Source organism: Stegodyphus dumicola, chromosome 5 (assembly GCF_044657685.1).
Source record: "Stegodyphus dumicola isolate Sdum_Otavi_A_Nest chromosome 5, ASM4465768v1".
Taxonomy (NCBI): domain Eukaryota; kingdom Metazoa; phylum Arthropoda; class Arachnida; order Araneae; family Eresidae; genus Stegodyphus; species Stegodyphus dumicola.
In genome coordinates, this window is record NC_140772.1 from 83,441,125 (window position 1) to 83,944,603 (window position 503,479).

The following is a 503,479-nucleotide window of genomic DNA, read 5'->3' on the forward strand; positions in this document are numbered from 1 at the left end:
CAAGGGTGAGTAAGAAATCACTTACTCATTAAAGGGGAAGGTTCCGAGAAGGCCGAAGGGAAGGTTCCGAGAAGGCCTGGGATATTTTTGCCATAAATAAGTACGATGTTAGCAAATTTAACGTTTAGCTCAGTTTTGTGAACATTTTTATTTTCTTTGCTTTACGCTTAAAAAAAAAACACTTTGTGCGGCAGGCGCGGATAATTCGCCCCGCGGATAATCGAGAGTGTACTGTATATGTGATGTACCAGCTTTTGTCCGGAATAAATTGATTGGTGAAGAATCATAGGTGTAGTCGTAGCTCAAATTATCAGACGATAAGTTTAAAAAACCGGATCCATTTATTATTATTCAGGAGAAATAGCAGTTACAAAAAATCAGATCTCCGAAGTAAATAAAAAAGAACTACTAATAACTTTTTGCATGAAGTTTACTGCATCGTTACATTAAAGAAAAGATCCCGAAATTCCTTTGCGAGTCCATTTATAGCCTCTGGAAAGGCGGAGCTTCCAAGAAATGACGTCAGCCTAGTCAGTCATTCCATTTCGCTTTAAATATCTCCAGAACATTCTATAACTGTACGTGTAGAAAAGGCGGGAAACACAACTTGACTACGGGGCTGTAGATTTTATTCCACGTACTTTCACATAAGAGACTGTAAGAGCATAAAGTTATAATAAGAGCATAAAGTTAGAATTTTAAGTGTATTTTTGACTATGGAAATTTATTATTACATATACTCGCATATATTAGACTCGTATTGTTAATTATATATATATATATATATATATATATATATAATTAACAAGCTAGGTAGTTAATACAATACTGTAAGATCAATTTGGTCTAAATAATTTTTTGCGCAATATGCTGCAAAAAGAACAGAGCATGGCTAATCTCTATTTTACAAAAATGTTTTAACAGATTCACCATTTTTTGGGCTAAAAATAACTGGCTAACATCAATTGATCCTACGATATCGTGCCAGGATTTCATGAAGAACACTAAATTGAAATAAATAAAATATTTAAAATGTTGCCATTAGTTACAATGAAAAAAAATGCAACAAGCAAAAAAAAGTTTTGGCAAAAGCAAAAAGTTTTTTTTATTTCTCTAGATAGGAAAAGCTCTGTGAACTGCTCTTTTTATTACAAAATTAACTGCTTATTTATTTAAAGTCTTAAATTATTATTTTGATGAAAAGGGGTATTTTAAAGAATAACAGGAATATATTATTTTAAAATACAGTAAAAATGCTTTTCAGTTTAATTCTCTTAATTTTATACAATAATCTAATAAGCTGCAGAAAATACTGTATAAACGAAATGAAAAGCTGAATCGGAAAGAGTTTTGTATCATAAATGATGAACAATTGGGGAAGGGAGTGAATTTGTTGTAGATCCCTTGGTATTTTCCCCTCAAAAACAAGCCTTACTGCTATTTTATAAATAAAAGCTTTTTATATCTACAGTATATCGTTTCTAAATCTTAAAATATCGTCTGCCGTGAGTATTTATCTCTCGCACATTATGTCTCAGAAGGTCGTTATTTTTACGCTTCTAAAAGTTTAAAAACATAACACTGAAGTATAAATTTTAGTCTTCAATTACTGGCTTTTATTGGATATATATGTAAGTACTATTTTAGTCACAATTAGAAATAACACTAAAATACTAAAGTCGTTTTTTAATTAATATTTTTATTCGCAAAGTATTGTTTCCATTGTATTTCGCAATAAATTATCAAAACACATTTAATTTCTATTTCATACTACGATTTATTATATCATACCATCTATCAATTCTTCAAATCAGCTATTTTAAGTATTTTTTAGTACATTTAGTAAGTGAAACCAAATTTTTATCTTCAGTAATTTGAATTCTTAAATTATTATACAAAGTGTATATTTGTATTAATTATTATACAAAGGTTGTTCGCACATTTTTTAGACTATTTTCATTATATTTACAGAAATATTTTACCTAGAATATGTGTTTTAAATGTTCTATTTGATAACTCTTATTCTTCATTATCTTTATAACAATTTTTCCATTTGAAATCAACTTTGACTTTTTTCCCTTTATTTTTATTACTTATCTATTGTAGCTTTAGATATCGAAAAACTATGCCTTTCACGGCATTTTTTAATATTTGGATACGAATAATTTTCTTCGGAAAGATACAAACGTAGCCTTCCATCCACTGCTTCGTTAAAAGTACCATTTTGCATTAAAACAAAACTGTCAAGCAGCAGAAGGTAATTTATACATTCAAAAATAAAGTTGCAGTTAAAAAAAAAATTCCAAGCAGACTTTTTTTTTTTTTTTTTTTTTTTTTGTATGTTCCATAGAATTTATTAAAGTTAAGAGAATAACACGCAAATCTTTTTTAAAATGCGCAAGTCTCCTTTTCTTCTCGCTGTTACCATTGCAGAAAATATTTATTGCAGAAGTCTAACTTTGAAATGAGATCATTTGAAAAGCAACATTTTAACATTTACATTTAATTTCGAAAACTTTGCAATAATCATTGTAGATTTCCCATCACGAAGAATACTGACTGGAAACATATCTTTAAGCATTAATAACACTTAAGGAAAGAAACATTCACTTAAAAATGCATCTTAATTTGATCTCTGTTGTAACTGATTTCAATATCATATCCTTTTTATTTCACAGAGGCATCCAAATGGCTGAATGTGAGTTTTTTTCGATAAATTTGGGCGAAAATTCAATAGCTGATGTAGAACTGCTTATTATGTTTAATGGTCAAACTGTCAAATTTCGCTGTCAAAAGGATGTTTTAGCAAGAATGAGCAATTTCTTTAAAAATGAATTTTTACAATCAAGCAAGAATTCTATAACAATTTCAAATATTCAGCCGGATATAATTTCTACCATATTGCGGTAAGTTTTATTATATATTGATTTTTTTTTTTTTTTCTTTTTAGAAGGCCAGCGAATTTTTAAGGACAATGGAGAAAAAATGTAAAAAGGGAGAAAAAAAATGAATCAAGGCGATTGAATCATTATTACTCATATATACGAAATTTATTCAGGGTCTATATTTAAGTCTATATTCGAAATGTATTCAGGGTCTATATATAAGCCATATTCAGGGTCTGCGCTACAGCCGGTGCGGCTGCCCCGGTCGGCAAAATTTTTTTAAATTCCACCAGAGGAGGGGGCAAAATGCCTTGCGTCGGCACCCCACATTAATTACACTCTGCAATATTTAAAGAAACGGCTCTAGGAATAATTTGCGAAACCTCTTTGGATATTTGCTCTAGGAACAATTTGCGAGACTGAAAAAGTTACCATTTTGTCAATGGAAGCATTCGAGTCGAGATGGAAAGTTTTGCTTCAAAAATATATAAGAGGAAGAACCGGCGCAAAAATATTTAGAATTTAAGAAGGCATCGGGTGGCAGAATTTTAAAGCCGTAGATATCATACAGGATAGCAAAAAGTCTAAATCCTAAAGTCAAAAGTCAAGGTTATATGATAAACATCTAAAAATAATTTTAAAAATTGTGATAAATCCCTGTAAGCTTTTCATGAAATCTAAGCAGTTTTGCATTCCGAAAATATTATAACCAGAGGCATACAAACATCGGAACATGCAAAGGAAAAGAAGGCACCGTTTCCATTAGTGCAAAGTGCTAACGCGTAGCGTGCTTATAAGAACGGCATTCGAAGACTAATGACCGTTACATCAGCGTTGGGTTTGCGCCATACGAAAGTTCGGTCATAAGTTGCGTTTATTGCCACCAGATCCCTCTGTATTTAACTTGCAGGATTCAAGCTCAACATACTCTGCAGTCCAAAAGTTAAGGAGCTGCATGTTTTTCAAAGCTCATCATTACAAAAATGTCAGTAACATTTAAATTCACAGTTTATATGCATGATAGTAACGAAACTTGAGAAAATATATGCAAAAACAATAGCTACCACTTTTATTTTATGGAAATGAATACTTATTTAGAAGTTGGAGAAAATTCAAGAATTTTAAGTTTTGTTCACGAGTATTGATCTTCAATTGTTATTAGCAATTTCATTGGCAATATCCAGGGGAGTCTATAAGTAACTAGGAGAAGTCGTACGCTCGATGCGTTGAGATTGCGGGCGATCAGATGGGTAGAAATGGGGATGTCACAAGCTGATGCTTCTAGACATCTCAATGTCTCTCGTAGTGTGGTCCAACAACTATGGAATCAGTTTGAATACGAGGATTATGTTTCTAGAAGACATGTTCCAGGGAGCCCAAGAGTTACAACACCTGAGAGAGACAGTTATTTAGCTCTTTTGGCCGAAGGAAGAGCAACATTACTATGCCTCAGCTCGTGGCAGATAATTTAAAAGCAACAGAAACAAGAATCTCAGCTACTACAGTGTGCAGACGCCTGCACAATACAGTTCTATGCAAGACGACCAGTTGTTTGTGTCCCCTTGGCTGAGAACACAAAGGTGCTCGTTTATATTGGGCAAGAGAATACGTCTCCTGGACCAGTCAACAATAGGCGTCTGTTCTCTTCACAGAGTCCAGGTTCACACTGGAAAGTGATTCAGGTCATTAGCTGGATATGGAGGGAACAACACACCAGATACAACCAATCCCACTAAATTTCTCGTTGGTTACACTGACTTGCTTGTATTCCATGGAGGAACTTTGGGTACATCTGACAAACTGGAAATGCTGGCAGGCGCAGTAAAAAAAAGTATAACGATTCTTAGTATTTCTTTATTTTATTGCAATCGTAAGCATCATAAACAATACCCTACATTAAAAAGGTAATTAAAAATTCAAAATAGTTGCATTTAATGCGATTTTTGGCATTGCATGTATAGTATATAGCGAACAGTCGCGGGCCCAAAAATAGCTCCCAAAAATCTAGAACGGGGTTACGAACCCCTGTCCTAGATCAATATGTTCGCCCATATGCCGCTGCTATTGGTCTTGGATTTCTTCTGATGGACGGTAATGCGTGACCGCACCGAGCTCGGCTTACTGAAGAATATTTTGAAGGTCACGAAAATGGAATGGCCAACTCAATCCTCAGACCTGAATCCGATAGGGCATGTTTGAAACTATCTTGGGAGACAGGTTGCTGCTTTACGTTCTTTTCCAAGGTCGTTCTTGAACAACGATTACTCCGTGTCTGGTCGTAGCTTCCCATTTCATTAACCGACAATTTAAATGACAGCACGAAACGTCTCTGCGACCAATGTATTGCAGCTAGAGGTGGACACAATTCTTATTAGAACCTGTTTTTGTAACGTCACCACCGCAGTTTTCCTCAAAAAACTGGATTTCTCTGCCAAGAGTGCAATTTTTTGTTGTAATTCATGTTTGTGCTGAACATTAGAAACATTCTTTGTCGCATTCATTAGTAAACGTGTCGTCTAAATCTCTTGTTCGTATATTGCTTCATTTTCGAATTAGACGCAAAAAAAACATGCTGTTGTTAACTTTTGGAGGGCAGTGTGCTTAAAATCGATTTGGTTTAATACTGGTATATGGTACACACGGGATTTGGCGATATTATGATGAGCAGTAAAGCTTCATTTTGGTGTTGCCGACAATTTTCAAAATCACTTCAAGGCTGTACCGTAGACTAGGATTTTAACCTCGAATTTATTTTAAGCTTATAACTTCTGCTTATGAAAGAAAGTGTAATCTGCAAGGTTTGAAGTTATATTACTGTAAATAATCTAACAGCCTAACAAAGCACGAACTTGTACGCCATGTAATATTTTATGTAACATAACAGTACGTAACTAAACTCTACTGTTAATGCTTAAAAATAGCTGGTCCTTTAAAACTGCAGAGCAACTATAACGAAAGGTTTACAACACTTGCACAACATTTACTATTCCTTTCAATGTATATAATTGACTGCCACGTCAGACTGTACATTTCAAAAATATACCCAAATCTTCAGAGAAAACGGATAATATGTAACATATATTATTTTAGAGATAATTCCATAAACCTTGAATTAGTGTTATAAATTTCAACTAAAAAGGAGAATATAATACAAAATTTTAGCATCAATTTCTTCATAGCTAGATAATTACATATATATAATAAATTATCACTTACCAAAAAATTACTACCAGCACTAAGATTCTTCTCAATAAATTTAACGCACGACATAAAAGACTTAAAATACATCCCCGGAAATATAATAACAGGTTTGCCAATCTCTATGTACTACCAAAATTTCATAAGTCTCCGATAAAATTCAGGTTCATAGCTAATAGTACCAGAAGTTATCTTAAAGAAATAGATTATCTTTTTGAACAAAAACTTCGCCTAATACGTGACCTAATTAATAACTATGATTTTAAGGATCAGAACTGCAACTGGATGATTTCAAGTAACGAACTAGTTCTGAAAACTCTAAATTCACTTAAAATAGACCATACCCAATGCTACGACTTTGAAAACCTCTATACTACTTTACCACCTGAAGAAATATTTACAAGCTTACTTGCTCTTCCAGATTTATTTCCGCAAATTTCTACAATAATAAGCAACGAAAAATGGCAACTTTTTCTCTCAAGCGTGCTTTTCAATAATTTTATTCAATTTAACAATAGCATCTTTAAACAAATACAGGGAATTCCAATGGGAGGTAATTTTTCAAGTTCTGTCTGTGAATTATTCCTTTTTACAAAAGAATTGACCTTTGTCCGTTCACTCAGTAAAGAAGAACATAAATTTTACCAACACATTTATCGATATATTGATGATGTCATTGCATTTAACAACTACACAAAATAGAAGTTGCTAATATCTACCCTACATGCTTAAAACTAAATAATACGAATACAGTGCAACATAATGTAGTCTACCTTGATTTACATATTATTGATTACAATTTTATAAAAGTTTGCGACAAAAGAAGAGAATTTAATTTTTCAACACTAAAATTAACCAACTGGAATTCAAATATTTCCAAAAGAGTCATTCTTAACACAATTTATTCACAGCTACTCAGAATAAAAAGAATTTGCAATACAACAAAACACCTTCAAGAAGAAATACTATACTTCGTAACTATTTTGAAAAATAACCGAATTCCTCACAAAATAATTAAAAATACCTTAAAAAAAGCTGGCATTACCCTTACCAATTTTTAGATTTTTTGACTAAGATAGTGATATTTTATACTTAAATAAGCCCAATGAGACGGTATAAAGTGGATGGTTGATTCTGAGAATCTAATGTAAAAATGTACAGATAATTCTTGTCACTACATTTTCTTTCCTCCAAAACATTTTGGCACAATACTTTTAATACTATTGTTTAAATAGTTTTAAATTACTTTGATGGCCAATTTTACTACTTTTATTAACAAATGAGGCCTTTTCGTTTTCCATTGTAGCTTGATCGCCCTCTAGTTTGAAGAATTGCGACTTTTATTAAAAAAATGACTGCTTTTTCCATTTTACTCTTACTTTTGTGGCCATGTTAAGTAATTTTAGCCATTTTCACTTTTAGAAAATGTTTTATTCTTCAAACAACTTGACTGACGCCATTTTGAAATCTTTCCACGTCTTTCCGAGTCTTCCGACCCCCCCTTTCAGCTTTCTTTCATAATGGAGAAGACTGCATAGCCACAGGTCTGTTTTTTATGTTTCTTTTACAACAAATTTTGCTTGGTCTTAGCAAGACCCACTGTGTTTGTTTTCATTTAAATTTAATTTTAGATTTCTAAAATTTATAAAGGTTTAATTCTTTAAGCTTGCAGGTACAGCCCGTACGTTATTGTATATTTTGACTAATAGCAGACCGCTATTTATTTTTATTTTAATTATTGCTGTACATCGGAGTTGCATTTACATTTTTTTTACACCTTAATGTGTCATTTTGTGCGGACGCGTCGGAAATTTGGAACAGAGAATTGAGACTAAAAATTTTTTTTAAACAATTCATCTAATTAATTAAAAATTTTGTAACGCAAAAGTTTCAATTGTCTGTTTAGGCGAAACGCGTAATGGAGTTAGCTTGGTTCGACGTTTAATTAGAAATTTCCCTTGAAAAGCCAGATTGGACTTCGAATTGAGCTAATTTACCATTTTCCGCTCTTTATATTTCTATATTTTTATGTTTTTTGTTTGTTTTATTTGTTTTAACTAGTTCCATCGATTTGTTTTTTATGTTTTTTACTTTTCACTTATCACATCGATAGGTATTTTACTGTATTTTTTGCCATTGCTAGTTTCCAACGATTAGTATTTTACTGTGTTGAATATATTTTACAGTCTATTTCGCGTGTAGCCTAATTTTTCACCCTTCAATGACATTGTTTTTTAATAATTTTTCACCCTTCAATGACATTGTTTTTTAAAAAATGTGTTGAACTTTTTCTTGGAGCCACAGCTCCTGGTAACTTTTTGGCGAGCTCTCTACAATTTCTCATTTCCTTAATTTTGCAGCATATGGCGCAAAAAAATTTTTTTAGACCAAATTGGTCTTTCAGTATTGTAATTACTTCCTAGCTTGTTAATTATATATATATATATACTATATATATAAATCTTGTTGCGTGCGTACGAGTTCGTAATTGTTTGAATGCACAAGTCGATAGAAAGTTAATAAAATTTATTCATATCCCAAGAAATAAGACAAAAATTCTGAAATTTCCTCAGAGTTATTCATACATTATCGCAATATCTCACAGTAGTTATATTTTAAACTACTAAAACGTTTTACAGAACACAATTTAAAGTAGAGAAAGCTTATCTGAATTCGCTACAATCAACAATGTGATAAGGTCGCATAAAGGAAGAAGAAACTGAAGATTAATATGGACAAGGATGTCTCGAGAATATAAGATGAATATTATTATTATTTAACTTTCGAATACGTTTTAAATAGTTGTTAAGTTCAATTAATTGTTTAAAAACAACATAATTATGTTGGCGTTGTTTCAAACGCAAGCTTGAGAGCCACGTATTGCTCTCGCACGTAAAATGTAGAGATTGAAAAGTTTTAAAAAAAAAAAAAAAAAAAGAGGTTTGTTTCTTGTTGATTGTACGTAGCCTTTTATTTTGGGCGTTTAATAAAATTTTCATGCGGTCTTCCATCAGAGTTTTCATTGGAGTTCAACACCACACCTTTGAAGCATTAACACCACACCACACCACAGCTGTAAATATTAAAACTGGAGGCAGCATTTAGGGATGTTTCTGAGAGTAAATTTAGGAACGGGCGGTGCTACTTGCGGTAGACGGTTGCACGGATTTTGGCGATTTTTTACTTCCTTGTACGAAGTAAAAAGGAAGTATTGTAATCGCGAAAAGTTTCAGGCAGCATATTTCAACGAAAATATCCATATCGACCGCTATCGAAGGCAATATAATGATGTTTTTGCGTAATATCTTTACGTAAGGACAGAATAAAATACTCTTTTTGTCCAAAAAAATTATAAAACTGCTTTAAAATGAATTCTGAAAAGAATTTTTCTTGGCGTCTGTATGCACGTATGTACGTACGTACGTACGTACATACGTGCATACATATCGTACGTATCTCGCATAACTCAAAAACGAGTAGCCTCAGAACGTTGAAATTTTCTATATATGACTGCTATAGCATGTAGATGTGCACCTCGTATTTTGGTTGCAATCGGCCTAGTCAAACGTATATAAATATATATATATATATATCCACTCTGTTACCCGGCTCAGTGATCTCAGTTTCTTTACTCTTATATGTTTGTAAGTTGTACATTTTTTGCTTTAAAAAAGATTCAATTATGTTGTTCTTATCTTCCGGTTAAGGTTTTTATGTCTTTAGTGAATCTGGACGCAATATTTTTAGAATTATCAACAATTTTAAAGTTGTTTAAGTGCAGCTAAGCCTAATAATTTTTTTGATGGCGGCCATTGCTTGTTTACATTTGAAACAGAAGAATAGTGGATTTGTTGCCAATCTAGAGAAACTTAGCTTCGCAACAAGAAAGATAACGCCTTCATTTATTATTGCGAATTAAATCATGCTTAATCCTTTCTGGAATTTTTTCCAGGAAATAAGTGTTTAAAATTTACTTCGTAATTTTTAATACAGATACTTTGAGTTTTTATGTATTTTTGCCTTGTCGCGAAGTGAGAACTGAATTAATTGAATGAGAAATACTCAATCGTCTGTGAAAAACGGTTTTTTTTTTTTTTTTTTTTTTTTTTGTTTTTGTTTTGTTTGCTTAATTTCTTTTATACATCGTTCTAGCTTTATTATTGTATTTGAATAGAACATCTGGCAACGATTAGATAATTCTTTAAATGATATAAATTTTGTGTATTCTGTGTTATAATATGAACGAAATATAATACTGTTAAGTGAACTTAGCGCTAGAGTGTCGCTACGGTAAACAAATTGAGTGAATTTTAAAGAATGCATTTAGTCTATTGTGGTTTATGCGCTGTCGGCGCAGACTAAATGCAAGTAGATTTAATTCAATCCAATAAGTTTAAATGAAATGTAAGGGAAAATGCGTATAATTTAATATTCCGTACAAGAAAATCATATGGTGTACACATCAGTTTTTTTTTTTTTTTTTTTTTTTTTTTTTTTTTTTTTTTGCTTGTGATACGACCTATGGTAAACCCATTGCTGGACAAGTTATTTATGGTAACCGATACCTTATTGTCATTTTATTTAAAAAATAATGCGTTTGATTATGCATAAATTCCATGTTTTAAATATAATTTATGGCTTCCAAATATTAAAAATCAGTTTACTTTTGACACTTTTATCTGCTCTTGAATGTCTACATTAAGTTTTCTAAACCACGGGTTGTATCAAAATAAAGTACTTTGGAAGTAGATTTAAGCAAAATAAGTATATTTTGCAGAAGATTCATAAGTATGTATTACAGAAATTTAAATACTATTCGTATTGGAAGTCTATAACTTTAAAATACATATTTACAAATGTTTGATATGTGCATAATTGGTTATATGGTACTTATTCCCATACTCCTTGATAGAGCACTCTAGCTGATGTGTTTGTATAATATCTGCAATACACATAACAATTTCACTGGTATCTTGTTTGCAGATCAGATATAATATTGGCTACAAATACTTAAATATTTTCATTTACTATTTTATGGAGATCATCAGACCAGCTAAGCTGAGCAAAATGTGTCCAAAATCGCGTTTGTTAAGATATAAACCTAACTATCACTGTTCAGCAGTCTTACCACTCATGGGTTCTTTTTCGGATGATTATGAACTGCATTGTATCTACTAATATATAATACAGTATAAAGATCTTCACATTTTACATTCCTCATGTTATGCTACTGACATTTTTTTCTGAAAATCTATTTCTTAAATGCATTAATTCTTCACACACGTTATGTTTGTAAAAGTGTTGCACCTAGTCTTCTTTGAGGAAATATTATTTTGGAAATGAAATATAAATCAAATACTTTAATTGAACTTTAATTGATTCAAATATAAAAATTGGAAGACTTCCCTAACATATTATATACTGTTACGAAATGTCCAGGCGCGGTAAGATAACTTTCCCGCAAAGCTGTTTTAGGGTTGCCATAAAATGTCAAGGGAAGGCAGGGTTGCCACATTTGGCGAGCAATCGCCCATTTGGTAACAAACTCGGCGATTTACCATGGACGGATGGAGAACCTTCTGGAACGATTTCTTACCGGTTTAGCCCAGAATGTTCTCGAACACAAGCCGAAAGCTATATAAACCCTGATGGTCCTCAGTCAGTTAGTGTCTGTGCTTCATCGAGTGGGAGAGAGTGTGTGTGTGCCTCGTCTAGAGTGCGAGTTAGTTAGTATCGAGTTGGTGTCTCGTCTAGCGAGTCAATCCTTGCGGAGTCGATCGAGTTGACAGCCGGGCAGCGAGTGCCGAGTCGTCGAGTGCACCGAAGGAGTCTGTTAGTGTACCGCGGCTAGTGCATCGTCGAGAGAACGTGTTGATCTCCGGGAACGACTGAACAGAAGAGTCGGGAGCTGTGCTCATGTGTCGTCGAGTGCATCGCGAGTTGTAGCGTGGAGAGTCTCGAGAGTACGTGGAGTTCCAAGAACGACCAAGCAGAGTCGGGTGCTTTGCAGGAAGCTATCTCCACCGTTATTGCCTGACAGTGCTGTGCCGCTGATCGTGTCAGCGTGTTTATAGTAGTTCATCGACGACTGTAAAAAGTGACTTTGGAGCTGTCCTGATTAATATTGGCTAAATAAAGTGTGTTTCGATACTTCACCAAGTGTCGTCGTTATTCACTACAAATCTATGAACTCCGTACGAACGTGAAGGAAGAAAATAACGTAACAACTGGTGTCAGAAGAAAGAAAAACGTAACAATACGTTTCTTATGTGATGAAATTAGGAGAGAATTCCAGATTTTATTAGATAAACACAACAATTTAAAAATTTATATATCAAACTTTAGTATATTTATATACAATATATTTGAAATTTGTGCTATCAATTTATTCAATGTGTTACATTTCTTAACAAATATCACACAAAAATGTAATACATTTGTGATGTTGCGTGGCCCCAACTTGCCCGCAACAATAGTAGTGACTGCTATGAACTGGAAAGTACACAAACTCTTAAGAAGGGTTTAATTCCCTTTTTATTCCACTTTAGAAGTTACAGATGAGTTCACCTGACGCTCACAAACTACGCCGACCCGGCGGTTAAATAAAAATAAGAAAGTACAACTAAAAATGAATAATAACAAGTCACTACCTACGAGGCTCTATAAACGTGACTAACTTAACCGCGTTCTAAGATACAACTGAGATTTCAGCACCTTTCTGAATAAGAAGTTGAAAGATTCAACTAACTGCCGAAGTAGGCACACAGGTCGAAACGCGCGGTACTTAAATTTCTACCTAGCAACCTTCACGCTCGTGAATCAAGAAAGCACACTTACAAACTCGTTTCCCTCCTATTTAACTCAAAATACTTCTGCTACAAATTTGAATACTCTGCGCGTTCTACTAAAATTTACATACTCTGGCATTGGCAATTCCAGGGGAAAGTAAAGGCTTGAAAGGAAAAATAGCTTAAAATAAATGTTAGTTAAAATAAATATAAACCCTACATTTGCTGCTGCCAGAATTTGGTAAACTTAGAAGCAGGTCCTAGAAACGACCTGTTGAAAAGTATCCACATTCTGAACTAAAACTGAAGAGCCTCGTTTACATAAAACAAACTGTTTTCTCAAAAATTAGAATAAATTTCTGTAGATACATAATTTTACCATCTCTTCTTACAGGAACCTTTCCTGGTCTTCAGCAATCAATCTTTTCCTTTCCTTCCAGCATCTGGAAGGAATAAGTATCAGTATCTTCTAAATACATTATGATTTACACTTTCTTAACACTGAATAAAGTTTTCGTTTTTGATCGTTTTATTTTCCTTAATTAACTGCTTAATTCACATTCATTCAAGTATTCAAACATGAATTTAACTTTACCCTGGCTCTCCACCATGTGTGGTGTAAAACGAGAATATTCGTGTCTTAGTATTACAACACTTCCCCTAACCACAATGATTTGTTAGAATTCCAACAACCAAATAGATACACCTTAATCGACATACTGAAACTCGATGAGCTATGTTTAACATTCTTAAAATTCAAGTGTAGGTGGAGAACCCTACAAAACACATTCATTGTAACTTCCCCCTCATTCATCTTTAGACATGCAGGCTTTCGCTCTAAGCATGATTTTATCTACAGTTTAATACTTAAATTTGAATTCATTTCTTTCGAGTATTTACTTTTAGCATCTAAAATTTTATGCTTCTAGATTAAATTCTACTTTTACCCAACTTTCAAGTATTTACTTATATTTACAACATTCTAATACATATGATTTTTACAATTTACCATACAATGAGTAAGATAAAAATAAAATTTTTACTTCACGCTTTCTTCGCCAAGCTGGCGGCACTGAAACTAAATTTCTCATTAATACAAGAATACGAAGTTATTTTACTTTCGGCCAATTTTGGCTTTAACATAACAGAATTAGTCTTTCGACCAACAGGAACTGCTTGTTCTTATTTTATACTTAAAGAAAATAATACTTTTGCCTTAGCTAAATAAAGTAAAACAAAACTAAGTCTCAACCGAGACAATTTGACTTCCGTCAAAACATAGAACTTCGTACTTAGGCATAACATTTCGGAACAAAAGAAAAAAATAGAAGATTTTAACTTATTAATTCAGAAGTCAAACAACAAAAATCAGCGTTATATTTACCAAATTTTCACAGGACTAGTTTCGATGGTTTTACCGAACCACCATCTTCAACTGCAAAACCGCAAATTAAGACTTGTGTCTTAATTTTAACTTATCTTTGAGTTTTCGATGATTGGAACTCCGACATCCTCTTCTGGCAGAACTGCTCCCACGTTATGGAATTCATAGAAGTCAATCGTCTCCTTTGGGTTCTTTGAGTTTCGTCCATGGTGATTTTTCTTTTTCGCCCTCTGTACGCCGGTCTCTTGAAGTGGTAGTCTTCGGGTTCCTGTCTTTTCCGTTTGGCCCCTGGATGGCTGGTCTTGGCGGCCTCCGGTCTGGAATCGTGCTTGAATTTCTTCTGTTGGTGGTGGTCTTTTCGTTCCTCTTTCTGTCTTTTTGTTCTCGTGAACGGCGGCCTTGTTTGCTCCTGACTATCTGGCCCTGGAAGTGGTTTCCTCGACGAAGAATTTCTACTGCGGGACGTTGTAACTGGTCTTTTCCTCTTTACCAAAGATTCTTTTCACGGCGGCGTTGATTCAGTGGCGTAGCGACAGGGGGGCAAAGGGGTGCATGATGCCCCGGGCGCCGCTCGTAGAGGGGCGCCAAATAGTCTCCAAACAAGATTTTCCGGAAAATTTCAGTTTTTATTTTGTTCGATTTCTGGAAAATATATTTAAAATTAATAACTATTGTAATATAATTAATTATTTATTTTCTTGATTTGTATGATAAAATGTTTAATAAAATGTTTGCAGTACATCAACCAAAACGTTCTTTCTGACCATTTTATTTCTCCAAAGTAGAGATATATTTTTATTTTTTTAAACGAAATACACGCATATCTCTCGCTTTTTATTTTAAAACGATAACACGACCTTCTCCCGAATTTCTCAAACATATCTAGTTTCCAAAATCCGATTCCATAATCTGGAAATGACATTTTGGGAAAATCCTAACGCTTCCGCTACAATGGATTGCATTTGACTCTCCTGTAAACGACTGATGGCCTTCTAGTCTACTGATTCTACTAAGTCATCTTGCTGAGACATCGGACTGACTGCTGCAAACAGTCAACTCTTGTCAAGTGTTTTTAATCTCCTACTACAAAAGGAATGCTGCAGGTCGCTTTTCACTCCTTATCTTAAACTCATAGTTTTCGACGTCACAGACTAAATTTGCATATTCCCAATTTTTTAAACGTTATAATTTCCCTTTATAATCTCTTCTATTTCCTTTTGTTCAAATATGTTATCGATTATATGCTTTTCATACGGAACCCACAATATCCCCTAATTGCTTTGAGCAGTGAATGTTACTTCATGACGTTACTCCGCAGTAGAAAAGAAACGGAACCTAAAATCCCACTACAGATCTATAGAGAAAATGTTTTTCGAATCCTAAGAGTCGCACTTTAAATACTACTTACTATTTCGTTATCAAATGCTAGCTATGAACGTTCGTTCAGCAAGTTAAAATAAATTTTCACATATTTACAATCAACGATGGGCCAAGATCCCCTAAGTCATCTAGCATTTTTAAGTGTGGAAAGAGAAAAATTTGAAAGGATCGACTTTGATGAAGTAAATGATAAATTTGCTTCATCCAAGGTAAGAAAAATGTATACATAGTAATTAATTGTATTCATGTATTATATTATTATTAATAAATATAAGTGCCCGACCATGTCGAGGTGTACGTGATTGAAGCGAGATGAGAGCAAATTAAAATTTTTAAGTTGGCTGGTGGTGTGTCTGACAATTTTAGATCTTTGGCACTCCAAGCACAAACGTGTCCGGTTGGCTATGTCCTTTTGCGTGCTAGGCCATACGAAACGTTGCTGTATCAGTTTCCTCGAAGCCTTGATGCCAGGATGTGACAGACGATGTAACTGACTAAAAATGGCGAAACCTGGAGGGAACATAAAGTCGAAATCTTGAATCCTGAACATCACAATAAAGTGATTTTCCAGGTGACAGCTGCATAGGCTGCAAGTTGAGATTGGTGGAAGATTTGCTTTTCAAGAGGGTTTGTAGTTCTGAATCCCGATGTTGTTCATCCGCAAGGGCAGCAAAGTTTATTGGCGAAGGAACGGCTAGTTGTTCAATACGAGACAAGGTGTCTGCAACAATATTCTGCGAACCCTCAATATAACGGTTATCTTTTGATATATATTGCTCCTAGCATATGTCGAAAATATTTGACAGCTTCATAAATTCCTAATAATTCGCGATCGTGAGTGCTGTATCTGGTTTGTGCTGGTAAGAGTTTTTTAGAAAAATATGAAAATGGTCTCCATAATTCTTGATCTTTCTGTTGTAAAACTGCTCCTATACCTGTTGTTGATGCATCATCGTGTATAGACATTAGGTTATTTTTTGGAAGCAGAAGATATGAAAAATATGCAACGGCCTTCGCCGAGAATCGAACCGCGGACCTCTGGAGTACCGGCCCAGCGTGCAGAACCACTACACCACAAAGGCACGCTAGGAAAGCGGGAGGAATACCTTATAAACGTAGAGTGATAATTGTTTAGATGCGGAAGGATACTGCAAATTTGGTGCCGAAATTAAATCATTTTTGCATTTTTGGAACGCTTCGCGAGATTCTGTGGTCCAGGTTATATAACACGTTTATCGTTTTTCTTGCTTCCAACCGAAAAAGAATTTAGATGTGCTTGTATGGTCGCTGCATGAGGTAAGAAACGTCGATAAAAATTGAGCATGGCAAGATTCTTAAGTCCTTCACTGAAGATGGTTCGGGTATATCGTGGATAGCGGTGACTCTATCTGGAAGGGGTCGAACGCCATCAGCGGAAATTTCATGACCAAGAAAGGATACTCTTGGTTGGCCAAAAACGCATTTGGAAGGATTAAGACTGACATCGTACCTTTGAAAACGTTCAAAAACTGTTCTCAAATGTGATAGGTGTTCTTGCTCTGAAGAGGAGGTGATTAAGACGTTATCAAAATAAGGTACACAAAAGTCGAGGCAGATTAACACCTGATTCATGAAGCGTTGAAACGTTTGAGCAGCATTGCAGCAGTTTTTGGAATATCAGCTGGGTTAACGGGCACTTGGTGATACGCCCGCTCAAGATCAAGGGTTGTAAAAATAGCTTTTCCGTTTGAAACTTGCATACAGTCTTGAATGTGCTAGACTGGGTAACGATCAGGAATTGTAGCTGCATTTAACCGACGATAATGGCCACACGGGCGCCAGTTATCATTTCGTTTCCGAACTAGATGGAGCGGACTGGCCCATTAACTTTCTGAAGGACGGCAAATTCCCTGTTCCATCATGTATTGAAATTCCTCTTTGGCGGCTTTTAGCTTGTCCGCGGTAAGCGTCTTGGTTCAGCTGCAATTGGAGGTTCGGTAGTTTCAATATAATGTAGTACATCGTGTCTGGATTTGGAACTACCCATAACTGGGCGCGTGTTTGTAGAGAATTCTCTGAGAAGTTGACGCCATGGGGAGTTACCCGAAATCAGTTTAATGCTCAAATCTTGACTATTGTGAATTACTCCCGGATAAGTTAAGTTGGTTGTGGAATCTATCAAACGGCGATTCTTAAGATCGACAAGCAAAGAAAATTTTTGAAAAACGTCAGCGCCACTAATAGGACTTGAAATGAATGGCCATTGGGTGTTGCGACGCAATCCTAAATCAACAGATATCAGGCGTTCACCAAAAATTTGAATAGGAGTTCCATTTTCTACATAAAGTTATAGCTTGGTAAGGTTCTTTTGTTCGTGAAAATGTGGTGGAACGACAGAAACATCAGTCTCGGTGTCTACAAGAAACCTTAAGCCCGAATTCTTTTCGATGACGAAAAGGCGTGCAAAATTCTGGCCGCTGTCGTTCACAACTTCGAGCAACGGCCCTTCTCGTTTCCCTGGTCGTTATAACTACACAGTGGGTGGCATTTGTTTGCCTTGTTTCCAAATTTGTGGTGGTAAAAACAAATAGCCGTGTTACGAATACTCGGCTTTCATAACGTTTCCTCAGTGGGCTACGACGTGTATTTCGACCACGGGATGTGGAGCGGTTGCGCTGAAAAGGTTCAGCTTGGATGGCTACTAACTGAGCAACCTATTTGGACAAATCATCAATTTGAGCCTGTAACGCCACAGTACCTGGACCAGGAGCCTGCACTGCGGGTATTTGCGCTGGAATGGCCAACTTGTGAATTTCATCAGCGATTTCGGGAAGATTTTTAAGTGGCTCTCTACTGGCCGCTAAAATGGTTTGCATGTTAAATGGGAGTCTATGTATCCATAATGTTTTAAGAATGTTATCCGTTAGGTTACCGGTGGCTAAGTCTGACATTTTAGACAGCAATTGAGAAGGCCTCCTATCACCCAATCGTAAATCGTGCAACAACTGCTTGATTCTGTCTATGATTCTTCACAAACAAAAATTAATATTTTTTAAAGATTTGTATTTGTCCGTCGCCGGTGAATTCAAAATTATTTCACGAGCTGATTGCAGCACCTCTGATTCTAACACGGAGATCGCTGTATAAAATTGAGTTTCGTCGGCAGTAATGTGACTTAACTGCGCATCCAATTGAATGAACCATAACGATGGGTCTCGGCGACAAAAAGGTGATGGCTTAACTGCCACTCGCGCCAATTGTGAATCGTTGTCAACCACTTTATATCAATCAAATACGCACAATAATAATATGTATAGAAAAATAATCAACATGTTTATAGTGACACAGTTTCTTGGTAAAATCAGAGAAATTGGCGGCTCAAATGCTGTAGACGATACATATATCCACTGAAATTATGACAGAAATATGTTGACTCACCGGAATGCGGCACAACGCTTTAAATGACAGGTGAAATGTCTTACTTGCATCTCATCACACTGGATAACTTACTGCTGCTCAGAATTTTGACATATGAACTCCATATTCGTGCAACATTGAAGGTTGCTATTCGTAATAAGTACGTGTCACCAATTATGATAGTACAATTTTTTGAGACAGATCATTAAATACTTATAGCAATTGAATAGAATAAATATTATTTTGTTCTTTGTTGCTATGGGTTACCACACTGGCAGAGTTGAGTTGTAGTAGGCAAGTTGCTACATATCTATTTATCTATAATGTATATTAAACTTTTAATTGTTTAAAACCTTCACTTTTTAAAAACACTTATAACACCTTTTGAACTAATTCTAGATCATCGTATATCTGATTTTTCCGCCGACACAGATGCATTTCCGAATCCATGGATAGTGTAGTTAGGTAGTGACTATTCTTAATATATTTTTGAGTATTTTATGGCAGATTCAGCATTTTATTATTATTTGCATTATTTTCTTATTACGAATATATTCTATACATTATATTACTGAAATTTTTTATTGTGGGGGGGCGCCAAAAAGGTATTTTGCCCCGGGCGCCAGTCATGCTTGCTACGCCACTGCGTTGATTTCTTGTATTTCTTAAATGCTGGAGTCTGAACATTTTCCTTTCTTCTTTTCGGGACCGTAGCATGACTTGTAGAAGGGCTAGGTTCCTCTCCTGTTCTCTGCTGCTTGGGTGGTGGAGAGGGTGGCGTTACTTCTGGACCTTCCACTTCTTTTGCGCTTGAGTCCACTTGCTGGATGGCTTGGCTTTCATGGTCATTCAAATGGCTAAGGTCGACTTGTTGTTCCACTGGCTCCACCACCCTCCGATCCATTTCCAGCATAATAGAATTTTTCTGAAAATTCATTTTGGCCTTCGCGGCCTTTAAAAACTCCATGCCTAAAATAAGTGAACTTTGCAAATTTTTTACCACAAAAATTAATACTTTAAGGCTTTTATTTTTTACCTGTATTTGTAATGATAATTTCCCAATACATTGACAAGTTTGTCCTTGCGCTGCTATGATTTCTGTGTTTTTATTTTTAAATAATCGTAACCTATTAAAATTCTTCTTAAAAAATGTATCACTCATAAAGTTACCTTCTGCCCCTGTATCGATGAGGGCTTCTACTGGTACATCGCCAACCAGGACTTGTATAATCGGTAATTGTGAGTTCTTTACCACGACCGTATTTAGGTATCTTCTTGAGGATTTTTTCGAAACTTCCGGGGTCTGGACCCTCGCTTTTACAGGCCCCTCTACTCGTTTAAAACTTTCCTTTCAACTTCTGCCTTCTGGGTACGCGGACGGTTGCTTTCAAATTTCCTTTTTGGGCCTTGACCTTCGAGCTTCGATGAGTTAGCTTGATAGCTCTTTCCGCATTAAGAGCGATTTGTGTTTCTGGTCTGTTTATTTGAGGCTTGCCTTCGGAGACCTTGAGAATACGATGCCCCTCTAGCTTTTTCCGCTATTCTGCGATTTTGGAACTTAACCGCCAACTCGAAGAGTTTCTGCAAAGTGCTTGGGTTTCGAATTTCGACGTAATCTTGAACAGCAGGTAGTAATCTTGGTAACATTATTTCAATAATCTCCGCGTCGGTTTCTTCCCATACAGCATGTTTATCAGCTTAACTTTTCGCAGAATGAAGTCCGTCAAATCTTCTATATTACGTTGATAAAAACTATACAGTTCGGCTTCTAGCTTTGCTCGGTCTTTCACTATGGGGAAGGCCTTTAATAAGGATTTTTTGAAATTTTCAAAGGTATATGTTTGGCCCCCGAGTTCCCCTAATAAAAATTTGCCTATATTCTTCCACCATAGCGAGGCCTGTCCTCTCAGTGCAGACGTGGCAATGGCAACATTTTGTCTTTCAGGCACAAGGTATAGCTGGAAATGATTTTCGAGACCTTCTAAGAATATCGCCACCGAACCTTTTCCGTCGAAATTGACGTTTGGCTTGATTGATGCTCTCATCGTCTGGACCAGGTATCCAAATCCTTCTAATTGGTTTGCCATTTCTTGCTGTTGGACTTGTACAGGAGCTTCCATCCAGTTTTCGGCCATTTCAGTTCGAAAAGTGTTCGGGCGCCAATGTGATGTTGCGTGGCCCCAACTTGCCCGCATCAATAGTAGTGACTGCTATGAACTGGAACGTACACAAACTCTTAAGAAGGGTTTAATTCCCTTTTTATTCCACGTTAGAAGTTACAGATGCGTTCACTTGACGCTCACAAACTACGCCGACCCGGCGGTTAAATAAAAATAAGAAAGTACAACTAAAAATGAATAATAACAAGTCACTACCTACGAGGCTCTATAAACGTGACTAACTTAACCGCGTTCTAAGATACAACTGAGATTTCAGCACCTTTCTGAATAAGAAGTTGAAAGATTCAACTAACTGCCGAAGTAGGCACACCGGGCCGAAACGCGCGGTTCTTAAATTTCTACCTAGCAACCTTCACGCTCGTGAATCAAAAAAGCACACTTACAAACTCGTTTCCCTTCTATTTAAACTCAACTTACTTCAGCTAAAATTTGAATACTCTGCGCGTTCTACTAAAATTTACATACTCTGGCATTGGCAATTCCAGGGGAAAGTAAGGCTTGACAGGAAAGATAGTTTAAAATAAATGTTAGTTAAAATAAATATAAACCCTACATTTGCCGCTGCCAGAATTTGGTAAACTTGGAAGCAGGTCCTAGAAACGACCTGTTGAAAAAGTTTCCATATTCTGATCTAAAACTCAAGAGCTCCGTTTACATAAAACAAACTGTTTCCTATAAAATTACAATCATTTCTGTAGATGAATAAATTACCATATCTTCTTACAGGATCCTTTCTGGTCTTCAGCAATCAATCTTTTCTCTTCCTTCCAGCATCTGGAAGGAATAAGTATCAGTATCTTCTAAATACTTTATGATTTACACTTTCGTAACACTGGATAAAGTTTTCGTTTTCGATCCTTTTATTTGTAAAATGGACGTCTGGTACAAACCTGTTGCTGCATGCGTAAGGGTTCGTACATTAACATATTGAATGCACAAGTCGATAAAATTGACTGAATGCACAAGTCGGAGAAAAGTTGATAAAATTTATTCTTATCCCAAGAAATAAAATAAAATGCTCAAATTTCCTCAGAGATATTCGTACAATATCATAATATATCATAGAAGTTATATTTTAAACTACTAAAACGTTAAAAGAACACAATTCAAAGCAGAAAAAGCTAATCCGATCTCACCGCGAATTCGCTACAATCAGTAACAAGAACTAGTAAACAACTGAATTGAGTGTGATAAAGTCGCATAAAGGAAGAATAAACTGAAGATTAATATGGACAAGTATGTCTCGAGAGCATAAGATGAATATTATTATTATTAACTTCCGAATACGTTTTTAATAGTTGTTAAGTTGAATTAATTGTTTTAAAAATAATATTAATATGTTGGCATTGTTTCAAACGCAGGCTCGAGAGCCACGTATTGCTCTCGCACGTAAAATGTAGAGAATTTGAATTTGTTTGAAAAAAATAGGAAGATATAGGTTTTTTTCTTGTTGATTGTATGTAGCCTTTTATTTTAGGGGTTCAATAAAATCTTCATGCTGTGTTTCATCATTAGAGCTTTCATTGGAGTTCAACACCACACCGTTGAAGCATTAACACCACACCACAGCAGTAAATATTAAAATTGCTGGCAACATTTAGTGATTGTTCCTGAAAGTAAATTTAAGAACGGACGTTTTCGCCTGTGAACTTGAGTTAACATTGTGCGCTGATTTCCGTGCGTCTCGTTGTGTGAGTGTTCCGGATCGTCAAATGGATGTTCCAGAAAAGGCAGTATCGTAAAGGACTTTATGTGAGCAGTCAAGACTTTCTTCTCTGCGCAAGAACGATCTAAATTTGGGGTGCAAGCACGTTCGCGTGGTGAAGCCTTTTCAGAAAGTGACACTGTGTCAGAAGGGAACGCAGGAGGAAGCGTGATCTAGTGCCGCAAAATAGTGAAATTTCCCTAGAGAAAAAAGGGTTAATTTGAAAGGTCTAGTACCGCGTTTTGAACCGAGTAATATAGATATCTCATTATTCTTTATGCTATTTGAGAAACAAAATCAAAAAGAGAATGTTAATGAAATTAATTGGGTCTCGCAATTGATTCCTTTATTACCTCATGATGTAGCTCAATTAATAAAAAAAGAACCATCGGATAAAGGAGATGACTATCAGCATGCTAAGAAATTATTCATGCATAGATTCAAGCTTAGTTCCTTGGCACTAAAAACAAAATTTGAAGAACATTCTAGAAAAAACGGAATGTTATGGGTGGATTTAGTGTATGAATTGAGAGTGTATTTAGAGAATTGGTTGGATTCAGTGGAAGTTCAAGATTTTGAAAATCTTAAGGAACTTATGCTCACAGAGCAAATTAAGCTGCGAGTCTCTCTAGAAATAAGAGAGCACTACTTAGACAATTGGGAAGAATTTAAAACAGCTTCTATTTTAGCAAAGAAATGCGACAGGTACGAGGCTTTGCGAAGAGATACGAGGAAGTTAGAACAGAGAGCGGGATTAAAGAAACCATTTGAGAAAGATAGAGAGCGGTATGTAAATTCCAATAGTAGTTATCATTAGAAAAGTAGTGGTCATTAAAGAATTAAATCAGAGGAGCATATAAAAGTAGAGGCTCCTAAAAAAAAAGCAAGTTTTCAATGAAGCGGGTTTCGAGAAACAGTGGAAAATAAGGTGTTACCAATGGAAAGGACGGACATATCCGACCTAACTGTTCATCGCTGGAAAAGAATAATGCTAATCTGGCGAATAATCTAGGAACGGAGAGTTCAGGAAAATGTTTTGAGCCGTATTTCAAGAAAGCAGTAATTAATGGGATAGATAGAGAATATCTGAGAGATACTGGAGCTGGAATAGTACTTGGATTAATACTAGTGACTTGTTAGGGGAAACGGTATGGGTGAAACAGCCTTTGGACACAGAATGTAAATGTTTACCTTTGGCGAAAGTCACCATTGAAGGTGATTGACCATTGAAGGCCACAAAGGCAGTGGTTACTCTTGTAGAGTTAGATAAAGAGTACTATTTGTTAGGAAATAAAACTGCACAGTTGATGGAGGAAATTAGGGAACGATCGGTTCTCTTAAATGCTTTAAATGTTGTGGAGACTCGTAGTCAGGCGCATGCGCGCAGGAGTTTAGAGAAATCGAGTGCAGAAGACTTAGATTCCAGATCGGAAGAAGAGAAAGAGATAGAAAGTGAAAGGGTCGTGAATAATGAGCATTCGGAAGAAAGGAAGTTAACCAATAATACGGAGAGGCGATTAAAATTCCAGACATAAGTTTAGAAGAAAGGTCTATCCTTGCGGATGTTTCGTCAGCAGAATTCTTGGAAGCACAAAATACTTGCGCTAGTTTAGCGGCCCTGTGCAAGAAAGGGGAAAGTGAAAATGAAAAAGAGTTTATAATTGTCAAGGAAAGACTATTCAGAGTGGCAGGTTCTAAAAAAGGGGAAGATAACTTCAGCGTTTTTAGGAAAGGGACCTTGAAGTTATGCCACAAGGAAATCTCTGGTCATTGAGGGATGACAAAAACCAAGGATAGAGTTTTGACACACTATTTCTGGTCTAATTTTTACCAGGAAATTGAAGAATTTGTGAGGACGTGCGATATTTGTCAGCGTGTAGGTCACAATAGGGATAAAAAGAAAGCCCCAATGAAGATTGTGCCCGTTATGTCAGAAGTGTATAGCAGATTAAATATTGATGTAGTAGGACCTCTGATCCCTAGTTCACGTGAAAACAAATACTCAATTACGTCTATTTGTATTGCTTCCAAATATCCAAATGCCATTCCTGTACAGAATTTAAGCTCTAAAAGTGTGATTCATGCCTTGATACAAATCTTTTTTAGATCAGGTTACCCTAAGGAAATGCAATGTGATTTGGGTAGATCGTTTACCAGTGAACTTACATCTGAGTGTTTTAGCAAGTTCGGAATTAACCTCTCGAAGCCGGCTGGTACAGCAGTTGTACCAGGAGAATGACTTTCTCAGACGCCGGCATTGGTACAACTGTCGTACCATCCGTGCCCTCCCCATTTTAGAGAATCGCCTATCTGTAGATCTTTGGGTGGTCCATTGTCGCTGCTCAGAGTAGCCGCTGGCTACGCATTATTTCCCTCTTCTTATCAGTTTGGCTACATTTTGGCAAAAACCGTAGGTTTCGTCTCGCGCCAATATACTTGAAATTAAATAGAGGCCATCTCTTTCTCAATCTGTCTCATAATTTTAATGCTAATTTTTTTTAGTACTGATTTTTGCTATGATTAAAACGTCAGCGATTTTGCACGCTCTTTAAGCTTACCATATTTAATGTTTTTTAATCATAACAAATAAGAATAGATTAATATTTTAGATTTAATGCCCTTCTAGAAAATAGGTGAAACCGCTTTTATCGTTTACTTCCTTTTCATACTTATGAATAATAAGATTTTATTTTGACATTTGTTTGTGGAGTGCATAAAACCCTTAAGAACTGTTAACTCTTTCAAAGTGCTTCTATTATGCAGGCAATTTTGTCTGATTTATCAGGAGATAAATAAGAGACAATTGTATGCATAATAGTTTTTGTGATTTTCATTCATTCAGTGATTGCTTTCAATGATTTTCATTGATTGTAAATTAAATAAAATCAATTTATCTTTAGACCCTCTTTTAGGATGAGATCTGCCAAAAAGTATTTAAATATCAGTAAAGCTCACGTTACTTCTAAATTGAATCAAAACATCAGTTACATTTTATAAAATTTTGGCTAGTTTTATTTGCTGAAATTCTAATACTCCTCAAGAGATAAAGGGAATTTAGACAAGTTGATAAAAAAATATCTTTAAAAAAGGTTGTTATTTTGTCTGCAATAAGGTGTATGTCAACTTACTATTAAATGTATGAAAATTAGGATTGGATTACGGAAAAGCACGCGAACGCTATCTGCTTAAGGGGATGGATGCTTTCGTGTAAACCTTTTTAAGAGAAAATTGCTCGCATTTACATTCCTGGTGGAAAACTCCACATGTAATCAACCCGTTCTTCGGTATTGATTGGATTAATTTTGTTCGCTTACTGAATTACATCAAAGCACACAACAATTACCTGTATAAGGGGAGTTATGCCTTCGCGGAGGACTTTCTAAGAGAAGTTGGCTTGCATTTACGTTACACAAAAACCGTGAATCCAACTATTTATCCGGGATTCAAACCCAAGCGAGCTACAAGTGTTCAGCCACCTTTACCGCTCTACTGAAGAGCCCGTAAAAATATTGATAAAAGAAAAGTATTGAAATAACCGGTTTAATTTACTAACCTATATTTCTCAATCGACAGTACATAAATTACGCATATGAGGGTGATTATTTATGAATAAATAAACTGTATTGCACTTTTCTCCACTATTTCATATTACGATGGAATTATTGCATTTCAAAGTTATTTCTCATGAATTAATTTTGCTCTTCATGATTTTTGATATTTTCAAAGAGAAAATTCCACACTTTAAATAAAAAAGATACACAAGAAGATACTTTGTGCAAAATTTGGCGTAAACGGTTTTCTTAATTTTGCTTTGAAAATATTCCAGGGTAATCGTTTTCATTACTGGAAGAAATATGAAAAACAGATTTACTACATTGTGTCAACACCCAATATTTCCTTATTCTTTTGAAAACGTGAAAGATTACTCTTTCTAAAATAAATTAGAAAATATATTATGTGCAAATAGAATATTCGTTGAAAATGAAATAGACTTCAACTTTTGGATATAACGATGGTTTTAGACGAAATTTCTACCTATGAAAAGAAATTGCCGTATAATTAATTCTTCATGAACATTTAAAACTGTTCTCAAAATTCTTTTGATGATTGCATGTATAAGTCACGGATTTTTTTCTCTGCTAACATAAACAAAAGCCAATTTTACAAAGAAAAATTCTCGTTAAAGATATACCTTCTTTGCCTGATCGTCCAACATAATATTTGTTAAAGTTAAATGATTAAACGCAACCAATGTATCTCGGATTTTGATTTTTATATTATAATAACAAAATTATCGAAAAAAGCAGATTTAAATCTCTGTTATTGTTATGTAAAGCTTTATTATTGCTGTAAGTTCATCTCAAAATCTAATTGTATTGAATCTCATTCTAATCATCTAATGGTAATAAATATTATTATTATTATTTCATTAAATTAGTCATTACCATTATTTTATTAATGAAAATATATTATTAAAAATCGCATTCCAGCCTGCAGACTTACAAATCTAGTCCGTATTTACTATATTTTGTTAAATTTTGTTCTCGCTTTCTAATTTCTAATACGAAAATACGCGAATATAAATGAAGAGTGAAAACAAAGTTAAAAAATTCACAAATTATTTACGAGATTGATTAGAAATAGTGAGTGAAATATAAACATTGCATACATTTTGTTCTAAATAAAGTGTGCACTGGATATGCATCCAGTACTGCATATTTATTTATGCACTATTTATTTGGAACTTCATTTAAATGAAAGCAAAATAATCATCGAAAAAATTGCAAATCTAGCAACCCCTCTACTATGGGACGTAAGCGTCCGACAAACATGTAAATTTTACTTCATCCATGGAGGGGAACTAACGACTTTTCTCATTAGGAAAATGTCAAAGAGGGGGCAAAACTGTTTCGGATCGCGCCGGTCTGAAGGCTATATTATGAGAATTTCGGCCCGGTTTTATTAGAAGGTTAAGGTGTATCATTCTTCTGTGTGTCACCCTCAAAGCAATTCTGTTGAAAGGTTGCATTCCACCTTGAAAAGGGTATTGAAGGCTTTGTGCTTAGAAAGCGAAAAGGACTGGGAAGAATGTTTGTCATGTGCTTTGTTCGCCCTCAGAACTGTTAGCCGTGAGAGTACATGTTTTAGTCCCAGCGAGTTAGTACATGGAAAAAATTTGAGAATGCCTCAAACGATCATGTATGAAAACTGGCTAGAGGAAGAAAATTCAGACCCTATTGTGGTCGAGTATGTTCTAGACTTAATAAACAGATTAAAGAAGTGTCAGGAGCTGGCTGTAGAGAGGATAAAAGAGTAAAAGGAAACTCTGGTATGATCGCAACGCTGTTACGAGAAGGTTTAAGGTCGGAGATCTCGTGCTTGTTTTAGCCACGTCTAAACCACACAAAGAGGCTGTAAACTGGATAGGGCCAGGTAAAGTAACTAGTGTGATTTCCGAAACCAATTATACGGTAGAGATTCCGGGTAAGCGTAGCAGTGACACCATTTATCATGTAAATTTGATGAAACCTTATCATCAGCGCCCCGAGTTTGTGAATCTTGTGATGGAGGAAGTCATGGAAGATATTGAAGGAGAAGTGAATATTCCTTATCCCTTGGTTGATCCAACTCAGGTAGAGTTTTGAAAAATAGTTGGAGGTAGTAAGCTAGAAGAAAGAGCTTCGGCAGAGGAAATAGGAAAATTCCAGGAAGTGATAGGGAAGTATGGAGCGGTGTTTTCGTCCGACCCCCGCCTGTACGTTTTTGGTCGAAATGGATATTAAATTGTTGGATGAGACTCCAGTTATGGTCAGGCCTTACCGAATGTCGGTGAGACAAACCGACATCTTAAAAATCTTAAAAGAGGAAAATAGGCGATTGCTTGAGTTCATAGAAATTGGGCAATCTGATTATGCTTCGCCTATGATCTTAGTAGAGGTCCGACGAAAAAATCCTCGTCCTTGTATAGACTACAGAAAATTAAATTCAAAAACTATGGCCGAAACTAAGTGATAGAAAAAGTCAGCGCAGCTCCATTTATCACAATCATGGATCCAACCAAAGGATACGTCCAGATACCACTCACAGAGCCTGCACAGAAGTATGCCGCATTTCTGACGCCTTTTGGATCTTTCATCTCGAAGAAAATGATGTTTGGGCTTTTAAATGCAACTTTCTATTTTTGTAAATTCTAGAAGGTTTTAGGAGTTAGACTCAAGTTTTAGGAGGGCTGGACAATTTTGTTCTACCGTATACTAACGACATCGCAGTCTTTTCGCCGACTTGCGACAGACATATGAAGGATTTGGATGTGGTTTTAGGTCGCTTTTAGGAGGCTAAATTGAAGTCCTCGAAATGCAAGTTCGCCCAAGACCATGTGAAATTTCTGGATCATGAAGTAGGGTCTGGGAAAAGGTCGCCTAGTGAGACCAAGACTCAAGCAATCAGAGATTTTCTGATCCCCACTACTAAAACACAGATACGGAGCTACCTTGGTACTGTGGGCTACTATGCAAGGTACATAAAAGACTACGCGTGTACTGCGGCACCTTTGACAGACGCTTTGAAGGGGAAAAACAAAAAAGAAAAAGTGATTTGGACAAAATAATGCGACGAGGCTTTCAATAAACTGAAGACCAAACTAGTAAAAAGTCCGGTTTTATTTGCACCAGATTATTCTAAAGAATTTATTGTGCAGACAGATGCCAGCTTAATGCTCGCTCGTAAAATGTAGAGATTGGAAATTTGGGGGGGGCGTTCAATAAAATTTTCATGCGGTGTTCCACCTTTAGAGTTTCTAATAACACGGGAAAAGTGTTATTAGAATTTTTTACAGCGATGTGGTGTTCCTGGATTGGAAAGACGAGTTGCGCCTCTTCTGATTTCTGTGTCTGGAGCGTACCGATAGAGTACTCCTCCTTCATAAGATAACCACGGCTTGTCCAGTTTGTGTATTTTTCATCTTTGGAGCCGCTCTCGAAACAGTCAATGATTTTCTTTAAATCGGTATCCTTTAAATGCTCTGCTCGAATGTCACTTGCTTTTCTGGTGGGCAGATCAACTGTTACCGTGTACAAATCACAAGGTAGCTCCTTGTGTTCACAGACAGGGCGAGATAGCATGTCAGCGATAACATTCGACGTTCTTGGTATGTATTGTACCTCTAAGTCGTAAGATTGAATTTGAAGAGCCCAACGTGCAAGTCTACCGGTCGGTGACTTTATGCTCAACAACCATTTCAGCGGCTGGTGATCCGTCGCTACAGTTATTCTAGATCCTTCCACGTATCCGAGAAGCCTTTCTAATGCCCATACAGCTGCAAGGGCTTCACGCTCTGTAGTCGAACAGTTTCTTCCGGATGATGTTAGCAGCCGACTTGCGTACTCAATTGGGTGTTCTTCTTGTCCTTGGATAAGGACTGCACCCAGTGCTTAATTTGAGGCATCCGTTCTGAGAAGAAAAGGTTTGGTCTCATCTGATTGTTTTAACATGAGTGGACAAATCAAGCTTTTTTTCAAGAATTCGAATGAAGTTTGTTCTTTCTGTTCCTATTTCCAAGTGGAATGCTTCTTCGTGAGATTACTCAACGGTCTTGCGATCTCTGCAAAATTAGGAATGTAGCGTCGATACCAGCTGCAAGTCTGGAGGAAACTCTGTACTTGCTTCACATTCTTTGGTGAGGGAATTTGTTGAATGACTTTTACTTTGGCAGGGTCTACTTCAATTCCAGAACTTGTGATATAATGTCCAAGATATTTCACTTTAGAACAAGCAAATTTACATTTATTTCGATTAGCATAGATCTTGAATTTTAATAGTTGATCAAACACTAAGCGCAAGTCTTCGAGATGCTTCTCAAAAGTAGAAGACATCATAATAATATCATCAAGATAAGTAAGCGTGTTGACTTTTGATCCATTCCGAAAAAGATCTATTAATGTTTGGAAGGTGGCTGGTGCCACCTTTAATCTAAAAGGCATCCTGGTGAATTTATAAACTTCAAACTGAGATACAAAGGCAGTTTTGTCTTTTTTCTGGAGGGTACATCTTAACTTGGTGATACCCTGATTTTAAGACTATGGTAGACATGTATCTAGTTTGCTTTGCATTATGAAGAAGTTCATCATATGAGGTAGCGGGTATGGATCAGACTTAGTCACAAAATTCAGTTTCCTGTAGTCAATACATAATCGAAAGTCACCGTTCAGCTTGGGAACTAAAACAACGGATGCTGCGTATGGTGAATCGCACTCTTCGATTATGCCTGATGCAAGAAATGCATCGATTTCTTTCTTCAAAATCTCCTTTCTTGCTGGAGATAGTCTGTAAGGGGTTGTAGCCATTGGAGGTGAGTAACCTGTATCAATGTTCGGTGTAGGGAGTTGGTTCTCCCCCCCCGGGAGAGAATGTAGTTTCGTATTTCTCTAATAAGGCATTCAATGGTTTTCACTGCTCTTCAGTTAGATTTTCACCTTCGTCTGGACCTAGTAGGTAAGGATTTGTTATCATGTCAAGGGATCGGACTTGAACTCTTTCAGCAAATGGAAAGTGTTTATTTGGATTGTCACAAAAAAAAACTTCTTTTGCTCACGAATATTTAGAACTACTCTATCTTCCTTTAGGAAGTTTTCTCCAAGCAGTGTTTGATTACTTGTAGGATCAGGAAGAGCTATCACTGTCAAAGGAAAAGTCCGTCCTTCAAGGCCAACTTTCACACAAGTTGTGTAAACATCTTTCGTTGTTTGGCTGCCATCAGCGAGACAAACAGTGCAAGAGGATTTCTCGAACTTTACCCGTCTTCTTTTAAGATTTGATATAGTTTTCCCCAGCGATTGAATGACTTGCGACACTATCCGCACAGGGTCCGTGACACTTAGCCGACAACCACTTAGCCGACAGGACACTTAACCGACACCAGTTAGCCGACAGGACATTTAGCCGACACGGACACTTAGCCTACAGGACATTTAGCCGACACGGACACTTAGCCGACAGGTCAATTAGCCGACACGGACAGTTAGCCGACAAGACATTTAGCCGACAAGGACACTTAGCCGACAGAATATTTAGCCGACACGGACAGTTTAGCCGACAGGACATTTAGCCGACGTGGACAGTTAGCCGACGCAGACAGTTAGCCGACGCGGACAGTTAGCCGACAGGACATTTGGCCGACACGGACAGTTAGTTAGCCGACATGACATTTGGCCGACACAGAGAGTTAGCCGTCAGGGCATTTAGCTCCGGGACACTTACCTGTCAAGACATTTAGTCAACAGGTTACTAAGCCGACGTTTAACGGACACGTACCCAAAAATTATTTAAACTATCAATTACAAAATTTCTCGACTACTCCATAAGTTCAATATTTAAGTAATTTTTTTCATCTATCAGTAAAATTCATTTTTCGATTCTTAAAGATCTCATATGTGCTATTAATTATTGTGTTAATTTAGCATTGTTTGATATGTATCGTGCTGTTTGGTGTACATTGGCCAAATTGAGAAAGCGCTGAAATTTCTCGAAAATGAATAAAACAAAACCTTTAAATTTTACTTTTTTAAATTTTACTTCTAAATTAATCATTATGCACTAGTTTAGGGCTATAAACATTAACCTAAGTAAGTATTTTAAGCGAGAGGCGTGGTCAATAAAATGTTACAGAATTTTTATCTCAAGAATGGTGGCATGAACTGCGAATTATAGAGGTCACAAATAATTTATACCTTTGCTTGTCTTAAAAATTCACTTTTTTTAATTGTTTTTAATAACAAAATAAAATATATTTGCTAAACTAACCCTTACCACCATATGTTTCTATAAAAAAGTATAATTCAAGAATAACAATAATTTTTATTGCATTATTCAGATTTTTCATGACAGGGAAAGGAAATTTCATTAGTGGGAGGGGCCAAACGATTTAGTAAGGGAAAGAATGTAACATGATGTGTAAAATAGTAATGAAACATAAAGGTATTAAAAATTTGAAAGCATTCGGAAGAGCGACATTGGAAAATTAATATCATTAAGTAAACAAGAAAAATTATTAATGATATGAAAGTGTTCAGAAGAATCCAGTTGATTAAATGAAGAAGTTTTATGGATAATTTTTGAAGATCTCACGTTAAAATGTAATTAAGTGACCGCCGTACTTAGCTAAAAAAATTCTTTTTTCCTTTCGAAATTTCATTCATATTCTCTGACGAGAAATTTCAGCGCTTTATCAATTTCGCGAATATACACCAAACAACACGATACGTACATGGACCTTATAAGAGATAGACTAACGCCCACATGTCCGCAAGAAAGTGTGTGTGTGTGTGTGATTATGGCAAAGCCTCGAGGGCTATCTGCCTAAGAGGAGGGATGCCTTCGTGGAGGACTTTCTAAGGGAAACTGGCTCGTGTACACGTTACACATGGGGAAAACCACGAAAACGCCCGTTCGCGGGATTCGAACCTCGGACCGAACTACCGGTGTTCAGCGACTTTACCGCTCGGCCGCTGGTGGGCCTGTCCGCAAGAAAGAGTAAGGGCGATGTGGCTTACTTTAACACAGAAATTTATGGCGTTTGTATCACATAACTGTTTTTAATTATTAAATGTTGTATAGTGATGAGAAAACGTTGTATAGTGATGAGATTATGACAGTCACAGTTTTTGCAAACAAGATTTAATACATCTCATAAAAGAACTTTTTACTGCATTTTGCGCAATTTTTTCAAGCGTAATTCTTGTATAAATTTCTTTACTTTAGTAAAACGGTAAAAATTCTAAACGCAAAACTTATAAACTTATTTTTGTGTATAAATAAAGTAAAATTAAATAATATTGATAGCATATGATATTTTGGAACAAATAAGGTAAAATTAAACAAGATCTGATCATTTTCTTTGATTTTATGAGCATTTTCAGGCAGTAGTGTTTAAAAATTATTATAACATAACAAGACGATCATTTATTTGATTATATGATCATTAATTATTAACATTAAAAGATGATTATTTATTTTAGTAATTCATAAAATTCGGAGCATAAACTTTTTTGAGTGTAATGAGGGAAAAAAACATAAACTCTGGAAGCACTCAGCAATATAATTTTATATTACGCCCAAAGGAGCGTTTTTGTGTGTTACCTTTATTTACTAAACATCATGTTCTTCGCAAGTAAACCACATAAAATTTAATTCAAGAACAATATCACAAAACATTTAAAAATGACATATCTTTAGAATTTCCGCGCTGGAGATAAAAATTTATAAATTCCGCGCTGTTATTTTCTGCACAGGGTTGCCATTGCTTGCTTTGAACTCGTTGAGTTCGTTAATCAAAACTTCGTTAAAGTACCAAAATATGAAATGGATTAAAATTTATTCGAAATTATCCCGTCCAGGTGTCCATGTTAAGGTGAAGGCTTACGTTATTCAAAATTTTATGGTTCTAAATTCTGTTGTTTTTTTCACAGTGCGAGAGAAACATACATGCATTCATGTAGATTCTTCATTATTTAATTTCTTTAAATATAATACAGGGCGATAATATTTGATGGCAACAATTTGCAAAGTGAAACTGACATTTATAGTGAAACAAAGCAAAATGCCGTTTCAAAACTAATAGCTTTTCTGAGCTGCCGCCCCTTTGGGCTAATAAAATAAATTAACAATAAATAAGAAAATTTATGCAGAACTAGACATAAATTAAAAAATAATCACTATAAAATACTAGCACAATTAATTATTACAGTTAAATACAATTTTTAACATTAGAATAAATGCATAAAAATTAGTGTTAAAAGTGTTAATCACTATGATGTATTATGAAATATTATTGAAATGAAACTTCTTTGTAGAATATTATATTATTCTACAAAGCGACTTTTGTTAATATTCAGATATAAAGACTAGAAGAGAAACACGCTAATGTGACAATCAAAATCGTAAAAAACAACTTTGTATTTAGCGTAGGTATAATTATTTTCTTCTTTCTATGTATGTATTTCTCCTGATGAGGAGGAACCTTTAGCTACCCTCGAAATCGATTGAGTGTTTCATTATACCTACGCTAAATACAAGGTTGTTTTTTACGATTTTGATTCAGATATAATTTTTAAAAAGCAGTACAAATAAGAATTTTAAGCAAAAACTTTCAAAAATCCATTTTTTCGATTTTAGTATTTTTTACTTATTTACACCAATAAAAAGCATAAAAATTGTAAGAGAAAATTGTTTGTTTGAATTTTTCTATTAGTTCAGATTTAAAATATTATTTTTTAAAAGAAGGAGATACAAATTTCCTTACAGCATAGGAAAAGCTAAAAAACATCCAGACCTGAAAGCATGCAACAGCTTTATAATTATTTAGAACATTAATTATGCTTGATAAACATGCTAAATTTTTTAAAAATCAATCTCAGTTTCAAAAATAAGAATACCTAAAAAGTCTCATTTGTTAAATGAGGCGCTATCACCAGCCTTTTTCTTGAAAATTACACGCGCTGCAATAGCCAACTATTGTTAAGTTTCTGCAAGTCGTCCCTACTCCTCCGGATGTGGTAAAGGTGACAGCCGGCAATACGCCAAGGCAAGGGAGAAAACCCATTTGGGTTGGTCTATTTCTTATAAGGTCCACGGATACATATCAAACAATTCTAAATTAACACAATAATTAAAAGTATATATGAGGTCTTTAAGAATCGAAAAATGAATTTTACTAATAGTGAAAATTAACTTAAATATTGAACTTATGGAGAAGTCGAGAAATTGATTGTAAGTTTAAATAATTACTGGGTACGTGTCAGCTAAACGTTACTGTAGGCTTTGTGTCCTGTCGACTAAATGTGTTGACAGTTTAGTGTCCCGTAGCTAAATATCTTGACAGCTAACTCTCTGTGTCAGCGAAATGTCCTGTCGGCTAACTGTCCGTGTCGGCTAAATGTCCTGTTGGCAAAGTGTCCTTGTCGGCTGAGTGTCTTGTTGGCAAACTGTCTGTGTCGGCTAAATGACCTGTCGGTTAAGCGTCCCTGTCGGCAAAATGTCCTGTCGGCTAAGTGTCCATGTCGGCTAAGTGTCCCTGTCGGCTAAATGTCTTGTCGGCTAACTGGTGTCGGTTAAGTGTCCTGTCGGCTAAGTGTCCGCGACCGATCCGCACAAGCTGTGCAATGTATTCCATTGATGGAGATATTCATCACTGCAGTTGTCTTAGTGTTGTCTAATTTTTGTATACAAATATTATCAAAACGAGCTGAGGCTGAACTCGTGGAGTACTGACAATATGAGCATTTTGATTTAGTAAATCCAACTTTAACCCAACCATACCAAGAGAGGGTTCGTTTATCTGCTACATTGGTACATGTCTTCTTAACTGGCGTGGATTTTGGGATACCACCTTCCGAATTTTCGTTTTAGTTGGTGAGATTGCAACTTTGCTTTGATTATTATGCAAACAATCGTAAGTGTCCAAATTTTCTGCTAATTCTGCAGGCGAATTTAAGTTCGGCCAAATGTCCAGAAAGTGATCTCTTATTTCTTGAGAAACTCTCTTTTTCAATTGGTCAGCTATAATGAGCTGCTTCAAATCATCAAATTTTGTAATATTTAATTATCTAAGCCTATTTTCAAAATAACTGGTCAGTTCAAAATAGATATCACGCCAAGTACTTTCTGGTTTCTTCCGATGTAAAGCGAACAGTTGTCGGGATTTATCAGCGGTGAGCTTATATCTTTTTAGAAGCATTTCCTTCATCTCTTGGTAATCTCTTGACTCTTCTTCTGGCTCAGGAGCAATCAATTTTCCAAGTTCTGTTGGCAACGATCCCACTAAATACGGAACCCAAGTTTTTTTCTGGAACCAGTTGTCTCTCAAAAAGATTTAGGAACAAGGCCATGTTTTTATTCTTAAAATCCTATTTAGGTAAAATTCTCTCAAGATCCCAATTGGTTTTATTAACCTCAACAACAGGACCTACTGTAGTGAAGAGGGGTGTCGTCTGAGCTTCAAGTTGAAGTCTCAAGCATTCCAATTCATAAGTTCGTTCTTCTTCTTTTTCTTTGGCTAATTCAGCTTGTTTCTCTTTCTCAAGTCTTTCTTCTATTATATTAGTCAACATATTTTTCACTAATTCTTCATGAAAATTATGGGATTTCGTTATGAGTTGTTTTAATTGTATCACTTTTAGATTGTCTGCCACGACTAGATACAATTCAAGGGCAAGAAGTTATAAATCTTTTTTTCTCCTCTTACCCAAAAAAAGACATTTTGACTTTTGCGAAATTTAAACACAGTCGTAAAGTCTCAGTCAAAGTTCATACTATGGCTGTTAAATCCTAATATTCTAATTTTGTACTTGTTTGAATTTTAAATGTATTTAAATTCGTCCTTCAGTTCGTTTCGTCCTTTTTTCGTTTTTACTATAGCGACTTTTGTTAAGAAATCTAAAGATTCAAGTTAATACTCTCACATTTTATAATATCCAGAAAATCGAGGGAATGTTTCTGTAAAGTTTGGGGTCCTACAGGAAACGCTAGGAACCACATTTTCCCTTTTTTCTATATTAACTGTACTTTCATCAGTTTCTAGTTCTGACTCTTCAGAGAGAGGCCATTTATCCGGCTCTTGTTTAAGCCAATCCGGCCTCTTCCACTATCTGCTCTGTAGCAACATTTTGGCATCGCACCCTCTAGAGGGAAGATCAGCTGGATTGCTTGAGCTTGGTACATAATGCCAGTCGTCCGGATTTGTACATCTCCATATTTCAGCTACAAGACTGGCCACAAAAACACAGTTGTCGGGATTTATCAGCGGTGTCTGTGGTCCAGTGGGAGTCTTTTTTGATCCATGGTTGAACTACAGACGAGTCGCTCCAAAAGTACACTTGGCACTTTGTCAATTTAAGAGCGTCAATGACTTGACGAGTAGCTATAAGTGCTCCAAGCAACTCTAATCTGGGAACAGTTACTTCTTTGGCAGGCGCTATTTACATAATATCAATTGTATTGAAGTTTTGCCCTCAAAATATGCATATAAGAAAATGCATGCTGCATAAGATATCTTACTAGCATCACTAAAACAATGTAGAGCGATAGAGCATTCATCGAAGGGTCCAATCACAGGTCTTCTTGAAATTTTACAATAATTCAAGACGTGTGGTCTTTTGAGCCAAACCTGAAATTCCCTTTCTATACCTTGTGGAAGATTTTCATCCTAGGAAAGTTTCATTTTCCATGTTTTTGCAGAATGATTTTTAGAATTAACGTAGTTGGACTAGTAAATCCGATGGGGTCGAATATCCTCTGTGAGACTGACAGAAGAGATCGTTTCGTGTGGGCACTCTCCGAAAACGTCAAAGGGTTTAAATTGCAATAAATTTCATCATTCTCGGTGTCGCATGAGAGTCCCAGAATTGGAATGATCTTCTGATAGGAAGTCATGCTTCTATCTTTGAATGGTGCAGCAGTCCACTCTCTAAGGTCAAAACCTCCTGAAAACATTAGAGTTTGGGACTCTTCCTTGAACTTGACTACTTCTTCTTCAACTTCAAAACTAGCTATACAATTGTCGACATAAAAGGATTTCTTCAATATAAGTGCCGTTCCTCTTAAATCTTGTGAAGCATTATCCAAATGGTAAGAAATCGTTGCTCCCAACAGGAATGGACTCGAAGAAATGCCGAACACGACACGACAGTGTCTGTAGGTAACAATCTCGGTTTCATTTGAATCTTTCCACCACAGGAATTTCAAAAAGTATCTGTCTCTGGCACACAAACTAATTTGTAAGAAAGCTTTCATTATATCGGCAGTAACAACAAATGCATGTTGCCGGAATTGTATCAAAAGTTTTGGAAGCATTTCTATTAAATTCGGCCCCTTTTCGATGCAAGCATTCAAGGAATTCCTATTTTCATTCTTCAATGATGCATCGAATATAGGTCGCACTTTCCTAGTCAGACTGGAATCCTGCTTGATGAGATAAATAGTGACCAGTATCACTATTATTCGGAGCTATTTCAATTATACCTTCCTCGTACCAGCCTTTAATAATACCATCATATTCTTCGAAAAATCCCATCTTCTGCAGTCTTCGTGTATGGGCAAAAAGTCTTTTTTCCGCTTTATCTTTATTATCTCCAAGAATCCGATGATTATCCTTCCAAGGCAAGCAGACTTCATACCTACTGCCCTCGATTAGGAAACATTTTATTATTTCAGTGTCTAAATTCTTCTTAGTCTTCACTTCCGCCGGATCTTTTATGCCAATTGTCTATAAATTTCATAGTTCTGTGAGATCCAAATAACATAATAAGTCCGACGGTATCAAGCAAGGTATTATGACTTTGCACCGGGTCTTGTAGGGTCCAACCCAATTTTGTTTCAATGGCACAATAAGGTTTTTTTCAATTGGAATGACATTATTCGTCATCAACTGTCCGGAATAGTCGGCTCCTAGTAACAATCCGATATCTGGTGTATCTCTACCAGAATCACTGATTTTGATTTTATGTTCTCGAAGTGAGGAACATATATGTTTGAGTTTCACTCTAAGAATGTATCCACACATTTTGTCTTGATCTAAAACCGATAATTCATATTTGAAGTTTTCCGTTCCTTGTAATTCAATATCAAAAATACCATGGACCTGAGATTCAGTTTCAACGCCACCAAACAAATTGTGGCTCTATTGATCTAAAGTCTAAAGCTAAAGTCTACTGATCTAATGGAACTAAATCTAGTCTCTTTATTATGCCTTTCTGTAAGTAAGATCTTTGTGACCCATTGCCAAAAAGCGTTCTCACAAGTTCCTGTTTTCCATTATGGACCATCTTCAACATAATAATTTGGAGAAGAGTTGTTTGCAGTTTTTCGTTAGACAATAAAGTCTCACTCGTTTCGTTAGCTACTTTAGGTGCTTTCTTTTTTGAACTTCTAGAACCTTTTAGTTCTCTGCACATCACCGTTACATGACATTTGTTGCAAAATTGGCATTTCACAGAACTTTTACACTTTTCGTCAGCATCCCAATTTTTAGGCAGTTAAAACAAGCTTTTTTTCTTTCTTAGTAAATTTTTCTTATCTTCCAATGAAAAGCTGTGCAGCTTAAAGCACTCATAAGAATTATATGTTTCCTTGTTACACCAAACACAAAAATTAAGCTGTTTCTTCTTTGAATCTCCTGCATAAATACAAGCTGCTGTGGCTGGAACCGAGTCAAATTTTTCTGGAGCAGAAAAACTTGTACGGGCCAACTGAAGACGCTCATCATTTTCAACTTCAATTCGGAGAAAATGCAATAAATTTTCCAAATTTTCAGTGTATGCAACACTTTCCCTACGCTGGCCAGATCACTCCCATGCCCTCAGAATTTCTTCAGGTAGTAAAGACTCTACAAGGGGATACAGCATAGCTGCATAAATCTCACTTTTTACCCCCACGAGCTCTGAGTTGCGTCTCTAACTTATCATATAAGTTGGATAGAGTCATATTTCCTTTTTTGCTAGCTTGAGCCAAAACCAACTTTAATAATTCGCAAACGTAGATTTCTACCAGTAATTCGTCGCATGCAAATCGAGATTTTAGCTGCTTGATAGCTTCTTTATAATTCGCGCCTGAAGGAGGATAACTATCTATGAGCTCTCTCGCTGGGGATCCAACGACCGTTGCCTGCAATAGGTACTGAAATTTGTCATCGTCATCTATATTTACATCTTCCTCGATCTTCTTAAACTGTTCCCAAAATCCTAATCGATTTCGGGTATCTCCATTGAATTTTTGAAGTTCCAACTTCGGTAATTTAAAGTTCCTTTTCGTGGAATTTTTTAAAGCTCCAGGTGTAATTACAGGAGTGGAATTCACCATTATATTTTCTAATTTTGTTTTTAAACTGATATATTTATCACGATATGTTTCATTCGAGTCAAAATCAGCCAAATATTCCCTTTCACTTTCCAACAAAACTTCGGAAATTTGTGATTGAACTTCATCTTAATCTGTTGACTTTTCCTTCCAACTGTGAGCTCAATACTTGGAGTTGATTAACCTCCACGTCAGGCTTTAGAATTTCAGCTTCTAAAGCATTGGCAGTAAACGTAAACGATTGCCTTAGAGGCTTACGTTTTCGTAATAAAATTTACATGATTTTAAATTTAATATGTCCAATATAATCAAATAATACAGGATATAACCAAATAAACCATAAACTCACTTGATAAATTCCAATACGAAATCGATGTTTCGTTTTCAAACCGTTGTTTCGTTTTCTTCAAATACCCATTCCGTCCTGTCGCCGGACGCCAGTTGTTTGAAATTAATCAATTTCTTCACTTATTTAATAACTTCGGACGAATGGTAATATATTTCGCAGAGAAAACCTTTTTAATTAAAAATGAACTTATTTATTTAGCATTCTAAAGATATCAAAAGTAACATTCCGTGCGTTATCACGCTCAAAGCAATATGTACGTACAAAAACATCACTGTTGCCACAAAAAAATCTACACTTAACGAACATATTAAATTATTGTGTATTAACTGAGTTCGTGCACGTTTCTGAACACTTACAATTCACAGATTTGTCAAAACTTAGTATCAGTTAAAATTATAATACTACAAATAATCAAATATTATTCAGTAGTTTAAGTCAAGATTACCTTATCGGTACTATTCGGTTTTGAGGGCCCTAAAAAATCACCAAACTATTGTTGATGCCAATGCTGCCAAAAATAATTGCGGCAAGAAAAGAAGTGTAATAATAAATAACTATTTAAGATTGATGTTTAAATTTAGATGAAAGGTTAATTTCATATAATACTTTTTTATTATTATAATTTATATGAAAAAGGCTAAACATGATTGAATGGAAACATAAGAGTAAATAACTATTTCAAATCATTATTATAATTTATATAAAAATTGCTAAACATAACTGAATGGATGCCTGCATCGCTATTTCGCTACCGACTTATCGCTAAAGCATAATTTCATCTCTTTGGTTGTTCAAACGTAATTTTCTATAATGAATGACGCCTTTTCTTTGAAAATATTCTTGTTAAAGTGCAGAATCGCTCACTTATTTGTTTACTTTTTACAGGGGTAAAAATAATTGGATTTTTGTCAATTTTCTTTACTTTTCAAGTGAAAATAGGTCGATGTGTACATAGATAAAGTCAAGGGTGTGCGCAGTACGAATTATGTGCAATTCTAGGATTTTTTTTTTTTTTTTTTTTAAGTGAAAATAAGTCGATGTGCACATGTGTATGTGCAATTCTTAAAAACACGTCAAGCAGTGGGTGATTCTGCACTTTACCCAAAATTCTATTGCCGAGTTTTCGTCATGGGCAATTCCCAAATTGTTAAATCCATAGGATATCAAAAAAGGATTTAAAATCAGAAAAGGATTTAAAAATTAAACTAGTATTTCAATGGCGTCTTAAGAAATCTAAAACTATATAAACTTACGCAATCTGAAATCAGCGCGAACGCTAGATTTGGCGCGCTGTTAAATGGGCGCGTTTGCTAGATTTGGCGCTTTTGCGCGTACATTTTCGCTGCAATTTTTTTACGGCCCTCGAAACCTAACAGTACCTATTTATCTTAATTATACACATCGGGGTAGATGTTATCAATGCATCTCTGGAGTAAGAAGATCCATTCCTTTCATATAAGACAACAAAAAGGCTATCATAACATCTATATGAATTATCCTGAAACAAAAGTAAATTCAACGTGTTCTACAACTTTCTACTGCTGCCGCGAGTTGGGCGCCAATTTTCTTTCTATTAATCCTTAAAAGAATCAATTAGCATTTTAGGAGATAATTTTAAATGACGTTTTATTAACATCTAACAACAACATATAGGAAAAAATCTGATGTGTACACCACATGACTTCCTTGTACGGAATATTAAATTATACGCATTTTTTCTTGCATTTCATTTAAGCTTATTGGATTGAATTAAATCTACTTCGCCGACAGCGCATAAACCACAATAGACTAAATGCATTCTTTTAAAATTCACTCTATTTGTTTACCATAGCGACACTCTGGCGCTAGGTTTCACTTAACAGTTACATTTACACTTAATTGTTACTTACCACTTATTATATTTCGTTCATATTATAATTCAGAATGCACAAGATTTATATCATTTAAAGAATTATCTAATCGTTGCCACATGTTCTATTCAAATACGATAATAAAGCTAGAACGATGTATAAAAGAAATTAAGCAAACAAAACAAAACAAAAAAAAAAAAAAAAAAAAGAAAGAAAGAAACCGTTTTTCACAGACGATTGAGTATTTCTCATTCAATTAATTCAGTTCTCAGTTCGCGACAAGGCAAAAATACATAAAAACTCAAAATATCTGTATTAAAAATTACGAAGTAAATCTTAAACACTTATTTCCTGGAAAAAATTCCAGAAAGGATTAAGCATGATTTAATTCGCAATAATAAATGAAGGCGTTATCTTTCTTGTTGCGAAGCTAAGTTTCTCTAGATTGGCAACAAATCCACTATTCTTCTGTTTCAAATGTAAACAAGCAATGACCGCCATCAAAAAAATTATTAGGCTTAGCTGCACTTAAACAACTTTAAATTTGTTGATAATTCTAAAAATATTGCATACAGATTTACTAAAGGCATTAAAACCTTAACCGGAATATAAGAACAACATAATTAAATCATTTTTAAAGCAAAAAATGTACAACTTACAAACATATAAGAGTAAAGAAACTGAGATCACTGAGCCGGGTAACAGAGTGGATATATATATATATATATTTATATACGTTTGGCTAGGCCGATTGCAACCAAAATACGAGGTGCACATCTACATGCTATAGCAGTCATATATAGAAAATTTCAACGTTCTGAGGCTACTCGTTTTTGAGTTATGCGAGATACGTACTTACATACGTGCGTACAGACGCAACGAAAAATTCTTTTCAGAATTCATTTTAAAGCAGTTTTATAATTTTTTTGGAGGAAAAGAGTTTTATTCTGTCCTTACGTACAGATATCACGCAAAAACATCGTTAAATTCCATTCGAAAGCGGTCAAAATGGATATTTTCGTTGAAATAAGCTGCCTCAAACTTTTCGCGATTACAATACTTCCTTTTTACTTCGTGCAAAGAAGTAAAAACGATAAAACTTAAAAAAAGGATTACATTAAATAGTTTTAAAGTTCAGACAATCACATCTCACTTCTGCCGCTCGCGTGCGTTGAACTGAGTACTTTCTATAAATCGTCAGTGGAGCACGTTGCTGACGATATTTATTTGTTACAACATTTTGTTCATTCATTTGTTTTTGTTTTTAGCGGTTATTTTGTGGAAAATCCAATTATGGTTATTCCTTTGTAGAAGTTCACTTGAAACGGGGCTTAGTGGGCTTAGAATATCCAAATTTTTACTCCGGGAGTGAGTGTGAGTCGAATAATCGGTTTCTGAGTCTTTATCCAGCAATTAATTCTTCGCTTTTACTTTTGGTTTTGACTTTTACCCTTGCCTGCATGAATGACGAAACACGAATTGAATGATTGGAAAGTTAGGTTTGGAAGCAACTTCCCCTTGATAAGTCTGTCTCCTGCCTGCTCAACAGTCATTCACTTATGCATTTTTAAAAAATTGTTTGGATTAATTTTAATATGCTAAATTAGTGAATTTATGGTAAAAGCGCAGAATAGGCTGCATCAACAAAGTTCAGTAGGAGGAGCTGCGTGACGTCATTAAATGGGTGGGACTAAGCTTATGACGTCACAATATAGTCTCGCATTCACTTTCTATTTTCTCTTAAAAATAACAATAATAAATTGTTTATTATTGTAAATTAATATCAAATTCTTTACTTTTAATTTAGATTTATAACATTTAAGCTTAGGCGTTACTAATAAGTATAATAAATTGTTTATATTTAAAATTACCATGATACAGTGAGCGAATTCTACCAATTATTAAAACGATAAACAACGTCGCAGTCTCTAATAGTTGTAGAGCTTCAATATTTTCAAAGATTTTTATTAAATTATTATTTTTTTTAATTAATTTTTTTATTTATACAAATAAACTATTTTTTTTAATTTAAATTCATATTGTGGAACATTTCAATTTTATCATTTTTACAAATTACCTTCTTGCTACGTAACGACATAATTCCTTACATACCAATAATTAGACAATTTTCATTATTTCTAAAAATTTTAAACTTTACATTAATAAAAAAAGAAGAATATTTTTTATTGCATATGAACATCATTACACAGCTTTCATATTCTTTCATTTCATTCAGTTTCTAAAATTCCTAAATCACGTCATATTCTGTGTAGGCATGCTAGAATTCTACGCATTAATAAATAAAAAAATCTAATTTCTCAGAATGAAAGAAAATAATATAATAAAATAAATTCTACGATTTTGGAACACTAAGCAATGCTTCACATACGCACACACACACATATTATCAATGAACTCATATTATCAAGTGCAATTACGATACCAAACACTACGTATTAAAATATGAGGTAAACGTTACTTCAAGAGTTAAAGTTTACACTTTTGCTACTGTTGAGTCGATTGTCGGACTATCCATATATATCGTAAGTCGGAAAGCGTTATAAACATATCAAAAAACAAAAAATTAAAAATACAATTTAAATGAAAAATTGTGTCTTAAAACAACAATACAAATTTAAAATACACAAACGATATGTTAAACATTGCACATAAATAAAGTTACATTACTCCTCGACATCACGCACAACCTCGTTTTCCCTTTTGCACAACGATCAGTATTCGCTCGAAAAACATTAAAGAATTCCACAAACTCGGTGTCCATGTGTTCATTTATCTATTTTCACTTAAAGAAAAATCAGAGAATTGCTCAAACTCGGCATTGCGCACCACATTGGCTTTGCCCATGTGCACATCGATCTATTTTCACTTAAAAAAACATCCCAGAATTGCACAAACTCGGCATTGCGCACCACAATGGCTTTGCCCATGTGCACATCGATCTATTTTCACTTAAAAAAACATCCCAGAATTGCACAAACTCGCCATCGCGCACAACCTCGGCATTGCGCACCACATTGGCTTTGCCCATGTGAACATCGATCTATTTTACTTAAAAAAATCAGACATTAAATAAATTCTCCATTGCTCATATACTCAGAAATTTGCTTTCACTTAATAAAATCAGAGAATTTTGCAAAAAATGTGTCCAGAAAAATGATACAAAACAAAAATAAAGCTGCCAGAAAAAAGCAACTACCAAACATCCAAACTGCCATATTAGAAAAGCACCCAATATTTTACTTAAGTCAATAATAATAAATGAAACTTACCTTCAGTCCTCCCCTTTTGCAGAATATATGACTGTGATCTCACTGAGAAATATACGCATCAGTTGGCTGGCGTCGAATTTCTTGTGTTTCCTTCTCCAAATATATTCCGCAAGATAGGAATCAAACTGTCCTTTTGTCTTACTAGAGCCACGGAAACTTCTTTTGATTGCCGCCCAAGTTCCTTCAATACTATTGGTATGCGCCCCTGTTTCTGGATCTTTAAAACTCAAGCTATGATTGACTTTCAGGTGCGCATACCCTTCGAACTCGAGACAGTCGTACGCTTTCCAACAATCGGATATAATAATCGATCCTGGTAGAACATTCTCTTTAATGATTTCTAGCAATGTTTCGGCACCTCTGTTTTCAACTGTACTCTAAAGACGCATTTATCTGTTCCTCTCTCAACTAAACCAAAAACCCATTTTCCTTCGACTCTTTTCCCTCTATGATACTTTTGCTTGCCAAACTTGCTTTCGTCGATTTCGACAATGACACCTTCTCCACCCAACTTAACATTCTCCTTCAAACATAACTCCATGCATACTTCTCTACAAAAACTTTTCCAATCTGTCACCGTATTTTTAGCAATACGTAATTCCGTTCGTATCAAATCATTCCCGCACTTACCCAACCACATATAGGTAACTCGCAAAACATCACACATGCTCAATTTACTCTTCGCAAACCAGGAGTTCATTCGAACTGACTTTGAAATTCGATGCCTACATTCGCCTCCAGTAACTCTGCACATCCACTCAAAACCGTCTATACGGTTTTTTCGCTCTACAAGTTCCATAGTTGTTCCACAAATCGGGCACTTATACGATATTGCAATCAAACCTTTCTCCATACACCACTCAATAAAGCATTTTTTATCTCTTCGCTCCAACTGATAAAAGAAATCCAGATTCAGATACTCATCCATTCTGCAGTAAGCACCGAATTAGACACACTCATGAATAATCAAAACATTCTTTTAAGAATTCTTTTCTGTATTTTCAGAAGTTACTACGGTTATAATTTTTAATTCATGCATTCAATATTTTCAATCGTTTGCTAATGATCGTTTCAAATAGTTTGGTATCTTAATAATACATTTGTGAGAGATAATTCGTTGCGTTAAATGCTAACAATACCACACAACACACAAAAGTAGATTTATAATTTAAAAAATCTCGCACAGAACATTATAAACCTACCATTTCAACTCTTAAAATATAATTTAAGTTTTCTTTAAATGCGAAGCTATAGCATACTTATAACTTGTTTTGAAGAAGAGGCGTAACCAATATTACGTCATAAAAAGGCGTGTCCAAGCATAAGAGAAGTAAACACAGCATCGACTGATGCAGCCTATTCTGCGATTTCGCCGAATTTATTTTCATGGATTGGTTTTGCACTTGATTTGCTTATGCTTCTGAATTTAAACGATATTGTAGATTAGTTCGAGAATTAAATCTTTTATATGTTTACACATTTTTTTAAATATTTAAAAAAAAAAAAATGTTTTTTTTTGGCTTTAAATTTGCTTTTTTACTTTTATACGTGTTTGTTAAAATTTAAATTAAAATTTCTTTAAATTTAAACTTCATTCCTTGCAGCAATGGCGCAAAGAATTATTTAATTTAATTTGTATTTATTTAATTGAATTTGTATTTAAATTAAATTTAATTTCATTCAATTTATTCTTATTAAACAATTAATTAAAAAATTATATGTATTGTTACGAATTTTGTATTTAGTTACTTATTATTAGTAGAATTATAATTAAAATTGTTTGATTTCGCCGTTCAATGCAGCCTGAGAAATATTTTAAGAGAAAGCTACGCCGGAAAATAAATAAGAAGTACAATTACAGGAAAGTACAAATACAGGAGCACATGCATTTAACACTTAATAAGTATTTATTTCGTAATTTATATTTAAATGAATAAATGTAATTGATTACAGCGTCAACAGTAACCGTAATTTTACTATTTTGCTTTTCAGAAATTTAGAGAAAACAGAAATTACCAGAACTTTTTCGCGACCGAACTACTATGAGATATTGCGATATTCTACAAATATCTCTGAGGAAATTTCAGCATTTTGTCTTATTTCTTGGGATAAGAATAAATTTTATTAACTTTCTATCAACTTGTGCATTCAATCAATCACGAACCCGTTTGCACGCAACACGTTTTGTGTCAGAAGTGGGATTTGAATGCTAATCACAAAACCGTTGAAAGAACATATGAGGTAGTTGATGACTGCATTTGCTGCATTCCAAGAAAAGATGGAAGGGGACGTCCACTCAGTTAAAGGAGATATGAAAGCCGGCCAAGAATATATTACAGAAAGATGGAAGCTGGCCCAGTAACTTTTAAAGGAGATACGAAAGTTGTTCAGAAATCTGTTAAAGAATGGATAAAAACTGTTAAAAGAGAAATGAAAGTAGGTCAAGAGGAAATATAAAAAGAGATTACCTGTATAATAAAAAACAAATTTTAGGCTATTTGAAAAGCGCTCGAGTGTAATGAAATTCGAGGCAGCCCAGCAAGCAACTCGTAGGGATCGCTACCTAGTCAGAGCTGTGTGAATTCACGAGCCAGTGGATCAAGTGATGGCTCGTTTAGATGATTTATACAGACAATTCAAAGCTTTGATACGGAGTAGGAGTGAGAAGAAACTGGTTCTGAAGTGTTGGAAATGTGGTGTTGAAGGCCACGTACGAAAGAACTGCAGAATACCCTTGTGCACGAAAAATAAGACAGACTATTTAACCAGACAACTCAATGCCTTCAGACGGAATATTAGTGACAAGAAACCGACCCTAAAGTGCTGGAACTGCGATGCTGAAGGCCTCATACGAAGGAACTGCAGAACACCTCACAGCACGGAAAATAAGACTGACGAGTTAAACAGACAATTAAACGCGATAAGACGAAAAAGAAATGACCAGAAACCAAAGTACTGGAACTACGGAGCTAAAGGCCACGGACGAAGGAAGTGCAGTACACCACAGGATACGGAAAATCATGGACCTTATAAGAAATAGACTAACCCAAACGGGTTTTCTCCCTCGTCTGAGGCGTTGCCGGCTGTCACCTTGATCACATCCGGGGGAGTAGGGACGACTTGCAGAATTTTACATTGGTTGCCTATTGCAGCGTGCATAATTGTCAAGAAAAAGCTGATTGTAGCGCCTCATTTCACAAATTAGAATTTCTACATATTTTTATTTTTGAAATTGAGATTGATTTTTAAAAATTTAGCATATTTATCAAGCATAATTAACGTTCCAAATAATTAAAAAGCTATTTCATGCTTTCAGGGCTGGATATTTTTTTAGCTTTTCATATGCTGTAAGGAAATTTGTAACTACTTCTTTTAGAAAATAATATTTTAAATCTGAACTAATAGAAAATTTCAAACAAGAAATTTTCTCTTGCTGTTCTTATGCTTTTCATTGGTGTAAACAAGTAAAAAATACTAAAATATTTAAAAACGATTTTTTGAAAGTTTTCTTTAAAATTCTAAATTGTGCTGCTTTTTTAAAATTATAGATGAGTATTATAGCACAATTTCTATAAAGCAATTTTATTTCAATTATATTTCATAATACATCATAGTGATAAACACTTTTGACTCCTTAAAAATTTTTATACATTTAATTCTAATATTAAAATTGTATTTAACCGTAATAATTAATTTTGCTTGTATTTTATAGTGACTATGTTTTTATAATTTATTTTTAGTTCTGCATACGATTTACTGTTAATTTAATTTTTAACCCAAAGGGGCGGTAGCCTAGAAAGGCTGTTAGTTTCGAAGCGGCATTTTGCGCTGTTTTACTATAAATGTCCGTGTCTCCTTGCAAATTGTTGTTACCAAATATTATCGCCCTGTATTATATGTAAAGAAATTAAATAATGAAGAATCTGCATGAATACATGTATGTTTCTCGCACTGTGACAAAAACGACAGTATCTAGAGCCATTAAATTTTGAATAATGTAATCCTCCACCCAAACGGGCAGCTGAATTTCGAATTTGTTTTAATGTATTTCATATTTTGTAAAACTTTAACGAATTTTTGATTAACAAACTCAATGAGTTCACTGTACGGAAAATAACAGTTTTATCTCCAGTGCAGAAATTCTAAAGATATGCAGTTTTCAAATTTATGTGGTTTACGGGCGAAGAACATGATATTCAATAAATATAGGTAACACACTAAACTTTAAAAAAAGGTTCCTTTTGGGCGTAATATAAAATCTTAGTGCTTCTAGATTTTATTTTACCTTTTTTTTTTCCTTCATTACGCTCAGAAAATTCTATGCTCCAAATTTTATGACTTATTAAAATAACTAATCCACTTTAATGTTAATAATTTAATGATCATATAATCAAATAAATATAATCGTTTTATAATGTTATTATAGTTTGGAAAATCACTGCCTGAAAATGTTCATTAAATTAAAAACAAATTATCAGATCTTGTTTCATTTTACCATATTTATTTCAAAGCATCGCGTACTGTCAATCTTATTTAATTTTACTTTATTTGTACGCAAAATTAAGTTCATAAATTTTGTGCTTAGAGTTTTTACCGTTTTACCAAAGAAAAGATGGTTGTACAAGAATTAAGCGTGAAAAAAATGCGCGAAATGCAATAAAAAGTGCTTTAATGAGATATATTAAATCCTATTTGGAAAAAACTGTGAGTTTCATAATCTCATCACTATACAACGTATCACATTTAATATATAAAAAGAGTTATGTGATACAAACGCCATAGGTTTCAGTGTTAAAGTAAAACAGATCGTCCCTACTCTTTCTTGCCGACATGTCGGTGACGCGCGCCCCGCCCACTGGGTTAGTCTATTTCTTATAAGGTCCATGCGGAAAATAAGATCATTTTCCAGCAACGACGCAGGAAACAAATTAATGACCATATCAAGGAGCGCAGGTTGCCAGATAATGAAAAACCCTGTTTTAAAGCGTTCAAGATTTCAGGAGTGAGTGGCGACAGTAACGGACTATCCATCAATGGGCATATCGATGGGGTTCCTTGCAATATCATCATTGACACAGGAGCTAATGTTACCATCATTTGGAGAGATTTAGCTCAACAATTTAAATAAAAACTCATTTGGACTCCATACTGTGTTACTCTCCAGACTGCGTCTGTTCATGAAATCGACATAGCTGGGAAGTTAAACGGGAACAGTACGTTTGGATGTGTCGCCTACTATCACACAGCATATGTGGCAGGTATCACAGATCCTTGCATACTCGGATTGGACTTTCTAAGGAAATACAATTTGTCCTTGGACTTCAAAAACAACAAGCTGCTCTCATCAAAAGAGGACACATCTAGCTTTCTTCAAAAGAGGACACATCTATAACATATTTCCAGGTGAGGATCCCTTGATCCTGGAAATGCCGAAGCCTTGTCTGAAAGACCCTCCTCAGAAAGCTGCCGACATAGGGTATACGAAATAGGGAACTTAGGGTCGAAGAGAAAGACGAGACTACCGGCTATTCTCCATCCCAGATGCTCTTCGGTCGTGACCTTCGTGTAATTATAATAATCCTTGTGATTTTCTGTTTGGTCGCCCTCCGGATGCGTCTTCATCGCCTGCCGAACACATCCAAGATCTCCAGGCCCGTTCTGAAGTGATGCACAGTTCTGTATTGGGAGCGAGTCAACTTGGCGATGGAGAAGATGAAGACTCGATACGATAAGACACGAGAGCTGCTGGCCATCGATTCAACGAAGGAGACAAAGTTTGGTTGTGGAATCCGACTCGACGGAAAGGACTCTGTCCGAAACTTGTCGTTGGTCTGTTGGGCACCTTTTCCCAGGCTGTGGCGGCAGCTAGAGTAGTACATCCTTTTCCGCTGTGGGATTCTCGTTCGGCTTAAACCCTTAGGTCGGGAGCTCTCACATCGGCCTTAAAGTCACCTTGGGATGGTCCGTACCCAGTCTTAAACAGGCTAAAAGACGTCTTCGGTTCGGATCCGTAGGTTATCCAACTCTAAAAAGTCGTTCATTACGACAGGTTAGCTCCTTACTATGGCCACAGTATGTAGTGTATATAAATAGTATAAGACCATGGTCCTTTTTGTTTCTAAATTTGTATTTGATATGATTTGCTTTAAGTTACTTATTGCAATTATTGTTTATGTTGCTATTGTAGTATAATGTTTATTATTGCGTTGATGACCTAGTTGTAAGTTTGGCTTCCTGTCCAGGGAATGCATTGTCCGGGACGTGCAGTCCTTGGGAAGGGGGCAGAGTTACGGTTTTTGTATTAATTAAGCTATTTTTAGTAGAATTTGTAAGTAAAATTGTTTTATATTCCCGTGCAATGCAGCACCAGACTTATTTGAAGAGAGAGCTCCGCCGGAAAAATTAAAACACAGGAGCAGGAGCAATTAACATTTTAATAAATACATATTTCGTAATTGTACTGTTTTGCTATCCAGAAAAATTGAGAAAATACGAGAATGCTCTCGTGCTCATTTAAAAAGCTTATAAAAACTTATTTAAAACATCTAAATTCAGCTGTTTTATGAATTGTTTACTTAGTTCTTGTTGGTGTGGTGTCATGCGCGCCCCTACTCGTCAGTGGAGGAATCACGGTTGCCAACCGGAGTGTTAATGTGACGAATCGAAAATGGAGTGTTAATGTGACGAATCGAAAATGTCCCGATGAGCAACTAGCAGCTCGCGTTCGACAGTTTGGCGATCACTGCCCTAGATAGTACTCAGGCCCAGCCTATGAAATTTACTGTTTCCGGTTAAGTTTAGTAGAATTTGGCAGTTTAATTGAACATGAATATTCTTAGTTTAGCTTACATAGGAAAGTGATCACTTTCTGTTTTCAAGATGCATCATATTCTTAAATGTGCAATATTATATCTCACAAAAAAAGAGAATGCAAAAACAATCGCGTGAATTTTATTATATAAGGATTGTGTGAAAATATTAAGAACAGGATAAATTTTCATATACAGTGTCGTGCACCAGTATTTCAGAGTGGTGCAAAATACATCACCAAGCTATAATTGAGATAAAAAGGTGAAAATCACTGACAGAAAGAGGAATCGAAAAGGCACAAAGAATCTTTAAAAAGTGGTATCGAATATAGAAAGACAAAAATGTCCGTGTGACAAGAGGGTCAGCCCCCATCTAAACCCAGTCATCAGCACGCGATATGATTATATGATTATCCTGAGTGTGATGTAGGATGAGCAAATAATCTGTCCGCTTAGTCAGTGAGATCTTGATATATCATGATCCATTCCTCTAGCCTTCAAGTGCCAATCATGGCAGGGAGCTGGCGAAATGCTACCACACGTCTCAGAGAACATCTCACGCGTTCGAATGAACGCGTTTAACGACACATGCAGACTAATCTGTGTGGAAAACAACTTCATTCTTTAACAGCGTAGCAACAGCCGACGTAATTCTGTTGTCCACGAACAGGAACTCAAGATGCACCCCCCATGAGAAAGAACTTTGAATGTGACTAATCAAGCATTACGTCTCGCCCAAGTCACTAGTGAAACTAAAGCCGTTTTCATTAATGCGATCGGTCCTGATGCATTGTGCATATAATTCTCCACTCATCCAACGAATTAACTTTGACGTGATGAAGAGAGACAGTTCACATTCAGTTGAACCAGGTTCAACCTCTATCCATTAGTCTGCGAAAGCTTTTGGTCCAGTGTTGAAAGAGAATTAAACACAAATAAAAGAAGCAACCAAAAATAACAACAGAAGCAGCATCGGGCTTTAACGAAAAAATACATTTCTTAAAATGTACTTGAATGTGCGTATCAATAACATATATGTTACTGATATACACATTTGTGGGTAATGATGGCAAATATAACATTTCTCAGGCATCAGGCAAACTCGATGTCGGCTCAGGCAAACTCGATGAGGTTCGCAAATACGGGTGCCCGCGTGTAGACGCTATCCCGGTGTAATGATTCCGACTTTAGATTCTTTGTAAGTTCGAACAGTTTATGAGTAGTGTCGAAGAAAAGGAAAGTTCATGAGCAGTTCACAGTCTGGGTGAGCACATAAAAGAGTCCAACAGAAACACACCTGCGGTGCAGGCCATGACGAAGGTAAGTGCGCGGATAAGGAAATGGCGTGGTAAAAAAAATGCCTTAGCTCACAGAATTGAGTCTCTCATGTGCAAGTATACACATTAGGAGTAAATAACATAAAATAACAGTATACATAAATGCATAAAAAAATTAGGGAAATATGTACATTATATACAAGTAAATATATACAACAGTTAGCTGACTAGAAAAGCATAAGATTGTGCATAGGTATAGTTAGGGTGGGATAATGCCATTTTTATTTGTTAAGATCTTCTTGCCAGTTTTCTCTTGATCACTATGATGCGCCATGCTTTCAAGTTCTGCTAATATATTTAGGAGTAAGTGTTTTTGAATCAACTGAAAATTCATTAGTGTCTCAGTATATTTTTTCTTTTTTTAGCTTTACTTGTGAAGGAAAATTTGAATCTTCTGGATGGAAAACTACAGCTGAAATACTTGATGCTGCTAAATATTTTGGTATTAAATCATTATTTGAAAAATGTGAATTTAGTCTTTTAAATGATATTGACGTTTCTAATGCTTGCAGCATACTGGAATTATCTGTTGCATATTCTGCAAAAGTACTTTATTCAGTGTGTCTGGCAGTCTGCATTAATGCAGCATTTATTATTTTGGACACAGAAGACTTTTATCAGGTGCAACCCTGGACAATTATAATAATAATTTCACAATCTCGATTAAATATACAGAGTGAAACAGAACTTTTATATGCACTCTGGATGCGGACAACAGTTGAATGCTGCAGGGATGATAAAGATATTTCCTATGAGAATCTTGATTATTATTTTGAAAAATACGGAAAATATATTGAATTGAATAAGGTAGATTATGATGAGTTAAAGTGTTATAACAATGACAATTTAATGCAATATTATAAGTTAAACCTAGCTGCAATAAATCCTACAAAATATATATCCCATTACCAAAGGAAATTAATATTTCCATTGAATTTACCTCTAAAATTTTATTTCTGTTATGAGGTTACATACATCAATTCTTTTAAATATTTGGATGGCAATAAATGTAACATTGCATTTTCTGTTGTGCAACCTATGTATTTACTTGAAGTAACTTTGTCATCCGCATTTGCAGGATCATTATCTCAAAATGGCATAGAAAGCTTAACTCTCATAAATGGTGAAAAAGTCATTTTAGAGTGGCATAAAAATAATGCACAAAAAAAGGTCAAACTCCAACAAAATACAGCTTTCATCGCAACTCACCATGTTCAAGATTTTAATTTTATTCTTGATGAGCTTATAAAATTATACCCTAGTAAAAGATATCATTTCATGCTGAAATCCTCTTCTGATAAATTGCAATGGATTGAATCCGATTCCAAAGATTTGCATGTAAATCAATTTTTAGTTAACTTAGAAAATGAGCAAATCAAATGTTTACGCAGATTTAAATTCATACGATGCTCAGAATATGCTAAAGAAAATTAAAGGATTAAGCAAATCAACATTGCTATAATCAAAGTTAATTTGCTCCAATGGAATTTAATTTTCATTACTTCAGAAAAAATTGCAACTTTAGAGATATGAATTAAATAATAAGTTTTAATATACTGTTTTTGAAAAACCATGTTTAAATATTTTCTAATACCTCAGAGCTATATCACTTCAAGATAAAAAAATCTGCATTTAATCCCTTTATAAGCAGAATATTAATCATATGAAATGAGCAGATAAAATAAAACTTTCTTCATCAAACCAAGAGCTTTAAAAAAAAAAAAGAGAGAGAGAGAGAAAGAGCTGGAGCTGAATTCAGCTTCATGTAAAGGAAAAAATTAAGCACTGTTATTAGTTACTGCAACCTCAATACATGATACCCCAGTATGAATATTTGCAGTTCATAGCAAATTAAACTATTATTGTCTTTAGTCATAAATGGAAGCACTAAGTAAGGAAACTTTTCATAATTTATACTGAACAGCTTTGTTAATTAACCTTAATATCCTACGTTTTGATGTTTTATGTTTCATGTATAATGAATTGTTCGTTTATTATAATTAAAATGAAACATGGATAAAACTTTTTCAGAAATATTTTATTTCCTTGTGTATTTGAATGTAATAAAAATACTGCAAATGAATAAGTTAAAAATATTTATAATCGATGTAAGACGCATGCAAAAATCACACATTCATGCAACAAAAATTAAGTCACAATGTCAACAATTCACTAGCACCTTATTTACATTATTTAAAACTTACGGCAATGATGAGAATATTTAATTCTCATACCATATTTTTTAATCATTAAAAATGAATTAATGAAAACACTTTTGAATCAAGATTAAAAAAAAAAAAAACTCTAATATACTTCTCTTTGGAGTACCTTAAGTTGCATATATTTTTCAGAATATTTAGCAAAATTAAAATTATTGAAGTAACCCCTAAACAATAGCAACATTAGAGCTATGCCTAAAGTTGTGTTTTTCACACAGCATACATCACCTTGCTTTATGCATTACAGTGAAACCACTCACATAGTCTAATGTTTCTGTGAACATACATTAACATAACAAATGAAAATAATAACATTATTCTCTAAGCCAACCTCTTTCTAATATAACCGAGATCCACCAATACCATATTTACTTGCATATTCCCATCCAGCGCATTTAGCACAAAGTTCTGAAAATGTTTTAAATATTCACATTTTCACCTTCCTAAAGATGTTCAGAAAGTTAGCTCTCCTAAATTTTAAAATGAATTCATCAACACAGTGGATGTTTTCATCTTACTACTTGAATTACTCACAGATTTTGAGTGCAAGGGCTCTTACTGATGAAGCAGTTATGGTTAACAGCTTTAAGAAAACAGGGATGTCCATGTTCTGAAATGAACAAAGATGAAGACAATGACTTGCTTTAAGAGACGACTTAGTTCCATTCATACTTAACGATTTGAGGCAGCAGAGTAGCTGATGAAAACAATAAGAGTGACAAAATTCAACGAGGAAATAGAAATTAAGATATCTTATTAATGTAATGTTAGTATTACTAGAATGTACATTTCTTTTAAATAAATAATAATGTCATAGTTATTGGTAGCTTATCCATGAATACATTTGTTATGTTACCGTGTAGGTGACCCTCTGAAATTAAATTACTTGCATAATTTTTCTCACTCAATTTTCATATAATAAATCAATAAACAAAGGAGGGAAATATGTGAGTAAATACATATTTATTCAGGCAAGCACAGATTTAACTCTTCCCCTTATATGGCGTAATTTATCGTACATTTTGATTTGGTACTCAAGGTGTTACTTTGTAAATAATTTATCATATTTCTATATCATTCATACAAGTTTTTATATTTGAGCGGCTCATCACGCATATCAAATCAATGCTCAAGTGGCATCAAGGCAGTTTACTTCTGCTTTCAATACTTTGCATTTAGTTCAAAGTTTATAATTTACCATTCAAATGCAAAGTTTCTTAATTAAAATTTAATTATCTTTTGTTGTTATTCTTAAACTGATATTGAACATGATATTCAATAAATATAGGTAACACACTAAACTTTAAAAAAAGGTTCCTTTTGGGCGTAATATAAAATCTTAGTGCTTCTAGATTTTATTTTACTTTTTTTTTTCCCTTCATTACGCTCAGAAAATTCTATGCTCCAAATTTTATGACTTATTAAAATAACTAATCCACTTTAATGTTAATAATTTAATGATCATATAATCAAATAAATATAATCGTTTTATAATGTTATTATAGTTTGGAAAATCACTGCCTGAAAATGTTCATTAAATTAAAAACAAATTATCAGATCTTGTTTCATTTTACCATATTTATTTCAAAGCATCGCGTACTGTCAATCTTATTTAATTTTACTTTATTTGTACGCAAAATTAAGTTCATAAATTTTGTGCTTAGAGTTTTTACCGTTTTACCAAAGAAAAGATGGTTGTACAAGAATTAAGCGTGAAAAAAATGCGCGAAATGCAATAAAAAGTGCTTTAATGAGATATATTAAATCCTATTTGGAAAAAACTGTGAGTTTCATAATCTCATCACTATACAACGTATCACATTTAATATATAAAAAGAGTTATGTGATACAAACGCCATAGGTTTCAGTGTTAAAGTAAAACAGATCGTCCCTACTCTTTCTTGCCGACATGTCGGTGACGCGCGCCCCGCCCACTGGGTTAGTCTATTTCTTATAAGGTCCATGCGGAAAATAAGATCATTTTCCAGCAACGACGCAGGAAACAAATTAATGACCATATCAAGGAGCGCAGGTTGCCAGATAATGAAAAACCCTGTTTTAAAGCGTTCAAGATTTCAGGAGTGAGTGGCGACAGTAACGGACTATCCATCAATGGGCATATCGATGGGGTTCCTTGCAATATCATCATTGACACAGGAGCTAATGTTACCATCATTTGGAGAGATTTAGCTCAACAATTTAAATAAAAACTCATTTGGACTCCATACTGTGTTACTCTCCAGACTGCGTCTGTTCATGAAATCGACATAGCTGGGAAGTTAAACGGGAACAGTACGTTTGGATGTGTCGCCTACTATCACACAGCATATGTGGCAGGTATCACAGATCCTTGCATACTCGGATTGGACTTTCTAAGGAAATACAATTTGTCCTTGGACTTCAAAAACAACAAGCTGCTCTCATCAAAAGAGGACACATCTAGCTTTCTTCAAAAGAGGACACATCTATAACATATTTCCAGGTGAGGATCCCTTGATCCTGGAAATGCCGAAGCCTTGTCTGAAAGACCCTCCTCAGAAAGCTGCCGACATAGGGTATACGAAATAGGGAACTTAGGGTCGAAGAGAAAGACGAGACTACCGGCTATTCTCCATCCCAGATGCTCTTCGGTCGTGACCTTCGTGTAATTATAATAATCCTTGTGATTTTCTGTTTGGTCGCCCTCCGGATGCGTCTTCATCGCCTGCCGAACACATCCAAGATCTCCAGGCCCGTTCTGAAGTGATGCACAGTTCTGTATTGGGAGCGAGTCAACTTGGCGATGGAGAAGATGAAGACTCGATACGATAAGACACGAGAGCTGCTGGCCATCGATTCAACGAAGGAGACAAAGTTTGGTTGTGGAATCCGACTCGACGGAAAGGACTCTGTCCGAAACTTGTCGTTGGTCTGTTGGGCACCTTTTCCCAGGCTGTGGCGGCAGCTAGAGTAGTACATCCTTTTCCGCTGTGGGATTCTCGTTCGGCTTAAACCCTTAGGTCGGGAGCTCTCACATCGGCCTTAAAGTCACCTTGGGATGGTCCGTACCCAGTCTTAAACAGGCTAAAAGACGTCTTCGGTTCGGATCCGTAGGTTATCCAACTCTAAAAAGTCGTTCATTACGACAGGTTAGCTCCTTACTATGGCCACAGTATGTAGTGTATATAAATAGTATAAGACCATGGTCCTTTTTGTTTCTAAATTTGTATTTGATATGATTTGCTTTAAGTTACTTATTGCAATTATTGTTTATGTTGCTATTGTAGTATAATGTTTATTATTGCGTTGATGACCTAGTTGTAAGTTTGGCTTCCTGTCCAGGGAATGCATTGCCCGGGACGTGCAGTCCTTGGGAAGGGGGCAGAGTTACGGTTTTTGTATTAATTAAGCTATTTTTAGTAGAATTTGTAAGTAAAATTGTTTTATATTCCCGTGCAATGCAGCACCAGACTTATTTGAAGAGAGAGCTCCGCCGGAAAAATTAAAACACAGGAGCAGGAGCAATTAACATTTTAATAAATACATATTTCGTAATTGTACTGTTTTGCTATCCAGAAAAATTGAGAAAATACGAGAATGCTCTCGTGCTCATTTAAAAAGCTTATAAAAACTTATTTAAAACATCTAAATTCAGCTGTTTTATGAATTGTTTACTTAGTTCTTGTTGGTGTGGTGTCATGCGCGCCCCTACTCGTCAGTGGAGGAATCACGGTTGCCAACCGGAGTGTTAATGTGACGAATCGAAAATGGAGTGTTAATGTGACGAATCGAAAATGTCCCGATGAGCAACTAGCAGCTCGCGTTCGACAGTTTGGCGATCACTGCCCTAGATAGTACTCAGGCCCAGCCTATGAAATTTACTGTTTCCGGTTAAGTTTAGTAGAATTTGGCAGTTTAATTGAACATGAATATTCTTAGTTTAGCTTACATAGGAAAGTGATCACTTTCTGTTTTCAAGATGCATCATATTCTTAAATGTGCAATATTATATCTCACAAAAAAAGAGAATGCAAAAACAATCGCGTGAATTTTATTATATAAGGATTGTGTGAAAATATTAAGAACAGGATAAATTTTCATATGCAGTGTCGTGCACCAGTATTTCAGAGTGGTGCAAAATACATCACCAAGCTATAATTGAGATAAAAAGGTGAAAATCACTGACAGAAAGAGGAATCGAAAAGGCACAAAGAATCTTTAAAAAGTGGTATCGAATATAGAAAGACAAAAATGTCCGTGTGACAAGAGGGTCAGCCCCCATCTAAACCCAGTCATCAGCACGCGATATGATTATATGATTATCCTGAGTGTGATGTAGGATGAGCAAATAATCTGTCCGCTTAGTCAGTGAGATCTTGATATATCATGATCCATTCCTCTAGCCTTCAAGTGCCAATCATGGCAGGGAGCTGGCGAAATGCTACCACACGTCTCAGAGAACATCTCACGCGTTCGAATGAACGCGTTTAACGACACTTGCAGACTAATCTGTGTGGAAAACAACTTCATTCTTTAACAGCGTAGCAACAGCCGACGTAATTCTGTTGTCCACGAACAGGAACTCAAGATGCACCCCCCATGAGAAAGAACTTTGAATGTGACTAATCAAGCATTACGTCTCGCCCAAGTCACTAGTGAAACTAAAGCCGTTTTCATTAATGCGATCGGTCCTGATGCATTGTGCATATAATTCTCCACTCATCCAACGAATTAACTTTGACGTGATGAAGAGAGACAGTTCACATTCAGTTGAACCAGGTTCAACCTCTATCCATTAGTCTGCGAAAGCTTTTGGTCCCGTGTTGAAAGAGAATTAAACACAAATAAAAGAAGCAACCAAAAATAACAACAGAAGCAGCATCGGGCTTTAACGAAAAAATACATTTCTTAAAATGTACTTGAATGTGCGTATCAATAACATATATGTTACTGATATACACATTTGTGGGTAATGATGGCAAATATAACATTTCTCAGGCATCAGGCAAACTCGATGTCGGCTCAGGCAAACTCGATGAGGTTCGCAAATACGGGTGCCCGCGTGTAGACGCTATCCCGGTGTAATGATTCCGACTTTAGATTCTTTGTAAGTTCGAACAGTTTATGAGTAGTGTCGAAGAAAAGGAAAGTTCATGAGCAGTTCACAGTCTGGGTGAGCACATAAAAGAGTCCAACAGAAACACACCTGCGGTGCAGGCCATGACGAAGGTAAGTGCGCGGATAAGGAAATGGCGTGGTAAAAAAAATGCCTTAGCTCACAGAATTGAGTCTCTCATGTGCAAGTATACACATTAGGAGTAAATAACATAAAATAACAGTATACATAAATGCATAAAAAAATTAGGGAAATATGTACATTATATACAAGTAAATATATACAACAGTTAGCTGACTAGAAAAGCATAAGATTGTGCATAGGTATAGTTAGGGTGGGATAATGCCATTTTTATTTGTTAAGATCTTCTTGCCAGTTTTCTCTTGATCACTATGATGCGCCATGCTTTCAAGTTCTGCTAATATATTTAGGAGTAAGTGTTTTTGAATCAACTGAAAATTCATTAGTGTCTCAGTATATTTTTTCTTTTTTTAGCTTTACTTGTGAAGGAAAATTTGAATCTTCTGGATGGAAAACTACAGCTGAAATACTTGATGCTGCTAAATATTTTGGTATTAAATCATTATTTGAAAAATGTGAATTTAGTCTTTTAAATGATATTGACGTTTCTAATGCTTGCAGCATACTGGAATTATCTGTTGCATATTCTGCAAAAGTACTTTATTCAGTGTGTCTGGCAGTCTGCATTAATGCAGCATTTATTATTTTGGACACAGAAGACTTTTATCAGGTGCAACCCTGGACAATTATAATAATAATTTCACAATCTCGATTAAATATACAGAGTGAAACAGAACTTTTATATGCACTCTGGATGCGGACAACAGTTGAATGCTGCAGGGATGATAAAGATATTTCCTATGAGAATCTTGATTATTATTTTGAAAAATACGGAAAATATATTGAATTGAATAAGGTAGATTATGATGAGTTAAAGTGTTATAACAATGACAATTTAATGCAATATTATAAGTTAAACCTAGCTGCAATAAATCCTACAAAATATATATCCCATTACCAAAGGAAATTAATATTTCCATTGAATTTACCTCTAAAATTTTATTTCTGTTATGAGGTTACATACATCAATTCTTTTAAATATTTGGATGGCAATAAATGTAACATTGCATTTTCTGTTGTGCAACCTATGTATTTACTTGAAGTAACTTTGTCATCCGCATTTGCAGGATCATTATCTCAAAATGGCATAGAAAGCTTAACTCTCATAAATGGTGAAAAAGTCATTTTAGAGTGGCATAAAAATAATGCACAAAAAAAGGTCAAACTCCAACAAAATACAGCTTTCATCGCAACTCACCATGTTCAAGATTTTAATTTTATTCTTGATGAGCTTATAAAATTATACCCTAGTAAAAGATATCATTTCATGCTGAAATCCTCTTCTGATAAATTGCAATGGATTGAATCCGATTCCAAAGATTTGCATGTAAATCAATTTTTAGTTAACTTAGAAAATGAGCAAATCAAATGTTTACGCAGATTTAAATTCATACGATGCTCAGAATATGCTAAAGAAAATTAAAGGATTAAGCAAATCAACATTGCTATAATCAAAGTTAATTTGCTCCAATGGAATTTAATTTTCATTACTTCAGAAAAAATTGCAACTTTAGAGATATGAATTAAATAATAAGTTTTAATATACTGTTTTTGAAAAACCATGTTTAAATATTTTCTAATACCTCAGAGCTATATCACTTCAAGATAAAAAAATCTGCATTTAATCCCTTTATAAGCAGAATATTAATCATATGAAATGAGCAGATAAAATAAAACTTTCTTCATCAAACCAAGAGCTTTAAAAAAAAAAAGAGAGAGAGAGAGAAAGAGCTGGAGCTGAATTCAGCTTCATGTAAAGGAAAAAATTAAGCACTGTTATTAGTTACTGCAACCTCAATACATGATACCCCAGTATGAATATTTGCAGTTCATAGCAAATTAAACTATTATTGTCTTTAGTCATAAATGGAAGCACTAAGTAAGGAAACTTTTCATAATTTATACTGAACAGCTTTGTTAATTAACCTTAATATCCTACGTTTTGATGTTTTATGTTTCATGTATAATGAATTGTTCGTTTATTATAATTAAAATGAAACATGGATAAAACTTTTTCAGAAATATTTTATTTCCTTGTGTATTTGAATGTAATAAAAATACTGCAAATGAATAAGTTAAAAATATTTATAATCGATGTAAGACGCATGCAAAAATCACACATTCATGCAACAAAAATTAAGTCACAATGTCAACAATTCACTAGCACCTTATTTACATTATTTAAAACTTACGGCAATGATGAGAATATTTAATTCTCATACCATATTTTTTAATCATTAAAAATGAATTAATGAAAACACTTTTGAATCAAGATTAAAAAAAAAAAAAACTCTAATATACTTCTCTTTGGAGTACCTTAAGTTGCATATATTTTTCAGAATATTTAGCAAAATTAAAATTATTGAAGTAACCCCTAAACAATAGCAACATTAGAGCTATGCCTAAAGTTGTGTTTTTCACACAGCATACATCACCTTGCTTTATGCATTACAGTGAAACCACTCACATAGTCTAATGTTTCTGTGAACATACATTAACATAACAAATGAAAATAATAACATTATTCTCTAAGCCAACCTCTTTCTAATATAACCGAGATCCACCAATACCATATTTACTTGCATATTCCCATCCAGCGCATTTAGCACAAAGTTCTGAAAATGTTTTAAATATTCACATTTTCACCTTCCTAAAGATGTTCAGAAAGTTAGCTCTCCTAAATTTTAAAATGAATTCATCAACACAGTGGATGTTTTCATCTTACTACTTGAATTACTCACAGATTTTGAGTGCAAGGGCTCTTACTGATGAAGCAGTTATGGTTAACAGCTTTAAGAAAACAGGGATGTCCATGTTCTGAAATGAACAAAGATGAAGACAATGACTTGCTTTAAGAGACGACTTAGTTCCATTCATACTTAACGATTTGAGGCAGCAGAGTAGCTGATGAAAACAATAAGAGTGACAAAATTCAACGAGGAAATAGAAATTAAGATATCTTATTAATGTAATGTTAGTATTACTAGAATGTACATTTCTTTTAAATAAATAATAATGTCATAGTTATTGGTAGCTTATCCATGAATACATTTGTTATGTTACCGTGTAGGTGACCCTCTGAAATTAAATTACTTGCATAATTTTTCTCACTCAATTTTCATATAATAAATCAATAAACAAAGGAGGGAAATATGTGAGTAAATACATATTTATTCAGGCAAGCACAGATTTAACTCTTCCCCTTATATGGCGTAATTTATCGTACATTTTGATTTGGTACTCAAGGTGTTACTTTGTAAATAATTTATCATATTTCTATATCATTCATACAAGTTTTTATATTTGAGCGGCTCATCACGCATATCAAATCAATGCTCAAGTGGCATCAAGGCAGTTTACTTCTGCTTTCAATACTTTGCATTTAGTTCAAAGTTTATAATTTACCATTCAAATGCAAAGTTTCTTAATTAAAATTTAATTATCTTTTGTTGTTATTCTTAAACTGATATTGAACATGATATTCAATAAATATAGGTAACACACTAAACTTTAAAAAAAGGTTCCTTTTGGGCGTAATATAAAATCTTAGTGCTTCTAGATTTTATTTTACTTTTTTTTTTCCCTTCATTACGCTCAGAAAATTCTATGCTCCAAATTTTATGACTTATTAAAATAACTAATCCACTTTAATGTTAATAATTTAATGATCATATAATCAAATAAATATAATCGTTTTATAATGTTATTATAGTTTGGAAAATCACTGCCTGAAAATGTTCATTAAATTAAAAACAAATTATCAGATCTTGTTTCATTTTACCATATTTATTTCAAAGCATCGCGTACTGTCAATCTTATTTAATTTTACTTTATTTGTACGCAAAATTAAGTTCATAAATTTTGTGCTTAGAGTTTTTACCGTTTTACCAAAGAAAAGATGGTTGTACAAGAATTAAGCGTGAAAAAAATGCGCGAAATGCAATAAAAAGTGCTTTAATGAGATATATTAAATCCTATTTGGAAAAAACTGTGAGTTTCATAATCTCATCACTATACAACGTATCACATTTAATATATAAAAAGAGTTATGTGATACAAACGCCATAGGTTTCAGTGTTAAAGTAAAACAGATCGTCCCTACTCTTTCTTGCCGACATGTCGGTGACGCGCGCCCCGCCCACTGGGTTAGTCTATTTCTTATAAGGTCCATGCGGAAAATAAGATCATTTTCCAGCAACGACGCAGGAAACAAATTAATGACCATATCAAGGAGCGCAGGTTGCCAGATAATGAAAAACCCTGTTTTAAAGCGTTCAAGATTTCAGGAGTGAGTGGCGACAGTAACGGACTATCCATCAATGGGCATATCGATGGGGTTCCTTGCAATATCATCATTGACACAGGAGCTAATGTTACCATCATTTGGAGAGATTTAGCTCAACAATTTAAATAAAAACTCATTTGGACTCCATACTGTGTTACTCTCCAGACTGCGTCTGTTCATGAAATCGACATAGCTGGGAAGTTAAACGGGAACAGTACGTTTGGATGTGTCGCCTACTATCACACAGCATATGTGGCAGGTATCACAGATCCTTGCATACTCGGATTGGACTTTCTAAGGAAATACAATTTGTCCTTGGACTTCAAAAACAACAAGCTGCTCTCATCAAAAGAGGACACATCTAGCTTTCTTCAAAGAGGACACATCTATAACATATTTCCAGGTGAGGATCCCTTGATCCTGGAAATGCCGAAGCCTTGTCTGAAAGACCCTCCTCAGAAAGCTGCCGACATAGGGTATACGAAATAGGGAACTTAGGGTCGAAGAGAAAGACGAGACTACCGGCTATTCTCCATCCCAGATGCTCTTCGGTCGTGACCTTCGTGTAATTATAATAATCCTTGTGATTTTCTGTTTGGTCGCCCTCCGGATGCGTCTTCATCGCCTGCCGAACACATCCAAGATCTCCAGGCCCGTTCTGAAGTGATGCACAGTTCTGTATTGGGAGCGAGTCAACTTGGCGATGGAGAAGATGAAGACTCGATACGATAAGACACGAGAGCTGCTGGCCATCGATTCAACGAAGGAGACAAAGTTTGGTTGTGGAATCCGACTCGACGGAAAGGACTCTGTCCGAAACTTGTCGTTGGTCTGTTGGGCACCTTTTCCCAGGCTGTGGCGGCAGCTAGAGTAGTACATCCTTTTCCGCTGTGGGATTCTCGTTCGGCTTAAACCCTTAGGTCGGGAGCTCTCACATCGGCCTTAAAGTCACCTTGGATGGTCCGTACCCAGTCTTAAACAGGCTAAAAGACGTCTTCGGTTCGGATCCGTAGGTTATCCAACTCTAAAAAGTCGTTCATTACGACAGGTTAGCTCCTTACTATGGCCACAGTATGTAGTGTATATAAATAGTATAAGACCATGGTCCTTTTTGTTTCTAAATTTGTATTTGATATGATTTGCTTTAAGTTACTTATTGCAATTATTGTTTATGTTGCTATTGTAGTATAATGTTTATTATTGCGTTGATGACCTAGTTGTAAGTTTGGCTTCCTGTCCAGGGAATGCATTGCCCGGGACGTGCAGTCCTTGGGAAGGGGGCAGAGTTACGGTTTTTGTATTAATTAAGCTATTTTTAGTAGAATTTGTAAGTAAAATTGTTTTATATTCCCGTGCAATGCAGCACCAGACTTATTTGAAGAGAGAGCTCCGCCGGAAAAATTAAAACACAGGAGCAGGAGCAATTAACATTTTAATAAATACATATTTCGGTAATTGTACTGTTTTGCTATCCAGAAAAATTGAGAAAATACGAGAATGCTCTCGTGCTCATTTAAAAAGCTTATAAAAACTTATTTAAAACATCTAAATTCAGCTGTTTTATGAATTGTTTACTTAGTTCTTGTTGGTGTGGTGTCATGCGCGCCCCTACTCGTCAGTGGAGGAATCACGGTTGCCAACCGGAGTGTTAATGTGACGAATCGAAAATGGAGTGTTAATGTGACGAATCGAAAATGTCCCGATGAGCAACTAGCAGCTCGCGTTCGACAGTTTGGCGATCACTGCCCTAGATAGTACTCAGGCCCAGCCTATGAAATTTACTGTTTCCGGTTAAGTTTAGTAGAATTTGGCAGTTTAATTGAACATGAATATTCTTAGTTTAGCTTACATAGGAAAGTGATCACTTTCTGTTTCAAGATGCATCATATTCTTAAATGTGCAATATTATATCTCACAAAAAAAGAGAATGCAAAAACAATCGCGTGAATTTTATTATATAAGGATTGTGTGAAAATATTAAGAACAGGATAAATTTTCATATGCAGTGTCGTGCACCAGTATTTCAGAGTGGTGCAAAATACATCACCAAGCTATAATTGAGATAAAAAGGTGAAAATCACTGACAGAAAGAGGAATCGAAAAGGCACAAAGAATCTTTAAAAAGTGGTATCGAATATAGAAAGACAAAAATGTCCGTGTGACAAGAGGGTCAGCCCCCATCTAAACCCAGTCATCAGCACGCGATATGATTATATGATTATCCTGAGTGTGATGTAGGATGAGCAAATAATCTGTCCGCTTAGTCAGTGAGATCTTGATATATCATGATCCATTCCTCTAGCCTTCAAGTGCCAATCATGGCAGGGAGCTGGCGAAATGCTACCACACGTCTCAGAGAACATCTCACGCGTTCGAATGAACGCGTTTAACGACACTTGCAGACTAATCTGTGTGGAAAACAACTTCATTCTTTAACAGCGTAGCAACAGCCGACGTAATTCTGTTGTCCACGAACAGGAACTCAAGATGCACCCCCCATGAGAAAGAACTTTGAATGTGACTAATCAAGCATTACGTCTCGCCCAAGTCACTAGTGAAACTAAAGCCGTTTTCATTAATGCGATCGGTCCTGATGCATTGTGCATATAATTCTCCACTCATCCAACGAATTAACTTTGACGTGATGAAGAGAGACAGTTCACATTCAGTTGAACCAGGTTCAACCTCTATCCATTAGTCTGCGAAAGCTTTTGGTCCCGTGTTGAAAGAGAATTAAACACAAATAAAAGAAGCAACCAAAAATAACAACAGAAGCAGCATCGGGCTTTAACGAAAAAATACATTTCTTAAAATGTACTTGAATGTGCGTATCAATAACATATATGTTACTGATATACACATTTGTGGGTAATGATGGCAAATATAACATTTCTCAGGCATCAGGCAAACTCGATGTCGGCTCAGGCAAACTCGATGAGGTTCGCAAATACGGGTGCCCGCGTGTAGACGCTATCCCGGTGTAATGATTCCGACTTTAGATTCTTTGTAAGTTCGAACAGTTTATGAGTAGTGTCGAAGAAAAGGAAAGTTCATGAGCAGTTCACAGTCTGGGTGAGCACATAAAAGAGTCCAACAGAAACACACCTGCGGTGCAGGCCATGACGAAGGTAAGTGCGCGGATAAGGAAATGGCGTGGTAAAAAAAATGCCTTAGCTCACAGAATTGAGTCTCTCATGTGCAAGTATACACATTAGGAGTAAATAACATAAAATAACAGTATACATAAATGCATAAAAAAATTAGGGAAATATGTACATTATATACAAGTAAATATATACAACAGTTAGCTGACTAGAAAAGCATAAGATTGTGCATAGGTATAGTTAGGGTGGGATAATGCCATTTTTATTTGTTAAGATCTTCTTGCCAGTTTTCTCTTGATCACTATGATGCGCCATGCTTTCAAGTTCTGCTAATATATTTAGGAGTAAGTGTTTTTGAATCAACTGAAAATTCATTAGTGTCTCAGTATATTTTTTCTTTTTTTAGCTTTACTTGTGAAGGAAAATTTGAATCTTCTGGATGGAAAACTACAGCTGAAATACTTGATGCTGCTAAATATTTTGGTATTAAATCATTATTTGAAAAATGTGAATTTAGTCTTTTAAATGATATTGACGTTTCTAATGCTTGCAGCATACTGGAATTATCTGTTGCATATTCTGCAAAAGTACTTTATTCAGTGTGTCTGGCAGTCTGCATTAATGCAGCATTTATTATTTTGGACACAGAAGACTTTTATCAGGTGCAACCCTGGACAATTATAATAATAATTTCACAATCTCGATTAAATATACAGTGAAACAGAACTTTTATATGCACTCTGGATGCGGACAACAGTTGAATGCTGCAGGGATGATAAAGATATTTCCTATGAGAATCTTGATTATTATTTTGAAAAATACGGAAAATATATTGAATTGAATAAGGTAGATTATGATGAGTTAAAGTGTTATAACAATGACAATTTAATGCAATATTATAAGTTAAACCTAGCTGCAATAAATCCTACAAAATATATATCCCATTACCAAAGGAAATTAATATTTCCATTGAATTTACCTCTAAAATTTTATTTCTGTTATGAGGTTACATACATCAATTCTTTTAAATATTTGGATGGCAATAAATGTAACATTGCATTTTCTGTTGTGCAACCTATGTATTTACTTGAAGTAACTTTGTCATCCGCATTTGCAGGATCATTATCTCAAAATGGCATAGAAAGCTTAACTCTCATAAATGGTGAAAAAGTCATTTTAGAGTGGCATAAAAATAATGCACAAAAAAAGGTCAAACTCCAACAAAATACAGCTTTCATTGCAACTCAGCATGTTCAAGATTTTAATTTTATTCTTGATGAGCTTATAAAATTATACCCTAGTAAAAGATATCATTTCATGCTGAAATCCTCTTCTGATAAATTGCAATGGATTGAATCCGATTCCAAAGATTTGCATGTAAATCAATTTTTAGTTAACTTAGAAAATGAGCAAATCAAATGTTTACGCAGATTTAAATTCATACGATGCTCAGAATATGCTAAAGAAAATTAAAGGATTAAGCAAATCAACATTGCTATAATCAAAGTTAATTTGCTCCAATGGAATTTAATTTTCATTACTTCAGAAAAAATTGCAACTTTAGAGATATGAATTAAATAATAAGTTTTAATATACTGTTTTTGAAAAACCATGTTTAAATATTTTCTAATACCTCAGAGCTATATCACTTCAAGATAAAAAAATCTGCATTTAATCCCTTTATAAGCAGAATATTAATCATATGAAATGAGCAGATAAAATAAAACTTTCTTCATCAAACCAAGAGCTTTAAAAAAAAAAGAGAGAGAGAGAGAGAGAAAGAGCTGGAGCTGAATTCAGCTTCATGTAAAGGAAAAAATTAAGCACTGTTATTAGTTACTGCAACCTCAATACATGATACCCCAGTATGAATATTTGCAGTTCATAGCAAATTAAACTATTATTGTCTTTAGTCATAAATGGAAGCACTAAGTAAGGAAACTTTTCATAATTTATACTGAACAGCTTTGTTAATTAACCTTAATATCCTACGTTTTGATGTTTTATGTTTCATGTATAATGAATTGTTCGTTTATTATAATTAAAATGAAACATGGATAAAACTTTTTCAGAAATATTTTATTTCCATGTGTATTTGAATGTAATAAAAATACTGCAAATGAATAAGTTAAAAATATTTATAATCGATGTAAGACGCATGCAAAAATCACACATTCATGCAACAAAAATTAAGTCACAATGTCAACAATTCACTAGCACCTTATTTACATTATTTAAAACTTACGGCAATGATGAGAATATTTAATTCTCATACCATATTTTTTAATCATTAAAAATGAATTAATGAAAACACTTTTGAATCAAGATTAAAAAAAAAAAAAAACTCTAATATACTTCTCTTTGGAGTACCTTAAGTTGCATATATTTTTCAGAATATTTAGCAAAATTAAAATTATTGAAGTAACCCCTAAACAATAGCAACATTAGAGCTATGCCGAAAGTTGTGTTTTTCACACAGCATACATCACCTTGCTTTATGCATTACAGTGAAACCACTCACATAGTCTAATGTTTCTGTGAACATACATTAACATAACAAATGAAAATAATAACATTATTCTCTAAGCCAACCTCTTTCTAATATAACCGAGATCCACCAATACCATATTTACTTGCATATTCCCATCCAGCGCATTTAGCACAAAGTTCTGAAAATGTTTTAAATATTCACATTTTCACCTTCCTAAAGATGTTCAGAAAGTTAGCTCTCCTAAATTTTAAAATGAATTCATCAACAAAGTGGATGTTTTCATCTTACTACTTGAATTACTCACAGATTTTGAGTGCAAGGGCTCTTACTGATGAAGCAGTTATGGTTAACAGCTTTAAGAAAACAGGGATGTCCATGTTCTGAAATGAACAAAGATGAAGACAATGACTTGCTTTAAGAGACGACTTAGTTCCATTCATACTTAACGATTTGAGGCAGCAGAGTAGCTGATGAAAACAATAAGAGTGACAAAATTCAACGAGGAAATAGAAATTAAGATATCTTATTAATGTAATGTTAGTATTACTAGAATGTACATTTCTTTTAAATAAATAATAATGTCATAGTTATTGGTAGCTTATCCATGAATACATTTGTTATGTTACCGTGTAGGTGACCCTCTGAAATTAAATTACTTGCATAATTTTTCTCACTCAATTTTCATATAATAAATCAATAAACAAAGGAGGGAAATATGTGAGTAAATACATATTTATTCAGGCAAGCACAGATTTAACTCTTCCCCTTATATGGCGTAATTTATCGTACATTTTGATTTGGTACTCAAGGTGTTACTTTGTAAATAATTTATCATATTTCTATATCATTCATACAAGTTTTTATATTTGAGCGGCTCATCACGCATATCAAATCAATGCTCAAGTGGCATCAAGGCAGTTTACTTCTGCTTTCAATACTTTGCATTTAGTTCAAAGTTTATAATTTACCATTCAAATGCAAAGTTTCTTAATTAAAATTTAATTATCTTTTGTTGTTATTCTTAAACTGCTTCATTAAATTTATGTTGTTTTCAAAACAAAAAGGTGTTATATTTTAGAAACATTATTAAATGCTGTGACAGAAACTGCTTGCAATCTGTTTTGAGAATAGTTGGTGGAAAAAGCATAAAAGGAGCAAAATGTTGATGAAACACATTTTAAAACCATAAAGAAATGGTTAAAAATGTTCACAAAAATTAAGCTTTTAAGCCCTATTAAAGCAACAAATAATATTTGGTTTAAAGATAACTTTTAAGTTACACTAAAGAAATAAATTCAACCTTGGTTGTTAGTTCAACCTCGTTTCAAGCATGCTCATGCTAACGAACAAATGACAAAATTCTTTCAGAAAAGTTACAATTTATGTGCAGTACCTTCAAGAAAAGAAATTTAGTGCAAGAAAAGCTGGTTAGAAAAATACAATAGAAAAAATAATATTTTAAAAATTTACACAGTGAAAATTAATGTATTGGTAAGAATACTTTGACAGATTCACTTTCACATTTTTATGACAACAACAGCTGCCATCTCTCATTAACAAATTATTGTATACGTTCGTGTAATGTCTGCACCCCAACTTTACAGATAAAATTTATGTAAAAAAAAAAAAAAAAAAAAAAGAGTGATAGGCAAAATGTCCGCATTTGTCTATGGTTGGCGCCAGGATGGAAAGCGGAACCTTTCCTTGCATTCTGGTGCTGCTGTTATTCAGTCATAACATCGACGCCAGCAATCCACTCGGCAGACACAATAAGAAATTAAGGCAGCCCAAACAGGTTTTCACCACACTGGCTTCCAGGAAATACTGTTTTGTAATGAAATTACTTTCCTCTCCTTCGTCCTTGGAGAATTCGCATATTTCAAGCTTTCTCTTTTCATTCATTGTATCATATGGAATTCGTGGTAGTTAGCAAGTAGCGTGCTTGAAATGGGAAAAAACAGCAGCTTTTAAACTGAAAGTCTTAGAATTTGTGCAGGAAAATGGAAAAAGAGCAGCAGCAAGAGTATATGAGGTGGACCGAATAATGTGCATGCAACTGGAGCAAACAGAGTCATCAACTGGCGACAACGAACACAACAAGACGTGCGTTTCGTTGTTCGAAATGTTAGTTTCTGAACTTATGAAAAAAAGTAGTTGCGTATGTTCGTGATATGCATGCTCAAGGGTAGCAGTAACACAGGAAATGTGCCAAATAAGAGCGCTTGCTGCAGCACGAGAAGAAGTCATTCCTACATGGCAATTCAAAGTGAGTGAAGGCTGGTTGTGGCGAATAATGAAACGAAATGGATTTTCATACAGTGCTTGTCAGAATATTTTTTTTTAAAAAAATAATGTGTGCAAGATATTAAAAGAACCAGCGTTTATTTAGTTTGTGAAAAAGTAAATATTAAAATTGCAAGTGTTGGTTAATTTGTGCCTCTATATTGTGCTTCAGTGCAAACTAATACGTGCCGAGTGAGGGAAATTTATACAGTACAAAGTCCGTAATCCAAACTCGTCGGGACTTCAGCGATTCCGGATTATAGATCATCAATTTAAATCTGGTAAGATGGCATGCAGAAATTATACAATTAAAAATATGGACTGTAATTTATGAAATAAAGAGGAATTATGATCTAAAGGGTATCAAAATTTACAAAAAAAAAAAAAAGTTTAATATTTATTTGTTTACTTTATGAAACATTTCTGCCAATGTAAGTTGTTTAAGTTGCTAAGTTGCTTCATTTTTTTGTGCTAAACGCGCATGGGTAAAGTATACAAAAAAAAAAAGTCTGTGGCTTTGAGGTCCGGATTATAGATCATTCCGGATCATGGACGTCCGGATTACAGACTTTGTACTGTATATGTGGATGGGAGAAAGTGAGTTTGTAAATTTTAGGAAGCTATTAAACAATTTTAAATTTGATACTTTTATTACTTATGCCATTTTCTTCTACTTAGAACCGAACTTGGCTGTTTGAAATGAAATTTACACCCAAAATTACTCAGAAAAACATGAGATTGGAACGACACATGTAATGTTCGCACCTGCATTTTAGTGATGTAATTTCAGTAAAAAAAGTGAGTACATTACATGAGTGTATATGGTAAGATTTTAAGAACATATAATATGTTAAACAAAGCCTATTTTGCTTAATGTTCTTTTCATGCCATATTCTTCTATCAAGTGGATACAGCTGTGGATGATGCATAAGCTGTAAGTGTCATGAGCACAAAATTTTGCCATAAAATAAGAAATAGGTAATATCATAAAATGAGAAACTATTACATTAAATGTAACAATAATGAAAAAGTTATAATCCTTTGCAACAGCTGTGAATCAAAACTGCACCTTTGTTCAAATTACTTTAATATACTTCATTAATTTTTGCTAAAATATTATTCTTTTCCTGAAAATTTGGACTGAATAAAAACTGATGGCACCTATACAAAATTTTAGTCACGTAATAAATACACAAAGACCATGTGCCCCTATACATCAATGCAGTATTTAACTTGGTAATACTCAAGAAGCTAATTTGACGGGTTTTTATTATTGGTCATTTCCCACAAAATCAGGTACAAAGTTCTATTATGAATGATAATAGATAAAATAACCAATGTGGACACCACATGACTTTCTCGTATGGCCTATGAAATTATACATACACTTATCCCTCGATTTACACAGTACTCGTTTTATACGATTTCGGTTTTACACGGATTTCAAAAACTTGGTAAAAGTGTATATTCGGCTGCATATACGAAAATATTATACTTGAAGTCATTTTTTAATCTCCTTCCTTTGGCAACAACAAGGATGGGGATTCCCCATGTTGTAAAAGGGGAATCCCCATAGTATGTATATGTATTTCACTACAATAAAGCTATTTCGGTTCATGTGAACTAGAGCAGTATCACTATTTTAGCAGCAAAACTTACATCATTTTATCTACATATTTGAATGTTTACTGGTAAGTTTTTAACATATATATTTTTTGTAGCATTTTTATAATTTACATAAATTTTTTATAAGGTTTTATAGTGCCAAAAGATTTGGGGGGGGGGAAATGAAATAAAAAGAAAAAGTTATTTCTTTAGCATTAAAAATTAAAATATTAGATTGTCTACATAATAGAGAAAGAATAACAGATGTTGCTAAATTTTACTCCATTAATGAAGCCACTCTTACACTTCTGATCAGATCTTCAATACTGACGAGTCCGGGATGTTCTGGAAAAAGTGCCTGAAAGAACCTATTTTGCTAAAGCTTGCAAATCAGCTAGTGGTCATAAGGTAGTGAAAAGTCATACAACAATTTTTTTCTGTTGCAACACTTCAGGTGATTATATAATGAAACCACAGGTTACAGCATTTTATCTACATATTTGAATGTTTACTGGTAAGTTTTTAACATATATATTTTTTGTGGCATTTTTATAATTTACGTAAATTTTTTAAGGTTTTATAATGCCAAAAGATTTGAAAAAAAAAAAAAAAAAAAAAAAAGTTATTTCTTTAGCATTAAAAATTTAAATATTAGATTGTCTACATAATAGAGAATTGTTATTATGTTGCCAAATTTTACTCCATGAATGAAACCACTCTTACACTTCTGATCAGATCTTCAATTCTGACGAGTCCGGGATGTTCTTAAAAAAGCGCCTGAAAGAACCTATTTAGCTAAAACTTGCAAATCAGCTAGTGGTCATGAGGTAGTGAAAAGTCATACAACAGTCATAAGGTAGTGAAAAGTCATACAACAATTTTTTTTTTCTTTGCAACACTTCAGGTGATTATATAATGAAACCACAGGTTATTAACAAATCAAAAACACCACACTCATTTAAAGGGACACACATAAATAGCCTTCCCATTTATTGGATGGTTAATAAGAAAGTACGAGTTACTGCCATAGCTTTCAATGAATGGTTTCATAACATGTTTGTACGAGATGTCATAAATTATATAAATAAAAAGGAATCGGCTTTTAAGGCTCTTCTATTAATTGATAATGCACCTGGTCATCCTCAAGATTTACAACACGAAAATGTAGACGTTGTCTTTTTACCAAGAATACAACTTCCTTATTACAGACATTAAATCAAAGAATAATTTTAACTTTTAAGGCATTGTATATTAAACAAACCTTCAGGTATATTTTAGAACAAATGGAGAATGATGAATCTCTTACCCTTATGGATGCTTGGAAGAAATTTACAATCTTAGATTGTGTTAAGCATGTTTGACTATTGCATGTTGGGCTATCATATACTCAGATTAAACAATCAACGCTCAACGCATGCTGGAAAGCAGTATGGCCAGATGCTGCTAAAGATGAGAATGATAGATTACCATCAGAGCATGAATATCTCAGATCACTAAATTAGCCCAAACTATCGGAGGAGAAGGTTTTGAATATTTAGCTCAGGCAGATGTTGAAGAAATAATGGGTGATGAAGAACTAAATGAGGATGAGTTAGTTAACATGATTTATAAAACAAATAAACATGACGAAGACAATTCAGTGATTCTGATGAAAAGCAATCCAAATCAGTTACACTCACAGCAAGAATCATCAGCATAGGGCTTGAATTGGGAAGAAAATTAGGTAATAATTTTTCACAATATGACATGTACGAGCTCTCCAATTCTAATGGGAGCTTAGAAAGTGCTTAAATCAATATGAGGTTTACAAAGATTTAGGAAAAAAAAAAAAAAAAAAAAACCTAGGCAATTGTTAATTATGAATTTCACAACAAAGTCTTGTCGATCTCAGATCTTTTCTAATTCGTCAACCATTGAAACAGAATCTTATCAAGAATGCTCAAGTGATGAAAGTGACATCTTACCAATTAAGAAGAAAAGAGTAATAGTTCATGAAAGTGATGACACTGATTAAACTTATAATAATTTTTTTGAATGATCTTATATTTTCCTAATGTAAAGTAAATCAAATATGTACCTCTATTACCCACATACACTTATTATTTATGAACAAGTATAATTTTATTTATTTTAAGATGTCTTAATTTTGCTTTATGTAAATAAATAAATCATGCACATTTAGAGTGTTTTTCATTTACATAGTTTTGTGCAGAATTTATCTTCTGAGTAAATCGAGGGATACGGTGTATTTTTTGTGAGCTTCCATTTAAACTCATTTCCTTGAACTTCATTAGAGATATATTTCTAATCAATCAATTCAGTTCTCACTTTGCAGCAGGGCAAAAATACATAAAAACTTAATCTTCGTTAAAAACTGTAAAATGCAGAAAAACCTGAAACACAAAATGCAGTTTAAAACAAATTAATTCCCCTCCCCAGAATTAAATTTTTTGGCAAAAAGAAGTAATTCGGCCAGCAGGCAGGAAGACAAAATTTTCAGTGCACAACATTGAAAGTTAACTTTCGGTCATGGTAGGCAAAAAGACACTGATGTTGGTGCACCAACTGAATTCACTATTCTACTAAACATTTTAAATGTAAACAAATGGTGACCTCGTTCGGCTTAGTGACACTTAAAACTTTTAAATTGTCGATAATTCTAAAACTATTGCATACATATTAACTAAAAAGGCATAAAAACCTTCACCAGAACATAAGAACAACATAATTTAATCACTTTTAAAGCAAAAAATGCACAATTTACCAACGTATAAGAATAAAAAAACATTGAGCTCACCTAGCCAGTGACAGAATGGCAATATATATATGTTTGATGTGGCTGATTGCAATAACAAAGGGAAGTGCACAACTACATGTTATTGCAGTCCCATATACAAAATCTCAATGCTCTACCGCTACTCATTTTTGAGTTATGCAAGATACATACATACATAATTACATAGACATCACAAGAAAATCACTTGTGAATCCATTTCAGAAAAACGAGTCTTTTAGTATGTTCGTACATACAGATGCCATGCTGAAACATCATTCAAATGGATACAAGAGTGGTCGAAATGAATATTTTCATTAAAATATGATACCCAACATTTTTGGCGACACTTACTTCATACAAGGAAGTAAAAATAAATTAAGGACATTAGTAAAGCTGAGTGTCAGGTGCTTTAGGAGGAAAAAAAAAAACCAAAAGAATCTCAGTTCAAAGTGGCACGATATGCAAATAAAACATCCTTGATGATAAGAACCAATTTTCAAACTCTAGAATGAAAAATTCCATTCAAAAATAATAAAAAGGAATGTGCCTCACACCACTTAAAGATATCATTCAGGTAATTTGGATTCATTATTTGTACTTACATCTATAACTAACAAATCATCATGATATATAACCGGTGATGCTTAGAATTATTAGTATATATTGTAGTCTATAATGAATGCCACACCATATTAAGAATTATCAGTGTATATGGTAAATATTAATATCATATTATGAATATTCTGATACCATTTATTGAATAGTAGATTAAAGAAAATAAAGTTTATTTAGCTACCCTGAAGAGCTAAAAATAAAATTAGATGAATAATTTAAATTGCATGTTTTTGAAATTATTACACAAAACCGATAAACACACAGTCTTTGTAAAGTTTTCTTTACATACAAAATCTACTGTCACCATTTAAAAATATTATTCACTTAACGATACTTCAGAATATTAACTGGAGATACTAAAATAATAACCAAGTATAATATTTTTTCTTTCCTAATTTCACTTTATAGTTATGTCATTTACTACCTGTAATAAATACATAATTTTATTAACATAACAGTTTTACTTAACTGATATATTGTATTTCTGCATCATTATTTTCCTTTAACATACATTAATAATCCTTAAGAACAAACTAATTATGTGAATAGATAATTGCCATCACCAATGTCACATTTTCTAATACCTGTTTGTACACATAGAAAATTCTATCTTAATATATGTTATTATAACCTAAAGATCATAAGAATCATTCCTAAACTGTTCGTGCACAGAAGTAGGCAAAATACTTCACACAGGAAAGAAAAGAATGAGATAAGTCAGTTTAACAATCCAAGTATCTATACCATTTCGAGGGTTAATGCATTCTATATTATTTAAATTTACTATGCTAATGATTCCAGATTAATTATTAAGTTATTAATCAACATTAATTCTAATTTCAGTAAACAGAACACTTTTCTCCTAGAGCAATAATAAAACAAAATTATTAAATTTAAAAAAAAGCTTTTTAATAGATAGAAAATACATTACTTTTTAAAATGTCATAGGAAATTCAAGAAGATGTAAATGCAAATTAAATGTGAACTCAAACACTAGCTACTCCTACACTGCTAATTAAATACTTCTCTTCCCTGCCCCAACCCCTCAAATAAATTCTTCATAACACCTAAAAGTGACAAAAAAGTAAATTCCTTTTAATTTCAAATTAAGGTACCTAGTATTTGTTCAAAAATCATCTATGAAGATTTTAATATTGTTAAAGAGAATATACTATTAGCAAAATAACTAGTTCAATATAATACAAGCTACTTATACTCTTACAATTATAAATAAACAGATACAATGCTTTGGTAGTGTGATAGGAAGCATGAGGTTGTTCACTTACAGTTTTCGTCACAAATCATGCATTCTTTGAAGCTCTATGTGCCATTGCAAGGGGTTATTAAATTTTATTTATGACATGCCTTAGCCAGGCATACAATTAAACTGTTACTATGTATATTTACAGTACAAAGTCCGTAATCCGGACTTGTCAGAACTTCGGCGATTCCCGATTAGGAGTTTTTCCGGATGAAATAAAGAGCAATTATGATCTAAAGGATATCAAAATTTACACACACACAAAAAGCTTAATATTTATTTATTTACTTTATTAAACACTTCTTTCAATGTAAGTTGTTTAAATTGCTTCGTTTTATGTGCTAATACTTTCTCTTTAATTCTATAAACAGACATAATTTCTTGTTCAGTTACAAAGTTCCACCTATCGGAAGCGGTATTTTCTGGATCTAGAACCATACTACAGATTTCACCGTCCGTTAACCCCTTCACGCTGACTGTCACATATACGTGCCAGCAACGAACACACTTACCTACCGGCCGACACGCAGGCATGACAGAGCATTTTTCCGTTTACTACCGACTGTCACGCATATGTGCCAGTACTTTGGAACGTTTTTCAAACTATAATTTCTGCCACAAGATGGCACTGTATGTCCATATGGTTTCAGATACATGTACATTAGACCTTCTACTTGAAATGAGAGAAGCATGACTCACATACACGTGTTTTTGATTATATAAACAAATGGGGAAATAAATGTTTCCAAATGGCGTGATTTATGACGTCTCTTTAAATCGCACTTTATTAGCCTGTGGTAGTTGTTTATTGTAAGTAGATGATTTATATGTACTAAAGCGTTGAGTATTTCGGTTTACAGTTCAGTTTTTAGAAAATAATTAGATCTTGTTAGACGTGAATTCTTTCTGTTTTTACCGTTGAATGTCGAAGCGTCGAAAATGTTTAACAGAGCATGAAATATCAGAAATGATGCAAAATATTTCAGACATTGATTCTGAAATTCTGATATTGATTCTGAAAGATTAACTGAAAGACGTTTTCCAAAACTTTGTTCAGAAGATACTGATAAGAAAATGAGACGACGATGCTTCGTTTGTTCACATTCCCGGAAAAATCCTCCAAAACGGCAAATGAGTTATTTCGAGTACAAGGAATGTAACATAGGACTGTGTGTAGATCCCTGTTTTCAAATTTTTCATACGAAAAGAGAATTTTAAGTAATATATTTAGTTTTCAGATGTATAATGTTAAAATTCATAAAATGGTGAGTAATTAAAATAAAATGTGTAAAATATGCATTTAAACAAGAAATAAGGTAATTAAACTATATATATATAAATATCTATAAAGCATAAGCTGTTTAAATACTCTATAGAGCATTATTAAACAATGCGTTGATACTTCGGAAATTTCATGGATTTAGGCTTAGTAGCAAAAAAGCCCGGCCCTGGAGAGACACTCGCGTGAGACACTGCCGGCCTCAGCAATAGCGTGCGTTTTCGCTACCCGGCTCGAAGGGGTTAATTGATTGATAACTGGGGCATTGTCATCGCAATGAAAAACTTCTGTTATATCATTTTCATTTATTACCGCTTCTCCACATTTCTTTACAAAATCCAATAACAGGAAAATTTCGCCTTTAGTTTGCGACGTCCGAAAACCTTTAAATTTGCGGCTATCATCTTCATCGTCCTCACAATGAAATATGGCAGCTGGCCATAAATTATGCCAAGCTTTTTTAACGTACCTGGAGACACATCCTCCCAACGCGCATGCGTAAAGCATACAAAAAAAAAGTTTGTGGCTTTGAGGTCCAGATTATAGATCATTCCGGATAATTAATATCTGGATTAAAGATTTTGTACTGTATATACATTGATTCATTAGCAGATTAAATGTTTCAATCATATTTGATAATAAAGAAAAAAACTACATTAGTGAAAATAGTATAATCTTTTGAGCAAATTATACTAAAAACTACAACAAAAATTATTTTGTATAAATTTTACTTAAAATAAGCAAAATTTTTCTTTTAATATTTTAAACTGTATGTTACAACAAAAATTCCATATCAGAAATCAAATCAACTGTTCAATAAAAAACTGTGATAATCAGCACTAAGTCAAAATTTGTATGTCATATGTTTTTAAGGCATTATGAAATACTTTAATGCATTACAAAAAATATTACATAAAAATTATGTACATGAATATTTACAGTATATTTATGTTTTTGATAACCATCGTGGATAGTAGCTTGATGATGATGAGTGATAAGTTACATATTTGGTGATTTACATCATCAGGAAAATTCTGTGGCTTTTCAAATGAAGTGCATTTTCTTTTAATTACTTTGTTGCTGGTGATAAGCAGTGACCTTTACTGAAGCAGATATCTAAATAATGTTTTTTCTGCTTACATTAGGTATTTTTAGTATACTTTGTGGCATAATTTTTAGTTCAATGCAGTGCTAAGAAAGAAAAGATGAAAGTTCTTTTCATCTCATTATGCTCTTTTATTTAAAAAAACAAATAAAAAAATGCTAGTCGGACCATTCAGAAAATTTGTGCTGTATATAGACTATTACTATTTAGACTATAAGTACTATTTTTAATGACACAGTTTAAAGGCAGTTTGAGAAATGAAAATTATGCCTGTTTTGGACAACCATCCTCTGTAAACAAGGACTGCCTGAATATATATATATATATAAAACTATCACAAAAAATTTATGTCACACAATTCACACACAATTCAGGAGCTATTAGATAGGCTAAATATTCCCAAAAGCATGATTATTTGGGGTATGTACACTACTATGATGTATGAGTACCCCATATGTTAACAGAGAGCAGAATACAATAGATGCCACTATACATGATCATAATCAATGTTATTCTGATTAATGTTATTCAGACATTATTGTCTAATTCCCCCCCCCATTTGTACATGAAAACACTGAAAATACACCACTAACTGTCATCAACAATTTGCTTAATATTAACTAAGTATTACAGAATTCTTTTAACTGAAATAAAGTCACCAAGTACGGTAAATGTAGATTATTAAGATTACAGTGTCAGCAATATGTTGCTAAGTAATGGATTATTTTACCAAACAGCTTGTTTTAGATTGTAGTCAATCATTTAAAATTAGCTAAAAATAGATTTTAAGGATGATCAAACACAGGTTCCTCTTTCTTCAGGAATGAAAACTTTCAATTTTTATGCCCAAAGGGACTTCTGTTTAACATTTGGTGTGTTATCTTTATAATTAAATATCATGTTCTTTGCACCTTAACCATAAAATTCAATTCAACAGCAATATCGCAAAACAATTTTAAAATGAGCATATCTTTATATAATTGCCTATACACACTCTCGCTCGCTGGAAATAAAAATGTCCCCCCCGTACAGTGAAGCCATTGCTCATTTTGAAGTCGTTCAATTTGTTAATCAAAAATTCATTAAAGTGTTACAAAATATGAAGTCGATAATAGAACAAATTCCAAATTAGGGCTTCCAGATGCCCATATTCAGTGGAAGATTATGTTATTCAAAATTTGATGGCTCTAGGTACTGTAGTTTTATCACAAAGCAAGGAAACATACATACATTTATGCAGATTTTTCATTAATTAATTTTTTTTAATATAACACAAGGCGATAATATTTGGTTGCAACAGTTTGAAAAGTGAATCAACACAAAATGCCAAAATGAAATTAATAGCCTTTCTGAGCTAAAATGATTCTGCAGATTTCTTTCAGATATATATATATAAAAGGTTCAGATTTTAACAATTGCAACAAAAGATTTATAAAGTTTAATATAGTTTACCAGTAGAGATTATCAACAGAAATGGGCCCGGGGGAATAGTGAAAAATTTTCTAAGATAATAAATGGATATACATTAAAAACTAATATGGGAGCACTACATATCTTTCATATATTTAAAAAGTGAAAAAATATGTAATGTATATTCTATAAAAATATTTATATTAACAGATGCATTTTTTCTAATTAAAATTCTGTGAAAGTACTTATGTTTCTTATTCTGTATTTATATAAATTAGTTAAATTCCATTCACTGTTTTAAAAGGTATTTTTTCATTATTTAACTTTATCAAAATACCTGTGAACTAGCAGTCTCATTAAGCGACACCTACTTCCTCAAGTTTTAGCATGCGATTCTTTCCTGAAAAAAGTAAAGCTCCTTTTTTGAAATGGCTCATTACTGGAGATGAGAAGTGGATACTATACAATACTGTTCCACACACAAAAAGGGGGAGGGGGTAAGTCAAAAGAACTTTCTTGAATAACATAAAGGGGTCGACAGGATCCTAAAAAATAATGGATAGTGGAACTACAAAGAAACTGTTCCCAATGAATTCAGAAAAATGTAACTCTCAAATGGTAGTTTAAAATGCAAACATCAAATTAAATCACCCAAAACTGATCAAGATGTGCTCATGGCAATCCTCAGACCCACATTTCAATGAATGCTCAGAGACATTTTGAGTATGGCTGGGATGTTTTATGTCAGCCATCCATATTTATCAGACCTTCTTCCTCAGATTTGCATTTCTCCAAGTCACTTCAGAATTCTCTGAATCGCAAAACAGTTCACTTTTTTGGAGAATAATAGAACAACCGCTCAATAATTTCTTTATGAATAAATCTAATGACTTTTCTAAGAAAGGAATTTTACAGTTGACGGGTAGCCGGAAAAAAGTGTTAGAATAAAAAAATCGCTTTTATGTGTTTCAATAAAATTCTCTATATTTTTATACCGCTTCATTTGTATTCATCACAAAAAAACTACAGAACTTTCCGGATGACCCAATACATAATAAAGAGCGATGCATAAGCTACCAAAAAATTAAAAATTAAGAAATTAGTAAGCTCTAATTCAACAAAAATCTCTAAAAAGAATTACTCAATCACATAACAATTAGAAAATAATAGTATCCTGAAAAATACAAAAATACCATGCAGCTCTATTTTAGTTCAAATGTACAAATAAATCTCCTTTATTCATACGAGCTAACACATACTCCCTGCCACCATGGGGGGGGGGTGAACTAAATTTATTATTAAAATTAAAGGCCATATATTCCAAAACAAATAATATTTCTTGACAACTTCAAATATTAATAAAACTTCAAATATTAATAAAGATAAAATGATATTTACTTTCTTGAGAATAATTAGTTATTATTAGACCAATGCAATGTTAACAATAGTAACGAATAATTACTGTACTGCAACAAGTTAAATATTGAAATATCCAATAAAATTAAGCCTACTGTAAAACACATATGTGGCAGGTAACAGAGGAGTGAGTATGAGTATAATTAAATATATCTTGTGTGCTTAAAATCCTAACAAATTTTATTCCTTCACACCCAACAATAATTTTAGTTGCCACTTATTGCAGTAACAGCAATGAAATACTATGTATTGTAAGGTCATGGAAACAATTACCTATAAAGAATTAAAAAGAGGTCAAAACACATTAAAAAAGCAACGTAGAAAATTGACAAACTTTAGGAAAACATTTTTTCATTCCATTATGAGCATATGTAGAAACAACTATGTAATAAAATTTCTGCAAAGTTTAAAAGTTATTCTAAATGTAAATAAAATTTCGAGCTGCAACTTTTTTTTGTTTAGCAGTGCTTCCTTTAGAAAAACAGGCTGAGACACACGCATTAAAAAACAAAACAACTTATGACAACAAGGGATTGAAAATACTGTTTAAGAATTTAGCACATTTTACAATTAAAATGTTGCAATTATAAGTTTTTCTCACAATTCAAATTAATTATAAAGTATCATTTCCAGAAAACTGTATAAAATAACCAATTTGCACTTTTCACTTTATGTTCAAAGTTTAAAGAATGGCATTCACACACTTGGTACTTAGTTCAGATGTATATTCAAATATTTATTATTTTAATTTGAATTTAAAGATATATGACTTTAATTAAAATCACCCTTAAAGTAAAACCAATTCAAGTACAGTACATTTTTAAAACCTTGTGAAAATAAAAATATCATAATTTTACCTCTTTAATTTTTAAATGTAATTTTTTTTTCTCTTTGTAAAAAAGTAATACAATAACAGTGAAATTTAAATAGGTTCAATCAAAGTTCATATCTGCAAGTTTCAAAGCATTTTACTGAGAATAACTTCAAACAAAAAACATTATCATAACATTAGAAAAATTTTACATCATTATACAAAAATTAGCCATCTATTGAATAAACAGCCTTTATTTTAATTCAATCACTTCTACCGTTTTTTTTTTTAAACAAAACATCACTGACATAAAACTGAAGAGATAATAAGTTAAAAAGAAGAAAATATTACTAAAATTCTGAAGAAAATCATGGGTGAAGCGGGAAAAATTTTTAAATTTGAAATTTAAAATATACCTAAAAATTATTAAAATATGCAGCACATAGACAAATAATAAAATGCAAAATAGTTGCATAGGAATATAATACTTGTGAATTAGAAAATTTTAATTTAGAACAATTTCAAAATGTCCATAAAAATAACTGGTTGTTTGTCACCCAAATGAAATATAGAATACTCAGAAATGTGAATTTCAGGGCACAGACACGAAACAATTTAAATTCATGTAAATGTTCATTTATATGTCTTCATTGCAAAAAGCATAAGAAATTAAAATATTTCTACTTGAAAAAAAATCATTATCTTAAAGACATATTAAAGTGTTTTCAAATACTCAGAGCCCAAAATTGCAATATGATTCAATTAAATAGAAAATTAATAAAAATATCTTACAATATTGAAAGTTAATTTTCGAAGCCCACGCTTTGTGCACATGAGGTTGAATTTGTTGCATAATACAACACAGTCTTTAATTTCTTTTGTCTAATACATGCTTTTCTGCAAATCATGGAATTGATACTTGGAAGCAATTATAAGCACAAACATTATGAAGGCACAAGTTTTTAAAGCATATCTGCAGTTGTATCTCGAACAACTGTTAAGCAAATTTTACTCATATTCAAAAACTATTCAAAATATAAAGCATTTAAATTAAAACTTACTGTAATTAAAAAAGAAGAAAAAAACTTCATATTTCAACTTAAAATAAAGCAAAAATAAAAATAATGAATGGTGATTTAAAAAAAAAAAAAAGAGAAAGTTTGGTAAATTTGCTCAACAGTAAAAGAACATCACAAATGAGCTTTAGAAAGCGATATATGTAAAATTTAATCTAATTCTTTCTAAAAAATACAAATAAATATATAAAATACATAAATGTTTGACACCATCACAAAATATTACAAACGCACATTTTACATGTGTCTGTATGCAGTATTTGCAGAGTAATGCAGTAAGAAAATGACTCTATCACTGAGTAATATTTGGTCCTCACATCAGAACACACTATTTCACTACTTTTAAATACAATATCTCCCCCCCCCCCGTACTTACATAAATAAAGCAATTCTGTCAAAAATTACATAGTTAAGCAAAATTTTAAATTGCTACAAGCTACGACTGCATAGTTTTTATAATAATTTTATCCATACTAATGGTTTTTTTTAACATACTGAAGGTTATAAACCGATAATATAAAATAATAAATTAATAACACAGAAAATGACTTAATAACTGGAAAACTAAATTCCGATTTTTTCTGTCACATCTCAGGCAATGAAAAAATATTTCATTCGAATCTTTAAATAAGATGAAGTTGAAAATTTATTTTGCAAAGAATTTCAATATGACATTTAATGTGAAAATAAAAACATTTACTTCAAAGCTGATTAATTTACTTCAGTGCTCTATTACCTAAAATGAGTTATGAAAGTTTCAGAGTTATATAACATCTTTGTGCGAATGATATAAAAGCAAATCAATCCAAGTATAACATTATTTGCTCAGCTCTTATACAAAATATATTAACCCTGCAAGCAGCCAATAGCTGGCCATCAAACCCTAAATTTTCCTAAAAGGCTATAAGCAAGTGGTTTCTTGATTAAAATTCCAAAATAACTCTTATATTCTATACCTTGACTTCTTTCATATATATATATATATACAGTCAAAAGTCGTTAATTCGGACACCCATAATCCGGAATGATCTATAATCTGGACCTCATAGCTACAAACTTTCTGCGCATGCATCGCGTTGACACATGCACGTAAGACCTTTATGGCTGCGAATATGTGCGTGTGCAAAATACGTTTACGAATGCGCGTTGAATGTATAACAGACGACGTAAGCTAAGCTAAAATTATCTAATTCAGTTAATGTTGCAGATTGTGTTGTTCCTTAATCTTCGAATTGGATTCGGCTTATTATTTTTTGCAGACTGTTAGAGCAATTTTATAAAAGTAAGCTTGAACTTTCGATTATGTCAAATAGAATTTCTGATATATTTACTAATATGTAAAGGATCTACAAAGCGAAATTATGTTTCGAAGTCCATTAAACAAAAAGTGGAATTGCTGCAAAAAATGGATAAAGGCATACCTTTTGTTTATCTAAACTTTAACGTTTGGTTATCTAAACTTTGTTTATCTTTAACGCAGCAGCGCGCAATGAATTGGAAGTTGATCTGTCAGCACTATCCTTATCTTCAGGGCAGATGTTTTTATTTTATTTGGCTTATAATTCCTTACTAAATGTAGTATTTCATCTCGATGTACTCCGTCTTTGATATGATTTAAATCAAATTCCTCGTCATTATAATTCGCTTCCAATAGCGAAGAAAGTGACAGAGGTTATTGAAAACGAAAAAATTTCGAATGAGAAATTAGTCCGTATTCTCAACACAGCAATTATAGGACTTGAAAAGCGGAACTTTGTAACTGAACAAGAATTATGTCTGTTTATAGAATTAAAGAAAATGTATTATCACATAAAAAACGAAGCAACTTAAACAACTTACATTGAAAGAAATGTTTAATAAAGTAAACAAATAAATAATACGCCTTTTTTTTTTTTTTTTTTTTTTTTTTTTTTTTTTTTTTTTGTAAATTTTGATACCCTTTAGATCATAATTGTTCTTTATTTCATAAATTACGGTTTCATATTTTTAATTTTATAATTTCTGCATGCCATCTTAACAGATTTAAACTGATGATCTATAATCCAGAAAAATCGATAATTCGGAATCGCCGAAGTCCCGACGAGTCCGGATTAACGACTTTTGACTCTACACACACATATATATATATACCCCCTTAATTGCCTGGATACATTTGAAGATACATGTCTAAGTATTTAAAGGTATCAAGACAAATAATTTTGAATATTTATATATATATATATATCGCATGGTTGCTTGGAAAATTAACATAAAAATTCTTTAAAAATTTACAGAAAATCACTAAAATACATTCAGCAGCTGCATTTAAATGCACTATTATGAAACATAATTTTGAATATATATGGCATGGTTGCTTGGAAGGTTAACATTAAAGTTCTTTAAAAATTTTAACAAAATCATTAAAATACAATTAGCAGCTGAATTTACGTGTATTTTCTTAAAACTACACACTCATTAACAATCAAGGAACATTTGAAAACATAACCATGGTTTTTCATTATGTTTCATATAACTTAAAAAATAAAATTTTCAAATATTACTAAATAATTAAAAATCAGAATGAATTTCCATACAGATGTAATTCAACTAAATTCATTGATTTTTAATTAAATCAATAAAGTTTAAGATATTTGGATACACACTTCAAGTAAATAAATTATAAACATACACAAACAAACAAAAAATAAAAATAACTTATTTTTATAACAGAAGTATATAAACTTTAATATCACTTTCATTAAAAAATAAGCTTTTTAAAACATTCCACATAATGCCATCTATTATCACACACTGAATCTAAGAGAGTCTTCATAAAAGTTATGAGAATATAACTCAGCAAAGAATAAGATTATCTGAATGATTCTCTTTTGTCATAATATACAGAACAGTGATTAAAAAGTATTAGAAAATTCATTATTATACAAACAATATTTTTCTTAATTATAGTTCAAATAAATGTAGATACAAGAATGAGATAATTTTAATTACACACATGCAGCATGATAAATTAATTAATCTGACATGACTAATTTTTGAAAATTACTTCAAGTATAATCATAATGCCGTGGAAGGAGTAAGAATTTTTTTTTTTCAATACTATAGAATATCCATGAAAACATTTCTCACTGAGTATAATTAGACCTAAAAACATAAAAATTATAATTTAGACATAAAATAAGATAGTAATTGTGAATAAAATAAAAATAATAAAGAAGACAGAGTGCACATCTTGCACAAAAAAAAGGGGGAAGAAGAAGAAGAAATGGGACATTTTCTATATCTCCCACTTTACTGGACCAAATGCTGATATTTAACTTACGTTTTCTATGTCTCGAAAGCACAACTTATAATATATATCAAGTTTAGAGAAAAGAAACAGTTAACGAGGTATGAAGTAAGTACGAAAGTACTAAAAGTATAAAATTAGCCCAAATTGCTGCTAAACTTAAATGAAATTCAAAGGTAATGTGTGATCCAACTCATCAGCAAGAAGACATGAATTCTACCAAATAATGAAATATATGAAAAACAGCCAAGTAAAATATTAAGACATTGGAAATTAAGAAAGTGATTTTGCAAATATTAATCTCCCTTGTTTTGAGTTTCATAACAAAACTTGTTAATTGACTAACTTGATTTATTGATTAAGAACAATGTTTCCGAGCTTCAGTGAATTAGTCGGAATGAAATTTGTCTTGGCTATATAATCAATCGACTAGGTATGGAGTTTCAAAGCACTTTTCTCTTGAAAAGTTCTGTTATGAAACTCCAAACAAGGGAGATTAATATTTGTAAATTAGCTTTCTTAATTTCATTTTTACATTCATATCAATGTCTTAGTATCTTAGAATTTTACTTGGCTGGTTTTCATGTATTACATTATTTGGTAGAAATCGTGTCTTCTTGCTGATGAGTTAGATTACACATTACCTTTGAACTTCATATATCAGGTTTATATACAGCATTGTTCTTACAATGCTATACACAAATATAATATATATTATGAGTCCCGCACAGAAAACATAAGTTTCTAACGTAGGTATTTTGACTCAAAATTATTTATTAAAGACTTTTCTGAAATAAAATACCAATTTTTTTCCATATTTTGATTCTACAACTCAAATTATACCAAGTGCCAAGTTTTGTAAAAATCGCACAAGTAGTTTTTAAAAAATTAGCTTTCAAAATTTTAGCTCCTCCATGTTAATTGAATTTGGTATCTATTTATTAATATTTCTCTTTTAATTAAACTTATTTGATTCTTCCTTTTACATTTTGAGATTTAGGTTCATTCCAAATAAAATTTGCCCATTTTTTATGATTTATTTTAAAAAATTGCATTTTAAAATAATTTTTTGAAAAACATTTTGAATTATAACCTATAAAAGTTTTACCATCATATTAAAAGAGATATATTTTTAAGCATACCTGCAAAAAATTAGTTTTTTATTCAAAACTTCCTAAAAATACCTATGTTAGAATAATGCTATATTTAATTCTAATATATATCCTAAGTTGTGTTTTCAAGACATGGAAAATGGTTAAATTTTGAAAACTGGTCCAGTAGAATGGAAGATATAGAACTGTCCCCCCCTTTTTTTTTTGATGCCAGGTGTACATGTCTTTGTCATTAAAAGATTAAGAATATCAACAGTCTGTGAATAATAAATAAAATATTAATGTAATTGTGCCCTCATATCAACTGATGCAGCTATCCTTAGTTTACCATACTTTCAACTATTTCTTTGAAATGAAAATGAATAAGACTGTAAAACCACTGCACGAAAATATTTTCAGCATTGAGTTCCACTGTATTTCTAAATTCAGAATTAACTAAATAAGACAAAATGTCTTATAGCTTGTCAGTCAATCCATCTTTGCAGAAGACAGAGTCAATTTTTCCTTCTGCATGAAATACCAGGAGCTTGATATGAAAGATGTTTCATGTACAAGATTCTTCACATTTTCAGAATGCTATTAATTATGTATTCCTTTCATGTTCAGAGCCCCAGAGTTAACCTGCACAGTTTGGTGGTGATACTTCAGTCAAGTTTCAGCAAAGTAGACTCTCTTGCTGATAATAAATTCTGAGTTATAATCTAGTTTTAAACTACAGCTCTTCATATCTGCAAGATCACAAAACGATCTGCTCCCCAGTATATTAACAAAACTTTAAGATACGAATCTAGAACTCTTTTGTCATCTTTTTAGGCTACAGATGATACTAATATACTACAACTATATTAATTTAGAAGTCAAACAACAGAAACCAGAGTTAGATTTTGATATTTTCACAGGACTTACTGTTTGACTTCTAAATTAATACTTGTTTGGCGTGTTATTGTATCTTAATTATACTCCAACCGATTACATTTAGTCTTCTCATATAGAAAGTGTAGTGTATTGGTGTAGAATCGTGCATGTTTCTCCATTTATTGTGCCAAAAAAAAGGTTTGAATCCCAGTGAGCGTATTGCATGTTTTTCCCGTTTCCAGCATCAAAAAGACCTAATGACTCTATAAATGGCCCTTGAACTAAAAGACGGCGGACGATAATTCATCACCATCAGTATTTGGCGACTGGGTACCTTAATCACTAGTCCAGGGAGAGTATATAAGATAATTTCTCCCACCTTCCAGGTGTAATGATGACATACTCAGTGCATATTCAAGAGGTCCAGATTCGAATCCTAGCTAATGCAATGCACATTTTTCATATTTCCTGCTTCTTCCCCCCCCCCCCGAAAGAAACAACCTAATGACTCTTTAATTTGAATAAGGCAGAGAAACTTTTTAAAACTTTTTTATAACTTTTTAAAATACGTTACATAAATGCTTGCATTTAATGTGTCTCAAAAATTTATTTATTGACATTAATTTATGACATTAATACCACATAAAATTACTTCAAAATTCAATTTAAGAATACTAAATGTTAATTTACTAGTCAATACTAAGTAATTTTGAAGGCATCAGTTTCACTAATTAAAATTTACTCAATTTATGAAATCTACATCTTGCACAGCATTATATGAGTACCAACATGCTGGGGAAAAAATATCCGTAAAACTACAGATGACACAAAAAGGAAATAACTTACGTTATTATTTCCAATAATGGTGATTCTTCATTCCCATTATTTTCTTCCTGCTGATTTGTACTTTGCGTTCTATCACCTTGAGCTCCACATGACTGCAGTTGTCTATTATGAACCTATAAACATTTTTTAAAAAGAATATTTATTCTTTTAGAGTGATTTGTTTAAATATATATGATGTTGCATTAGATATTAATGCAGAACTTAAAAAGCATATACTGTATATTCTGGAGTATAATGCACACTGAAATTACAAAAAATAAGACAAATTTATGGGCGCGCATCATACACCAGACCTAAAACTGATAGATTCAAAAATAAGGTGAGCATACAAATACAAGATTTCTACAAGTACCTAAGGACTTTGTTACATTTATGCTTTGTTTACAAGAAATGCAGAATGAAAAGAAAAATTACTAGAGTCATGATAGGAGTGAAGAAAGAAATTAAAGACAAATACAAAAATAATATTCATGTTTCTGATTTCATTACTCAGGATGATACGGCAAAATCCATGACCTGCATTAGGCTAAAAAATAAAAAAACAAAAGATGCTAATGTTGAAAAATGAGAGACAAACGATTCAAAGATACTTAACGAAGATTACAGATGATTTAAGAAGGTGAACAAATTGCTGCTCATTTGGATAAATTAGTAGATGTTATCTGGCAACAATGTCTGTGACAGCATCATTTGTGAAAAAGGAAGGCTACTGCATGATCATAAAAAAAAATCACCTACACCTAGTACAAGTGCTCATACTGATACTTTCAAAACTAGCAGAGTGCAGATTGACAGCTTCAAGAAAAGAAATGGTATGAACAGCCTCATTAGGCATGGAAAAGCTGTGATGTGAGTCAAAAAGCTGCTGAGGAATTTGTGCAGGGCATTCTCAAGTGTGAAAACATATCTGAAAACAATTTACCATTGAAGTGCCTTCTTATGATAGAAAATTCACCTGATCACATTCCAAGTTTGGCAGATGAATTAATTAAAGGAAGAGTTAGATTTCATCACAATGAAGTTGGTGCCTCTTAAAACGACTTTTCTAACACAGCACATGGTTCAACATGTTATTTTGAATTTCAAAAAACTTTACACCACAGAACTTTTTCAGTGGTGTTCGAGATAATCTCTGACACAGAATTAACAATCAAGATGCTTCTGGAAACATAATTTTAATGCTTTCAGTTGTTTAAATCCTATAGACAAAACCTGACAGCGAATGACTTACAGGACTTTGAATTCATCCTGGAGAAAATGAGTACCAGACTGTGTTCCAGGCACTCTTTAAGTACTCTGGAACTGAAGAAGTTTTCATTATTTATCACATTCTGTCTTTAGCCAATGACTAAGTCAACAATGAAAACATGAAGGAATTATTAGAAGACCATAAAAATGAACTCAGCGGACAAGAATTAGATCACCTTCAGACACAGCATACCTAGGCCCCTCCCCCTAAAAAAATCCTCTATGGAGGAAATGCCTTTAAAAGAAGGAAGAGCAAGCCTAGTTATTTGTTATTTGATTCCTATTATATGATATCCATGAAATTTGTGGATCAAATAACTAAGTTTTTCATAGAATATTATCACCATGATAAGCAGTAGTTAGCCATAGCTGAAATATCGACAATGGTAATGACATGTCTTGCTTTAAGAACATTTTGAAACACAGATAAAAAAATCACATTAAAAAATTTTTAATTAACAATGTGGCCCAGCAATTCTCAAGCAGAGGCGAGTTGTGTTTAGAGGGGGGGGGGAAGAAAGAAAGAAAACCTCCAGAAAGACAGTAACTACCAGATGTTTTTTTTTTTTTTTTTTTTTTTTTTTTTTTTTTTTTTTTTTGAGAAATGGAAAGTTATAATAAAGGCTGAAATAATAAACGATTGGGTAATTTACATAATAATAATTGCACATATCTTTGAAGAATAATTTTCTTTATGTATTTGGTTTCTTTCTTCAATGTGTTTCCTTTTAATTTTAGAATTTTTGGATTTAATTAAGGATTTCTGTTATTCTAAAAAACACTAAATGCATTTAGAATGTACAGAAAAAGCGGGTAATTTTATTTCTTTAGTAATATGAACATTGAGAAGAAATATGAAATATATATGGTAAAGGCCGGTTACAGAGCAGGTGTGGCAGAATTTTTAGAATTTAGTGACACACAGAACAACAAAATATAGAAATGGCAAAACTTTTAGAATTTAGAGCAGGCATTGGAAGCAGAATTTAGATAGACACTAGGCAGCAGAATTTAGGATACACAGAGATTGCATCAGGTGGGAAAATGCATAGCACCAGCTTTGTGTACAATGCATTTAGACACATTAGATGAATCTTTTAAATTGTAAGTTTTCAATTTCTTTATTAATAAAAAAATCTCTTTCTATAATGCCTGCCCAAGTGATAAGATTAGAAGCATTTTTGATATTTTCCATGCTTTTGTCTAGTGAAAAGTAGAGAAAATAAAGGGAAGATAAACATGTTAAGAAAAAAGATTCTAGTATCAGGAGTAAAACATTCAAATATTATGTTTCCATTGTTCTTCCAGATGTTCTAAAAAAAGTAAGAAATTCATCGCAAACTTCCTGTAAAATGTATCCATTACGTGTTGATATGTTGATACCATGGAAACATTTTTCATTTTGTCACATATTTCTCGAATCTTCTAGAATTGTGAGTCTATAAATCTTGCCTTCAAATCCTTCTAAACTTTCCATGCTGCAATGTCAAAAATACTAAAGAAAAATTATCCCAATCAGTTCTGTAACAGCAAAAAGCCAGAAATATTTTGAAAAAAAAAGGGGGGGGGGAAGGAAAAAGTGTAAAATTAATTTTATAGAGAAAACTGATGCATATTCTGAGAATTTTGAATAATCTGAGACAATAACATGGGGAAAATGCTTACTATGAAAAAATTTAAAAGAAGACATTTTAATTAATTACATAGCTAATTTTGTTTTATAAGCTATAGACCTTGTTTATTTTTCAGATTTAAAATATTGTATAATATGTTGCCAAAATGAAACTTTATAATATGACAGCGAAAAATACAAATGTTTTATTTTAATGTTATTTTTTAAATATAATTCTAATATATTACCATTATTTTAATGAAATTTATCAATGTTATGATGTTTTAAAAAAATTACCGAAAAATTCTCAGATCTCGGAATTAAAAATTTTCTACAGAAACTGATCTTAAAATCGCCAAAATGTTGACAAGTTGTCAAATTTAGAACCATTTAATAAAAGAATTCACAACCCCAAAAGCGAAAAGTTGTTTAAGAGTTCTTTATTAGAAAAAATGAATTTCGAAATGATTATGTTTCACTTCTTGCTTAGAAACTTGAGTATCCCATCATTTATATTAGAAATAGAAACAAATTATAACCTATGAACCCACTAAAAAGATAACCATATACGTCAGTGAATTGCCAAAAATATTCCTCCAAAATGCTAATTCACACTCAAAATGGCAGTCGTATAAACAGAGGGAAAATTCAGATGATTAAAGTTAAGGACCTTCTACTGATTTTGTCCAAAATTAAGGACTTTTAAAGACCAAAAATTGATTTAAAAAAATTTAAGGACTTTTAAGGACTCTTAAGGACCATACGAACCCTGGTCATGTTGTTTACATAAAAACCGCCAGCACGACCAGCGAACTTGCACACATTGCCCTTAGCTTGAGTGCAAAGATGTTCAAATATTTGTGCAGAAATTTTTCTGTTTTAATGAATAGTTGTGTTAACATATAAATGTGTTAATGAATAGGTGTGTTAACAAAGTTGTGTTTTAGTGAAGTGTCTGAAGCGTTTTTGTGTTTTAGTGAAGTGTCATGTTTTTGAAGATTATTTACCATGCCATAACCCACACACCATAAGTTCAATCACTTTTTCAAGGTACTGCATACAGTAATATATTCTAATGTTATACCATACAATAAGCCATAGTTTACAAGTCAATATTGAAATTACAATTAAGAGCTGGCTGATAAACAGACCATCTTATTGCATTAAAGTTTTCATTCATTAGTGGGGGGGGGCAACAGCATATTTTCAGAGCATTAAAACTTTTGAAAACATTCGAACAACATCCACAGAATTCTCAGAGGGAAAGATGTTATGACATAGTACTCTAAAATCACACATTATAAGCAGTTTATTATCCCTAACAATAACAGTAGTACAGTTAAATACCGAAAATCCGCGGACCTGAAATCCGCGTTGCCTCTCAAAATATAAACATTCAGTTTATAGGTTCCTGAAACCACAACATTGATTATGAAATATCAAAGAAAAAATACTTACTGAATAATGACGTCATAATAACCGAATAATAATGAGTCATGACAGAAATACCAAATTATTGACATCATGATAAAAGTTTTTTTCCCCTCTAATCTGCATTGAGGTATAAAAACAGATGGTTCACTAAACTCTTCTTTCAAGTTCACGATTCACGTTGTTGTATTTTCTGAGCTTTGTTATTTCATGAGATTATTTAGTACTGCCTTTTTTTTTAATCCGGATATTTTTAATCCGGATTTTGTGGATAAATTAAGAATATTTTAAATTTCAGCCCTTTTTAATAGAATGACAGATAAGAAACGCACTCATGATTTTACTACTTGCAACGTTGAAAAATGTAAACACGTTGCATTGACGGTAATGCAAAAGTTCAAATTCTGCAAAAGATGGAGGCAGGTGCTACTCCTCGGCTTAGAGCAGAATCGCATGGAATTGCGACTCGATTGTGTACGATATACGGAAAAATAAAGAAAAGCTGTTGAAATTTTACAGCAACAGTGATTCTAGCCCCAGAATCCGAAACTGGAAATCTTCGCATGAGGTGAAATTGGCAAACCTCGATCCTGTGTACATATAATACAATGAACAATATAATCAATTTATATATGTAATAATAATTTAATGCATATACTAAGTTATTGTAATAATGTATATAATAAGTTAATTAAATGTATCTAATACGCCTTATTTATTTTGCACTTTTAGTCTGAATATTACGATTTATACTTTCTGTTCGGAAATACGCACAACCTCTGGTCCCAAGCTTTGCAGATTTTTGGACTTCCTACTGTATCAGCAGGCTGTATCTGAAGTTCCTTGCATACATGATAATTGAATTATTTGCATGCATTTCCTAGCAATCTATTTATTGTGAAATTATTTTTTAATGTTAAATTATAGCAATAGGTTATATTTAAATTAAACTGTATCATTTTAAAACTGAATTTAGCAAACTAAAAACTAGAAAGATGACAATAATGTTAAAGATAAATGATCACAACTAAAAGATAAATATTGGGCCATATAAAAAAGTCTCCGAGGTTTTTTGGTACATTTTTGAACAAAAATTTTCTTAAGTTAAAATCAATTTTAATTACATACATACAGTTAAAATCAATTTTAATTACGTACATACAGTTAAAATCAATTTTAATCACGTACATACTGACCATTATTATCTATGACCTTTTGCCATTTTTCGGGTAGCTTCATACAACCCATCAGTGTAGAACTTCTGCGGTTTATTGTTGAAAAACTTGGCCAAGTGATTTTCAACGTCACTTCGATTGACCAATTTTTTACCATCAAGAGAGTTTTGCAGAGACTGAAACAAATATGGTAGTCAGACGGTGCAAGGTCCAGGCTATACAGTGGATGCATCAAAACTTCCCAACCAAGTTCCATCGGTCAATTTGTTCCAAGTCATCAAAGATGTGTGTGGCTATGCATTGTCATTATGGAACACAACTCTCTTTCAGTTGGCCAATTCTGGTTGCTCTTTCTGGATTGGTTGGTTCAAATGATAGAGTTGTGCAAAATACAGGGCTGATTTGATGGTTTCACCAGGTTGCAGCAGCTTATAATAGACAGTTCCTTTCCAATCCCACCAAACACTCAACATAACCATTTTTGGTGACCATCCAGGATTTGAAGTCATTTGAGGAAGGTCACCAGACTTTGACCATGACTGCTTGAGACTAATATTCTCGTATTTCACCCATTTCCATTTTTCATTGCCTGTAATAATTCACTCCAAAAATGGTTCCATTTCATTATGTTTCAGCACCATTTCCCTGATGGTAATTCTGTCAATCAAATTTCTTTGCGTTAATTCATGTGGCACCCAAACATCAAGCTTCTTTTGTAGCCTGTTCTTTTGAAATGATTCCAAACTGTTAAGCGGTTGATTTTTAGTGCCTCTGCTATTTCCTGACAACTTGTGTACTGGTCTTGCTCCACCAGTTGCAAAATTTCATCGACCTTTTTCCTAGAGCGAGGTGCGTCTTTGACATCGAAATTTCCAGAACAGAACCGAGCAAATCACTCCTGGGTCCTGCGTTCACTCACAGCATTCTCACCGTACACTTCACAAAATTTTCAGCATGTTATTATTTTTTAGAGTAAAAAAGCATAGCATATTTCTTTCACTTATGTTCAAATTAATATAACTTTTTACACGAGCAACAAATTAGAAAATGGTCATGTTCATTTGAGACAATCAGGTGAGTGTTACCATACATATAGGCATCAATATCATCTAGTGGCAAAAAAAAACACAGAGACTTTTTATATTACCCAATATTAGAAAAGTAAAACGACACGTTTTTATATATTATGCACTGCATATCACATGATTTAAATATCAAAATTTAATAAAAAAAACATTCATTTGTTAGTAAACTGAAATTCTTTCTTACCTCATGCATGTATAAAGCACTAAGACTCATATCTGCAGCTCTTATTTGAATAGGGTTCAAATCATTAGGTAAAGAACAAACTTCTCCAACTTCACCATTCACATTTATACCACAAAGACTGAAAGATATATTTAACAAGATGGTTAAAAAGCTTGACTAAATGAATCATAATAAAATGAAAATGAAAATTTAGATTTAGTATTTAAGTTTAAATACCTGTAATGCTTATATTCCAGAAATATCATGAAGTAATATAACTAAAGTTTTAATATTGCTTTAAAATTTATAAAGAAAATGACACTTTTAATCTACAGATATTGTTTTATATTTTTTGTATAAGATATAATTTTATATGCTTATATGTAATACCAGGTTCAAATACAGAACTCTGTTACATTATCATATGTATTTTCCATGAATTTATATTTACATTAGCAAATATGTTTTACTACTCAAAACTTATTCTGATTAAAAAAGGATATAAAAAAACTTTGTATTCAAAACTTCTTCTAATTACAGGATAAAGTAAAATTTGATATTTCAAAACTGATTTTAAATATATTATATTCACTAGCAGTAAATGTTCAGCCCTCAAGGAATTTTACTTCTGAGTCTGACTAAATAGATATATTGAGTACAGACAATGGACTAAAAAAAAAAAAAAAAAAAAAAGAAGATATTTGATTAAAAATTTTCTCAATAAAGTCAAGACTTAACTTATGGAAAGAAAGGAACAATTTACTTGTAAATACATTATTTTCACTTTATTTTGCTGTTGATTTGATTCTTTTGATTAAATGAATTTTAAAAGGTTTCCATAAAGGGGAACACTTCTGATTTGTAATTGCTTGAACCATCTAATACTTTCAATTCACAGATACTTAAAGGGTAAATAATCTTCTTCTTCCTTTCTTGTGAACTGAATTTAAAGTTTTTATCTTCAACAATAAGAATAATAGTATTTGAACACATACTCATAATGCTCCTTGTGTTAGCAAAAAGAACCTTCACAAATTAGATTCTTTACAAGCATTAATTATCTCTGCTTTTTCTTTTAATGTCTGCTTATCACATATTTCTTGAGAGGGGAAAAAAAACTATCAAAAAGAAAAACATATCTACATAGAATTAACTAATAAATTAAAAGCTTAAAAAATATAACTGATTTAACTTTTCCTTAGTAGATTCAAAATCTATGCACACAAAAAAATTATTAAAATCTTTTTTTTTAAGTTTGAAATATCACGCTAGTTCTACAATGAACTGATTTATAACATTTCACAGGAAGCAGTGAGAGGATAGGCTGGATGATTCAATATTTCCAAAAGCAACAACAACAAAAAACAAACAAAAAAATCATTTCTTAAAGAGCTGAATAATTAATTTTTGGGAGGGAATTCTAGGAATAAGGTATTTCAAATTCTGATTCTGACACTGACCACTGATTTACATGTAGTCAAAATCTCAGACATGAAAAAATTTTGAAAACCAATTTTATTATAAAGGAGAATACCAGAATAAAAATAAAAGCTCAAAAATACACAATACGAAGAGTTTTCCATTTGAATAGTAATTATACATTTTTACAATTGATATTAAGAGTTTCTATGCAAAAACAAGCAATTCAGCCATCAGGCAATAAGCAGATTTTAGTGCACAAATCTGAAAGTTTACTTTTGGTCCCACTCAGCAAACAGGCACTGAAGATGCAGAAACTGACTTAATTCACTATTCTGCTAAGTTTTCAAATATGAGCAAATATGGCTGCTCCATTAGCAGTACCTTAACCGAAGAACATAAGAACAACATAATTCAATCATTTTTAAAGAAAAACATGCACAATTTACCAACATAAAAGAATAAAAAAACTGAGTTCACTGATCCAAGTAACAGAGCAGATTTTTATATACTTCTGGTGCAGCCGATTATAACCAAAAAGGGAGATGCACAACTACATGATATAGCAGTCCTATATACAAAATTTCAACATACTGAGGCCATTTGTTTTTGAGTTATGCAAGATACGTACATACGTACCATGCAGGTAGAAAGTAAGAGGATTGGCCCTAACTGGTTTACCTCGTGTACTGCCTTGAAGCAGTGGCTCACCCCCTTATTGGAGACCACAACATTCAGTGACTTGCCATTAAGATCAATGGGCTCTGACATGATCGGTGGTAAACATTTTGTAATCACATTGTAAATATATGTATACATTTTCTTTTTCTACAATATTTCAGATTCTTAAGTATGTGAAAAGAATACATTTTATGACAACATTTCATTCTGAATGGAATTAAATGCTATACTTTTCCAAAAACAGTTTGCTCAGAACAGTTTAATTTGAATGAAACATTTTCACAAATCTTCGTTAATTACATTAGAAAGAAATTTTAAGGTAATTCGATTTTATTCAATTAATGAGTACAAAAATTAAGATAAAAATTTATTGTATTATTAGTATTAAAATTACACATTATTTCTTTTCTATTTACATAGCTTCTTCCTGAAATACTTTCTCAATATGTGGTGATTTTAGCTTCTGAGGCACCCTTTAAATCAAAAATCAAAGTCACTTTATAATTAATACTCTGTTCGGTTCACTTCAAATTAGCATTAACTTATCAGCATATCTGTCTACATATTTATTAATTTTGATGTGGATTACAGGATTTCGTGGTAATTTTATTTTCAGTTACAATATGTAAACCCAAAGTTATGTAACCAAAAATATATAACCGCAATTTTTCAATTATAAAAATATAAAATGACGAGTTTAAAATGAGAAACTATGAATCCACTTCTCTAAAATTTTTTAAAAAGTACGTTAGATAATATTATGTGGAAGCCAAAAATGTACTATATTTAAAACATTTAGATATTTGGAACACAAAATAAAAGTAGTGATATCGAAAGAAAGGGTCATAAGGAGCTTGAGGTTTAAAAAAGTTCGTTATATTTTTTCCATATTTTAAACGTACCTTGAGGTATTTTTCATTCTTTATGCATAATATTGTTATTAAAATCTATACTTCTGTAGTCTAGTAGCTTAGAATTTTATAAAACAAATTCATAATCAAAATCGCTGTTGCAAGTTATTGAAAAATAACCAAGATGTGATTTTTGCATAAATGCTACTACATTATATAAACTGCTATTAGCCTCCCAATAATGAATGTGTTTTTTTATGCAGAAGTGACCCTGCTTTCCGATTTATGTGGAACTGTCCTGTGCGAAATACTAGCAAAGCGCTGTCAAGAATGCTCTGAATGTAAACAAAAAACACACCCTCTGGAGATCAAAGCTTGAAAGCTCTGCTTGAGTTGTAGTGCGGGCTTGGCGCTTCCTCTTATTCCTATCTCCATGATATGAACATATAGATATTACGAAAAACTCTTTTCTGATCCATTTTACGATACGTCTCCGGAAAAAGAATCCTTTTTTCTGTCCTTACGTACACTCCCCCCCCCCGGATTGACTCAGGCAAACGCCTGAGAAGTACTGGTTAGGATCTGTACCTAGGCAGTCTCAACCACGGGGGTGTATAATTTGACTTCACAGGACTAGAACCCGAGTATTGTACTCAGGTTGGTTCAGGCTTGGCAGGGACCGTACTGGTACTGTCATGTCTGTTCCTTCGGCTGTGGTGGAGCTATATGGTACATTTGTTGACTGAGATCCCGGGGGTTTGACCCCATTCAGTTCTCGTGGCGGGGGCTGACAAAGCGAACAGAGCACCTGCCTACAATGTGGTTTTTGCCGATGGACTGGTGCCCAGAGGCAAGGTGACAGAGTATCAAAATAGCAACGTTTTTGTTCTGCCCAATGCTTAGTAAAAGCCGGGCGGAGACTGTGGGGGTTGAGCCCGCGAGAACGAGATCCCACAGGCATTGGATATCTCAAACTCTGAATGGGTCCCGTATAATGAGGATCTGGTACAGAGGTCCCTCGCCAGGTGTGCCTGTCCTTACGTACAATGTCTCTTAAACACACTGTTAAATTGCATTCAACAACCATGAAAATGTATATTTTCATTGAAATACCATAACCGAAATTTTTCGTGGTTACAATACTTCCTCTACTTCATACAAGGAAGTAAAAAAATCTGAAAACTTTAATATTTTATATAACTAGGATTCGTATTTAAACCACTTTATATCATTCACACTTAGACCACATAAAATTCAATTCAGCAGCAATATCACAAAATATTTAAAATCAGCATATCTTTAGAATTTTCAAGAGACAGTCTTATGTGCTGGAGATGAAGATTTTTTTTTTTTTTTTCCCACAGTGTTGCTATCACCTGCTTTGAAATTGTTGAGTTTGGCAATCAAAAATTCATTAAAATTTTACAAAATATGAAATAGAAAATAAAACAAATTCCAAATTTGGGCTTCCAGGTGCTCATCTGGGTGCAGGATTACATTATTCAAAGTTTGATGGCTCTTAGTACCGTCATTTTTGCACAATGTGAGAAACATACATACATTCATGCAGAGTTTTCATTATTTAATTTCTTTAAATACAATACACTGTGATTATATTGGATGGCAACAATTTAAAAAGTAATATGCCATTTATAGTGAACCAACATGAAATGTTATTTCGAGATTAATAGCCGTTTCTGAGCTAATGTTCCTTTGGGCTTTAAGAAAATAAACAATAATGCAAATTTATTTTAACATGACTGTCAGCAGACAGTTTTGTTTTTTGTTAAAAAAGAATCTGAAATTTCAGCTTCGTAACACTAAATATCCTGCTTGAATTTGACAATCAACATATTCTTAATAGTTTGAATTATCAAACAGCAGCAGATCTGAACCTTACCTTTTTTTTTATAATACTACAAATGCACTTAAACTCTACATTATTCTGAAGTATGGTGAATAAAGCTCTCAAAAACCTAGTAAACCTATCATATTAAGGAATTTCATCTTCTGTACACATATTCCCATAAAATCAAACATTACATCCATATCAGTATCTTCAGACAGTAACAGATTATTTTATCCACCTTTTCTTGTGTACAAATGAGAATTTATCCACGAAATACTGCGTCCTATTAAGAGAACTATCACTTTTTTAAGTTAACATTTTCTGCATGATGGAATATTTCATTTTCCAGTTGGAAATTTCTGATAATGTGATTACATGCAATTTCAAAATACTACAAAGAAGGGAAAAAAAAAAATTTCAGTATGTTTTATTTTTTTTTTTAGTAATTCCCAAGTACAGTTTCCAATACCCAAATCTTTAAGCCCTCCTCCTAAATGTTTGACAAATTTAATAAGTCTTGCAAAAAGTTTATCTTAAGCATTTTCTGCAGTATATGAATCTTTGATGATGTAGACTGCATTACATTTAATTCTTTAAGACCATATTAGTTTACTACACTAAACAAAAATAAAAATTACACAAAAAATTGTTGTACTTTCTGATTATGCACACCTCCATCCAAAAATTTTTATTAAGCTAGTATGCAAAAGGCAGTAAGACATTTTGAAAATGCCATAAAAGAACAATACCTTTTATTCATAAAATTGTTTTTGAGGGAGGTGTATGTGCTGTTGTTCTTCCAATGTGCAAAAAGATTTGTTTCACTTGAAAAAACATTAAAAAAAAAAAAAAAAAAAAAACCTGCTCAGATTTGCCATTGCATATATTTTGTTCTCCCCACCTGCCCAACGACCTGTATTTATCTGAAGAAACATCAGAAAATTGCACAAATTCTGATCATGAAATTCAATTGCTTAAGAAGTACAACTTCATGAAATACGATTTGCATTTTCTACTGTTGGGCAAAATGTCATATTTCTATATACAAGCAACACTCTCTCTTCATCAGCTGACAAATGTGATGATCCCATTTACTAGACAAGACCCCCCCCCCCCGAAAAAAAATTAAACTACTAAATTTGAAGGTGGGCATTTCCACTCATCTACTACATGCACACACATACCTAAGTTGCCATATAAATATAATTTGATGATATCACAGGCTGCTTCTTTCACTGACATAGTGCATTCACTATGTCAGTATGACATTTCAAGAGCATGTATATTTTTCAAGAGCTGTGGAAAATCAGAAAGAACTTATTTTGTTTTTAAATCAGATGGAAGGGGGGGCGACTTCATTCCCTTTCATTCTCTTTGGAGCAAGTTTATCATGACAGGCTTTCTTGTTTTGATCAACACTCATGACTTACTAAAAAAAAATTAAGTGCGTCCCTTCTGCTCATTTAGCCTTTAAATGCTCTTTTAAGGGAAAGCTATTGGGTGTAGATAATCAGAAAGAACCTATTTCAAGTCAGTTGAAAGGAAAAAAAAAAAAAAATTCTTCAACACATATGCATGTGTACACACTTATGCACACACACAAACAAAAAAATTCTTCATTCTTCTTTTGCAAGATTTCTTCCTTTTCTTTCATACTTTCTTTGAAGCAAGTTCTTCATGATGGGCTTTCTTGTCTTTATCAATAGTTCTAACTTGTTGCTTAATTTTACTTAATGGAAAAAAAAAAAAAAAAATTAAAGTGTATCTCCTTGCTCAAATTAGCCTTTTTAATTGCCCTTTCATGAAATGTGTACATACTTTAATATTTTTCAAATTTCTTTCCCATGAAGTTGCTAGAAGTTTTTAAACACTTTTGTTTAACTCTTTCAAGTAACAGAATATATCCAATAACTTTTGATCCATGTTTACCAGTTAAGTAGCAGTAGCTTTTTCTTCTGCTAAATTTATTAAGTGACATAGGCCACCCATAATGATTACTTTGTTTTCTTTTTTTGGTGTTTTCCGCAAAGGTTGCCACACATTTTCTATAAGCAGACAAAAGTGCATTATCCGCACAAAAAGAAACAGAGTCTGATATCAAAATATTTAATTTACTCAGTTTATTAATAATCATCCTTGAAATATTTTGACCAGTTGATCCACCAATTAAATTAGAAAGATACAAAGTAGCTCTTTTTACTTGATACTTTGCTTGATTCCAATAAACTGTGACAACTGGAAATAACCAGGAATCACTTTCACTGCTTCCATCAACAGACAAGCAGAAGGCAAATTTTTGAAAATAGTTAGCAGATTTTTAGGTTAACATGTGCCATCTTACTAAGAAAGACAAAAGTTTTCATTTTAGCATATAAATATTTCTTTGCAATATTTGAATCAGGAAGCATCTTCCTAAAAAGTGGACGGAAATGATCAGCAACATCCAAAGCAATATTGTGTGGCTTGACAAAATTTTGCTTAACAGCTACTAAAAAAGTGCTAAACATGGCAATTAGGTATTTTAACACAATTAAATGGGAAGCTATATGCTTTATTTCCATATAATTTTATAAACTTTAATAGCATTACAATAAGGTAAATATACTTGAAAAAGCTGTGAAGAAATTGACATCTGATCTCACTCTGAAGTAATAAAATGGGAATTAATCACCAATTCTTGCAATGCAGAGTATAAGAATAAGGATGTGATGAAATGCTCCAATATTCCTTCTTCCTAGGGGAAAAAAGGGGGGTTGTTTGATCATGCAGTGAAGAACAACAGTAAGTCCAAAGTCAAAAGTTGACGATGGACTTGCAGAGACCATAAGGTTTGTTGTAGCAGGAGATGTGAAAAATATGCAATGCCCTTGCCAGGGATCAAACTCCAAACCTTCCAATTACTAGCTGGATGTGCTTTCTAATTAAACTACACAGGCATGTGGCAGGAAGGAGAAATTACCTTGCACGGTTACTATCCTTAATCAAGTGATCCGACAATAATCACAAAGTTTAATAAAATTATTTGTCAAAAACCTAGCAATAACTTTCATATTTCAACATTTTTTGGCATTTTTATAAAAATAATGTCAAATTCATTAAGGGGCAGGGAGAAAAAAAGATTTTGCATGTAAAATCATAAAATAATAGTTTTAATTATGAAATAAGAGAACGTAAATAATAAATTAAATAAGTTAGTAAAAATTATGAAAAATTTGTAAAAATCAGTACACTGGCAACTGCATACCACACAAAGGCAATCAGAATTCAAAGAAGGAGTACTTTATTTGAAATAATTTTCTTATCAAATGTTATGAAAATAAATATAAAATTAAAAGTAACACACAACTAAAGAATTTAGTAAGTAATAGCAATGGCAAATACTTAAAAAAAAACAGGTATTTTTTCATTAAAGCCATACAGCTTGGTGCTTTATTTGTTTGTTTTATTGCACTTCCTGGGCATTTCCAGTTTGGTTTGATTTCTTTCTGGTAATGATTGTTTTACAAACACTGCTCACATACATACATTTTTCATTTAATTTTATGACTATTGTTATTTTTATATGGACCTCTTTCCAGTGGAATGCTAGTGGAATTAATATTATTTTTTATTTTAATTTTGCATATTTAGTAGTTGAATAGGCAATAAATATACCTTCCTTTATTCTGCATTTGTTTTTATGGTACTTCTGTATATTAGTGCAACAATCTTGGCAAATTTTAGGAAAGAAACACAATAATGACCTTATTGTTATATTTTATGCTTTAACTAGGTTTTCAAAACAATCAATTCATTTACTTAAAAGTGGGTTTTCATTTCTTTTGTTCTGGTGGAAATTTTGAAGTCAACATGTTGAGAAGATATTTGAGGTTTTATGATTTTTTGGTAATATACTTTATTTCTGCATAGAATTTACTGCAGTTTCTTTTTCTGTAGCCAAATCTCAGAAACACATACTTAAAATCAATTTTAAGACAGAAAATAATCATGCTGTTTATAAAAATACATTAAAATTTAAATAAAAAAAAGAATGCGTATGAAAATAGCAATGTTGGTTATTAAAACTAATAAACTTAGCAGAAGAGAAGAAAATTTGATACAATAAATAAAATAAATACACAAATAAACACACACACACACACACACACACACACACACACACAAAAAAAAAAAAAATCTAAAAGGTTTCATATTTTAAATTATGTTAAAGGGGTGCTTTTTTTTAATATTTTGTCTGTTACCTTTATTTATTAAATGTAACTTTCTTCGCACTTAAACCATAAAATTCAGTTCACTAACAATATTGCAAAATAGTTTTAAATTGAGCATATCTTTAGAATTTCCAATACAGAGTCTCGCACATTGGAGATAAAAATGTTTTTTCTGTACAACGTTGCCATTGCTAACTTTGAAATTGTTAATCAAAAATTCATTAAAGTTTTACAAAATATGAAACCGATAATAAAACAAATTCCAAATTTCAATTTGGTCTTCCACATATTTTCACTTTCTTCCATATTCGTAGGAGGATTACGTCATCCAAAATTCGATGGCTTTATGTACCGGTGTTTTATCACAATGCGAAAAATATACACACATTTACGCAGATTTTTCATTATTTAATTTCTTCAAACATAATGACATAATATAACATAACATAAACATAACATAATTTGGCGACAACAGTTTGAAAAGTGAAATGGACATTTATAGAGAACCAACGCAAAATCACAAAATGAAAACAATAGTCCTTCAGAGACAAAGCCCCTTTGGACTAAAAAAAAAAAAAAAATTCTGGGGGGTTTTACTATCAAGTTGAAAAAGTTGAAGAAAGACACTAAAATGCATCAATATGGTACCCAAAATTAACGGTATGGCTGTAACTGCAAGTAAAAAGTATGAATAAAAATAACAAAATGAAGTACAAAATATCACATCAAAATTCCAACTCACCCAGTTAAAAGACCTCCTTCTACAAGATAGGGGGGTCCTTCTGCACAAGTTACTCCAGTGATTGGTATTCTTTCTGAAGAAACTCCGTAATTAATAAAACTATTAGGACCTGGATGACTCTGGTGAGCAGATTGATGAAGACTATTCACTAAACTTGCATACTGCAAAAACAAAATATGTTTTTCAACCGAGCATGATATAAATGTATTAATTAATGGAAATACAAATATAATTTTTTCACATTACTTTGTATCAAATTCCTGTCATCGCTTTTTAGCATATGAACGCAGTTTTAAGAGGATTTATTTAGGTATTTTAGTTTTTTGAGTAAATGATACTACATTTTTAAAATGAATTAAAAAATTTTTCACAGATTAACTAATATTATATTTAAAGACCTGGGTAAACGGAATTATGAAAAACTGCAGATCAATGACATAAGACTGAGATTCCAGTAGTAACGAACAAAGCAGTGATATTTGTACAGTGTTTAACAAAATGAGAAATTACGACTAAATTAGTATTAAAATATGAACTATCACAACGCTATTATGACCCTAATTTGCAACAACCTTAAACAATGGATGCATTTCACTAAAAGTAACACGAATACTGCTTGATATATCTACATCAGAAAGAACACAATAACTTATTCATTTGTTGATCGATTTAGAAATAGTGGTTTCATCTTCCAGGATGGCACTGTGCAGCAATAAATAGACAATTTATTTCAAAATACTGTAAACTGACTGGAATGGAGATTTCAATGACTTGCACTAGTAATTGAGATTCAATGACTTGTAATTTGCAATAAATCTTTTAAATTAAATTTATCAATTACTACACATAATTTAAATATATAACCCACATACTTCAAATTTCAAAATTATTCTGTAAGGAATCTGTGCAGATAGCTTTCCTTTATTTAATTGTAAAACAAGTTTTAAAATAATTTCATAATTTTAACAGCTTTTTTCTAAAAGCAATGTGTCATGTTTATAATAAATAAAGAGAAACTGCAGAAAGCAGCTGTTCTATTTTATTATGGGATGCTGAAATAAATTTAATAATGACTTAAGAGCAAATTTTACTTATTAAGTTTTTATTTAATAGATAGATAAATAAAATTCATATCACATTACTGCACATGAAAGTTTTCAGCAATTAGCATCTGAATCAATTTTGAAACTACTATTTGTTGATGAAACTTGCGTTATTCCTCCTCTCCTTCCCCAAGGCGAAGAAGCTTTTAATGACATATTACAGGCAAGGAAAAAAGGATCGCAGTGATAATGTATTTATAATTTTACACAGTATGACATCCCTACCTCCCATACATATATATATATATATATTGTTGCGTGCATAACAGTTCGTAATAGATTGAATGCTCACAGTTCCGATGACAGGGTGATAAAATTTATTTTATCAAAACACACACCTCAGAGATCTGGAACTTTCCACAAAAAATGTCATAAAACTCTTCACTATATCACAGAATACAATCCATGGTTACACTTCAAACTACTATAAACACTGAACACAAAAGAATGCAAAGCGCTTCTAAAAGGCAAAACTCTCCAAAGTCGCTCTGAACTAACAATTACAACAAGAGAGCAAATACTCTTTCCAGTACTATATAATTTTCACCTGACTGCCAATATATTTCTAGTATTTTCTGCTTCTTGAAATTACTGGAAGCCAATAAGTGGGCCAAATTATAGTTACAGCTAATATAGTAATCAATTACATTTATTCAATTACAATACTTATGGTGATACAAGGATCAGACCAAAATGTTGCCAAATGGGTGCCAGGTTTGCCAACTATTGGCATTTTCTCGCCAAATTTGGTGAAACACATGTGGAAAACTTGCCAGCTTGGCAATACGTCACCAAATTACCAAAATACCCATTTATTCAATTTTAAATAGACTTGCCCCTGTATTGTATTCTTACTCTTCTGAGAAGCATCACTCCTTTAGATTTTCATGTTACACTGTACAAAAGAAATACAATAATTTCACATATAATTTCACTGAAATTATCTACCTAAGTAGAGAATTCATAACACCATAAAACCCCTTAACTCTATTTTAATTAGCTATTTTCCCTTTGCATCCTAAAAATAGTGCCTGCTTATAATAAATAGCTTTAAGCTGCATCATTTTGAAATAAATCCATGTCATATAATTCTTGCAAAATGCTGATGATGCAGATACATAGTGCTTTAAACAATAACAATTTTAAATTTCAGAACTGAAACTCGCTATTAAACAATGAGGTAACTACAACTAAAAACCACTATGAACCAAACTTTCAATTTGAATGTATCACATTTTCTCTCTCACTTCCATCCTGGCAACCTGCTGCAGCTATTTTTTTTAACTTCACTGAAATTAATTGTTATGAAGATGTAGAAAAGACACAAATGTGATGAACAACATGTATAGAGATAGTGGCCTTACAATGTGTAATTCATAATATTAAGAATAAATTCCTTGAGAATAAAGAAATATTAAAATTCACTATGGCTAAAACTACTTTCTTTATACATTTATATAACTTTAATCTCCAAGTATTTCAGTGAGATTATTTCTTATACATAATATATACATATAATTTACTCTGTAATGTATCATTCAAGACCTGGTTATTTTCCTAAATCAAGAAAATATAAAATACTTAATTTCAAATCTGTATACTTACTTGAATTCCCAAAGATGACAATGAGTTAAGTGAATTGTAAAATGGATTTCCAATATTAGTACACTGCTCTCTTGCAACATTAACTGGAAATATATATAATAAATAGTTAAATTTAACAAATATTCTCTATTTGTATCAAGCTAACATAAATTTAAAATTTAATTAAGAAATTATTTATATATCCCAAATTAATGATTCAATAAAAATTTACCTTGCTCTTTAAAATCCTGTATAAACATATTTGAAGATGGAGGAGGCTGCCAGTGTGGATTCATTAACTGAAATTAAAATTTTCATAATTCAGTTAAAAGAAATCATAGTTGGAAGGCATATAACCATTTATATATATATTTTACTTGCTGCTGCTAATTAATTACAAAAGGAAACTAGCTGTCCCATAAAAAAAATTACCAATACTGTAAATGTGCAGATGATTTTAAAATGTACATGTTTTAAAAACTGCTTTTTTATATATGTAATATAGTAAAAAAATTATAGTAAAAAATTCTTATAGTAAAAAATTCTTCAATTCAACTGCCAATGTCTACTGTAACAAATAACTTGCTTTCTAATAATATGAGAAAAGTTTTTTTTTCTTTCTTTCAAGCTGATCACCTACATTATAAATCATAATTTTTGGCTACATGTATAAATTAAAACATTTTCATTAGTAATTGGAACAATGTTTCTGTGATATGAGTGAATGGTTCAAGTAACAGTACTATTTAATTTAACAGCACATACTTTCCTATCCACCATTTTTGGTGAACAAAAACTATCCCAAACAGTGCGATTAAGTGTCAAATGATAAACATGACATTACACAATTATAAGATCTTTACCTTACTTTTAGATAATTCAGCTTGATGATCCAGTTCGATTTTTGTAAAGGATATAAATTAATTGCAGTTCGTTTCACACTTCTATTAGAATAACTAATGTAAGTCTCACCTATATCTATTTATATTTTTTATATATTATATCCATAATCTATATCTGTTGGATTATCTAACTCAGTGGTTCTCAAATCATTTTGCTCCATGTATCCCTTTCATCATCACTAAGAAATCATTTACCCCTTTTCAAAACTCGAAAAATGCATTCTAAACATTTATTTAGATTTACATTATTTTTCACTGTTTTATAAAAATTAAACAAAAAAAGTACAGAAAATGTTGATAAATACCGAAACTTAAATACATTTTTATATACATAAACTAAAACTAAGTGCTAAATAAAAGGTTGACTGCATTCCGTCCCAGGTGAGGACCATGGATCTAACTGATTAGAGAACAACTTGATTCTTCAAACTTCTACTAGTATGAATGGCATAAATTTGGTAGGAACAGCATCCAATTTTATGACAATTGAGAAAGTACTAAAGTATTATTAAAATTTATCTTACATATAAAGTGAATCCAATGAATGTCTGGATTTTTTCTAGCTAACCCAAAAATGAAAGTTTTAAAGTTTAGTAATAACTATTTCATAATGAACAATGTGAACCTTATATATTGTGACGGAAGTTAACATTAACAGCTATTTTCTTGCACTGCACTGTTCAAGGTGGCATCCAGCTGTTTGTCTCAAGTGCAGGACTAAAATAAGGTTGTATAGAAATAGAGTCATGAAATTTTTTGTAAAAAGACAGTTGAAACTTGCTGACAGTCATCTCTAGATTGTCAAGCATTTTAAAGGACAGACAAACAGTAGCACATTCAACTTCTGACTTCCATGAAATTCATCATACTCCAAAGGTCAGCTGGAAAATGGTATAACAAGTGAATTCGTAAAGCTTCTGAACATGAGTACTACTCTGCAATACTTTCTGATAAAGTTTAGATGGTCATTCATAAGAAACATAATGGAATTGTCCAATGAAAAACAGTCATTCTGCAAATGACAACACCAAAACCAAGGCATTGATGAGTTGTAATGAATGCCAATCCTGACTTACTCTGAGCGATTTTCACCTTTCTGGCTCTATGAGAAATATTTAAAAGCAAAATGTTGCTGTTGATGAAGTGATTTGAGCAGTTTCCAACAATTCCAAGGCACAACCAACCAATTTCTGTATTGCTGAAATACAGAAACTCATAGCTAAATACAGAGAACATTTGCAGTGCTATATAAAAAAAATAACATATAATTTCAATTTAATATGGTCATTCTGAAATTCAAATCAGACCATTTATTAGTTTGTCTTACATAGTTTAAGTCCTACAATAAACTTTTGAAGGTAGGAAAAAATAAAATGAAGCATCTAGTAAAAAGTAAAGTCACCCAGAGTTCTAAAATGATAATTCATTCTGTTGTAAAACATTTAGCTACAAAATACACACTTATAAATAAAAATTACTCAAAATTACTAACCTGATCTAGATTGAAATAATATTTTCTTATGATAAAAATAGAATTTGTAAAATTATTAAGCACCATTGTTCAATTACATTAATACACAAAATAATAATTTTAAAACATTCAGCTTAATTTTTAGACCATTTTTTATGTAATAAATGAAACTACTAATTATATTTAAAATTCTAGTAATATAAAGAAAGCAAACTTAATAGCTAACAGTTCTACTTTGCTTTTAAATACAAAATTCAGGAAGATGGCATGATAGACATGTACCCTCTTTATAATTTTGTTTGATTAATTAAAAATAATTATTCAGATTTAAACCAATATGATAAAAAATTATCATTAAATAGTAATGCTATTACATGGAACATTTCAAGAGAAATCTAATACATAAATAAATTTTCCTTTACAATAATTAGCAGATTAATTACTATGCCTTTGATTTTTTAAATTTTAAGCACAAAGAGTCAAGTGCCAAGGAACAGCTATTCCTTTACTTTCACTGGCAAAAACTGTTATTTGAAAAAATTACACAGAACAAGGTTAGTTCTTCAAATAAAAATAACGACCTTTTTTTCTGGTTATTTAGAAGTCAAACTTTTTCTGTTATTAAGGTTTTTATCTTAATGAATACAAAATTAAAACTTAAATTTAAATTAGCAATAAATATTAAAAAAAATTGCTGAAATTAACTATACCGTAAAATGAATCAAAGAAAGTTCAGTTTTCCCATCTTCTGCTTGTTGGTACTGATCTGCTTTAGTATGCCCTTGACTCAGCCACTGAAATATAAAAAATTAGAAACAATTTTTGGGATAAAATTGAAAATGTATTTCTAAACTAACAGCAACTTTAAATATAAACTGTAAGTGTAATGATTAATTACTTATTCTGTACTTTAGAGAGATTGATGATTAGATGATGCACTAATATAAAAATAATACTCAAACCTATTTGATTTTTGCACATTTTAACATCATTATTGCATATACATAACCATTCCACTATATTTAAAATGTTTCCATCTTTGAAATAGTTGAATAAAAATTTCCATAGTAAAAAATACACATAATAAATTGGTCATTCTTATAATTCTAAACTACTTCTTAAAAAAAACTAAACATATTACAGGTCATTTTGAATTCCAACCATTATAGCATAGATCTTTCTTTCTCAGTTGCTACAAAATAATAAGTATATTAGCACATTACAGAATATAAAGAATTTAACTGCACCATGAAGTGCCAAATGTTAGAAATGAAATACTTTAATATTTTGAACTTTTAGGTTGTACTATATATATTAAGCATCAAATACATTCCCTTATAGGAAGAAAAATGGCAAAGTCTCACCTGAATTTTTTTTTTTTTTTTTTCCATGTTTTGAAATCCAAAACAAATCTTCAGTGGAATTAATACATACTATTGAAATATATATATATATATATATAATTTTGAATCCCATAAATACTCAGTGCCAAACTAATCATTAAGAAATTATGAGAAGTTAACTGGTTGTAACAAAAGTTTTCTTCGGCCCAGAAACTTGATGCCCGCGAGTCCAAAAACAGATCAACCTCGTTTTGGACATCTTGTACAGAATGGAAGATAGCACCAGCAAGATGGAGCTGCAGGTATGTAAAAATGTAGAAGTCCAAAGGAACGGTGTTGGGGCTATATGGTGTGTATGGCAAAATATCCTATTCAAATCTGTACTGAGTCCAAGTGGGTAGACAGTCTAGTGAATGCAGACACATGTGGTCTTGCATAATCTTGATGGAACATTACCTTTTAGTGCCGGAACTCAATTCGATGTTTTTCCTTAATAGCAGCATCAGCACAGACTAGCATCTCACTGCACACCTTACTTTACCTTTTTCTAGATATTCTTTGTGGATAATAACACAGCAATCCCACAAGATACAAGGCATGATATTTTTGTTACTCATACTGCACTTTGCGACACTGCCACGGGCTCATCAGGCACAGACCAACCAACTTTTCGCCTGTGTTGTTGAAGTAAATCCACTTTTCTTTACAAATGACTAATCTGGTTCAGAATTTTGTCCTTGTGCTGATATTTGTGCAGATTAGCGCAGGCCTAAACATGTCTGTCCTTGCCTACTTGAGTCAGATGATGCAGCACCCAGTGATTGAATTCCTATGTCAAGTTTATGCGATGCATAGCATGACTAATGGACATGCCACTAACATTAAATTCCTTAGCAAGATTTCGAGTGGTTGCATACTGATCTTCTTCCACAAGTTCAAGCAGTCGGGCCTCATCAACTGATCAGTATGATGGTAAGAGTGCTCTGCTTCTTGAATATCATAGTCCTTGTTTTCAAACTTTCGGTAGCAAATTTTCACAGTGTCATATGATACAATATTAGCACCTAAAGATGTACACATGATTTGGAGATATTCTGTAGCTGAATTTTTGCAACAGAACAGGAAATAAATCATGGTTCTATTCTGGTAGCATGATAGTTCCATTTCAGACACATTTTACTTAATGATAATGATATTTTTTTGCAAATTTCAGAACACATTATTCTAAAGCGACGCTCTTTCTTTCAAATGCCAAAAATAATTTGACAAAATATGATTTAACACAGCAACGCAAATTGTTTGCGCAGATGATATTTGCGATGGCGGGAAGCTTTCTTAAAAACCGATACTTTCACAATTTTAATTCACAGATGGGTAACTTAACCTTTGTGAATGTAATAACTTATTACATTCACAAATTATATTACTACTTACAAACTAAAGGGGGGACATTTTTAAGGAGATGGGAATGATACTGTAAAAAATAAACAAAATTAGTTGAAGAGAGAAATCACTTACTTGAAAGAGAAATTTTTAAAAAACGCTTAATTGTTAAAAACAGAGTTTTAAAACTTAATTTTTTTTTTCTGACCAAAACAGGCAATAATTAACATACGTATTGCGTACAGGTACATGGAGTAAAAAAAAGGGGAGACAGTTCTATATCTCCCGTTCTACTGGGCCAACTGACAAAATTCAAATTGTGTTTCCTATGTCTCAAAAGCGAAAGCGCACTGAGGGGGGGGGGGGGGGTTTGATGGCACTCTGCAGAATAATTTCAATACTTTTTTCAGATTTAAAGTGATACAATTGTTTATTGTTCTCAATGCAATGGTTTATTTGTTGAATCTTCAGGAGGAGCTAATGAATAAAAACAAGAGTTAAATTTCCAAAATTTTAATGCGGCAAAAAAAGGGGGGACAAGCTTATATCTCCCAAATCTACTGGGCCGATTGTCAAAATTCAAATTTAGTTTTTCATGTCTCGAAAGCACGACTTAGGATATATATTAGATTTATATATAGCATTGTTCTAACATAGGTATTTTGACACAAAATCAGACTTTTCTAAAATAACATGGCAATTTTTTTTTCCACATTTCGATTCTATGACTCAATCATGCCTAGATATTAAATTTTGTACAATTTGGTGTGATATTTATGGAGAAATTAAAAAATTTATCTTGGCACAATTTTTTCAGGTTGTGCCCAGAAAAATTCATTTGGTGAACTTCTTAATATATCACAACCTATTTTCCTTTCCTTTCCATTGCGCACGGACAGGAAAAAAAGTCACAGTGTTCCTAGCTTTTTACATTGTGCATAAGCGGAAAAAAAAGTCACATTGTTTCTACTTTCAAATAACTTTAACAAAGTGCCTAAACCACATTTGATGTTATTGTCACTCTCAACAAATATGCCAAATTTCAAAACGCACCAATATATAAATTCATCTATATCTTCGGAAATTTTGAATAAAAAATTGTAATTTTTTGCATGCATGCTTAAATACACATACAGTTTTGCACGCACGCTTAAATACATATACAGTACAAAGTCTTTAATCAGGACTCGTTGAGACTTCATCGATTCCGGATTAGGGGTCTTTCCGGATTATAGATCATCAATTTAAATCTGGTAAGATGCCATGCAGAAATTATAAAATTAAAAATATGACATCGTAATTTATGAAATAACGAGCAATTATGTTCTAAAGGGTATCAAAATTTACAAAAAAAAAAAAAGCTTAATATTTATTTGTTTACTTTATTAAACATTTTTTTTTTCAATGTAAGTTGTTTAAGTTGCTTCGTTTTATGTACTAATATTTTCTCTTTAATTCTATAAACAGACATAATTTCTTACAAATTTCCGCTGTTCAAGTCTTGAAATTGCTGTGCCGAGAATACCGACTAACTTGTCAATCGAAATTTTTTCGTTTTCACTAACCTCTCTGTAACTTTCTTCATGCCTTTATCCATTTTTCGCAGCAATTCTACTTTTTGTTTGATGGACATTGAAACATGTAGATCCTTCGGCAACTCCAGAATCGGAAACTCTTTTTGACATAATCGAAATTTCAAGCTTACTTTTTATAAAATTGCTCTGCAAAATAGTCTACTTAAATAGTCAGCAAAAAATAATAAGCCGGATCCAATTAGAAGATTAAGGAACAATGCAATCTGCAATATTAACTGAAATAGATAATTAGATAATTTTAGCCTAGCTTATACCGTCCGTTATACATTCAACGTGCATGCGTAAAGGTATTATGCGCATGCGTAAACGCTACGCATACGCAGAAAGTTTGTAGCTTTGAGGTCTGGATTATAGATCATTCCGGATTAAAGACTTTGTACTGTATTTTAAAATGATGGTAAAAATTTTATAGATTATAACTCACCATTTTTTTGAAAAATTTATAAAAATTATTTAAAAATACAGATTTTAAAAATAAATCATAAAAATAGGCGAATTTTATTTAGAATGAACCTAATCTCGAAACATTTAAGAAAAAATCAAATAAGATTAATTAAAAAAAGCGATAATAATAAATATATATCAAATTCAATTAACACTGAGGAGATAAAATTTTGAAAGCTAATTTTTTTATAAACAACTCGTGTGATTTTTACAAAACTTGGCAGTTTGGCATAATTTGAATCCTAGAATCGAAATACGGTAAAAAATTGGCATGTCATTTCAGAAAAAGTCCGATTTTGTATCAAAATACTTATATTAGAACAATGCTTTATATAAATCTAATACATACTTAAGTCGCACTTTCGAGACATGAAAAATGCAAGTTGAATTTTGTCCCTCAGCCCAGTAGAATGGGAGATATAGAACTGTTACTTTTTTTTTTTTTTTTTTCCGCAGTATACATTTTGAGATACAATAAGTTTTGGTTCCAATTAACTGCAATAAACTGAATAATGCAATTAAATAAGATGTGGCTTTTCTAGTTTTTTAGATTATTTAAAAGTTATTTTCATATTATACAAACTACTATAACGAAATTATAAAGCAATAGAGCTTCTTTGCTCTCTCACCAATTATTCGCAAACATTCATGACACATTCATTTCTTCCAAATTTTTCTTTTGCATATACAATTTTGTTCATTATTTATTGGAAAAAATCTAATTTTTACAGTCTATATATAGGTTCTATATGTTTTACTTTCTAAGATAAAATCATTCTTGTTTCTATTTTAAAATAACAGGACTAATCAACCAACATAATGCAGGGACTGCCAAATCAATTATGACTTGTAAGAAAATGTAATAGCTATGAAATACAATAAAATGAATTTTTTTTTCCAAGATACATGAAGAAAAAATGAATTTTTAAAATTCTGTATTGCTAATTTTCGCATTCAAACTTCTTCAGGGTTTTGTATGCATTTCTGCACACAAAAATTAAGTAATTTAAGGATAATTAATGAAAAAAAAATTCAGGACCTATCAGCAAAGGGAAATCAATAAACTAAAGCTATTATCTGTACCTGAACTTCATTTTTGTAATACCATTCATTCTAAGAATAAAATAAGTCTAAAAGTAGGACTCATTATTATTAAACATAATTTAACACTTAATATAGCTACAAAACAAATTCGAGAACAAAATTAAATTTGTAATATTTAAACAAATTTGAGAATAAAATTAACTTTGTAATATTTATCAAAGTAATTAGCATTAAATTACAAAATTCCTCCAAAATTTATACTTAATGTTTTACACTTATTATAATCCTACATTTTTAATAAGTGACATTTCAGTTTTACTAACAACTAATTTAATGTTGATTTTTCCCCCTTTTTTAAATCCCTCGTTGCGTCAGATACTAGTTCAGTCCAGAAGTTTATGCGAATTTTATGTCAAGAGGCACAGATTAAAATGAGAAGTAAAATCATAACCAGCATGATTCGTAACAGAAGCTTGGCTGTTGCCACCATTGCTACTTGCTAAGAGAGAGAGAAAGGGGCACTGATCTGAATAGATATGAACACATCACTGACAAGATTGATATATGTTGAAAGTTAAACGTACTTCATTTGTCTGACCCAGTAAGTATATAGCTTCACGTACAGTTGTTGTGTTAATTAAATTCAGTTAAGATACAGTTCAAATAAGCCATTGAAGCACCAGATGTGGTAAGCTGTTTTATATTATTTAAGTATCATTAACTGTAAGGAATAAAGTTTAAGTTATTTTTTACACTTTTGTGCTGTATCTTACATCCACAGTAAGGATTAAGGAAAAACAATAACTCATCTTAACACGCAGAGAAAACGTCTAAGGGTGAGCAATTAACTGCAAATGCTTATATACATAGTTTCCCGAGTGATTATATATTTACGTAATTTCTAAAAAATACCTGTTAAGAAACACTAGTCAAGTCAAAATTTAAGAACATTTTACAATTTGAAATATAGATAATTAAGCATGTACTTTATGATATTGATTCTATAAAAATATTATGATAATTACATGAAAAAAGCTATAAAATATGTATGCTTCGTAGCAAAAACATATAATTAAATAGTTATTCATCTCTTTAATTCAGAAATTTTCAAGATATTTTAGCTAATTTACATCAATTTTCTTCTCTTTAGTATCTTTCTTGTTTCAGTAAGCAAATCAATGCTCCCACTAGTCTCCATTTCATCCTCTATCTGTTTATGTTTTAATGATATATCTTTGAAGAAAATTTTCTTTCTCTTGATGCAATCAATTTCTTTCTCAATACTACTGGGGAGCACAATTCAGGATCCTAACTACTTCTAAATCAATTTACACATATAGAAACAATATTTCGATAAAAAAACTCTTAATATTCTATTCACACATAGACACATAAATATTCTTATTTAAACCTTTACCATCCTAATCAAATTTACAAAATTAAAATGATACAATATACTAACAACAAAAATCAGAAACTTACATTGTGATTGCCATGTTTTGTTACATCCATTAAGGAAAATGAACAAACATCCCCAACTCCTGCAACATCCACAGTAAAACTTCGAAAAAAGTCCACAATATCTAAAGCTCTATGTCGCAGATGAAATATAAGTATATAAGGAGTAATTAAAGGACTAAACAATTCTTCTAAAAGATAGGTCTGCAAATAAAAATATTTTTTGTAAATTAAATATAACACATGGATATATAACTTTAAAAAAAATAAAACCAACATTTAAACTTAAATTTAAGAAACTCCATTACTCTAAACAGTAAATCCTGCTGCAAAATAGGTTAAATTAACAGTATACACATAAAAGACATAACTCATATTTATTACGAAAATCTGTACTCATAAAATAGATCAATCATCTTTTAAGAGATAAAGGAAATTATTTGTATGTCAGTATTCAGAATATCAATAAAATGTGAGAAAAAATTTACTTACCTAAATTTGAACAAAGAAAAATTATTAACAGATTTACACTTACAAATTTATATTGGAAAAGATGACTTAATTCATCTCTAACAATGGACGTATGAGCCAATTTTTTGAAGTGATCTGGCACATAATGAACATCTGCTATCATCTTTTGCATCAGCTGATTAGGTAGGAATACTGCATTCTGAAAATGCAATATACCGTTAGCACTTTTTTTTAAATATATAAAAGATAAAATAATTCAAAAATACAATCTTCCATTACTTTAAGAGAAGAGGAAAGTACACACACATTGAATATGATATTCATTATGAACAAACTTAATTACAGAAATTTATCTAAAAATCCATTGGTCTATAAGTATTAACATCTTTCAAATATAGCTGTGCAAATCAAAAATAAGTTCATTAAAATAACCCATTAAATTATGTAGCAAGCCTAACCCTAATAGAATTATCATTTTCATGTAGAAACAGAAAATTGATCACTTCTTTATAATGATGAGTGATAAATGTTACAGTAATATGTGATGTTTTTGCAGCTGTTAATAAAAAGGGTAATCTAAAGAGGCATTTTTGACCTCTACATAACAAATATCACACAGTTTATCCACAAAATGAGAAAAAATAAAAGTAGGCATTTTAAAGATGAATTAAAAGTTCAACAAATTCACACTCAAAATGGATGTATTAAAACAGAGAGAAAGGTCAGATAAGTAAAATTAAGGCTGTTCTGCCAATCTGGGCTTAAAGTTTTTGAAATAACGATGACCTACTGAAATAATGTATCATGACTAGGGCATTATTCAAAGTAAGCCATATGTTAGCAAAAATATACCATTTTCCGTACAAAGTATACCGTTTTCCAACAAGGAATTTACAAAAGAAAATTTCTTCAAAATGTCAGATTCTCTTTTTAATAATTTTAGGAACAAAAGTGGAATTGCTGCAAATACAGATCTGCAGCTATCTTGAAAGTAAATAAGTAAAAATATAAGAACACAGATATATAACAACATTAACAGATACTTTCCCCCCCCTTTCAATTTGACAAATTAACACATTTTAGTGATACAGCACAATTGTTTATTTTTATTCATAGGGTTTTTAAAAATTGTAAAGAAGAATTGTTGGTTATGATTTCTCAGGGGAGGACGCTAAAGGTGTAGCTTTAAAAACCTCTTCACTGATTTCAAACTACCTCTTTTAAATTAGTTTCATAACATCAAGATGGAGCAGTAGCAATAATAGAAAACACAAAATGATTTATAACTCAAATGTCAAAATGATGACATTCCAAAGTTTGTGAGCTAACACTACATAATTTACCAACAAGTGTCAGGCAGCAAAAGATTAAATACAAAAGAAATAATGAACACAGCATTTACAATTACTAATTCTATTAAAGAAAGTTTTTTTTTTTTTTTTTTTAAATGGTATTCCTTCCAATTGCAACTTTAAGAAAGACAGCCAGAATTATTATTACAACTCATGTAAGGTGGCTAAGTATAGATGCAAATTTCTGCAAAATTTGGGGAATTTTTAAGCAAGAAAAATAATTTTCCTGAACAGTAAGGATGAAGATAGTGCAAATTTAAATAAGGAACCTTGGCTTAGTGGTTCATGTTTCTTATAGATTTTACATCAAAATTAAGTAATTAAAATTTAGAATTGCAAGGATGAAAAACAAGACAACAACTGAAATTATTAGAAGCACTAGCGGGCAAGCCCGCTTTTCATTGTTCATGAGTTCCCATTGTAATTTCGCCGGTATTCGAAAGTTGGACCGAACTGCCAGTGTTTAGAGTGGTTTTGCGAGGGCTGCGTCCGCTTTATTCATGCATGCATCTTAAAGATACTGCATACACGATACACATGCAAAGAATCATGAAAACCCCCATGCACCCAGCCCGCTGCCCGGGATTCGAAAGTTGGAACGAACTACCAGTGTCCAGCGGTTTTGAGTGGGCTGCGCACACTTTATTGAAGTATGCATCCACAATATACTGCACACATGACACACATGCGGAAAATCACGAAAACACCCATAGAGCCAGCCCGTCCGCCTTTATTTGAAAGTTGGTCCGAACTACCAGTGTTCAGCGATTTTACCCGGGCTGCGCCCGCTTTTTTCGCGTATCCATCAAAAAGATACTGCATAAACATTACACATGCGGAAAATCATGAAAACACCCATGCAGTCAGCCCGCTCACCGGGATCGAAAGTCGGACCAAACTACCAGTTTTCAGCGGTTTTTCACGGGCTGCGCCAGCTTTATTCACATATTCATCCACAAGATACTGCATACACATTACACATGCGGAAAATCACGAGAACAATCATGGTGCCGGCTTGTTCGTCTGGATTCGAAAATTGGTCCGAACTACCAGTGTTCAGCGGTTTTTCGCGGGCTGTGCCCGAACTGAAATTATTAGAAGCATTAACATATACAAAACAGAATTTAATATGCTAACATATCTTCTATAATACAGTTTGAATTACTTTCCAAATATGCCCAATCACCTACAAAAACATCAAAATTATAATTATAGCACTGAAAAATATGTTGCAGAATTTATGAAGAGTGGCTAAAGATTATGAGGTCAGACTTGTTGATTATGAAAATGTTGTTGGATAGTTATCTGTCTTTTTATTTTAAAAAGGATTTATATGCAAAACATAGCACCTCAAAATGTTTTTACACATTTAACAATGGGAGGGGGAATAGAAAATGAAATCATAACACTCCAAACTGATCCCACCTTACAAACAAGAGAACTTCATGAAAATTTTAAGAAATACATCAATCAAGAAAAGTATCCGAATATGACTAAACATAGTGAATATATTGTTTTGGTATATATGTACATATGCATTTATATAGCAAAATATGCATGTAGCAAAACTCTTTTTTTAGATCTACATGCTTATGTGAATCAGCTTTTCATATTTAATGCTAATGGCAACTATCATTGTTTAATATTTACTAATTCCCTTACTGAAGATTCACAATCATTTACCTTTGTTTGCTACACACCAAATTATGAATGTTTGACTGGAGACAAGCAGGCAAAGATATCAGATTAATGATAAGATAATAAAATTATCTTATCATTACTGTACTTCTTCTGTTGCTGCTTTTCAGTTAATAAATATGATTAATAAAATATCACATTGGTTCAACACCCTCTTCCCCATCGTAACTTAATAAAAAACACACAAGTGTAAATGTATTAAATACCAAGATTTTAATTAGATCCCGATACATTTTAAAGAAAAAAGTTATCTCTGATATATATATATATATGTATACAGAGACACTTTCAAAATAATTCCATTGTATGATGATAAATTCCTGCTAGCATTTATACAGCTTCTAGAAGCACTGCTTTAGGCCAGCTTTTTCCAACCATTCTTAATGTTACTTTTAATTAATGCTTTGATCTTCTTTTACTCGATCGCTTAACATAAATTTCTTTGCAGATTTTGTTTCATCAGTGGAATGGAGTAAAAATTGTAAGGACTTAACTCAGATGAATAACAGGATAAATATGGAAGCACTTCAGTACCATTTATGGCAAAATCTTTTCATGATGATTAAAGATATGTGCATAGTCATGAAGAAAATAACTATCTGCTTCTCCATATCTTACACACATACATCTCCAATATCTTACACACAAAATACAGAAGCTTAACTAATGAAGAAACTCATCAACTATTGATAAATGTAATGAAAAATTTGAGCTGAGCAAAGATAAAGATGAAATGAATACTGAAAATGAGCACAGCAGCAAATCTGAGCATTACACAGTAGAAATTATGAAACAGATAATAGTCTTGAAGAAAACTTTTATATAACAAAGAATAATAATAATAAATTATATTAAATGGCATAAAACACTATGTAAATTTTCAAAAAATTATTACTGAAATATAATATTAAAACTTCTTACAATAATGTTAATTTTTTTAAGCTAACATTTAAGCATAACATTTTAAGCTAATCATATTTACATTCACGAAATGCTTCCTTTCTTCCTATGAAGGAAGGGGGCCATATTAAAATTTCTTACAGCAACATTAATTTTTTTAAGCTAACATTTAAGCAAATTATATTTTGCATCCATGAACCCCCCTTTTTTTCCCGTAGAGGAAGGGGGCCAAAGATAACGGAAAATGTGCTAACATAAGTAATATGTTTGTTTAAATGGTGTTAAGATCTTCCACTAAAATGCACTAGTAAATCTTTGATAAGCAAGTAACCATAGTTATGTCCTCAACAATATGACAACCATGGTGAACACATCACAAAACAAAACTGATGTTTTCTTCAGTTTGTGCAGACACAGTCAACCAAAGGATTCTCACTCTTTTTTTAAATGATGAAAGCACTTAAAAATCTTCAATCTCACCATTGTAAACTGCACAAAAAGGGGGGGCACAGTTCTATATCTCCTGTACTACTAAGCCGATCAATGAAATTTAACTTGTGTTTTTTATGTCTTGAAAGCTCAACTTAGGATATGTATTAAATTTATACATAGCATTGTTTTGATATACATATTTTGACCAAAAAACTGGACTTTTTCTAAAATGACATGCAATTTTTTTTCCATATTTCAATTCTACAATTCAAACTGCCCAGTTCTGTAAAAATCGCACAGGTAGATTTATAAAAAATTAGCTCCTCAATGTTAATTGAATATGACATATATTCATTAATCTCTTTTTTTTATTACACTTACTTGATTTCTTCTTCCAGAATTCAAAATTTATGCTTAATCCAAATATATTTCTCCCTTTTTTAAGATTTATTTTTAAATCATTTTTATAAATTTTTTGAAACAATTTTGAATTATAACCCATAAAATTTTTACCATCATCTTAAAGTAGATGTATTTCTAAGCATACCAAGTAAAAAATTAAGAGTTTTTTATTCAAAATTTCCTAAGATATACAAGACTTTACATACTGGCATGTTTAGAAATTTGGCATATTTGTTATAAGCAACAATAACACCAAATGTGGTTTATGCACTTTGTTTAAATTATCTGATAATATAAACGATGGCCGTTTTTTACTCATGTGCAGCAAAAAACAGGAAAGGAAAATAGGTTGCTATAAATTGAGAAATTCACCAAGTGAATTATTCTTGGCGCTTATTAAGCTTTTTTTTTTTTTTTTTTTTTTAAATTTTGATACCCTTTAGATCATAACTGCTCTTTATTTCATAAATTATGGTTTCATATTTTTAATTGTTTAATTTCTGCATGCCATCTTACCAGATTTAAATTGATGATCTATAATCTGGAAAAACCCTTAATCCGGAATCGCCGAAGTCTCAACGAGTCCGGATTACGGACTTTGTACTGTACAAATATATGGAGGGATGAACTTGCTGTTTGCTAAATAACAGCTTAATACTTTACTCTGCAGCATAATACACAGCATGTTGAAAGTTTCAGTACTTCTACATAAATGTCTTGAGATTTAATTTGGAAGAAGGGGGAAAAAATCATTATCCACTACATTTTTTTTATATGTTTCAGAATTTGATTTAAAATTTAAAAATGGGAATTTTTTATTAATTCACTGCTTGCTTGGAATCAAACATGGGATCTCAAAATTAATCAATTAAATATACTAACTATTATGCCACAATAACACAAAAAGGACTGTTTTTAATTTCTTATTTCTATACTAACTAAAGAACAGGCTCAAGCAATCAACCCAAAGTTTGTGAAAAATTATTGTCTATCATTTTCAGTTCTGATTGCAGTTGTGCAGACAGTAGTTCACTTAGCAAGAAACCTTGAAAAATTAAGTTAACTAGGTTCATAGCTGAATACATATCTCTGATTTAAATAATTCATGTTAACTGTTATATTCCAAGAGCACAGAGAACAGATGTCTTTAATTTGTTATAGGGTGACAATGCTTTCAATATAAACAAATAAATAAATAAGAAAACTAAGTTTGATCTTTCAAACATCAACCTTATTAAAAGATCTTTCTGTTAGCTTAACAAGATTCAGACCTATTTGTCGGAAATAGATAGGTATTTTATTTTAATTTTAATGTACCACATCTAAAGTTGTATGCTATCCCCCTTTTCCTTATCAGTTCATTAACAGTCACACGTGGACAATGATCTTAGTGACAGAATGAGTAAGTGGCCAATAAAATTCAGTCATAATTGCTAATAAATGCTTAAAAAGCATCTTGAATGGTTACTTATGAGCAGTAATCTCAGAGATGAGATGGATAAACAGCTAATGAATTCGGTTAGAATAGCTAAGGAACACTTATCAAGCATATAACTGTGAGGAAAGGAAAAAAAAAAAAAAAAAATGTAGCAATCTGAAAAAGGTGTGTGAAATTTTAAAGCTTCAGAAATAAAATATTTCAGCTTAGGATTTGTTACATCAGATCTTGTTTTCAGAGGAGGAAAAAAAGGCTCTGAGCAAGTATTTTTGCACAGTTAGAATTCACTACACAACTTCAACTCAAAGCAAGTTATGCCTATAGCAGCTTCAGAAAAGGTAACTCTCTAAAGCAAATTATTTTACTGCTAATGTCTTTCTTGCAATCCAATGTACGATATAAAAGCTGCAAAGCTGTGAATTCGTTTAAAATATTGCTATATTTTAAGACCTGCACATATTTCTTTTTACAAATTAATAATTTCCATGATTCATGGAAGTTTTCTTTCTTTTTCTTCTTTTCTTCAAGTAAGACATGATTATAATTTGCCTCTTACTTAATGAAACTTTCAGTAAATGCAAGTGTAGGATCAAATCTTGATTTGCTAAGTCTCAAACTCTTTCTTTCAATAATGATATTTTTGTTTACATCAAATTTCCTATTAGAATTCCTAATAAGTATATTGTATAGTAACAGAAATTTATTAGGATAATAAGGGTTTAAGAAATTTTTAAGCCAGTCAAAATCTCCAGAGAGAGAGCTATTTTTAGAGCATCACAGATTTAAATATATATATATCTATATATATATATATGTTTATCATTTCTGTTTATAAATACATTATCTTACCTCATCAGGCACAAAAGATGACAAGCACATGAAAAGGATTGTTCCAAATCCAATTAACATTATCACAAAATTAAACAGCAATATTTTTTCTTTCACAAGACCCCAAATTATTAAGCAAACAACCACAGATCCTGTTATTTGAGCAAGACCTCTATAAGAAAAGAAAGAAAGATAAAAACTTAATTTTTTTTTTTTTTTTTTTTTTAAATCTGTGACAGTACACAGTAGAAAAATAAATATAACACTTAATCATTTATTACGAGGTATACAAGTACAAGAATACACTGATACACACACTTAATGCATAAAAATTGAGTATATGCATTTAAAACTATATCCAAATGGATTTAAAATATAATGTTCTCTTATTTGAACTACTGTAACTAAAAATTGTACATTTTTTACATTCTTATAAAATTACTGTAAAACAAACACATTATGCAAGATAAGTTCGACATTATATTCCAAATATACAAAAACATTTTAATATTCATTTAAATCATGGTAAGCTTATATTCATTTCAGCTAAAATTAATAAAAACATCTGATATTATAAATTAATCAAGTTAAGCAATTTTATGACAAATATTAAAAAATTTGCTTCAATACATCAAGTGCAACCATCAAATAAATAATCATCTAATGCTTGTGCAATTAAAATCTATGATTCTGTTTCTAAAATTTATTTATGTTTGTAAAATTAAAAATAACACACACTTGCCAACCTATGACACTCAAAAATCAGAAGAATTTTTTAAGAAATCAGGAGATTTTTCACAATGTTAAAAAGACTTTTTAAATGATAAAAATATAGTTTTTAATAATGAATTAACTTTAAATAGCTACTAATTCTTAAAGGCAAGCGACACAAAAATATCTTACACATAAAAAACATTTTTATTACTTGCATCATTTAAGAAAACAAATATTTAAGAAAGCAACAAAAAAAAAAGGGGGAGGGGCACTTCAATCATTTTTTGTACAAATGTTATGAACAGTGGCAGATTTTGCTTTCGTTATGAAAGAAACTTCGTAATTTTGTTCATAGCAATTGCCACGTAGGCCTGCTTTCGTTAATAAAAGTTTTTCTAATGTGTCATTACTAATATTAGATCTAAATTTAGTCCTCGTTTTTGCAACAACACTGAAAATACTCTCACACTCCGCATTACTATGGGGAACTGTCAAGATGGCCAAAATAATTCTAGACAGTTCACTACATTTAAAAATTCCATCATCACCTTTCAGTTTTCCAATTTAACTCCACTAGGTGTCAATACTAGCTGATTTTATAACTTCATCCAAGTTTTCTAATTGTAAACTGCAAAATTGTGACTGCAATATATCAACTTATATTTGTCTTATGAAAGTTCTTTCACTACTACTACGAGCTCCTATTACCAAATCTTCATCTTCCTTCTGATTTTCTATTTCACCATAAATCACATCATATATAGAATTACAAAACGAAATTCTATATATTTTTCAAACCCATTTCCTTAACAATTGCACCTGTTTTGGTCCTTGCATTTCAGTCTTTCTTAGCGATTTTACTATCGGGAAACATTTTTCTAAATAAAGCTGTAGCATGATCCGATGCATTCAGTGGCAGGTTGTGCTCCAGTAAAAAGGCAGAGAACAGACATTCTGCCTTAATAACCTTTTGGTCCTTTGTTTCCAAAGAAAAAAAAAATTTTTTTTTTGAAACAACTCATGTTGTCCTTGTGTTTTTGTCTACGCACATGTTTGAGAACATCCGCCCTTCCACCATACGAAATCGAAAAATCGCAACGACAGATGGTACACATCGCAAATTTATTACATTTCTTTGAGGAGATAATGGAAGGAAAGTCAAATGTGTCCGATTTTTGAAACGTACACGAGTATTTCACCTTTCTTGCAGACATAACAAAAGATGATAATTTCTAAAAGTATTTCCCGAAGGCACGTGTACTCACACAACTCAGGACAAGATGAATGAAATAACTAAAGAGCATCTAAATAACAGTCTTGAGCTTGCTTTGTGCTCATTGGCTAATATATGCCAGATGACATGCAGTGGAGCTCAATGCCCATTGGAGAACTGGAGTGACATTTCTGGATACGTATGCTCTCACTCACAAAGCAGAAATTCTCATCTGATTCGCAAGGTTTTGTTTTAGATATAATCCAGAGAAAATTCAATTGCTTTTAGACGCGCAAAATCACTTTTTTTTTTTTTTTTGTTCATATAACGAAGTATTAAGCCAAGTTCCATAAAAGTGAGAAATTTTAAGAATAAGAAAAAGTCGGGAGAAATATATTATAAATCGGGTTGGCGGAAGAGCGGTCAAAAAGCGGGAGAGTTGGCAACTCTGATAACAATAGCACGAGAAATAATAAAACTTAAAACTAAAGCTTTTTTTTTTTCAAAAGTTTTTTTCATATCCTTAATCTGTTACCTTTAAGTTATTTTTGTGCAATTATTTGTGTCATGAATATACTGTATATTATAGAGAAAATTTAAAAGGGGTCAATGAAGAAAACCATTCTTTTGAAAAGAATTGATGCAAGAAAAAGGTTGGGAACCCCTGGTTTAAATTAGTGGCACGTTGCATAACAGAAAAGATAACCGTTTGTGTTATAACATTATTATTTCCTTTTTGTTTATTTTTTATTATTTCCAGCATCCAGTGAAAGATATATCACATAGAAAGTAAAAGAAGTTTTGGTACTTTTCCGTTTTGCCGGCGCAAACCAATTCTCTAACGAGAATACACTAGCAAAGCACTGCGGTTTTAGGTAATTTCTGAGTAAGCCATTTGTACGAATTGAAATAATTCTCGTATTTAAACTTGTACTCCAAATTGAGATTTAACTTGAAATTAATGTAGATAATTACTGAGAGAATTAGATTTTTGCAGCATAGTTTACGTGAGATGAGATCATTTGGGGTCACGTGATACGAACCGGCGAATCAGGATGTTGAACCACGAAAGCATAGTTAATTCTTAAATTGATGTCTTTTTACAAATTTATTGCCTTTATTTATTGGCTTTTTACAAAATGTTAAAACCATATTAAAATGTTTATGCTTTCAAATTAAAAAAATTCTTAGAACTAACATTTGTTAACATTTTTTATGTGCATGCTGAATGCTGTTGCCAACAAAGTCTGCTTGGCGAGTTTTGGGCAGGCCAAACAGAAAAGTACCGAAGTTTTAATATACCTCTAATATAATCAACGAATTTTCTTTTATTGATGCAATCTATTTTCTATTAAACTACACAAATGTTGCTGATGATTTATTAACCCAAAGAAGAGTTAGCCCAGAAGGGCTATTAATTGCATTTTGACATTATGCGTCGATTCACTATAAATGTCGGATCACTTTTGAAATTGTTGCCACCAAATATTATCACCCTGTATTATATTTAAAGAAATTAAATAATATTCTTCATTTCTCACATTGTGATAAACAACAGCACCTAGATTCACCAGATTTTTAATAATGTACATATCCACCCAAATATGGGCATCTGGAAGCCCGAATTTGAAATTTGTTTTATTATCTATATAATATTTTGTAAAGCATTTATGAGTTTTTTATTAAGAAACACGATTTCAAAGCGAGAAATGATAACACTGTACAGGAAAAAAAAGAACATTTATATCTCCAGCACACGAGACTGTGTATCATAAATTCTAAAGATATACTCTTTTGAATATTTTGCGATATTGCTGTTGGACTGAATTTTATGGTTTAAGTACGAAGAACATGATATTTAATAAATAGAGTTAACACACAAAACGTTAAAAAAATGCCCCTTAGGATGTAATATAAAATTTGAAGGCTTTCAGATTTCCTTTTTTTTTTTTTTTGTATGAAGTATAGAAAGTATTATAACCATGAAAAATTCTGGTACCATACTGCAACAAAAATATCCATTCTGAGTGCTGCTAAATGGAATTTAACAATATTTTTGCATGATTAACTGTACAAATGGACAGAATAAAGGACTCTTTTTCCCCAAACTAATAATAAAACTGATTTAAAATGAATTCAGAATTTGTGGCATTTGTATGTACATATGCACATGTATGTATCTCGCATAAATCAAAAAGGAATAGCCTTAGAACATTGAAATTTTGTTTGTGGAATGTAGATGTGCACCTCCCTTTTTGGCTGCAATTGGGCACACCAAAAGTATATAAATATATATATATATCCACTCCGTTACTCAGCTCCATGTGCTCAGTTTTTTTTTATTCTTATATGTTCATAAATTGTGCCTTTTTCCCTTTGCAAATGATTGAATTATGTTGTTCTTATCTTCTGGTTAAGGTTTTTATGCTCTTAGTTAACCTGCATGTTATAGCTGTAGAATTATTAACAATTTAAAAGCTGTTTAAGTGTGATTAAGCCTAATTTTTTTTTAAACCACAACAGCCATATTTGTTTACATTTGAAACTTAGCAGAATAGTGGCTTTGTTGCCAAACTAAGCTTCGCAACAACAAAGATAACGTCTTCTTTTATTATTGCAAACTAAATCATGCTTAATCCATTATCAGGTATTCCTCCTGCTTTTGTACTGTAGTGGTCAGCACACTCAATGTGTATTCGAGAGGCCCGTGGTTGAGTCCCGGCAAAACCATTGCTCATTTTTCCTCTCTCCTGCTTTCAAAAACACTTAATGTCAGTGGGTGCCCCAACTAAAAGGGTGGTGGATGATGATTCTCTTCACCCCAGAATATGGCGACTGGGTCCCCTAATCTCAAGTTGCCTTTTAAAAAGGGGGGTATATAAGGTATTTCTTCAGTCATCTTAGCATGCCTTCGTAGTGTAGTGGTCAGCACGCTCGATGCATATTCGAGAGATTCGTGGTTCGAGTCACAGTGAAGGCGTTGCTTAATTTTTCATCTCTCCAGCTTTAAAATAATACCTGATATCTCTACACCATTCTGGAATAATCATTTACATTATTAAATTATCCATATACCGACTCAGCATAAAGTCCACAACAAATTAAGTCAGTTTCTACACCTTCAGTGTCTTTGTGCAGAGTGGGACCAAAAGGAAACTTCTAGCTTTGTGCACCGAAAAATCTGCCTTTTTGCCTGCTAGCTGAATTGCTTGTTTTTGTGCAGAAATACTAATTTTAATTGAAAAAAAAAGTTTTAACTGTATTTGGTATTTTATGTTTTTCTATATCTTTCAATTTAAATATTTTGAGTTTTTAAATATTTTTGCTTAGCCGTGAAGTGAGAACTGAATTAATTGAATGAGAAATAAATCTTTAATGAGATTCGAGGGAATAAGTGCTTCATATTAGCAGCAAATATCATTGCCAGTCTGAGTGAGCAGAGGAGAATGTTTACGAGTAGCGCATTAGACAAGTGGTGCATTAGACAAGTGGCGCTGAATCATCTGTGAAAAACTGTTTCCTTTTTATTTGTTTAATTTCTTTTATACATTGTTTTAGATTTATTACAGTACTCAAATAGAACATATGGCAACAATTAGATATTCTTCAGATGATATAACTTTTGTGCATTCTGAGTTATAAAATGAATGAAATGTAACACTGTTAAGTGAAACTACCGCCACAGCATCTCCATGGTAAATCAATATAATGAATTTTAAAGAGTGCATTTATTCTATTGAGGTTTATGTGCTATCGATGAAGTATTGGGTTGTTCGGAAAGTAATTTCATTTTTTCCCGTCAGAAGACTTAATTACATTTTTTTGAAACCAACTTCACACTTAAGCTGCATAACCATTATATATCTTGAGAGCTGATATTACAAGGCTTGTGTGTGAAAAAGTTCTATTAATTCTACGCAGTAGTTTTTGGTTGGTGCCCTTTTAAATATGGAGAGCAATAAGCAGCATTTTCGTCATATTTTACTTTTTTACTTTAGAAAAGGTAAAAATGCTGTCCAAGCGAAAAAAAAATTGACGGATGTGTATGGAGAAGGCGTGTTAATAGTACGCCAGTGCCAGAACTGGTTTGCAAAGTTTCGATCCGGCAATTTTGATGTCGAAGATGCACCACGGTCTGGAAGGCCGGCCAAAGCTGACAAAGATGCGATAAAGGCATTAGTTGATGCAAATCGGCGAATAACCACACGAGAGATCGGTGAGAGGTTAAATTTGTCGAATTCGACTGTTTATGGCCACTTGAAAGGCCTGGGATTAACCTCGAAGCTCGATGTGTGGGTGCCCCATGTTCTTACGGAGCGAAATTTGTGTTGTCGCGTTGACGTGTGTGATTCGCTCCTCAAACGTCAGGAAAATGATCCATTTTTGAAGCGGATTATTACTGGGGACGAAAAATGGGTCGTATACAACAATGTGAAACGCAAGAGGTCATAAAGCAGAAAAGATGAACCGGCTCAAAGCGTTTCAAAAGCCAACATTCACCAAAAAAAGGTGATGCTGTCTGTTTGGTGGGATTTCAAAGGAATCTTTTTTTTTTTTTTTTTTTTATTTTTTTTTTTTTTTTTTAGCTTTTACCTCAAATGGTAAAACCTTTACCTCAAATGAAGATGTCAAAAACCACCTGAATCAGTTTTTTGCCAGCAAGGACCAAAACTTTTATGAGCGGGGAATCATGTTACTGCCAGAAAGATGGCAAAAGGTGTTGGACCAGAATGGCCAATATATAATTTAATAAAATATTTATTCATTATACAAAAATTGTCTTTCATGTTCCCCCAAAAAAACGAAATTACTTTCCGAACAACCCAATAGAATTCAATAAGTTTAAATAAAATGCGGGAAAAAATTGTATATAATTTAATATTCCATACAAGGAAGTCATGTGGTGTACACATCAGATTTTTTATATACATATTGTAATTATCCTGCATCACAGTTTCCTTCTATGCAATATAAAAAAGAATTAATTTTGTCTTAAATTATCCATGAGGACACCAGGTTATAACAGGGTTATTTATATCTTATAACATGATATTTTAAAATAAATTTATTAAAAAATTATTTAGCAGCATACATAAGTAAAAAATATGTGCACTAAATTTTGTGATGGTCTGTCATATTACTGCTAGAATTAGTTTCACAAGTATGCCAGAGAAAACTGCCTGAAATTTAAAAGTATTACTAACCAATAATAAATAAATTTAGAAGGAAGAAGACACATTAAATGGTATGAATAAGATTAATATAGATTACTTATGGATTAAAAACTGAATTACAAAAATCGACGGTATTTCGGTGAATATATATAGTAAATGATTGGCCTAGATGACTGATCATAATTATTATTACTTTATTTTACAGCATAGTGACAAATATGGCATTTAAGAAAGAAGAAAAGGTTTACAAGATTTTGTTTTATATGAGAATTGGGGGAAGGAGGATTTACTTTCGCTCAACATGCACTGCATACGCGAATCTCTGGATTTTTGAGGTTACTGGTAACCAATGATGCTAGAAACTTGCTTTGTTTTTCTAAATGACATTCTGATTGGTTCTGTGAAAACTAACTTCACGCCAGCTGTCCGAATGACACATGATTCGCCAAGAAAGATATCGCTACCGACGTTGGCGCAAAAATCGCTCTTTGGGGGTGATTGCAGTATGAAATTCCCCAACTTTTTCAGATTTTGACTAAAATATTTCAATTCTTTGACTTTTCCTGATTTTTCATGTTTTCCATGTAATGTGGCAACCCTGTTATAAAATATTACTCTAAAGTGATTTGACATACCATAAATTCCGGCGTATAATGTGCACTTATAATTTCAAACTACAGTTTGTAGTTTATATACTATGCACATCACACTTTCACCATACAATGCACATCCTTTTCTTTATGAGGAAATATGAAAGTTGCACAAGTGATGCTCTTATTTTTCCAAGTCATTTGCTCAAAGAATTTTTCTAAGCTTTCAAACAATGGTAAACTGAATTGGCAAGTGATACAGGAGACAGTATCTGTGTGATTGATGTGAAGAACATAAAAACGGTTAACTTAAAGCAACACACGTTGAAAAATCTCACTTCCTTGTAGTTCTTTCTGACAGTGAAATAATTAAAACCCATAATTATTTTTAAAAGAAAGACAGCACAAAAATGTAATTTCAAATAGTATTTTCATTTATGTACATGTGAAAGAATGGATAGATGAAAACTTTGCATAACTGTGAATAAGAAATATTTGGCAAAAGCATATTTATGGATTCTTTAATCCAGAAAGTCTCTTAGTTTTGGACATGTTCATAATTTAAAGAAATTGTTGAAAAAGTGCAATACAGACAGGCTGTTATTCCAGGTGGATTAATACCATTAGTTCAGCCTTTAGTTATGTGTATCAATAAAATACTCGCAGAAAATTAAAAAAAACAGTGAAATATGTGAATGTTAGAAGGTGAAAAAACATTTACAAAAGGATGCACATGCATCATGCCACTCAAGAAATACAGTGTGTAAGGATAATGAAATTAAATGTGACATAATTCAGAAGTAATTTTAAAATGTAGTATTTATGGAAGAGATGATGATTATTTATTTTTCAATCATAGCAGTATCTCTCAACCTAATGGTAATGATGAAACAGAATTCAATGCTGAAGATATAATGAAAGATGAATACGACAAACTTTCATGTTATTCGTTATTGAAAATTTTTCATGAGGTATGTCATTTCTTTTTAAACAAATAGCATTCAGGTAAAATGTAGAAATATAATTTTTGTATGCTGATCTTTTCCTTACTTTTAAATCTATCATTTTTACATTTGGCGTATAATGCACACATGTAACTTTTGATCTTATTTTTTGTATTAAAGGTGTCTGTTATATGCTGGAATACACTGTAATACATAAAATAGATTTATAAAAAATTGAAACATAGTTTGATTTTTCAGAAATACAGAGTTACACTCAGTTGAAACACTTGAAAATTTCCCTCGACTGCTCTGTGACACTTTTCATCTTACTTTGAGAATTAAAATTACAAGTTTTAATAAAGTTTAATCCCTGCCAATCAAGCAGCCATAAATATTTAAAATATGTGATCTCAAAATGTCACATAATTAAACAGTCTGATATTCTGAAATTAAACTAAAATAAATAAATAAATAAAAAATTTTAAAAAGGAGGGGGAGAGAGAAAAAAAAACATCCTTACCTAGCAATTATTACTAGTAATGGGGATGAAAAGCATCTCATATATTCCCTTGCAGGTTTGTATGCTCTGCTTAATCTAAATAAATGAGATATCTGACTTAAATACACTATGTTTAAAAAAAGATTTAAAAAAAAAAAAATTCCACATGAAAAGTATATTTTTTCATAGTAACATGAAGAAATGAGAAATAAATATAATGTATTTTAAATCACTGATTTCTAAATAAAATTAAAAACATTAACATATGTGACTAAATTTCTAAGAAAAATAGGAAAAAGACTAGTTTAAAGTACACTACATCCTCTTTGAACATTCCAGCAGAATCTGATGTGACACCTATGGATTGTGCTTTAGAACTGTCAAAAAGGGCACTTTCTATACATATACTAACAAATTATAGAAAGCAGCATAAAAGGAGGGGAAAAATTTCCCATAATAAAATTTTTAAATGTGCACTTGTCACTGAAATCAGAATGCAGATTAGTAGTTATGAGAAAGGATCTTAAAATTTAAAATATGGACCCGACTCAGTACTTTAAAACATAACATTTGTATCACAATTAATTGTTAACTGTCTTCCAAAAATGCACAAAACACTCTCTGTGCATATTGATAACAATAATTTTATGTGTTTTTAAAAAATGATGCACACTTTCGAAATATGCAAAACATCACATGTTTAAAGTAGAATAAATTCCCTGAACTCATCTAGTCTTACTGAGATAGAATCGGTAAAACACAAAAGATCCAAATGTTTGCATATGCTTTAAACAATAAAGAGAAATAAATGAGTGTAATGAAGCATAATTTTTTCTAAAAGAAATCACAGATAATTAGATATTTAGATAAAATTTCCTTCAATATGTATTGCTGCATCATATGCATAACACAAAACATATGCAAATTGAATTAAAATGTCAAATTTTGTTCTGAAATTGTTTTACAATAATAACAAATAGTAATATACTAACACAATAGCATAAGCCTTGAACAGCACTAGCTCAGGTAAAAGTGTGATTCTTATTACTCTTATTCAGTAAAAGAGCATGGTAGTTCATAATGATTGCATAGATCAGCTAACTCTAGCTGAAAAGAGATGGAAGGTTTGCTGTTGTGACGGCTGGCTATGGCAATGCTAATGAAACGGATTTGTATAAAGCAGCAATCATCAGCTGAAACTTTACAAAAATTTTGAATGATAGATAGAGGATACAGAAATGCTAATGTCCTATCACTGCTACACAATTACAGGGTACCATTGCCATCACTATTACACAATCAATGTGACCTTTTAAGGGAACTGGTACAAAATCCATGCACAAGTAGACAAGTACTTTCAGAGGTCTGATCTAACACTTTGGCACTGCAAACGATCACTTCACTGGAACAATCAACCAGCAGTAAGGAGTGCATAAAAATCTGTAAGGATCACAACTACGTGAAAAATCTTAGCCTTCTTTCATGGTGCCTTAAATTTATAATCAATATAAACATGCTGCAATCTCTGCATCAGTTATCACTAAGCACTACAGCTAAGTGAAAGAAATCTGCTACATTAGTTTAGAAAACTTTCATGCAAAACTCATTAGAGTGTCCTAAATTTTCTGGATAATTAAAACACAATTTTGTTGCATTGGACAATTTTCATAAACTCATTATTACTATCAGCTTAAGTGTAAAAATCTGAAATTAAATATATTTACTCACTAAAAAAATTTGCCTCCTATACCCACTTGTTCGGTTTCTTAAAATCTCATGCACTTTGCAACTACACTCTACATTTATTATTGAATTAGTAAACTTAAAAGACTAATTAATAAAAAGAATTTATCCCTCTCAGCTGTATATGGGTGCTTTTATCTCATTGTGACATCTGATACAACTTAAAACTATTTTACTCTCTTTTTTTCCATTACGATCTGGAGAGTAAGAAAACAAATGCTGCATTATTCTATTCGGTACTTACGTATTATCGCAACCAGGTTGGCGCGATTTGTAAGTTTGAGTAAAAAAGTATGAATAGAAAGAAAATGTACATTTATTAATTACAGATAATTTTTAATACAGTTTTTTATATTATTTTGTTTTAAAATATAAAATAGCAATTAAACCCTTCCGGTTTCGAATTTGAATAAGTTGCAGAATTATTTTTTCGGCGGAAATCTTTTGGCTATTGCTTTTAGCACTGACTGAAAACCATCTTCGTCATTAACAGCTTGAGCTTGGCGCCATATAAATTCGATAAGGTATGAGTCAAGATGATGACGTGCTGTTCCTCTCTGTTTTTTGTTGCGCCATTTGGCTGAGCCCCACATGTGCTCTACATGTTGTGTGTGAACGCCCGTGTTGGGATCCACAAAGTTATATTTGTGATTAACAGTTCCATGCAGAAATCCAGCATTTTCGAACTCACTTGTATTGTATCCTTTCCAGCAATCCGAATAAATGATGCTTCCTTCCTTGATATTTTTGCAAATTTTTTCCATGAGGGTAACGGCGCTTCTGTTAGGTACAGTAACCAAAAAAGTCTCTTTCTTTTCTCGGCAAATTCCGCCGAAAACCCATTGCTGTGGTAGTACACGCCGAGTGTTATTTTTTTCTTTTTACAAATAAATTCTTTTTACAAAACTACGTATAACACATACGGCTGCCGTAAGTAGGGTCGCCAAATTTGGCGATTTACGCGAATTTTGGCCTGGTTGCGTTAGTACGTAAGTACCTTCTATTCTTGCATAAAATGAAACAAAAAGTAAATAACTGCATGTCATTTACTTCAATATTTATTTCCTTAACAATTCAAATAATAAATATTATATAAATACAGAAATTCCGAAGCAGGCGTAAAAGACTTTAGTGCATATCTAAAAGTGTTAACAGAAGAAGAATAGTGTGAGTTTTTATATTTTATTCAAGTCTTCCAGGCTTATACAACTCATATTTAAGTTGGCATATAGATTAACAATGAAAAAAAATCATTTCTATGGATTTATTTCTATGGATACTTGCATAAAAACTTACCTAGCATTCAATTCATGATCTAATTCATTAAAATGCCTAAGATACAATTTCGAATATGCTGACCACTTTCTCATGCCTAAAGAGCCAGGTTCATGACGAACAATACCAGAATATGTCACATACTCATATAAGAACTGCCATATAAGAATGGCCGGTGCAAGTACAAGGTTTATGACGCCACAAATTAATATGTTTCTTGATAATCTAAAAGAAATAATTCAAAAAAAGTATAATTCAACTGAAAATTATGAAAGTTTTAATTCTGTGAAATATATACATAAGACTAGCTGCTCAGTAAGAAAATCAAACAAACACATTCTACATGCATTACAAAATGAACAGTTTGCAATATTACAGTGTTAGAGATGAAAATGACTTTAAAAAAAGTTTAAGACTTTTTGTTTTTTTATTTGTGTACATTTTCTCTTTTCTGCATTGTTTATACATTAAAAGACGAGCTGTGATAGCAGCTTTGGTTTCCCTATAATGTTATTAATTTTAATTTATATTTTTACATAAAATCATCAAAATCAAGTGTTTTACCAAAGTTGTAAATTTTAATGACTTTTTTTCAACCGAGAATTTCCATAACACAGAATGAACTGCAATCTATTTAATTTGAAGCTACTTATTAAATATTCTGAATTATTAAAAATCTTACTGTCCAAAGTTGTTTGTTCTCTTCTCTACAATGAAGGTTTTTTAGTTAAAGGCAATAAATCTTCTAACACATACTGTAATATCTTTTTATCTATCAAAAAAGTCCTCACTAATCATACAAGTAACAAGAAAAAACAGAGACTAGAGATGTTTACTATTACTCCATAAAACCACTACACAGAATTTGCATATTATGAAGAAATTTTATGACACAAAGCTATGTCTAAGGAACAGATTATAATTTTGTGCACATGAAAGATTTGATTAAAAATATTAAAATGGCATGAAATGTAAAATTGCCATGAAACAGGAATTAAAAAAAAAAAAAATTATATACATACTCAGTTGCTACTTCTCTTCGCTTAGTATACTTTTTACACTCTTCTTTTAATGTGCCAGTTCCTTTAAAAGGGGACAGGCTACCTACAGTTTATAAACATACATATAGAAATATATCAAAAAGGTTTACTTAATAATCATTCAAAAATCCAAGCTATAGATTATCATTAAAAAGCTCACAGCTTGCTTTAAGTTACATATCAAATTCTTGCAAAGAAATAAAAAATATTTTAGATGTTTATTCTGCAATTTTTATAAGAATAAAAAACTGAATAGAACAAATATTTAAGCAAAATTATACTTTATACACAAAAAGTAAAGATAATATACGCTATCATTCTAAAGCTACAGTGCTTACTACTAAAATTTTGTTTAATGTTTTAGATTTTATCCAAAATTTATCTAGTTAATAAATAAATACAAGAAAAAAGGCCTCACAGAAAATAATTTAAATATAGTACTTGCTTGTAATTCAATATTTTAACAATGTTATTACAGAACTGCATACTTGTAAAATTTAATATGAATAACAAGTGATGAACTGATTTCTAAGTTTATTACATTCCTGGCATTCATTAGGCCTCCCTTGAGATTGGGCTACATTTTCATTATTAGGCAACTATTATATTAATATCCTACATAAACAGGCATTCATTTGAGACTTGGCAAATAAGGAATTTAAAGTTATCCATGTTCTAATGATGCTATTATTATTAATTACCACAATGAATACAAGCAAATATTTAACTTTATTATCTTTATTTACTGAACCTAGATCACAGATTTATTTATTTGCTAGTACTAAAAAAAAACCATAAAATTGTCCATTATATAGAACAATTAAAAATACTTTTCATGTAGTTACATATTTTAATGTCAGTATTTATCCATATTTATCTCCGATTTTTTTTCACACTGAAATCTGAGTACTAATTATAAATAAAACATGAACAATAATCAACTGCAGAAAGCAGATCATAAAAAATATCTGAAAGGATAAGTAATTTATTAGAGAAAAGCATATTAGTCTACTTCCTTAAGTAGAATACTTTCAAACAAAACCGAAATCGGCTCAAAATCTTGCTACAGAAAACGAACACCACAAGGCACTAATACTGCCAGCACAAAACTGTTAATTAATTTATTGAATTCAAGATAAATACACAGGGCGTTTATAAAGTCCCGGACCCATTTTGATGTTTAATAACTCATAAAATAATGAAGATATAAACAAACTTATGGCATTTATTGATGGAATAACTTATATATTTTCCTTTTCAGGTTTGAATATCTTTACTTTTGTAAATATCGTCTGCGTGTGTGGTTAATTTCAGATAATTTCAGTTTCCAGTCTAAATATCTGTACTTTTCTAAATACCGTCTGCTTAGTAATTGCATTTTTCTCTCTTTTGTTTTTGGCAACTATTGCAATGTTATGGACTTTTTCCTTTGAGGATTTGTAAAGGACAACGTTTACAGGGGGAGAATGTCGAACATTGATGACCTAAAAGCCAGAATTACAACTGCAATAGCCTCTGTGGATGCCGACATGCTTGTCGGTACCTGGCGTGAAATTGAATATCGACTTGATGTTCTCCGTCCGATGAAGGGGGCACACGTGGAAGTTCATTGACAAGGGTCATGAAACTATCTAACCATTTATGTTATTAATTTTAATCTATCTTTATTATTTTATGAGTTATTAAACATCAAAATGGGTCCGAGACTTTATAAACATCCTGTATTATTTTGTCAATGATTTTGTTCATTATCACACTGATGCACTGTGGATTTCTGAAAGTCCATAAATTTTAGAAATAACCATTGTATTCATGTGCCCATTGTATTCTTCATATGTAACACAAATACAAATCAATTTCCTTTAGAAAATCCTTCACAAAGATATCCCTGCCTTAAGCAAACAGTCCACTGTGCTTTGCCATTATTGATTAATCTGTGTTTGATGATCATCAATCTTTCGTTTGATGGCAATACTGACAAACACTGCTTAAGAGATAAACATGATAATGCACAACAAATTATAATTTTATGATACAGTACAAAGTCTGTAATCCGGACTCGACGGGACTTCAGTGATTCTGGGTTTTTCCGGATTATAGATCATCAATTTAAATCTGGTAAGAATGGCATGCAGAAATTATACAATTAAAAATATGAAACCGTAATTTATGAAATAAAGAACAACTATGGTCTAAAGGGTATCAAAATTTACACACACACACACACACAAAAAAAAAAAAAAAAGCTTAATATTTATTTGTTTACTTTAAGTAAACATTTCTATCAATGTAAGTTGTTTAAGTTGCTTCGTTTTTTGTGCTAATACTTTCTCTTATAAATAGACATAAACAGACATAATTTCTTGTTCAGTTACAAAGTTCCGCTGTTCAAGTCCTGTAATTGCTGCATCGAAAATACTGACTAACTTGCCAATTGAAATTTTTTCATTTTCAATAATGTTCTCTGTTACTTTCTTCACTATCAGAAGCATGCATGGGTAAACACTTTACTTGCTTTATGCGCATGCGTAAGATTATGGCTTTGAGGTCCGGATTATAGATTATTCCGGATAACGGACGTTCAGATTACAGACTTTGTACTGTATCAATCTAAACAGATGCAAAAGAAGTTAGTTTACTTTCATAAAATAATAAAAGATTCAGATACAGTTATGATTAAAAATAATTTTTGGATATGATTATAAGAGTATATGAGTTATAAATGACAAATACAGCATAAATATTGATGCAACTTTATGAATTGGTGTCAGGCCTTCAAAATAAATTCCATTTTGTATTAGGATCAAAGTCAATAAACTGAATGGTACACAGTGCTTATAATAAAAAATGTTGGTTATCCTATGTAACATACCCAATTTCGTGCTCAGATTTATTTAAATTTAGCATTATATATTGCTTCAAAAATTAATTGCACTTAATTTTTAGAAAACAATCTAATCGTGCAGCAATGATTTTGATCATAAATTATTCTACCTAGATCTATAATAAGTACATGATTAATGAAACTATAAGAAATTAAATTAGACAACTTACCAAACAGTAATAATTCTAGATTATACTCTAATCCAGATGATAAATATATCCTGAAAGAAATATTTTTAAACATATTAATTTATTCACAAATTAGCTGACAAATATTAACATAAAATACAGAAAGAAAATAACCACATTTGTATTTTAAAGTTAACACATTCATTTTCAATACATACAATATATTCATTACATTTTCTGAAAAGTCATTCTGAAAATGAAATAAACATTTAGAAGCACTGCTAAAGTGAAAACCTGAAGAATTTAAAATTCACAAAGAACTATATAAACAATAGAAAACTAATGAATAATTAACAGAGTTGCCACTCAAACAGGAGAAGGAAATTCCCCGACTTTTCCAGGTGTGTTTTAAGAAAATTCCAGTCTATCCACGTAAAATTAATTATAGTGCCACTTGATAACACAAAAATTTGCTGATTGCATATTACTTATACACATATATATATAAAGTATATTACCCAAACAATTACTAATATGACTACAACAGGAGCTATTTTTCATTTACCTCAATAACTTTCATTTACAAAAGAAATTAAATATGTACAATGCATTCCATCTAAAACAAAATCAGAAATGAAATTCTTTGATTTTTCAATGCAATGTATGAACTTTTAAACATAAGATTTCCTTCACCATTAATTGTGATAAAATTATATCATGAATGATATTAAAAAGTATTATACATAAATTCTGGAATGGAAGTTATTGTTCACAGAATGGCCGTGCGGGGCCCATTTATATATATCCTAATAAATAATATATAATTGGCAAACAGTCAAATAATATATAATTGGCAAACAATCACCTCAGTGATATTTCAAAGGTTAAAAAAGCATTTTTTTTTCTGATACAAAAATGTTAATATAAGCATACATAATATATGTTAAATGTAAACTTTTATTAGAATTAAAAATAAGACATTTAATACATTTAAACAAAACATTAATAGAAAAGATACTAATGAAAAATAAGCACCAAATTAGATTTCTTGTTTTAACTCTGCAATGTGCAAGTCAATTAAAGAAACATCTCTGTCAATTTTTGTTTTTTCGACTCCAAAATTTTAATTTGTGCCTGTGTTTTCCTTTTGTCTAATGATATTTTTTTTATGTTTACTATCACACAGTTTTTTGTCTTCGAGTGCTTGGTGATATGCACCACAAGCAGATCTGGCATATCGTAACATATCAGGAGTTACATTAATATTCATCACACCTCCATTTACTTTTATAGCATCATAAACAGTTTGCATTGCTGTTAAAGAATTTTTCTGGGGATCTTCCACCAACATATCATTAACTGAAAAACCACTTTCTACTGTGGCATTGCCATGTGATAAAATTACAACTAGTTTTACAACACTCCAAAGTTCTTTAAAATCTGAGTTATTAATCAAGTCCTTATAAAAGTGATCAAGTCACATTGCAGCATAATTAACAAAAGTCTCTTTCCAAACACCATTACTTCTGAATAATTCTTTAAACTGCACTTTTGATTTATTTGCAATTGTGGAATTTATCCATTCACTTTCATGCAATATATGCAGTAACCTCTCCATCCTTTCTTCACATGAAAATTCATTAGACGTAATGAGCTTAGGATCTAATGAAGAAATGTATTTAGCTAACCTACTTTTCAATGGGCTTTCAAAAATTTTTTATATCAGCTTAACCAAAAATGTTCTGCACCAAGTTCTGAATTCTCTTTTGTTAAGATCAGATACTCCACTTTTAGCTACACTCGCACCAGCAGCAATACCCACATCTATATCTGCAACATTACAATAATTGTTTTGATCCAGAATATCTATTTTTATCAGTTTTTCAGGAGTTTTTGCCTCTCGCAGTATACCTCTTTTGACAAATTTGGAGAGAAGATTACTTAGCATACTATGGAAAGTTGTATATAGAAAGGAGCACAAAGGATCAGCTGTCTGAAATGGATATAGAACTCCTGCAAGAGAAATAAAAGAAAAAATTTTTGCCAAAAGTAGCTTATCTTCTGACTGAGACTTCTCTCAGTCTTTCAACTGGCACGGTTTTTGGTAGTTCGGATGATTCTACATATTTTTTCACATCAGGAAAAATATCAATAGTTCTCTCAGCAACAGGTATGTTTTTCACACCATCTTACTTCACAAAACTTTAGCGGAAAAGTCATTCAGTTAGTGATGGCAATATAGTCTGCTCACTGAGCAGGACTGTCTTTAAATACTCTATGCATATTTTTAAATAATATACTTAAATTCCAATCAATAACTTTATGGCCAGCTCTAAAGGCAGCATGAACAACATGCAAACCACAGGACCCAATATCTAATATAAGGCAGGCATCATTATTTGCTAAATTTTCTTTCAAATCTCTGGGGAATTTAAGATTGACATTTGATCCATCCAATGATACTTGCAGCAATTTCTTTTTATCTAGTTCTGAGGTTCCTCAAAGAAACTTTTCAGAAGGTCATTGGCAGATGCGTGTCCCAAAAAAATTGATGTGAGGTATCTTGTACTGACTTCATTACTCACACTGTCCCAAAATCTAACAAAAAGGTCCATTTGACCTCTCTGGACAATTCTATTTAATGCTTCATCGAAGCAAATTACAAATTCCGTGTTCTTAACATCAGAAATGAGCATCTTTTTGACGTATGGAGTTAAACCAAATAACACTAAATATGACATTTTTGTATGTCCCAGGGTCATAGCTTTAGCTTTATTGCTGTCATCAAACATTTTCTGGAACAGAACAGCAGCATCATTAAATGCATTATAAGAAAAATGTGAAGAAACAAGTTTTATAGCCCACAGTAATTCCGCAATTAAAACTTTGTCCTTAGTTATGAAGGCGTTTAAATTTGATGATTCAGCAACTAGTGCCGAAGACTGCCGTGTTTCAGAACTTTTTTTAACTATGGAGAAATAGTTTTTTAAGTTCACTGAGTTCATCTTCACAGAAATGATTTGCTTATATATTTTACACTGTTTATGTGGCTTGTGATTGCTTTTCTTCCCATGTTACTAAGCATTATATTTTTTTGGCAAAACGTGCATCTTGCCCAGTTAGGAGCTCCTTCGATTAGGTTGCAACCATCAGGGTTGCCACTCAAACAAGAGAATGAAATTCCCTGACTTTTCCAGGTGTGTTTTTTTAAGAAAATTCCAGTCTATCCGCGCAATGCACTTTAGCTGTACTAAGAGGTAAATTATGGTATTACTTGAAAACACAAAAATTTGCCAATTATATATGACTTATATATATATATAAGTCATATATATATATATATATATATATATATATATATATATAATCCGCAAAGCATTACTATTATAACTATAATATGAGTTGTTTTCTCCACTGAAGATTGAGATTAGAATCTGTCCAATCTGGATTAAAAAATGTCTTTTTTTGCAGACATTTTGTAGCTAAACGAAAGAATGAAATCTATTTAGTGACATTTTTAAATAAATTCAGGTATTTTATATTTATTTAGCAGCATACATTAGCAAAAATATGTGCATTCAATTTCATGATGGCATGCCATCATACTGCTACAATTAATTTCAGGATTATGCCAGAGAAAATTTCCTGAAATTTGAAAGTATTATTTACTAATAATAAAAAATTTTAGAGGGAGGAAGCAACATTAAATGATAGGAATACCATACAATTACTAAAAAAATTGAATTAGAATAATCAACAATATTTTAGCGAATATAGTTATATTAAATGGTTAGCCTAGATGACAGATTACTATTTTTTTATTTTACTGCATAATGACAAAGGCATTTATTAAAAACAAAGTAAAAAAGGTTTAAAAGATTTTGCAGTAAAACCCTAGTATACGGTCAGGCCTTGGCACGATTTTTAAAATTGTCACCAACACCAAAATGACCTGTTTACTGCTCATCATCATGTTGCCAAATCCCGTGTATATCGTACATTAAAAAGGGAAAAAAAAAAGAAAAAAAAAGAGGTTTAAAAGATTTTTCGGTAAAATCCTAGTCTACGCCAAGGCCTTGGCATGGTTTTGAAAATTGTCACCAAATCCCGCGTGTACCAGAAGCTGTTCCCTCGGTGGCTACACAGATGTGCACATGGAAGTTAGAATAGAATATTCTAATGAAAGAATGTCTATGTAAAGAAGGAAAGGTTCCATAGACGTAATGCTTTTACGCCACTAGAAAGTGGACGGAAAATTCGCCAAGTGATTTCGCTTCGTGAAATGAGTTCATGGTTACGGGCACCTGGGAAGACTCCCTATCCCAATATAACATGTAGATAACTTTTCGAACGTTAATTAGCATAAAGAAAATCACAGACAGCTGAGTTGAAGTCAGTAGAGAAATTTTGGCAGATCTGTAAAAGCAGGTGAATTGAAGAGAGTTCGTAGAAGGTAAAAGTCATCATCAGAAATCCGTAAAAAGTGTTGAAGCGAGATATACACTGTAGTTACTCTGTGAAGAAATATGTGCAGATGTCAGCGATGAGGTGACGTAGCTGGGTGAATAGTCAGGAGCAAGAGTTGGATGACAATCTTCGCTAGAGCCTGGAGAGAATCTGATAGGGTAAGGTTCAAGTTTGTGTGCTAAGGGAGAAAGAAGGGCTAGAGACTCTTTTCGGACCATACAAATTTAGAAGGGCGGCCGAATAGTAATGAGGGGGAGGGGTTAATTTGGTATCAGAGCCTGCTGAACTTAAAGGTATATTCTACATGTCCACTACGTGACATACATACATTGAAGAGAATTTAACTTTATTTTATCAATTATTCACTATAAAAATAAGAACTAGCTAAACACATACAAATTCTAGATAATGAGCTAATGGCAGTTTATTCATTAAGTTCTTCAATTATTAGGAATAGAATATATAGTTTCTCCATCTGTGTTTCTGCAGCACGTAGCTGACTGAGGTTTTTGCTAATTATTGCTGTGAGTTTAGATATTTGCCTAAAGCCAAAGATGGACTCTTAATTCCTTAATAACCTTAAACAATTCTAAGAATCCGGCTGAATTAAAATTTTCAACTTGTCTGGGCTTATTTTGTTCTCCATTGGAGTTATTTGCCTGTTTTGTTTCTGATGTTCAACTATTGGCTCAGGGATAGTTTGGTTCTACAACTGTTGATTTTTCAGATTGAAATTTTTGGGGTTTTTGTACTTTACTGCTTAATATTTCCGAATATGATTTTTTGGCACTTATGAAATTGCTAATTTTAAGTTTTGTGAACTTTCCACATCCCCTATCTAAGGCTGGATGAGAATTATGACAATTGGCACAAACAGAGTTTTCAATGTATCCTTTGTGGGGGCATAATGCAGGTTAATGTTCCCTGGCGCATTTTACGCAACAGGGGGCTAAGAAACAGTTATCAGACGAATGGTGCTATCGCTGGCAATTATGACACTGAGGAATTAAATTCTTATTTATGTACATTTCTATTTTAACTATGAATAGTGACATATGGGTAACATGGTAGATATTTTTAACAATAGGGGTGAGTATTATCTGTACTTGACTTAACTAATTTACTTGTATAAAAAAATATTTTCTTTTCCTTTAAAGTTTAAAGAAATTTTAAACGATATTCATTTTATGAACTCTTGATAACGTGACCTTCAAACTTCGGCATCGGCTTCGAGCTTTAGCGACAGATATTTCGCACGTGCAGCTGTTTCCCTCTACAGTGGAACGTAGCCACTCCTGTTGCAGAGTTTTCTTTCTTAACAATACACATTCTTTGATTCCAAGACTCTCAAGCTGTGACTCCAAGTGTATTGGACGCACTTTGGCTAAGCTCAATTTTTCGAAGAACTGACCCAGTCCCATAGGCAGTCTGTTAGTTCACTGCTATTCTGTTGAGTACTTTAGACTATGCGAGTGATTCCCTCAATCTCACTATTGATCATGTCCTTTTTTAGGACAGTAAATACTAAAAATGTTAGCGACTATACGGACTCCGAACAATCAATGTTTTCCTTACCGTCCACCTCAAGGCGTGAAGAATTTCTGAAGGACCCAAGATTACAGAAGAAAAGTAAAAATAAGAAAGGAAAAGGAAAATCGGGGAAAATGGAGACAAATGTGGGGAAAGACTCAGGAAAAGGTTATTCAAAAAATCCGAGAGAAGGAGATTCAGGAACTAGTCAAGGCACATGTAATAAAATACGTTACAAAACATCTTGAATTTGAAGGAAGACTGAACGCAGCTAAATCTCTGGAAGAAAAATCCAGAATCGTTTCTGCACATGTCAAGGAAACAACGGAGTTGCTTAGTAAGAGACAAAGCACTGAAATAACCACCGATAATGTTGACGCAGATAATGAATGGACCACACCAAAGAAAATCACAAAAATGACAGAAAAACCAGAACCGATGGAAATTCCCCAGGAGAACAGATTCCAACTGCTGAGGGAAATCACAGAAGAAAATCTAGAAGGCAGAAGCCACTCCCCCTCCTATTATATTCTCACAGGAAGTGAACGATTGGATTACACTAGATGAAGGCTCAGATGCGAGGCATGTTCTACAGGCTCCTAGGATGAGAAAGTCACATCCTGTGTGTAGCGACGTGTGGAAATGCATATCTTTCCTGGCATAACATTGAATAGTTTTTAACTGAGAAAGAAATTTCTCATGATAAGCGAGGAATGAGCCTTACACATAAACAAATTGTAAAGTCAGTCATATCATAAGCTGGAGATGTCATGAAGCAATAATGTTGGAAAATGCAAATCTCAAATATTGCATGCTACTGCCACGGCTTCACGTGCTCAAATGGAGGAAGGATGGAGTGAAAAGAAGGTCTTCGATGAGCTAGGAGGAGCTACTGGGTCACGTGGTCCAATGGTCTACCTGGAAAGAGAGTGCAAAGTCTTGTCGTTCAGGCATTGGTCGGGGGCGGGGCTAAAGTACAAATCTTACTTAACGAATTTTCTTAATTACAGAACAGATTTAAATGGTGAAAAATTAAACATAACACATGCAGTAATAAAAGGATCATGGTCTGAGATAATTTTGGTTGGCCTAAACATCTATTGTGGGAAATTTAAAGATAAAAAATCCCACATTTGGAATACGTGGTAGAGAAAATAAATTAGATAGTGCTTGGTGGTAAATGTAGATGGCGACACTTATGCGTGTCTTAAAAAACATCAAAAAAGCATTAGAAAGTACAATTTAAGATAAGAAAATTAATGAAAATCATGGTAAATTGACTCCCGAATAATATAACAGCATGGTGAAATTAAATTAAGTGCTGGAGTACTGCACTGGGTCTTTTTCTGTTTTCTTTGTCTGTATAGTTATAGTTCAATCTAGGTATGGAACTGTTATTGACTTTATCGACGTTATTAAAAAATTTTTTACCAATGCAAACGCCGATTCTTTCGATATTCAATTCATTATGAATGGCCTCATTTCTGAAAAACCAGGGACTGTTGGAAATTCTTCTTAGAGTGATATTTTGACTTTGTTGGATTTTAAGCATTCTGGTTTTACATACAAAACCCCAGACAAGACAGGCGTAAGTAATAATTGGTCGCAGCATGGATCTGTATACATCAAGTTTGTTTTGGATAGATAGAATGGAGTTTTGAGCAATTAAGCGGTAGAGTAAAGCTTTAGTACCCCGAAACTTGTTTAAAATATATGTGATGTGTGGGATCTAAGTGCGTTTTTGGTTCAAAATGATGCCGAGGTATTTTACTTGCTTGGCCCAAGGTATGTTGATGTCCTACATCTTGAGGGTGATATTCAGATCAATATTTCTCTTATGAGTGAAGTACACAGCTTCAGATTTGTCAACATTTGTTTTGATCTTCCATTTGATCATCCAGGACTCTAATGCATGGATGTGTTCTTGTAATGTTTGTACAACTGCGGCCATGGACACGTTTTGATAGAGGATTGCAGTATCATCTGCATAGAGTGCTAGTGTAGTGAGGGGGTTGTGTGGGATGTCGTTTGTATAAATTGAAAATAAAGTGGGCGAAAGTAAGCTTCCTTGAGGCAAGCTGGCAGAAGTTACTTTTCGTGTAGAGTGTGTATTGTTATAACGAACGACAGCCTATTGTAAAGATAAGAATAAATGAGGTTTATGATGTAATCTGGGAAATCCAGAGTGATTAATTTGTAGATGAGGGCCTATAACCATACACAGTCAAAGGCTTTCGAAATATCGAGAAAGAGAGCTCCTGTGATGAGTTTTTTCTTGTGTCCATCTGCTATCATTTCCGTGACACGATACAGATGGTACGAGGTGGAATGTTTACTCCTGAAACCACACTGCTGAGGGATGAGGATGTTGTTATCTTTTAAGAAGTCTTGAATTCTCTTCAGTATGACAGCATCAGCAATATTACTTAGGGTCGATAAAAGGCTTATCGGCCTGTATGATGCAGCCAGGGTGGGATCCTTTCCTGTTTCAAGATCGGTGCAATGATAGCTGTTTCCCAATTGGCTGGAAAATACTGCAGTCTTAGCATGGTGTTCAAGAGTTTGGTGAATTTGCATAACATTTTCACTTCCATCTCCTTGATTATTTTGTCGATTTTATCCAATCCGCGGCTTTTCTGGTTTTTTTCTCTTCTCGATATAACTAATAACTTCTGATGGCATAATTAAGGGTATGCTGTTTGTGTGTGTTTTTGAATGGAATTGTATAATGAGGGACATAACTGAATGTTCTGTTTAAGGGTGGGAAATGTTGTGAGTGTGAAATTGAGAAGCATAGTGATCTGCAATAGACTCAGCTTTCTCAAAATCGGTGTAAGCGATCCCGTTGGGGCCGTTAATGGGCAGAATATTAGTGTTGCGTCATTTAAATTTAGAAACAGCACTCCACAGTGAATTATCATCTGTGGATATGGGTTTTAAATGTCTGGCCCAGTCGAGTTGTGCATGTTTTTTAACAGAGTCCTGACTTGTTGGTTGAGTTGGTTTAGTAAAGTTTTGTCCGTAGGACACATAAATCGCTGCCATTGCTTGCGTACTTGGTTTCTGCTTCTGATCAGCTCACGGACGGTACTGTTCTCATACCTCTTGTCTGCTCTCGCAGTTTTGCTGTTGTTTAATAGAGAATTGTGAAGTTCATCAGTAAACTCTTAAGTGAAAGCATCTAACTCATCCCTCGATTGTATCATGGTGGTAGGGTACTGAGTGTTGTCGAGAGCTTTGGCATAACCTGCCCAGTTCGTAATAAGGGCTCTTTTGTGTGGTGTGCTGTAGGAATCGGTAAAAATTTCCATCATAACAGGATTATGGTCTGATGACATTTCCGTCAGACTTTCAACATAACTTGGAGAGTTAATGTTTTTTAAGATGGAAAAAGTCCATAATTAATGGTCTACCTATCCCACAGTGTGTTGGTTTCTCTGAAACTGCGGGATTAATATTGGTCGCTTGGGCAACATTGTAAATAATGAGTCCGTGTGGATTAATATCCCAGCAATTTCATGCGCGGTGGTGTGCGTTTAAATCTCCACCTATAATAACTCGATTGTTTAATAAAGTTTGTAAATCTGCTTTCACAGAATTTACAGGTGTGCGTATAGGAAAATAGGTGGAGATGACTATGATTGGTCGTGAGGTGTTTGGTGTGAGTGTGATAGCTAAAGCTTCGATGGCTAAAAGCTGTGGTAATGGAGTGTGGTAATAAGGAATGGAGTGCTTAATTAAAATTAGCAGACCTCCTCTTGCATTTCCTCTTGGTGCACATCTTCCATCTGTGGGTCTGTCCCAGTGATGAGTTACATAATTGCAAGCTCTGAAATAATTTTGAGGGCCAAGCATGTGTTCCTGTTGGAGTAAAATATCAAAACTTCATGTAAAAACTCCTTAAGCTCGTACGCTTTTTGGAACAATCCATTTGCGTTCCAAGCGATAACAGTGAGAGGCATATTATGATTAATCTGACAAATTATTATGGATTTCATTAACAATTTCGTAAAACATAAAAAGTTTATCAAATGGATCTGATAATATTTTGAGTTTTGGTAAATAATTCTTAAAGATATTATTCATTAATTTGATATTGCTAATTCCTAAAATAATATTAAATTCAGATATATTTTTCATGAAGTTAAGAAATTCAGAGCCATGTGGCTTCTCCTGGCTATTATGCATAACATTTTCATTAGGTTTAGAATTAGATTTACTGCTTTGTGACATTGAGTGCACATTTTGTGCAGCAGTAGCCGATTTTGGGGGATGTAAGTTGGAATTTTCATTTAACATATTTGCTCGATTTTCTGCCATATCTGCAAAACCTTTTTTGACCAAACTATCTTTTTTTTTTTTTGCTGATTAATCCTATTTCTCGGGAATTTCTAACATCCACAATATGATGCCACGTGATTTTTTTGACAGTTGGCGCACTTGGGCTCCTCCATCCTTCCTTTGGTCAGGCAATCCATAGTTTTATGGTCCAGCGAGCATCTGACACAGAGTGGGGTGAAATGCCAAATTTCGGAAGAATGGTGCCACTTTTGGCAACTGTAGCACTGTGGTATCTGGTTCTTCGAAACATTTTTCTCCACAGTAACAGCAAACAGAAAAAGATCTGTGACATGATATATATCATCTGCTTTGTCATTCTTGATCACCTGGACTAAAAAGAGAGGCATGGGAGCTTTAGTTTATCTTCTAGTAAGTTGCGTGACTTTACTTATTTCGAATCCCTTGGCAGTAAAGGCAGTGGTTATATCCTCCGTTTTTGTGGTTAGAGACAGACCTCGGAAAACCACTTTGATTGGTTGAGCATAGTTGTTGTTGATGATGTAGTGCTCTACTTTCTTTTCCAAAAAACTTGAAGTCAGGAGTCTATGATCTTTGGCGGTGCGTGGTAAAACTTTCAGAAGTTCACCATTCACCTTTCCTAAAAATTTGGCTTCAGTTTTCAGAGACAATTCCTTTAAGAAAGCCTCGTGAGTAAGTTTCCGTGGAATCACCATAATGGGGAGGATGGCCTGTGACTGGCTATTAGTCGGCTGCTGCTGCACGACCTGTCCGTCTGGGTTAGCACTATCATTTATACTTTAAACATTAACAGAATTATCATGAAGAACATTAAATCTATTAATGGCTTCAACATTCAGTGGAACTTTATCTAGTTTTTGCTGCTTAGCAGTCTTATTAGGTAATTTTAATCCATCATTATCAATATAATTACATTACCACTACTAATTTTCCTTTTAGCTTTAATTTCTTCATTTTTTGTTTAAGGGTAGAATTAGCAGGGGGAACAATGCCTGAAGAGCAAGATAAATTGCACTTACTTCTTATTTCCAAAGCTTGTGCCTGGAGTATTCGTAGATTCTTAACCATAATATCCGTAGTCAGATAGAGGTCAGAAACTGTGCTTTAATTGTTGACAGGCTTTAATTGCTGTTTTAACTGTGTTAATTTCCTTTTCCAAGTCCATAAGTTTTTTCCGAATAATAATCCAAATTTTCATTTTCAATTTGAAATTGGGGGGGGACCCAACACAGCTCTCCGTAGTAGGAGGTGTCTCAGGTGGAACACTAACATCCATCCGTGCAAGATCTTCGGCAGTAGAACTCGACTCCGTCGGAGCGCTCATGATGCACACCTTCCCGTACAAGGCTCAAGGACCAAATCTTACACTAGATGAAATGTTTACGAAGAATTGTACCGAACCTCATGAGTGTCAATTAAGAGGAAAATCAATCTTCGTCTATACCAAAAACTTAAAAGACAACAGTACGATGAATGAGCTACTTCTAGAAAAGAAAATCCTGTGCCACTCATACGAACTTGATTGCTAAAAGCCAATACGCGTAATTCTGAAGAACCTCTCCACAACTTTTAAAAAAGAAAACATCCTACAAGATCTTAAACACAGGAACTTTCCCATAGAAAAATTAAAGCAGTTCTCAAAACAGCATGAGGGTGAAATAATTAAACTTCTTATTTATCTGCTCGAGCTCAAAAGAACCCCAGAAGGTAGCAAGATTCATGACCTTAACAACTTATTCGGTTTCAATATTACCATTGAAAAATTTAGCCCTAAGAAGAGACCTGTTCAATATTACCGCTACCAGCAGTTTGGCCACTCACAATCATGCTGCAGTAACTCCGCAAGATGTGTTAAATGTGGACAACAGCACAGGAGCAATCAATGTTCTATGAAACCGGAAGAGAAGCCCAAATGCATTTTTTGCAGACTTTGCCAGGTCAGCAAATACAGAGGTTGTAACGAGTACAAAAAATGATTTGAAAGGAAAAGCAATACACCACAGACTAAAACTCCTGAATTAACGGAGGAAAACTTCCCCAGACTACCGAGTTCTTAGTGCTGAACAAACCACCCCAAGCTACTTATAGCAATAAATTGAAGAGTAAAATTACGCCCCAACCGATGGACTTCAACGACGCTATGTCTTGGATACAAGATTAACGCATTCTTAACTTCAATTATCTTGTGCATAGGACAGATCAGAGCTGCTAAAAGTCCAGCGGAGAAGCTACAAACAGGTTTTCAGGCAGAGATGCTCCTTATAAACTTTGCAGAATCGGAGAATTAGGAAAGTAAAACACCTCCCTTACTATGAACCAATCAGATTACAGGATATTCATGCAGCTATTTTCTTGACGTCACGATTCTATCTTCCTCTACTCATGCAACAGCGATCTGAATGTTTCTTTCCATCGTCAGAGTAACTCTGAATTTGTTACACGTAAGGCTCACATAGCTAACCGAGAATTCTTTTCTGGATTTCTCTGTCAACTGTCATCTATGTTATGGTAGGAAAGCCATAATTTTTCACAGGAACGATGTGGCTTACCAGCCCAGGACCCTGTTTTCACGTGCTTACGCACCTGAGCCTTGATTCCAACCTCCACAGTACCATATACTAGGATTAAACCACTTTGTTTTATACAAGAATAAGTATTTTGTTTAGTTCAACATGTACTGCACATGCGACTCTTGAGGTTACTGGAAACAAAAAAAGTTGCTGGAAACTTCCTTTGCCTTTCTAAAAGAGAATCCAATTGGAGCTACGAAAATTGGCTCTATGCCAGCTGCCTGAATGACGCTCATGTGATACACAATTTGCCAAGAAAGTGATCACTTCCAACGTCGGCGCAAAACTCGCTTTTTTGGGAGGGATCGTCGTATGAAATTCCCTGACTTTTCCAGATTTTGACTAAAACTTTTCTTTGAAGTTTTTGGTCAATTTTCGAATTCCCTGACTTTTCCCAGTTTTCTAGGTAGCGTGGCAACCCTGAAGTAATTAAAGGTCACACTGTTTTATTAATTTTGTAAGAAGTCTTTTTGGAGTAATTCAGGTATTAAAATATCTAATTTTTACAAACTTACCATTCTCCTAAAAATTTTACATTGTATTTCAAAGGCAGAATATTTTTATTAACCATGGCTACCATGTAATTTTTATGCCTCAGAATTCGATGATAGATATCTATAAAATCAAAATAATTAATGTTAACATAAATCAATAAAAAATAATTAATATATTTAAATAATATGAATTTCTCTATCAACAAATATTAATATAGTTACAAAACACATTTACATACTGGTGGTACCTTTAGGAAAGCAACTGTAAATTTGTTTTATCTTTTTGAAATGTGGAGAAAGTATTTTTAGGGATATTAATCATGTAGCTGATTTTGATTTTGAAGCAAATGAAAAATATGGAATAAATAGAGCAATACTGACAATGAGAGAAAATGAGGTACTTGTTTTTCTTAAAGAATAAGAGGACGCACAAAATGTACATTTTGCCTTTGACCTTTTTGACAATGTCATCAAGCAGTACAATTAACACATCGCAATATACTCATAAGAATTCTGGTTTGGTTTTAAGTAACCTGATCTTCAGCATGTCAAGTTAGATGATGTAAAGAAGTTGTAAGCTAACTACTATTTCACTTTTTCTTTCATAGTTTGAAATAAAAAAAAAAAAAAAAAAAAAAGGATTAAAATTCCCCTTCTGTAGAACAGCTAGCAGTTGAGAATTTTCAAAATACTGAAGCAAGAACAAGGTTATACTAAAGCAGATATTCAAAACAGTAAAAGACTGCTAAGTTCAAAAAAGAGCAAAATAAAAGACATTGTGTAACAGTGTAGCACTACTTGAGGTTTGTATTTAAACAGTATTATAGTTCCTAAAGAAGTGACTTTATGCAGTGCTATAGTTCACAAAAAAGGTGACAGTTTTGTTGTTATTTTATACTCTGTTATAGAATTTTGATCACTGGAATAATTGGTGGTAGTTTAATGAATTTGTCAAATAATTTGAAAACCTGACCACATATTTATTAAAACTTTTATACACCATATTTATAAATTATATTAGTTGATTATCTAACTAATAAAGAGCAGTCTGTTCCTTCACACTTCCACTGAAATCACAAACACAGATTTCGGAAAGTTAGTACCAAACTAAAATGAGTTAAAACTGAACATTAAAACGAAAGTGATAAAAAATATATTTAAGACACAAAGTATGGAGATTTGCATAAAGTATTAAATTTCACCGGCATGACTCTCATTCAAATGTTGTTATTGGATTTTAATCGAAGCATTAACTGTAAGAACCATAAATATAAAATATGAAATATAAAACTAGGTATTTTAAAATTAAGTAATAGTAATAAAACAAAATATACGGCTAGCACAATAAAATTATTTTACATTTTGATACAATCAGTAAAAGGTAGTAAATAAACACAGAATTTACATAAAACCATGCCTAAAGGTGTGAATTACTAGTTTGTGAATGTCTTGATGGACGTTCGGGAAAATTTCAAAGTAATCATATCAAACACACAGGAAGAAATTTACAATTTATAGTGACTAATAATAAAACACAACAAAATATATAGTTGTAAATAACTCAATATGAAGCAGATGTTGGGTAAACCCTCCTTATCATATGAGAAATATTGTAAATTGCCAATACCACTCATACAGCAAATTCTAAAATGCAATTCAGCTAATGCTTTGAACTGCAGTCTCTCTGAAGTGCTCAGAACTGGCTTTCTGGGATCTCAAAGCCATACTTGTACAGCAGGGATGTCAAACTCATAGGTACACTTGGGCCAAACAAACAAGGTTTAACTTTAGGTGGGCCGCAAAAAAAAAAAAATCAATATTCATAGAAACGTAGATTTATTTCGAATAATACGATAATACACACATATATGTATAGAAAAGAACAAGAAAAATTTAATGATTACGTCCTGATATTTGACATCTATTCTCTGCTATTATCTTTCCTATTTCAGGAGAAATTTTGTTTGCAGTGATAACTTTCAACGCTGACCCAAGGTGAGCATCATTAATACGGTTTCTAATAGGAGACTTATTACCTTTCATGACTGAAAATAACTGCTTGCACCGATAAGTGCTACCAAACATGGAAATAATTTCATATGCGAATTTTCGAGTATTTTCAAACCTGGCTGTTAAATATTTGTAAAATTCAGGTACACCCACTTCAATGAATTTTGCTTTCAAATCTGAGTTGCATTGAATCTCGATCACCTCCATTTGCATATGGCTAGGTACTGAGTCAATACTTATTGAGAAAATCGAAGAAAAAAAAAAAAAAAAAAAAAAATTGTCTTCAAGGGAACTAAAATCATTAAACCTCGTTTCAAATTCAGTTGTTAAATTTGCAATTTTTTCTGCGTATTTTTGATACGAACAAGTATCATCTAAACTTGATTTGTTCATGCTGCACATCGGGAAGTGCGTCAAATCTTCATTTTTAAGTTGTTTTCCCCAAAGAACTAGTTGACATTTGAATGCTTTAATTATGTCAAAAGATGTTCGTAATGATATGATCTTTTCCTTGTAATGATAAATTTAAATAGGTTAAGTGTTTGGTTATATCAACCAAGAAAGATAAATCTTGTATCCATATTGGATCGTAAAACAAACTTACGTCTTGATTTTTCGTTTTTAAAAACTGACACATTTCTTCTTTCAAATCCCAGAATTGTTTGAGAATCTTCGAGCAAGATAACCAACGTACCTCAGTATAGTAGGACGAACCTGAATATTCACTATCTAACTCACTTCAGAAAGCAGTGAATTGACGCTGATTTAAACCTCGAGATCTTATAAAATTTATAACTTTTTTTATATATGACAAAACATTCTCCATATTTATTACTTTCGTGCATAGAACTTCTTGATGTATAATACATTGCATATGATGAATGTTTGAACCGTGAATTTCACTAAGTTTTTTTCTTAGTAATGCTACGAAGCCCTTGTTTTTCCCGGTCATTGATGGAGCGCCATCTGTAGCTACAGAATTTAATTTTGCCAAAGGTAGATTGTATTTCTGCAGAAGTCCAAAAACACAAGTAAATATATCTTCTCCTGTGGTAGTACCAGGCATCGGTATTAGTTCCAGTCATCCTCAAAAATGTTAAAATTCTTGTCACAAGAACGAAGAAACACTGCTAATTGAGCTTTGCCACTAATGTCCGTGCTCTCGTCACAGGCAATGGAGAAACTTTCGAAACTAGATGATTTTGCTTTGATCTGATCACTTAAATTCGCGGCTAAATCAGTAACTCTTTCCGCAACTGTATTTCGAGACAATGAAATTGATTGAAAAGCCTTCACATTTCCAGGACAAACAATTTCTCCAGCTTTCATTAGGCATTCCTTGATGAAATCACCGTCAGTAAAAGGCTTCGAATGTTTAGCTATCAACTCGGACAAGACGTAGCTTGCATGTACCGCCGCTTCACTTTCTTGCAATAATTTACTAAACGTGGACTGTTGCTTTTTCACTCCTGACTTGAGCTCTTTCAACTTTTCTTCTCTCATTAATCCTTCGTAATTGTTATATTTTGATTTTTCTTGTTCGTAATGACGTTTAATATTATATAACTTTGGTACATTAATAGTATTATTACATATCAAACAGATTATTTTATCTTCTATTTCACAGCAAAAATATTCTAATTCCCATTTTACTTGGAATATTGTATGTTCGTCAGCGATTTTTCGTTTAATTTTACTACCACTTGGTTTTGATATAGACATACTGAATACAAAGGACTGGAATAAACATGGTTAACGTTAAAAAGTTAACAAAAATTTATTCTTTCCACAAGAGATAAATCAAAATGCTGAAATATTTCTTCAAAAATATTCTAACAATATCACAAAATGTCAAACATTTAGCAAAAATCAATTCAAAACAGAGAAACTAATTCTATCTCACAGTGAAATCGCTAAAAATCAATCACAGCATTAAGTAAACAAACAGTTCGCTAGAACTACAGCTATTACTGAGATGAGTTGTTTGTTCTCGGCTTTTATAAGCTTTATAATTAATTTCTTGAATATACTGGAAACATCTATAAATATCTGGATTTTTGTGGATGACAACAGCAATTATGAGATATTTATTTATTAGGTATTAAATGCACGCGCTGTTCTATTTTTAACCTTCCAACACAGCTGTCTGTTCAAAAATCGTCTGTGTTGCTAAGGCAACATGAAGCAAATCTAATTACAATTCTAAATAAAAAAGAAAACTAAATAAATAAATAACTATGAAATCCGTAACAATATGAATTAAGTAATATTAATAATAAAGCAAAGTGCACGCACATGCATGCATCAATATATTGTACAAAACTATGATTGGAAAACTAAGAGCATGAGTTCTGCCATATTCGGCCATCGGGGGATGCGTACAAGTTCTGAGTGCACGTGTCCCCCAAAAGCCGAAGGTAGCTGAACGCAAGCTACTCACACGCATTTGTAATTTAAGTAGTGTGTGTGTCAGCTCGCTGTGAGTAATCTAACAACACTGAATAAATTATCGTTAATTACTTAGCAGTAAACATTTAATTTTTTTCTTCGTCGATATGTTATTTTATTATTATATATTATTATTTGCCGATATATTGGCCGGGCCGCAAAAATATTTGTTGTGGGCTGCGAGTTTGACATCGTTGTTGTACAGTTGTTGTATGAGCTTCTGGAAGCCTCGGGAAAAATTTCTTCTGCATTTTCTCATAGCTGCCACAAAGTGCCCAAGTTGGCAACACAGGAGCGTTTTTGTCCATATTTTGTATCCTAGATGAACTATTTTAACAATGCTACTGGATTTAGAACTGAAATATTAAATGTTGTTGGATTCAGATGTGAAATATTTACAATTCTACACAAGAAATAAGCATTACAAAATATGTGGCCACATATTTAATTTAAAACTACTATCTTAAATACCAAAAATAAGCAAACCAAATAAAACAATACATTATATTACAACAATGCAATCAAAAGGATTTTAAAATTTACAGAAATGTAGAATATTGCTTCTATCTTACGGACTGCATGCATGGTAATACAAACTCCAAGAGCAGAGACATTTTGTAATCATAATAAGGTGGAAGTCTATTGTAATGCAACAGTTGTGAACTGATAAATATCTTCTAAATATGCCTGCAGATCTTTCAAATACCGTTCAGGTGAAGAAGGCATGTCTAGTGGTCATCCAAAGAACAGGTCAAATGGTAGACGAAGATCACAGCTAAAAATCATTTGCAATGGTGTAAATCCAGCATTCACATGAATGGCAATCCAATATGCTCAAAAGAATAACGGTAGATTTTAGTTCTAGTCTTGCTGAATCTAGGACATGAATATATAGAGAGATGATTCAGTATTGTTTGATTAAATCTCTTTACTATGTCCTCCAATAATGGATATAAAGGAGTGGTTTGAGACTTTCATACTGATAATTCTATACAGTCTTAAATATGGTGGATATAAAATTTATTCCTCTGACAGAGTGAACAAGAATGAGAATGAATATCTTTTTGTAATTGGACTAAAAGGTACCATTTCTTGGCAGCCAAGTTTTCCCTTCATTATTTCCATTAATGATTTCAATTCAGGATCTTCCATAACTTTTGGACCTTTCCCACTTCTTTGCTGCTTCAGAGATGAGTTTCTGATGTTATGGAGTCTGTGTTAATATGTTTAACCACTGAAATAAGTGATATTTTACCTTGGCTTTAGAAGAGGATTTGTCTTTTTTCTTCACAAGGTCTTTTTGAAAGTACACTAAAATTCCCATGCCACATTAAATTATGGCAAGTTCCTTTGGCACGTTAAATTTCTATGCCATATTACTGTAACCTCTATATCTATCTAGTTACCAGATCATTCAAATCATCATTCAGAGTTTTAAACTGAGCAGCCAACATAATGATGCATGATTGGTCCACAGAAGGAAATTGCAGGCATATAGACAATGATGGAAATGTTCTACAGCTTTACAATGGCTAATGGTTCCTTTCCAGTGACAAAAGAAATTTTTTCCAACTTTGAGAAACATGCTTCTCGACATCCATTTCTTGTGAAAGAACAGCTTCAATTCTCTGTTGGCATATGTATCGATAATGTAGCCATACTGAGGTTGGAGGTAACATAGGCGTAGAAGTGTCCCTCAAAGCTTTAAATACCTATTCATACTCATCCATGAAAACTCATTTTGCTTTTGATAGATGATGTACAGGCCAAGCAATTTTATAAAAACTTTCAGAAGTCTTTGATAATAAAATGCAGAGACCAAGAAAGTATCTTAATCCTTTGACATAATGATGTCTGGGATAGGTTATTTATAACAAATGTTAAAACAGATTTTATTGCTTCCCAAATGTCATGAAACTGATGTTGAAAGCCAGATGGTGCTAAGCTCCACCTCATGAAAATTCTCTCCAACGTACTCTTTTGGCACGTGTTGAAAGAATGATGATTATGGATTTAAAAGACATATACATAACTGTATCATAGAAGCAAGCTGAGTTCATTCTACATTTGTGAAAATTTGTATATATTTTAACGTAATTAAATTTGTTGTGCCATATATTTTTCTCCGGAAATGGGATTACCAGCATTGTGATTAAAATACTATTTGGATTTTAAAAAAATAAACATTTTGAACAACTTTGAAGCTAGAAAGGCACGCAGGATTTCCCCGCCCCCCCCATATTTGACAATGAAGCTAAGGGAAACTACACAAATATATGTTGCAATGGAGAATTGCAGGAAGGCAGATAAAATTAAAACTTTACACAGATTTACTTTCATTTCTGATGATGATAGGTCAAATTGAAAGAAAATCAAGAATTTTTTCTGGTTTTAACTTTGCTTCAGATGGAGATGAATTTCAAAAGAAATTAAAATATATAGAACGAAATTTTTCATTTAATGAGCTAGTCACAATTTCTAATACACTAAGTATTTCATTCTAAGGCAATAAATCATAGGTAGAAAAAATAATTTTATTATATGATGTTCAAACAGTAGCTCAAAATGTAAATGGTGCTGATACGTCTAGCTCCGATGAAAGGGAAATAGAAGAAAGAAGTGAAAATGATTTTCTCAATGCAGTGCAATATTTATGAGAAGAAAAATTAATTTGATTCTTCTATCAGTGTGAATATGCTGTAAAAATGTAATCAATGGAAATTCTATAATTCACAATGTTAACATTAATTAGTCCAACATTGAAAGCATGATTACAAAATTTAATGCAGAATCAGATGAGAATGTTGTTTGCTGGGTCGAACATTTTGAGAATACTTCTAAATTATTTAATTAGTTGGATTTACAAAAATTTATCTTCAAACGATCACTTGGCAGGAATGTTGTATTATTTGTTCGAAAATAAACAGAACTCAGTTCGTGGCCAGAATTAAGAAAAGCCTTAATCGACGAATTCACTTTTGAAATAAATTCTGTTTATTTACATGAGCTTTCCGTGGAAAATGAAAAATACTGAATCGGTTTAAGAATATTTCTTAAAGATGAAAGTATTATGTAATTTATGCATCATGTTATAAAGGAAATAAATGATACAAACAAACCAACAAAATTATATTGTACAGATGTAAAAACTTATTTGAATTTAAGGAAAAACTAAAAGTGTATGAAGTAACGAAAGATGGTTTTGCAAAAAGTAAAGGTGCTTTTGACAGAACGAAAACAAAACATGATTTTAATGATAGAACTAACTCAAAAAACAAAAGTGTAAATAAAAGCAAAGCATGATGGTAAATCTGAAATGAAATATAATAGTTTTGAAAGTCATAACAAAAAAATGTGCTTTAATTGTGGTTTGAAAAATCATATTTCTAAAAACAGTATCTATAAAGATAAGGGAATTAAATGTTTTAAATGTGAAGCTTTTGGTCATAAAGCTTCAGAATGCTCTAAAACTAATTTGAAATCACAAGTAGCCACTTTGAATGTTAATGCTGAATCAAAAATGCACAAAACGGTAATGACTGACGATAACAGTAAAATAATTAATACACTGGAAGTCAAGCAACATTTTGAAGAAAATCCGTCTTTGAAAATTAAATATTGAGGAATTACATCTTTTGAAATCTACTTTGATAGGATTTGGAAAATACTGAGTAGAACCACTGTGTAGTAGAAAACGATGTCTTTATATGATGCCACTGCAGGACTTATTGTGCTAATGCAGGGTGAAACTCTAATAAATGAAAATGGAGTTATGATTAGAAATAAATCTTTGTGTGTAAAAGAAATAAATACTTTGTCTATTCTTCCAATTGACTTAAGTTATGATGAAACTGAAGTAAATACTGAACCTGATGTTTCATATATTTTCAAAAATAAGGTGCAGCAATTAGTTTTGAGCTATGCACCTTGTAAAAATAAAACAACGAATATCCAAATGAACATTTCGGTAAAATATAATGAACTAATATTTCATCAGCCTTGTAGGTTGTAATGTTCAGAAAAAACTAATTGTTAAAGCTCAAGCAGCTGAATGGTTATCACAAAGAATAGTAAAACCTAGTTCTTCAGAACATTGTAGCATGGTCATAATCGTTAAAAAGAAGATTCAAACCTCACATTTATGCATAGATTATAGGAAACTGAATAAAATAATTGCAAAGGACAGATTTCCACTTCCATTAATTGAAGACATTCTAGATCGGTTAGAGGAATCACATGTTTAAAAATGGGGTTTTCCATGTTTATGCAAACAGTGACATCAGAAAATATACTTCATTTGAAACACAGAAGAGAAATATCAATTTCTCAAGATTCCCTCTGGACTAAGCAATTCTTCGACTGTATTTCAGAGGTACATTGACATCATTTTTCGACCTTTAATTAATGATAATATTGTTTTGTCATATATGGATGACATAATAATCTTGTTATCCTCTCTTGAAGAAGCAATTGAATGGCTTGAACAGGTCTTAAAGCTTGTTAGTGAATATGGACTCGAGGTTAATTTCAATAAATTTATTTTTTGAAGAGAATCAAATTCTTGGGTCATATTATTGAGGAAGGTAAAATTTTTCCATCCACTTTAAATAAAAGCAGTCCGACCTAATTTTCCAGAACTGACTAATTAGAAACAAATTTATAGTTTTCTTGGATTCACCAGATATTTCAGGAAGTTTATTCCAAAATATTTCATTACCACTAAACCCTTGAGTTGTCTCTTGAAAAATGATTGCAAGTTTAAATTTGAGTCATTATTAGCTGAAAAGCATATGAATCATTATTAGCTGAAAAGCCTGTCTTAGAAATCTATAATCACAGTTATAAGACTGACTTGTATACTGATGCTAGATATGGAGCAATTTTGATGCATATTTAATTTAATTAATTTCAAAGCGGCTTTTAATATTTTTAAATTGTTACTGACTGTTCTGAGTTTGAAAAGACTATGTCAAAATGTGACTTATCAACTCGCACTTGGGCCTTGATTACTACAGGAATTCAATTATGTGATTGAACATCGCTCTGGTACTAAGATGGCTCATGTCGACCCCTTAACCCTTTGAGAACGAGAAGGCCATTATAATGGCCATAGAATGACCTGTTTGAAAGGACAAGGTTGTCCACTTTAGTGGCCATGTCTTTTCTCCCCATTTTCCAGTGGGATGAATTGTCAAATGTGACATCCCTGGGGTTTTAACCACATATTTCTTTCAAAGGTCTTTGTGTTAAGGATCAGGTTTCCCCAATTTTTCCCTTTTCGTTCTTGTAGCTACAGAATTCGGGATAACTGCATTATTAAATTATAAATAGAGCTCTGCTTTGCTTTAGAGTGTTGCATATTTCCATAAGTTTTCTAGGAATTATTTTGAATTTTTATAGCAATATCCTGAAAAGGAAAAGAGGACTGACTGAAGAAGGAATACAGAAGCTTCTTCAAGAGATTGATGACGAAAACTATGGAGATAGCGAATCCAATTGCGAGCTAGATATGGAAAATGGATTTGAAAGTGAACATGAGATTGTGGAAGGAGCTTCATATTTACTGATTGATTTGGTAAATTACAGTGATGAACAAATTGATTTTCGATAGGATTGAGGTCAAGACTGTTTCCTGGCCTTGACAACAATTTAATGCTCTTTGTACGAAACCACTCTTTCGATAATTTGGCCGTGTGGCAAGAAGTTGAATCCTGCTGAAAAATAAATGAAGCATTGTTGGGAAAGAGATCTCTGATGGAAGGTAGAAGTTTTGGTTCTGGAATAGTGTCAATGTATTTTCTGGCATTCAGTGTCCCATCAATGACATGAAGGCGACCAATACCATCTGCTGACATGCATGACCAAATCATAACACTAACTGGGTTCTTCACAGTTGCTTGAATGCAGTCAGGATGTAGCTCTTCTCCTATTCTACGTCTTACATATTTTCGCCCATCACTACCGAATAACGATGTCTTAGTTTCATCACTCCATATAACTTGTGACCACTGATCATCTGTCCAATTAATGTGTTCCTTTGCTCACTGTAGTCTTTTTTTTTCGTTGCTGAAAATTAAGATAAGGCTTTTTTCGTGGAATTCTACCTCTCAGTCCAACATCTGTTAATCTTCTGATTGTTCGTGAACTGACAGAAACACCAGCATCATTCACATCACTTTTTATGGCCGCTGATGACATTTTTCTATCTTGGAGACATAGTCTTTTTATTCTTCTGTCATCAATAGATGTGGTGCACCTTTTTCGGCCTTTTCCTTCTTTGTTTTTTATTGAATTTGTCTCCTGATATCGTAAACAAATTTTTCGGACTCCAGATGTAGTCACTGAACCACCCACCTGTCTTGCAATTTCAGCATAGGAAAGACCACTTTCTCATAACACAATAATGATACATCTCTTTCTAGGTGTCCAATCTACTCTTTTATTTGATGTCATTGCTTCTTGACTAAATATTAAAAATTTTTACAAAAATTCCTACTTGTAATTGCAGTGTATAAGAAACAGGTCTCCTTCTACAGAACAAAGCAAAATGATGAATTGTTTCAAGTATAAACATGATGTCAGCTTCTACTGGCAGTTACTAACATTTGATTGTTTCTCAGAAAAAGAACAGTGATTGGCCAGGAAAGCTAGACATTACAAACCACTTTATAACTGTGATTTTTATTTATATTAAAGTACATATAACTTTTTTGGTATTGCAAATAATTGAATTTTGTGTTTTGTATTGAATTTGGTAATAAATTCTCTTTAAAATTATATATACAACTTTGCATTTTGCGAAACGTAACATTTTCTATAAGCATACATAAGTATATATAAGTTCAAAAACATAAAAATTTCCAAAAGTGTCCACAATTTTGGCCACCACTGTAGGTATTCTGACACAAAATCGGACTTTTTCTGAAATAACATACTAATTTCTTTCCATATTTCAATTCTACGACTCAAATAACACAAATAACTATCAAGTTTTGTAAAAAAAAACCACACAAGTAGTTTTTAAAAAATGATCTTTTAAATTTTAGCTCCTCAATGCTACTTGAGTTTGGTATATACAGTCAAAAGTCGTTAATTCGGACACCCATAATCCGGAATGATCTATAATCCGGACCTCAAAGCTAAAAACTTTCTGCGCATGCGCCGCGTTGGCACATGCGCACAGGCGTTTTACGCGTGCGCGTAAGACCTTGATTACTGCGCATATGTGTGTGCGCAAGTGCAGAATACGTTTTCGCCTGCGCGTTTAATGTATAACGGACGGTGTAAGCAAAATTATCTAATTATCTATTTCAGTTAATGTTAATGATTGCGTTATTCCTTAATCTTCAAATTGGATCCCGCTTATTATTTTTTGCAGACTGTAAGAGCAATTTTATAAAAGTAAACTTGAACTTTCGATTATGTCAAATAGAATTTCCGATGCTGGAACTTCCAAAGGAGCTACAAAACGAAAGTATGTTTCGATGTCCAACAAACAAAAAGTGGAATTGCTGCAAAAAATGGATAAAGACATGAAGAATGTGACAGAGAGGTTAGTGAAAACGAAAAAAATTTCGATTGACAAGTTAGTCGGTATTCTCGGCACAACAATTAACGGGACTTGAACAGCGGAACTTTGTAACTGAACAAGAAATTATGTCTTTTTATAGAATTAAAGAGAAAGTATTATCACATAAGATGAAGCAACTTAAACAACTTACATTGAGAGAAATGTTTAATAAAGTAAACAAATAAATATTAAGCTTTTATCATAATTGTTCTTTATTTCATAAATTATGGTTTCATATTTTTAATTTTAGAATTTCTGCATGCCATCTTACGAGATTTAAACTGATGATCTATAATCCGGAATCGCCGAAGTCCCGACGAGTACGGATTAACGACTTTTGACTGTATTTATTAATCTCTCTTTTTTTTTATTAAAATTATTTGATTCTTCCTTTCACATTTCAAAATTTAGGTTCATTCCAAATAAAATTCCCCATTTTTTATGATTTATTTTTAAAATTTGTATTTTTAAATAATTTTTATAAACTTTTCAACAACATTTTTGAATTATAATCTATAAATTTTTACCATCATTTAAAGTAGACGTATTTCTAAGCAAACCTGCAAAAAATTACAGTTGCAGGTATTCCGAAGATAAAATTATCTGGAAGTAGAAACGATGTGACTTTTTTTCCGCTCATGCACAATGTAAAAATGTAGGAATGAGGTGCCTTTTTTTCCACTCCGCGATAATGGAAGGGAAAGAAAAGTAGATTGCCACATATTAAGAAGTTCGCCTAGTGAATTATTCTTGGAGCAAACTGAAAAAATTGCACCAAGATAAATTTTTGAATTTCTTCATAAATTTTGCATTAAATTTTATAAAATTTAATATCTAGGCATAATTTGAGTCATAGAATCGAAATATAGAAAAAAAATTGGTATGTTATTTCAGAAAAAGTCTGATTTTGTGTCGAAATATCTATATTAGAATAATGCTATATATAAATCTAATACATATCCTAAGTCATGCTTTCGAGGCATTAAAAATGCAATTTTAATTTTGTCAATCGCCCCAGTAGAATGGAAGATATGGAACTGACCCCCTTTTTTTTGCGCAGTGTACATATACATAATATGTATGCATATTATATATATGTACACTGCATAAATCCACATGCAAACACATATTATAAATGCATATGTGTGCTGGTGCATGTACATGTATGTGTGTGTATATACTTTATTCCCATTTAAGGGGACACATGCTTTCTGCTTTACATATATATTTGCACTTATACCCTATTATATAAATGCAGACATACATACTACATGGATATTTTGGTATATGTTTTCCATAAACAAATATAAATTCTTACGTACTTGTATACAAGTACACGCCATTTTTTCCCCTACATTCTTATTAGTTCTGTCTGTCTTAATTCCCTATATATCTGTTCATGCTGAAGTGACCTTCACACACGGAAGTTTACTGTGACGGTACTGTTGTCCAAACAAATCACAAAAATCTCTAAAACTAATCAATCAGTCTGAAAGCTTTTGCCTTTGTAGATCCACATGTAGAAGAGAGGGATTTCTTCATTGTGCTTTTCCCTGGGGTTCATCTCTAGCCATTAGATTCCAGATGTACTGACGGCACATTTTAAAAGCTACCTCTGTATCATTGGTCAAATAATTTTGAAGAAAGACGCATTACATGAGCATTTATGAAATGTCAATGTCTGTTGAGCTCCGAGAATACAAACAGGATGCAAAAGCTCTTATATAATATACAAATCATTGTTCTAAGACATCGCATGTTCCCTATCTGAATTTCTGAACCTAGACCTTTTAACTGACTGAATGCCCTTGCCATTCATTAGTCACATATCTCAGCTCAAGAACAAATTTCTGGGAGGAGGGCATACTTTGGCCACCCAGTTATAAAATAGTTTTGATAATAGGGCATAATGAATAAGGTGTTAATGAAACCAATGAATAGCTGCCAAATTTTCAAAAGAACAGTAAAAAATGGTCAATTCAACTGCATCAGTATAGGATTCACTTCACCTGATAATGAAGCTTTTTGAGTAACTGCACATAAAGACACTCACTAACATATTGTAGAATTTAAATTGCACCACATAAAATATGCCACCATGGTTGATGTCAAAGTTGCTACAAAGACAGTCTGGAGTTGAAATGACCTTAATTTTGATACCCGAGTGAACATGTTCCCTTAGCGAGGCTGGAAATTTAGTATAAAAAGACAAATGGAATTTACGTGTTACTGTGGTGCTTTGAATTGTGGGTTTGCATAATAAATAATTTGACATTTTTCATGACTTAAATTTATTCTTTATTAATATCTGAAATATATCACTTACTAATTTTTAATAAACAGTATAAAACGGTACAGGATTAAATAATCCGATGTAAATTAGGAACACTTACATAACTGGACATTGCAATACTAACAATCTACAATAAAATAATTTTTAATTAAACCAGGTGTACTCTAATTTTCTGAAAATTTCCTCCTTAAATAGTACGTTATCAAGCAGATTTTTAACAATTATGTAAAATTAAAATTTTACTACGCCTCGAGTATAACTTTAGCAATTCCACTGAACTTTAATTTTTATTCATTTGTATGGAGTTAAGAGTTTATTTTTTAATTATTCCTTGTATGGAAGAAAGTTCAAAGATACAAGCTATATTTGATAATATACACCAAACCAAATTAAAAATTATAAGGACATTTAACAGCGAAAGAAAAAAAAAAAAAAAAAAGACCGAGATGAAGACTAGTTAAATATAAAATTGTCCATGAAAATAATCAGATTAGTTGAAATAATTTTGTGACATAATATTAACATAAAGATATGATAGAAATAATTATTGTAAGCACTTTTTAAACACATATAATTTTGTGGTGTAATTTAAAATTCAAACAATTTTTTTTAAACAAAAGTAATATATTATAATATAAAAACACTTTCTTCAATGGAAGTTTACACATCCACTTCTGCGTCATGCCCAATAGTCTCATTCTGGAACTACTACAATATGAAATTTTCCCTCAATCACAAAAAGCATCATGAAGGTTTGGTCACTAATCCCTACATTTCCCTTCCTTTTGTACTATAAGTGCATCCCTCTGAGAATCCATTAAACTATACATTAGGATCTTTATTTGCAAATAGGAGGTGATTTCTTAAAGGGGGGAAAGCATTCGGTTTAAGATACCCCATCCTTTCAAGGCTTTAAGAGCTGCAAAAGCTCCGGCCTAAAAATGTTAAGTAAATCTCCTATTAACCTTTTGAGGCCGGGTTTTGGTGGTAGTAAAAGCCTTGAAAGGATGGGTAATCTGGAACCGAATGCTCCCCCCTTTAAGAAATAACCTCCTATTTGCAACAAAGATTCTTGGGTGTAGTTTAATGGATTCTCAAAGTGGTGCATCTATGTAGTAAGAGGAAGGGAAGTGTAGGAATTAGTGACCAGATTTCAAGATGCTTTTTGTCACTGAGGGAAAATTTCATATTACAGTTGTTCCGGATTGAGACTACTGGGAAATAAGCAAACCTCCGTTGAAGAAAATGCCTTTCTTTATATTATAGGACCTTACTTTCATTTTTATAAAATTTTGGTTTGAATTTTAAATTACATTGCAAAACAATGTGTCTTCACTAAGTGCTTACAATAATTATTTCTATCGTATCTTTATATTAATGTTATGTCTAAAAAATATTTCAACTACTTGATTATTTCCTTGGACAATTTAAAACTTAACCAGTCTTCATCTCAGTTTATTTATTTATTTTTTTAACTGAAATGTAATAAATTTTTTTAACTGTTAAATGTACTTATAATTTTATATTTGTTTCGGTATATATTATCAAATATAGCTATATCTTTAAACTTTCTTCCATACAGGGAATAATTAAAAAATAAATGCTCAAAGCTATAAAAATGATTAAAAATTAAAGTTCAGCGGAACTGTTCAAATTATGCTCTATAGGTGTAATGAAATTTTAATTTTATATAATTGTTCAAAATCTGCTTGATAACATACTATTTAAGGAGGAAACTTTCAACAAATTAGAAGATAACTGGTTTAATTAAAAATAATTTTATTTTATTGTAGACTGTTAGTACCGCAATGTCCAACTACATAAGTGCTACTAATTAAAATTCAGTTCTTTTCCAAAATTAATGCATAATAAAACAGACGCTCAAAAACTGTTTTTTAGAATATTTTATTTTTAAAATTAAAAAAAAAAAAAAAGGAATATTTAATCATGTACTGTTTTATACTGTTTATTAAAAATTAGTAAGTGATATATTTCAAATATTAATAATAGAATGAATTTAAGTCATTAAAAATGTCAAATTATTTGTATGCAAACCCATAATTCAAAGCGTAAATTCCATTTGTCTAAAACTAAATTCCCAACCTCACAAAGGAGCGTGTTCACTCAGGTATCAAAATTTAGGTAATTTCTTAGTGCAGAGAGTTTTTCAAATTGAAGGGGAAATTGTTTGTTATGCATAGTGTCTGCAAAAACTGTTGGACAAAAGTTACACGATAATTAGCTGTTGTCTTCAATACTGTATTATGCTACATAATTTAGCACATTAAGAGAAATTTCCAGATAATTTCAGGTTTCCGGTCAGCAAAATTCTCTCCTATTTGAAATCGTTGTCGCATGTGAATTGTTCTATTTCCTCAATTGTTTAAAAAACCAGTTCGTTTCAATTCCAGACTGTCTTTGTAGCAGCTTAGACATCAACCATGGTGGCATATTTTATATGGTGAAATTTAAATTCTACGATATATTAGCGAATATCTTTACTTGCAGTTACTCAAAAAATCTTCATTGCGAGGTCATGCGAAATCTATACTGACACAGTTGAATTAACTGTTTTTCTCTTTTTTATTGAAAACCTGACAGCTATTCATTGGTTTCATTAACACCTCGGTCATTATGCTTCGTATGGAAACTATTTCATAACTGAGTGCCCAAGGTAAGCCCCCCCCAGGAATTAGTCCTTGAATGTAGTTGCCGAGATATATGTCTAACGAGTAACAAAGGCATTCAATCACTTAAAAAATCAAGGTTCAGAAATTCAGATGGGGGAACATGTGTTGTCTTAGAACAATGGTTTATACATTATTTAAGTGCTTTTACATCCTGTTTGCATTCTCAGAGCTCAACGGACTGTGAAATTTCACAAATGCTACTCTAATCCATTCTGAACATCTTCAAAATTATTTGAACGTAAAATCGAGACACTGATACAGAGGTACCTTTTAAAATAAAGGTACATCAGTACATCTGGAATGTAATGGCTAGAGATGACCTCTCAAACTGATTGACTAGTTTTAATGTATTTACGATTTCGAGGTTTCAGACTGAAATTCTAAAACTACTGTTGTTTCTTTGGCACTTTTTCTTTTTGTGATTTGTTTGAATAACAGTACCATCACAGTAAACTTCTGTGCGTGAAGGTCACTTCAGCATAAACAGATATATATGGAAATAAAGCCACACAGAACTGTTAAGAATGAACTGATAAGAATGTAAAAAGAAGTGCTTGTACATGTATACACGTTCATGGGAATTTATATTTGTTTATGGAAATACCTACCTATATATCCATGTAGTACGTATGTCTGCACTGATATAATATGGTATACGTGCAGATATGCACATAAAGCAGAAACCATGCGTACCCTTAACTGGGAATTACATATATACAGACACGTACATGTACACACACAGGCACACATATGCATTTATACATATATGTATATGTGTGTGTGTGTTTATGTGTGGATTTATACATGCATGTATAAACATACAGATATATGTATGTGTATATATTTCATCATCAAGCTCTTGAAGAAGTTTTCGTATTTCTTCTTCAGTCAGACCTCTTTTCCTTTTCGGCATATTGTTAGAAAAATGTCAAATAATTCCTAAAAAACTTATGAAAATATGCAATATTCTAAAGCAATGCAAGGCTCTGTTTACAATTTACAAATGCATTTATTGCAGATTATGTAGCTACAAGAACAAAAAGGGAAAAATTGGGAAAAACCGGATTCTTAACACAAAGACCTTTGAAAGAGATAAGTGGTTAAAACCCCAGGGATGTCAAATTTGACATTTCACCTTACTCTTTCAGCATGGAAAATGGGGGAAAAAGACATAGCCACTAAAGTCGACAACACCGTCCTTTCAAACAGAGGACTCTATGGCCACTATAACGGCCATTTCGTCTTCAAAAGGTTAATTTCTTTTGTGTTTCAGTAGATAATATCTTACTAATGTTTAAATCAGCCCAGGATAAGGATATTAAAATAAAAAGGATTAAATAATTACTTAAAATTTCTAGTTATGAAGATTATTGCAACAGAAAATAAATTATATTTACATTTGTTGATGGTAAAGAATTAGTGGTTGTACCTGAAGGTATGCAAAGAGAAATCCTAAGAAGTGCCCATGAGAAAGCACCTTCAGGAGTCAGATATATTGAGAAAAGCATCAAAGTGTATTATTTTATCCTTAAACTCAGACAGAAAGTAAAAAATATCATAGTAAATCATGTTAATTTTTTTCTAATGAAATATAAGAGAGGAAAGAAAGACATTTCTTACATCGACTGCACAAAGAAGATGTGCCATTCAAAATGTATCGTTTGTAATCACCTCAGACCTCTGGAGAGTACACATAAAAATTATGAGTACAATCTTAATAATTATTAATGCATGTACTAAATTTGTATGGATTTATTCTACAAAGTCCACAACATCTATCTGCTGAATTTATAGCTGGTGATATAAAAAGCTGTATTTGGCAGGCCTTCCCAAATAATCTCGGACAGAGGTACAGCATTTACATTGAGTGAATTTGGAGATTACTATTCTAATGAGAACATTAAGCACCATTTGATTACTACCGGCCTGCCTAAAGCCAACGGTCGAGTCAAATGCATCATATCAGTTTTTTCAAAGTTATCTTTAGAAAATCTGGCTCAGTGATACAAATATACAAATGAACTGCAGCAAGCTTTTAACTCAGCATACCAGTTAAGTATAGATACCAAACCTTTTGAATTGCTCTTTGATACGAAGATGAATGCTAAAGGTACTTACAAATTGATCAAAATGATCGATGCTGAATTTCAAGCGAATATTGAAGCTAAAAGAAATCAACTTAAAACCCTGTAAAGCAACAGATATTTAAAGTTCAAGAAGAAAACATATAATTTAAGAAGAAGAGTAACAAAACCTTACAAAGTTAAAGATTTGGTAGCTATAAAAAGAACGCAGTTTGGGGCCGCATTTGAAATTAAAAAGGTATCTTGGAACTGTACAGACTAACTACAATTAAAGCAGAAAACACATTTAAAATCTTAGAAAAAGAACGTTATGAGGCCCCTGATTCCCTCTTCCTTGGGGTGCTCTGTTTAAAATTGAAACGAAGCTTGGGCAGACAGCTCTCTCCAGCTTTGCTTGATGAAATAATTTAAGCCAATCCTTTATTTTTTACAATGAATGTGTGTTTTCTTATCTATTAAAATAAATTTTTTACAATCAGATAAATAGCTCTTAAAGGGTAAGACATGAAAACAATTAGTATTATTGCTTCGGTCTTGGTTAACGCACATGTAAATTTAGGCTCGAATGCCACTTAAAGCAGCCTGGACACACAAACCCTAAACATAAAGCTATGGCTGTGGCAAATAGTATGGTATGTAAAAGTACCATCTACTGCAGCTAATTTTTCTTTCTTATCACCCATTTTATACTGTTTGAAGAAATTCTTTAATGATGAGCTAGATGCAGTAGCAGAGTTTCAGATTTTATGTTTATAACTGCTTATATGAAGTTTAATATCTGCACGTCCACCATGGTTTCCTGAAAATTTTGAAGAACATATTTTGCACCATATATCTGAATTTGCTTATAGTTTTTTCAATAAGCAGGTATTCCTTCTGTAAATCTTCATTAAACATACACTTTCTTTTTTTTTTTCCAAACCCATTATTAAAAAAAAAAAAAAAAATCAATGGTAAAAATAAATTTAAAAAAAATAAACTCATTGGCTTAACAGCCCTAATGGGCCAAGATCTGCAGTGCCCGAAAATCTGCTTCCTTGACCATGAGCCCCGGGTTGCGTAAGCATATGCCCTGAACAAGTGGTCAGCTTCTTGCAGGACCCCCCAGTGTTTAGTCCCCAAGCGAACTTGGCACTCATTTTATTGGCCCAAGTGATGGAAATCAAGGAATGAAAGGCTGAGTTGAACTGGCCCAGCCCGGGAATCGAATATCGGACCTGTGGTGCTGCTGGGCAATGCACTTGCCACTGTGCCACCAGGCCTATAAAAATAAATAATTAATTAATATAAACCGCACTTAACATACCATTAGCACGTATGTAATGCACCGTTGATAAATAAAAAATATATATAGTTGAAAAATGTGAAACTCCATTACATGTCATCATGTCGGCAGATTAAAAAAAAATTTTTTTTAACCTTTATGCTAAACCAAAATGACAATGGAGTAAAAACTTTATGATCTAAATCAGAAAAATAGTTTTAGATAAATATACTTACAAGAAAATTTCGGTAAATTACAAAAGGTTTCAACTAGGTAAATTACAAAGGTTCAACTCATGCTTTCAACTAGGTGGTCAATCGCCGCAGAATTAAGCAATCACCATTTTTCTTGTAGAGCAGTTTTCAGCTCAATAAGAAAGGCTGGAGGTGGGAACCGTGAAGATACAGCACAGCCGAGAGCATCCCAAAGATTTTCAATGGTAATAAGGTTGGGCGAATATGCTGGCCATGCCATACGCACAATCCCTTCACTCTCCAGGTAGTCATCGATGATATCAACTCTATGGGGACATGTGTTATCGTCCATTAAAACAAAAGAAGAGCCAACTGCTGCAGCATACAATCTCACAATGGGTTCTAGGACTTCATCTTGATACCGGACAGCCGCCAAAGAACCCCATTTAAAGATGTGCAGGTCGGTGCGGTATCCTAATGAAATTCCTGCCCACACCATAATGCTTCCGCCTCGGAATGTGTGATGTTCAGTCATGTTTTGGGACTGATTGAGTGTTCGTTGTTCACGCCATATCCTTATATGCTTGTCATCTAGCTCGAGAACAAATCTTGACTCTTCAGTAAACATGACTTTGTACCAGTCAGACACATTCCAATTGCCATGCTCCCGGCACCACTGCAATCATGCTCTTCTTGATTGGAAAGATAGAGGAGCACAAACTCGAGGTACACGGGCGTACAGTCCACTCATATGTAATCTTCAGCATACAGTAGCTGCAGATATCGCCTTACCAATGGACACTGTAACCATAGATGTCACACGTGTGGAGGTCGCTCTGCAATTCCACTTGGCTATAATAGCAATATATCGATCTTCCGCGGGGGTTGCAACCCTTGGGCGACCAGCTACGGGTCTTTGGACAACTGTCTGTGTGGTTTGGAATTGTTTCCATAAACGTCAAATCACAGAATGATGAACGCTGAAGAAAAGAGCAACATCTGTGATCGACTGTCTTGCTTCAATGTGCCCCACAGCATGCCAGTGCTCAGAATCTTCCATTCGCCTTCTGGAAATCATAGAAGCACGTATGACTTGAAAACAAATTGTACGAAAGTTTTAAACACCTTCTATCAGCACTTACAATCAGCTTCTGTAACACTTCAAAAAGCTGGCTTCTTATAAGACTGCCTTTTTTGCACATTTCTTGATGTGAAAGCACGATTGGCTGTTACCTAACATATTTGCATACTTCCAACTACCTCTGCAGCAAATTGCATCCTCTTCAATTCTGATTGGCTTCCGGAAATTAGCATTTTCTTCTCCATGCTTAACTTTTGGAAGTGAGTGTAGTATGTAATCCTATACATGGCAGAAGTAGCTTTTAACATGGAAATAAAACTTATTCTTTTCTTCCTCTGAAAGTTCTTCTACTACTTTATTAAATGAAGCCCCTATTGTCAAATGTTCATCTTTCTTCTGGTTTTGCATTTCACCATAAATTACACCATATATATGATTAGAAGACAAAACAAAGATTGATTTTGAATACTTTGATAAAACGTTTTTACACAAATCATAAATTATTAACTGCAAAACATGAATTAATGGAATTCAGCTTTGTAGAGCTGTATTAAGAAGATCAACTGATGGCAAAAAGGACTTGTACAAAAAAGCAAAAAGGTTTGTCATATCTGAAGACAAAAACATAAATATTCATTCTTCACAAGATAAACTTAAAGTAATCAGAACATGTTTCCCTTGCTGAGCATTTATATATATATATATATATATATATATATAATAAATTTTAAGGGAAATCTGCATAAACTTTACACTTATATTTTGCAGTATTACTTTGAGAACTGCCAACTAAATTGTTCACTGATGCTGAAATTACTTTTTCTCAAACCTATTTTTAACTGTGGGAGTAGTAATTGCATATCCATTTACTTTAGGTATTTTTTAACTTTCAATAGAGCCTAACTTTCAATCTTTAGCTCTAGATGCATTTACTTCTTCTTTAAAAAGTGCAAGAAGTGGGTTCGATCGGCCAAGGATTCTAGATAAACATTTCTTTAAAGGTAGCCAGTATGTATACATAAGTTTTAAAATTTTTCTTATTTGAGTATTATGCAGCTGTTGGAATTGTTTAAATTTTTCCTTCAAAATTTCCAAAAAACCAAGTGCTTTCAGATGCTCAAAATCACTCTTTGTGTGTGTGTGTGCGCGCATGTGCAAATAACGAAGTATTAAACCAAGCTATATAAAAAAGACATGAGAAATTTTAAGAATACGAGAAAATTCGGAGAAATATATTGCAAATCAGGTTGGCAGAAGAACGGTCAGAAATCGGAAGTCTCCCGTCTAAATCAAGAGAGTTGGCATGTCTAAGCTACGCCGTAATTGATTTATTTACAATCTGCACAAAGTGAATATGAACAGATGTTTAAGAACAGTACTTTATGAGATTTTCTTAGTATATAAAACATAAAAACAGCACAAAAAAAGTTTTTTTTACAATTAAAATTTTATTGCACGTGCTACAGGTTAGTGACACATACAGGTTGAGTGTAATGACAGAAATAGAATAGGGATTCACTATAGAAAATGCCTTACTGATGGAGTACTTTAAAACAGTGAATTTATTTATTTTTACTTTAAAAGGATAAAAATTATTTTGAAATAATTTTGCAGTATATAATTTTGCTTATATGAAATGTTTCAATGTGCTTTTATGAAAGACTTCTTTCCTATCACTTATCCCTTTTTATATACTATGTTTCCCCCTTGTACTCGCTTTATTTTTATTTTGGGTTTGAATTGTATTGCAGCTTCACACAATAAAGTGAATGTAAACTACACGATTTTCTTTATTTTCTTGCTTTACGTTTCATGCTTTTTTGCTTTACGTTTCAGATTTTATTCATAACGTCCATGAAAATATGGTTTGTAAACCACCAACTTTTGTAGCCACTGACACTCATTATTGAAACTGAAAGTGACACTGCAGACTTTTTACATTTTTGTTGTCTCATGCAAAAGCAGCAGAATTGTTTTTGTTTGCCAAAAATAAAGCTTCAGATTTGCCTAAACTTTTAAGTGAATGAAATATTTTACACTTAATGACTTCAAAAGATGAGGCTCTGTTACATTAAAACTCTATGATAATGAAATTACTTCAATATATTATTAGCAACTGATGAAAATTCGCATAATGAATCTGGTAACGATGAAGGAAAAAAACACTTTTGAATAGAATTTAGAATTAAGCAAACAATATCTAAACTTTCATGGGGGGAATTGTAACGGTGACCAGACAAAAGCCCACTGGACGAAAGCACACGTGACAAAAGCCCACAAAAAAGACCCCACTATGATAATTGCCCACGCAACTAATACCCACACCGATATGAAAGTGTACATTGATAAAAGCCCACACAGATAAAAGCCCACACAGATAAAAGCTCACATAGATAAAAGCCCACATAGATATAAGTGCACACTGATAAAAGCCCACACTGATATGTATGTTACATTAAAATTAATATTTTTCCCTTTTTTCTTCAGCTTCACAAAGGAGATTCATGAATAAAGATAAAATAAAAAATAAATTAAATTAATAACAAATAATTGAACAATTAATTTAAATAGCGGAACACATTTCATTTTGGGGTCTGGCTGAATTAAAATCCTATATGTATATAGAACAGAGAGACAATCAAAATAATACAATTAAAAACATATACATGTATATGTAACTTTGTTTTTATATTTATGCGACAAATGGAAGTCCCCTCGACAAAGGGAGGTGAAAGTGAATAGTGGCCATACTGCTTCTTTTAATTCTACAAAATTATAAGGAATATAAAATGTATGTAAATTTTCATCATATAGAGAAAATAATTTATGAATAATTTAACACTGCAGAAAATTTTGCATATAATGAATTTAATATGGAGAATTAAAGCCGAACTTTCATTTCAACGAAAAAAATAAAAGTACCGTGTTCTGTTATGATTAAGAAAACATTTGTGCGAGCTATCACAAACACTGTTTTAATGGTGAGTTAAAAGTATGGTTTCAAATAATCTAGTTAAATTTTGACAACTTGGATTTTACATAAATTAGTTTCTTTCCCACTTGAAATTTCATTTTTAATCATAATAATTATTACTCGAAAAAATTTTTCAAAAAGTCATAGCTATTTTGGATTTCCTGAAAATGTGTGCTGTTTTTAAGTGGGCATTCGTCTTGTGGGCTTTTGTCATGCTGTTTTCTAAGGCTGTATTCAGACGGCGGCGTAAAGGGAATAGAAACATAGTCATAAAAGCATAAAATACGGGAATTCCGTTCACACTTGCCAGGACGGGGTGTAAGCCGTGGCCAATGAGAGAAGCTAAATTTGCGCATGCATGGATGTGTCTACAACTTTCCCGTGCTATTCTCCTGCTCGACTGATTTCCCGCGTTTGCTCTGCTTGTTTTTGACAGCGAAATCTTCTGTAGAACGCCGCTTCGTTTTAGCTTCGCTTTGATTGGTCGACACTTATCCTAAACTCGGCATAAAGTTGAAAACTTTGAACCCTATGCTACAAGCCCTAAACCAGATTTTGTGATGTTGCACAGACTGGTTGCCTTGGCAATGGAGCTCGGCTTTAAACACTTATGCCCTTTACGCTCCTGTCTGAACGAAGCTTAACTGGCCGCTGGCTATTCAGGCGGAAAACCATTGTGTTCCTTTTCTTTTGCCCCCAGCTGTGTGAAAAAGTAGTTAAAGAGAGGAGAGCCTTGCTTAATTAATTTATCCCCTATCGAATCTGGGTTCTATCAAAAAGGTCTCAGAAGGCATGGAGGTAGGAAGTGAGATGGAGTGGCCCTAAACCAGGGTCCCCATACCCTGCTTTGAAACATTTTCGATCCCTTCATTGGTGACCAAAACATTAGGTAATTTACCATTAAGTTCAATGGGTTTTGACACGATCGGATGTAAATACTTTGTAATTATGGCATAAATATGCATATAAATGTATACATTTTCTTTTTCTACAATATTTCAGAGTCTTAAGTATATGAAAAGAATACATTTTTAAACAACATTTCATTCTGAAATTAATTGAATGCTATACTTTTCACAGAACAGTTTGCTCAGAATGGTTTCATTTGAATGAAATATTTTCATAAGTTTTCGTTAATTACATTAGAAAGAAATTTTACGGTAATTTGATTTTATTCGATTAAGGATTGCAAAAATTAAGATAAAAGTTTATTGTATTATTAAAATTATGCATTATTTCTTTTCTATTTATAGAGCTTCTTTCTAAAATAATTTCTCAAATATGACATGATTTTTTAGCATTTGAGGCATCTTTTAAATCGAAAAATATAAGTCAATTTATAATTAATGCTCTAATTCAGTCCATTTCAAATTAGAGCACCTTTTATCTTAATAGCAAAATACTTTAAATAGTACTTAACTTTCTCTGAATATTTCTGAAAGAGAATGAAATAAGGATTATTTTGTAATATTATTTAAAACGTGTAAGAGTTATTATAAAATGTAAGGGGAATAATTCTTTTAATTATACTTATCAGATTTTTTTACCCTTAATTTCAACAATACATATTCCAAAACTCTTTTTTATTACTTTCTTAAGTACGCATCTCATAGAAATTGCTTTACAATACTTTTTAACAGATTGCTTTCAAGTACGAACAATTCTCGCTTAACTAGTTTTATAATATATTTGTCAACAAGATGTCAATTTAGGTTTACAATTCTATGTTATGGTTATTATATATTTAGATAATATTTATAATCATTATAAATTTAGATATGTTTAATAATTACATTTTTTCACAGTAACTTTTACAGTTGTTTATGGATGAATAAATTCTTCATTTCAAATACATTTATAAATAATTTAATAAATATTTACATATTTTGTTAAATGCAGATACATGCTTTTTGCAAGCACCTGCATAAATACCATTTTTCATTTCCGGCAATCTTTAATTTCTGTGCATTCACTATATTTTTCGAATAAAGTAATTTACACTAATTTTAAAAAAGTATATGTTACAATAATATGTGGATGTGAAAAACATTTATTTAAAGCATTTTGGCATTTGAAACATAAAAGTAGCGAATACTGTATCAAGGGTATCGAAAGATGTATACAATTTTAACGGTACAGTGAGGTATTTTTTATTCTTTAAGCATAACATTTTTGCTAAAATCTATATTTTTGTAGTTTAACAGCTTATAATTTTATAAAACAAATTCATAATCAAAATGGCTGTTGTTAGTTAACGAAAAATAACCAAGATATGATTTTTGCGTAAATGTCACTAAACTATACAATTTGCTATTATCCATCACACTAGGAATTTTTCTTTTATGCAGAAGTGGTTCTGTTTTTCGATTTGTATGGAACTGTCATGGGTCGAAATACTATCAAAGTGCTGTCAAAAGGGCTTCTGAATGTAAACAAAAAACACCCCATCTGGTGACCGAAGCTTCGGAGTGGTGCTTCACTTCTAATGCTGGTTTGGCCACTCCTTCCTTTCTTACCTCCATACCAAAAGGGATGGGGTGGCAGGAGAGAAAATAAAGGTTGGTCAGAAATAAATTAAAGATTTTAAATGTTTTTTGTTTGTTACTAGAAAATAACAATATCTGAAATTCTGCTTGTAACTGAAGTTAACCCCTATATTGCATTTCTTTAGTCTAGTTCTCAAATAACGTTTTATCTAAGGATTTAGTTAGAATTTCAATTACTTTAAAAATTTCAATAACTGAAAAATGAAAGGAATTAAATATTTCTTAACCATTTTTAAAGGGATTATTCACTGTTTTTGCAGTAAAAATACAGAGTGGAAAAATATGCTAGTTCCTGATTCGATAGTGTCTCTAACAACTTTTTGATGAACTAATTAAACATGTTTGTTATATCGAAGCAAAGCCATTGTTTAAAAGTAAAACTACTGAACTATTTCTAAAAAAATTAAATTATTACATATATTAAAATTTACGTAAAAGTAATATTTTTCATTTTAACTTTCATATGGTTGAAAATGCAACCATATGAAAGTTAAAATGAAAAATATGAAACCATATAAAAGTTAAACTATTCGAATAATTTTAGTAAAGAAGGTTTCTGAACTCAAGAACAAGAGGATTAAAGAACTATGAGCCCAGCGTTGTAAGAAAAGTAATCATGCACATTAAAAGTAATTTTTATTTCCATAAAAAATATTATGTTACTCATTTAACTGTAAACACTTAAAAAACAGTTCATTTTAATTTAACGTAATTATTTATATACAAAAACTTTCAATGAAGTAAATTTAAACAGCATTTAGAAACTGAATTTCACTGCAGTACTTCTTTTGTGGGTCTTATGCTGTTATTACATGTTGAATATTATTTTGCCTAGATTAAGAAAAAGAAACACATAACATGTAAAAATTTATTATTTAGAAAAACTTTCAAATTAAGGTAATTTTCTTCGCCTCGAAATGCATTGTTTTCCCTATACAAATTTCGTATTCTGACAGCACAGAAATAGTGGCCACATAACTTGTAGGAGATATTTCTTATAAGCCTCGTGTGTTGGCGATCAAGTAGAAAAAATGCATAATTATGGAGGTATGTTTTGAATAATATTTTTCCTTACTGAATGAGTTCAAAAGTTTCTAATATCTTGTTTTCTAGCATGAAATGTTTCACCAGTTTTTAAGGTTCTTTCCTAAGAATAATTCATTAAGCAGAAGTTAGTAAGAACAAGGAAGGTATACTTTAAATTTGATCTCTTAAATTTATTAGGTCTGGCTACCAAATAAACGTTTTTGAATGCAACATCAAATTTTAAACATAATTTTCTTTTAATTTGTGTCTTAACTTTTATTTTAAAAAAACATGCCCATAATCCATTGTGTAAGTTTAATATAACAAAAGTTAGTATAAGAGAAGTGTGACAAATTAAATTATGTGTGCATTCAGTCACTATTAAAAACTAATTCTGCCTACATTTTGGGTCCTGAATCAGGAAATAGCCCTAAGGGGAATTTCACAGTTTCAAACAACAATTTAGTCAACCTTTTCTTTATGTATTAAGTATTTAGATTTAGTTTATGAATATAAAAAAGCACTTTTATTCAAAGTTTGGTATTTACCAACATATTTTATACTTATTTAATTTACATTAAAAATAACCCATATTTAAATAAACGCATATGTACTTTTTAAGTTTGGAGAAGGAGAAGTTGAACGATCTTTTAGCAATGGTGAAAAGGGCACATGAGGGAAAATCTGTTGAGAATCACTGGTCTAGACTGAGCCAACTTGAATTAAATATAGAATTTTATATTTTACAGATCTTTGGTTCTTATTAGTCATTAGGGAGTTTTTTTATGTGGGTGGCATGGAAAATAAACAATACCCTCTTCAAGATTAGAACCTGTATCTCTCAAATACGAGCCAATTGTACTAACTGTTACACCACAAAGGCATTCTGGAAGGAGGGAGAAAATACCTTATATACTCCCCCTTTTAAAGACGACTGGGTATTAGGGGACCCAGTCGTCAAATCTTGGTGGAGAAGAATCATCAGCCACCACCTTTTTTTTTAGTTCAGGTGTCATGCTGGAGACGTGAAAAATGAGCAATGCGCTCGCCAGGACTCTAAATTGAACCTCTAGAATACGTGCCAAGTGTGCTAGCCGTTACACAGCAAACACATGCGAGAAAATACTTTCCTGTTATGTATTATTTCAGCATATATTGTCAATTCTACTCTCCGCTTCCTCACCCGAATGTAAATAAGTTAGTAAGCAAACATGTTTAGGATGCAAATGCGTTAAGAGTATCTAAGGTGAAGCTTTTGCGATTGAAAGGGAATGCGAGAATTGGCTACATTGACTGTCAGGGTTTAGCCATTTGTGGCCGTTGCAGTAAGTTAATTGTCTGAGAAAGCCTGTTAGGCGAATCTTGAATTCCTCTATTTAATTTATTACCTTGAAATGTTAAGCTTATTAGTAGTGCTGATACTTTAGCAACTCAATGTTTTGTTGATTGAGTTGTTAAAATATCAATACAACAATTTAAGTATTGTTGTATGGTTGTACTAATACTTTAGCAACTCATTCGTCAATACTGAGTAGTTAAAGTATCAGCACATCTATACAACAAATATTTAAATATAAGTAGTAATATGTAGAATGTAAAATGCATAAATATGCAGAATGAAGTAAGCTTTGTAAACAGTTTTATAGTGCTAACTTAATTTTGATAGTAAATACTGATGTAAACAGATCATGTTTGCAAACACACCCTAAAAGAACATCATCTACATCACGCCTTTATCTACTGCAATATGTAATGTCCTGAAACATATCATCTTCATCACGCCTCTATCTACTGCAATATGTAATGTCCTGAAACATTAAGAACATTAAAACCTGTATGCATTACAATAAATAACGCCATAAAACATGCACCTGTACAACTATGTATTGCTATATAGTATATCATGTAATGTAATGCATTTTACTTGATCTAATTTAACTCCCGGCGGTGGCAGAACGTGCAGTTTTGGCTGGAGTCACAATTTCATTATGACTCGAAGACGCCGGAAGGTTGTTGTTTTTCTAGTCAGTCTAGTGTAGAGCTAATGTCTACTTACTTCAGGTAAATATTAGGTGGCCCCTTCACTTCTACGTAACATAACACCACAAGCAGTGGTCTATATGTTAAGCACAAGGTGTACTCTTGTAAATAGTTCTCTTGGATAAAAGGCTTCAACCTTTATCCTTATTCTGTTGTTACTGAACATCAAGTTGATTAGTGAGTTTGGTTTGGTGTATGTGAGCACGGCAAAAGCCTCGAGAGCTATATGCCTGAGGAGAGGGATGTCTTCGTGGAAGACTTTCTAAGAGAAATTGACTCGTATATATGTTACACATGGGAAAACCCATGAAAATCTCCATACAATCAGCCCATTTGCGAGACTCGTACCTCAGACTGAAGTACCAGTGTTTAGTGATTAACTATTTTTAAGGTAATATGGCTAAGATTATGCTATTTTTAAGGTAATATGGTGTCGTCAAAAGATATAATTCATTATAATTATTTTCTAATGGATAGTGGAATTAATTTAATCTAATGCCAATTAGGAAATGGCTATTTACAATAGGGAGATTTAAAAGCACTATAACTGTAATTAAGAGCACTGTAATTTTTCTTTCACAATCAGCTGTTACATAAAATAAGCTGCTTTCTGTGTATTTTTCATGTTATATAACTGATACCCATGTCTTGAACAAATATACAGCAAATGCAAGACAAATTATTAAAAAATTACAATTTGAAACATTAATACTAATTTTCTATTACTATACATAATACTATTAATGAATGATGAATTTATATAACATGTATACTTAGAATCTAAATACGATGAACATTGAATCTGATGACTCTATAAATATATATTTATGTAGTTACAACATTTCATTAGATGTTAGGAAATCATCAACGCCCGATGCCGACTTAGCGAAGTACCAGCTGACGTCATCACCGCACAGCGCAGTAAGAATCATTCCAGACAGCAGTAGATAGCTTCCAGACGTGGATGTGAGTGGAGATGCGAGCAAACGACTCGCATACCTTCAAGAGTTGAAGATAACAGACGGTCTTCTTAGATCTTATTTTGGAGTTTTGATTCTTCTTTTGATGTTTTGCCTTTAGCTGTTGTGAGTTTAGATGATCACACTATTTAAAACTAGCTGGGACTAATGTATTCCATCAATGCCGGAGGAACTCTGTGTGAAAGAACTGTCTGTGATTGTGCATCATTACGTGAATCATTCAACATTTAATCTTTAATTAATTTATCTTTATTACTTTTATTTCTTATTGTTAAATAAAAGCATATTGTACAATGCTACGTTCGAGCTCTCATGCTTTGTTTTAAAAGAGAATCTTACAACAATATGCATAGTTCTTTGTAATCTTCACAATCTCTAATAAAATGCTACATATTTATTACTATCGTTTGAGGTGATTGTACTTAAATTTAAGTAGATACGTTGACTTAAAGAGTTGTTCCGTCCCCCCCAAAAAAAATAAATAAATAAAATGAAAACTTAAAAACACTATTCCAAATTGCTGTAGTTAAAATATTAAGAGGTTACATTTGGAATTCATTTTCTAACAGGGTGTCAGCTGACAGTTTTAATTTATTCAGAAATCTAAAGGAAAATATCTCTAGAAAATTGCCAAATTATTCATTGTTACATCCAAAAAAGCTTTCAATGAGAAATATGTTTAAACTTTGATAATAAGCTCAGTCTAAAGTAAAGAATAAAATATCTCTTAGCCAAGTCTTCATTGTGCTTAACTGTTCTAATATTCCTAAACTAAAAAGGAACTAAAGGAAAAATTAAAAAGAAATAAAATAAAATGCAAGTGTTTTTAATTAAAAAGTCAATAGTTTTAATAATGAAACATAATTATATTTAATCTCAGCCATATTATCTTAAAAATAGCATGTGAAAAACTCCACAGTGATATTTTTCAATTTCATATACACATACCAAAGTTCAATAAGTAAATAAATAATAAAATGCAATTTCAGATTTATTATCGAAACATTATAGCTAATCACTTAATCAGACAGTAGAAAGTTTGCTTTCAACCTAATAAATTAAACAAATAAAGTAGTGATAAAATACACAAACAGACATGTATTTGAGGCATTAAAATTCAGATTTGAACTCTCCATTTATTTAATGTAAAATCATCATACTTTATACATACATTAATGTTACAGATGATGATTTTTATGTTGTTGAAATATCATTTCTGTTGTTGCCCATTTTAAGACTAGGTTTCTAATTATTTTTTCTTGTAATACGCATATCGTCTTATTTTTTGGTGTGTTACATTCAGTTCGTAGACAAAAGCTCACTGGACGAAAGCGCATGCGACAAAAGCCCATGAAAAAAAGCCCACTATGATAATTGCCCATGCGACAAATACCCACAGCGATGAAAGCACACATTGATAAAAACTCACACTGATAAAAGCCCACAGAGAAATAAGCCCACGCTGATAAAAGCACACATAATCAAAAGGGCCTTATGGTTTTTTTATTACTAAATCGTGTATTTATAATTTTAATTATAATAAATGGAGAGTTCAAATCTGAATTTTAATGTCTCAAATACATGTCTGTTTGTGTATTTTATCACTACTTTATTTGTTTAATTTATTAGGTTGAAAGCAAATTTTCTACTATCTGATTAAGTGATTAGCTATAATGTTTCGATAATAAATCTGAAATTGCATTTTATTATTTATTTACTTATTTAACTTTGGTATGTGTATATGAAATTGAAAAATATCACTGTGGAGTTTTTCACATGCTATTTTAAAAATTTTTTAATATGAGCTTGTTTTAGTTATGTGCAAATAATCCAAATGTAGTGTAAAATTTAGAAAGGAGAAAATGGCTTTACTGTATAATGTAATAAAGGCAATAAAATGATTAATGACAAAATCATTTTCCAAAATATACAAATTGCCTATTTCTGTGACACACATTCCAATGGTCTTGATTTTTCTTCAAAACGCAGCGGACATAGAGCAAGTATTACGGTGCTCTTTACCATTACCTACTCAAATATTTTTGGCTAAATTATCTATGTATATATACACCCACAAAGGGTAAAGGGATTAAATAAAGTGCTAAAAAAAGGCATGAAGATGAGCATTTTTCCAGTCAAAGATGAAAATAATACATATACCTTATAATTATCTATAAATATTAGATTAATATCATATATATAATATACTTCACCTTTACAATATACCTCAATTAGCATATTTTGGAAATTTATAAATATTAAAATGCAAAATGTGGAAGCACTAAGAACTTGATTTCAGTTTAGTTTCAAAATTTTTCAGATTTCCAGTGGCTTAATATTGCTAATTTAATAATATAAATTTGCAGATATAGTATAATTAAAAAATTTATAAAAGCTCTTTTCATATGTTCACCTCATATAAACACAAAGTAAATAGTTACCTAATTCTGTAAGATCAGACTTATGTACGCACATCTGTTGCTCATGCTGTACTTCTCTCAACTTACACTGAACTTCATGCCATGTAATATTATTAATATCATCCTGCAGAAGAAAATGAAATAAAATTAATTTACAATGATAAAATAAGATTATACTACAGATGCTATAAAAATTTCTTGACCAAATATTGAAAAATTCTAAATCTTACACGAATAAGAATTCCATCCACAAAAAGATCTTCTTTTCCTTAAACTTCAAGTTTGATCACTCTGATGATTATTAAAATTTTAATACTTTCTTACTATGTATAATACCACATAACAGTAGTAACAATAAATATCACTTGTTTTTCTGAAGACGCTTTTATAAATGTCAATCATTTTCAAGAACACTGCACAAAACAAGTAACAACTAATTTCTTGACCTTAGATGATTTTTGAAGAGGTTATATTTCTGACTTTATATTCTCTTACTACAGTAGTTATTGACAAAGCAGAAAGCAGTGATTTCACATATTACATTAAAAACAGCTATCTATTACTCCTGAATGCTTTTACAGTATTTTATGCTGCATTTATTATATTTCAGAAGTTTAAAAAAAAAAAAAAAAAAAGAGAGAGAGAAAGAGAGAGAGATTTTTATAAGGCAATTATTTTTATTTATTTTATTATACCTGTTCATTAGGGGGGGAAGAATCTGAGAAATAAACAATTGAAGAGCACATTTTAATAACAAATAAGCACGATAAATAAAAGATTTGTACCAAATTTACTTAAAATATTACACATATTAATTCCTCTCTTTTTTTTTTTTTTTTTTTTTTGACAGATCACTTGCAACAAGCAAGATAAACACTTTTTTTAAAATAACTGATAATACACATACATGGAAAAGAAAAGAAAAATTAACTGATAATTCCTGCAATTAAAGCTGCAAAAGTTTGAATTTAAAGCTTTTAGTACAAAAAGAAATTACTTTTTTAAATAGATTATTCCATCTGAGGAAAAATGAGTATGGCAAATAAATTGTGTCTTGCTCATTGGGAGTGAAAAAAAAAATTATGCCAGAGATGTAAATCAATACCTTAAATTGTTATTAAAGCTGGAAAAATGTAAGAATTGGTGTAACTAATTAAATAAAAATAATAAAAATTAAAAAAGAAGTAATACTAATAAACTATTAATCACCCTTTTAACATTTCAAACGGAACTTTTTGGGGCACTCATTAATTGTCTGAGTTTAATGTTTTAAATACTAATCCCCTGAACCAGGGGTTCCTAAAGTGTGCGCCGCGGAACGTTGTGTTGCAGTGAAGAGTAAACAAGGGTGCCACAAGGCACTTCTGTTTACTCTTTCACAAAATTTTAATTCAAATTATTTGCGCTGCATAACTCACTCTTTGTATAGCAAACCAACAATGCTGGTATCCTCCAGCACATGGAATTTGGGTTGGGTTTGGCTATGCTGAATTCTTAGCTAGCTGACCCAAGAGATTTCCAGAAGCCTGCATTCGACCTTTGCTTCGCATCGACAGAAGCTGTCATGAGATCTCATTGGTGGTAGAATATAAGCTGCCAAGTTAGTTTACTGTAAGCATAAGCTGTTCTTAAGTTAAATAGAAGTAGTAATAAAGTGTTCTTGGTAGTGATAACAGAGGATTGTGATTTACGAACCCAGGACAGATAAATGTTATATCTACTTAAACATATGTATGTGAGCAGTTCGGTTGTTTTGTTTCAATTGTGCCGTTTTGTATTTTCATACAAAGTTAGTCCCAAAATGGAAAGATTTTTATTAAATAAGGAAGTTGATAGTTCAAGTCGGAGTGATCAGGCCTCGAACAGTGGCTGGCGAGCAAAAAGGCAGAAATATCGCCAATGCGATGATAACTATTTGGACTTTGGCTTTACTTCAGCAGAAGTAAATAATGAAGAAAGGCCACAATGTGTATTCTGTTTGAAAATACTATCATCTGCATGTATGTTCCAACGTCAGCTAAATGACATCTGGAGACCATTCACCCTACCATGGTTGAAAATTCTCATGAAGTTTTTAGTAGGAATTTGCACAATTGACAAAAAAAAAAAAAAAAACTTAACAAGCATCAGTACCTAGCAATGCACTGCTAGCATCTTTCAAGGTGGCATACAGGGTGGAAAAGTGCAAGAAACCTCACACCATCGCAGAAGAACTTGAAGAGTATATGCCTGTGTGTTAAGATAAAATGATGAGTATATGCCTCTGATTTTAATTGGCAATAGTCTACCTTTTATTCTTCATTTTTTAGTATATCCCTTTTCTGTTCTACTTACATTACTATTATACATGACTATTTATAACAATTGAATCAAACTGTCTCATTTCAAATTAATCCATATCATTGTGATGCATGGGTGATGCCAACCAACAAGATGTATAGAGAGCGCTAACTCTCAATTTGAAGGTGCCAAAAGTTTAGTTTCTAAGAGGGAGACCGACAGAGAGGTCATTGGGGGGGGGGGGGGGGCTCGTGGGAGCCATTAATGAAACCGAAATTAACTTGTACTACTTTATATATTTCAGTTATTAGTATTGTAGTTTAGTATTAGTTTTGTGTTTGTGCAATAAATGTTATAAATACAAGAAGGTGGAGTTTCTCTCTCTCTCTCTCTCTGTGAGGCGGAGGATCAAGAAAGGGGTGATATCACACGCTCTCTTTCAAGAACCAGAGCTTTAGATGACGGTAGAGAAACTTCAAGAGAAGCAGGTAGGAAGCTTTTGATTTTATTTTATAGATGCACTGAAGATATATATATATATATATATACATATATAAATTAAAAATGTATAAGAATACTAAGAAAGAAGATTTAGTAAACCTTCTTGGTGAAATTGAAGATACATCAACCGTTGGTTTAACAGTGGTTCAATTAAAAGGTAAAATTGAGGACAGTAAACTATTTAAAGATGATCCAGAATTTGTAATTGGATTATTAAACTCAATAGTTGAGAAAAGAAAAATTAGAGAAGAAAATGAAATAAAAGCTAAAGAAAGGTAAAAAAATTGAAAATGAAATAAAAGCTAAAGAAAGGTAAAAAAAATTGAAAATGAAATAAAAGCTAGGGATGCACAGTTAGCCTTAGAAGCTCAAAAGGTTGAGCTTGAGAAACTAAAATTAACACAGCTAGAGATAGAATTGGAACAATTCAGAAGTCAGAACACAGTTAAAATGGATCTTGCACAGATAAAGACATGATTACATGTTCGGGAAATTGGAAAATTTTATAAAGAGTGCTAAAACATTAACTATTCCTGTTCAGGGAAGATCAGAAAATGTCAATTTGTTTTTTCAAACATTAGAGAGAGCATTCATAACTAAAAATGTACCACAGGAGCTTAAATCCGAAATTTTGATTAACATTTTAGGGGATAAGGCAACTAATGTATTATTTTATACTAATGATGAAGAACTAAAATGTTATGAAACCATTAAAAAACTAGTATTAAAAGAATATCAACCAACTACTTATGAATGTTTAATGAATTTCCGAAGAGCACGACACGATCCTAAAGAGTCACATGTTCAGTTCGCATCTAGACTGTCTGCAAATTTCCAGTATTACTGTCAATTATGTGAAGTTAATGGCTTTGATGCACTTTGTCAACTAATGATTTCCGACAAACTTTTCCAAACGTTAGATAGAGAAACAGCAACTTACATTAATATTAAAACAGGAGAAAATTGGTTAAAAACCTAAGGATTAAGCTTAAGAAGTTGACCTATATTTTGTAAACAAAGGGAAATCGCTAAATGAAACTACTTTAATATTAACGAAAACATAGCTAAGTCGTCCCACTCTTCAAGAGAATCGAAATATATTCCACCTCATATGAGATGCAGCATAAATAAGCATAAATATCCACCCAAAAGACTATTACATATGTGGAAAATGAATGAACCTCGCGAAAGCTTGTCCATAAAGAAACAAATCGGAAAAACCAAACACTCCTCTAAAAAAGGAAACACCAGATCAAAATACTAGTGATAAAGTAATAGTAAAAATCAGATCTTCATGCTTGTCAGATAAAATTTTTACGCATATTTTTTTTTTTTTTTTTTTTTTTTTTTTTTTTTTTTTTTTTACATATATATATATATATATATGTAAAAAAATTGGAAATTGGAAAATCATTGTGTTGCAGGTAATGAAATCCAAGCCATAATTGATTTGGGGGTCGAGATATCTGTCATAAATCCGAAACACATATCAAATTTCTCTATTGAGAACAACTGTAATATTGACCTAATTTCCACACTTGGAGAAACCAGCTCAGCTAAAATGGCTAAAATTCCTATATCCATCAGAAATGCTGATAACCTTAATTTATTGAAACCTGTTGAAATATTAGTAGCTTTAACAGAAAAACTTCATATTCCCTGTGTAATTACTCCAAATGTTTATGATTTATTGGCCTCTGAATCACATCTGCTTAGTGCAAATCGTGACTGCGACGACACAGTGTCTCCATCGCAGATACCGGAAGTGAGGAGTCATCAGTCAAAACAATTCGAAGATGAAAGCCGTGCTGATTTGTTTATGACAGGAGGAGAGCAAAATTTAGTCATAAGTTGCATTCAGGGTGAAAACGAAAGTGAGGATAAATTAAATGTGGGTCAACATTCCGATGCCAGTATTTTTAAACAGCAGCAGAGGAAATGTGAGATATTATGCAATATTCATAAAGACGCGCAAAGAAATAAAAGTAAATATTTCTTAATGGATGATTTGATTTATCATACCAAAAAAATTTCGGGAGAACAATTAGTCAGTTGGTATTGCCTAAAATTAGAAGGGAACAAATTTTAAAATTAGCTCACGAATCTATTTTTGCAAATGATTTAGGGATGAGAAAAAACAAAGAAAGGATTCGTTATTCATCTTCTTGGCCAAACATGTCATGAGATATTGAAGAATACTGTAAAACTTGTAAAGAATGTCAAATACAAAGTAGAGAAAGAACTAGCGATTGTATACCCACAGTTCCAGTCGAGAGATCTGAATTTCCATTTGACACAGTGAGTGTAGATATAATCTGTCCAATTGAACCTCCAGCAGCACGTAAACACAAATATGTACTATGTTTAGTTGACCAACATTCTAGGTGGCCAGAAGCTGTCCCTTTGAGAACAATTACAACAAAATCAACATGCAACACATTATTAGAAATCTTCATAAGAACGGGCATACCTCGGGTAATAGCTAGTGATCAAGGTACCAATTTTTTGCAGAATTAACACAAGAATTTCATGCCAGATTAGGAGCAAGTCCTAGATTTCCAACACCAGGACATCCACAAAGTTCGGGATTAGTTGAACAGTATAACCAAGTTCTATAACGTATGCTTCATCATATCATTAGAAGCGACTTTAAAAATTGGGACAAACACATACCATACACGTTATTTGCTTAGTGCGAAATTCCAAATTGTACTATGGGAGTATCCCCATTTAAATACTATGGGAGTATCCCCATTTAAATTAATGTATGGAAGAGAGGCCAGAGGTCCGTTGTCAGTATTAAAATTGTCATAGTCAGGAGAAATTCCATTACCAGTAAAATTGGGTAAAAGTGCTGTTGATTATCTACAGGAGCTATAAATGAATTTGGAAATAGCAGCAAAGCAGGCATCTATAATTGCAGATGCGTGATATGCTAATCGAAGGGCATATGCTAATCATGGTGCATATGCAAGATATGCTAATCGAAGGGCTATATATATAAAGAATTCAATCCTGGAGATCAAGTGTACCTGCTGATTCCATCCAGATTCCATTAATAAATTATATGCCAGAAAGACAGGACCTGCAGAAATAGTATCTCATTGTAATCCAGATTCTTACAAAGTGGCAGATGGTACAATAAGAAGAGTACACATAAAAAAAAATTAGAAAATTTAATCCAAAAGTACGGGCAGTAGGTGTAATATTTGAGAACGAAGAAGAACTAGGAGAAGTCTATTCCACACCCAGTGTCAGTGACAAGTCCAATCATTTTTATCTTAGCGAAGTAGACTTAAGCCATTTAGATGATGATAAAAAAGAATGACATGATGAACTTGTCAAGAAAATATGACAACTTATTTATAAATAAGGTACAAATTGCCAAAGTAGAAGAACATAAAATAAGATGAAATGACATGGAAAGAAAGAAGCCATATGTTTATCGAATCCCAAAAGCATTGAAGCCACGAGTAGACAAACAAATCAAAGAAATATTGTCATTGGGATTGATTGAAGAAACCAACGCTGAAATTTTGTACCCTATTGCATGCGTTATGAAGAAAGACAGTAATCTTTGCTTTTGCGTTGACTTTAGATCCCTTAATGCAGTAACGAAACCAGATGACTTCCCCATGAAAATCCTTAAGAGCTCTTTTTCCACATTGGATAAGCCAAAGTGGTATCCAGCATTGATTTACTCAAAGGCTATTGGGCCATAGCATTAGAAAGAGAAAGTCAAGAATTAGCATGTTTCAAGACACATCGGGCTCAGAATCAATTTAAAGTCATGCCTTTCGGGCTACGCAACGCTGCTGCAACATTTCAGAGAGTGATAAACCAGGCCCTTGCTAAATACAAAAATTTTGCTTGAGCCTACGTCGATGACATATCAGTTTATTCAAATAGTTGGAATGAACATTTAGTACATCTTGACACCATTTTTTCAAAACTGTTAGAACTAGTTTTCTGTAAATCTCAAGAAATTTTCATCTGCTAAAACTCACATTAAGTATCTAGGACATATCATCCATTCTAGTAGTCATCGTACTGATCCAGAGAAAGCGGAGGCTATCCAGAAATTAGCTAGACCTCAAACAAAGAAACAATTGAAAAGCATTCTAGGCCTATGTAATTATTACAGAGATTACATTCCACATTATGCTAAAACAGCGTGCTGGACAGAAAAACACAACAAAGCATTCAATAAATTAAAGAAATGCCTAGTCTTTATACCCCTGTTCCAGGGTTACCTTTTATAATTCAATGTGATGCATCTTCAACTGGTGTTGGAACCTGCTTATCTCAACGGGAAAATGGAGAGTTGTACCTGATTAGTTACACTAGCCAGAAACTAACCAAACCACAACAAGCATGGCCGACTGTCGAGAGGGAAGCTTATGCTGTTATTTGAAGCCTGAAAAAGTTTGAAACTTAGATTTTTGGATCACCTGTGGAACTTATAACTGATCACAATCCGTTAACTTTCATCACAAAGAACATACCACAATCTTCTAAGTTACAGAGATGGGCTTTAGCAATACAAAAGTATGATATTACAATTTCACATTGCCCAGGTGCTAAGTTAAACAATGCAAATGCATTGTCCAGACTAGAGACTATTGAGTGACTTGTGTGAAAGAAAGATCTTTTACAGACTCTTAAGTGTTGTATAGACTCTTATGTGTGTTTTTTCTTTTTCAGCTACTCTCCTAGAGACTTTTAGGTATTCTATTGCATTAGAATTGTTTGATTACTAATTTTTAATCATTTACATGTTAGTTTTAGAAGAAGTCTTGTAGTAGGTGTAGAAGTAACCTGTATACATGATTATTGGGGGTGCTAACTCTCAATCTGAAAGCGCCAAAAGTTTAGTTTCCAAGAGGAAGACCGACAGAGAGGTCATAGGGAAGGCTCATGGGAGCCATTAATGAAACTGAAATTAACTTATATTACTTTATATATTTCAGTTATTAGTATTGTAGTTTAGTATTAGTTTTGTGTTTGTGCAATAAACATTAAAAATACAAGAAAGTGGAGTTTTTTCCCCCCTCTATGAGGCGGATGATGAAGAAAGGGGTGATATCACAATCATGATCTCACATGATTGCTGCAAAGCAAATACTTTTTAGCCAACCAGCAAATATGATTTTAATTGAAATCAAAGCTTTGATACTCTCCTTGGCTTTTTTTTGAATGTCCAGCACTTTTTCACTTGCTTGCTTCCAACTAACATGTGCAGCTCACTTCTCTGCATCATCCATTACTCAAAAACGTGGAATGCTTATTGCACCCTTAATGATGCATGAATTATAATATGCATTTCAAGAATTGCCTTTATTTAGTAATAAAATGTATTCAATCCATAGTAACATTTGTCTTCAAGTTTCATCCTTCTACTATGCAATTACACATTCTGTGTGCCAGCACTATCTACAACCGTCGGTCAGAATTAAAATTATTTGTCTCTTCTCTCCTGCATTCCTAAATTACTACATATATATATATCAGGGTATAACTGTACATTGTAATAAAGACTTGATGTAAGCAAATAATGTAAGCTGCCTAGCTGTACCTATCCCAATAATTTCTAAGGGAGTCTAGTAATCATTTAGTTCATTCAGTTTATCCTATATTATATGATATTACCATTAAACTCCTTCCTTGATCTTTTTTGATGTTCTTTGAGGAAGATGTGCGCATTTCTTTACATAGGCAGATTGGAGGTAAAGGAATTTTATTACAGAAACAAAATATATGCTGATTGCTATATAACAACTATTGTGTCTCATATTATTAAAATCTTTACTAAAAACAACAAAAAAGATACCAAGCTGACATCAGTACTACTACTTATCTACTGAAGAACAGAATTACATACTACGAAAAAAGTAATTGAAAAGATCTGAAGAAAAGAAATAAAGTGAACATAGTATTTCATTCTCTGCTTTGATATTTCTATGTACTGAAAAATGAAATACATTGAAAAATATTGAAAAAGATTCAGTCCTTTTTGGAGCATAATTAAAAGTATTTGTTACATTAAAAGAATTTTACAATGAACTCTAATATTAAATACTACCCATTGTATAATTTCTATTACATCTAAAAGCTAGAAATGCTGGACAGGAATGAACCATTAAATTAGGATCATAAGAAACCAATTTTTGCTTTACTATTAAAATCATTGTGTATTTTTATAAAACTAAATTAGTTGAACTATCTAAAATTATTCTAGCTAGACTTAAACTCATTAATATTATATAATTAATATATGTATTTTTTAATATACCTGGCCATGCAAGTGACTAGTATCAAATAAAAATATTAAAGCACACAGTTATAACAAGATGAATGCAATATTTTAGTGGCATTAAAGAATTAATGAACAGCACTTACTTTGGGTATTTTCATTGCAGTATCATAAAACTGTTCTATTTCTTTATAAGAATATGCAGTGCAAACCAATTTATATAGTTTGTGTACTAATAGGAATATAAATATTACAATAACAAGCCAAGTCCAGAAGCCAAAACTGGAAAAGAAATAATAATAATAAACACTTTGTAAAATAGTCCAAACTTACATCTAAAAGTGCAGCAATATAAATTGTTTAAAAAAATGAACAGGGTGATCAGCGAATAAGCCCTGATTTCAAAATTAAATATCTCTACAACAAAGATTGATAGAATTATGCGGTAAACTGTGCGTTTATTAGCAAAACTGTAAAAATGGTATACAAAAGTTTAGAAAATTTAGTTACGAAAATCGTTAACAGATGGATGGCTCTCTGAGCTTAAAACTCTTTCTCTGAAAGGATTCTAAAAATAAATAAATAAATAAAATAAAGGGAAGCAGCCTTTGCAATCAAAATACAATTTTTTAAAAATTTCACCATTCGAAACAATGAGGTGGCATAAACGAACAAGGAAATTTGACATCACGTCTTGCAGTGTCTCAATGGAAATGGAATCACATGCAATGCCAATAACGATTCAAGCTCATCTAGAGTAGCAGGATTGTTTTGATAGACAGTGTCTTTCAATGTGCCCCACAGAAAGAAGTCACAAGCACTCAGATCGGGAGAATATGGAGGCCAAGCTATTCCTGTGTCAGTAATTTGCAGATAATCTAACCCAATTACACTATTCCCAAAGTAGTATTCATGAAGAAAGCGAAAATCTTTATCTGTTCGATGTGGTCGAGCCCCATCCTACATGAACCAGTCGATACCTGGTCGATCCTTCAACGCTAGTTGAGTGCTGACAAATTGTTCCAAAATTGTAACGTAATGTTCAGTAGTTATCGTTTTTCGTATGAAAAAGGGCCTGATAATGCCTCTGGCAGCCCATGCAGTAACTTTAGGTGAATGCGGTGATTTCTTTTCACACAAATGAGGATTTTCGGAACCCCAAAATTACCAGTTTTGTTTATTAATAAATCCATTCAAATGAAAATGTGCCTCATCTGTGAACCAGATGCAGCTCACATCAAATCTGTTGTTGTCGATCGTTGTTAGAATCTGATTCGCAAATTCAACCCTTTGTTGCCCAGCTTTCATGGGTGTGGCCTGATGACTCTGGATTGTGTATGGAAACAGCCATAGGCTATTTTTTAATATTTTTTGCTTGCTCGTGTACTTAAAACCTGTCTCTGATGCAATCCATCGGATGCTTTTCCTAGGATTTTGCTGAACAATTCCAGGAACTTTGGCTGCATTTTCAGGAGTCACTACAGTTTGCCTAGGTTTAACATTTCCCTTTCGATCATCAGCCACACTGCCAGTCCATTCAAATTTTGCGAAGAGCATGAGAATGGTTTTTGCATCGGGTCCAACTGGAGCATTGAATTGGTTTTGAAAACTGCAACATGTTGCTGTAGGACTGTTCTCTAACAGGTGAAATTCCAGAACCGAAAAAACACGCTATTCAATGGAATACATTATTTCACTTTCTACGCTAGCCTCTTTTCACTAGCCAACAGTCATACTGATCACTTTCAACCTCAAAGCACATTTTAAAGGCTATTGATAGGTCATTGTGATTAGAGTGCCATCTGTTAATGATTTCCGTAACTAAATTTTGTAAACTTTTGTATACCATTTTTACAGTTTTGCTAATAAATGTACAGTTTACCGCATAATTCTATCGATCTTTGTTGTAAAGACATTTAATTTTGAAATCAGGGCTTATTTGCTGATCATCCTGTATGTCGATGAATGAAGAGTATGGTAATAAATGTGCCAGTTCAGGCTGATTTTAAAATCACTTTAATTACAATATAAATTTTGATTAAAACCTGTTACAAACACTCTGCAACTTTCTCTTTTATATCACAACTGCTAACTTTGAAATATGAAAAGGCTTTCCAGAAGGTTTCCTGAAGCTTTTTATTATTATTTTGTAATTTTTTTACACTTTTATATTGAGAAAATTCAGAGTACGGAAGGAAAGTTTCAGTTTATGAAAGTACTTTTAAACACTTAACAAAATTAATAATTAATGTGTAAACTATTGTGTAGTTAAAATTTAGTAATGTATCACATATCTGTAGTGAACTTTCTCCCTCTGTATGACATGCCTTCATGAGGAAATCAAAAGCACAATCTGCTGGCAATCGTAAAGTCCAGAGTTCAAGTCTTAGCAAGAACACACATTTTAGACCTGCCTCTAAAAAATCACAAAGTACCTCTACAGTAATACAAACTAATATGTGGTGAACGACAATTCACCATCACCAGAATCTGGTGACTAGGTCCAAAGCCCTCTATGCCTTCGTGGTGTAATTAGAAGCATATTCAGCTAGCAAACTAGATAATCCAGAGTTTGAATCCCGGTGGAAGTACTGCATATATTTCATGTTCCATAAATTCCTGTTTTCACGTTCCATTAAAAACTCATTCTTTCAGTTCTGTCAAGCAGCTGCTGTTTCAGTTTTAAATATTAATGTGTGTTCTGATAATGTCCTGTCACACAGTCCAGCTTCATCTGATTAAAAATTTCATGTAGCTTATATTCATTTAGCAGCCTAAGTAAAATGCTTTTTATCATATTATCAGCTGCACAATTATCTGCATCTTTCTCCTCAGCATGCAGTTTATAATGAACAATGCTGAATTTCTCCTATACACTCATTAGGTTTTTTTAAAGCAGGAGACGTGTAAAATGTGCAGTGCCCTTGCTGAGACTCGAACCCTGGATCACTTGAATATGCATCAAGTGTGCTTCCAATTACACCATGAAGGCAAACAGAAAAAAGGGAGAAAATACCTCATATACCCCCCTTTCAAAGAGTGACTGGAGATTAGGGGATCAATCGCCAAATCCTGGTGGCAACAAATTATCATCAAACACCCTTTTAGCTTGGATGCTACTTGTAGAGTCAATATGTTCTTTTGAAGCAGGAGATGTGAAAAGTGTACAATGCCCTTGCATGGACTCGAACTCAGGAACTCTCGAATATGTGTCGAGTATGCTTCCAATTACACTGAAGGCAAGCGGAAAGAAGGGAGAAAATACCTTATATCTTTACCCAATTTGTGAGCCATCTGGCAGTTTGAAAAAAAAAAAAAAAAAAAACTCTCCATAACAAAAAGAAGTCTAGAAATAGAAAAACGTTTTAGTTTACAGCTTAAAACCCTCCTAAAAAGTAATTTCTACATCTTTCAATTTTCTGTTTTTTTTTTTTTTTTTTTTTTTTTTTTTTTTTGCATTTTCTTGAGACATTTGCATTTCTTACGAGTTCATCAGTTACAGTTTTTTTGTTTAAGTAAACTGCATAATGCTATTTTGTAAACTGCACAGTGCTAATTTGAAAATGCAGTCTAAATGTATTTTCCCTTACCAAAAATACGAAAATCTTTTAACAACAATTCATCCTTTTCTTTTAGGCTTAAATCTTCTGACATGTTACAAGTTAAGCACACAGCAAACCCTTCCTCCAGTGATTTATTCAATTTTAAAAATCACGTTTTTAGGTGGCAGAAAGATTGCACCTCTGCTGCAACTTCATAATCACAGGCAGAAGTAATTTTTTTTTTTAAATTTTTCTTCAACCTACAGTTATCAATCCTTTTCAATTCAAAAAATGTTAATATAATTATGTAAACTGCAGTAAATGTACTAATAATTAATACTACGAAGCAATTCATAAAACATTTCATGAACTCTCCGAGACCATAATGTGCATATCCTAAAGGTTTTGAACCTAAAAGTATAAAAGGGAAGCTTTTGAACAAGGACGCCCTTAAAGGAAGAATGCAGAAGTTGAACTTTCCTATTGTTGTGTAATTTGAAGGAATAGGTTAGAGGGCGCTGTTGCTCGCTCAGTTAAAGAGAATAAAGTTTGTCCATGTTGAAGGTGGCGGCCTAAGAATACGCTCTGTATATAGTGAACATAAAATATTGTTTAAAGTGTTTAAAGTAATTGTTTAAATTAGTAAACTCACTGAACCACCATCATCTGATTTGGAAATGCACAAATTATTAGATGGTGCATGCGGCGTAAATTAAGGCTTTGTGAAGATTTTAGGTATTCGATCTAAGTGTTTCGATTTCAATTTAACAATGGATATTTCATATTCAAGGGACAATGGAATTCCAAATAAAGGTAGGGAAATCTTAAATTAATTATTTAGTGATTATTTGTAGTAAATTCGTAACTATTTATTATTGCTGTTGAGGGTGTGTTTAAATTAAATAAAATGGAAGAGAAGTTAGATAGGTTGAAACGTAAACGTTCCACATTGAGATCGTCTGTTACTAGGTTAATTAAAGTGACTGAAGATAAACTAAAAATTGAAGATGAGGAAAATTCGATTAAAGAATTACGGGAATTGTTTGAATTATTAACCGAAAAGAAAAATAATTTGAGAACGCTTGATGATGAAATACAAGAGTTAATTGATGTTAACTTAATTGAAGAAGATTATAGTATAAGCGAAGAATACAATGACAAATGTATAATTGCTTATAGTCAAATTAAACAGTTTCTAGGTGCGGTTACCTCAGTACCGCCAGCGAGGAATCCCCAAAGTTCTGATTTAAACCAGTCTAGTGGTAATGGAATTTTGCATGTAAGTTCCAGTTCTAGTGGGAGTAGTACACTGAAATTACCAAAATTAATGATTGATAAATTTTGGGGAGACCCCAAACAATGGAATGAATTTTAGAATAGTTTCAAAAATTCGATAGATAAAAACGAAACGCTTTCAAAAATACAAAAATTTGCATACTTAAAAACATTCTTAACGGGACAAGCTTTGAATTAACGGAAAGTAATTATGATAGTTGTGTAGCATCACTAAAGGACAGATATGGTCGAAAGGACCTGATCATTAATTCATTCATGAATAAAATTCTCAATTTAGAAGCCATTAAAAATTCTGCTAACTTAAAGGCTTTATGTAAATTATATGACGAATTAGAAGTTTCAATTCGTAATTTGGAAACTTTAGAAGTAACTTCTGGCTCATATGGACATTTACTAATTCCAATATTATTAAAATTAATTCTGGACGATTTAGTTTTGGAATTTAATCAGCAAAGAGAATCGAAAGATAAAGTTGAAGTTTCGGAATTAACACAATTTATTAAAACAGAAATAGAATGCAGGGAAGTTTCAAATCTAGTATTAAATGAAAAGAAAAATCCTGTGCCTCCGTGAGTCGATCAATCAAAATATGAAACTAGAAAAAATGTAAAAAATACACCCACAGCTGCATTTCGTACTGCAGTTAACCGAAAATGCATCTTTTGTGATAATTTGCACGAGTCATTTAAATGCGAAGTGAATGTTTCTGATAAATTAAAGAAACTAAGATCCGAAAACTGCTGCTATTCTTGTTTTAAAAAATTTCATACATCAAAAAACTGTAGAAATAAAACTAAACGTAATAAATGTGGCGGTATGTATCACAATGAATCGATTTGTACTAATAAATCCCTTGTAAACAAAAAGTCGAAACAAGGTTATTCCAAAAATGAAACTGAATCTCTGACTTTGAATTCTGAGGCAAGAAATAAAGTTCAAGACTTAAAATTGATTGCTTCTGTTCCTCAAGGTGATAATAATAATGACTGTAATGCCAGGGAAATATTATTACAAACTTGTACAGTTTATGCTTGTTCTAAGCATAAATCAAAATTAACTAGATTAATTCTTGATCAAGGCAGTCACAGATCCTTTATAACGAAAAAACTGGCCGAATATTTAAAACGTACTCCAATCCGTTATGAAAGACTTTCTGCTTATTCATCTGGTGCGACCAAGGCAATGAATCATTCCTGTCTGGTCGTTGAAATCGAAATTCCGAAATAATAAAATAAAAATTGAATGTTTGATCTCCGATGTTATTTCCTCAGCGCCCATCAGTGTGCCTAGTAAACAAATTGCAGACTTCATGGAGCATCTGGGGTTGCAGATCGCCAATTGCTCAAGAAAAAATAACACAGATGTTGAGATATTAAGTGGCAGGGATGAATTCTGGAATGTAGTTTATTCAGAAAGAATTAAAATATCTGAAGAGTTGTACGCAGTCAGTTCTGTGTTTGGTTGGGTTGCTGCAGGAATCGAGAAAAATAAAACAAATAAAAATTGTTCTGAAAATTTAGCGGTAATGACAAACACTGTTGTATTGAAAGATTTAAGAGGTTTTGGGAAATTAGAGCATATGGGAATAAATGATTCTGATGATTATACCGATATTGACTGTGAAATAATAGACCAGTTTGAAAGAAATTTGCACTTTAAAAACAGAAGATATGAGGCAAATTAAACCTGGAAATACAGTCTGAATAATCTAGGAAACAAAACGATTCGCAAACCTTCACAATAAACTAAATAAAACTCCAGAGATTTTTCAGGAATATAAAAATACAATTGAGAACCAGATATTAGAAAGAATTGTGGAGGAATGTCCGAATAGTGATACAAATTTGGGTTATTTTATGCCGCACCGAGCAGTGATACGACCTAGTGAAACTACTAAGGTAAGAATTGTGTATGATGCTAGCTCAAGGACAGAGGACACGAATTCGTTAAATGACTGCCTTGAATCGGAACTTAATCTAAATCCAAATATACTAGACATTATGTTAAAATTATTAAATTATAAATTAAATTTCTTTGGTTTAATGAAAAGAATGACTCCTTGAAGATTATGCAAATGTGTCACGTAGCTTTCGGTTTGACTATATCTCCTTTCATTTTGGCAGCCACTATAAAATATCACATTCGGAAATATAAAGATAAAATGCCGGACAATTTCCAAATGTTAAATTTTCTGTCTATGTCGACGACCTATATTTTGGAGCAGGAACGCTTGAAGATGCATATCGGTTATCTGTAGATGCGGTTAACATATTTAAGGATGCTGGGATGAATTTCAGAAAATTAAGATCTAATTCTAAGGCATTAAACGAATTATGGATCTTAAATGGGATTAAGGAGTCAGATAACAAATTAACTAGTGAATCGAATTTCTTAGGCATGATTTGGAATTCCATTGAGGACTACATAAAATTAAATTTAAAACTAGAAACGATTTTGCTACAAAGAGGAAACTTTTGCAAAGTATCGCCCAAATATACGATCCATTTGGATTTATTGCACCCTTTGTTATTCGGGCAAAAATTATTATGCAAGAAATCTGGTGTTCCGGTTCTGACTGGGATGAGGTCCTTCCTGCAGAGATTTATGACAAATTCAACATTTGGCGGGATGAACTTAGTGATTTAACTGAAATATCGATACAGCGAAATTTCTTTGATGACGATCCAATGAATATAAGCCTTCACCTATTTTCGGACGCTAGTCTTAAAGCATATGGGGCCATCGCATATTTCAGATACCGTACGAGTGATTCAGAAATTAAAACTTCCTTTATCATGTCGAAATGCAGGGTTGCACCTTTAAGATCAATCACGCTTCCTCGTTTAGAGTTAATGGGGGCACTTGTGGCTGCTCGAATGTATAAATATTTAAAAAAATTGTTTAGTGATTTAATTGAGGATGTTTATTTTTGGAGTGATTCCGAAATTGCCATTATTTGGATTAAAGGTTCGCTAAATAATTGGAAACCATTTATCGCCAATCGTGTTACAGAAATATGGGGTATATGCAACAAAAAATTGTGGAACCACTGCGAAGGAAAACAAAATCCTTCCGATTTACTAACTCGAGGAATTAGTGCTCAGTCACTAGTTAAGAACGATCTGTGGTGACATGGGCCACACTGGTTACGTTTTCCTACTGAAAACTTTCCGAAACAAAAGAAATTACAACCAAATTCAGAATCATTAGAGTTAAGAAAAAGTATTATTTTGACTGTACCTGTAATTAACAATGAATCCTCAATTTTGCATATAGAAAAATTCAGTTCTTTAGAAAAATTACTTTGAATTACTGCCTATGTATTAAGATTTATTGGGAGGCTTCAGAAAAGGTCTACAGAGAATGGACCTTTAAATGCTTTTGAAATTGAAGCAGCTGAACATTATTGGGTAAAATTACGCAACGAGAATCGTATCAAGCGGAAATAATTAAGTTATCAAATAAAAAATCAATTCTCGATTCTTCCATCTTCCCTTAATCCAAGGCTTGATGAGGAGGGAATTCTTCGGTTGAAAATTCGCATTCAATTTGCAGACTGTCCCGAGAATTCAAAACATCCTATTCTATTACCCTTTAAGTGCAAGTTTACCGAATTGATCATCATGGGCTCATATGAAAGGGTATTCCATGCTGGAGTTAATTCGACACTAACTCAGATCAGAGACAAATATTGGATCATTAACCCCTTCGTGCCGGCTGTCACGTATACGTGCCAGCAATGAGCACACTTACCTACCGGCCGACACGCAGGCGTGCCAGAGGATTGTTACGTTCTCTACCGACTGTCACGTATTTGTGCCAGTACTTTGGAACGTTTTTCAAACTATAATTTCTGCCACAAGATGGCACTGTATGTCCATATGGTTTCAGATACATGTACATTAGACCTTCTACTCGAAATGAGAGAAGCATGACTCACATACACGTGTTTTTGATTATATAAACAAACGGGGAAATAAATGTTTCCGAATGGCATGATTTATGACGTCTCTTTAAATCGCACTTTATTCGCACGTGGTAGTTGTTTACTGTAAGTAGAGGAGTTTTATTTGCTCTAAAGCGTTGGGTATTTCGGTTTGCAGTTAAGTTTTTAGAAAATAATTAGATCTTGTTAGACGTGAATTCTTTGTTTTTACCGTTGCAATGTCGAAGCGTCGAAAATGTTTAACAGAGCATGAAATAGCAGAAATGGTGCGAAATATTTCAGATATTGATTCTGAAATTCTGATATTTTGATATTCATTCTGAAAGATTAACTGAAAGACATTTTCCAAAACTTTGTTCATAAGAGACTGATAAGAAAATGAGACAACGATGCTTCGTTTGTTCACATTCCCGGAAAAATCCTCCAAAACGGCAAATGAGTTATTACGAGTGCAAGGAATGCAACGTAGGACTGTGTGTAGATCCCTGTTTTCAAATTTTTCTTACGAAAAGAGAACTTTAAGTAATATATTTAGTTTTCAGATGTATAATGTTAAAATTCATAAAATGGTGAGTAATTAAAATAAAATGTGTAAAATATGCATTTAAACAAGAAATAAGGTAATTAAAGTATATATATAAAAATATCTATAAAGCATAAGCTGTTTAAATATTCTATAGAGCATTATTAAACAATGCGTTGATACTTCGGAAATTTCATGGATTTAGGCTTAGTAGCAAAAAAGCCCCCGGCCCTGGAGAGACGCTCGCGTAAAACACTGCCGGCCTCAGCGATAAGCGCGCGTTTTCGCTACCCGGCTCGAAGGGGTTAAGGGAAGACAGCGTGTTAAGACTATCATCAGCAAATGTGTGATATGCAAATGATATAGTGCTCGTTCTGGGGTACAGGATATCGCTCCACTTCCTCCAGATAGAATCCAAGAGTCGCCTCCATTTGCTGTGACCGGTTGGACTTCGCCGGTCCATTTTTTACGAAAGACAGGCAAGGTAAAGTTTACATGCTGTTGTTAACGTGTGTGGTCACTCGTGCCTTACATATAGAGATAGTAACTGATCTCAGCATTGAAAGTTTTTGCTAGCTTTCCGAAGATTTTTAGTTTGCCGAGGACTGTGTATCACTGTGTACTCCGATAATGCCAAGACTTTTAAAAGAGCTGACAAAGAACTAAAACATATTTTCAAGACTTTGAGTGACTCATCTGTGAAAGAATTATTTTCTGCTAGAGGCATAAATTGGAAATTTATTATTGAGAGGGGTCCATGGTGGGGAGGTTTTTGGGAGCGTATGGTATGAACCATAAAATCCAGCTTACGCAAAATTATTGGTCGATCATCCCTTACTGTGAAATAGCTTGAAACAGTGCTCGTTGAAATCGAGGCAATGATTAATTGTAGACCAATTACCTACGTGTTTACCGATCCCAATGAACCTTCTCCACTGACACCCTCTCATTTTCTGGTTGGTAGACGATTACTATCTCTGCCTGCTAATAAAATAACATCAAATAACTTGATTGGATCAAGAAATTCAATTATTAAACGACATAAATACCATCAAGATATTTTAAATCATTTTTGGAAGCGTTGGAGATCAGATTATCTTTTTAATCTGAGATCTGCCAATATTTGTCCTCCACACTCTAACACATCTCAGTTTAAAATCAACAATATTGTCTTGATTCATGATGATAAACATCCCAGAAATCTCTGGACAATAGGTAAAATTTTGGAATTAATGCCAGGCAGAGATGGTAAAATAAGATCTTGCATAATTAAAACACCTACTGGTACCTTAAAAGGGCCTATATAATATGGAATTTAACTAATGTTTGTATTTTGTATTTTTAGGTTTGATTCTCCTGACCTTGCTGATAGGTATCATTTAATGTTTTGTAAATTTTATGTGCTTATAATTATGTATGCATGTTTGTTATATATAACAATTTCTCTAGGATTGATTGTCTAAATATTAATTGAATATTATAGAATATGTTGATTATAAATTAATTATAAATTTTAAATTATAAATTTTATTATAATTTATTATAATATAATTAAGTAATTATAAATTTTGTTGTTTGACTTCTGAATTAGTATTATAGAATATATTATTGAAAGATGAACTCTCCACTGAGTTCAGGTGGGGAGTGTTATGTAATTTGAAGGAAAAGGTTAGAGGGCGCTGTTGCTCGCTTAGTTAAAGAGAATAAAGTTTGTTCATGTCGAAGGCGGCGGCCTAAGAATATGCTCTGTATATAGTGAACATAAAATATTGTTTCAAATGTATAAAATATTGTTTAAAGTGTTAAAATTAGTAAACTCACTGAACCACCATCATCTGATTTGGAAATGCACAAATTATTAGACCCATATTACCGTGTACTATATTTACTTAGGCATTATAAAATGTGTTCTAAGATGTATATACATATGTACATATATAAATAAATTACAATTGGATCTTAATGTTCAAACTACTTTGCAAAGGAAGCGCAGTATTACTTTAGCTCATAGGCAATAGCTTGAAGAATTTACTTTTTAATATTATTTCAAATTTTGCAGCTCAATGCGCAAAATTCTTGACCTCGCAGGTCCTTTTAGTTAGTTTGCCTTTCTTCCATTATCATATGTATTGTTGCATTTTTCTCTTTTCTGACACCAGTTGTTGCGTTATTTTCTTCCTTCACCTTCGTATGGGGTTCGTAGATTTGGAATGAATAACGACGACACTTGATGAAGTATCGAAACACACTTTATTCAGCCAATATTAGTCAGGACAGCTCCAGTAACACTTTTTACAGTTGTCGAAGATCTACTATAAACATGCTAACATGATCAGCGACACAGCCTCCAGGTTATCAGGCTATCAGGGTGGAGACCGCTTCACGGCAAAGGACTAGAGTACAGCTCCCAAATCTGCTTGGTCGTTCTCGGAACTCCACGTACTCTCGAGATGCTACAACTCGCGATGCACTCAACGACACTCAGAGCACAGCTCCCGACTCTTCGGTTTCAGTCGTTCCCAGAGCTCAACACGCTCTCTCGACGATGCATTAACCGCGATACACTAACAGACTCCTTTAATGAACTCGGCACTCACTGCCCGGCTGTCAACTCGATCGACTCCGCAGGGACTCACTAGACGAGACACAAACTCGATACTGACTATCTCACACTCTAGACAAGGCACTCTCACTTGCCCTCTCAATGAAGCACACTCTGAGACACTAACCTTCCCATTTTATGGCAACCCTAAAACTGCTTTGCAGGGAAGCCATCTCACTGCGCCTTGAAATTTCGTAACACTGCCCCCTCCCAAGGACTGCACGTCCCAGGCAGTACAACCCTTGGTCAGAAGCCAAATTCGATACAACAAAACATAATAAAACAAACAAGTAACATAACTAAAGGAACAAATATTTACACTATTTACAAGTTAGATACACGAATTAAACACATCACAATTTTAAAAGAAACAAATATTTACTCTATGTTCAAGTCATATACACAAATTAAACACATCACAACTCTAAATTATACAAATTAAAGTTAAGAATGAACTTAAGTCTCAGTCTTTTCATTAAAATATACCCGGGTCAAATACTTTTCCACTGCAGTTCTCAGATGCATTTCTGTTTCGCGTATCACAATCTGAAGATATAGTTTTTTCAGACTTGTCATCCACAGGAAGATGTGAAACAGTTTGTTCACCACTCTGCAATTCATTTGCAGCATGCATACAGTTCACCTTGGTATTTTTAGCAGCTGGTACATGCTTATTTACAACTATTTCTTGAAAGCCAGTTCCGATGTTTGCACCAGGGTTATGAACGGAATCCGATTCTTCACAAACACAAGTATTCTCACTTAAAATCAAATTCGTGTCTGTACAACTTGTATTAAGAGACACATACTCAGTTTGTGAAATGGGAGAATCTTTTTGCAATATTGGAGAACTCTGCATAAGCTGTGCATCAGCTTCTTCCATCTCTGCATCACGTGCATTTTCAGATAGTTCAATTCTTGCTAACTGCGACTTCGTAATTTCACTATCAGTTTCGATGAACTTAACAGTCGCATTTTCACTTTCTTCCACTTCCACTTCAGGCACTTGAGAATCAAAAGCTTCTTTCGCGTCTTTTATTTCTTCATGTTTTCGTTCTGTTTCTTTAATCCCGTCAGATGTTTCATCTTTCTCAGACAGTTCATTAGCTACTTTCTTCATTTCTTCACCCTTTCATTCTTCAGAAACCACTTCTCTCATAGCCACATCATCTTTTATGGCTCTAGTTTCTTCTGTAAGCTCCACTTTCGGCTGTTGGAGTAGCTCTCGCACCTTTTCTTGGCCGCCATTTATCTCTTCTCGTCGGCCTTTCTTCTCTTCTAGTCCGGCTATGATCTCAGCTGTCATCTCTTTATATCCAGCTTTTATCTCTTTATACCCAGCTTTTATCTCGGCTAAGAAGTCCATCAAAGTCTTTGTTCCCTCCATCATGGTTTTCCTCTGCAGGCGGGTCACTGGCATTCACTCACAAATCCCACTTCTGACACCAATTGTTACGTTTTTCTTTCCTCTGACCTTACATTATTTTCTTTTCCTTCACGTTCGTACAGGGTTCATAGATTTGGAGTGAATAACGACGACACTTGATGAAGTATCGAAACACACTTTATTATGCCAATATTAATCAGGACAGCTCCAGTAACACATTTTACAGTCGTCGAAGATCTACTACAAACACGCTGACAGAATTAGCGACACAGCCTTTAGGTTATCAGGCTACCACGGTGGAGACAGCTTCATGGCAAAGGACTAAAGTACGGCTCCCGACTCTGCTTGGTCGTTCTCGGAACTCCACGTACTCTCGAGACTCTCCACGCTACAACTCGTGATGCACTCGATGACACTCAGAGCACAGTTCCCGACTCTTTGGTTCAGTCGTTCCCGGAGCTCAACACACTCTTTCGACGATGCACTAACTGCGATACATTAACAGACTCCTTCGGTGAACTCGACGACCCACTCGGCACTGGCTGCCCGGCTGTCAACTCGATCGACTCTGCAGGGACTGACTCACTAGACGAGACACCAACTGAATACTGACTATCTCAAACTCCAGACAAGGCACTTTCACTCGCCCTCTCGACGAAACATACTCTGAGACACTAACTGACTGTGGACCAGCAGGGTTTATATAGCTTTTGCGGACCAGCAGGGTTTATATAGCTCGAGTTTGAGAACATTCTGGGCTAAATTGGTAAGAATTTGTTCCAGAAAGTTCTCCATCCATCCATGGTAAATCGCCAATTTTGTTGGGAAATGGGCAATTTCTCGCCAAATGTGGCAACCCTAAAACTGCTTTGCGGGTAAGCCATCTCACCACATCTTGACATTTTGTAACAATATATATATATATATATATATATAGATATATCCCTGATTCCCTGATTAGCTCCAATTCCCAATTAAAAAATATTTTCCTGACGTGCCATAGTGAACTTCGAATTGGGCTAATCTGCCATTTACCGCTTCTTAATTTTATTTTTAACTCGATTAACCCCTTGGGTACGGATTTATTTGAGAAAATATTTGCATGGGGAGCGGATATAATTTTTGGTTGCTTGAAATAGAATGCAAAAGCAGTACATTTTACGTAAGAATTTATTTATTTCTAAAATATTGGTGACATATGTAGTATTAAGATGTCTTCAAGTAACTAGAATTGCAAAACAAAAATAAATTAACAACAACAAAATAAAACTAAATGAAATAAATTCAAGCTATAACAAAAAAAAAAAAAAATTACTAATAATTATGCAGAGTGTGAAATTTTTCAAGCAAGTAAGTAAATGCAGTGCTACTTTGCATTGTTTGCACTGCCACGTAGTCTCTTTCCTAATATGATGCTTATAACAGACACGGCACCTTTTTCCAGGATGTTGCTTGGACTTAGTCGACGGAATGTTCTCAGAAAAGTGTGCCCAATTTTTCGCTGCCAAACGAAATGGTGTATCGCTACTTGACGGGCGTCCACGACGCTTATAATTTGGCAATGACAATTGCTCCAGCAATTCTTCGGCAATAGCTAAACAAAAGGATATAAAACATAAGCATTATAAAAGGCCATATCTGATGCCGGTTTTATAATATTTTCACTATCGTCACCTGCATCTTGTCTACTTTTGCCTGCGTTTATCAAATCAGCATTTGAATGTTTCGTTATAAGTATGTGAATCATCTGCTCCTAGGGAAAAAAAGTGAATGACGTCTCTCAGACGTCAAATGTACCCAAGACTTTAATTTTTGGTTTGATGTCTTAGACATGTCATCCGCTCCTAGGGAAGAAAAAGTGAATGACGTGTCTCAGATGTCAAATGTACCCAAGGGGTTAATGAGTTAATACTTTCACTATGTTTTAAATATACTTAATTAGTTTAGCATATAGCTTACTATTATTGTTGATTTTTACTTGTAAGTAATCAAATGTTGTATTTTTCTCTTTTAACACATTTCATTGCAACTAATTTTGCTTATGTTAAAGTTTTCACGGAACCACAGTATTTAAGCAGCTTTTTAGCGTTCGTGCTAGAATTTATCTTTTAATTTTGCAGCACAATGTGCAAAATTTTTGACCACATAGGTCTTTTATCGTTTGTTCTTTCTACTTTACTTTAAATTATATTTCTTTTTCACAGCTTTAAACGTAAAAAAGTATTAGTTTTTTTTTTTTTTTTTTTTTTTTTTTAAGCTTTAGCTAATAAGTTGCCGGATACTGTTCACAATTACACTTTTAAAAAAACAGTTACACTTCCTTCCAAAAAAACACTGTAAAGCAGGCTAGCTCCCTCTTTACTTTTAATTACTGGCTCAGATTAATAACTTAGAAATAATTAAATGAAGCAACATGCTTTGTAAAACATTTAAGGCTAATGTTACGCTTTCTCCTTCTAGATCTTTTAAACAACAATCACTTTTTAAGACTTTGAAATTGTATCTCTTGAAACAATCACTTTGAAATTTTATCTACCAAATAACCTATAAAGAATGTTCCCTCACATATATAGGTCAAACTAAAAAGCCTCTCAACATCAGAATTAATAACCATAGATCGCATATAAAAAAATTTAAAAATCTCAACACCAATCTCACAAAAGATAGACAACGTACTGCAATTCTGAGCATTTTCAAATACAGTCAAAAATCGTTAATCCGGACTCGTCGGAACTTCAGCGATTCCGGATTATCGATTTTTCCGGATTATAGATCATCAGTTTAAATCTGGTAAAATGGCATGCAGAAATTATAAAATTAAAAATATGAAACCGTAATTTACGAAATAAAGAACAATTATGATCTAATGGGTATCAAAATTTACAAAAAAAAAAAAAGCTTAATATTTATTTGTTTACTTTATTAAACATTTCTTTCAATGTAAGTTGTTTAGTACATCGAGATGAAATACTACATTGAGTAAGCAATTATAAGCCAAATAAAATAAAAACATCTGCCCTTAAGATAAGGATAGTGCTGACAGATCAACTTCCAATTCATTGCACGCCCCCGCGGCGTTAAAGATAAACAAAGTTTAGATAAACAAAAAATATGCCTTTATCCATTTTTTGCAGCAATTTCACTTTTTGTTTAATGGACATCGAAACATGCTTTTGCTTTGTAGGTTATCTAAATCTCTCAACCATTTTTCATAGATGTTGCTAGTCATCCAGGCCTTATTATTAGCGTAATATGCAGCAGGAATCTTCTGAACATTTTTGAAACACCTTGGTTTCATATATTTTCCAATAAAGAGCAGAGGCAATTTTTGTGACCCAGTCATGTTGGCTGCAATCAAAACTGTAAGTCTCTCTTTAGCTTTATTACCTCCAACACATTTATCTCCTTTGTAAGCTAATGTTCTTTCTGGCAAAATTTTAAAAAACAAAGCTGTTTTGTCCACATTAAAAACGTCATCTGCAGCGTATTCAGAAAGAAGCAATTTCAACTTTTCTTCTTTCCATTCATTTGCTGATGACGTGTCTACTGCTGCACTTTCACCACACACTTTCCGGACACTCAAACCTTTCCGAAATTTAAATTTCTGTAACCAACCATACGATGCTTTAAAATCTTTGATGTTTAATTTGGAAGCAAAAAAGTGTGCTTGTTCTTTAAGTACATTTCCATCAATTGGAATGTTTAAGCTTCTCATCTTTCGAAACCAAACAAGCAAAGCCCTTTCCAAATTTGCGTGTTTTGATTCTCGAAAATATTTTCGAGAGGAGGGTCCACATTCATCGTTTCCGTTTTTAGCTCCAAAGAAGATTTTTTCGTCAACTTCTTTTAAAATCTTCTTCTTTATTTCAACCGCTAAACAAATTCGTTTCTTCATTTGCGACATAGCTCTAAGAATCTTACTTAACAAAAACTGGCCCAATCTCACTCTCGACTAACGAGACTTCACTGATTTGAGTTGTCCAGATCAAATGACTATGACATTACAAAAAGCAACAACTCTCTTTTAGAAGCAACCCAAACCCCTTTAACACGAATGGTCTAACCCCCACCCAACAACATCAGGCCGATGCTCTTCTGAGAGCCTCGCACAACAAACAACACCATAAATTTGTCCTAATTCCCCCTCTTCTCCGCCCCCTCCTTCCTTACTGTACTTCTTCGAATGTTTCGCACTTGCTGCCTCAAAATAGTTGGAGATTTTATTTGACCTTCACACTTCGTCCCAATGCAACATGCAGAAGTATGAAAACTGAGTTCGAAACAAAGAGATTTTCCTGATTTGTAGTTCGTAAATAAGAGCGCAAAATTACATTACATCTATGGGAGTGTATTCGGGACCATTCGCTAGTTCGTCAAATCGAGAGTGTTCGTAAAAAAGAGGTTCGTAAAAATGAACGTCTACTGTATCGACCCTTCATGCCTAAAACTTAATACTACAAATACCGTGCAACATGAGATAGTCTACCTTGATTTGCATATTATAGATTACAATTTTTTTTAAAGTCTATGATAAACGAAGAGAATTCAACTTTACAAGACTTAAATTAACCAATTGGAATTCCAATATTTCTAAAAGAGTCATCCTCAACACAATTTACTTACAGCTACTTAGAATTAAAAGAATTTGCAATACAACAAAAGACCTTCAAGAAGAAGTACTATACTTTGTCACAATATTGAAAAACAACCTAATTCCTCAAAAAATAATTAAAAATACATTAAAAATAGCTGGCATTAACTTTACCATTTTTTAGATTTTTTGAATTAGATAATGAAATTTTATGCTTAAAGCCCTATGGGACGATGTGAAGTGGATGGCTGATTCTGAAGATCTAATGCATAAATGTACAAATAATTCCTGTCACAATGTCTATTTTTCCTCTTAACATTTGGCACAATACTTTTAATTCTATTTTTAAATAGATTTTAAACATTTGCTGGCCAATTCTATTCTGTCATTAAATGGGCTATTTCATTTCTGGCACTTGAAAGCCCTCTAGCTTGAAGAATTATGACTTTAATTAACAAATTGCTATTTTTCATTATTTCTGCTGACTTTGGTGGCCATTTTAGGTAATATTTTGTTGAATTAGCCATTTTCTCTTTCACCCAGTCAAATTTTCTTCAAACTACTAAGACCAGACGCCATTTTGAACTTTTTCGCTTTTTTTAACACATTTTACCCCCCTTTGCAATGAGTCAGGTTTTTTGCCAATGGTCAGTCACTTTACATTGGCTCTTTCTCAGTGATGTTTTTCCCACCTTTCTACATCATCCTGCGAGTTGGAAAGCAATAAGCACGCTCTAGGTTTACCCAACCTTTTCGAATTTTATCGTTAACCAAAGAAGACGGCACAGATATAGGTCTGTTTTTAATAATATTTTTTCTCTAAAAATTTTTTCTAGGTCTTGGTAAGACCCTTGCTTTAACTCATCTATTTTATTATCCACTCATCTATTTATTATCATTTCCATTTTGAATTAAAAATAATTTTCGGTACTTTTACAAAGTATTAACTCTTTAAGCTTGCAGGTCCACCCATAAGTTCTTGCATATTTTGACTAATAGCATATCGCTACTTATTTTTTTTCTGTACATCGGCATTTCCATTCCATTATTTATTATCTTTATTACACCATAATGTGTTAATTCAAGCGGACGCGTCGGGAAATTGGAACAGAGAATTGAGACTAAAGTTTTTGACATAGTTTATTTAATTAATTGAAAAATGTGTCGCATACAGTTTCAATTGTCTGTTTCGGCGAAACGCGTGATGGAGTTAGCTTAGTTTGAAGTTCATTAAAAAATATTTCCCCTGGCGTGCCATAATAAACTTCGAATTGGGCTAATCGACGATTTACCACTTCTTAATTTTAACTCAATTAATGAGTTAATACTTTTACTATGTTTTAAATATACTTAATTAGTTTAGCTTACTATTATTGTTGATTTTTACTTGTAAATAATCAAATGTAGTATTTTTCTCTTTTAACACATTTCATTGCAACTAATTTTGCTATGTTAAAGTTTTCACGAAACCACAGTATTTAAGCAGCTTTTTAGCATTCATACTAGAATTTATCTTTTAATTTCTTTAATTTTGCAGCCCAATGTGCAAAATTTTTGACCATATAGGTCTTTTATCGTTTGTTCTTTCTACTTTAATTTAAATTATATGTATAGATAATGAAGTTAAAGCTTGGAATGTAAATTAAATATAAATTTAGTTCCAAAAATTATAAAGGTCTATCTATTTCTGTGTCCAGGAATTGGCTACAAAAACAGAGTAAAAGCAAATGAATACAAATTTAAAACAGAAGTGTTTAACGAAAATTTTAAGAACAACAGAACATAAGACTGTAGATATACAAACTGCAATAAAATTGTCCCAAAATTAAACAAAGAAGACTTTTTTTTTTTTTTTTTTTTTCTGTTAAAATTTTTCTTTAAACACTGCCATTTTTAATTTGTACCCTTCATTCGTGCTTCCTCGGTTTTTGTAGCCATTTCCTGGAGACAAGAAGAGGTATACCTTTTTAATTTCTAGAACTAAATTTATATTTAATTTACGTTCTGACCTTTAACTTAATTATCAATTTATTATAACCTAGCAGCTTCAATGCAGATTAATCTCTCTTCTTTTTTAATTTGTTGCTGCTTCAATTATAACTATTTTATATATATATATATATATATATATATATATATATATATATATATAAAGATAGAGGGTCAAACAATATCATTTGTTTTTTATGAGAAATGACATTATAAGCTATTTCTACACCTTCTTAGCGTACTTTCATGGTGTAGTGATCTGCACACTGGACGTGTATTCCAGAGGTTCGTGGGTCGATTCTCAGCGATGTCATTGCTCATTTTTCACATCTCCTGCTAAATACCTAATGCTAATAATAAAAAATACCTAATATCTCTACACTGGCGCTCAAACTAAAAGTGGATGATGATTCTCCACACTCAGGATTTGGCGATGGGTCCCCTAAACTCCAGTCACCCTTTAAAAAGGGGAGTATATAAGGTATTTCTCCAACCTTCTTAGCGTGCCTTCGTGGTGTAGTGGTCTGCATGCTGAGTGCATCCATGGTTCAATTCCCGGCGAGGGCATTGCTCATTTGTCACATCTCCTGCTTCCAAAAAACACTTAATGTCTCTACAACATCATCTGGTTTTCTCTACTAATGTTAACCTTTTTTTAATCACCAATCTTGATTATATATGCTGAACCACAGACTTTGTTCTAAATTTAACAGCATTCATGTCAAATACACACTTACAAAATTATTCCATTATATTACAGTTCCATCTCAAATACATATTAGGTAATTATTCCAGTTTGTTATGATTTAAGAGAGTCATAAGACTCATTTATAGTATCATATATTACCTAATTTCTTTTGAACCAATTCACAAGAAGTATTCATACAGTTTGTCTATATTTACTGTATTTACTTCCAAATTTTTTTCATATAACTTCATTTGATAAGAATTATCATATTCTTGATTGTCTGATAGTACGATATCATCTTGGGAAAATTCTAATAGTTTAAGTTCCATTACCGGATAAATCCAGGACTCATGAATTATACAAGAAACAATATAAAAATTAAGCGTAAATAATTAAGTGTAAATATGTATTATTTAAAACAATAAGCTAGAAATATATCACAGTCAAACTGAGCAGGATTAAAAAAACACAAGCAAATACTACTTAGTACCTGTATAAATCAAAATGCACGGCAGGTTTGAACAAGCATTATATATACAGAATTGCAAAATACTAGAAATAAAACTATTAGCAGTATATTTGGTAATTGAAGATCAGTGCTTATAAATAATCTATAAATTGGTACCTTAATCTAAATCAGATTAAGGTATCAATTGATGTATGGTTAATTGATTTAAATGTTTCCATATTTTAAATACGGAAACAGTTAAATTCATATTTAATATTTTCCATACTTTATAATTGCTTATTTTATGGAGATTATTAGAAACAGGTAACCAACAACTATATTTCTAGTAACAGTAGCTTCATCTGCTTAAATCTGGTGAGCTCAAATTTACATATCTTATCGTTAAGAAGAATATTTTAAAAAAAAAAAATGCTTATGTATGTATCACTGAATTAAAACATTTCCAGAGAATTACCAATGAAATTCCTAAAATGCAAAATATTTTAAATAAAAAAGTGAATTATGAGGCCATGCACAGTGAATGAAATTAATATTTTTAAATCCAAAGATTTAATCAAGAGTTTTTCAAGCAATTTCTGCTGTTCGTGTTTCTAAAATGATGTCAAATATCAACTAACCAATAAATTAACTGATCACCTTAACATATTAACAATTATTTTTATTATATTTAAATTTTAAACAGTGAGGTATTTTTTAAGGGAAAAGCTCTCTAGCTAAAATAATTATTAATTTCTTTTCAAAACCAATTTATAAATATTCCATAATCCTAGAATACCTGTTAACACTATAAACTACAAAGCACTAAAAAATCAATATTTACCTTGCTGCACATTTAGACAAAGGTATAAGAAGATCAAAAAGCTCAATATCTGTACTATTTACAAAGGGCGATGGTGGCTCATCAAAGTTAAAATAAATGCAATTTGTACTATATACAGCTCCAAAAACAATCAGAGCAAATAAACTGCAAATATAAAAAAGTTTAATTAAACAAAAATGTAAAGAAAATGCATACATTTTAATTAAATACCATTTGCATGCAACAAGAAAAGCAGAAGAATGAATCAGTAGGAAACTCTATGCATACCCTCTAATACTATAGTGCCTTTGAATGAATCTGTGAATAAATGTATATAATGTCTTTGAATATGATTTCAGTAAAATTTTTTAAATAATAACTCTGTTTATTTTGTCATAAAATTATCTTTTATTTCTTTTACAGAAATAAATAACCCACTGATCAAAGCAACTGTTTTATTCATAAGATACATGCATTAAAAATCAGTCCTAATTTTAAAAGAAAAGGAGCTTTTAGGCAACAAAAGGAGTTACCTTCAAGCCAAGTTCCAAGTACCAATGCTAATGGAGAAAACAGTGCAAGTCTCAGTACAATGATTTCCTCACATTAAAAGACAACTCTCTTTAAATCTTTTCTAACAATAAAAAAATTATTTCGGTAAGCAAACCAATGTTACCACTAGTTTCTGCTTCATCTCCTAACCTGTCAATATCTCAAAATATACCTTTAAAGAATAGTTTTCTTTCTCTTTATGTATTCAGTTTTTTCCTCAATAAGTTTACTCTTCACTTTAGAATTTGTGGATTTAAATAAAGATTTCTGTTATTCTAAAGAACTGCATGTATAGAAGAAACTGCTAATTTTATTTCTTTAACTGTATGAATATGGAGAATAAATATGAAATGATACATAGTCAGGGCCAATACCACAGCTGGTGTGGCAGAATTTTCAGAATTAAGCGAAACATGCAGCAACAAAAAAATCTATGGACGTCAAGACTTTTAAATTTTAGGGAGGCACTATTCAGCAGAACTTTGGACCCACAGTGATTATATCAGGTGGGAAAATGCCTAATGCAGCTATGCATATGATGCATAGGGACATAACAGATGATTCTTTTAATCTGTCAGTTTTTGATTTCTTTATTATTAATATGAAAAGTCCTTTCAGTAGATACCTGTCCATATGACCAAGATTAGAAGCATTTTTGATATTTTCCATGCTTGTATCTAGTAAAAAGAGGAATTAAAGGGAAAATAAACAAGTTAAGAGAATGACTTCTAGGATAAGAAATAGGACGTTCAAATAACTGTTTCCATTGTTCTTTCAAAAATTCTCCAAAAAGTAAGAAATTCATCACAGATTTCTTGTAAAATACATCAATTACACATTAATACCATGAAGACTTTTTTTTTGGCGGGGGGAATCTTCAGCCTATAAATCTCGTCTTCAAATCCTTCTAAAATTTGAAATACAATGTCTAAAATTTGAAAGAAAAATTATCCCTACAAATTCTGTCACAGTAAAACCCAGAAGTTTTGGGGGGAATTCCAAAAAGAAAAGTAAAAATGAATTTTTAGAGAGAAAACTGATGCACATTTCGAGACAATTACATGGAGAAAAACTCTTTCCATGAAAAAATATAAAAGAAGACATTTTAAAGTAATCACAATAGTTATTTTACTCTTGCTAAGAAGTGCTTCAGAAATTCTGCTTTATAACATTTATTATCTTATTTATTTTTCAGATTCAAAACATTCTAATAATAAGTCACAAAAATGGAAAGTAATGAATGTCATTTCATTAATAAGACAGGTAAAAAATGTTTTATTTTAATGTTATTTCTTAAATATAATCTTAATACATCATCACTATTTTAATGAAATTTATCAAAGTTATAATGTAAAAAAAAAAATCATCGAAAAATTCACAAACCTCCAAATTTAAAAATTTTGTATAGAAACTGATCTTAAAAATCACTCAGTTTAGAGCCACTTAATAAAAAAATTCACATTTACAAAATGAAAAGTTGTTTATGAGCTCTTCGTTAGCAAAAAAGAAATAATTCTGAAATGCATATTTTTCGCTTCTTGCCCAGAAACTTGAGTATCATGCCACTAATATTAAAAGTGTGAACAAATTCAAATGATAACCCATCAAATACATATTTTGCAATGAATCACCAAAAAATATACCTCCAAAATGCTAATTCTCACTCAAAATGGCAGTCATAAAAAAAGACAAATTTCAGATGATTTAAATTAAAGACATTCTGCTGATTTTGGTCAAAATTAAAAACTTTTAACCCTTTGGGTACATTTGACGACTTGTCATGCACTTGTTTTGCCTAAGTTATGGATAATAAATCTTAAGTGTCATTCAAACTCGGACAAAATTAAACATCTACATTCATGGCAAAAGTGATTGGTTGTAGGGCAAAAGTGATCGGTACCAGTTATAAGTTTCTTCCAGTACTTCAGTGAATGTTGTTTGTGAAAAGTCAACAGAATTTTTTTTTCAAATAAATCTGTACCCTAAGGGTTAAAAACCAAAAACTGTTACCAAAAAGCCAAAGAAGTTTTAAGGATTCTTAAAGACTGTATGAACCCTCATTTTAAAACTTTTTCTACCAAAAATAGTTTGGAATAAACAGTATAAAATCCTAAATTATCCCCTCATCAGAATAAACTAATTGTATTTTTTTAATATTAGGCAAAGAAAATCTTAATTTGGTGTAACTGATTTCAAGGCTGATTAGATAAACATTCATCTTTTTTAAGAGCAAAAACTTTGGTTCCTACGAAAGAAGGATGTGTGTCTGATTACTGTTGAAATCAATATTTTTAAGCAAAATCTATGCCCTATTAAGGTTACTTTTTTGCTTAATCTTAAATTTTATAGTGGCATGTTACTCCTACACTCAAACTAATTGTATATTAATTGAAGCAAAAGTACTTACATAACATGCATAGCTTCTTCAGTAATGATGCATAAAAATCCATGCTTCTGGTGAAAGGTATAAATGTACAATAGTTAAGAAAACTACGAGAACTGTAGAAAACATTATTTATTTTATCTGAACTAAAATATTAATTTTAATTATACAATCAAATTATCAGATTAAAATTATAGATGGTAAAAAAACTTCAAAAATAACGCTATTTTTTTAAATAAAATATATTTTACATTTGTAATTAAAAATATATAGTAAAACAAAAAATCACTTAAACATAAAATAAAACTTCTTGTACACATGTATGATTTGTATTTGAATAAAAACATCTGGATTTTTAAAAATATGCATTTTTGATGCATAAAATGTAAAATGTTAGAAGTAAATATATAGAATCAAAAGGTAATGAGTTATTTATTCACTGTAGATTTCATTATTCAAACTGACAGCCACACCATATATTAAAATCTTACACTTAAACTGTTCTTCTATTAATAATTCAAATCAAATAAATTTATGCAACAGAAAATAAATTTGAAAGGATTTAACATTATGCCGACAGAACTCACTTTTTTAAAAGAAGTATATGAATATGATGATAATTCTAAAAGAAATAAAAAGTATTAAAATTCAAATTAAGTACTGTTTAACCTTACCTAACACTAGCCTAATAGTGATTTCAAATTAAGCAGCTATATGCAATTCAAGAGATAAACCTCACACGCTTCTCTTTGTCAATATCAGAAGAGAACAATAGCATGTAAAATTATCTTTTACGCCAAAAGCTACTGATGTTTCAGAAACTGCTAATAAAACTAAATGAATTTTATTCCAATGACACATAACATTAATACACATAAATTCAACTGAAGAATTTACTGCGAATGCATATTAAAAAAAAACTACACTGTGACATAAATACTTAAATAATACATCATTAACAATAATTCAGGAAAAAGTGAATACTTCGGGAACCTATGCTGACACTCGACATTAACAAGGAAATCGATTTCTATTAATTCACACACATATAACACAATGTAATTCGTGCTTTCAGTAAGGCAATGTAATTAAGAGTTTAAAAAACTTGAGTTCCTCTCCTCTACCATCATTACCATCAAAGCATTGTAACCTGAAGGAGAATTTTGCTGCATAAAACAGTTTCAAGAAGCCCATCAGCGACAGAGCAGTAAAGTTGCTGAACACTGGTAGTTCGGTATGAAGTTTGAATTCCGAAAATAGGCTGGCTGCATGGGCATTTTTGTGATTTTCCCCACATGTAACTTGTATATAAAGCAGTTTCCCTTATAAAGGCCTCCACAAAAGCATCCCTCCCCTCAGGCAGATAGATCTTGAGGTTTTGCCATAATCACATAAGCCAAACCAAACCGCTTATTTTTAAATCTATAATTTTTGGTAAGATCCACATAACACTGGAGGGTGCCATTGAGTGTGTTCAAATAGTTGATGGAAGATGTGATGCAGTGATGATGTGAGATTTCTGAGATTGTGATATTACTATATTTAATTAAATCGATTTATATTTTATTGATTGCTGATTTATTCAAATTTGATGTAATATTATGTTTACTGAACCACCACACTAAAGTTGGATTACCACTGAATAAAAGTTGGATTACCACTGAATCTTCAAACCACTGATGCACAATTTTTATAACCGGTGTAAAATGTGCACCCGTAAATTTTGATCTTATTTTCTGTGTTGAAAGTACGCATTATACGCCAGAGTATATGGTAATTATCATGAACATGAATAATAAGGTAAAAGCATTTGAATGTAAGTTACTGCTCTCTGGGAGGTAAAATTAAAAAAAAAAAAAAAAACTGACATTCTTTCCAATTTGTGCTAAGTACAGAACAAATTCAAGAAAGCCTGTTTGTATAAAGCATGTACAAATAGAAGTTTTGTACAAAAATGTACCAAGAAGTTTCAACGTTTAGAGACTGAATTCAAAGAAAGGTTTCAATGATATCAGATATCAGAATTCTTCCTGTTGAGATACTGCCAGCCCATTTAAAAATGAAGTAAATTAAAATTCAATGCGGCTCAACTGTAAAGTGACTTAAATCTCCAGTGAAAAGGGTATCCTCTTTTACATATATTTGCCTGTTCAGTTCCAGAAAGCTGCAGATCTGCATCATAGGTGATTTCCATGTATGATGCCATCCTAGAAATATAAAAAATCAGGAGATTCTCAAGTAAAAATCAAAAGTTTCTGAGAGGTTTTCACCACTTCAGTAATGCCATTTTAAAGAAATCTCCAAACTGACACAAATTCACTTTGCAATGCTAGATTTGGATCACTGAAGTACTTATAATAAGAAGTTTGATAAAAGCATATTAATATTTAATCAGATAATCTTAATTATATGTTTTTGGCTAATTTGACCTTATAACTTTCTCACACATGTGCATTAAGAAAATAGCAAGTAGGGAAAGAAAGCAGTTTTTTTTTTTTTTTTTTTTTTTTTTTTTTTCCCCTAATATATAGCCGAGTACTTCCAAATGCAACAAAAAATATAATTAATAATTTATGTACATAGTATTTATTATGTAGATAAACTTAACGATACGCCAAATATTCATATAAAACAAAAGAAAACACAAAAATTAACTGATTACACACATCTTGAATAACAATATCTTGAGAATCTTCATTAAATGTTCGATATGTACCTGTAGTAGGTTCAGACAATTCCGATCAAATAAAATTTAGTAAGAAACACTGTGTTGAAAATCGGGTAGCAAAAGACAAGGGAGTATTTTTTGGACAATTTAAGGTTCATTAATTCAATTAATCTACCTTCTTTTTTTTTTTTTTTTTTTTTTTTTTTTTTTTTTTTTTTTTTTGAAGCAGCTTCCTTGGTAAAGGCTAAGAATTAAAACTGGAAGATGTGATGAAAAACTGAGAGTCTCCCGATAAATCTGGAAGGGTTAACAGCTATGCACCATATATGAAAGTGAACAGTCTTTCTCACTTATGAAAAGGAATAAGTTCTCAGCAAGATCAAGTTAACAGACATTCATCTGACCTCTGTTCTGAAAATCGCTAGTATAAGCAGCATGTCCCCAGACATTCAAAAGCTGACTGCAAGAAAAAGGTGCTAGACGTCAGGAAAGAAACAGCAGGTATCTATCTACTACTAAGATTTCCTGATGTTCCTTCCATTTTTTAAAAAAACTAAAATATGCCATTAAATTTTATGCATTTCCTCACTTTTTAAATACAATATTAAGTAAAAATTTACCTTTTTTCTCTTGTGGCCTACACTGCACACTGACAATTATCTTGTCCACTTCAGATACTGAGTTTGACATGCTTCTAGATAAATGCATTCAGAAACAATGAAACAAAATCCTGACTGATTACTGATGCGATTATTTAAGATTCCAAATCTGATATTCTCAACCAGTTCAAGACGGTTCCTTTTTATTGTAAACTCAGTGAATGCAAATCATTGGATGCAAATCATTGAATGCAATCACATAAAGACTTTTATATATACATATTCTGTATCAGTTTGATGCAGTATAAAAGTTCCACCAGAACCTGCAAGCTCTAAACTCAGCTGCCTAGTAGACAATTTTGGATAAAAATGGGCAGTTACAGACAAATAATAATAACAATAATAATAATAATAATAATAATAATAATAATAATAATAAGAGGTGATTTTCTTAGACCTAATGCTTGCTTCTTAGCAACAGCTTCAGGGTTTTAAACCTACCTTAACAGGTTAGTTTATCTTCTTCCAAAACTATTTATCATCATGATACAATCTATCTAAGCACTTCTATTATTGTGAGCCTTGTTTGCAAATGGCCAACAACTCTCTATTTCAAAACTGCTTACTTTCAAATGACAATGGATGCCATAAAAACTGTTTTTGACTAAATATTAAATTCAAAGTCTAAATTACAGAAATCTGTTTGTGGTAGGCAGGCATGTACTTTGTGTGCAATCCCTTCTAAGCCTTTAGCTGGCATCATGCTGTCAGAAGCAGAATTCTGATGCTTGCCTTTTGCTCATTCTAGGCAAATACAAATCAGTTGATCAGTTACTTTATGCAATGCCATTATTTTAGATCTGTACAGATAATTTTGGGCAACAATAAAATATAGCCAAAAAGCTTTTCAAATGATTACAACTATTTTATTTGAAAGCAATCCCAAACTAATACAGCACTTTTATTTTAAAATAAGCATAGAGTTAACAAAAATAACGTGTTTACTATTAATAATTTATTCATTTTTTATTATTTATTACCTCACCTATCAGTTATTTTATTGAATTTGAAAGCAGAAGAAAGTTATGCTCCAAAAAAGCACAAAAAATGCATTGAAAAAATAGGTATCTACAGTAAATAAAAGCCTTTATGAATGATTTGTAAGTTTAATATTTTTTTCCACTTATTTATTTATATACTTATTTACTGTTTCAAACAAGCTGTATAGTTCTTGTAAATATTTTGTTTGTGCTTTGCTAGTAAAAGAGCAAAAATTACCAACAGAAAGACAATATATATATGTAAAATTACTTCATTGTTCTCGTATAGCAATTCTTGCATGATCCAGTGAAATAAAAGCATAGTTAATATGTTAATAAATTTCTCCTACTCGAATATATAATACACACACACTGATTTATCCAAACAGTGACAGGAAAAAGCTAGACATCAATAAGGTGGAATATACAGATATAAAAAATAAATAAATAAAAATTAGATGCAGTTGTCACAAAAATGCACAGAAAAACATGTTTTTTTTTTTTTAATGAGAGATTTTTATTGTCAGAAAAGTTACATTTTCCACAAAAAGGTTTAATTTCGGTTGTGCCCCAAATTCATACAGTGGCACAGAACAGTATGCAATGGAAGTAGACTTACAATTGTTCATTATGACAACTATCATTCACTAGCATGGCTACAAGATGTGGCATTACAATCTACACAGGATCTAAGACAGTTCAGATGTGTAACATAATAGTGGATAACTTCTTTCAAAATGGGCAGCAACATCAGGCAACCTCTGTACAACTATGACCTCAGGTAAAAATGTAACTGTTTTCAGTTTTTTGTTAGTAAAATTTTTATTAAAAAAGATGTAAAAAATCCATGCCTTTCTGTAAAAAATAACAATATGCTATCATCTATACTTTACAATTATTTTTGGATCATTTTGAACGTATGTATGCACATTTTAATATATATATATACATGCGAGCAGTAATTATGACAAATAAAAAGGATATTCTTCGAAAAAAAGAATCTAAGTCTCCAATATGATTCCATCGAGCTGGAAGTAGGAATAAAAATTAAGCATTTGTAACTTTTCATGTATTACTTAAAAAACACATATAATTTTTATTAAAATTATAAATGATGCACATGTTCATTGCTATAAATTACAATTTGTTTTATAAAAATTAAATATATAACTGATTAAACATTTTTAAACACTAAGGGAAAAATTTCCTTATGCATCACAAAAGTGAGCAAGGCTTCTTTAGAAAAAGGCTGCCATTCACCGATGAAAATACAGTACAAAGTCTTTAATCCAGACGTCCATAATCCGGAATGATCTATAATCCGGACCTCAAAGCTACAAACTTTCTGCGCATGTGTAGCGTTTACGCATGCATTTAATGTACAACAGACAGTATAAGCTAGGCTAAAATTATCTAATTATCTATTTCAGTTAATGTTGTAGATTGCATTGTTCCTTAATCTTCTAATTGGATCCAGCTTATTATTTTTTGCAGACTGTTAGAGCAAATTTATAGAAAGTAAGCTTGAACTTTCGATTATGTCAAAAAGAGTTTCTCATTCTGGAGCTGCCAAAGGATCTACAAAGCAAAAGCATGTTTCGATGTCCATCAAACAAAAAGTGGAATTGCTGCAAAAAATGGATAAAGGCATGAAGAAAGTGACAGAGAGGTTAGTGAAAACGAAACAATTTCGATTAACAAGTAAGTCGGTATTCTTGGCACAGCAAACACAGGACTTGAACAGCAGAACTTTGTAACTGTATTGTGTAAATTAAGTCTGTTTATAGAATTAAAGAGAAAGTATTAGCACATAAAACGAATCAATTTAAACAACTTACATTGAAAGAAATGTTTAATAAAGTAAATAAATAAATATTAAGCTTTTTTTTTTGTGTGTGTGTGTGTAAATTTTGATACCCTTTAGATCATAACTGCTCTTTATTTTATAAATTACGGTTTCATATTTTTAATTTTATAATTTCTGCAGGCCATCTTACCAGAGTTAAATTGATGGCCTATAATCCAGAAAAACCCCTAATCCTTAATTGCCGAAGTCCAGACGAGTCCGGATTAAAGACTTTGTACTGTACTTATGTATTTCAATAACCTTACACAAAAAATTAATATCAAATAAGTCAAACAATGCTCATTAAATCTTGTCTCAGTATGAAAGAACTTTCCTTCCTTAATTATGCCTATTAAAAGCATTAACTACAACCTTTCTTTTAATTAAATTCTGAACACAATCAACACTTAAAATACATTATTTGAATTCAGCTTGTACTTAAATATATAGAAGTGCTTTAACGTTTTTAGATATGATATTTTTACAATGAACTTTGTTTAGGAAATTATTTCACATTTATGATACAAGAACATTGCATAAACACATTGTCATCAGTTTTCCAGTTGACTGGAAAGTGAAGAAAAATTCAATTTTTTGGTACTCATACATTATCGCAACCACTTTTAGTAGAAGTTGCTAAATTTTCAGAATGTGCCAAATACAACAATCATGCTCGTACCCTTACAGGCAACCATGTTCATAACACTCCTTCAGTCCAGCAACACTGCCATTTTTGTTTGCGTTCATTGTTGTTTTACAAGTCCCAACAACAATTTTCTAAGATAAATCATGATATTCTTTGCTTTAAACTCAATTTTAAAATATGTGCTTGTGAAATTTGTCAGCAATGGAAGAAACTTCAGCAAAATTTCTGAAGTACAGTCAAAAGTCTTTAATCTGGACGTCCATAATCCGGAATGATCTATAATCTGGACCTCAAAGCTGCAAACTTTCTGTGCATGCGTAAATGCATTGCACAAATGCATTTTTATGCATGTGCATATGCGTTCACGCATGCGCATAATACGTTTACGCATGCTCGTTTAATGTATAGCTGACGCTATATGTATAGGCTAAGCTAAAATTATCTAATTATCTAATTCAGTTAATGTTGCAGATTGAGTTGTTCCTTAATCTTCTAATTGGATCCAGCTTATTATTTTTTGCAGACTGTTAAAGCAGTTTTATAAAAGTAAGCTTGAACTTTCGATTATGTCAAAAAGAATTTCCGATTCTGGAGCTGCCAGAGGATCTACAAAGCAAAAGCATGTTACGATGTCCAACAAACAAGATGTGGAATTACTGCAAAAAATGGATAAAAGCATATCCTTTGTTTCTCTAACCATTCCGAAATCTGTTTATCAATTTCACACTGCTGTGCTGGGGGAAGGGACATCGCGGCGCGCAATGAACTGGAAGTTGATCTGTCAGCACTATCCTTATCTTCAAGGCAGATGTTTTTATTTTATTCGGCTCATAATTCCTTACTAAATGTAGTATTTCGTCTCGATGTACTCCATCTTTGATATGATTTAAATCAAATTTCTCGTCATTATAAATATCACGAATACAAAAATAGTTTTCTGGTTGCAATTTTCTAATTTCGACTATGCGTACTGTATGCTTTACGCATGCACGCATTGAAAGAAATGTTTAATAAAGTAAACAAATAAATATTTAGCTTTTATTTTTGTAAATTTTGATACCCTTTAGATTATAATTGCTCTTTATTTCATAAATTATGGTTTCATATTTTTAATTTTAAAATTTCTGCATGCCATCTTACCAGATTTAAATTGATGATCTATAATCCAGAAAAACCGATAATCCGGAATTGCCGATGTGTCAACGAGTCCAGATTAAAGACTTTTGACTGTATAATAAGTTGCCAAAATGAAACTTTATAATATGACAGCAAAATATAAAAATATTTTATTTTAATGTCATTTTTTACATATAATTTCAATATATTACCATTATTTTAATGAAATTTATCAGTGTTACAATGTTTTAAAAAAATCGTCAAAAAATTCTCAGATCTCGGAATTAAAAAGTTTCTATAGAAACTAATCTTAAAATCTCCAAAATGTTGAAAAATCACCAAATTTAGAACCGTTTAATAAAAGAATTCACATCCCCAAAAGCAAAAAGTTGTTTAAGAGCTCTTTATTAGAAAAAATTGATTTCAAAATGCTTATGTTTAACGTCTTGCTTAGAAACTCAAGTATCCCATCATTTATATTGGAAATAGAAACAAATTATAACTCATGAACCCATTCAAAAGATAACCATATATACGGCAGTCAATTGCCAAAAATATTCCTCCAAAATGTTAATTCACACTCAAAATGACATTCGTAAAAACAGACAAATTTCAGATGATTAAAATTAAGGACCTTCTGCTGATTTTGGGCAAATTTAAGGACTTCTAAGGACCAAAAATCAATTCAAAAAAATCTAAGGACTTTTAAGGACTCTTAAGGACCATACGAACCCTGTTTTTAATAAATTCATGTGTAAATAAACATTTATAGTCTTGCAATCATTTTTAAAAAAAAGTTGCAAAAATTGTCAACTCATGGCTGATAAGTAAATTTTCATCTACAAAAATTGTTAAATTGTGCCAAGGTGGTTATGTTAATACCTGACGCAACCACTTATCTTTCATCCGAGTTCTTCCATACACTTCATAATTCCATAAAAACTAGTCATACAGTCAAAAGTCGTTAATTCGGACACCCATAATTCGGAATGATCTATAATCCGGACATCAAAACTAAAAACTTTCTGCGCATGCGCGCAAGACCTTTTACGACTGCGCATATGAGTGTGCGCAAGTGCAGAATACGTTTTCGCGTGCGCATTTTATGTATAATGGACGTATAAGCTAAAATTATCTAATTATCTATTTCAGTTAATGTTGATGATTGCGTTGTTCTTTAATTTTCGAATTGCATCCGGCTTATTATTTTTTGCAGACTGTAAGAGCAATTTTATAAAAGTAAGCTTAAACTTTCGATTATATCAAATAGAATTTCCAATATATATTTGTTAATACGTAAAGGATCTAAAGCGAAAGTATGTTTTGAAATCCGAAATCTGTTTATCAATTTCACGCTGCTCGGTGGTGGGCGCCTAATGAATTGGAAGTTGATTTGTCAGCACTATCCTTATCTTCAGCGCAGATGTTTTTATTTTATTTGGCTTATAATTCCTTACCAAATGTAGTATTTTATCTCGATATGCTCCGTCTTTGATATGATTTAAAACAAGTTCCTTGTCATTTTAATTCGCTTCCGATAGCGAAGAAAAGTGACAGAGGTTATTGAAAACAAAAAAATTTCGATTGACAAATTAGTCGGTGTTCTTGACACAGCAATTATAGGACTTGAACGGCGGAACTTTGTAACTGAACAAGAAATTATGTCTGTTTAATAGGATTAAAGAGAAAGTATTATCACATGAAACGAAGCAAAACTTAAACAACTTACATTGAAAGAAATGTTTAATAAAGTAAACAAATAAATATTAAGCTTTTTCTTTTTGCAAATTTTGATACCCTTTAGATCATAATTGTTCTTTATTTCATAAATTACGGTTTCATATTTTTAATTTTAGAATTTCTGCATGCCATCTTACGAGATTTAAACTGATGATCTATAATCCGGAAAAATCGATAATCCGGAATCGCCGAAGTCCCGACGAGTCCGGATTAACGACTTTTGACTGTATTTTGAAATAAATAATAGCTGTGTAAGGAATCTTTGCCTTCCTCACTGTGTGCATTTGTAGTGCAACTGGTAATATAGTTTGACCGCATCATCCGCGACCATAAGCGCAAACACACATGCGCCATTCGGAACAAATTATTCTTAAAATAGGGTGGAAGGATGGGGACTTTCTTTCCCTCCAGCATAGCTCTTTCCTGAGAAAAGAAGACCTTTCATGTCACAGCAAGTAATAATGCCCCTTTGGACGAGTCTATGTGTTTTAGCAGAATGCCAAGAAGGGTTACACTTGAGATGGTCAAACTATACCAGCTTGCACTGATGAAAGCATATTTTCAAAGTAAGAAATATTTTCATGTTTCCTGCTTTGAAAAGACTACAGACTGTACAAGAGGTATGAAAATAAAATATTAGGCCAAATGAAGGAAAACTAATAAATTGTAGGACTAAGGGGAAAATAAAATTAAAAAAAAAAAAATATGTTGCAAATCAGGTTAGCAGAAATGCAATTAAAAATCAGGATGGCAAGTCTGTATTGATATTTATCAGAGTATTTTGAAATATTTTAAATAGTAAGTGATATGCATTATGGCTATATCAAATGATTACACCTCATGAAGAAAATATAGAAACCTTTTGAGTTTTTTGAGAGGAAACAATAAATGCTGCATGTCAATCTTTCAACACAAAGACAACCACCAAATAGTTAAATTCATATGATATTGCAATACTTAAAAATACTTTTCTAAGGTCTAATATTACAGAAACTTCTCCTTCCTGATATAATCTTTTAATTTTAATTTAAGTAAAATTAATTTAAGTAATTTTACTTAAATTAAAATTATTTAACTTATTTTAACTTATTTTACTTAAATTAAATTTTTTAAATTTAATTTAAGTAAAATAAGTTACAATGATTTAATAAATATTGCAAGTAGATAGGTTATGGCAAAGCAATGATGACTGTGTGCATTATATGTAGATAATTTTGTACTACAACTCTTTACTTTGTTTTTATATAACAACACAGAGAAATAAAATAAAAATTTCACACATGACATCTTTTTTCCACTACAGATATATATATATATAATGTATATTTTACATTACTTAGTTGCTACTTAAATGAAAATAGCATTTGGTATTTTTCTCTGATTATATGCAAATAAAAAACAATATAAATATTTAAAAGGTATACAGTCAAAAGTCGTTAATTCAGACTCGTCGGGACTTCGGTGATTCCGGATTATCGATTTTTCCAGATTATAGATCATCAGTTTAAATCTGGTAAGATGGCATGCAGAAATTATAAAATTAAAAATATGAAACCGTAATTTATGAAATAAAGAACAATTATGATCTAAAGGGTATCAAAATTTACAAAAAAAAAAAAAAAAAAAAAAAAAGCTTAATATTTATTTGTTTACTTTATTAAACATTTCTTTCAATGTAAGTTGTTTAAGTTGCTTCGTTTTATGTGATAATACTTTCTCTTTAATTCTATAAACAGACGTAATTTCTTCTTCATTTATTTAAATAATTTAAATAATTTTTTGCTTTTCATATTTCGTAACACTTTAAATAATTTTTTACTTTAAATGTTTTTTGCTTTACAAAGTTATGCTGGTCAAGTCCTATAATTGCTGTGTCGAGAATATCGATTAATTTGTCAATCGAAATTTTTTCGTTTTCAATAACCTCTGTGTCACTTTCTTCACTATCGAAAGCGAATTATAATGACGAGGAATTTCATTTAAATCATATCAAAGACGGAGTACATCGAGATGAAATACTACATTTAAAAAGGAATTATAAGCCAAATAAAATAAAAACATCTGCCCTGAAGATAAGGATAGTGCTGACAGATCAACTTCCAATTCATTGCGAGGCGCGCATATATGGACAGCCAGCAGTGTTTAATAAAATGTTCAATACAGTCAAAAGTCGTTAATCCGGACTCGTCGGGACTTCGGCGATTCCGGATTATCGATTTTTCCGGATTATAGATCATCAGTTTAAATCTCGTAAGATGGCATGCAGAAATTCTAAAATTAAAAATATGAAACCGTAATTTATGAAATAAAGAACAATTATGATCTAAAGGGTATCAAAATTTGCAAAAAGAAAAAGCTTAATATTTATTTGTTTACTTTATTAAACATTTCTTTCAATGTAAGTTGTTTAAGTTTTGCTTCGTTTCATGTGATAATACTTTCTCTTTAATTCTATTAAACAGACATAATTTCTTGTTCAGTTACAAAGTTCCGCCGTTCAAGTCCTATAATTGCTGTGTCAAGAACACCGACTAATTTGTCAATCGAAATTTTTTTGTTTTCAATAACCTCTGTCACTTTTCTTCGCTATCGGAAGCGAATTAAAATGACAAGGAACTTGTTTTAAATCATATCAAAGACGGAGCATATCGAGATAAAATACTACATTTGGTAAGGAATTATAAGCCAAATAAAATAAAAACATCTGTGCTGAAGATAAGGATAGTGCTGACAAATCAACTTCCAATTCATTAGGCGCCCGCCGCCGAGCAGCGTGAAATTGATAAACAGATTTCGGATTTCAAAACATACTTTCGCTTTAGATCCTTTACATATTAAAAAATATATATCGGAAATTCTATTTGATATAATCGAAAGTTTAAGCTTACTTTTATAAAATTGCTCTTACAGTCTGCAAAAAATAATAAGCCAGATGCAATTCGAAAATTAAAAAACAACGCAATCATCAACATGAACTGAAATAGATAATTAGATAATTTTAGCTTATACGTCCATTATACATAAAATGCGCACGCGAAAACGTATTCTGCACTTGCGCACACTCATATGCGCAGTCGTAAAAGGTCTTACGCGCACGCGTGAACGCCTCTGTGCATGTGTCAAAGTGGCGCATGCGCAGAAAGTTTTTAGTTTTGATGTCCGGATTATAGATCATTCCGAATTATGCGTGTCCGAATTAACGACTTTTGACTGTAGCAGTATATTTGACATTTGAAATCACACATATTCCCTCTTACTCACCCACCAAATGGTTTAGAAAATAACCTTGGATGCATTATGTATATGATGGAAAGAAACTCCATCAATATCTAACAAATGAGGAGCCTTCTCATTATGAAGTCTCACCTCTTATCCAGACTTTGATCCTCTCATTATATTGCAAGTATCCATCAAAACAGACGTGAGATTCTCAAATGGCAGCTGATTTTTGTCAAAAAGAGACACAATTTTTTTAAATAGTTGTTCAGCAGACATGTTAAAAACATTAACAGATATTAAATGCTCAACCACTACTTTATTGTGTTCTGTAGAAAAGTAGCTGACTAATATGCACAAAACTCTCATTCGATTACTACTTGTAGGTTCATCAATATTTAATGAAAATTTAAAGTTTTTTAAATTGTTCACAGTTTCATTGAAAAATGTTTTTGAGAGGCCTAATCTCATTTTATATGATGCATTAGTGCAACCCATTGTGAGCTGTGATAGTGCCTTCTTATCAGATGCCATTGCTTTCGCCAAATCAATTATCACAGGTGCTACAGTATAAGGCAAATGATTTTCAGCCATAACTCCAAGCAGTTGACCCTCTAAGCCGGAAATTCGATCAGAAACTGGAATACTTGGAGCTGCTAATTTTTCTTCTATTTTTCTCTCCTGCATGCTTACGTTTGTTTGTGTCTGTCAAAGATGAATATGATGATGACATCGTGTAATTATCTCTTTTCACTACTTCTCTCCCACAATGTTTTTTTGCTTTTGATATGGCTGCTATTAGCATAGCAATATATCCCCTTTTTCCATAATATATTAGATCAGAACAGAATGCACACTTCACTTTTTCATTGATATCCACTTTCTGAATGCAACTGCCAATGACCAATTCCATTTCTTGTCCATTCACATGAATTTTTATGATGTTTTTCAGCCACGCAAATCTTAACTTATTTTTTCCTTCAATATCTATACGCCGAGCTTTGTGCTCATGATTCAGATTTAAGATATTCATACTGAAAAACTTACAGCAACAAACAAAAAATAAATAACATAATGATCTAGGCTCTGAATTACAGTATGCCACTTTACACACTCTAAAACTCGCACGTGCTCTGAATAACATCAGTAGGGTATCCGTATGTCCGACATATGGCGCCAGCACCGATCGCTGAAATTATTAAAGTCAGCTCTCATTTGACGGTTGCTTGCTTTTTCTTGATTCGATATTCGTATGCATCTAGTTTCGCCTTTCCACATAAGCCCCACCTACTTCGCCTTGATGTGAAACAACACATTTCACGATCTGTGGCATGATGTAAAGTTTTTTTTACAAAGAAAAGAGGAAGAGAGAGAGCATGTCCAACGTTTACCCACACAAATTTGTCCGTTGTGATTTCTCAGTGGTCCTGCATCAATCTCAGAAACAGCCGGGTGACGTTCAAAAAAGTGGAATTCTGCAAAAACGCAGAAAACTTTCATGCCTGATAAATATACGTATGTTTTTCATATTGTAATAAAACAACAGCACCTAGAGCCATCAAATGAAAGTCCTAATTTGAAATTTGTTTTATTATCGATTTCGTATTTCGTAACACTTTAAATAATTTTTTATTAACAAACGTGCCGATTTCAAATCGAGCATTGGCAGCACTGCACGAAAAAAAAATTTTATCTCCAACATGCAAGAGTGTGTATCGGAAATTCTAAGGATATGCTCATTTAAAAATTATTTTGCGATACTGTTGTTGAACTGAATTTTATGGTTTAAGTGAACACAATATTTAATAAATAAAGGAAACATACAAAACGTTAAAAACAAGTTCCTTTGGGCATAGTTTCCCCTCCCTTTCCTCTTGATATACTGCTGGGCTGAACAACTTTCAGTAAATGGTGAAATAAGGAGTCAAATATAGGCGAAAATCTGAAAGTACCAATATTTGATTCTATAAAAGCAGTAGATGTTCAATTAAGCCTCCAAAATTATAAATAAATGATATTTTCACCCATACATAGTGGTTTTTGTTTGTTTGTTTTGTTTTTAGCCCAAGGAGCATTAGCCCAGAAGAGGTATTAATTTTGTTTTCGTATTTTGCGTCGAAAACTTTAAATGTCCGTTTCACTTTTCAAACTGTTGCCACCAAATATTATCTATCGTCCTGTGTTATGTTTTAAAGAAATTAAATTATGAAGAATCCGCATAAAATGTATGTTTCTCGCATTGAGATAAAACAACGGTACCTAGAATCATCAAATTTCAAATAACGCATATCTCCACCCGAATATGCACATCTGGAAGCCCAAATTTGGAATTTGTTATACTTTGTAAAGTATTTATGAGCACTAATTTGGAATTTTTTTTAAATCGATTTCATATTTTGTAAAATTTTACAGAATTCTTAATTAACAAACTCAATAATTTCAAAGTGAAAAATGGCAACACTGAACAAACAAAAAAAAAAAAAATTTATCTCTAGCGCACGAGATTGTGTATCAGAAATTCTAAAGATATGCTCATTTTAAAACTATTTTGCGATATTGCTGTTGAATTGATTTTCATGGTTTAAGTGCAAAGAACACGATATTTAATAAATAAAGGTAACAGAGAAAACATTAAAAAAATGCCCCTTTGGGAGTAGATGATTTCCTACTTTTCATGTTGCTAAATTTTGCCAATGTGCTTGTGTAACCACTTTAAAAAGGAAATGCCCTTTAATCTTAAAACTGGGTACTATTCGGTGTTGAGGGCCGTAAAAAAAAATCGCTAAACTACTGTTGATGTCAGTGCTGCCAAAAATAACTGTGGCAACCCTAATGCAAGAAAGGAAGTATAATAGTAAATAACTATCATATCTAAGATTGATGTTTTAATTTAGATGAAAGGTTAATTTCATATAATACTTTTTATTATAATAATTTATATGAAAAAGGCTAAACATGTCTGAATGGAAGCATAAGAGTAAATAACCATTTCAGATCATTATTATAATTTATATAAAAATTTCTAAACATAACTGAATGGATGCCTGCATCGCTATTTCGCTACCGACTTATCGCTAAAGCATAATTTCATCTCGTTGGTTGTTCAAACGTAATTTTTTTATAATGAATGATGCCTTTTCTTTGAAAATATTCTCGGTAAAGTGCAGAATCACTCACTTATTTGTTCGCCACTTTTTACAAGGGTAAAAACAATTGGATTTATTTTTTTTTTTTTTTTTGTTTTGTTTAAAGTGAAAACAGGTCGATGTGTATATGGATACCGAGTATGTGCAATTCTTAAAAACGTGTCAAGCAGTGGGTGATTCTGCACTTTGCCCAAAATTCTATTGCACACTTTTTGTCATGGGCAACTCCCAAATTGTTAAATCCATAGGATATCAAAAAAAGGATTTAAAATCAAAAAAGAATTAAAAAATTAAACTAGTATTTCAATGGCGTCTTAAGAAATACAGAACTATATAAACATACGCAATCTGAAATCAGCGCATACGCTAGATTTGGCGTGCGGTTAAATGGGCGCGTTTGCTTGATTTGGCGCTTTTGCGCATATATTTTCGCTGCAATTATTTATGGTCCTCAAAACGGAATAGTACCTTAAACTGTAAACCTTATCAAAAATCTTGACAAGAGTTTGTTAACTCTTTTCCCACAATAACAATATCCAGCAATGATTCACAGTTTGCAAAGCTTTTATGAGATGGTATTGCTAATTATATACCCAGTATTAAATCTGCTTCAAAATATCATATCTAGCAGGAAAGAGAGTATAGGCTTGCATAAATATTCCTCATTATACACTTTACTTCTTCCTTTCATGAAAATTTGAATCCTCCTCCTCCTCTTTTTTGCACTCATTTTCTTGCTGCAAAAGCAGTACTAAAGAAAACAAATGCTTGAAGAAACAAATTTAAGTCATGAAACTGAAGAAATCATAAAAATTTCAAAAACAAACACATATGAATTAAGTTTTTTTGTGAAAGTACTGTTTTGAGGTTATACTTTCTTAGGAATTCTGAAGTATTAAAGAACATAAAAATACTCTCAAGAAACAATGGCATAAGAGTGATTTCTGGTTCTGATTAACATAGCAGTAGTAGCAAAACCTTCAGGTGGTTTGAAATCCAAATGCTGGTTAGAGTAGATTGAAGGGTGCCCCTTGGATTATCACCAAGTTGTTTCAATTATCGGCAAGATATTGGTTCATTTATGGTAACCTGAGTAGTTGAATGCTATAGAAACTCTATTATGATATAACTCGTTGCATGATTGCAGTGAATTTGAATGATGGGACGGATTTTGGTTAAGAAGTACGTTGTTATTTTTAGGTTTACATGGTAAAATGGCTGAATGTTGCAAGATTAATTTGCTTGGTATTTATAAGTTTCTGTATGATTTGGAATGAAAAGGAAAAAAGCATTAATTGGCTGGTGCGTAAATGAAGGTTTAATTAGTTGCCATTATAAGTGTCCTGTTTGTAGGAAGGAAATGCATATGGTCGAATGTTGGAGGATACCTGCCCTATAAAGGGTATTTTTTTACCGTTATTTTTGTGACTTTATGTAGCAACACCAGTATATAGATTCTAGTTCACTTTAGGAAGCTTTTGGATGCTGTTAAAGAATTTTGTTTGACTGAAGACAGAGAAATTAGTAAATAAGTGGATATATCCTTTGTGTAGTGCTAAGATGAATTTCCTTTTTCATGTTATGAAAGTGAAATGGACCATTGAAAAGAATACAAGACTTTTGAAACAATTATTTATTACATTCATATCAAAATCCGTATAATTTATTTGAAATAAAAGAAGACAAGAGAAGAAAATAATTAAATAAAAGATTAATTAACAGCATTAAAGACTTTCATAAGCAATTATTTTACTATACTGACACTAATACATCAAAATCGATACTAATTATAAGAAAAGAAGATAACAAAGAAAAAGAAATTAATAAAATAAAAAGATAATTAAGTGATCAATTTAAACAGCAGGTATGAAATTGTAAATATCTTTTAGTATTGCTGAAAACATTTCCATTTTAGGACGAAAATGCTGCCACATAAACTACGATGTTTACGATTCTAAATGGTGGTAAATTATTCCAAGTGGACATTTACTACATCATTCTACAGTGCACTGGTTGGCATCCAACATTAAAAATCATTGTTTTTCACTGATGAATAGTTTCATTGTGTGATTTAAAGTGCAGTTTATTGAGCTTTGATTGGCTATAAATTTTGTTCAATTTTGGTAATGAGTAACTTTGTTTTAGCATCATATGACATCATCATTCTCTTGATTTTAAGTGAAAATAGATCAAGGTGTACATGGACAAAGACAAGAGAGTGTGCAATGCCGAGTTTATGCAATTCTCTGATTTTTTTATGTGAAAATAGGTCAATGTGTACACGGATACCAAGTTTATGCAATTCTTTGACTTATTTTGGTTCTGTGTAACAGCCAGCTTGAAATAGGGCTTTGCTGGCCAATCACCAAAAGTCGTCAATTTTCGAGAAGTGGCACCCTGAAATATACTTTTACCTATCATTGTATTCCTCACTACTATTTTGGTACTGAAATAAAACTCGGGCATAATTTCATTAGATTATTATTGGAATAATGTTGTTCTTTTTAGATAATTCCATTGTCCTGAAACAATTTGATGGCAGCCTCTTCATCATTTGGCAATTGCTAAATAATAAACACATCTTAACTTTTCCATAAAAAAAAAATATGCCAACAGCCAGGGCCAAAAACAGCTAAAAAGCAAAAAAAATGCTATATCTAAAATGAATGTCTATGACTAGCTTTCATGAACATAAGAAGAAAAATTCTTTAAAAGTTATCAATTTAACACAGTCAATACTATGATTTGGCAGATTTTTATCCGAGGTCCTACTAACAAAACATATAGCATAAATAAAGTTTTGCAATATGAAACAACAAATAATAATATCTGTGAATATAAGACACTAGTATTTGTTCTCTCACTGTCCTTTTTCATATTACAAAATAAATCTTTCTTTCTTAATGAAAAATACGTGTTAATTCAAGAAGTTTTACTTCTTCCATTTAACACTATATAACACACAAGTGCAAAAAAAAAAAAAAAAAAAAAGGGAAGCACTTCCGCAGAGAACCCGGTAAATGTAAACATCGCCAACTTTGGCGATAATAGTGCAAACCTGGAAACCTAGCTAATACATCATATTCGCTTGTGCGAAGGTTGTCGTTGTTCGCATTTGGAGATTTATATTATTCTTCTCTTATTATTATTTTTCTGAATTTTTTAACAACGAATAGATAGAAATATTTTTGCATAATTAAAGAAGTTTTCGTCGAAAGATTCCGGTTCTCAGCTCATCAGTTCGGGATCAAAGGAAGAAAATATGGCGGGAGGGGTGAATGCTAATTTGTAACATAGTTGTTCATGTTATGTTCTTAATTATTAACAGCTGTAAGCACACAGAACCATGAGTTTTCTAAGCCTATAATAATTTTAAAATGTATAAAGTTCTAGTTTTATCAACAATGCTACTGAAGAAAATTTGATTACTGTTGAGGGTTATTTGTATTGTGAAATATATTATGAAAAAAGACAGGTCTTTGTTTCAACGTAAAATGCCTTAAGCTGTATGCAAGTAACTTGAAAAAAAAATACTGAAAAGTATGTAAAATGGATGTATTTAAGGTCATGCATTCATTAATTTATTACATGGGCTCTTACCGAAATACATCAATCAACAGACAAAGTACTTAATAATGAAAAAAGACACTTGTAATAGAAATATTAGTATTCTATATGAATTAGAGAAAATACATATAAGTATAATGTAAACGTAAGTATAAGAATACTAATTTTTATTTTTTAAATGAATTTTTTTACTTCCCGTTATGTTTAATACATTGTTTTCTGTGAATTTAATACAAATTTATTTTCGTATATCACGTTTAACCTGTTAATTTTACATCTCATATTTATTATCTGTGAATTTTAACTACCATTGTCTGCTAACTTGAATTTACACACACTAAAAACCACGTTTACGGCTCAGCTCATCAGCTTAGCGAGTAAAAATGCAACGGCGCCAATGGGTTCTTTCCCGAAGCGTCAACGGGTTCTCTGCGGATGAAAACCCAAAAAAAGATATTTTTAAGAATAATAATTTGAAAAACGATTAACACAAACACAGGCCTAATTGATTTTTTTCCCCTTTTTAATATCATGAAACAAAATTGTAACAGACAAAAAAATCAATGAATGATTAGATGCAGGGATGAGACGACAAAATGAAATAAGCATGAAATTCATGAAAACAATGACAAATGCAAAATGAAAAGATTTGAAATGTATTTATATGGTTTCTTATGACATCCATTTAGGAAATGCCAAGTGTGCAAAGTAAACATTAATAACTGTCAATTTCCACTTGATTAACAAAAAACAATCATAATGCCATAACTTCACTCAAACCCTCACTGATATTTAAACCAAACTTTGTAATAAAAAATTAATTTCCTCAATTTGGCTTCCTTTACAATCAATAAAAAAACAGGCTCATTACAAAATACTTAATGTCAGTTTTCTGTATAACTTACGATAAAATTAATTTATACTCACATTTAGCGCCTTCAGAAGCGACATGAAAAATAACACTGTCATGTGGTGCGTCATTTTCATCAGTTACGAGAGCCTGATAATTCGTTTGAAGGGAATTCATATTTGTCACATCTAAAAAATATTTCAAAATTGAATTATAAAGTTTAATTATTCTGATAAAACAGACTTTTAATTTTCAGTATCGTATAAATAAAAAGGTAAGCATTTAAAAGATGTAAATCCTCTCTATAACAGTTATGTATACACACATTCTTTTCGGTAAGGTACTTTCTAAACAAGTCATCTGCGTTGTAGTACTCACGGACAGCTGCGCATGAAATATCTGATTACAACATCTAGAAGGAATAAAAATTTGTAAAAAGAAAAAAAAAAAGAAACTAACCTGAATTATTTACTGAAGTGTATATCTACTAGATAAATTTATACAATCAATCATAATATTCTTTCGATGTTACAAAACAACCATAATTTTACCCTCTCCATCATTCTCCTTTGTTGGTGTTTATATCCTAAAAATAAAGTGATGCCACACATAAAGTTTAAAAAGATTTTCCGGATTGGGGCATCAACTCATTTAAAAATTTGTCGCCGGAAAAACAAGTTGAAAAAATAACACACGCAGATCGTATTTGATTCTCTAGTGTCAAGATCTAGAAACATCTTTTACTCGGCTTCTGATTACTCGACAATGTGGAAGAAAAAAGGAAGAAATCGCACCGACGGTCCGAATCAAGAAGGTTAGAATAGAAGGAGGGAAGGTTCAACTCAAACGGTGAAGCTTGGCGGCCATGTTACTGTTATCGCTGTGACTTGTGCAATGAAGTCTGCAATTGCAATATATTTTTTTTTTCTTTTTCTTTTCATTTTGAAGCATGTCAGCTTGTGTTTCATATGGATGCACAAATCCATTTTGGAAAAAGATTCCTGGGATTACGTTTCACTCGTAAGTATTGATTTTCTTTTTTTATATAATTTAATAAATATGTTGAAAAAATCACAATGTCATGTTGTTTTCTTTTCAGATGTGAAACAAAGTATTTAAGAATAATCAAAATATGTTAAATATATCTTAATGTTTCTGTTTATAGCTGCTCTCTTCGTCCCCTAACATACAATGATATATGCCAGGATTTAAACTGTATAATTTGAACGTTTTAGGCAATTCGTTTTATAATTTTCATGAAAAGTAAAAAATCAATTGTTACTATTTTTAGGAATTGTAAAGGTGTTAAATAAAGCAATGCTTTTCTTTATGTATTAATTATTACTCAATTCACGCGCATAAACTGAAATCATTGAATTCACATAAATCTGTTTTATTTTATTAATATTTATTTTCTTGTTGTTATAAGTTGTTGGTCGTGAAAAGAATCTATTTAAAACTTTCATTTTAAAAGAATGCAACCTATGACTATGTTTTAGATAATTATTTGCTATTAATTTCAGGTTAAAATGATTCATCGGGAATGTACACCCGACAGGTTACTAATGAAACCTAAACAAATTCTTGAAATATGCAGAAACATCATTTTAAAGGCTTTGATGTTATGCCCATGCATTTAGATTTTGAACTATTTCTTAATGACTTTCTGTACGTAGTAAATTACGGATATCATCTTAATAACTTTATAACAAAAAAAAAATAACAATAGCGAAGCGTTTCATTATAAATTTAACATATTTTTACTGTAAAATGCATGATCGGAACAGCTTAAAAACACGTACGTTTCACTGCCGTAATGCAATGTTTTGAAGTTACAAACATGGACGCCGCTTCTTCGGTGGAGTTTCACAAGGAGGTTAGAACCTCCTTGGAGTTTCATTCCCCGATAGTGGAGGAAACTGCAAACCCTCCCTCCTTCTATTCTAACCTCCTTGGTCCGAATAGCCTCTGAAGCTATTCGCACAACCTGCATTAGCGCATGCGCACAATCAGCCAAGGTACAAGCATTTTACGCCGATTTGCCTTGTGACAGGCTTATTCACAAAGCCTACAGACCGTTTCTTCTGCTGTTTGCTCCGATTGGTTAAAAGAGGTAGGGTTACAGAATCTAGTGCTTGGCGACTTTTGGTTCATCGTCTTTACAATTTGTATCTGAGCGTCGTGTACCAAAAAGTGAACATAACCCACCGGAGAAACCGCAGCCCAGTGGTAACGAGCGCGAGAATAATTCACAGACTTCTAGATCGCCGGTTCTGTCCCCGCTCGTAGCTTTCATAAACTCTGCTCTATACGGATTTATTTTTATTTTAACTTTACTGAATGACTTTGTCATTATTTGTCTTTTCGCCTTCGGGTACGGTGTTAAAAATTAAACGCCTTTAGTTTCTCTATTTTTGTTAATGTTAATTTTTCTTATTTTTATATACTGGTTTGTACTCTTTGTAGTAGGTACCAGTAAGACAGATTACGATCCAAGATCCCTAAAAGCGTTTCAATAGATATAGCGCATAATGGAATAAAATATAATTTTAGTTATACTTACTGGTAAAAAGAATAGGTATCCGACACCCTTAAATGTTTACTGAATGTTTTCATTTGGTTAATTTTTTAATATTTCTTTATTTGTATAAATTAATGCGCTACGAAAATTTACACAACAGACTCTTCCTAAGTGAAATAACGAAAAAGTGCATATGCTGTCTCGATATAAACACCTTTTTTTGTAAACAATTACGTACTTTTAAAAGTTTAAATTCAAATACAAATAAACTATTAATAAGATCAGTAGGTTATTTAAGATATATTCCACACAATTCCTCTAAGCTTTCATTTATAAACTTAAAAAAATATTGAATGAAATAAACGCTGTTTCCGTTTGTTTGGCGTTAATTACCACGCCTGCAGGGCGATAACTCGCCATTCCAAATATGACCGCCAAGCAGATGTTTCCTCCAATGAGAGCAGCCAGTAGCGAAATTGTCTGTAGGCTTTGTGAATATGCTCGTGACAGACAGACAGGCGGTAGCGGGAGCGAGGGCTGTTAACAGTTTCTGCTTATCTTCCTTGTATGATATTTCTTTGTTAATTAATTTTTAGTTATTGTTACTGAAATTTACGTGTTATTTCTTTGACATAACCTGAGAACGATGGATGTGACAAAAACAAATTTCTTCCCTTTTGAGTGTGGAAACAAGTTTTTCACATATTTTAAATTTGAAAGGGAAACAAAACTGTATGAAAATCAAAATTTTGCTGTTTCGATTAAAACGAGATCGCAAAATTTCACGAGGGTCATAAACATCGTGAAACGGTATCGTGCAAATATGTTACCTTTAAATGTAAGAAAGGACATATTCAAAAACAGTCATCGTAAAAAGTTATATTCATATTCATAAAGAGTTCGATTCTTTTATTTAACATAGGAATTTTTATGCAAACTTAAACCCTAGTCTTATAGCATAGAACTGCGAGAATTTATTAATCAATAATAAAACTTATTGAAATATATAAATTGCCGAGGTGGGACAGCGTTCGAGATAGACGTCTTATCGCTTCGCTCTCCGTTTCCTTGCGTTGCTGCCACTCCCGCTACTGTACCGAGTTCATCGACCTCGCCTCACGGGCTCTGGGTTGTTTCTTCTTTGGCTTTCGCCTCGCAAAAGCGTCGCCTTAACTCCACTGCTGCACCCTTCGCTGGATAAAACAGGTCGTATTTTATTCTTCCTTCTGATTTTCTTTATTCACCGTGCTGATAACGGTGATAGCCAAAACGGGGAGAAACAGCTTATTATGGTAGACCCCGTTATGGTTGTCATCGGATGACGTACTTCTTCTAGGAGGACAGCGTGATACTTTTTCCCTGCTAAGGGATTATCCGTAGCAGCAGGTCGGGATACGTATTCGGAAAATATTATTATGTTTGCTTATAAAGCAAAGAGTATTGAATTAGAAATAGCACATAATTGAATAAAATATAAAATATTGATAATGTTGCTTTGTTATGCTTCCCTGTACTCATCGATGTTCAAACATGGTTTATTCTATAGCTTTTTAGTATTTATTTTATGTGCATTGATTGCAAGGAATCTATAAACATTTTCCTGTACTTTCTTTCTTGCAATGTGTGCTTTCATATCGTAGTGCAATAAAATAATTCAATGTGTGCTTTCATATCATATTCATAGTTATGTACAGTAATCTGAATTCAGAGGAACTTTAAATTTGCCTATGGAGTGGCAGTTTTACTTCATAGTTGCTAGAAATATCTGGGTTAAACAGACCTCAGTTCTCAGACTGAACGTATTTGGGCTAATCTTTGGAATATGGTAACAAGTAGTTTGGCGACATTTTGGTAAGGCGATAAAGGTTACTAGCTAGGACTTTAGCAGTGTATATGGATAACATCAAGAGTGTGCGCAATGCCATTTTTGTGCAATTCTGAGATGTTTTTTTGGGTTTTCATCCGCAGAGAACCCGTTGGCGCTTCGGGAAAGAACCAGTTGACGCCGTTGCATTTTTACTCGCCAAGCTCTCGTTTCATCGGCGATGAGCCGAGCCGCAAACGTGATATTTTGTAAACGTGATTTTTAGTGCATGTAAATTCAAGTTAGCAGACAAAACAATATACTAAGCATATGGTAGTAAAAATTCACAGATAATAAGCATGTAGATGTAAAACTAACTGGTTGAACGTGACATACTAAATAAATTTGTATTAAATTCAAGTTAGCACAGAAAAGAATATATTAAGTATAAGACAATATATAAGCATTTATAACGGAAATAAAAATTCATTTGAAAAATATAAATTAGTATTAATGTACTGAAATTAACCGGTTAAACGTGATAAACGAAAAAAAATTGTCTTAAATTCCAGTTAATACAAAAAACAATATATTTCTTACACCAGCAGTGTTTGCTAATTTTGATGACCATGGTGATGCATCAAACTATTCTGTCATCTTAGATAATCGATGATATTTTTTATTTCAATTTAATCATCTATTTATGTCACACCAGCCATCCTCTGAAAGGTTATTGTTAGAAAAGCATTAAGAATATATTGTTAAAATTTAAGCCAGAAAATTGATTTATTCTCATTTTAGATGACAATAACCAATAATAAAAATAAAAGCATTACTTAGTTATTTAAATTGCTGGTTCTTAGACCTGTTAATAATTAAGAACACAACGTGAACAGCCGTGTTACAAATTAGCATTCACCCCTCACGCCGTATTTTCTTCCTTTCATCCCGAACCGAGAACCGGCATCTATCTACGAAATTATTTCTATCCATTCATTGTTAAAAAATTCAAAAAAAATAATAATATAAATCTGCAAATGCGAACAACGACAGTGATAATTCAACAAAATGAACCCAAGAGGAATGGTTGCAAACTTCGAACAAGCGAATAGAATAAATGCACTGGGTTACCAGGTTTGAACTATTATCGCCAAAGTTGGCGATGTTTACATTTACTGGGTTATCTGCGGAAGTGCTTCCGTTTTTTTAAGTGAAAATAGGTCGACGTGTACATGGATATTGTGTATGTGCAATTCTTAAAAACGCGGCAAGCAGTGGGCGATTCTGCATTTTCTCACCTAATCTTCGTCATGATTAAGCACTTTTGTTCCATAAAAGTTCTAGCATAAGCGTAATTCGGCTACCAGATTGTTGAAAAAAAAAATGTTCAGTTAAAAAAAAAACTAGCAGTGTTGGTCGCCAAAAAATCGCCAAGTTACCATAATCCAAAGATTAACTTGCAGTATATTTGTTCTGGGACATTTGTAGCCTCAGTCTGATATTTAGTTTATAGCACATTTAATATTTTTAGTATTTATTGTATGAATTAGAAATAATAATAACTTTTTAGAAATATGTATGCGATAAATTGGTGTGCTGTTAGACATGGTAATTCTCTCGAGTCTTAATTGTTCAAAATTCGACAAAATGCAATGGTATTGTATTTTATTTTTTAACTACAGTATAAATATAAAAATTTTATTAAACCTGCTAGAAGGATACATATTTTGTAGTATTTAAACACATATTTAGTTACATGCATTATGTAATGAAAAGAGTAATTTGCATTAAACATTTCCTCATCTTTATAGTATTATATATAATGCATTATGAACTGAGAAGTCTCAATAAAATATTTCCTGATGTCAAAAAATAATGCTGTATGCAGTTAATAAAAGTGGATTTAAATGCTGTAAGAATATACTAAAAATAGTTTGTTTCATTTTTGATTTTAATTGTCATAAATATAAATTATCTCCAACTTATAGAATGTGATAGCGAAAATTTTGCAATATTTCCTTCATGATTTATTAAATTTAATTAAGTAAACTGAAGTCCTTGGTAATTGTTTATGATTACAGCAAGATATTTGAGAATTATTATAAATGAATTGTACAAATAGATAATGCAAACTTCATGCATTACAATGACAGTAAACTCCCCTGCCTCGTTTATGAAACAGAGATTGATTCTACTGCAGACTTTGTCAACCAATTAGCATCACTGCAGCAGAGACTTGCTGAATAGCTTTCAAAGTATATGCCAATCACTTCTTTGTCATTGTGATGCATGTATTGCAGTTAGTAACAGTTCATCTGAACAATTCTGATAAATATCAAGCATATTTCTTGTAAATATCTGTGATTAAAATGGCATTTTATTCTCTATGTTCTTTGCACTTAATATGTTTCTGTATTCATGTTTCACATTCCACAATACATTGTATTGCGAAAATTATTACTTAAGCCATGCTATATTATTTATACCTTAGAGGGTTGACTATAGAGGCAAATAAAAATTAAATTTTATGTATATTAGGAATAGTATTTATATGATAGTTGAATATAGAGTTCATATCAGAAGTCATCTACATAACTATCTATCAAAATGTTTTGCAGTGAAATTTATTATCCCCCTTATTACCAAATAAAAACAAAATGAGGCATTTAACACCTGTAAGCTATGTAAATAATGAGACATAGAAAATCTGTAAGGCATGTAAATAATGAAACATGTAAAATCTGTTACTCATGTAAGAGCAATACAGTTATTCAACTAATATGTTTAACAATAATATTGATTCTAGATTAGCTAATTGCCCCCTTCTTGAAAAAAAAACATATAATGCATAGGACATTTTACAGAATTACAGCTAAACTCAAATTACATACTTTTTAATTTACTTATTTAGTAATAGTTTGACTTATTTTATTGTGATTTTCATTTTTATTTTAATTTGATTTGGCTTGGTCTGCATGATTTGTTTATGGCAAAGTATGTGAGAGCTATTTGCATAAGCAGAAGCATGCTTTCATTAAGGACTTTCTAAAGATACTCACTCATATCCTCATTACACATGCAGCCAATCTGTTTACCTAGAATTGCAGTCAGGTCAAACTACCAGCTTTGAGCAACTTTACTGCTCAAGCACTGGTGGGTACATTTTTGTTATGATGGAATAAATTTGTGCGTAGTATTTTTACATTTTTCTTTGAAACAGTTATGGACTTATTTTCTGTTTTTAAGCTGTGATATTGAGACTATTGTGGTGTCATTTTGCATATGACTTGTATTCATACATGTGCCCCCAGTAATACTTGTGTAATTAAAAACTTGCTCAATGCTTATTATGCAAAGTATTCAATTTAAAAGTGTACCCTTCATAAAAATCATAATTGTACACATTCATAAGACATACCTTGTATATATCACACATTCAGGTTTCAGCCTTAGAAGGCCAGCGAGTTATGTTGTTCTATTTGGAAAGATTGATTGGAATGAGCCTTGTGTGAATACTTCATAACACGATAGATACTTCATTTACTGAAGAATACTACTGAATTATATAGATATTGAAACTATCAAAGTGGTAGTACAAGAATTGGATCAGAGTATGGAATCATTAATCAAGGGATACTATGTATGGCTCGACAAATCTACTCCATAGATTGATCTTTGCATAAATTCACCTTTGAAAACTGCCAAAAATATTTAACAAAAAAAAGGGAGGGAGAACTCTTAATGTTACGCAATGAAAGGAATGGGTTTTTATTTCTATAGCAGGCTACTCTTCCTGACAACAGATAAATTAAGTACACAAAGTAATGAAATCTTGCATCTTAAAAGGAAACCAGATACTTTTTCTGGTAGTAATGAAGAAAATCTGAAGGTATTCCTAAAGGTTTTCTAAAACTGCCAGAAGAAAACTTCTAAAAAATGCTACTAATTATGTAACTAGTAAAAAAAAGGTTGTCATCTTGATTCATCTAAACCCCAAGATAGCAGTCAGCCTTCTACAAATAACCCAGATAATCCTAATAGTCAAACAGAATTTGTCAGCTCAACCTAGTTCAGTTTCATGTATCAAATCTCGGAGAAGGCGTGAATGTCATATTCTTTGTGGCATGTAGGCATTTGAATTCTGCTGAAGCAAACGTTTCCTAGAGCAGCCGATGATAGAAAAATATAAATACAAGACCATTGGCTAATGAGTTGCAGTTTATTTTGCATGCACAATCTTATGCTTTCAAATATATTTTTATTTCAGAGCACGTTTGCCAAAATGGGACCTTCATTTATTACTTACTTCATAATCATTTATTATTTTAAAAAATTGTATTTATTACAGAATTTCAAAATTTTAGTGAGCAGTTTATTAATTAAACTTACTTAATTTTTACAAAAGTAATTATTGAGATATCTCAGGCTATTATAAATCTCAGTATATCATAAATTTTAAGATATGTACGTACACTCAAGAGCCAAAACATTATGACCAACCCTACATTTTGCGATGAACACTCCTGGATGACGTGGAAGGCACGTGATCAGGTGGAAGTGGTATTTAAATGCTGCTAGAGAGTCTGAAGAATTGTGTGTGATGGGAAAGGCTGCGGATCTAAGCGACTTTGATAGAGAGCAGATTGTAATGGCTCGAAGGCTCGGAACAAGTATTTCCGAAATTGGGTTGTTCACGGTCTACATTTGTTAGTACGTATGAAAAGTGGATGAATGATGGTGAAACCAGCAGTAGACGACATGGTGTTGGATGTCCACACCCTATCAAAGAAGAAGGTCATCAGAGACTGTCTCGCATGGTGAAGCAAAACCGGAGCCAGACAGTGGCTCAGCTGACAGCCGAATACAATGCAGGGCAAAGTAGAAAAGTATCGGAGCACACTGTTCAGCGGACACTGTTGGATATGGGGCTACACAGCAAACGTCCCACTCGTGTGCCTTTGCTGACCAAGCGTCATTGCCAACTGCGCCTGCGCTGGGCCCAGGAACATCGCGACTGGTCCATGGATCAATGGGAGAGAGTTGCCTGGTCAGATGAATCACGGTTTGTCATTCATCATGCCGATGACCGTGTCAGGATACGCCATCTTCCAGGCGAACAGTTGCTCCCTCAATGTACAGTAGGTCATACACAGGCCGGTGGTGGCGGTTATGTGCTCTGGAGGACGTTCTCTTGGGCGTCTCTGGGACCCGTGGTTGTGGTAGAGCAGACCATGAATGCTACAGGGTATCTGAAATCATTGCGGACCAGTTGCACCCTTACATGACCTCTGATTTTCCAGCTGGAAATGGAATGTTCCAACAGGACAACGCCCCGTGTCACAAGGCTACAATTGTGTTGGAGTGGTTCCAGGAACATGATGCTGATTTCCAGTTAATTTCCTGGCCGCCTAACTCACCGGATCACAATCAGATAGAACACATTTGGGATGTCATGGGACGGCAGCTCAGAGGTCAAAGACCACCAATTCGCAATATCTCGGATTTGCGTGACCGTTGCTACAACATCTGGTACAATCTGTCTCCAGCCATATATCAAGGACTTGTGGCATCCATGCCAAGGCAGGTTGAAGCTGTGTTGCGCGCCAAAGGTGGCCCAACTCGTTATTGGCAGGTGGTCATAATGTTTTGGCTCTTGAGTGTATATATATCTGAAACTGTTAATAAGAAGAAATTAGGCACATTCACATTATGTAACTAAATTCATTTCATAAACTTGGTACTATATTTTTAATATATTAGAGGTATTTTAAACTGTGTGTCATAATTGGTTTGGTTTAGTTGATTATTGCAAAGCAAACTAGGGTTCTCTTTCTAAGGGGAGGATGCCTTTGTGGAGGACTTTCTCGGGGAAACTAGCTCATATACATGGTACAGGTAGGGAAAACCATGAAAACACCCATGCTACCAACCCAATTCTTGTGAAATCGAATAGGAACTATCCATATTCAGTGATTTTTTACCACTCAGCCACTGGTTACCTGCGAGTTATAAGACATGTGCTGTCATTTACACTGAGTAAAATAAATTCTGCTTTATCATAATTGATGACACTTTTGTATCTCTTGCATTAAACTCGCATTTAAAATTATTTTACCGTAAATTCAAAATTCAAGGAGGGGGGAAAACTATCTCTTTCAAAAACATTGAGATTAATAGTTTTAGAAATTTTTATAATACCAAGAGTAATTTCTTGTAAATAGTTATTCAGAATACCAAGAATAGTAAATTACAATGTTATATAGAGAAGGGAATAAAATTCTAAAATAAAATGTGTTATAGATAGAACCATTGTACAGTATAGATTATCTTGTATAAATAAAGCAACAAGAAGAAAAAAGTTCACAAAGCTTTCAACTTTACATGTCAGTATTGAAAAACATTCTACAAAAGGATGAGAAGTTTTACACTGAATTTTGACCATGTGGTTTAATGTTTTATTAATCATAAGCATATGCATTTCAAGTGCTATCTGCCTAGAACAAGCTTCTTAGCACCAAAACCATGGCAGCAGTTCAATTGAAAGCATCCTTAAATCTTCCATAGATTTAAAGGTGAAATTATATAACTTTTTCTAAAATTACTTACATGCACAGTATGTAAAATTTAAAACAATTTAATGCCTTACTTTCAGATTTATAGGCATCTTTATCAAGAACTGCAAAAGAGGTTAATTTGATTGTCCTATCAATCCAATCAAGTGTTATAGCAAATGAGAAAAATATTGGAAATAATCTTTATTACAAAAAGAAGATAGAATTTATATAGCTAAAGTATTTTTCATAAACAGCTGAAGGACACTGAAAAAACGATCTATCTTAGTATGGGAGAAATTGCACTTGTGTCCCAGGTAATAATAAGAGGAAAGTTAAGCATTTAGGTAGTGAAGGAATTATTTAACGTAGGAAAAACCAATTCATTAAGCATAATTCTAACATTATTTTGATAACATTTATGAAATCAGCCTGTGAAAATGGTCTATTCTAGCTATAAGATATATAGCAGTATACGTAAGATTTTATTAAAAAGACACACAAATAAAGGCCATTATTGGTTTTCGTGGTTTCCCCATGGGTAACGTAAATATGAGCCAGTTTATCTTAATAAGTCCTCCATGAAAGCATCGTTCCTCTTAAGCAGATACCCCTTGTAAACATCGCCATATTCAATTAATTTAACCTACAATTTTAGTTGCATTTCTGTAACATATAAAACGACAGACCAAAAGGGAGTTATCTGAATGAGACGAAAATCTGTAGATGGATTGAAAACGAAACTAGTATGATAGGAATTTAATTTTTTATTTAGGAAATACAGCTACAAAAGCAAAATAAATAATGCAATGGCCCACCTTTAGCCCTAATGCAAGCTCTAATCCGTAGAGTTGGCGAATGTGCTCCTGGAGGATTCCTTGGCATATACTTTCAAACCGGCAAGTTAAATCGGCCCCATCCAGGGAGGGTCAGACCTGGCCCAAACGTGCTCAGTTGGGGAGAGATCTGGCGATCGTGCCACCCAGGGAACTATTGGAGATGCACGAAAACAATTAGTAGAAAGGCATGTCGTGTGCGTCCGAGCATTACCCTGCTGAAATGTAAGCCAAGAGATCCGTGAAAGGTGTTTGGTGTATTTAATTATGGCAAAGCACACTAGGGCTATCTGCCTAAGAGGAGAGATGCCTTCGTGGAGTACTTTCTAAGGGAAACTGGCTCGTATACACGTTACACATGGGGAAAACGCCCATGCATCCAGCCTGTTCGCGGAATTCGAACCTTGGATCGAACTACCAGTGTTCAGCGACTTTACCGCTCGACCGCTGGTAGGCCTATCCATAAAAGGAAGGGCAAAAATAAAGGGCTAGAATCTTATCGAAGTGCTGCCGTGTTATAAGGGTGCCACACAAAACGAGACCGGCTGTCAAATCAAATGGCACCCCATACCATAGCTCCTGGTTGTCTCGTTGACAGTATCCAGATGAGTATGCATTGCTGTTTTGAACGTCTCCAGACATGTCTTCGCTAGTCGTCGGAACTCACTTCAAAGCAGGACTCATCGTTGAAAGCAATTACATTCCAGTCTGTTAGATCCCATGTCGAATACCTCCAGCATCGCTGCAAACATACTTAACGGTGTGCAACGACGACGGGTAGCCGGCGCAATGCCCTCTGTGACTTCAGCCCCCGTTCCCAAAGTCTCATTATCACTTGTTATTGCACTGATGTTCTGGCTACACGTCGGATTAAAGCATCGGAGGCTGAGGTTGTGAGCGTGTTTAACAATCACTTTGTCCTTGCGTTCTGCCGTCGCTTTTGTTCGACCATTACATTCTTGACGCTCTCTACATCCATGGTTCACCCATTCCTGTCAACATCATAGAATGGTCGCATCGCTTGGATCCAAATATCTAGCTATCCTGCGGCCACCCTCATTCCTTTATTTTTAAATGGTGACATCTGCTCATACTTTTGACGAATCCGTCTACGAGATGTTGGTACAGTCTACCTAGATCGACGGACCCATACTCGCATGGAAGTTATGCATTATCTGTGGAATATCTTCCATTTTATGTACCACCCGTCCATAGCTTAGTTGGCAGAGCAGTGGAGTGTAGAGGTGTTGACATAGCTATCCATTTCATCTGGATGCTCCGCTGGACCTCCATAGCTTGTCAATCATTCAACACTAAATGTTAATCATTTCCATATTTCGTCATAAGGTATAGCCATACGCAATTTCTACCTATTTGGATAACTTCTCAATGAGTCGATTTCTATGTTATAGGCTGTATGTATACCTGCATGTACGTATGATAGATTTCAATTTATTTGCAACAGTACTTATTTGTCAGCTAATAACATTACGCTACTGCCTATTAAAATTGCAACATCATGAAGGCGACATGCAATAAATGTCAAATTTGCATGAACCCCAAGTACTGCATCCTGGATATAAGAACAATTAGCATTCCAGCGCATGCGCGCAAAACATGTATGAGTAATACCATCTGCATTGCATGTAAAAGGAGAAAAAATTGAACAACGGTTTTTCATTCTGAAATCGTATTTAAGCGTTAGTTGCTCGAATTAAAATTATATTACGCCCCCTATAAAAAGTAGAAACTCTTACTAGTATGCGTTGGAATTCGACCATGGCAAGATCGTGGACTCTTTGGACTACGATTCATTCTTCTGCGACATTGCTGCCCGTGTTGATCGGGATCCCATGACTGTAAGGCGAATATGAGATCAATGGGTCCATATTGAACGCCGTGCAAAATCTCAGCGGCCTTGGGGCATTAAAACCCGAGATAACGTTATGGGCAGTGAGATGACGTCTGCAATACCACGGACAGTCAGCACGGTGACCACTGTTGCTGCTTCCCATGACGCTACAACAGGAACAGGTGCACCTACAGTGGACATCATGGACGACACTGGGCACAGGAGTGCACTATGTCGTGATTCAGACGAAACCCATTCTGCGTAGAGCATGATACGAACGCATTCGTGTGCGAAGGCACAGAGGAGAACGACGTTGCCAACTTGCATTCGTGAAAATCACATGAGCCCAGCACCTGTCGTGCTGGTATGAAGTGCCATTCCGCCTTCATCCTGGTTACGTCTTGTTCCCATAACCGGTAACGTGGGCAAACGTCTTTAGATTTCATGTGTTAATGCCCGTGGCTGTGCTCTGTCTTCAAGGCCTGCGTGACGCCGTCTTTCAACAAGATGATACACGACCTTATGTTGCCTGTGCTGTCCTGAAGTTCCTTGAGACAGAATGTGTTCGAGTGTTGTCCTAATCAGCACATTCTCTAGATCTCTCACTCATCTTATCATGGGCTGCCGGGAGATTGCCAAGCCATCACTGGCCAGAAAATATAATTGAAGCTGCATGGAATGAAGTACCTGTGCTTGCCATTCGAGCTTAGTTCGATTAGCTGCTCAGCCGGATTACAAATGTTGCTGCTGCCAGAGGTGTTAGCTTTATGTACTGAATTGCGCATGTTATTAACCCCATACTACTTGTTAATTTAATCATATCTCCCTCTTATTACATTAATAAATACGACATCTGCAGCACCACGGACAGTGACCACTGTTGCTGCTTCCCACGGTGCTACAACAGAGACAAGTGCACCTACAATGGACGTCATCGATGACACTGGGCACAGGAGTGCATTATATTGTGATTCAAACAAAACCTATTCTGCGTACAGCATGAAAACGAACGCATCCGTGTGTGAAGGCATAGAGGAGAATGAACGTTGCCAACTTCCATTCGTGAAAGTCATACGGGCTCAGCACCTGGCGTGTTGGCATGAGGTGCCATTCCACCTTCACCCTGGTCACCTCTTGTTCCCATAACCGGTAATGTGAGCAAATGTCGTTACATTTGTGATGTCTTAATGCCCGTGCCCTGTCTTGAAGGCCTGCTTGACGCCATCTTTCAACACGATGATACACAAACTTATGCTGCCCTGAAGTTCTTTGAGACAAGAATGTTTCCGAGTGTTGTCCTGATCAGCACATTCTCCAGGCCATTCACTCATTGAGAACATCTTATCATGGATTGCCATGACATCACTCGCCAGAAAATAGAACTAAAGCTGCATGGAATGAAGTACCTGTATCAGCTTAGTTCAATTAGATGTTCAACCGGATTACACATGTTACTGGCTGCCAGATGTGTCAGCTGTGTGTACTGAATTCCGCATGTTATGAACGCTAAACCACTTGTTAATTTAATCATATCTTCTTCTCATTATATTAATAAATACAATACATATGATAAATATGATTCTGTTATTTGCTTTGCTTCCTGGTATAGAAATTTTAATGAACAGCACCGTATTTATTATCTTCTTATGAATCTGCACTACAATCTAATTTTTCGAACCGTCGAAATTTGCATCTTTATATCAGAATCTATCTCATATTCAGGTCCAGTTCTGTTAAGTGTGCAGTGAGTGCATGCAAAAAGGCCACCAGATCCCTAATTCGAAATATAGTGTATTTTAAGGAATAAAATCCAAACACTTGGTTATGTAAGAATTTGGTGTTTTTATGCTGTTGGTATGTATAGGGCTGCCCAGGCGGTATAATGGTTAATGACGCTGAATGCCGTAGTGAAGGGTCTGGGTTCGAATCCCAAAGAAGGCGTAGCTATTGGTAAACTTATATCTTCACATTATAAGCCACCATGTGCATGGATGTTCGTCAGCTTATAATGTGAAGCTATTATAAATTTACAATCATCCATGCTTTTTTCATGCATGAAGCAAGCGAGCACTCAAAATACAAGGCCAGCCGAAATTCTTTCGAGAAGCTGATAGTAGAAGAATAAAAGTTGGGAGACCCTCGGAACACCCGCAGGACCATCTTCCATTAAAAACTGAGATGCAGCTTACTAGTTAACAAGACTCAGCAATACACAATGTACTTTCGGGAATGGACGGGTGCTTACCAATTAACTTAACATACAACTGCCTTTTCCAGTTGGGATGTTATGAATGAAACTTCTATATGATAGAATATGTGAAAAGATTTATTTCCATAAAATTAAAGAGTGTTTTTAAACTTAATAGTCCTCAAATAATATTAAAAATGATTATTAACAGAAACATAGTGAGATATACCTAAATTTATTTACAACCTCTACTGTATTCCCGAAAATTCTTATAAATGCTGTTAGTACAGGAAGTTTTCAAAGCTAAAAATTAAGAGCAACATAAATAAATGTACAGTGGGGGGAGGAAGAATCCAAAATGATTTATATAGTTTTTTTGTGGTCAGTACAAAATCTTAATTCAGAGTGAATTAGTTTCAACGTTGTTTGACTGACTGATAAATAGCGCTCTAAAATAATATTGGCTGGTTAAGTTTTGACTTACAAAACATCATCAGCATTATGTAGACAGACATTACTAGAAATGTGTATGTAGGAAGTCACTTGATATGGATTAATAAAGGAATGACATGATCCAGAGAGGTTTATTATAAGCAGTTACTATTTTTAGTACAGAAACTGGAAATACCTAAATTAAAATGATGAGTTAAGGTCAAAACAAATTTAAATTAGAAGCTTGATTTACATAGTTTTTATCTATCAATCTCTAGATATACACTTAACAATATACAAGAAACATTAAAAAATTAATATTCCATTTTCTGAGGTATTTTTTAAATATATATGTGGAAAAAGACTTTAATGTCTATAGTTCAGATTTCAGACACAAACTGTCTGCCTAAAGAGATTTGGATTTATTAAGTTATGGAAAAGTATGCTAGTGTATATTCCTTGATGGAATAATGCTGTTAAGGAGGGCTTTCTAACGGAAACTGTCTTGTACTCATGTTATGCAAGGGAGAATCTATGAAAACATGCATGCAGCCAATCTTCTCCCTGGGAATTGAACTTGGACTGAACTATCAGTGCTCAGCTGTCTTACCTGCTGGGCTGTGAAGGAAAAAAGATGCCTTCATGGATAACTTTCTACGAAGAACTGCCTCTGTTCATGTTATATATAGGGAAAACCACGGAAGCATCCATAGAGCGAATTTGTTCACCATAATCTGGAGTTTGTCTAACTATCAATGTTCAGCAATCTTACCCACCAGATTCCATGGTAGGCTGTATATATTACAGATACAGTTGTTAATCACATTTATGGATTTTATGCCATATCAGTGTGTTCTCTATGTTCCATTCCTTTCCAGTGTGTATGATTTCACACATGAAAGCAAGATTTCAATATGCAAGCAATAAAAATTGCTTAATACATAGCACTAATGCTGCTATATGAGAAAATAATACAAAATTAAAAAAAAAAAAAAAAAAAAAAATCATATGGCAGTAAACTATGTAACACCACATTTCACAGGTGACAATGTATTGTTTTCAGAGATTGTTTAAAGAATCTACCTGGTAATAACAAAACGTTTTCAATTTGTGTGAAAACTGTCACTAAATTTAGTTTGGTAATAACACAAGATTTTCAATGTATTTTGATAATATTAAAGAACTTTGTTGTTCTGCATGTGATAGGATACAAAATCAAAATGTTCATGTTATGTCTGAAGGCATGACACACACACACATACAGGCAATAGTTAAAAGAGGCAGAATAGTTTTAATTCTAAAAAAAAAGTAGGTGATAATTCCTTATTAATACCATAGACTTGAGCCACAGTTATATGGCAATACTGTTGTTAATAGATATTTTTTTACTAAATTAGGTTAGATTATTTATATTGCACAGCACATGAGGGTTATCTGCAGAAAGGGGGGGGGTACTTTTGTGAACTTTAAGGTCAGCTGGCTTGTATTACGTTAATCATGTCCAAAACCACAAAAACTCTTATGCAGCCAGCCCATTTACAAGGATTTGAAGCATCCATATTTAGGGATTTCGCCACCGGTGGATGTTTGTTTATAGTATGGAAGACACAAACATCTACAGAATTCAGGTATGCTTGAGATTTCAGTCTCTGTAGGGGTATACTGATAATCAGGGTTAGGTCAGATTAATTTATTAAAAGCAAAACACATGAGAATATCTGCTCAAGGAGACATATATCTTTGTAGAGGACTTTCTAGAGGAAACTGGTTTGTATTCATGTTTCATATGGAAAGCCATCCAAACACTCATGCAGTCAGCCTGCTCATTGGGATTTGAACACGAGTCAAATTAACAATAGTCAGCTTTCTTATTCACTTGGTCGCTGGTGGGCTACTTAGAAAAACTACAAGAAGTAGGTATGAAATGTCAAAATTTGTATTTCAGCTTTTTATTAGAATTTGTATTTTTATCTCGTACTCTTGCAGGGCAGTGATATTTTTGAATAAAGACTAATCAAAACTATATCAATGTCCCTTTTTCAACTGACCATTTTTGTTAAAATATTCTACTTTTTTAAGCATTTTTAAAAATTTTAATTGATGACTATTTAATTATAGAGATATAAAATATAAAAAAAAACTGCCATCTTATTCATTTAAACTTTTATATAATAAATTTCTTAAACAATTCAAAATTAATTTTTAAAATGGTTTTAATATATAAATATCAAAGGAAGATTCATTAGACAAAATTATTTCTTTCACAGTTGAAAAAAAAGTTTTTAAATTTTATATTTTATTCATAGAGTTCATTGTTGAATTGATAAACAATTTAATTGCATTAAACTGTCACATATCTGTAACTTGATAAAAGTTTAGCACAAATTCAGTATGTATTTTAAAGTACTTCACATTTTCTGTTTCTTTCAGATTTCAGATTAAAAAAAAAAAAAAAAAAGTGTTCAAAATCTGTAAGTTTATATTTAATACAGTAAATAATAAACTGAAACCATAAAAACAAAACATTAAAAAAGGTGACAGATTTCTTTCTTTAAATAACAACAAATTAAAATAGATTATAATATAAGGCTATTTCACTAAATACTTTATATGCGAATGTACTGTACATTATTACATGAATAATATCATTAACATGCATTAGTGACATCTGCCACTTTCAAAACATCAGATGGCCTCCAATATTTTAAATCGAGTCCTTTATAATGGTACCAACATCATCATACTTAGAAAATAGAGCTGGTTAATTTTAACACCATTAAATGCTAAATGTATTACATGTTACAAATATAGATTACTGATTTCAAGAGAAGTTAAAATTTGCTGTATTACCATGATTGTTATTAGTGATATTTTGATCCAGTATTTATGGTGTCACATACACTGAATGTGTACTCATAATTAAACAGGTTAATAATCATTACTGAATATCCAGTAATATAATTTCATCACTGTATATAACAGGTAACAACTGCTAATGCCTAATTGAAACTTTCTAAATATTTTATGAAATTAATCTCCATTAGCTAAAATATTTTTCAAAATATACTTCACTTGATAAAACATTCACTTCCCAGTGGCGAAAAAATTAACATACATACATATTAATAACCCCTAGAAAAAACCCTTTAGCCTTGAATGCTTTTGCGAGGTAAACATTCAACTTGATTTGAAAAATACGTTACTTAAAAAAAATTTTTTCTTTCCTTTCCTATCTTGATATATCTTCTACAACACGTATTTTCAACCAAGGGAGCTTCAGGAGGAAGAACATGGTCAGCCTTTTATTTATATGTTAAGTATTTTAGTTCATGAATATCAAAATCTACTTTTGTTCCAAGTTTTGGTACTTATCAACATTTTCTACACTTTTGTTGTTTAATTTACAAAACAAGTTGAAACATAGTCTGAATCTAAATAAATGTATATGCATTTTTCAAGAGTTGGAGAGGGGGAAAGGATTTTCTAGCAATGGCGAAAGAGATGCATGGAGCAGAATAGGTTGTTTTATTATTTTTAATATATCTGTGTTATAGTATTTATTATAATTAAAGCCATGCCTTTCAGATACTTTTATAATTGCTAAATCAAAGTAATATCCTTTTAATCATCATTCAAAAACACATTACCATCATAAATATTCATCTAAAATGTGTACGTAGGAAGTATTTTTGTGTTTTTTGTGAAAGGAAAGGCCATAAGCTACTGTACTTCCTTTGTATTCTCAGATTAGTCATGCTACTGTAACATTTATGTTCTCAAAACCTGTGCACTGTATTATCATTTTCTAGGTTACAACTTTAGTCTGACTACAAAGTTGAAAACAGTAAAAATCATACTATGCGACCAACTCCAGAGACCACCTGTTGGTGTTTAATGATTTTTGCACATGTTGGTTCATACAGACTGGACAAGTTTCACAATGATTTAAGAATATTTGCATACGCAGTTATATTCCTGTATTAGCTAATTCTGTTTCAAAGTCATCAGACATCATGTCAGTAAGAACTGCATGTTACAATTCAGAAATATTCAAGAAACACAATTAGGTGTTTATCATGTTTCAAAATTAGCAAAGCTTTCAAATAAAAAAGAAATATTTTAAGTAAATTGCCAAGGGTTTCTTATTTCAACAATAATGCTTACTTACACGAATAAAGAATGAGCGGTACTGTTCTGTTACCAGGATCGAGTTCAGAAATGTATGTATGCATGTATGTGTTCATTGTATGCATAAGTACAAATATATGTGTGCATACAAATACATATATAAGCACATACATACCAACACATGTTCATACATTTCTGAATCCAGTCCCTTGATAATAGAACCAAAATAACTGTTATTGCTTTTGCTCAGTATCCGAGGAAGCATATTCCTTGGATGTTCGAATTGTAAACTTTTCTATACTTTACTTTTTATAGCTAATAAATAAAGCTTTTCCTTCAGATTTTCATTTTTTCTTCTTCGGTTATAATTAAAACCAGATTTTAATAGGAGTAAACTGAAAATAAAAGAAGCAACGTACTGCTGTTTACAATAATGTTGAAAATACAGAACTATGGATTTTTACTTGACTCTTAATCTATACAATCTCCTCATGGTAATGGTAAAAAGCATGGAAAAAAAAAGAAAAAAAAAAAGAGAGGAATGAGACTGTAAGCTGTCAAACTATTGGGGTTATAGAAAAGAATAGTTAGTTTTTTTGCTATTGCGTGGGCCTTCAGCCCACTTCAGGATCACAAACCTCACTACTGTATCACATAACAAGTATCTAATTCGTTGGAAATTTGGATCATTAGATATGTGTTGTATTTCCTAATGCAAATCACAGTACAGATATTTATAGGGCATTCAGTACGATTTGAGGTACATTATGAATGCAGGTGCTACCATGATAAAAAACATTTATCTTTTCTGCTACGCTGATGACCACTACACATTTCAAGAGTAATATCAACGTGGTAGTTACAGATATGGCACTGTTTGACTTTTGTTTTTACTTATCAGAGATTAGCAAATATGGCATAGTTTGAAATTATTATACACACAATGTGATTTCAAAAAATTAAATTAGTAATTATTAAAAAGACACACAAATTCTGTTTCAAAAGCAAAACAACGCGAGTTGCTTATTATGTGAATACATTATGAATTCCGAGTCTGTTTGGCCATACTTGATCTGTACATAAAGTATATGGCATATAATTATAAAAAAATAACTTCTAAGAAACAGTATATTCTTAATTTGTTGTCTGAAAATTATTCAGATTTTTGAAGTTTTCAAAAAACAACACTTTTTTTTTTCCACTTTCATACACTATATAAATTGCTATTTCAGTGTCAATGAAGTATCAGACTTTCAATACTCAGCTACTTAAATTTCTATCCATAAAAATTGTTTTCTTACTTTTTCATCAGCAACTAATAACAAATTTTATTTTACATATAAAAAATGCACTCAGATATATATGTTCTGCTTTACCACTCAGAAATAATAGTTAAACGAATTTTGTGGCATGGGCATCATTTTGAGTTTATTAACTTTCTTTAGAATATAGTCACTTTTATCTGGTTGCATGTGTAGTCTCCCTTTTATTTTTTGTTTATTATCCCTGTCTTTAAAATATATTGAACTTGCATTCTCTACACTGATTATATATTCTTTTAACATCATATAACATTACAGAACTAATTCTAGAATGGCTACTATGTAGAAGGCTATCAAATACTGCATTTTTAAAGTAAATAATAGAAGCATATTTCTATCGTAGTTATACGAGAACTGAATAATATGAGATTATAGTATAGTTAGTTATACGAGAATATCTGAAATAATATTTTCACAAGCATACACATAATGTTTCAATACTTGGGTTTTCAAAGCAGAAAAAGTTATAAAATAACACACATCCAGAAATAAGTGTCAAAAGTAGCTAGGTATCTGATACATATGATGTTGATGTATTTAATTATGGCAAAGCACATTAGGGCTATCTGCCTAAGAGGAGGGATGCCTTCCGTGGAGGACTTTCTAAGGGAAACTGGCTCGTATACACGTTACACATGGGGAAAACCACGAAAACACCTATGCAGCCAGCCCGTTCGCGGGATTCGAACCTCGGACCGAACTACCAGTGTTCAGCGACTTTACCGCTCGGCCGCTGGTGGGCCCTGATACATATGTAGATCATATGAGCAAGTATGTGATATATTAATACATATATAAAATCGGATCGAAAAGTAATTGCCCTGCGTTTTCGCAATAGACGCACATTACTCGAGTTTTAATGCTAATTTAGCAACATAACAGAAAAAATTAGCAATCAGATACCAAATATAAACACATCTTAATACCGTTTTTCCCCATGTATTTTCCTTTTTTCCTTAGCACCTATTCCCCATAGTATATGATATTTACTTCCGTTGGCATGATGAAATATCGCCCAAATCCTTAAAGAAGCCAAGTTGGCGCAACCAAGGCTGTTCTCCGAATCTTATCTGAAAGATGTAGTAAATGAAGACAACTTTAACATTCTTTGTCAATATTTTGTCATATTGATTAACTAAAATGAAATTATTTTTTAAAATTAAATATTAGAATTTATTCTGTATTTGTTATTTAAATTATTTATTATCAATGGCTTACGTCAAAGACATGGGACATTTCATGTATTCAAAGATCTCTGAAAAATAAGCTAGCTTCAGTGTTTATAGAAAAGCGAAAACTTTTCTTGTTCTCTAAGGTCGCTTCTTTCAGTTTACATGACCTGAAATTCCCGTAAAATATAACTGAAAAGTTGTGATCTTTTGCCTGTCCTCCAACTGTTTTCTTACCTGTGATTGCTTTGAATCTGTAATCTTGAATATAGTTCTCGAAATCTGGCAATAATTTGTTGTTTAAGTTGTGCTCATGACGTCATGGAAATGTAATCGCCTTCACGTGGATTTGTTGTAAACTTTGTGTATCATAAATGTGTACAAGCCTTATTTTTGCAAAAAATACTTTTATTTGACTTTAGTAAGACATGAAAAATATGACAATATCTTTATAAGAGTAGTGTTGTCTTCTGAGTTCAATGGAGAATGTTAATCGATTTTACTTCACGAAGGATCAGTTGGCTAATTCGCCTAGTCGAAAATGTGGTATCGACCAAGCTAAAGAATTGTCATATAGGCAACAAGCAGCCAATTTCATACAAGATATGGGTCAACGTTTACATGTGTATCCTTTTATTACACAGTATATAATTTTAGCATGAAATTTATCCTTAGTATGCGTGTCCTTCTATTAGGGCTATGTTGTCAGTTTGCTTTTGTAATAAGTTTACTCGTGAAGTGTTTCTGTAATGTATTTATAATTTAAAATTGAAATTGAAAAATATTCTTAAAAAATAATACAATCTATTGAATCCATTGTAGTAGGTATATGCAACTAAAAGTTGGTGCTATATAGGTTAGGCTTAGGTGATGATTATAACATTGAATCGTGTTAGTTTTCTCAAAATAAAAATGAAAAGTTTTTAAAGCCCTGTTGCATGCAGTTCTAAAGTTACGAAATTTGCTTCTGCTGTTGGTAATGTAATTAAAAACCTTCAACTACTTAGTATAGTTTGCAAAAGAAGATTCACTTCACAATATTTTTTTTTGTTTCATGCTTAACATCCAGGAGTGTTATTATCAAGAGTGTAAATTAGAATTAACATTTTATGTTTTCAAAATAATTGAAGTAATAGTCTTAATCGTGAAGTTCTTTTCCTGTAAGTTTTAGGAAAATCCAACTTCTGCATGTGAAAGTTTAAATAGTGTTTGAAATATTAGTGGTGTATATTTATCACGTAAAAGAAAGCTGTAGTAAATGAAGACCTTTTTAACATTCTTGCACAAAAATTTTATATTGATTAACTGAAGTAAAACTAATTTGTTAATTAATTATAACTGCTTTACTTTCGAGTTTAAGGCTAAGTTGATTTTGTGATTACTGTTAGTATGCCATAAGCAGATTGTAGTTGATTATCTATTTAATTTATTTATCCCAAAATTAGATTTGATTTTTCTTCTTCTTAAGTGTAATTTTGTTTTTATACGATGAAGGCTGTTACCTTTTGGGAATGCAACCTGCAGTGGATTTACAGTTCCATTATTATGCCGTTCTAAATATTCATGTAATGTTTAAAGTTGCAGTCGAATTCAGCTGTATCCAACCATATTCAGCCATATTATATGGATTGTTTTTCTTTCAACATCAAGTAAATTTAGTGATTAATTTATATATATGTTTCTTAACATTTATTTTGATTTATGTAACACAAAAATTGAAAATTTAGAGGAAACTTTTTTATAAATTTGCTAAAATTAATTTAAATGAAGATGTTTGATATGTTTATTGATTTACCATACAAAATAATTTATTGTTAGACAATAAATATCACAGTAATAACACACAATAAATATAACAGATGTTTTGCAGATAAAAAATTCTTCAGAATTATTGAAATAGGTATTTTGCAGTATGTGTAGTAGAAATTAAAAGTATTTTATTTTTTCTAACTGTGCAGTTATTAAAATAAAATGAACTTCATGGTACTTCAGGATTAAAGTGGCCATCTGAGTCAATCGCTAAAATCGGAAGAAAAGTCCCCAAACTGTATAATATTTTTGCTTTTCATGTATTAATGCAACTACCTTGTTTTTTTAATAGATGAAGAGGTGAAAATTAGTTACTTATCAAGTGCAAGTTGGCAATTTTTACATTTTCTTTTAAAAAGGTTACTAAAATATCAATATTTATCAATATGTGGCAAAATGTTATCAATGTATCAAACGAAAATACACTAACAATTTAAAGTACACATTTTAATTATTAAATAAGGATTGTAATAACATTTTGTTAAATCTTTCTTTAAATTTTTCACTGTTCTACTTCCCGTATATACAAATATCTGTTTTTGCTTTAAAAAAAATCAAAGAATTGCATAAACTCAGCATCATCCAGCAGCTATCTGCCAAACACATTTCATTAATGTCCCCTTTGGCAGTTTTACAGCAAAAATAATATATTTGTGCAGGCAGTCCCGAAATTTCATATTGTGAAATTTATTTGAAGGCAAAATGTATTCCAATTAGTCTATAAAAATTGATGGAACTTGCAGTATAACAAAAAGAATGCATGCGAAAATAATCATGTTACTTGACTAAAGGATTTCTGTGAGTATAGTTACCTTAACTCTTTGAAATTCAGACTTTCATTAAACTTTCTTTGAAATTCAGCTTAGCGAAAAGCTGTATCCTCAAAATAACTGAACCGCCTGAAATACTTTTCCGGTTTCACAGCAGTTTCCTCCCCTCTCCGTCCATTAACACAGAAAATAGGTGTGAAGATTTTGAATGACATCCTTTGTATTTTCTAACAGATTCCATTAATTAGCCTTTGATCCCATTCTTTATAACCTATCTTGAAGGTCAAACAAACAAGCCTTTCTGGCTTTGTTATGATCATGACTGAGATTTTGTTTGCTTCCTTTATTTTTATAGGAAGGAATAAATTGATTAAAAATAAATATAATCCTTAAACTTTTAAACTGCACTTTTATTGCTGTTTAAAATTTATGATAAAATAGCTCTGGTTTAAAGAGTAGATATTTTGTCATAATTCTGTTAAGTACCAACATATTTCTGCATTTTTACAAAGGATATAAAATGGATCCCGCTAAGCAAAATGCGTATATTGATTATTATCACGTGCAACGTAAATACGAGCCAATTTTCATTTTGAAAATCACTCCCATGCCTTCGGCAATCCCCTTGTACTTTTCCATATACAATAGGCAACTTTAACACCCTGTCATGAATATAATATAAATAAATAATTTTCTTTTTTAAAATTTCATTTTTACAGGAATTTATTATTTTTTCTTTTATTGAATAGAGGATTAAGATTTCACTTCATGTACTTTCTCTCTTTTCACGTTAAGTTGCTATTTTTTAGTTAATGTGGTGCGTTATTTTTTCATTTTAGTTTATTTCACTTTGTTTTTCCTTTTCCAAAAATAATGCGGGTCTTTTCATTTGTTAATCAGTTGTTTGATCCCATCTTTGTGAGGAATAAACCTTAGTTTATAGACTTTTTTATGATTTTATATTATGTATGAGTTTCAAAGCGCGTTTATAAATGTCATCGTTTTTCCGTGTTTTTATTAACTTAGTTATACATGCATATTATTATTTCTTCATGTGTTATAGGTAAATATGCATATGTATATTATCACTCATATAAATTTGTAGCTAGATATATGCATACATAAATGTATTTATATACATATTACTGTTGATTCCACATTTATACAAGTTTTCGTGATGGTGCAATAACGTTTTCACTTTTTTGAAATTGGATACTGTTCTGTAATCGGAACCGGATCAGAAATATATGAGTGTATGCACGTGTGTATATATATGCGTCTCTGTATATACACACATTCCTACTTACAGTATGTACATGCATACATGAATACACACATGCATCCATCCATACATACATACGTTTCTGAATCCGGTCTTGATAAAAGAACTGTACCTAAAATTGTATGGCCCTGAAAAGAGCCTTTTTTTTTAATTTTTGCAACTGAAATTCTAAATGCCTGTTTTGCATGAGCACATTCTGCATATATCACACTCCCAAAGAACTTTCAATATACCTCTCCGAGTTTGTCTTTTTGCCTAATTCTTTACATCGAACACAAGAGCGTTTACGACCATTTATTTTTCGCCGTTTGTGATCATGAAATGCACTAGGCAAAAATATGCCTGAGGTTTGTTTACGAAATGAATTTAGCAAAGTGGATTCTTCAATCAGTTCTAATTTGAAGTCATATAGCTGCTTTGGTCACTTTAGGATAGAATAGTTAGTGACTCTATGAACTATAAAAGCGTAATTCACTGCTGTGTCTAAAAGGAACCAAAATATGTACATCCACCATTTCGATGATTTTCTAGAAGTTCAATGAATTTGATGCTGATCTATATCTCCCATATTTTTCAGGGTTCGTAGCGGTCCTTACAAGTGCTTATAAGTCCGTATATTTGAAAATAAAATATAAAGGCCCTTATAGGTGCTTACTTTTTCTTTAAAGCCCTTATTTTTTTGTTTTTGGTACTTATTTTTTGCTTTTAGTGCTTTTTTTAATGAACGCGCATTTTTTTTCCCCCTGTACCAAATCCTAAACTAAATAAACAACTTTTCTTCTTTATATGGAACGTCAGATGGTGAATCATACTCCCGGAAATAGCTTTTCCCCCTTTCTCTGCATTAACGTAACCTATGGTGCACGTCGTTCTATTGGTCAAAGAATTGCGAAAATCGTAGAAAATTCCGGTACATTCGGTATTCTTTTTCTCCCACCCAAATACTACGTTATGCTTATATTATGAGCATATGTCTGAATATTTATAATAATATAGTTGCAGTAGCTGCTGAGGTTTAGATAAACTTCCAAAAATCGGTTTATTTTTACACAGATTAGCTTTCTAAGGAATAATATTCGGAATGGCTTAAATAAAAGGAAAGTAATCGAATAGTCAGAATATTTTTTTTTTTTTTTTTTTTTTTTTTTCCCAATACATTATACAGTACGGAGATTGGGAGGTTCTCCCGTTTCTCCGAAAAATCTCTAATATTGAAGCAGCGAATTTTTTTTTTTTTTTTTGTCACTGTCCAATCTGGATTGAATTGGACTAAAAGTTTTGCGGTGTACCGAACCCAAGTGAAGAATGATTCTATTCGAGGGTCTGTTCAAAATTCGAATCAAAAACACCCCAGATTAATAAGTCTCTTTCTTTTCCTTTATTTAGTTCTTTATTCTTCGAATACGGGCAGCTGTTGATTCGGATTGCGTAATATCAGGTATGGATTAATTACTCCCCCTCCTCCTCTTTTTCCAGTTACCCTCGACTATGCGGAATATTCGGCAATTTCCGAGTATGCAGGTTAGTTAAGCTTTTACTGTTAAAGGATGACTACATGAGGCAATTTCCCGTCTCCTGATTTCAGAAATGTTCCTCTTTTCTACTTAAATTACTTTGCTTGGAATATATGTTAAGGGAAAACTGTTATGCAATGAAAATTTAGAAAATGTTCAGAATTTTTATTCAAGTTAAATTATTTAAATATTAATATGAGTGGGAAAATAAATTGTATTTATTATTAGGTGCCAAGCGAATACAATTAATATGGCTTATTATTAGTATTTATTTTCTATATTTTGAACTGAAATTTCATCATTAAATCTTGTAATATAGTTTAGTTCTGCATAGTTTTTTTTTCTCTCATTGTAAACTAATTCTGTAAATTGAACTGTCATTTAAAATTAAAAAAAAAAGTTAATTGTTTTCCATGGTTGAGGTAATGCTCATTCTCTTAATAAATATTGCATTGCTCATATTTTAAATTGCAAGTCTAATTTTTCTTTTAAGGTTTATGCAGTTGTGTATAATGTAATTAGACAGGTGCTTATTTTTTTCTTAAAATGTGCTTGAAAAGTGCTTATAGGTGCTTATTTTTTTAATTAAAATGTGGCTATGAATTCTGTTTTTATTGTACTTGACAAATATGAGTGGACATGGTACTATACTTTTTTCGGAGCCTTTTCTTCTTGCAGTAAAACATGGTTCATTTTTACAGTTTTTGGAAATGATATGTATCAATTTTTGGTTAATCTTTGGATTATGGGCGATTTTTTGGCGACCAACCCTGGTACAGCAACTTGCTAGTTTTTGTTTGGACGCTGTATAATCATAATAATTTCTTAGAAAATGAAAGGTAAAAAGACTTACCTTTTAGCCGATCTTCTTTCTAACCCAAAGGCATATCCGGGAGTGTTTATTTCTCATTCATCGATGCGCTACTCACAGAAAGAGAGAGGCTTCTAAGATAATAAGATATTTAATTTACAATCACATCACTAAACTAAAATATATGTATAACACAGAAGAAGGATTACATGTTTCACTCAAATGTCCATCAGGAGTTCTCAAAGTTCAACTAAAAAGTTCTGTTTTAGTTTTTGCTGCGCGCATGCGCAAATCACGTGGTTGTCGGTGAGAGTTTCAACATACTCCCACCTTTAAATTTGCTGAAAAATCAAATTTAAAACTGTAACCTTTGAAGAGGCCATTCGACCACTTCTTGTAGTCATCGATGGAATCTTTTCGCTCTTAAGATCTTGGGGCAAGTCATTACGAATATCAGGATCGCAGTAAGTCTCTGTTTCATCAGAAGAGCTGCTTGCCACATTTCTAAATCTAGACTATTCATCTGATGATGTTATCTCCAAAGGATACAAACGCTTGGTTGGTCGCAAAACTTTTCCAAGTTTAGTCTTGACCTTAACTAAACGCACAAGTCCATCCCGAGATTTGAAAATCTGGGTTACTTTCGCCAATAACCAGTATGTTCGCTTCTTATTATCATCGGACACTAAAACAAGATCTCCTATTTTCAGAGGTTGTGAAGCTTTTACATGTTCATAATTTTGCCATAACTGTCCGAGATATTCGATTCGAAATCTTTTACGTAGATCTTGTAAAAGTTTTGGTACTTTTCCGTTTTGCCGGCGCAAGCGATAAAGTCGCCAATAATGGTACAACCGATGCCAAACGGAATATTCTTGCTGGTAACCTTTTACGCTTCATTCAGATAGTTCAGTTTTATGTCTAAGGCCATTTTCGGCAATTAAATCAATTAGGATGCCACAGCGCTTACCCGAAGCCGAAAATATAGAAAAGGTAAAGTCAAGGGTTAAATTCATCCATTCTAATGAGAATGCATTAGCGAAGTAAAGCACTGCAGTTTTACATAATTTCTGAGTAAGCTATTCGTACGAATTGAAGTATTTCTTGCATTTAAACTTGTGTTCCAAATTAAGATTTAACTTGAAATTAATGTAGATAATTACTGAGAGCATTATATTTTTGTAGAGTAGTATACGTGAGATGAGATCGCTTGGGGTCACGTGATATGAACCAGCAAAACAGGATGTTGAACCATAAAAGCATAGTAAATTCTTAAATTAATGTCTTTATATAAATTTATTGTCTTTATTTATTGGCTTTTTATAAAATTTTAAGCGATAATAAAATGTTTATGCCTTCAAAAAAAGAATTCTTAGGACTAACATTTTTTTAATATTTTTTGTGTGTATAATGTATGTTGTCGCCAATAATGTCTGCTTGGCGAGATTTGCGCCGGCGAAACGGAAAAGTACCAAAGTTTTTGTCGATAAATAAGCCTTTTGTTTAAAGATTTCATATCTATATTATCCAGATCAGGAACTCCAATTTGTCGAATCTCGTGGAGAAACATGGAAGGTGTGATGAGATAAATCTTCAACATCTCCCGAGACATACATCAATGGACGATTATTCATTATTGCTTCACAGTCACACAAAATTGTTATCATTTCTTCATGATTCAGAGAGGATCGTCCTAAAACTTTGCGAAGGATTCTTTTCAGGACTTCTATTAATCGCTCCCACCATCCTCCCCACCAGGGAGCTGATGGCGGAAGAAATTTCAATGTGATCCTGTGGATACTAGCTTGTTCTAAGATTTTATCCCAATTTATGCTTTTGAATAATCTATCACTTCCTTTGAAATTCGTTCCATTGTTGGAATAGATGGTGTGGGGTCTTTCATGTCTAGCAATGAAACGTCTCAACGCTTGCAGAAAACTATCAGTTGATAGCGAGAAAATCAATTCCAAATGTACTGTGCGAAAAACAGCACAGGTAAAAATCACTATGATTTTTTATTTCCCTTCAATATCGACAGTCCAGTCAAGTCAACACCTGCAATCTCAAAGACTGCTGTTTGTCTTACTCGGTCTTCAGGGAGAGGAGCAATCGGTGTTTTCGAAGAACTAGCATCGAACCTTTGACATACAACACAGCTTCTTATGACTTTCTTGACAGTCTTTCGTGTTTTAAAAATCCAATATTGTTTTCGTAAAGCGGATATTAAAAATTGTACTCCTGCATGATTGTTCATTTCATGTTTAGCTCTAATTAATTTTACTACAATAGGATAATCTGAAGGAAGAATAATAGGAAATCGCAAATTTTCTGTATCATCTCTTCTCAGAATTCTGGTTTTAACCCTAAGGATTCTGTTAGAATCAATCATTTGTTGAAGTACACGTAATCTTTTGTCATCTAATCCAGAAAATGATTCACTCTGCACTAATATCAAAAGAGTTAATTCGGCTCCTTTAATTTCTTCCACTGTAATTGTTCCAAAAGTTCTTTCATTAGGACTTAGTCTGACATTTTTAACAAAACGGAAGATCCAAGATATTATCTTTAGAATGATATTGTACGAAGAAATCTTATCAAAATTAACTTCAGTCATAGCATTCGAATTAACTGCAGAAATTATTGTCTTCTTTCTTTCAGCATTTATAATGTCAAAAATTCGGTACAATTTCAGAGGTAGGCCATTTTTTTTTAATTATTTCTCAACCAATCGGGACCCTCCCACCATTTCGATTTGACTAAGGTTTCCGGACTGCATCCTCGGGAAGAGAGGTCCGCTGGATTTAGCGTTCCAGGAATATAATTCCAGTCGTTTGGATTACTTAGAGTACGATTGCTTTCACTCTATTGTGAACGAAAACGGCCCAGTTTTCATTCTTTTTTATCCAAAATAATGCATCCATAGAATCACTCCAATAATAAATAGGCAAGCTTTCTAGTTTCAAATCTTCCTTAACAGGATGTGCCAGTCTAGCACCAATCGTACAAGCTAAGAGCTCTAGTCGTGGTATGGAAATCGGGACATGTAACGGAATTTTCATTACAGCTTCGCATAAATATGCATGTGGCATAAGCAGATTTACTCGCGTCACAAAACATGTGTAAAGATAAATCGGAAATTATTTCGAAGTCAGCAAAAATTCTTCTGGGTATAGCTATTTTTTCCAAGTTGTGCAATTTATTTTTCCAACTTTCGAATTTGTCAGAAATGCTTTTAGGTAAATTGTTATCCCATGAAATCTTCTGTTTCCAGCATTCTTGAAGCATTAGCTTAGGTATCAGAGTAACAGGAGCTGTAAACCCAATCGGGTCAAAAATCCTGTGTACTATTGACAATATATTCCTTTTGCTGACAGGCTGTTTCACAGAACTATCTTTAAAGTCATGGGACAAAATGTCATTTGATAAATTCCATTTCAACTCAGAACTGATACAGTTTTATCGGAGTCTTCATTGCAAGGATTTCCTTTTAAAGTTTCACCACTAGGTTCATTGTAACTTCATCCCCTTAAATCAAATTTAGCAGTCGACATAATTTCCTTCGACACATTAATGAAAGTGTTTAGTTCTTCAATAGTATCAATGCTGGCCACACAATTGTCGACGTACACTGATTCACTTAATTTCTTAACTACCTCTTGTTGATGTTCAGGAACATTCTCGAGGTGATAATTCAGTGTGGCGGCGAGAAAAAAAAAAGACTGGCATTAACGCCAAACGCAACGCGCTTATGTCGATATATTTTCAATTTTTCGGAATCTCCTCCTTCCCACCAGAGAAATCTAAGGATCTCTATCTCGAGGACAGACACCTATTTGCAAAAAGGCTTTACGTATATCTGAGATAACCCCATATTTACCTAGGTGAAATCTGTTTAAAATACTCGGTATTAATTCCAAATAATTTGGGCCCTTTTCTAAACAGTCATTTAAGGACACACCATTCCTTTCCTTCGCTGAGGCATCAAACACAGGTCTAATCTTCGTGGCTGAACTTTTCTTAATTACAGCCCTATGTGGTAGGTAATGACAATTTTCGGTTTTTTTATCTTCAACAGATTCTATAATACCTTCTTCAGCCCATTCATTAAAAATATTTTCGTACTCTTTCAGACAGTTTTTTGACGCAGGATTTTAACCTTTTCTCTGCTAATAATCTACTGTCAGGTAAAACCTCATGCCCTTCTAACCAAGGAAGAGAGACCTGATATCTACCCTCACTATCTTTAATGACTGACGAAAATATGTTTTAGCGATTTCATTAATTTCCTTTCTTGTGTGGGTTGTAGCAGGATCCGTTATTCCTAACGAGTCAAGACACCATAAATCCGAAATTTTAGCATCATTAACATGAAGTGACAATACAGTTTTCGTACTGTCAGAGAACTTGCGCTTTTCAGTTTTCCCATCATTTTCCATCCTAATTTAGTGTGTACGCATGATTACCCACATTTTAGTTGTCTAACCTTCCCTGTTAGAAGCTTTCCTGCCACATCTGCACCTAAAAGAACATGAATTTCTAAAGGTGATTTTTCATACATCAAATCCACAGATTTATTCTGCATGTCAGTTAAATAAATTCCATGTTTTCGCAGTTCAGTAAGATATGTATCTCTACGAGTTTGAGGAATGTCAGTACATATTTTATCCTGATCCAAAACCTGAAAATTACAGTGATAATCACCTTTACGAGTACTCAATCTAATTAAATATTTACTATGAGTTTCTTTCTTTTCAATTCCTCCGAACAAACCATGGATTAATTCTTCTTTACCACTTGTTTTATAATTCATTATACTAGCTGCGTACTTCGAAATGTAGGATCGCTGGGAACCACTATCTATTAAAATTCTCGCATATTTTGCGATCCCATCCCCACGAAGTTTTACTACTAAAGTTTGCAAATTTACTAACTGCATGCAAGATTTATATGTCAGAACACAGTCTTTTTTATCATTTTCATCCCCAATAATGTCTGTAGAATTATTTCCGTGAGAGTTACACATTATTGACAAATGAGCTTTACCTCATATGGAACATTTAACTTTGGTCTTGCATAAGCGGGAAATATGGTTTTGTTTCAAACATTTAAAACAGAATCCATGATTCAGCAAATTTTGCTTTTTTTCATCTAAGGTTAAACGACTCGCATTCCGACATTCAGAACTTTCATGATCTGAATCGCAAAATATGCAGTTCAAATGTTTATAATTTTGATTCTCATTTGTAGACAGCAACTGCGAGGCAGATGATACATCTGGTACCCGTTTATCATGCCAAGTTGACAGCTTGCTTCCGCGTTTTGTTTGTCGGGGGGGAGAGAAATTGACGCTGCTTCTTTTGATTGCAAAGCTGTTTTTTCCCGTGCAATTAATTGCTAAGAAATTCCACTAGGTGATTCAAATCGTAATTTGATTTTCGAAATGTTTTATTATATTCCAAAACCAAATCTGCGGGCAATGTTTTAAGCAAAATAGGTGATAATAAAGCTCCATATGTTTCTGAGGTCATATTTAATGATTCAAGACATCGAATAAATTTTTGTATGTAATTGAATAACTTACGGAAATTTTGAATGTCATTAGAATCCTTTAGAGGTCTTATTTTCAGTAATTTATCTATATGGGCGTTTATCAGTACATCTTTATTTCTAAATCTTTCTGTGAAGAGTTTAACTGAAGTTTCGTAATTTTCTTCGGTTAAATCGAAACCGTCAATGGTGTTTTAAGCAGTACCTCCCAAAAAGGATTTCAAATAATTAAATTTGCTTATAGCGTCAAGCGTTTTATTTTGGTGTATGGCTGATGAAAAAGTGTTCCAAAATGTCAGCCATTCGCAGCTCTCGCCATAAAACTTCGGAATCGGAAGTTTAGGAAGCTTCACATTATGACTTTTGATTTTAACGTTTTCTATAATACTTTCACTTAACTGTTCAGTGCTTCTTAACACATTAAATTTTTGTTGTTCTATATTAATTGCTTTCAATTTTTTGTTAGCTTTGTATTTAAATGTAGTTATTCTTTCACGATATTCGTCAACACCGTTTAATTTCTGGTCTAGATCCTTTATGTCTATTAATTTTTCTATATCGGCATCTATTTGTTTTAACTCGTTCGATTTTTCATTTAAGAGTTCTAAGGAAATTTCTAGTTCCTCTGCGTTCACTTTTAGATAATTCAGTTTCGATTCGGCCAATTAATTTTGTAACGGCATCCCTTATGTGGCCGCATTTCCTTTTCAATGTATCAATGAATTCAATCATTATTTAATATATATTCAATAATTCAACGAGTATCAACAATTCGCCTTCATTCGTGGCACGGGATGCCAAAAAATGTGTAATCATAGTAATTTCTTAGAAAATAAAAGGTAAAAAAACTTACATTTTAGTCGATCTTCTGTCTAATCCAAAGGCATATCCGGGAGTGTTTATTTCTCATTCATCAATGCACTACTCACAGAAAGAGAGAGGCTTCTAAGATAATAAGATATTTAATTTACAATCACATCACTAAACTAAAATATATACAGTCAAAAGTCGTTAATCCGGACTTGTCGGGACTTCTGTGATTCCGGATTATCGATTTTTCCGGGTTATAGATCATCAGTTTAAATCTGTTAAGATGGCATACAGAAATTATAAAATTAAAAATATGAAAACGTAATTTATGAAATAAAGAACAATTATGATCTAAAGGGTATCAAAATTAAAAAAAAAAAAAAAAAAAGCTTAATATTTATTTGTTTACTTTATTAAACATTTCTTTCAATGTAAGTTGTTTAAGTTGCTTCATTTTATGTGATAATACTTTCTCTTTAATTAAGACACAATAACACGCCGAATAACTTTCTCTTTAATTATATAAACAGACATAATTTCTTCTTCAGTTACAAAGTTCCGCTGTTCAAGTCCTATAATTGCTGTGTCCAGAATACCGACTAATTTGTCAATCGAAATTTTTTCGTTTTCAATAACCTCTGTGTCACTTTCTTCACTATCAAAAGCGAATTATAATGAGGAGGAATTTGATTTAAATCATATCAAAGACGGAGTACATCGAGATAAAATACTACATTTAGTAAGGAATTATAGGCCAAATAAAATAAAAACATCTGCCCTGAAGATAAGGATAGTGCTGACAGATCAACTTCCATTTCATTGCGCGATGCGGCGTTCCCCGATCAACGTGTACATGGATACCGAGTATGTGCAATTCTTAAAAACGTGTCAAGCAGTGGGTTCTATTCCAAAATTCTATTGCAGACTTTTCGTCATGGGAAATTCCCAAATTGGGAACTCCATAGGATTTCAGAAAAGGATTTAAAAATTATACTAGTATTTCAATGGCATCTTAAGAAATATAGAACTATATAAACTTATGCAATCTGAAATCAGAGCGTACGCTAGATTTGGCGCGCTGTTGAATGGGCGTGTTTGCTAGATTTGACGCTTTTGCGCATACATTTTCGCAGCAATTTTTTTACGGTCCTCAAAATGGAATAGTACCAAAATGTTTAATAAAGTAAACAAATAAATATTAAGCTTTTTTTTTTTGTAAATTTTGATACCCTTTAGATTATAATTGTTCTTTATTTCATAAATTATGATTTCATATTTTTAATCGTATAGCTCAAAACATGTTTGTATTCTTTTTTTTTTAATGCTACACAACAACTTTGTAATGTTGTAAATATATAATGTGCATCTGATTTTCCTGCAGACATCGACTGATGGGTGCTGGGTCCAGGTATAACATGAATTTTAGGTTTCGCTCGAAGCAAATTCAAAGTAATTTCTCAAATTCACATGAGTCATTTATAATGTCATGCTTTTTTGTAAATTAGTGTGAAAGGTCCACCAGAAAAAGCAGCCACAATTATATTCAGTGCGTTGATAAGAAAGTTCTAGTACCATTTTTTGCTGTGAAATTTTGATCAATATCTTCCAAGAAGTCAGGTCTATCCACTCATTTCTTCATTATATAATTTTATGATGTAAGGTTGGGGTACATTGACTTTCTTTTTTTCGAGCTCGGAAATATCTTTTTGCTCTTCCTAATGGTTTGTGAAGGATAAAAATGATTACAACAGAACTGTCGTTCCATTGGCACATTTAAACTTCTCCATTTTATCAGTAATCAAATTCTTTATGTTGAAATTTTGACATTTTTTGCTGTTTTAAGAGGCCATTATTCCATTCCAGAATCTCTTACTGTGTCAATTGCTTTAAAGCTTTTGTTAGATAAGTCTGTCAGCAGATTGTGCGAAAGTTAAGTTAAAAAAGTATTGAAAATTACTTTATGTTCTTCTGGATTGTCAATAAAAGATAATATAGTTCTAAGACAACTTTTGATGCACGTGGCAAATTTTCATTTTTCACACTTTTTAGATAGGCATAGCATAAGGATAACCATTTGCTTAACAGAACATCCAGACTTTGAAACCAAAACAAATTGGTTTTCCACGTATGAACATCTTAGCAGAATGATGTCCATAATATAGAACCATGGATTCATTGATACTCAGATTTTCATGAAAAAATCCTACTTGACAAAAATGTTTCCCATTCCCTTCAGAAAAAGTAGAGATTGTACCTGTTTTATTATCTGGTTCCAATTTACTATTATCAACAATATGAAAATACATTTTTAACATCTAAAATTTATTTCTGGCCATTCTAGAGCTAACAATTGGGATATGCAAATCTTCCTGAGAGCTCCAATATGAATTTTCATCAGGTACTTAGTGGTAGCCACTAAATAACAGTAATTCAAGAAACTCCCAAATGTCATTTGTGTCGACATCCAAAGAGTCCTTTTTGCAAGGCAATTTTGCATGTTCTGTTAAATTTTCTAAGTAATCAGACAGCAGAAATTTACATTTGGTCTTTTGTAATTTGTAATGTCATACTTTTCACCACAATCCAAAGAAAAAAAAAACATTTGTTGCAAGGTATTGTTTGGTTAATTATATGTCAGATTGAGAAGATAGTTTTGTGAATTTATTATTTAATTATTTATTTGTTTGTATTAATGAGTTGTATTTTTAATAATAGAGGAGGAAGTTTTAAGTATAACAGATATAAAAAAGTTTAGTAATAAGTGGATATTTGTATGAGTCTCTTATAATTTGTTTTAAAATTCTGATATTCCTTGATCTATTGGTTGTAGCTTTGCAGTTGTGTTTGGCAACAAATATTTAGCCTATATGGAACTCAGTTCTGGAAGGTTATTTTGGCAACCTGGAAGGTTCTGGAAGGTTATTTTGGCATTATTCCACCAATAACAGAATTTTTACACTTTTCCCTCGAAAACTGCTTATCTATTCCTTTTAACCAGTTACTGAAGAAGTCTTGTGTCATGCATGCTTTTGTATTGGATGCATTATCAACTAACACTGTTCGAATTCCTTTAAAACACAGTAGATTCTTGGACTTTCCAGTCATTAATGATTTAAGCTTTTTGCTTCCATCCATATTTGCAAAAAAAGCTGTAATCCTCTGTTGTCTGCTTCTACCTCGTATGCAAGCTTTTTATTTAAAATGTAATGTCTTGTTTGGCAAGATTTTATAAAAAAAAAAATGCAGTTTTGTCCACATTAAAAGTATCTTTTGGTAGGTAAGTAGAGAAAATCCCTGTCAGTTTCCTACCGAAATTAGTGCATACATCATCATTTACATCATTTACATTAGTTTTAGCCACATACAGTTTGGTAAGAAATATTGTGCCTTAACTTAAATCGAGAAAGCCCTCCATCACTGCATTTAAAATCTTCAATACTGATTTGATTTGCCAATTCATTAGCCTTTGTCTGCAATAGGGATCCATTTATCCGAAAATTTCAAGCTCTAATTTCTGGAACCATTGCAGTAGAGCTTTTAAAAGATCTTGGAACATATTTCTCATAAGTTTCCTTCCTCCAGCAAATTTAAATTTTCCTCTTGAATCTAAAATTAATAATTCTGTAGTCAGCTGTTAACTTTTTTTTACACTTGCCATTTTCTACTTTCTTTAAAATTTCTACCTTTGTCTCCAGCGAGTTTTGTACTAGACCCTGAATTTTTACATGTTCACACCACACACTAAGGAAGAAAAACTAGAGTATGTTAACTTGTCTGCACAAACTGAAGCAGCTGTCTAGAATTTGTAGTAAAGACTGGTTTTCCTGAAAATCTAAGAAAATTGATAACTCCGGCCCATTCATAAAGGGCTCTAAATGAATCCTAGGAAACATGTTCAGCCAGGAAGCTTTGTCCATTAAGCACTGATAAGAGGTAGACAGTAAAACAATAGCCACTAACGTTTAGCAGAAATACAGTAGTTCAGGAGTGCAGGCATGTGCCTCTTTGTAGAGAAAAAAATACAAATGATTTTGACACACAAAAGTAATAAATACAGCTTGTGTTTTCTCTTTTAACCCTTTGACGCGCGCAAGATTATTTTTATAATTTTTTAAACTAAAAACTCTAGAAATTGAATATTATGATCGTAGAGACAAATAATATATGAATTTAAAAAAATTTACTCTTACCCATTGTTCTGTGAGTGGTGGGCGCACTGTGAAAATGCCGCGTGTCTAGGACTTTGCAACTTACTGAGGTAATAGGGAAAAAAACTTACCTTTCTCCGTGCGCATTTTCAATAAATGACGAAATTTACGAATTTTAAAAAAATGTATGTAAGAATTGCATTATATGTAATTTTTTTACATTATTTTACAAAGTAAATCGTCAGAAAAAATTAAAAAATAAACATTGATGTAATTTTCTATAGCAGTGAAAATATAAGTACCTTCATAATAAGGACGTTTGGCTAAATGGATAAAAAAACTCAGTAAAATAAGGATAAAAAAAAGATTTGGTGTTTTTTTTTTTAATATCAAAGAACAAATTTTTTTTGTGACACTATTCACACTGTTTTTTGTTTGTTGTGTTTTGTCTTTTTGGTACATGCATAGACCCACATTGCACGTTTTGCACATGTATCTTCTATGAGGTTTCTTCCCTGTGCTACAAAATGTACACTGCCTGGATCTAAATTTCACTGGTATATGTCCAGCGCTATTTAGTTTCTTTTCATCTGGCACGTGAAATTTGTCGTTTTTTTTATGTTAATTGGGGGGGAGGCTTGGTTGTTTTGCCTTTGGTACGGATCATTCGTTTCCCATTCATACTTATTTTATTCGTATTTCGTTCCAAAATATTCAGAAAATATTTTTTATTTAAATAAAACTTTATGTGATTTCTATTTTTAATTACAGCAAAGTATATTTACATTAAATTTAAACCACAGGAAATAATTTATAAAATCACAATACTAGCTTGGGGAGCAAGTGTGTTGAGGTCAGAGAAAAGTCTCTGGAAGAGAAAAACCTTTAATCACTGCTCTGTGTCACAATGCTCTAGAAGTGGGGCAGTGGCTCTTAAGACAGTGGTCGTGCCCTGAAACCACAAAGCAAATGCCATACATATTGAGGGTTTTTTTTATATATGCAGTTTAATTATTGCTATTTTTTATTGTTTATGATAGAAATCATGATGTGCGATGAATAACTTTTGAAATTTAAAGTTTTTTATATTAATAAAAGGAAGTTATTTTGTCTCATTGAAAACAAATTTTAAAAGGCATCTGATTTGAAGTACTAAGACCTAAAACATGTATGATTCTGCAGTCATTTTGTGTTATTTAGAGGTAAAAGATCAGTAATCAATTGATTTTCACTAAAAAATTTCAGAAAGAAGAAGAAAAAAATTAGAAAATTGGTGATTTCAGGGTGCGGCTGCCGCGCATCATAGGGTTAAATGAGGGAAAAGAAATTGGTACTGTTCTGTTATCGGGACCTGATTCAGAAATGTATGAATGTATATGCGCGTGTATTGTATATATATGCATATATGTATACATACATTCGTATTTACATAGATATATCCATTCATTCATGCTGTTATGTGCGTCCGGGTTTGTAATAGATTGAATGCACAAGTCTGATAAAGGTTAATAAAATTAATTCTTATCAAAAGAAATATAACAGAATGCTAGAATTTTCCTCAGAGTTATTCATACAAGTGTTCACAATATCACACGGTAATAATCAGTAGTTATCCTTCAAACTACTAAAATGTTAAATAGAACACAATGCAAAGAGAAAGCTAATCCGATCTGTTGCTGAACTCGCAACAATAACAACAGCAGCTAGCTAAACAACTGAGCTGAGATTCTCTCTCCCTCCGGCTTTAAATAGTTTTTAACTGGCCGTGTGAGATAGTTCTAGCATTTTTTACTTCTCGAGATTTCTGGAAAGCAATAAGAGGATGTAATTATGGTTACAGCTAACATAGTAGTCAATTTCAGAACAAATTACTGAGATATCAAATTATTGAATGCTAATTGCTATGCTCCTGTATTTTTACTTTTCTAGCAAAGCGTTCTCTTAAAATATGTCTTGCGCTGTATTGCACAGAAAAGTAAAACAGTTTTAATTATAATTCTACTAAAATTAGCTATTTAAATAAAAAAATTCATAACAATACATTTCTGAATCTGGTCCTGATAAAAGAACGGTATCAAGAACTTTTTTGTCAAATTTCTAGTTCTAATTAACCGAACTGATAAAAATGTAGTTCAAATTAATATTATAATTCAAATTAATATTAAATAGATATTTTAACATTAATTCAATACAAGTTTTTGGGGCCGTTTGAATTAGTTCGAATTAACTGAATTTTAATTAACAAACGTCCACTGTATGTATGGATGTGTGTGTTCATGCATGCATGTATATGTGTGAATACACACATTCAGATATACATTCTTTCTTAATTCGGTCCCAGTAGCGGAAGAGTAACCAACTTTGGATATCAAACATCTGGTGCAAATGTCTAGAAAACTGAATGACTCTGGGTTCTCCCAAATGGGGAAACAAAAGACAAAGAGGAATGGCTCATCAACATTTGGATTCATATTTAGGAGCATTTATGTGGTAAAGATATGAAGAATGAAACAAAATAGTTTATTTTATTGCAAACAGCAGTTGCCCAATTGTGGTCTCCTTGAATGTAATTAATTCTTATTTTAGAAAAAAATGATCTTATTGGTAGTGGCGGCTCGTGGCTAAAATTTGTGGAGGTGCTGTTCCAAAAAAAAATTAACCTTTGTTTTAAAATTGTCTGAAAGAAAACAAACATGTATAAAAAGAAAATTTATTTTGAAACATCAGGAAATCTTACAATAAAAAAATTAAGCATTTCTTAATTGCTTTAACCAAAATTTTTACAGTTCACTCTTTGTCTATTCATTTAAAAATGAAATCCATTCTTCTCGTTTTACTTTGCGCGAAAGAATCAATAATTTTCTCCTTGATCTCTGGAGGACAACTGAGGAGATTTTTCTTTATTGAAAGCAATGCAAGCACATTTAGTCTTTCCGAATTCTAGTGCTTCTTAGAACAGATTTTAATGTTGAAAAGCAGCGTTCTGCCTCTGATGTAGTCATGGGAACTCTCAAGAGAATTTTTATCAGTTTCATAATTCCACTAAGAACATCATCTAGATTATTTTCGAAGATAAATTTCAGTAGCTCATTTAGTTTGCAGTATTCATGAATATCAGACCTACAATAGAATACTTTTAGTTCAGTTTCAAGTTTTTCTTTGCCAATCATTGGATATGCTTCAGTGGTCAGTACTATTTCTTCTGTAGAATGTTCATTCCTCAAACTAGCGAAGCATTTCTTGTTTAATAATTTAGAAGCTGCTAAGTGTTTTATGGAAGAATATCTCTGCATTATATCAGTACATAGTATATAGTCACATATTTCCTTCTTCTATTCTTCTGCCATCGGTTTCTTTAGAAAATTCTCACAGTATTTCGAGTTTCTTAATTCTAAGATAGCAGTTTTGGAATTTGTTATATATTCGTCAACTTTAAACACACTAATTTCTCTGAATTGCATTTGATTGTATATTATTTCAACATGAGGCATCTGATAAAAAAGCTCTAACCAAAACTTGAAATTATCATCATTTAGATATTTTAAAATTCCTATTGCTTTTGCAATAGGAACAGTTGTTTCATTTGTTTTTGTTCTGCATTTGATGTTGATTGAATTTCAGAAAGGCAATTTTTTAAAAGGTTGCAAATTTTCATGAACTCTGTTTATGGTCCGTATGATGAAGTTCCACCTTGTGGAGGAATACCACACGCGCGGAGTAAAAAAAATTACTTTTCGAACAACATGCCAGAAATTCGGCACTGCAAGAGTGACAGTGCTCTTCTCTCTGCCCGGCTCGCGTGCTGCTTTCTGTGTGCGCATGCGCAGAAAAGTCAAACACCACATCGCTGGAACTGTGAAGCGCGCAGTTCCAAAAACTTTTGTACCTTTTTGGCAAAGTGGGGGATGGCTACTGACATAAAGCTTAAGGATTATGCATTGTAAAAGTATAAAGAAAGAATTAAAGACTAAAGGGCACACTATATTAAATATTAAAAAATGGAGTTAAGTGGAAATTGGGAGTGCTGCAGTTCCACAGTGCTTATTACGAGCCACCACTGCTTATTGTATTACAAGGAGCAGTTGTCCAGTTTATGGTCTCCGTGTAATTAATTCTTAAATCAAAGTTTTATCTGCTTAAAGTTTATCTTAATAAATTTTTAAATTCAGAATGTTATTATGAATTCAGTATGTGAAAGAAGCTACATTTTGCTTTTCTATTATTTTCAATAAACTGAAATTTTTTTTAATATGTTTGTATAAATTTTGTCATAAATTGTAATTTCACCATATGTGTTTTTAAATATTGGTTCTTTCAGAAAGTTTTTTTTGATAATAAATACAAATGAAGCAGTACAAAAATAGGTACATATATATTAGCACATTTGCATTAGTAGAAGTTGCCAAATTTTCAGAATACACCAAACTTTGGCAACCATACTCGTAGCAGTTCTTCATATAACCATGCACCAAATAATTCTGTCTCAACAAGCACTGTCTCCATTTTCATATATATTTTTGTTTGTTATATTCCAAACTCCAGAAGTTTTTATTCTCAGATTGTAATATTTTTAATCTTAAATTTAATTTTAAAACACATTATTGTGCAATTTGCTTACAGTATAAGAAATCTGCAATAAAACTTTCACAGGAATATAATACTTTACCATAAAATTATGGAATAAATGCTTTGAATGTATTCATAAAGCAGTCGTCATGAAATTTCCACCAGAACCCTCTCTCAAAAAAACTTGCAAATAGGTTTATTGATTGATCACCATGATAAATACCTATTTGAAATGTAAAATACACATTTATTTATATGTATGATTGTAACAAATAAAGTTGCCAATAAAGTCATTTTTCTTTTGCTAAACTGCAGCAAGGTGGTTGTTCTAACATGTAACCCAAGAATATAAAAAAATTTCCCCCATTTTATAACATAAGCACTATTTGCTGTATGCTTTTCTGCTGTCTTTCAGGCAGCTGGATTTTTTTTAGTCCAAAGGAACTTTGTCCCTGAAGGACTATTGTTTTTGTTTTGCGATTTTGCGTTGGTTTACTATAAATGTTCGTTGCACTTTTCAAACTGCTGCTACCAAATATTAAGAGTTATGCATTATATTTGAAGAAATTTCTCAACAAGCACTGTCTCCATTTTCATATATATTTTTGTTTGTTATATTCCAAACTCCAGAAGTTTTTATTCTCAGATTGTAATATTTTTAATCTTAAATTTAATTTTAAAACACATTATTGTGCAATTTGCTTACAGTATAAGAAATCTGCAATAAAACTTTCACAGGAATATAATACTTTACCATAAAATTATGGAATAAATGCTTTGAATGTATTCATAAAGCAGTCGTCATGAAATTTCCACCAGAACCCTCTCTCAAAAAAACTTGCAAATAGGTTTATTGATTGATCACCATGATAAATACCTATTTGAAATGTAAAATACACATTTATTTATATGTATGATTGTAACAAATAAAGTTGCCAATAAAGTCATTTTTCTTTTGCTAAACTGCAGCAAGGTGGTTGTTCTAACATGTAACCCAAGAATATAAAAAAATTTCCCACATTTTATAACATAAGCACTATTTGCTGTATGCTTTTCTGCTGTCTTTCAGGCAGCTGGATTTTTTTTAGTCCAAAGGAACTTTGTCCCTGAAGGACTATTGTTTTTGTTTTGCGATTTTGCGTTGGTTTACTATAAATGTTCGTTGCACTTTTCAAACTGCTGCTACCAAATATTAAGAGTTATGCATTATATTTGAAGAAATTTAATAAGGAAAAATCTGCATATTTCTCACATTGTGATAAAACAGTGGTACATAGGGCTATCAAATTTTGAATGATGTAATCCTACTGCGAATATGGGCATATGGAAGCCCAAATTTGGAATATGTTTTATTATCGATTTCATATTTTGTAAATCTTTTACGAAATTTTGATTAACAAACTCAAAGATTTCAATGCGAGCAATGGCAACATTGTACAGGAAAAACATTTTTATCTCCAGCGCGTGAGTATGTACATTGGAAATTCTAATGATATGCTCAGTTTAAAACTATTTTGTGATATTGCTCTTGAACTGAATTTTATGGTTTGAGTGCGAAGAATATGATATTTAATAAATAAAGGTAACAGACAAAATGTTAAAAAAAAAAAATGCCCCTTTGAACATAATTTGAAATCTGAAACCTTTCAGTTTTTTTTTTTTTTTTTTTTTTTAAGTCGCAAGGTTTATTTGTAAAGAAGTTATCAGTGTGTTGTTTGACAGTCTCCAAAGAAGTGAACTCAGTGCCAAACAGAAAATTTTGAAGTGATTAAAAGAGATGAAAATTAGAGGGGCAAAATCTGTTGACTGTGGTGATTAACACAAAATTATTCAGCCATTCTTAAATCAGTTTTTATTTAACATTGATTAAAATGTGAGATAAGCACAGTCATTATAGAAGATAAAATCTCAATGAGTAGTCAGATCTGGATGCTTTGCTTTGATTTCTGCTTTTAAAACTGTCATTGGAAGTATTTTTCTGAATTTACTGTATGATTTTGGTGGCAACAATTTCTAGTGTACAATTCCTTTGTAATCCCAGTATACTCAAAACTTTACTTTTTGTGGAATGCAGCCGTCTCGGAGTTACTAAAAAGAAGTTATTTCGTCTTATTTTACAAGAAGTTAATCTTGTAAAATTATTGTGCAGTATCCACTTCTGATCTCCAGTAATGAGTCATTTTAAAAAAGGAGCTTCATTATTTTTATTTCAGCAAAGAATCACACCAAATCTCTAGCAAGTTTATTCTGCACTCTTAAAGTATGGGGTACTCGTATATGTATTGTATACTCGCATATATTGTAGTAGCTAACATGCCCAGTCTTCTTCAAATTATTATGTCCCTCAGGGGACTCACTTTTGTGAGTACGGGTGTGGCAATCCCGAGGTACCCTAGCCCTTCAGGGGATCATCTTCTTGGTGAGACGGGTGTCACGATCCTGGAGCCCCAGTGATCTATCCTCTTTTCTGTCTCCTCTCCTCTTGGCTGGTACTTTATCCCTTCCCTTCTCCCTTGTGGTTTCTCTCTACGGAGTTTGGGGCTCGTCACGAGAGGCTGGAACAGACCTTGTTTCTAGTTTTCGAGTGGCGAGAAAACTGCCCACGTGTTTGCCGTGCGTGGAGACCCGTGTCGCTGGAAAGGAGGGTCCTGGTAGTTGAGGGGCGAGGTACTGTCCCCAACACACTGCTTTGGCCTCTGCTTCAGCTAAACGGGAGGCACCTTAGTCGTCCTCACGGGTGTCAATCGGCTGGTCACTAGTCCTTGTGTCAGTGGCTTGGGGTCAAGCTCTCGGGAGTACCTGCTTTCGGGAAAGCCGACTGTGGGGCTTCAGTTTGCGTATAGGTCCGGCTAGCCCTAACACAGGAATCTGTGTTCCCTTGTTGGGCTCCATGGTGGGCGGGGCCGTCGGACCCGAATCTTTATTCTTTCACTATGGCTTCTCATATCTACTTAATAAAAGATTTCGAGGTAACTCCTGTCGCGCAAGTCACTCAAATCACTCCTGTCACTCAACCTAGTTCTGAAACTTCTACTCCTAAACCAGTCACTCAACCTAGTTCTGAAACATCTACTGCTAAACCAGTCATTCAACCTATTTCTGAAACGTCTACTGCTAAACCACTCACTCAACCTATTTCTGAAATGTCTACTGCTAAACCACTCACTCAACCTAGTTCTGAAAAGTCTACTGCAAAAAAATTACGTACAGATACAAATGAAAAAAATCATAACAATAGTCCCCGTTTCCTAGTCATCTCTAGTCCTTCTGGCGAAATGCATAAGATGTCTCCTTTCGTAATAAACAAATACATCCAGTCCTGTATTGGTGAGCCGAGAAATATAAAGCGTCTCCGCTCCGGAGACTTGCTTGTTGATACAACCTCAGCCACCCAGTCTGCTTTTTTACTTCAGATAACTAAACTTGGGCAAGCGAATGTCACTGTAACACCACATAAGTCACTCAACTATTGTCGGGGTGTAATCTCAGAATTCGACCTTCTGTATGTTTCTGAAGAAGAGATCGCTTCTGAGCTCTCCGAACAAAATGTCTGCGGTGTAAGGCGGATCAAGATGCGTAAAGAAGGTAAGTTGATAGACACGAAACACGTGATCCTTACCTTCAACACGCCTGATCTGCCTAAGAATATTAAGGCCGGATATCTAAATATTCCTGTAAGACCTTATATTCCAAACCCTATGCGATGTTTCCAATGCCAGCGTTTCGGCCATTCTAAGACGTCTTGTCGTGGCAACCTCACATGCGCCCGATGCTCACAGATTGGCCACGATTCTGAAAATTGTACCACTGCGCCTCTTTGTATAAACTGCAAGGGTGAGCACCCAGCATTTTCACGCCTCTGCCCAAAATGGAAATTGGAAAAAGAAGTGCAGACTGCAAAGGTTACGAGGAGCATCTCATATGCCGAAGCCAGAAGATTAGTCCAGAGCACACAGCTTCGACCAAATACATCATATGCCAGTGCTGTTAAATCATCTCGTACAGTTGCCACCCAAACATCAATAGGCACACAGACCCTACCAAATAAAACCCAACCGTCTTCATCCAACAAGAAAAAAGAAAATGCAACCCATATAGTACAAAAGAAAGAAACAGTTATTCAAAGTAAGCCGAAAACTAGTACACATAAAATATCCAATAAAAATAGAAGTCACAGCAATAGCTCTTTTGATGAGATGATTTCTGAATCTGCGGATTCAGACTTTATGGAAGTTAGGAGAGGGTCTAGAAGTTCCCAGGCATCTACTTCCACGAAAAACAAAAGAACAGCACAGAAAAAACAAAAACCATTCATAATGGCCACCCTCATGTCATGGAACTGTCGCGGTTTCCACCGAAATTTGCTCGACATCAAAGCCATAATTAATGCTTATCATCCTGTATGCTTCGCAATACAGGAAACAAATCTAAAACCAGAACAACAGGCAAAACTTCGGAGGTTTTCTTTCGTCAGGAAAGATAACATTGCAGGTGAGCGTGCCAGTGGAGGTGTAGGTCTCCTCACCTCACTGGATTATCCCTCAAATGTGCTTTCTTTGACGACATCCCTCCAAGTTGTCGCTACTCAAATAAATCTACGTATTGTTGTTTCAGTCGTTTCTCTGTATTTGCCTCCAAATGAGCATATTGATCAGCAAGATTTAAATGGTCTTTTAGAGCAGCTGCCTGAGCCTTTTATGATAATAGGAGATTTTAACGGCCATAGTCCACTCTGGGGTAGTAAAGATACAAATTGCCGAGGAAGACAAATTGAGCAGATGATCGAAGATCATAGCCTTTGTCTCCTCAATAATGGGCAAGATACTTACTTCCATGAGCCTTCAAAAACATTCCATGCTCTCGACCTTGCCATCTGTTCACCATCTCTGTTGCCTTTTTGCACTTTTAATGTGGGTAAAGATCTTTACAACAGTGATCATTATCCCATTCTTGTGTCTCTTGCACGAAGAGGAGCCAATCCCATGACGAGACTCCCTCGGTTTATACTGGAAAGGGCAGACTGGGAACTCTTCTCTTCCATTGCAGAGCTCAGAGATCAAATGGTAGAAGATGGGCATATCGATGACGCTGTTGAAGCTGTTACTAATACTATTATTCAGGCAGCTATGCTCTCCATTCCTAGAACATCAGGAAAACTACTAAAATATTCAAAACCATGGTGGAATCGCGACTGTCATGAAGCACTGAAAAAACAGAAAAAAGCATGGGGTATTTTTTGTATATATCCTACTCTGCGAAACCTCATAGCCTTTAAAAGAGCCAAAGCAAATGCACGAAAAGTAAGAAGGCAGAGCCAGAGGGATTCCTGGATTTCATATGTGTCGTCAATAACATCCTCCACGCCTAGTAAGCGGGTTTGGGAAAGAGTTCGAAAAGCATGCGGTATATATAAAGACCACTCACTTTCCTTTTTGGAAAAAGATGGCCGAGTGATTAGCTCCATAGAAGAAATTGCGAATACTATTGGTGAGACATTTGCTTCCGTTTCTTCCAGCAGAAATTATACACCTGCATTTCTTTCTATGAAGCAGCACTCTGAAATAAATCCCATCGCATTCAACTCTTCCAAATCTGAGCCTTACAATAGAGACTTTACTATGCTTGAATTAAGGAGTGCTTTATTGCAGACACATAGGTCTTCTCCGGGTCTTGATGGCGTGAATTATGAAATGCTAAAGCATCTGTCCTATAAGTCACTGAATGCCCTTCTCACTCTTTACAATAGGGTGTGGAAGGAGCGTGCCTTTCCCAGTGCATGGAGGAGAGCTGTTGTCGTCATTCCTATTGCTAAGCCAGGGAAAGATCCAAGGAATCCCTCCAACTATCGGCCAATTGCCCTTACGAGTTGCCTCTGCAAACTGTTTGAAAAGATGGTAAACAGCCGCCTAGTCTACTTCTTGGAAAAGAATAATATTATATCACCTTATCAAAGCGGTTTTCGAAAGGGCAGGACTACCATAGATAATATGCTCCTCTTAGAGACATCTATTCGAAAAGCTTTTGTAAGAAGAAGTCACCTTGTCTCAATATTTTTGACATTGAGAAAGCTTATGATAAGGCATGGAGATACGGTATACTTCGCGATCTTCACGAGAGTGGCTTGCGCGGCAACCTACCAATTTTCATTCAGAATTTCTTAAACCCTAGAACTTTTCAAGTAAGAATTGGCTCTGTTTTGTCAGATGTTTTTGAACAGGAAGAGGGTGTGCCTCAAGGCTGTGTGCTTAGTTAAACCCTGTTTAGTTTAAAAATAAACTCTGTATTAAAAGAACTTCCTCTCACCATCTTGGGATCTCTATATGTTGATGATCTGCAGATTAGCTGTCGAGGGGCAGACATGAGATATGTAGAGAGGCAACTGCAGATGGCTCTGAATAAGATCCAAGAATGGTCAGACAAACAGGGATTTACATTTTCGAAACAGAAAACTGTGTGCGTCCACTTTTGTAGGAAGCGTGGTCTCCATCCTGAACCTGAGTTATATTTGAAAGGTACAATTATTCCAGTTGCGCCTGAAGTAAAATTTTTAGGAGTGACGTTCGACCGAAAATTGACTTTCTTTTCTCATGTTTTAAACCTTAGAAAGAAGTGTCTAAAAACACTAAATATATTAAAAGTGTTGGCGAACACCTCCTGGGGTGCAGAGCGTTGCTCCATGCTTCGCATTTACAGAGCGCTTATCCGCTCTAGACTGGACTATGGCTCAGTTGTTTATGGATCCGCTCGGTCATCTGTTTTGTTAAAACTGGATCCTGTTCACCATCAAGGTTTGAGGATTTGTTCAGGAGCCTTCAGGACTTCTCCTGTCCAGAGCCTGTATGTTGACTGTAATGAACCATCACTTTATCTGAGGCGTGAACAATTGTCCCTTTTGCAATATTTTAATATACTATCCCAACCTGAACATCCCAATAAGCTGTGCTTACTTGATGATGTGAGTAACGCGTTATTTGAAACACGTCCATCTTGTGTTCCTACATTTCTTTTAAGAGTTCGCCCTGTCATTGAGGAACTTTCCCTCTCTGATATGCACCCCCAAGCAGTACAGAATTTTGAAATCCCACCTTGGGAAAATGCACGGATTCAGCTTCTTGATGTTTTTAAGTATCATGTGAAGGCAAGCACTAACGAGATTATTTACAGACAACTCTTCGCTGAGCACAGGAACAAATATAGCAGTTATCTTCCAGTTTATACAGATGGGTCCAAGTCAAAAGATCATGTCGGGATGGCATTTGTAATTAAAGACCACATGGAGGGCAGACGCTTGCACAATGATTTCTCTGTCTTAACATCTGAACTAACTGCGATATATTATAGTCTTTTATACATCTCAAGGCTCTGCTACAAAAAGTTTATAATTTATACAGATTCGTATAGTGCTCTTAAATCATTAGAAGCTTTTCCTAATACTCAAAATCCAGTAATAGTGGATATTCTCAAAATACATATAAACTTAATGAATCGTGAATATGAAATCCTTTACTGCTGGGTTCCCGGGCATGTGGGAATAAAAGGGAATGAGCTGGCAGATATCACAGCAAAATGTGCTGTTGAACTGTCCAGTCGTCTCATCCCTTTTGCAGACATTTGTTGTGTTGTGAAACAAAATATCTGAAAAAAATGGCAGCAACTTTGGGATGTTCAGCTTCAAAATAAATTAAGACATGTAAAATCTAGAATTGAGCACTGGGAATTAACCAAAAATCGTAAGGAGGAAGTTCTTTTGACTCGCCTCAGAATTGGTCACACTAGAGTGACACGTAGCTACCTGTTAAAAGCTGAAAATGAACCTGTTTGTTTTAACTGTAATGTTTGTTTATCTCTTCGTCATATTTTAATTGAGTGTCCATGTTTTAATAGTCTTCGCCAGAAATATTTTAATAGCTGTGACGTACCTCTCGACCGTTTAATCGGAAGAGAGGTCAATTCTAATTTATTTTATTATTTAAAAGAGATTGGCTTTTATTACCAAATGTAATTTGTTTTGAAGACTGTGTCTTGAATTTTAATGTGCTTTTAACTTGTGTTTATATGACTTCATCCTCTGGATTTGGTACATTTATCTACTTGTTTTTATTTATTGAATTTTAATGTCATCAATTGTAATCATCTCATCTTTTGTTTGGCGCGTCATAATCATCTCTGGTTTTTGCGCCATAATCACTCACTCATTCAAATTATTATGTTCTCTACTTCTTATAATATTTAGCCTGCCTAATAGTTCTTGAACTGTATGACTTGGATTTTCAATAATAATTTCTTTGAACAGGTTGTTGTTTACAGTGAGAGGATTGTTTTCCAGAATTATATTTGATGCTGAAATATCCATGCTTCTCTTTGATGTACATCAGTTTCATTTTGAGAAGTATTTAAACCACTTTTGAACTGTGTCATGAGAAGCAGCACTTTATTTGTATACAGCATAAATTTTATGAGCAGTCTGACTAGCATTTTTTCTTTTTTATTTATTTTCATTTTTTCTCTCTTTTTTAGAATAAAAAAATGTAGAGACAAAATTTATGCCACAATGCATGCTAAGAGTGTGCAACATGAGCAGAAAAGATATTTAAACATTTGCTTCAATCAAGATCACTTCATGTCATTGGTAACAAAATACTTAGAAGAAAACTCCTTTCGATTCGAAAAACTAAGGAACTTTCCAAATGACCCGATTTTAGTATCTTGTAAAATATTTTTTTGAAAATTTATGCAAATGTATCTCAGCATTTTAGTTCAATAATGATGTTATATTCAAATGTAAAAGAAATTAATCAGTAATACCAAGATCTTACATTTAGAACTGATACAGAATTTCATTTCTTAATATCTAATAAGTACAGTGGAACCTTGAGATGCAAGCATCTTTATATTCGAGATATGAGGAAAGTATGAGCGAAAAATTCATCCCTAAATACGAGCATTGACGCGATCAACGAGCCAGACTGTTGGTATGCATGGCACATTACCCGATCCGGTCCGTCGGATCACACATTCTTTAATCTATGTGTTTTTGCACTTGTGAGTTTGTTTTTTACATTTAACCCTTTTTGGGGCAGTATATAAAATAATTTAAATTGTGGCAAAATTTTGAATGAATTGTAACTTATAGACACTTAGGACACGTAATTGAGACTTAAAAAAAATCTAGAGTGAAATCCTGAATTTTAAGGGTCGGTATATATTTACTTCCTTGTAAGAAGTAAAAAGGAAGTATTGTAATCGCGAAAAGTTTCAGGCAGCATATTTCAACAAAAATATCCATTTTGACCACTATCGAATGCAATTTAACGATGTTTTTGCGTGATATCTGTACGTAAGAACAGAATAAAAGACTCGTTTCCTCCAAAAAAAAAATATAAAACTGCTTTAAAATGAATTCTGAAGAGAATTTTTCGTAGCGTCTGTACGAACGTACGTACGTATCTTGCATAACTCAAAAACGAGTAGCCTCAGAACGTTGAAATTTTGTATATAGGACTGCTATAACATGTAGATGTGCACCTCGTATTTTGGTTGCAATCGGCGCACCAAACATATATATTTATATATATATCCACTCTGTTACTCGGCTCAGTGATCTGAGTTTCTTTACTCGTATATGTTTGTAAATTGTACATTTTTTCCTTTAAAAATAATTATTTATGTTGTTTTTATCTTCCGGTTAAGGTTTTTATGCCTTTAGTAAATCTGTCTGCAATATTTTTAGAATTATCAACAATTTTAAAGTTGTTTAAGTGCTGCAAAGCCTTTTTTTTTATGGCGGCCATTGATTGTGTACACTTGAAACAGCAGACTAGTGGATTTGTTGCCAATCTAGAGAAACTTAGCTTCGCAACAACAAAGATAACGCCTTCATTTGTTATTGCCAATTAAATCATGCTTAATCCTTTTTGGAATTTTTTTGAGGAAATAAGTGTTTAAGATTTACTTTGTAATGTTTAATATAGATATTTTGAGTTTTTATGTATTTTTGCCCTCTCGCGAAGTGAGAACTGAATTAATTAAATGAGAAATACTCAATCGTCTGTGAAAAACCGTTTCTTTTTTGTTTTGTTTGCTTAATTTCTTTTATACATGGTTCTAGCTTTATTATAGTATTTGAATAGAACATGTGGCAACGATTAGATAATTCTATTCTTTAAATGATATAAATTTTGTGCATTCTGAGTTATAATATGAATGAAATATAATACTGTTAAGTGAATCTAGCGTAAGAGTGTCGCTATGGTAAACAAATACTAAAGTGAATTTTAAAGAATGCATTTATTCTATTGTGGTTTATTCGCTGTTGGCAAAGTAGATTTAATTCAATCCAATAAGTTTAAATGAAATGCAAGAAAAAATGCGTATAATTTAAAATTCCGTACAAGGAAGCCGTGGTGTACACATCAAATTTTTTATGCTGGTGCCCTTCAACATTTTTTTCTCAGGTAGCTGCCAATTGTTAATTTTTGTATTTTCATCTATTTTTGCGAACTTTTAGTACAATGCACAAAAAAGGGGGGCAGATTTATATTCCCCGTTCTACTGGGCCGATTGACAAAATTCAAATTGCGTTCATGTCTTGAAAGCGTGATTTAGGATATATATTAGATTTATATATTGCTGTATTCTAACATAATTATTTTGACACGAAATCAGACTTTTCTGAAATAACATAATTTTTTTTTTACATATTTCGATTCTACGACTCGAATTATGACTAAATATGAAATTTTGTAAAATTTGGTAGTAAATTTACCGAGAAATTGAGGAATTTATGTTGGCGGTTTCCCCCCCAGTTTATGCCAAGAATAATTCACTTGGCGAACTTCTTAATATATGGCAACCTTTTTTCCTTTACCATGAATAGAAAAAAAGTTACAATCGTTCCTTTTTTCAAATAATGTTCTTTATATTATGTTTTTAATTATAATTGTTATTGTTTTAAGTAATTTTTTCTTTTCCGAATTTAATTTTAATTAAGTTGCATGGTTTCTTTTGAATAACTGTTTTAAAAATTTCTATTGTCCCATTCGAACTGCATAGTTTAAATAAAACGTGCATCGTTTATTTTTTTCAAATAGTTTTCTTTATATTTTTTTGTCATAATTATGGTTTTAGGTAATTTTTAAATCTTTAGACTTTTAATTGTTTGTGTTGCATTGTCTCTTCAGATAATTGTTTTAAAATGTTCTATTTATTCATTTAAACTGAGCATTTTAAATATATTTGTTAATATAAATTTTCCTGTATTTCATTTTATTTATTTTAATTGCATTTCTTTGGAAGAATACTTTTATGTCCCAGATTACGATGCATCTGAAAACTGAATATATTAAAAAGAGAAAATACAGTAAAGCACAATTAACATGCTTTTCAATTTTCTGTTCAGAAAAGATATATAAATGAGAAAGATGTATAACTGACATTTTAACTTAATATGACTTGCATATATTGCTTGGTATTTTTTGGAAGCAGAGGAGATGAAAAATTAACAACGCCTTTGCCGGGTATCGAACTGCATACCTCTCAATTATGCTCTGAGTGTGCTGACCACTACACCACGAAAGGTCGCTAAGAAGGCGGGAGAAATACCTTATATAGGTTTAATATTGTGCTTTTACACAATTTTATCATTCTACATTAATTTTTTAAAATGTTATTCATATTTTAAATATTTTATTTTTGAAATTGCAAAATGAAATATCATAAGATTAAAAAGTTTTAAATGTTAAAAAATACAAATTTATTTTGCAAAAATTTATTTTTTTCTTCTTAATGGCTTGCTCTTTTCCTTCAGACATTCTGAAAGTATATTAAAAAGCATCCGACTTTTCGAAACATCTTTGTATTTCTGACATTCATTTTAAATAAAGTTATCACCTTCCATTTCATAAAGGCCCACAAACGGTAAAGTCGTTGAACACTGGTAGTTCGCTCCGCGGTTTGAATCCCGGCGAATGGTCTGCTTGCATGGGCGTTTTCGTGGTTTTTGTCATTGTAACGTGTATGCCAGCTGGTTTCCCTTAAAAATTTCTTCACGAAGGCATCCATCCTTTTAGGCAGATAGCCTTGCTTTGCCGTAACTTAATAATCCAATTCAATCCATTCATCACTATTTGGTCAGAGCCTTTATCAGTCTTTAGATTCTAAGCATTTTGATGGCATGAGATGAAAGGAGACTGGCATCATCAAGAGGGAAAACATCTTTACATGACATCCACATACATCACTGGATAAATTTCTGAATATTCAAATAATTTGACTAAGAAATCATGGGATTCTCCATTTATGATGATATGATGTTCTATAACATAATTACAATTTATACAAACATATAGTCGAAAACCAGTCGCTCTTCACTTTAATCTGCAATGATATTGTTTTTGTCTTTTCCGTTAGCATAAGCTGAATTGGTGGTATTTTCTTGTCTACACGTCCAAGTGTTTTCACTTTGAACACCCAAATTCCTTGAAGTATTCTGTAAGTATATTGAAAAGCATCCAACTTATTATTTCTGACAGCCAAATTCCCCTTCAAATTTTTGCTTACTTTTCTCCCTAATTTTTTTCTTTCCTTCTGCATATATTTTCAATGCTCACCACAAGAAAATTAAGATTTTTCCATAACTTCCATAAATTTTGCATTCTTGTCATTTTTGTTAAAAATATCAATTACATGAACTGCGTTTCAGTTGAAGACAGCTTTTAATTTTCTAGGCATTTTAACTACAGTCAAAAGTCGTTAATTCGGACACCCATAATCTGGAATGATCTATAATCAGGACCTCAAAGCTACAAACTTTCTGCGCATGCTTCGCATTGACGCATGCGCGTAAGACCTTTATGGCTGCGAATATGCGTGTGCGCATGCGCATAACACGTTTACGCATGCGCATTTAATGTATAACGGACGGTATAAGCTAAGCTAAATATATCTAATTCAGTTAATGTTGCAGATTGCGTTGTTCCTTAATTATCGAATTGGATCCGGCTTATTATTTTTTGCAGACTGTTAGAGCAATTTTATGAAAGTAAGCTTGAACTTTCGATTATGTCAAATAGAATTTCCGATATATATTTACTATTATGTAAAGGATCTACAAAGCGAAAGTATGTATCAAAGTCCATTAAAAAAGGTGGAATTGCTGCAAAAAATGAATAAAGGCATATCTTTCGTTTCTCTAACCATTCCGAAATCTGTTTATCAATTTCACCCTGCTCTGCGTAGGCCGGGAGGGGGGGGAAAGCCGCGGCTCGCAACGAATTGGAAGTTGATTTGTCAGCACTATCCTTATCTTCAGGGCAGATGTTTTTATTTTATTTAGCTTATAATTCTTTACTAAATGTAGTATTTCATCTCGATGTACTCCGTCTTTGATATGATTTAAATCAAATTCCTCGTCATTAAAATTCACTTCCGATAGTGAAGAAAGTGACACAGAGGTTATTGAAAATGAAAAAATTTTGATTGACAAATTAGTCGGTATTCTCGACACAGCAATTATAGGACTTGAACAGCGGAACTTTGTAACTGAAGAAGAAATTATGTCTGTTTATAGAATTAAAGAGAATGTATTATCACATAAAAAATGAAGAAACTTAAACAACTTACATTGAAAGAAATGTTTAGTAAAGTAAACAAATAAATATTAACCTTTTTTTTTTTTTTTTTTTGTAAATTTTGATACCCTTTAGATCATAATTATTCTTTATTTCATAAATTACGGTTTGATATTTTTAATTTTATAATTTCTGCATGCCATCTTACCAGATTTAAACTGATGATCTATAATCCGGAATCGCCGAAGTTCGGATTAACGACTTTTGACTGTATAAATAAAGTTTAAAGCAAAGTCCAGAGGATAAATATTTTAATTAAAAGATTTTTTGTTAAATGACAAAAAAATAAAACAGTCCAGCAATGTTTATTCTGTACCACCGAGTGACCCGATTATCATATCGGCTACAAACAATCTAAATCATATTAAAGATTATATTTTTTTATGCAATCTATAACATGAGAGAAAATTAGCCACTTAAAACATTCTTTTGAAGAAGATTAATGTAAAAATTTATACTTATTAATATAATTTTTAAAGCTGGGACATGAACCAAACTGTCAACGTCCTGTTTTCTTAAAAACATTGTGGAAATAAATATCAAACGACCTTTCTGAGTTTTAGACATTTCAATTTAAATGCAGTCAGAGTAAAGTAGCAGACGATAACACTTCGAAGGCAAAAATTTACTCTTACAAATATTTAAAAAGAAAAGGAAGAAAGAAATTTTAAAAAAAGTTAAAAATTTGAATAATATCATGTATAATTTTAAAAAATACCTTTTCATATAGTATTATTAAATATTTATTATGCATCATTGAGGGGAAACATTTCATATAATTAATTATCCATAAAAATTTATTTGAAATTTAAGGTTAAAAATAGCTATTGCAATTCACTGTAACAAAACTCCATAAACCACATTTTGCATATTATCGCTCAAAAAAAAAAGATGCCAAATTTCTAAACATGCCAATATGTAAATTCTTGTATATCTTCGGAAATTTTGAATAAAAAACTTAATTTTTTGCAGGAATGCTTAGAACTACACCTACTTTATGATGATGGTAAAAATTTTATAAGTTATAATTCAAATTTTTTTCAAAAAATTTATAAAAATTATTTAAAAATAGAAATTTGAAAAATAAAACACAAAAAATGGGGGAATTTTATTTGAAGGGAACCTAAATTTCAAAATGTGAAAGGAAAAAAAAAAAGTTTTATGAAAAAAGAGATATTAATAAATATATGACAAATTCAATTAATATTGAGGAGCTAATTTTTAAAAAGTACTTGTGCGATTTTTACAAAGCTTGGCAGTCTGGCATAATTTGAGTCGTAGAATCGAAATATGTAAACAAAATGGTATGTTATTTCAGAAAAAGTCCGATTTTGCATCAGAATACCTATGTTAGAACAGTGCTATATATAAATCTAATATATATCTAAGTCGCGCTTTCGATACATCAAAAACTCAATTTTAATTTTGTCAATTGGCCCAATAGAACAGGATATATATAACTGTCCCATTTTTTTTTTCACAGATTACATGTATAGAGATGGGTGTTTGAATACAGTTATGTCAATCTGAGACAAAAAAACTTGTAAAATTTCACTAGAAATTTAAAATAAATTTTTTTTGCACTTTGATGATGCCACCCAGCTGAATATACTTATGCAAAATGAGGGTGAAAAGATTTTAAAAGTGATTTAAATTCAATATTATTATTTATGAAAAATTTTAGCAAATATGCATGCATTACTGCATGAAGAAACTGTATCATGCTATAATTGAGGTAGTATAACGTTACAAAAAAGTGTTACTCAGGTAAAAAAAAAAATTAAAAATGAAACATTACGACTCAGCTGAAAAATTATGTTACATTTTTTAAGTTATTCTATTTTATGCTTTAGGTAATACATAAAAAGAGTATGCTTCATGCTATGGTAGCAAGAATCGGCCCCGCTACATGTACAATTTCGATTATCAGGCCCGGTAAGGGGCCTTTTTAATTTTTTGTAAATATAGGTTGCAATATCATTTTGTTCAAGAAGAAAAGTTGCTAAACGATTTTTTTATTTGATACACCTCAAACCTCTTATTTCTATCAAAACTTTAAAAACTCAAATATTTGCCCTTTTTTTTTTCCTTCCAAAGATAAATATTTTGCATCTAAAACTGGCCTTAGAAATATATCCCTTCTTTCATCAGCTGTGAAGACTAAACCCCATACTTGTAGCCTAACCCAGGGGTAAATTTTTTCTTGTTTTCCTTAAGAGGCTATTATTTCTAGGAACACGTGCGGCTACATGGGATAATTCCGAGAAACGAGATTGTAGTAGCATTGCTTTAAACGGGAGGCTTCCGAGAAATGTTTCGTCTAGCTAGGCGCAACATGTCCCGGCTATGAACAACATTTTGAAACTTTCCCCAAAATGTTTTGTCTGGAAACGTGTTCCTCGTACGTTCAACCAATCAGACAAAATTTCTGCTTCTGAAGGATCATGGGTAACTTTCAATATGGCGATGGCTCTCACTGTAAAGTCATGTATGGTGGAAATAGGGGTTGATTTATTTATTGCTGTTTTGTTCTAATATAACTGCCTGAGTCATTTTTAAAATGTTTATATATTCATTAAATATATAATCTTGGAAATTTCAGATTTAGTATTTTATAACGTTCTTGCAGTTCTGATTTGTTTACAAATTTTTTGTCACCAAAAGTTCGCCAAATTTGTCGTATTTTGTGCTGATCGTGTAGTATCACTGTTATATAACAGAATTTTATTTCTTAAATTTAAGTTGAATAATTTTTTAAAATCCGTTTGTATACGTGTGGCTTTCCTCCTAATTACTTATCTTTTAAATTGTTAATTGCATAATCAGTGACACATTTTAAACATCATAAAAAATTCATAAAAAAAGAAAAGCAGTTTATGTAATAATGAGAAGACTCATTAAATTTGTCTATTATTTTCATGTTAATAATGAAATACTTTTTGGATTATAAATATATTATAAACTAAACTTTTATTGTTACATATTGAAACATTGGAAATTTCTGGATTTATTATTATGCATGATGAAAAACATTTGTATATACATTCATTACTATAAATTTTATTCATTACATTAATACTAATAAATATATATCAACAACTTCTAAACCATTACATCTCTCTATCTGTATGTAAATATATGACTTATTAAATGTGTAGATATATATGTGTGTATGAATACAAAAATGAACATTGCCAAGAAGTTTATTTGAAGTTACTTCTAATTCATATAATGATCATGTATTTAGCAGCAACTGTAGTCATCAGTTCTTTGCAAATTATTATGGATATGTAATAATCAGTTGAAAAATAATTGATGAGCACTTGAGTACTAAAGAGTGTACACATTTTGTTTTTGGGTTAATTCATAATTATATCATATGTAAAATCTACATAATATAAACATGACTAATAAATAATAATAAATGTAATAGCTGTGCATTTATAACATATGATTACTTAAAACAGTGTACAACTGATTATCACCTTCATGTGTGTTTACATAATGAATTGTACTTTCCAATTATGTGCATGGGCCTACTAGTGGCCGAAGTGTCGTTGAACCCTGGTATTTCTGTCTGAGATTAGAATGCCGCGAATGGGGTGGCTATATGAGCATTTTCTTGGTTTTCCCCATTTGTAACTTGTATACAAGCCAGTTTAAAAAAATCTACAAAGGGATCTCTCCTGTTAGGCAGATATCCCTCGAGGCTTTGCCGTAATCACATAAAACAAACTCAATGATGTGCACCTCCTAATCCTCTAATAGAGTTGGTATAATTAATGTGTTTTAGGTATATTGCCGAGCGATCTATGGGACAATAAACAACTCGCACATGTTTGATTCTCATTTATTCATATGCTTTATTTAATCTTCATTTTGCTGAATAGTATCTGCTGGCTGTGAGGATGTAAATATCAGCCATATAGATTTTTGTCATAGGTCTCCCAAGAAGATTGTTGCCTCATATAGTACTGCAAATAAAAAGAAGGAAGCCATGGGCCGTTGAAATTAAGAAAGAAAGATTAACATAAGCGTCATGTAAGAGGGATGGAATTGGCGAAGACTACGGCTGTTCGACATTGACAATCTACACTATTCTGAAGAAGGAAGAAATTAAGAAACTTGATGTGGCCAAAGGAATTATTGTTATTTTCAGGCACCGTTCAAAACTTCTCGAAGATGTCGAGAAACTGTTGTTGGTGTGGATTAACAGGAAGCAGTTAAAGGCAATTCGGTGTTGGAAGCTATAAATTGCATTAAGGGTAAAGAATCTGTTCTTAGACCTTCTCCGAAAAATACCAGGTACGTCGACTGAAGATGTGATGGTAATGAGATTTTGAGAAGTGCGGAATGGATTAACTAGATTTCCATTATTTTTAATGGGGAAATATTTTTCTAGATTTGAGAAATTCACTATACGAGCTCAATGCTGGAATGAATTAAACTCGTATCTCGAGGTTTCACTGTCTTAACGATAATTTTAAAACAAAACTTGTCTCATATCTTACTGTGGGATGTGAGAAAAGTAATTTTGGTCTGTTTGTGAATTTTTCATTTCATTCTCTATTATAGCAAGTGTTTCAGGTATTCTGATCCTTAAATGTAATTTCTTTTATGGTGTTATGTAAAGCCACTACTGGCTGTAGCTTTGGACTTTCTGGTGTATCATGTTATGTTATAAAATTCGTCATTACTTTAGCATAAAAAATTATTATTTTAACAATGCAACAATTATTTTACAAATATAACATAGTAGATAAGTATTTTGCTATTATTTTATAAAAACGTTTATTTGACATGAATGTATTTACTTAACATTTTCTTAGCTCTCAGCTGTGCATTAATACTGCAATTGTGTATATGCATAGGTTTTATCTGTACCACTCATTTACGGATGTCCATAGGAATGTAAGTATTTTCTTTTCCAAATTATTTTTAATCAAAAATAATAATATTTTTGGGGAAAAACACCAGAAGGTGGTACAGTTTTATACATGTAAATATTATTTGCTGTTAAAAATTATACTTTTTTTTGTGTGTGTTCCACCTCCATGTAATCTCTCATTCTCTCTTTTTTTAGTGAATTCATAAAAAGATTATTGATTTTAAAATGTGAAGCATTTGCAATTTGTAGACAAGATTTTATGTAGAAGTGTTGGAAGTAAAATTTAGCTTTCTAATTGTGTAATATTTAAATGCTATTTTCTGTTTTATCATTATCACATCATTGTGATTATTATTAAGTATTTTCCATAGATTTCAGAATTGTTGTTTTTAATTTTGCTTTGTAATATGTTGAATGTACTTCAGATTAAGCAAAAGAGCAACCGTATTTTGACATATATTTTAAATAAAATGGTCAATTTCGAAGGTGATCAGAACATGGTAAGTCTTCTTTAGGAGCAAAAGTAAATGCAAAGAATAGAGAAGCAACGAATGTAATATTTATCAGAAATAATAGGTGGAGCATAGCAGCCATAAATTTTGTGCTGTTTGTAAAGGAAAACAGTAATCGTAATGGGACTTGAAAAGGTACTAGAATTCTAAAAGCGTTAAGTAAGACTGGATTGAAATTACTGTCATTAACTAAAGAAGAAATATTTTTGTGAAATGAAAAGCTTCAAGGAAATTGAATTTATCAACAGAAAAAGTTTGGATTATTTTCACAGTCATAATTAAATTCCAACCATCGAATATTTTGCTTATTTCTCCTTTTCAAACATAAGATTCATGTTCTTTGATGCAAAATTTGAACAGTGTTTTAGTTTAGCTGGAATCATGTTGACAGGATATGCTATAAATTCCCAAGAATTAAGTCAGAGATGGAATCTTTTAACCCCTTAACTGCCGCGGAAAACTAACAAGATTCATTTCCCAGTGCCACGGTTTTCACACAGACATGCGTAGTTATGCGATGTATTAGGGGAAAATAAGTGCAGGTTTTTACTTTCTAAAAACTGTTTACTTTCAAAAATAAAGAATAAAAGAAAAAATTAATGCACAAAATTTAATGTTTTGAGTAAAAGTATAATAAAAATATGTAAGTATAATAAAAATGATGTTTTTATAATAAAAAAGATCCCTAAAATGGAATTTTGATCAATTCATTTTTAGACCAGTAAAGTGTAATATCAGGTTTCAGTGTTATACCTTGTGAAATCAGTATGCCTTAAAAAACTTATATTTCTTCTGAACTGGTTGAATGTCACGATTTTGTTGTTGATTTTTTCGTTTGCAAGGTGTTGGTTCATATACCCATCTACAAAACGGTTAGCTTCAGTAACAATATGAAGCACGAGCAATTCATCAAAAAATAATTCGGCCCACCAGCAGCCGAGCGGTAAAGTCGCTGAACACTGTATTTTGAAACCCGCAAATGGGCTGGCGGCATGGGCGTTTTCGTGTTTTCCCCTATGTGTAATGTGTATACGAGCCAGCTTCCCTTAGATAGTCCTCCACGAAGGCATCCCTTCCCTTAGGCAGATAGCCCTACTGTGCTTTGCAATAATTAAATAAACCAAACCAAACCAAAAAATAATTCAAAATGATAAATAAGTTTGAAACATCCGTGATATCTTTCTTTATTTCTGGAACCTACTACAAAAAGTAAACGAAAATGGAGGAAACTGAATAAAAAAAAAAATACGTTTTACTCAAACACCGGCCAATATCACGCAGTCATTACTTCCACCGCTTATACACACCCCTCTCCATTTTCTCCCCACACTTTTCTGAAACAGTATCTTCCTTTGTATACTTTGTCAAGGTCATTGTGGTATTGCATTCCAAAGCTTTGTGAATAATTTTACGGGTCGCAGCGCAAAGCAAATGATAGTAGTTTGGAAGGGCGTATATATACGCTCGGGGCAGTTAACACATTGGCTGAGCAAGTCGTATATATTGTAATGTATTCTGCAGTAATTTACAAAACAGACAATCTTAGTAGAACATAAATTTTATTTCTAGTTCACGGTGATAGACAAATTTTATACAATTCTTAAGTGGCAAATTTTTCATACTACTGCTAGCTGTTAAAATCTTCAGAATTCTAATTTTTTTTTAAAACAATATCTCACGTTACTGAGTAACGGTTTAATACAAATATGGCGTTGCCACTTCAACAATAATTATATTTATTTATTAAATAACAAGATATTACAATATATATACACCCACGGCAGTTAAGGGGTTAAGAATTGAGCAATGAATTTTACTTGATAGATGAGAAAATAGTTTGAAAGGAATTTCTGGAGAATCCATCTTAATTTTAAGTGATAAAAGTATAACATAAAATGATTGCAAGGCTGTTATTCGTGCTTCTAACGGTGCAATATCTTTGATGGCAAGATGAAAGTTTTTAAAAAGATTTATCAAAGACCATATAAGAAAATCCTCTGTCAGTGGCAACTGATTTCAAATAATTGAGGTCATTAGAAACCAAAGATTCTGAAGTGTGCGTGTGAGGTGTTAAAAAAATAAGCAACAAAGGCAAAACACAGAATAAAATAAAAACTATTTAATGGGTATGAATGAAATTGATCCAAGAGGTTGGTGTGGCATTACTAGATCACATACCAAATAATAAAGCAAAGACATCCATAAAACACATGCATTATGACCATCACATCGCCAAAGACCAAATGGTTTGGAAGAATGTACAATAGAATCATCTTGCTAATAATGGGTATGATACCCTCTAGCTGCACAACCTGTGGCCTGCCGAGACCTCTTAAAAATGGTATTGCGATTTGACATATCAGTTGTCTCTAGATATGGTTGCGAGCAGAAAAAAATTGCACTACTTCCTCCTCGTTACTCATTCTATTCTCTCCTCACAAAGTGAGATTTGCCACTGAGTCAAGTTCCCTGCATCAACCAAAGCAAGTTTCACCGCCTGAACATGAAACTTGCTCCTAATCTGTACACTGCACAGATTGAGAAAGGGTCTGTGGTATGACATAGCACGAGTGTGTTTGCACGCATGTGCTAGCAGAAAGGGAGAGAAAAATATTTGCTCAGATTGGAAATGCTGCATTCATTTGCGTTGTTGCACTTTTGGCTTTGTGACTGTAAATTGTTTTATCGCTTGTGTGTTTATTTTTCTTTTCGAGAGCATTAAGAGGTTTCTTGTTTTGAATATTTCATTTTTTTAAATATTATTTTGAAAGAGGAACCAACATAGAATTTTTGTCATTTTTGTTCCATGGGGTTTTGATAGTTACTTGTCATGATAAAAGGATTGAAAACAAAAAGAAAGGTAGTAGATGATAATAGGAAATTTTCGGAGGACTGGACTTTTTGGTGGAGCAAGATACTAGAATAACATGCTTGATATGTAATTTTACGATTAGTATTTGAAAGGAGTATAATATGAAGTGACACTGCGACATCAACATTTTCAAAGCTTGAGGGAGAGGATCAGAAACATAAAATTGAATCTCTCTGCCGTTCTTTCACTGCACAAAGGCATGTATTTGTAAAGGCATTTTGCAGTTAGATAACTGTGCTGAAGGTAGTTTGGAAATTACAGCCTTAGTTGTTAAAAGTGGCCACCCATTTACTGATGGTGATTTTGAAAAGGAGTGTATATTCTTGGTGTCCAAGAAAGTATGTCCTGAAGCTACAAAGAAATTAAAAAATGTGAATCTCGGCAGAATGACAGTTCAAAGAAGAATTGAAAATTTATCTAATAATGTTGATGAACAATTACAGATTGCTGTCGCTAAATTTAAGTACCTTTTTCTAGCAGTTAATGAGTCAACAGACATTATTTCAACAGCTCAGCTGCTTTTGTTTGTTAGAGGAATTTTTGAAAATTATGAAGTTACTGAAGAGCTTGTGGAATGAGTTCAGCGAAGGGGCGAACAACTGGAACTGATATTTTATCATCCATTTTAAATTTGTGTTCTGTACATAATTTTGATACTAACAAACTTGCTAGTATTACTACTGCCATGACTGGAAGTTAGAATGGCATGGTGAGTCTATTGAGAAACCATTTGAATGATCGAGGCAAAGATTTGCTTGAGTATTAGCGTATCATACACCAAGAACAGCTGTGTGCGAAAGAACTAGGATTTGACTAATGAAGGTAGTGAGCGATACAATCAATTTTATTTGCTCAAATGGTATAAACCACCGACAATTTAAGGAAATCCTAGAACACACAGTTTTCTCATATATTAGTTTATACTCTTATATTACTCATATACTCGTAGTTTTCTCATATATTACTCTGAAGTACGGTGGTTGAGCCATATGAGGCTTTGAGAATGTTTGCTGATTTGATTGATGATATAATACCCTTCCTATGAAAAAAAAGGTAGCAAACTAGGATGTTAAAGGAACTATCTTTCAAGTGTGACTTAGCATTTTTACTTCCTTGTATGAAGTAAAAAGGAAGTATTGTAATCGCGAAAAGTTTCAGGCAGCATATTTCAACGAAAAAAATTATAAAACTGCTTTAAAATGAATTCTGAAGAGAATTTTTCGTAGCGTCTGTACGAACGTACGTACGTATCTTGCATAACTCAAAAACGAGTAGCCTCAGAACGTTGAAATTTTGTATATAGGACTGCTATAACACGTAGATGTGCACCTCGTATTTTGGTTGCAATCGGCGCACCAAACATATGTATTTATATATATATATCCCCTCTGTTACCCGGCTCAGTGATCTGAGTTTCTTTACTCGTATATGTTTGTAAATTGTACATTTTTTTTTTGCTTTAAAAATAATTGAATTATGTTGTTTTTATCTTCCGGTTAAGGTTTTTATGCCTTTAGTAAATCTGTCTGCAATATTTTTAGAATTATCAACAATTTTAAAGTTGTTTAAGTGCTGCTAAGCCTTTTTTTTTTTTTTTTCATGGCGGCCATTGATTGTGTACACTTGAAACAGCATACTAGTGGATTTGTTGCTAATCTAGAGAAACTTAGCTTCGCAACAACAAAGATAACGCCTTCATTTATTATTGCCAATTAAATCATGCTTAATCCTTTATGGAATTTTTTCGAGGAAATAAGTGGTTAAGATTTACTTTGTAATGTTTAATATAGATATTTTGAGCTTTTATGTATTTTTGCCTTCTCGCGAAGTTAGAACTGAATTAATTGAATGAGAAATACTCAATTGTCTGCGAAAAACTGTTTCTTTTTTGTTTTGTTTACTTAATTTCTTATATACATCATTCTAGCTTTATTATAGTATTTGAATAGAACATGTGGCAACGATTAGATAATTCTATTCTTTAAATGATATAAATTTTGTGCATTATGAGTTATAATATGAACGAAATATAATACTGTTAAGTGAATCTAGCGCCAGAGTGTCGCTATGGTAAACAAATACTACAGTAAATTTTAAAGAATGCATTTATTCTATTGTGGTTTATGCGTTGTCGGCGAAGTAGATTTAATTCAATCCAATAAGTTGGTGTACACATCAGATTTTTATTTGATGTGATAGCCCATCTGAGTGACCTAAACAAAAAAATTGATGGGGCGGGCGGAACAGTTCATCAGTCAACTGGCCAGAGTAGTATCTGCTTTCAATCTGAAACTTCAACTGTTCTCAAAGCAGTTTGGCTGTCAAAATTTTGTCAATTATCTTTACCTGAAGAAACTCAAGGAAAATTTTCCTGATAAACAACTGGATTATTCAGATCAAATAAAGATGTTCCTTACTTCATTTCAAAAGTGATTTATGGATTTTGAGTTATGTAAAGTTAAATTTAAACTGTTTGGAGATCCATTTTCTGTTGTAGTCAAAGAAGCTCCAGAAGATGTTGAAATGGAAATTCTTGATTTACAAACTTCTGACTTATGCAAATTCATGTTCTGTGATTTAGACATTCTTGACTTTTATAAATCTCTACCTGCCAAACTTTCACACTTAAAAAATAATGCAAGCAGATGTGCTACCATGTGTGGTAGTACTTATATATGTGAACAAACATTTTCTCCTATGAATATTAAGGGGGGGAAAAAACGACAGATCAGTACTTGCAATCTGTTTTAACCCTTTGAGGGGCGGTATATAAAATAATTTAAATTGTGGTAAAATCTGCATGAAGTATAACTTATGGACCCTAAGGATGCAAAATCGAGACTTCTAGAGTCTCAATTTCTAGAGTCAAAATTTAGAGTCTAATTTATAATCTAGAGTCAAAATTTAGGATTCTAAATTTTGAGAGCCGGTATATATTTTATACCGGTGCCCCTCTGACATTTTTTTTTCCAGGTAGCTGCCAATTTTTAATTTTTGTTTTTAAAATTAATTTTGCGTACTTCATCTGTAGAGATGGGTGCTTGAATATAGTTATGTAAGTATAAATACAAAAACTTTTAAAATTTCCGTAGAAATTTAAAATTTAAAAAATAAAATTTATGTTTTTATGCACGCCAGCTGAACATACTTATGTAAAATATGGGTAAAAAGCTTTTGAACTTGATTTAAATTCAATATTATTATTTTATAAAAAATTAGCAAATATGACACTGCATGCATAAATCGTATCATGCTTTAACTGAACTAGTATTACAAGGAGATGTAACAGCCGAAAAATTAAAAAAAATTAAAAATGAAACACTACGATTCAGATGAGAAAGTATGTTGCACTTTTGAAGTCATATTTTACGCTTTAGATAATATGTAAAAAAACCATGGTTCATGCTATGATACCAAGAATCGCCCCCCCCCCACGCATACACACTTTAGACTTTAGATTATCGAAGACCGTAAGGGCTACTTTTTTTATTTTTTGTTAATATTGGTTGTAATATAATATATCCTTTTGTTCAGGAAGAAACACTGTTAACCAAATTGATTATTTTATACACCTCAAAGCTCTTATTTCGATTTTCAACCCCTTTGGCTTCCTAGGGGCTCCTTTTAAACTTTTGGATAAATTCTAGTTTGCATCTGAAACTATTTGTAACCTAACCCTAAATTCTCTTGCATTCCCTAGTCTTTCATCTGAAATTAACAAAGACGATAAGAATAAAAGCATGCTTTCAAATCACCAGTTTTTGTGATTACACTAAGAGATGGACCTTAAGTGCACTTCCATTTCCTGTATTTTAAAGTAAACTTTTTCTTTGTGTGATCTTATCACACCACACAAAGGGAAGAAAGCATGACTCCGGAATGACAAATCTGTTGTCAATCACCTCCTTTCATTTTCGTTGGGTTCTAGGATTTTGGAAAACTTGAAACAACGGGTGTCTTTTGGGAGCTAACATGCCACATTTAACCCCTACAATTGTGTAAAATTTTGACCCCGGATGGCAATTTTGAATTCAATAAGTCTTTCTCTTGGGAAATGGTGAAGTGCTGAAGCTAAAATTTTAGCTAAATAGAGACGAATAAAACTCAAACGGAATGAAAAAAGAATAAAAAGAAACAAATATACTTGTATTCAGTTATAGTGCAGGGTCAGTAAACTCCCCATCCCTTCATGAGCATAATACTGAATTCTAAACAACTTGTAAGTTGATCATAAATGAATTATTACATCATAAACTATTATAATGTAAAGAAATGCTGTCATCTCACAGAGTAGAGGAGAAGCCTGGTGCTGCCATCTATTGGCAAGGTACCCTCAGTAGGGGTGCCGGTATGTATTATATAACGGTACATATACATAATCTACCGGTTAAAAACATATACATAATCTTCTTTTAATTATCAGTTTCGATTGAAATGTAGTAAATATAAAAGTTTCAGCATGTGTATGTCATATATTTACAGATTTAAAATTTTTTCTTTCCCGCCAATAGAATTTATCAACCTTCAAACATGATACCTTGGAACAAGGTATATTAGTTTCATAACTGCAAAATATTGAGCATTCATAGTGTGGTGTTGCCTTTATAAGCGAAAGGAAATACTAGAAACTTATGATTATAGCTTTTGGTGTAGAGAAATTAGCATTTTTCGAAGGTTAAAAAATTGACAAACAACCGGTATATGCCCTTTAAAGGGTTAAGAGTAACAACTAGCTTTCAACCAAATGTACAAAAGTTGTGGATAAAAAAAACTCAGTTTTAACCATGACACTAAGGGAGGGGAATGCTGCGGCGCGCAATGAATTGGAAGTTGATCTGTCAGCACTATCCTTATCTTCAAGGCAGATGTTTTTATTTTATTCGGCTTATAATTTCTTACTAAATGTAGTATTTCATCTCGATGTACTCCATCTTTGATGTGACTTAAATCAAATTCCTCGTCATTATAAATATCACGAATACACATCAAATAGTTTTAGCTTTTAAGGCACCCATGCATTTTCTTGTGAATTATATTCTCTATTCCTGGACTTTGTTATTAAAAAAAGGGGGGAGTCTTGTGTTTTGGATATTAGGTCATTCCAGATAGTGAATGTCCAGATTTCAAACTTAGTACTGTGTTCCAGATTTCAAACTTAGTACTGTATTCCAAATTTTGTGTGTGTTATGAATGTATTTGTCACATATGTGTTTGTGCTGTATACCGATGTTGTATTGTGAAATATATTGATAAGAACTTCTTTAATGTGAAGTTTTTCTTCTTCCATCAAGATTTGAAATATATTATGTTTTTAAAGTATTTTTTTTATTTTATTTAGAGGAATTTATAGCCTTGAGGTGTAGCTGCTTATTTTTATTTTTAGTATTTCAATCTTTGAAAAATTTTTAAAAACTCTGTTTTCATAAATTTAACCACATACCTAGTTTTATTCTTTTTTAAATTAGAATAATTTCTATTATTGTTATTTATACATTATATTCTCTCTATTTTTTAGAGTCTATCCATTGCTGCTTTATTCCTAGGAGCAAAAATTGAAGAACAGCCTAGGAAATTAGAACATGTTATAAAAGTTGCTCATGTCTGCCTTCATAAAGATGCCCCACCATTAGATGTTAAATCAGAGGTAAGATTTATGTGCATATATATTTTCTGCTTAAATTAGAGGTAAGTCGTCTCCTTAACGTGCTTAGTTTTTTCTTTTTTTTAATGTGTTGGAATTTCTCATTAGTTATTACTGCAAAGTATGATCTTTGCCATCTTGAGTAGTGTGAAGTTAGAAACTAGCTTCTGGGCCATTGGACTGAGATCAATATGGTAGTTATGGTATGATATTATGATTGTAACAGGGGCATAGCTAGAGTTTCCAGCGCCCGGGGACAACTGAAGAATTTGCGCCCTTTTCTCTATGCCAAGAATGGGAAACATTTCATTAAAAAATTTTGTAGCATCAATTTGGTGCCTGGGGACAGATGTCCCCTCTTGCCCCACCCTAGCTACGCCACTGAATTGTAAGTATATGGTCAAATGTGATACTTAAACCGTGCCATTCTGAAAGTTCTCATGAGTGTTTGGTGGTTAAAGGAAGAGAAGTCAGATCCCTCGATTGTGTTTTGTAGGTGTTTGATCATAATTAGAATGACTAATCATTCTGTCACTACAGGAACCCAGGAGATTTTGACCATTGATAAATGCACATATGGAACTGAACTATGAATATTTACTCCGTTTTTGGGCTCCATCAATGGCTGAGTGATTAAGATGGTTGAACAGTAGGAGTTTGATATGGGTTGAATCTCAGGCAAATGGTCATGGGTAACATGCATGGAGTATAATGAAGGAGGTGAAACTGTCTAGTAGAAAAACGGTCCTAAAATGTCGCTTTCACTAGATGGCGCTGTTGTTCCATCTTAGTAAGTCCAAATGTAAACATTTATTGAGTAGGCAGGCGGCGAAGCTTACTTACGAATGAACAAATGTTTATGTTTTTAATGTCATGGATTGCGTTATTATCAACATTATAATATTCTGCTCACTAATGATTGTATTTTATTCCTCAAATTATAAAATTAATTTACAGCTTTCATGCTGTAAGGCTTGTAGTACTTTTTATGAATGATCAATTTGAAGATTTATGAATGATTAATTTAATGATTATTTTTCAGTCCCTCCCCCTTAGAAAAATAATCATATTACTAGTAATAATACTTGCTGTATATATATTAAATTTAATTAGAATAGTTTCTTCGCGTCTGTCATTTTGTAAAATGCTTAGATACACAGCTTGATATAAACTGTGGCAAAATTTTAATGAAGCTTATAGAATTTTTTGCTATAGCCAGTAAATTTTTTTCACTATCATAATAAGTTATTCTTTTTCATGAATCAAATGTCAGTTTTGATTTTTGATATTTTTATCATTTTCTGTTAAAAATTTCCATATCTTTCTTATTTGAGAAGTATGTTTCAAATTGATTTCAAAAGATTTTAAAATAGAATGACCAATGACAATGAAATGTGCCTAATCCATTTCCATTGAGACATAATTTCATGTTATGTCTCTCAGAACATGTTTTTGATTGAAAAATAATGCTTCTAAGACACTACAGACAAGTATCTTCATCTCTAACAATTTCCTTAATTTAAAAAAAAAAAAAAAAAAAAAAAAAAAAAAATCTATTTATAGCTCAAATTCAGAAAAGATAATGTAGAAATCTAAAAAAATAACAATAAATAAGTGAAGAATAAATTACACATGGGGGGGGAAACTACAATGAATGTGTAGCACAATAGTACCAAGCGCAGTTTGACGCACAATACTGAAATTATAAAAATGTCAAAAGAAAACTAACCTTTATAGCCATATCTTTATCAATTATAACCCTTTTTTTCATACATGTAATTAGTTGCCCATCGAGCACATACAATGAATTCAACTACAGAATTTACAGTCCACAAATAATGTGGTTTGGAAATCTTCTGCAGACTTTCAGTCAACAGTGGAAATGTAAAATCCTTTTTAGTAGCGGCAACATTATATGCAACCAATGGAGCGTTCTTTTTATTCACAGGCACATTTCTTGTAGTAGGTGCTTTTCTTTTACGTGACGGTTTGGATAAATATGAAGGCAAATTTGGAAAGATTGAGGGTATTGCTCCTTCTTGGAGTCTAGGGCGGCCCATTTCCAACTTGAATATTGTCCCATCGGACAACTTGGTCTCGTAAAATCGTTTTATATCAGTTTCTGCAAAATGATACTCGCATACAACATCCTTCTCTGAAAGTATTTGGTCGGCCCAAGAATTGCATGTCTCCATTTGTCTAGCAGCACAGGATCCTGTAAAATATATTTCAACAAGTATGTATAAATATCAGAATTCAGTTACATACAAAATAAAAACACTCTTGTCGTATGCAATTTTTTTAACGTAACTTTGATGCAAATTTAATATTTAATGATTAAAATTTAATTTGAAGATAGTAATGGTAAATTGAAATTTAATTCCAGCACATAATGCTTGAATAGTTTTACACATTCAAATTTAAAATCCTTGTGCATAATGGTTCTCACTGTGCAGTGTATCAAGATTTAAAACTTAATTTTTAACAGCCATTCAATTATGTGATTAGATGGCATGTTGCAACTTATGATATTTTTTCTTATTATTTACATTTAACAACATCGATAAGTGAAATTTTGCTTATCTATCTTAATGAATATCCACAGGAACACTTGGAATTCCATTTCATTTTTATCACACAGAAGCTTTATTTACAGCTATGTACAAGAATTGTATGCTTACATTAGAACATTCATCATGTTTTTCTGGTTGCCACTACATCTATCTCAAAAATCCGTAATGTGGTAAGAAAAATATAACAAGCTAAAAGTAAAAAACGCTGCGCTTTCTCGTGACCAGCTACATAAACTGTAACATGGCATGATTTTATAATATTCATAGCTTATTTAATATGCTAAATTTATCTCATGGAAAATCAATTTTTCATTACACTTATCTGCTGTTATGTTTTCACTCAACCATGCAAGTAAAGTTAATTTTAAGCAGAACAGTGTTCATTTCCATTTGTTATAAAAACGTACTTCAAACGGAAAAGAAGGGGAAATGAGTTAATCTTCTTTTCTGTAAATGAAATAAAGAGGCAAATATTCCATCATTCTTGCATAATTCCAGAAATTTATTTAACTTTAAAATCTCAGGATTGTCTGCTTTCATGCACGAAATGCAAATGCACATAAGTTATGTGAAATATTTAACTAATTTCCAATTTTAAGTTCTGTGAAATATTTAACTAATTTCCAATTTAAAGTTCTGTGAAATATTTAACTAATTTCCAATCTATTACTTTTTAAATACTCTCTTATTTACTAGCAATCCAGACGTTCTGTAAAGTTATATAAATTCGTCTGATCAGGCATGATATAAATGTTGCTCACCTTTGGAGCTCTAAATATACTTGGATTCTTGATTCCCAAGCTTTTATTATTCTGAATAACAGATGTGTAAGCACTGTTGCATCCAGGGACGAAGCAGGTTGCATTACAAGAATTACTCATGATGGAAATTGATATCAAATCAATATTTTCTGTATTGCTGCCTATGTCAAATCCTACGAAAAGTAGAAAAGCTAACGATTGCAGCACCCTCTATAAATAATGCGACAAAAGTGGACAATTTTTGGGAAAAGTTGTAATACCAGTTTCCCCTCCTTCTGTATACTCTGTGGTAACATGAATACAAAGCACTTTCTCTTAGAGAATCCTCCAGAAGGACATCCCTCCCAGTAAGCAGATATTTCTTGTGTGCTTTGATATATTCAAATAATCATTCTGCATGCTTGATAATACAAGTAAAAAAACGAGCGAAAACATGATTATCTTTATTATACCATTGAGAGGGAGAATATGTAGAATTATGTTTTTAACCTAGATCAAAAAAGTAAAATAGCATAAAATTACTTAATTCCCCCCCTCCGAAAAAAAAAACTGTTAAGAAAATATTTAACAGTTCTTTAGCTAGAAAAGTAAAAGGGTCTCTTATCTTTGCTTTCAATATTTATGTACAATAATGGAGTAGCCTTTTTATTTCTGACTTGAATTACTTTACAAGTCGAATATGGCATAGATTTTGAGGTGTGTTAATGTGCTAGTAATAAATTAAACTTGCCATTGTCTTTTATAAGCAATATTTTAAATTTAAGTAGATTTGAAAGCTGTAACAGAAAACTAAAGTTGAAAAAGAAAAATATGAATTTATCAAAAGATATTTTATTATCTTATGATGAATTGAATAATGTGTGGCATGATAAATACTGGATAAAATAATCATTGGGTGCTGGTTTCAACTAGTAGGGCAGAGTTCAGAGGTGGCAGAGCCACTGGGCAACAGAATCCAGGAACAAAGCGCAGCAGTGGCAAAATGACTAGTGTGGGTCTTGCAGCTTACAATTGTACAATTTTGAATATTGTAAAACTTTTTAAAGTAGGGAAGTCATGGGATGGTCTTTAGAAAGCTGGTAATAAAAATAATATTTTCATAAAATATTGCTGTAGATGTAATGTGATAGTATTACAATATATAAACAAAAATGATTGTGTGTTGGAAATAAATGTTACATCGAAAAAGTATTAAAGAAGTTTGCATAACTCTTGTTATGCAATCTCTTAATGCTAGAGACAATGCTTAACAAGAGTTATGCAATAATCCTAAAAGTCCTCCACGAAGGCATCCCTCCTTTTAGGCAGGTAGCCCTCGAGGCTTTGCCATAATCACATACATACACAATTTTCTGTACACATCATGTAGAGGGGAAATTCTGGCTGCCAGGTTCCGTCGCCAAATCCCTTGGCAAATTTTCCCTTCGCTTTCTAGCGGCGTAATAGCATTATGTGTATGGAACCTCTTTCTTCTTCACATAAACGTTCTTTGGTTAGAATAACTTCCATGTACAGTACACACGGGATTTGGCGACATGATGATGAGCAGTAAACGGGTCATTTTGGTCTTGATGACAATTTTCAAAATCGTGCTTATTAGGCCTTACCGTATACTAGGATTTTACCGCAAAATCTTTTTAACCCTTTTTTCTTCCCTTTTTAATAAATACCTTATTTGTCATTTTGCAGTAAAATAAAAAATAGTAATCAGTCATCTAGGCTAACCATGTAATATAACTATATTCGCTAAAATATTGTTGATTATTCTAATTCAATTTTTAATTATCTTTATTTTTATGTTATTTGTATCATTTAATGTTATTATTATTATGTTATTATTTATGTAACTATTTATTATTAGTAAATAATATTTCCAAATTTCAGGAAATTTTCTCTGGCGTAATCCTGAAATTAATTCTAGCAGTATGATGACTACCATCACGAAATTTAATGCACACATTTTTTCCTTATGTATGCTGTGAAATAAATATAAAATACCTCAATTTATTAAAAAAAATATTATTAAATAGATTTCTTTCTTTCGTTTAGCTGCAGAATGTCTGCAAAAAAAGCCTCATTTTATTCCAGATTGGGCAGATTCTAATCTCAATCTTCAGTGGGGAAAACAACTCTATTATAATTATATTTGTGTTTTCAAGTGTTAAGGTGCCTTTTAAGAACACACCTCACACAAATTAAATTTACCTAAAATCTAACCTAACTACTTAGCATTGCGTTGTGATTTATAAGGACAGGTTTAACCTCAAGTTGAACTGATGATTATCATGAGTAATAAAATAATTAAATAAAATACACAGTTGGTATCCAATGTATATATCTTAAATTTTCTAAGTTTCTTAAATGGGAAAGTAAACAAAATTATCAAACAAAGTATACCAAGAATAAGTAAGAATAAATGTCCCCTGGGATTTAGTGAATAATTAAGTGAATTTGCTACACAACACAAGTAATGCCATAATTAATTTACCTCTTGGCACAGCCAACATGCATTACGCGGATAGACTGGAATTTTCTTGAAACGAACCCTGAAAAAGTCAGGGAATTTCATTCTCCTGTTTGAGTGGCAACCCTGTGGAAATCACAACATTGAAAAAAGGGGGAAAAATTTAAATTAGAATATTAGTGCAGCAAAATCATCAGAAATATATCTCTAGTTATAATTTTAATAATATATGCATTAATAAAGATATAAACATATTTTTAAATGTAACAAATCTTTAATTTATAAACACTTTAATAACACATTTTAGAAATATACTGCATTTGAGTTATCACTGTATCTATATTTGAAATACACTATTTAATTCAGTGTTTTCTTCTAAGAAAGTAAAAGAAATAGACAATAATAGTCCGTGAAGCTTTTAATTATGTATGTACTGGTAGTTTAACTTATTTGAAAATAAAAATATTTGTGCAATTATATGTAAAAAATTATTAAATAATTTTCACTAAAAATATGGTGAAAAGTATGCTAGAATTCTTACTTGTTTAATAATAATTTATTCAATTTTGTTTGGCTTCCTTTTGGAATAACTATGATAATTTTCTATTATTTAGAAACTGAAATGCAGTTTCAAAATCTATCTAAACTCGCGTATGTGATAACAGATCTCATTGCAAGTACAAAACGCGGATAATCATACATCAAAGGAAGTTGTAGGTATACATATGAAGCCAAATATATACATAATGAAGATATTTAAAGTGATTAGAATTATAATGGGCCCTCAGAGGTGTTACAATCTTGGAGCCTCAACAATCTGTCCTCTTTTCCTCTTCTCATAGGTATTACTTTTCCCTTCCTTTCTGCCTTATAGTTTTTTCTTGTAAGATGCTGTGATAAATTTTTTGTCTTTGGCTTACTGTGTTGAGAAAACTGCCAGTGCATTTGCTGCTAGTGTCATGTGGCTGGAAAGGAGGGGTGAGGTACTGTTCCTAGCATGCTGCTTTGGCCTCACTACAATTCAAATGAGGAGCACTTAGCTGTCTCCATTAGTGCCAGTTTTCTGGTGAGTAGTCTGTAGCTTCAGTGGCTTGGGGAGGGATAAGTTTCCTGCAGTTCTGCTTTCGGGAAAGTCAACTGCGCAAGGCTTTAATTTTCGTATAGACCCAAGTAAGCCTTGGTCATTCACAGATTTTTTTCCAATTATTATTTTTTCAAACAATGTTATGAGTTAGCTATATGCTAATATTTTGAAGCCTGTTTCTGTTTTACATAATACAATTCTGTAAAATGAATGAATAAATTCTCTTTTAGTTACATAGAAATTTAAATATTTCACTCTTCAGTTTGCGTGCAGTCTCTAAATTTTTGGAGTGCATGATCCAAATATTGCAATATTTTAGTCATTTTTGTTATATGGGAGGCAAACTTTTTATGTTTTATCTTCAAAATCAATATAAACTTTTATTTTTACATATAACAATATGTATTGGGAACCATATCTTAGACTGCATAGTTTTCTCAGAAATTTTTTTTTTTTTTGTAAATTAAAAATGGTCAAAACATGAATATTTGCCTTATCTAAAATATTTTTGTATGTAGAATGTATATGTCTGTGAAGAACAGGTGTGAAAATAAAGGTTGCATAAAGATTTTTATGAGGATAGCGTAATAGGTAACTAGACATGGACCCCATCAAATTACCATTTGCATGGGTCATTTCAACATTACCTGGGTGATATGTATAAAGATAGTGGAAGAAATCCAAAAATGTTTTATTAACTCAGAATTGCCTGTTTATTCAAATTTATTTTTCATTTGCTTAAAAGCAAAGCCATATTAAAATAATGGACATTTAAATATGAAATTTGTATGACTCTTGGAATTAAATTTTTTTTTTAAGGCATCAAATTAATTTGCACACCAAAAATTTAGTTTGTCAGCTTTGTTAATCAAATTTCATGCTGCACTGAATGTTTTCTCTTTTATAAATGAAATTATTCTTTTGGAAAAAAAAGTGTAGTTGCTTATTATTGGATACCTTTTTTTCCAATCTTTTTTCCGCCCTTAATCCATCTGTTCTGAATTCTAATGATTCTTTTTTCTATTACAACAGGTTAAATGAGGGATTGATTTCTTGGTGTTAAAATGCTCCCAGATTAATTTGCCAGACCTGTTATCTGGCAAATTAGTAATGGCACCTGGTAGTTAAATAATAAATTTCTGCTCTATTTTCAAGGTTTCGAATTTAATCAAGGGGCTATATCATATCCAGTGTTTGAACTTATTATGTAAATAAGTTCTCGATTGGATGTTCATTGAATGGTAAAAATTTCCCACAACTATTTTCGGTAATTTCAGAATACATTTCTCAATATAATTTCAAATATATTAACTAATTCTTTATGTACTAATATCAATATTAAACATTTAATATAACGAATGTAATTATATTAAATGTTAAATTTTATATTTTATTTTAATGAATATTAAAAGTAAATTTCAATTTTAAAAAGTGCCGAAGTAAATGAAATTATTTATTAAATGATTGTAAAGAAATATTGATGAACTTCTATTTTTTTTTTTTTTTTAAGGCATATTTAGAAAAACAGTATGAAGTAGTTGCTCTTGAAAATATTTTACTTCAAACTTTAGGTAAGTTGAATTGTTGAATTAATTATTAATTTTAATTGAATCAGATAGTCCTACGAACCACTCATCTCCATTTCCCCCTAAAAATCCTCCCTTTTTTTCTGTTGGAAATCTGCATTGTCTTGCTTGCTGTAGTGCTGATGATAATGCCATTAATCTTTCCTATATAAATGGAAGTAGCCATAAAGAAATGCTTCGTGTTCAACTCTTTAGTGTCTTAGATTCTTGGTTAGTATTCAAGTGCCCTCCTCTGTGTTGAGATCTTCAGCATTATAGGACAAATTAGAATTTAATTTGAGGGCATTGGTCTTTAGGTATAGCAACCAAAACATACAATGCTATTCTGTTCCTATTGATTTAGTCTTGTATTCCTGAAGAATTATTAAGAGTCTGGCAGAGACAGTCATTTGGTGGAGCACCAAAACATTTGCCTTGATAATTAGTGAAATTTATATGAAATGAAGTCAAAATGAGCAACAAATTTCAGTTGCAGTTACAGGTTTTAATTTTAAGAATAAATTTTTTAAGGAACATAAAATGGTTAATTCAAAAGCAAATAAAGAAATTCCCAATGCTGCTGATTTATTCATTGCTAGAGAAAATAATTTAAGTAATGTTTGTTTATTAGCAATAACAAATGTTTCAGAATTAAAAATATGTCACTGACACAAAAGAAGAAAACTGTGTTAAATAAAAAGGCACTGCTTTTGTTGTTTGAAATCAAGACATAATGGAAGGGACTGTAAGTATTCTATAAAAATGTTTTTTATGTTTAAGGAGTCATTTTATGGTAATGTGTTGAGAACATAGACCAAATAATAATGCTAACGATAATGAGAAAAGTAATTTAGTTTGTGGAAACAAGTCCCTCAAATCAATGAAGAAGAATGTAGGGTGTGTTAATACATTGCATTCAAGTTTGTTTACTACCCCTGAAATTTTTCTTCTCTCATAGTAAAGTTAATAAATAATAATGCAGAGTGTCATGTTTGTGTAGTAATTGAAATAGGATTGCAGCATTAATTTATATTAAAAAAACCCTCAGCTCTAAATATGAATAATGAACAAACTGCTTAATATTTAACAGTAATAACATTCAGAAGTATACCCAGAAGATCCTCAAGATGAGAAACATAAGGATGAGATTAAGTAATCTATACTACAACATTTTCTAGACACTAATGAAGTATGTTGGCAGGTGCGCATATAATATATATATATATATATATGGTATGGAATATGGAAAGACATTTACTATCCTGTATATGACAGTTATGAGTTGGTTTTGAAATAGCTTGATTTCACATGTATACTACTGAGGAGATTTTGGTATGGGAAAACAGGTGTTACATCAGATATATTTTTTTTTTTTTTTTTACAGTATAAGCAAAGGCGACAAGAAACTTTTTTTTTTTTTTGACACAGAATGAAATTTGCATGTTTTTTCTTATAATCAAATCGTCTTTGGCAGTAGTGAGTCCTTTTTTTTTTTTTTTTTTTTGTTAGGAGTGGTTATTAATCATCACTTCACGAAGGAATGTAAGCTTATTCCCTTTGACGCGCGCGATATTATTTTTATAATTTTTTAACTAAAAACTCTAGAAATTGAATATTATGATTCTAGAGACAAATAATATATGAATTAAAAAAATCTACTCTTGCCCATTGTTTTGTGGATGGTGGTCGCACTGTGAAACCATCGCGCATCTAGGACTTTGAAACTTATCTAAGTAGTGAAAAGAAAAAACTTTCTCCGTGCGCATTTCCAATAAATGGCAAAATTTAAAAAAAAAAATGCATGTAGGAATTGCATAATATATATATTTTTACATTATTTTATAAAGCAAATCATCAGAAAAAATTAAAAAATAAACATTTATGTAATTTTTCTATAGCAATGAAAGTACCTACATAATAAGGAAGTTTGGCTACACGGATTAAAAAAACTCAGTAAAATAAGGATAAAAAAAGATTTGGTGTTTTTTTTTTAATTTCAAAGAACAAATTTTTTTTTTGTGACACTGTTCACACTGTTTTTTGTTTGTTGTGTTTTGTGTTTTTGGTACATGCATAGACCCACATTGCACATTTATCTTCTATGAGGTTTCTTCCTTGTGCTACTACAAAATGTACACTGCCTGGATCTAAATTTCACTGGTATGTGTCCAGCGTTATTTAGTTTCTTTTCATCTGGCACATGAAATTTGTCTTTTTTTTTTTATGTTAATGGGGGGGGGGGCTTGGTCGTTTTGCCTTTGGTACGGATCATTCGTTTCCCATTCATACTTATTTTATTCGTATTTCGTCCCAAAATATTCAGAAAATATTTTTTATTTAAATAAAACTTTATGCGATTTCTATTTTTAATTACAGCAAAGTATATTTACATTAAATTTAAACCACAGGAAATAATTTATAAAATCACAATACTAGCTTGAGGAGCAAGTGTGTTGAGGTCAGAGAAAGACCAGAGAAGTCTCTGGAAAAGAAAAACCTTTTTACTGGGCAGGTGCATGTATTGTTTAGTAATAAAATCACTCTGTGGTTTCGAAACCCTTTATCTATATCCAGGTAAAAATAAACATTTCTATTTGAGAAGCAAGCAACCGCCATTTTGAAGAGCAGTGGTTTCAAGGCGCGACCACCGAGCCTCTAGAGCAGTGTTTCCCAACCTTTTTTGTGCTATGCCCCACCCAATCCTCTCTAAAAATTTTACGTTCCCCCTAGCATATACATAATTTTTAATATTTAAAAATTGAAATATTCACGAAAGAAACTTGAATGATAGCTTTTAGGAAGAAATGACTATGAAGTTTTGTGATGAAACACAGTAAGTGAACTGTCAAAACATGGAGAACTGAAATTCAAGAAGTGAAAGTTTTTTATTTTAAGTATTAATAATTTTTATTATTTAAATTTAGCGAGTTCCTTGCACTTGATACTTGCTGCAAAGAAATTTTATGTCAGGTTCCAATTTAGGTAACTTGAGTCTCAAGTCTCCCTCTTTCATTATATCCAACCGATTTTTTTTAGCAGCATTTATGGCACTAAATCTGCATTCAGCAAAATATAAAGATGGAAATGGTAACAATAGTTCTCTTGCAAATTTTGTTGCATTTGGATATCTGATTCTGGTTTCCTCACAAATCTATGTCATCGCTCCTTTTATATTAAATAACGTTTTAATTGACTCATCATTTTGCATTTCTGCGAGTTCTTCTTTTTATTGCATATTTTAAATATCAGCCAAATCCACTAGCATTGGCTGCATCATACCAGTTGGAAAATCGATTTGTTTTAAGTTGCAAAATCTTTTAAATCAGCCGATAAAAATTTCAGATAATCGATAATAACAAGTATAGCGGTAGTCACGTCACATTTTTGGAGCCAATGAGACTTTTCAAAATTTTTGTGGTAAATAGTAGATGCCTGACATAATTCAACAAATATAATGAAACCGAATATCTTCCTTTTGCATCATAAGTTTTATTTGCTCCTTGAAGTTGTTTATTTAATATACAGTCAAAAGTCGTTAATTCGGACACCCATAATCCGGACCTCAAAGCTACAAACTTTCTGCGCATGCTTCGCGTTCACGCATGCGCACAGGCGTTTACGAGAGAGCGTAAGACCCTTACGGCTGCGAATATGTTTGTGCGTGCGTATGCGCGTTTAATGTGTAACGGAGTTATACGCTAAGCTAAAGTTATCTAATTCAGTTAATGTTGCTGATTGCGTTGTTCCTTAATCTTCAAATTGGATCCGGCTTATTATTTTTTGCAGACTGTTAGAGCAATTTTATAAAAGTAAGCTTGAACTTTCGATTATGTCAAATAGAATTTCTGATATATATTTACTACAAAGCGAAAGTATGTTTTGAAATCCGAAATCTGTTTATCAATTTCACGCTACTCTGCGGCAGAGGGGTGGGGGCAGAAATGTCATTATTAGATTATGATAGATTAGAAAGATTATGTCAAATAGAATTTCCAATATATATTTACTAATATGTAATTTGTATCTACAAAGCGAAAGTATGTTTTGAAATCCGAAATCTGTTTGTGAATTTCACGCCTCCGATTGGAAGTTGATCTGTCAACACTATCCTTATCTTCAGAGCAGATGTTTTTATTTTATTTGGATTATAATTCGGTACTCTGTCTTTTGATATGATTTAAATCAAGTTCCTGGTCATTATAATTCCCTTCGGATAGTGAAGAAAGTGACCCAGAGGTTATTGAAAACGAAAACATTTCGATTGACAAATTAGTTGGTATTCTCAACACAGCAATTATAGCACTTGAACAGCGGAACTTTGTAACTAAACAAGAAATTATGTCTGTTTAATAGAATTAAAGAGAAAGTATTATCACATGAAACGAAGCAACTTACATTGAAGGAAATGTTTAATAAAGTAAACAAATAAATATTAAGCTTTTTCTTTTTGTAAATTTTGATACCCTTTAGATCATAATTGTTCTTTATTTCATAAATTACGGTTTCACATTTTTAATTTTGTAATTTTTGCATGCCATCTTACCAGATTTAAACTGATGATCTATAATCCGAAAAAATCGATAATCCGGAATCGCCGAAGTCCCGACGAGTCCGGATTAACGACTTTTGACTGTATTTAATTTTTGAAAGATATCAGCTAAATAACTCACAATTGCCTTGTTATCATCCGTTAACGGATTTTTTTAACTTGAAATAAGTTTGTCGCTTGAAAAATAACTAACGGTATCAAATAGTTCCATAATTCTTTCCAAGCAGTTCCCTTTCGACAGCCTTCTTACTTCAGTGTGAAAAGTGTCATATAGTCTTCATTTTGTTCTTCATAAAATAACTTGAAAAGACGATCACATTTGGCCTTAGCTTTAATAGCATCGATAGATACACTTTATAACTGAATTTAGTACTTCATTTAGAACAGGCGAATTATTTTTAGCTACCAGGTTTTCTCTATGAGTAACACAATGCACAAGAAGCATTTCTGGATTCTCAACTTTTATCAATTTTAAGCAACCCTTTTTCTTATTCCGTGTTTTATTTTATTTTTCAACCATCATATTAGGAGCTCTGCAGTACAAGATGTTTATATTTTTTATTGGTCTATTTTTAGCTTACTATAAATATCTTTGAAGTTAGTGGTGCTTTCTAATGATTTACAGAACATTTCTTCGGCAAAATCTCCTTTATGAATATATCTTACATAAGTTACAAGTACTGCCTCATTGTCTCTCACAGTTGGTTCATCCATTTGCACCGAAACTTTTCTTGTTTTCAGCTTTTCAGCAAGTTGTATTTCAATATCCTCACTCATTTAATCTTTCTTCTGCAAACAATATTGTTATTTCATAGCTTTAACGTCTTTGTCATCTTTTTTTAGAACAATTTTAAATGATGATATTGATCGTTTGATTAAATTCTCCCCTATAGCAACAGATTAAGCGATGAGTAATGAAATTTGATAAATAGTCTCAAGAGCACGATTAACAGTTGCATTATGAGCATTAAATAGGCACTTTAATTTTACTCTATTTTAAAAAATTTTCCTTAAAGTGTGAAAATAATTCGAATCTGAATTAATATCAGAATTATGTTTCGCCTTCAAATGTGCCTCAAGACGACCTAGTTTCATTGATTTGTTGGTCAGGCATTATTGGCATAAAAGGACAAAAGTTGACCTTTTATGGACTGGGTATGAAACCAAATTTTAAATATGCCTCCGAATACGGACAAACGTTTTTTCTTGCTTGCACCCCTCATTTCACTAAGGGCTGAAAGAAATAAATATAAACAAAGCTGAAAGCAGCTGCTGTTGCCATTCAAGGAAAGAAGAATATACTGGTTGCCATTCCTGCAGTAAAAAATAAATTAAATTCTGTGGCCGAAATTTGCGAGAAACGTCTGGAAAGCATAATGTGTCAGTTATTTAAATGCCTTTAAAGGCATTCTTTATAAAATATTTAAAATGCACCGCAATTTAAAAACATTTTTATGTGTACATCACTTACATTTTTCTTTATTTTGAAGAATAAAAAATTAAATTTCGAAAAATTTTGACTTCATGAAACATATTTAGAACGTCCCTTTTTCCCCTTAAACTCTGGACGAGTCCATTTTCGAATTGCCCCCCTTAACGGTCGCATTGCCCCCTTGTGGGGCTTGGGCCCCACATTGGGAAACACGGCTCTAGAGGATTGTGAGCATTGTGACACAATGCTCTTGTGGTGCAGTGGTCGTGCCCTGAAACCACAAAGCAAATGCCATACATATAGAGTTTTTTTTATATATGCATTTTAATTATTACTATTTTTGTTGTTTATGATAGAAATCATTATGTGCGATGAATAACTTTTGAAATTTAAAGTTGTTTATATTAATAAAAGGAAGTTATTTTGTTTCATTGAAAACAAATTTTAAAAGGCATCCGATTTGAAGTACTAAGACCTAAAACATGTATGATTCTGCAGTCATTTTGTGTTATTTAAAGGTGAAAGATCAGTAATCAATTGATTTTTACTCAAAAGTTTCGTAAGGAAGAGGAGAAAAAAATTTGAAAATGGGTGGTTTCAAGGCACGACCACCGTGCTTCAAAGGGTTAAACAAGGAGAAAGACATTAGTCATATTTTATTATAGAACTGAAAGATATTTTTTGTACTAATAATTGTATTATCAGTGTAGAATACAGATGAGAATTTGAATCCTTTATAAGAGAAGCAACTGGGATTTTGAAGGAAGCACAACTTGATTTGAGAGGTTGGGACACAAATGTTTGATTACTTACATTTTTGAAACTAGTGAGTAAAATACTGTAGGATTTATGGGACAGAGAATACTTTTAGGTAATTTAAGGAAGATGAAGTGGTGACTAAATAAAAATCACATCAGTTGTTAATAGAATGTGTGATCCCATAGGATGGGATGAACTCATTGAAGTGAACAAAAGACTTACCATAATTAACGAATATCATGATACCCTCATGGTTTGGTGGGAACAGAAAGATAAATTTAAGTTTGCTTACTTTCTCTGATGCAAGTTGACTAGTGTATGCTGTTGCAGAATTCATAAGATGCATAATAAAATAATGTCTAAAATACTGATGGTAGGAGAAAATCATGGGTGTTCTTAAAGAAATATTCTTAGGAAAATTTTGCTGCATTTTGAAGGAATAAAAACAGTTCTTTGCAACTGTAAAACAGTCATCAGATGGATACTCTAACTTAATTCTGAAGATCCAACTAATCCAGTTCTTTTGACTCATCAAAGTATTTCTGAATGTATTTATGAATGATACTGACTTTGAGTACGAATTAAGATTGATTGAAGAGTTGCACTAAATAATTCATAGTAATAAATATTAATGCCATCATGTGAATTGGAAGTGATAATAAAAAAAAATTATTTGGGCTTTTATCTAGCGTAATAAAGCTCATCCCCAGACATAACAGTAAAGTTAGAATTATACGTATGAAGATACTATCGGACATACTGTTACAATCAATTCAAAGAACCTACCCGTTCGAAAATGGTTGGGCATTAAAATGTTTGTGAATTAATGTAAGACTTGGAATAGTTCAGAAGTGATAAACACCAAAATGCATGAGGAAAGATAAAAGAACTTTGGAAGAATTTCCCTAAACAATCTGCATATGGTCGTGAAATTAATATTCCCAAGAAAAGGAAACTTATAAAATTGTTATTTGTAAAAGTATCGTAGTAATGTATAATATTTATACTTTGCTTAAATGTTAGCTCCCCCCTCCAGGAAATAAAAACTTTATTATTGAAATTAGTTTAAACTTCTATTGCGAAAGGTTGATCTAATTCTAATTGAAGGCAAATACTGCAACAATCTACAAAAATAATAATTTTATTTACAAAGCAACCTGGATTGCATCGATGGTTCACTACTAACTACGTCGCAAACTGAAAAACTAACATTCTTTCTCAGAAGCGAAGCGCCCTCTTAACGGCGATACAGAAATCATTTGTGGGGTTTTTCCTACGCTCCCCACCTGATAATGTTTTGCAAAAAATATCATTATTTCAGCATACAAATAATAAAAATGTAAGAAAGCAACTTACATATCAAGTACATTCAACTGGTGTAAATATAAACTGCAAAAGGAAATTCTATAAAATAAACAAATGTAGTTAACTGCATCAATTTAAATGTTACTCAATACGTAAATATTAAATTGAATTACAAACAGTAAATTATTAGTAATAACTAAACTAATTATCTAAAATTAATGTTAGTGAACATGAAATATAAGAAATAAAATTAAAAGGTTACAAAATTAGTTCATTTTCAGTCTGATAGTTCAAGGGGGTGTGTCAATTGCACAGGTCTCTTAAAGTTCCCTTTTTTAGTTTTTACTACACATGATTGTACAAGACCATCACATCCTTTAAAGACTTGAATTACTCGACCTAAATCTCAGAGGACCTTAGATTTAGTTGTTCCTTCAAGTAAAACTATTTCACCAATTTTAAGATTTTTCTTGGCTTCTGGTGTACCGAAGAAGTGAGCATTTCTTAACTCAAGAAGATACTGATTTTTCCATTTTTCCCAGAACTGTTTTATAAGTGTTGTCTGATATTATTTTCATTTTATTAGACTCTTTCTTGTTGGAGATTTATTCAGGATCTCAGCAAAGTTGTATGGATATTCATCCTTATGTCCGATCAATAGGAAATCAGCCGGCGCAAGCGGTTCAGGTTCACGTAAATCGTTGTAAACGTAGGTCAAAGGATGTCTATTCACAATATTTTTTACCTTTGTCAACACAGTCATAAATTCTTTAAAATTCAGTTGCTCTGCCTAATATCTTTTTCAACGGTTCCTTTATGGTTTTCATAAGGCGTTCATAAAAAAAGCTCCCCACCATGGAGCAAGTTCGACGATAAATTTCCAAGTCAAGCCTTCATTTGCTAGAAAATTTTGAAAGTCTGTAACTTTAATTATGCTGTAAAAATACTGTAAATCTTTGGCAGCATATTTGAAAGTTTTCGCGTTGTCTGAATAAAAGGTGCGGCAGTTTCCTCTTCTCGAAATGAAATGTTTAAGAGCCAAAATGAATTTGTTTGCAGACATATTGGAAATGAGTTCTAGATGTAATGCTCATGTAACAGCGCATGTAAACAATACAGTGTATGATTTCTGAATGTCATTTCCAGACTTGATGTAAACTGGACCTGTGAAATCCACGCCTGTAACATAGAAAGGTGGAGTTTCAACAATTCGGTCTTTAGTTAATTGAGCGGTCATTTGTTTCGCTGGTTTTACTGTGTGTTTCCGACAAATTAAACAGTTCCCTAAGACTCTTTACCAGCTGACGGCCTTAAGAATCCAAAATTTCTGTCATAGTTTGGCTAAAGTTGCTGCAACTCCCGCATGCAGAACGCTATGTTCCCTTTTTACAATTAATTCAGTTGGAATCTTTAGGAAGAAGAACTGAATGCTTCTCGTCAACTGTATATTTGGTTTCTTCTAATCTTCCCTTAATTCGAAGAATTTTATTTTCATCAAGAAATGGTGCCAAGCTGAATTATTAGAGCTTGGAGAAATTGACTTGTTAGATTGAAGAGCCTTAATTTCAGGTGTGAAGAAATCCATCTGGGCTTTACAAACACAAAAAATTTCAGTGTCCTGAATTTCAGAAGCACTTAATGTTCCACTATTAGAAGGCAGTTTTCTTGCCTTAGCAACGAAATGTCTAATCCATGCCATAATTCTGAGATATTTCAGCACATAACTAAATTTTGTTATATCCAATAGTTGATCATCTCTTTTCACAACAATGTCATAAACAGATATCTTACTACAGCGTTCTAGTTATTTATCGTTTCTCACGTCAAACTTCGGTTGAACTGGCCATTCTGTACGTTTGTTTCGTAACCATTCTGGTCCAAACCACCAAAGTAAACAATTTCTTAAATTAGCAACAGTAGTTCCTCGTGATATGAGGTCAGAGAGGTTATCTTTCCCACGGCAATAATGCCAATTATTGCTTTAAGTTAGTTTCTGAATTTCATAAACTCTGTTTTTGATGAAAGTTTTAAATCTTACGGGAGATCCATGAATTGAAAATACGTTATTTGAGAATCACTCCAGTGGAATGAGATTACTTCTTATTTTAAACATTTTGCGATTCTATCACTCAATCTAGCGGGTAAAAGCACACCCAAAAGCACCAATCTAGGAAGTGTAAGTGATTTCAGAGGTGCAACTCTACTCTTGGAAGCAACAAAAACTGTTTGAAAAGTTCAAAACTATTTTTAGATATACCACGTATCCATAAGCTTTCAAATTAGCATCAGAAAAGCTATGGAGTTCTATTTGTTTCACATCTGCATCTAATATTCCCTCTAAATAGTAGCGGGGAATTCTGAGATGGTTCAGTTCTTCAATTTCTTCGTACCAGGCTTTCCATTTATAACTAAGATCAGGTGGCAGTTCATCGTCCCAGTCAATTTTGGTAGACCAGATTTCCTGAATCAGACACTTTATTCTTATAGTGAAAGGGCCATAAAATCCGACAGGATCAAAAATACGACCTGCGTTTTGCAATAGAAAACATTTTGATTTGCTTGACAAGGAAATGAAATTTGTCAAGTGCTGAGTGTCAAAATAAAAATTATCATTATCCATCTCCCAGTTAATTCCTAACACTTTGATCAGGACAACTTCAGGAGATTCTTGCATCGAAAATTTTTTGCGATGCCAAATATCTTCGAGTTCTTTGGAATTAGTATGCCACTTATGTAGTGACATACTTCATTAAAAATGTTCACAATTTCTAAACTTGTTTTCAGGGCTTGTTCTAAATTTTGTTGACCACCAATAATGTCATCAACATACAGGCAGTTCTTTAAGAGTTCTACTGTTTCAGGATATATTTCTGAATATTTTTAAGGTGATGCTTAATAGTAGCAGCTAGAAGAAAGGGACTAGATTTTACTCCAAACAAAACTCTTGTAAATCTAAAGGTTTTCAAACTTTCATTGTTATCATCAGGATCATCTTTCCAAAAGAATCGTGTAACGTCCCTGTCTTCTTCATTCAACTCTATCTGTAAGAATGCTTGTGTAATGTCGGCTGTAAAGGCTATCGAATTTTGTCTAAATTTTATCAATAAATCAAAAATATCAGGATATAGGTTCGGACAAGTATATAGACAGTCATTTAGAGAGAGTGTTTTTGGTTTATGGGCTGAAGCATCATAAACTATTCTTAGTTTGCTTATTGCTCTATCATTTCTGATGACTGCTCTATGAGGTAAATAAAATAAGGTTTTATCATTTTGATTGTCTTCTTGAACTGGTTCAATAATATGTTTTAACTCGTAATCCTTTAAAACCTCTGTGTATTGAACAAACAAAGAGTTATCAATTTTAAATTTGTTAGTCAATTTCTTAAATCTTTCAAGTGCTATATCCCTATTATCTTCCATTAAATGTTTTGAATTCGGTTTACCAGGTAATTTTACTTGGTATCTGCCATTCTTATACTTGATATCAGATTCAAAAGATTTCATAATTTCTAAATCAACAGTTTTGTCGTTTTGAGTATCACTTTCCAAACCAAAGTTTTCTAGCTTCCAAAACTGTTGTAACTGATCTGATATCAAGTTTTCATTTACTATTATTTTCATAGTTAATAATTCAGTATGATCATTATTTACTTTACCCTGCAAACACCACCCAAAAGCAGATTCTGTGGCTACTACATTTCCTGAAATTCTTTTAATTTTACCAGTAATTATAGAATAGTAGAAATCTAACCCTATGAGAATATCAATTTTGTCACTTTTTCTACAACAGTCTACTAATTGTAAATTTTGTAAAATTTTATTTTTCTTAGCAAAGTTCAAATCTGGAGGGGAGATAACAGTATTGGATATATTTTTGGTTTCAAGAAGCTCAATATATATATTAAGATTAGGATCACTAACATTTTCTAGTTTTGCTCTAACAACATTAAAGGTTTTTTCTAATGCAGTTTTATCTCCAAAAGAATAAACAGAAAGTGATTCTTTTTTAACAAATGGAAGCTCCATTTTACTAGATACATCTTTAGTTAAGAAAGATCTTATTGAGCCATTATTAAAAAGAATTCTGACATTTTCAGATTTATCATTATTTCGGATCAATGCAGAAGCTGTTTGTAATAATATTTTATTAGATCTATTTTCATCGGAATTATATGACGAAACAGCGGAAATAACGCTCAAATCTGATGTTTTCTTTTCAGGTGTTTCATTATCTTTTTTCTGATGGAATGAATAAAAATGGCTTTCGAGTGTTTATTAAAGCAGAAGGAACAGTTTATTTTTTTTTTTTACAGTTTTGGATCCGGTGAAATCGACCCAGGCATAAAAAACACCGCGCTTCACGTTTCAAAATCTCTTTTTTCTTTTCTACACTTAAAATTTCGCAATCCGCAGATTTATGATTTGTGTTCCCGCAGAACAGACACTGCGATTCGGCTGACGCAGCTAATAACTAAAGTGTAGACGGCTTGCTTGTAATGGCTGGAGAATGTTTAGGTGTGAAGGGCAGATGCTTTTCCAATCGCGAATATTTCTATCTAGAGTTATAATTAACAGAAGCCGCACGTTCTCTACTGAATACTTCGTTCCTCAAAAAGGCTAACAGACCTTTTAAATCCCAATTTTCGTCTTTAATTTTTCGGCTATAATCAAGAACGAATTCATTAGGAAGTAATTTCAAAATTAAAGGCGTTAACAGATTTCCGTAGGTATCAGAGCCTGTTTTTAATGCTTCAAGATTTCTTATTTGTACTTCGACGTGATCGAGAAGTTTTCTTAATCTGTTTATATTATTAGGATTCCTAACAGGTGAAGTACTTAAGAGTCGTCCTAAACATGAATTAATTAAGATGTTCGTTTGACCAAATCTGGAACGTAACAGTTCAAGAGCAGCTTCGTAATTATTTTCGATGAGAGCGAAACCAGAAATAGCTACCAAGAAAGCTTTTCAGGTAAATTAATTTTTCTTTTTTTGATAAATTGGATTTTTGTCAATCGCATTTTCGATCTGACCTATAAATTCTAACCAATCCGAAGGATCACCATAAAATTTAGAGGTGGTTAATTTTGGAAGACAAGTGAATTTATTACTTTCATTTTGGGATTCTGTAACGGTTTCATTAGAAGTGTCCCTACTTGCATTGTCCGAATTTTCGAGCTTATTCAATTCTTTCAACTTTTTCTTTCCTCTAAACTGCCGCATTTGAATTTTCTCTTCATATTCCAAAACGGATGAGATTTCAAGTTCAAATTCATCCGCTTTGATTTTTAATTCTCGTACTATTTGAGCGTCTAAATTGCTCAAGGATTTTGATTTTTCATTTAACTTGTCTAAAATGTCTTCTAATACATTTACATTTATACTACTATCATACTCAGTTCGGTTGCAATTTTCTTTAATATCTTGGACACTGCGGTCCTCAATACCTTTCGTTTTAATTTCAGTTTGGCAATAAGATCTTCCATATTATATCAAAATAGAAAATACAGGTTTACCTTGGCTGTCATCGCATAACATGCTATCCAAAATTTTAAAACACAAACTTCTAAATTGGCCAAAGGTTCCCGGTCGTTGTGCACCATATTGCGAAAGGTTAATCTAATTCTAATTGAAGGCAAATACTTCAACAATCTAAAAAAATAATCATTTTATTTACAAACCAACCTGGATTGCATCGATGGTTCACTACTAACTACATCGCAAACTGAAAAAACATTCTTTCTCAGAAGCGAAGCGCCCTCTAACGGCGATATGGAAATCATTTGTGGGGTTTTTCCCACAGCTTCTTTGAATTAAATTAAGGTGGGAAAATGTTTGTCTGTTAACAAGCCACACCTTTTTTTTTTTTTTTTTTTTTTTTCTTTTTGCCCCAGTATTAGCTAGCTTTAGCAGTAGTGCTTAACTTAAGCTGGAGTAAACAAAAACTTTTCAAATCTGCTATGTTGTAATAAATTTGTTAAACAAACTTTGTTGTTAAAAAGGGCTTACTTTCTTGTCACTGAATTTCTACTAATTCCATTGACTTCTAAAATATGGCCTGTCATCTGTTTTGAGTATGGAAAATTTATTTTCTAGATCTGCCTTGTATTTTGTAGATAAAATAGAAAATCTATTCATCTACTAATCAATAATAAACCTTCAGCATAAATAAAAATCCAATTTGAGAAGTTAGATGTATTTGGAAGATATTCTCACAGTGGCTTAAAAAATTTAAACAGAAATTTAATTGTAGAATTGTTGATTTTGCAAAGTGCCAGGTTTTGCCTGTTGGTAGAAATTAGTGTAGGTTAATCATCGGTAATTGTAGTATAAAATAAGGAACAAAACTTTATGGAAAAATCATAATTTTGATCAAAGTAAAATCGTAAGAGCATGATAATGAAACCTGACAAAGCTTGTTGAGTGGGTTATATCAATGTCAGGAAACCTAAAAAATACGCACCACCCTTTGATGGGATTTGAATCCCGGACCTCCAGAATGCTGGGCATGCGTTTCAGTTATACCATGAAAGCATATGGAAAGAACGGAAAAAATACATTACATACACCCCCTTTTAAAGTGCAACCTGGGGATTAGGAGAACCAGTTCTCAAATCCTGTGGTAATGAATTATTGTCTACCACGTTTTAGTTAGGATGCTACTTGTAGAGATTTTTTTTAAAGAATCTTCCGAAGCCATGAAATCAGGGAAACTCACTGTGATTTGAGCACTGGACCTTTGAATGTTGTTGGGCCCACCAGCGGCCGAGCGGTAAAGTCGCTGAACACTGGTAGTTCGGTCCGAGGTTCGAATCCCGCGAACGGGCTGGCTGCATGGGCGTTTTCGTGGTTTTCCCCATGTGTAACGTGTATACGAGCCAGTTTCCCTTAGAAAGTCCTCCACGAAAGGCATCCCTCCCTTTAGGCAGATAGCCCTCGAGGCTTTGCCATAATCACACACACGCCTTTGAATGTTGATCATGTTTCCAGTTACACCATAAAAGCATGTGGGAGGAGAAGGGGGGGGAAACACTTAAAAGCAGATCTCATTTGCTTTTTTTTTTTTTTTTTTTTTTTTTTTTTTTAAAGTGTTGCTTTTGTGTTCTTATTTGGAATAAAAAAGATGTTTCTTTTTCTTTCTTGCAAAATATGGTGGAGATGACTGGTTTTCCAGATTTACTGATTCAATTGTAATTTTTATGTGTGACTGTGAAACTAATAAATTGATTTTCTTTTTTTAAGTAATATAAGATTAATTTATTCTCGTATACAAAATTTGTAATTTTTGTCAGAATTTATGGTTAAAATTATTACAAAATTTTCCAAGATAATTTCATGTGTAAGTAATAATTTATACATTTTAGAATGTGTGCATATTGCACATATAATAATATAGTAAGTTACAAAATGTTAGATATTGAAGGTTATAATTTAGTGTTTGAATTGCAGTATTTGAATATATTCTTATGATGGTGAAAAACAGTACGATTTAAAGATGTTCTTATGATAGTGAAAATGTTTCTGTTAGCCAGCCTTTTAAGTGTATATTTTTAGAGCTAAGTGGCAGTTATTGTCATTTGAGTGGGCTTATTCCACTGTTTTATTGAGAATTAAGTTTGATAATATTTAATATTAAATTGCCTGAAAATTTATATCCTCATTTGATATTGCATGTGCATTTTGGATGGCAGACAAAATCAAAACTTTTTGTTAAGTACTTCTTACTGGCATACTAAGGCAAGAAAGTTCATAAATAATTTGGATTATTTTATGAAATAGCAAAAAATTACAGTCGTAACCATTATGTGTTATAACTGCTCATGATTAATTTCACAGTTAAATCCTGATTTTGTGTGATTTTATTGGTGCATTGTAATGTTGAATTAGCACTAAATTCCCAATCAATATTTCAGGATTTCGTCTTGCAATTGAACATCCACACACTTATGTTGTTAAAGTGTGCCAACTTGTCAAGGGTAAGTACTCGCCTGAGTTGTACAATGTTGCTGATTTAGAAAGGGGGAGGAAGGTAAATTAGAAATAGTATTTTGTGAACTAATTTTATGCCTAAACAGTGTATTCTTAAAAAATATATGTAGGCTGATTGAAAAGTTTTGAAAGTAATTCTCTTGTTCAGAATAGACTAAGTAGTAAATTTTTTTTTTTGGGGGGGGGGGTTTGGTATTTTCCGAAATTTGAATGTTATACTGAATTACATTTTGCACAGCATTATATGAGATTCAAAAACAAAAATTTTTTATGACATCCTCTTTGTCATTGCAGGCGAGGCATTTTTCATTTCCTTATCTCAAAAGAATGTCTTCAATTCGAACTGCCTTTTTGATGCAAATTACATCATTAAATCTAGGCTATATGCAGAGTATTCAAGTATTGATAGAGTGATTTCAGCCAATACCTGGGGCATGTAGCTGGGTATTGTCTTGGAGAGAGCCATTGTCTCTTAAAAAAATTGGTTGTTTTCTCCCTCGTAGCTGCACATAAATGGTTTTCAGAATGTTTATATTATAGTCACTGTTCATACCTACCCATGAATGTGCTGTATTGACATCTGTAATTGCAGTGGATAATTTGATTAAGCATGTTTTATCAATCACTTGTATACTATCACCTTGAAGCACAAGGCCTGTTGTTTCATTGCATTTAAACATTTGAAGTTGCATTACAATTTCTTTTGAGTTGCATCTCTCTGTAAAGTCATATGCATTTTCCTTCCCTACTATGACAAAGCATAGTAGACATTTTCACTTGTTGTGGCCTGATTATAAAGGGCCATAACTGCCCTACTATAGATTCAAGCATGCTTGTCTTTAACCTTCACAAAACCCAATACAGGCTTGTGACATCTCTTATTCAGAAAGAGAGAAGAGCAGTTTCAAAGCCTTTCTTTCAGCCATTGCATTAGACAATATGTGACATTAATTTATGGCACAAATGAAATAAGAGAATGTTGGTAATGATGCTAGTTTTTAAAATATATTCAGCTCTTATTTACTAAGTCTGTAATTTTTTTTTTCATTCATGGTTCTTTAAAGTTTTAAATTTCCATGAATAGAAATTTGAATGAACCCTGTATTAAAAACAATAAAAGGTATTATTTTGTGAAGATTCCAAATCTTCATATTTATAAGCTATATATGTTTCACATCTTAATATAAAAGTTTTTATGTATGATGAGTTGTATGTGAAGCACAGTGATTAATAATAATAAATATTGCTTTTATAAAATTCTAGTAATAATATTCCATGTTTTTCCCGCATCGAATTTTTTTTGGGGGGGAAGGAAGAATATCCGAATCGTGTTCCTTTATTGGTTGCAATAGGGTCTTGCAGTGAAATATTTTACATTTTTATTCTGAAATCTGTTTTTAAATTTTATGTGGAGGTTTAAGGAAAACCAAATGACATAATTACCAAATAAAAAAGTCACCACAGTATTCCTTGTATATCATCGCTTTCATCCATGTATGTATGTGTGTGTGGGAGGTGGAGGATTTCATTAGCATGTGTTCATTTTTCTGATGCATACCATTGTTTGGTGCTCATCTGTTGAGGTTTAAAATTTCCACCAAGTCTTTCTTATCTGTCGTATTCAGGCTTTAAATTTTCCCATGGATTTTTCAAATTGTTACCATTCACTGAAGAAGTATTTAAAAATATATAATACAGATTATATATTTTAATTTAAGATGGTATTAGTTATCAAATTTTTAAATACTTTGAAGAAATAAAATTTGTCATTTTTATATCAGGAAATACTTAAAAATGTCTAATAAAGTTTTCTCATTTAAAATCCTGTCAAGTTTTTTCCTCTTTCTTCCCTATCTTTTTTTTATGGGTATAAAAAATATGAACTTATTTTTTTTTGGGGGGGGGACTTTTGCCGACTTCATTTTGTGTCTGAATGATCTGTGGTATCTTGAACCATATCTTTATAAGTCATAGAGCTGAATCTTGTTTAGTTTTAAAATATTGTTACAAATGTTTACATGTGAAAGATCTGACAGCTAAATATTCTGCTATGTGGTATGAGTATTCCATTTTTAAATCTTGAGTTCTGTAATTTTGTTCTTATTAAAATTAATACAGATTCTCTTATTTTTTTCTGTTTTTATTTTCTTTAAAGACAGATGAATTTAATTTGAAGCATTATGCAGTAGATCTTTGATTCTCTGAACAGTCAAATACCCAAACTCATTAAGTCCTTTTTAGCCCAAAGGGGCATTAGCTCAGAAGGGCTATTATTTGCGAAACAGCATTTTCCATTGAATCACTTTTCTTATTTCCACCAAATATTATCTCCCTGTATTGTATTTAAAGAAATTAAATAATGCATGAACGTATGTATGTTTCTCGTACTGCGAAAAAACAACGGCACCTAGAGCCATCAGATTTTGAATAATGTAGTCCTCCACCCGAATATGGGCACCTTGAAGCCTGAATTTTGAATCTGTTTCATATTTTGTAAAGCTTTAATGAATTTTTTGATTAAAGAACTTCATGATTTCAAAGCGAGCAGTGGCAACACTGTATGGAGTAAAACATTTTTATGTCCGGTGTGCGAGACTGTCGGAAATTCTAAAGATATGCTGTTTTAAAATATTTTTAGCCCAACGGGGCTTATCCCAAATGCTCTCAAAATGTGTTTGTGTGTGTGTAAAGGAAAAAAAAGTGATGTGTATACCACATGACTTCCTTGTACGAAATATTAAATTATACGTATTTTTTCTTGCCTTTCATTTCAACTTATTTCCTTGAATTTCATTAGAGATCTCATTAGATTCTCATTCACTTAATTCAGTTCTCACTTTGCAACAAGGCAAAAATACATAAAAACTCAAAGTATCTGTATTAAAAATTAAAAGATATAGAAACACATAAAACACCAAATACAATTAAAAAAATTTTTACAATTAAAATTACAGTTTCTACACAAAAACAAGCAATTCGGCCAGCATGCAAGAAGGCAGATTTTTTGGTGCACAAAACTGAAAGTTTACTGTTGGTCTCACTTGGCAAAAAGGCGTAAAAACTGACTTAATTTGTTGTGGATGCTATGCTGAGTCAGTATAGGGTATAATTTAATAACTTAAATGATAATTCCAGAATGGATTAAGCAAAATTTAATTCACAATAATGGAAAAAGACATTACTTTGTTGTTGTCCAACTTGGTTTCTCTAGATTGGCAACAAATCCACTATTCTCTGAAGTTTCAAATGTAAACAAATGTGGTTGCTATGGTAAAAAAATTAGTTTTAGCCACAGATAAACAACTTTTAAATTATTGATAATTCTACAACTATAACATTCAGGTTAACTAAAGGCAAGAAACCGTAACTGGAAGATAAGAACAACATAATTCAATCATTTAAGCAAAAAATGCACAATTTACAACTAAGCTCACTGAGCCGAGTACCAGGGTGGATATATACATATATTTATATACTTTTGGTGCGGCCAATTGCAACCAAAATAGGAAGTGCACGTCTACATATTATAGCAGTCCTATATAGAAATTTTAACGTTCTGAGGCTACTCATTTTTTAGTTGTGCGAGATACAGACATACGTACAAATGAAACAAAAAAAAAAAAAAACTTCTGAATCCATTTTAAATCAGTTTTATGATTCATCTCTGGAAAAAGAGTCCTTTCATACAGATGTCAAGCAAAAACATCATTAAATTGCATTGGACAGTGGTCAAAATCAATATTTTTTTTTGAAATATGATACCCGAAATTTTTCGTGATTGCAATACTTCCTTTTTACTAGGAGGTAAAAAATGATCCTTTGGGCGTAATGTAAAATCTGAAAGCTTTCAGATTTTTTTAATATTTATTTATTTAATGGGTAAGTTTTTAATTTTTTATTTAAAAAATTATTTGTGAAACTCGGATGTCCAATATCCATAATGATCTTATATCTGGACTTTTAGGCCACAACTCAAAAAAGAAAAAAAAAAAAAAAAAAAAAAAAAAAAAAATTCTCCCCTTTTCAAAGGTCTAAGAAATGAGAATATAATATTCTTAAAAAGGAAATAGGTGTGTCGTAGATTTGATTTCACTCTGCACTAACTGATATTTCCTACATGTCAGTTTCAAACACTTCCTGTCTAGGAGTTGTATGTAATCAATGACAGTGCATTGGTTGAAATTGTTTTGATGTTGTCTAGGATCACACGTATCGTGTTGAGCATTTTGTATCTGACCTAAACAATAATCCCCAATTTTTCCATGTATAGTTGCCATCTTACTGGATTTAAATTGATGACCAGGAATCCAGAAATTTTCAAAATCTGTAATCACCCGAGTCTCAGTTGTTACAGACCTTGGATTTTGTACTATATATGTGTATATTTTCAAATAACATTAAAAATAGAGAAACCTTTTCACGTAAATGAAATTTTCATTGATATCTATTTTCTAAGCAGATATGTTTACAGTTTCAAAATTTCAGAGGAAATTTGTTGTAGTATAAGAAACTTGTTCAATTGCAGATTATGAAACTTAATATTCCTGTTATTGCATATAATTTATTGTTGCGTGCGTACAGGTTCGTTATGAAATGAATGCACAAGTCCGATGAAAAATGAACAAAAATTTATTATTATCACGACAAAAATGCTTAAATTTTCTCAAATTATCATGCAGTATTACAATATCTCACAGTAGTTATCTTTTAACTACTCAAATGTCCAATAGAACGTAATTTAAAACAGCTAAAGAACGCTAATCCGCGAATTCGCTACAATCAACAAGAGTAGTTTTCTAAACAACAACAAACTAAGCAACTCCTACAAACTGAGATGTTTTCCTTCTTTTATAAAATTTTAAAATCACGCGCTAGAATTTTCCAGTACTTTCTCGAAATCAAAAAGAGATATTTATTTATTTAATGCATGCGCTCTTGTATTTTCAATTTTCCTGCTTAGCTTTCTTTTAATATTCGTCACGTGCTGCACTGCGAGAGAAATAAAACCATTTAATTTATAATTGAACTAACATTAGCTTTTTAAATACCAAATTCGTAACAGTATTGAAAATTGCATAGTTCGAATTAATATTTATCTCATTTTTGCTCAATAACTTCAATCTAATGACTTTTTTATTAACATTTTATGATGTCTTATTATCAAAATATTACTTTTTTATAGGTTTGGCTATCAGTTTAATTTTATAACTTTACTCATGAGGAAATATTTATTTTTAGTAAACAGTGTATTTTTATTTTGGTAAATTATGTAATAGGTAATAAAAGTTTTTATCAATATTTTTCAATCAATTGTCTTTTTTGCAGCTAGCCGAGAGCTCGCCCAAACCTCTTATTTCATGGCTACAACTAGGTATGTGTTTGAGTATTTCTGTATTTTAAAGATCTACACTGTAGAGCTGTAGATACAACTTTCAACTTAGATACAACAATGAATTGTTCAAAGCTAGAATTTTTCTTGTGTTGTAATAAAACTGTCTTCTGAATTTCATGTTAGAATATGTTTCTATGTGCAATTGAAGGGCACTTATAGATTTTTTGTCCCCCCCCCCCAATTTTGTATTTTTCAATATTGTAAAAATCTATTCAGGTACTGATAAAATGTATTGAAAGTTTTTCAGATTTGTTGAGTAAATTATAAAAACTCAAAATATTTAAATATGTTGAAATGTTTAAAATGAAAAAATTTTCTGTTTAGAACTAAATACAGAATTACTCATTTAAGCCATTAATTTGTTTTTAAAAATGCTGAATGTACAAAATCTGAGTAGTTCATATTGAATAAATGTAGTACATGTTTAGTACAAAATAATGAGTCATGTAGCTTTTAAAATTTGCAAAGCTTATTTTTTGAATTAACAAATTTGAAATGTGTATTTTTTTTATATGAAAAAGTCCTAATTAATAAATTTATTCCTAAGTGTGAAGTACAGTGATTCATTTTTTCCCTTTTTAATTTTGTGTATTTTTCAAGTTTAAACATATTGTAATGAAAAACTTAAATTCTGAACTCTTAATAGTTTACAGGTCTATCCAGAAAGTAATAAGACCGATTCTATGAAATTTGTTTGTTCTTCAAAATCACCTCCTGCATTAATATACCATTGTGTGGACTCTGTCACCCATTGAAGCTTGACTGGAAGTCTTCAGCTGGAATGCTATTCAGATTGTGCTATATGTTTTTTTTTTTTTTTTTTTTTTTTTGGCAAGTTCTACAGATTGGCAAAACGATGGCTTTATTTTAATCAAGAAAATAGAAAAAGTCCATCGGTGACAGATGAGAGCTGCAGAATAGTTGGGGCAGCATTGGATCATTGCATTATCATGGTGCAAATCCAATTATTTGTAAGCTCCGAGTGGATGTGTATGATTTGATTCCTCAACCTTTGAAGCACTTCCTTGTGAAAATCTGAATTAATTGTCTGTCTGGGTGGTGTGAACTCTTTGTGCACTATTTTCTTGGTGTCAAAGAAGGCAATGAGTATTGACTTCAGTTTTGATTTGTTCTCTCAAACCTTCTTTTGATTAGGAGATCGGGGTGTGTGCTACTGTGCACTCTCTTTGTTCAGGATCATACTGAAAAACCCATGTTTCGTCACCAGTAATCACTCGCTTAAAAAAAATATGGTTACGTGTTACACATTTGAACAATTCTTGTGAAATTGACTTATGATTTTCTTTCTGTTTGTCAAAATCCTTGGAACCAGCTAGGCACAAATATTCTGCATTTTAAGTTCTTCCCTGATTATTTGATGTGCAATCAATTTAGTAAGTTCCAGTGTCTTTGCAATCGTTTGGACACTTGTCTGACAATCAGAGTCCAAAAGCCCTTTAGTTTTAGACACATTGTGTAAAGTTCTTCGAGAATCTGATGGATGTCTAGTGTGTTTGTTCATCATTGACGTGCTCCCTTCCCTCTTAGAAGGCTTTGTGCCACTTAAATACTTGAGCCTTTGATAAAGAGTGCTTCCCATAGGCTTCGTGTAACATGACAAGTGTCTCAGTGGCTGATTTGTTTAGTTTTTCGTAAAACTTCTTGGCTTATAGCTGCTCAACAATCCACTGCATTTTGAAAATATAATGTCACTTTCAACGTGTGTCTGCTTTTTGAGGGATTCGTGTGTTGCAAAGGCTCAAAGCCAACTGACTTCTGCCAGACTCTGTAGCTAACAGCCCCCACCACCTGTACCACCTGCAAACTCCGCCCCTTTGACCGTCTGCTTAGCGCGAAAAGTTCAGTCACATTATTTTGTAGACAGACTCTGTACGTTTATTTAATTATATCATTAATTTTCAGATATATTAAAATATTGGTTATAATCCATTTAATTAATACTACAGGGTTCGTACGGTCCTTAAAAGTCCTTAATTTAGGCCAAAATCGTCAGAAAGTCTTTAATTTTAATCAGCTGAAATTTCTATCTTGTTTTTACAAGTGCTATTTTGAGTGTGAATTATCAATTTGGAAGAATATTTTTGGCAATCACTGACAAATATGATTATCTTTTGAATCTGTTCATGGATTATAATTTGTTCCTGTTTCTAATGTAAAGGGTGGGATACTGGAGTTTCTGAGCAAGGCGTGAAACACAAGCATTTCAAAATTATTTCATTTTTTTCTAATGAAGACCTCTTAAACAACTTTCCGCTTTTGTGGATGTGAATTCTTTTATTAAACAGCTCAAAATGTGGTGACTTATCAACATTCTGGCAATTTTAATATCAGTTTCTACAGAAAATTTTTAAACCGAAGATCTGGGAATTTTTCAATGATTTTTTTTAAAACATTATAACGTTGATAAATTTAACTAAATGGTAATACATTGAAATTATATTTAAGAAATAACATTAAAATAAAACATTTATATTTTTTTGCTGTCGTATTATGAAGAGACATTACTTTTTGGCGACTTGTTACACAGTATTTTGAATATGCAAAATAAACAAGGTAATTAAATGCTATAAAGCACAGTTTATAGAACAATTCATAGCAAAAGCAAAATAGCTGTGTAATTAATTAAAAATGTCCTCCTTTAAATTTTTTCATGGTAAGAAGTTTTCCCATGTAATTGTTTCAGAATATGCATGAGTTTTCTCTATGAAATTAATTTTACACTTTTTTCCACTGATTTTTTTAAACATATTTCCGCCCCCCCCCTCTTTTTTTTTTTTTTTTTTTTTTTTTTTTAATACAGAATTGGTAGGCTAATTTTTCTTTAGGATCTTAGACATTGCAACTTAGTTTAGAAGGATTTGAAGGGCAAGATTTACAGACCCACAACTCTAGAAGGCTGCAGAAAAATGTGACAAAATGAAAAATGTCTTCATTTTATTAACACATAGTGGATGTATTTTACGGAAATTTTATGATAAATTTTTTACATTGTGAAGAATTTTTGGAAGGACAGTGAAAATATAATGTTTGAATGCTGTACTTCTGATGCTAGAAGTCTTTTTCTTAACATGTTTATCTTCTTTTTATTTTCTCAACTTTTCACTACACACAAGCATGGAAAATATAAAAAATGTTTCTAATCTTTTCGCATGGACAGGCATTTATAAAAAGATATTTTTCTATTAATTAAGAAATTAAAAACTGACAATTTAAAAGATTCACCTTATATGTCTCAATGGATCATACACAGGGTCGGCGCTGGACATTTTCCCACCCGATGCAATCTCTGTGAATCCTAAATTCTGCCACCTAGTGCCTTCCTAATTATGCTACTTAATGCTCTCCTAAATTCTGCTCCCAGTCCCTGTCATAAATTATAAACGTTTTGCCATTTCTAGATTTTTTGCTCGATGTGTCACTAAAATCTAAAAATTCTGCCTCATCGGCTATGAAACCAACCCTTACCATATATCATTTCATTTTTATTGAATGTTCATGTTACTAAAGAAATAAAATTAGCAGATTTTTCTTTATATTCTAAATGCATGTGGTTTTTTAGAATAACAGAAATCTTTAATTCCTAAAATTCTAAAGTGAAGAGGAAACGTTTTCAAAGAAACTGAATACATAAACAGGAAGGAAATTATTCTTCAAAGATATGTGCAGTTATTCTTATGCAAATTAATCAGTTGTTTAGAATTTTAGCCTAACTCCCCTTTTCCATTTCCTCACCATAATGCAAATCAGATAGTTTTACTGAAATTTTTCAACTGTAACACAGAATGTTTTTGCCTTCCACTTGGATGCTGCCTTAGTTCCTGCCAGCTCTGATAGTTTGAATTATTCATCTTTGCTAATATTTGAATTTTCTCCTACAATAAAGTTACTGAGCCACCTTAGATTAAATTTAAGTTTTGTAGTCTTTGACTGCTAGTCCACATTTTTAGTTTGAATTTGGCTGTTCCTGTTTTAATTGCATCATCACAAGCTGTAGTTTATTTTGTCAACATAAGAATGTGCCCATATGTGTTAAGTTCTTTTTAAGTAAGAGGTTTATTTAAATCTTTATGTGACGCTTTCTGGTTTAACGATAATATGCTTTATGTCTATCAGAGATTTTGGATTGTTTAACTTTTACCAGATCACGTAAAACTTTGTTAGGTACACTGATGAGAGATTGGCAAGTTATGAGATAAGCACGCAGAAGCTAGTAAGAACATTGGTTTGTGTATTGTACAGATTTTTAATTGTTAGAAAAGATGTTTAAAGAGAAGAAAATTGATATAAATTAACCAAAATGTGTGGGAAGACTCCGAATTTAAGAGACATAAATATTTTGTTTGTAACTTTTAATGTGTTTAAGAATCAGTGGCATAAATTACTTTTATTTAAACTGTGAAGTGTTATTAGATTGTAATTTTAATCCTTTAACTGCCGCGGAAACCGTACAAAATTAATTTCCCAGGTTTTTCACACAGGCGCAAGTAGTTATGCGATGTATTGGGGGAAAAATAAGTGCAAGTTTTACTTTCTAAAAACTGTTTACTTTCAATAAATAAAGAATAAAAGAAAAAAATAAATGCACAAAATTTAATGTTTAGAGTAAAAGTATAATAAAAAGATGTAAGTATAATAAAAATGATTTTTTTTAATAAAAAAGATCCTAAAATGGAGTTTCGATCAATACATTTTTAGACCAATAAAGTGTAATATCAGGTTTCAGTGTTATACTTTGTGAAATCAGTATGCCTAAAAAAAACATATATTTCTTCTGAACTGGATGAATGCCACGATTTTGTTCTTGATTTTTACTTAGCAAGGTGTTGGTTCATATACTCGTCTACAAAACAGTTAGTTTCAGTAACAATATAAAGCATGAGCAGTTCATCAAAAAATAATTCAAAAAAGATAATTGGGTTTGAAACATCCATTATATCTTTCTTTATTCCTAGATTGTAAACAAAAAAAGGAGGAACAGAAAAAAAAAGTTTTACTCAAACAACACCAGCCAATACCGTGCAGTCATCACTTTCACTGCTTTAGACGCATCCCTTTCTCCAAATTCTCCCCACACTTCTCTGAAATAGTATCGTCCTTCGCATACTTTGTCAAGGCCATTTTGGTGTTGCATTCCAAAGCTTTGTGAATAAATTTCCAGGTAGCAGCGCAAAGCAAATGATAGTATTTTGGAAGAACTTATATATACGCCTGGAACAGTTAACGCATTGGCTAAGCAAGGCGTATATATACGCCCGCGGCAGTTAAGAGGTTAATAGTGGTCATGTAAATCTATAATAACTACAGGTATTTAACTACCTGATTTAATTATTTATAACTAACTGCTCGCCTTTAAAGTTGTCTCTGCATATTAAAGCAAGTTATCGCTTTTCATTAAGCATTACTGTGGCCACAAGATACAGTACAAAAATGTAAAAACTATTGTAAACTTATTCCTTGCATTTATTGAGACTTAAAATATTACAAAACAACTAATCACCTCTGCTGCATTAGTAGCTTATTGGAACCTTAAAATATTAACCAGGTTACAATCCCAGAAACTCTATATGAAGGTATGTCACTAACTAACTTCAGGCAGACGAAGCACAACTAACTTTCAGAACTTGCCAAACGTCCCCACATTAGGCTTTCAGGTTTTTCTTGTCAACAGGTCTCTCTCTAGGTAAGCAGCAGCACTAGCAACAGTTAATCTTCTGTTATGAATCATGCTGATTATTATTTTATATCTTATTTAAACCTATGCCATTTGACATAAACTCTGCCTACTATTTACTAAACCTCTAGACTGTGTAAGTACATGGCAAAATAAGACATAAAAGAAAAAATCAACATAAAGCTGTTAATAAAATGTCCCTAATCTTCTTTCAAATATGTCCAACTATTATACATGTAAAATATTTAATATTACTTGATAAATTTTATATAGATTTTATTCTCAGATTTGTTTTATAGTTATGTTTATTAAATTATGTTTAATAAGAATGCATCCTACTTAACGGATCTATTTTATTGTTAGAACGTTATTACAAAAGTGAAGTTTAGATATAAACTGATTGAGTTTAATTTATTTAGCTCCCATTTGCTGATAGGTAATTAATTTTTTTCATTAATGGTCCTTAAAAGTACTTAATTTCAATTTGCAAAAATACGAACGAACCCTGTACTAGTATTTTAACACAAGTTGAAGGTATTTAGTGCATATAATCTTGTTTATTGCAAATTATGGAACATTCTCAAGCTGAGCGTGAGTAATTCAATAAAGATTAAACATAATAAAATATGGGGCTGAAATATAATTTTCATTATAAATTAGACAGTTGCTGATATTTTCTAAATTGTAATATATATATATATATATATATGTATTTGTTAGAGTGTTTCAATCAAGTATGATACCTTATGCATGGAATAATAAAACATAGTGTGCTTCTATTTTATTTATTGTAATTATACTGTAAACGTCTGACTATTCAGCTAACTGGAACGCTCAAGGAACTGAATTATTTTTGAATTTTAGGAACTCTTCCCCCTGAAAAATCAAGCAAATGAGCGATTTGTATCTCTGTCTTGAAGCATAAATAGAACTAGAACTCAGATCAAACAAAAACTGTTGCTAAACAGTGTCATTTAGTACTAGTAATGGATAAGTATGATGTTGCAACCCAAACATAAACGCTTTGTCTGCCTTTATATAAGCCCAAATTAATTGATTAATAAATTTTCATAAAAATATTACTTAACTGCTATGTATATGTTATTCAATTTCATTTGGGAAAAATGGTTAAAATTTGTCCCTAGCTTTCAGTAACACAACATAGAGTAGAGTATTTTCAAAATTACATTATTTTGACAAAAAGAAAAATGTGATTTTATTTTAAAATGGATAAGCCCTGGCTGTGAAAGTGAAAATTAGGACAAGGGATTTGAGTTTTTTTGTATGTCTGTAATTTGTCTTTTATTTTGCAGTGTAATTTGTCTTTTTTAAATGCCTGCGGAGGCCTTGGAGCGCTGAAGAGAACTAAAGAACTAGAGAAGATGTGTCAGATTTCAGTAGCTAGTCCTTTTTTGGTAGCCCAGTTATTATCCTACTTTATAGTGTCGTATACAGGGTGTTTTATAGATCATGGGACAAACTTGGAGGGATGGTGGAGCGTACTAAAACGTGCATTTTTTGTAAGAGTGTAGGGTCTAAAGTGACGGGTTAAGGCAAAAACACACACACACACAAAACAAAACCAAAAAAAAAAAAAAAAAAAAACACGAGAGGGAAATGTGTTTATGTACGAAATCAATGCAGAGTGCTTCTTTGCAGCAATACAGTATTCACAATAAATGTTCAGAAAGGGACACTAACAATAATAGAAACTACAGCTATGATTGGCTGGCAATGCAGCAGTACTGAGCCAGACAAACTCTGATGTAGTGCGTGATGAGCGAGTTTACGCACAGGGTAAAAGCTGACATGCATCTCATGTATGGTGCTGCTAATGGGAACAGCACTACGGTTGTACCAATTGTACCAATAAGAGTTTCTGAACAGGTGTATGCCGAAGCACACGATGTTCCAGAGGTTGCATCGATCTCTGTGTGAAAACGGGTTATTTGAAGCCACCTCTGACACTAGGAGTGGAAGAAGAAGTGCACGACAACCTTGCATTGAAGAATCCATCTTGAACATTGTGCATGAGTCACCTCATTGATTCATGCACAATGTTCAAGATGTGCATGAATCTTGAACATTCATTTATGAATGTTTAAGATTAAGATTCATAAATGAGATGAATTCAAGATTCATAAATGAATACACCTTGTAAAGTACAAGAGCTATTGCACGTCATCTGCAGCTGAGTCATTCCACCGTTTGGAGAGTATTGCAAGAAAATGGTTTGCACCTATACCATTTGCAGAGAGGCCAAGCCTTGCAAGAGACAGATTAAAGTTCATTTCTCTTCAAGTTTATTTCTGTCATTGGTTCTTGCAGCAGTGTGCAGCACAGGCGGATTTTCCATCGGATGTGCTATTCACGGACGAGGCAACTTTTCTCACAGGACGACATCTTCAATGGCCACAACATGCATGTGTGGGCAACTCATAATCCACACGGCCCACGCTCACATGCATTCCAGACCCGCTTCTCCGTGAATGTGTGGGTGGGTATTGTTAATGACTACCTCATAGGCCCATATCTCTTACCTGCATGTACAAATGGCTTATGTTATCATATTTTTCTGCAAGAGGTGCTACCGGATTTGCTGCCGTATGTTTCGGCTGTTGTTCGTGATCGCATGTGGTTCCAGCATGATGGTGCACCAGCCCATAACCACCTGTGGGTCCACAATTACTTGGACGGGACATTTCCGAGCCAATGGATTCACCATTCGCCATATTTATTCAGCTTGGATTTTTTTTTTAATGGGGCCATCTGAAGAGCATCATTTACGAGACTCCCGTTGACTCACTGAAAGACCTCATTGCACAACTATCCATTGCGGCTGCAAGCGTGCGCGAAATGCCTGTCGTTTTTCAAAATGTTTGTCTGTCCCTTCTGCGACGTTACCAAGCATGTATTACTGCTGTTGGTCGCAATTTTGAACATTTATTTGTGAATACTGTATTGCTACAAAGAAGCACTTTGCATTGATTTTGTACATAAACACATTTTCCTCTCATGTCTTTTTTTTTTTTTTTTTCTTTTTTTGCATTCCTGCCTTAACCCATCAATTTAGACCCCACATTCCTATAAAAAAATGCGTGTTTTAGTATGCTCCACCACCCCTCCAAGTTTGTCCCCATGATCCATGAAACACTCTGTATAGTAGACGCTGCTTAATGTGATCATGGTAATTGTTATCATTTGGATATTGTTATTGTGTTACTGAAGTTCCATATATTTATCAAAGGAAACATGGAAAATACACTGCTTATTGTTATGAACTATTTGGTGAATGTTATCAAAACATTATGGAAATAAATTTTCAAACAGAAGTAAATTCTTAAAATAAGGCCAAAATAAATTTTAAAAATTGCCGTGTGATTGGAAAATATTAAAAGAGTCAAGTAAGGGATAGAATCGTCAAACTGCTTGGTTTTTATGTTAGTTAACCATTTAATGTTAAAAAATAATGCAACCTTTTGTTTAGTTTTACACAGATTTTGAATAACTGTTGATTTCAAGAACGATTAGACACTGGTCTGTCTTCTTCAGACAGAAGAATATAACAGAAGTTACCTGCCTGTGGATCAATGAAACAAATCCAAACACATCATATAATACGATTTATAAAGAGAGTAAATTTGAAATTGGTGAATTCCCTATAAATGCTGATGCCCTCTGAGTATTTAGATTAGGGGTATAGCATTAATCAAGTAATTCTCAAAAACAGTTCATAAATGAACTTTTCATAATGTTTGCAAATAATATAGTTAGTGACGTCTTATTAAAATGCTGTGAAAATATATATGTATGTGTTTCTACATATATTTATATTAAATTGATTGAAATTCTGTTTTTAATTTGAAGAATATTTTTTTCTCATTGTTTAATGTTATTATTCGATTTTTGTTACCAAAGTAGGTATGGACAAACATGATCACATTAAGTGACGCCTACTGTAATTGGCACTATTTAGAGAGAGACGAGGAGCGAGAAATGATGTAGGAAGAAGGGGTTACAATCAAAACGTATATTTTGTTACTATTAAGGTTCAAATTCTTTGGCCATTAGGATTCATAAGGAATGTTATAATATTTTACATTAAAAGTGTACTAAATTAGAAATTATATATCTGTTTGAAAATGTGTATCAATGGAATGCAGATAATCGGGCAGTTTTATTTTGCAGTGGAGTTATTATTCATAGTGTTTAGCACGCATTAGACATTTATGTGTTTGAATTGTGAAAGGAGACAGGAATAATGCTAAAAGTTATTCTCTAATGTTTTACCTCAGATGGATGTATATCACATGGAACTTTTACTTGTGTATTGGAAACTTCCAACGTAATATTCTGTATTACAATATTGGAGCATAACAAAGCATTTGAAATCGGTTATTGCACTATCACACGGCAGTACAGAACTTGAACCATAAGTTAGAAGCAAAGGGTCTGATTTTTATTGAAAAGAAATATCCAAGCTTCATATTGAGATTAATGGTTAAAATGGAAACTTTCATGTGCTAAGTAGTAGTTGCAAAATATGCTATTTAGGACTGCTATTGCATTTTGTATAAAATTTGTAACTAATAGTCTGTAACAGGCAGATCATAAAATTTTGCATTGGCTAAATTGAATATTATTTCTTTTGTTCGAAATTTGGTATCATATCTGATTTGAAACTTTTCTGAAGACATATACATTGCTAAAACTTTTTATATGTTTTGAATAGAAGTTTTAATGTTTTAGAATAAAGTATCAAATGCTGATAACGTTAATGATTTTTTTTCCCCCCTTGTCCAGTTTACACATGACGACTATGTGTCTACAATATGAACCACCTTTAGTAGCATGTGTATGCATCCATTTAGCTTGTAAATGGTCTAGTTGGAAGGTAAATAGAATTTGATACTGAATTTCTGGTTGTCATTAATTTGGAAACTATATACGTAACTATGCATGATAATTATATTTAACTATACATTGTAATTTCATGTTTTCATCAATCTTTCCCCATAACTTCTTAATTTTGATATTAAAAAATAATGCTACAGTTTTTTCAGCATTGAATTAAGTAAGTTTAGAAAAATAAAAGAGATTTAATGTTTTAATTTTCAGAAGAAATAAACCATTATATGTTTTGAATGAATTTATTTAGTCAGAATGCAGCTTCATTGTATAATTCTATTCGTGTGTTTAAATGTTTATTCATTACAACTGTGTAATATAATATGATAATTAACAGAGTAAATGTATTCTAAACTTTTAATTTTCATGGTACTTTCCATTTCAATTTTAAACAAGATTAGTTATAAATATTGAAAATTAGTTACCTCTTACTTGAATAAGAATAAAATGTAGTAAAGGAAGCCAGTTCTTAAATTAAAATCTGTTGTTTATTTATTTATTAATTATCTTTATTTTGTACTAAGTAATTTTCAGTACTTGCTTTTACATATTTTTTTGTTTATTAGTTTTTATTCAAGCTGATTTGCTGGGAAAAACGGAATGTTAAATGGCTAAAACTTTAAACCCATTCAGTATTTTTTATTGTGTAATGATTTTCAGAGTGACTTTTTTTTTTTTTTTTTTTTTTCAAGCAGTTTCATCCACGCTTCATATAAAGTTTGACATTTTTTGTAATGTGCACTACCTCAAATGATTTCACACTCAGACCAATAATTGCTAAAGCTTTTTGATCTTTTAAAACCCACTTGTCCTAAGATATGCTTTTTGTATCCTTAAACACTTAAACACATGCACGTGTATAGATATTATAAGCTAATGCTTTTTGTATCCTTAAACACTTAAACACACGCACGTGTATAGATATTGTAAGCTAATTCGCTCAGTTGAAGTTCTGATTAAACATTTAGTGTGAGCACTACTTCTGCACTTAATAAAACTTAAATTGGATAAGATAGTTTTTGCTGTTTGTGATTTGCAGTAAAAATAAGTCGTACCATATTTGCATATTATGCTATAAAACTGTTTACTTATGTATAATGAATGCATTGTTCATTTCAGATTGAGCCTTGTTCTGAGGGAAAAGAATGGTATTATTATGTAGACAAAACAGTTACATTAGAACGTCTTGAAAGTAAGTTAATTCTTATTTTTAACCTTTATTCACCATCTTATTTCCTTGCCTACAGTTTGATGTAGTTCCAAATGCATCTAACCAAACCACTATATTAACATAAAACTATAAAATCTGGCAGGGTTTCAGCTTTTTTTTTGGGGGGGGAGGTTTATGAATCTATTCATTCTGAGTGTAATGTGCAATATTTAAATGTAATACAGTACAAAGTCTTTAATCCGGGCTCGTCGGGACTTTAGCGTTTCCGTATTAGGGGTTTTTCCAAATTATAGATCATCAATTTAAATCTGGTAAGATGGCATGCAGAAATTATAAAATTAAAAATATGAAACCATAATTTATGAAATAAAGAGCAATTATGATCTAAAGAGTTTCAAAATTTACAAAAAAAAAAAAAAAAAAAAAAAAAAAAAAAGCTTAATATTTATTTGTTTACTTTATTAAACATTTCTTTCAATGTAAGTTGTTTAAGTTGCTTTGTTTTTTGTGCTAATATTTTCTCTTTAATTCTATAAACAGACATAATTTCTTGTTCAGTTCCACTGTTCAAGTCCTGTAATTGCTGTGTCGAAAATACCGACTAACTTGTCAATCGAAATTGTTTCGTTTTCAATAACTTCTCTGTCGTTTTCTTCACTATTGGAGCGGTACATCGAAACATGTTTTCGCTTTGTAGATCCTTTAGCAGCTCCAGAATCGGAAACTCTTTTTGACATAATCGAAAATTCAAGCTTACTTTTTATAAAATTGCCCTAACAGTCTGCAAAAAATAATAAGCTGGATCCAATTAGGAGATTAAGGAACAATGAAATCTGCAATATTAACTGAAATGGATGATTAGATAATTTTAGCCTAGCTTATACCGTCCGTTATACATTAAACGCGCATGCTTAAACGTATTATGTGCATGTGCAGAAAGTTTGTAGCGTTAAGGTCTGGATTATGGACGTCTGGATTAAAGACATTGTACTGTACATGTTAAATGTACTTTAGATCGTATCAGCTAATAATATTTGTCTGTAGTTTGGAGGTAAATGAAAATATTGATTCTGATTGTCATATGCAATATTTGAATGTAATATATGTTAATGTATTGTAGATTGTATCAGCTAATAATATTTGTATTTCATGTTTTCAAATGTTAACTATTCATTAAAGGAGCATTACATAGACAACTGTTATAAATTTTTTTGATTAATTTTTAAAATTTTTAGATGTAATTGATCATGAAGACTGCTTGGCTGTGAATAATATCCAGCTTTTTATATATGTGCCTGTATTTGTAATTTATGTATGTACATATACAAGGGTCGCTCTGAAGTTTTTGAGATACATGTTGGTTTTTTAAGTTAGGCTTATGAAAGTAGTCTCCTCCGCCATTAATGCACTTCTGTAGCTGGATTTTCCAAAAGATTAAATCAGGGTTGCTATGCTATCTGGGAAACCTGAAAAATCAGGAAGAGTCAAGGAATAAAAAATTAACTAAAAAAAGTGAGGGGAAAGTCAGAGAATTTTAATATTTTGATTGGTATCAGGAAATTTTATATGACGATCCCCCCCCCCCCCCAAATATGAAAATGTTGGAAGCAACCACTTTCTTGGCGAATGGTGTATTACATGAGCATAGACTCCAACTAATACGGATTCTCTGTAGTTTCTACGGAAATTCATGAAAAACTACGAGCTACGAAAAGTATGGAAAAAACTACGGATTTTACAGAAACAAGAGCAGGAGAACCAGTACGCAAAACGGAACCAACTAATTCATCCAATGATTGGCTGAATACTCGTGTTATCATATATCACGTGTTGAGTGCGTTCCTAGTTTTGAAGAATTAGCCAATCGTAGATCAGTAACTCCAACCGTTAACGACTTATCAATAGTTCCACCCAATTGTCTGTCTCCCAGGTTCCTCGCTGATGCGTGTTTAGGCTGCATTCGGCTGCATTGTGTAGTTTACGGCGAGAGCTTAGCGTGTGTCTTGTGAACTGTGAATCAGGTGAAAGATTTTTAATCATAATGCTGCCTCGAACGAAGAAGCCAAAATTATAAAAGCAGAAGTTTAAAGATTCATATTCTTCAGAATTTCCATGCATTAAAGCGTACGAAATTTCTGTGAATCACGCACACTGCAGTGTATGCAACAAAGACTTCTCAGTTGCTCATGGCGGAAAAGATGACTGTAAACGGCATGTGTTTTCTCAAAAGCATATAGAACTTGGCACCGTAAAATCTAAAGAAATAACAAATTTCTTAATAAAAGATGATGAAACAGATCCTATAAAAGCCGAATGCTATTTTGTTCGTTTTTTAATTGAACATAATCTACCGCTTTCTGTTTCGGATCATTCCAAAGAGCTTTCCAAAGCAATGTTTCCGGATTCTGCCATAGCAAAAAAATTTAGCTGCGGTCATACCAAAACTGCTGCTATTGTGAAAACGCTTGCAGGAAATACTGTTGCTGATATTATAAAATCAGTGTGCAGTACATCATTTTCTCTAAGTACTGATGGAAGTAATGATAACAATGATAACAAACTGTACCCATTGGTTATAACATACTACAGTAAAGAAAAGGGAGTGATAATTACTTCATTGATTTCTATTTTAGAATGCACGAATAATACAGGAGAAGGTATTTTTAATTGTATAAATGAAAACTTTAAAAACAAAGGTTTAGAATGGAAAAATTGCTTATCATTTTCTTCAGATAATGCTAGTAATATGATTGGAAAGTTTAAAGGTGTAGCATCATTTATCAAAATGCATCAACCAAGTATAATCACCCGAGGTTGTCCGTGCCACCTCTTGCATATAGCTGCAAAAAAAGCTACTGAAAAATTAATTGGCTCAGAAATTGAAATGTTGATAATAGATATATATTTTTACTTGGAGAAAAGTTCGAAACGGAAGCATAGCTTCAAAGTTGCTCAACAAATTTTGGGACAGAATGCAAAATCTCATAAAATTTTGAAATATTGCAGTACGAGATGGTTGTCTCTTTTAGAATCTATAAGAAGGATTTTGGAACAGTGGGATGCTGTGATAAATTTTTTTGGAGATAAACCAGATAACAGTGAGAATGAAGGAAAGAGATTGCAAAACATTAAAAAAATTTTACAGTCACCGACCACCAAATTGTACTTGTTATTGTTGAAAAATACTTTGTTTATAACAGTAAATATTAATTTGCAACAACAAGCTCCTTATATACATAAATTGAGAAGAGAACTTTTTGAACTTTTAATGAATTTATTTGTTAGATTCGTAAAACCATCAGTAATTTCTAAAGAAAATGAAGATGTTACTCTAACGTCTATTCCATTTCAGAAGTATAGTAAACAAAAAGAAAATGAAAATTTAGTGATTGGTGCGGAAACAAGACTATATTTAAAAAATGCCAAGTTGAATGAAAGTGAAGTGAAATCATTTTTCAATTCTGTGCAAGCTTTTTTTGTAACTGCATGTTCATATATAATTGATAAATTTCCACTGAGTGATCCATTTCTAAAACATGCTGAAGTTGCTGACATCAACTTGAGAACTGAAGTCTCATTTTCATCTGTTCTTTACTTGATGAATACTTTTCCATCCATTATTGATGAAAAATGTCTGAATCAAGTAGAAATTAAATTTTCCATGTATCAAGTAGATGATTTGAAAGAAATTGTAGATTTGCGTATTGATATAGCATGGGGAGAAATTGCCAAATTAAAAAATATGAATGGGTGTATTAAATACAAAGTATTGCCTTCTGTAATGCTTGCTGTCTTAATAATACCTCATTCAAATGCAGCTTGCGAAAGAATTTTTTCTATTGTTAAAAAAAATCAGACGGAATTTCGACCAAATTTAGGTCTTAAAACTCTTGAAGCAGTTTTGATTGAAAAAATAAATATGCAGGCAAATGAAGAACTGTGTTATAAAAAAACATTCTCAAAATCAGAACTTAAGCTTGCTAAGCATGCTACATATAAATCTTTGCATTCATAAATTATGCGTATTTTGTTTAATACTTTATATGTATCATTCTTGGTTATTTAAATTTTATTTCCCTGTAGAAATCATATCCAGAATAAAGATATGATTTATAGCTTCTGATTTTTTCTATGATTAGTAGTGATTTGAAGTACTTTTTATTAGTGAATGCTTGAGGAGTTAAAAGAAAATTTCTAATTAAATGTGCATATAATTTACAAGGTATATTTTTAATTATTCAGTTTTATATGTATATGGATTTTAAATGTAATAAAATTGATTACAATGAATTATTAGTTTAAAATCAATGAATGGTTAATTACAACATACGCTACGCGCACATTTTCAAAGTTGTAAAAATGTCGTTCGCGCGTTGACTACTGACAAGGTTTGCTGAAGGTTGGAGTCTATGCATGAGCATCATTCGGGCAGCTGGCATAAAGCCAATTTTTGCAGCTCCAATCAGGTTGTCTTTTAGAAAGGCAAAGTAAGTTTACAGCAACTTTGCTTTCCAGTTACCTCGAGAATCGAGAGATCCGTATGCGCATGTGCAGTGCATGGTGAACAGAAGGAAATACCTTCTCATTCTCGTATAAAACAAAATTGGTTTAATCGTAATATACGGCACACATACGGTATTTGGCGACATTTTGATGAGCAGTAAACTGGACATTTATGAGGAGCGTTAAATAGGACGTTTTGTGTTGGCAGCAATTTTCAAAATCATGCCGAGGCTGTACCGTATCCTAGGATTTTACCACAAAAATCTTTTAAACAATTTTTTCTTTTTAATAAATAATTTGTCATTTTGCAGTAAAATAAGAAAACAGTAATCAGTCATCACCATTTAATATAATTATATTTTCCCAAATATCCTTGATTATTGTAATTCTGTTTTTAATCTTTAAGTAATAAACTTCATTTTAATGTTATTCATATAATTTAATGTGACTTCTTCTAAATTTATTTATTATTAGGTAATAATACATAGACTCCAACTACTATGGATTCTCCGTAGTTTCTACGGAAATTCATGAAAATCTACGAGCTACGAAAAGTATGGAAAAAACTACGGATTTTACAGAAACAAGAGCAGGAGAACCAGTACGCAAAACGGAACCAACTAATTCATCCAATGATTGGCTGAATACTCGTGTTATCATATATCACGTGTTGAGTGCGTTCCTAGTTTTGAAGAATTAGCCAATCGTAGATCAGTAACTCCAACCGTTAACGACTTATCAATAGTTCCACCCAATTGTCTGTCTCCCAGGTTCCTCGCTGATGCGTGTTTAGGCTGCATTCGGCTGCATTGTGTAGTTTACGGCGAGAGCTTAGCGTGTGTCTTGTGAACTGTGAATCAGGTGAAAGATTTTTAATCATAATGCTGCCTCGAACGAAGAAGCCAAAATTATAAAAGCAGAAGTTTAAAGATTCATATTCTTCAGAATTTCCATGCATTAAAGCGTACGAAATTTCTGTGAATCACGCACACTGCAGTGTATGCAACAAAGACTTCTCAGTTGCTCATGGCGGAAAAGATGACTGTAAACGGCATGTGTTTTCTCAAAAGCATATAGAACTTGGCACCGTAAAATCTAAAGAAATAACAAATTTCTTAATAAAAGATGATGAAACAGATCCTATAAAAGCCGAATGCTATTTTGTTCGTTTTTTAATTGAACATAATCTACCGCTTTCTGTTTCGGATCATTCCAAAGAGCTTTCCAAAGCAATGTTTCCGGATTCTGCCATAGCAAAAAAATTTAGCTGCGGTCATACCAAAACTGCTGCTATTGTGAAAACGCTTGCAGGAAATACTGTTGCTGATATTATAAAATCAGTGTGCAGTACATCATTTTCTCTAAGTACTGATGGAAGTAATGATAACAATGATAACAAACTGTACCCATTGGTTATAACATACTACAGTAAAGAAAAGGGAGTGATAATTACTTCATTGATTTCTATTTTAGAATGCACGAATAATACAGGAGAAGGTATTTTTAATTGTATAAATGAAAACTTTAAAAACAAAGGTTTAGAATGGAAAAATTGCTTATCATTTTCTTCAGATAATGCTAGTAATATGATTGGAAAGTTTAAAGGTGTAGCATCATTTATCAAAATGCATCAACCAAGTATAATCACCCGAGGTTGTCCGTGCCACCTCTTGCATATAGCTGCAAAAAAAGCTACTGAAAAATTAATTGGCTCAGAAATTGAAATGTTGATAATAGATATATATTTTTACTTGGAGAAAAGTTCGAAACGGAAGCATAGCTTCAAAGTTGCTCAACAAATTTTGGGACAGAATGCAAAATCTCATAAAATTTTGAAATATTGCAGTACGAGATGGTTGTCTCTTTTAGAATCTATAAGAAGGATTTTGGAACAGTGGGATGCTGTGATAAATTTTTTTGGAGATAAACCAGATAACAGTGAGAATGAAGGAAAGAGATTGCAAAACATTAAAAAAATTTTACAGTCACCGACCACCAAATTGTACTTGTTATTGTTGAAAAATACTTTGTTTATAACAGTAAATATTAATTTGCAACAACAAGCTCCTTATATACATAAATTGAGAAGAGAACTTTTTGAACTTTTAATGAATTTATTTGTTAGATTCGTAAAACCATCAGTAATTTCTAAAGAAAATGAAGATGTTACTCTAACGTCTATTCCATTTCAGAAGTATAGTAAACAAAAAGAAAATGAAAATTTAGTGATTGGTGCGGAAACAAGACTATATTTAAAAAATGCCAAGTTGAATGAAAGTGAAGTGAAATCATTTTTCAATTCTGTGCGAGCTTTTTTTGTAACTGCATGTTCATATATAATTGATAAATTTCCACTGAGTGATCCATTTCTAAAACATGCTGAAGTTGCTGACATCAACTTGAGAACTGAAGTCTCATTTTCATCTGTTCTTTACTTGATGAATACTTTTCCATCCATTATTGATGAAAAATGTCTGAATCAAGTAGAAATTAAATTTTCCATGTATCAAGTAGATGATTTGAAAGAAATTGTAGATTTGCGTATTGATATAGCATGGGGAGAAATTGCCAAATTAAAAAATATGAATGGGTGTATTAAATACAAAGTATTGCCTTCTGTAATGCTTGCTGTCTTAATAATACCTCATTCAAATGCAGCTTGCGAAAGAATTTTTTCTATTGTTAAAAAAAATCAGACGGAATTTCGACCAAATTTAGGTCTTAAAACTCTTGAAGCAGTTTTGATTGAAAAAATAAATATGCAGGCAAATGAAGAACTGTGTTATAAAAAAACATTCTCAAAATCAGAACTTAAGCTTGCTAAGCATGCTACATATAAATCTTTGCATTCATAAATTATGCGTATTTTGTTTAATACTTTATATGTATCATTCTTGGTTATTTAAATTTTATTTCCCTGTAGAAATCATATCCAGAATAAAGATATGATTTATAGCTTCTGATTTTTTCTATGATTAGTAGTGATTTGAAGTACTTTTTATTAGTGAATGCTTGAGGAGTTAAAAGAAAATTTCTAATTAAATGTGCATATAATTTACAAGGTATATTTTTAATTATTCAGTTTTATATGTATATGGATTTTAAATGTAATAAAATTGATTACAATGAATTATTAGTTTAAAATCAATGAATGGTTAATTACAACATACGCTACGCGCACATTTTCAAAGTTGTAAAAATGTCGTTCGCGCGTTGACTACTGACAAGGTGTGCTGAAGGTTAGAGTCTATGAATAATACTTTCAAATTTCGGGCAATTTTCTCTATCATACTCCTGAAACTAATTCTTGCAAAATGATGACATACCATCACGAAATTTAATGCACATATTTGTTGCTTATGTATGCTGCTAAATAAATGTAAAATTAAATACCTGAATTTTTAGAGACTTTAGGATTTTTTTTTTGGAAGCCAGAGAGATGAAAAATATGCAACCGCCTTCGCCGGGAATCGAACCACGGACCTCTGAAATACCGGTTCAGTGTGCAGAACCACTACACCACGAAGGCTTGCTAGGAAAGTGGGAGAAATACCTTATATACTCCCCTTTTTAGAGGGCGACTAGGGTTTTAGGGAACCTAGTCGCCAAATCCTGGGTGCGGAGAATCATCATCCACAACCCTTCTAGTTCGGGCGCCACTGTAGAGACATTAGGATTTTTTTTTGGAAGCCAGAGAGATGAAAACTATGCAACCGCCTTTGCCGGGAATCGATCCACGGACCTCTGAAATACCGGCTCAGTGTGCAGAACCACTACACCACGAAGGCTCGCTAGGAAAGTGGGAGAAATACCTTATAAATTTATTGAAAATATCATTAAGTAGATTTCTTTCTTTTATTTAGCTGCAAAAAGGGACATTTTTTAATCCAGATTGGGCAGATTCTAATCTCAGTCTTCAGTAGAGAAAGAAACTAGTATAGTTATAAGAGTAATGCTTTGGGTATAAGTCATATGTAATTGGCCAAGTTTTGTGTTTTCAAGGGATACCATAACGGAGTTGCCAACTCTCCCGATTTTCGACCGCTCTCCCGCCAACCCGATTTACAATATATTTCTCCCGACTTTTTCTTATTCTTAAAATTTCTCACGATTTTTATGGAACTTGGCTTAATACTTTGTTATATAACCCCCCCCCCCCCCGAAAAAAAAAGCGATATTTTGGCAGTCTGAAAGCAATTGAATTTTCTCTAGGTTATATCTAAAACAAAACCTTGCGAATTAGATAACTTCTGCTTTGTAAGTGAGAGCAGAGCATATACGTATCCAGAAAGGTCGTTCTCCAGTTCTCCAATGGGGACATCGTGCTCCACTACGTGTCATCTGGCATATATTAATTAGCCAATGAGGACAAAGCAAGCTGTTATTTGGATGTTCTTTAGTTATGTCGGTCATTTTGTCCTGAGTTGTTTGAGTATACGTGCCTTAGGGAAATAGTTTTAGAAATTATCATCTTTTGTTATGTCTGCCAGAAAGGTGAAATACTCGTGTACGTTTCAAAAATCATACACAGTTGACTTTCTTTCCATTATTTCCTCAAGGAAATGTAATAAATTTGTGATGTGTACTGCCTGTCGTTGCGATTTTTCGATTTCGCATGGTAGAAGGGCGGATGTTCTCAAACATGTGCGTACACAAAAACACAAGGACAACATGAGTTGTGTTGAAAAAAACGAAAAATAAAATTTTTCTTCGGAAACAGAGGACCAAAAAGTTGCTAATGCAGAATGTCTGCTGATGGAATTTTAAAATATAGGGAGCTGTCTAGAATTATGTTGGCCATCTTGACAGTTCCCCATAATAATGCAGAGTGTGAGAAAATTTTCAGTATTGTTGCCAAAATGAGGACTAAATTTAGATCTAATATTAGTGATGACACATTAGAAAAGCTTTTATTAGCGAAAGCAGGCCTACGTGGCAATTACTACGAACAAAATTATGAAGTTTCTTAAAGAAAGCAAAATCTGCCACTGTTTATAACATTTGTACGAAAACTAATTAAAGTGGTTTTCTTTTTTCTTAATCGATGCAAGTAATAAAAATGTTTTTTTATGTGTAAGGTATTTTTGTGTTGCTTGCATTTAAGAATTAGTTACTATTTAAAGTTAATTCATTTTTAAAAACTATATTTTCATCATTTAAAAAGTCTTTTTAACATTGTGAAAAATCTCCCGATTTCGTAAAAAAATCTCCTGATTTTTGAGTGTCATAGGTTGGCAAGTATGCCATAATTTACCTCTCAGCACAACCATCGTGCGCTATGCGGATAAACTGGAATTTTCTTAAAACACATCTGGAATGATCAGGGAATTTCATTCTCCTGTTAGAGTGGCTACCTTGTAAAATGCCTCAAGCCATTAATTTCTTGGAATCTATGAAAAAAAAAAGCATTTTTAGTAATATAAATCTCATTTTTGGAATAAAAAAGGATGTCCACATAAGTTCTTTTTTTAGATTAGAAAATAGCCAAAAGTATCACTTAACTAGATCGGGTGATTAAGATGGATGTTCTGTCACTTTGATGTGTTTTTGTTCAAGAAACTCAACTGTCAATCTTGCAGAATGAAGATGCATTGTCATGGTGGGTCATGAGTCCTCTAATATTCACTTCTTGAAGAATTTCAGGAAGACACTAGGAGTGTATCGGTTACCTGTGGCTGTCTTCTGTCTTTCCAACTTGATGGTCCTGTACTTCTAAAGAAAACAGCATACATTACTTTTCTCATGCCACGTTGTCCTTTTGCCATTGTGTGCGTGGGGTCATCTTCAAAGACCCATACTTTACTTTCTTGGTGAAGTTGGAGCATCAAAAAATAGTATGCACATTTCATCACCAGCTAAGATTTTAGAAATAATGTGATGGCCATCATCTTTTAGTTAATATAAGGCTTTCTGTACTGATTCTGACACACTCCTTTTTTTTTTGTTACTTAGTTAAATTATGGGGAACATAAAGGCAAAATGTTTTTTTCATATGCCATTAATTCTTCATGAATAAATGTACGTATGGCAGCGGATCCAATACTAAGTTCTTTCTGTATCATTTGGTTTCTTTCTGTATCATTTGGTAGGTGCAGCAATTATCATTGATTAAGATTTTCTGTATGACAGACAAAGTATCTGGAATTACAGCTGACAATGGCTCTCCTGTGTGTTCTTTATTCAGAAGCGAGTTGCAACCTCTGTGAAATTCTATAAACTATAAAAACGGTAGCATGAGATAAACCTTCATTTCAAAATACTAATTGTAGATGTTAAACACATTCTTCTTGATTTAATCCCACATTAAAAAGTCATAGCGAAATAATATTCTCGCATCAATTCCACTTTTCCTTCAGCCTAAAATTTATGCTATGCTAAATTACTTGCAAATAGCCAATAAAAAATCATCTGCTAGGCTGGAATAGTTTGTATTTTCAATACTTTTCTGTCATTTATAATCTGCGTGTATTTCAAAAATTTCAGAGTCTTACATATGACTTTTAAAAACATTTCATGTTTCATAATCATGTTGTACAAGGATTTACTAATTTTTATGTCTGTACTAAAAAATTCTTTACTTTCTGTGTAATAACTCAGCAGTATGAAGGTATAAGTTATAAAATCACTCATTTTATCAGTCATGTCTGTACATTTTCTGAGACATTGTTATTCTTAACCCCTTCGGGCCGACTGTCACGTATACGTGCCAGCAACGAACACACTTATCTACCGGCCGACACGCAGGCATGCCAGAGCATTGTTGCGTTTACTACCGACTGTCACGTGTTTGTGCCAGTACCTTGGAACGTTTTTCAAACTATAATTTCTGCCACAAGATGGCACTGTATGTCCATACGGTTTCAGATACATGTACATTAGACCTTCTACTCGAAATGACTCACATACAAAGCATGACTCACATACACGTGTTTTTGATTATATAAACAAACGGGGAACTAAATGTTTCCGAATGGCGTTATTTATGACGTCTCTTTAAATCGCACTTCATTCGCACGTGGTATTTGTTTATTGTAAGTAGAAGTTTTATATGCACTAAAGCGTTGAGTATTTTGGTTTACAGTTCAGTTTTTAGAAAATAATTAGATCTTGTTAGACGTGAATTCTTTCTGTTTTTACCGTTTCAATGTCGAAGCGTAGAAAATGTTTAACAGAGCATGAAATAGCAGAAATGATGCAAAATATTTCAGATATTGATTCTGAAATTCTGATATTTTGATATTGATTCTGAAAGATTAACTGAAAGACATTTTCCAAAACTTTGTTCAGAAGAGACTGATAAGAAAATGAGACGACGATGCTTCGTTTGTTCACATTCTCGGAAAAATCCTCCAAAACGGCAAATGAGTTATTACGAGTTCAAGGAATGTAACGTAGGACTGTGTGTAGATCCCTGTTTTAAAATTTTTCATATGAAAAGAGAATTTTAAGTAATATATTTAGTTTTCAGATGTATAATGTTAAAAGTCATAAAATGGTGAGTAATTAAAATAAAATGTGTAAAATATGCATTTAAACAAGAAATAAGGTAATTAAAGTATATATATAAAAATATCTATAAAGCATAAGCCGTTTAAATACTCTATAGAGCATTATTAAACAATGCTTTGATACTTCGGAAATTTCATGGATTTAGGCTTAGTAGCAAAAAAGCCCCCGGCCCTGGAGAGATGCTCGCGGAAGACACTGCCAGCCTTCGCGATAAGCGCACGTTTTCGCTACCCGGCTCGAAGGGTTTAAATACATACAAAGTATTTATCATTTCGTTTTTACAGTTTTGTCATCCAGTTTCTTGTTGAGCAAGTTATTTGATTCTGTGTTCTGATTTTTTGTCTCTGTCTTTTTTAGCTTTAACACAAGAATTCATAGCAATATTGGAAACAAGTCCACATCGTTTCAAGCGGAAATTTATCCAGCAGAAAGTATGTGTATATTTTTAGCTGCATTTAATTTTCTTTAAGCGATTTTACCCCTCAAAATATTTAATGTTGAAATACATCAAATTATTCTTCATTTGTGATGATTAAGATATTTTGAAAATGGCATAATTGTTAGTTTTGTATTAACCCTCTCAGCATTACGTATGGAAAATTCTGTATAGAACTGTTGCTTTTATATTCATTATATATAAAAATTTCTGCCAACTTTAAATGTATTCGATTTTGGGTTGAACGTATAGTGAAAGGAAAGAATCAATGTACAAAGTGAGAGTCGTTTTTTAATTATGATCAAGAAAATACATTTATTCCCAAGATTTTGAGGAACTATGAAATTTCAGGGCTAAACTCGTAATGTTTGGAGTGTTAATAGTATTTGCAAAATTAGATTTATTGAAAAAATAATACTAATTTGTTTTTAATGCATATGAGAGGATATCTATTGAGTATGATCTTTTTTTGCATGTGTTTGTAAGCTGTTTTGTTCTTCTTTGATGATTATGCTATTTAAAGATTAACTGATTATAAAAATTCGGTAAAACAGAAATAGGAAAAACTCGAATAAACTGAAATCAAAATATACCTTTTTATACATATTGATAAAAGAAATTGATTTTTTTAAATACACGTTTGTATAAAGGACATTAAAAACTTTCTGTAGTGCTTGGTTTTTTACCTTTTTATACATATTGATATAGGAAATTGACTATTATTATTTTTTTTTATTTTCCTTTCACATACTTTCATAGGGATTTTGATTATTAACTGTTGTTATCCTTTTGCATACCTGCCAACGTTTACGAATTTTTCGTAATTTTTACGAAAATGCGTCTGTTTTTACGATCATAATCCATTTTTTACGATTTTTTTCCTTTTTCAAGTTTTTTTAGTGATTTTTGTTGAAATTTTAGAATTATTTGACAATTCAGCGATTTTTGCCAATTGCATTGTGTTTTACCGCCAACTACCGACTACTTCGAATCCAGTAACCTGCGGTTTTTCCCAACTAGTCGCTTAACCAGCTAATCCAATGCGCTGAACTTGTTTCTCCCACTCTTTTCTTTGTGGGCGCCAGATTATTTTTTTCGCGTTCGCTTCAGCAGCAAGGGAATTACTCAGCAAGCATGGATTGTCGCATTCTTTTTTTTTTTTTTTTTTTTGGTTTGTTTGTTTGCACGTGCTACGAATTTTCTTAATACATCGTTGTTACGAAATGAGTTAAAAAAAAAAAAAAAGTATTCTCAGTATTTTCGGCCTGCCTACAAAGCTGAATTTCCAACAATTAAAGAATCCTTCAAAGGAAATGTCTATGCATTTTGCAACGTGTGCGTGTGTGACTTCATAATAAGTCACGGTGGAAGAAGCGACATTGTGAAGCATGTTAAGTCTAAAAAGCACGAAGGTAATGCTTCGGCTTCGACAGCGTCAAAGAAAGTGAATGATTTTTTTTTTTTCAAATTCGGCTACGAATTCGGATGCCGATGTCATTTTGGCAGAGTGTTTGTTTACTGCATTCCTCATCGAACACAACGTGCCGCTAAACGCTGCCATTTACGCCAGTCAACTTTTCAGACGGATGTTTCCCGACTCAGGATGGCTCAGAAATATGCTTGTGCTCGCACGAAAACATCTTCTATTGTGAATGAAATTGCTTGCGATGCACAAAGTAAAACAATAGCTGCACTCCAGAATTCAGCATTTTCGGTGTCAATAGATGGCAGCAACGACAGCGGTTGGAAGCTTTACCCCATTGTTGTCACATATTTCTGTGATGTTTCTAATGAAATGAAAACTCATCTTTTGCGTCTTCCATTGTTAAATGGAGACGCTACGGGGGAAAATATTGCCTCCTTGGTAATTAATGAGTTGAAACAACTTAACATCCCAATATCAAACTGCATTTCATTTGGTGCAGATAATGCTCATGTCATGGTGGGTGACGAAAAGGGTGTGGCCTCTTTCCTAAAAAAAGAAAAAAATGAATTAATTGTTATTGGATGCCCGTGCCACTTAATTAATTTGGCAGCAGAAAAAGCTGCAGCTGCTTTACCATTAAATATTGAACAGCTTCTGATTGATGTGTTTTTCTATCTGGAAAAAAGTGTAAAAAGGAAAGAAAATCTAAAGAATTTCCAAGAACTGTGCTCAGGTGAAACGAGAAAAGTTCTGAAACATGTATGCACAAGATGGTTGTCCTTAGGCAGAGTGCTAGGAAGGTTTATTGAACAGTGGGATGCATTGCTAAAATATTTCCACGAAGAGACCAAAACGAAACCACAGATCCCATCAAATTTGTCGGCATATAAGATTCCGAAAACCAACTTTGCTTCTAATCAAAATGCTTTAAAAGTGAAAAGCCAACACACAGAATCAAACCCTTTAAAAAGAAAATGCTTAGAAGACTCTTCAAAGGTCAACTTTGTTAAAGAAGTTGAAGGGAAGAAGAAACGGTCTTCTATTAGCCGGGAGGAAAGGATTTTCTATCTTCTTTCTTCGGATTTGAACAAAGCATATTGTAGTTTTGCGTTAAGTACCATTAAGATTTTTGAAAGTGTAAATACCCTTCTACAATCAGCTTCGCCAAAATCTCCCCTACTTATCCAAATTCTTAAGGATCTTTTGAAAGAACTTTATACTAAGTTTGTAAAACCATCCATAGTGAAAAACAGTGTGATTCATGTTGCCTATAATAGTTTGGCAAATCAAAAGGATGACAATGATCTTATAATTGGAAATCAAACTAGGGAACTTGTAAATTCTTTGAAAGATCATGAGAAAAAAGAATTTTTTCAATGTGTTAGAAAATACTTTTCCTCAGCCTGTAATTACATTGTAAGGAAGTATCCTTTTCAAGATGAAGTTCTTTTAAATGTTGAAGTGGCAAATTTGAAACAAATTGAAAATTCATCTTTTGAAAAGATTCGTTTTTTATTGATAAATTTCCATTTTTGTTAACAATTAAAGAAAATGAATGCCATAATGATGCTTTTGATGAACTACACAACCAATTTTCTGCTGCACAATTTAAAGACTTTGCCAGTTCTGGAGAAGATAGACTTGATGTCCTCGTTGGTACCTTAAAAAGAATAAAAAGAGCTGATGGAACACCAAAATATGATAGACTAGCAAGAGGTTTATGTGCTATTCTCATAATTCCACAATGCTGAGTGCGAGAGAGTCTTCAATGTTGTGAAGAAAAACAAAACTATGTTTCGTTCTTCAATTTCACCAAAAACTCTAGAAAACATTTTAATTGCTAAATGTTATGAGGAAACTAATTGTTATGACAGGAAATTTTCCAAGGCCAAAAAATGCACTCTAAATTCATTGCAATAATTTTTTTGTGTAACATTAAGTTCTTGTTTTATGTTTCCTAATAAAATTTTTAGTTACTACTTAATTGAAATTTACTAATGTAAGTACAATTTTCTTTTTTTCTATTTGTATAAATTGTTATTTTTTTAATATAAAAGCATGATATTAATTCTTCGTGTTCTTCTGCATTTTGGAGAAATCTTCTGAATTTTTATCTTTAGAGGTTTTTATCTTTGGAAGTTAGTTTAAAAATTTTAAAAGGATAACAGTTTTTTAAATAGAAGTGCATTATCTTTTAATTATTTTGTTACTGCTGGTAAGAAGTGACTTTGATTTAAGCATATGTTTAAATATGGTCTTCTCTGCTCGTGTTGCATAATATTTTCATGCGTTATGGCAGAATTTTTGTTTTAACTATCGACTTTAATTACTCGTAAATAACTGCTCATCTTTAGAAGTTCTGTCTGTATGTTTAGGCAAGTTATCTTCTTTGCATAATCCTTACTCTGTGTCGTAAGATATTACACAAAAATGTAAAAATTAACATAAAACTTTATTATTTAAAGCTAGTGAGACCTAAATAATACAAAATAATTTATCGCCTCAGGTACTTCAGTGACTTGTTGGAAGTTTACACTATATTAACTGAGTTTAAATCATTTGGTATAGTAATAATAATTCATGTAGTATAACTGGGTATAAATCATTTGATATTTACAGTATATAACTGGGTATTTGGTATGGTATATAACCAGGTATAAATCACTGGGTATTTGCTGAAAGTTGTTAAATTACTTCAGCAGCTCTGTGCAAAGCTATGGCTCTAACTGGGTGAGACAGACAAAGCGCTACTAACTTTCAACATTTACCATCCATGCCAACATCTAGTACTCACAAATCAGGCTGATTCCGTTGGACATATAATCTGCATAAACCTTTGGACTGAGCAAAAACATGATGAAATTATCCATAAAAGAAAATGTTAACTTAAAGCTAACTGTTAATAAAAATTTAAATAAAATCTCACTAATCATCTTTATGATATGTTGGACTATTTTAAGTGTAAAATCTAAATGTTTAAAAAAAATTTGTAATTTAATGCTTGGTGCTTGATAAATTTTATAAAATTGGTTTTATTATTGAATTTGTTTTATATTATGTTAATTAGTTTAACAATAATAGATCCTACTTAAAGATCTATTTTATTCTGTGAATGATAAAAGTGAAGTTTGGGCATAGATAATTACTTTAATTTATTCAATTCCCATTTGCTGATAGAACCTTCATTTTTTTTCATTGATGGTCCTTAAAAATATTTAATTTCCATCTGCAGACATGTATATGAATTCTGATTATTGACTATAAATAAACTCAATAATAAAGTTTATATTCACATAATAAGTTGAAGATGCTTAAAAAGTGCTCCTCTGAAAAAATGAATATTAACCAAAGCATATGGTTTTGAAGTTCAAATCCATTTCAAAATAAATAAGGGTAAATAGGCAGTGAACACTAGTCATTCATACTAGGGTAAATAGGCAATGATAAATGTTTAAACTAACCATCGGAATGTTATTTGAATATAAGAAATATGGGTCGAAAAAATATATTTGCAGAATCCTTGTTTCTATTTGGTTTCAGTTTCAGTGTTAACCATGCTTGCTTAGTAACTGTAACTTAGTTACAAATATAAAAATTCTCTGATACTTATTAGATAAGTCAGGGAATTACTGTATTTAATTAAACAATATTATATTTTATATCAAAATCATGCCATAACTAGCTCAGTAACCTGAATCATGCATTATAAAAGAAATTTTAGTCAGTTTGGAGCTCTTTTGAAACATGCAGCATGAAAACCTCCTCATATTTCTTATTTCAGAGTTAGCAGCTATGGCATTAAAACTCCATCAGTGTAGAAAACTGAATGAGATAAAATGTGATAAAGATTAACTTTTTAATTATCTTGGATTTTAATTAATTTGTTAAAATGCTTGCTTAAACTTTTTTAAAAATTAAAAATGCTTATTTTTGTTAAATTTTATTTGTTTATTAACAGGATGCCCATGGATCTAAAGGCATTTTGGATGAATCATCTAATCCTGGAAAACATTCATCTTTTTCATCAGAAAGCAAGATAGATTTTTCAAGGAAAGATTCTTCTCCGGGACCATCATCAATTTCTTTCAACCTTTGTAGTGACACTGATGAAAAGCCTGCTGTAAAAGTTGAAGGAACAGAAAAATCTACTACTCCTCTTATGCAACCTGCTCCACTTAAAAAGGAAAAGATTAAAGTGGAACCTTCACATTCCATATCTATAGAAGCTTATCGTGAAAAAAGGGAAAAAGAACGATTGGAACATAAAAGTTCTGTTGTGCCTCCTGATTTATCATCTGTTCATCAAACTGGAAATAGTAAATCACAGCATGCCTTTAATGAAAATGAGAGGATTCATCATAAGAGTGTTGTTAAACCATCCGAGCTTCCTTCACATTCTAAAGAAAAAGGAAGTAAAAGTAGTACTGTTAAAGATATTCTTACTAATCCTACCTCACAGAACAAATTGAATCATCAGTTGCCAAAAATGAATTCTGATGCTTCTTATGCTAAAGATAATAAGCATTCTTTGGATAGTGTGTCACGGAGTTCTGCTCATGTATCAAATGATCCTGTAGTTATTTTAGAAAGATGTGATGCTAAATCAGAAATAAAAGATGTAGCAGATTCTGATGTACGTGATTCAGCCATGCATTCTTCGAATGATAAATTAACTGTCATGGACCATACAGATGATGATGTTCAAGAAAGTGCATATGAGCAGGAAGCTGCCCTTTCAGTAAAAAGGGTCATTGAATCTGCTCATAAGAAAAAGCATAAAGCAAATTCTCTGCACAATAGTCAAAATGCTTTTCAACCAATATCTCAGGGTACCCCTCTGAAACAGAGCCCTGCAAAAGACATTAAAACTAATGGTTCCAAAGAAACTGATGTGGATGCTAGGGTTCATACTCCTTTAGTTAATGACGTTGGGAGTAAAAGTGCTGAAATTTTACCAAGCAAACATGAGCGGCGGGAAAAGCATAGAAGCAAGCATTCAGCTCATTCATCAAAAGACAAATCTATAAGCAATCACTCTGAACAAAGTACTCCTGGAATTAAAGTTAAAATTCGTAAGGATATAATTTGTCTTCCTGAAAAGCCTCCAGCTGTGGATAAAAGTGAAAGTCCAAAAAAAGCTATTAAGTTAAAAATAAGACCTCATTCTCAACCTACACCTGAGCCTCCTAAAATAAAAACTGCCAATCCTCCTCCTACTACTACTCCAATTAAACTAGTGATAACCAAAGATAAATCTGGATCTGGCTCTTATAGTACTTCTCATAAAAATGAACGTGAATCTAGGAAACGTGTACATAGTCCAGCCAACCAAGATTCAAATTCTAAAAATTTCTATGAGTCATCATCTAAGTATGCTAAAGTTGACCACTCTCACAAAAGTCACAATGCTGATGGATCCATTGCTGTACCTAAGCAAGGCAAAATTTCCCGGCATGGCATTCATCGTAGCAATATGAACACTCAACAAGCGTCAAATGATTTGAGTTCTGGGCGCTTGCAGCATCAGGTGAATGATGCTACTGTGTATAATAATGTTGATGTTGGAAATTATGGAGAGCAGCCTTTTTATCCTCATTATTATCCTTACCAAGTTACTCCTCCTCCACCTCCACCTGTACTTAGAGGTCATGGACTACCTGTGGGAAAAACAAACTCTAACCCTCCTCTCCCACCACCATTACCTCCTCAGCCTCCACCTCCTCCTCCAGAATAAAGGTGGACTAATATTTAGGATGCCAATAAACTGCTCTTGAAGTAACCAGAGTCAACAACTCCATGTTTCAGTAACCAGAAACATGCTTTTGTATGGATATATATATGTATTATGTTTATAGAATGTATATCAAATACAGATTAAAGAGGTATGCTGCCTTTCCCCTTGAGAAAATTTAAAAATTGTTTTGCAGGCGAGACAAATGTGCAGATACTATGCATCACATGTGATGTGTGTAGTTATTTATCATACTCATCTTCATTTCGTTTTCCCTGTTTTCAGTTTATTCATTTTATCGCATTAATAGAAGTTTGTACCATAGCATTTTTTCTATTAATACCAGTCAAGCTTTGCAGGAGAAGTATGAAAATATACAATATACGTAGTGTGTTACGTTTTTATTCGTACCGAAAGTTAATAAAACATTTTAAACTTGTATTGAAAGTTAATGTAACATTTATCTATCTCTCTCCTTTTTAATGAAGTCATCTGATATTTTTTTCAATGTGAATCCATTGCAAGTTTCAAGAGTATACCTCCTATTTTGAAACAGACATCACATAATTTGGTACCTGGAATTAATGCTATGTATAAAATTGAGAGAAAAATGTATGCATCGTACTGTCGTTTAATAATTTTGTGTTTGACAAAATTATACATTACGGATGTTTTAAGTTTTTCATAATTTTATTATTAATGTAATATAAAAAATTATTTTCATTTTGACTAAGCTATATAAATATAAATTGCATAATATAAATACTTTGTAAAGGTTTTGCATCTGAGTATGAATTTTTTTGCATTTTTTATTTTAAATGAAATTGGTACATAATAAACTGTAGGCTCTTGCACTGAATTCTTTATCAAGTAAATTTTAGCCATATTTAATTAATATTAATTAAAGCAATATTTTGATATTGAAACAGTTTATAATATTTTTTAATAGCTGAATTTATTATTAAACATAAAATACTGATATTATTAAGTACTCTCAGTTTGTAAAAGTCCTTTCAAAATATTTTTAAATATCAAATAATATAGTTCTTATAGAATTATTTGTATCTGATTATTTATTACACATGATTTATTGATTAAAAGTTAACTTTATATTTGAAATGTCTTTCCCTTCCAAATGGAGAATGACTATTCTGCATGATTTTTGCATCAGTTTACAGAGTAAATATGAAATAAAGTATAAATTTATTTTATTAACAATTTTTGAAGATTTAGTGTTGAAAGTTATTTGAATACTTACAAAATAATTAACTATTATAGGTATTCTTTTATAAAGAAATTTTAATAATTGGAAATTCGGTTAAAGCATATTCCTCAGTTTACAAACTAGGATTGTTATGAAAATTTGATTTCATATTGAATATTTTATGCAACAAAATAACATCTCTATTATAAAGATTAAAATTTCTTATTATTAAGTATTTTTATTTGTGTTTTAAAAACCTAATAATAGCATATTTTTTTATAAATTTTTTAAATAGTTTTTTTAGAGCATTTTATGACACAATTGTTATTTTTAATTGCTACTGAGATTTTGCATAGAATTTAGTTGTGCTTAATTCTGATTTTGGATTTTAATCGATGTGTCTAAAATTTTATACACACACACGCTCTCTCTTTTATTTTTAATGAATGCATGATAAGCTCCAAGTTTTACATCATAGTGAAATTAAAATTTTTTGGGGGGTAGGAGAATAGTAGCTCGCAATAAGACCAAGGGTAATAATTACATTGTTAGCAAATATCTTTTAAAAGATTATTTTATTTGAAAAATGATGTATTATTTCCACAATCACAGAAATATCAAAGATTAGCAGTGATATAGCATAATATGAACTGATGTCCAGTATATGTTAGTCGTTAAATGTTTCTGACTTTAATTACGTTTTGTTATTAAAGGCTGTTATTATTTGCAGCAGTAGAGCTTATGATGAATTTATTAGCATCAGGTAATTTCATAAAAGGGAATTTAATAATTTAAAATGAAATATTACGGTCATGAGAAATAAGCATGGGGGGAAAATATTGTAATAGACATTTTTTTAATTAATGTTGAAGTGATCTTTCATGTGAATATAAAGTATTTGTCAGGCTTCTGGAAATTTTTTCTGTGGACAAACTGGCTGTTTTTTGATGTTATATATATATATATATATATATAAGAAAGGTAATCCAGGCCAATTCTCCCTCCCCCCTTGTTTCATGGTAAGCACATTTTAAACAGACATTGCTAAAAATGAAGTACGATACAAAGCCCAAGATCTGGAATTGTCGGGACTTCGTCAATTTTGGAAATTTCTGGATTTTAGATGATCAGTTTACAACTATTAAAATGGCATGCATAAATGATACAAATCTGAAGTAATTGTTTATGAAATAATGAATCTTTATGATCTTGAAGAGAATCAAAATTTACAAAAAAAAAGCTCACTGTTTGTTTGTTTTATTAAATATTTCTTTTAATGTAAATTATTTAAACTGTTGCATCTCTTGTGCTAATATTTTCTCTTTAATTCTGTGTCAAGTTCAGTTACAAAATTCCATTGTTCAAGTCCTCTAGTTGTTGTGTCGAGAATTCTAGCTAACTTGTCGATTGAAATGTTTTCGTTTTCAATAACCTCTGTGTCATTTTCTTCACTATCGGTAGCAGTATTTTTGGGATTTAGAACCATACTACAGTTTTTGCCATTCATTAATTGATTGGAAGTTTGTCATCATAAAGGAAACTTCTATTATATCTTTTAATTTTTATCGCTTCTCCGCATTTTTTTGTGAATTTCATTAATTTGAAAAATTTGCCTTCTATACCATTCAAAATCTGTAAGGTGGTTGTTTTGCTCAATTCTGAAATCATTTTACTTAAGCCCGAATTATGCCATTTTCTCTTACCAAGTCTGATATAGAGGGCAATTACCAAATATACTTTCACTTTGCAGATCTTGATACAGCTGCAGAATTAGAAGCTCTTTCAACATAATAAAAAATTCAAACTTAAGTTTTGCTAAGATAGCTGTAATAACAATAGCTGGTTAAGAAATAATAACCTGAATCAAATTAGAAATTAAAGAAAAGCACAATTTGCTATGTTAACTGAAGTTAAGTTCTTCGGAATATAATTATTTTTCTTTTCCCTGTTGCAATGCCGACAAAAGAAAACCAATATGAGTAGCATACCACACCAACCAGATATGTCTTGGAGAGCTTCACTTATTGCTTGGATCAGATAAGAAAATGTTACTACTTCACAACCATTCAAGGTTTAAATGCGTGGTCGTGGTTAACATCAGTTAGTTTATAGTTATTGGCCATGATTTGGTTCCATAGCCAGTACGTGTATGAAAATCGCATACTGGAATATTAGTTAGTGTGGGGGGATAACTTTCATGGCACATTTTTTAAAAAAAGTTATTATTTATGTGTTATATTCTCAATTCCTAGACTTTTTTAAAAAAAAATTCCTTAATCTCCCCCCTTCCCTTTTAATTTTTATGTTTGGACATTGGATGTCTGGATTTCAGACTTTTTACTGTATTTTTCATATTATCTCCTGATCTCTTTGAATATTAACTTATTACCTCTGAAGTTTTTCATTTTTTCCCAACGTCTTTTGTCATAATTGTTTTGTTTCTGTTTACTTTCTTTTTAATTGAAGTGCAAACATATTTCCCTTTCTGTTTGTTTTTATATTTTATTGCAAAAGAAGTATATCAGCATTGATATTTAGACTAGAAGTATTCTTTGTAAATGCATTTGAATTCGCTACAACAAAAGTGTTGTATGTTAAGCTCACAGTGGTATTCAGAAGTACAATTTTCCATATATGTTTTTAATTTTTTTTTTTTTTTTTTAATCTAAAATGTGTTATTCCTCAAATCTCCCAGCCCCGTTTCTGATCGAGACAGCACCGATTTAGCCTTTCGATAGTGCATTGTTACAAAATGCACATTTTTAGTATATTCCTATTAATTCATTGACATTAATAATTTCTGCATCTAGTACTTTTATGTTAAAGTTTGTTTTTCTAATATCTGAGTGTTCGGTTAATTGATGGGAATTTGATACTTGGAAGTTTTCCAGTATATAATTAAATATCCTTCTCTTAAAAAGAAAGTGCTAAAAGTTTTGATGTGCTGACTTGAGTTGATGCTTATATTTTATTGAAAATTATGGTGCTGTATGCATGCTCTGATTCTAGACTTCGAGGAGGAACCTTGTGTTCAAGGTTTAATGTTATTCAGCATTCAAGTCATTACCATCAATGTTAGAAGCATCTTCTACATCAGAAAGGTACTTAATAATCTTTACAGCAAGTTTAATGTTATGTAATGTATGCTAAGTAATCTAACAGATGTTTCATTTTTATCTGAATCTTGACCAATCTGACCAACATTTAATACAAATACGAATGCATTTAATACAAATTATATTAAATAAAATGAAGTTCTTTTGTTGAAACAGAAAAGTTCAGTTGTTATAGCTTTAATTATCAATTTGAATATGGGAAGAATACTTAGACAATTCATTTCCTAATGATAATAGTTTTGCCTCTCTGTCTTTTAATACTCCTAAATTAAAATTGAGATTATAAGTCACAGTGTTACTTCATTTGGTTTAATTCGGAAATGTACCTTTTTTTCTTAGTAGTGTTTCTGTTTTTATAAAATAGTTCTATTTATAACAGAATTCAAAATGCTCAAAATAATAGGCATTTATATTTATATTAAGATATTGCTTTGTGTTTATTAACATTTGGCAATTGGATACTTATTTTATATTGTTTGGTGGAAGGATGGTGTATGAATTGTCATTCTCTAATTGATGTTTATGCTTATTATTATTTTTAGCTGAAATGTTTGTCATATTTTCTTTGTGTAGTAAAATGTCTTTTTCCCCCAAGTAAGGATATTATGTTCCTTTATTTTATTCTTGGATATTAATTTTTTGGGGGCGAAGATATATGTGTTGTGTTATATTATGTGTAAATAATACTTAATCTGTGATATAGCTGCATTACTGCAGATTTTTTTAAAATAAAACTTATGTTATTTATTATAAAGGCTCAAAAGTTCTAGAAAAAAAAATATTTTTAATGTATAATTTAACTCGCGTGTCTTCGAAAGAGTTAATCACATGTAACTGTATTGGTTTGCCTTCTAGTTATTAAAACTTCTGTATGCTTACATCATAAATAACCTAATTTTGAATGTAAGTTCTTTTTTTCTTAAATGAGTGAAGTGGAACTTGACTGTGTAATAATAATATATGTTCTTTTTTCAGTTGCAAAATATAAGCATGTAAGATAATCAAATGTTCAATCTTTAAGTAGTGAGTGTTTTAGTTTTTACTTGGCATTCTGTTTTTCTTCTTTTAGGAATAGTATGTGCTTTTGTTTCCAGGGGAAATTTTTTTTTCCCCCCCAAAATAAAAGCACATACTACTTCTAAATGAATTTTTTTTAAAGAATTTTATTTTCTGTTACTCCAGGTAAAATTCATGCCATAGAAAGGAAATATTGAAATTTTGACTCACTTTCAACATTTTCATCACCTTGTGAATATTTAAGGATAATGCAACAAATGCTATCTCATTACATAAAATTAAATTAATTAGGTTATCCTTGTTTTCTAGAATAAGTGATTTTGAACTCATTTTTTTTTTTTAAATATCTAGAATATTTTTCTCATTGTACTCTTATTGAACTTTATATGTTCTTCTAGCATTATATTAGAGCTTTAGTGTCCTTTAAAAATGATATTTTCTATTTATAAATCATATGTCGTTAATCTTTTTGTTGTAAATTTGAATGATATTAGAATGCTCAGTATTCTTACACTGTAGTCATTCTTGTTGGAATTTTCTCTGTAGTAATGCTGTTTATCTCGTCCTTTCCCATTTGTAAGCATAAGAGCACAGTTCTCCATGAACAGTTGATGTGTTGTAAAAATATCCAAGTGTATATTTGAAATTAAGTTTCTTCATGTGTGACTCTGGTTCTTCAAAGAAACAGGAAACTTTAAAGTTTGACTGTTTGTGTATTATAGACATTCTAAATTTGATAGATTATATTCAATTTTTGTTTGCCTTCATGCATTATTGTTGCAAATGAAAGGCTAGCAATTAATGTTATTCTTTTATCATGATGACTGATAAGACAGACTTTCCTTGCTAGATGTTGCAAATTTCTTTGCACATGCAATTTCACGATGCATTGTGTAAAAAATTTAAAAAATTCTGAATGTCTTCTTTATGTACTATAATCTCTTAGGATATAATATGTACATTTAAATAATTTATTCTGATACTAAAATGTGATGATATATTATCAGCCACATTTTTTTTTTTTTTTTAAACCTGTGGAGATTGTAGAAATGAATTGCTTTGCAAGTGAGGCTATTAGTATTGATTGAGGCAAAAATGAATTTAAAATGAGTGCATTGTTTTTTGCATTATGTTTTCCTGAATATAAATAAATTGTTGGTATAAAAGTAAGGAATATGTTTTTCTTAATGTAAAGAGTGCTGCTAACATATAACAATTAATTTAGTATTTGAAATCGATATAAATCAGTCAAAAAGGAGTATTCTAATTAAAATACACTTGTCGAAGCATGCATATAGTTTCATTGAGACGATCATCCAATTGTTTTTATTTTACTTACTGCTTAACAAATCTTTTCAAACTAACTGAAGCTGAATTTCCATTACTGTGATAATTAATTAAGAAATGTTTGTTCAAAGTCCCTACCTCTTTGCATGTGGAAAATGATCATATAAAATTAATTTTGAATTATTTGTAATTATTGTTAATGCAAAAGTTATTCTGTGATCTGTATCTAATGCAGTACTTTCCAACAGTGCTGTTCAAGAAATAATGTACAAATATATTTTAAGTGTTTAGAAAATCATAAAATTTCATTTGAACTGCCAAAGCTACAAGAACAAAGTTTAACTATTACTGTAATGTGCAATAGAACTGTATAAAAAGATCTAGTAAAGATTGTATTTTATTTAACAGGAGGGAGTAGGGTAGTTGAATGAAAAGAAAGGAATTGCATTGATGCAAGTTTATGTTTATAGAACTGTGATTTTTTGCATCATGCTGGGATTATTTCTGTTATGCAGAATCACTTAAAATTCTTGCTATATGTTTTATAATTTCAAGGTTTGCATAAAGCTCAGGTATTATGGCTTTTGTTTATTTCATAAATATAAACAATTTGAGCACTGTAAATTTTGTAGATGGTGTATTTTTGTTTGGAGATGTCTTAAGCCAGTCTTAACCTGACTATAATAGTTATCATCAGTTAAACTACAGTAAATAGAAGGAATGCTTGTGAGTGCAGTATGGGAGCAAATTAAGAAAAAAGAAGAAATTTTTTAAAAAAATTTTATTATTATTTATTATTATTTTGCTACATTATATAAAGGAAAGTAACTGTGTACTAAAATCTTAAAGGTCAAGAATTTGCATTTGTTCTCAATAGAATCAGCTGAGTTTCAGTTAATAATGCTTGACAGAGTAATGGAAACTCATCTTTAATACACAATGTAAATTTTATGCCAAAATCTTTGAAAAATCATTACTGATGACAGTAATCCAAAACTAAATATTAGTTTTGAATAAGGTACGTGATTATCAATATCCATATTAAAATTTTTGTTAACACTGTAGTAATTTATACATAGAAAGATTTATATCTGTATAATAAATTATTTTCTAAACTATTCCAGTGAATGGCATTTGTTTTAGATTTTGTCCACTTTTCACATATTAAGAATTACTGCTATTAAGAATGCATTTTTAGTGAGTGTCTGTAGTTGAATATACACTATAGGTGGGTGAAACTATTAAGCATTTAATTGTTACTTCTTAAAGTGAACATATAGGTTGAACTTCCTCATACATAACTTCAAGACCAGCTAATTACTAAAAAAATTCTCCACACAAAGCATTCCTTGTTAAGCAAGAGCTGTTATTTATGTTGCTATAAATTGCCTTTCAATTGAAAAGAAATGCTTATGAGAAAACAAAAAGCTTATTATATGTATATTTGTTGTTCACACTTAAAAAATTACATTTGTTGTGATAATTTTATCATGCATTCAATAATAATGTTGAACATCAGAGAAGTTCAGGCTTTGAGCTTATAACATAATAAGTTACAATATTATTATGCAGTAGAAAATGTAGAGTTAACTTCTTTAATCATTAAATTACTATGAAATTTTTGTCATTGATAAAGCAAGGAACTTTCTTTAATTGATGAAATATTTTGTTTCAAATGTACATAAGTTTGTATTATTAGGCCATCTGATGAATTATTAAGTGCAATTTGATATTGGTACCACAGATTGTATTTCTGTGAGGCATCTGTTTAACAGTTCTGTAAAATATTTTGATAATTAAAGTGAAAATTGAGGAAAATGCCATTTAATCCTCCAACTAAGGTGTGCTAAATCATTTTACATAAAGTGAATGCCATAAATGATAGAAATGAATACAGGGTGTCTAAAAATAAAGATTGATTTCAGAATTGTATTGCAAGAAAACTAAGAGATAGGGATAAAATGTTTTTCATCTCTAACAGTGCATTTAAAAAAATTACTAAAATTGTTGCGAGATCTCTGCTCAGAATATCCAAATTTAAAATTCTTTCAACTGTTGTACTTAAAATTACTTTTTAATAAGTAGAGTTTTAATACTTCTTTTTCAGTAAAAATTATTTGTTAATACATAAATATGGTATGTAGAGATAAAAATATCACTTATTTCTTCTTATGCTCTCAAATCATGTGAAAATTTACTTCAAAATTCTTCCAATAAAAAAATGCATGTCTGCAGTGTTAACATCAATGACATGTAGATGCTTTGTTTTTTTCCTTGATATTTTGTACGACGGTATTTCAAAATTGCAAAGCTTTTGCACTGCTTCACTACCAGTGTTTCAGAACTGCTATGTTTTCTCTGCAACATTTTTGTCCTTGGATATTTTCACTTGTAATTGAACAGCATTCCTGCTAATTGTAATTATCTCACAAAATTCTCAACATGCCACATGTAACGTCATTCATCAATTTCTCCACAAAACATTACAAGAATGTGTTAGTAATACTTGAAGTAGAAAAACAGTCAGTGCTGATATATTTTTTAATAATTTTGAAATAGGTTAAATAATTTTTGGATATCTTGCATACTTCATCCATCAAATAATGTAATTTGAGAAGTAGGAAAATATTAACCTATCACCAGAGCTGGGACAAGACATGCATTTGCATCAGGTGAAAATTACAAGTGATGCCAAATAAACTATGAAAAATTATAAATTGATTTTTAAAAAAGGAATTACGATTGTTAGCTTTCAACTGTGAAGCATATCAAAAACATTTGCTTTAAAGCATATTTAAAGAAACAAATTTTATCAATGCTTTGTGTGATAATAAGTATTGCGTTCTTTATGCTATAATGGCTGCCTATCTGATTTCTATTAATAATTTTTGTAGCGATCTTCTCGGTCAGGGTGGCACCCCTCAGCTCACATTTTGATACAGCTTTGTGTCAATAATATAAGCAGCAAAGTTATTTTAAATCTGAATTGATATACTTTATTATTTTATTGGTATCCATTTTTTAATGCATATTTTTTTTTATCATTTGGTTTCCATTAATTCCTAGAAATGGATTATACCCCTAAGTTTGTTCTCTAAGCCTAATGCTAAAAATGTTATGTGAATACCGCAGGACTTTCTTGTGCGGCCTATTAAATTATGCACATTTTTTGCTGCATTTCATTTAAGCTTATTTCTCATTAAATTAATTAAGTTCTCACTTGGTGGCAAAGCAAAAATGCATAAAAACCTAATATTTTCATTGTAAAAAAAGAAAAACATAAACACCAAATACAGTTTAAAAAAAAAAAGGCAATTTGGCCACTGTGCAAGAAGACATTTTTTTCGGTGCACAAAACAGAAAGTTTATTTTTGGTCCCTCTCGGCAAAAAGACACTTAAGCTGGTACAGAAACTGACTTAATTCCCTACTCTACTCAAAGTTTGAAATGTAAGCAAATAGCGGCTTAGTAGCATTTAAACAACTTTTAAATTATTAATAATTTTACAACTATCCCTTGCAGATTAACTAGAGGCATAAAAACCGTAAACAGAGTATTAACATTATTCACTCACTTTTAAAGCAAAAAATGCACAATTTAGCAACGTGTGCACAACTGCATGTTATAGCAGTCTCGTATACAAAATTTCAGTGTTTCTGAGGCTGCTAATTTTTGAGTTAATCGATATAAATTTGTACAACGTACAGATATCACGAAAAAGTGTTGTGAATCCATTTTACAATCCGTTTTGGGAAAAAGAGCCCTTTATTATGTTCATATGTTGTTGACTACTCACTTGTCTGACCTATAGTCAGTCCAAGCCCACGAAATTACTCGTAGCAAGGAACGCAAGATTACGCCTGTCGGCAGCAGCCTTGAGCACCAAAGTGACAGTGCGATTTAGCCCAGTTCTATCCTCAATTTTGATGGAGAGCCCCAGGGAGGGGTTATGAGGATCTCTCATCCCTCTTACCCTACCATCAACCTCTCGAGAGGACTTTTGGCTCGCTGTATATTTAGAGTGCCATCATGACGCACGGACACTATACATTTACAAGCATCCATGACTTCTTCGGGATTCCAACTCGAGCCCTTCGGCACAGCAGTCAGTGACACTAACCACTGTATGTCCGTATGCACAGATGTCATGCAAAAACATCAAAGAGAGGTCAAAATGAATATTTTCGTTAATATGTAATACCTGAAATTTTTCGCGATTACGGTAATTCCTTTACTTCTTAGAAGGAAGTGAAAGTTCATTGAAATGGCATCAGGAAATTAAACTATAGTGTCTAAAAATGAAATGTACCCTATTATCAATTTCTTTCTTATTTTTAGTTCCTTGTACGAAGTAAAAGAAGTATTGTAATCACTAAAAATTTCAGGTATCGTATTCCAATGAAAATATCCATTTTGACTGCTCTCGAATTCATTTAAAGGAATTTTTTGCTTGACATCCGTACGTATGGACAGAATAAAGGACTCTACATTCTTTTCTTCGTATAAGGAAGTACTGCAATAGTAAACAATTTTGGGTATCATATTTCAATGAAAATATCCATTTTTAGCACTCTCGAATCCATTTGAACGAAATTTTTATGCAACATCTGTTACGTACAGAGAAAATAAATCCAAATGGATTGTAAAATTCTTTTTTCTCAAATGGATTCCAAAGAGTTTTCATGCCGTCTGTACGTGTGAACGTACGTATGTGTTCGAATAATCCAAAAACGAGAAGCAGTAGAACGTTGAAATTTGTATATGGGGACTGCTAATAACATCTAGTTATGCATCTACCTTTCTCGCTGCAATCGGCTGCACCAAACATATATATAATCAACTGTAATTTTATAAATATTTAACAATTTGCTACTTTGAATGGTATAATGGTTAGTAGAGCCTTAATGCTGGTCTAAAATTCCTATGCAAAGCTTAGTTGTTTATGAATGTTTCCACTCTCCTCTTGCATGTATTATATTGTTGCGTTTTTCTTTTCTTCTAACACCAGTTGTTACGTTCGTACGGGGTTCGTATGGATTTGGAGTGAATAATGACGACACTGGATGAAGTATCGAAACACACTTTATTTATCAATATTAATCAGGACAGCTCGAAAACACTTTTACAGTTGTTGAAGGTCTACTATAAACACGTTGGAACAATCAGCGACACAGCCTTCACACTGTCAAGCAATAACGGTGGAGACAGCTTCCTGCAAAGCACCCGACTCTGGTTGGTCGTTCTTGGAACTCCACGTACTCTCGAGACTCTCCACGCTACAACTCGCGATGCACTCAACGACACACGAGCACAGCTCCCGACTCTTCGGTTCAGTCGTTCCCAGAGCTCAACACGTTCTCTTGACGATGCACTAACCGCGTTACACTAACACACTGCTTCGGTGCACTTGACGACCCACTTGGAACTTGCTGCCTGGCTGTCAACTCGATTGACTCGCTAGATGAGACACATGCTAACTGACTGTGGACCAGCAGGGTTTATATAGCTTTCGGGTTGTGTTCAGAAACATTCTGGGCTAAACTGGTAATAATTCGTTCCAGAAGGTTCTCCATCCGTCCAATTTTGTCGTCAAATGGGCGATTTCTCGCCAAATGTGGCAACCCTGCCTTCCTTTGTCATTTTTGTGGCAACCCTAAAATTGCTTTGCGGGGAAGCCATCTCACCGCGTCTGTACATTTCGTAACACTGCCCCCTCCCAAGGACTGCACGGCCCGGGCACTACAACCCTTAGTCAGAAGCCAACTTCAATACAATCGAAACGTTTTAAAACATACAGATAGCATAACTAAAGAAACAAACATTTACACTACATACAATCTTGTCGAGCCGTCTTTCTTCCGGACGAGAACTATAGGAGATGCCCGTGGAATTGTGGATGGTTCGATGATATCATTTTCTTGCAGCTCCTTCAGAAGATTTCCAACCTCTTCCTGTTTTGCAAATGGTAAACGTCTGGGATGCTGCTTTATCGGAGAGTGATCCCCCGTATCAATTCGATGTTGCATCAGTTTTGTGCGGCCAACATCACTGGATCACCTAGAAAATAGATCTTCAAATCCTTTAATTGTTTTCTCGTTTGTTGTTCTTTACTTGTTAATTATCTGCCGCACGTCTTTGTTCATGGGTTAAATTTGCTCTCTGCAGAAGTTCTATTAATTTCCTAGTTGTCTCAGTCGGAATTTCAAGTGGGGCTTTAATAAGCACAAGTAACTGGAGTGCACTTCACCCCTTTGGTTGTTTCTCGGTCTGTGGCTAACATTCGCCGCTCTCACAGGGATGAAATCTTTCGAAAGGTCTTACACAGAAACTAGGTAAAAAAAAACTCATGCACAAGAATTATGGGTACCCACAGTGTCGTAGCTAGGCTGGGGCAAGGGGGGACATCTGTCTCCGGGTACAGCATCTAAGGGGCGCCAAATTGATTCTAGGAAATTTTTTAATGAAATGTTTTCCATTCTTGACACACAAAAAGAGCCGTAAATTCTTCAGTAGTCCCCGGGGGCTGGAAACTAGATACGCCCCTGGGTACCCAGGATTGCAAAGCATTATAAAAATTAAATACAAGAAACAGTTACATATAGTGAAATAAATGTAAAAGATATGAACTACCATATTTATTACGTGCTTCGCCAGTAGGTACCCTAAGGAGTGAGAACCACTAAGTACTAAGGCCATAGTATGGGGCTAATCTGTCATAATGAACGACCTTGGGTTTTGAACTGGGGGATTTACGGATCCGTATCACAACGTCGTTCAATCTGTTGAGGACTGTATAGGGACCCTCCCAATGCGACTGCAGTTTGGGAGAAACACCCTTACGACGGATTCCACAGCCAAATCTTGTCGTTTTCCTGGAATTGATGTTCGGTGGCTCTTGCGTCGTATCTCTTCTTCATCTTGTCCGTCGAGATGTTGATCCGCTCTCGAGCAAACTGTTTCGACCTGGCCTGGAGGTCCTTCACTTACTACTCAGGCGAAGAATGTACATCCGGAGGGCGGCCGAAGAGCAGGTCACTTGGCAGACGGAAGAGCATTTGTGATGGAGAATAGCCGGTGTGTGCAGGACAAGACTTCTTGGGTAAAGCATCTGCATTTTCATGGGAGGAGCCTTTGTGATGTTTTATCTCAAAGTCATATTTCTGCAGTCTTTGATTCCATCTGGCTATTTGTCCTTCGGGATTTTTGAAATTCAGTAGCCAGGTAGAAGCATGGTCGGTCCGCAATAAGAATTTTCTGCCATAGAGATAATGATAGAAATGTTCTATGGCCTTTACGATAGCAAGCAATTCTTTACGGCTCACGCAATAATTCCTTTCCGGTTTGGACAAGCATTTACTCCAATAGGCTATTACTCGCTCTTGACCATTAAGCATTTGAGAAAGGACAGCTCCCACACTTTCGTTGCTTGTATCTGTGTAATATAAATTGTTTGTCGGTCTGGAGATACGCGAGCACGGGCGTAGATGTTAATGTCGCCTTCAACTGATTAAAGGACTTCTCGCACTCCTCAGTCCACAAAAATTTTTCATGTCGCCTTCAACTGATTAAAGGACTTCTCGCACTCCTCAGTCCACAAAAATTTTTCTTTACTTTCTGTTAATTTATGCAGAGGCCTTGCGATATTGGAGAAACCCTTCGCGAATCTTCTGTAATAAGTACAGAGTCTCAGGAAGCTCCGTAGTTTATGAATATCCACAGAACGTTCCCAGTCCTTAACTGCCGACGTCTTTTGTTGGATCTGTGCGGACACCTTCGGCAGAGATGACATGCCCGAATACGTAACTTTACAGCGGAACAACTTGCATTTCGAAGGACTCAGTTTAATGTTGGCATCTCTCAATTTCTGGAACAACTTCTCGATATTTTCTAGATGTTCTTCGAAAGTACGGCCCACTATAATGATGACGTCTAGGTAGACCAGGCAGGATTCGTAAGATAGACCACGAAGGACTGTCTCCATCAGGCGTTCAAATGTTGCAGGGGCGTTACAGAATCCAAAAGGCATAACTTTAGACTGCCAGAGTCCTTGACCGGTAGTGAACGCAGTTTTCTCTCTATCATCGGGATGAATTTCCACTTGCCAGTATCCACTCTTGTGGTCCAGGGTAGAAAATCACTTGTGTCTTGATAGGGTGTCTAGAGTATCGTCAATTCTGGGAAGAGTCTGGGTCTTTCTTAAGACATTATTTAGTATCCGGTAGTCGGCACAAAATCTTGTTGAGCCGGCTTTCTTCCGGATGAGAAGTATAGGAGATGCCCGTGGACTTGTGGATGGTTCGATGATATCATTTTCTTGCATCTCCTTCAGAAGATTTCCAACCTTTTCCTGTTTTGCGAATGGTAAACGTCTGGGATGCTGCTTTATCGGAGAGTGATCCCCCGTATCAATTCGATGTTGCGTCAGTTTTGTGCGGCCAGCATCACTGGATCACCTAGAAAATAGATATTCAAATCCTTTAATTGTTTTCTTGTTTGTTGTTCTTTAATTGTTAATTCTCTGCCGCACGTCTTTGTTCATGGGTTAAATTTACACTCTGCAGAAGTTCTATTAATTTCCTAGTTGCTTCAGTCGGAATTTCAAGTGGGGCTTTATAAACACAAGTAACTGGAATGCATGCACTTCACCCCTTTGGATGTTTCTCGGTCTGTGGCTAACATTCACCACTCTCACAGGAATGAAATCTTTCGAAAGGTCTACTAATGAGGAGGCCACGAATACCTCTCTTAAGCTATTTTCAGGGTATTCAATTAGTTCAAATCTGAAGCTATTCATTTCTGTGGAACCGGCTATTAATAATTCTGTCATTTGAGGGATGGTGACATCTGTTTTTGTTGTTACTTGGTAAGCTGAGGGAATGCCGCTCTTCATTTCAAACACAGTTATATTTTCTTTTGCAGAGCACATTTCGTTACGTTTAAAGTCCAACGTAAAGTTGTACTTCCGCAAAAAGTCCAATCTGACTATTAATTCATCCGCGATGTTAGCGACGAAAGCTAAGTGCTGATAGGTCTCATTTCCGAAGGTAATGATGATGTTAATTTTACCTTCAATGGGAATCTTATCACTTGTCACTGGGGTGGAGTCCATCGCAACGTTTCGCTCAATTCTCGACCTACATCTGTTCTTACGATCGTTACATTTGCTCCCGTATCTATGATCATTTTACAAGGATGCTTATTCACGTATCCTTCGACGAACAGTCCGTTATCTCCGCCGCTCATTGAAGAGATTTGAAGAACTTTCAGAGGGGCTGCACCTTTGCCTGGCAACCTCCGCCCCGTGAGATTGCCGCATTTTAGTTTTCCTGGTTTTGTTTCGCAGGAGCGGTCTTCCAGTCTTGATTCACGTGACAGTTCCTGCTGAGATGCCCTTCCATTCCGCAATTCCAGCACTTGACGATTTTCTTCCCAGTATTGTTTTTATTAGGTCTTCTTAATGCCTCCCGAATCTCTTTTATTTCCTTTTTTAATTTCGAGATATCAAAATTTGGATCTTCTATTTGAGCCGCCACTAATAGGATGGCGATCTCTTCGAGTCGCTTGTTGAGCCGACTCGAACTTCATAGCGTAGACCAAAGCAGATTTCAGGTCTTTCAGATCCGCCAATCTGAGAGCTTTCTGAATTTCCCCATCCTTAACGGCATCGACGAAATGCATCAATCAAGATTTTCTCGGACATCAGGTGGACAGTCCGGATATGGTTGATGCGCCAACCTCTCGACGTCAGATGCAAGTTCTTGAAGGCTTTCCGTGATTTTCTGCTGGCGGGATTTCAACTGCACACGGCTACTGTCCTTTGCACACTTTTCCCCGAATCTCATTTCCAGCGCATTCGAGAGGGCGTTGAAGTTTGAAATCTGGTCTTCGAAGAGGACCCCTGAGATGTCTGAAGCATCTCCTCGGAGTGACGCAGCCAACTGCGAAGCCTTCATGTGGGAGTCCCACTTGTTATTTTCCACCACGATGGAAAACTGGGTCTTATATACACTCCATGATGATTTTCCATGGTATGTGCTTGGTTTGATAACCGTATGAGAATGCACTGGGGTAACCTTGAAATCTTCAGCTTCGTTCTTGGTATTAGTCCGGTTTTCTTTTGAAACATTTACTTCTTTTCGGAATTCTCTCGATTTTTCTTTAAATCGTTCTTCCACAGCTGCTATTTTTGCTCAGGTATCCTCTCTAAGCTCCACGATCTCGCTTTTAATCTCTTCTTGTTCCACTTCCATCTGTTCGAATTTCTCTTGCATGGCTTTTATTTCGCTCTTGATCTCAGCATTTATCTCCTCCTGTCCGGCTTTCAATTCAGCTTTCATCTCTTCTTGTCCGGCTTTAATTTCAGCTTTCATCTCGGCTAGGAAGTGCATCAAAGTCTTCGTTTCCACCACCATGGCTTTCCTCTGCAGGCGGGTCACTGGCATTCACTCGCAAATCCCACTTCTGACACCAGTTGTTGCGTTTTTCTTTTCTTCTAACACCAGTTGTTACGTTCGTACGGGGTTCGTATGGATTTGGAGTGAATAATGACGACACTGGATGAAGTATCGAAACACACTTTATTTATCAATATTAATCAGGACAGCTCGAAAACACTTTTACAGTTGTTGAAGGTCTACTATAAACACGTTGGAACAATCAGCGACACAGCCTTCACACTGTCAAGCAATAACGGTGGAGACAGCTTCCTGCAAAGCACCCGACTCTGCTTTCCGGAATACAGCTCCCGACTCTGCTTGGTCGTTCTCGGAACTCCACGTACTCTCGAGACTCTCCACGTACTCTCAAGACTCTCCACGCTACAACTCGCGATGCACTCTCAACACGTTCTCTCGACGATGCACTAACCGCGCTACACTAACAGACTTCTTCGGCGATCCACTCGGAAGTCGCTGCCCGGCTGTCAACTCGATCGACTCCGCATGGATTGACTCGCTAGATAAGACACACACTAAGTGACTGCGGACCAGCAGAGTTTATATAGCTTTCAGCTTGTGTTCGAGAACATTCTGGGCTAAACCGGTAAGAATTCGTTCCAGAAGGTTCTCCATCCGTCCATGGTATATCACCAATTTTGTCGCCAAATGTCCACAAATGGACGATTTCTTGCCAAATGTGGCAACCCTGCCTTCCCATGCCATTTTTATGGCAACCCTAAAACTGCTTTGCGGGGAAGCCATCTCTCCGCGCCTGTACATTTCGTAACAATATCAATCTAACACTGTAGTGCACCCAGGGCAATGCTCTTGATGATGAGAAAGCTAAATGACTCATAAATTTTGTCATTCTGAGAAATGCCTAGAAAACATTTCAAGGAGAGGGGAAATATAATTTTAATCTATAAAACTAAAACTGATACATATACAGGATGTCCGAATCAAATGTACTTATTTTGAACAGTCGATTAAAAACACAGTTTTAGCGCTACGAGGGCGACATTGGACTCATGTGGGAGCTGAATTCGTAGAGTTTTGCGACACTACCTTTCCCTCGTCTGAGGCACCTGCGCTTTTCCTGAGCCGACAGAAGGAAAAATGGCATCACTGCAAGAGAAGGCATAAATTGTTCTCTGGTATGCAGAACCCGAATCCGTGAAGACTGTGCCTCAGTAACCGCGGCTATTGCTACTGTAACTCCGGAAATGCTACAGCAGACGTGGCTGGAACTGGACATTTTCAGAGCTACTAAGAGAGCTCATGTGGAATTGATCGTTCAACAAAAATTTTGTGAATATTGGTATCTAATTATCAAGTTTTCTTATGCTTTATAACTCTCTGTTAAGTAGAGCGACCTCTCCAAATTAAGTACATTTGGTTCGGACACCTTCTATATAAACATATACAGTACAAAGTCCGTAATCCGGACGTCCATTATCCGGAATGATCTATAATCCGGACCTTAAAGCCACAAACCTTTTTGTATGCTTTACACATGCGCGTTTAATGTATAACTGACGGTATAAGCTAGGCTAAAATTATTTTTACTGATTCTAAGGCATTTCGGTTAATGTTGCAGATTGCGTTGTTCCTTAAGCGGTAATAAATGAAGATGATATAGTAACAGAAGGTTTTCATTGCACGACAGTGCTTTAATCATCAATCAATTAATGGACGGCGAAATCTGTAGTATGGTTCTAGATCCAGAACTTCATCCCCACTAGCACATCTTACCAGCAATTGGAGAGTTAGTGATACGCCGACGTTCAGTGATCACAGGCTGATTTTCTTTGAAGTGCAATTGCCGGGCATATATTACACACAATATTGCTTAAAGACGAAATATGGGTGACATTCCAAGTTCATGCAACAGTGCAGGCTGATTCTGCCCCACTACCTCAAAGGACTAGACAACTGTACAACTGGTAACGATTTACAGGATCTACGATAAATTAATACATGATCTAATGGCAGTTGCTCGGATGTCGTACAAAATGAAAAGATTGAGAATATCTGACTCTCTATCCTGGTGGAACGGCAAACTTACAAAGCAGAAGAATAGAGTTAGGGCTTTACGCAGAAGAGTGCAGGCGGAAATAGACGCTGCTGCCAGGCAAAGTAGAATGCAGCTTTACAGAATGGAGCACGCCAGTTACAAAAAACTAATCATTAATAGCAAACTGGAAGCGTGGCAAAACCATTGCAGCAGAGTCATAGAGCATTATGGCAAGGTACAGAAAGTAGCCTGTGCGAAAGTATTTCGTCCACTACAGTTAGCAGCTTCGCAACTTGGCACCACTAGCGAAGACATTTTGGGGAACATACTTGAAGCTATTTTTCGCAATGACACACAGGAGACAAACTCAGCACGACAGGCGGACATCAGGGAACACTGTGATAACTGTAATTGGACTACCACTGAAAGTGACTCGAAGCTGCCAACACCAAAAGAATTGCACAGAATAGTCAAAGCCCTAGCCAATAACAAGGCACCGTGCCCAGACGGCCTTGACAACATCTTAATCAAGGTTGTGCATCAAGCATGCCCAAAGCTATTGGTTAAATTATTCGGCACATGTTGGAGACTGGGTCATTTCCCAACAGCTATTAAAATAACAGAGATAGTTCTCTTTCTGAAGGTCGGGAGGGTCCCCGATGATCCAAGATCCTACAGGCCTGTCAGTCTGCTACCAGCCATTAGTAAAGTAGTTGAACGAGTAATACTAAGCACTCAATCATTTCTTAAGTAAAAGAAATATAATACACCAAGCTCAGTTTGGTTTTAAACAGGATGCTTCAACAGAGTATGCTCTGACCAGTCTGTTGGACACAATGAATGATAACCGAAATAACGATCTGCACTCAGTAGTCGTGTCGGTCGGCATCCAAGGGGCATTCGATTCACTCTGGTGGCCAGATGTGATCGAATGTGTAGACCGAATTCAGTGCCTGATTGAAATCCTCAGGATTCTTCGCAGCTATTTGTCTGATCGGGAAATACAGTAAACAATGCCAAATGGCCAACTTCAACGACGACTGGTGCGTGGCTGTCCCCAGGGCTCATGCCTGGGTCCAATCTTATGGAACCTGGTTGCCAACACGATATTTGATCTTTACAATGGTGATGAGACTGACAAAGTCCAGGCATTTGCCGACGACTTTCTGCTTTTGGTCACTGGAAGACACAGACTGCAGGAGAATGTACAGCGAGCACTGAACCTCTTTGCACAATGGGCAGCTAATCACAAATTGGAAATTTCAGCGTCCGAAACTAACATTTTACTCATAGGGCGTAAAGGTCCACTGAGGCGGAATCCAACTATAAGATTATTATGTCATCCAGTCAACTGTTTCCCAGTTGAAATATCTAAGTGTCATCATAGACAACCGCCTCAACTGGAGTCCAGATTTGCATAGTATACACCAGAAAGTAGTATCTCTTACCAATAACATGAGACGAACTACTGGCATGTATTGGGGCATTAGACCAGACATGTTGAAGATCTGATATCGTACAATAACAGCGAGGGTGATTTTGTACGGGTCTTCAGCATGGGGTATTCATCTTAATGGAAACCTGAGAAGGAAACTCAATTCTATTCAGCGTCTCCAACTCCTCATGATTACTAAAGCTTATAGGACCACCTCGACAGATTCATTGCAGGTGCTCGCTGGGTTACCACCATCGGATCTTGTCGTGGAGAGAGAGGCTGGACAAGCACGGATCCTACGCATAAAGAAAGATTTTATCTTGTGGGGTACCCATTACCGCTCTCGTGATTACGAGGATCATTCCCCTCGTTCTTTGGGACATCCGGCGGACATAAATTATGATGACAAAGTCACCATACAGCCCTTAATTCCGGCTAGGCACGAAATTTGTCTTTATACGGATGGTTCCGAAACGGAGCTTGGCACAGGTAGCGGCTTCTGCGTCATGCGAGGCAATACTATCTGCTACACTTGGTGACAGAGGCTGTCAGATTACAATAGTGTATTTCAGGCGGAACTTGTAGCAATTAAGGCAGCATTAGATTATATTAAACAAAATCTAACAAGACCAGTCAGAATACTGAGTGATTCAGCATCGAGCCTACTGGCCATTAAAGAACTCAGCAGTAAAGCAGATTCTGTCCACATTATTAGGGATGCTCTACTTCAGATTCCCGAGTCCCAACGACCGTACTTGAGCTGGGTTCCAGCGCATGTAGGCATTGCTGGAAACGAAGAGGCCGACAGGCTTGCTAAGCTAGCAGCTAACGACATGAATATGCCTGTAACACCCCTAAAAGCACCAGTTTCCTATTTAAAAAAGATTACCGAACTCAAAATGTTAGAAATTTGGCAACAGAAAGATAACAACTCCACCACAGGCCGCAGAACCTTTCGTTTCTTCCCCAAAGTTGATCTGAATCTCGTCACTAGTAGTGCTCATCTTACACATTTCTTTACTGGACACGGACCATCTCCAAGCTACTTACGGCGCTTCATATTAGCTATTTCAGACAGCTGTAGATGTGGAACACTAGGTGATCCGGATCACTTTGCTTTCGAATGCTCTCTCACGATACCATTTCATTTAAAAAACCCTCTAGTGTTATTTAGTGCAGCACACTAGTCCGGGTGGTCAGCCACCTTCAAAAGAAGTAAGCTCGCATTTAATCAGATTCATCGAGTAATGGACATTTGTGCTCGTGAATTCTGTTGAACAGAAGCGGTGTCAACAGCAGGTACAGTAGGCAATTCTAAACCAACAACTATAGAAGATCAGTAGCTTTCATAATTCTTACCTTACAAATTTGGTATCTTACTATATACGATAATATTCAACTACTGAAATTAGGACAATTTCAGAGACTCTAATGGCATGCCATTGTACCTATGTTACGTATATGAATGACAGCCATGTTTAGTGCAGTACATGAATAACTTTGCTGGAATATGTTACCTCCTAGATGCAGATTACCACAATCAATGTCTGTCTATTTGTACTTCAGTATCGCTTCTATTCATTATTAATCTTTAAATTTTATTCTGTTTACTTAATTTTTGTATTGTATTCTGTGTATTTCAATTTACATATTGTCTTAGTGTATTGACCTGTTAAGTAGTAAGTGCGTTGTGTTATGTTTTCAAATTAAGTTTGCGGTATAATAGTAAATAGATATATACTGCTCTCGGCTAGTACCATGAAGTATTGTGTGCAAATGTTTTGTTACAGTTTCTAGTATTGTGCAAAATGTAATAGTTTCTAGCAAATATTCGTGGCCGCAGAACCAACTTTCTGATAAGCACATTGTATATTGATTGTTATTTTGTAGTATTCGCCATTTTATTTCAGTGTATGTACAGTATTCCATTAAGTATCTTGTATAATTTATTTTCTGTTAATGTGGAGTATAATAGTTTAGGGTTGTATAATGATAAGTAAGTGTGATGTATAATAATAGTATTGAACCAGACTTTCTTGGTTGTAGAACTTTGTAAATATGTATTGAAATGTTTTGCTGGATTTAATGTTTTGAAATGACTCGTATTCTAACTCTGCTACAATATATTATCTTCCTAATTTTCACTGTGACTGTTTCCAAAGGTTATTGTCTAGTGTTCTTTTAATTAGTTTTAGCTTTACAGTACAGCATCATGTACAGAATTGTCTACTTTTTTGTTATGAGCAGTGTATATGTTGTCTTTTATTTGTAGTATCAGCTTTACTATGTCAGTGTGTACTTTTCTGATGCGAGCAGTGAATATGGTGTGTTTTATTTGTAGTATCAGTTTTACTATGTTAGTGTGTTGTTCAGTATTATAGTAATATATTGCATAATACTTTTTTTTAGTAATGTGCGGAATTTTAGTAAGTGTATAATAGTAAGTCATTGTGATGTATAACTGCAGGCTTGAAATTCCATTGTTAGTCTTAAACTTTACTGTTTTTGTTTTACCCTTACCAGTGTTGTATCAATGCAGCTTTGTACTTCTAAGTATTTTTTTTTTTTTAATCTATGCTATCAAGAATGTCTATTCAAGGTAGTCCTTTGTATTCCCTATCTAGATGTGACTCTTTAGTCTTTTTTTTTTTTTTTTAAATTTAGACTTAATAAATACCGTTATGGCTTCTGCAAGGCGGACGTCATACTGCAAGGGCTTGTTCCCGGTCAGTAGTCCTCCTTCGCAATGTAAATAAAAAATAAAAAAAGTGAAGAAAATGACAGAGAGGTTGTTGAAAAAAAAATTCGATTGACAAGTTAGTCGGTATTCTCGACACAGCAATTACAGGATTCGAACAGTGGAACTTTGTAACTGAACAAGAAATTATATCTGTTTATAGAATTAAATAGAAGTATTAGCACAAACGAAGCAACGTAAACAACTTACATTGAAAGAAATGTTTAATAAAGTAAAAAAATAAATATTAAAGCTTTTTTATTTGTAAATTTTGATACCCTTTAGATCATAATTGCTCTTTATTTCATAAATTACGGTTTCATATTTTTAATTGTATAATTTCTGCATGCCATCTTACCAGATTTAAATTGGTGATCTATAATCTGGAAAAACCCTAATCCGGAATCGCCGAAGTCCGAACGAGTCCGGATTACGGACTTTGTATATATACCCACTCCGTTACTGGCTGCGTGAGCTCTTTTTTTTTCAATCTTACATGTTGGGTAGTGATTAAATTACGTTGCTTTTTGTTCCGGTTAAGCTATTTATGTCTTTAGCTAATCTGCATGTAATAATTGTGGAATTGGTTTGGTTTATTGGCTTATTTAATTATTGAAAAGCAAACTAGGGCTGTCTTCCTAAGGGGAGGAATGCCTTCATGGAGGACTTTCTAAGGAAAACTGGCTCGTATACATGTTACACATGGGGAAAACCACGAAAACGCCCATGCAGCCAGCCCGTTCGCGGGATTCGAACCTCGGACCGAACTACCAGTGTTCAGCGATTTTACCGCTCGGCCGCTGGTGGGCAATAGTTGTGGAATTATCAACAATTTAAAAGTTGCTTAAGTGGTACTAAGCCTAACGAGGCCGCCATTTGTTTATTGAATTTCTTAGTAGAATAGTGAATTAAGTCAGTTTGGGCACCAACTTCAGTGTCTTTTTGGCAAGTGAGAGCAAAAGTAAACTTTAATTTTGCTCGCCAATAAATCTGTCTTCCTACCTGCTGGCTGAATTGCTTGCTTTTACGTAGGAACTCCGATTTTAATTATATTTAAAACTATACTTGGTGTTTTATGTTTTTCTGTATTTTACAAATTTTAATAAAGATGTTTTGAATTTTTATATGTTTTTGCGTCGCCATAAAGTGAGAACTAAATTAATTGAATGAGAAATGTCTCTCTAGGAAATTCGAGGAAATAAGTTAAAAATTTTTATAATGTAATAGGTTGTACAAAGAAGTCGTGTGGTATCTATATCAGATACACAAGGGATTTTTTTCGTGACGTTTGTATACGTAGGTACATATATATGTATTTAGCATAACTTAAAAACGATTAGTAGAACGTTGAAATTTTGTATATGGGACTGCTATAACATGTAGTTGTGCACCTCTTATTTTTGTTGCAATCGGCTGCACCAAACGTACATACACTGCTCGACATTGAAAATGCAACACCAAGAAAGAGTGGTCAGAAATTTATGTAAATTTTAGAGTAGACGCACGTCATTGAGTTATGCGAATGATGTGAAATGCGCAGCTCTCCGACGCACATGAAATAAGATATAAGGGAAGGAACGTGAAGAATGGGCAATATTCGTGTCGTTATTTCTGCCAGACGAATTATGGTGATGAAATTTGGAAAAAAGACAGAGACAGCAAGCATCAATAAGTGATCTTTATTTCAGAATGATAGTCAAAATACAGAGCGAGAACGGCGTCGGCTCAGTAGGATGTAGGACCACCGCAGGCAGCGATGCACAAAGAAACACGTCTAGGCATAGAGTCAATAAGAGTGCGGATGGTGTCCTGAGGGATGTCTCTCCATTCCCTTTCAACCATTTGCCACAGTTCGTCTTCTGAACGAGGCAGGGGCAGCGTCTGCAAACGGCGTCCAATCACATCCCACACATGTTTGATTGGTGATAGGTCAGGAGAGTACGGTGGCCAGGGAACATCGGTATACCTTGCTGAGCATGTTGGCAGATGCGAGCACTGTGTGGTCGAGCGTTACCCTGCTGAAAAATTGCATTAGGCAGCTCCTGAAGGTAGGGGATTGCCACCGGCCGCAGTGCATTATCCAAGTATTGTTGGGGCGTAATAGTGCCCTGAATACGAACTAGAGGTGACCTGGAATCGTAGGTAATAGCGCACCAAACCACGTTATCGCGCGACGGGGCGTTTTACAGTTACTGCCGGATTAGATCTGTCTCCACGTCGACGCCACACACGTATTTATCGACTGTCACTGGATAAACAGAAGCTTGACTCATCTGAGAATACGACGTTTCGCCATTCTGTCATCCACATCGCTCCAGTTCGGCACCATTCTAAACGCTGGCGTCTATGCTGTGGGATCAATGGCAGTCTTCTTAATGGACGCCGTGAGTGCAAGCCACGTTCAACCAATCGACGGGAAATAGTTCTGGTCGACACGGGAAACTCCAGGGTATCTTGCACATACTGCAGAATCGCGGTACAAGTGACTTGCGCCACCGCCACAGCTTATCGACGGCTGCGTCGATCGACGCGTGCTGACGTCACTCTGGTTGCACCTGCACCCCTCCTTCTTCCCACATATCCTTGTTCCAACCACGTTCGCCATACCCGATACACCGTGCTCGCATCCATGTGGGTATCAGCTGCGATTTGACGAACACGAACACGACAGACACGAAGAGAACACTTTGCCAACTCCCCCACTAGAAAGAATGTAAGTTACTTAATACCATTTCTGGCCTTTATATCTTCATGTACATTCACTGATCTTATTTATATTATTTTCTATATTATTTTTATATTGTCTTTGATTTGTTTTTACAAAGTTTGCATTATTTATCTTATTTTGTAATCTTCTATGTTTATTTCAACTTTACTTTGAATTCGATTTCATAATGACAATTTCCAATGTTTAATTTCTACAAATAATATTGTACTCAAATGCATAAACATGAAACGGTTACTCGAGTTAAATAGGATTTCTCTACAGTAATTGATTTTTACTCCAAATTGAATTGACTAAAATGCTTCATAAGAATAAGTTCTTTGAGTACCAGCATTGGTTCATAATTCCTTCTATTCGCGGAAATATTTGGCCTGACTAGAATTGCCGGTTTGGCTTTAACTTATAACTCGAGTAAAGATGAAACACTTTCGTACTTACGTATTTTTATCAATTATTGTTCATTGAACGGGAGTTGGTTTGTTCCCCTTGAAAAGTCAACTAATTTTCGATCAATGACAATGATTACATGTTTTAATTTTTCCTTTTACAATTGAAATTTTATTCTTCATGATGATTTAACTTCAGTCTCCGTTAAAACATTAGTAACATTTTACTTTCAAATTACTTCAAAACATCTTTTAAAATATAACTTACCAGTATGGATTCACACTTTTAAAATAATTCTACTTTAATTAAACTTAGGAGATAATATAATCAATTAATTAATACTGTTTAGGAAATAAATTATTATTAACTAACTTTGCAGCAATTGCGCAAGTGGTAATAACCTGTATTCACACTAAATGGATTTAAGATCATACAACATTATATATATATATATATATAATAAAAAAGCTAGGTAGTAAGTACTATATAAAAAGACCAATTTGGTCTAAAAATGTTTTGCGCAATATGCTGCAAAATTAAGGAAATGAGAAGAGAAATTGTAGTTAGCTACTAGCTAAAAGTTACCAGGAGCTGTGGTTCCAAGAAAAAGTTCAACACAGTTTTTTTAAAAAGACAATGACATTTAAGGGTGAAAAATTAGGCTACACGCGAAATAAAATGTAAAATATAAAACACAGTAAAATACTAATCATTGGAAACAGGTTAATGGCAAAAAATACAGTAAAATACCTATCGATGTGATAAGTGAAAAGTTAAAGCATATAAAAAAACCGATCGAAGGAACAAGTTAAAACAAATAAAAACATATGAAAAAACATAAAAAATTATAAAAATTATAAAGCGGAAAATGGTAAATTAGCTCAATTCGATATCCAACCTGGCTTTTCAAGGGAAATTTCTGGTTAAACGTCGAACCAAGCTAACTTCATTACGCGTTTCGCCGAAACAGACAATTGAAACTTTTGTGTTACGAAAATTTTTAATAATTAGATGAATTGTCCTAAAAAATTTTTTTAGTCTCAATTCTCTATTCCAATTTCCCGACGCGTCCGCACAAAATGACACATTAAGGTGTAAAAAAATGTAAATGCAACTCCGATGTACAGCAATAATTAAAATAAAAATAAATAGCGGTCTGCTATTAGTCAAAATATACAATAACGTACGGGCTGGACCTGCAAGCTTAAAGAATTAAACCTTTATAAATTTTAGAAATTTGAAATTAAATTTAAATGAAAACAAACACAGTGGTTCTTGCTAATACCAAGAAAAAAATTTATTTTAAAAGAAACATAAAAAAAAGATCTGTGGCTATGCAGTCCTCTCGATTGTGAAGCAAAGCTGAAAAGCTGAATTCCCCTCTGTGTCCTTCAACGCTCTCCCACTCGTCGTGGGATGTAAGGAGGGTAAACAATGTCACTGAGCAACAGCCAATGTGATAAGACTGTCCGTTGGCGGGAACTCGTCCCCTAGAACTAAAAAAGGGGTGGAAAGAATCGGAAAGACGTGGAAAGATTTCAAAATGGCGTCAGTCAAGTGCTTTGAGGAATAAAACTGTTTCTAAAAGTGAAAATGACTAATTCAGCTAAAATTACTTAACATGGCCACAAAAGTAAGAGTAAAATGGAAAAAACAGTCATTTGTTAATAAAAGTCGTAATTCTTCAAGCTACAATGAAAAACGAAAAGGCCTGATTTGTTAATAAAAGTAGTAGAATTGGCCATCAAAGTAATTTAAAACTATTTAAACAATAGTATTAAAAGTATTGTGCCAAAATTTTTGGAGGAAAGAAAGAAAACGTAGTGACAAGAATTATCTGTACATTTTTACATTACATTATCAGAATCAGCCACCCACTTTATAGCGTCCCATTGGGCTTTAAGTATAAAATATCACTATCTAACTCAAAAAATCTAAAAATTGGTAAGGCTAATGCCAGCCTTTTTTTAGGATATTTTTAATTATTTTTTGAGAAATTAGTCACGAAGTATAGTATTTCTTCTTGAAGGTGTTTTGTTGTATTGCAGATTCTTTTTATTCTAAGTAGCTGTGGATAAATTGTGTTTAGGATGATTCTTTTGAAAATATTTGAATTCCAGTTGGTTAATTTTAGTGTTGAAAAATTGAATTCTCTTCTTTTGTCGTAAACTTTTATAAAATTGTTATATATATATATATATCATTTGATGGCTGCGAATCATGATTTTGATTATTTTTTATCTTTATTGATTATTTTATATATCTGTTATTGATTTGATTATATATATATATGTATGTAGGGTCATCCACACATGGAGTACAAGATAAGTGGAAACTAATCTAACTTATTTATGAATTTCCTAAGATGGAATGAAAAGATGATAAAAGATGAAATAAACATTATATCTGGTAACAGATGAAATTGACATAAACGATATGATGACCCCACAAGGATTTGGAAGCCCATGATAGAATCCGCATAATACTGAATAATTCTCGCACACCATCAGTCTCTAACAATTCTCTAAGATCCAACCATTGCCATGATTCGACTTGCACATAAACCTCGAGAGAGTATGTCTACATTCCTCCATGGCTAGATCTTCGTCAAGATCTTCGTCTTGGACCCGGAATCAAGGCCTCGAAGGAACCCATCTGTTCCCGATTCCCGACCAGGTCTGGTACTCTTCTGCGTCTGGGTGTCGTCTTCACAGCTCTACTGCCGTGCAAGCTGCGCTGCGTTGGCGGCAGATAACGTCACACCTCGTTGGATATTCACTGAGTATATCCCACATCTGGGTTCGCCCTCGGCTGTCTATGGGGTAATTTAAAAAGAAAAAAAAATCTGAAAGGTTTCAGAATTTAAATTGAGTCCAAAGGGCCTTTTTTTAATGTTTTCTGTGTTACCTTTATTTATTAAATATCATGTTCTTTGCACTTAAACCATAAAATTCAGTTCAACAGCAATGCCGCAAAATAATTTTAAAATGAGCATATCTTTAAAATTTCCGATACACAATTCCCCGCGCTGGAGATAAAAAGGTTTGCTCCACCCCGTAGAGTGCTGCCATTGCTCGCTTTGAAATACTTGACCGGTGTTTTATCACAATGCGAGAAACATACATACATTTATGTAGATTCTTCATTATTTAATTTCTTCAAATATAATACAGGGCGATAGTATTTGGTGGCAACGATTTGAAAAGTGATATATCCTTTTAAAGTTTTCAACGCAAAATCACAAAAAGAAAACAATAGTCCTTCAGGGACAAAGCCCCTTTGGACTAAAAAACGAAAAAAGAGTATCAGGTCCTAAAATTTGAGATGGCACAATCATCAATCACTGGACCATGGTTTCATATGGTCAGCCGCAGTAGCTGTCGTATTAGGTCCTTCATGGCATCCTACTTTCTTTACTTCGTATCTATCATTTGGTTTAATAGCTGTACCTTTGTAAGGTCCGTGAAATTTAGGTCGTAGTTTCAAACCAGTCCCATACTAAGTTCGCTGAATGGCTACTAAATCACAAGTCTTATACAATATGGGTTTCTTTCTTTTTTTGTTAAATTGTTTACAATTCTCTTGTTGTAGCTTCAATGCTTTTCGCATCTTCCCTCATTTCATCATGTTCCTGCATTAATTCAGTTAAATATTCTTATTCAATATTTCTCTAATCCTCAGTTCTTCTTTATTTTTCATTTTCGTACCTATGAAGCAGTTCAAACGGTGAATACTTTGTGCTTCTCCTGTTTGTCTATTGATTATTCTTTGAACATCTGAAACATATTAAAGCCATTTTATTGAATCTTCACATGAAAACTTTGACAAAACAGGGATCAAAATCCTATGGATTCGCTCAATCTGTCCATTCCCTCTTGGTATACCGTTAGTAATTTTGATATGCTCTATGCCTTCTTCGGTACAATAAGTTGCAAATTCTTTCGATGTAAAGGCAATAACTTGGACAGAAATGATTCTGGGGGTCGGGATTTTCAAATACTGTTGTTGCCTCAATTTTGCAATGATTTCTTGCGCAGCTGGGGATTTCACTGGATAGAACCAAGTAAATTTCGTAAAAGCGTTGATCACGGTTAAAATGTCCTGGTATCCCTTGTTCATTGATGGAAGCGGCCCAACAAAGTCGACATGATATGTACTTAAGGGAACGTTTTCCTTCGTTGGAGGATGAAGAAATCCTTCTGCTTTTCATTGCTTCTTGTACACTCTATGCAGTTCGCAATTACCTTTCCAACTATGGAATATAGGAATATAGAATTCTTGCTCTACAGGATTGACAGTTTTCTCTACGGAAAAATGGCCTCTTTTATGTATCTTCTGTATGATTTCGTTTTGTAATGGTTCTGGCTCTACTAGCAGATCTTTTCCATTTTTCAATTTATGCAAAATACCATTTCTAAGAGAAAATTTGTTTTCTTCTCCTTTCTCGACTAAATCAATTTCACATGCTCATCTTCCTTCTGTTGTGCTAAACGAATGTTCTCGGTTATATCGGTAGTGTATGATGTTAAAGCATTCCTACTTAAAGCGTCAGTATGTTTCATGGCTTCCAGAACGATGTACAATTTCGTAATCGAATTCATTGCCCATATTGCAATCTTGGGAGTTAAATCTTTCTTATCTGAAGTTTTCTGAAAAGCGCTACAATCGGTTACAGTTCTGAATTTAGAATCTAACAACTAGTTTCTAAACTTTTTAAGAGCTTCTAATTCGTAACTACAGAGTTTCGCTTGCTGCGGTGTAGTTTCCTTGCTCATACACTAAATTGGGTGATAACTGCCATCTCCAGACAATTATAGTAGTACAGCACCAAAGCCTTGGCTACTAGCATTGGTATGAAGTTCTAGTGTATAAATATTCTAACAAAGGCACGGAAAAGCGGCAGTTAAACTAATCCAGGGTGTTGAAGAAAGGAGGGTGCAGTCACCCCGCTCGTTTGAAAATCCCTCTAAATTACATTTAAACACGGTGGTAATAAAAAAATTGGCCTTAATAGTCATCCAAATTTTGCTAAGTAATGTGCTAACACAGGCCTTCGTAGACACGGGCGCAAGCAAATTTTTATCTGAAAATTTTGTTCGAAAACGTTTAAAAAGATATCGATTATTTAGCATAGAAAATACTAAAATCATTGTAGCTCAGGAAAAGAAGTGAACACCTATAGGCAAAGCCACATGTAATGCCCAAGTTAAAAATGAGTCTTAAAAAAAGTACTTTTTGTTGTTAGAAATTTTCAGACCGTGGTCTTTCTAGGTATAGATTTCCTCAAGACAGCTGAAGCTGAGCTTAACTTCCGGGAAGAAACTCTAATATTCCAAATGAAACCCAGGCCCAAGGAACCTATGGAACAACCTGTATTGGACCTGAGCCACATGCAACCTGAAGAGAGATTTCCTGATTTATTTTCTGAGAATCCAGAAATTATTTATTTTCTGAGAATCCAAATTGTTCAGCATGAAATAGAACTAAAGAATAACAAACCGTAAAATCCAAACCATACAGGTTTGATCGAGTGCGGGAAGAGATCATTGAACAGCATATTCAGGATATGCTTAGAAAAAAAATAATTACTCTTATCATTGTTCCCTATGCTAGCCCATTAGTTTTATGCCGAAAAAAGCATGACTTGCCTCCCACGAAATTCAAATCAGGGCGATTTGCTATTGACTATAGAAAGCTAAATAGTTTAACTATATACCCCGTTTATTCACTGCCTATAATTAAAGAAATAACAAGGAAGATTAAATAAACTAAATTTATGAACAAGCTTCATCTCAACTAAGGGTGTTTTCAGATAGCTGTAAAAACCGAATGTAACCGATATACCGAAAATTGCCTTTATAACAACATCAGGGACTTATGCTTTTCACAGAATGCCCCACATAGAATGGCTTGTGTGTAGCCCCGGTAACCTAACCCGGTAACTATCGAACATTCATAAAGGATGCACAGATTAGCCTAACCGCTGTTAAAATTAAAGCGAAAGAAAGCAGGGTTTTTTTCGTCAGCTGACATTAACAATTTTGGGAAAGTTTGGTAAATTTAAAACTGCGTTAATACAAGCACCGGTTGTAAAATTTCCGGAGGGGAAGAAAACCTTGAAATTTCGGCGGATACCTCAGATTACGCTGTAGGCGCTGTTTTGATGCAGAATAATCAGCCCGTGGCATATTTTTCCAAAACACAGCGTAATTACACGGCTGAAAAGAGAAAAATATTATGTATACTTGTAGCGGTGCAGAAGTTCAGAGTATATGTCGGTAAAGTACCGATAACGGTATATTCAGAACATATTGCTCTGGGTCAATTATACTCCGGGACAAACTTGTCTCCGTGGTTAATCACATAGGCCTTGAAATTACAAGAATACAATTTAATAATTAAACATAACCCGGAAAAGGCAATGCTGTAGAGAATGCCGAAGAGGGAAAAGAAATAAAATGTTGTATGTTAACGTCGAAAATCTTGAACTCCTGCGACACTATCATTGTCGAATTAAAAACTCATCCAGAATTTAGATATATTTATGCATACTTGCAAGACCCGAAAAACTTTGAACATTCGAATATAGTGGTCATTAGAAACAGAGCAGAAAATTATGATAAAATTAATAAACTCTTATTTTATACTAAAGCAATAAATGAGAAGGGGATTAAGACCAGCCAATTTGCGGCTTGGCATTTTGCAAGAATTGCATGATGCACATACTGCAGACCACCTTGGCATTAGAAAAACGGTAAAGAGACAATGTGAAGCGAAAAAGGGAGTCTTTTTCCCCCAAACTTAAAAAATTTGTTACGTAATATGTCAGGTTCTGACATACGTACCAATTAGTTAACAATGTAAATTATAGCCCGACCAGGTATTTAAATAGCGCAAGAACTAGTTTTCCAAATGAATTAATAGGAATAGATTCTTTAGACTCATACCCAAAAAAGTGGAAGTAATAAAAATAGATATCTACTCCTTATTGTCGATCGTTTCTCGAAGTGAGTAGAAAAGAGCCTCTTTTCGAAGACCTATGTGCAGGACTTTGCATATGCCACTTAAAGATGGTCTTTTATCAACCAAAATCTAGCATCGCCGAACGCGTAAACAGAAATATTGTAAAAATTATTCACAGTTATTTAAAAATTTACCGCCCACACTGGGATGAAAAGTTTTCTTTTCTGGAACTACAATTACAAAGGAATCGAGAGTGGTGCTAACCATAAAAAAGACGTCGACATGACGAGCGAAAAGAAAACATCAAAGGAAAATGGGGCCAGCACAAAAGAGTAGTAAGGCGGCGAGAAAGGATAGCAGACGGATACCCCATAGGAGATCCAGCAAGCGGCGGACGGATAAACAAAGCCAGTTAAGAAATCAGAGCCCTGGATTTCAAGTGTCAAGGAAGGAGGTCAGTGACCGTACGGCAGGGCAAATTCCACATGAGAAACTAGCATTTGAAGGAGAATCTCCCCAGAGCAAGAAACTGCTGAGGAACCAGGGGACTCCTACGATTGACCCGAGCGGAGCAAGCAGCTTCGACGGCCTGATACCACAAGCTCCTAGAGGCTCCAGATGCTGTTCAACGCCAAAAAAAGGTAGTATGGGAGAGAAGTGCAGGCCATAAAAGGAAACAGTCGATAGACGAGGAAGGAAATGGCGGCGCAAGGCAGTGGATAAGGGTTCGACGAATCAACCAAGTCCCTTCCTGGAAAGAATTTGTATAGAAAATAATGACAGATTTCGTCAGACGAAAAAGTCCAAGCTATTCTAACTTTACTCTAAATTCTAAATTTAAGTACGAATTGGTTGAAAATATTTCTTTTAGTTGTTGCCTTGATAGAGGACAATTTTATTTTTTATTAAGCAAGAAGCTTTATATTGTGTATTAGAAAGAAGCTTTCTTATTTCCTCATTAAGTAAGAAGCTTTATGCATTTCTAGCAAGTTTTTTTTTCTTTAAATAAGAACGAGATGTTCGCTTTTAGATCACAGCGACACAGTTTATAAAATGTTTGCATGTTTTGCAGTTTAGTGAAGCAATTTCGTTACTTGCTAATTTGAAATTTTGTTGCATGGAATTAATTTGAAATTGTTTTCAGCTAAGGTAAGTAAAGAAATTGTATATGTAAAAGATTTTGCTAGCTGTTTAAATACCAAAATTATTTTGCATATTTGTAAACAGAAATAAATGTGTATGAATGAAAGAGTTGAATCAAGCTAATAGCTGATGTGCGGTAAAATTTGTAAGGTATATTTTAATTTTATAACAGTTATTTTAATTTCGAAACCCTTTCCTTTCAATTCTTGTTTGTACCGTACCAGAATGAGTTTTAGATAACCGTACCAGAACGAATGAATACCAGAATAATATACACATAACCGTACCAGAATGAGTGTTTAGAATCGTACTGATTGCAAATGAGTTAGAAGAAGTTTTTAAGGAAGGTTAGCTTCCTGAAATCAAAATCAACGAAATTACAATTCGACGGAAAAAGAAACTCTCGTCGTTTTATTAGCAGTGCAGAAATTTCGTGTATGCTTTGGAAGCTCCCCGGTGATTGTCTATTCAGACCATGCAGCAGTTGGTCGCTTGTATTCCAGAAAAAATCTTTCACCTCGGTTTATACGCTAGACGTTAAAGCTGCAGGAATATAATCTCATAATTAAACACACGCCGGGAAAAGAAAATGCTGTTGACGATGCCGTGTCAAGAATTAAGATTGATGAAGAGGGTAATACGATATTAACCTCGAAAATAATTGAGTCCCGTGATACGTTCATTACAGAATTGAAAACGGACACTGAATTTAAGAACATATATGCATATCTCGAAGACCCCGAAAATTTCGAGCATGGGAACATTGCGGCAATTAAGAGGCCGTTGCGTTGACTTTCCCTTGCCGCTGCACACACCGCCATGCACGTTTCCAATGACGTCGTGCGCATTCGACCTGGGATCTGACAGACTCCTTTTCACCAATGAGTCCCGTTTCGAACTGAGTTCCGATGACCAGCGAAGACGTGTCTGGAGATATCCAACACAGCGGTGGGATACTCATCTAACTGTCGTTCATCACACAGTTCGACAACCAAGAGTTATGACATGGGGTGCCATTTCATTTGATAGCCGGATTCCTTTGCTTGCCATCCGTGATACCGTAACAGCACGGCAGTACGTAGACAAGATTCTACACCCCATAGTGTTGCCTTTTTTCCATGATCTCTGGGCTTATATTTCAATAGGATAATGACCGGCCACACAGAGCACGCCTTTCTACTGCCTGTTATTGTGCTTCTCCAACACTTCCTTGGCTGGCGCGATCACCAGATTTCTTCCCAATAGAGCACGTCTGGGCTCTCATGAGCAGGCGTCTTCACTGATCAAACTCGACAGATGGAACGTGTATGGCAAGCAATTTTGCAGGAGGACATCCGTCAACTTTACGCGTCAATGCCCCAGTCGGATAACAGCTTACATCAGAGCCATATGTGGGGCAATGCATTTTTGACTTTTTCCTGGCCCTATTTCCTGAATTAAATATTCAATTCCTATGATACTGTTCGCCCTTCGTTTTCAATTTATGTACATCACATCTACAGATTTTTATCTCATTCGCATAAATGCTTCTTTGTACTCCGCTTTTTATGTTACAGAGTGTAAATATAAATTTTAAAATTAAAAATCATTACAGGTTATTTATTACATTAGTGGTTGGTTAATTCATTTTTCCATCGACCCCCAAATTGGAATCGATGTCTGACAATATCATACCAATTCATGTGATCTATATCGACCCATTCAGAGAACGTTTTCGTGAAGAGTCTCAGAAAGGGCGTTATTTTGTGCTTGGTTTGTTAATTAGGTGGTTTATTGCTTTTTTAATGCATGGTGCACGGTTTGAAAGTTTTTAAAATTATTATACGCATAATGTGATTTGAAAAAATAAATTACTGACTGCTAAACAAGAGTGTTGTAGCTAGTTGTTTCACATTTTAATCATGCTTCAAAAATAAAACTACCGTTTGTTTGAATAACGTGCAACAACCACAGTTTGACCAGGCCTAGTATATAAATTCGAATATCAGTTAAAACTAAAATTTAACTATACTTAAAAATCCCATCTCTGATGTAATTCATGATGAATTGCTTTAAAATAATAAATCTGAAATCCGTTGAACTTTTTATTAAAATGTGTATGTGTGTTACTGTAAAACCCCGATGTCTGGTAAATTCTAGGTTTTACCGGGAAAACCTAGAAAACCACTTTTACCAAAGTGGTTTGGTAAAAGTCCGAAGTATACTTTAACATGATTCCATTTCGGACTTTTACCAAGCCTTTGCGGTAAGCCCTAGAAGTTACCAACACCTTCCGGTTAAAAGCCCGAAACGAGGGTTTACTTATAATAGGATTTTACATTCGCAAGTATATTGTATACAGTGTCTCCCAAAAAGTTACAACACACTGTAACTTTTTAATTGATAATATAAATTGTAAAAGTGATCAAAACAAGGTATGATTTAAGATTATGTCGATGAAACTGAATACAATAATTTTTCAAAGAGTTACAAGAAATAATAATAATAATAATAATAATAATAATAATAATAAATGCAATGTTTATGCCCTTTCACAAATAAGATCCCATGTGAGAAAGCTGATTCAATGCACAATTCTCTCGATAACTACTGAAGAGGTTTCAATAATTTTTTAAAATAATTTTGGCAATAGTTAAAAAAAAATAAATTGATAGCTCAGAAAAAAAAATATTAAAAATTATGATATTTAAAAAATGAGAAAATGTAGCATGTTTTTCTTAATACATTTAATTTTCTTAATACTTTTAATTTACCATATTTAGTACCAATAATATAAAACTCATCATCTATGATGTCTTTAATAATGGTTATTACTGATTTTGAATCCATTTTCTGATCTATCAATATCAGGTATTTTTTTTGTAACATTTTATCCTAGACTAGTTTTCGGAACCTTTTTAGTAGATGCGATCTTGATCTTCTTTGCATGCTTCTCAAATTCTTCCTTTGCTGTCTTTCGAAACACTTTTTGCGCCCCACTGTGTCAGAGCATATAACTAGCTCTTTTTTCTTTTTCTTTTCTTAATTTGAACTTCAATATATAATTCCATCGTTATGCATGATTCCTTTTCACATGTATTATTATTATTATTATTATTATCTTGCAATTCTAAATCAACTGTTCATTCGAGATTAGTGTCTTCATCTTCTGTATTAAATATGCATTCATTATTAATATTTATAATTTTCTCCAAGTCATCTTCAGTGGCCATGTTACTAATCAAATTAGGTGGAAAACCTGAATTAGGAAGTCTCAGCTTCATAGGACAACCAAACATAGCTTTTATAAGGTGAATGTTAAGTGGATGAAAAGTAGACACAGACGTTCGTTATTGCGTTTATTGGCCGTGAGAAGAAAAGTTGGTACAATAGATATAGTTCGGCGTTCGCAGGCGTCCAGCCCCGCGCCAAGCCTAATCGGCGCCGTCGTGCAAATGTCTAGCAAGAGCCTTTATGTAGTGACGATATTAAAGGGATATTACTTATGGTTAACATTAAAATGAAGCATTATTAAAATAATAATGTGAAAAAACAAAAAATTTTATTTTATCTTTTGGCAAAATATACAGACATTTGTGTACATTCAAACATATTTTTGAACAATTATACATACATTTATGTTATAAAAATCGTCCAACAAGTATAGTGGTTAGCGTTGCTGATTGCCGTGCCGAAGGTCCAGGTTCGAATTCCGGAGAAGACATGGATGTTTCTAAGTGTATAGTATCCGTGCGGCATGGAAACATTCTAAATATGCGAGGCGAAAGTCTTCTCGAAAGATTCGTGGTAAGGAAAGAGGGGACGATTTTATCCGTCACCCCAGGGTGCTCTCCATCGAAATTGAGGGTGGAACTGAGTTAAATCGCACTGTCATCTGTAAGGTGCTCAAGGCTGTTGCCTCATGGCAAGGAGCGTATCTTGCGCTTCTTGCCACGAGGAATTTCAAGAGTCTGGGCTGACAAGTGAGCTTTAGTCAACAACAACATATTATAAAAAAGTAGCACTGCAAGAAGCGAAATTAATATACTAAATGCATTGGATACCAACTATGTTGCTGAACACTATTTATTATCTAAAAATTAAAAACAAATTAGTATACATATCTAATAAGTTTGCACTGAATAAATTGTTATACGCAGCGTAGTTTACGACATGGTTCAAACTGTGATTAAAACAGGGCACAAAAAGTGCTCTAGGGTTGATATCTAGGGATATATCCTAAATTCTTTTCTACACACCGCTACGTTGTTGACAACGATATTGAGTTTTAGCCGAAGATGCTACATTTCCGCCAAAAGTTTGCAACTGCATTTTATGCATAAGATCTGTACTATTTATATCGCTTTGATTTTTATCAGTTAATGCTTTTTGCAGTTTTTGACATAAGTTGAGCTAATCTTGTAAATGTATGTGAAACCAAAATACGTGATGCCGAGGCGTATGTAAAGGTACAGGGGGCGCCGTAGAAGCGTTCGATAAATTGCTTAGTTCTTATTTTGTGTCTACTGTTGCAATCGCAGTAATTTGTGCAAGACTTATCTTTTTTTGTTTTTTTATTTCGTGATTGCTTGTTGTTATTGTTATTCTACATAAAAAAACAGGTAAATGTGTTGAAGGTATTCGTGGTTCATTTCTGATTACTGTTACAACTTCGCTAAATCGAGACGAGCAGATGAATAAAGCAGAATTAAAGTTCTTACCTTAATAAAGTGTAATCCAAGCTGCGGAGGTAAGGAACACGATCATTGTATTAGCAAACACAAAATAACATATTTATTAGGTATATGAAGAAAAAAAATATAGCGATGATTACAAGCGTTGTTTACTGTCCATTACATAACGCGAGAAGTCAATCATACAAGGAGAGAATGTTTCTCCTTCCTTTTTTTTTTTAATTTTTGGATCAAATCCAATCACAGTTAGCGGGGGTGAGGGGGAAAACTAACGTCGGAGTTGTACAGCCTCATCGCTGTCGTTATGAATTGCTCCACAAAATGCAATTACATATTATGTTAAACTAGGTTAGCTTTTAATTCCGAAAACCGACGATTTGAGCATAAGTACTCGAAAAAATGTTTTTTTATATGAATCATTTGTTTACTAAATTAAAAATTATTATTTTTCGAGAAGAAAGGATTGACATATTTACGGAGTACCACTAAATTTAAAATATACCTATTTGAGATTTGAAGAGAAGTAAAAATACACAAGATATCCTGAAATCAAAAATTGGTCATTTTCCGATATTAGCTCTACGGTAAACCGAAGGAAAATGTTTCGTTATTTCATTACGTCTTAAATACATACTTTAAATTTGATTTATTTACTTTAATAAACAAAAGAGTGCCACCACCTCCTTGAATTATTCGGTATTCATCTAATAGTTCATATAGTTTCCAAGCAAATGGTTTAAGATATAATCACTTTTTCAGAAGGAAGGTAAAATATTTCAAACAGTAACTTTCCGAGTGTTATTAAGAAGTGTTTTACGCAATAGTTCTTATAATAATTATTTTTTACTTTCATTTTTACTTCCACTTTTTCCGTTTACATTTTCCCCCATATGTCGGAAGGAAAACAGAAAAACTGTATATTTTAAGTACCAGAATATAATGAAGAAAAAGAAAATGAGAGGAAGTAGTAAACCAGAACTTTAAAATTACACAGTTTTTTCAAAAGCCAAAGAATACTCAAGCTGACACTACTAGCACTAGTTTTTTTCCATCAAACGTCTCAGCTACCTCTGAAATTACCAAAAGAACCTAATAATCAGAAAGAGTTAGAAAGTATTTTCACTCGAGAATTACCTTTAACTTTAATGAAGTCGGTCGAAGAAAATAGAAAATAGAAAAGAAATACTATTGAAATCTACAAATTCTGCAGTAGATACGCATTTGCCTGTGCTTGATGATTCCGGATTATGCCCAAGTCCATTATTGCCATCCCAAGTTCAAGCCTTAATAGAAAATAGTCCTGGATATTACCAAAGCCTAGTTTCGAGTTTCAGTTTCCCCAAAAGACAAAAGTGGACGTAAATTTCTTTAGGTGTACTTTTGTCGAGTCTTGCCAAACAACGAAAGAGTTACCCGATTTCTTAGAACGATTAGGAATGAATAAACCTGTTAATTCGGAATTTCACATTTTATTAAAAAAAAGAGACTAAGCATTGGCGCGATGTTATTGAAAGAATTATCTAAGCCATTCAGTTCTTAGCCAAACAAAACGTACCTTCCGTGGTTCCAGTTACAAATTATTCGAAAGAAATAATTTTTTAAAGTATATAGAAATGATCACAAAATTTGACCCTGTCATGTCTGTATATATTAATAAAATTCAAACTAAAAAAATGCTTTATTACCTTTAAATAATTAATTCAAAATAAAACAATCAGCTTATTAGGAGATGATATAAAGCAAATTATTTTAAATAAGGATAAACAGGCAAAGCATTTTTCTATTTTACTTGATTGTACCCTTGATGCCAGTGTAGCGATTTTAGCTGTAGCAATTATTATTGGTAGCGTAATTAAAAATAAGGTAAGTGTTAAATTTCACAAACTGAATTTTAAGGTAAGTTCAACTGCTTATCATAACAAAGTAGTTTGCTTAGCAAAGTAGTCCATTTCCAATAGGAAACGATAATCACTTGAGTTCAAACAGAGGTAGCGGAGAAAAAGTCCGGCTACGCTTCTTTGAGGGTTTCTTTTTCCGCTCTTGACAGAGCTTAGTAGCGACTCGGGACGAGCCGTAAAATACACAAGAGAGAAAGGGGCTCTCTAAAGCTTACTAGCGACTCGGGAAGAGCCGTAAAATACAAGAGAAAGGCTCTCTCTTCTCTACGCAACGACTGCGTATTCTTCAGACTAAAAAAATAAACTCTCTAATTATTTTCACTCACTGTTTTTATGTCCAGGTTTTCTGGGCGTGTCTTGTGCGTCTGCTGCAGTGATTCGCTAAACGTCTTTTTCGGAGCATCTCTCCATTGGTTAACAGGCGATGATTTGTTCTCAGATACTGTCTTGACAGCCTGAGAACTGAAATTTTCCGTGGGAAAATTCAGAACGTCTTTTTGGGAAGTCTATCTAAATTATTTCGAGAAACAGGCAGTTGGCGACAGTCTATCGCATACGCACAATGGACACTCCACAACCCGTGAGAACTTGTATGAAAGTTTTCTCCTTTCGTAAAAACAATATGCTTTCCGCACTTTGTTGGGGGTTACGTTCGACCTCAACAATTTGTAAGTGTCATCAGGGTGGTCATCTGGCGCCCATTTGAAGTCTCCTTTTCCCAGATTTCGTGGGAGCCCGTGGGAAAATAGCTGACGACGTTACAGCTATAGATTCCTTCCCCCTTCGGAAGAACTTTTCTCGAGTTGAAACGAAGAGGAAAGTTCTCCTCATCATTTCACTAACTTATAAAATGACACAAAATAAACTGTTCTCTCGATAACACTTTCAAACACACCTTTACAGGAACACAGCTACATTGATTAATAACAGTACTAGTAATGTCACTATTGAAAAGTTCATATATAAGTCAATAAGGCATTAACTTTAGAGGCGAGAATTAATGGAATATTTAAAATCAGAATCACACACACATATATATACACATACACATCACAAATATTCTTAACAAAGGGACAAAATAACTGATGATATATTCTTATATTACACTTTTACTGTATACAAAATACTTATTCAGATAAGAAACTGGCATGATCACCTCTTTACACTCTATGTTTCGCCCGATTCGAAACGACTCAGCCCATCAGCATTTTTATTCAATTTGCCTGGGCGGTAAACTACCTCAAAATTGCAAGGCTGCAACTGTACTATAAAGCTAAGGAACACAATAAATCCTAAGTAATTCTAAAAGGATCAACACTCAATATACAAATACAAAGTACTACAATAAACAAAACAAACAAAAAATTATTGTACTGAAAACAAGTTGTCGGCTCCTATTGGTACCTAATTCAGATAAAATCTCAATTTATTTGGTTCGTTTTCGCACCCATGAGCTTTCATTATGTCTGTGGGTTTTCCCACTTACAGCTAAATATTTTGTGTTTCTATCTTGAAAACTACTTTGCCAGTGATCTGTTCGATTTCGATGTTCAGTTTCAGATTTCCGAACAGCACATCGTGAATGGAAACGCTCCGGGGGTCTTCCTGCACTTCTTTCTTTCCGAGTTCTTTCTTCCGGGATTCCAGACAAAAATTCGTCCTGACGGACCAGCGTTTTTTTCTTAGAAATTTTTCGCTTTCTTCGTAAATCTAAAGAAGTCCATGCACTTCGTGGGTTAATGACCGCTTTTGTTATCTTGATTTGTCCATTTCTTGACCTGTTCTCCGAACGGTGAGGACACTTCACCCTTTCTTTGCCTCGGACGTTAGCTGACTGGACGGGGAAAATTTCACCCTCCTCCTCGTCATTCATTCACCCCACGGGGCGCTCAACTTCTTTGTTCTCTGGACTTTGGCTAGGGGAATTTTCTTTCCTGCTGCAAGCTTTCGTTTGACTGCGAGTCATAACAGCATTGATTTTATGGAACTGCATTTTATTCTGTTCTATCAATCGGGCTGTTCGATTTCCCAGCAGATAATATTCTTGATTCAGGTCGGAGTTAATCACTGCGGCTTTAGTAATGACTTTCCCAAAGTCCTCTCCCTCTAATTCAATTCGAGCCAAGGGTAAACACCAGGGATGTAAATCTAGCGGCTGCTTAACCCACACTGTTTCTCCTAGAAGCATCTGATGTGTTACTTGGTCCCATCCGATCAGATCGATAGTGGAGCCAGTATCTCGGAGTACAGGCCTTTCTCGATTATTTACTCTCGCTATACTCATATAGGGAGCTAGCCATGTATCTGGAGATTCTGAAGTGCCTAGTTTGTTTACAACTTCAGCGGCCTCTTGTCTTTTTAACCGAGGACACTGAGGTCGGAGATGACTATCTGAATTACATTCATAACATCTAGGTATTCTCCGTTTTTCGAAAACACTTGACTTCCATTTCTCCGCAGTTTTTTCTTTCGAAACATTATCATGGCGACGTACTCGATCTGAAAATTCTTCTTTAATATTTGAATCCTGTTCGGTATTTTTAGTAAAACCTGTTGGTTTTTTTACGGACTTTCGTACTGCTTCATATTCATCTAATTTCTTCACTAGTTCGGCAGAAGATATTATACTCGGCCACTCATCCACGAAGTGTTCGCGAATTTCGCTGTTTACTCGACGTTTAAATTGATCCGTCAACATTAAGTCTTTTAGCGCATCGAAATCTCGTACGTCTACTCCGTTTAACCATTCATCTAGATAGTTTTTTAACTCAAAAGCAAAGTCTTTATATAAACTACCCGCACGACGCTGGTGTTGAACAAATTTGACGCGGAACGCCTCTGGGTTCAACTTAAACCGCTGCAAAAGAATTTTCTTCACGTAGGAGTAATTATCTAGCTCCTGTTCCGGCTCTCGTAGAATAATAGAAACAATGTCCATTGGCAATAGAGCCATCAAATGTGACACCCAGTCTCCTTCCTCTACCTTCGCTTTGCGAGCCTGACGCTCAAACATCGTTAAGTAAAGCGAAATATCCGATGATTCGGGATTATATCTCTGCATTAAATTTTGCAAATCTCTCATAGATCTCGGAATATTATTTTGAGAATTTTCTCTGCCATTATTGGCGTTTGTCAACCTTAGACGTTCTAATTCAAATTCTCTCTCCCTTTCCCTTTCAAGTTTACGCTCTTCGGCTTCTTCGAGTCTATGTTGTTCGATTCGCGCTTCGATAATCGACTCTAGTGTTGCCTCGACGAATTTTTCGTCATACTGAGGGCTCTGTACAATGAGGTTTTTAAGATCTTGTATTTTTGCATTTGGGGGAACTTCTAGACCTAATTCTACAGACAGATTTATGAGGTCTTGCTTTCTACCCTTGCCAAGATATGATATTTTGCCAGTGACAAAATTTTAAAATGATACAATAAAATAAAACTAAAGGTACCAGTTTGTCTACTCTGAAAGTTTCACACTATCCAGAAATACTACAGTAAAACAACATAGCAATGCAATTTATGGTATGTATGACATAAAATACGTACCATTAGCAACATAGGAAAAAAATTAAAGTAAATTAAGCATTTCTTAAATAATCTGTTGCAGCTTAACACATAACCATACTTAATGCAGTATATAAAAAAAAATTTGCTAAATACTTATTGGCAAAAGAATCACAAAGTCACAAAGAGCAATACTTATTGACTCAATTTACAACTGATGCGTGCTTTCTAAAGGTTGAAAATACTATTATAAAATTCTCTACTCATCAAAAACAAAACATTTACGAGTAACCATTTAAACATATAATTTCGATACACAAAAAACAAACTCCATTAAAATGCCTCTTTAAAAAGATAATGCATATCAACTTACCCATTGCAGACAAAAAAATAACAGCTCTTCTTTCCTTTCTTTTCTATTTGCACACGCGATTCAATGACCGAAGAAGGAAACCAATTGAACAATAGTCGACTGGGCGATTCTTCTTTCACTAAACACCAAAAGCACTTTCACTGCACAGAGGGTGGTAAACACCAAACGCGAATTCACAACACTTCACTCTTGTCTGGACTTCTTGTGTCTTGTCTTTACACCCGAGGGAGAATTTTACTTCACACTCTTTCCCAGGCACTTCCGGAACTAGTCTTTGTAGTAGTTGATTCTTCACGAACGCTTCTCATTGATGATCCCTTTTTAGCTGCTGGTTAAACTCTCCAAACTTTACTGCGAAAGAATTCTTTTCCACTGCTAGAATCGGCTGATTCTGAATGAAGATAAGAACCGGAACGGTTCTTCAAAACGATCACGTCTTTGTTTGTCTATTGGGTTTTTACGATCCCACCGCTGCCACCAATTAACACATACCTTCTAGCTGTAGCGATTTTAGCTGTAGCAATTATTATTGGTAGCGTAATTAAAAATAAGGTAAGTGTTAAATTTCACAAATTGAATTTTAAGGTAAGTTCAACAGCTTATCATAACAAAGTAGTTTGCTTAGCAAAGTAGTCCATTTCCAATAGGAAACGATAATCACTTGAGTTCAAACAGAGGTAGCGTAGAAAAAGTCCGGCTACGCTTCTTTGATGGTTTCTTTTTCCGCTCTTGACAGAGCTTAGTAGCGACTCGGGACGAACCGTAAAATACACAAGAGAGAAAGGGGCTCTCTAAAGCTTACTAGCGACTCGGGAAGAGCCGTAAAATACAAGAGAAAGGCTCTCTCTTCTCTACGCAACGACTGCGTATTCTTCAGACTAAAAAAAAAAACTCTCTAATTATTTTCACTCACTGTTTTTATGTCCAGGTTTTCTGGGCGTGTCTTGTGCGTCTGCTGCAGTGATTCGCTAAACGTCTTTTTCGGAGCATCTCTCCATTGGTTAACAGGCGATGATTTGTTCTCAGATACTGTCTTGACAGCCTGAGAACTGAAATTTTCCGTGGGAAAATTCAGAACGTCTTTTTGGGAGGTCTATCTAAATTATTTCGAGAAACAGGCAGTTGGCGACAGTCTATCGCATACACACAATGGACACTCCACAACCCGTGAGAACTTGTATGAAAGTTTTCTCCTTTCGTAAAAACAATATGCTTTCCGCACTTTGTTGGGGGTCACGTTCGACCTCAAGAATTTGTATGTGTCATCAGGGTGGTCATCTGGCGCCCATTTGAAGTCTCCTTTTCCCAGATTTCGTGGGAGCCCGTGGGAAAATAGCTGACGACGTTACACCAGCCATCAAGAGGAAACATCAATTTGTATGAGGTATCTTAATTTAGAAAATACGGACATGAGTTCTGAAGAAAGGTTTTTATTTTTTGTTTTATAACAGATACGAACAAACTCTTATTAAAGACTTTAGAGGAAAATGGTTTAAATATTAGTAATTTACGCGGCCAAGAATACGACAATGACTCAAACATGGGAGGTAACCAGTTTCGAGTAATTATGCTCAGATCGTTACTTTTCGATTAAAAAAGTTAAGCTAAGTGTAAAATAATATGTAACTGTACATACCTTTTTCTATGTAGAATAACAATAACAACAAGCAATCACAAAAATAAATAAACAAATAAATAAATGTTGCACAAATTACTACGATTGCAACAGTAGACACGAAATGAGGATTAAGCAATTTGTCGAACGCGACTACCCTTACATACACATCGGCATTAAGTATTTTCACGTTCAAACAAGACAGATATTAACACCAGAGAAGAACTTCTGCCCTGGTTATAACTTTCGGTCAAATAAGTTTGTCCCCTTCTCCAATATTTAGAATATCATAGCGTTTCAACCTTCTGTAATGAACTGATTGTTTTTTTGCACACATTTTGCTTCTTTCACTTCATTTATTAAAAAACTGCATTTCTCATTTGTTATATAAAATCTGTTATTGCGGTTATTGTTTACAGATTCAGAAAAAATGTCGTAAAATGTTTTCTTAATAACATGACTCCTTTCCTTTCAGCAAAATAAAAAACGCAAAATATGTTGAAATGGAAACAAACTGCTTTTATTTTAGGTCGTTGCCGTTTATTTACACTCGGCTGAATTCGCTCGAAGCTAAACTGCAAAGGGTGGAAATAAGAAGAAGCAAGAACAGAAAGTGTCGCGACGGAATTTGCATGTTCAGGTTTATTCGGTTACAGCCGAAAACATCGCGGACGAAAACGTCGCGGAGAAAACAACGCAAGGCGAAAACGTCGTGCTACAAAACATCGTGGGAGAAAACATCGCAAAGAGAAAACATCGCAGTTCTAAAACATCGTCGTACAAAATATCGTCGTCGAAAATAAAGCGGTCCAAAAACTTCGCAGTTTAAAAACATCGTCGTCGAAAATATCGTGGTAAAAAATAAAGTATATACAAATCATCGCATGACGATAACATCGCAGATATGCTTTTTTCAGGCTTTAATAACTGTAAATGGATATTCCCGTAATGATTTGTGAGCGCAAGATGGAAAGAAGGATAATTTTTACTTTCATATTTTTTATTAACTAATAAATTTTAGCTGAAAAAGTAAGAAGGAGACTTAAGCATGGAAAATTAATGCAACTTATAGCACTTAATAGAATTTTAAACCGACATAGTTAACTAACAATGGTCATTAATAAATCCTTTTTATAAAGTTTTTACTGGTAATTTTTTATGAAAAGTATTATCTAAAAAAGATTAGAAAAAGGAAGGTAAGTAACTGCATGACCTTATTTATAAAAAAAATTGCTAAGTTAATTTTGAGATTATTTTCTTCACTTTTGTTAGTCTAATACTCTTATAGCGAAAATTATTTCTTGTTTTGTTTCAGTTTATTCTTAAAATGTCATTAAAATTTCCATGCACAGCGTGCAGTCAGTTACTTGAATGACGAGTTGTTAGTTATGAAGAAAGTCAGCTGTATAATATTTCAGTAGGTTTTATATTTATTAGATTATGCCAAAGCACACTACGGCTATCTGCTTAGGGGTGGGATACCTTTGTGGAGTACATTCTCATGAACTGGTTCATATGCACATTATACTTTAGGAAAATCACGAAAATCTTCATGCAGCTTTTTTTTTTGTTTTTTGTTTTTTGTTTTTTAGAAATAATGTTTACTTGCAGTGAACATTCTTGGTGACTATCTCCCTCTAAGACGAACAGTGTTTTTGAGAATAATAAACATTGTTTTTAATCATTACGCAAGTTCACCACATTCACTCAAGGTTAAAAAAAGATATGGAATTTTGAGTAGTCGTATAAATAGGATTGCTTACATTTACTTTTAGATTTAGACATTTCTTATTTAGCACTTTAAAAGTATTATTTAATTTTTCATATACATTTTTTTCGAAAATTTTGTAGTTACTTGTTGCATATTTTATATTGTCTTTTCTTTTCACTGATTGAAACGTTTCAAGTACAATTTCTTTTTGTATTTATATGACAAATATTTTGGAATAAGAAAATATAACATTTTTATGAATCATATGAATACATATTTATGAATGATATATGCTTTAGAAACATATGATTTTGAATATCAATCATAATTAAATTTTAAAATCCGGGTTCTCTTCGTGCATGATTATTTTTTAATTAAAGTATCCAGAAAGAAATTGTTTCAAAAAAATGAAAGTATTTAGTGCGTCTAGGCATTAAACTATTGGAAAAAGATATCTTGAAAGAAGGCGTGTTAATTTCCATAGTTTACGTTTTAAATCAAACAAAATTATCTTTTTGTTTTAATAATTTTACAAATCTTATTGTTTTTTTTTTTTTTCATTTTTTTTTTTTTTTCATTTGTAATTAACTGTAGTTTTAGTTTCTCAGTTCACAATAATAAGCAAAGATATACTGTGAAATAGTTAAGTCAATGCGAGGTGTGTTATTAGGTACTGTGAAATAGTTAAGTCAATGCGAGGTGTGTTATTAGGTAAATGTAGAATTCAGTTTATGTACACCACTGTAAACAACAAATACACTAATTGCTTATCTGGATTTCTTTACCTCAACGTTAAACATTTTCTTCCTCATACACTTCACAGGGAGGGAAAAAAAGCTTCTCTATCTCTCTTCCCAGCCATAAAAACTCTACTACGATTTTCATTATTGCATCTGCATGTAACAAAAAGAACAAAATGTTGCATATAAGTTTATAACTTCATGGAGTTAGCCATTTTTTATACTTCGATATGTGTTCTTTTTAATATTCACGTAAGGCTTAATTAGCATGTTGGCTATGATTCATACTTTATACTTTTATAAAATTGAATCACATGCTTTTTCGAGTGCTGGATTGCTCAAAAAAAAAACTTTTTTTCGTTTTATTGTTAAAATGTGACTAATTTTTATATAAAGTGTAGTGGTGATGGTGCGTGTTAAGAGGACTACATATAGTCCTTATTCGTTTTGTATATTGTCCGTATTTAATAGTCCTTATTATATTACATATTATAGTAATGCATTTTAGTAATATTTACGAATTCGCATTGATACTGTGACACAATCATTTTGCTTCTTGAAGGCAACTTTTGCAATAAACTTCGAATGTTTCAGTTTCATCATAAAATGAATTATTTTTTATGCATATTTAGCACTAGGATTTTGATACGAAAAATATGATTTAAATTTTGCATTAAACTGGACCAAAATTTTTGGGAAATCCTCTTGTTATTGAAAACTAATACATATATAAAAGTAGAAAATAGTAGTTTCTCTAAATTGTTTTGAATTTCTTTTAAATGAATGTCAAATGCTTCTAGGATTACTATATATTCCTAATTGTAATGGGTAAGAATAGCAATAAAAATTATAGCTCATAGGAAATGTAGAATTATAAAACAATCAGATAATTATGAATTTTCTCAACTGTATTCAGAATTCTTGCATCTTTTTCTTTAGCATTGAGTCATCTATGAGTGTTTCACTAATGACCTAGCTAACTACAGTGTTATCAAATGAGTCTTACAAAAATGAATATTATGATGCTTCAAATCATTAAAACAGTATAGATAATGGCTATCTGGTTATATCTTTGTGTAAGGTCTTTCTAATTTGTATATAAAAATATTTGAGTTATATTTATTTTATTGACAAATGTTTAGAAAGCAGACGTAAAACTCTGATTGACTTAAATGAATGTAGGACTTTACATTTATGACTTAAATGAATGTAGGTCTTTATACTAAAAATAATGCTAATTTCATAACTCCCTACAATTAAATATAATATGAATTTCTTGCATATCTATGAATTTGCAATTTGAAAGACACACAATTTGCATTTTTGATAGTTCAGTATCAATGAACACATAAATTCAGAAATTTTAATGAAGAAGATTTCTACTTTTTCTACAATATTCATTTAATTTATTTACAGTTATGTATAGAGTTTGAGCTTAATTTCAGGAGAGGAGACTAGAAATGTTAACTTTTTGTTTACTCGTTTACCTGTTGTAAAAATATCTGGAAGTGGCATTCGAAGGTAATTTGAAATTTTTACTTAACTTTAATATCTTCTACAATTTAAACAAAATGAAGTAATGTGGTATGCATTATAGAAGAAGATATGATTTTAGTAAATAATTACAATATTATTTAAAAAAACTGGTGTAAATATCTTATTTTTCTTTCATGTCTTTCTTTCTTCTTTTTCTTTTTTTTTTTTCATTAAATTACTAGACAAATTGCGTACTTTTGACCGATCTTACTAAAAAAGGTTTGGTTCCTGGAGTAATCATCCAAATAATTTTAAAAATCATATAAATTGTGAAAAAGGTTGGATAGGAGGTAGTCAGCTGAGGAGCATTTGATATTTTCGTTTGAAAAGTAAAAAAAATATATATATCTTTTCTCATTTTAGGTTTTTTTTTTTTTTTTTTTTTTTACACAAACCAACCTTATCTCGTATAAAAAAAAAATAAAGCTTTGAAAACTGCAGATCTCAGTAAGTTCAATATCAGTGCAGATTTCATAAAGTTCTTTTGATGCCCTTCAAGTTCCATAACAGACATAAAAATTCTTGTCAAAGGCATCTCTCGTGAATAAAAAATACATTTTTATTTTAATTAAAAAGAATAAATATGTTAATTAAATAATAGTTTTACTTTTAATAAACATTAAGTTAAATTAAATTTAAATAATTCTCTTGCGCATTGATTTAAGTAATGAAATTTGAATTTAACAAACATTCTCTATTCGTAAAAAGCAAATTTAAAGTTAATTAAATTTTAAATTATGAAATTTAATTGTAAACAAATGAATGATTAATTATTGCTGCGAACTAATCTGCAATATCATTTAAATTCTGGATACATGGATGACGAAACACGAATTGAATAATTGAAGAGTTAGGTTTGGAGGCAACTTCCCTTTATAAGTTTGTCTCCTGCCTGCTCAACAATTATTCACTTATACATTTTAAAAATTTTTTTAGGATTAAAAAATTTTTTGGAATTATATATTTATTCATGGATTTTGATGCTTTCACGTAATTTATATATGCTCTCAGAATTTAAATGATATTGTAGATTAGTTCGCAGCAATAATTAATCATTTATTTGTTTGCAATTAAATTTCATAATTTAAAATTTAATTAACTTTAAATTTGCTTTTTACAAATAGAGAATGTTTGTTAAAGTTTTATTTTAATTAAATATGTTTACTTTTTGTTTATTTGCATTTTTTTCTATTGATTAGTTCTTAAATGTTAATGTTTTTTAAAGAAATCGAAAGTTGATTAAAGAAATCGATATATTAATATATGAATCATATGCTGAAAAATTCTTTCCCTATGCTATTTACATACTCAAATGAGTTTTTTTATACTGAAATAAGTACTGGATATATACTGAAAAGTTTTTTTACATTCATATACTGAAAACGTATTTCCTTATGCTATTTATATAGTGAAAAATGTTTCCTTATTGTGAAATAAATACTGAATGTATACTGAAATGTGTTTTATATTCTTCCCTAATGCTATTCATATGCTAACCTGTTAGTTTTGAAAGACAGTAGTAACCGGAGGTAACCGGGCGGCGGAAGTGACGTCACAGAAAAGGGGCGTGGCCTCCGCCATTTTGAATTTCTCCGGAAGGGATGACACCAGCGCCATCTTGTGTCACGTGATGGAATGACATCATCAAACTTTCGTTTTGATTCTGTGGCAACGATTTTACGTTTTCAAAGTTTTTATTTTTTGTGGCAACGACACTATTTTTTATGTTTATGGCAATGAGCTCTTAACCACGTGTTTGGAATGACATCACTTTTAATTTATTATTTTTATTTATTTGACATGTGATTAATATTATTTTGTTATTTGATTAATTTTTAATACGTCATTAATTTTAACTTTTTAATTATTAACTATTTAGTACATCATTATTTTACTTATTACCTTTAATGAATTTTTGTGGAAATTAATATTATTTCCCCTGAATTTTAAAAGTAACTCCACCGCTGGGATTCGAACTCGCTATCTCTGGGATGGGAGGTCTAGTGCTTTACCGCTCGGCTACCCTGTCCTCTTATCAGACTTGTTATTTGAAACTCTCTTTGTCCCTTTGAGTTTTTGCACCATTGATGACATAAGGCTGAAAATCTGCGCATGCGCTTTGACATGAAAACCGCGTCACACATTTGTTTTTACACGACGGCTAGGATTTCTTTTGGCTTATTAATCATTACTTTATTCATTGCTGTTTTAAATGTAAGATTTTCCCACGGTTTAATTTTTTTTTATTATTAAGATATTTTTAATTGTTTTCAATTTTCATCTCATTCTTACTTTTTTTAAGTTATTAGTTAATTTATTAATTTTTATTTTATTTTTTTCCCTTTCCCAAACATAAATTTTATTTTTAACTTCAACAAAAGTGAATTTAAATTTTCTTTTTACTTTTTATCTTGCAAAGTTTATTTTTTTTTTTTTATATTTAATTTTCTTTTTGGTTTTACAAAAGTAATATTTATTTTTACGAATTGAATTTTTCCTTTTCACTTTTTTATTTTGCAAAAGTTTTTTTTTTTTTTTTTTTTTTTCCAAAATTTTTTCCTTTTTGTATTTTTACTTTATTTTAATTTTTTGTTTAACTTTCTTTTTGGTTTTACAAAAGTAATATTTTTATTTACGAATTGAATTTTTCTTTTTCACTATTTTATTTTGCAAAAGTTTTTTTTTTTTTTTTTTTTTCCCAAAATTTATTCCTTTTCGTATTTTTACTTTACTTTATTTTAATTTTTTGTTTAAACTTTTTTTTGGTTTTACAAAAGAAATATTTATTTTTCCAAATTTAATTTTCCTTTCCGCTTTTTATTTTAAAAAAAGTTGTTACTACATTTTTAACTTAATTTTTTTTTACAAAAGTAATATTTAGTTTCATAATTTTAATTTTTTTGAGTTTTTTGTTTACACAAATGTTTTTTTGTTACATTTTTATTTTACCCTTAACTTTTTTCCCTTGTTTTAAATACAATACGATGTTACATTTCCATTTCTCCAAAAGTAAACTTACCTACATTTCTGTGTCTTCGAAATTTTAAGCTGGAATTTACATGCATATAACTTCACTAGATAATATTTTCTGTAACATTAAGCCAATATACACAATGCTCTTTCTATATAGTTTAACTGGAATACTACATTTCTTACTTTTTTTACTACTACGTTGGAGATACTCAGAACGTTTCCTTCTAATGCATTGTACTAACTATTAATGCCTGTATTAACTTTTTTGGCCAACTATACAAAACTTTGTTGATTCCCTTTTACACGTCTTACTTTTATTCAAAGGATTCACCAAACTATGTCTGACAAATGTAATTTTTACACTTTCCATTTACACATTTACCCTTATATTTAACTTATAAAACATATTCATGCTGTATTTCTGATTCCTTTTTCCCACAATAAATACAGACTTACACATGTTTCTTTATTGTAAGACTTACTAACTTTAAAACAAATCTTACAAGGAGCAATAAATTTTCATGGTATGAAGCCCACTCAAACCAATGCATGGAGCAGTTAAGTTTAGATACATACCAATAGTACTTCATTTTTTCTTATTTTACTCTACAGATATTTATACTTATATTCAGAACACTCCCTTTCATTCAGTAAGATTCATTTATACTACTAACACAAATTTTGCTAACTCTTTGAAATATTTTACGAAAATATCTTGTATTTTCTTGCACACATCCTACTTAAATCACCAAACATACACTGAACCTTGATTTTTCCTTCATGTGAAAACGTCACTCGGATTTTTAATATGATTCCACCATTTACCACAGAACTTTATAAACACTACTCTATTTGAACTTATCACAGCCTAACTCTCTTAACAAGGTACAGAAGATTGAATTATATTTTACAGAGAAGAATATCCACATTGTAATGAATTATTTTAAATTTGAATTATAATCACATTTTGTGAAGGAGAACTTAAAGTCTATAATACACATGGAATTAATATTCAGCCATGGAAATGAAACTTTATCGCCTTTTTCCCAATTTGGAATATAAAAATTTGTTAACTTGGAATATTTTTAACGTATTCATTGTAACTTAACTGAAAAATACTCATATTTCCCATTGTCAATAATTTCTTTAGCACTGAACTCTTACAGCCTTTTGAGAACGAAATTTAATTTATCATACCTGACAAATGACTCCTACATAGTTATGATACATTACACGAAATACTGAGTAGAGTTCCAAATAATGATCTAACATAGTAATTAACATAAAAGACCTAACACAAATAATTTTAAGATAGAAATTTCAAACTGACATTGCTTACTAATGAACTTTTACAGCTTTTTTTTGACTGACATTTAACTTCTCATAGATAATAAATAAAATTACACACATATAATTATACAAAATAGGTAATAATGACAGAAAGTCCATATAATGATCTACTATAGTCACCAACTTTAAAAATTTTAACGCATTTCTAATATAAGAAAGACCACACTTTTTTGAAAAGCATTATTTTAATTAAACATTGGAGCCACGCAGTCCTGCGCACATGCATAACATCTTTATTTATCATGAGCATGAAACATAATAAGTAAATAAAATTTTCACAAAGTACGAAACACATTTCTCTTTTAACTGAACTGTACTCTTAAGAAAAATGCAGTATGGAATGCTTAGAACACTCAGGGCCACAGTTCCTCATTTCCCCACGCATTGACCAAAATATACATGTACTTTAAAATCAGTTAAACAAATTCAAATGTTAGTATTCAAAGAGGAATACTTCACAAATTAGATGAAAGAAAGGTACACAATGAACTTGAGTGAAAAATACACAAAAGCATGTAAGGACCGAGAAAAAGATGTATTCGTGGAGAACTTTTTCAAGATAAACTTGCTCTATTTTTGCACATGGGTTACATTTTGCATTTCAGATTAAGGAAACATTCAAGATAATTCCTGTATAACTAGGGATTTTATTCACACTTGTTAGTACTGTAATTTATTAGAACAGTCACAGACATATAGGACAAGTATGCCATTTCCAAGGAAAACAATTTTCCCAAGCCAGACTTTAACAGTGAAATATAAAAGGGAATAAGAATATCCCATATTTCAAACAAAATTAGTATCTGAGTATGCAAAAACATGAACAAGAAACGAATATTTTTCTGAAAATGTTCCGAATGGTTTAAGTCAGGACTAGTTTCATGAACAGAGCATGAAAAATAATGATGAATTTTTAATTTTATTTTGTCTGTAGTACATTTACTTATGCTAAAATCTTCCATTTTGGTTGACTGTACTTTACATTCAGACCTAAGTTGATAAATCAGAGTGATTTTGTGTTTTAAAGCTTCAAAATCAGAAATACTACAACTCAAAAGCAAAAAGATTAAAACGACAAGAGAATATACTGCAAGCAAGCGAACGTGATAAATGACTTTTTGGGCTGAATTTCATGAATTCATAGATGGGGTGCAAAATTTTAATGCACTGTATATGAACTATTTTTCAAATGTATTACGATCACCAACTTTACATAGACTTTAAGTAAACATTTCATGTTAATTTACCATTTTATCTATGTATTTACTAAATTTTTGCATTTTGTTTATAAATATAATAACAAAAGGACATAAGAGAACATTTGTTTCTTGAAAATGTCCATAATTTTACCCAACTGTTATTTCTTTCATAGCTTTGAAGTAACCTATTAAACACATAGTTATCTTGTATTGACCAGACAGCCGTTGGTCTTGCCAATGTCTGAGGGAAGTCACAAAGCTAGAGAATTTAAGTAATATTTTACCAGTACGGAGAACTTCTTACGGCGTTTTCGATGAAAATTGACCGAATTTAGTAGTTCATTACTAACCTAGGAGCCTTTAACTATTTTTTTTATTCGAAAAAAACACACCAGAAATTATCATCAAGATTTTCCATACAGATAGATATATTGTACTACTTTTCATGCCATTACATTTCAAATGAAATTTGATTCATTGTCAGATAGTTAAATGTTTGTTATTTTTTCGCGTACGAATGCATTTTCGTGTCTCACATACGCTCATTACATATGATTTAACAAAATTACGAACAAGTTAGAAGTTAAATGAATATTTCCTGAAATACTGTACATTTCATTCCGGAAAGTTTACATGAGTACCTTCATTTCGAAACCCCTAATGTTTCTTTTCCTGAATTCAAAGTAAATTTTGAGTGTAGAATTTTCAGTTTTGACAGAAGTTATTTGTAAGTGGCTGTGATGTGTTCGTGTTTTCATAAACCGTTTTTGTGAAACACCCTATTGGTAACCTTTAGAACAGTTTAAATATTACCATTTTTTACCTTACTGCCACTGCAAATCATTGAATTTTCAAATATTTTCCTTTTTTATCGTTCATAGTGCCTCGTAAAGTCTTGAGAACAAATTTTTACTAAATACTTATATCATTCGATTTAATAATTTTGTTACACGTTTGGAAGATTTAACTTCACTATCACGCTAAACCAGAAGTTAAGAAAAGAAATGTAATTGTTATCTTAGTATTCTATGGGGATAGATTAATTTTCTCTGACATTGACGTATTCGTATGTAGATAATAGAGACTTTTAACCCAGCTCATACAGACTTGGAATATTTTCTCTAAGTCACCACGATGACAGACTTGCATTGTCATAGACGTTTTTCTCGTGAAATATATTTCTTTCTTAAAAGTTTATATACTAATTTCTTTAGAAACATGTCTAAGAAAATACCTCATCTTCATAAGAAACATCAGATTTAATTTAAATTAATAATAAAATAAGAATCATTAATTTGTAAATATATTTCTCTTTGACTCAAAAGTTTCTTTATCATATTCGAAATGAACAATTAATTGTACATAATTAATATATTGTATTGATGAACCAGAGTTATATTTTACCTTACTGCATTATATTTCAAAGTGAATGTGTTTTATTGCATATTTTAATAAAATCTTAAAAGCTTAAATGAGTGTTTCATTACAAAATTTGTACTTTCTAACTTCATTCTACTGAAACGAAAACATTCATAACTTATTACGAAGAAAAAGTTTTACATATTATACTTTTTGATTAATTTTTATACCACAGTATTATCTTTGAAAATTTGTTTCCTAATCCACTGCTAATATATTACTAATTTTCGCTCTTTCAGTACACTTCGTACGTGATAAAAAAACTCAGTTTAGAAACTTTTTCCTTAACGCCTTGTATTGCATTGCTGAACCGGGGCCATGCTTTCATTTTTATTACATATCATGCGAATATTTTAAAAAAAGCATATTTTTTCCTTCTGTTAGCACAATTTTAACCAGCATTTTACTATTACAGAGACTTCTTTAGTAAAATTTCAAGGGTTAAATTGATCGTTTCATTATTAATTTTGAAGATTCTGGATATATCCTATTTAAAAGTTCATAACCGATTTGCAAAATAATTTATATATGTACTTTGTTGTCCTCTTGGTTAATTTTTAAAGCGTTTTTCAACTATAACACTTGATTTCTAGCGAAGTATCGAAATGATTATTTACTTTCCACTTTTTCCAAAGAATTTCGTAGACACATATGTTCAGTACAGAATATTTTCCTAACTTAAAAATATTATTACCAAAATAGAAAAATATGCAAAATTTTCCTAAAAATTTATATATTTGTTTTTTAAAAACATGTACACGAATATCCACATTTAATTACTTAATGTGTACTTTCCTATATCAGAACTAAAATTTCGAACGAAAATTTTTTAAATAATGTCATATTCCATAAAATTTATGTCTTTGTGATGTCATCGTGTTTTCGCAAACGTTTTGAGAGTAGACGTTTAGACATTTCGAAACTGTTTTCTCTTTGCTATTGGAAACTATTTTATCTTTGCTGTTGGTATATGCCAATGAATTCTGGATACTTTTTTCTCTTGGTTTATCTTCAGCTTATGAGTTATTTAAATACTTAAAAATATATTTGTAGATCTTTTATGTTGACACTTGTGATAGATTTTTTGGGACGTTTTTGGAAAATGTATTTTATTCACGTGAATGAAACTGATGTTTTCTTAAAATTTTATTATTCAGAGTGTTAGTCAATTATGATAGAATGCCGGATTTGTTCTCTTTATTCAACATTCATATGAACTTCGGTATTCCAAATCCCTCACGCAAAATGTAATTTTTCTATCAGTAATAGGAAGACGAATGGAATAAATGCAGGTTATGCAGACATAAGATAAAAAATCTGCAAGTAAAAGACATTTTCCAGATCTAAACAATTCAGTAGAATGTGCAAATATTCATCCTATTCGAAGCTTATTTTTTCAATTACATAGAATATAAAATGTAAATTTAATAAAAAGAGATATAATGAAGATCAAGTATTCTGCAAAATCTGGATGGTAATTATACAAAATTAGTCATAAAGCAGGTTTTCGTAAAAAGCGGTTCCAACGAAGGAGACATGCCAGCAGTCTCCTGAAACTCTAAGTGGTCATTTGATCTTCGCTCTTACGTAGAATTTACAATTCTACTTAGCTTTTGTAAGAGCAAAGATCAGGTGCTCACTTAGAGCTTCAGAAGACTGCCGGCGTGTTTCCTCCGCTGGAGCCACTTTTTACGAAAACCTGCTTTATGACTAATTTTGTATAATTACCATCCAGATTTTGCAGAATACTTGATCTTCATTATATCTCTTTTTTATTAAATTTACATTTTATATTCTATGTAATTGAAAAAATAAGCTTCGAATAGGATGAATATTTGCACATTCTACTGAATTGTTTAGATCTGGAAAATGTCTTTTACTTCCAGATTTTTTATCTTATGTCTGCATAACCTGCATTTATTCCATTCGTCTTCCTATTACTGATAGAAAAATTACATTTTGCGTGAGGGATTTGGAATACCGAAGTTCATATGAATGTTGAATAAAGAGAACAAATCCGGCATAATAAAATTTTAAGAAAACATCAGTTTCATTCACGTGAATAAAATAGATTTTCCAAAAACGTCCCAAAAAATCTATCACAAGTGTCAACATAAAAAATCTACAAATATATTTTTAAGTATTTAAATAACTCATAAGCTGAAGATAAACCAAGAGAAAAAAGTATCCAGAATTCATTGGCATATACCAACAGCAAAGATAAAATAGTTTCCAATAGCAAAGAGAAAACAGTTTCGAAATGTCTAAACGTCTACTCTCAAAACGTTTGCGAAAACACGATGACATCACAAAGACATAAATTTTATGGAATATGACATTATTTAAAAAATTTTCGTTCGAAATTTTAGTTCTGATATAGGAAAGTACACATTAAGTAATTAAATGTGGATATTCGTGTACATGTTTTTAAAAAACAAATATATAAATTTTTAGGAAAATTTTGCATATTTTTCTATTTTGGTAATAATATTTTTAAGTTAGGAAAATATTCTGTATTGAACATATGTGTCTACGAAATTCTTTGGAAAAAGTGGAAAGTAAATAATCATTTCGATACTTCGCTAGAAATCAAGTGTTATAGTTGAAAAACGCTTTAAAAATTAACCAAGAGGACAACAAAGTACATATATAAATTATTTTGCAAATCGGTTATGAACTTTTAAATAGGATATATCCAGAATCTTCAAAATTAATAATGAAACGATCAATTTAACCCTTGAAATTTTACTAAAGAAGTCTCTGTAATAGTAAAATGCTGGTTAAAATTGTGCTAACAGAAGGAAAAAATATGCTTTTTTTAAAATATTCGCATGATATGTAATAAAAATGAAAGCATGGCCCCGGTTCAGCAATGCAATACAAGGCGTTAAGGAAAAAGTTTCTAAACTGAGTTTTTTTATCACGTACGAAGTGTACTGAAAGAGCGAAAATTAGTAATATATTAGCAGTGGATTAGGAAACAAATTTTCAAAGATAATACTGTGGTATAAAAATTAATCAAAAAGTATAATATGTAAAACTTTTTCTTCGTAATAAGTTATGAATGTTTTCGTTTCAGTAGAATGAAGTTAGAAAGTACAAATTTTGTAATGAAACACTCATTTAAGCTTTTAAGATTTTATTAAAATATGCAATAAAACACATTCACTTTGAAATATAATGCAGTAAGGTAAAATATAACTCTGGTTCATCAATACAATATATTAATTATGTACAATTAATTGTTCATTTCGAATATGATAAAGAAACTTTTGAGTCAAAGAGAAATATATTTACAAATTAATGATTCTTATTTTATTATTAATTTAAATTAAATCTGATGTTTCTTATGAAGATGAGGTATTTTCTTAGACATGTTTCTAAAGAAATTAGTATATAAACTTTTAAGAAAGAAATATATTTCACGAGAAAAACGTCTATGACAATGCAAGTCTGTCATCGTGGTGACTTAGAGAAAATATTCCAAGTCTGTATGAGCTGGGTTAAAAGTCTCTATTATCTACATACGAATACGTCAATGTCAGAGAAAATTAATCTATCCCCATAGAATACTAAGATAACAATTACATTTCTTTTCTTAACTTCTGGTTTAGCGTGATAGTGAAGTTAAATCTTCCAAACGTGTAACAAAATTATTAAATCGAATGATATAAGTATTTAGTAAAAATTTGTTCTCAAGACTTTACGAGGCACTATGAACGATAAAAAAGGAAAATATTTGAAAATTCAATGATTTGCAGTGGCAGTAAGGTAAAAAATGGTAATATTTAAACTGTTCTAAAGGTTACCAATAGGGTGTTTCACAAAAACGGTTTATGAAAACACGAACACATCACAGCCACTTACAAATAACTTCTGTCAAAACTGAAAATTCTACACTCAAAATTTACTTTGAATTCAGGAAAAGAAACATTAGGGGTTTCGAAATGAAGGTACTCATGTAAACTTTCCGGAATGAAATGTACAGTATTTCAGGAAATATTCATTTAACTTCTAACTTGTTCGTAATTTTGTTAAATCATATGTAATGAGCGTATGTGAGACACGAAAATGCATTCGTACGCGAAAAAATAACAAACATTTAACTATCTGACAATGAATCAAATTTCATTTGAAATGTAATGGCATGAAAAGTAGTACAATATATCTATCTGTATGGAAAATCTTGATGATAATTTCTGGTGTGTTTTTTTCGAATAAAAAAAATAGTTAAAGGCTCCTAGGTTAGTAATGAACTACTAAATTCGGTCAATTTTCATCGAAAACGCCGTAAGAAGTTCTCCGTACTGGTAAAATATTACTTAAATTCTCTAGCTTTGTGACTTCCCTCAGACATTGGCAAGACCAACGGCTGTCTGGTCAATACAAGATAACTATGTGTTTAATAGGTTACTTCAAAGCTATGAAAGAAATAACAGTTGGGTAAAATTATGGACATTTTCAAGAAACAAATGTTCTCTTATGTCCTTTTGTTATTATATTTATAAACAAAATGCAAAAATTTAGTAAATACATAGATAAAATGGTAAATTAACATGAAATGTTTACTTAAAGTCTATGTAAAGTTGGTGATCGTAATACATTTGAAAAATAGTTCATATACAGTGCATTAAAATTTTGCACCCCATCTATGAATTCATGAAATTCAGCCCAAAAAGTCATTTATCACGTTCGCTTGCTTGCAGTATATTCTCTTGTCGTTTTAATCTTTTTGCTTTTGAGTTGTAGTATTTCTGATTTTGAAGCTTTAAAACACAAAATCACTCTGATTTATCAACTTAGGTCTGAATGTAAAGTACAGTCAACCAAAATGGAAGATTTTAGCATAAGTAAATGTACTACAGACAAAATAAAATTAAAAATTCATCATTATTTTTCATGCTCTGTTCATGAAACTAGTCCTGACTTAAACCATTCGGAACATTTTCAGAAAAATATTCGTTTCTTGTTCATGTTTTTGCATACTCAGATACTAATTTTGTTTGAAATATGGGATATTCTTATTCCCTTTTATATTTCACTGTTAAAGTCTGGCTTGGGAAAATTGTTTTCCTTGGAAATGGCATACTTGTCCTATATGTCTGTGACTGTTCTAATAAATTACAGTACTAACAAGTGTGAATAAAATCCCTAGTTATACAGGAATTATCTTGAATGTTTCCTTAATCTGAAATGCAAAATGTAACCCATGTGCAAAAATAGAGCAAGTTTATCTTGAAAAAGTTTTCCACGAATACATCTTTTTCTCGGTCCTTACATGCTTTTGTGTATTTTTCACTCAAGTTCATTGTGTACCTTTCTTTCATCTAATTTGTGAAGTATTCCTCTTTGAATACTAACATTTGAATTTGTTTAACTGATTTTAAAGTACATGTATATTTTGGTCAATGCGTGGGGAAATGAGGAACTGTGGCCCTGAGTGTTCTAAGCATTCCATACTGCATTTTTCTTAAGAGTACAGTTCAGTTAAAAGAGAAATGTGTTTCGTACTTTGTGAAAATTTTATTTACTTATTATGTTTCATGCTCATGATAAATAAAGATGTTATGCATGTGCGCAGGACTGCGTGGCTCCAATGTTTAATTAAAATAATGCTTTTCAAAAAAGTGTGGTCTTTCTTATATTAGAAATGCGTTAAAATTTTTAAAGTTGGTGACTATAGTAGATCATTATATGGACTTTCTGTCATTATTACCTATTTTGTATAATTATATGTGTGTAATTTTATTTATTATCTATGAGAAGTTAAATGTCAGTCAAAAAAAAGCTGTAAAAGTTCATTAGTAAGCAATGTCAGTTTGAAATTTCTATCTTAAAATTATTTGTGTTAGGTCTTTTATGTTAATTACTATGTTAGATCATTATTTGGAACTCTACTCAGTATTTCGTGTAATGTATCATAACTATGTAGGAGTCATTTGTCAGGTATGATAAATTAAATTTCGTTCTCAAAAGGCTGTAAGAGTTCAGTGCTAAAGAAATTATTGACAATGGGAAATATGAGTATTTTTCAGTTAAGTTACAATGAATACGTTAAAAATATTCCAAGTTAACAAATTTTTATATTCCAAATTGGGAAAAAGGCGATAAAGTTTCATTTCCATGGCTGAATATTAATTCCATGTGTATTATAGACTTTAAGTTCTCCTTCACAAAATGTGATTATAATTCAAATTTAAAATAATTCATTACAATGTGGATATTCTTCTCTGTAAAATATAATTCAATCTTCTGTACCTTGTTAAGAGAGTTAGGCTGTGATAAGTTCAAATAGAGTAGTGTTTATAAAGTTCTGTGGTAAATGGTGGAATCATATTAAAAATCCGAGTGACGTTTTCACATGAAGGAAAAATCAAGGTTCAGTGTATGTTTGGTGATTTAAGTAGGATGTGTGCAAGAAAATACAAGATATTTTCGTAAAATATTTCAAAGAGTTAGCAAAATTTGTGTTAGTAGTATAAATGAATCTTACTGAATGAAAGGGAGTGTTCTGAATATAAGTATAAATATCTGTAGAGTAAAATAAGAAAAAATGAAGTACTATTGGTATGTATCTAAACTTAACTGCTCCATGCATTGGTTTGAGTGGGCTTCATACCATGAAAATTTATTGCTCCTTGTAAGATTTGTTTTAAAGTTAGTAAGTCTTACAATAAAGAAACATGTGTAAGTCTGTATTTATTGTGGGAAAAAGGAATCAGAAATACAGCATGAATATGTTTTATAAGTTAAATATAAGGGTAAATGTGTAAATGGAAAGTGTAAAAATTACATTTGTCAGACATAGTTTGGTGAATCCTTTGAATAAAAGTAAGACGTGTAAAAGGGAATCAACAAAGTTTTGTATAGTTGGCCAAAAAAGTTAATACAGGCATTAATAGTTAGTACAATGCATTAGAAGGAAACGTTCTGAGTATCTCCAACGTAGTAGTAAAAAAAGTAAGAAATGTAGTATTCCAGTTAAACTATATAGAAAGAGCATTGTGTATATTGGCTTAATGTTACAGAAAATATTATCTAGTGAAGTTATATGCATGTAAATTCCAGCTTAAAATTTCGAAGACACAGAAATGTAGGTAAGTTTACTTTTGGAGAAATGGAAATGTAACATCGTATTGTATTTAAAACAAGGGAAAAAAGTTAAGGGTAAAATAAAAATGTAACAAAAAAACATTTGTGTAAACAAAAAACTCAAAAAAATTAAAATTATGAAACTAAATATTACTTTTGTAAAAAAAAATTAAGTTAAAAATGTAGTAACAACTTTTTTTAAAATAAAAAGCGGAAAGGAAAATTAAATTTGGAAAAATAAATATTTCTTTTGTAAAACCAAAAAAAAGTTTAAACAAAAAATTAAAATAAAGTAAAGTAAAAATACGAAAAGGAATAAATTTTGGGAAAAAAAAAAAAAAAAAAAAAAAACTTTTGCAAAATAAAATAGTGAAAAAGAAAAATTCAATTCGTAAATAAAAATATTACTTTTGTAAAACCAAAAAGAAAGTTAAACAAAAAATTAAAATAAAGTAAAAATACAAAAAGGAAAAAATTTTGGAAAAAAAAAAAAAAAAAAAACTTTTGCAAAATAAAAAAGTGAAAAGGAAAAATTCAATTCGTAAAAATAAATATTACTTTTGTAAAACCAAAAAGAAAATTAAATATAAAAAAAAAAAAATAAACTTTGCAAGATAAAAAGTAAAAAGAAAATTTAAATTCACTTTTGTTGAAGTTAAAAATAAAATTTATGTTTGGGAAAGGGAAAAAAATAAAATAAAAATTAATAAATTAACTAATAACTTAAAAAAAGTAAGAATGAGATGAAAATTGAAAACAATTAAAAATATCTTAATAATAAAAAAAAATTAAACCGTGGGAAAATCTTACATTTAAAACAGCAATGAATAAAGTAATGATTAATAAGCCAAAAGAAATCCTAGCCGTCGTGTAAAAACAAATGTGTGACGCGGTTTTCATGTCAAAGCGCATGCGCAGATTTTCAGCCTTATGTCATCAATGGTGCAAAAACTCAAAGGGACAAAGAGAGTTTCAAATAACAAGTCTGATAAGAGGACAGGGTAGCCGAGCGGTAAAGCACTAGACCTCCCATCCCAGAGATAGCGAGTTCGAATCCCAGCGGTGGAGTTACTTTTAAAATTCAGGGGAAATAATATTAATTTCCACAAAAATTCATTAAAGGTAATAAGTAAAATAATGATGTACTAAATAGTTAATAATTAAAAAGTTAAAATTAATGACGTATTAAAAATTAATCAAATAACAAAATAATATTAATCACATGTCAAATAAATAAAAATAATAAATTAAAAGTGATGTCATTCCAAACACGTGGTTAAGAGCTCATTGCCATAAACATAAAAAATAGTGTCTTTGCCACAAAAAATAAAAACTTTGAAAACGTAAAATCGTTGCCACAGAATCAAAACGAAAGTTTGATGATGTCATTCCATCACGTGATACAAGATGGCGCTGGTGTCGTCCCTTCCGGAGAAATTCAACATGGCGGAGGCCACGCCCCTTTTCTGTGACGTCACTTCCGCCGCCCGGTTACCTCCGGTTACTACTAAAGACTCTTTTTAACTTTCCCTCTATATTAATTTCCAAACTTAAGCTGAAACTTCGTTTGCAACATTAAACCACAGTATTTTATAAAAGAAGACTCCCATCATAAGTTATCTATTTTATGAAGCAGTATAGAGATTGTTTGTTGAATTACATAATCACCTTGTATTAATGTTTATTTCTCAGATTAAATTATATCCAAAAGTGCATCCTGAAAAATTCGTTTACAATAGACTGTGCTACTTTCAGATTTTGCAGTGCGTCAGGAAATAATATTTTGAATCTATATTTTAATCAAAAGTTGCCATTCTTAATATTATATTATTTTTATTAAACACAATGCTTTATAATCCACTCTTTTACGATTTTTAAGTAATTATAAAAATTTATAGTTGTTATTGAATAATGAAAAATATTTATGACACCATTATAAAATTTAGCGTAGATATGTCAGCCTTGTTCAAAATTTGTAGCTTAAGAATAAACAATAATTTTACTTGAACTTTAAACCTTCATTTCGTAAAAAAAGTGATATCATGTCAAAACTTTGCAAATACTGTACCATCTATTAATGCAGTTATAAAAAATTAATTAAATAATAAATACTTCATTGTATACATTTAAAAAATTAGGAGCGCGAGAAAACTGTAAACATAGCAGAAATTTCCGCCTAAGTTAGAACTAATATTTAATATTGCTTCATAAATATTTGCGAATAAGCTATACATGGAAAACCATAAGCATATTTTGAGAATGTATTTTTGTAGCAAAAAACCGATGTTTATAGTGTTACCCGTTGCAGAAAAACATGAAACTCTCTAAAATACCTTTCATATTTATCAAATAAAACTTACATTTATATATCATTCTATATTTAGCAAATGAAAAACTGCTGTTAAGGATTTTTAACGTTAAATTTACATTACTGTCATATAATAAATTATTTTTAAAATTATGTTATATAATCAGTATTAATCAAAATTGAAATGACTAGGGATTTAAAAGCAAATCTCTTACCTCAGTTTTCAAATTTTCCCCCTTTTAAATATACAGAAATACGCAATAAAATACCGTATTGTCTCAAAACATAATGGTGTCATATATGAAAAAGTTTTGTCTTTTAAGAATCTTTCAGGAAGACAAAAGGGGCTTACATATAAGAGTGCCCAAGTATATAAGTTTGATATATCAAAGTAAGTTACAAGAAAAGCCATTAAAAGTCTAATCTTATTATTTGAGATAAAATTAAGTAAATATATCTCCCATTGCTTTAAGAGTTAAAAAATACTCTTAAACGTATTCTTTAATATTAAGCTGCCTGATCAGGATGATTTCAGAAAGGAATAGAAATTGAAAATTTCGTCTTATATGCATCCACAATGGTATTAAATTTACTGAATTTTATTAAAATATAGATAGCTTATTAAGCTAAAAATTTATCCACTGTAAACAAATACTCTAAAGTTATTTTCTCACACAAACATGAATTAATGAAAAATGAAACGAAATAAAATTTTAATTGATAGGAATTTTTCAAAAATATCGTTATTGTTAATACCAAATCTCCAATAAATTTTAGCTTCGCATACCGTTTCAGTTAATAAATGATATTTAAACGAACAAGGCATCATCATTTGTCGTTCATAATTTCTCTGATGAAATAAAATTTGATTTATACTACCAAAGAGTGTATACCAAAGAGGCTTAAATAAAACACATTATATGGAGTAAAATATCATTCACATATATTCATGAAAGCTAGTATAATTGTAAATATCAACTCTAAGAGCATAAAAGTTCGCCTAATATTTTTCAGAAAATATAATGTAATTACGACTCATGTTAAAGCTGTAGTAATAAAAACATATAAAATTATATCAGACATTAAACATCCTCATTAATTAATGTATAAAAAATGTACACCTGCAGTTGAAAATTGTAGGCTATTCCCCTTAAATAGTCTAAAATAGGCCGATCATTATAATCATTTACAATCTTTTGAATTCTGAGAGATGTATCTTTGTAAACTTTTCTACTACATACTGGTGGATGGTGACCTGCAATGTATTGTTAAATTTTTATAGAATTTAAATTTTGTTCCTTTTTTAAGCAATCAATAAATTTCCAGATTGTTGGATGGCATCCGTTCATAAGTTCGTTGAATCTGCGATGCCATCCTTCAACCGCATTATTTGTCCTTGGAACTTTATCTTTTACAGCATCATAACAGTTCCAAAGAGAGATGTCAAACACTGGTCTGCGACGTTGTCCACGACGAGTAAATGTACCAATCCATGTGTCTTCAAAATAATTTATGATTGGCTGAATGATGTTCATATTATTTACAAAATAAGTAGATGATATTGATTGTTCAAATGCTTCAATGACATCTGAAGTAGGAACGAAAGCCAAAGCTGCAAGTTGAGAGATTTCCAAAAAGAAATTCGGATCAGTTTCATATTTACTTTGCAAACCTGCAGACTGAATCTTTCTATACACACACTGACTTAAAAACATTCTCTCTCAATGATATTCGGAAAGGAATTTTTAAAGGCATTTATGGCAGCCTTTTCAAAATCAGTCATTACAGTTTTGGGCTGCAGATTCGGTTTCAAAGATTTTATCACCGTAAACACTCTATTGTATGTTTCTTCGCGCTTGTTTGGCATTAATACATACACTGGAGGTATCACATTATCATATTTAACACCATGGATTGTATAAATCTGACTGAAAAGCGGTGGTGTTTCTTTAAAAGTTCCATCAGCAAACCAGTTCGGACATTCAGCCATGGAGTCCAGATTTCTGAGGGTCGAAAAAATTAGAATTCTGTCTGTCTGCGCTCCACTGTCATACAGCAAAAATTTCTCTTCTTTTAGGGTTTTTGAAAACTGTTCTGGGATTACTAATTCTTCAAGACATCTAGGATTATGCAATGGCACTTCTCCGTGTCGATGAGCATATCTGATAATTTTTTTAATATTTTCCACTGGTGGTATATGCCCCGAAACAGCACAAGGAAGACCAATTGTACCAACTGCTGCTAAAGAATGTGTCGATTCTTGCGTTGTTACCGCACGCTCTTTAATTGAACTCATAATCTCTTTCGCTGTAATTTTGCCAGCATTTGGAGGATGCCCGTGAGATTTTTCAAGAATGATATTATCATCTTGAGTGTGAATTCGCCCTTTGCACTTACAAGTAAAATACTCTATACATTTCCAAATACTTTTCTCCGCACTAGCACGTTCAAAATTATAGATGTATCCTTTCACCATAAGTTGTTTACGGTTCTTTTGGCTGATGATATAGTGTAACGGCATGTTGGCTTCTCTGACAGAAAATGCAGTTAAGTTTCCGAGTTTCAGGTACAACTAAGACTTGGAGCATCAGACATACATTATTTACCTAATTGTCAAACAATGGTTTTCTCGAGGCAGGAGTCACCTGTTTCCCCTTCGAGCTCAAATGACGTTTTACAGTTTGTTAAGTAAAAATAAGCAGGTGTTCCATTATTGAACACAGTTAGTATATGTTTATTAGTAGTTGAACACCAGGAAAATTTCTGTGAACTGAAAAATGTCAGCTAAGCAATTTACAATTTGATTTATTTTTAGTGTATCTGGAATCATTATTGCTAGTTTAAAACTAATGAGCAGTTTTTGTATATAGTGCTGGAACAGATTAAAAATTTAATAAAAATTAAACTCGAGGTTCCTTTCAGGTAACGAATATTAGCATCTTTACTGAGAAAAGCTAGTAATCAGAGTTTTGAAATCGGAATAAATTATTTAATTATCTTAAAATGGTTCAAACCCAAAGAAAAAGATCTTTAAATCAAATATCAGATAGTAATTGAATCTTAAAATAATTAGACTGAAATTTTATGATAAGCAATTAGAAGTAAAATGAAGATAGAAAGAGAGATGAGTCTAGTAAGAATAAAAATATCTGTGTAGAATTAAAATAAAAAGAGTAAAAAATACAGCAATCCAACATCCAAGTTTTAGTTATAGAGATGTCTTATATACGCATATTATACTCTAATTTTATATGAACAAACATTTAATTTTATATGAATTTAATTTTATATATACATTTAATTTTATATGAACAAACGTTTCGCAAAGCATTCGAATTTATAAATTATAATCTTTAATCTTATTGTAATCATGACCCCTATTAGTGGCCGAATGGTTAAAATCGCTGAATGCTAAGAGTTTGAACGCAGTGCCATTTCAGGCAAAGAGGCTGGCTTCGTGGTTCGTATCGAGAAAGCCCTCATCGCAGGCATCCTTTCTCTAAGCTTGGGCCCACCAGCGGCCGAGCGGTAACGTTGCTGAACACTGGTAGTTCGGTCCGAGGTTCGAATCCCGCGAACGGGCTGGCTGCATGGGCGTTTTCGTGGCTTTCCCCATGTGTAACGTGTATACGAGCCAGTTTCCCTTAGAAAGTCCTCCACGAAGGCATCCCTCCCCTTAGGCAGATAGCCCTCGAGGCTTTGCCATAATCACACACACACACACACATTTCTCTCTAAGCTTGATAGCCTTTGTGTGCCTTGCCATATTTAAACAACCTAGCCTATTGTGTAAACATAGAAACATATGCTAAGAGATTACACTCTTTATGGAAACGAAATGTACGTGTCGAAAGTGTGCAATTAAATTCTAGACATGTTGTTTACATATATATTTATATGTAAATGTAGTATGTAAATTGTGCAATGCCTTTATTTGCTAACAATTTTTATTTTTAGTGCATTTTTATAAAAAATTTAAATACCTCTTACATAATAACAGGACCGAAACAATGATGAAGAGAAAGAAGTACTCAGCTAGAATAAATAACTCAGACGGGAATTGCACGGGAAAAAATAACATGAAAGACAATGTTATTTAAACCTGAAAATTAATTAATATGCATTATTCTCTGTCCTGATAAATATTTTATGTAGGTTTTTTACTAATTAAGTCTTTTAATTAAGTTTTGTTTAATTAGGTTTTCTTATCATATGTGTGGAATTCAATCATTTAAGGTAATGTGGATTACCTCAGATAACAGGAAGTGCGGATAAATGGACAACTGTATTATTTCATAAAAAATTATCATTACGAAAATTTATTGCACACGGTACTGTTATTACGCAGTGTTATTACGCACGGTGTTAAAAAAAATGTCCCTGAAAAATTATCCTGGAAAAAATGTTCCAGTAAACATGTTTCCAGAAAAAATTAAATGTTTCTAGAAAATGTATGGCTATTTTCTTATTTTTCCAAATCTTATAGCAAACTATTTAGTGTCATATCATAAATATCACCACAAGTTTATATAACTTTTAAAATTAATGAACATTATTTAGCTTTTACATAAGAAAGTTGCCTTACATTTAATGAAACATGTTATACAAATGTACTAAATGTGAACTATTCTATAAAAGATACTTAAAGTGAATAGAATTAATCATACGATTGTGTTATGTGGATAATCACATATAAATTTAAACTAGGTCTTTGGAACATTGTGCATTATGCTTATCAATGTAGAGGTTACGTCGATTATTTTTTTAACAGTTCGTCGTAAAGGCCAAATCATATTCCCAATTCGTAAAGCCGTATATCATACTCCTAGTTAATAATAATCCGTAAAATGATATTCCCAGTCCGTAAAGCTGTAGATGCTGTTTCTAGGCCGTAGATGTGAAATATATGATATTTTATTCTTTAAGGGGCTGTGTACAATTCTAAATTTCATTTTGTATAAATTTTTTTTTAAAGATTACATTTTAATTTAGAATTAAGATTAATTAGATAATTAAGATTACATTTTAATTTAGAATTACTCGGTCCTGTTATTATGTAGATTTAATCGTACAGGAACAGACGTTGTGATCACGAGACATAAAGAAAGACAGTCATGTGGGCGTTTGTTGAGCAATCGGAAGCAAAGGGCAATTAATGAAACATTTCGGAAAGCGGAACTGGAAAAAAAAAAAAAACACAGTACTTTTAAAAGCATTATACCAATTTTATTTACTTGTAAAGCACTTATATTTTTTCATTTCTTCGTATTTATATTATTCTCATTATTTACATAAACTAAAGTTTTATTCCTTAAATACATTAAATCATAAAAGGAAATTTTATAATTTTTGTGTTTAAAGACCGGACACCAAATTTTTAAAGTTGTTTTGACAGATTAAAACACATTTCGGGAAAATTTGTATATTTCTCTTATTGGTCTGAAGAAGTATTTTATAATAAAGAAATTTAAAAAAAAATAAATAAATGCATAATGCACAGTTCTGAAAAGACACTGCTTAAAGTTTATATAATTAAAAAAAAATATCAATTTTGGAAAATCTTGTTCCTCAGATTTTAAATAATTTCCATTCTCAGCGACAAAGTTTCAATTTATGATGTTTTCATCATACGTATAATCGTAGAGTTTCGCCTCCTTAATCGAACTACGTAGATATGTAATTTTATTGGAAAAGGTTTAAAATTTTGGATTATTCATTATTCGTATCGTTGAACTTTGGCCAAAAAAGAAAGGGAAAATGTTAATTAAATCTATATTTTTAATATAATTCATTGATGAAATTATATATTAATTAAATAAATCTGTATGCATGAATACTTATATGCAAAAGAGGCAAAGGGCCTTTTTTCAAAAACAAACAAGGAAGGGCGATCTAAACACGTTTGAACTCTAAATTTTTCTGGGTTCTCTTTTTATACTGCATGGTAGATGTAAAACACACAAATACTAAGAAATTAAGAAATGCTATTTCTGTCTGTACATGGACCATCATCAGTAATGACCGAAATTTTCAGCTGTCTTTTATTAACCAAATAGCCTTCAGCGGCCAGAGGGGACAGGACCCTGGAGTAAGGCTTGAACGAAACACCCGTACTCACGGATGTTAGCTAATGGTTGACTCTCCCCAATAGTATAAATAGCTGTAATTCATCCGCCCTCCCCTGAGTTCAGCCACTTAGCTTGTTTTTCAACTCAATACTCAAAACTGAGACCTTCAAGCGTTAGTTTCCCGAAAAGTTCTTAATTGCTTTCATCTTGCATACAGATTGCTACAATTCACAGGCAAATCCTAATTCTCACTTCTCTTTCGAAACAAATATATACTATCACTATTAATGAAAGAAAAAAATTTCATTTTATGAATAACTGAATATGAAATGTAATCATTTATTAAAAAATGAACTTTTGTAAAAAATTCATAAATCAATATTCTGAAAATTTTAAGTGCGGTGAAATACAGCATTTAAGTCTCTCCCTTAACCCTTTCAGTCCCAATGGGTTAAGTCCTAGTAGATGTTTAAAGAAACCTAGAGAGAATTAAACGCATTAATTTACTACATAGTTGATGTCCCACTGGTAGCAGGCATCTTTTTTAACATCCCCATTGCAAAATTGTTGCGCGCATCTTCTTATAGAGGCTTAGTGACAGACTGTCAATTTTTGTTAGTGTGATTTGTGTCATTTGTGATAATTACCAAGAAGGCATAAAAAAATCAAGTCAGTTGAAACAAATAAATTGGGATTGAAAGGGTTAAACAATTTAAGATGTTTTATAAATTTTCAGTATTTAGTTATTTAGATTTCAACCAGTAAAATCATCTTCTCCAAATGCCATTTGTTAAATAAATGTATTTAAATCCTCAAAAAAAGTATTTTTCCTTTCATTTAAAGATTTTATATTTTGACAACTTGCACATCCTTGTTTTTGATATTCTGCACTATATCATACGTAAAATTATAAATTTTTGCTCATAAAAACTCACAGATTCATGAGTCTATTTGAATTAATTGTGTTTCTTATATCCAAAACATGTTTAATATGTTGAAGACGTATATTAATAGAGTTTTATAATATATGTTTAGTAGGAAATATGCACTAATATATAACATGCATTAAAATATTTGAGTCACAGGATCAATAAGAAACCATGGTTATTACCAAAATAAATAAGGACAATGTGCAACATAATAAAGACTACAGAAATGAATGAGGACAATATTTAAAATAAATAAGGACTATATACAGCTCCTCACACTCCCACATCATCACCACTACATAAGAATTAAACATGTTGCAACAATAAAATGAACAAAAAAGAGAGAGTCTGTGCAGTCCATTACTCCAAAAAAGCATATGTTTCGAGTATATACAAATATTAATACATAGTATGAATCACAACCAACACACTAAAAGTTGTACTAAACTACAGCACACTAAAAAATACTATACTTCAAAGGTAAAGAATTCTTAGAACAAAGAATCACAACAAAGTAGACTCTCTCTCAGAAATATTAATTTTAATTTCGCTACAGATTTTTGGAGTGCATAAATTTAGATATTCTGAAAATTAAGAAACACAAAAGAAAAATATTAAAATTGTCTTAGGAAGTTTGTCACTGTAAGTTCAATAAGTAATTACAAAATTTTCGAGTAAAATGTATATGAAAATTTAAATAAAATACTCTTAAGTGCTTATAAGAAATGTCTTAATATAAAAGTTTTCTTCTACCAATGGCGGCCCTCAGCGGACTTCGGTTTGGCCACTACTAAGTGATGGTCACTTTATTATGGAGGCACTTAATTATAGGTGGGTCACATTTGCCTCGTATGAAGGACAGTTGCAATCCTGCCTTCCGAGGTTCGACCCGGGACCTTTGGTATCGCAGCCCGGCGACTCAAACCACTATACCGTCTAGGCGGTCTAAATATAAATGTAAATGTAAGCAATCCTATTTAAAGCGACTACTCAAAATTTCATCCTTTTTAATTTTGAGTGAATGTGGTGAACTTGCGTAATGATTAAAACCAATGTTTATTGTTCTCAAAAACACTGTTCGTCTTAGAGGAAGATAGTCACCAAGAAGGTTCACTGCAAGTATACATTATTCTAAAAAAAAAAAAAAAAAAAAAAAAAAAAAAAAGCTGCATGAAGATTTTCGTGATTTTCCTAAAGTATAATGTGCATATGAACCAGTTCATGAGAATGTACTCCACAAAGGTATCCCACCCCTAAGCAGATAGCCGTAGTGTGCTTTGGCATAATCTAATAAATATAAAACCTACTGAAATATTTATTATACAGCTGACTTTCTTTATAACTAAAAAATCAGCATTCAAGTAACTGACTGCACGCTATGCATGAAACTTTTTAATGTCATTTTAAGCATAAACTGAAACAAAACAAGAAATAATTTTCTCTATAAGTGTATTAGATTATCAAAAATGAAGAAAATAATCTCAAAATTAACTTAGCAATTTTTTTTTAAAAATAAGGTTATGCAGTTACTTACCATCCTTTTTCTAATCTTTTTTAGATAATACTTTTCATGAAAAATTACCAGTAAAAACTTTATAAAAATGAATTATTAATGACCTTTGTTAGTTAACTATTAATATTACTTTGTTACTATATATATTACTTTGTTACTACTATATATATTACTTTGTTACTACTATATATATTACTTTGTTAGTTTGTTAGTTAAAATTCTATTAAGTGCTATAAGTTGCATTAATTTTCTATGCTTAAGTCTCCTTCTTACTTTTTCAACAAACATTTTTTAGTTAATAAAAAATATGAAAGTAAAAATTATCCTTCTTTCCATCTTGCGCTCATAAATCATTATGGGAATATCCACTTACAGTTATTAAAGCCTGAAAAAAGCATGTCTGCGATGTTATCGTCATGCGATGATTTGTAGATGCTTTATTTTTCACCACGATATTTTCGACGACGATGTTTGTAAACTGCGAAGTTTTTGAACCGCTTTATTTTCGACGACGATATTTTGTACGATGATGTTTTAGAACTGCGATGTTTTCTCTTTGCGATGTTTTCTCCCACGATGTTTTGTAGCACGACGTTTTCGCCCTGCGTTGTTTTCTCCGCGACGTTTTCGTCCGCGATGTATTTGCCGCGATGTTATCGGCGGACACCGTTTATTCAGAGTCGATTTAATTTCCTCATTTCGGGCTTTTACTGGAAGGCGTTGGTAATTTCTAAGTTTTACTGCAAAGGCTTGGTAAAAGTCCGGAATGAAATGATATTAGAGCATACTTCGGACTTTTACCAAGCTTTATCAATAGGATTAACCAGACTTTGGGCTTTTACAGTAATATATATATTATGTTAGAAAATGTTGTATGATCTTAAATTCATTTTAGTGCGAAAACATTATGTAGTATCTCTTTAGAATGTCTAAACCAGGATTTCTCGACCGGTAAGGAAGGGAATTTTATAGTTTCAGGCGGGAAATGCAGTCAGCCTTTTACTTACCTGTTAAGTATTTAGTATTATATTATGAGTATGAAAAACGACTTTTATTAAAGTGTTGGTATTTATCAATATTTTCTATACTTTTTCTCGTTTAGTTCACAAAATACACTAAAAATAATCTAAATTTAAATAAATGTTCTGAAAATGTCTTGAAAAACGTAGGTGTTACATCATTAACAGATTACGCTTACAGCAAATTCGCGTTTTGGAAAGTTAATTTTCTAGGAAAAAAAAAAAAAAAAAACGGATTATGTTGTAGGGTTTATATTTATTTTAACTAACATTTATTTTAAGTTTAAACTATCTTTCCTGTCAAGCCTTACTTTCCCCTGGAACTGCAAATGCCAGAATATGTAAATTTTAGTAGAACGCGCAAGGATTCAAATTATCAGCGGAAGTATTATGATTTAAATAGAAAGGAAACGAGTTCGGTGTGTGATGTTCTTACTTCACGAGCGCGGAGGTAGTTAGCGAGAAATTGAAGAACCCCGCGTTTCGGCCTATGTGCTTGGCGGGAAGTAGTGTTAATCGTTCAAGTGAGCTTCACGTTTGCTGAATTAGCATCGGTATTGTAAAACGCGGTGAGTTAGTTATTTTTAGAGAGCCTTGTAGTTAGAATCTTGTCTTTAGTTTCTTTTCAGGTTATTATTTTTATTTGACCGCCGAGTTGGCGCAGTCTGTGAGCGTCAAGAGCACGCAATTGTAAATTTTTACGTTGAATAAAAAGGGACTTAAACCCTTCACAAGACTCTGTCTTTTATCCAGTTTTCACAGTCACCTCTTGGTTGCGTGCAAGTTGGAGGCGCGCAACGTTACATTGGCGCCCGAACACTTATCGAACGGAAATGGCCGAAAATTGGATGGAAGCCGCTGGACAACACCAAGAAATGACAAACCAGTTGGAAGGATTTGGATACCTGGTCCAGACTTTGAGAGCGTCAATCAAGCCAAACGTCCATTTCGACGGAAAAAATTCGGTGGCGGTATTTCTAGAAGGTCTAGAAAACCACTTTCAGCTCTACCCTGTTCCTGAAAGACAAAAAGTTGCCATCGCCACATCAGCACTAAGAGGACAGGTCGCGCTATGGTGGAAAAATATAGGCAAATTTTTATTAGGGGAATTTGGAAGCCAGACATATACATTTGAAAATTTAAAAAAATCGTTAGTAAAGACCTTCCCCATAGTGAAAGATCGCGCACGGCTGGAAGCCGAACTATATAGTTTCTATCAACGGGATATAGCAGAATTGACGGACTTTATTCTACGAAAAATTAAGTTAACGGATATGCTGTATGGGAAGAAACCCGATGCGGAGATTATTGAAATAATCTTGCCAAGATTGTTACCCGCTGTTCAAGACTACTTTGAAATTAGAAACCCAAGCACATTGCAGGAACTCTTCGAATTGGCGGTGAAGTTTCAAAATCGCAGAATAGCGGAAAAAGCGAGAGGGGAAACATATTCTCAAAGTACCCGAAGGAAATCTTCAAATGAGGAAACCAGAAATGGAAATCGCTCTTATGGGGGAAAGAGCTATCAAGCTAACTCATCGAAACTCGAAGGTCAAGGCCCAAAAAGAAAATTTGAAAATAAACATCCGCGTACCCAGAAGGCACAGATTGAAAGGAAAGCTTTAAACGAGTAGAGGGGCCTGTGAAAGGGAGGGTCCAGACCCCGGAAGTTTTAAAAAAAACCCTCAAATAGACATTTAAATACGGTCATCGTAAAAAACTCACAGCTACCAATTATACAAGTCCTGGTTGGCGATGTACCAGTAGAAGCCCTCATCGATACAGGAGCAGAAGGAAATTTTATGAGTGAAAATTTCTTCAAAAAGAATTTTTATAGGGTACGATTATTTAAAACCAAAAATACGGAAATTATAGCGGCGCAAGGAAAAACATGTCACTGCATCGGGAAATTATCATTAAACTTACAGGTAAAAGAGGAAAGTCTCAAAGTATTAATTTTTGTAGTGAAAAATCTGCAAAATTCTCTTATTTTAGGTATGGAGTTTTTAAGGGCCACGAGGGCCAAATTAAATTTTCAAGATAGTTCCGTGGTGTTGGAGATGGACCAGAGGGTGGTGGAACCTGTGAAGACACCGCAAGTGGACCTTAGCCATCTGAATGACCATGAAAGGAAAGCAATACAGCAAGTGGTGAGTAATTTTTCTCATTTATTTTCAGAAAAACCAGGAAACTGCCAAATAGTCACGCACAAGATTCAATTAAATGCCGAAAAACCTTGTAGGACTAAACCTTATCGGTATGACAAACAAAAAGACGTAATCATCGAAGAACATATTCAGGAGATGTTAAAGAATAAAATAATAGCGCCCATAAATAGTGAGTACGCGAGTCCAGTCGTACTATGTAGGAAAAAGAACGAGTTTCCTCCTTCGGATAAAAGGGCTTGGAGGTTTGCTATTGATTACAGAAAACTAAATAGTATTACCAAATTTCCAGTTTACCCTTTGCCGGTTATAGACGAGATCATTAGACAGATCAAATCGACAAGATATATGTCTACTTTGGACTTAACGTCTGGCTACTATCAAATAGCTATGAGACCCGAAGATATACATAAAACCGCGTTTATAACAAAATCGGGCACTTATGCATTTTTACGCATTCACTTTGGGTTGTGTGGGGCCCCATCAACATTCCAGAGAGCTATGGACATTGTTCTAAAGCCTGTCCTAGGAAAATCAACTTTAATTTATCTAGATGATATAATTATAACGAGTAGTACGTTGGAACAACACATTAATGATCTAGAACAAGTTTTTAAATTATTAAAAGAGGCCGGTCTTACAATTAACGCCTCAAAATGCAAGTTCGCAACTAAAGAACTTAAATATCTCGGTTATAAAATTTCGCAAAAGGGTATAGAAACGCAAGATTCAAAAATAAAAGCTATTAAGAATTTCCCACCGCCCAACACCGCCAAGAAACTTTCGTCTTTCCTTGGACTATGTTCTTACTATCGATCTTTCATAAAAGATTTCGCTAATATTGTTGAACCACTCTTAGTAATCAAAAGAAAAAGGGGTAAATTTACGTGGACAGCGGAAGCTAACACAGCATTTGAAAGATTAAAAGAAGCGCTCATTAATGCCCCTGTTTTAAAATTCCCGGAGGGAGACGAAAATCTGGAAATTGCAGCAGATGCGTCAGACTATGCAGTGGGTGCGGTTCTTATGCAAAATAACCATCCTCTGGCATTTTTTAGTAAAACATTGAATCAGACACAAAGGAATTATACAGCTACAGAAAGAGAAACATTAGCCGTATTAATGGCTGTACACAAATTTCGAGTTTATTTCGGCAAATCGCCAGTAACAGTCTTTTCGGATCATGCGGCTGTTGGTAGACTTTACTCGGGGAAAAACCTAACGCCCAGGTTAGTAAGATGGGCTTTAAAACTCCAAGAATATAATATCACAATAAAATATAAACCGGGTAAGGAAAACAATGTAGCTGACGCACTTTCTCGTATAAAACTGGACGATGAAGGAAATGAACTTAAATGCGCTGTGTTGACTTCAAAAATTTTAGATTCTAGAGATACGATTATTACTGAACTGAAAGCTGATCCTGAATTTGGAAATATCTATGCTTATTTGAAAGACCCCGAAAGCTTCGAGCACACAGATATCGATGCGATAAGAAATAGAGCAAAAAACTATGGAATAATTGATAATTTATTATTTTATACGAAAACAACAAACGAAAATCTTGAGTATAAACCAGTCATCCCAGCCTCGCTTCGATTAAGCATTTTGAAGGAATTACACGAAGCAAAAACAGCGGGCCATTTAGGGGTCAGAAAGACTTTAAAAAGGGTACGCGAGGCGGTATATTTCCCGCAATTACACAAAATAGTAACGGCGTATGTCAGGTCCTGCAATCAATGTCAGTTAATAAATGATATTAATTACAGCCCGGCCGGGTACTTAAATAGCATTCGCGCTACATTTCCGAATGAAATTTTAGGCATAGATCTTCTTGGTCCCTTCCCCCAGAGCGAGTTAAATAAAAATCGTTTTCTTTTAGTAATAGTAGATCATTTTTCAAAATGGACAGAAATTGTTCCACTTAAACGCGCGTCAGCCAAAACAGTCGCAGATGCATTCTTACACAGATACATTTTAAAATACGGTGCACCGATAAAAGTCATTAGCGATAACGGAAAACAATTCATTAGTCAAATATTTGAAAACATATGCAATGGACTTGGCATACGCCATATCAAAATGGTTCCGTATAGACCACAGGCTAACATAGCAGAAAGAGTTAATAAAAATATAGTAAAAATAATTCGCAGTTACGTGAGCACACATCACAAGCGCTGGGATGGCTACATAAATGAATTAGCTTATGCTTTAAGAACGGCAAATCATGATACTACGGGAAAAACTCCAGCAGAATTATTTTTAGGCAGAAAGTTAATTACGCCTTTAGATAAATTATTCTTTGTGCAACAAAGAGAGCAGGAGTTTAAACAAATAGATGTGCAAAAGCTGATTGATCAGGCGCTTAAAAGCTCGGATACGGCAAGAAATAGGCAGAAAATATATTATGATAGAAAACGCCGTGAAGCATATTTTAAAGTTGGGGATAAAGTATTGAAGCGGAAATTTTCTTTATCAAGTGCCCTAGACAATTTTACGGCAAAGCTAGCTCCAAAGTTTGAAGGCCCCTATGTAATTCAGGAAATCAAAGGAGTAGTATTATATCTTAAGAACGAGAGAGGGGAAATCTGTAAAGCAAGTCCCGACCAGGTGAAAAAATACTATAATCCAAATGATTTTGAAATCCTTAAAAGTTTCTTGCAGGACTCAAGTCTAAACGAAGTAGAAGGTCCAGATATAACAACAACTATTCCACCACCCAAGAAACAGAGAACTGAAGAGAGACCTAACCCTTCTACAACCCGGACGTCGGTAGCAAAAAGAAAAAATAACTTTCAAACTCCAGCGTTTAAGAAAAACAAAAATACAGATGAACCGGGTAAAGAAACCGTGGTAAAGAGAAAAACACCACCTACAAAGGATCGCAGGAGAAATTATACATCAAGGAGAACGCGCACACGGCCACAGAGTCAGGTGCCAGCAAGGCCGCCGTTCCGGAAACTGAAACGGCAAGAGGAGGCACAAAAATACGAGGAACAGAAGAAATTCAAGAAGGACTCCAGACCGGAGGACGTCAAGACCAGCCGTCCCAGGCAGAAACGGAAATGCCAACCACCAGACGATTACTCCGCCAAGAGGCCAGCATGTAGAGGACGCAAAAGAAAAAGTAATGTGGACGACACTCGGAGGGCAGTAAGGAGAAGATTAACATCCATGAAACCTCTAACTTGGGACCAATATTGCCAAAAACGAATGACGGAGTTTCAAGCATCGAAAACTCAAAGATAAGTTAAAACCTTCTATAATTTTTTTTTTTTTTCTCTTTTGTTCCGAAATGTTATGCATAAGTACGAAGTTCTATGTTTTGACGAAAGTCAATATGTCTCGGTTGAGACTTAGTTTTGTTTTACTTTATTTAGCTAAGGCAAAAGTATTATTTTCTTTAAGTGTAAAAGCTAAAAACAAGCATTTTCTGTTGGTCGAAAGACTAATTCTGTTATGTTAAAGGCAAAATTTGGCCGAAGATAAAAATAACTTCGTATTCTTGTATTAATAAGAATTTTAGTTTCAGTGCCCCCAGCTTGGCGAAGAATGAGTAAAGTAAAAATTTATTTTCTCTTATTCATTTTATGGTAAATTGTAAAAATCATATGTATTAAAATTTTGTAAATGTACGTAAATATTTGAATGTTATGTAAAAGTAGAATTTAGTCTAGAAGCATAAAATTGTAGATGCTAAAAGTGAATGCTTAAAAGCAATGAAGTCAAAATTTAAGTATTAAATTGTAGATAAAGTCATGCTTTAGAGCGAAAGCCTGCATGTTTAAAGATGAATGAGGGGGAAGTTAGAATGAATGTGTTTTGTAGGGTTCTCCACCTACATTTGAATTTTTTTAAGAATATTAAAGTAGCTCATTGAGTTGTAGAATGTCGAGTAAGGTGTGTCTATTTGGTCGTTGAATTCTAACAAATCATGGTGGTTAGGGGAAGTTTTGTAAGACTAAAACACGAATATTCCCGTTTGACACCACACACGGTGGAGAGCCAGGGTAAAGTTAAATTAATGCTTGAAAAATTGAATGAATGTGAAGTAAGCAATAACTAAGAAAAACGAATCGTTTAAAAACAAAAATTTATTGTGTCAAAAAAGTGTAAATTATAATGTATTTAGAAAGATACTGATACTTATTCCTTCCAGATGCTGGAAGGAAAGACCAAGATTGATTGATGAAGTCCAGGAAAAGTTGCTGTAAGAAGAGAAAGTTATAACTATCAACAGAAATTTTAGTATACAATTTGTTACATAAGATTTTTTTTTTTTTTGTGTAAACGAGGTTCTCGCCAGTTAGTTCAGAATTAGAGAAACTTACAACAGGTCGTTTGTAGGACCTGCTTCCAAGTTTTCCAAATTCTGGCAGCGGCAAATGTAGGGTTTATATTTATTTTAACTAACATTTATTTTAAGTTTAAACTATCTTTCCTGTCAAGCCTTACTTTCCCCTGGAACTGCAAATGCCAGAATATGTAAATTTTAGTAGAACGCGCAAGGATTCAAATTATCAGCGGAAGTATTATGATTTAAATAGAAAGGAAACGAGTTCGGTGTGTGATGTTCTTACTTCACGAGCGCGGAGGTAGTTAGCGAGAAATTGAAGAACCCCGCGTTTCGGCCTATGTGCTTGGCGGGAAGTAGTGTTAATCGTTCAAGTGAGCTTCACGTTTGCTGAATTAGCAGCGGTATTGTAAAACGCGGTGAGTTAGTTATTTTTAGAGAGCCTCGTAGTTAGAGTCTTGTCTTTAGTTTCTTTTCAGGTTATTATTTTTATTTGACCGCCGAGTTGGCGCAGTCTGTGAGCGTCAAGAGCACGCAATTGTAAATTTTTACGTTGAATAAAAAGGGACTTAAACCCTTCACAAGACTCTGTCTTTTATCCAGTTTTCACAGTCACCTCTTGGTTGCGTGCAAGTTGGAGGCGCGCAACGTTACAATGTATAGTGCAGATTAAGAAAGTATGTATATATTTTACAAAGCTAAATATTATTGTTATTAAAAGGGGAAAATGAAATAAATTTTAATTGAAAGGATTTCTTTACTACTTTAAGTAGGTACATGAAATAATTATTTTTTTAAAAATAGCTTGTGATTTTTGCTTGGAAATCAAAAGTATGAAGCAACACATTAAACATTTCGAGGTACGAACTGCAGAGTTTTTCAATACTTTATAAAGTGTTTTCTTTCTTCATTTGTGTTATTCTTCATTACAAATCAACGACTTTTTTAACCACTCGTTTAACTTTATTTTCATTGCACGTTAAAGGCTGTTTATCGTATTCACTATCGCTCTTTCATTGTCGGCTGATATCATAAGATCATCCACTTCTTCAGTTCTCATTCACGACCGTCATTCTCGACCAATTCTTTCATTTATTCTTCTTTTATATCTGAAAATCTTTCGCCGCCTACTGCTTTAACAACTATTATTGGTATGATTTGTTTTGCTATTATTTGTTTGATTTAACTGGCTTCATTTTTAATTAATAGAAATATTTTAAAATTGTTGAGAACTTCTAGACATCGCTGATGCCAGAAAGCATCCGTTGCTGATGAATTCCTCTTGTTCCTATGTGAGTTTAATCATTTCTGTACAGTGTCTTACGTTGAATTGTTTCCAAAATGCCTGTAGCGTGTCGTACTTTTCTTCATCTATTGTTGTATTTACAGTTATGTAAACACGTCTGACAGAATAGGATTTGAATATTTTTATGATTCCTCAATCCATTGGTTGGAAGACGTGTTCAGTGGACGGAATAAAACCTCTACATTTAAATGCAATTCAGTATCATTTCCTAGAGCATTACCTAGAATTAGGAGACCTTTAAAGCTCAGGTTTTGCTTCTACACTTATTAAAGAAGACTTTTTGAAAGGGTTTCTACTTTCTGTCCTCTCGTCAATAAGTCCGAAGAATTCTCATATCTGGAACAATAATTACACCAATCTGGATCAGTTTTCTCTTGGATTTCTAGACACCTATTTTCGTCGGATCAGCCCTGACCCAGTGAAGTACTATTTCTGAATCTGTGCGCATAATATATCTTCATTTCTAAGATTTTCAACGAATGTCGAATAAATGAGATGAATCGAGCTCCTATGACTGCTCCTAAAAGCTCTAATCGAGATAACGTAACCTTCTTGAATAAGGCATTTCTTACTTTGGACATAAAAAAAGACATAACAAATGATTTTTTTGTTAGCTTATTTTCATTGTATCTAATATGCAACGGCATCGTGTCCCTTTTGGCTACTAGCTTCAAAACAGTGCAATTGAATATTCGATAGATTAATTTTTGATAGATTGTTGAAATAATGTTTTGGAATTTCAACATTTTTTAGTTTAACAATTTCATTATACCAGGTTTTGAATCTTTTCTGAAATTCTTGGTCAAGTGGTGCATCCCACTGGTATCCGCTTTGCCAACGTTCTTGCATCATCATTTTAGCTACAGCGACAATGGGAGATATGAAACCGATAGGATCGTATATTTCGCCTGCAACTTGAAGAATTCCTCCGTTTTGTTATTTCCTAAGCCGGATCATTGAGTAATTTATCTTTGATTCGAAATTCCAGTCTATCTACTTCATAATTATAATATATTCTAACAAAGTGCTATTCATTCCGTCTTCATTAAACTTCGTATTTTCAGCTGCATTCCAAATCGCGTGTAATTGGGAGTTCTTGCTCCTCCACTTTCTCATACTGAAACTAGCGAGCATCATAATCTTTTTCACACCTTCATAAATTTCTGCAGCTTCTTCATCGTCTGTACCATGAATCAAATCATCTACATAAATGTTTTCTTCAAGAAGCTGACAAATCTTTGAATAGTGTGATTTCAACTTTCTTGCGGGATGCTTTATAGTTGCTACTAGTAAAAAGGGGGCTGCAAGTTGCTCCGAATATTACAAGCGTCATTCTTAAAATCGTCGGTTGCTTCTTATATTTTGGAGCCCAAAGAATTCTTATTGCATTTCTGTCTTCAGGCTTCAACAGAATTTGTAAAAAAGCAGATTTGATACCTGCAGTAAAAGCTATTCTGCTGACGAAAATTAATTAGCAAATCTAATACTAATTCAGGATTTAAATTTGTCCTGAATATAAGCAATCATTTAAATATAGACTATCATGAGTATGTGAGGAAGCATAAAATACGAGTCTTAATTTCGTGGAACCGGCGGGATCTTTTCTGATTACATGATGGTGTGGCAGAGCCCTTTCAGCTATTTCTTTATTTAGATAACCTTCAGTTACTCTTGAATACTTGTCATAAGTTTACTATATATTTTGTTGACATTGTCATTCCGAGGTAAGGAAACTTCATAACGATTAATTTAAGTGAAACAACAAAAAATCAGCGTTATATTTGCAAATTTTCACAGGACTAGTTTCGATGGTTTTATGGAACCATCATCCTCAGCTGCCAAAGCGCAAATGAACGAGATAAGATATAGTGATTAGATAAGATAAGAATGGATGGACAGTTAAGCTACTGGCGCCATCTATTGATGAAAAGAGAACTAAAACATAACTTCCTTCAAGGCTGAAGGCAAAAAGGGATTGGAATTAGCGTCGTTAATTAGAACAGAAAGATGTTTTTGAATGAAAAGAGAACTAAAACATAACTTCCTTCAAGGCTGAAAACAAAAAGGGATTGGAATTAGGGTCGTTAACTAGAACAGAAAGATGTTTTTGAATGTGAAACGCCTCTAGAAAATCTAATTCACCAATGGAAGATGTTTTTTTGAATAATTTTGGCTGCAGAAAAATTGAAAGTATGATTTTCGGACCACGAATGCTGGGCAACAGTTGACTTCTGTGTTTCCTTTTTTCTAACATATGCCTCATATTCTTTAACGCGAAATTTTAAGGCTTTCTTAGTTTGAAAAATGTAAATTAAACCACATTTGCAAGGAATTCTGTAAATACCCCCGGAATTCATATTCGGAATGGGGTGCTGGAGTATGGAACTCGGAATTTTATTGATAGGAGAATAAACCACCCGAAAGTTAAATTTTTGTAAAATATGTGCAATTTTATAAGTAATTAATGGAAAGGAAGGAATGACAACAGAATTCTTATAATCTCCTAAAGCAAGTGTCTTTTGGTGTGTTGAAATGAGAATTTTTTAACTGCTTGATTAATAATGTTGCGTGAAAAGCCCCTTTCAATAGCTACTGCTTTTAAATAATTTAGTTCTTAATCAAGAGCCAGTTTGATGGAGCAAACTTGAAGTGCGCGGAAAACATAGGAATAAAATGGAGGTAACTTTTATTTAGTCGGATGACATGATTTGAAGTGTGGTGGAAGGCAAATCTATGAAGGTTTACGGTAAACCATAGTACTGAAATTGGATGTGTTACGTGTGATAAAAATGTCGAGGAACGGAAGAGAATTGCATGTCTCAAGTTCAAAAGTGAACTGAAACGCAGGATAAATGGAATTCATTGTTGAAAGAAGGAGTAGGGTACTGAATCGCTTAGCTATGGTGATATTGTGTGCATGAAGCAAGAATGCACATTACACATGGGGAAAACCACGAAAACACCCATGCAGCCAGCCCGTTCGCGGGATTCGAACCTCGAACCGAACTACCAGTGTTCAGCGACTTTACCGCTCGGGCGCTGGTGGGCCTATATTGGCCATAGGACATTGAAATTCTGTATACAGGACTTCTATAACATCTAGTTGTGCACATCGTTTTCACTGCAATAAGTAAAACTGAAATACCTACCTGTTACCTGGCTTAAAAGTACCTCCCCAGTCTTTATTTTCACAATCGTTGACCATAGTCATAAACTTCCAATGACAGAAGAGTATATGGAAAAAATATTCATGTTTTAGCAATGTTAAACTAAAAAATATTTTCAGCAAATAAAGAAATCTAACTACAGAGATAATAACAGTTCATGCATGTAGTTAGTCTAACAATACTTAACATCAGTTTATTGTTCTAAATATCTAACAATATTTAATAGTAATTTATTGTTGCAACAAAAAGGGTATATAATTAAATAGGACAAATTAAATAGTGTGTACAAGAGAGTGATGTGCTGTCCAAGTCATATTTTTTTAATTTGATGACATGAACTGCATCCCATTTCATTAGTGCATGCCAATCTAATAATTATTCTCTAAGACATCATTACATTCGCTAATGAGATTCCTATATCAAGTTTCATAATTTGGTGTTTCAGGAAGAATGAAAATAAAATATGCAGAAGATACATACTCTAGAATAATGAGGGTGCACTTTTAGCTTTTAAAAACTATTTATTTATAATATTAGAATGTATAATATTACAGAGACCTGCAATATCAGCATTGTTCTATTTTCATATCAGTATCCAAAGTGTTGCAAATTATAAGTTACTAAATATTAAATGTTGGGTGTTGCCATTTACAAATTATTAAATATTACATCTTCCGTTTTTTTAAAGAGTTCAAAAGGGCTTTTTTTTTTTTTTTTTTTTTTTTTTTTTTTTTTTTTTTCCCTTTTAAGAGTCTAAAATCAGTCCAAATACCTGGCCGTCTTTCTAATCACTCTCCCACTTCTAGTTTGATGGAGCAAATTTTGGCTGCAGAAAAATTGAAAGTATGATTTTCGGACCACGAATGCTGGGCAACAGTTGACTTCTGTGTTTCCTTTTTTCTAACATATGCCTCATATTCTTTAACGCGAAATTTTAAGGCTTTCTTAGTTTGAAAAATGTAAATTAAACCACATTTGCAAGGAATTCTGTAAATACCCCCGGAATTCATATTCGGAATGGGGTGCTGGAGTATGGAACTCGGAATTTTATTGATAGGAGAATAAACCACCCGAAAGTTAAATTTTTGTAAAATATGTGCAATTTTATAAGTAATTAATGGAAAGGAAGGAATGACAACAGAATTCTTATAATCTCCTAAAGCAAGTGTCTTTTGGTGTGTTGAAATGAGAATTTTTTAACTGCTTGATTAATAATGTTGCGTGAAAAGCCCCTTTCAATAGCTACTGCTTTTAAATAATTTAGTTCTTAATCAAGAGCCAGTTTGATGGAGCAAACTTGAAGTGCGCGGAAAACATAGGAATAAAATGGAGGTAACTTTTATTTAGTCGGATGACATGATTTGAAGTGTGGTGGAAGGCAAATCTATGAAGGTTTACGGTAAACCATAGTACTGAAATTGGATGTGTTACGTGTGATAAAAATGTCGAGGAACGGAAGAGAATTGCATGTCTCAAGTTCAAAAGTGAACTGAAACGCAGGATAAATGGAATTCATTGTTGAAAGAAGGAGTAGGGTACTGAATCGCTTAGCTATGGTGATATTGTGTGCATGAAGCAAGAATGCACATTACACATGGGGAAAACCACGAAAACACCCATGCAGCCAGCCCGTTCGCGGGATTCGAACCTCGAACCGAACTACCAGTGTTCAGCGACTTTACCGCTCGGGCGCTGGTGGGCCTATATTGGCCATAGGACATTGAAATTCTGTATACAGGACTTCTATAACATCTAGTTGTGCACATCGTTTTCACTGCAATAAGTAAAACTGAAATACCTACCTGTTACCTGGCTTAAAAGTACCTCCCCAGTCTTTATTTTCACAATCGTTGACCATAGTCATAAACTTCCAATGACAGAAGAGTATATGGAAAAAATATTCATGTTTTAGCAATGTTAAACTAAAAAATATTTTCAGCAAATAAAGAAATCTAACTACAGAGATAATAACAGTTCATGCATGTAGTTAGTCTAACAATACTTAACATCAGTTTATTGTTCTAAATATCTAACAATATTTAATAGTAATTTATTGTTGCAACAAAAAGGGTATATAATTAAATAGGACAAATTAAATAGTGTGTACAAGAGAGTGATGTGCTGTCCAAGTCATATTTTTTTAATTTGATGACATGAACTGCATCCCATTTCATTAGTGCATGCCAATCTAATAATTATTCTCTAAGACATCATTACATTCGCTAATGAGATTCCTATATCAAGTTTCATAATTTGGTGTTTCAGGAAGAATGAAAATAAAATATGCAGAAGATACATACTCTAGAATAATGAGGGTGCACTTTTAGCTTTTAAAAACTATTTATTTATAATATTAGAATGTATAATATTACAGAGACCTGCAATATCAGCATTGTTCTATTTTCATATCAGTATCCAAAGTGTTGCAAATTATAAGTTACTAAATATTAAATGTTGGGTGTTGCCATTTACAAATTATTAAATATTACATCTTCCGTTTTTTTAAAGAGTTCAAAAGGGCTTTTTTTTTTTTTTTTTTTTTTTTTTTTTTTTTTTTTTTTCCCTTTTAAGAGTCTAAAATCAGTCCAAATACCTGGCCGTCTTTCTAATCACTCTCCCACTTCTAGTTTGATGGAGCAAATTTTGGCTGCAGAAAAATTGAAAGTATGATTTTCGGACCACGAATGCTGGGCAACAGTTGACTTCTGTGTTTCCTTTTTTCTAACATATGCCTCATATTCTTTAACGCGAAATTTTAAGGCTTTCTTAGTTTGAAAAATGTAAATTAAACCACATTTGCAAGGAATTCTGTAAATACCCCCGGAATTCATATTCGGAATGGGGTGCTGGAGTATGGAACTCGGAATTTTATTGATAGGAGAATAAACCACCCGAAAGTTAAATTTTTGTAAAATATGTGCAATTTTATAAGTAATTAATGGAAAGGAAGGAATGACAACAGAATTCTTATAATCTCCTAAAGCAAGTGTCTTTTGGTGTGTTGAAATGAGAATTTTTTAACTGCTTGATTAATAATGTTGCGTGAAAAGCCCCTTTCAATAGCTACTGCTTTTAAATAATTTAGTTCTTAATCAAGAGCCAGTTTGATGGAGCAAACTTGAAGTGCGCGGAAAACATAGGAATAAAATGGAGGTAACTTTTATTTAGTCGGATGACATGATTTGAAGTGTGGTGGAAGGCAAATCTATGAAGGTTTACGGTAAACCATAGTACTGAAATTGGATGTGTTACGTGTGATAAAAATGTCGAGGAACGGAAGAGAATTGCATGTCTCAAGTTCAAAAGTGAACTGAAACGCAGGATAAATGGAATTCATTGTTGAAAGAAGGAGTAGGGTACTGAATCGCTTAGCTATGGTGATATTGTGTGCATGAAGCAAGAATGCACATTACACATGGGGAAAACCACGAAAACACCCATGCAGCCAGCCCGTTCGCGGGATTCGAACCTCGAACCGAACTACCAGTGTTCAGCGACTTTACCGCTCGGGCGCTGGTGGGCCTATATTGGCCATAGGACATTGAAATTCTGTATACAGGACTTCTATAACATCTAGTTGTGCACATCGTTTTCACTGCAATAAGTAAAACTGAAATACCTACCTGTTACCTGGCTTAAAAGTACCTCCCCAGTCTTTATTTTCACAATCGTTGACCATAGTCATAAACTTCCAATGACAGAAGAGTATATGGAAAAAATATTCATGTTTTAGCAATGTTAAACTAAAAAATATTTTCAGCAAATAAAGAAATCTAACTACAGAGATAATAACAGTTCATGCATGTAGTTAGTCTAACAATACTTAACATCAGTTTATTGTTCTAAATATCTAACAATATTTAATAGTAATTTATTGTTGCAACAAAAAGGGTATATAATTAAATAGGACAAATTAAATAGTGTGTACAAGAGAGTGATGTGCTGTCCAAGTCATATTTTTTTAATTTGATGACATGAACTGCATCCCATTTCATTAGTGCATGCCAATCTAATAATTATTCTCTAAGACATCATTACATTCGCTAATGAGATTCCTATATCAAGTTTCATAATTTGGTGTTTCAGGAAGAATGAAAATAAAATATGCAGAAGATACATACTCTAGAATAATGAGGGTGCACTTTTAGCTTTTAAAAACTATTTATTTATAATATTAGAATGTATAATATTACAGAGACCTGCAATATCAGCATTGTTCTATTTTCATATCAGTATCCAAAGTGTTGCAAATTATAAGTTACTAAATATTAAATGTTGGGTGTTGCCATTTACAAATTATTAAATATTACATCTTCCGTTTTTTTAAAGAGTTCAAAAGGGCTTTTTTTTTTTTTTTTTTTTTTTTTTTTTTTTTTTCCCTTTTAAGAGTCTAAAATCAGTCCAAATACCTGGCCGTCTTTCTAATCACTCTCCCACTTCTAGTTTGATGGAGCAAATTTTGGCTGCAGAAAAATTGAAAGTATGATTTTCGGACCACGAATGCTGGGCAACAGTTGACTTCTGTGTTTCCTTTTTTCTAACATATGCCTCATATTCTTTAACGCGAAATTTTAAGGCTTTCTTAGTTTGAAAAATGTAAATTAAACCACATTTGCAAGGAATTCTGTAAATACCCCCGGAATTCATATTCGGAATGGGGTGCTGGAGTATGGAACTCGGAATTTTATTGATAGGAGAATAAACCACCCGAAAGTTAAATTTTTGTAAAATATGTGCAATTTTATAAGTAATTAATGGAAAGGAAGGAATGACAACAGAATTCTTATAATCTCCTAAAGCAAGTGTCTTTTGGTGTGTTGAAATGAGAATTTTTTAACTGCTTGATTAATAATGTTGCGTGAAAAGCCCCTTTCAATAGCTACTGCTTTTAAATAATTTAGTTCTTAATCAAGAGCCAGTTTGATGGAGCAAACTTGAAGTGCGCGGAAAACATAGGAATAAAATGGAGGTAACTTTTATTTAGTCGGATGACATGATTTGAAGTGTGGTGGAAGGCAAATCTATGAAGGTTTACGGTAAACCATAGTACTGAAATTGGATGTGTTACGTGTGATAAAAATGTCGAGGAACGGAAGAGAATTGCATGTCTCAAGTTCAAAAGTGAACTGAAACGCAGGATAAATGGAATTCATTGTTGAAAGAAGGAGTAGGGTACTGAATCGCTTAGCTATGGTGATATTGTGTGCATGAAGCAAGAATGCACATTACACATGGGGAAAACCACGAAAACACCCATGCAGCCAGCCCGTTCGCGGGATTCGAACCTCGAACCGAACTACCAGTGTTCAGCGACTTTACCGCTCGGGCGCTGGTGGGCCTATATTGGCCATAGGACATTGAAATTCTGTATACAGGACTTCTATAACATCTAGTTGTGCACATCGTTTTCACTGCAATAAGTAAAACTGAAATACCTACCTGTTACCTGGCTTAAAAGTACCTCCCCAGTCTTTATTTTCACAATCGTTGACCATAGTCATAAACTTCCAATGACAGAAGAGTATATGGAAAAAATATTCATGTTTTAGCAATGTTAAACTAAAAAATATTTTCAGCAAATAAAGAAATCTAACTACAGAGATAATAACAGTTCATGCATGTAGTTAGTCTAACAATACTTAACATCAGTTTATTGTTCTAAATATCTAACAATATTTAATAGTAATTTATTGTTGCAACAAAAAGGGTATATAATTAAATAGGACAAATTAAATAGTGTGTACAAGAGAGTGATGTGCTGTCCAAGTCATATTTTTTTAATTTGATGACATGAACTGCATCCCATTTCATTAGTGCATGCCAATCTAATAATTATTCTCTAAGACATCATTACATTCGCTAATGAGATTCCTATATCAAGTTTCATAATTTGGTGTTTCAGGAAGAATGAAAATAAAATATGCAGAAGATACATACTCTAGAATAATGAGGGTGCACTTTTAGCTTTTAAAAACTATTTATTTATAATATTAGAATGTATAATATTACAGAGACCTGCAATATCAGCATTGTTCTATTTTCATATCAGTATCCAAAGTGTTGCAAATTATAAGTTACTAAATATTAAATGTTGGGTGTTGCCATTTACAAATTATTAAATATTACATCTTCCGTTTTTTTAAAGAGTTCAAAAGGGCTTTTTTTTTTTTTTTTTTTTTTTTTTTTTTTTTTTCCCCTTTTAAGAGTCTAAAATCAGTCCAAATACCTGGCCGTCTTTCTAATCACTCTCCCACTTCTAGTTTGATGGAGCAAATTTTGGCTGCAGAAAAATTGAAAGTATGATTTTCGGACCACGAATGCTGGGCAACAGTTGACTTCTGTGTTTCCTTTTTTCTAACATATGCCTCATATTCTTTAACGCGAAATTTTAAGGCTTTCTTAGTTTGAAAAATGTAAATTAAACCACATTTGCAAGGAATTCTGTAAATACCCCCGGAATTCATATTCGGAATGGGGTGCTGGAGTATGGAACTCGGAATTTTATTGATAGGAGAATAAACCACCCGAAAGTTAAATTTTTGTAAAATATGTGCAATTTTATAAGTAATTAATGGAAAGGAAGGAATGACAACAGAATTCTTATAATCTCCTAAAGCAAGTGTCTTTTGGTGTGTTGAAATGAGAATTTTTTAACTGCTTGATTAATAATGTTGCGTGAAAAGCCCCTTTCAATAGCTACTGCTTTTAAATAATTTAGTTCTTAATCAAGAGCCAGTTTGATGGAGCAAACTTGAAGTGCGCGGAAAACATAGGAATAAAATGGAGGTAACTTTTATTTAGTCGGATGACATGATTTGAAGTGTGGTGGAAGGCAAATCTATGAAGGTTTACGGTAAACCATAGTACTGAAATTGGATGTGTTACGTGTGATAAAAATGTCGAGGAACGGAAGAGAATTGCATGTCTCAAGTTCAAAAGTGAACTGAAACGCAGGATAAATGGAATTCATTGTTGAAAGAAGGAGTAGGGTACTGAATCGCTTAGCTATGGTGATATTGTGTGCATGAAGCAAGAATGCACATTACACATGGGGAAAACCACGAAAACACCCATGCAGCCAGCCCGTTCGCGGGATTCGAACCTCGAACCGAACTACCAGTGTTCAGCGACTTTACCGCTCGGGCGCTGGTGGGCCTATATTGGCCATAGGACATTGAAATTCTGTATACAGGACTTCTATAACATCTAGTTGTGCACATCGTTTTCACTGCAATAAGTAAAACTGAAATACCTACCTGTTACCTGGCTTAAAAGTACCTCCCCAGTCTTTATTTTCACAATCGTTGACCATAGTCATAAACTTCCAATGACAGAAGAGTATATGGAAAAAATATTCATGTTTTAGCAATGTTAAACTAAAAAATATTTTCAGCAAATAAAGAAATCTAACTACAGAGATAATAACAGTTCATGCATGTAGTTAGTCTAACAATACTTAACATCAGTTTATTGTTCTAAATATCTAACAATATTTAATAGTAATTTATTGTTGCAACAAAAAGGGTATATAATTAAATAGGACAAATTAAATAGTGTGTACAAGAGAGTGATGTGCTGTCCAAGTCATATTTTTTTAATTTGATGACATGAACTGCATCCCATTTCATTAGTGCATGCCAATCTAATAATTATTCTCTAAGACATCATTACATTCGCTAATGAGATTCCTATATCAAGTTTCATAATTTGGTGTTTCAGGAAGAATGAAAATAAAATATGCAGAAGATACATACTCTAGAATAATGAGGGTGCACTTTTAGCTTTTAAAAACTATTTATTTATAATATTAGAATGTATAATATTACAGAGACCTGCAATATCAGCATTGTTCTATTTTCATATCAGTATCCAAAGTGTTGCAAATTATAAGTTACTAAATATTAAATGTTGGGTGTTGCCATTTACAAATTATTAAATATTACATCTTCTGTTTTTTTAAAGAGTTCAAAAGGGCTTTTTTTTTTTTTTTTTTTTTTTTTTTTTTTTTTTTTTTTCCCTTTTAAGAGTCTAAAATCAGTCCAAATACCTGGCCGTCTTTCTAATCACTCTCCCACTTCTAGTTTGATGGAGCAAATTTTGGCTGCAGAAAAATTGAAAGTATGATTTTCGGACCACGAATGCTGGGCAACAGTTGACTTCTGTGTTTCCTTTTTTCTAACATATGCCTCATATTCTTTAACGCGAAATTTTAAGGCTTTCTTAGTTTGAAAAATGTAAATTAAACCACATTTGCAAGGAATTCTGTAAATACCCCCGGAATTCATATTCGGAATGGGGTGCTGGAGTATGGAACTCGGAATTTTATTGATAGGAGAATAAACCACCCGAAAGTTAAATTTTTGTAAAATATGTGCAATTTTATAAGTAATTAATGGAAAGGAAGGAATGACAACAGAATTCTTATAATCTCCTAAAGCAAGTGTCTTTTGGTGTGTTGAAATGAGAATTTTTTAACTGCTTGATTAATAATGTTGCGTGAAAAGCCCCTTTCAATAGCTACTGCTTTTAAATAATTTAGTTCTTAATCAAGAGCCAGTTTGATGGAGCAAACTTGAAGTGCGCGGAAAACATAGGAATAAAATGGAGGTAACTTTTATTTAGTCGGATGACATGATTTGAAGTGTGGTGGAAGGCAAATCTATGAAGGTTTACGGTAAACCATAGTACTGAAATTGGATGTGTTACGTGTGATAAAAATGTCGAGGAACGGAAGAGAATTGCATGTCTCAAGTTCAAAAGTGAACTGAAACGCAGGATAAATGGAATTCATTGTTGAAAGAAGGAGTAGGGTACTGAATCGCTTAGCTATGGTGATATTGTGTGCATGAAGCAAGAATGCACATTACACATGGGGAAAACCACGAAAACACCCATGCAGCCAGCCCGTTCGCGGGATTCGAACCTCGAACCGAACTACCAGTGTTCAGCGACTTTACCGCTCGGGCGCTGGTGGGCCTATATTGGCCATAGGACATTGAAATTCTGTATACAGGACTTCTATAACATCTAGTTGTGCACATCGTTTTCACTGCAATAAGTAAAACTGAAATACCTACCTGTTACCTGGCTTAAAAGTACCTCCCCAGTCTTTATTTTCACAATCGTTGACCATAGTCATAAACTTCCAATGACAGAAGAGTATATGGAAAAAATATTCATGTTTTAGCAATGTTAAACTAAAAAATATTTTCAGCAAATAAAGAAATCTAACTACAGAGATAATAACAGTTCATGCATGTAGTTAGTCTAACAATACTTAACATCAGTTTATTGTTCTAAATATCTAACAATATTTAATAGTAATTTATTGTTGCAACAAAAAGGGTATATAATTAAATAGGACAAATTAAATAGTGTGTACAAGAGAGTGATGTGCTGTCCAAGTCATATTTTTTTAATTTGATGACATGAACTGCATCCCATTTCATTAGTGCATGCCAATCTAATAATTATTCTCTAAGACATCATTACATTCGCTAATGAGATTCCTATATCAAGTTTCATAATTTGGTGTTTCAGGAAGAATGAAAATAAAATATGCAGAAGATACATACTCTAGAATAATGAGGGTGCACTTTTAGCTTTTAAAAACTATTTATTTATAATATTAGAATGTATAATATTACAGAGACCTGCAATATCAGCATTGTTCTATTTTCATATCAGTATCCAAAGTGTTGCAAATTATAAGTTACTAAATATTAAATGTTGGGTGTTGCCATTTACAAATTATTAAATATTACATCTTCCGTTTTTTTAAAGAGTTCAAAAGGGCTTTTTTTTTTTTTTTTTTTTTTTTTTTTTTTTCCCCCTTTTAAGAGTCTAAAATCAGTCCAAATACCTGGCCGTCTTTCTAATCACTCTCCCACTTCTAGTTTGATGGAGCAAATTTTGGCTGCAGAAAAATTGAAAGTATGATTTTCGGACCACGAATGCTGGGCAACAGTTGACTTCTGTGTTTCCTTTTTTCTAACATATGCCTCATATTCTTTAACGCGAAATTTTAAGGCTTTCTTAGTTTGAAAAATGTAAATTAAACCACATTTGCAAGGAATTCTGTAAATACCCCCGGAATTCATATTCGGAATGGGGTGCTGGAGTATGGAACTCGGAATTTTATTGATAGGAGAATAAACCACCCGAAAGTTAAATTTTTGTAAAATATGTGCAATTTTATAAGTAATTAATGGAAAGGAAGGAATGACAACAGAATTCTTATAATCTCCTAAAGCAAGTGTCTTTTGGTGTGTTGAAATGAGAATTTTTTAACTGCTTGATTAATAATGTTGCGTGAAAAGCCCCTTTCAATAGCTACTGCTTTTAAATAATTTAGTTCTTAATCAAGAGCCAGTTTGATGGAGCAAACTTGAAGTGCGCGGAAAACATAGGAATAAAATGGAGGTAACTTTTATTTAGTCGGATGACATGATTTGAAGTGTGGTGGAAGGCAAATCTATGAAGGTTTACGGTAAACCATAGTACTGAAATTGGATGTGTTACGTGTGATAAAAATGTCGAGGAACGGAAGAGAATTGCATGTCTCAAGTTCAAAAGTGAACTGAAACGCAGGATAAATGGAATTCATTGTTGAAAGAAGGAGTAGGGTACTGAATCGCTTAGCTATGGTGATATTGTGTGCATGAAGCAAGAATGCACATTACACATGGGGAAAACCACGAAAACACCCATGCAGCCAGCCCGTTCGCGGGATTCGAACCTCGAACCGAACTACCAGTGTTCAGCGACTTTACCGCTCGGGCGCTGGTGGGCCTATATTGGCCATAGGACATTGAAATTCTGTATACAGGACTTCTATAACATCTAGTTGTGCACATCGTTTTCACTGCAATAAGTAAAACTGAAATACCTACCTGTTACCTGGCTTAAAAGTACCTCCCCAGTCTTTATTTTCACAATCGTTGACCATAGTCATAAACTTCCAATGACAGAAGAGTATATGGAAAAAATATTCATGTTTTAGCAATGTTAAACTAAAAAATATTTTCAGCAAATAAAGAAATCTAACTACAGAGATAATAACAGTTCATGCATGTAGTTAGTCTAACAATACTTAACATCAGTTTATTGTTCTAAATATCTAACAATATTTAATAGTAATTTATTGTTGCAACAAAAAGGGTATATAATTAAATAGGACAAATTAAATAGTGTGTACAAGAGAGTGATGTGCTGTCCAAGTCATATTTTTTTAATTTGATGACATGAACTGCATCCCATTTCATTAGTGCATGCCAATCTAATAATTATTCTCTAAGACATCATTACATTCGCTAATGAGATTCCTATATCAAGTTTCATAATTTGGTGTTTCAGGAAGAATGAAAATAAAATATGCAGAAGATACATACTCTAGAATAATGAGGGTGCACTTTTAGCTTTTAAAAACTATTTATTTATAATATTAGAATGTATAATATTACAGAGACCTGCAATATCAGCATTGTTCTATTTTCATATCAGTATCCAAAGTGTTGCAAATTATAAGTTACTAAATATTAAATGTTGGGTGTTGCCATTTACAAATTATTAAATATTACATCTTCTGTTTTTTTAAAGAGTTCAAAAGGGCTTTTTTTTTTTTTTTTTTTTTTTTTTTTTTTTTTTTTTCCCTTTTAAGAGTCTAAAATCAGTCCAAATACCTGGCCGTCTTTCTAATCACTCTCCCACTTCTAGTTTGATGGAGCAAATTTTGGCTGCAGAAAAATTGAAAGTATGATTTTCGGACCACGAATGCTGGGCAACAGTTGACTTCTGTGTTTCCTTTTTTCTAACATATGCCTCATATTCTTTAACGCGAAATTTTAAGGCTTTCTTAGTTTGAAAAATGTAAATTAAACCACATTTGCAAGGAATTCTGTAAATACCCCCGGAATTCATATTCGGAATGGGGTGCTGGAGTATGGAACTCGGAATTTTATTGATAGGAGAATAAACCACCCGAAAGTTAAATTTTTGTAAAATATGTGCAATTTTATAAGTAATTAATGGAAAGGAAGGAATGACAACAGAATTCTTATAATCTCCTAAAGCAAGTGTCTTTTGGTGTGTTGAAATGAGAATTTTTTAACTGCTTGATTAATAATGTTGCGTGAAAAGCCCCTTTCAATAGCTACTGCTTTTAAATAATTTAGTTCTTAATCAAGAGCCAGTTTGATGGAGCAAACTTGAAGTGCGCGGAAAACATAGGAATAAAATGGAGGTAACTTTTATTTAGTCGGATGACATGATTTGAAGTGTGGTGGAAGGCAAATCTATGAAGGTTTACGGTAAACCATAGTACTGAAATTGGATGTGTTACGTGTGATAAAAATGTCGAGGAACGGAAGAGAATTGCATGTCTCAAGTTCAAAAGTGAACTGAAACGCAGGATAAATGGAATTCATTGTTGAAAGAAGGAGTAGGGTACTGAATCGCTTAGCTATGGTGATATTGTGTGCATGAAGCAAGAATGCACATTACACATGGGGAAAACCACGAAAACACCCATGCAGCCAGCCCGTTCGCGGGATTCGAACCTCGAACCGAACTACCAGTGTTCAGCGACTTTACCGCTCGGGCGCTGGTGGGCCTATATTGGCCATAGGACATTGAAATTCTGTATACAGGACTTCTATAACATCTAGTTGTGCACATCGTTTTCACTGCAATTTCACTGCGTTTTCACTTCTAGATCTTTGCTCATCATCCCTTGTTTCTGAGTTAGCAGTATTTGGTAGCTGTTCGTCTAAATTTTGCCCTTAAAAATATGTGGAATCATATCCTTTTACATCTGTTTTCTGTGCATTAACTCCTTGTTCTGTTCCTCTGATATTCTCTTCAACAGCTGAACTATTTTCTCTAATGTCTTTGCTATTTCTTCTCAATACTGATTCACCTGATCTCAGTATATATGATCTAGGCGTCTTATATACTTCTTCTACAACTACTGGTTTCCAGCGATTATCTTGATATACCCTAACACAATCTCCTTATTTAGCTATGATGATGGTTTTGTATGACGATCATAATACGACTTCAGCATGATCTGTTTGAGTTTTCTTTAGCAATTTCTTGGCCGTTTGTACTGAACGTTCTGCTAATCCGTTCGACCGTGGATGGTAGGGACTGCTTGTTATATGTTTAAATTGGTATTTCTTTGCAAATTCTGCAAAGTCTTTACTTACAAACTGAGGTCCATTATCAGATGTTACTATCAATGGTATACCATATCTTGCAAAATGAGATTTCATGTAACTGATCACTGTCTGACTTCGAGTATCCGGTAGTTTGGAGATTTCAAAAAAGTTGGAATAGTAATCTACAATTAATAAGTATACATCTTTGTTAATCTCAAATAAATCTGTTACAACTTTATACCAAGGTAAATTGGGAACTTCATGGGGTATCATAGGCTCTCTTATGTTTTTATTCTGGTATTCATTACATATAGGATATTTTGAAATTTTATCTAAATTTTATCTTCTATCTGCTTGTTCATAAGTGGCCAAAACAAAACATCTCTAGCTCTTCTTACATTTTTCTATACCCAAATCACCCTCATGAATTAAATTTAACATCTCTTTTTGCATAGATAAAGGATTAATTACCCTTCCGCCTTTGAAAAATTCAATTTACCATTTTCCATTGTCAACTCATCTCTGTAGTCGCAAAATACTTTGACTTGAGGTTCCACCTGATGTATCCTTTCTGGCCAACCTCTTAGAATACATTTCTTTAAGCACTGTAGTATAGCATCACATTCACTTTCTTTCTTCAGTTCATAAATTCTGTCATCAGATGCTGGAATCAGTGTATACATTTCTGTATCTTCTTCATTATCTTCTGTTGTACTCAAATATGCTCTACTCAAAGTGTCTGCTATTAATAAGTCTTTACCCTTTTTGTATCGTACATTTAGATCATCTTTTTGTAAATTTAACAGCATTCTTTGCAATCGCTGTGGTGCTTTAAAAAGAGGTTTCTTAGTTATGCTTTCTAATGGTCGATGATCAGTTTCAACTGTAATACGCTTGCCATATATGTATTGATGAAATTTAGAACATCCAAAAGTAATAGCTAAAAGCTCTTTTTCTATCTGAGCATAATTTTTCCGACTTTTCGTTAGAGCTCTGGAAGCATAAGCAATTGGTTGGTTTTCTTGTAGTAAAACAGCACCTAATCCTTCAGAACTTGCATCTACTGAAAGAGTTACATCCTTATTAACATAATAGAATTTTAATACGGGTGCTTTTACAACCAATTCTTTAAGTGTTTTGAAAGCTTTTTGATGTTTTTCAGTGCAGTGCCAGAGAACATTTTTCTCTAGTAACTGTCTTAATGGTGCAGTAATAGTAGTTAAGTTAAAATCTTTGTAGCGAAGGCACATCTGTAGGTTCTGGCATTTTAACAATTGCTTCCACTTTGGAAAAATCAGGTTTTAGTCCATTTTCACTTAGCTCATGCCCTATATAATTCACACGATGAACTTTTATTTTACATTTAGCCTTATTGAACTTCAAATTATTTTCTCGTGCTCTCTGGAGTACTTTTTTAAGTCGTAGCTCATGTTCCTTTTAATTAGATCTCCATATTAAAATATCATCTATAATACATTCAACGGCTTCTAGACCTTCTATTATTTGACTTAATTTTCTTTGGCAAATTTCTGGAGCTGAACATATGCCAATTAAATTTGTATATGCCAAAAGGTGTATTGAATGTACACAAATTACTACTTTCTTCGTCAAGCTGGATTTGCCAAAAAGCACTATTAGCATCTGAAACAGAAAATATTTTTGCATTTGGCATTCTAGTGACAACTTCGTCAGTGGTTAACATAGGATAATATTCTCGTTTTATAGCTTTATTTAAATCTCTAGGATAAAACCATATTCTTATTTTGTTAGTTTGACAACTGTGAGCATTGAATTTACCCATTCAGTTGGTTCTCTCACTTTTTCAATAACATTTAAATTTTCCCTTCTTTGTCATTCTTTCTAAACTTTATATCGTATAGCTATGGATATTTTTCTTGGAGGATGAATTATTGGTGTTGCATCTTGTTTTAACTGGATTTTATATTCTCCACTCAAACAACCCAAGCCTTCAAATACATCTTTGTATTCCTCCAGTAAGTCTTCAGTGTAAACAGACATTACTTTTTGAATCAAACCTAGTTGCAAACATGATTTTAATCCTAATATAGAAGGTACTTCTTTGTCAATAACTTGGAATTCCACAACATAATTATTTTTTCCATATTGGCAGTTAAGTACTACTTTTCCTAAATTATCCATTTTATTCCCAGAGAATGTAACTAATTTTTTAATTTCAGACTTATGTATCGGAACATTTAGCAATTTCCCTTTGCTTTTAGAAATAACATTGCATGTTGCTCCAGTATCTAACTGCAAATTTAGTGTAATTTTATTAACATTAACGTCAACAGTCCATTTCTCTTCTTTGTTATCTGAATTAAGGTTTAATGTGCTGACATAAAATTCTAATTCTTCCTAACAGTCATGATTTATTAATTTAATTTGTCTATCTTTTTTGTTTACCCTGACTGCTTCATTTTTTATTATATAGCTTTTACACTGATTCGCGAAAGGATTTGCCTTTTTACACTTATGACAGATTTTTCCATATGCTGGACACTTTCAATACTCATGTTCCACATTTAGAACAAACATTTATCTGTTGTTTCTCGGTATTTACCTCTTTGTAAGTATTCTTATTATGTTTAATTAGTTCCTTTTCCACTAAGTTTACAACAGTTTCCTCATCTTTTATGATTTTCATTTTACGTGCACTTATTTCAACAGACGTGCACTTATTTCAGCAGATTTGCATAAATTAAGAGCTTTTTATAATGTTAATTCTGTTTCATGTAACAATATTGCTCTCACTACATCACCTTTAATACCACAAACAATTCTATCCTTCATTTAACTATCCGTTAATTGTGCAAACTCGCATGTTCGAGCTTTATTTCGAAGATGAGTTACATATTCATCTATGGTTTCTGACGCGGTTTGATTTCTAGTAAAGAATACATGTCTTTCATATGTAATGTTTTTCTTAGGAATACAATATTCCGTAGATTTTGTCTTAATTTTACTTAATTTAATTTCTTTACCCTCTTCTATAGGAAATGTATTATATATTTCAAGACCATGAATTCCTATTACATGAAGAAAAGTATTAACTCTTACCTTCTCTTCTTTATTATGTAATCCACTATCTACTTCATATATTTCGAATGATTGCAGCCATCTTCGCCAATTCGAAGCAAGATTTCATCAAATTTCATCGGCTCTGGTGGTTTTAAACTTTCCATTTTGAAAGCAAAACACTCCTGACGCCATATAGAATAATGAAGGTGCACTTTTAGTTTTTATAAACTATTTATTTATAATAATAGAATGTATAATATTACAGAGACCTGCAATATCAGCATTGTTCTATTTTCCTATCAGTATCCAAAGTGTTGCCAATTACAAGTTACTAAATATTAAATGTTGCCATTTACAAATTATTAAATATTACACATACATACTATACACACACACAAATAGAAATGAGGAAATGCCCTCTAGTCTGGATAGCTTATATTTTCACAAAAACTGAAGTCAGGCTTCGTGTTCTTGTTTAAAATATTATTTATTTTCTAGAAGATTTTAGCCAAATAAAATATAAAAAGTATATTGAATTTTTTGATACTGTAAGGCAAGCTTCTGAAAACCTTTGGCTTTGGTGATCCCAATTACTCAAGCAAAGGTTTGCAAACTTGAGTACAGAGCTATAAATCTGAGTACCTAGCTATACCTGAGTACAGAGCTATAACCTAAGTACAGAGCTATAACCTGAATACAGAGCTATAAATTAGGAAAATGAATTAAAACATATGGGGATGTTAAATCATTAAAAAATTATTCCATAGTACATGCAAATCTAATTTTATCAAATATTCATATTATAATGGGTTACAACTGATTGAAAATTAATTAAAGAGAAATAGAAAGGAATAATATTGATTATTTCATATAAATTCTTTCTGTTATGGAGAGCACAATGCATGCTTATAGTCCACAAAGAAAGGTGATCAGATTGAACATTTTGATAATATATATTTACATTTAAAATGTTATTGAAATGGTCTCAAAATCATCCTAAGAATATGTTAATACCCTCTGTACTTGTATCTGACACTGAACTCAAGAAGAATTTTTATGATATTTTCAATAAATTGTACCTGTGAAAAATAAAATAAAATTTTTTGTGTGTAAAACAGCTTTATTTTAAATTATTTATTTGGTTTCTAAATGCTATAGTTCATAAAATGTTTTCAGTGAAGTACACGTCTTTCAAATTTCCGTGATAATATTCTGAATGTTCTACATGTATTCCTCTTATTACATGATACATATCCAAGCAGTACTCCAACTCAGCTCAGATGTATTGTAATATTCCCTAGCTGATTGTAACTACAGCAGTTATAGCTAACAATAAGGCATACAAACAATTAGCTTTTACATAGTTCCAAAGAAAAAAAAAATCATTGGACATAAGACTGGGAAATCTCCGTGGCCATCTAAATAGCTTAGCTACCTTCTCCATGTCGACATATCCAACAATAAAATAATCCATTGTTTAGGTAGCAGGCTATCTCACTGTGTCAATAAAATGCCACCCGGATGGGAAAATGGTTAGTGACGCTGACTGCTGTAACAAAGGGTTCGGTTTCAAAACCTAGGAAAGGCATGAATGTTTGTAATCATTTTGAGTGCACCAGCACAGCAAATGCGCACTCAAAATATATGGTGAGCTGAAGTCTTATCGAGAGGTTGGTGTCGGAGACCCTCTGACCGCAACCTAGCATACTGTCCCTCCGAACTCCACCCGGGACAGAAACTTAGCAATTAGCAACTGCCTAACTGTATGCACAGGTGCCAGCTTTGCTTCAACCTGTACCTGTGTCAATAAGATGTTACAATAAGTAAAGAGATACATTCCGATGACCTCATTGATCACGTGACTTATGTATACCTTTTGTAAACAAACAATGCAGATGACATCAGAGATCACGTGACTTATGTACAACTGATGCAAACAAGTAAAGTCATTCTTCCACTTCTTCTCTTGCGGAATGTATCTCATTCTGAAGAAGATGATTGTAAGCATTGTATGCTTGAGTAGTAAGGGGATACTCAACACACACAACAAGGATAAATCCTCTCAAGAAGTTAGTGGTAGGGGATGAGTGACGAAAGACCCTCGGAATTCCATTCACGGTGGAGCTCAGCAATTAGCCAGACCTCGCAATACCTAATATGCCTACTTGGATGCAAAGTGCCAGTCTTGTTTCAACCTGTGTTAATAAGGTACTGCATTATCTTACTCCAATATGAATTTTCAATCATCTTTTATTTGAGAAAACAGCCATAGTTATGATAAATAATAAAATAAACTTTTTCATTTCAAATTTCTGTGAGAAGCCATCATTTTTATTATGATAAGAGTATATGTATTTTGTGCATATATTTAGTTATGTTTGTATTTATATGATAAGAGTTATGTATTTTATGTACAAAATTAAATTTTTCACCTCAAGTTGCTGCGAGAAGCCATCAAAATACATTACTAGTCCCGGCAGTTGATTTACTAAGATTAAGAACTATAGATTATGTGATGAAAGTACTGTTTGTGATAAGAGTTATGCATACATTATCGTAGTAAATGAAGAAATCAAGAAAAATATCTCATGTACATTTCATACATTCAGTTTTTTCGTTTATTTAAATTTATATTATTATAAATAGATTTATATTATTTACCTAAGTTTCTGAAAGTACTGCGAATTCAGAGAAAATTATACACTATATTTATTGAAGTGCATATATGAAACTAATCAGTTCAAAGGTTCACTTTTGGAATATTTTATTAATATTTCGTAAATGATTAAAATATTCAAAGGTTCACTCTTGGAATATTTTATTAATATTTCGTAAATGATTAAAATATTGAAAGGTTCACTTTTGGAATATTTTATTAATATTTCGTAAATGATTAAAATATTCAAAGGTTCACTCTTGGAATATTTTATTAATATTTCGTAAATGATTAAAATATTGAAAGGTTCACTTTTGGAATATTTTATTAATATTTCGTAAATGATTAAACTGTCTTACAGATGATAATATATACAATAATATAATTAGATACTAATTATCATGATGAATGAAAACTGGCAAAGTGTTCTGAAGAAAAATGGTGTACAGACTTAATCAACCACGTGTCGAACCAATAGAATAAAAAAAAAAAAAATTGATAGGAAATGCATAAATGTATCATAATGCAGAAGTTAACACTTTTAAAATCTTGAATACAATGAGGAAGTTTATTTATCGAGACTTTATTTATGATTAATGAAGAAGTTTATTTATGGTTCACACGTAAACTCACTGTCATTTTGAATAAAATATTTTCAGATAATCTTGAAATACTAGTGAAAGAATTCCCAGATAGTCTGTTTTCAAATTCCATATCCATTTCCTTTAAATGAATAATAGCCGATTTATTATAATTCCTAGCTTTGCAAACCCCAAAATACGTCTTACTTGCAGGTAATTTTTCATATCAATCATCCTTCACATCGCAGATTTTGTTTAATAACGTAATACGAAACTGGCGGGAAAATGAGACTCTTTTGGCGCAATCTATGGCGAAATTTTGTACAGAGTTTTCCCCTGTACCTGCAATTTTGAATTTCAAAGTTCAAATTAAAAATTCGGGCTTCCAGATACACATGTTCAGGTGGAAGAATATATTATTTAAAACTAGATGGCTCTAGGTACTGTCGTTTTTTCGCAGCGCGAGAATCATACAGACATTAATATGGATAATTTCTTATTTAATTTCTTTAAATATAATACAGGGCTATATAATTTGATCGCAAAAATTTGAAGTAATACTCTGTTTAGATTGAACCAAAGCAAAATTTTGTTTCGAAACTAATATACCTCTTTTTTTGGGGAAAAAATAAATAAAAAACTTAGCGATAAAATCTGAACGGTTTCAGATTTTAAATTACGTCCATAAACTGTTTAAACTAAATTACTAATATTCAAACTAGATATTCTAAATTTTATTTATTTTATATAATTTATTTAAATGTATTTATTTTCTTTGGTAGGGAAAGAAAGCTTTTCTTTATCAAAGTACTTTTAAAAAAAAGATGAAAATGAAATTAATAAATAGCAAAAATAGTAGATCCTGGGCAAACTTAGTATCTTATATTTTGCTACGAATTTTGTTCATATGCGGATAATTTTAGTGAAACTCTATGTGAAATTATTTATGTTTCTGTATAATGTAGCATGAAAATGTAAAGGTGAGAAGCTTGCTGGAAAAGTAAGAATGCAGGAACAACTCTGTTTAACGCTGAGTAAATGGCTATCTCTCAAATATGGCGAGATATCGCCAAGCTGACAATGGTTTTTGCGACTAATCTTTGGCGAGATGTCGAAATTTTCTGTATCACCACAATACGTATAGTATTTGTGTAGCTGTAACCGCAATTCAGCACTTATATGCCTTCCAATAATTTCGAAAAGTAGAAAGTATTAGAAATATCTCGATGCTCGGGTGAAAACTATATAAGACCGGAGAGATTATCTGTTCTCAGTTGTTAGTTCAATGTGAGAGGGCATATTGTTATATCTCCGAGTTAGCTTCGCTCTTTAGGTGTTTTGAATTGTTGTCTGTGTTTCTAATTTGTATTTGCTTATTTTTACCTTCAACATCTAACAATATTTGATAAGAAAAACTTTCTGCTTATCTTTCCTTGATGAAATCCACAGGACACTGGGACTTTTTTTTTCATTTTATCACGGGGGGGGGAATTTTATTTATAGCTATTTACAATTAGATTTATTATAGAAGAACATTCATCATTTTTCTGTCGTTGCCACCACATCTCAATTAAATAAGCTACAAAGGGGTAAGAACAAATAATAAACATAAAATAAAAAATGCTGCTCCCTTTTCGTGGCCAGCAACATGAAACTGTAACAAGATGCGCTTTGCATTGCGTTGTGTTTAACGGTCACGGTAGTTTTAAATGTAATTACTGATTGTATTCTGTGATATTGCGAAGAGTTGTACGACTATTTTTGTTGAAAATTCCAGACCCTTGAAATGAATCTTTTGATATAAATAAATTTTATCAACCTATAATCGGAGCTGTGCGTATTCAATCTATTACGAACCTATACGCACGCAAAAATATAAATATTAACTGATTAAACAGTGGTGGATTTCTTATAAAGCATTCTAAAAACGTCTGCATAAATTAAGACAATTCAGCTCAAATAAAATTTGAGAAGAACAGTTAAGTAATAAAAGATCAAGGTAACAGTATTTAATGAATTTAAATTTTATTTATTTATTTATTTATTTTTGCTGAGAAACATTTTCCTTAGTAAAAATTAAATATTAAAAGTTGGGAAAGTATGTAATCTTCCGAGAGATGAAATGAAAAATCGAGGGTCTCCTGTCATAACCGGAAGAATTGGCAGCGGTGCTTAAACGGACGTGTTGATATTATGTTTCACTGCAGTGTTTTGAAAGCAATGCTCTTTTAAGAATTTTCTTTCCCCTAAGATATTAAGACAAAGTTACAATCCACATCAAATTAGTATATTCACATCACGTCTTTGTTTTTAATAATTCCAATGGATTTAGTTGGAAAATGCCATATATTGTTTACAATAATAATGTTTTATGTAACATTAAGTAAGCACAGGTTCTGAAAGTCTGCTATTAATTTATTCGAATTTTAATCTCGGGATGTATTACATATATTTGTTTCCAACATTTGCAAATTTTGCTGCTTTATATCAGAACAGAATAATAATAATTAATACTAATATGTTGCTTTAAAGAAGATGGTTTTCAATGAAATTGTATTTCACAAATTATGGCGTATATATTATTTTCATTTATAAATGAAACTTTTCGTTAAAAATATAATCCAAATTTCTTGTGAAATGTAAGTCAGCTTGTTACTGACAATGCAGTATTATATGCTGTTATGCTAAAGGTGGACTGGACTGGTACCACTGTGAGAAAAGAGCAAACTTATATGACAGCGCCAGCACCGTTGCGCAATACAACATTTTTACAACGGTCTGACATCTATGTGTACATTCAGTTCTGCGTTACGGTGCAGGCACCATTTTGTAAGTGATGTTGTTTAAGTGCCGTATTTTATTTCATTCCTGCTTAATAAACACATTTAACAAAAAATTAAAACTCTATTTCAGTAACAACGAAGGAACCCATAAAAATTTTCTTAACAACTGGTTTTTGTGTTCCGGCGTTTTTATGCCGAAGCACCGTTGTTCGAAATTCTTCGAAAAACTTGTCAGTTTACGTAAAATACCAGTATAATTATTACTGAACTTCATTGTTAAAGTGTTTCGGAGAGGCTATTTTATTCACACCAAGGTACTGATTTCATGGTTTTTATGCGTTGTATTTCCTGACAGCAGCCCAATCCTTGTTAGCGGGAAACTGAGGACATCATTTTATCAGGAAGATAAACTAATTTTTATTTACATTCGGGCAATAAAAAGCCTGTCAATCACCAGCCTTATCCGGATATGATAAGATTTAAGGGGGAGGCCCTCGAATACTCGTTTTATCTAAAGTGGCGCCCAGCAGTCTGCCAAGATCGGTCGCCCTCTTGAACTCTGTACCACTCTGCGACGTAGGAATGTGAGAGTTTTGATGGCCTTCTAATCATTCATTGATGGATTATGACGGCTGGAATCATATTTTGTACTCTACGTGCCTGAGTTTCCAGTTTACTGGATGCGAAAAGCATTTTTATGACTTTTTGAAGATTCAGGTAATAGTAATATTATATTAAGGCCACTAAAAATTATAATAGCTGCATTAAAATTTATATATGTTCCCGATTTCTTTATCAAACATGATTTAACTTTAATTAAAAATAATTAGGCTTTATTTATTTTTAAATAACTAAAAGAGCATAATTTCAACACATTCCTTCAATCCTTCTGCTGCTGCTTGGCGTTCAGTTAAATTCACAAACTTTCAGCTAGAAAGCAAATATCCTCAAACAGAAATTCGATATCATTAAGTACATCAGTTCGATTGGAACATGTATCATCTAGTAAAAACACAGAATCCTTGAACAATATAGTCGAATATAATCATCCAGCCTTAGTCTTCTAAGTAACCTCACCTTATTGGGAAACTGATATAACGGAAAATAGTATTGAGCCGCTAAGATAATCCCATGTAAAACTGATTGAAATGTTGTACAATTTTTCATTCTTCTAATGTACGAATATCGCGTCATTGGACAATTTAGGTAACTAATTGTAATTTTCTATTGAAAAGCACGATTATTTTAAGTTCAAAAGTATTTTTGATGAGGAAATGAATGCTCTCTGACATATTGTTGGAATCTCAACAACTGACCACACTTTTAATTAATAACACAGAAATTGAGTTTAATTTCGGGGAAAACAACTCATTTAATGGGTGGAAGAACTTTACCTTTTAAAAACATGAATGGCGTTCAGCCTCGTTTTTCAGAAAGATACAGGAAAAGATTGAATGTCGCTCGATTCATAAAATTAATGATGAAATAGAAAATAAATCCTAATTTTTATAAAAGGTTAAACAAAAATATCCATTCTATACTGATCCCCAATAATTACTATTTGATGAAGAAAACGCATAACAAACCTGAAATTAGCAGCAAGATGTTCTTGTTATTCTAGCTATAAAACTTGTCTATTTATATAGGCTGTTATACTTGGCTCCAAAATCGATAACAAAGTTTGATGCTCTGCGATCATCAGAAAAGCAAGAAGATTGTACAGTGAATGGCAAGGTCATCTGAGGGAACGCAACAGTGTACATCAAGCTGAACTTACTGTTATTCTCAATAGCATTAACATCCTCCTCAGAGCCTCAACATATACTATACATATCATCACAGACAGCCAAGCACCCATCATCTGAATCATAAGCCAGTGCCCTAATTCGCCCATCGCTCATACGATTCAAAACGTGACTTATGTTACCCATAAAAGTGAAAATACTATCTTCAAGACCACAGAGATATCGCCAGCTAGTAAGAAGAAAGTCATTCGTCCAAGGGAGTGCCTTCAGTTACTACAATATACACCTAAAATACGAAAGAAATGACTGTGAACTCATAAATCAAACCACAAAACAAAAGTATACATGTTTCAACGAACTGAACTTGAACTTGACAACGAACTGAACTTTGAACCGCTAGTGCACACAATTCAAGGAACTGTGAAACCTAGACTATATGTGCATAAACATGCACAAAACATACTATTTTTGTATTTTGCATTTTGGCATTTTTGTATTCTCATACTGTATTTCGTACTCCGTTAGTATTTCAAATTATATTTTTTAATTAATTTCATTACTATGCTTATTTACATAACCAATTCCTTGTACCCTGTCAAATTATCTTTCTGTGCACAAGTAGCATGAGCCCACGAAAGTCATGTAACTTTATGTAACTATTGTCCTATTCTGAAAACTACAACTTTTTAATAATACTCAATAAAGCTTGGCACTAGTGTGTTCCATGTGAGCCACGTTTTTATAGATAGTTAGTATACGCAGGCTATACCATTTTTGTCAATAACGACGTCGTGGTGCCCCATATACTTGTTACTGTAACTGTGATCATCTGTGGTTCGTGTGAGTGACCAATACCTTGCAACGGTTGAGAGCTCCACCGTGGGGTGAAAGTTGGTCTGAATTCTCTCCGGGGTGAATTCCAGAGTACTAGAAAAAACATTGTGTATTGCTTGGAAATATAGACTTGAAATTGTGTATAGCGTTACAATGGAAGAAAATACATTAATACGAGAGACTTGAAGGACTTTTTGATTGAAACAAGAAGTAAATGGCAAACTTGAATAATTTTCATAAAAGGGAAAAAATGTGAAAAACTCTAGAAACGAGATTTGGTATAAATTTACCCATATGTTCAATTTTCTGACTAATCAATGCCTGTGTATGGAAGCTATAGAAGCAGAACTGGTAAATTTAGTCCATGGAAAAGGATACAAAATTACGAAGATGGACTCCTGAGCTCAAAAGATTCGTAAACATAGAGCTAGATTAAATCAAGGTCTCTCTGAAGACACAGAAGGAATGAATAGGAATACCTACTAATGGTGCACCCTAAGAACGGAGAAGAAACGTCGGAAAAAGTAAAGTTCAAATTTATAAGTGCTATCAAGCCGATAAAATTGTAAGTAAGAATGAAAAAGACGAAGAAGATCAACAAAGAAGACATGTTGATAGCAGTGGCGAAAAAGGGCGCGATCACTTTATTAGAGGAGGTTATCCGAGGAAATTAGGGTCTGAAGGCGTCCTTGGAAGACAAGCATTTGACAAAATTAAATTTCGTAATTATGTTTTATAACGTAAAAGAGAACATAACTAGGGAGTCTCTTACATAATTCGTACCCAGAATTTCGACTGCAAAGACACAATATTGGATGCGAAATTTTTAATGAAAAAATGGTATGAAAATAACTGTATAGTGGCTATGGATTCGGACTCACGCAAGAAAAGATGAATAAGCAGCGGGTGATCTGAAGCGAACACAGAATATTGTTAAGGAATTTTCCAAGTAACTCAATATTAGAACTGTCCTAGTTTCAGGGAAACTAAGAGAAACAGCGAAGAAGAGCAGAAGTGCTCTGAATTTGGAGAGTCTGAGCACCTCCAAGCTGACTGCTTGGAAAAAGAGCCAGTTGCATCAGTTGTAAGAAGACTAATGATCAGTTCAAACTAGGGTTGAAAGCCAATCACGATGTAAAGTTCAAATCATGTAGTTGTCACAAAAGGAGTTGAAAATATTCAAATGATAAACAAACTATGAATGATAACCACATAATCCATCACAATACCCAGCATTGTCAGAGTGCAAGGATTCAGTTATGTGTGAACATGCTATGACATGTTATGTGTGAACATGATGACATGACAGTTGAGATTACTTCAAGAACCATGTCTACATAAAGGACAACTCACAGGCATCTCTTTAAAATATTAGGAAGATTCAATTAACAGTACCTGGAAAGTCAAATCTCGGTCAAGTCTTTCTATTCGAAGCACATTACAGGAGTTCTGATTTCGGGACAAAGACCATTCATGCGTAATGTAAACTCTCGGCGAATGGGATTTGCGGAATGCAATTTCACATATGCGAGCTATTTTAATTGTTTCCATTGAATTTGTCCAACACTAGAATTTCATTTATACACTGATCAATATTAAATACTCGCTGACATCAGCTCTGGCCAGAAGCAATAAACAGTTTTAAAAGATTTTCATTGAATGGAATTAAAGCCAAAAATATCTTACTTATTGAAAACGCCAATGCCAGCGAAGGATTTGCTGCTACATTCAGTGCCGGAAGCTCAGAAGGTAATATTAGTGGATCAGAGAAAATTATAATTAAACTGGTATATGTATATTGGTAAACCACTTTTATGTCCCGACGGTGCACAGAGTTGTACGTATTAAGCATTTAAGTTGGCCGGAGTTAAAAGTGAAGAATAATACCAGGCTGGAAACTGAAATGTATAGAGGATTTTAGTTAAAAAGCAAGGAAATAAATAAAGTTTATAAAAAATAGAAGAATGTAAAACGCTGCTCGGTGATGGACTGGAAAAGTAAAATATCGGAGATAGTGGTCTTGCGGTTTAACTCGAAATTCAAGATTTCATAGAATCAAGCAATCCCCAGTCGTTGAATTAGTGGTTTCAATTGCAGCCAAAATACAAAAACTGAAAGACAGAAGTTGAGTATCGGCAAGTGCGAAGTGGATATTAATTAACCATGCTCCTTCAATTAACAAATAAATCATAGATGATTATTTTTCTTCAAAAATATTCATGAAAAGTTGTAATAAACAAACTCTATCAAACTTAAACAAACAGTGAAAATTTGGTTAATTTTGTTGCATGCATTTTTACAATAGAATTTTTTTAAAGCTTATCTTTTTTTAGATAGTAAGTTATTTACGAGTAATTCTATTCGATATAGTACATTCATACCAGCGAAAATGATCTTGTTAAAGATTGTACAATAATTAATATCGTTATTTAAATTACTACTTCACCTATGATTTTCTACTTATGTTTTTGTTATTACTTTCCTTTTTTTCTGAATGGCAACAATCATTATTGTTTTCAAGTAAAATATGCTTTCCTTTTTAACGTAATGTTTAGAATGCAGTGTTCTCAACTTATGTTAGCAATGCTAATTTAAGGCTGCATTTTAACTGAATAAATACCATTTGAGGGATTTGAAAGGCGTCCGTAACTTTTGATTGCAGTTGTTCTTTACATTTTCTGGCTTAACCGTGACAGGACTTTACTTCTGATTTGAAACAATGTTTCAGACAGTTCCCGCCTACAGGAGCCAATTACACCAAATCAGTTGATAGTCTCAAAACTCGGTTTGGAAGAGATGAACTTTTAATGGAGGTTTATATTAGAGAGTTGTTAAAATTGATAATTTCGGTTCAAAAACATGAAAAAATTCCAATGGCGTCTCTGTATGATAAACTCGAAACATATCTTAGAGTACTAGAGACACTGGGAGCGATTACTTATTAATGCGCTTCGATACTTTATCCTATGGTTGAATCTTGTTTTAAAAAAAGAGTTCCTGAAAGCATGGAACAGAAGTGCTTCTTCCGTAATTTCAACTGATGCACTTCTGTTGAAATTACGGGGGATTTCTTCCTCAAGATTTTTAAAATGGCTAAATGAGCTTAAATATTTGCAACATGTTAAGGTGACAAGATGGTTTCACTGTGATGAAGAACTCGAGCACATTTCATTACATTTTTTCAGTGACGCGAGCAAAATTGCTTATTCGACTGTAGTCTTTCTACGAGTTGGTAGAGGAAGCACTGCTCATGTACAACTGGTACAGAGTAAAATTAGAGTTGCTCCTTGTGGAAAAAAAGTAACAACAATTGCTAGGTTGGAGCTTCTTGGTTTCACTAGTTCTGCTCGTCTTTCCTCGGAGATCCTAAAAGAGTTTCAAACAGACAATGTTTATTTCTGGACTGAGTCTACAACAGTATTAGCTTGGCTAAAAGAGAAGACTCGTGGGGTGTATTTGTTCAGAACCGTGTTACGGAAATTATGAATCTGACACCTCTTCAAGCATGGAGACAAGTTCCCGGATTTTTAAAACTTGCAGATCTGCCCAGCAGGGGTTGTTCAGCGCAGCAGTTATGCAATTCAAAATGGTGGGAAGGTCCCAACTGGTTGTATCTTCCACCTCGTGAATGGCCAAGTACCGAAACAGAACTAAATGTCAATGAAGAAGAAGTACTTTAAAAGAAAAGAAAAGAAATCGTGTCTTCTTTGGTAAATATTCAAGTAACAGAAATCTAGAGAGATTAATTTTCCACCTATGGTAGAAATATCAGAGTAGCGGGATGGATTCTGTTCCATTTTCTCCATAACATTTCACATGAAAACAAGTTAAAAGGTAACTTGAGTTTTGAAGAATTTAAAAAAGCAGAAGTTCTCTTTTTCAAGTCCATACAGTTAAGAACTTTTCAAGACGAGAAGTTTCTTACGAAAATGATTAGAGATAAAGAAGATAAAGAGAGATAAAGAAGATAGAAAAGGCATAAAGAAGATTCCTTAGAGATAAAGAAGGGCTCCTGAGATTAAGGAAACTTGTGAACAGTCCTGAAATCGATGATTTCAGATACCTAGTTCTCTTACTAGCCTGTGATGTCATCAAGTTGATCCGTGAAGAGCATGAAAAAACAATGCATGCATAGGTCCTTCAATTTTACTTGCCAGGCTTAGGGAGAGGTTTTGGATTCTTAAAGTTAGTAAAACAAGCTCTTCCTAAATATGTAACGTTTAAATGTTACAGATCGAAAACCTTGGAAGTTCCTTTCGCTCTGCTATTTAGAGATAAAGTTACTCAGACAAGAGTCTTTGAGGTATCTGGTGTGGATTATGTTGGTCCTCTCTACCTAAAGTCAGAAGGTAAAGTTTGGATCGTATTATTCACTTGCGCTGTAAACTGAGTGGTCCATTTCGAAATAGGTCATTCACTACAGATGCTTACATTCAAGTCTTAAAATAATTTATTGCAAGAAGAGGCAGGGTTTCAGTTCCTTACTCGGATAGCGGCTTGAACTTTGTAGGAACAAACAGTGAGAAACCTTAGATTGGGACAAGAGAGCCGTTCACTCCACAGCTCAGAAAATCACTTGGAAATTTATTCCCATAGCCGCATGGTGGGATGGGTGGTGGGAGCGGATGGTAGGAATGCTCAAGGAACTTCTGCATAGAGTGTTAGGAAAATTCACCGTAGATTATGAAGAACTCAACACGATCCTGTGTGACTATGAATCAGTAATAAATCCTAGACCGCTGACCTACATACAAGATGACCCGTGTGAATTGGTACCACAGAAAATCTTAGACAAAGAATTAGAAATGAGTATTTTGCTCTTTTAGTCAAAGTTAGAGTCAAAAGAAATGATATTTTAAACGTTGGGGATATTGTTTTAATTGAGCATGATCATGTTCGACGCATCGACGAAATCACCCTATATGCGGTCAGGTCGTAAATTTAGAAACCTCACGGAGGGATGAAAAGGAGGGGATAATCTTGCTCGTGGTCTTGAGAAAATGCGGGGGATCGTTTAAACATCTAACTTCTCTACATTCAGTTTTTATACAGAGGAAAATACAAATTGAATTCTTCGAATGAATGTAATTTTGTACAATGAAAATGTATTATTGAACTATAAACTGTAAGGCAAATAATATCTTTTTTTAAAGTAGGAGTAGAAAGACAGGTATTTGTTACATCAATGAATTTGTAGTAAATATTAATTTTTTCATTTCGAATGCTATGTCACATGTATGCGAAGTAGCTGAGTATGTGAGAAAGTAGTCTTAACCCAAATAGCCTTCAACCTTCTCACGTCTAAGGACTGTTTTTCAATTACATTGTGGTCGCTGCTTTTTAGTTAATTTTCTAATGACATATAAACATTAAATTGTTTTTAATTTGAGACTTATGAATAAAATAACGCAAACTAGACTGCAGAAAATTTTTCAGAATGAAGTTAATACTGAAAAATACATTTATCCTATTATCTAATTTTATCCTACAATAAATCTTTTTTTAAAAGACTTTTTAAGTGTGGAATTAGCAGTGCACTATGTGGGAATAAGGATGACATTGTGTTTTAGGAAAGTGGCAAAACTAGTTACAGTGACAACCTAAGTGAAAATAACTATGATTTTAACAACAGTGGTGACGAATTTCTGGGTTCTAAGAAACGCTGATGTATTTGCTAATTTTTTAATGCAACAGTTCCGCTTTCGTTGTATAAAGTGTTTATCATTAAAATAAGTACCTAATCCTTTTCTGCCTAAGTATTTTTCCCAAGTTTTAACCTGATAAATCACTGCGCGTCTTACAGGCCAGGAAATTGAGGTATAGTATAAATCGCCCTTCATTTCGTATCAGTGCCGACGATTTCGATGAAAAAAGGGACCTTTTTAAAAAGGAACTTCTTAACGAAGAAAAGCCGTTTTATGTACAGCATAATGTCTAAAAATACCGTCAAATTAAACAGTAATCTTGACTTTAATCCCTTTGTATGCATTTCTTGAATTGATTAATAAATGTAAATTTGTAATTAAAAAAAATGTATAATATTTTATTTAGTTACATGCTAGTTATCTGTGTTAATGCTTTTTCTGGTATAGACCCCCCCCCTCCCAGAAAAAAGCGTTTTGCTCCTCAATCGCAAAAATTTCTAGATTTTCCATTACTTAACCAGTGGAATTTCCTAGTTTTCCCCCCAATAAAATTACAGCTCTGCGACAACAACTGAGTGAAATATTTGAAGCTATCTACACATAAATTGAATGTTTAATTAAAAATAAAACATTTCTAATTTTTATATCCCTTTTCTAGTTTATATAAAATTTCAAAATTTAACGATATCAGTTAATGAAATACTTGCAAGTAATAGAATGGTTCTGCGAAATATATTCTTGATTCCAAACCCTTACTACTAGGCATCAGTCCATCGCTCTTAGAATACATTATTAGTCCAAAGGGGCAATTTGCCCAGAAGGATTATTAATTTCATTTTGGCATTATGCGTTGAAAACTATAAAAGGCGAACCACTTTTCAAATTGTTGCCACAAAATATTATCGCCCTGTATTATATTTAAAGAAATTAAATAATGAAGAGTCTGCATGAATGTCTGTATGTTTCTTGTTTATGATAAAACGATGGTACCTAGAGCCGTCAAAATTTGAAGAACGTATAACGTAATCTTCCAATAGAATATTCGCATCTGAAGGCTCGAAGTTGTTTAATGAATTTTTGATTAACAAACTCAGCGATTTCAAAGCGAGCAATGGCAACACTGTACGGAAAAAAAAAAAAAAAAAAAAAAAAAAAACCATTTTTATCTCCAGCGCGCGATATAGTATATTCCTGATATACTGATACTGAATGAGACCTAAAAGCACTTTTCTTTAAAAATATTTCTCCCCTTATGATCCCTGACACAGCCGTTTACTTTCCCTTTCCGTAATTAACGCCAGTCTCTTCCTCTTGACCGCATTTGCAAAGCCACCGCATCGACTGGCCCCTTGAAATAATTTTAGAGATTTATCCTGGAACAGATGGTGTTCTGAGAGTTGCGAGAGTAATACCTACAAGTGTGAGAGAATACGTCCTTGTCAAAGACTCTATCCATTAGAAGTGTCAGCAAAAACTGATGTTGATGTCTTGAAGGCTTCTAAAAGGTCGAGAACAGTTCTTACAGATATGTCAAAAGGTGACATATCTGTAAGAACTGTTCTCGACTCTTCCGTTCACAACACTGATGCCAATGAAGTGAGACACCCTCCCAAAAGTAGATCAAAAAGAACCATAAGAATTCCTCATCGAATGGATTTGTGAACATTTTTTTTTTCAACTTTTGCAATTATATATATGACATTGACAAACTTTAAAACTGTACTTATTCTAAATTTGAATTGCAAAGTTCAGTTTGTAAATTTCGCTTTGCAAGGTAGTAGTATGTTAAAGGTTGTACAATAATTAATATCGTTATTTAAACTTAACTACTACTTCACCTATGATTTTCTATTTATGTTTTTGTTATTACTTTCCTTTTTGCTGAATGGCAACAATCATTATTGTTTTCAAGTAAAATATGCTTTCGTTTTCACGTAATGTTTAAAATGCGGTGTTCTCAACTTATTTTGATGTTTTTTATGTTAGCAGTGCTAATTTAAGGCTGCATTTTAACTGAATAAATACTTGTTTCATTCATCTGGAAAACTTTTAGTTCATTTGAGTGATTTGAAAGGCGTCCGTAACTTTTGATTGCAGCTGATCTTTACAGATCTTCCCTCGTTTGCAGCCTCAAGAGTTAAAATCGAAAGTATAATGAAACCCTTTCTTGGTGACCATTTCTAAAAGCGACTGATTGTTCGGAGAACATAAACAAATACTAGTATTTAATATCCCCTTTCTAAGTCCACCAGCCCCTACAGAAGACCAAAATCCTTTGGAATGGGTGATCGTGTTAGAGAGAGTTCACTGTATTTTAAACAAAACTTATAATTTTAATAATATATGAAAGCAAAACTGTTTTTCTGTATGTTTATTATTGAATAAAAAATATTAAATTATTTAGGTAAAATTAATGAGGAATGTTATATAGATCAGGAGTTTTGAATTTATCCTTATTACAAATATCTCTTTAACCATACATCGTTTTAGACATCGTACATGTGCGCTTGTTATAATTTTCTAATAGATCTGTGAAACTGTAAAAATGTTTCCGTAAATTTTCACTATTAGCTTCTGATAAATTATCTAAAAAACAAAAAAAACAAAAAAAAAAAAAAAAAAATATTGCTGTTCATTTTTTGTTTGCTTACTTAAAGCATTTATTGAATAAAACAGCTACAGTATACCAAAGCATTCAAAATATACTGATTCTAATTTATCTTCCTAGTTTGTGAAAAAATTACAAATAGAGCAAACTTGCAAACAGAGATACTTAATGATGTTTCATGCAGAAACTATCCTATTTTTTTGTCTCTATCGAATTTCAGCTGCAAGTTTAAATTCTAATTTTACTTCTACATCCATATTACTATTGTTAGGAAATTTGCATTTTATTTGCCTCTGCGTAGTGCTGAAAAGAAGTGCAAATGTATTTAATCTTTAGTAAAAGTTAGATTGATGTGGTTATACTGTAAGCTGTCTAGGGGTTATCATTAACCAAAGGGTTCACATGGACTGTCATATTACGCACGTCATAGGAAAAAAAAAAAAAAAAAAAACACTGTGGTATCGCCAACCAAATTTCTGTACTCTTTGGAAATTATACTCAATTGTCTCTCAAGAAAAAGAGAAGGAATACCTATGCATTATAAGGCCAATTCTATGTTACGCATCTGCAGCCTGAGCGTCAGCCTCAAAAGCAGACTTCCACAAACTTCAGGTAGTGGAGAATAAGATTCTGGGAAGAATTGTAAAAGCTCATTTCCTGATCAGAAACAAACCAAACTGAACCATAACGACTTGAAAATCGAACCTATAGTGGACCACATTACTAAACTTATACGTGTTTCTTCAAAACTGGTCTTGGCTGTAAAGATGCAAATTTTTCAGAAGTTCTTAGTTACCAAATCATTCCGGAAGATAATATAACTAGACCATTTGCCATTCACATGCTTAGAGACCACAACTTCATAATCAGTCAATGGGTCATTAAATTGAAGGGAATGTTACATTAGACTAATGGAAGAGCTACCTAGTGCTTACTTGTGAATTGTTACATTGATGTTCTTACTACCGCAAGTCGACGGAGTAACGATAACATGTTGATAACACACATAGGAGTCAAAGCGAAATCTTCTAGTCGTAAAACATACTATATGGAATTAAAAATGGTTCATTAAATAAATTAGTAAAAAATATTTATAAAATCATTGCACCGCAACCGCGGCTCAGCGGAATAATTTCTAATTTATTAAAACGATAATTTGAAAGCTAAGTTAAATATCTTATGCCATCTGAATTGACAATATCTCTATTCAAAATCAGGACATATATCACCTTTCTGAAAAATGAGGTTCAATAATTTTTTTCTAACTTCAGGTGAGAAAAATACAGATGTTCGAAACAGTGAAAAATGAGTAAAAATGTCGCTTTAAATATTGTCGGTCTTCTGTGTCATAGGTAAATAATAGTAAGCAACAATTTTTGTAGACAAATGAAACCAAATGCAATGATTTCTTAAATTTATTTACTGATTGCATAAAAATATTATTTCATGGTTGTCTTGTTCTTGGAGATGTGTTAAATGCAAAAAATTTCGTTCTAAATTTCTAAGGTTTTAGTTTTCTTTCTCTCTCTTTATTATTATTATTATTATTTTTTTTTTTTAATTTTTGTTTTGTTGGATGGGTCTACCGTGGAACGTTGCTCATTACTTGATCACATAAAAGCACCGAATACATAATTAAGTGCACGTGAAGGTGAGCACGTTCCCTTTAGTCAACAGCGCAGTTCGCTATTGACCCAAGAAATGGACCGGCCTGCAATCGGCGGTTTTACCTTTCACATCTCAGCACGTGAGCCTAATGTCGATGGCACGCGGCAGGTTCGAAGGACTATTCCAGTGCCATCAGAGGCACGTGGACTACTGTCAATACAATTAGGGACTTTGTCCACCCCTATTTCTACTCGTTCGTTTGTTCTTTGAATCATGGGATGGCCAAAGGAAGGGAATGGAGAGAAATCTTGCTCCGATTGGAATTCAGATTAACTGTAAATAGGATAGATATTCAATATTATATGCAAGATATTATTTTTAATGTTTTGTTGTCAGAATTTTTAAAGTAACGATCGTGAACGATCACCTGACAACATGTTTATTAACCAAAATAAGTCTCATAGTTTGGCGAATCTCGCATCACGTGACTTAGAGGAGATGCTCCGTTTTAAAAATGACTCATGCCCTCTGTTACACTAGTTCAATATTTCAAAATATTGGAACATAACAAAATTTTTAATTTAATTATTCTTTGTTTTGAAGCTGTGGATGGCAACGATTTGTAATGCAAATTAAAGCAATTTAAAATGGAATACTAAGTTTTAACATTCTTATTTGGGAAAACAAATAAGATGTTATTTTCATGCATTTTGAACTGTGAATTTTAAGAGTCCAGTAATGCAGTCAATAGGATGTTATAAACCTTATTATTATGATCTAATTTTATGACTTGTATCCTGAGGATTGTTTTAATGTTAGTTTTAAGATATTATGAGATGAATGAATTTTAAGACATGAGTTGCGTGCTTTAATTATTGTTTACTTTAGTATTATTTCCAGCGTTAGTAGTGACATCAGCTTCTTGGTTAATATGATTCATAAAAGTGCAAAGAAAAAAATGCCGAAGAAAAACAAAGGGCGAAGAATAAAAAATATGTATGATACTAAAGCACTCAGCTGATGTGTTTATAAGTAATGTCCTCGAAAATGAGAGTAACCGAAATAGTGTCAGAGAGATTATTATGCAATCAAAAAATTTTAGCGCTCTCTGTGCGCTGGAAGATTTAACATCAAAACAAACACAAGTATCGAAGAATTAACATCAAACAAACGCATCTGATAAATTATTTGAAAAAAATCATTGGGGATTAAAACAAGTGCTGAATGTTGGAGAAAACACAAACTGGTCATTTTAGTCTAAAGCATTATTGGATTCGTTAGAGAATCAGGGGCTTACTATTTTTAACTTACATTATTTATTATTATTTGTACTAATAGTTATTAATGTATTTCGATTATTTCTTGTCATTCTAAAATTCATTTTCGCTGATAGTAAAACTGACAACTTGTAAGAAAACTTGTTTCCATTAATTGCTGTA

The 503,479-nt window shown here is 32.7% G+C and overlaps 3 protein-coding genes across 5 annotated transcripts; 2 read left to right on the forward strand and 1 right to left on the reverse strand.

Annotated features, from left to right (window-relative positions):
• The first annotated feature begins 1,425 nt into the window (after window positions 1-1,425).
• On the forward strand, window positions 1,426-56,697 carry LOC146997153 (uncharacterized). Of its 2 annotated transcripts, none has more exons than XR_015041155.1 (3): window positions 1,426-1,631; window positions 2,679-2,906; window positions 7,506-7,627. XR_015041155.1 is itself a non-coding variant. In XM_085816828.1 (3 exons), the coding sequence occupies exons 2-3, from the start codon at window positions 2,689-2,691 to the stop codon at window positions 55,827-55,829; spliced, it is 1,287 nt and encodes a 428-aa protein (XP_085672954.1). In that variant the 5' UTR covers window positions 1,426-1,631; window positions 2,679-2,688; the 3' UTR covers window positions 55,830-56,697. The 2 variants fall into 2 exon arrangements, 1 of the variants encoding a protein (XP_085672954.1); XM_085816828.1 differs by lacking the exon at window positions 7,506-7,627 and adding an exon at window positions 54,761-56,697.
• A 14,603-nt stretch (window positions 56,698-71,300) lies between these two features.
• Window positions 71,301-247,881, reverse strand: Atg9 (autophagy-related protein 9). The gene is made up of 22 exons (XM_085816830.1): window positions 247,681-247,881; window positions 247,299-247,409; window positions 232,077-232,122; window positions 226,812-226,874; window positions 223,874-224,017; window positions 202,167-202,302; window positions 193,008-193,110; window positions 159,388-159,487; window positions 146,028-146,077; window positions 142,956-143,037; window positions 141,955-142,158; window positions 138,937-139,011; window positions 129,803-129,953; window positions 122,796-122,930; window positions 122,285-122,464; window positions 115,704-115,787; window positions 112,853-112,919; window positions 112,642-112,724; window positions 109,934-110,094; window positions 100,202-100,319; window positions 93,467-93,579; window positions 71,301-90,508 (listed from the first exon to the last, which is right to left on the reverse strand). Exons 2-22 carry the CDS (start codon window positions 247,396-247,398, stop codon window positions 90,490-90,492), a joined length of 2,214 nt encoding a protein of 737 aa, XP_085672956.1. The 5' UTR covers window positions 247,399-247,409; window positions 247,681-247,881; the 3' UTR covers window positions 71,301-90,489.
• A 22,432-nt stretch (window positions 247,882-270,313) lies between these two features.
• On the forward strand, window positions 270,314-387,813 carry LOC118195127 (uncharacterized). Of its 2 annotated transcripts, XM_035366377.2 has the most exons (10): window positions 270,314-270,649; window positions 309,739-309,820; window positions 318,697-318,825; window positions 327,215-327,275; window positions 343,228-343,290; window positions 348,629-348,674; window positions 359,191-359,281; window positions 360,415-360,487; window positions 372,836-372,909; window positions 378,299-387,813. In XM_035366377.2, the coding sequence occupies exons 1-10, from the start codon at window positions 270,504-270,506 to the stop codon at window positions 380,072-380,074; spliced, it is 2,541 nt and encodes an 846-aa protein (XP_035222268.1). In that variant the 5' UTR covers window positions 270,314-270,503; the 3' UTR covers window positions 380,075-387,813. The 2 variants fall into 2 exon arrangements, with proteins under 2 accessions (XP_035222268.1, XP_035222269.1); XM_035366378.2 differs by lacking the exon at window positions 343,228-343,290.
• Window positions 387,814-503,479: the final 115,666 nt, after the last annotated feature.

What these genes read in the sequence shown, in the direction of transcription:
- LOC146997153 (XM_085816828.1), top strand. Translation starts at nt 2,689, where the DNA reads ATGGCTGAATGTGAGTTTTTTTCGATAAATTTGGGCGAAAATTCAATA. An exon ending in ATAATTTCTACCATATTGCG is followed by an intron (nt 2,907 to 54,760) that starts GTAAGTTTTATT and finishes TTCTTTTTTTAG; the next exon opens with CTTTACTTGTGAAGGAAAAT.
- Atg9 (XM_085816830.1), bottom strand. Translation starts at nt 247,398, where the DNA reads ATGAATTCCCTTCAAACGAATTATCAGGCTCTCGTAACTGATGAAAAT. An exon ending in ACAGGATTTTAAAGAGCAAG is followed by an intron (nt 112,725 to 112,852) that starts GTAAATTTTTAT and finishes ATATATTTCCAG; the next exon opens with TTAATGTTGCAAGAGAGCAG. An exon ending in GAAGGAGGTCTTTTAACTGG is followed by an intron (nt 100,320 to 109,933) that starts GTGAGTTGGAAT and finishes TATATCTTTCAG; the next exon opens with TCTTTGTGGTATAAATGTGA.
- LOC118195127 (XM_035366377.2), top strand. Translation starts at nt 270,504, where the DNA reads ATGGAGAATGTTAATCGATTTTACTTCACGAAGGATCAGTTGGCTAAT. An exon ending in CATTAGATGTTAAATCAGAG is followed by an intron (nt 318,826 to 327,214) that starts GTAAGATTTATG and finishes TTTTTTTTTAAG; the next exon opens with GCATATTTAGAAAAACAGTA. An exon ending in TACATTAGAACGTCTTGAAA is followed by an intron (nt 360,488 to 372,835) that starts GTAAGTTAATTC and finishes TGTCTTTTTTAG; the next exon opens with CTTTAACACAAGAATTCATA.